General features: G+C 42.0%; 3 protein-coding genes and 2 long non-coding RNA genes across 7 annotated transcripts in view; 1 reads left to right on the forward strand and 4 right to left on the reverse strand.

The window, feature by feature from the left end:
• Positions 1-411: 411 nt before the first annotated feature.
• On the reverse strand, positions 412-10,051 carry LOC118941485. Its single transcript, XR_005037757.1, has 3 exons — positions 9,845-10,051; positions 1,238-1,361; positions 412-678 (listed from the first exon to the last, which is right to left on the reverse strand). It is a non-coding gene; the product is annotated as an uncharacterized LOC118941485 (long non-coding RNA).
• Positions 10,052-36,881: 26,830 nt separating this feature from the next.
• On the forward strand, positions 36,882-43,436 carry LOC110495632 (gonadotropin-releasing hormone II receptor). Its single transcript, XM_021570969.2, has 4 exons — positions 36,882-37,234; positions 38,620-39,241; positions 42,234-42,438; positions 42,618-43,436. Exons 2-4 carry the CDS (start codon positions 38,690-38,692, stop codon positions 43,136-43,138), a joined length of 1,278 nt encoding a protein of 425 aa, XP_021426644.1. The 5' UTR covers positions 36,882-37,234; positions 38,620-38,689; the 3' UTR covers positions 43,139-43,436.
• Positions 43,437-156,945: 113,509 nt separating this feature from the next.
• Positions 156,946-444,592, reverse strand: roraa (RAR-related orphan receptor A, paralog a). 2 transcript variants are annotated; one of them, XM_036954955.1, is made up of 12 exons: positions 444,284-444,592; positions 334,606-334,626; positions 262,630-262,659; positions 170,513-170,598; positions 169,010-169,151; positions 167,581-167,976; positions 166,853-166,974; positions 166,556-166,688; positions 165,207-165,314; positions 164,094-164,204; positions 163,692-163,804; positions 156,946-163,296 (listed from the first exon to the last, which is right to left on the reverse strand). In XM_036954955.1, exons 1-12 carry the CDS (start codon positions 444,435-444,437, stop codon positions 163,132-163,134), a joined length of 1,581 nt encoding a protein of 526 aa, XP_036810850.1. In that variant the 5' UTR covers positions 444,438-444,592; the 3' UTR covers positions 156,946-163,131. The 2 variants fall into 2 exon arrangements, with proteins under 2 accessions (XP_036810850.1, XP_036810856.1); XM_036954961.1 differs by lacking the exons at positions 262,630-262,659; positions 334,606-334,626; positions 444,284-444,592 and adding an exon at positions 232,764-232,901.
• Positions 444,593-474,143: 29,551 nt separating this feature from the next.
• Positions 474,144-475,729, reverse strand: LOC118937294. Its single transcript, XR_005034538.1, has 3 exons — positions 475,542-475,729; positions 474,477-474,577; positions 474,144-474,350 (listed from the first exon to the last, which is right to left on the reverse strand). It is a non-coding gene; the product is annotated as an uncharacterized LOC118937294 (long non-coding RNA).
• Positions 475,730-572,050: 96,321 nt separating this feature from the next.
• Positions 572,051-576,716, reverse strand: part of c2cd4a (C2 calcium dependent domain containing 4A) — a 5,703-nt gene continuing 1,037 nt past the window's right edge. The window contains exons 1-2 of one of the 2 annotated variants that reach the window (XM_021570993.2): positions 573,704-573,851; positions 572,051-573,529 (exon numbers count right to left, since the gene is read on the reverse strand). In XM_021570993.2, the coding sequence (XP_021426668.2) occupies positions 572,153-573,505 (1,353 nt within the window). In that variant the 5' untranslated portion in view covers positions 573,506-573,529; positions 573,704-573,851 and the 3' untranslated portion in view covers positions 572,051-572,152. Of the gene's footprint in view, positions 573,530-573,703; positions 573,852-576,716 lie in introns of those variants that run through there. The other variant, XM_036954980.1, reaches the window with a different exon arrangement.

The following is a 576,716-nucleotide window of genomic DNA, read 5'->3' on the forward strand; positions in this document are numbered from 1 at the left end:
GTTGGCTGAGACTACCCAGAACATATCCCATTCCACGTGATAGAAGCAATCTTAAAGTGTGGAATCCAATTGGTCAGACCAGCATTGGATAGACCTAAGCATGAGCGCTTCCTGTTTTAGTTTCTGTCTATAGGAGGGGCTCAACAAGATGGAGTCATGGTCAGATTTCCAAAAGGAGGGCCTTGTATGCATTGCGGAAGTTAGAGTAGCAGTGGTCTAGTGTGTTACTCACTCATGTACTGCAATCAATATGCTGATAGAATTTAGGTAGCCTTGTTCTCAGATTAGCTTTGTTAAAATCCCCAGCTACAATAAATGCAGCCTTAGGATATATGGTTTCCAGTATGCATAAAGTCCAGTGAGGTTCCTTGATGGCCATCTTGGTATCTGCTTGCGGGGGGATATATACGTTTGTGACGATAACCAAGGAGAGTTCTCTTGGGAGATAATACGGTCGGCATTTGATTGTGAGGAATTCTAGGTCAGGTGAACAAAAGGACTTGAGTTCTATGTTGTTACAATTACAGAACAAATATTATTTCATAGTTTAATATTGACGCTGACACATTTACTCAGTCTTTACTCAGGCAGACTCCCCCTGGAGCATTTTCACATTGAGGCGGATCACCACGCTTCGGTGTCTCTCCTGCTGGTTCCTCAAAGGTGAAGCAGCAGGGGCTAACAGGAAAAAGTATGAAAAAGTACTACTGAATTACTACACAAAACCTATTTGTAGTCAAAACCATACAGCTTCACTACACATGATTTTCAATAGTAATCACGTAGATTGTTTACTATTTGATCTTAATAGTAGGACTGTTGCAGTGACCATATTCCCGCCACACCGGCGGTCAAGAGTCATGAAGGCAGTCAAATTCCACATGACTGTTTAGTCAGTGTAATTAAGCTTCTCCAAGTTCTAATGCTGCTGCTGGTCATTAGTAGACTACCAAACTTGCTAACTGTCTGGTAGTCAGCACTCTATTGTCCATCTAATCACTCTGACATCAATGCAAATGTAATTGAAAATCTAATCAAACACTTCATGAGAGACCATGAACTCATGTTGCACAACATTTCTATAGGCTATGCAACTGCAGGAGAAAACAGAGTGATGCCGTTAATCAAAATAAATAAAAAATAATACAATTCTGATTTCTATAGGCTGCTATATTTATTTCTCAACTTTCTAAATATCAAGCACATTGCTTACATTTACAACAGGATTATAGCCTACCTGGCTGGCATGGGGGAAAAAACACAGGGAAAAGCATCCTCCATTCGCTATTTCTGTGCATGGATGATATTACATTTTTTCCCGCTGCTCCTGTTTCGATATAGGTGCAGAATAATGGTCCATTCTAAATCAAAACAAATGTCACACATATATTATTTAGTATATGTAAAGACAAGATTACATCAAGAATCGTCTGATGGGTGACAATATTGAGCCTAGCTTAAGAAACAAACTTTTTTTGTGACTTTTGTAGTCCAACATGTTTTAATACAGTTTGCATCACAACTAAAGTGGCTAAATAACTTCTTAAAATTAAGCACATTTAATATGCTTGACAAGGGGTGTAGAACCTGACTAGCATATATAAGCAGCGCCTGAGTTGCAAGTTTGGGGAAGCTAATTTTCACCATAAAAATGCACCTAAATAATAAAAGCGTTACATGCATAATTGCATTTGCGGTCACATTTGATATGGGTGTTTTCCGCTAATGGAATATTCGCGCTTATAGCCTACTAACATGTGTGCATTGCTGCGCTAATAACGTGAAGGAATAGCCTAATAGTTTATCAATATTTTAAGCTAAACGTTCTGATCTGTTGCGTCAGCCACATTGCATAAAAACATTTTGATGCTAGCGGTTCTATTCATTTGTGATCTATCGCAGACTGTTTGGAATATTTATTTCTCGCTCAGAATAGAATAGGTAGACTTTTGTACAATGGGGAAGTAGAGCAGCAGGTAGCCTAGTGGTTAGAGCATTGGACTAGTAACCAAAAGGTTCCCTGAGCTGACAAGGTAAAAATCTGTCGGTCAGTTAACTCACTGTTCCTAGGCCGTCATTGAAAATAATAATTTGTTCTTAACTGGTTTGCCCAGTAAAATAGATTGACATAGGCTAGTGCTTTTGCCGTTCGTTAGGCCTACTCATCTTGTTGGCTGACGAAAAGTAAATGTGGACAGTTCTTCCAATATCTTCAATATGCACCTCGGAATTGGAAAGACCTGATCACGTGACAGACAGCCATGTGAGTGAGAGGGGCTTTTCCCCCTCAGGGAGAAGGGCACAAAGCAGGATTTTTTTAGGGTGCATTACGGCCACAAAGGGGTTGCCGCCTTGAAATTCAAGGCATTATCAAGTGCTTGTCAAATTGTGAATGAGAGACTGTTGGAGTGTGTACAGCCTGCGCAAAAAAACAAAGCAGAGCTCATGCCTTTCAAGCAACCTTTTTCAAATCATCATTAGAGTCTCATCATGCAGCCTTACAATGTATTAAAAATCAGAACATATAGCCCAACGATTGTAGAACAACTAAAGTTACATTAATAACTCTAAATATTGGAGTACCAGGGTTGGGTAGGTTACTTTCTAAATGTAATCTGTTAATTACAAATGACCTGTCCAAAATTGCCATCAGTAACGTAACTTTTGGATTACCTTAACTCAGTAACGTAATCTTTTTACGTTACAGAGTTACTTTTAGATGACCTTCCCCTTAAGAGGCATTAGAAGAAGACAAAAATGTATGTTACAAAATTGAAGTGCATCTATTGCAGGATAAATACATGTTAAAGTTTACATAGCTTGCCATAAATGGATTTTACATTTTAGTTTATGGGTTGGTTAAGTAGGCTTCTTCTAACCCATCGCTTTTTACTACATATAATAATAATACGATTAAATGATATCTTTATATTAAAAACCAAAGTCTATCAGATTTCCAGTCATTCCAATAAATGTTACACCCCTTGATCTTCAAGAATAGGACAGCTTTCATCAAGGCAAAGGGTGGCTACGTTGAAGAATCTCAAATATAAAATATATTTTTTGGTTACTACATGATTCCATATGTGCTATTTCATAGTGTTGATGTCTTCACTATTATTCTACAATGTAGAAAATAGTAAAAATAAAGAAAAACCCCTGTGCACATCAATGTGTCTTCAAATGCTACACATCTGTCATTGAACATAGATTGCATATTCATCTTTAAGACATTTCTTAGAGCAAAGACCAACAGGTTGAGTAAAATAAAGTGGACCTTCGGAATATACAGTGAAAAGACCAAGGCATACATTATAAAAAATCAGTATACATTATGAATAGATATGGTGATCTTGTGGTCAGTAACCCAAGAAGTTATATATATTTTAGACGTGCTTGGATTATGCATTGAATATGTTTCTATTGAGATCAGTACCAGAATTAAATTACAATGACGAGACAGTTCAGACACTAAGAAGTTCTGTATGGTACATACATTTGGGATATTCCCATAGTAACGGTCAATTATTTTGTTAAGCAATGGTTGCATAATCTTTAACAGGCCTTTACCAAAGCGGGCCTTAAACTCATTAATTCAGACAAGAATGAGACAATTATCTCCCAAGCTTGTGGAAAGCTAATTCCTAATTCCTTACTAATGTATTGAGTCCCTTTGTGTAAAATCAATACACTGTTGGGAAATTGGCATGAAACTGGTGACAAAAGACAGAGTACTGCCGCATAGGATAGGGGCTTCTCTGTGGATTCTGAGAACAAATGACTGTATAAGTGTTTATCTGTGTTTAATTAAGAAGGAGGGGTTGGTCTGAGAGGGATGGAGAGAGGGATGATTCTTCCCTCAGATAAAGCACATTTGTTAATTACAGAATGGAAATGTTGTTTTTATATACACTTCTACTTCTTTATCATAGAAGTACAGACATATACAGTATATAAATGCTTTGAAGAAACAAAGACAACCAAAGAGAGTAGCCCAACCTCATCACATCCACCACTAATGAAGAGCACACACCTGGGTGATGCATGCCAACCATTTATCCACAGTTATCACAGCTATTCAGCAGCCATCAGAGTTGCCCACATGAAAAAATACCACAGTTTACTGTAGAAATCTATATTACTTGTAGAATGTCGTATACTGTAGAATACTATACTACACACTGTAGTATCCCTCGATCATGTGTAGTACTTACTAAATACGTGTCATTTACTGTAGTGTGTACTAAAGACAGCAAAAAACAAAAGTAATTAGTATAGCATATGCTACAGTATTTAATTTGTACATACCCTACCCATTCCCCTACCCCAATTTGTGCCACCCATAAGTGAAAAACCTACATGCCAAGTATAGATTGTATTCACTACAGCAGGTTCCCTGTTATTGAGTATAAAGTCTGCAAAAACACTACAGTGACTACTATACTATTTATACCATATTATTTTTTCATGTGGGTCACTGCCCCGGGGCTATGGGTTCTCCTGAATCGGGAGAGAGAAGTGCCCCCTGCTGACGATCAACATCAAGTTTCACGCTGTTTCTATAGTTGTGTCCAACAGTGCTCACGCTGCCCTTGTTTTCTGTATTGCATGCAAATAAGCCAAAGAATGCTTTCATTTCAAACTGGAATAGAAAGAAAGCAAGATCTTTCACATCATAAAACAATTTCAGGTAGATAGATTTATTTGACAATTTAATGCACTTACAATCATCGAAGATGACACAAAAAAAGTATTTCCATTGTGGTCCTCATAAATAAAGGGTTCAAAAATGTATAAATATAGTAGGCCTAGGCCACACAGTAGATGTAGCTTTCTAGCCAGACTTTGGTTACATACAGTATATCACACGTAACAAAACAAAGGACAGGACGACATTGTCACAGCCTAGAGCATTACATACAGACATGATTTGTTTTCTTCTACTGCTTGATAATTAGCCAGCTTTTGACATTCTTTTTAAATTAAGTCGTGGTCGGCATGGCTTTGAGTTGCTGTGGTACTTTTTTTTCGCTCAATAGCGCTGGTATATAAAAAAAGGTGTTCTTACCACATAGATTCTTACCTTTAAAAAATGCAATATCAGAGTCTCTGACTCTACTTTTGTATTGATGGACATCTCTAATATAAGTCAAATAATTTGATAGGTACCTATAGTAATAATTCTACGGACCAGACAAAGTAGAATTAATATTACCCTTTTCTCTACAGATAGCCAAACTAGCTGATTCAAATTCTCAACCTCCAGATGAGTACGAAGGTGGAGTGTAAGTACAACTCTCACCAGCTTGTTTTGGCTGGTCTGTAGCTTATTCTTTGTTTGGGGATGCTGGTGAACCATGATGTGCAGGCATATTCAAAGTAACACTGAACTAGCGCACCTGACAGAGTCTTTAGGGTGTCACTATCAATATATTTTGAGGTCCAAGCTAGTAATACATTTTTTTGGTTTATCTTTGTTAAAACCTTTAGGGCGATAGTCTCACCTGTCAGGTACCTATCCAATTCACATCCAAGGTAGCAGACTGTGGTGTCATCTGAATTTAAATGGTTTGTAAATTGAGGCCAAGGGGAGTTGTAATGATCTTTGCCAGAGGACCTTATACCGCTTACTGTCACATGGAATGACGCTGGAGAGATGAAGCAGGTACGGGGAGTAACACATTTAATAAAGAACGGACAAGGAACGAGACAGGAACAGCGTCAGCAAATGAGTAATACAGACAAAAAACAATTAATGCAGCAGCGAGGAACATAACTGGGGAACTGAGGGGAGGGGAGGTAATAAACAGGTGATTGAGTGAGTCCATGTGAGTCCAATATCGCTGATGCGTGACTAGGGAAGGCAGTTGTGCATAATTGATGGCAGGAGTGCGTTATGCAGGGCAACCTGGCACCCTCAAGTGCCAGAGGGGAGAAGAGCGGGAGCAGACGTGACACTTACATAAAGGTCCCATTTGGCCACTAACTATACATACAGTATGCATTAGTCCCCTTGTTATAGAATGGAATTAAAGAAAATGATTGTCAGTTCACTTTTTGATGTTCTTTCTTCCCCTCCTGCATACAACATTATTTCAATAGTTTGGGTTATTCTTAGCTGCTCTGCCATTTTCTCTGTGTTGTTACCCTGCAGCACATATTATCATCATGTCCTGACAAGGGCAAGAGTGGCTATCTAGCCACTTCACCCAACAGTTCAATCCAAAGAATATTCAAGGGCAATGGTGAAATACATTGTGCTGTCTGAGTGCACTAAACAAGTCTTTATTTTCAACACGTTCTAATGAGTAAGCATATAGCCAGAATAATTAACTTTTCAGAAAGTTATTCAGAAAGGATTCAGAAAATCCTAATGAGAACATGAGGTATGAGATTTGAGTAGGAGGAGGCATCGCAACCTAATCTGCATGTTTTATTTGTTAGCCTGACCAAACTGGCCTGGTTTACAGTTAGATATTATATTATCTTCATCATTATGGTTAAGCAACCGAAATCAACGAGGGACTCTGCATCTACGGAAAATAATGCACAATGTGGAAGGTGTGTGCCACAACTCGTTAGCGGATTGGCACTAACCTTCCACCGAATAGCATTATTTTCCAGAGATGCATTATAAAGCCCAGAGTTGATTATACTGTTTATAGAGCTCGCCAGCTTGTAGTCTTAGAAACATGGAAATTAGTTACAGTAGTTTCCACTGGTTCGTTCAGCCATTCCTATGTGGAAAATTAATGGGTAAAGAACAGGGTTTTGGGATAAATGCCTAAAATAAGTTTGGAGGTTAGCACAGGCTTAGGAGATCTTATACGTTTGACTGATATTATCTCATACAACAAGTTACAACCTTTACAGATATGATCTTCATTTAAACCAGTTTGCTACAGCAGGACAATAATCCTGCAACACCAAGAAATGTGAATTAGCCTAGTATATGGTTTATAACTAATGGACATTTTTGTAGAGGTTGATAGATATTTCATAAGGTCTGAAATTCCAAAATCAGAAATTACAGACTTCAGTCAGAAGCCTTTTTAAACCTCAAATACACTACACGTTTCACATGTTCTGCATTTCAAATGTTCTGCAATGAAGATCCTACATCTGTATGAGTTATGAAGCCTTTATACTTTTGTTGTTTTTTTTTATTACATAAATCAGCTAACATACATTAAAAAATGGGGAATGTTAGCTGATGAAGATGATCTCATAGAACAAAATGTTTAAGATCTCCCAAGCCTGTGTTGAGCACCTTATATTTGGCATTTATTCAAAAACTCCATTAATTTCCCCATAGGCTTTGGCCAATGAGCCATGGCAGAGTTAGTGCCTACTAAAATATGACAAAATTGCTCTCTCTAACCAGGTTTCCATCCAACCTTTTTATTTGAGTAAAGAACATTTCGGATAACAATGACAGGCCTGATGGAAACATCAAATTTGTTGATAAACTTTCCAAACGTTGACCAAACAAAATATGCTAGACAAGGTGGGATCTTTTTGTGGGAGGAAAAACATAATTATGTGAGAAATGGTGGTGGAAACACCTTTGTATATGCAAATATTTATCTAATAACAGTCATATCAAAGTAAACTTGGAGTCACGCAATGATATGTTGTGTGGTCCTCCCTCTACTACTCTGGAAAGCATGCAGTTTATTATGCTATGAATATAAGTTATGATGAACTTCACAGGGTGGTGAAAGTGCATGGTGATGAGCTTGATGCTCCTTTCCAATACATATGCAGGGTCTTATTCTGGTGACATGAATTGATGCTTGGCTGCCATTTAAAAATAATAATAATAATCTAGCTCTTTTGTGCATCATAATCTCATGTAGGCTATACCCATTGCCAGACTGAGGACATTTGCTGTAGCCTATAACGCTACATTCTTTGTGACAAAACATCAGTACACTTGAAAATACAATGGAATGCCATTTTTTACTTATATTTTTTATTTGGTACATGGGAATTTAACCAATACTCTCTATCTGCGGAATGCAGTAAAGCAGTAACTACATGCCGTGCCCACTGCCATTGAAGGTACTTATAACAGTACCACGCCCATTAACAGTACGTCACTACATGCCGCACCAACTAGCATTACGTCACTACAAGCATTATGTCACTACAGTGCACATAATAACTAATGTGCATATGTCATCACGCACAGCCTTTTATCCACAACAAGTCAATTTGATGGAAACATCTCTGGTGAGAAAATGCGTATATTGTTTTATGCATATCTTAGATTATTCCCATGAAAATCTGTCGCCAATTGGATGGTAACCTAGCTTATACCATGGCTATATTTGCCACTAGACACCCTCCAGGTGTATTTATCCCTGTGTCTCCTGTCTCTCTGTGCCAGTTTGTCTTGTATGTTTAATCAAGTCAACCAGCGTGTTTTTCCCCCGTACTCCTTTTCTATTCTCTTTTGCTTGTCTTACCGGTTTTGACCACGGCCCGACTCTGAACTACTTTCCCGCCTGCTTGATCAGCCTGCCCTGACCTTGAATCTGCCTGCCCTTCGGTAGCTATTGGTCTCTGAACTGGTTTTGACCTTTTGCCTGCACACAACTATTCTCTTGCCTACCCCTTTTTGGATTAATAAACATTGTAAGACTCCAACCATCTGCCTCCTGTGTCTGCATCTGGGTCTCGCCTTGTGCCTTGATATTTGGTCATTTTGATAAGTACATTGCTACAAGATCCTTGAACTCACCTGTCCCTGACTTTTCCTAAATATGTGTTTTTACACACTAGCAGTATGATGAGATAAATATAATATAATACCAAAACATTTCATATTTAACAGTAGAATAGCCGGCCTCGAGGAGTACCAATTAGCAGCCAGTCTAATAAATAAATTTAACTAGAAAAGCCTGTCTTCATTGGACCCCCCTTTGTGCCAATGTCATTTGGTTGTACGTAACATCAGAATACAACATGTTAATGAGTTTGTTACTGTAGGCTATATGTAAAAAAAATAAAAACAGCTAAGAAACATGTATGTTGAAACACAGTAAAATATTATTTTTATAGCAAGACAAATCAAAATACCGAAAACACCCTCCTAGACGGAGGTTAGCAAGACGCGGTTATTGAAGAATATCTTAGATATCAGTAGCTTGAACATCAGTATAAGCGCCAAGCGTACTTGTGAATAGTGAAAATCAGCACAAAAGCAATAGTGGCATTATAATAAGTATAAGTGTCGATATGACAGTGGTAAAAAATAGTATATTATTGTCGGTTATTGGACATGTTATTTGTGGCCTCGCTCGTGCTTACAATATAGTGTGCGTCTTCACACAACAGTTGGATCTCATTTAGCTGTTATTCCTTGTCCTAACAGTCGCCACGAATCTTTGCCACTTTCACTTGATTACAACACTTCCCACAAACAAGTCACTTGCACCTAAAACAGGTGCTGTTGGTTCTGTTCAGAGTGTATCTGCCCACTGGGCAGTTCTCCTCCCTGAGAGCTGTCAGCAATTTGGCTCCGCAATGGCTTGCGTGGAAACTTTGCTGCTGCCTCTGCCCTCATTTGTCTGTCACGTAGCCCGTGTGCCAGACTCATTATGAAGTCTCTACTGCTCATGGTGTAGTTCACATGCAGGTCACCCGCGATACAAGCTAACTTTATGTAAACTTCGGTTTTGCTAAGGTGTTGTGGATAGGGATAATTAAGCCTAGGCAACCGCACCAAGTGTGGCTGCCTTACTAAGGTCAGCGTGACGCCTGCGTGTTAATGAAAGTCATAAGATCAATGTTGATATTTATATTCATTCAATCTCAACCATAAATGTTAGAAGCATACCATTTTTCCCATGCAAGCCGACATTCCGAAGTAGCCTCCGAGTGTAGCCCCTCGAGCTTCCTGTTATCGCTAATGGCCTAGAAAATATTATGTCCAATCTATAGGTAGTCTGTCTTTCCCTCAACACCTTATGGCGTGGTATGTTATCTTATCTCGCTGTATACAGACCTAAATGTTGTTAGCCAATCACAGACTGTGTTGTTACCAGTTCCCAGTAGCCTGCATCAGACAACCAATACGAGTTGTGTCCGTGGCTTTCAGTTGATTAGAAGAGTTCATAGGCTTTCCCAGAGGGGCCGTGCTATTTGGTATCCTTGGGACGTCCCTACCTCTATCAAGTATAAAGGTAAAAAGTTTAGTGTTCATTTATGGTTTAGGGTAAGGACGTCCCAGTAACCGTTCATAGAGTGAGAGACTGGCACGGTATTTGAGAGCTTGGTGCCGACACAGACATTCATTTAAATTTTATTTTTTACATGTGGCAGAAGCGATTTTCGAGTGTCTCCCACAGATAGTTTTCTTAGAGACTATTAAAATAATTACCAAGATGTCCTTGATCCAATTGATGAGTAAGTAGGCTATATTTAAGTTGTGATATCGTTTGGAAATATTTAGGCGTAAAGGCAAATTTGCTATATTTGAAAATAATACATATTTGTTGATAACGAGTTGATAATGTCTTGTCGACATCCTGTAGGCAATTTTATTTACTGTGTCGATAGGGGAGTAGGCTAGTGTACAATAACGTAATTTGATGTGCTAGTATTATTTATTTCATGGATGAATTAAATAGTAAATGAAAATAGACACACGTGGTGCTATAGGATACATACATATTTTCCATTGTAATACACTATCCCTACATGTGGGTTTATTTTTCCACTGTCACTAGGCCTACACATTCACTCTCGAACTGAATTGAATAGGGAATGCATAACTACTTTTCACTGAGGAAGGGAACGAGGCATGACATTCAACTTCGATGGAAGACCTTAAAATCATGCCTGACAAGACTAATGAAATCATAACGGTGTCCTATTACAGTGTGGATACAGGAGTAGCCTGTTATACAATAATGTAACTGTATGTGCTTGTATTATTTATCTAATTGCAAAATGAAATTGGAAATGTGGATGGGTACGCTACTTCATTCAATGATTACGGTATTGTACAAGGTACAGTAGATACACGAGTAGCCTATAGTCTACAATAATAATGTTATTGATGGGCAATATTATAATTATTTCATTGTTTAATTAAATTGTAAATGGGGATGGGTAGGCTACTTCATTCAGTGAATACTGAATGTCTTGCTATCTCTGGGAGTATGTTAATGAAGGCTTTTCAGCTGTTGAACTATAGCAAAGTCAAACTCAATTCTAAATCTCTTTATTTTAGTCAAGAAGTGATGAGCCAGAGCAACCAATCAGCATCACTGTAGCTGTTCTATCCACCACCCACACTGATCTCCCTCCACAAGCAACCACATCCTCTTCTCCTGTTCAATTCATTTTCAGCCTGTCAAGTGTCAGTTGTGCAGAGGTGAGGACGGAGTCAGGCGCTGGACACAGAACTGAGTAAAATAACGTACTTTACTCTGAAAAATAAACAGCCAATAAATCCACGCAGGGATAACAAACCCTAACACAAAGACTAGCACAAAACCAGGAACAATCATGCACAAAACATAATGGAAACCAGAGGGTTAAATAGGGAAATAATAATAACGTAATGGGAACCTGGTGTGTACAATCAAGACAACAAATGGATACCTGGATACCTAAAATGTGAGAAATGTAAACAAGATGCTACAGTTGTGTGTGTGTGTGTGTGTGTGTGTGTGTGTGTGTGTGTGTGTGTGTGTGTGTGTGTGTGTGGAGTTCCAAGAAAAGACAGGAGAAGATTGCAAAGGAGATATATCTTGAATATCAGGCAGATGTTGGAATACAGAATTAAATGGTGTAAACTTAACAGGCTAAACTTGTTGACTCTTTGAAAAAGGGGTTCCAATAGGGTTATTTGGCTGTCACCAAAGGAGAACACTTTTTGGGTTCAGGTAAGAAGTATTTTTGGTTCCATGTAGAATCCTTTGTGGAATGGAGCCTAAAAGGGTTCTCCTATGGGGACAGCGGAAGTACTTGTATGAGGTGACTACCTCAAGCTCTAAACCTTCAGAGGTAGTAATCACACCTGTGGGGAGAGGGGTATTCATCTTACCAAACCACATGATCTTTGTTTTGGAGTTGTTTAGAACAAGGTTAAGGGCAAAGAAAGCTAGTTGGACTCTAAGCTTTCTCTGCCCTTAATATTGTTCTGAACACCTCCAAAACAAAGATCATGTGGATTGGTAAGAAGAATGCCCCTCTCCCCACGGTGTGATTACTACCTCTGAGGGTTTAGAGCCTGAGGTAGTCACCTCATACAAGCACTTGGGAGTATGGCTAGATGGTACACTGTCCTTCTCTCAGCACATATCAAAGCTGCAGGCTAAAATTAAATCTAGACTTGGTTTCCTCTATCGAAATTGCTCCTTTTTCACCCCAGCTGCCAAACTAACCTTGATTCAGATGACTATCCTACCCATGCTAGATTACAGAGATGTAAGGGTGCTCTCGAGCGGCTAGATGTTCTTTACCATTCGGCCATCAGATTTGCCACCAATGCTCCTTATAGGACATATCACTGCACTCGATACTCTTCTGTAAACTGGTCATCTCTCTATACCCGTCGCAAGACCCACTGGTAGATGCTTATTTATAAAACCCTCTTAGGCCTCACTCTCCCTTATCTGAGTTATCTACTGCAGCCCTCAACCTCCACATACAACACACGTTTTACCAGACACATTCTGTTCAAGGTCCCCATAGCACACACATCCCTGGGTAACTCATATTTTCAGTTCGCTGCAGCTAGCGACTGGAACGAGCTGAAAAAACACTCAAACTGGACAGTCTTATCTTAATCTCTTCATTCAGACTCAATCATGGACACTCCTACTGACAGTTGTGGACGCTTTGTGTGATGTATTGTTGTCTCTACCTTCTTGCCCTTTGTGCTGTTGTCTGTGCCCAATAATGTTTGTACCCTGTTTTGTGCTGCAACCATGTTGTGTTGCTACCATGTTGTTATCATCTTGTGTTGCTACCATGTTGTTGTTGTGTTGTGTTGCTACCATGCTGTGTTGTCATGTGCTGCTGCCATGCTTTGTTGTTGTTTTAGGTCTCTCTTTAATAAGAAGTGTTGTCTGTTTTGTCCTATATTTTTATTTAATACATTTTTATTTTTAATTGCCTGTCCCCGCAGGAGGCCTTTTGCCTTTTGGTAGGCCGTCATTGTAAATACGAATTTGTTCTTAACTGACTTGCTTAGTTAAATAAAGGTTAAATTAAATAAAAATCCTGTTAGTTTGTAGGTAGCACCTTTTTATCTGAGTGTAGGCCTATATTACAGTGCTGGTATGTGGTTTTCTGTAAAAAAATATATAATTAATGGGTGGTGGTGAGTTAAGATAATCAGAAATACTATGGAACATCCTGTAAATGGTTGCGTCAATCAAATCTGGTATCAGGATAAATATGACACTGAGTCACCATATTGTATACTATGTACTTTTTATTAGCTAAGCAATAAGTTGTAAATGCAATTTTCGTATATACGTGTCCGCTGTAATACCACGCAGGGTAGAACAGAGAACTGACTTGTTCCTGACAAAGATATTATAATATACTCTGACAGAAGTAGTTCCTGCTTCCGAGCCGGCCTGTCACAGAGTAGAGACTGGGCGTGGTTTAAACTCACCCAGCCTTTCGTTGATTGTTGGCGCACGAGCTGGTCCCAGCCCCCTAGGCGCTTCAGCGGTCAATCGTTGTAGTTGTGTAGAATATCTATGCGCTCATACACTCGATACATTTATCACACACCTGTTATCTAACAAAATACTGTTTGTTCCCTACACTACGTTCTGTATGTGTCCGTTTTTATGTTATTCTGTATATTTCCATCACGAGAAAGGCCCATGGCCCTCAAACTGTTAACAATGTCTCAAGTCAGCTATGTTGCATAACACATACACCCACACAAGCCAACAGCAGATAATATTCAATCACATATGATATGGTAACGGGCTATAGTGCATAACACAGAACCTCACAATCCCACTTTTAGCAGACATTTGCACGCAGGCAAAGTAACCTTCTATGTGTGCTGAGGCATATGTGATCACTCAACATTGACAGGACCGACAAAAAAAGACATGCTCACATGCAAACAAAAGATAACGTGTCTAACTTGCACTGTTATGCATTAATTAGGACACTAGATACAAATAGCTAAGCCTGGCTATCAATATTCTAGCATTTATTGAGGCAAGCAGATCAGAGATGTCAAGGTGGTTCCCAATCATATGTCATATCTATATGTGACACACACAAATATGTATGGTCATTTGATTTGTTATTTTATGGAGCCATTTTCTAGGCCCCCCAGATATTTACATTTAATGTATGTATATGATTACTGCCTCTAGGGGGAGCTGTGAAGTCAATGGAGTGCGTAAGTGAGATTTCTTCTTCATTCTTGGAGAATGACTAGTACTGAAAACTAACATTTCTCCATCTCATCACTTTACCCTATTAATTCAGGTGTGTAATCGTCAAAAGTGCAATTTGACTCAAAATATTGAGGTAACATGGTTAATTACATAGTCAATGAGTTTGATAATGTTTGAAGGCAATTGAAGGAAGTTTTAATCGAGTGAAAAACTGGATGGTATTTTCCCCATTGTAAGTACAGTAAAGGAGTTAGGCTAGGTTCTTAATGGTTTACATGTAAGAGAAGGAATTAAGATGACGTCTAACTTTCAACAACGTTTTAGATCCAATTTGTTTACATCCAACAGGCTCAATTTACATTAGGTAATATATGTAAAGTCATGATAAAATGTGTTAGTGTTAATATTTGTACAAAAATAATGTTTAATAGTTTGCTAGCTTGATGCTAAACAAATTTAGCTAGTCTAAGCGCTAGTTAGCTCTAGGCCAACGTTAGTTGGTTTTAGTCAATGTCAGCTTACATGTTAGTGGTTAATAATGTAATGGTTGTAGCATTGTTTCGCATAGGCGTCCAGTAATTTCTATTTTTTTTTCACGAAAATGACACTGATAGTACAGTGGGTTATATATAATGTGAACTTGTAACGTAAACTCACCCCATTCCGTACAAATGTGCACAACCGCAACATTCAAACGAGGCTACAAAGAAAACTAATGGGATTGTAGCGACTGTTTTGACTTCAAAATCAGGGGTGTGAACTAGGTTTCTATTCAAGCGTTGATTGACATGGTAATGGCTCTACAGTATTGGAGAAAAGTTGAGAAAACTGACCCTCCGTTACATCTTGACGTGTCATGTCGTAACGTACAGCACGCATAAAGCAACTATTTCTGTCTTACAATCTCTCTCCACCAGGTGTAGCACTTCTTTCATCCTTTAAAAACAAGAAATGGACAGTGACGGGGGTAAGGGGGGGGATGTGTGTCATGTGTGTCATTGCATGCGATCATCATTCTCAAAGCCGCTGTTTACTTGAAAGATCACTTTAGCACCGCCCTAAAAACACAATTCAAATTCGACACAAACCTTCAAATAGGTATGTAATGACACATTGTATAAACTCTTTATAGGGTTTTATGTACATTTTAGAGGCGATAAAGTGATAAGTTGGACAGATCTAGTGAAAAAAAGCAATTTTCCCACACAACATCTCTCCTTCTCACTATCACACATTAGGTTCGCTTCCCCACCCGCCATTTTTTAAAAGACCCGACGGTGCTCAATGCTTTCTTGAATCATGCAGAAACGGGCAGCGTGGGGGTCATGTAATTGATTCTGTTGGAAAGGGGAGAAATTGTGCTTTACAATGTTATTGACATTACAGTTGATCTAGAAGTATTACGTTTTTGGGGCACTAAAATAAGGTCAATTGTACAGACCAAGGCAATGTACAAAAGTGAGTGAGTTTACGTTAGATGTATGGTGACTGTCATGGGCAAGTCCCTTGACGGATACCAGGAATGGTGGAAGGACAATCTGAAGGTAATTATCTTTGCACACAACAGCAGCGTCCAGGCCTCCAGAGTACTCACCCTATCGCCTGCTGTACGGATGGGAGCCGCAGCGTCCAGGCCTCCAGAGTACTCACCCTATTGCCTGCTGTACGGTTGGGAGCCGCAGCTGTTTACTGAGGTAAACACTGCAATTGTATATACAATTATTGCATAGACTGTAGTATAAAAAAATTGTGATTGACTTAGTGTTTTTCTATTGCTATTTTTGTATAACGTACTTTGAGATCACTGATACTCCACCTGATGTGGTGGAAGTTGTCGAACCAGATCAGAACGCCTTCGAGGACCACCTTCAGGCACGGACTGAGAACGGACTGAGTTTTTGACAAGGTAAAAATTGTCCGCTGTTAAATGTATTTTCTGGCCTTCCAAGATATATATAAGAGCTGTATTTGTAATAATATTAAATAGAATTGCATTTATTTATATTATCACTCAAGGTGACTGAACATGGACAAGGCGCAGGAGAAACAGAAGGAGAGCCGCCGGAGGAGAATCAAGGTGACTAAGTGCTTCGACATAAGGGCGAATGACTTGGCTTAGAAGAAGAACAAAAGGAAGGCGAGACCTGCGAAAGCTTGGTGCTCTTTGGCTCCTAGCTGGGGTCACCATCCATTAAGGTGAATATAAAAATCTCAGATGATAACTATTTGCATTTTCCGCCTCGTGGTGGGCGGCATCGCTATGCTGTCAGCAGTACCAACATTGGCCCAGGGGTTTCTCCAAAAGGCTAACCACGGGGTCATGTTAATTAACCACCACTTCCAGGTAGGTACTGTTAAGGTTGAATGACTCCAGTGGTTATGACACCACCCAGGAGTTTCTCTCAAAACTCATCTCTCTATCTTTTCCAAGGACCATCCATTGCCTCCCTTATCAGCCCCACTGACATAAACAATTTGACAGGTGTCCTTTCTTTTCTGCCTGACATTAACATTATTGCATCCCTAATCAAACATTTAAATTAAATAATTCAATAACTGTACTTTTACATACCTGATAATCCTTTAACCTGTGTGTTTGCTTGTTTACGTCTGTCTCCTACCCTGTTCCCTTTACTCTGCTCCTATTCTCCAGGACCTAGGGGTTCTGCCTAACACCCAGACATAGATCGACCTGATGTCCCCCATTACCAACCACCCTCCAACTTTTCATTACATCTGCTGTTATTGTCATGTTGTCATTATCTGCTAAGTAAGAGCAAAAAAATGATGCACAGATTAGCTAAAAACACTAGCACTGCAAACACTCAGAACAAAGAGGGCAGCAGTGCCTGGACTTTGCAGTTTCCCTCTTCGAGTCCACCTTCCAAGTCTGACTACCTGTTGAATCCACACAGCACCCACCTCCTCTATTCCACACACCAGAATTCCGTATTTCAGTGTACAAAAAATCTGAAAGTAAATTAACACACGTCCCAAAAAAATATAAACGTTTATGTATTTAAATCTAAAATATTGCCTGATTGGTTTTCACAGCTGTTTCATAAGGTGCACATGATTGTAGATTGTAACGTATCCCTTGATGGTATTTGTTAGTTCAACATGATGAATTATTGTTGAATTATTGAATTACTCTCCTTCCAGACCCATATCAAACATTTCCAATCCAAAGTTAAATCTAGAATTGGCTTCCTATTTCGCAACAAAGCATCCTTCACTCATGCTGCCAAACATACCCTTGTAAAACTGACCATCCTATCGATCCTCGACTTTGGCGATGTCATTTACAAAATAGCCTCCAATACCCTACTCAACAAATTGGATGCAGTCTATCATAGTGCAATCCGTTTTGTCACCAAAGCCCCATTTACTACCCACCATTGCGACCTGTACGCTCTCGTTGGCTGGCCCTCGCTTCATACTTGTCGCCAAACCCACTGGCTCCATGTCATCTACAAGACCCTGCTAGGTAAAGTCCCCACTTATCTCAGCTCGCTGGTCACCATAGCATCTCCCACCTGTAGCACACGCTCCAGCAGGTATATCTCTCTAGTCACCCCCAAAACCAATTATTTCTCTGGCCGCCTCTCCTTCCAGTTCTCTGCTGCCAATGACTGGAACGAACTACAAAAATCTCTGAAACTGGAAACACTTATCTCCCTCACTAGCTTTAAGCACCAACTGTCAGAGCAGCTCACAGATTACTGCACCTGTACATAGCCCACCTATAATTTAGCCCAAACAACTACCTATTTTCCTACTGTATTTAATTAATGTATTTATTTTGCTCCTTTGCACCCCATTATTTTTATTTATACCTTGCACATTCTTCCACTGCAAATCTACCATTCCAGTGTTTTACTTGCTATATTGTATTTACTTTGCCACCATGGCCTTTTTTTGCCTTTACCTGCCTTATCTCACCTCATTTGCTCACATCGTATATAGACTTGTTTATACTGTATCATTGACTGTATGTTTGTTTTACTCCATGTGTAACTCTGTGTCGTTGTATGTGTCGAACTGCTTTGCTTTATCTTGGCCAGGTCGCAATTGTAAATGAGAACTTGTTCTCAACTTGCCTACCTAGTTAAATAAAGGTGAAATAAAAAAAATAAAAAAATTAAAAAATTGTATAATATGACATACAATAGATATATTTTGAACCGCAAGGGTGTACTAATGAGCTTTATTTTTTTTTTAATCATAATTGAGAACTACTGAAATAATATGATTTCAATGTACATAAGGGAAGGCCTGTTTATTAAAATGAAAACATGCCAGCCAGACAAGCCAGTGTTTGAATAAAATGTATTTGCATATGAATGGAGTGGAAATTGGCTGACTTTGTGATCTGTAAGGTAGGAAACATTAATGTCAGGGGGGGGCATTGAAATTATATAATATTTTACCCTGATGGCTGTTTATTCATGAAAAGCAGAAGATGGCAAATAACATTAATCGCAATGGTTAGTCTATGCAAATTAATATGAATACATTTAGCCTAATTGGTAACAAATGTGACGTAGGAGAAAGTCAGGGGAAAAAAGTCAGGCTTTTGTTTGTCAAATCCAGATTAAATATAAATCTTCGTGTGTATCAAATCTGAGTTTGTGCTAAATCAATGACAAACAGCTGAAATGTTTAGGCTTTATCATTATCTGTGATCAAAACAGGCTGGGGTGTTTTAGATTCCGTTTAGTCTGAAATTATGCGTAAGAATGCAACTGCACTGAAATCAATAGCCTGATTCAATGGGATTCTCCTGAATAATAAATGTTTTTATCTGTTAAGCTGTTTGGTCTATGCATAGACCCATACCGATTCTAACTTGGTATTTTGCAGTAGGCATAGCTCTAAATTGCAGAGCATTTAATAAACCAACCACATTTTCCTGTGATGTTGAGGCTGAGCAAGACCTTCGATAGGCTAGTAGACTATGCGGAAATAATTGTGGAGTTAATCATTGTTATAGCCTAGAGCGCTTTATATAATCTGGACCGTTGTTTTTCCTATGGCTAAGCAAACAAGTGATAGCATATGCTTTTTGCCCGTCTCTATGACAAGGGTTAGGCCTATATCCTCACACACACCCTCAATTCGAGCCCTGCTTTTAACCATAAGACATCTCCACAGAAATGTATAGCCTAAGGATTGCATGGTGACAGTGATTGTGTCTGTTAATCCGGTAAACTAGGAAGTGGGGGAAAAATGAGGTCAAATCATGACATCAGTGATTTGCAGGCCAGAGAAAGATGCCAGAGTTTCTGAATTGGAATTTCAAGTTGGAAACTGCTCAAAACAAAACAAAATCCCAGTCTGAGTTCCCAGTTGTCTTGAACGCACTGAAGTCGGAAGTCAGAGATTGCCAACTTCCAAGTTGTTTTGAATGCACAACTAGAGACATAGGCTACCTCTTATTTCTGAATAGGGATATCTCCAACAAAGAAGCCATTGTGTCTGTAATGATGTGAGAAATAGGCATATCTACACAGCAATGGTGGCTGGCTGCCTAATAATTTGAGGTGATAGGCCTATTTTAGCTAAATCGACAAATTAAATTGATTAGATTACTCTGGTAATGACAGATTTTTTTTACAAAATCATGTACATGTAGACGTTTGTAAGGCGTTCATGGTGAGATCTTTAATAATAAACTAAACAGACACTTAAACTAACACGCGTAACACATGTAGACTTTTTAAGGCGTTGATGGTAAGATCGTTCGTAATAAACTTACAAGCAAACTGACACATGAAGTGTCAGTGCCACGTTACACGGTGTGAACACGTAACCTCTACGTACGTCTACATGACGTTTACGTGTCATGTGACGTGAACGCGTCGGCAGATTGAAGCCTTAGAAAAAAACTTGTCTCCATTGATAGTCCATGTTAATTCATCACAGTATTTTATGGTGCTAGGAAGGCATTAGGTGACTACGTGAGAGGTATCAGTAGCTTCACGGGGATTAATTATGGCCCTTATCACCCACCATCATGGTGGATGGGCTTAAGCATCTGCCTCTGGATCTAATCCAGCGACTATGAGAGCTTGTTGGTTGGTCATGCACTGCTTGAACAACACGTGTGCGTTGATATCAGCAAGTCAAGCATGTTGTAGAACAAACAGAGCAACAGGCCAGCAGGCGAGTTCCTCTTTTCACCGAGTACAGCCATGCCATCTGATCCGAAACATGATCTGACACTCGCTCTCCTGCTGGCCGATATGGATACTTTCCCAGATATGGATAGCCGTTCTGCATGAATCAGAATAATCATCAGAGATGTCATGATGCATTTCTTCCCCGCAATCTGAGTCGTTTTCATTCAGATCTTGCTGCAACGCTAATGCAGTGTGTGCATCCATTCATCTTGGTCTTGCAATTGTAAATTATGCATGCTCTCACTGTGTAGCCTACTCCAAATGGGCCTAGAGTAGACTAATAAAACTGCTTGTACTGATATAGGGTACAACATTTTAAGATCACAATTAGAATAGGTGAATACAATAGAATGTCCCCCCCTGTTCTTCATTCACAACTGGTGATTACATAATTATGCATGTTCGCTTCCCCTTGCTCATCAACTCACCCATTTCCCCCCCTTCTCCCCCATCATACTATACGTCATTTATTTCATTTGTTATTATACTGTATGTGTGAAATTAGCTTCAGTATAGTTTAGGTTCAGTTTTGAGGCAATTATCGGGGTGATTACCAACTGGGCATGGCACCTTCAACTATCGGGAGAAGGAGCGGAGCAGTCCCTACTGTTGGGAGAAGGAGGGGCAAAGGGGAAAGACATTCAAAAAATGACATGCCCACATGAAACTGGTTATAACTCCAGCTCTGTTTGTGATATAAAAATTCTAACAAAGACAGTGTGTTATATAAACATATTTAGGAAATTTCAAGGAGGAGGGGGGCATAACTTTAAAAATAGTAGAGTAATTAAACATTTAAATTAGCTTTGAGTCATTATAATGCTTAATATACACAATCACAAAGAAATCCACTAAGATGTTGTTTAGGAAGGTCATAAAAAGCATGATACAAGACAATTTACTTCAAAAGAACAGAATAGTATGTTTTGAGTTGTGTTTATCTGTGCTTAGTAGCCAAGGCTATGGCTGTGCCATGCCAATCTATGGCTGCGCCATGCCAATAAAATGAACTTTTCATTTAGCAGACATCACAGGTCCTATCCTACCATAAAACATTGTCACCAGTAGCCAACTCACACGAGGAACTCACACAGAGCCATTGTTATTCTAGTAAAAAGTATATTTTGAAACAGACTGTCTTGTTTTGCACACTTTGTACAAAATAATAAAATGCAGTACTACAGGATATTTCTTAATGTAGCTCTTTGTTAGCTAGCTATAACTGGCATGTTCACGTATCGCCAACCAGGATCAAACTGCCCATGACCTAACCATTTGGGTGGTCTTAACCAATCATAGCACAGTATGATATGGCGGTAAAATGCATCCAATTACAATTCAGTATGTTTAAACATATGAATATTACAGGCCCCTTCTTTTAAAACAAAATAAAAATGTTTACATATTCTAAGGGTTTCTTTTGAATACATGCTCGGTAGTTTGAACTCAAGGTAAGTAACCATTTATATTTCATACCACAGCAACTGAATCAACATAGACTCTGAAACAATGATCCAACATACTGCTACTTTTCAGACATGGGATTCTCAGCAACTCAGCTTTCACTGTAGAAATAACATCTTAACATTTCAAACAAATACAATACCAAAGCATTTCAAGTGAACTTTCAATAACAAGTTTACAGTCTGGAACTCTATTCAAAGGAAATTATTCCTTTGATCTGTGATAGTTCATCACGATGGTTCCAGAATTCTGAGGCGCTCTGAGGGCATTTTCTCCTCTCCTCAGGCCATCCATCCTGTATGACTTTCCTCAGCTGTGTGAATTGCGAGTCCGTTTCTGTTTCTGCTTGGATCTCCTTCAGTTTTGTGTCACTAACTAAGTTGCTGTACACAGTGTGTACTTGCATGTCCATGCCTTCACTGAGGCTGCTGCCCTTATAGGTAAGAAACGTCCTGGAGAGTGTGTCTGTGACAGGGATGTCTTTGCCTGGACGGTGAGTGATTATGAAGTCGTATTTTCGTAGTTGAAGGATCATTCTCTGTAGCCTTGGCAGGGCTGCGCCTAGTGGTTTCCTCATAATTGACTCAAGGGGCTTGTGGTCGGATTCCACAATGACTTGTTGTCCATATATGTACTGATGGAAACGTTTACATCCGAACAGAATGGCATAGAGCTCCTTTTCGATTTGAGCGTAGTTGATTTCACAGTCTGTGAGAGATTTGGAAGCGTAGCCGATGGGCTTTCCTTCTTGCAGTAGCAATTCTCCTAGTCCATACTTTGACGCGTCCACTTGGAGTCTGAGCTCTTGGGGTCGTAGTAGGCAAGGATTGGTCCTGGTTCTCTCGTGATCAAGTCTTTCACATTCTGGAAAGCAATGTCGTGTTGCTTGTCCCAGAGAAACTCACTGGACTGCTTTAGCAGTTGACGCAGGGGTGCATTAGCATTGGAGAGGCTGGGTGCGAGCTCTGTACGGTTCTTTGGTGGCTCCATTTCCTTTATGGATAAGATCTTCTGTGGATCTGGCTTGATTCCAGTCGCTGTGAGAAGATGTCCGAAGTAGCTGACCTCTGTAGCGCTGACTGTGCTCTTCTCAGTGTTGAGCCGGACTCCTCTCTAGTGGGACCTTTGCAGCATCATGCGGAGGTTTCGGTCGTGCTCCTCTTTGATTCGACCATAGACAAGTATGTCGTCCACAATTCCATGCTCTCCAACTCTTTCTTCAGACGGGCACGGAGAGCAAGGGGAATCTTTCTTGGTGGGTAGACCACAGGGGTTGCATCTGGGTCATTGTGAATGGTACATTCTCCTGGGAATAATCCTATTCCTGTAAAAACATCAGCAAACTCCTCCAGTACATTGTCTGTCTCTACTGGTGCTGTCACTGATAAAACTAGCTTGATGAGGTCCATGTCTAAACATGCTTTAAGACCTAGCACTGCAGGTGCTCTAGTGTCAACAACATAAAAGTCCAACATCATGTCACTTTCCTTGTATTTGCATTTGAAAGTGCATGTGCCTTTTACAGGGAGCTGTTCACCACCATAACTAGTCAGTCTGCGCGTGGTGGGCTGTAGCTCGCACTCAGAGGTCAAGCTGTGGTACTTATACAGAGGAATAATGTTTACTTGTGCACCAGTGTCTAGTTTGAACTTTAGCTCTGTGCCTTGTGTTCCTATCTCAATGTCAGCAAAGGCTTGCGCTGTCTCTGATATTTGACTTTTCTGTGTCACTGAATCAATAAACAGTTCATCAGCGTTTGACTCTTTGATTAACATTTCATCTTCACTCACTGTGTGTACTGTTTTTCCACGGTAAGCTCTGCACACTTTTGCAAGGTGATTCCATTTACCACATTTAGTACACTGTTTGCCGTTAGCTGGGCAATTTCCATGTTCGCCATGCACTTTGTATCCACAATATCCACATGTTTTGGGGCATTTTGAGTCTGTGTCGCTCTGTTTTGGAGTCTCTCTCAGTTCTAAAACGTGCTCTCTGTGCACCAGAGGTGTGCTTTTATCTCTGACTGACTGCATGCACTGCTTGTTCACGTGATGCGCACGTGCTGCTGTAACAGTATAGCTTCAATCCCTCTCCTCGCCCCAACCTGGGCTCGAACCAGGAACCCTCTGCACACATCAACAACTGACACCCACGAAGCATCGTTACCCATCGCTCCACAAAAGCCGGGGCCCTTACAGAGCAAGGGGAACCACTACTTCAAGGTCTCAAAGCGAGTGACGTCACCGATTGAAATGCTATTAGCGCTTACCACCACTAACTAGCTAGCCATTTCACATCGGTTACACTGCAGCGCGAAATGGTTTTCATCTGAGCCTGTGCTAGCTCGTGAGATCTGGCTAGGTCGATAGCTTTGTCCAGCATTTTTCCTCTTCTCCTCTGTCCTTCAGAGGACCTGTGAACATTAGCTCCACATGCTGTTTGTACTTACGCCATGCATCGGGTAGGTTTGTAGACTCCCAGTCCATTCGAGGTGAAGGAACTCCAGACAAATCCATATTTTAAGACCGTTTACTCTGACACCATGTCTTGTTTTGCACACTTTGTACAAAATAATAAAATGCACTACTACAGGATACTTCTTAACGCAGCTCTTTATTAGCTAGCTATAACTGGCATGTTCACGTATCGCCAAACAGGATCAAACTACCCTTGACCGTACCATTTGGGTGGTCTTAACCAATCATAGCACCGTATGATATGGCGGTAAAATGCATCCAATTACAATTCAGTATGTTAACACATGAATATTACACAGACCACCTGAGCAATTTGTATAATTGTTTGGCAAAAATAGATTAATTAGAATCCTTGGAATCTGATCTTTCTGAAAGGGTATAGCAATTAAAACATTTGGCCTGCATGGACCTGTGTAGGATGATATGGAAGAAGTGCTTTTTGGTAAGCTCCGTTCCCTTCCTTGTCAATGCACGCTGTGCTGGTCATCAGTCTCTTCATTCTCTATTTGACCATTTTCACCCATCAGACTATCAATTTAATATTGTCTTTAAGCCAGTGTTATCCAACCCTGATCCTCCAGTACCCCCAACAATACACATTTTTGTTGTAGCCCTGGAAAAACATGCCTCAAGGACCAGGGCTGGGAAACATTGCTTTAGGCAACATCTATTATTATTATATGTGTGAAATTAGTATCAATATAGTTTTAGCTGTAGTTTGGATGGACCAGCTGAGTAGGCAACTGCTGTCGTATAGTCTGAAAATACACCATCGTCTAATTTTAGTATTTAGCTACAGTCTGTGTGCTTCTGAATCAATCATTAAATTTTCTGACTGATAACAATTTACATTTGGTGTCCTAACGTTTCTTACGAACGATTTTAACATTATTAATTATTAATTTAGCAATGTATTATTTATTATGGAATATTTACACAATTGAAATATCAACGTCAGAATGACCAATCATGGCCATTCTAGTAGCTATGGAATTCCGGTGCTCCTAGTGCTAGCTAGCAAGTTTACTAGATAGCTACAGTAGTTACCTTGGTAACCAAACAAACAGACCTGCTAGCTTAGGTAACCAAACCATCAGTCCTCATACATTAGCTTGCTATTCGCCTTATGCAGCCCCGACCACTTGATCCAGTTCCATTTGAACGTGATTGTGTTTGTGTTTCCATTTCACAACTTCCGTCAACGCTAGCAAATTACCTCAGAGCGGTGGCCAGCTAATAATTAAAAAACATACATCATTAACGCTTAACAAATAAACAAAAACAAAACATGGCTCACATTTGGGAACACACACAAATGGCTCATCTGAGGTCGGATGGCATCACCGTACCCCATCTGTCCATGATTAATAATTGGTTGGATGACATGATAAAATGGCCTGAAATTACGTATGGGGACATTTTTAATTACTTCCTGCTCTCCATGGGAGTGGATGGTTCTACTATGACAAGAGTACAGAGGCCTATCAGTACCTCCACAGTGGTGAGGTGGGCTGAGTTCTTCTTCACCAGGAGGAGGGAAAAGGATTGGTATTTTTGAAGGCCGATGTTCAGCCCAGCCACTCAGGCAGCTCTTACCTTTCTGCTTCAGTACTTGTATCCAACAACGGATCAGTAGAGAAGGCTGAATGCGCTTGTATCGCTGGCCTTGGAAAGTCATGCAGCCATGCAGCCTCAATTTTGTGGAAGGTAGGTTAATAAGCAAAGTCACTTGCATTTCTATGACTAATATTACTTAACATAAGCGATTACAGCATACCAGCAGCCTACATGTGCTGTGGTGACAGTTGCTATAATCCATAGGCTAATGTTATATGAAATAGTTCTCAGATGATATCTATGATCAATCGTCTCATTACTTGGTCTTGTATTTGATGTTCATAGCCATTTTTCTTTGTTCCTTTTATAGATGAAAGTGCACAATACTGCCTTATCTAGACACAGAATGATAAAATAGTCAAGCGTAACATAGCAGTTGGACCAAACGTTTTGTTGGATGAAAGCTGTATTGAGAATGTCATGATCTATTGGTTATGTTAACATGTATTTGTGGATCAACAGAACTGCTGTATTAACGTGGAGAATCTGTAAGTATCCTGTCAAATCTCATGTTGGAAGCAAGGTAGGTTTATGGAGTCCAGGTGAGTCTGCCCCTGAACAATGCAGTTAACCCACTGTTCCTAGGCCGTCATTGAAAATAAGAATTTGTTCTTAACTGACTTGCCTAGTTAAATAAAGGTAAAAAAACACACTCATAGAACAGACTCAGGTGCAGGTGTCTCAGGCTCCTATTCAAATCCTCCTGTGAGTGGAATGCAAGGGTGGACATTCTGGAATCTTTTCCGCATATTGGTCACTGGCCTTATAGTGTGTGAAGTCAATGCTGTTTAACCGCTTTGGCACAAGGTTCCTCTGAGTCCCTGCATTCCGTTATCGCTGCTCGTCTGTGTAGGCTATAACCAGTTAGCCCAATGGACACTGCATTCTTCACCTGTGATATAATGTTTGCTACAAAAAAGGACATTCAAAGAACATCTGATAGTTAACAATTGTGTCACTGAGGACTATGTGACCAACTTAATCAAAACACATGCAAGATAAACTTACCTTGCTATTGTTCCCAATGAGAGGAGACCACTTATACTTACCATACTCAAGGCATTACCCCCAACCCCAAGGATATTTTGCTAACCTTATTCACCCAGAAAAACAATAACACTAAAAAAAATATGCTGACATGTTTAAATACATGTTAAACCCTGATTTATTTTACCTTTATTTAACTAGTCAGTTAAGAACAAATTCTTATTTTCAATGACGGTTAAGGACAGTGGGTTAACTGTCTTGTTCAGGGTCAGAATGACAGATTTTCACCTTGTCAGCTCAGGGATTCAATCTTGCAACCTTTTGGTTACTAGTCCAACGCTCTAACCACTAGGCGACCTGTCACCCCTGTTAATGCTGAACCAACAATAATATCACAGTAGTGGCATCCCAGGTAAAATTGGACTGAAAGCAATATTTATTTGTGGCTGTACCATTTTAATGTATTTGAACTGATATGTGTCTCTTCTGTTCAATGCTTTCTGACTCCATATAATAACTTAATATAGATTCTCTACTCGTCCCCAGCCACATGGAGAGCATGTCAATTACAAGTGCCAGAAGTGCCTGCCCTTCTAAATACTCCAGATATAACAGACTGACACTAGCCCCCCGACACAAACTATTGCAGCATAAATACTGGAGGCTGAGACAGGAGGGGTCGGGAGACACTGAGGCCCTGTCCGACGATACATCCGAAAAGGGCCAAACAGGCAGGATATAACACCACCCACTTTGCCAAGGCACAAGCCCCACACCACTAGAGGGATATCTTAAACCACCAATTTACTAACCTGAGACAAGGCCGGGACAATATTGGAGTAAAGCAGCCTAATGTTACTCTTTAGTCCAAGGACCTTACATATTCTGTTTTAAGGGCAAATTTGCTCTGGAAGCCAAAACAGCCAATTAGTCCATATAATCGTGAATGGATTCTCAATTGCGGTACAATTCTAGAAACATAAAGTCTCTCTACTTTCATATCACATCAAAGTAATTTCACAACTGCAAAACACATATTTTCTTTTACCTTTATTTAACTAGGCAAGTCAGTTGAGAACAAATTCTTATTTACGATGACGGCCTACCCCAGCCAAACCCAGACAACAATGGGCCAATTGTGCACTGCCCTATGGGACTCCCAATCACGGCCGGGTTGTGATACAGCCTGGAATCAAACCAGGGTCTGTAGGGACGCCTCTGGCACTGAGTTGCAGTGCCTTAGACCCCTTTGCCACTCGGGAGCCCATTGTGTTCCCTACAGGTTGTAGAAGAAAGCCTCCACTTCTAGGTCAGAGTGTTAAAACAAAAACACTATAGTAAATACTTACAGCCCTTACGAAAAAGATTGCAGTCAAAATAACACTTTTTTTACTGCAGTAATTTTGTTAGAGTGCAGTATAACTGCAGTTCAGTACACTACAGATATCCTGCAATTACTGCGACCAAAATACCACAGTCAACTTAAGTTACTGCACTTTTACTGCAGTTTCAAAACTGCAATGTTTTTTTGGAAGGGAGTATAGTACAGTCTGCAAAACCACAACATTAAATACTACAATATACTACAATCCTCAAAACACTACATTAATTGCTGTAGTATATACTACAGTTTTATTTTACTACAGTATTTATACAATAGTTAACTGTATATACTACAGTATACATTACAGTAAATACTACAGTATTGTCTGCAAAAACACCACAGTGAATAATATCGTAAAGTCTACATAAACACTGCAGTGATTTTTTTATGTTGGTCAGCTGGTGTGAAGTGAATCCGTTCAATGAGATTTGGAAATATGAAAGGCATAAAATCATGGATACAGTTTTGTGTGTGTACATCTTCCCAGGAGCTATATCCAAACAAATCTGAGGAGAAATAGCATTCCTCCAACAAAACAAGAAAGTAAAGTTACTGAGAATTCAATGAAACTGAATATTCACAGCATTCAAGGTTATGGTGGCTGTTATTATAGCCTGTCTTTAGGGACGCTATAAATGACGGCGATTGACACAAAAAAGTCACACATTTATAATGGCAGCAAGAGTGGGCATTATGGGATTCTGGGTGAATGTGTCACCATCCAAGTTACTCTCTTTTCAACTTTTCATTAGCTGTTACTGTTGCTACTCAACTTTTTCCTATATCTCACAGAAAGGCACTATTATATTGGTTGGCCTCTGAAGGCACATCTTTTTTCCAGACGAGAGTAGCTATGATTCCTGACCTATTTTAAGAAGGAGAATGAGAGGAGGCCTCTGTGGATTTTGGGAGAGTGGAGCCCTGCTTCACCCTTCATTTTTTTGTTATTTACTCTTACAGTTACAGAGCAACAACATTAGCAACAAACTCTGTCTGAAGGGCATTTCACATCTAATCAGTACCACACAAATATAGTACAAGCACCCTTTTCTTCTATGACATGTAGCACCTTAAAACTGAAGTCTGAAACTGTGGTGAGGATTCAAACACATCAAGATTGCTTCCTTGTCAGCCCACTAACGTAACCGTTCTTTGCACACTCTGCTATAACACAGCTCAATCCTCTCCATTTAAATGTGTCAAATTATCCAATTCAGGCTGACAAAATGCTTGAACAAAGTGTGAGGGTTTTGGGATGATTGCACAGGGTATAATGAGAGCAGACAGAACAGTAAGGAGACCATTTGTCAAACGAATGATGTGTTAGGCAAAGTTCTCGACAGCAGAAGTGAAAATGTTTCATCTGGATCAGGTTTTTTTTACTTTTCAAAGACATACTGAGATTTAATTCTAATTACACACTGAGTTTCTATTCAAAATAATTCAAAAACATATGAAATGCTTTGGACGTTTCTCCTGCCCTGTAGCGAGAGAGGGTGGAATTCTGATGGGAGTGCATGCTCATCACTACTTTTCATACAATACAATCCACAGTAAACTCACAGTTTGGTTCTGGAACCACCTTCACTGCTCCAATCCAATCGAGACACACCAGCCTTCTCATTGCAAGGATCTGCAGAATTAACAAGACCAGCTTTTAAGAGGCAAAGGCCTGGCCGATAATCAACTTATCAATGCTACAACTGCAACACTGGCACGACACTCATTGATGTACTGTACCTCCACCGGGATAGCAGCAGGTTATAGTATACACTGTTTACCCCAATAGGATTACTAGAGTAAGCTACACTCTGGGGTGGTGCTATAATGCACTGTGAGTACTGTTATGTCAAGCATTGGTACAACCTAGGATCACATGGAAAGGATTAATGATTACATTTTTCAAGTGAAGAGATGGGGTGTGAAATACCACAATCTTTGAGGCAAATAATGACAGAAAAAAAGTTATGCGGAGCAGTTAATGAAGAGAAAGGAATGATGATGACATGGTGATCAATTTGTCAGAGATGAAAAGACTTGGTCAGAGAATGTGTAGTTTGTAAAAATGTTTCACAGTTCCTATCAAAGCTAAAATTATTTTCACAAACAATATGGTTATCAATAGGCAATCTGTGTAAGTTATGATATGTAGCTGATCGTTTATGCGGATGGATGCCAAATGCCAATCAATCATTATATCCATGAAGCATAGGCATTCTGACTTCAGAGTTACAGCTGCATGTGGCAAACTGTTGTGACTTTCAGGTGATTAGGGAGTGTGCTGTGGGCAGATCTCAGAAACCCCTCTCTCCTCTCTTCTCCCACCTGCAACAGTTGTGACACTGCCTGCATTACAGGATCCAATAGGTTATGTGACCTGTGTGAAGCTAGCCATAATAAAGATTAGCCACAATGATGGAATTTGTGGTTTGCCTTCAAAATTCAAGTCCCCCATTGAAAGATATTCAAACGGACAAATAGCGCAATCATACCATATTTGGGCTAGATAATGCTAAACAAGGTCGGAATGTTATGTAAGTTCAAAGAAAAACAATAATTAGTTAATTTCACCCCCCAAACAAGTAAAAATCTGTTGAAATTGCACTGTGGATGTATTCGACTTTAGAAATGCATTGGGGGCATACTTATATGCACTGTACAGCCTTAATTCACAGAACCAAGATCCATAGGTATCAGCATGTATGGTGAAACCCACAGATTACAATTCTGAAGAATATACACAAATATTAGTTTTGTAGCTCATATTAGCGACCTTTAACTGAGGGGAATCATCTCACTATACAGCTTATTGTGTGTATTGACATTCATATTGCAATGTACAGCCTTACCTATGGATCTTGGGTCCATGAAATGGGGTATCTGCATACTCAATGACATCTACAGACTACAACTGTTTTGTTCTCTCTTTTGTTCTCTGTTGCTCCTCTATTGTTCCTCAAGCAAAGGGGGAGGATGACATCAGTGGGCACCATAAGACCAACTCCTTGAATGATCTGGCCTGCTCCTTGAAGTTTGCAGTTGTGTCTAAAAAACACTATTTTGCTTTAAAAAAATAATTTTAAAAAGTATATATATATTTATTCAGTGTGTACATTACTGTATTTATACTTATTATTTGTCAGGCCAAGCGATTGGCCTGAAGCATGTCAAGGCGGGCCTTGAGCTGATTTACATGTGTAAAGGCTTATCACCATTAGGATAATCTAGTTCGGTAACAGCTCTGACAGTCCATTGTTTACATTGTGTCTTTGAATTAGCTGGCTTCTCAACTAAACTTTAGTAGGGGAGAGTGGAGTAAATTGAGCCAAAGGGGTAGGTTGAGCCACCCTTGTTTCTTGGAAATCATACACAAAATGAATAACTTGACCAAATCTTTAGGAAGAAGTCATCCTTTCATGGAGTCTGTGAAGGAAGAAACCACATGGAAAAAGTGGTAAGCAAGTTAGGTAAAAAAAGAACGATTTTTAGCAAGTCAAATGAACAGAGGGGTTGGGTTAAATGCAGAAGACACATCTTGGTTGAATGCATTCAGTTGTGCAACTGAGTAGGATTCCCCCTTTCCCTTTTTGTGTTAGAGGTTTTATATGCTTGTATCTAAACCAAAGTACATTTTTAAAAACGACTTTTTAGATTGTTCTATATATCAGTTGGGTTCTCTATAAGCTTCAAAATAAGGTCCTAACCCTAGCATAAAAGTGATTCCTTGTAGCTGTGTGGATGTGGTCAAAATGTTTGCCTTGGGACAAGCTGAGCTGTAGTTGATGAACAGCATTCTTACATAGGTATTTTGCTTGTCCAGGTTGGATAGGGCAGTGTGCAGTGCAATGGCAATTGCGTCGTCTGTGGATCTGTTGGTGTGATGTGCAAATTGTAGTGGGTCTAGGGTGTCTGGTAAGGTGGAGCACTTAAGGATGACAGAAGTGGGTGCTATGGGGCAATAGTAATTTAGTTCAGTTACTTTCGCATTCTTGGGTGCAGGAACAGTGGCGTACATCTTGAAGCAACTGGGGACAACAGACTGGAATATGGAGAGTTTGAATAGGTCCATAAACACTCCAGCCAGCTGGTTTGCACATACTCTGAGGATGCGGCTTGGGATGCCGTCTGGACCGGCAGCTTTGCGAGGGTTAACACGCTTAAATGATTTACGTCAGCCACAGAGAACGAGAGCACACAGTCCTTGTGAGTGTCTGGGGCCCGTGTTTGTGGCTCGATATTGATTTCCTCGAAGCGGGCAAAGAAGGTGTTTAGCTAGTTATTTCCCGGCTGTAGGTAATAATACAATAAACTTTCTGAGCAAATAACACAAACAAAAAAATATTATGCAAAATTAGCTAGGAATTAGAAACAGGGCGGTATGTTGACACCATCTTGTGTTTTTTTCCCACGCGTAAGACGCAAGGCATTATCACTGGGATATGAGGTAAGCATGTAAATTGCAATATGAATTTTCAACGCATAGTAGGTTGACTGGTGAGCTTAATGTGTCTCATTTCACACCGGTTTAAGAGTCCAACAATAAGACCTACAGTATGACGCTAATATTTGTGAAAACTTTTCACAGTTGTGTTCTGCAGGTGTCACTGAGAAGGCTGACACTCCATTTTAAGATATCAAGATCCATAGGTAAGGCTGTACATTGCAATATGTATGTTCTATAGAGCCCCACAATGGAGGTGCCATAATACACATAAAACCTAGTGGTCAAACAGGGGAATTCCACAGTTTTGCTGTACAAGCTAGATAGTTAAGTGATATGCTAGAGAAGCCAGTGTTTGGCACAGTTTGACTAACAACACCCGTGCCAGTATATCCTCCAAACACTGGCTTCTTGGGCATTATCGCTTAATTATCTAGCTCATGGTTAGCTAGTTAAGGCAACATTAGCCGTCTATTTGTCTAGCCATTTAAATGCATGAGAAATTCATAAAAATGAGTTTAGCTTTCTTTGGCTTTTATAAACCAACATTCTAGCTTATTAGTTAACTAGCTATCTATCTTAGATGGTGAAGCTAGGGCAAGGGGTACCTAATGGGATTATTTTAGTCTATCTTTTTGAGAAGTTTCAGAGATGGACTGATTAGCATCCTCTCAAGTCAACAGTGTGCTTACTTTATTGCGGGGAAACTTTGATATGTTTGATGTTACACTCTGGACAGCAGATCATTAGTATAGCTAGTAGGCAAGGTGATGTAACCTTATTTAGTCCTACCTTCTATGGTGGGTTTTAAATGAATTGGTATTCACACATTTGTTTTTGAGGTAGAATTAGTGGCACCTTCTCTATTCCAGAACCAATGGGTGTGCCTGAGTCTTCCTCTCTCAACTAGGTAAGGTGTTTCAACCTGGAACACTATTGTCCTGCTTTGGTCTGTTTCAGTCATTGCAGGAAGTCCTGAAGAGCAGGAGTGCGTGAAGAGTTTTGTCCCAGCCCAGCTCTAATACCTGACTTAAATAATCAACAATCACAATCAGTGATAGGCTATGATTTGTAATCAGGTATGGGTTGGGCTGGAACAAAAGCTTATGCACACTCCTACGGTTCAGATATGGAGCTGTCCACCTGTTTAAGTCATTATTCTGTACTATGGGTACAATTGGAGGGGTGGGGTGGGGCGGGGTTATTGATACAGTATATAACGCGTGCTCCACTCTCAACTTGTTGACTGATACCATGGCTAAGGGAGCAGCTGAGAACCAGAAGACTGCAGCCAAGGCATCACTGGTCCACACCTTCCCTGTCTGTCACTGAGTAGTATTGGTTGGTACTGTATGTGCCTTTTGGTTCCGCTCCATGTCTTAGCTATTGTACAGGCCTGCGTTGTACAGTCTTTCATATGTGTAGTAGTGTATTGCAACGTTTGCTTAGTTTATCATGTGTCAACTTTTGAATTCAATCTAAGCCACAGATTGTTAACTTGCTCTATTTTGCACATGCCCTTTATAGATGCAGACCAGATCAAGCAGTACTTTGAGAGCAAGCATCCCAAGTCTCCAAGGGTCTGGTTGATGTGCAGGCCTACAGTAAGTGACCACACACACTCAAATGGATTCTAACATGTTTCACACACAGAAGACATAGTGTAAACCACCATGTTGTCAACAAAATGCTGTCCCTAATGCTTAAGTTGTATTGTCTAATCTCTCTTGGAAAAAAAGGGTTCCAAACGTGTTCTTTAGCTGTCTCCATAGGATTTCATGTAGAAAACTCTGTAGAAAGGGTTCTACGTGGTCCCGAAAAGGGTTCTAACTGCAACAAAAAAAGGTGATTCGAATAGTTTTCCTATGGGGACAGCTGAAGAACCCTTTAAGGTTCAAGATAGCAACTGTAGTATTTTTGCTACCTTTTTTCCCCCATCTATGTAATGCTGTCCTCCTGCTAATTCTGGGGTTCAGACTGAATGCAGTGGTAAGTGTGCTGCTCAAAATTGACAGCAGCAACATGGACCAGTTAAATTCACAAGAAGAGTGTGATATAGTTGTGTTTAAGTATGGCTTCCTTGCCTTGATTCTGTTTAATGTGTTTCTCATTCTCCTGGAGCTGACCATGTATTTTATATGATCAACAATATTCTATATAAAACCTACCTTGCACATACGGTTTTTCCACAAATAAACCCCCCACCAAAAATCACAATATGCTGTTTTATACGCAACATGCAACAATTTCAAAGATGTTACTGAGTTACAGTTCATATAAGGAAATCAGTGGTTCTGCCCGGTACAGTTGAATCCAGGATTCATCCGTGAAGAGCACACTTCTCCAGAGTGCCAGTGGCCATCGAAGGTGAGCATTTTCCCACTGAAGTCAGATACCACACCAAACTGCAGTCAGCTTAACAACCTGGTGAGGACCCTGGTGAGGATGACGAGCACGCAGATGAGCATCCATCAGATGGTTTTCTGACAGTTTGTGCAGAAATTCTTCAGTTGTGCAAACCCACAGTTTCATCAGGTGGCTGGTCTCAGACGATCCTGCAGGTGAAGAAGCCGGATCTGGAGGTTTTGGGCTGACATGGTTACATGTGGTCTGCAGTTGTGAGGCCAGTTGGACGTACTGCCAAATTCTGTTCTGGTGGACATTCCTGCAGTCAGCATACCAATTGCACGCTCCCTCAAAACTTGAGACATCTGTAGCATTGTGATGTGTGACACAACTGCACATTTTAGAGTGGCCTTTTATTGTCCCCAGCACAAGGTGCACCTGTGTTATGATCATGCTATTTAATCAGCTTCTTGATATGCCACACCTGTCAGGTGGATGGATTATCTTGGCAAATGAGAAATACTCAGTAACAGAGATATGAACAAATTTGTGCACAAAATCAGAGAAATGGAAAATTGTATTTCAGCTCATGAAACATGGGACCAACACTTTACTGTTGCGTTTATATTTTTGCTGAGGACTATTTCTGTCTGTAATAAAGCCCTTTTGTGGAGAAAAACTCATTCTGATTGGTGGGCTGTGCCCCTGCCCAGTCATGTGAAATATATAGATTAGGGCCTAAGAAATTTATTTCAAATGACGGATTTGTAACTCAGCAAAATCTTTGACCTTGTTGAGTTTAGATTTTTGTTCAGTATATATTTCAACTTGTTCATAAATTATAGGGAATTAAATAAAGACCCCCACTGGCTGAAGGAGAAGAGGATCTGGTAAAATCATCTAGGTAGGTAGATAGCTAGCTATATAACTTATTTGCAAAAAAAAGCTAGCCTATTATTCATGGCACATTATAAATATCTGACTGCTACTAGCATAGTATTCTGTACAAGATACAAGACCAAATAAGACAAATATTAGTTAAATAAAATATGCAACAGTAAATTACAATTTTCAATTTATCTTTTGTTTCAGATCAAGGTAGCTAGCTAGCTGACAGCAAAGGTGTCAGCTAGAGATTACCTGCAGGAGCTTGCAGGAATTTGTAGTCTTGTATGAATAGCATTTTCAAATCTGAGAGTAAATAGATAAAAGTCACTTTGTCCGACAGAGATTTACACGGTTATCAAAACGTCACGCCAGGGAAAGCTTACATGAAACACAGACCTTATTTGAAGTGTTTCTAAAAATCCACCATGAATCAAATGAATGGTGAAAAGCTATTGGAACCATCTCTGTGTTTGACCAGTAGGTTTTATGTGTTTATGACGGATTCACACCCAATATGCACAATAGTCAAATTAGGTCATTATTATTTTGTTGAATTCATATAAAAACATTCCGACATTGTTTTGCATTATCTATTCCAAATATGGCATGATTCCACTTTTTGTATCCGTTTGAATCACTTTCGACCGGGGACTTTTATTTTGATTCCACTATTGTGGCTAATCCTTATTGTGGCTAGCTTCACACAGGTCAATATGCAACGATAAAGATGCTGAGGAAGGGTGCGGAGAACAAACCTCAAAATTGCAGTATTGTACTTGAAGTCTGATAATCGCAATAGTTATCTCCAATACTATATTAAGCGGGCGTTCAACGGCTATACCATTATCTCCTATTATGAAAGCATTATAGAAAACAATTAAGAAACGCTTTTATACCATCTGCAACAACTTCAGGGGGGAAAGAACTGAAAGCGTAATCTTGTCACAAAGTTTTTTTCCTTTCACTGGGATAAGGCAAAACAAAATATTGCGGCAGCGCGATTCATGAGGAACGAACAGGTGCTTTTGAAGGGGAATTTGCCGCCACTTTAACAGGTTAGTAGTTTCTTTCAGTCAAGTTGGTATTATGGGAGTCTTCAAATGGGTGAAAAATAGAACACAATCAACTAACTCCTCTGTGATTCCAAGAGCTCATTGTTTATACTTCAAGGTCAATCGGAATATCACATAGGCTAACAGTTTGTTCTATGGCGGATTGGTTCGAAATTTATATTTCTGCTCACCAGGTAAGATAGCTATGCTTTCTGCTCAGGCGAAAGTAATGCTTATTGCAGTTAATGAACGTAAGATACCCCTGTGGATACTGACATACATAACCTATTCAGTTTTATAGAATGTCATTGATTCTACATCATAAGAATGTTACACACAACACACACACAACACACACACACACACACACACACACACACACACACAGTGGGCGGCAGGTAGCCTAGCGGTTAGCGCATTGGGCCAGTAACCGGAAGGTCGCTGTTTCGAATACAATCTGTCGATGAGTTCTTGAGCAAGGCACTTAAACCTAATTTGCTCCCCGTGAGCCGTAATACTATGTCTGACCCTGTAAAACAACACAACACCACCTCTTTCCATGACTTGGACTATCCAGGTTAAAGCTATGATCCCTTATTGATGTCACTTGTTAAACCCACTTCAATCAGTGTAGATGAAGGAGAGAAGTCAGGTTAAAGAAGGGTTTTTATGCCTTGAGACAATTGGATTGTGTATGTGTGCCATTGAGAGGGTGAATGGGCTAGACAAAAATATTTAAGTGCATTTGAAAGGGGTATGGTAGTAGGTGCCAGGCACTCTGGATTGTGTTTTTTTTACTCAACAGTTTCCCTTGTGTATCAAAATGTGTTTTTATTTTTTTATTTAACCTTTATTTAACTAGGCAAGTCAGTTAAGAACAAATTCTTATTTACATTGATGGCTTACACCGGCCAAACCCAGACGACGCTGGGCCAATTGTACAACGCTCTATGGGACTCCCAATCACTGCTAGTTGTGATACACCCTGGAATGGTCCACCACCCAAAAGACATCCAGCCAACTTGACACAACTGTGAGAAACATTGGAGTCAACATGGTCCAGCATCCCTGTGGAATGCTTTCGATGAATTGAGGCTGTTCTGATGGGGAGTGTATATAGTGTGTGTGTATTAATTATTATCATTGTGTTCTGCATAGATGATTAGTGTTAGATCACTAACCACACGTTTTAAATGTTTTATTTTAATGCAATTCAGTGTAGAGTATGTACTGCTTTTTCATATAGTAATCCACCATAACTGTAGGGTATTATTGTGTCTGCGCAGAGCATAATTGCTAGTAAGCTGACTATGTATAATCAGCATGTAACAACAAGTGCAGAAACTGAATATTAAACATCCCTATTTTCCAACCATTTATTCTTATAGGGTGACCTGCTCATATGAACACATTGCTGGAGAACCAGAGAAGATATTGTCTCTGGTGTTCCTGTGGGATATGAATGACAGCTTGAGAATGTCACATGAGATCATGATGTTTTACCAAATGATGGAACAAGCCCAGAACACCAGCTGCGAAGCACCCACCCCCATCTGCAATTCGAGTGCAAATGGAGACTCACTACAGCTGCCCACCTTCTCCACAGCAGCCAAAGTCAGAGTAATCATTACTTTCACTCTGTGTGCCATGTCAGCTGTCTGTAACCTCGCTGTGCTGTGGGCCGCCAATACCAACGGAAAGCGCAAGTCCCACGTTAGGATATTAATAATTAACTTGACTGTGGCAGACCTGCTGGTGACTTTCATCGTCATGCCTGTTGATGCTGTCTGGAATATCACAGTTCAGTGGCAGGCAGGAGACGTCGCCTGTAGGCTGCTGATGTTCATGAAACTTGTTGCCATGTACTCCTGTGCTTTTGTCACAGTGGTCATTAGCTTGGACCGCCAGTCTGCTATCCTCAACCCACTGGCCATCAATGAGGCCAAGAAGAGAAGCAAGATCATGTTGTCTGTGGCGTGGGTGATGAGTGTGATTCTGTCTGTTCCCCAGGTGAGGCTCTGGTTAAGAGAGGTTTCATGTTTTCTCTCCTCAACCTGGACTCAGGACACCACAACAATTATCAAAATATACATTGGAGGACAAAACAACCATGTAACAGCTTTATTATAATAATAATACATATTATTTTAATCTGTTTTAATGACACATTTTATATACAAGAAAATCAGCTGGATAAAAAGGAATTAAATCCAAGTAAAATAAGTAAGTACAGTGCATTTGGAAAGTATTCAGACCCCTTGACTTTTTCCACATTTTGTTACGTGACAGCCTTATTCTGAAATTTATTAAATCATGTTTTCCCTCATCAATGTACACACAATGCCCCGTAATGAAAAATCATAAACAGGTTTTTAGAAATGTTTGCAAAAAAATAAAACATTGACATCTAACTTACATAAGTATTCAGACCATTTACTCAGTACTTTGTTCAAGCAACTTTTGGCAGCGTGTACAGCCTTTAGTCTTCTTGGGTTTGACGCTACAAGCTTGTATTTGGGGAGTTTCCCCCATTCTTCTCTGCAGATCCTCTCAAGCTCTGTCAGGTTGGATGGGGAGCGTCGCTGCACAGCTATTTTCAGGTCTCTTCAGAGATATTCGACCAGGTTCATGTCTGGGCTCTGGCTGGGCCACTCAAGGACATTGAGACCTGTGTACGTAGGGTCATTGTCCTGTTGGAAGGTGAAACTTCGCCCCAGTCTGAGGTCCTGAGCGCTCTGGAGCAGGTTTTCATCAAGGATCTCTCTGTACTTTGCTCCGTTCATCTTTCCCTTGATCCTGACTAGACTCCCAGTCCCTGCCGCTGAAAAACATCCCCACAGCATGAGCATGATGCTGCCATCACCATGCTTCACTGTAGGGATGGTGCCACCACCATGCTTCACTGTAGGGATGGTAGCAAGTTTCTTCCTGACGTGACACTTGGCATTCAGGCAAAAGCGTTCAATCTTGGTTTCATCAGACCAGCTAATCTTGTTTCTCAAGGTCTGAGAGTCTGTGGGTGCCTTTTGGCAAACTCCAAGCGGGCTGTCATGTGCCTTTTACCAAGGAGTGACTTCCGTCTGGCCTCTCTACCATAAAGGCCTGATCGGTGGAGGGCTGCAGAGATGGTTGTCCTTCTGTAAGGTTCTCTCATCTCCACAGAGGAACTCTGGAGCCCTGTCAGAGTGACCATCGGGTTTTTGGTCACTTGCCCGACCAAGGCCCTTCTCCCCCGATTGCTCAGTTTGGCCAGACGGCCAGCTCTATGAAGAGTCTTTGGTTCCAAACTTCTTCCATTTAAGAATGATGGAGGCCACTATGTTCTTGGGGACCTTCAATGCTGCAGACATGTTTTGCTACCCTTCCCCAAATCTGTGCCTCGACACAATCCTTTCTCGGAGCTCTACTGACAATTCCTTCAACCTCATGGCTTGGTTTTTGCTCTGACATGCACTGTCAACTGTGGGACCTTTATATAGACAGATGTGTGTGCCGTTCTAAATCATGTTCAATCAATTGAATTTACCACAGGTGGACCCCAATCAAGTTTTTATTTTAATTTTAAATTGGCAAACATTTCTAAAAAAATGTTTTTCACGTATTGTGTGTAGATTGATGAGGAACATAATTAATTTAATCCATTTTAGAACAAGGCTGTAACGTAGCAAAATGTGGATGAAGTCTAGGGGTCTAATGCACTTAATATAAAGTACACCAAACATGACAGAATAACCATGGAAAACACTAAACATGATGACAGACTAACCGTGGAGAACACTAAACATGACGACAGACTAACCATGGAGAACACTAAACATGATGACAGACTAACCGTGGAGAACACTAAACATGACGACAGACTAACCGTGGAGAACACTAAACATGACGACAGACTAACCATGGAGAACACTAAACATGATGACAGACTAACCGTGGAGAACACTAAACATGGCGACAGACTAACCATGGAGAACACTAAACATGATGACAGACTAACCGTGGAGAACACTAAACATGACGACAGACTAACCATGGAGAACACTAAACATGATGATAGACTAACCGTGGAAAACACTAAACATGATGACAGACTAACTGTGGAGAACACCTAGACATGATTACACAGTAACCAGGGAAGTGAACTAGACAGTGGATAAAAGCTAAGCCTGTGTGAAGAGGTGTGTCTTTAGTGTGGACTAGAATATGTGTATGGATTGTGAGGTTCTGACATGGAGAGGGAGGGAGTTCCAGAGTTGGGGAGCTGCACTGCTCAAAGCCTGGTTTCCGATAGAGCGGAGCCTGGTGAGAAGAATGGTGAAGAGCGCAGTGAACAAGTGGGAGTGTAGGGATACAGTAGGTCAGTAAGGTACAGAATGTGGGCACCAGTCTATTGAGTGCTTTGTAGGTGAACTTGGGCAATTTGAAGAGGATCCTGTATTGAATTTATTCAAATAAATGTATAGCAAATGGACATGACTTGATTTTTTCAGCAATTACAAACCTAATTATTGTAGCAATAATTTAGAACAAACCTCAGAAACACTTTCCTGAAGGGAATTACAGTACAGGCATTGCAGTCACTATTGTCCATGGTTTAAGAGTAACCTTTTTAAATGTGATTGATAACTGGTGAGGAGGGCCTGCCCTACATAATTGACTGATTCATGATTATGACAGCAATTATACATTGCTGCGAATAAAAGTCATCCAACTAGATCGTTTTCAAAAAAATTGTAGCACTAAAAGAAGACCTTGCCTTGCAATTATTACTTTTTCATAATTCATTTCAAGCATTCAACACTTGTCTCTTTTCACCTAATTTCATTGCAAATTGAATGACATCTGCAGTGTATTACTCACATTGACTGCAGACTAGGCTGGATTGAGCTTCTGCTGCATGAAACACTACTATTTTATGTAGTACAACACTGAAGCCAGGCCATATAGTTAGTGTTAAAGACATGTTGTTATGGTTAAAGTCTTCCTTTGTGTTGTCATGCAGATGCTGATATTCCACAGTGTGACCATCACGGTTCCAGAGAAGTTTACCCAGTGCACTACTCGTGGGAGCTTTGTCCAACACTGGCAGGAAACCCTGTACAACATGTTCACCTTTGCTTGTCTTTTCCTGCTGCCACTGATCATCATGATCTTCTGTTACACACGTATCCTGGTAGAGATATCCAGTCGCATGACCCACGGAAACAGTAGGTCAAATTACATATTTTACCATCAATTGTAGTACCACTAGTGGCATTGTATACAGTTGTTCATGAGGGGGTTACAAAGAGCACTGTGTTTTTGAAGATAAAGGTAATTGAGACTTATTGTCAAATTAGGTGTTAGATGCTAAGATTATGAGCAAGTGTTTATTGCCTTGTTTCAGTGTCTTCTAAGGAGATACATCTCCGACGCTCTCACAACAACATTCCAAAAGCACGGATGAGGACTTTGAAGATGAGCATTGTTATCGTGACATCCTTCATCGTCTGCTGGACCCCTTACTACCTGTTGGGACTGTGGTACTGGTTCTTCCCTGACGATATGGATGAGACGGTCTCTCATTCTTTAACTCATATGCTCTTTATTTTTGGTCTCTTCAATGCCTGTTTGGACCCAATAACTTACGGCCTGTTCACCATCCATTTCCGCCATGGCCTGAAGCGCTACTGTCGGAGCACAGCCACGTTCAGCCGTGAGTCAGAGAACAACACTACCCTGACCGGCTCTTTCAGGCGCTCCCCCTTCCGCCTGACACGGCTTACCCAGCAAGGCCAGACGTCCATCACTGGCCAGATGGCAGAGGAGGAACAGGTCAAGAAAACCTGCCACTATAGCAACTACCTCACAGTTCACAGCAGTGGAGAAGGTGACCCAGGTCCGGCCAGTCCTGAAAGCACTATATGAGGGATTAGAATGCGTCCTACTAAAGAACATTGCTTACCTTAATCTTCATACCTTCATCTGCTGGCTCACAATTAATACTTTGAAAAACTCATTGTTGTGCTGCATGAAATCAGATTGGATTAATTTTCACATTCAGCCAGATGGGGTTTACAGTGTAAATCATGGTTTCCCCAATAGGTTTGCGTATTTGGCTGGCAGTTGATACATACACAGTGCAATTGCAAAGTATTTAGACCACTTGACTGTTTCCACATTATGTTACGCTACGGCCGTATTCTAAAATTGATTAAATTAAACATTTTCCTCATCAATCTACACACGATACCCCATAATAACAAAGCGAAAACAGGTTAGACATTTTTTACAAATTTATAAAAAAAATCTAAAACAGAAATACTTTATTTACATAAGTATTCAGACCTTTTGCTATGAGACTCGAAATTGAGCTCAGGTGCATCCTGTTTCCATTGATCATCCTTGAGATGTCTCTACAACTTGATTGGAGACCACCTGTGGTAAATTCAATTGATTGGACATGATTTAGAAAGGCACACACCTGTCTATATAAAGTTCCACAGTTGACAGTGCATGTCAGAGCAGAAACCAAGCCATAAGGTCGAAGGAATTGTCGGTAGAGCTCCGAGACAGGATTTTGTTGAGGCCCAGTTCTGGGGAAGGGTGCCAGAAAATTTCTGCAGCGTTGAAGGTCCCCAAGAACACATTGGCCTCCATCATTCTTAAATGGAAGTTTGAATCCACCAAGACTCTTTCTAGAGCTGGCCGCCTGGCCAAACTGAGCAATCGGGGGAGAAGGGCCTTGGACAGGGAGGTGACCAAGAACCCAATGATCACTCTGACGGAGCTCCAGAGTTCCTCTGTTGCGATGGGAGAACCTTCTAGATGGACAAGGATCTCTGCAGCACTCCACCAATCATGCCTTTATGGTAGCGTGGCCAGACGGACATGACAGCCCACTTGGAGTTGACCAAAAGGCACCTAAAGACTCTCAGACCATGAGAAACAAGATTCATCTGGTCTGATGAAACCAAGATTGAACACTTTGGCCTGAATGCCAAGTGTCACGTCTGGAGGAAACCTAACACCATCCCTATGGTAAAGCATGGGGGTGGAAGCATCATGCTGTGGGGATGTTTTTCAGGGACTGAGAGACTAGTCAGGATTGAGGGAAAGATGAAAGGATTAAAGTACAGAGAGATCCTTGATGAAAACCTGCTCTAGAGCGCTCAGGACCTCAGACTGAGGCAAAGGTTCATCTTCCAACAGGACAACGAACCTAAGTACACAGCCAAGACAACACAAAAGTGGCTTCGGGACAAGTCTCGGAATGTCCTTGAGTGCCACAGCCAGAGCCTGGACTTGAACTCAATCGAACATCTCTGGAGAGACCTGAAAATAGCTGTGCAGCAATGCTCCCCATCCAACCTGACAGAGCTTGAGAAGGACATGCAGAGAAAAATGGGAGAAACTCCCCAAATACAGGTGTGCCAAGCTTGTAGCGTCATACCCAAAAGACTTGAGGCTGTAATCGCTGCCAAAGGTGTTTTAAAGTACTGAATAATGGGTCTGAATGCTTATGTAAATATATTTTCTACGTTTGCCAACATTTCTAAAAACCTTTTTTGCTTTGTCATTATAAGGTGTTGTGTGTATATTGATGAGGGAAAATAACAATATAATAAATGTTAGAATAAGGCTGTAACGTAACAAAATGTAGAAAAAGTCAAGGAGTCTGAATACTTTCTGAATGTTCTGTATATATTACAGTACCAGTCAAAAGTTAGGACACCTACTCATTCAAGGGTCTTTCTTCATTTTTTACAATTTTCTACATTGTAGTGAAAACAACAAAATTATTAAGTAAAATATACGGAATCATGTGGTAACCAAAATATTTAGATTTTAGATTCTTCAAAGTAGTCATCCTTTGCCTTGATAACAGCTTCGTACACTCTTGGCATTCTCTCAACCAGCTTCATGAGGTAGTCACCTGGAATGCTTTTCAATTAACAGGTGTGCCTTTTTAAAAGTTAATTTGTGGAAAGAAACTACTACTAAATTATACCAATAATAAGAAGAGACTTGCTTGGGCCAAGAAACATGAGCAATGGACATTAGTCAAAATCTGTCCTTTGGTCTGATGAGTCCAAACATTTTTGGTTCCAACCGCTGTTTCCTTGTGAGACGCAGAGTAGGTGAACGGATAATATTTGTGTGTGTGGTTCCCACCGTGAAGCATGGAGGTGGAGGTGTGATGGTGTGGGGTTTGCTGTCTGTGATTTATTTAGAATTCAAGGCACACTTAACCAGCATGGCTACCACAGTATTCTGCAGCGATACGCCATCCCATCTGGTTTCCGCTTAGTGGGACTATCATTTGTTTTTCAACAGGACAATGACCCAAAACACAGCTGCAGGCTGTGTAAGGGCTATTTGACCAAGGAAAGTGATGGAGTGCTGCATTAGATGACCTGGCCTCCACAATCACCCGACCTCAACCCAATTGAAAAGGTTTGGGATGACTTGGACTGCAGAGTTAAGGAAAAGCAGCCAAGCGCTCAGCATATGTGGGAACTCCTTCAAGACGGTTGAAAAAGCATTCCAGGTGAAGCTGGTTGAGAGAATGCCAAGACTGTGCAAAGCTGTCATCAAGGCAAATGGTGGCTACTTTGAAGAGTCTAAAATATATTTTGAGTTGTTACTACATTTTTCCAAATGTGTTATTTTGATGTCTTCACTATTATTCTACAATGTAGAAAATAGTTGTTGTTTTTTAAGAAGAAAAAAAAAAACTTGAATGAATAGGTGTGCAAATATTTGACTGGTACTGTATATAAACACTTTGTTTTAAATATATTTTCCCATAACCTTATCACCCCTCCCCTAATTGGAGTAAACTGTTGGACAACAACACTTAGTCTTCTACTTCCAGTTTATACATACTATATACACATTTACTGTGATGTTTCACAAACGTTTTGAACCTTTCTATTCTTATAGTTTCTAAAGATTGTAAATTCAAGATAAATATTTTTGCTAAGAGTATTATTATATTATTGATCAACTTTGACTTTTCAAATCAACCAGTTCTGCAAATGTTGCACTTCTTCAACAATTCCTGGACCTGCGACCAAAAACATGCTCCGTATGGACAGTACTAAAACAAATTATCTTACGATTCTGTCTCTTCGCAGCAAAGTCTGCAGAGCTGGGATGGTTGTATCCACCATATATAAACTCGGCAAAAAAAGAAACGTCCTCTCCCTGTCAGCTGTGTATATTTTCAGCAAACTTAACATGTGTAAATATTTGTATGACCATAATAAGATTCAACAACTGATACATAAAAGAAGTTCCACAGAGCAGGGACCCTGGGCATCTTTCTTTTGGTGTTTTTCAGAGTCAGTAGAAAGGCCTCTTTAGTGTCCTAAGTTTTCATAACTGTGACCTTAACCTATTTTGGTCTTTAATACATGGCCAACAAACAAGTTCCTTAATTTTCCCCCTTCCACTTCCCTCTCATTTTTGCCGTAATGCTGCAATTAGTTGGTTGTAATTTTGGGTAGAGCAGACATTTCCATATACTTTTGTTAGCTGCATGTGTGACAACTCCACCAGTCCTATTTATGGTATAATTTACTAAGATTATAATTTTTTATCCAAAAATATATATATTTTTGTAATTATTATATTTGAGTTTTAACCACAATATTTGTTGTATTATTTATTCTGTCTTTTCTGGTGGATTAAACTGAAATTGCAACCAACTTTCTATGGCTTGTTTTAAAACTAGCTATATTTTAGAGCTTTTTTCATTTTCAAATAACTGAAAGTGAGAGGTTGAATTCTGAATAAAGTAATAAAAAAAAGGCCATTCCTGAACATGGGGTGAGACATTCTTACTAATCTGTTGGAGAACCAGTTTGGATTTTAATTTAATTTTGTATGACTGATGCCTTTAGTGAGAGGGCTAATGCTTTAATATTTAATAATTTCTGCCCTCTGAATTTATATTAATTATATACATAGGCCCATTTCATTTTATCTGGCATGCCGTTACAAATAAAATAAAATTTTATTTTGCTCATATAATTAAAAAAACAGGTCGCTAGGTGTAGGCAAGACCATAAGCAAATAGGTAAACTGGGATATGACTAAAGAGTTAATCAGGGTGATTTTTCCACAAATAGACAGGAATTGTTGTTTCCATGGTAGAAAAATCTACTTTTGCTAACTTTATTAAACTCTATTGTAGTAAAATAAGGTATTTATTTCTGGACATGTATACCGAGAATATCCACATCACCATCAGAACATTTTATTGCTAAACTATATGGTAATGTAAAAGTTGTATTTTTTGTCATCCAATACATAATATATTACATTTATCATGATTTGGTTGTAATCTAGAGAGGTTAGAAAAAGTCTCAAGATCCTCTGAGGCTGTGAAGGGATCCAAATTGTGGATTTAAAAGAAAACATGAATCATCAGCATCACTGACACCTTTATGTTTATGCCCTTGATTTCTAACCCCTTGATATGGCCATAATAAATAGATATGCCAATAGTGGGCCACCTTATTTTACTCCTCTTAACAGTTGAATACTTTCTGAGAAGTAGCCATTATTTATTATTTTACACCTAGGGTTACTATACATAACTTTAACCCATTGGATAAGAGATTCTACAAAATTGATATATACCAGGCAATAATATTTAAATTCCTGTCATACTTTATCTGAAGCCTTTTCAAAGTCAGCTACAGTATGAATACCAGACCTGGTTTTCCAGATTTTTCATAGTATTCTATTGCTTCCAGTACTTGTCTTATATTATCTCCAATGTGTCGTCTGAATAATATACAGCAATACCTTTTTAATTCTATGTGCAATGAATTCTTCTAGAATTTTTCACCACAACACTGAAGTTTAAGAGGCCTCCAATTTGTTTTAATGGACCGGATCTTTATATTTACCACTTGGATCAGTTTCAGTAATAATGTAATCAGACCTTCTTGTTGAGTATCTGATAATCTACCAAGTTTTGGTATACCTCCACTGGTATGCCATCCAACCCTAGAGGTGTCCTGGACTTAAAGGCTTTAACATGAGTCTTTCTGTACAGCTGTTCATTTTACATTATTCATAGAAAAAAATCGATACAATTATCTTCGGTTAGTGGAGATGGAGACTGAAACGAAAACATATGCTTATGGTACTTTTCTTCCACTTTCAAAATATTTTTTGGTGAATCATATGTGACATAATCCACACAGTTCACTTTATTTTTTAATAATATATTACACTTGATCTTTCTTGAATAAGTTCCTCCCATTTCTTTTTGTTTTTCCTCTAACTTGTTTTTATTTTCTTTTGATGCCAGCGAGAATGACATAAGAAAGTAGTCAAGACGACTAGCTTGATTGAGCCTCCGCCATGTATATCTCACTAGGTCAGGATATTTAACCATTCATATATCTACTAGTTCCAAAATATCCAAGACATTTGTGATTTCCTTAAGCGTATGAGGGTGATCGTTTGTATTGTGATTTCCTTTACGGTCCATTGAGGTATTTACAACCATATTATAATCTCCCACCATAATAATAGAGTATTGTATTGCTTGTAGGTTTGATAAGTTATTATATATATATATATATATATATATATATATATATATATATATACAGTTGAAGTCGGAAGTTTACATAAACTTAGGTTGGAGTCATTAAAACTAGTTTTTCAACCACTCCACAAATGTATTGTTAACAAACTATAGTTTTGGCAAGTCAGTTAGGACATCTACTTTGTGCATGACACAGGTAATTTTTCCAACAATTGTTTACAGACATATTATTTAACTTATAATTAATTAACTGTATCACAATTCCAATGGGTCAGAAGTTCACATACACTAAGTTGACTGTGCCTTTAAACAGCTTGGAAAATTACAGAAAATTATGTCATGGCTTTAGAAGCTTCTGATTCAATTGGAGGTGTATCTGTGGATGTATTTCAAGTCCGACCTTCAAACTCAGTGCCTCTTTTCTTGTCATTATGGGAAAATCAAAAGAAAACAAGACCTCAGAAAACAAATAGTAGACCTCCATAAGTCTGGTTCATCCTTGGGAGCAATTTCCAAACGCCTGAAGGTATCGCGTTCATCTGTACAATAGTACGCAAGTATAAACACCATGGGACCACGCAGCCGTCATACCGCTCAGGAAGGAGACGTGTTCTGTCTCCTAGAGATGAACGTACTTTGGTGCGAAAAGTGCAAATCAATCCCAGAACAACAGCAAAGGACCTTGTGAAGATGCTGGAAGAAACATGTACAAAAGTATCTATATCCACAGTAAAATGAGTCCTATATCAACATAACCTGAAAGTCTGCTCAGCAAGGAAGAAGACACTGCTCCAAAAACGCCATAAAAAAAAGCCAGACTACGGTTTGCAACTGCACATGGAGACAAAGATCATACTTTTTGGCATCATGGGGCTGGAAAATTATGTGGATATATTGAAGCAACATCTTAAGACATCAGTCAGCAAATTAAAGCTTGGTTGCAAATGGGTCTTCCAAATGGACAATGACCCCAAGCATACTTCCAAAGTGGTGTCAAAATGGCTTAAGGACAACTAAGTCAAGATATTGAAGTTGCCACCACAAAGCCCTGACCTCAACCCTATAGAGAATTTGTGAGCAGAACTGAAAAAGTGTGTGCGAGCAAGGAGGCCTACAAACCTGACTCAGTTACACTAGCTCTGTCAGGAGGAATGGGCCAAAATTCTCCCAACTTATTGTGGGAAGCTTGCCGAAGGCTACCCAAAACGTTTGACCAAAGTTAAACAATTTAAAAGCAATACTACCAATTACTAATTGAGTGGATGTAGACTTCTGACCCACTGGGAATGTGATGAAAGAAATAAAAGCTGAAATAAATCATTCTCTCTAGTATTATTCTGACATTTCACATTCTTAAAATAAAGCTGTGATCCTAACTGACCTAAGACATGGAGTTTTTACTAGGATTAAATGTCAGGAATTGTGTAAAACTGAGTTTAAATGTATTTGGCTAAGTTGTATGTAAACTTCCGACTTCAACTGTGTTTTCAAAGAAGCATGGATCATTGTTTGGAATGTATATATTAATGAGCCCCCTCCCCTCTTTTAATTATTTTCTTTGTTGGACATAATTGACTGATTTTAATGTAGGAAACCTGTTCCCAAGTAGTAGAGAGGCATATGTGATCATATCCCACTGAAATCAAGGTTTAAAAATCCCAATGTATTCAAGGTTTGAAAAAGTTCTGTTTTTGTCAAATACTATATCTGTGTGTGATTATTGCGGTCAATTTGCAGTGTACAAATTGCTTAGAACTATGTGCCGGCCCCCCAACCTGCTCAAGGAAAAATCGACACACGGCTGAATGTAATTGGTGAACCCTGGTTTAAATCATAAGACGCTTATCTGCATATTACTTCAAACAATAGTTCTCCCGTGGAGTTGTCTTTTGACTTGTCCAGGAAACATGGTTTTTCATTTAATAGAGGCATAATAACCAAGCATACCAGGAAAAACTATTTTCCATGGATATATCCATTTCGTTAAGATGTGCCGAGGAGGAAGCCTATAAATGAATTCCTCTTGGTTCAAGTTAAGTTAATCTTGCAGGCAGACATTACATATGGACATGGAACATCATAAATGTAAATGGATGCAAATTCAGCTCGAGGACATCTAGATGCTCAATGTGTGGACTCCATGGGTGGCTTCATTATAGTTTTCATTGTGCAATGTGAAGAGCAGCTTTATGTGAATTCAAAAATATTGCCATTTTCCTCTATGATGATTTGAATGTTGTGGTCCAGTATATATTGTATTCCACCCTAATAGCCTTTATAATTGAAGTGGTTGGGCATAGTGAAGTGTGATTGTACCTTACAATATGTATAGTCTTGGTTGGTTCTTTGGGGATGTGTTATTTGTGGAAGTTATGTCCAGTGCCACAGGAAAATCACTGCATAGTGTGTTTGAAGATGACCAAACTGTAAAATGTGATTGGTTGGTTGGTTTATTTGTTTTGTCATCCAAAAAAATAGTATATTATGTTGTTGTTGTGTAATACATTGATGGCCACATTCAGTAGATGTTACAGTAGAAGACAAACAGATACTTTAATATTGGATTTACTGGTACCAGAAAATGTTGCAGAAAACCCCAGAAGACAATTTGTTTACTAATATTCAGTTGTATGCTTTTTCTCTTAAGTGTCTGCTGGTGTTCAAAGATAAAATAAGTTAAGGGGAAAGCAATGTGTGTGCATGATTGCAATATTTGTTGAGTTAAAAGCAAGATGTGTATGCTTGTGACTTGTACGTTATTTCAATAAAGTTGTGTTAATTGTATTAATGCATACTAAGCATCTCCTAAATTATTTATGGGGCAGAATACAATCAGTAATTAGTACTATAATATGTGACCCTGCTAATATATACAGTTAAATTGTGTTCATTATCAGACCGTGCAGATTATCTTCTGAACAAAACACTGTCTCTGGCCTGATCAATCATGTGATGTTATTTTGGACGGTAATATCCTAGATGCATACATAATGGAGTACTACTATCTGATGAATCTCTTCTCCATCTCTGGTGCATTACTCAAAAATGTCTGGCTAAATGGCAAATCTCCTGCTACGCTACTGCTCACCAATTGTTTATTTCCCAGAAGAGGAATCACATTCTGACAAAGGTAACTATATGGAAAAACAATGTTTGGTTACACTTTCTATAGACCACTATGTATTCATTTATAAAGGCTGTTCGAGTAAGACAGGGGTTGTTTTGAATGATAACAGCAAGTATAATGCTCTGTGTTAATAGAAAACCAAACACATTCATTAACTCTTTTCTTTTGCCTCTCATTCTGTCAATGCCATTCTGAACCACAACAATAAGCAGGAATGACAGGCCCATACGATATTGCCCGTCAGTGACCATCAGCAGGTATATGTTCTTACATTTGCATCAAACGACAACCTAATTAATATGGCTGCATCTGCTTCCCAGTCTGCAGCACTGTTGAGTGACACATGTCACTGACCAAGGTGACAGCTGGCATGGCCTACATTTGAGGACACTACTTTTTTCTAATAAGAAAATAGTATATATATATATATATATACAGTTTGAAGTTGGAGGTTTACATACACCATACACTTAGGTTGGAGTCATTAAAACTAATTTTTCAATTTCTCCACAAATTTCAAGTTAACAAACTTTAGTTTTGGCAAGTCGGTTAGGACATCTACTTTGCAGATGACACAAGTCATTTTTCAAACAATTGTTTACAGACAGATTATTTCACTTATAATTCACTGTATAAGAATTCCAGGGGGTCAGACGTTTACATACTGTGCCTTTAAACAGCTTGGAAAATTCCAGAAAATTATGTCATGGCTTTAGAAGCTTCTGATAGGCTAATTGACATCATTATAGTCAATTGGAGATGTACCTGTGGATGTAGTATGCACGTATAAACACTATGAGACCACACACCCATCATACCGCTCAGGAAGGAGACACATTCTGTCTCCTAGAGATGAATGCACTTTGGTGTGAAAAGTGCAAATTAATCCCAGAACAACAGTAAAGGACCTTGTGAAGATGCTGGAGGAAACCGGTACAAAGTATCTATATCCACAGTAAAACAAGTCCTATATCGACATAACCTGAAAGGCCGCTCAGCAAGGAAGATGCTACTGCTCCTAAACTGCCATTAAAAAAGCCAGACTACAGTTTGTAACTGCACATGGCGACAAAGATCGTACTTTTTGGAGAAATGTCCTCTGTTCTGATGAAACAAAAATAGAACTGTTTGGCCATAATGACAATCGTTATGTTTGGAGGAAAAAGGGGGTGGGCTTGCAAGCCGTTGAACACCATCCCAACCGTGAAGCACGGGGGTGGCAGCATCATGTTGTGGGGTTGCTTTGCTGCAGGTGGGACTGGTGCACTTCAAATATAGATGGCATCATGAGGCAGGAAAATGATGTGGATATATTGAAGCAACATCTCAAGGTATCAGTTAAAGCTTGGTCGCAAATGGGTCTTCCAGATGGACAATGACCCCAAGCATACGCCCAAAGTTGTGGCAAAATGGCTCAAGGACAACAATGCTACCAAATGTTATGTTTGCCTGCATTCTCCAGATTTGCCTCCCAGATTTGTCTTTTTAGCAGCACATTCACCACTCTCTCAAACGGTTAACTCCGCACTCTCGCAGCACAGGCCTGAGACGTGAAACAAATTACCCCAGCTCACAGTCGGCTCACAGTGTCTTTGCGAGACGCCGCAGACAATGTGTTTGCGAGATTCTGGGCAAAATGTAATTTTAAAACCGTCCCGCTACACCTGCCATTTCTGCAGACATCCCCCAAACAAACAAAAACCGACTTTCGGACAATGAGTGAACAATGAGCGCAATGCATGCAGGAAGCAGCAGAGGAGAGCGAGGGGAAGCAAGCATAGAGAGAGGTTAGTACAGTGGTTCCCAAACTTGGGGTTGGTCCTCTAAGAAACTCTGTACTAATCTTATCAAACAAGTTAGGAACTTAAAAAAAAGAATATACTGTATGTTTTAATACTAAAGTCTCCATCTTCCCCATAGGCCTATGTGAAAATGCAATCAAAATGCAAACAATACAGTTCTATGTCATACGTTTTCATTTCATCGCTGATGCTACGTGTCAGTGTGAATAATTTCTCATATATCCTCCCTTTCAGGAGTTAAGGTATAATGGACAGGGTCATTTTTTCTTGTTTTTGAAGTTCTCCTAATAGCATTTATATTTTATTTGATAGATTTGCATTAAACAAGTATGACAACAATCCATGCTTTGGTTTCCCTGGCACTGTTTCCAACACTCTACCGTTTTAGCATTTGTGGCACAAATCCCATTCAAGTCATTAGACCGATATCAGCATTTTTCATCACAGCATGTCCAAATCATCCAAAAGTATCTAAAAAATGACTGTGAAGCTCAACAAAGTCTCTTATGGATGTTTTGAACATGATGTGTGAAATATGCTAATATCGGTCCCATGACTTGAATGGGATTTGTACCATGGTTGCTAAAACATTGGCATCTGGAAACTGCCAGGGAAACTAAACCAAAGCATGGATTGTTGTCATACCTTGTTCAAAAGACTGCTTACAGGGTAAGGAAACCAATATGTCATTTGGGTGAACTATTCCTCTATGGTTGAATAAATATTGTTAAATTAGTTTGTAAGAGAGACTTGACCTTTGGCAATTTACTGTTATAATAAAAGTAATATTGAATTGTGTTTAAATAAGAATTTGTTCTTAACTGACTTGCATAGTTAAATAAAGGTAATAAAAAAAAATTGACAACGCAACCAAATATCAACATTTAAAAGTGATGTATAGTTTCATCTGAGCCACTGGCTTAATCCTATTCTTTAAATGTTATTTTTGGTTTAGTTGGAGACATGAATCCAACATATAATTTAATAATTTCTAGACAAGTTAGTGGGCTATTTACTGTATTGCAAAAGTTATATTGAATTGTGTTTAGTTTTCAGCGCAACCAAATATCAACATTTGAAGGAGCTGTGTATTTTATGCCACTGACTTAGTCTGGCTTTAATTCCATTTGGTCTACAAACTAATAATGTATATGTTGGATTCACGTCTCCATCTCAATAGGACTAAATCAAATCAAACTTTTATTTGAAGTGCATTTAAACTATTTATTCCTGTTCTTTAACCTCTACAGGATCAGTGTCCTGAATAAGATGTTCAACAAGCAGGTGTCCACATACATTACATCACCAAAAGTATCTTCTGCTTGGATAGTTCCATCTGTGCCACTGACTTAATCTGTCTTTAATTCTAGTTTCTCTATAAATTAATAATTGATAGGTTGGATTCACATCTCCATCTCAACCAAATATCTAAGTTAATATGGAATTGGTCAGCCCTTTGCTGCGAAAACAGCTTCCACTCTTCTGGGAAGGCTTTCCACTAGATGTTGGAACATTGCTGCGGGGGCTTGCTTCCATTCAGCCATAAGAGCATTAGTGAGGTCAGGCACTGATGTTGGGCGATTAGGCCTGGTTTGCAGTCAGCGTTCCAATTCATCCCAAAGGTGTTCGATGGAGTTGAGGTCAGAACTCTGTGCAGTCCAGTCAAGTTCTTCCACACCAATCTCAACAAACCATTTCTGTATGGACCTCGCTTTGTGCACGGGGCATTGTCATGCTGAAACAGGAAAGGGCCTTCTTCAAACTGTTGCCACAAAGTTGGAAGCACAGCATTGTCTAGAATGTCAATCTATCCTGTAGCGTTAAAGTTTTCCCTACACTGGAACGAAGGAGCCTAGCCGAACCATGAAAAACAGCCCCAGACCATTATTCCTCCTCCACCAAACTGTACAGTTGGAACTATGCATTAGGGCTGGTAGCATTCTCCTGGCATCCGCCAAACCCAGATGGTTGCATTTTTCATTTGCTCTGTTAAACCTAGCCTTTGGCATGACTTCGATAGCAAAAGTGAATCTATTTAGTTAGTAAGAGATCTCTCAATAATCTTTCTCATGATAGCACATTGGTAGTAGTCAGTGACAAATATTGAAGCTAAGCTGGGCTTGGTTAAAACCCTAGATGGGAGACCAAATGTATAGCTGTAGATAGAGGAACCCTCTAGGAGGTGCTGCCTAGCCTATTTTTTTTTATTTTTAATACAAAGTTGAAGATCTGGCCTTTCAAAAGGTACAAATTCAACATATCTTATACAAGATTGGTCTATGTTGAAATTTGGTTACCGTGATGACATAATCCTGTGGTTGAAATGTCACCCTCAAAACAGTGTACGTTGAATACTTTTCTCATATCCTATGTATTTTCCACGTAGATTCCACGTCACAATACTTTGAGTTTACTGTCATAAGACCTCTGCATAGATAGGTGACCTCTTGTAACCTCAATTAGTATCAATTAGTATCACGTTTCAGGAGAAGCCTGTTGCAGACAGTGTCGAAGTAACAAAAGTTTATTACAAGAACAGGGGGCAGGCAAAACGACAGATCAAGGGCAGCCAGAGGTCAGTAATCCAGATCAGAGTCCATAAAATACAGAACGGCAGAGTCTCTGGGTCAGGGCAGGCAGAGGTCAATAATCCAGGGGGTGTGACAAGATACAGAATAGCAGGCAGGCTTAGGGCAGGCAGAATGGTCAAAATCAGGAAAACTAGAAAAAGACAGAAGCAAGGGGAAAATCGCTGGTATGCTTGACGAACAAAACAAACTGGCAAAAGACCAATAGAGAACATAGGTATAAATACACTGGGGATGATGGGGACAAGAATAAAGACAGGTGAAACAGATCAGGGTGCGATGACACAATTAGTCATATAGTATGTCAACAGTATCAAAAGGATTCTTTGAATTCATTTTCGCCTGAGAACACAAAAAGGTGCAAAAGGACATGATTATCAAAACCAATGTCTGTTATGATTGAATCCAGCTGTGACAATTTAAATTCCATTTTATTATCTGCTTTCACAGAAAGCCGTCTGGACTGGAATGATAGTTAATTAATAGTTCAGCTTGATCGATATATATTAATATGAATATAATAATGTTCTGGGTAAGCCTGTCACTAATACAGAATCAATCGATACAACTGCCCTGGGGAAATTAATCTCTTTGTGGGGCGGTGAAGGTTGTCTTTAAATTTGCTTGTCAGTTTTGAGCTGTTGGTGATGTAAGATTAGAGTCTGAGTGAATCAGATTCTAATTGTTCTCTTTTCTGTTGTTTTTTTCCTTCATCATTTTTGTTTAATGGTATAGTTGCTATTCCATCATGTTGCCTTGTTGAATGTTTTGTGCTATATGTGTAATGCCCTGTTCTAGTACTACTGTTCTTCAGTGGAAGTACAGTAAGGGAGGTGGGATAAACTGTATCCACACAGGGATGAATTACAAAGAAAAGGATCAGTCTCTTCTCACACAATATGACAGAGCTCTCAACAAATGAGAAGTGAGTGACAGGACATCTACAGTACTCTAGCCCCGTTTATACATTCCCCTAATATGTGTCTTTCGTCCTGCTCTTGTCCCGATCTTGCCCGTTTACACTTAAAAGATCTGATTAAAATTAGTTCACAATGTGTCTTTCAATCGTCTACAAAAATGTGGGCACAATCAGAATGTGGACAAGATCAGAAAAAATGGGGCTTCTGTGTAGTCATACCAAGGGAACGGTGACTCACATAATGAACACTGTCTTTCCAACCACTCACGGTCTCTTCCACCTGTTTGCTTCATATGCAATCTGTAGACAATAATATTTTATGAAAGAGAGCACATGCAAGAAGATGATGAACAATCCATTTGTCTCTGTGTATGTTGACCTTCTCTATTCCCCGAGTGTCTAAAACATGGCACTGTGGGAAGAGCAATCACTTGAGACCTCATATGGAAATCTAAAGGTTTAGCAGAGAGCTGAAGGGGCTATAGGGGTCGCTGTTTGAGATGCTCACCATGTGATAAATGGCATGGGGGCAAAATAATATTGTTTTCCTCTATGTATTGTTCTTGACTGGACTGGTGTGATATCTCCTGTCATTTTGATAAGAGGAGTTAAGGAGTTAAATCAAAATATTTGTAAACCTGTAAATAATACATAAGGATGCAATTACTATCAACTTGAGACACTCTTGTGGAGACTAAACTCAAAGGCAAACATACATACAGTGGGGAGAACAAGTATTTGATACAGTGCCGATTTTGCAGGTTTTCCTACTTACTTACAAAGCATGTCTGTCATTTTTATCATAGGTACACTTCAACTGTGAGAGACGGAATCTAAAACAAAAATCCAGAAAATCATATTGTATGATTTTTAAGTAATTAATTTGCATTGTATTGCATGACATAAGTATTTGATACATCAGAAAAGCAGAACTTAATATTTGGTACAGAAACATTTGTTTGCAATTACAGAGATCATACGTTTCCTGTAGTTCTTGACCAGGTTTGCACATGTAACGGATGTGAAATGGCTATGAAAGGGTGGTGCGCGCTAATTAGCGTTTCAATCGGTGACGTCACTTGCTCTGAGACCTTGAAGTAGTGGTTTCCCTTGCTCTGCAATGGCCGTGGCTTTTGTGGAGCGATGGGTAACGATGCTTTGTGGGTAACTGTTGTTGATGTGTGCAGAGGGTCCCTGGTTCGCGCCCGGGTATGGGCGAGGGGACGGTCTGAAGCTATACTGTTACATTGATGCTGTTGACCCAGATCACTGGTTGCTGCGGAAAAGGAGGAGGTCAAAAGTAGGTTGAGTGTAACGGATGTGAAACGGCTAGCTAGTTAGCGGTGGTGCGCGCTAAATAGCGTTTCAATCGGTGACGTCACTTGCTCTGAGACCTTGAAGTTGTGGTTCCACTTGCTCTGCTAGAGCCGCGGCTTTTGTGGAGCGATGGGTAACGATGTTTCGTGGGTGACTGTTGTTGATGTGTGCAGAGGGTCCCTGGTTCGCGCCCGGGTATGGGCGAGGGGACAGTCTAAAGTTATACTGTTACACACACACAGCAGCAGGGAACTTGGCCCACTCCTCCATACAGACCTTCTCCAGATCCTTCAGGTTTTGGGGCTGTCACTGGGCAACACAGACTTTCAGCTCCCTCCAAAGATTTTCTATTGGGTTCAGGTCTGGAGACTGGCTAGGCCACTCCAGGACCTTGAGATGCTTCTTACGGAGCCACTCCTTAGTTGCCCTGGCTGTGTGTTTCGGGTCGTTGTCATGCTGGAAGACCCAGCCACGACCCATCTTCAATGCTCTTACTGAGGGAAGGAGGTTGTTGGCCAAGATCTTGCGATACATGGCCCCATCCATCCTCCCCTCAATACGGTGTAGTGGTCCTGTCCCCTTTGCAGAAAAGCATCCCCAAAGAATGATGTTTCCACCTCCATGCTTCACAGTTGGGATGGTGTTCTTGGGGTTGTACTCATCCTTCATCCTCCAAACACGGCGAGTGGAGTTTAGACCAAAAAGCTCTATTTTTGTCTCATCAGACCACATGACCTTCTCCCATTCCTCATCTGGATCATCCAGATGGTCATTAGCAAACTTCAGATGGGACTGGACATGCGCTGGCTTGAGCAGGGGGACCTTGCGTGCACTGCAGGATTTTAATCCATGACGGCGTAGTGTGTTACTAATGGTTTTCTTTGAGACTGTGGTCCCAGCTCTCTTCAGGTCATTGACCAGGTCCTGCCGTGTAGTTCTGGGCTGATCCCTCACCTTCCTCATGATCATTGATGCCCCACGAGGTGAGATCTTGCATGGAGCCCCAGACCGAGGGTGATTGACTGTCATCTTGAACTTCTTCCATTTTCTAATAATTGCGCCAAAAGTTGTTAGCTTCTCACCAAGCTGCTTGCCTATTGTCCTGTAGCCCATCCCAACCTTGTGCAGGTCTACAATTTTAACCCTGATGTCCTTACACAGCTCTCCGGTCTTGGCCATTGTGGAGAGGTTGGAGTCTGTTTGATTGAGTGTGTGGACAGGTGTCTTTTATACAGGTAAGGAGTTCAAACAGGTGCAGTTCATACAGGTAATGAGTGGAGAACAGGAGGGCTTCTTAAAGAAAAAGTAACAGGTCTGTGAGAGCCGGAATTCTTACTGGTTGGTAGGTGATCAAATACTTATGTCATGTAATAAAATGCAAATTAATTACTTAAAAATCATACAATTTTGATTTCCTGGAGTTTTGTTTTAGATTCCGTCTCTCACAGTTGAAGTGTACCTATGATAAAAATGACAGACCTCTAGATGCTTTGTAAGTAGGGAAAGCCTGCAAAATCAGCAGTATATCAAATAATTGTTCTCCCCACTGTACATACATACAGTTGAAGGCTGAAGTTTACATACACTTAGGATGGAGTCATTAAAACTCGTTTTTCAACCACTCCACAAATTTCTTGTTAACAAACTATAGTTTTGGTAAGTCGGTTAGGACATCTACTTTGTGCATGACACAAGTAATCTTTCCAACAATTGTTTACAGACATATTATTTAACTTATATTCACTGTAGCACAATTACAGTGGGTCAGAAGTTTACATACACTAAGTTGACTGTGCCTTTAAACAGCTTGGAAAATTCCCAGAAATTATGTCATGGCTTTAGAAGCTTCTGATAGGCTAATTGACATAATTTGAGTCAATTGGAGATGTACCTGTGGATATATTTCAAGGCCAACCACCAAACTCAGTGTCTCTTTGCTTGACGTCATGGGGAAATTAAAAGAAATCAGCAAAGACCTCAGAAAAAAATTGTAGACCTCCACAAGTCTGGTTCATCCTTGGGAGCAATTTCCAAACGCCTTAAGGTACCACGTTCATCTGTACAAACAATTGTGCACAAGTATAAACACCATGGGATCACACAGCCGTCATACCGCTCAGGAAGGAGACGCGTTCTGTCTCTTAAAGATTAACATACTTTTGTGCGAAAAGTGCAAATCAATACCAGAACAACAGTAAAGGACCTTGTGAAGATGCTGGAGGAAACAGGTACAAAGGACTGTATCTACATGTATATCCACAGTAAAACGAGTCCTATATCGACATAACCTGAAAGACCGCTCAGCAAGGAAGAAGCTACTGCTCCCAAACCGCCATTAAGAAAGCCAGACTACAGTTTGTAACTGCACATGGCGACAAAGATCGTACTTTTTGGAGAAATGTCCTCTGTTCTGATGAAACAAAAATAGAACTGTTTGGCCATAATGACAATCATTATGTTTGGAGGAAAAAGTGGGTGGGCTTGCAAGCCGTTGAACACCATCCCAACCATGAAGCACGGTGGTGGCAGCATCATGTTGTGGGGTTGCTTTGCTGCAGGAGGGACTGGTGCACATCAAATATAGATGGCATCATGAGTCAGGAAACTGATGTGGATATATTGAAGCAACATCTCAAGACATCAGTTAGGAAGTTAAGCTTGATCGCAAAAGGGTCTTGCAAATGGAAAATGACCCCAAGCATACTTCCAAAGTGGTGGCAAAATGGCTTAAGGACAACAAAGTCAATGTATTGAAGTGGCCATTACAAAGCCCTGACCTCAATCACCTAGAAAATTTGTGGGCAGAACTGAAAAAGTGTGTGCGAGCAAGGAGGCCTACAAACCTGACTCAGTTACACCAGCTCTGTCAGGAGGAATGGGCCAAAATTCACCCAACTCTTTGTGGGAAGCTTGTGGAATGTTACCCGAAACTTTTGATCCAAGTTAAACAATTTAAAAGCAATGCTACCAAATACTAATTGAGTGTATGTCAACTTCTGACTCACTGGGAATGTGATGAAATAAATAAAAGCTGATATAAATCCTTCTCTCTACTGTTATTCTGACATTTCACATTCATAAAATAAAGTGGTGATCCTAACTGACCTTAAACAGGACATTTGTACTAGGATTACATTTTAGGAACTGTGAAAAACCGAGTTTAAATGTATTTGGCTAAGTTGTATGTAAACTTCCGACTTCAACTGTACATACATACATTCATACATACATACATGCATGCATGCATACATACAGTACATACAGTACATACATACATACATACATACATACATACATACATACATACATACATACATACATTTTTCCTATTGGTAATGCTCTCCCATTCAAACACTCCTCTTGTGCGGCGAGAAAGCCTCAGAGCATGATATTATTTGCAGTTTGGTTTAGTTTCTATTCACTATTATTTTATTAAGTGAAAGAACCCCTGAATTATTGTAGCACAAGGATAAAGTTTCTAAGGTATCTGAAGTGATTCATCTTTGGGTATAACTGTCTTGCACCATAAAATACTGAACAGATTTTCAAATGAAAAGCAACCAAAAATAATTGCTCTGGGAAACAGAGTGCTCCTTCAGATAATTCTGAAGATTGGTAATAGCTCTAAATGGCCTTTTATCCACCGACAAACATTTTCAGATCTCTATGAAGAACTATGTAATTAGTCTTGCAAATAACACTGATTACCATATTTAGATCCAGATGTAATCATGGACAAAGGTCATAATTTGTTATTTACTGTGTTATCCACAAACTGAATTGAACTACTGAACTTATGCACCAAGTAATAACATCAAAGCTGTGTTGAACTAAAATAGGTCTTCTTAACTTATATGGTGCTGCACAACCAGGGTAAAGTAAGCTGCAGATAGTGACTCATAGTCCAGTAGAAAATGTGTCCGCTATGGGCTGGCCAAAGGTTGGTATTAAATTGTTCCCCAGAAGCCCCTGAACAAATTGATATATGATAGCCAATTCAAAATACTAGCTTTATTTTGTTATTAAAACTTTATATATATTTTGTATGGGAGTCTATGTAATACTGTGTTCCCAGGCTGATATAGGAATGTTTAGATTATTTTAGAAGACGCTCTTATCCAGAGCGAGTGCCTTGCTCAAGGGCACATAAACACATTGTTCACCTAGTTGGCTCGGGGATTCAAACCAGCTACCTTTCGGTTACTGCCCCAATGCTCTCAACTGCTGAGACAAATTCAGATAAAGGAGATGTTCCATTAACCAGATTGGCTCACATTTAACAAATCTGATCTAACAAAGTGGATATTTGTCAAATCCTTCAAGATTTATATATTGTAACAGGCCCACAATGTGGTCACTTAAGTCCGAGCTGGATATATTTTGTAGTTTTCACTGCATAACATTTAGAAGTTGTCCCTATTCGGGTTAGGAAGAAGTGAATGCTACAGTTGAAGTCGTAAGTTTACGTACACTTAGGTTGGAGCAATTAAAACTCGTTTTTCAACCACTCCACAAATTTCTTGTTAATCTTGGAACTACCCATCCCGGATCCGGGAGAATTGTCATCAACTACACTAATTAGCATAGCGCAACGGTCAAAAAATATTACTAGAAAATATTCATATTCATGAAATCACAAGTGAAATATAGTGAAACACAGCTTAGCCTTTTGTTAATCACACTGTCATCTCAGATTTTGAAATTATGTTTTACAGCGAAAGCAAAAGTTTATCAATAGCCTAGCATAGCATTATGTCCAGCTAGCAGCAGGAAGCTTGGTCACGAAAATCAGAAAAGCAATCAAATTAACCGTTTACCTTTGATGAGCTTCGGATGTTTTCACTCACGAGACTCCCAGTTAGACAGCAAATGTTCCTTTTGTTCCATAAAGATTCTTTTTATACCCAAAATACCTCCATTTGTTGGTCACGTTATGTTCAGAAATCCACCGGAAATAGCGGTCACGACAACATAATATTGACAGAAACAAGGCAAACGTTTTTTATAATCAATCCTCAAGGTGTTTTTCAAATATCTATTCATAATATATCAACTGGGACAATTGGCTTTTCAGTAGGAGCGAGAGGAAAAATTACTACCTCTGTCTTTTACGCAAGAATCACTCTGAGAGCCCTCAGCTGGCCACTTACGCAATGTAGTCGTTTATGCTCATTCTTCAACATAAAGGCGTGAAACTACGTCACAATGCTGTAGACACCTTAGTGAATACGTAGAAAAAGGAATCTGGTTGATATCCCTTTCAATGGCCAATAGGGGTGCATAGGAACACAACGGTTTCAAAATAAGAGGCACTTCCTGATTGGATTTTCCTCAGGGTTTCGCCTGCAATATCAAATCAAATCAAATCAAAAATCAAATCAAATTTTATTTGTCACATACACATGGTTAGCAGATGTTAATGCGAGTGTAGCGAAATGCTTGTGCTTCTAGTTCCGACAATGCAGTAATAACCAACAAATAATCTAACTAACAATTCCAAAACTACTGTCTTATACACAGTGTAAGGGGATAAAGAATATGTACATAAGGATATATGAATGAGTGATGGTACAGGGCAGCATAGGCAAGATACAGTAGATGGTATTGAGTACAGTATGTACATATGAGATGAGTATGTAAACAAAGTGGCATAGTTAAAGTGGCTAGTGATACATGTATTACATAAGGATGCAGTCGATGATATAGAGTACAGTATATACGTATGCATATGAGATGAATAATGTAGGGTAAGTAACATTATATAAGGTAGCATTGTTTAAAGTGGCTAGTGATATATTTACATCATTTCCCATCAATTCCCATTATTAAAGTGGCTGGAGTTGAGTCAGTGTCAATGTCAGTGTGTTGGCAGCAGCCACTCAATGTTAGTGGTGGCTGTTTAACAGTCTGATGGCCTTGAGATAGAAGCTGTTTTTCAGTCTCTCGGTCCCAGCTTTGATGCACCTGTACTGACCTCGCCTTCTGGATGATAGCGGGGTGAACAGGCAGTGGCTCGGGTGGTTGATGTCCTTGATGATCTTTATGGCCTTCCTGTAACATCGGGTGGTGTAGGTGTCCTGGAGGGCAGGTAGTTTGCCCCCGGTGATGCGTTGTGCAGATCTCACTACCCTCTGGAGAGCCTTACAGTTGAGGGCGGAGCAGTTGCCGTACCAGGCGGTGATACAGCCCGCCAGGATGCTCTCGATTGTGCATCTGTAGAAGTTTGTGCTTTTGGTGACAAGCCAAATTTCTTCAGCCTCCTGAGGTTGAAGAGGCGCTGCTGAGCCTTCTTCACGATGCTGTCTGTGTGAGTGGACCAATTCAGTTTGTCTGTGATGTGTATGCCGAGGAACTTAAAACTTGCTACCCTCTCCACTACTGTTCCATCGATGTGGATAGGGGGGTGTTCCCTCTGCTGTTTCCTGAAGTCCACAATCATCAATATCAGTTCTGTTATACTCACAGACAATATTCTGACAGTTTTGGAAACTTTAGAGTGTTTTATATCCTAAGCTGTCAATTATATGCATATTTTAGCATCTGGTCCTGAGAAATAGGCGGTTTACTTTGGGAATGTTATTTTTCCAAAAATAAAAATAGTGCCCCCTTATTTCAAGAGGTTTAACCTCTAGCGTCGAGCAATCCCGTATCCGGGAGCGTAATCATAGCCTCAAGCTCATTACCATAACACAACGTTTCCTATTCATGAAAATCGCAAATGAAATGAAATAAATATATTGAAACACAAGCTTAGCCTTTTGTTAACAACACTGTCATCTCAGATTTTCAAAATATGCTTTAACCAAAGCTACACAAGCATTTGTGTAAGAGTATTGATAGCCTAGCATTGCTTTAAGCCTAGCATTCAGCAGGCAACATTTTCACAAAAACAAGAAAAGCATTCAGATAAAATAATTTACCTTTGAAGAACTTCGGATGTTTTCAATGACGAGACTCTCAGTTAGATAGCAAATGTTCATTTTTTCCAAAAAGATTATTTGTGTAAGAGAAATAGCTCCGTTTTCGTTTTTTGGCTAAGAAAAAAAAAAAAAAAAGAAAATGCAGTCACTTACAACGCCAAACTTTTTTCCAAATTAGCTCCATAATATCGACAGGAACATGGCAAACGTTGTTTAGAATCAATCCTCAAGGTGTTTTTCACAATTCTGTTCGATGAAAAATCATTCCTGGCAGTCGGTTTCTCATCAGAAGCAAACGTAAAAATACTGCAGCTGGAGATTACGCAATAATTGCGACGGAGGACACCAAGCGACCACCTGGTAAATGTAGTCTCTTATGGTCAATCTTCCAATGATATGCCTACAAATATGTCACAATGCTGCAGACACCTTGGGGAAAACGTGGAAAAGGTAAGCTGACTCCTAGCTCCTCCACAGCCATATAAGGAGTCATTGCCATGAGGCGGTTTCAAAAAATGCGTCACTTCTTGATTGTATTTTTATCTGGGTTTTTTCTGTAACATCAGTTCTGTGGCACTCACAGACAATATCTTTGCAGTTTTGGAAACGTCAGGGTGTTTTCTTTCCAAAGTTGTCAATTATATGCATAGTCGAGCATCTTTTCGTGACAAAATATCTTGTTTAAAACGGGAACGTTTTTCATCCAAAAATTAAAAGAGTGCCCCCTATATCGAAGAAGTTAACAAACTTTAGTTTTGGCAAGTTGGTTAGGACATCTACTTTGTTCATGACACAAGTAATTTTTCCAACAATTGTTTACAGACAGATTATTTCACTTATAATGCACTGTATCACAAGTCCAGTGGGTCAGACGTTTACATACACTAAGTTGACTGTGCCTTTAAACAGCTTGGAAAATTCCAGATAATTATGTAATGGCTTTAGAAGCTTCTGATAGGCTAATTGACATAATTTGAGTCAACTGGAGGTGTACCTGTGGATGTATTTCAAGGCCTACCTTCAAACTCAGTATCTCTTTGCTTGACATCATGAGAAAATCAAAAGAAATCAGCCAAGAACTCAGAAAATTTCCAAACGCCTGAAGGTACCACATTCATCTGTACAAATAATTGTACGCAAGTATAAACACCATGGGACCACTCAGCCATCATACTGCTCAGAAAGGAGACACGTTCTGTCTCCTAGAGAAGAACGTACTTTGGTGTGAAAAGTGCAAATCAATCACAGAACAACAACAAAGGACCTTGTGAAGATGCTGGAGGAACCAGGTACAAAAGTATCTATATCCACAGTAAAACAAGTCCTATATCGACATAACCTGAAAGGCCGCTCAGCAAGGAAGAAGCCACTGCTCCAAAACCACCATAAAAAAGACAGACTGGTTTGCAACTGCACATTCGGACAACGATCATACTTTTTGGAGAAATGTCCTCTGGTCTGATGAAACAAAAATAGAACTGTTTGGCCATAATGACCATCATTATGTTTGGAGGAAAAAGGGGGAGGCTTGCAAGCCGTTGAACACCATCCCACGGAGATGGCAGCATCATGTTGTGCGGGTGCTTTGCTGCAGGAGGGACTGGTGCACTTCACAAAATAGATGGCATCATGAGGCAGGAAAATTATGATATATTGAAGCAACATCTCAAGATATCAGTCAGGAAGTTAAAGCTTGGTCGCAAATGGGTCTTCCAAATGGACAATGACCCCAAGCACACTTCCAAAGTGGTGGCAAAATGGCTTAAGGACATCAATGTCAATGGAGTTGGAGTGACCATCACAAAGCCCTGACCTCAAATTTATAGAAAATGTGTGGGCAGAACTGAGCAAGGAGGCCTACAAACCTGACTCAGTTACACCAGCTCTGTCAGGAGGAATGGGCCAAAATTCACCAAACATATTGTGGGAAGCTTGTGGAAGGCTACCTGAAACATTTGACCCAAGTTAAACAATTTAAAGAAAATGCTACCAAATACTAATTGAGTGTATATTAACTTCTGACCCACTGGGAATGTGATGAAATAAATAAAAGCTTAAATAAATCCTTCTCTCTACTGATATTCTGACATTTCACATTCTTAAAATAAAGTGGTGATCCTACCTGACCTATGACAGGGAATTGTGAAAAACAGTTTCAATGTATTTATCTAAGGTGTATGTAAACCTCTGACTTCAACTGTATATGCTAACTCCCGTTCACCTGGTTGGTTAGCATAGCTAGAAAACAGAAATCGGTGGTGGTAGTCAAAGTCGTTTTTAACTAATGCAGTTGATTGGTAATGATGACATGAACATGTGTTTGGGTCGACATCCATACAGGCATTATACTCAGTTTTTTCCCTTGACATACTGTAGTGCGAAAAATACGTATAACAAAAGCCTAAATGTCGGCACATTTTACTGGGTGGCAAAGAGGAGACTCACGTTTCCATGGCAATTCTATTGTTTGCATCTATTTCTATATTTCTCTGTGTTTTAGAATTAGTTCTTTACTAGACTATATATTGATATGTGCCCAGTGGCGTGTATTCATGGCCATGAGAAGCCAGACATCCCAATAAGATTTACCAAGAAAAAAAGTTGTTTCACAATGTTCCTTCAATTTGAGGCTGAATGCATCTCACCAGAGAAAGCATCAGAGTGAGTGAAACAACTTATAGAAAAGATTTTCATCATGTCAACATTGTGTCATGCTAGATTTGTGTGTGTGTGTGTGTGTATGTGTGTGTGTGTGTGTGTGTGTGTGTGTGTGTGTGTGTGTGTGTGTGTGTTTGAGAGAGAGAGAGAGAGAGAGAAAATAAGGAAAGAAAGAAGGAAAGAAGGAAAGAAGAAATCCCACCTCCCTACTTTTTCACTCCCTTGTTATAGTCATTAAAGAGATGGTACATGAACACACACATATCATGAGTACAGGATATGGTAGTAGGTGCCAGGCGCACCGGTTTGTGTCAAGAACTGCAATGCTGATGTTTTTTTTTACACTCAACAGTTTCCCGTGTATTTCAACAATGGTCCATCAACCAAAGTACATCCAGCCAACTTGACACAACTGTGGAAAGCATTGGAGTCAACATGGGCCAGCATCCATGTGAAATGCTTTCGACACCATGTAGAGTCCATGCCCCAATGAATTGAGGCTGTTCTGAGGGCAAAGGGGGGGGGGGGGGGGGGGGGGTGCAACTGTGTGTGTGTGTGTGTGTGTGTGTGTGTGTGTGTGTGTGAGAGAGAAAGTAAGCTAGCCTAATTCTTGAAACATTAACCCCCAAATGTTGTATTTGACAATAGGATACATTTTACCTATCCCTGCTCCCTCTCAACACTCATTCTAACATTACACCTCTCAACTGCCTTTTTCAATTCTTGATTCTCTTTTTCTGCAGGAATCTTCTAGCATGGATGGATGAGGGAACAAAGGGGAGGAGTATAGTAGTTATCCAGTCTGCTGACTAAGGCATTTAAATAGCCTATGCTTTGCTGTCTATCTCTCTCCATCTGCCTGCCTGAATGCCAGATTGCTGAGGGGCAACATAGTTGATGTACAGTGCTTTGCAAAAGTATTCACCCCCTTTGAGTTTTTCCTATTTTGTTGCATTACAACCTGTAATTTAAATTGATTTTTATTTGGACTTCATGTAATGGACATACACAAAATTGTCAAAATTGGTGAAGTGAAATGAAGAAAATAACTTGATAAAAAAATATATATATATATTCTAAAAACGGAAAAGTGGTGCTTGCGTTTCTTTCACCCGCTTTGCTCTGGAGTCCCTAAATAAGATCTGGTGCAACCAATTACCTTCAGAAGTCACATAATTAGTTAGATTGGACACATGTGGACTTTATTTAAGTGTCACATGATCTCTATGTATACACCTGTTCTGAAAGGACCCAGAGTCGGCAACACCACTAAGCAAGTGACACTATGAAGACCAAGGAGCTTGCAAAACAGGTCAGGTACAAAGTTGTGGAGAAGTACAGATTAGGGTTGAGTTATAAAAAAATATCCTTAAATTTGATCATCCCACAGAGCACCATTAAATCCATTTTTAAAAAATGGAAAGAATATGACAACAAACCTGCCAAGAGAGGGCCGCCCACCAAAACTCACAGACCAGGCAAGGAGGGCATTAATCGGAGGCAACAAAGAGAACAACAAAATGCCAAGGGGGTGAATACTTTCGCAAGCAGCTGTACTTGCTAGGCAAGTCTAATTTAGTGAAGACCTTAGGTGATGGTTTATCATGATTCATTGCTGTCTTTAAGGTTCCTGAAACATGTCAATGGTCTGATGCTTGGCCACACACACAGTTACCAGTGACCTATTCTGTCACATCTCATGGAAAAGAGAGCGGAACCACCCCTCCTTAAATCCTTAATCATTGACAGTAAGTTTTGTGCCAAATGTTTTTTTAAATCCTGTTGATACTGATTTTTAGTGTATTGATTCCTACTAACCATCTTTGTAAGAGCTAGGTTTGTACTAGCTATACTGATGCTCATTAAAAATGTAGCAGGTCTCACTGAAACTGGATTCCCAAGAGACATGCTATTCAAATGCCTGTGATTGCCTGATCTTACACTCTTAGCACCTTTTTTTTCTATCTAGAACTGAAAAGGGTTCCTCCGCTGACCCAATAGAACCCTTGTAAGAACCTGTTTTTGTTCCAGGTAAAACCTTTCTGGTTCACATCAACGTAAAGGTCAAGATAATTAAGTGGACTGCACATAAAAAAATTCTACCAAACAGTGATTATTAAATGATTGACTGGTCATTTCATTGGTGTGCACATGAAAGAAACAAGTGTTTGATGCAATGCAAACCAACATTGGCTCAAAAGCAAAGGCTGTAGTAAACTTAGTTTTCTAATACATAGTTCAAACAGGGTATTACTTATAGATAAAAAAAAAAAATGTAAAGTATTATTTGAAAATAAAATATAGAAATTAGGGATGCAAATACTGACCAAAAACAGTTACAGCACCTTTTTGGAACATTTTTGCAAATTTTTTACAAATATGATATTTTGCACACCTTGCTGAGTTGGTTGTGTTATCTGCATAACTGTAGTGTCTTTTTTTTTTTTATTATCATTAGGCATAATGAAAATTATAAGAGTTGAGGCCGACCAATCCAATTAAAAGCAATAGAGCTGGTTGGCAGCCATATTGGAAAAAGTGTACCCTATGGTTAAATCAGCAATAGCTAGGCATTATTGCAAAGTTTGGTGTACTCATTATGAAGGCGCTTTGGGAAAAGAGATTACCATGTGATAATAGAGCACATTCGAATACTGTCCATTCTGGCTCACTATATCTCAATGTGTACATGTATGATGTTTGACCTCCACAGGTGGGCCCATAGAGACATCAAATAATAGAAGAATGTGAACATATCAAATTCCCTTCATTTAAGATTGTTCCCTGATAAATATAATACAAAATAAAATGTCCGTACTCTGATCCTGTTGGCCTAACTCACTGAATAGGGGTCATAACACAATGCAGCGATAGCCATGTATCGGAAGTAGCTAAATGTGTCTATCATACCAAAATATAACCCAGACATGGACCTTAATGAAAATTGTAATTTACTTTGCCGCTCCAAAGTGGACAAATATGTGACATGGATTCTCTCTTTAGATATACACACGAGAGGTTCTACATTGGGATATGTACAATTCTATAACATTTAAATTAATTAAATTGAATCAAAGGATACTGAAAGAAATTGCTGGATGGCAGAGTAGTTTGAATTGGGTCATATCATTGGTTATTTAATCTGTGAAGGCGGCATCTATACAATTGCATGATCCAACAAAGGAGCACAATCTGATTTACTTACCTCATAGGCAGATTGTTTCAGTGTAGCCTGGGGATGATCTGCCTCATCCTTTATTTCTTGCTTTTTTTAGTCTTCCTCCTCCCCTTCCTCCACACACAATCTTTAACATTTTGAATCACTATATGCTGATCCTATTCAACAATTCTTCTCAATGTTTATATAATCGATAATATATTTAACTTTTAATTACCTCTTAAAGGAGGGGTCTAGATCATGGTAGTGTTGAACATTTATGTATTTCTGTGTCCTTAGTTTCTACTTGGCTTTTGATGGAGACTTTGACCTCTTAATGTACATCTTTTAATTCCCCCAGAGTCTGAGGGCAGTAAACCTCCCCGCAGCGCACATGTGTTCCTCAGGGATATTGTATATTATGTGGACAGGAAGACTGCATCAACCCTAAACTGTACCTTGACATGCAGCATTAGCAGTATGCTTAGCACTGGGAGTAAGGTTGTATTGTTACATTGGCGCGTGTGAATAGCTGTGCCTACCATTAACGTTAATTTTCCCAAAACACTTGGCACTATCAATACAAACTTGACACCATGCAAACAGTAAAGTGGGCAAAGATAATATGTGAAAGTTGATGAAAGAATATTGAAAATCCTTGAAATGCCTAACCTCATCACAATGTTGAGCAACACCTGACCTACCACTGACATGTGCTGGTGGACTGACATGTTGTTTTATCTCTCTTGGGTGCTGGGCATTCTTATATTTTAGGTGCTGTTAAAGAGATTCTCCTGAACTTTTGTATACTTTATAGCCAATAGTTCTAAAAGTAGCATTCACGAGCTGAAAATTGCATACTAAGTCACATGTAGTAGTGTAAAGTACTTTAAAGTATTACTTAAGCTGTTTTTTGGGGGTATCTGTTCTTTACTATTTCTATTTTTTACAACTTTCACTTTAACTTCACTATATTCCTAAAGAAAATAATGTACTTTCTACTCCATACATATTCCCAGACAGCCAAAAGTACTCATTACATTTTGAATGCTTAGCAGGACAGGAAAATTCTCAAATTTACACACTTAGCAAGACAAAATCCCTGGTCATCCCTACAGTCTCTGATCTGGTGGACTTACTAAACACACATGCTACATTTGTAAATGATGTTGCAGTGTAACCCTGGCTATCTGTAAATAAATGTTTAAAAAATACAAGAGGGGCTCCCGAGTGGCGCAGTGGTCACTACAGACCCTGGTTTGTTCCCAGGCTGTATCACAACCGGACGTGATCAGGTGCACAATTGGCCAAGCGTCGTGAGGGTTTGGCCGGTGGGACTCTACTTGGCTCATCGCGCTCTAGTGACTCCTTGTGGCGGCCGGGCACCTGCAGGCTGACCTCGGGTTTGTTAGGTGAAGTGTTTCCTCTGACACATTGGTGCGTCTTGCTTCCAGGTTAAGTAGGCGGGTGTTAAGAAGCAAGGTTTGGCGGGTCATGATTTGTGGTGTACTGATTCCATGGCACATGGTTTATGAAGTGATTTACAAAACGACTTCAAATTCAAAACATCAAATTTTTCTATTATAATACAACATTATTGCAACCAATATAATGTTATACAATTGAAGTCGGAGGTTTACATACACCTTAACCAAATGCATTTAAACTCAGTTTTTCACAATTCCTGACATTTAATCCAAGTAAAATTGTGATCGTAGCTACTACAACAATTGGATACCATGAAATTGGGGAGAAAAAGGGGTAAAAAAAAAAAAGAGGTTCAGAACTTTTGAAGCATCACAGCATATTTGAAAAATATATGGCAATTAGAAATCCAATATGGTGTTAATATTTAGATGGGAGGAGCTGAAGGGTGGGACTAATAACATAACAAATGTATATAGATTTAAATTTGCTATATATTTTAGAGACACTAAGTGAATGGTGACTGTATTCAATATGGTCACAGGCCTAATTTGGTCCCATGGCACATCTCTGAATAACACTTTTCCCCTACAATGCTGTTCTTTCATATGTTCTTCAACTAAACGTAAAGCTATAAACAAGCTGGTAGTCATTACAGTATATAGCGGGAAGCTTCATTTGATTTGGTATGTGCACTGTCGACGCTCCAAAGCCATGATGTCTGTCATGTTCAGTTGTCTGTATAGCTGCTGTGTGGAAATAGTGGGTTGGCACAGTGAGCACAATGTTTGAAAATATATAATTGTTGTAGATTACCATAATACAATCCTACAGTGCCTTCAGAAAGTTTTCACACACCTTAACTTTTTCCACATTTTGTTGTGTCACACTGTAAAAATAGAAAGTCTCTAAACACCACCATTGTGTGCTGCAACAATGGAAAGTAGTGCACCTAAACTGAGATTGTCTTTGGAGGGTGCTTTAATGTAAACCCAATGTCAGTGTTTTAATTCACAGAATGTGATTTAAAACATACATTAAGTACCTTAAAACACCCAAAAATGGGGCTTCAACCTGAATATAGGTGTTTTTATTGTGTCGTGAAAACACTGAGGGTTTCAGTGCATGTAAAAGGCAGCATAGGACGCAACTGTTTCTCACAATGGTTTAGAAATGCAAATAGACTAAATATTAATTGATGAATAGGGCTTATTTTGTGGAATTCCACCTTTTATATATTTTCAATGCTTTATTTAGACAGCTTATTAACAGGTGGTAAGATGGTACATTTCATTGCAATTTGACCCACTCAGCCACACTGTAAAAAACAATATTGCTCTGCGAATAGAAATTGACTCCAAAAAACAACCAATAAATACTTAATACAAATAAATGCATGTTGTGCAGAGCCTGTGGTCTAGCGGTAACACACCCTGCTAAGACATGTCACCCCTCTCCCCACCGAACACCAGGGTTAAATTCCCCACTCCAATCCTTCAATCTGTTTTTCCCACCCCCTCTATATCCCCTTTCATAACTGTCTCAATAAAGTGTCAAAATACCCCGCAACTATATATTTTTTTTTAAAGTATGCAAGTCCTTTCAATGATTTGTAAATTTCATTTTCACAAAATAATCTTGGAATAAATCTGACTAAATATGTTTCTATTTTAATATTAGTATTACGCCTTTTGTGCCGTGAGGTGTAATGGATATCAAAGCCGTCAGGCAAATTGACATTCAATGAGGACAGAACCTATTCCCACATTCATGACTGTCAATGGAAGAGGCATGTGCAGAATCCACAATTCTAACCTCCAGTTAGTGTTGGTGGTTTGAACACTGAGCTTGACAATACCTGCCAAAATGCATAACTATTTTAAACATTAAGACACTAGACAGGATTCAAAACATAATGGTGTTTAGAAGCTTTGGTGCCGTTATCTAATTCTGCATTAACCGGGACGGTTGTTGCTAATGTGCGCTAATGTGACTAGAATGACATTGTATACAACAGCCAACTTTCCAGGACATAGACATGTCTTATATGGGCAGAAAGCTTACATTCTTGTTGATCTAACTGCAGTGTCCAATGTACAGTGAAGAACTACCATGCTATTGTTTGAGGAACAAAAAACACCACCACAACTGGGTTGATACATTCACCTCTGAAGGTAAATACTGTACTCACATTCAGTCATCTTTCTCTGATTGTCATCCTGAGGGTCCCAGATATAAAAAGTATCATATATTATCAAACAAATCTTTTTTTGTTGTTGTTCAAACATAGGAACTGGGGTCTACAGTTTGACCCCACTGCTGTCTCTGGCTCAACCCACCCCGCCCGGCCATCAAGATGTGTGAAAGTTAGTGTATCAGCTAATGATCCATCGTGTATGATATTTCTGGGAGTGTGTAAACAAAAAAAATATTACCATAGCATTTTTGTATGTTCTATGGTTATGTATGTATCAATTGACCAATTTGGCACATTTGGGCAAACACCTGGCAGACGTGATACAAAATATTGTGCAATAATGTAATTCTTAACTGGATCAGTCTGAAACATTGCACATACTGCTGCCTTCTGGTGGCCAAAATCTAAATTACACCTAGACTCCTATCTGAAAGTATGACCTTACTATTGCATTTCAAAGATGAAGGGGAAAAAAAGATGCATGTTTTTTTTTTTGAATTATCTTTTACCAGATCTAATGTCTTACACTCCAACATTAATTTCAGATTTCCACAAACTTCAGTGTTTTCTTTCAAATGGAGTCAATAATATGCATATCCTTGCTTCAGGTCCTGAGCTACAGGCAGTTCGATTTGGGTATGTCATTATAGGTGAATAAAAAAAAAAAGGGTATGATCCATAAGAGGTACTCGATACACATAGTGCTTGCAATATTTGCTGTTAGTGCTCATAGCCCCTGGAAAGTTGTTGCACAACACTTGATTAAGTGATGTTACAACACCATGTTATGTTTCAAAACATCTCAGGATGACGTGTTTCAATACTCCAGAAAAGTTAAGAATTCGTCTCCTTTAAGTTGGTGGCAGCTCAGTTGCCTCTCGTTTTGGTGATATAGAGCACTTCATTTTAACAGTGTACAGCTTGAATTTAAAATAGTTTAAATTGGTCACTGGCCTGCCTATACACTAGCCCATTTTAAATGTGTCAAAGATATCTTTACAAATGAATGCAAATCTGAAAAGTATTGTGTCAAGCATTCAAACCTAAATAAGTTCAGAAGTAAAAATATGCTTAACAAGTCATTTACATGGACTCACTCTGTGTGCAATAATAGTGTTTAATGGGATTGTTGAATGACTACCTCATCTCTGTATCCCACACATACAATTATCTGTAAGATCCCTCAGTCGAGCAGTGAATTTCAAACACAGATTCAACTACGAAGACCAGAGAGGATTTCCAGTGACTGGCAAAGAAGGCCACATATTGGTATTAAAGCAGCCATTGAATATCCCTTTGAGCATGGTTAAGTTATTAATTACACTTTGGATGGTGTACCAATACACCCAGTCACTACAAAAGGTACAGAATTAAAAATATTCCAAAACATTTTGTTTCCAACAAGGCACTAAATTAATGCTGCAAAAAATGTGGCAAAGCAATTCACCTTTTGTCCTGAATACAAAGTGTTATGTTTGGGGCAAATCCAATACAACACATTTGAGTATCACTCTCCATATTTTCAAGCATATTGGTATTTGGATCATGTTAAAGGGTATGCTTGTAATAGTTGAGGACTGGGGAGTTTTTTTTAATACAAGTAATGGAGCTTTGCACAGCCAAAATCCTAGAGGAAAACCTGACTGTCTGCTTTCCACAAGACAATGGGGAGATTAATTCACCTTTCAGCAGGACAACTTAAAACACATGCCCGAATCTACACTAGTTACCAAGAAAACAGTGAATGTTCCTGAGTGGCCAAGATAGTTTTGACTTAAATCTACTTGAACATCTATAGCAAGACCTGGAAATGGTTTGTCTACCAATGATCAACAACCAATTTGACAGAGCTTGAACTATTTTGAAAATAATAATGGGTGAATGTTGCACAATCCAGGTGTGGAAAGCTTTCAGATTTACCCAAAAAGACACACAGCTATAATCGCTGCCAAAGGTGCTTCTACAAAGTATTGACTCGGGTGTGTGAATACTAACTGTATGTACTGTAAATTTGATATTCAAGTTTTAATACATTTGCAAACATTTCTAAAAACAGGTTTTCACTTTGTCATTATGGTGTGTAGGTGGGTGAGGGGGAAAAAGTTAATTTAATCCATTTTAAATTCAGGCTTTAACACAGCAAAATGTGAAGTCAACAGGTATGAATACCTTCTGAAGGTACTCTATTTGACAGCAGGCATTATATAATCTTACATTATACATTCTACGAAACAATTTGCCAATTCAGTATGAGTAAATACATAAGGTGCAACATTCACTGGGGATGGTGGATCAGGTCCCCCCACCCCCACCACCACATTCTGAAATTGCATTTTTGCTATTTTATTGTTATTTTAGGCATATGTGATGCCAGAGATTCTCACATGGTCCTTATATTAAGCTATCTGTATTACTGTGCTATATCAGCCGACATGTTAGATGTAGTTTGAAGAGAGCAGAGTAGGAGAGACTTGAGATATTTTTATACCCTACCTTTTAGGAGTGGAAAGATTTTCAGATGGAGAAATATGGGTGCTCAATATTTAGGCTTATTTCTAGACAATGTAGTAAACTATTTAGGAAGTACATTTCCTTTGAAAGATAACTGCCATGTTCTTCTGCACCCAAACATAGGCAATAGCCTACTCCTATTTAATTGAGACCACATGTGCACCTGATCTTGCAGCTTTGGCTACTGAACTTGAAGCAGCAAGAATGATGACAGCAACACTTTTTAACGTTTTGCATAGGCCTAGAGGGTATAGCCTACCTTTTTAGGGGGAGGATTTGCAGTCCGAGACAAATGAGTAATCAATACTTATTGAAAATTAAAAGGCGCCTTTAACTTTTCAATTATGTTTTTTGATTTCACTTTGATTGCACGTTGGTTGAGCGCCCTCCACTTCTTTCAATTATTAATATTTATTAATATTTATTTACACACTGTAGTAAACTAGTCTAATCATATACTGCTCAAAAAAATAAAAGGGAACACATCCTAGATCTAAATGAATGAAATATTCTTATTAAATACTTTTTTCTATACATAGTTGAATGTGCTGACACCAAAATCACACAATTATCAATGGAAATCAAATGTTTCAACCCATGGAGGTCTGGATTTGGAATCACACTCAAAATTAATGTGGAAAACCACACTACAGGCTGATCAAATTTTGATGTAATGTCCTTAAAACAAGTCAAAATGAGGCTCAGTAGTGTGTGTGTGGCCTCCACATGCCTGTATGACCTCCCTACAACGCCTGGGCATGCTCCTGATGAGGTGCCGGATGGTCTCCTCAGGGATCTCCTCCCAGACCTGGACTAAAGCATCTGCCAACTCCTGGACAGTCTGAGGTGCAATGTGGCATTGGTGGATGGAGCGAGACATGATGTGCTCAATTGGATTCAGGTCTGGGGAACGGGCGGGCCAGTCCATAGCATCAATGCCTTCCTCTTGCAGGAACTGCTGACACACTTCAGCCACATGAGGTCTAGCATTGTCTTGCATTAGAAGGAACCCAGGGCCAACAGCACCAGCATATGGTCTCACAAGGGGTCTGAGGATCTCATCTCGGTACCTAATGGCAGTCAGGCTACCTCTGGTGAGCCCATGGAGGGCTGTGCGGCCCCCCCAAAGAAATGCCACCCCACCATGACTGACCCACCGCCAAACCGGTCATGCTGGAGGATGTTGCAGGCAGCAGAACATTCTCCACGGCGTCTCCAGACTCTGTCACGTCTGTCATATGTGCTCAGTGTGAACCTGCTTTTATCTGTGAAGAGCACAGGGCACCAGTGGCGAATTTGCCAATCTTGGGGTTCTCTGGCAAATGCCAAACGTCCTGCACTGTGTTGGGCTGTAAGCACAACCCCCACCTGTGGACGTCGGGCCCTCATACCACCCTCATGAAGTCTGTTTCTGACCGTTTGAGCAGACACATGCACATTTGTGGCCTGCTGGAGGTCATTTTGCAGGGCTCTGGCAGTGCTCCTCCTGCTCCTCCTTGCACAAAGGCGGAGGTAGTGGTCCTGCTGCTGGGTTGTTGCCCTCCTACTCCTGCACGTCTCCTGATGTACTGGCTTGTCTCCTGGTAGCGCCTCCATGCTCTGGACACTACGCTGACAGACACAGCAAACCTTCTTGCCACAGCTCGCATTGATGTGCCATCCTGGATGAGCTGCACTACCTGAGCCACTTGTGTGGGTTGTAGACTCCGTCTCATGCTACCCCTAGAGTGAAAGCACCGCCAGCATTCGAAAGTGACAAACATCAGCCAGGAAGCATAGGAACTGAGAAGTGGTCTGTGGTCACCACCTGCAGAACCACTCCTTTATTGGGGGTGTCTTGCTAATTAATTGCCTATAATTTCCACCTGTTGTGCAAATGGAAGAGACAACAGCATGTGAAATTTATTGTCAATCAGTGTTGCTTCCTAAGTGGACAGCTTAATTTCACAGAAGTGTGATTGACTTGGAGTTACATTGTGGTGTTTAAGTGTTCCCTTTATTTTTTGAGCAGTGTATTTACGTTAATTTAATATTTAAGTTAATTGCCACATGATTCTCCACCCATGTAGGCAGCCCACAGTATTTCTTTGAGACCACACATACTAGGCGTACTTGAATTCACACCCAACTAGGAGAGGTAGGCTACTGACGTTAGTGTGTAAATAATGTGAAAATGTGTGCTTTTAATACAATAGGTAGGCTAACGCATACAAAACAGGATTGTTTCCAAATAATCTGTGGGACAACAAAAATATTTTCATCTAAAAGTTGTTTTTCTGACCGCCCGCAGCATGAGAGATTCTGACCACTCTGCAATGATCTGTCGGACCTGCAGGCATCCCACGGGAATGCAGCCCTCTAGTGCACAGTCAGTACGCAACAGTATGTTCATCATGTCTTAGCAGGATCAATGTTGACAGGGGTCCCAGCGGGGTCAGACAGCCAGGAAAGACCAGTCTACAAAGCTCAGGTGAATTTTGCAGTATATTAACAATATCAGTGGATGATACAAAGTTCCATCTTGAGTAGATGGGTAGACCTACAGTAGCTACAGGACAGCAGCTTAAAGCTACAGTCTGAGATCTGGGAATAATGGTCACTTCAATTATTGAACCATTGATTTATATTCTTGTATAATACAATGTATAAATGTACACCAAGGTAATTATTTTTCATGATTCATCTAAAGAGGATCAAATGGTGATTAAGGTCAGGCAGCCTATGAAGACCAGTCTGTGACGGAGCAGAGGTGAATTTTTGCAGATACACACTTTATTCTCTCTGCGGCTAACACTGAAGAAGCCAGATCATATTTTAACTTGAGGTTTGTCAGACTGCCTTAACTTCCAAACTGTATCAAGGGTTGATAGCAGCTTTTCCCGATGACACAAAACATGTAAAACAAAAATGTGAGGAAGACTTCGTAGAAGCTATTGATGATGAATGGATACAGATGTTTGACTGCCCAGTCATGTTCATCATAAATTACTGCAGTTTAAGACCATCCATAGAACATAATTTATGCCAGTGAAGCTGAATATCATGCACTCAGAAATGTCATTCCTCTGCTGGAGGTGTAAAACACAAGGGGACATATTTGCATGTGTTATGGTCTGGTGAAGGCTGGCTGAATTCTGGATAAGGGTATGTTCAGCATGTGTACAGATTCTCCCTTCTCCCTGTTTTTGTAAATAAAGACAATCAAAAGTTTTAGTTGTTCATTTGTTAGGCTATTGGTGAAAGGTGCAACACGTTTATTTAATTACCTTTTTGATCTAGTTCTGTCTTAATAATGATCTCTTACCTAGCTTTATGACGGTGGACATTTTTCTACTTTTTGTTCTAAATGGAGACCGCATATTGGATTGTGAAATGATTGCAAATTTTTGCTAGTGGATTGCAACCTTAAGATAGTGTGAGAAATGTGGTCCATGAGGCAAGCTATGCTGATACAACTGAGGAATACGCTGGGTCTGGTGTTTTCAAAGTGTGCATGGATCTTCAACCAATTTAGTTACATGTAAGTCACTGGGCTGGCTCTGATTGGCATATGTCCACATTATTAACAAAGTAATCCAGCTCAAGGTGGCACATGAGAAAGCAGGTAGTTTAATGAAATCTGTCGCTTTGAAGCCACATTGTGCAACTTAATGAGGCAGTGCAATCAAAAACATGATTTTCCGGTTTTATATTTCCACAATATGTGGTTGAACTAACACTGAAATTATAGAAGATTATAATAATGATCTTTTAGTGTAAGATCTGTTTGAAAAGACCACTTGAAATTTCAGCTTGTTTGGCTGGATGTTTAAAAAAATGTTTTGATGTCAGCAGGCAGTATAAGTTGATAGCAAAGAGTTTGCCCTCCTTTCTGCCAAGAACAGAACATTTTCAGGTTACATAACTCTCCCATTAGGCTCCTCCAATTAGGCTCCTCTCTGACCACTCACTGACAGTCCTAGCTAAATTATAGCTCCTTAACTTGAGAAATTGCATTTTGCTATCTTTTTCTTTTTGGCCATTTTAGTTGAAAACAATGACAGTAAGGTACTTAATTGTTACCTAGAAAGGATTTGATATTGAGATAAAAACAGCTGCATTGGACATTTAACTGAGGTATAGCTTAGTCTAGCTTTTCCCTGTGGAATACAAATGGGATGAGCCCATATAGCATGAAATAAACCAGATACATCTGACTAGTGGAACAGACAGAACCAGAGTCTTCAATTGAAGAGTAAAGGAAAGCACAAAGTCAAATCCAAGCTTAAAAGCCAGTGGTTGGGCATGGTCTTGAATTGCTGTGTATCATTTAGTAATTTTCCTTTCTAAAGTGCCAAAACATTTGCTTCAGTAGCCCTAGATACAGTAGTTATCTGACTCGTATATTATGCTGCCAGGGGGAATTCAATACAGGGAGAAACTGATGTTCTTTCATGCACCTGGCATGTTTAAGTCCCTTGGCAGCAGAGTATAAGATAACAACATTGCCTAGCTGATTGGAGACCAATGGTGGACAGCTGTCATCTCACAGGCACATCTTGACATTAAATTGGACTATAGTATCTTCTGTCAGCAGGGCCTCGAGTCAAGAGGGCTGGGAGCGTCACTTATGCAACAACAAGGAGGGCTAGCGAAATGGTCTGTTACACAAGATGCATCTATGCTCCAATCTCAAAAGTTCACCTTATCAAAAGTGACTTTCCTCTCTGTGGTGATGAAGTTATGTTGCACTGTCTAAAGAAATAGAATACATTGTGTAAACTTCACTTACCAATGTTGGCTACATAGGTCATTTGAAATGGAAGGGTATTTGACGGGTGTGATATCAAACATCTGTTAACTATTACATTTTCTATTAATAGTTAATGATTATATACTTAACAGTAATACACTTCGGTTCTATTAAATGTCTGTGAACTGAGGAGCCAAAAAACCTACAGCTGGCATTCCATAGATACGATGTGGTGGGTATCACCGAGATAGAGAGCCTGGAGGACAGCACAAAGGCCTCAGTATTCCTAATTTATCCTGGCATCTGGGAAACTACACCAGAGGCAGATGACCACAGGATGAACCCAAAGTGGCTTATGGTGCCCCTAATCTATATGGGAGGGGTGGAACGACGCATTCTTGGTATCAGCTATACAACAACTGTGTTGTCTGTAAAGGTTAGGCTGTTCCGCCCAACAGTCAAGACTGTTGAGTTGACTGGTTTCATTATTGCAATAAGTCATTGATTACATAAAGATGATTGTTTGAAGAAATGACCAAGTCTCTCTCAGTACTGAATTTCCACAACACAGGTTATTCTGCCCAATGCATTCAGAAGACAACAGGAACACACAGTACCCACCCGTGCTTTAGCCAACATGTTGGTCATAGTTGTCCTAACACTCTTGCTTTATGGCATCTGCAGCAGCTATATTTAAATGTTGGTGCTTCAGTCTATGTATGCATTGAAGATCAAATGATGTTGCCCTCAGCTTGTTGACTTAAGTCAGGGATGGGCAACTCTAGTCCTCGGGGGGCCTGAATGGTGTCACACTTTTGCTCCAGCTAACACAGCTGACTCCAATGATCAACTAATCATGATCTTCAGTTTACAATGCAATTAGTTTAATCAGCTGTGTTTGTTAGGGATGGGGGAAAAGTGAGAGACCCCTCCGGCTGCCGGGGACTGGAGTTGCCCATCCCTGATTTAAGTGGCTGTTGACTCACAAGAAATGTCTTTCTACCCAAGGCCTGTTTACCTGTTTTTGCAATCTCCTGCTTTGACACTGATAAGAGAATCACAAGGAAAGTACAGACAATGTTTTCAAAGGAAACAACACTATATGAATGAATAGTTACACTACTGCACCATAATTAATAACTGAATTTCCTATTCCGGCTGCAGTGTGCATATCTACAGTAATGTAAAACAAACTCAAAAGTCCACCATGTGACTATCTAAAAAGTATATGGCACCCATGTAAAGGGTGCATGCTCTTGGAACTAAACCAAAATAAATCAAGTAATCTTAGAAATGTATAATTTAAACATGATCAGTCTTCAGAATGTCATAATCAAAGTTCAACTACTTCCAAGCTAATAACTCTGTTCCCACCCTTGGTAATTTGTCTTACTGTGTGAACTATAATGAACAAAAATATAAGTGTAACATGTAAAGTATTGGACCCATGTTTCATGAGCTGAAATATAAGATCCCAGAAATGTTCCATAATCACAAACAAACATATTTCTCTCAGATTTTGTGCACAAGTGTGTTTACTTCCCTGTTAGTGAGAATTTCCCCTTTGCCAAGATAATCCATCCACCTGACAGGTGTGGCATTTCAAGAATCTGATTAAACAGCATGATTGTTACACAGGTGCACCTTGTGCTGGGGACAAAAGGCTACAATAAAAGGCAAATGTGCAGTTTTGTCACTCAACACAATGCCACAGATGTCTCAAGTGTTGATGGAGCATGCAATTGGCATGCTGACTGCAGGAATGTCCACCAGAGCTGTTGCCAGAGAATGTAATGTTCAGTTCTCCACCATAAGCTGCCTCCATCTTCTTAGCGAATTTGTAAGTACATCCAACCGGCCTAAAAACACAGACCAGCTGTAACCACTCCAGCCCAGAACATCCAAATCTGTCTTCTTCGCCTGCGGGATCGTCTGAGACCAGCCACTTAGACAGCTGATGAAACCGTGGGTGTGCACAACTGAAGAATTTTTGAAGAAACTGTCGGAAACCATCTCCGGGAAGATCATCTGCATGCTCGTCATCCTCAGCAGGGTCTTGACCTGACTGCAGTTCGGCGTCGTAACTGACTTCAGTGGGTAAAAGCTCACCTTCGAGTCTGAAATTCTCAAGTGGAAATTAAACTTTTGAAGCCTTTCTAAACCTTGAATACACCACAAGTTAGCACCAACAGGGTGATCAAAGGAAAATCCTACATCTGTATAGAGATGAATTTATGATAAGATACAGACCTAAGGGGATCTGGTTGGTAAAGCCAACCTAATACCATGCCATGAATCAGCCTTGTCAGCTCACGTTTTATGTTTCACTCTTAAAAACTGTTTTCAATTTGTTCCATGGTGAGTGTTTTGTGAAGATTTGTCTAGTGTTGGCATGCCTGATGCCATACTTTTCAATATCCTTGTTTTGATGTATTTTTCTATCTGTTCTTGATTCAGTAAGGAAAAGATCAGTAAGAAGTAATCCCAGCCAAGAACTGTTGTATTGAATGCTATACTGTCTGTATTTCAAATGATCTTTGAGGGGTTATACACTCGGGTTACATAATTGATGCAGCATGTGGGAGTCTGAGGTGGTGAATGTCATATAAAGTATTTAACCATCATTGTATTGCTGTCTTCACACCATTGTCCCACTGAGACAAATCTGCCCTCCAGCTGGTGTCAGGAATAATATCTACAGTTGAAGTCAGATGTTCACATAAACTGGAGTTGAAATGTATTTGGCTAAAGTGTTTCACATTTCCTGACATTTTATCCTAGTAAAAATTCCCTGTCTTAGGTCAGTTCGGATCACCACTTTATTTTAAGAATGTGAAATGTCAGAATAATAGTGGAGTGATTTTATTTCAGGTTTAGTTTATTTCATCACATTCCCAGTGGGTCAGAAGTTTACATACAAATTGAGTGTATTTGGTAGCAATGCCTTTTTAAATTTAACTTTGGTCAAACATTTCGGGAAGCCTTCCACAAGCTTCTCACAATATGTTGGGTGAATTTTTGTCCCTTTCCTCCAGACAGAGCTGGTGTAACTGAGTCAGGTTTGTAGGCCTCCTGGCTCGCACACAATTTTACAGTTCTGCCCACAGATTTTCTATAGGATTGAGGTCAGGGCTTTGTGATGGCCACTCCAATACCTTGACTTTGTCCTTAAGCCATTTTGCCACAACTTTGGAAGTATGCTTGGGGCCATTGTCCATTTGGAAGACCCACTTGCAACCAAGCTTTAACTGCCTGACTGATGTCTTGAGATGTTGCTTCAATATATCCACATCATTCTCCTGCCACATGATGCCATCTTTTTTGCGAAGTGCACCAGTCCCTCCTGCAACAAAGCAGCCGCACCTGCTTCATGGTTGGGATGGTGTCTTCGGCTTGCAAGCATCCCCCTTTTTCCTCCAAACAGAACGAGGGTCATTATGACCAAACAGTTCTATTTTTGTTTCATCAGAACAGAGGACATTTCTCCAAAAAGTACGATCTTTGTCCCCATGTGCAGTTGCAAACTGTAGTCTGGCATTTTTTGGAGCAGTGGCTTCTTCCTTGCTGAGCAGCCTTTCAGGTTATGTCGAAATAGGGAATTGTTTTACTGTGGATAGATACTTTTGTAGCTGATTCCTCCAGCATCTTCACAAGGTCATTTGCTGTTCTGGGATTGATTTGCACTTTTCGCTTAAGTACATTTATCTCTAGGAGACAGACTGTGTCTCCTTCCTGAGCGGTATGATGGCTGCGTGGTCCTATGGTGTTTATACTTGCGTACTATTGTTTGTACAGATGAATGTGGTACCTTCAGGTGTTTGGAAATTGCTCCCAAGGATGAACCAGACATGTGGAGGTCTAAAATGTGTTTTCTCAGGACGTGGCTGATTTCTTTTGATTTCCCCATGATGTCAGGTACTGAGTTTGAAGGTAGGCCTTGAACTATATCCACAGGTACACCTCAAATGATGTCCATTAGCCTATCAGAAGCTTCTAAAGCCATGACATGATTTTCTGTAATTTTCCAAGCTGTTTAAAGGCACAGTCAACTTAGTGTTTGTATACTTCTGACCCAATTGAAATGTGAAATCTGTCTAAACAATTGTTGGAAAAATGACTTGCACCAACAAGAAATGTGTGAGTGGTTGGAAAAACAAGTTTTAATGACTCCATCCTAAGTGTATGTTAACTTCCGACTTCAACTTTATGTCCTTCAGAGAGAGAGGAAGAACAAGAGCCTATTCAATGCTCATACATACCAAATGGAACTACTATTTATGGGTAGTCCCGGTAATCAAACCCACTATCCTGACATGGCAAGCGCCAAAGCCATGCTCTACCAACTGAGCTACAGAGGCCCTTTCAAAGCATACCTCATTTTTTAAACCTTTTTATTTAACTTGGCAAGTAAGAACACATTTTTATTTTACAATGACTGCCTACCCCGGCAAAACCCTCCCCTATCCCGGACAACCGTGGGCCAATTTTGCGCCGCCCTATTGAACTCTTGATCATGGCTGGTTGAAACACAGCCCGGGATCAAACCAGGGTCTGTAGTGACACTTCAAGCACTGAGATGCAATGCCTTAGACCGCTATGCCACTTGGGAGCCCAAATATACAATGCTGAAAATGTGTTTTTGATATAATGTACTGTTCTGATACTTCTAGATGGAGAGAAATCTCAAAGCTTGTAGCACTATCAATCATCCCATTGTAGAGATTCTTAGAATGAAAAACAACTCTCACCATGTTGCGATTGTCCCTTGGATTTATGTACTGGCACATTGTTTTCACAATTCTTCATGTTTCTGCCAGCTTACTCTGCCCAGAAAAAAGTCCTCTACATGTACAATAAAATACATAAAAATGCCCAGAGATGATAAGCCAATACTTATCAGAGGCCCATGAGGGGGACCTTGTGCCAATAAACGTCAACCCACACAGGTTGTTTGTTGGCATTAGTCTTGTCCTGGAGGCAGAGCTGAGCAATTTCTACTCGATGGGCCAGCTGCAAAGTCAATTTAAAACAAATGTGATTTTTGGTCTTATTTGAAGGTTAGAGTTAGGCATAAGGTGAGCAATGTGGTTAGGGTTACATTTAAAATAATATGTTATGACTTTGTAGCTGTGCCAGCTTGTGAGTACCCTGCACATCTGCCTCCAGTACACGAGGCTTCCCAATAAATGCCAACCTGACAGAGGGATTACTTAGTCTGTCTGATCATAGCAAATGCAGCACAACTAAATCATGAGGTGGTTGTAAACAATGCCCCACTTCTGAACACTCAGTTCACGGCACCCATACCAAAAACCTAGACCTGAATTTAAATGCAGGGAAATGCAACGAGATGTTGCGCACTAAGTCCTAGATTCAATCAGAACGAGCTGATAGGAGACATCCACATAGCTGATGTTTTGTCAGTGTCAGAGGTGTAACTGTGTTGGAGCTGTCAAATTGGTGAGCAGCTGCTCTTGTGGTCATTGTCACAAAGTCATACCCGTCCCACTTGCGTTACAAGTTCAGAAAGAGAAAGTGTAGACTAGCTTTTATATAGAAATAATGATGCTGAAATAGAAATCCATATTATGTTGAATGATTTTCAATCAGCCTAATCGATTACACATTTCGATTTCACATTTCAGTGTTCGGATTTGTAAACAAGGCTGCATTTTTTTTTTTTATTAGACTCCGTTCGGTCAATGGCAATGTCCACTTAGGTATAGCCTAATGCTGGGGGAGCTTCTTGTGAATTTGACAGCTCTAATGTAGTTCAGCCGCTATGCGGATGTCGGCTAGTGTGGATCTGATGTAATCTAGCTCTAAAAGTATCACACAAGCGCCAACAATGCAGTCTTATTTTACTCCAATAAGTCAACTCTGACTATGCTAATACAACGCAAATACTGATTTACTTGGTTATGACATGTTAGACTGTTTAGCTTGAGTGACTACAGCATTACTACACAGGTAGAAGAGAAACTTAGGTAAGAACTGGTGTTAGGTAATACCTTAACTCACTGATGTACCCCCCCACAGAACCCGCACGGCAGGGGGGCTGACTCATCTCTGAATGAAAATATTCCCCTACAAAGCCTTTTATTTTCTTCAACGCAAAGCCTTAAAAGCCAACCGATACGGATTACAGTATATGGAATGAAATTTGATTGGGTACTGTATATGCACTCTCAAAGCCATTTATGTCTGTCATGTTCAGTTGTCTGTATAGCTGCTGTGTGGAAATAGTGTTGAGATACTAAGTTGGCACGAGTGCCTTGAGCACGAGGTATGAAAGTGCCTTCAGAAAGTATTCACACCCCTTGAATTTTCCCAAATTTTGTTACAGCTTGAAATTAAAATGGATTCATTTGAGTTTTTTTTTTCTTTTTTTTGTCACTGGCCATAATGTCAAGGTGGAATTTGTTTTCTGAGAAATGTCACAAATTAATTCAAAATTAAAAGTTAATGTCCAAAACATGCACCCTGTTTGCAACAAGGCGCTAAAGTAATATTGCAAAAAATGTGGCAAATTTAACTTTCTGTCCTGAATAAAAAGTCTTACAGTATGTTTGGGGCAAATCCAATATAATGCCTAATCAAATGTCAATCTTGATATTTTGAAGCATGGTGGTGTCTGCATCATGTTATTGGTATGTTTGTTGTCAGCCAAGACTTTTTTAATTGTTTTAGCATAAAAATAAATGGAATAGAGAAGCACAGGGAAAACCTGGTTCAGTCTGCTTTCCAAGAGACACTGGGAGACAAATTCACCTTTCAGCAGAACAATAACCTAAAACAAGGCCAAACACACACTGAAGTTGCCTACCAAGATTACATTGAATGTTCCTGAGCGGCCTCATTACAGTTATGACTTATCGGCTTGACAATCTATGACAAGACTTGATACCTATCAAGCAATGATCAACAACCAACTAGTCAGAGCTTGAAGAATTAAAAAAATAAAATGTGTGCTTGCTAGCTGGTTTTAAAGTATTTATGGTTTTGACAAGATCTGAAAACTGTAATGTTTTAGTGTTTGTAGCTGAAATGGTTATAGAGCGGTAGCATTTAACAATTATATCACTGTTATTTCTGGAATTAAATCAATGAAGTTATGCTAATTGTATATTTTATATAGGTTTTAAAGAATGTGAAGTTAGGACAGCATGAACATGTGAAAGTTGGTTTGGTGTCTCTAGCTTGAACAGTTCAATAGTTGCTGTTGGCGCCTTATTATGTAAATGTACGCTAATTTAAAGTTAGAAATGATAAAAGTAGTAAAAATTGAAGTTAGGTTAGCCTGAACATAACAATGGGTTTGTCTCTAGCTTGAGCGGTTCAATAGTTATTTTATGCTAATGTTTACAGCTAGTCTATACACTTTTATTTAAAGAATTTCAAGATGGGATAGCCTGAACATGAGAGTTGTAGCCTGTAGTTTTTAATTTAGGCAAAAAACGTTATTTATTTGCCGGAAATAACCTCTCTCAACGTCAACAAAATGAAGGAGCTGATCGTGGACTTCATGAGACAGCGTCCACGAGGCCGCAGTGGTGAAGGTGAAAAGCTTCAAGTTCTTAAGTGTACACATCACTGACAATCTGAAATAGTCCACCCACACGTGCATTAAAATGTGGAAAAAGTCAAGCGATCTGAATACTTTCCAAGGGCACTGCGGTCATGGGTGAACAGGGAGTACAGGAGGAGTACAGTGCCTTTGGAAAGTATTTGGACCCCTTGACATTTTCCACATTTTGATGCACCTGTCTGTGTGGCTCCACTCCGCCAGGGCCCTCACCACCTCCTTGGAGGCTGTCCCGTTGGTGATTTATCAGGCCTACCACTGTGTTGTCTGCAAACTTGATGATTGCGTTGGAGGTGTGTGTGGCCACGCAGTCATGGGTGAACAAGGAGTACAGGAGGCCCCTGTGTTGAGGATCAGCATAGTGGTGTTGCCTACCTTCACCATTTGTGGGTGGGCCTTCAGGAAGTCCAGGACCCAGTTGCACAGGGCGGGGCTCAGACCCTGGGCTCCGAGCTTGAAGGGTACTATGGTTGTCACATTTTCCATCCCAATGATAACAATCGCTAGCTTTGACCAATTCCCCCTAGGTTGTAAAGCTAGGGTTAATAAGAATTAGGCAAAGTCCCCTTATTTTCTACCAGCCTTGGCAGTTTCACGCCGTTCGGCTCCTCCCTAGATTAGAGGCCTTGGAAAGGCCCTCTTTCCTGTTGTCATCTTTTTCAGAGCCATAACCAGGTCATGTGTAGTCTACCAGCCTTTGTTTTCTCAACCATACATTTCTTCCTCGTAACCTTTCCCACACATACAGTGGGGCAAAAAAGTATTTAGTCAGCCACCAATTGTGCAAGTTCTCCCACTTAAGATGGCAGGCCTGTAATTTATCATAGGTACACTTCAACTATGACAGACAAAATGAGAATAAAAATCCAGAAAATCACATTGTAGGATTTTTTATGAATTTATTTGCAAATTATGGTGGAAAATAAGTATTTGGTCACCTACAAACAAGCAAGATTTCTGGCTCTCACAGACCTGTAACTTCTTCTTTAAGAGGCTCCTCTGTCCTCCACTCATTACCTGTATTAATGGCACTTGTTATCAGTATAAAAGACACCTGTCCACAACCTCAAACAGTCACACTCCAAACTCCACTATGGCCAAGACCAAAGAACTGTCAAAGGACACCAGAAACAAAATTGTAGACCTGCACCAGGCTGGGGAGACTGAATCTGCAATAGGTGAGCAGCTTGGTTTGAAGAAATCAACTGTGGGAGCAATTATTAGGAAATGGAAGACATACAAGACCACTGAAAATCTCCACGCAAGATCTCACCCCATGGGGTCAAAATGATCACAAGAACGGTGAGCAAAAATCCCAGAACCACACAGGGGGACCTAGTGAATGACCTGCAGAGAGCTGGGACCAAAGTAACAAAGCCTACCATCAGTAACACACTACGCCACCAGGGACTCAAATCCTGCAGTGCCAGACGTGTCCCCCTGCTTAAGACAGTACATGTCCAGGCCCGTCTGAAGTTTGCTAGAGAGCAATTTGGATGATCCAGAAGAAGATTGGGAGAATGTCATATGGTCAGATGAAACCAAAATTGAACTTTTTGGTAAACTCAACTCGTCGTGTTAGGAGGACAAAAAATGCTGAGTTGCATCCAAAGAACACCATACCTACTGTGAAGCATGGGGGTGGAAACATCATGCTTTGGGGCTGTTTTTCTGCAAAGGGACCAGGACGACTGATCCGTGTAAAGGAAAGAATTAATGGGGCCATGTATCGTGAACTTTTGAGTGAAAACCTCCCATCAGCAAGGGCATTGAAGATGAAACGTGGCAGTGTCTTTCAGCATGACAATGATCCCAAACACACCGCCCAGGCAACGAAGGAGTTGCTTCGTAAGAAGCATTTCAAGGTCCTGGTCTCCAGATCTCAACCCCATAGAAAATCTTTGGAGGGAGTTGAAAGTCCGTGTTGCCCAGCAACAGCCCCAAAACATCTCTGCTCTAGAGGAGATTTGCATGGAGGAATGGGCCAAAATAACAGCAACAGTGTGTGAAAACCTTGTGAAGACTTACAGAAAACATTTGACCTGTCATTGCCAACAAAGGGTATATAACAAAGTATTGAGAAACTTTTGTTATTGACCAAATACTTATTTTCCACCATAATTTGCAAATAAATTCATAAAAAATCCTACAATCTGATTTTCTGGATTTTTTTCTTATTTTGTCTGTCATAGTTGAAGTGTACCTATGATGAAAATTACATTATTGGATTATAGTCTCAGAATTTTAATACATTTCACACCATTAAATACATTTCGGGGTGGAATTCTTTAGTCATTACTTTAAACATATACATTTCTTTATCAATGGTGTTAAGTGTAGTCAATGAACAGCATTCTTACATAGGTATTCCTCTTGTCCAGACGGGATAGGGTAGTGTGCAGTGTGATAGCGATTGTATCTGTGGATGTAGGATGTTCTAAAGTTAGTCTTGCAAGGAAAAGGACCCTTTTGAAATGCTACCACTGTATTCCTATTTTCATTCAAACCCATGTTAATATATACACATTTACATATAGTTCCAAGTATACATGGTATTAAATATCATTTGACAAGCCATATAAGTTGGACCAGTCTGAACATCTCAACGTTGGTTTTGTTTTGATAGCTTAAATAAGAGAAGGGGGGTTGCCATTGAAATGCATTGGGAGCTCATTTAAATAATGTTATAGTTCAAAAAGTATAAATGCTATCTAAAATATGTTCCTAATCATTTAACCTCTAGAGAAGAATAATAAGACTATGCAGGAAATCTAGAGTTGTGCTTTGCTTTAGAAGCACACCTAATAATGTGCAAATATTGTACAATCCAGGTGTGCAAAGGAGGACTCACAGCTGTAATCACTTTTAATTGTGATTCTAACAAGGGTGTGAATACTTATGTAAATGAGAGATTTCTGGATTTCACTTTCGGTAAAACATTTTAAAATTCAAGAAACATTCTTTCACTTTGTCATAATGGGGTATTGTGTGTAGCTGGGTGAGAAATTTAAAATATATTTAATACATTTTTAGTTCAGGCTGTAACAACAAAATTAGGAATAAGACGAGTGGTATGAATATCTTCTGAAGGTACTGTGTATATACATACTTTGGTTGTCTTAATAATCTCCTCCATTCACTCCCATTCCTTACCTGTGAAACGTACTGTAGGCTACGTTAAGTCTCTAAACATTGGCCCTCTCATATTCTGAATGTTTTCATATCAAAACAAATACCATACAGAAGCCATCTTAAACAGGGCATGACAATCTCCTGGCATATGATAAATGTAGCATCCCACAGACTGATAGTTTCCTGGATCACTGCTGTGTTCTGCATCTATTCGGGTCATTATTGCACATTCAGGTTTAAGATTGGCAGGAGCAGTCTATTATTTTGTGGCTGTAGGTTTATTATCAGGGTTGATTTTAGTGTGGCACCGTGTCAGGCCATCTAATGCACCGCAGACCCTGCAGAACTTCCTGCTGCTGTTTGGATACTGGCTGGTGATGCACCAGGTCTATCTGCTGCAACGGGCAGCTTGGATGTCCAAGGTCACAAAATGGAAAAAGCATCTGCAATATTTGTCCACTTGCTACAAGGCATCATCTTCTGTGGCATAGTTCCTGTCCTTGGCTTCTTTGAAATGTTGAAGTTCTGTCAATCATGTGCTCATTGCACACACAAACTGGGAAAGTATGGTCAAGGACCAATCTGTTAGATCTACTCCAAATTGCTGATATCTCATGCATTTATTCCACAACAGTGAGATGGGTGGAATGATAATAATCTGAGCTATACATAAATACAAATCCACAAGAAGTACTGTACATAAGAAAATATGTACAATTTAAAGCTCGTCAATATGTATTTGGCATGACAAGTACGATGTCTTGTTAATTGCAATTCCACAGTGAAGTGGTCCTGAACACCAACAGATCAAATGTCTTATATTAGAACTTCAGAGGGAATATTGATTCCAGATGTTCAGAATACATTAGATATAGAGTGCCTAGTGAAAGTCTCCACACCCCTTAGTCTTCACATTTTGCTGCCTTATAATTAAGGTCTCTGTTCAATATGTATCGTTGAAGCGTTACAGATTGTGCAATATAAATGTAAAGGTAATTTCCGATTGAGCCGACATTTGCAACGTTTACCGTGAACGCAGTCTCGGCAAACACAGGAACATTACCTTTAAATTTCAATTGGGCTTTAGGGCTGAACTTTTACGCTCAGCTTGAAGTCATTAAATCAAATGTATGCTGCCACAACAACACCTGAAAATACAGAGGATCAACAAAATTGCAATCACTCCACATTACTAGCCTGTATGACAGTGACAAAGCCTGCTTAAGAAAATCCACTCCAAATCATCCATTATGTTTGTAACAAGGCCATTAAGTAATAGTATAAGACAACACTGCAAATACATTTTTTTGCCTAAATTAAAAACTACGGGCTTGGGTCAAATCCAATATAACACAACAGAATGAAACCATCTGTATTTTCAAGTATTGTGGTGGCAACATGTTATGGGTATGCTTGTCACCAGCAGGGACTGGGGAGTTGGTCAGGATGAACAACACCCCACAGGGCAGACATCCCAACAAAAATTAGCTTGAGAATCGGTGACAAGGTTTACATATTGCTGTCCATTAATTATTTCCAACCAAATTTACTGAGCTTGAGATTTTGACAAAACCCATGGATAATTGTTGCCCTAAGAGTTATGCAAAGTTTGTAGAATATTATTCAATATGATGCACAGCTGTAATGACTGCCAAATTTGCCAAGTATTAACTCTGTGGTGTGAAGACCTATTAATCAAGACATCTTTGTTCTTTATGTAAAATGACAAAATAAATCCTAATTCATTTTTTTTCTTTCACTTTCAAAATGTGGCTTAGGTTTAAAAAAATATATTTATTGGCACTTCTCAACAAACCTGATGATCCACTTGTTCTATATCAAGCTGTGAAGTATGATATCTTCAACAACAGGTGATTAAAGAATAGACATTTGAGAAGGTAAAATCTCAACAGCAATTTCTCATAAATTTAAGATGTAGTGCTCTAAACCCTTGAAAGTGTCAACATGTCAACTCTAGTCTTCCCAAATCCAACATATTTAAAGTAATGTTCATTCACCTGTAAATTACTATTTTTGCTTAGTAAGTTTACAGTATATTTAAATGGGTAGCCTTGCAGCCTTGGTCTATGTTAATAGAAGTACAAACATTTATACAGTGCCTTCATAAAGTCAAGAGGTGTGAATAACTTTTCTACTTGTTGTTGTGTTACTGCCTACATTTTTGTTGTTGACTAACCTACACACAATCCCCCATAACGTTAGAGTGGAATTATGTTTTTCAAATGTTTAAATCAAATCAAATGTATTTATATAGCCCTTCGTACATCAGCTGATATCTCAAAGTGCTGTACAGAAACCCAGCCTAAAACCCCAAACAGCAAGCAATGCAGGTGTAGAAGCACGGTGGCTAAGAAACTCCCTAGAAAGGCCGAAACCTAGAGAGGAACCAGGCTATGTGGGGTGGCCAGTCCTCTTCTGGCTGTGCCGGGTGGAGATTATAACAGAACATGGCCAAGATGTTCATAAATGACCAGCATGGTCAAATAATAATAATCACAGGCAGAACAGTTGAAACTGGAGCAGCAGCACGGCCAGGTGGACTGGGGACAGCAAGGAGTCATCATGTCAGGTAGTCCTGGGGCATGGTCCTAGGGCTCAGGTCCTCCGAGAGAGAGAATTAGAGAGGGCATACTTAAATTCACACAGGACACCGGATAGGACAGGAGAAGTACTCCAGATATAACAAACTGACCCTAGCCCCCCGACACAACTACTGCAGCATAAATACTGGAGGCTGAGACAGGAGGGGTCATTCGACACTGTGGCCCCATCCGAGGACATCCCCGGACAGGGACAAACAGGAAGGATATAACCCCACCCACTTTGCCAAAGCACAGCCCCCACACCACTAGAGGGATGTCTTCAACCACCAACTTACCATCCTGAGACAAGGCCGAGTATAGCCCACAAAGACAGGAAGATCACATCAGTGACGCACCCCTCCTAGGGACGGTATGAAAGAGCCCTAAGTTTACAAATTATAATTTTTTATTTTTTTTCTTAAATGGCTTGAGTCAATAAGTATTCAACACCTTTGCTATGCTAAGCCTAAATGAGTTCATGAGTTAAAAAATAGCTTACCAAGTAACAAGTTACATGGGCTTACTCTGTGTGCCATACTAGTAGTTTAACATTATTTTTTTGAGGACTACCTCATCCCTGTACCACACATGTACAATTTATCTGTAAGGTCCCTTAGTCGACCAGTGAATTTCTAAGACCGATTCAACCATAAAGACCAGGGGAGGGTTTCCAATGCTTTGCAAAGAAGGGCACCTATTGGTAGATGGGTAAAAAAAACTGACATTAAATATATCTTTGAGCATGGTGAACTTATTAATAACACTTTGGATGGGGTATCAATGCACCCATTCACTACAAAGATACAGGCGTCCTTCCTAATTCAGTTGCTGGAGAGGATGGAAACCGCTCAGGGGTTTCACCATGAGGCCAATGGTAACTTTTTAAAACAGTTGAACTCTAATGGCTGTGATAGGAGAACTGAGGATAGATCATCAACATTGTAGTTACTCTACAATACTAACCTAACTGACAGTTTTAAAGAAGGAAGCTTGTATAGAATAAAAATATTCCAAAACATGCATCCTGTTTGTAACAAGGCACTGAAGTAATAATGCAGAAAATGTGGCAAACAAATTCACTTTTTGTCCTGAATACAAAGTGTTATGTTTGGGGCAAATCCGATACACCACATTACTGAGTACCACTCTTCATATTTTCAAGGATAGGGATGGCTGCATCATGTAATGTCTATCCTTGTAATTGTTAAGGACTGGGGAGTTTTTCAGGATAAAAATAAATGGAATGGTTCCAAGTGAATGTTCTTGATTGGCCGAGATACAGTTTTCACATAAATCTACATAAATATATGGCAAGACCTAAAAATGGTTGTCTAACAATGATCAACAACCAATTTGACAGAGCTTGAATAATTATTTTAAGAATTGTGGGCAAATGTTGCACGTTCCTGCTGTAGAACGCTCTTAGAGATTTAACCAGAAAGACTCACAGCTGTTGTCACTGCCAAAGGGGCTTCTACAAAGTATTGACTCAGGGGTGTGAATATGAGAAAATTAGCAAACATATCTAAAAACATGTTTTCGCTTTGTCATTATGGGGTATTGTGTGTGTGTGTGTTTGTGTATATTGCGAAGAGAAAATAGATGCCATCCATTTTGAATTCAGGCTGTAACAACATGTTAAATAAGTCAAGGGGTATGAATACTTTCTGACGGCACTGTATTTAAAAGTAAAGGACTTTTCATATTGCAACATTTGAGTTGTTACTGTGTATATTACAGTAAGCCTGATCAAGATCTCACAGATCTCCTGACATCAAACCCGCAACATAGAATTTATCCAGTTGAATTGAATGACTGTAGGCAGTATTTGTTCTGTATATACTGTATATTCATTTATGGGAAAGGAATTAATTTAGTTGCAAAGAGTGTGGAATTCAATGAATGCAATGCATGAAGGTTGAATAACTGAAATGTTATTACTAAAAGGATGTTTGATTCAACTATTAAAAATACCTTTTAAAGAGTCTTTCAATTCATGACCTTGCTCTCCATGCCTAATTACACACATGAAGCAGTGGAGGCTCCTCAGAGGAGGAAGGGGAGGATCATCCTCCTCATTGAATTTCATTCAAAAAAATTGTGACACATTTAGAAAGTTGTAATTTTTAGATAAGTGTACAAAATATATTCACTTCACTAACTGATTAAAACGCAATGAAGGTCCACAGTAGCCTCAACAGCACCCTATATGGTAGCACCATGGTGTGCTAGTCAGCTAGCTTCCGTCCAACTCTGGGTAATTTGACTTCAATACACAACTTAGGAGGGTCATGGTTCTCACCCCTTTCCATAGACTTACACAGAATGTATGACAACTCCCGAAGGACATCCTCCAACCTCCAACCTATCAGAACTCTTGCAGGATGAACTGACATGTTGTCCACCCAATTAAAGGATCAGAGAATGAATCTAGTACTGCAAGCATGAGCTAGAGCGATCTAGCACTGCAGTGCATAAAAATAGGTAAGTAGTTGACTCAAAGAGAGAGACCAGGACAATAGTTTAACAGTTTTGAACAAATTAATTTCTTCAAAAATGGAGGAGCAAGCGAGAAAGACGGCGAGGGAGATTGTCTTTTTTCCCTTTCATTTACTTAGCTAGCAAATGCAGCTACTGTAGCTAGTTTAGTCTACTCAAAACACCCGGCTCAAACAGAGGGATGCCATGTTAGATGGCTGGCTATGATTATCCAACACTTCCAAGGTAAGCTTTTGGTCTTACTAATTTACTGCCACCAGGGCCCGCTGGCATAACTACTAAACTGCTCACTGGCTGTACACTGTACAGCATGATTGTAGCTGGTTTACTAACAAGTTAGTTATATTAGCTACGTTGACTATGACTGTCATGCCCTGATCTGTTTCACCTGTCCTTGTGCTTATTAAACATTGTTACTTCAACACAGTCTGCATTTGGGTCTTATCTGAAACGTGATAGATGTTACTTTGCTAATATGGTGACAATGATGTAGGCTGTGTGTAGCAGTTATGATATGGTTTGGACTGTAAAGATTTTTTCGCCTGGTCACAGACAGCTGATGTGTTGATCTCGGTAGTCCACAAGTGAATGGAAAAGGTGAGAGGAGGAGAGCGCGTAGATACGTGAATGAATACAATAAGCTGTTTACAGTTGAAGTCGGAAGTTTACATACACTTAGTTTTTGGAGTCATTAAAACTCGTTTTTCAGCCACTCCACAAATGTATTGTTAACAAACTATAGTTTTGGCAAGTCGGTTATTAGTCAGTGCCTATGTACTGCTTCACGAAGAAATGGTTAAATGGCCACAAAATCAACATTTTGCAATGGCCATCTCAGCCTCCATACTTGAACCCCATTGAAAACCTGTGGTTTGAATTAAACAGGGCTGTCCATAAGCACATACAAAGGATATCAAGGATCTGGAAATATTCTGTATGGAGGAATGGTCTAAGATCCCTCCCAGAGTGTTCCCCAATCTCATAATCCATTTTAGATGAATGTTCAGTGTCATTATCCTCGCAAGGTGAAGTAATATAAAATATTGAAAACAGGGGTACTAATAGTTAAAAAAAAAGTGTAACTTGAAATCTATTTATTTGAGCAATTGTATAATATAATAATTTAAAAAAACATTAGGAACACCTTCCTAATATTGCAGCCCTCTTTTGCCCTCAGAACAGCCTCAATTTGTTGGGACTTGTACTTGTACTTGTACACGGTGTCAAAAGCATTCCTCAGGGATTCTGGCCCATGTTGACTCCAATGCTTCCCACAGTGTCAAGTTGGCTGGATGTTCTTTGGGTCATGTACCATTCTTATTACACATGGGAAACTGTTGAGTGTGGAAAAACCCAGCACTGTTGCAGTTCTTGACACACTCAAACCGATTCGCCTGGCACCTACTGCCATACCCCGTTCACTTAAATCTGTTGTCTTGCCCATTCTTTTTGTTTTGCCCATTCACCCACTGAATGGCACACATACACAATCTGAATATTTTTTTTTTACCCATTACAGTCTAAGCCATGTCTAAGACGGGGGAGTAGGGGGGGTTCTACTAAACCATATGGAATTGTTTTAAGGAGGTCAGAACAAAGATCATTTTGCTGTTTGATTTAGAATATTAAGATCCCTTGAGGTATCCAAAAAATATAAAAAAATGATTTGCTGAAAAAGAAATTTGGCCTTACTGCTATTAGCCCATAAAATCGCATTGAATATCAGATTCACTACATTGAACAACTGATAGTTCCCCAACAAAATCTAAAGGAAGTTTGTTCTGAAGTGTCTGTCCTATATCTAAGAGTTATAAGAAAGATCAGGAAATGGTTTTGTACATGTATTTAATACCTTCTTTTTGGCACTAAACTGTCTGTATATATACTGTACTTCCATAAAAACAAATAACTGGTACAGGGGGACCTTTTCTGACAAGTCTTGTGAGGCCTGTATGCAAAACAACCGTCATGTTCGTGGGAGTCTCAACTTTCCACAGAGGGGTCATATTCGTGTGTAGCCCCAGCTGTTCGGACGATACAGACAGAAGTTGGTAGATCGGCTGTACCGCCATCAGAGTCCCAATTATAGGCATCATAGAGGAAAACTGAGAACCCCATCGTGTTTGTTAGTCATCTTTCCATAGAGAGGTCATAGTTTGCAGGCCAAACCGTTCAAACGATAGACAATTTTGTGAGAGAATTGATTTTCGGGATGCCTCATGGTCTGACAAACATCGCTCTAGCACTGTCACCTTTCGGAAGTGCGACATTGGCAGATGAGGTTGATTGAGACGCATCCAAAACAGACATCTTTAGCTTAAACTCACAGATTTCAATGGGGATTTAAAAAAAAAATAGATTTCCACAGGGGAGCGTACATCAACTCTAGGTAACCTGTCTCCTCCCCTTCATCTACACTGATTTAACAAGTGACATCAATAACAGATCATAGCTTTCACCTGCATTCACCTGGTCAGTCTGTCATGGAAAGAGCAGGTGTAACTCAGTATTTGTATTTCGTTTATACAGTCTTTTTTGCGCATCTTTATCAAGGGTGTCAATAATTATGGACCTGACTATATATCTACATTATTCTATGTTTAATCCATCTGTAACAGCCCCTCTATTCTCTGAGTGCATTCTTGGATGTGGAGCCTAATTGAAAGAGAAATAGGGTCAGTTCAATTAACTCAACCCTGTCAGCATCCAAACAATCCCAGAGAAAAATTATGCCGGAGATGGCCGCCGTTTTACGGTGTCCTAACCAATTGTGCTATTGTGTTTCTTTTTGCGATATTTGTAAATTATTTTGTACATAATGTTTCTGCAACCGTATCTCACAGAAGAAAAGAGCTTCTGGATATCAGGACAGCGATCACTCACCTTGGATTAGACAAAGATTTCTTCAACAACATCAACGACAACAACAAGCAGGACTCGCACGATATTCTCCAAACACCCCACAGGGAAGACATCCCAATTATTCTCTAAAGGAAGCAATGCGGAGGACGAAGAGCCGGATGCCTCGTCCGGACCCGCAGAAGGCAACTAGGAAAGCTGCCGTTACCGTCAATATTACTCTCCAACGTGCAATCGTTGGACAATTAACTAGACGAGGTACGATCACAAATATCCTACCAACTGGACATCAAAAACTGTAATATCCTATGCCTCATGGAATCGTGGCTGAATGACAACATGGGTATTTCGCTAGCGGGATACACGCTGCACAAGCAGGATAGAACAGCACACGGTAAGACGAGGGGGGGGGGGGGGGGGGGGGGGGTCTGTGCATATAAACAGCAGCTGGTGCACGAAATCTAAGGAAGTCTCTAGATTTTGCTCGCCTGAAGTAGAGAAGATTGATAAACTGCAGGCCACACTACTTGCCCTAGAGTTCTCAGCTATACTTTTCATGGCTTTTTATTTACCACCACAATCAGATGCTGGCACTAAGACTGCACTCAGTCAGTTGTATAAGGAAAAAAGCAAACAGGAAACCTCTCAACCAGAGACGGTGCTCCTAGTGGCCGGAGACTTTAATGCAGGGAGACTTTAATGCAGGGAAACTTAAATCAGTTCTACCAAATCTCTATCAACATGTTAAATGTGCAACCAGGGGGAAAAAATTCTAGATCACCTGTACTCCACACACAGCGACGCGTACAAAGCTCTCCCTCGCCCTCCATTTGGTAAATCCGTCCACAACTCTATCCTCCTGATACCTGCTTACAAGCAAAAATTAAAGCAGGAAGCACAAGTGACTCGGTCTATAAAAAAAATGGTCAGATGAAGCAGATGCTAAACTACAGGACTGCTTTGCTATTACAGACTGGAACATGTTCTGGGATTCTTCCGATGACATTGTTGAATACACCACATTAGTCACTGGCTTTATCAATAAGTGCATTGAGGACGTCGTCCACACAGTGACTGTATGTACATACCCCAACCAGAAGCTATGGATTACAGGCAACATTCGCACAGAGCTAAAGGGTTGAGCTGCCACTTTCAAGGTGCGGGACTCTAACCCGGAAGCTTACAAGAAATCCCGCTATGCCCTGCGACGAACCATCAAACGGGCAAAGCGTCAATACAGGGCTAAGATTGAAGCGGCTCCGACGCTCGTCGGATGTGGCTGGGCTTGCAAACTATTACAGACTGCAAATGGAAGCACAGCCGCGAGCTGCCCAGTGACACGAGCCTACCAGACTTGCTAAATCACTTCTATGCTCGCTTTGAGGCAAGCAACACTGAGGCATGCATGAGAACATCAGCTGTTCCGGACGACTGTGTGATCACGCTCTCCGTAGCCGACGTGTATGTTGACCTGTTTAAAGGTCTTACTCACAAGGCTGCGTGGCCAGACGGATTACCAGGACGTGTGCTCCGGTCATGTGCTGACCAACTGGCAGGTGTCTTCACTGACATTTTCAACATGTCCTTAATTGAGTCTGTAATACCAACATGCTTCAAGCAGACCACCATAGTCCCTGTGCTCAAGAACACAAAGGCCTGCCAAAATGACTACAGACCTGTAGCACTCACGTCCGTAGCCATGAAGTGCTTTGAAAGGCTGGTAATGGCTCACATCAACAACATTATCCCAGAAACCCTAGACCCACTCCAATTTGCCCACTGCCCAAACAGATACACAGATGATGCAATCTCTATTGCACTCCAAACTGCCCTTTCCCACCTGGACAAAAGGAACACCTATGTGAGAATGCTGTTAATTGACTACAGCTCAGCGTTCAACACCATAGTACCCTCAAAGCTCATCACCAATCTAAGGAACTTGGGACTAAACACCTCCCTCTGCAAATGGATCCTGGACTTCCTGACAGGCCGCCACCAGGTGGTGAGCGTAGGTAGCAACATATCTGCTAACCTGATCCTCAACACTGGAGCTCCCCAGGGGTGCATGCTCAGTACCCTCCTGTACTCCCTGTTCACCCACGACTGCATGGCCAGGCACGACTCCAACACCATTGTTTGCTGACGACACAAGAGTGGTAGGCCTGATCACCAACAACGACGAGACAGCCTATAGGGAGGAGGTCTGAGACCTAGCCGGGAAGTGCCAGAATAACAACTTATCCCTCAATGTAACCAAGACTAAGGAGGTGATTGTGGACTACAGGAAAAGGAGCACCGAGCATGTCCCCATTCTCATCGACGGGGCTGTACTGGATTAGGTTGAGAGCTTCAAATTACTTGGTGTCCACGTCAACAACAAACTAGATTGGTCCAAACACACCAAGACAGTCGTGAAGAGGGCACGACAAAGCCTATTCCCTCTCAGGAAACTAAAGATATTTGGCATGGGTCCTGAGATCCTCAAAAGGATCTACAGCTGCAACATCGAGAGCATCCTGACAGGTTGCATCACTGCCTGGTACGGAAATTGCTCGGCCTCCGACTGCAAGGCACTTCACTTACTGATCCCTGATGGCGTAGCAGTCAGACGTCGTTTCGTGTCCCTTGTATATGTCGTTTTTTTAAACATTTTTCTTCGCATATCTTTTAAAACATTTTGCTAAACCTCAACTTCTAAATACTCTCTTGCAACCCGCCTCACACAATGTAGCGCGGATCTGCTTTTTTTTCTAAAGTATTTATATTTACTTCGGATCCGGAACCCCTCAACTGAAGCTAGCCAGCTAACTACCAGCAAACCATTGCTAGCGGTCACCAGCTAACCGATCATCAGCTAACCTTTAGCTTGGAAAGCTCTCGCCAGTTCGAACAACGCGACTCTAACCAGAGCATAACGGACCTATTATTTTTATCCCCGGATTGCCACCGGATTCCCACCGCAAACGGAACATTTTCAGCTGGATCTTCACAACTAGCTAACTGCAACCCTGGATGATTACTCCTGGCTAGCGTTTCCATCCACTTAGCTTGAAGCTAGGCCCGGCCAGAGCTCCTGTGCTACCACCGAAGCATACTCCTGGGCTACAATATCCGGACCTACGACCGGTCTATCAATGTCACCGCATGAAGAGGCAAACAGACTCACCCCATCGCGACGTCCCCCAAAGGCTAACTTTCTAGCCCTTGTTATCTGCTTCCTTGCTAATTCGGCCTGCTAACTGCTACCTTGTTTAGCCCCGGCCTACTAACTGTTAGCTTGTTAGCACAGGCCTGCTAACTGTCTGAATCGCCGCGTCCCAACCACTCACTGGACCCATATTTACTTTCAATCTCTTTTCGATTTTTAAATTCGATTATACTTTCCGGTAACCTGCCTCACCCAATGTGATACGGAATCACTATTATTTTTTATTTTTAGAACACATTCAAGAACCTCCAGAAGCTAACCAGCTAACTAGCTACAAGCTATTTAGTTATTGTTAGCCACTGCTAGCGGCTTTTACCTTCTGCACAGCCAGCCGTTTTTTTTTTACCTGGTTAATACTCGCCAGTCTAGCTTCCCTGCCCCATCCACCGCTGCCCCCTGGACACTGATCACTTGGCTACATAGCTGATGCATGCTGGACTGTCCATTAATCACGGTACTCCATTCTGCTTGTTTATGTTTTATCTGTCGGCCCCAGCCGCACTCAGCCTCTGTGTTTAGTTAATCCAACCCTCCCTGCCTAGTCAACGCCATTTTACCTGCTGTTGTTGTGCTAGCTGATTAGCTGTTGTCTCACCTACTGTTTTAGCTAGCTCTCCTAATTCAACACCTGTGATTACTGTATGCCTCGCTGTATGTCTCTCTTAAATGTCAATATGCCTTGTATACTGTTGTTCAGGTTAGTTATCATTGTTTTAGTTTACAATGGAGCCCCTAGTTCCACTCTTCATACCCCTGATACCTCCTTTGTCCCACCTCCCACACATGCGGTGACCTCACCCATTACAACCAGCATGTCCAGAGATACAACCTCTCTCATCATCACCCAGTGCCTGGGCTTACCTCCGCTGTACCCGCACCCCACCATACCCCTGTCTGCGCATTATGCCCTGAATATATTCTACCACGCCCAGAAATCTGCTCCTTTTATTCTCTGTCCCCAACGCTCTAGGCGACCAGTTTTGATAGCCTTTAGCTGCACCCTCATACTACTCCTCCTCTGTTCCGCGGGTGATGTGGAGATAAACCCAGGCCCTGCATGTCCCCAGGCACGCTCATTTGTTGACTTCTGTGATCGTAAACTGGGATATGCTTAACACCCCGGCAGTCCTACAATCGAAGCTAGATGCCCTCAATCTCACACAAATCATCAAGGAACCCACCAGGTACAACCCTAAATCTGTAAACAAGGGCACCCTCATAGACGTCATCCTGACCAACTGGCCCTCCAAATACACCTCCGCTGTCTTCAACCGCGATCACTGCCTCATTGCCTGTATCCGCTATGGAGCCTCAGTCAAACGATCACCCCTCATTACTGTCAAACGCTCCCTAAAACACTTCTGTGAGTAGGCCTTTCTAATTGACCTGGCCTGGGTATCCTGGAAGGACATTGACCTCATCCCGTCAGTTGAGGATGCCTGGTCATTCTTTAAAAGTAACTTCCTCACCATTTTAGATAAGCATGCTCAATTCAAAAAATGCAGAACTAAGAACAGATATAGCCCTTGGTTCACTCCAGACCTGACTGCCCTCGACCAGCACAAAAACATCCTGTGACGGACTGCAATAGCATCGACTAGTCCCAGCGATATGCAACTGTTCAGGGAAGTCAGAAACCAATACACGCAGTCAGTCAGGAAAGCTAAGGCCAGCTTCTTCAGGCAGAAATTTGCATCCTGTAGCTCCAACTCCCAAAATGTATGGGACACTGAAGTCCATGGAGAACAAGAGCACCTCCTCCCAGCTGCCCACTGCACTGAGGCTAGGTAACACGGTCACCACCGATAAATCCATGATTATCGAAAACTTCAACAAGCATTTCTCAACGGCTGGCCATACCTTCCGCCTGGCTACTCCAACCTCGGCCAACAGCTCCGCCCCCCCCGCAGCTACTCGCCCAAGCCTCTCCAGGTTCTCCTTTACCCAAATCCAGATAGCAGATGTTCTGAAAGAGCTGCAAAACCTGGACCCGTACAAATCAGCTGGGCTTGACAATCTGGACCCTCTATTTCTGAAACTATCCGCCGCCATTGTCGCAACCCCTATTACCAGCCTGTTCAACCTCTCTTTCATATCGTCTGAGATCCCCAAGGATTGGAAAGCTGCCGCAGTCATCCCCCTCTTCAAAGGGGGAGACACCCTGGACCCAAACTGTTACAGACCTATATCCATCCTGCCCTGCCTATCTAAGGTCTTCGAAAGCCAAGTCAACAAACAGGTCACTGACCATCTCAAATCCCACCGTACCTTCTCCGCTGTGCAATCTGGTTTCCGAGCCGGTCACTGGTGCACCTCAGCCACGCTTAAGGTACTAAACGATATCATAACCGCCATCGATAAGACAGTACTGTGCAGCCGTCTTCATCGACCTTGCCAAGGCTTTCGACTCTGTCAATCACCATATTCTTATCGGCAGACTCAGTAGCCTCGGTTTTTCTGATGACTGCCTTGCCTGGTTCACCAACTACTTTGCAGACAGAGTTCAGTGTGTCAAATCGGAGGGCATGCTGTCCGGTCCTCTGGCAGTCTCTATGGGGGTGCCACAGGGTTCAATTCTCGGGCCGACTCTTTTCTCTGTATATATCAATGATGTTGCTCTTGCTGCGGGCGATTCCCTGATCCACCTCTACGCAGACGACACCATTCTATATATTTCCGGCCCGTCCTTGGACACTGTGCTATCTAACCTCCAAACGAGCTTCAATGCCATACAACACTCCTTCCATGGCCTCCAACTGCTCTTAAACGCTAGTAAAACCAAATGCATGCTTTTCAACCGTTCGCTGCCTGCACCCGCACGCCTGACTAGCATCACCACCCTGGATGGTTCCGACCTTGAATATGTGGACATCTATAAGTACCTAGGTGTCTGGCTAGACTGTAAACTCTCCTTCCAGACTCATATCAAACATCTCCAATCGAAAATCAAATCTAGAGTCGGCTTTCTATTCCGCAACAAAGCCTCCTTCACTCACGCCGCCAAACTTACCCTAGTAAAACTGACTATCCTACCGATCCTCGACTTCGGCGATGTCATCTACAAGGTTGCTTCCAACACTCTACTCAGCAAACTGGATGCAGTTTATCACAGTGCCATCCGTTTTGTCACTAAAGCACCTTACAGTGCATTGCGAAGGTATTCGGCCCCTTTGAACTTTGCGACCTTTTGCCACATTTCAGGCTTCAAACAAAGATATAAAACTGTATTTTTTTGTGAAGAATCAACAACAAGTGGGACACAATCATGAAGTGGAACGACATTTTATTGGATATTTCAAACTTTTTTAACAAATCAAAAACTGAAAAATTGGGCGTGCAAAATTATTCAGCCCCCTTAAGTTAATGCTTTGTAGCGTCACGTTTTGCTGCGATTACAGCTGTAAGTCGCTTGGGGTATGTCTCTATCAGTTTTGCACATCGAGAGACTGACATTTTTTCCCATTCCTCCTTGCAAAACAGCTCGAGCTCAGTGAGGTTGGATGGAGAGCATTTGTGAACAGCAGTTTTCAGTTCTTTCCACAGATCCTCGATTGGATTCAGGTCTGGACTTTGACTTTGCCATTCTAACACCTGGATATGTTTATTTTTGAACCATTCCATTGTAGATTTTGCTTTATGTTTTGGATCATTGTCTTGTTGGAAGACAAATCTCCGTCCCAGTCTCAGGTCTTTTGCAGACTCCATCAGGTTTTCTTCCAGAATGGTCCTGTATTTGGCTCCATCCATCTTCCCATCAATTTTAACCATCTTCCCTGTCCCTGCTGAAGAAAAGCAGGCCCAAACCATGATGCTGCCACCACCATGTTTGACAGTGGGGATGGTGTGTTCAGGGTGATGAGCTGTGTTGCTTTTACAACAAACATAACGTTTTGCATTGTTGCCAAAAAGTTCAATTTTGGTTTCATCTGACCAGAGCACCTTCTTCCACATGTTTGGTGTGTCTCCCAGGTGGCTTGTGGCAAACTTTAACCAACACTTTTATGGATATCTTAAATAAATGGCTTTCTTCTTGCCACTCTTCCATAAAGGCCAGATTTGTGCAATATACGACTGATTGTTGTCCTATGGACGGAGTCTCCCACCTCAGCTGTAGATCTCTGCAGTTCATCCAGAGTGATCATGGGCCTCTTGGCTACATCTCTGATCAGTCTTCTCCTTGTATGAGCTGAAAGTTTAGAGGGACGGCCAGGTCTTGGTAGATTTGCAGTGGTCTGATACTCCTTCCATTTCAATATTATCACTTGCACAGTGCTCCTTGGGATGTTTAAAGCTTGGGAAATCTTTTTGTATCCAAATCCGGCTTTAAACTTCTTCACAACAGTATCTCGGACCTGCCTGGTGTGTTCCTTGTTCTTCATGATGCTCTCTGCGCTTTTAACGGACCTCTGAGACTATCACAGTGCAGGTGCATTCATACGGAGACTTGATTACACACAGGTGGATTGTATTTATCATCATTAGTCATTTAGGTCAACATTGGATCATTCAGAGATCCTCACTGAACTTCTGGAGAGAGTTTGCTGCACTGAAAGTAAAGGGGGCTGAATAATTTTGCACGCCCAATTTTTACGTTTTTGATTTGTTAAAAAAGTTTGAAATATCCAATAAATGTCGTTCCACTTCATGATTGTGTCCCACTTGTTGATTCTTAAAAAAAAAAATAGTTTTATATCTTTGTTTTGAAGCCTGAAATGTGGCAAAAGGTCGCAAAGTTCAAGGGGGCCGAATACTTTCGCAAGGCACTGTATACCACCCACCACTGCGACCTGTATGCTCTAGTCGGCTGGCCCTCGCTACATATTCGTCGCCAGACCCACTGGCTCCAGGTCATCTACAAGTCCATGCTAGGTGAAGCTCCGCCTTATCTCAGTTCACTGGTCACGATGGCAACACCCACCCGTAACGCGCTCCAGCAGGTGTATCTCACTGATCATCCCTAAAGCCAACACCTCATTTGGCCGCCTTTCGTTCCAGTTCTCTGCTGCCTGTGACTGGAACGAATTGCAAAAATTGCTGAAGTTGGAGACTTTTTTCTCTCTCACCAACTTCAAACATCTGCTATCTGAGCAGCTAACCGATCGCTGCAGCTGTACATAGTCTATCGGTAAATAGCCCACTGATTTTTACCTACCTCATCCCCATACTGTTTTTATTTATTTACTTTTGTGCTCTTTTGCACACCAATATCTGTACTACCTGTACATGACCATCTGATCATTTATCACTCCAGTGTTAATCTGCAAAATTGTAATTATTCGCCTACCTCCTCATGCCTTTTGAACACAATGTGTATATAGACTCTCCTTTTTTTCTACTGTGTTATTGACTTGTTAATTGTTTACTCCATGTGTTGTCTGTTCACACTGCTATGCTTTATCTTGGCCAGGTCGCAGTTGCAAATGAGAACTTGTCCTCAACTAGCCTACCTGGTTAAATAAAGGTGAAATAAAAAAAAGATGGTAGTGGGTACAGCCCAGTACATCACTGGGGCAAAGTTGCCTGCCATCCAGGACCTCTACACCAGGCGGTGTCAGAGGAAGGCCCTAAAAATTGTCAGACCCCAGCCGCCCCAGTCATAGACTGTTCTCTCTACTACCACATGGCTAGCGGTACCGGAGTGCCAAGTCTAGGACAAAAAGGCTTCTCAACAGTTTTTACCCCCAAGCCATAAGACTCCTGAACAGGTAACCAAATGGTTACCCGAACTAATTTGCATGGTATGCCCTCCCCCCATTCCTCTTTTACCCTGCTGCTACTCTCTGTATATCTTATATGCATAGTCACTTTAACTATACATTCTTGTACATACTACCTAAATTGGCCCGACCAACCAGTGCTCCCTCACATTGGCTAACCGGGCTATCTGCATACCTACATGTACATACATACTACTTCAATAAGCCTGACTAACAGGTGTCTGTATATAGCCTTGCTACTCTTTTTTTCGAACCATTGGTTAGAGCCTGTAAGTAAGCATTTCACTGTTGTATTTGTCGCACGTGACAAACTTTGATTTGATTTGAACATTCCACTCTCACATACAGACATACATACATACATACATACACATGGAAATGTCTGCAAATGCCTTTTGGATCCTACTCATACAAGCAGATAACACAGTCCTGAAATAAGACCTTTGGCAGTTGTTCAAGATAATCATTACTGTGTACCTTCTACCCCTCTCATTCTCATTATTCTTTCACATTTCAAGATATTTGAATATGTGCTAGCCCAAAAATGTTAATTGGAATTCTTTCCAGACATGTCATAAAACATGTACCATCCTGTTTGTGATAAAGACAATTTACTTTAAGAGATGTTCCCAAAGGAGCAGCTTAATTATTATCACCAGCTTTTATTTTGTGAAGATATTATTTGGTATGTGCTCTCTCTGGCAGCTTACAATACTTTTAGAACCAGGCTTACACAACTCTCTAGTCCAGGGATGGGCAACATTGAAAGGGAAGGGGGCCACAAAAAAAACTGAACTCATCATGAGGAGCTGCAGTGGCTCGCGGATCAGCATACTCACGTGCCCAAACATGCAGCCCCAGCCTTTTGCCTCCCCATCACACCTTGTGAGCAAAACATTTTAGCAGTCTTGAGAGTGGAGAGAAACATTTGAGTTAATTTCTTGCAATTCAACACATATTGCCAGGGGCCATAGAGAAAATGATGCAGCTTTAAAGCAAGTTGCTGCAATTCTACACATTTTGTAGAAATGTATATTTGGGATGTTTTGGCTACTTTAAACCCTTTGGATGTTTTGGATACTATAAACATTGTATGATTACTTAAAGTAAAATAGTTTATTTCCCAAGATAATTTTTCAATATTAGCTAGAATGCCCAATGTAAAAACGCTAGCTCAAACTTCCCTGACCTAAGTGTCAGCTGACCATTCAGGATAGCATAATACAGATCAATGAAATTAGACTGTTTTAGAAAGAATAATTGAGTAGCTAGTTAGTATAGAGTTGTCATTTACAATCAACAATGTAGTTGAATACAAGTGGGTTCGGCATTTCATTTTGTCTACAAGTAGCCGTACGCCGGAGTCAATGTTCATCAGAGGTTCACACTTTTCTTCTGATTTTGATTGATCAGTGGGTAGACCTAGTGGCCAAAATGACATGAAAAGGGATCAAAATACACTATATACAAAAGTATGTGGACACCCCTTCAAATTTGTGGAATCGGCTAATTTAGCAACACCCGTTACTGACGGGTGTATAAAATCAAGCATACAGCTATGCAATCTCCATAGACAAAGTATGTGAAAACCTGCTCGTCGAACATCTCATTGCAAAATCATGGGCATTTATATGGAGTTGGTCCCCCCTCACTGCTATAACAGCCCACTCTTCTGGGAAGGCTTACCAACAGATGTTGGAACATTGCTGCGGGGACTTGCTTCCATGCAGCCACAAGAGCATTAGAGGTCAGGCACTGATGTTTGGCGATTAGGCCTGGCTCACAGTCGGCGTTCCAATTCATTTCAAAGGAGTTTGATAGAGTTAAGGTCAGGGCTCTGTGCAGGCCAGTCAAGTCCTTCCACACCGATCTCAAAAAACAATTTCTATATGGACCTCTGTGCATGGGGGCATTGTCATCCTGAAACTGGAAATGGTCTTCCCCAAGCTGTTGTCACAAAGTTGGAACAGCCTCAGACCATTATTACTCATCCACCAAACTTTACAGTTGGCACTATGCATTGGGGCATGTAGAGTTCTCCTGGCATCCGCCAAACCGTCGGACTCCCAGATGGTGTGGGGGAAATTCTAAAGAGTCTGTACATTCTTCTAACAACAACTTTATTATGAAATTTGCAAAAATGGAGCAAAGAACAATCACTCCAACTGGTTCAAAGCCCAACGAACAGAGTTGGCTCTCTGCCGATTTGAAAACACATGAGGTCACATACTGCGGTCGCATCCAAACGGCTCTTAAATCTGTATGCTCTCAGATTTAGGACTAAGTCACACAAGACAAGTTTGTATCAGTAAAGAATACTAACATATAGCAATGCACAATTATTTTAAGAAAACTCCATAGTATGTCTAATTAAACAGCATAGTACGTAATTACTTTCTTCCACAATGGTGAACCGTGATTAATCACTCCAGAGAACGTATTTCCACTGCTCCAGAGTCCACCACTCCAGCTGATGCTTGGCATTGATTTTAGGAATTTACACGCTATGCGCTTCATTACTCAGTGGTCCCGTTCTGTGAGCCTACCACTTTGCGGCTGAGCCATTGTTGCTCCTAGACATTTCCACTTCATAATAACAGCACGTACAGTTGATCGGGGCAGCTCTGTAGGGCAGAAATTTGACGAACCAACTTATTGGAAAGGTGGCATCTTACCGGACATGAGTTGGGCTTGGTTGCTCATGGTCACATGAGGTAGCACTTCCTGCAAACTTCAAAATGGGTGTCTGCCCTCAGACCAAGAAGGAAGGGTGGTTGAAGTCTGACAATTTTTAGGGCCTTTCTCTGACACCGCCTGGTATAGAGGTGTTGGATGGCAGGAAGATTGGCCACATTGATGTACTGGGCCGTACATACTACCCTCTGGAGGGCGAGCAGTTGCCATACCAGTCAGTGATGCAATCGGTCAGGACGCTCTCGGTGGTGCAGCTCTAAAAATTGAGTATCTGAGGACCCATGCCAAATCTTTTCAGTCTCCTGATGGGGAATAGGCTTTGTAGTGCCCTCTTCACGAATGTCTTGGTGTGTTTGGACCATATTAGAACTTAAAGCTCTCAACCTGCTCCACTACAGCACTGTCGATGAGAATGAGGGATGCTCGGTCCTCCTTTTACTGTAGTCCATCATCTCCTTTGTCTTGATCATGTTGAGGGAGAGGTTGTTATCCTGGCACCACACGGCCAATCATTGAAAGTCATATATATATATATATATATATATATATATATATATATATATATATATATATATATCCAGTTGCAGAGGGAGGTGTTTAGTCCCAGGGACCTTAGCTTAGTGATGAGCTTTGAGGGCACTATGGTGTTGAACGCTGAGCTGTAGTCAATGAACAGCATTCTCACATAGGTGTTCCTTTTGTCCAGGTGGGAAAGGGCAGTGTGGAGAGATTGCATCATCTGTGGATCTGTTGAGTCGGTATACAAATTGGATTGGGCCTAGGGTTTCTGGGATAATGGTGTGAGCCATGACCAGCCTTTCAAAGCACTTCATGACTACCGATGTGAGTGCTACCGGTCGGTAGTCATTTAGGCATGTTACCTTAGTGTTCTTGGGCACAGGGACTATGGTGGTTTGTGTTGGTTCTGTTTTTCTGTACTCCGTTTAATTTACTTAACAAATAAGGAACACTCAATGTGCACTTAAAAATCATAATTTTAATCAAAATACAGCTGTAGACAGAAGTCATATCAAACATGAGTTCTGCCCCATAGGAAAAGTCCAAGTTGATTTTATCATGCTTGAATTCAACCCCCGATGTCACTGCATACGTCATTACATGCTACTCCTCAGACCAAGCCCATGCATACACAGCTATACTAACTTGCAAGAGATATAATAGTTCCAGTGTTTTCTAAGGCCTCAGCAGAAATGTCCACTCCCCAAGTTGATTTCTAGAGGTATGAGGGCACTATGCCTAGCCTCTTGTCTATTCTACTCCCCTGCAGGGCTCTATTTACTTTTGGAGTGCTTTCTCACAGACCCCATGCAATAATTCACACATTTCTCAGATCATTTCTTTATAAGAGGCAGAGAATTAGAAAATACTGTGGAACAATTCTAAAACCTTATAATGAATATAGTTAATCTGTCGTCTAGGACCCTATAAATGTAGAGGATGGGTCCCATAGCCCCTCCCCTTCTATTAATACAACATAAACCTAATCAATTATCATAATACATCGAACATTTGGTGCAGCCCCTATCATGACCCCATCATCTGCTTGAAACATATTGGTATTACAGACTCAGTCAGGGACAGGTTGAAAGACACTTCCCAGTTGGTCAGAGCGTGCTCAGAGAACACATCCTGATAATCCGTCTGGCACTTCGGCCTTGTGAATAATGTTGACCTGTTTAAAGTTCTTACACACATCGGCTACAGAGAGCGTGATTACACAGTCGTCCGGAACAGCTGATGCTCTCATATGCATCCTTCAGTGTTGCTTGCCTCAAAGTAAGCATAGACATAATTTAGCTTGTTTGGTAGCCTCGTGTCACTGGGAAGCTCGCGGCTCTGCTTCCCTTTGTAGTCTGTAATAGTTTGCAATCCCTGCCACATCTGATGAGCATCAGAACCGGTGTAGTATGATTCAATCTTCGACGAACCATCAAACAGGCAACGCGTCAATACAGGTCTGAGGGCATAGCGGGATTTCTTATAAGTGTCCGGGTTACAGTCCTCCTCCTTGAAAGCGGCAGCTCTACCCTTTAGCCTAGTGCGGATGTTGCCTGTTATCCATGGCTTCTGGTTGGGGTATGTACATGCAGTCACTGTGGGCCAGCCAGTGACTGGTGTACTCCTCAATGCCATTAGAAGAATCCCAGAACATATTCCAGTCTGTGCAAGCAAAATAGTCCTGTAACTTAGCATCTGTGTCGTCTGACCACTTCTTTATTGGCCAAGTCACTGGTGCTTCCTGCTTTACTTTTTGCTCATAAGCAGGGATCAGAAGGATAGAATTATGGTCAGATCTGCCAAATTGAGGGAGAGCTTTGTACACGTCTCTGTGTGTGGAGTAAAGGTGGTCAAGTTTTTTTCCCCCTCTGGTTGTACATTTAATATGCTGGTAGAAGCTAGGTAAAAATGTATTTAAGTTTCCCTACATTAAAGTCCCCGGCTACTAGGAGTGCCGCCTCACGATGAGGGTTTTCCTGTTTGCTGATGGCCTTATTCAGCTCACCTTAGTACCAGCATCGGTTTGTGGTGGTAAATAGACAGCTACAAAAAATATAGATGAAATCTCTCTTGGTAAATAGTGTGGTCTACAGCTTATGAGATACTTTACCTCAGGCGAGCAAAACTTTGAGACTTACTTAATATTAGATTTCAGGCACCAGCTGTTGTTTACAAATATACACACCTCTTGTCTTACCAGAGGCAGCTTTTCTATCTTGCCGATGCAGCGTAAACTCCGCCAGCTGCATGTTGTCCATGTCGTCGTTTAGCCATGACTCGGTGAAACATAAGATATTACAGTTTTTAATGTCCCTTTGGTAGGATATTCGTGATCGTAGCTCATCTATTTTGTTATCCAATGATTGTACGTTGGCTACTAGGACAGATGGTGGAGGCCTTCGGATCCTCACAAGGCACCCCCACCTATGTCCCCGATATCGCTGTCTTTTTCTCATGCAAATGACTGGGATTTGTGCCTTGTCAGGTGTCTGAAGTAAATCCTTCACGTCCAACTCGTTAAAGAAAAAAATCTGTGTCCAGTACGAAGTGAGTAATCGCTGTCCTGATATCCATAAGCTCTTTCCGTCATAAGAGACAGTGGCAGAAACATTATGTACAAAATAAGTTAAAATAACGCAAAGAACACTCATTTGGTTTGAAATCAAACTCTGATCATCTTATTGCAGAGTACTTTGTAAAAGTTTCACACAGCTGTTTTTAGAGAAGTTTGTATTGCAAGGTATGCTATACATGTAGGATATAATCTTAACTTTTTCAGTTGGACTTTTCTTTAATGGATTTGACGAAGATTCATATTTAAACCATTCAAATTCAATTCCCCAATTCAGACTCAAAGCAATAGCTAATTATAATCTAATATTAGCATGAGTTATGCGAACAAGAAGCACAACATTATAAGTATTTTCTGAGATGTGAGATAATTAACATGTTTTCTGTAATATTGTATAGCTTTAAAATCATGACATTAAGTACTTTTGAGGAAAATGGGCATGTTTCGACTAATTCCCTGACTTTTAGAAGGGATTGCGGGACGATTTGCTTAGCAACTGAGTGACACAGCATGACAACGGAACGTGATTGGTCGACAGTCTGCTGGTGGGCGTTAAATTTATTGGCAATTGAGAAACCCATCTAATTTCTTAGTGTCCCTGGGCCAGTGTGACATCACTCCCGGTGACCTCTCGCATCTGCAAAATCGCCCCCCAAAAAACTCATTAAACATTTAGTTAACATTTTTATTCACTATATAATAACTGACATTGTACGTTTGCACATTCAAAATTTGAAAAATAAGCCAGAAGAAAGCTAGCCTGGTCCAGCATATGTGAAAAAAAGACACGTGTGACTCTAATCCAGTCATTTGTCATACTCTTACGATCTGGAAACAGATTAGGTATTTTCTCAACATACCCACTGTATACATTGACAGCCCGATTTGCCTGAATCATGCTTTCCATCCTGCATTGGTGGCATATGGTGTTTTCACAGTGGAGGGAGAAGGGGCTCACAACAATTCGTAACTTATACATTGATGGTCAGTTAGCTTCATTTCAACAATTACAGGGTAAGTTTAACATGCCAACAACAATTTTTTTCAGATACCTCCAAATCAGCAATTTCTTAAGGACACATATCCCTCAGTATGGCATTAAGCCAAATAATCCTACAATAGATAGCCTGGTCCTTGTCAAACCCCATTCAAAAGGGTCGGTCTATAGACTGCATGATGTGCTACAGGCCCATATGGAGGTATCCACAGACACTATTAAAAGGGCTTGTGAACAAGAACTTGGTTCAGAAGTCTCAGATGAGGACTAGGTAGAAGGTCTCAGGAATATAAACCACAGTTCAGTGAATGCCAGACACAACCTTGTACAGTTTAAACAACTTCTTCAGGGAAAGGTCCTTTTTTCTGAATTTCTGCCTGACTGACATGCCCAAAGTAAATTGCCTGTTACTTAAGCCCAGAAGCCAGTATACACAAATAATTGGTAGCATTGGATTGGAAACACTTTGATGTTTCTAAAACTGTTAAAATAATGTCTGAGACTATAAGAGAATTGATATGGGAGGTTCGAAATCTGAAGAAAATCTGACCAGAAAAAAAATGGCGCTCCCAGGCTCTTATAATGGGTTCCTATTATTTCTATGTAAATCCGTCTTCCATATAGCAATTCCTATGGCTCCACTAGATGTCAACAGTCTTTATTCAAGGTTTCAGGCTTGTTTTTTGAAAAACTAACAAGTATTTGGCGTTTTGGTGAAGAGACCACCGGTACAATATTAGTATTTTGTCACACGAGGAGGAGGGCGTGCGCGTAGTAATTTTACATTTCTATTGCACATACTTTTACTTTTTTTTTCATATGAAATATTATAGTTTATTTACATTTTAGAGTACCTGAGGATTGACTTTTTTGGGCGAGGTTTAGCAGTAGCTTTTTGTACTCCTTTGTCTGCATGTTGAATGAGTGGATTACTGAAATCGATGGTGCCAACTAAAGACTTTGGGATATAAAGAAGGATTTTATCTAAGAAAAAGACCCTTCATGTTGTGGCTGGGACCCTTGGGATTTCAAACAGAGGAAGGTCTTCAAAAGTACAAGCATTTGTGTAAGTTTATCATAGACTAGCATAGCATTATGCCTTGCTAGCAGCAGGCAACCTTGTCACGAAAATCAGAAAAGCAATCAAATTAAATCGTTTACCTTTGATGAACTTCGGATGTTTTCATTCACGAGACTCCCAGGTAGATAGCCAAAGTTCATTTTTTCCCAAAATATTATTTTTGTAGGCGAAATAGCTCCGTTTGTTCTTCACGTTTGGCTGAGAAATCGCCCGGAAATTGTCGAAAAATATTCCAAATTAGCTCCATAATATTGACAGAAACATGGCAAACGTTGTTTATAATCAATCCTCAAGGTGTTTTTCTAATATCTATTCGATAATATATCCATCGGGACAATTAGTTTTTCGGTAGGACCGATTGGAGTAATGGCTACCTCTGTATTTTACGCGAAAATCTCTCTCCACCATGTGACCACTTACGCAATGTGGCCGCCTACAGCTATTCTTCAACAGAAATGCGTAAAACTACGTCACAATGCTGTAAACACCTTGGGGAATACGTAGAAAGCGTAAGCTCGTTGATGGCACATTCATAGCTGAATAGGGACTCATTGGAACGCAGCGCTTTCAAAACCTGGGGCACTTCCGGATTGGATTTTTCTCAGGCTTTCGCCTGCAACATCAGTTCTGTTATAGTCAGACAAGATCTTTACAGTTTTGGAAACGTTAGTGTTTTCTATCCAAAGCTGTCAATTATATGCATATTCTAGAATTGGATAGAAAACACTAACGTTTCCAAAATTGTAAAGATGTTGTCTGTGAGTATAACAAACCAGTTGCATCCTCACCTAGTAGAGCAACTGTTCGACATCTGACCGTAAGGTGCTACAGAGGGTAGTGCAAACGGCCCAGTACATCACTGGGGCTAGTGATGCCAACTTAGCAATTTTGTTGCTAGATTTAGCAACTTTTCAGACTACCCTGGAAACTTTTTTTTTCAAACAGCACCTAGCTACAAATTGAGCTACTTTAAAAATGTATTTGGAACTTTTAGCAATTTTTGAACAGTGACTCAAATGCTAAAATGCACTAATTTCCCCTCTAAATTACACAAAAATGTTTTTCTTTTCTGTCATACACTCAGTCACAACACACGTGCTTGGCTGAAAAAGTGCATTGAGAGTGACGTCAACAGCAGGCACTCAGTTCTTGCACAGGCAGTAGCAGGCCAGCAGCAATTTCAGCAAATTGCAAATCATTGTTGGCTGACTGCAGCAGCAGGAGTATGCGTTCGATGAGACAAACCCAATGAATATAGTTGGTCACAAATGTCTGATCTTGAACAGAACTTACAACATCAATCAATATGTCTCAATCAAAATTGTACAGTCAGAAGTACAGAAAAGTGGGAGTCTGCACCTGAATTTAAAGGGTGGCTGAAGCCAGTAATTGGGGATGATTGTCAGGCATACTGTAAATCAGATATGCTTGCAAAATACATGACACCAAAAAACATTGTGCAACAGCAACGCATATAAACTAATCAAAACTGTACAACCCCGCAACGCAGCCTACATTACCACAGTTGGTTAAGAAAGTGGATAACTGCAAAAGCACAGAAGCTACATTTAGGTATGGCTTGCAAAGCTGCCTTTTCAGATTCTGTGGCAGCAGCAAACTTCCGAATGCACCGCACTAAGTGCACAGAAATTATTAGGGGAGTACTGGCTCCTTATTTTCTCAAAAGAGTAACATCAGAAGTGGGGAATGAGAAGTTCAGTCTCCTTTTGGATGAGTCCACTGATGTCAGTGCCTCAATACCTGGGTGTGGTGATTAGGTATTTCAGTGCTAAAAAAGAACAGGTGTGCCCACATTTCTCGGGCTGGTTGAATTGGAGGGGGCAATGCTAGATCAATAGCAAAGGCGATAGTTGAGTTTCTTGAGAAGTGCAACCCTCAAAACAAGAATCTTCAAGGTAATGGCACTGATAATGCGTTCGTGATGACTGGGGTGCACAACGGGAAGCACAAGATTTTAAAGGAATCATGTGGATTGCCCAATTTGGTACTCATCCGCTGGGTGGGCCATTCTTTACAATTGGCTGTCAGTGCAGCATTCAAAAAAACATCCCAAGGAGTGTTGAGAACTTAATCAGGGAAACCTACAACTGGTTTTTGATTTACCCAAAATGGCGCGAGGCGTACAAAGCAGTGTATGCCACCATTAATTGAGGCCAGAAACCCCTGCAGATCACCAAAGTGTGTGCCACACGTTGGCTATCGATTGTGCCTGCGGTAACTCGCATATTGAGCCAGTGGGAAGAACTGAAACTCCACTTTGAGTTGACCAAGGCCAGTGAGCATTGCTACATGGTGGATGTGCTCCATGCCATGTACATGGACAAGACGAACTATGTCTACCTGACATTCTTGAAATCAATCCTGTCCGACATGCAAGTTGCAGTGTAGTCATTTGAGGGAGAGCAAACAGATCCTGTCAAGCTTTTGGATAATTATTTTTATTTTACCTTTATTTAACTAGGCAAGTCAGTTAATAACATTCTTATTTTCAATGACGGCCTAGGAACAGTGGGTTAACTGCCTGTTCAGGGGCAGAACGACTAGTCCAACGCTCTAACCACTAGGCTACCCTGCCGCCCCACAATCTGGTACACCTCTTAATTAACACAAATTTGCAGCAGAGTATTCAACCCTAATGGTTTGTAACAATAACTGAATAAAGTAGTTTACAAAGTTGAACAACTTTGTATTTTTAGCTTTGCATACAGATTTAAAATGTAATTTGTCATACCAGACATTTTACTAGACACCTACTAGAGACAAAATGTATTGTGGGACAGTAAGAGCACTTTCCCCCATCCACAAGCTGTTCAATTCACCATGATTTAGTTGTATTTCTGTAATTATTGTTTGAAATATGGGATAATATGAAAGTAAGTAGCCAATAATAGAAATAGAGTGAATACAAAGAAGATGAAGACATGTCTGTTAATGAGAGGGTTGATCTTCAGCTTTAAATATTAACAGAGCAGACTTATAGTACCTGTGGGTTTTGAGTGTGATGTCTCTTGTTCCAGCCACAAACAGCCATAACCAAACTTTGAGAAACTTTTCAATTCCTGTGACAGTGATAATACATGTACTCAGTCTCCTGAGCATCATTATGACACAAGCTGAGCCTAGCCTAGACTAAAAAAAATGTTTTGTTGGTGCTGTCTTTGGTCCTGAAGCTACTAGTATCAAGCCAATGAGAAAGATTTTGAGCTGAGGGCATGTGAATGTCATTGAGCTGGTTAATGTGTCAATCAAAAAAATCAAATTGTATTTGTCACATTCTTCGTAAACAACAGGTATTTAAAATTTCACCAAGAGTGAAATTCTTCCCAAGGACCCTTCCCAACAATGCAGAGAGAAATAGAAAGTGTGTCTATGTTGTCAAAAATGCTCTGACTCCAATTGTTAAAAATTGACAAACTCTGAATGGAAGGATGTTACTTTGTCATTTGACTGGGATTGTCTCAAAGCATTTCACATACAAAACCATAATAACTATAGCTGTCCCAATGTCCTTTGTATGTACAATATCCAAGATTTAGGAAATTGTAGTTAGGAAATCAAGAATGTTCTAACACTTTTTATTACCCAGTAAAATATAATTATTGGCTAGTTGGATTGTGGGTCTACCCCATTCCTATACCAATGTGGAGCCTTTTAAATTGTGATATTTCCCTTAATTTGCACAAAATAAGAATGACTAACATTTCCCTCTGGTCCTGCAATTGATCATCACAATGTTCATATTAAGACAGGAGTAAATGTTTCCAAAAACCCTTGATGAAATTGGTGGAGAAATGAGTCGAGTAGAATTTGCTGAAGTGTGAAAATGGCAGACTTAATTTGGGAAGCATCTGCATTTGCACCAGGTTTGGGGACAATTACATTTCAATTCCAGTAAATTCAGAAAGTAAACATAATACCAATTCCAAGTGTTCTTAATTTAACCTGTGTGTGGTGTTCGGGTCTGTGTGACCCATGTTCAATGTGTACTAAAAGAAAAATGATACAATTAATTATTGTGTCAACCTGAGACTCATTGGCCTTGGCTCATTTTCTGTGAATAACACAACCCTACACAGTTATATTACATATGTGGTGTTCAGGTCCACTGGACCCGAGGGTAATAAGTGTGTGTAGGTGAAAACAAGTCAAAATGAAGATAAAAGGTTTGCTATGTGCCAGAATTGTCTTCCTCCTCCCTGGGCCTGCTGTTTCAACATAGCACATCTCCCTCGTTTCCCTTTGTGTGTGGGAAACTACACAATGTCATTACAATACATTATTTTGATACATTTTAAAGAAATCTATATTTTCCCACACTCTACCCCAGCCAGGTGCAAATTGGGGGAGGGACACAAATAAATAGCTTTGCATGTGTGGCATCTTTCCATAATCAGTATGGAAAAAATAATCTCTGCTCAGAGGGCCTTTAAAAATTATTTTTGCAGAGAAGCTATTGTGGAAGGAATGTCTTCCACTTTGGAAGATTAACAATTTTAAGAATATGAAGATCATGGTTCTGTTAATTCAAAGTCTGACAGTGAGTTGGAAGAAGATGAGATTGAACATCAGCCAGCCCCAGGACCACCCCGTCAGCAGCCAGCCCCAGGACCAGCCCGTCAGCAGCCAGCCCCAGGACCAGCCCGTCAGCAACTAGTTCAACAGCAGCCTGCAGGAGGAGAAATATGCATGTCAAAAAATTGTGAAATTGAATGGTCTTCTTGCCACTTGCAAGTTTATACGGGGAAGCCAGATGGAGGAGCCTTTGAGAAGAACCAAGGGATGCGGGTTGTCCTGGATGTGACACAGGGACTCCGTTGCCACATCACGTCATAACTTTTTTACTTTGCAAAGGAGCTCCTCAAGAGGAAGCTGACGATGGTAGGAACAGTACGAAAAACAAGCCAGAGCTCCCACCTCAGCTGTTGAATACATGAAACAGGCCTATCAATTCCTAAGTTTGTGTTCACAGCCAACACGTCGATAGGGTCAATAAGTGCCAAAGGCAAAAATGTGTTACTCATGAGTACGCTGCATATGGATGGGAGAATCTGTGGCCAGGAACATCAAAAACAGAAGTCACAATGGATTACAATGCCACAAAAGGAGGGGTGGACCACTTAGACAAGCTGGTGACTTGCTACAGCTGCAAAAGAAGAACCATACGCTGGCCACTTGTGATATTTTTCAAAAACTTGGACAATACTACATACGCATTTGTCATCTGGATGGCGTTGAGCCCAGATTGGAACAGAGGGAAGCTCCAGAAGAGACGGCTCTTTCTCGGGGAGCTGGGCAAGGCATTGATGCGTCACCTGAGTGGGTTGATTCACTGATGTGGTCATCCTGTCTGGGTTGGCGCCCCCCCTTGGGTTGTGCCGTGGCAGAGATCTTTGTGGGATATACTCAGCCTTGTCTCTGGATGGTAAGTTGGTGGTTGAAGATATCCCTCTAGTGGTGTGGGGGCTGTGCTTTGGCAAAGTGGGTGGGGTTATATCCTTCCTGTTTGGCCCTGTCCGGGGGTGTCCTCGGATGGGGCCACAGTGTCTCCTGACCCCTCCTGTCTCAGCCTCCAGTATTTATGCTGCAGTAGTTTGTGTCGGGGGGCTAGGGTCAGTTTGTTATATCTGGAGTACTTCTCCTGTCCTATTTGGTGTCCTGTGTGAATCTAAGTGTGCTCTCTCTAATTCTCTCTCTCTCTCAGAGGACCTGAGCCCTATGACCATGCCCCAGGACTACCTGACATGACTCCTTGTGTCCCCAGTCCACCTGGCTGCCTTATTATTCGACCATGCTGGTCATTTATGAACATTTGAACATATTGGCCATGTTCTGTTATAATCTCCACCCGGCACAGCCAGAAGAGGACTGGCCACCCCACATAGCCTGGTTCCTCTCTAGGTTTCTTCCTAGGTTTTGGCCTTTCTAGGGAGTTTTTCCCTAGCAACCGTGCTTCTACACCTGCATTGCTTGCTGTTTGGGGTTTTAGGCTGGGTTTCTGTACAGCACTGAGATATCAGCTGATGTACGAAGGGATATATAAATACATTTGATTTGATAAGACCAAGTCAGAGGAGGCAACATATTACAAGGACCCCAGCTTCTGCAGCCATCGTGAGGAGGATGCTGGTGCCCCATCCACCCAACCCACAGAACCAACAACTCCAATACCGGAAGTATGTGTGAGTGATGTTGCATGTGTATGTCTGACTCTCTTACCTTGACCTGCTGTAACCATGTACAATACCAGTCAAAAGTTGACACCTATTCATTCAAGTTTTTTTTTTTACAATTTTCTACATTGTAGATTAATAGTGAAGACATTAACACTATGAAACACCACATATGGTAAGATTCCTGAACCAAGTGTTTTTATCATTCTAGATTGCAGCCGTAGCAATAAGAAGCACTGCGATGTGTGTGGACACAAGGACAGGAAGACACAGTATACATGCATAAAGTACAAGACATACATTTGCAACACTCACACAGTAAAACTCTGTCCCTCATGTGTGTATACCAGCCTTAATTTGTGTTTTAATGGGGCTCATATTCCTTCCATAAAATACTATGTAAAATTCGTCCTTTCAATTTCAGTTCAAAGCAATAAACATCAATAGTAATAACCTAGTTTCATTTATATTTGTTAAAGAAACTCACTCCACTCATGTCTTGATTATAATTGACCTGTTTCCAAAAATCACTTTTTATAAAAAAAAATGAATAGCGCTTTTATTGATAAATGTGATCTAGCAGAGGTAAATGGCAAATATTAACCATGTATGCGGTGTACATTGCTTGTAATTGATAAGTCAACCTAAGTATTTTTACGTAACTTGTTATGGTTGTATTGTTTTAAAAACCCAATAATGTTGTGGATCCAGACCCGCAAACGGATGAATAACAAAAACACCACAAAAGGGTTAAAAGCATTAACAATATTTGTAATTTCAGTGTACTTCCTGAATAGACTGGAATTTAAATGGCATTGACCTCAACCCTGACTTGTACAGCAAGATGAAACAGTTGTGACTCATAAGCTTTTCTAAACTAACATACCTGTCACGTTGTATAATGATCGGAGACAGGCGCAGGACTACATAAGAGGGGGGGGGAGGGGGTGTATTACGCCACTCAAAAATACAACGCCATGAAAAAAGCACGGGGACAAAGTCCAGAACAAACACATATAGAAAATACACAGGGATGCAACCCAAAGACAAGAGCGTGGTTTGAACCTTTAACAATTATACGGGATGAGACCCGTAATAACAAGTGCACAATACACGTAGCGCGTTAGCTGAAACAACAAAGCACAGGTACTCACAAGAATAACAGACATGGGAACAATAACCGACAAGGACAATGGGGGAACAGAGGGCACATATATAACATACTAATCAGTAGGAATGGGAACCAGGTGTGAGTAATGAGACAAGACAGTCCGGGGTTGGTGGTAATGAATCCAGTTCAGTGACGCCTCGAAAACCGGTTACGTAGACCTCCAGAGCTGGTGAATGGAATGAGCAGCAGTACTGGGGGATCCGTGACAATACCGACATGTTCTTCCTCATAATCAGAAAAAGTGTAGCATCACCAGAATCTTATCCTCATCTCTCTGGAAACAAAATCATAAAAAAAATGATTAAATATGACTTTGCGATTCTTGGCAATGAAACTATGGCCAACTGCCTGTTCTTGAAGTGAGAGAGAGCCCCTATGGCTTTCCCTGACCATGATGAATGTCTTCATTCAGACTGATTAATATATAATTATTACACATCCACACAGAAACATGTACAGATGGTCAGTTAAAGAAGAACACATTATGGCTAAAATGAACTGCCTTAAAATTAAACAATTTCAAGTGGTTATCATGGATATTCATCTATGGCTTATATTAAGGCTAAATACTCATTGTTTAGATTTTGGGGGGGGGTATTTATTTATTGGTGTGCCAGTTAAAGGGTTCAATTATTCTGGACAGATACCTCAACAGACTTATTACTGTATATTTCATTGATAGAATCCCCATATTTAAATTGACTCTCGTGGTCTTGGAATGTAAAATGCAATAGAATGGATGTAAATATGTTTTTTCTTCATTTTATGCTTTTTACCTTCATGAGGTCATGGTGAAGAAAAAAAAATGTAGATGAAAAGTTTTGTGTAATCACTTTCAGGTTGCAATTCCACTGCAATCGATCCCCTATAGCCTAAAACCCCAAACAGCAAGCAATGCAGATGTAGGAGCACAGTGGCTAGGAAAAACTCCCTGGAAAGGCAGGAACCTGGGAAGAAGCCTACAGAGGAACAAGGCTCTGGGGGGTGGCCAGTCCTCTTCTGGTTGTGCCGGGTGGAGATTATAAGAGTACATGGCCATTTAGGCTAAATTGTTCTTCAAGATGTTCAAATGTTAATAGATGACATTCAGCATTCAGAGGTCGAGACAGCAAGTGCGGTAGAGGAGGAGACAGAGAGATATGGAGAGTCAAAAAAAATTCTCATTGCAAGGAATCCGCAATATTTCATCCCTGGCCTAGGTTAGGTAAAATGTGATCTCATACATCTTCCTTCACATAGAAACTGTAATCTCTATGAACCACTTATCGATTGAACAGAGACTATACACCCCTAGGTGAAAGTTACATTCTTGCTAATCTCAAAATGATTAGTCGTTGCTCTTTTGAAAAAGATGCAAACTCTTGTATAGCGGCATTTCCTTCGAACACAGTAGGTTCCAGTATCACCTTACACTCATTCTTTCAATGCCCAATTGTCCCACATCTAAAACAGGGAGCTATCTCCTTACGCTTTGTTGGTTTTACGCTACGTTACTTTGTCTTATCTTGGCCATTGAAACTATAGGTAGTGATTTTCTCAATGGCCCTATTAAACCCTTGCACGTCTGCGAGGTGTGCAGAGTTATATTCCACTCTCAAAACATTGTCTTGAATTAAATCTACTACCCCTGCAATGACCATTTTTATCACAGGGTTCAAACCCGCCATCAAAGCAGAAGTGCAAATTCTATCAATACACTCCCGTTCGCAGTCTTTCTGTGGTAGCGTACTGGTATTCATTCCGGGTTTATCTTGATGCATGTTTTTGTTGATAGAATGCTGACATCAAAACTCTGGTATATTGAGCTTTTGATTCTGGTTTTATGTCTTTATGCCAAGTCATAATTGCCTCCCTGAATTTGCAAAATTTTTCCCATATTCCAGACAGGTAGAATGCTTGTGCTCCTTTCAGCACTTCCATGGCTTTTAAAAAAATCTGCTAGCTTTATATTAGAGGGAGCATCAGAGCCATTTGTCACCAAATCAATAGTTAATATTCCCTAAACTCTCCTGACGGTGTTTAAATCAAATCAAATGTATTTGTATCGCCCTTCTTACATCAGCTGATATCTCAAAGTGCTGTACAGAAACCCAGCCTAAAACCCCAAACAGCAAGCAATGCATGTGTAGAAGCATGGTGGCTAGGAAAGACTCCCTAGAAAGGCCAAAACCGAGGAAGAAACCTAGAGGAACCAGGCTATGAGGGGTGGCCAGTCCTCTTCTGGCTGTGCCGGGTGGAGATTATAACAGAACGTGGCAAGATGTTCAAATGTTCATAAATGACCAGCATGGTCAAATAATAATAATAATAATCACAGTAGTTGTCGAGGGTGCAGCAAGTCAGCACCTCAGGATTAAATGTCAGTTGGCTTTTCATAGCCGATCATTAAGAGTATCACCACCACTCCTGCTGTCTCTAGAGAGTTGAAAACAGCAGGTCTGGGACAGGTAGCACGTCCGGTGAACAGGTCAGCCGCTGGCAGCCGCTGGCAGAACAGTTAACTGGAGCAGCAGCACGGCCAGGTGGACTGGGGACAGCAAAGAGTCATCATGTCAGGTAGTCCTGAGGCATGGTCCTAGGGCTCAGGTCCTCCGAGAGAGAGAAAGAAAGAGAGAAAGAGAATTAGAGAGAGCATACTTAAATTCACACAGGACACCGGATAGGACAGGAGATGTACTCCAGATATAACAAACTGACCCTAACCCACCAACACATAAACTACTGCAGCATAAATACTGGAGGCTGAGACAGGAGGGGTCAGGAGACACTGTGGCCCCATCCGATGATACCCCCGGACAGGGCCAAACAGGCAGGATATAACCCCACCCACTTTGCCAAAGCACAGCTCCCACACCACTAGAGGGATATCTTCAACCACCAACTTACCATCCTGATACAAGGCTGAGTATAGACCACAAAGATCTCCCCCACGGCACAACCCAAGGGGGAGCGCCAACCCAGACAGGAAGATCACATCAGTGACTCAACCCACTCAAGTGACGCACCCCGCCTAGGGACAGCATGGAAGAGCACCAGTAAGCCAGTGACTCAGCCCCTGTAATAGGGTTATTTGCAGAGAATCCCAGTGGAGAGAGGGGAACCGGCCAGGCAGAGACAGCAAGGGCGGTTCATTGCTCCAGAGCCTTTCCGTTCACCTTCACACTCCTGGGCCAGACTACACTCAATCATATGACCCACTGAAGAGATGAGTCTTCAGTTAAGACTTAAAGGTTGAGACCGAGTCTGCGTCTCTCACATGGGTAGGCAGACCATTCAATAAAAATGGAGCTCTATAGGAGAAATCCCTGCCTCCAGCTGTTTGCTCAGAAATTCTAGGAACAATTAGGATGCCTGCGTCTTGTGACCGTAGCGTACGTGTAGGTATGTACGTTAGGACCAAATCAGAAAGATAGGTAGGAGCAAGCCCATGTAATGCTTTGTAGGTTATCAGTAAAACCTTGAAATCAGCCTTTGCCTTAACAGGAAGCCAGTGTAGGGAGGCTAGCACTGGAGTGATATGATCAAATTTTTGGGTTCTAGTCAGGATTCTAGCAGCCGTATGTAGCACTAACTGAAGTTTATTTCATGCTTTATCCGGGTAGCCGGAAAGTAGAGCATTGCAGTAGTCTAACCTAGAAGTAAGAAAAGCATGGATAAATTTTTCTGCATTTTTGGACAAAGTTTCTGATTTTTGCATCGATGGAAAAAAGCTGTCCTTGAAACAGTCTTGATATGTTCGTCAAAAGAGAGATCAGGGTCCAGAGTAACACAGAGGTCCTTCACAGTTTTATTTGAGACGACTGTACAACCGTCAAGATTAGTTGTCATGAAATCTATGCAGCCTACTCAATCAATTTTTATAGCTACTGTTTACAGGCCTCCTGGGCCATACACAGCATTCCTCATAGAGTTCCCTGAATTCCTATCGGACCTTGTAGTCATAGCAGATAATATTCTAATCTTTGGTGACTTTAATATTCACATGGAAACGTCCACAAACCCACTCCAAAAGGCTTTCGGAGCCATCATGGACTCAGTGGGTTTTGTCCAACATGTCTCTGGATCCACTCACTGTCACAGTCATACTCTGGACCTATCCCATGGAATAAATGTTGTGGATCTTAATATTTTTCCTCATAATCCTGGACTATCGGACCATCATTTTATTACGTTTGCAATTGCAACAAATAATCTGCTCATACCCCAACCAAGGAACATCAAAAGTCGTGCAATAAATTCACAGACAACACAAAGATTCCTTGATGTCCTTCCAGATTCCCTCTGTCTACCCAAGGACGCCAGAGGACAAAAATCAGTTAACCACCTAACTGAGGGACTCAATTTAACCTTGCGCAATACCCTAGATGCAGTTGCACCCCTAAAAACTAAAAACATTTCTCATAAGAAACTAGCTCCCTGGTACACAGAAAATACCCGAGCTCTGAAGCAAGCTTCCAGAAAATTGGAACGGAAATGGCGCCACACCAAACTGGAAGTCTTCCGACTAGCTTGGAAAGACAGTACCGTGCAGTATCGAAGAGCCCTTACTGCTGCTCGATCATCCTATTTTTCTAACTTAATTGAGGAAAATAAGAACAATCCGAAATTCCTTTTTGATACTGTCGCAAAGCTAACTAAAAAGCAGCATTCCCCAAGAGAGGATGGCTTTCACTTTAGCAGTGAAAAATTCATTAACTTTTTTGAGGAAAAGATCATGATTATTAGAAAGCAAATTACGGACTCCTCTTTAAATCTGCGTATTCCTTCAAAGCTCAGTTGTCCTGAGTCTGCACAACTCTACCAGGACCTAGGATCAAGAGAGACACTCAAGTGTTTTAGTACTATATCTCTTGACACAATGATGAAAATAATCATGGCCTCTAAACCTTCAAGCTGCATACTGGACCCTATTCCAACTAAACTACTGAAAGAGCTGCTTCCTGTGCTTGGCCCTCCTATGTTGAATATAATAAACGGCTCTCTATCCACCGGATGTGTACCAAACTCACTAAAAGTGGCAGTAATAAAGCCTCTCTTGAAAAAGCCAAACCTTGACCCAGAAAATATAAAAAACTATCGGCCTATATCGAATCTTCCATTCCTCTCAAACATTTTAGAAAAGGCTGTTGCGCAGCAACTCACTGCCTTCCTGAAGACAAACAATGTATACGAAATGCTTCAGTCTGGTTTTAGACCCCATCATAGCACCGAGACTGCACTTGTGAAGGTGGTAAATTACCTTTTAATGGCATCAGACCGAGGCTCGTGCTCCTAGACCTTAGTGCTGCTTTTGATACCATCGATCACCACATTCTTTTGGAGAGATTGGAAACCCAAATTGGTCTACACGGACAAGTTCTGGCCTGGTTTAGATCTTATCTGTTGGAAAGATATCAGTTTGTCTCTGTGAATGGTTTGTCCTCTGACAAATCAACTGTAAATTCCGGTGTTCCTCAAGGTTCCTTTTTAGGACCACTATTGTTTTCGCTATATATTTTACCTCTTGGGGATGTCATTCGAAAACATAATGTTAACTTTCACTGCTATGCGGATGACACACAGCTGTACATTTCAATGAAACATGGTGAAGCCCCAAAATTGCTCTAGAAGCATGTGTTTCAGACATAAGGAAGTGGATGGCTGCAAACGTTCTACTTTTAAACTCGGACAAAACAGAGATGATTGTTCTTGGTCCCAAGAAACAAAGAGATCTTCTGTTGAATCTGACAATTAATCTTAATGGTTGTACAGTCGGCTCAAATAAAACTGTGAAGGACCTCAGCGTTACTCTGGACCCTGATCTCTCTTTTGAAGAACATATCAAGACCATTTCAAGGACTGCTTTTTTCCATCTACGTAACATTGCAAAAATCAGAAACTTTCTGTCCAAAAATGATGCAGAAAAATTAATTCATGCTTTTGTCACTTCTAGGTTAGACTACTGCAATGCTCTACTTTCCGGCTACCCGGATAAAGCACTAAATAAACTTCAGTTAGTGCTAAATACGGGTGCTAGAATCCTGACTAGAACCAAAAAAATTGATCATATTACTCCAGTGCTAGCCTCCCTACACTTGTTTCCTGTCAAAGCAAGGGCTGATTTCAAGGTTTTACTGCTAACCTACAAAGCATTACATGGGCTTGCTCCTACCTATCTCTCTGATTTGGTCCTGCCGTACATACCTACACGTACGCTACGGTCACAAGACGCAGGCCTCCTAATTGTCCCTAGAATTTCTAAGCAAACAGCTGGAGGCAGGGCTTTCTCCTAGAGAGCTCCATTTTAATGGAACGGTCTACCAACCCATGTCAGAGACGCAAACTCGGTCTCAACCTTTAAGTCTTTACTGAAGACTCATCTCTTCAGTGGGTCATATGATTGAGTGTAATCTGGCCCAGGAGTGGGAAGGTGAACGGAAAGGCTCTGGATTAACGAACCGCCCTTGCTGTCTCTGCCTGGAACATCTTGGCCATGTTCTGTTATAATCTCCACCCGGCACAGCCAGAAGAGGACTGGCCACCCCACATAGCCTGGTTCCTCTCTAGGTTTCTTCCTAGGTTTTGGCCTTTCTATAGAGTTTTTCCTAGCCACCGTGCTTCTACACCTGCATTGCTTGCTGTTTGGGGTTTTAGGCTGGGTTTCTGTACAGCACTTTGAGATATCAGCTGATGTACGAAGGGCTATATAAATACATTTGATTTGATTCAACAGAAGATCTCTTTGTTGCTTGGGACCTAGAACAAGCATCTCTGTTTTGTCCGAGTTTAAAAGTAGAAAGCCATCCACTTCCTTATGTCTGAAACACAGGCTTCTAGCGAGAGCAATTTTGGGGCTTCACCATGTTTCATTGAAATGTACAGCTGTGTGTCATCTGCATAGCAGTGAAAGTTAACATTATGTTTTCGAATGACATCCCCAAGAGGTAAAATATATAGCGAAAACAATAGTGGTCCTAAAACGGAACCTTGAGGAACACCGAAATTTACAGTTGATTTGTCAGAGGACAAACCATTCACAGAGACAAACTGATATCTTTCCAACAGATAAGATCTAAACCAGACCAGAACTTGTCTGTGTAGACCAATTTGGGTTTCTAATCTCTCCAAAAGATTGTGTTGATCGATGGTATCAAAAGCAGCACTAAGGTCTAGGAGCACAAGGACAGATGCAGAGCCTCGGTCTGATGCCATTAAAAGGTAATTTACCACCTTCACAAGTGCAGTCTCAGTGCTATGATGAGGTCTAAAACCAGACTGAAGCATTTCGTATACATTGTTTGTCTTCAGGAAGGCAGTGAGTTGCTGCGCAACAGCTTTTTCTAAAAATGTTGAGAGGAATGGAAGATACGATATAGGCAGATAGTTTTTTATATTTTCTGGGTCAAGGTTTGGCTTTTTCAAGAGGCTTTATTACTGCCACTTTTAGTGAGTTTGGTACACATCCGGTGGACAGAGAGACGTTTCTTATGTTCAACATAGGAGGGCCAAGCACAGGAAGCAGCTCTTTCAGTAGTTGTTTTGGAATAGGGTCAAGTATGCAGCTTGAAGGTTTAGAGGCCATGATTATTTTCATCATTGTGCCAAGTCAACTAGTACTAAAACACTTGAGTGTCTCTCTTGATCCTAGGTCCTGGCAGAGTTGTGCAGACTCAGGACAACTGAGCTTTGGAGGAATACGCAGATTTAAAGAGGAGTCCGTAATTTGCTTTCTAATGATCATGATCTTTTCCACAAAGAAGTTCATGAATTTATTACTGCTGAAGTGAAAGCCATCCTCTCGTGGGGAATGCTGATTTTTAGTTAGCTTTGCGACAGTATCAAAAATAAATGTTGGATTGTTCTTATTTTCCTCAATTATGTTGGAAAAATAGGATGATCGAGCAGCAGTGAGGGCTCTTTGGTACTGTCTTTCCAAGCTAGTCGGAAGTCTTCCAGTTTGGTTTGCAACTGCATCTAGGGTTTTGTGCAAGGTTAAATTGAATTCCTCAGTTAGGTGGTGAACTGATTTTTGTTCTCTGACATCCTTGGGAAGGCAGAGGGAGTCTGGAAGGGCATCAAGGAATCTTTGGGTTGTCTGAGAATTTATAGCATGACTTTTGATGTTCCTTGGTTGGGGTCTGAGCAGATTATTTGTTGCAATTGCAAACGTAATAAAATGATGGTCCAATAGTCCAGGATTATGAGGAAAAACATTAAGATCCACAACATTTATTCCATGAGACAAAACTAGATCCAGAGTATGACCCTGACAGTGAGTAGTTCCAGAGACATGTTGGACAAAACCCACTGAGTCGATGATGGCTCCGAAAGCCTTTTGGAGTGGGTCTGTGGACTTTTCCATGTGAATATTAAAATCACCAAATATTAGAATATTATCTGCTATGACTACAAGGTTCGATAGGAATTCAGGGAACTCAGTGAGTAACACTGTATATGGCCCAGGAGGCTTGTAAACAGTAGCTATAAAAAGTGATTGAGTAGGCTGCATAGATTTCATGACAAAATTGAATTTTGCTATTGTAAATGTTAGCAACACCTCCACCTTTGCGGGATGCACGGGGGATATGGTCACTAGTGTAACCAGGAGGTGAGGCCTCATTGAACACAGTAAATACATCAGGCTTAAGCCATGTTTCAGTCGGGCCAATCACATCAAGATTATGATCAGTGATTAGTTAATTGACTATAACTGCTTTTGAAGTTAGGGATCTAACATTAAGTAGCCCTATTTTGAGATGTGAGGTATCACGATCTCTTTCAATAATGGCAGGAATGGAGGAGGTCTTTTTCCTAGTGAGATTGCTAAGGCGAACACCGTCATGTTTAGTTTTGCCCAACATAGGTCGAGGCACAGACACGGTCTCAACGGGGATAGCTGAGCTGACTACATTGACTGTGCTAGTGTCAGACTTGTTAATAATGGGATATGTAGGAGGGTGAGCCGGTCAAGGATCGATTCAGACAAGGTGGTCTATTGTATGACAAGTGACAGTTTAATTATGAGTAAAGATATCTGGTACAACGTATACGGGCCATTTCATTCGGTTCTTAAGGAACCAGCAGAAAAAGAAGCGCAGATAACAGAGTGCACATGTCTCATATACAGAACAGAAAGTAGGTTGATTCTAGAAGATCGGGTCTTCGGGTTGGTTCAGGCTGAGGTGTAGTCTTCTTGGATTGGCCCTGTTGGGCCGTCCGTCATCCCTCTGAGTCTTGTTCTTTGCCACACAATGTTCAGCTAAAAAGGAGATTAGGTGTGTGCGCTGTCCTCAGTCACACAATGTTCGGCTAGAAAGGAGATTAGGTGTGTGCGCTGGTTTCTGCAAGTCAAGGCTGTCTCTTCCTCCCAATGTGTGGGTGTATGTCTTATCTGTGTGTCCTCGGCAGTTAGTGTGTGTAATGTGTGTGTGCTGTGTGTGTGGGTGTGGGAGCTATCCTGTATGGGACCTAACATGTTTTACTGTGAAAATACGCTGTCTCAGTTATAGCAATGTAATAGCAGTAGGCTGGTCACCTGCATAAGAAATAGCACTTCCTTACAAATCCCTCTCTTCACGTCTCCCCAGAGACGTGACACAACCTAACTAGATCCAGACACAAAAAGAAAACTTTTCCCAGAAGGAAAAGTTTTGTGATTCCCTCTCTTCACATCTCCTAAGAGATGTGACATAAACTAGGCTAACAATTACAAAGTTGAAAATACCTTCATGTTCTCCATTCGATCCCACTATGTACTAGATTGGCTACCAGCCACCTAGGAACTTGCAACCCTCATGTCAAAAGAGAACAACAACTCATTGAAAAACAGAACAAAAGAAAATGATGTGAAATTTAAGCCCCCCTTTTTGACACCCACTAGGGTGTCACTCATTATCCCTTATTTCAGCAGTCATAGCATTTCATGAAAAGAAAAAAACAAAACCTAGTAGGCACTCTCAACCTCATCCTCAAATTCGGGCAGGTCATTAGCAAGCAGAGGAAACATCTGGGAAAGGGGGGAAGGGTCAATAGCTCTAGAGATAACCCTAGTGGTAAGGGAACGGATACATGGAATGCAACAGCATCCACAGAGAACCAAAATGGCCGCGAACACCGAAATGGAGACCAAAATGGAGGAGACCAGGGTTTTATATTTACCAAAGGCACTCATCCAGGAGTCCCACATTGAGGTATCAATCCCAGAATGAGATTTCATTTTACCATTAAGAGTCCTCAAACCTTCTAGGGCTACGGTCAAGCTACCATCGGAGGCTGTGTTATTAGGGATGAAAATACAACACTGTTCACCAAACATAGTGCAAGCTCCACCTTTCTCTGCCGGTAGCATATCCACTGCAATGCGATTCTGGAATGTATTCTATCCACATTTTTATTGACAGTGCACCACCAACAAATGGAGGACTCAAACCCAGCTGCCACCTGATCCACCAACTTGTACTCGTCAGGAACTCCCCTTGGGACTCCAATGGCGTCTATGTACGTCGGATCACCACTAGATGGGGTGGTGGCACGCCTGGAACGTCCACTCCAATATTCAGGGTTCACCCTCTGGACCCTAAGGATGAGGTCTCCAGCCTCTGTAGGGTAGATAGAAACAGGCAAAAGGAGAGTAACAAGTGCACAGCTTCCAGTAGTATTGGAGGGTAATTTATCAAACAGGACAGTGTTGCCACACCACCACCTCACATCTGCTCTGGATATTGGACTGAAACTCCCAACAATGTTGATTGTATCCAGACACCAATTCCCAGGAACCTGTCCCACATTAGTACCGCCTCCCGTCATTTTGACACAGGTGAAATGTGCCCTGGCAACCTTGTTGGAAAACAATGGTTTCCTAGCAGTAGATTTAGTCATGGGATAGACAGCATCCCAGGCAGAGCAATTACAACTGGGGTTATCCGTAGTCATTAATGGGATTAAACATGTTAGAGTCACATCTGTAACAGACTTCTTAAAACACGGTATGATGCAAGCAGCACAACACATCAATAATAAAAATACAAGAATTAGGGTCAGAAATCCAGTAACCACCATACCAGTGTACTTACCAAACCAGGCTCCCAACCAAAAGAACAGTCCAGACTCCTCCACCCCCGCCATGGTCCTCATCTCAGCAGATAATGCACCAAGCCCATTAAAGGCCTTAGCTATACCACCATCTGGAGTGGTGTTATTAGGAATATACGTGCAACATTGTTCACCGAACATCTTGCAGACTGTCTGGCAACCCTAGATGTGGCCTCAAGCTGTTCAGACAGACCAGTGAGTGCATCACGGGGGTAATTCACAAAACGCTGTTGATTATAGTAGATATAACTGATCCATGCAGTCCGTCTAGCATCCACTATGGCTGGACCTATAATAGGTAGTAAGTGCCAGAGTCCATCATTCCTACCCAAGGCCTGAAACTCATGAGGAACCCCCACTGGCACTCCCAACAGGTTAGTGTGTATGTCAACTACATCCTCTGTCCATGGAGCACTACATCTATGTCTCCCATGGGATGGAATGTTTTCAGGTCCCCTGGATACAGAACCCAACAGCTGTTCAGAAGTAACATCAACAATGGTCAGTGGAATTATCAAACTGGTCAGAGCACACGTACCTTGCCAGTCTCCTCTAAGAATGGGTCTCAGTACTCTTTTGGGTCCACATATTCACCACACATCAGCCAGACCACTAGTTTGGTTTAGGCCTGTAACTGGCCAAGTGGCATAAATGGTTATGTTACTGCTGCAATCAGCTTCAGGCAATCTCCCATAGTCCATGCCATTACCTGTACCCGTGATGCAACTGTAATTGCCCCCATATGCCTTAACACCCCAAGGGGCCCAGTGAGGAGGTACTGTAGGAAACACAAGGCTCAAAGAGGAACAGAGGGTTGAATTGGGCTGAACCTGGTAAAAACCTCTCAGAATACACAACCACCCTTCTCCTTCTCCTATAGCAAATGGGTGTGTAGCCAGAACAAGTCTAGCATGACTACAAATAGTGCAGTCCTTTCTTCTCATGGTTTTAGCTGTGTACCTCATATAAGACAGCCACAAATTGTCCCTACCATCAAAACCAGTCTCAGTGCCTAATTGATCAATAGCTGTGTAGTCTCTAACATTAATTACCTGAATGGGATTTTTTAACACAGTGGTGGTAGGTGGCAGGTTCGGTCCAGGGGTGGTAGAGGAGTGTGTCTGGCCCTGGTTCGTCTGGGACCTCTGGTTTTGGCAGCTCCCTAATAGAAAACACACCCATCGTGTCTGTCCCGGTCCTTTGTAGTCCGAGGGTGTAAGTGCCTGCATCAGAGAGCTTAATAGTTTTGATGGTTAGTAGGATTTCATCACCTTTACAAAGTTCAACAGTGCTCCCAGGTTTTCCCCATATGATGGAAAACCTATCCACCTTTGTGGGATCCCCTATGCTATAAGAATACCCTCTTCTCCAATCCTAGAATTGTCCCAAGTTGGTTATCATGTAATCCCCATATGGACATCCTCCCCCATTACACAGGTACACTGACACTCCTGTAAAGCCCCACCCTCTCCCAGAGAACACATCACTAGCAAGAGCCAGACACATCTTCACTTCTATGAACAAAAACAGGGGTGACAGGACAGGGAGGGTTACTTCATTCGAGAGATGGCCCCCGGAATTCTGTTAATTCCAGTTCTCCTCTCGAACACTGTTTATTGTTCGACAGTGTCATGTGTCCTACCCTCCCCCGTGCGATATGAATCCGGGTAGCTCTTTCAGCTAGCTGTTACCAGGAGTCCTTGTATGGTCCCCCCAACAAGCCTCTGGGACTGGATTGAGTGACTTCACCTGTAGTTCACCTGTAATGCATAAAATCCTGGACATACAGGCTTGGTTAACAAACAGTTTCTCATATGTTTTATCTGATTATATATTTAGTTTCTTATCCAATAGGCCCCATCCTATCCTAGACCACAATTTACCCATCCCCCTTTTGATACCTGGCTCTGCCCAGGTAACAACCTTACCTACTCTAAATAATGACTTAGGTAAGATTAGTATATTATCCTTCTGTTCTGACATTATCATGTAGGAGCGCCCCTTTCATTTTCCACATGTCCAATTATCCCTTTTGTCTCCACTCAGTAACTGTTATCTACACATTCTGTTATCTTTGCTCGTCCTGGCTCCCTTTTAAAACTTCTCCTCTCTGCTCTCCAACCTTCAAGGTCTCTGCAGTGCAGGGGAGGGCTCTTCTGTCTGCCTTTTCCCCTTATCTGTCTGTAGCTCGTTTTCTCATGTTTCCAAATTTGAACTAAATGTCTCACTGTTTGGCTTTATCTAAACTCATGGATTTTTTTTTTTTTAGAAAAACATGTCTATGGTGGCACTTTCTAAAGTCCTTATATAGGTTAATTAAACCCCACTATAATTAATTTACCTTAAAAATAAAAAATAAAAACAAACCGTATTACCCATGACCACAAATTAAATATTCAAATGGCACCCCCTATATACAGGTGTTAAAACCAAACACAAATATCTAAATTTCTTCCCTGCCCTGTTGGCTCAAAATATGTCCCAAATACTTAACATGAGTCTACCATAAATAAAACTTATCCTAGCTAAATTTTCACACCACGTTCATCAGAGAAAATATATTGACACTATAATGTAAATTTCACTGCATTTTTGTATTAAATTACCTTAATATCAGTATTACAAATTACCCTAGATTCTCCATCCAAATGGCTTTCCAATGAGGCTGATCAGACCACAAAGGAAAGTTACAATGGAGGTCATAAGTCATACCACCTTCCCTGTGTTTGATTACCAATTTCAAACCAGTTGTAACTTTAGTTAACGTCAACCTGCTCCGCCACAGGAGTGCCATCTGATGCACTGTCCAGCTAGACCAGTCAGGACCAGTCTCTGCCACTAAATTCTTCCACGTCCATTTATTATACCCCCCTTCTGTCATGTACCACACTGATCTAGACCAACTGATTGCATGAGTACCATAACCGCCACCTGGGCTTCCAATAACACCCCAGGTAAGTATAACAGTGGTAGTAGCGTTAGGCGGGATACACAGAGTAGCTGACCTAATCAATTCTGCAGTACACTCAAAGTCATTATTCTGAACTTGACGTTTAGACAGAACATGCGTATCCGAGAATATTGAAGCATTGGTGATGTTTAGCTGGGTAGTCTGTTCCTGGTCAGTGATTATACGCTGGGCTGCCCATATCATTACTCCCAATGTCAAAACAACATTGACTATAATTAGGACAAACAATGGGCCAGAACAACCCAGTCCTTCCCATGGTCTCCTAGCCCTTCTAGCCCATGGTGCTACTCTAGTGTCCCTATCATCTGAGGATGGGAGTCTCCTCCACATGATCAGACGGGAGGGATGTCAGAATTTGAATTCGAATTGGATGTGAGTAAATCACTTCTTACTTCAGCCAGAGTTCTGGCAGGGGTTGGGGCTGGTGTACAATGTGTCAGGTGGTGCCAAGGTGCGCCCAATTCACCTTTGACCTGGACTGAGTGTGAAGTAACCTCCTTCACTTCGTACGGTCCAGTCCACCTGGGATCAGCCCACTTTCTCTTGTGGACCTTGATCCTTACCCAGTCCCCAACTTTTACCCTTGGTTGTTCCGGGACGTCAGTCAGCTCCCTCTCTGCGACACGGTGTATCTGTTTGGAGAGAGCTGCAGACAATTCCGTCAATTTCTTCACATAGTCAGACATCCCTATTTGGTGCACATCAAGAGGGGGCATATGACCTCCCTCTCTTGGTGGCCCTGGCATTACTCTATCTGTCATTATTTCATGGGGTGAAAGATGTGTCCCTGCACCTGGTGAGGACCTCATGGCCATCAGTGCCAGGGGCAGGGCTTCCACCCAGGTCAATTTGGTCCCTGCACACACTTTAGCTATCTTAGCTTTCAGATTTTGATTACAGCGTTCCACAAGGCCCTGCGATTGCGGCCTATACACAGAGCCAAACTTGTGTGTAATGCCAAACCTCTCCTCCACCTGTCTTAGGTGCTGATTTGACGTGTTTTTTTTTTTAGAAATATTTTGTACACTCTTTGGATATACTTAGCCCGTCACTGGCTCGTGCCAGTGATGTATTCTTAGGAGACACTATTACTCGTACTCTGTCTTAACTCAGAGCCTCTCCGTCATATATCCAGAATTTTAAACAATAATGTTTTAATGATTAAACACGAGCCACCAATTCAGGAAATGATTATCAACATAAACTATGTTTTAACAATTTGGATAATAGATTTTTTTTTTTTTTTTTTTGAATTTAGGAAATACTTTGCTCACAATAATTTTAAATAATGGTAATAATATCAGGGACTTGTGAAACGCCGTTTACATTTAGTCTATAGTCAACACACAAATATTATTACATGGACATAGTTTTAAACACAATTGTTCAATTAGAACATCTTATTCTATGACATCACACATTAGTACATTTATCACATTCATTCTGGCCACAACACAAAGCGGACTTTTCAGTCCAACATATCTTAATCATACATTAATCTATTGTAGACACCTCACCGGACACTACCAGCTATTGGATTTTAACCTCACCGGACACTACCGGCTATTGGTTCTATCTAAAACACTAATTGGATTTATCTTTTGCAGATGAATGATCGAATCATACTCAGATGTTAATGATAAAACTGATCACGCCATTTTTCAGACGCCCGAACGAATATCACTTATACATAGAATATAATCCTGGTCACATCAATACTCAATAATAGACCACCTTACCAGACACAGCTGGACCGGTCACTAGCCGGACTATCGGTGAAAATCTATCCTAGACTATATTATTTATTCCTTACTGGTGTCTGCCACCAGACCGTTCACAGCCGGACTATCAGAATATTCTATTAATATTAGGTCTACTACTAAATATCCCTTACCGGTGTCTGCCACCGGACCGTTCTCATGCCGGACTATCGGAATATTCTAACTACTACTCATCCCTTACCGGTGTCTGCCACCGGACCGTTCTCATGCCGGACTATCGGGATATTCTAATTACCACATATGTTTACTTCACTGTCAATTTCAAGTCCATTATTTATATAAAATTTACACAAAAATTCTTACCCACACTCGGTACTACTGATCGTAATTTGGTATGACTATTCGACAATATGCAAAGTTTGATAAAACAGGTTTTGCTTACCTTATTTTGTGGTCGACCAGAGATCAGTTTCCCGAGTTGAGCAGAATTGTTGTCCACCCCCGAATGGTTTTCACCTGTCCTCCGGGAACCGTCCTTTCACCAACTCGCCCCCTCACACCCACATCAACCACTCTGGACTGGGTCGTTAGTAAACCATCCTTCTGCTACCAAGTTTCTGTTAATAATGGGATATGTAGGAGGGTGAGCCGGTCAAGGATCGATTCAGACAAGGTGGTCTATTGTATGACAAGTGACAGTTTAATTATGAGTAAAGATATCTGGTACAACGTATACGGGCCATTTCATTCGGTTCTTAAGGAACCAGCAGAAAAAGAAGCGCAGATAACAGAGTGCACATGTCTCATATACAGAACAGAAAGTAGGTTGATTCTAGAAGATCGGGTCTTCGGGTTGGTTCAGGCTGAGGTGTAGTCTTCTTGGATTGGCCCTGTTGGGCCGTCCGTCATCCCTCTGAGTCTTGTTCTTTGCCACACAATGTTCAGCTAAAAAGGAGATTAGGTGTGTGCGCTGTCCTCAGTCACACAATGTTCGGCTAGAAAGGAGATTAGGTGTGTGCGCTGGTTTCTGCAAGTCAAGGCTGTCTCTTCCTCCCAATGTGTGGGTGTATGTCTTATCTGTGTGTCCTCGGCAGTTAGTGTGTGTAATGTGTGTGTGCTGTGTGTGTGGGTGTGGGAGCTATCCTGTATGGGACCTAACATGTTTTACTGTGAAAATACGCTGTCTCAGTTATAGCAATGTAATAGCAGTAGGCTGGTCACCTGCATAAGAAATAGCACTTCCTTACAGACTCCACTAAGCTGACAGGCTGGCTAACAGCCTGCTGGCTGGCCTGCACCCTATTTCATTGTGGAGCTAGAGGATTTAGATCCCTCTCTATGTTGGTAGATAAGATGAGAGCACCCCTCCAGCAGCCCAGGCTTGGTCCTGTTTGTGTCCCAGAAAGAGGGCCAATTATCTATAAATTATATATTTTGGGATGGGCAGAAAATAGTTTTCAACCAGCGATTGAGTTGTGAGACTCTGCTGTAGAGCTCATCACTCCCCCTAACTGGGATGGGGCCAGAGACAATTACTCGATGCCGACACATCTTTCTAGGGTATCTTAGATTACTTCACTCCCGTCTATAATACACCTCTTCTATGAACTATTTTCTAAAATGTCACTACACACTTCCCTGGATAATAATTAATTGGTCACGGAACTTAATACCTTGTATTTAGAACCGATACCATAGCGTCTGCAAATTCATTACTGGAGAATACGGATGACTTATTTCCACCAATATCCCTATTATTGATAACACACATCACCAAAATTATTCACACTTGTCTTCCTATTTCCACATAATCTGCCATGGTTCACCACCCCAACAGGACACAAAACTACCCTCCCATTCACACACACACTTACACTCTTGCTTTTACGGCTGCTGCAACTGGGCCCTTTGTCCTCTCGTTAAAGGTTTAGCAGGGAACCAATCCCACCCAGAATTTACCCCCTAGAACTTACCCTTTGCAGGTTCCAGCCTGCTCGTGTTTATCTTCCGGGACTCACGCTATTCTTTTAGTAGTCACATGAACTATCCCAACCATAATTTACTCCCTAGGACTTACCCCACAGGTACTGCTAGTACTATAAAGTACATGGTGAATTCCTAGTAGGTTGGTTCCTGCTCGAATTTATCTTCCGGGACTTACTCTATACTTATAGTACTAGCAGGAACCAACCTACTAGGAATTCACCATTTACTTTATAGTACTAGCAGGAACCAACCTACTAGGGATTTACCCCCTAGGAATTACCCTACAGGAATTACCCTGTACGAGTTTACCTTCCGGGACCATTTACCGTAAAGCTACGACCAGTCGTTTTACAATGAGCCTAACGAATTAAACTCAGGCTCTCCAGGTCTGTATCCCATAATTTGTTCAGCCTACGATTCTCATCTCCCCAAGATGTCAAAATGAGTGGAAACCGATATAGGAACTAGCCTACCTTCTTTGTTGCCAGCTCTGCTCCACTGATCTGGACTCTTTTATTTGACTACAAATCGTGGTGAACCCTGCTCGCAGCCACAACTGTTAGGTTCTAATTTCAGAGACAATAACTCACAGACACTAGAGAAGTTTAACCAAGTTTAATTCTTCCCAAAGGGTCGACACAGCTGTATTCAGACAAAAAAAACATATTCTCATCATCACAATTATACACTGCTCAAAAAAATAAAGGGAACACTTAAACAACACAATGTAACTTCAAGTCAATCACACTTCTGTGCAAATGGAATAGACAACAGGTGGAAATTATAGGCAATTAGCAAGACACCCACAATAAAGGAGTGGTTCTGCAGGTGGTGACCACAGACCACTTCTCAGTTCATTTGCTTCCTGGCTGATGTTTTGGTCACTTTTGAATGCTGGCGGTGCTTTCACTCTAGTGGTAGCATGAGACTGAGTCTACAACCCACACAAGTGGCTCAGGTAGTGCAGCTCATCCAGGATGGCACATCAATGCGAGCTGTGGCAAGAAGGTTTGCTGTGTCTGTCAGCGTAGTGTCCAGAGCATGGAGGCGCTACCAGGAGACAAGCCAGTACATCAGGAGATGTGCAGGAGGCCGTAGGAGGGCAACAACCCAGCAGCAGGACCACTACCTCCGCCTTTGTGCAAGGAGGAGCAGGAGGAGCACTGCCAGAGCCCTGAAAAATGACCTCCAGCAGGCCACAAATGTGCATGTGTCTGCTCAAACGGTCAGAAACAGACTTCATGAGGGTGGTATGAGGGCCCGACGTCCACAGGAGGGGGTTGTGCTTACAGCCCAACACAGTGCAGGACGTTTGGCATTTGCCAGAGAACTCCAAGATTGGCAAATTCGCCACTGGTGCCCTGTGCTCTTCACAGATAAAAGCAGGTTTACACTGAGCACGTGTGACAGACGTGACAGAGTCTGGAGACGCCGTGGAGAATGTTCTGCTGCCTGCAACATCCTCCAGCATGACCGGTTTGGCGGTGGGTCAGTCATGGTGGGGTGGCATTTCTTTGGGGGGGCCGCACAGCCCTCCATGTGCTCACCAGAGGTAGCCTGACTGCCATTAGGTACCAAGATGAGATCCTCAGACCCCTTGTGAGACCATATGCTGGTGCGGTTGGCCCTGGGTTCCTTCTAATGCAAGACAATGCTAGACCTCATGTGGCTGGAGTGTGTCAGCAGTTCCTGCAAGAGGAAGGCATTGATGCTATGGACTGGCCCGCCCGTTCCCCAGACCTGAATCCAATTAAGCACATCTGGGACATCATGTCTCGCTCCATCCACCAACGCCACGTTGCACCACAGACTGTCCAGGAGTTGGCGGATGCTTTAGTCCAGGTCTGGGAGGAGATCCCTCAGGAGACCATCCGCCACCTCATCAGGAGCATGCCCAGGTGTTGTAGGGAGGTCATACAGGCACGTGGACGCCACACACACTACTGAGCCTCATTTTGACTTGTTTTAAGGACATTACATCAAAGTTGGATCAGCTTGTAGTGTGGTTTTCCACTTTAATTTTGAGTGACTCCAAATCCAGACCTCCATGGGTTGATACATTTGATTTCCATTGATAATTTTTGCGTGATTTTTGTTGTCAGCACATTCAACTATGTAAATAAAAAAGTATTTAATAAGAACATTTCATTCATTCAGATCTAGGATGTGTTATTTTTTGTCTTCCCTTTATTTTTTTGAGCAGTGTATATATACCCCACTTTGGACACTCCTACATCTCTCTAATCCTTACATCTTATGGTTCGACAGGAAGAGGGTAACTGGATACTAAACCCTTATTACTCCATTCAGGGGATATGACCTGACCTCCTGACCTCAACCCCTCCTTAGCCTAATCCACAGATGTCTATCCGCTCCCCTATAGCAATCCTGTGATCTCATCTTGTCCACCCAGCACAGTCCACAGCCACTCAGTCTTTCTACAGATCTCACTCCTTTATATACTATGCATCTGATCTATCAATGTTCAAAGTTTAGCCCGAATCCAACAATATTAAAAAGTTCTACCCGATGACATCATCAAAAGCGAAAACATTTTGAAAACAGTACTATAAGATCACGGTTATTTTGGAAGCAGGAAAATTCCTTCATTTGGGCTAGAAACTCATTGCAGGTTTTGAAAATCACTGTTTTTTCCATTTTAATCCTACTGTGTAATGTCACAGTGAAGCATTTAAAAAAAATCGAATCAAATGTATTTATAAAGCTAATTGTACATCAGCAGATGTTGCAAACTGCTTATACAGAAATCCAGCCTAAAACCCCAAACAGCAAGCAATGCAGATGTAGTAGCACAGTGGCTAGGAAAAACTCCCTGGAAAGGCAGGAACCTGGGAAGAAGCCTACAGAGGAACAAGGCTCTGGGGGGTGGCCAGTCCTCTTCTGGTTGTGCCGGGTGGAGATTGTAAGAGTACATGGCCATTTAGGCTAAATTGTTCTTCAAGATGTTCAAATGTTAATAGATGACTAGCAGGGTCAAATAATAATCACAGTGGTTATTGAGGGTCAAACAGGTCAGCACAGGGTCAGTTGGCTTTTCATGGCCGAGCATTCAGAGGTTGAGATGTCAAGTGCGGTAGAGGGAGAGAGAGAGAGATATGGAGAGTCGAAAACAACAGGTTCGGGACAAGGCAGCACATCCAATAAACAGGTCAGGGTTCCATAGCCGCAGGCAGAACATTTGAAAGCACAACCAGGTGGACTGGGGACAGCCACGAATCATCAAGCCAAGTTGTCCTGACGCATGGTCCTATGGCTCAGGTCCTCCGGGACCGGAGGGAGAGAGGGAGAATTAGAGGGATCATACTTAAATTCACACAAGACACCTGATAAGACAGGAGGATTACACCAGATATAACTGACTGACCCTAGCCCCTCGGCACAGACTATTACATCATAGTTACTGGAGGCTGAGACAAGGGGGGATCGGGGACACTGTGGCCCCGTCCGACAATAACCCCGGACAGGGCCAACCAGGCAGGATATTACCCCACCAACTTTGCCAAAGCACAGCCCCCACACCAATAGAGGGATATCAACAGACCACCAACTTACCACCCTTAGACAAGGCTGAGTATAGCCCACGAAGATCTCCTCCACCGCACAATCCCAAGGGGGTACAAAACCGGACAAGAAGATCACATCAGTGACTCAACCTTCTCAAGTGACGCACCCCTCCTAGAGACGGCATGGAAGAGCACTAGTAAGCCAGTGACTCAGCCCCCGTAATAGGGACAGAAGCAGTGTCTAAAGTCTACATATGTGACAACAGCGCTTTTCTGTGATCTGTGGTTGGTACGTCGTGGTTCGAGGCTCCAGGTTTTTGCAACTTTTCTTCTGATCTTTTTAACCACAGATCACAGATAAGCGCTGTTTTCACACATGTAGACAGTAGACACTGGTTTGGTGCTGGAGAGAATGAATATTAGGTTGAAAATTGGTGCAATAGCACTTTAAGAGCAACAGACTGGCTTTCTAATATGATTTTATCATTGAGTGTTCTTCAGTTAAACCCTGTCTGTAGCCTACATCAGTTGAAGACACAGGCAAACAATAATAATAATTGTTCAACATTGGACAAGAGGAACATCTCATCTCTGCACAAACTCCTGGTCATTACGAGTTATGAGTGCCCTTTATATGAAAGTTTGTTCAACATTTTAAGAGCTGTCTGACCTGTACTGAAATTTTAGTGATGGCATTGGTAAGAAAATAGTTACACTATTGCCCCCTGTTGATTTTATATTGTAATTACATACTCTAATGCACTTTCTAAGCACTCTGAATAACTAAGTGTTCACTGAAAAGTGTTGTCTGAAATAGTACATACCAAGCTGAATATTAATAGTTTATTTTTATCATTTAAGAAAATCCCAGCCCCCCTCCCCGCAGGAGGCCTTTTGCCTTTTGGTAGGCCGTCATTGTAAATAAGAATTTGTTCTTAACTGACTTGCCTAGTTAAAGTGACGGATTTGGTAAGAAAATAGTTACACTATTGTCACGCCCTGACCTGAGTATTCTTTGTTTTCTTTATGTATTTTGGTTAGGTCAGGGTGTGACGAGGGTGGTATGTGTGTTTTTGTCTCATCTAGGGTTTTTGTACTGTCTAGGGGTTTTGTAGATTTTATGGGTTTGTTTACTATCTAGGTGTTTATGTAGGTCTATGGTTGCCTAGATTGGTTCTCAATTAGAGGCAGGTGTTTATCGTTGTCTCTGATTGGGAACCATATTTAGGCAGCCATCTGCTTTGGGTATTTTGTGGGTTATTGTCTATGTTAAGTTGCACGTTAGCACATTGTTTCATTAGCAGTCACGGTCGTCTTATTAGTTTGTTGGAGTGTTCTTTGTTTTTTTCCCGTCATTCAATAAAGAATGGATTTACACCACGCTGCGCTTTGGTCTACTCCATACGAAGATCGTGACAACTATTGCCCCCTGTTGATTTTATATTGTTCAATAAAAAAGTTCAATAAAAATACAAAAATAAATGTTTATTGGTTTATGGATGGAATAACCACCCATCTGTTTTATAATTCAATGTTGAATGACCTCCAAATTCTCTTAGGCAGGTTTTTGAGATATCAATAGACAGCAAACCAAAATACAAAAAAACTGTTGAGCAATTAATATTGAGGGGAATGGGAATCCGATATATGGTTTATAATTTACAAGCTCTAGATAAGTCAGTGACCACTAGAGACGTGGCTAACTGCATCACATCATACATATTCTTTACTCAAGCACTAAATTATTAAACTAGGGGTAGGATTAGGATTAGGGTTGGGTTTGAGGCTGGGGTTAGGGTTGAAACCGGATATGGACATTAAGCTACAGTAAAGGTGTGGCGTCAGTGTGTGTGTGTAAGTGTGTGTGTGTTGGGTTATCAGAACTATGTATGAATGTGTGGGTAGAGTCCAGTGTGTGTGCATAGAGTCAATGCAGGTAGTCCGAGTGGCCATTTGATTAGCTATTTAGCAGTCTTATGGCTTGAGGGTCTCAGCCTCCAGTATTTATGCTGCAGTAGTTTATGTGTCGGGGGGCTGGGGTCAGTTTGTTATATCTGGAGTACTTCTCCTGTCCTATTCGGTGTCCTGTGTGAATCTAAGTGTGCGTTCTCTAATTCTCTCCTTCTCTCTTTCTCTCTCTCGGAGGACCTGAGCCCTAGGACCATGCCCCATGAACATCTTGGCCATGTTCTGTTATAATCTCCACCCGGCACAGCCAGAAGAGGACTGGCCATCCCACATATGCTCTCTCTAATTCTCTCTTTCTTTCTCTCTCTCGGAGGACCTGAGCCCTAGGACCATGCCCCAGGAATACCTGACATGATGACTCCTTGCTGTCCCCAGTCCACCTGACTGTGCTGCTGCTCCAGTTTCAACTATTCTGCCTTATTATTATTCGACCATGCTGGTCATTTATGAACATTTGAACATCTTGACCATGTTTTGTTATAATCTCCACCCGGCACAGCCAGAAGAGGACTGGCCACCCCACATAGCCTGGTTCCTCTCTAGGTTTCTTCCTAGGTTTTGGCCTTTCTAGGGAGTTTTTCCTAGCCACCGTGCTTCTTCACCTGCATTGCTTGCTGTTTGGGGTTTTAGGCTGCGTTTCTGTACAGCACTTTGAGATATCAGCTGATGTACGAAGGGCTATATAAATAAATTTGATTTGATTTGAGGGTAGAAGCTGCCTGTGTGCCGTTTCTGTGACTTCTGTTGCACTGACAGCTTCCACTCTTGTTTGCGGCATAATTGAGTGGGGAAAGTTATTAATGCTATCAAAACCATAGAAACTTTGAAACTTTGCAGAACTCTGCAAAGGCAGCCTGAAAAGTAACTGCATAAATATAGGGACAAAATTGGCAACACTGATTGTATTCCTGTCTCCTGCTGGTTATTATCCTTTCTCTTACCGGGACAGTTATACCTACATTTAACCCAGTACCTCTTTCGCCCAATGAATATTCACCTTTGTGTAATGATTGTACTCCCACCGCTTGTGGGACATTTATTTTGAAGGCACGTATAAATATCAACTGCACGAGGACAGAGAGTGACTGACAGGCGGACACACACATCACAGTTATAAGTAGTAGCTAGCTAGAAATTGTGCAAAAATGTGTTTTTTCAAAGAAAAGAAAAGTAGACAATGAATGTAGGGTGTCCAGCAAGAGTGGACATCGAAATATGTCTTTATTGAGGTATCAAGGAAAGCTGTGTGCTTTGGGTTCAAAGAGAGCATTGTTGTCTTGACAGACAACAACTTGTCCCGAAACATCCAGACAAAGCATGCAGAGAAATATAGAAATGTGTCTTCTGAGCAGAGGACAAGTGCATCAAAATAGTTTATTTCTCAGTTCTCAGACTTTTCACAAAACTGCATACAGCAAACAACTGAATTGATAGAGCTAGCTATGTACTGTCCCACAAAATTGCTAAACATAACAAGCTATAACAGCTGAAAGAGGATTTCACCTATTTCTCCTTGGCCCTGGATGAGAGCAGTGATGCATGTGACACGGCGCAGTTGTTGATATTCTTACGAGGCATAACCCCAGACTTTTAAATTACAGAGGAGCTTGCTTCAATGCAGTCAATGAAGAGCACAACCACAAGGAAACATTTATTGGAGGAGGTTAATAAGTGTGAGACAAAGCTGGGACTGAGTTTAAAAATGTATCCAGTGTGACCACTGATGGGTGCCCAAACTTTACACGAAAAATGTTTGGCCTTTTGAAAATGATGCAAGATCAAGTAGCTGAGCTCAACCCAGATCAGAAAAATATTTTCCTGCACTGCATTATTCATCAGGAGGTGCTCTGTAAATGTGTACTGAAAATCAAATCAAATCAAATGTTATTTATCACATACACATGGTTAGCAGATGTTAATGAGAGTGTAGCGAAATGCTTGTGCTTCTAGTTCCGACAATGCAGTAATAACCAACGAGTAATCTAGCTAACAATTCCAAAACTACTACCTTATACACACAAGTGTAAAGGGATAAAGAATATGTGATGGTACAGAGCGGTATAGGCAAGATGCAGTAGATGGTATCGAGTACAGTATATACATATGAGATGAGTATGTAAACAAAGTGGCATAGTTTAAAGTGGCTAGTGATACATGTATTACATAAAGATGCAGTAGATGATATAGAGTACAGTATATACGTATAGATATGAGATAAATAATGTAGGGTATGTAAACATTATATTAAGTAGCATTGTTTAAAGTGGCTAGTGATATATTTTACATCAATTCCCATCAATTCCCATTATTAAAGTGGCTGGAGTTGAGTCAGTGTGTTGGCAGCAGCCACTCAATGTTAGTGGTGGCTGTTTAACAGTCTGATGGCCTTGAGATAGAAGCTGTTTTTGTCTCTCGGTCCCAGCTTTGATGCACTTGTACTGACCTCGCCTTCTGGATGATAGCGGGGTGAACAGGCAGTGGCTCGGGTGGTTGTTGTCCTTGATGATCTTTATGGCCTTCCTGTGACATTGGGTGGTGTAAGTGTCCTGGAGGGCAGGTAGTTTGCCCCCAGTGATGCGTTGTGCAGACCTCACTACCCTCTGGAGAGCCTTACGGTTGTGGGCGGAGCAGTTGCCGTACCAGGCGGTGATACAGCTCGATAGGATGCTCTCGATTGTGCATCTGTAGAAGTTTGAGAGTGCTTTTGGTGACAAGCCGAATTTCTTCAGCCTCCTGAGGTTGAAGAGGCGCTGCTGCGCCTTCTTCACGATGCTGTCTGTATGGGTGGACCAATTCAGTTTGTCTGTGATGTGTACCCCGAGGAACTTAAAACTTACTACCCTCTCCACTACTGTTCCATCGATGTGGATAGGGGGGTATTTCCTCTGCTGTTTCCTGAAGTCCACAATCATCTCCTTAGTTTTGTTGACGTTGAGTGTGAGGTTATTTTCCTCCGAGGGCCCTCACCTCCTCGCTGAAGGCCGTCTCGTCGTTGTTGGTAATCAAGCCTACCCCTGTTTTGTCGTCCGCAAACTTGATGAAGGCGTGGAGGCGTGCGTGGCCACGCAGTCGTGGGTGAACAGGGAGTACAGGAGAGGGCTCAGAACGCACCCTTGTGGGGCCCCAGTGTTGAGGATCAGCGGGGTGGAGATGTTGTTACCTACCCTCACCACCTGGGGGCGGCCCATCAGGAAGTCCAGTACCCAGTTGCACAGGGCGGGGTCGAGACGGCGGGGCCCAGCCCTGCGAGGGTTAACATGTTTAAATGTTTTACTCACCTCGGCTGCAGTGAAGGAGAGTCCGCATGTTTTGGTTGCGGGCCGTGTCAGTGGCACTGTATTGTCCTCAAAGCGGGCAAAAAAGTTATTTAGTCTGCCTGGGAGCAAGACATCCTGGTCCGTGACTGGGCTGGTTTTCTTTTTGTAATCCGTGATTGACTGTAGACCCTGCCACAAAACTCTTGTGTCTGAGCCGTTGAATTGCGATTCTACTTTGTCTCTATACTGACGCTTAGCTTGTTTGTTTGCCTTGCGGAGGGAATAGCTACACTGTTTGTATTCGGTCATGTTTCCGGTCACCTTGCCCTGATAAAAAGCAGTGGTTCGCGCTTTCAGTTTCACGCTAATGCTGCCATCAATCCACGGTTTCTGGTTCGGGAATGTTTTAATCATTGCTATGGGAACGGCATCTTCAACGCACGTTCTAATGAACTCGCTCACCGAATCAGCGTATTCGTCAATGTTGTTGTTTGACGCAATACGAAACATATCCCAGTCCACATGATGGAAGCAGTCTTGGAGCGTGGAATCAGATTGGTCGGACCAGCGTTGAACAGACCTCAGGGTGGGAGCTTCTTGTTTTAGCTTCTGTCTGTAGGCAGGGAGCAACAAAATGGAGTTGTGGTCAGCTTTTCCGAAAGGAGGGGGGGAGGGCCTTTTATGCGTCGCGGAAGTTAGAATAGCAATGATCCAAGGTTTTACTAGCCCTGTTTGCGCAATCGATATCCTGATACAATTTAGGGAGTCTTGTTTTCAGATTAGCCTTGTTAAAATTCCCAGCTACAATGAATGCAGCCTCAGGATATGTGGATTCCAGTTTGAAAAGAGTCAAATAAAGTTCGTTCAGAGCCATCGATGTGTCTGCTTGGGGGGGAATATATACGGCTGTGATTATAATCGAAGATAATTCCCTTGGTAGATAATGCAGTCGACATTTGATTGTGAGGAATTCCAAATCAGGTGAACAGAAGGACTTGAATTCCTGTATGTTGTTGTGACCACACCACGTCTCGTTAACCATAAAGCATACACCCCACCCCTCTTCTTACCAGAAAGATGTTTGTTTCTGTCAGCGCGATGCGTGGAGAAACCATGAGCCATGTTGTTGATAGTCACTAAAGTGGTAAACTTCATAAGAGCAAAATCTTTAAACCACAGGCAGTTTGTCTCACTGTTGGAAGAGACAGAGTTGGGTCACGCACACAAATGTGAGATGGCTGAATTTGGGGAAGTGGCTTAAAAGGGTGTGGGACCTGAAGTCAGAGATTGCTGAGTTTTTGCAAATGAAAGGAAAATATGTGGATTTCCCTCAACTGCAACATAATATGAATGGTTGGCTGATTTTGCCTTCACCGTGGACATCATGGCGCTCATGAATGAACTGAATTCCAAACTACAAAGGAAGGGCCTTTTTGCACATCAGGTGAACAGCCTTGTCATAGCCTTCAAGGGAAATTACTCCTCCTGACCTACCTGCCAAGTAGAAGCCAACAATGTCACCCACCTTCCGACACTACTAGTCTGTTCCGTATCAGATGACCAGCGGGAGAAGTACAGTGCCTTGCGAAAGTATTCGGCCCCCTTGAACTTTGCGACCTTTTGCCACATTTCAGGCATCAAACATAAAGATATAAAACTGTATTTTTTTGTGAAGAATCAACAACACGTGGGACACAATCATGAAGTGGAACAACATTTATTGGATATTTCAAACTTTTTTAACAAATCAAAAACTGAAAAATTGGGCGTGCAAAATTATTCAGCCCCCTTAAGTTAATACTTTGTAGCGCCACCTTTTGCTGCAATTACAGCTGTAAGTCGCTTGGGGTATGTCTCTATCAGTTTTGCACATCGAGAGACTGACATTTTTTCCCATTCCTCCTTGCAAAACAGCTCGAGCTCAGTGAGGTTGGATGGAAAGCATTTGTGAACAGCAGTTTTCAGTTCTTTCCACAGATTCTCGATTGGATTCAGGTCTAGACTTTGACTTGGCCATTCTAACACCTGAATATGTTTATTTTTGAACCATTCCATTGTAGATTTTGCTTTATGTTTTGGATCATTGTCTTGTTGGAAGACAAATCTCCGTCCCAGTCTCAGGTCTTTTGCAGACTCCATCAGGTTTTCTTCCAGAATGGTCCTGTATTTGGCTCCATCCATCTTCCCATCAATTTGAACCATCTTCCCTGTCCCTGCTGAAGAAAAGCTGGCCCAAACCATGATGCTGCCACCACCATGTTTGACAGTGGGGATGGTGTGTTCAGCTGTGTTGCTTTTACGCCAAACATAACTTTTTGCATTGTTGCCAAAAAGTTCAATTTTGGTTTCATCTGACCAGAGCACCTTCTTCCACATGTTTGGTGTGTCTCCCAGGTGGCTTTTGGCAAATTTTAAACAACACTTTTTATGGATATCTTTAAGAAATGGCTTTCTTCTTGCCACTCTTCCATAAAGGCCAGATTTGTGCAATATACGACTGATTGTTGTCCTATGGACAGAGTCTCCCACCTCAGCTGTAGATCTCTGCAGTTCATCCAGAGTGATCATGGGCCTCTTGGCTGCATCTCTGATCAGTCTTCTCCTTGTATGAGCTGAAAGTTTAGAGGGACGGCCAGGTCTTGGTAGATTTGCAGTGGTCTGATACTCCTTCCATTTCAATATTATCTGCTTGCACAGTGCTCCTTGGGTTGTTTAAAGCTTGGGAAATCTTTTTGTATCCAAATCCGGCTTTAAACTTCTTCACAACAGTATCTCGGACCTGCCTGGTGTGTTCCTTGTTCTTCATGATGCTCTCTGCGCTTTTAACGGACCTCTGAGATTATCACAGTGCAGGTGCATTCATACGGAGACTTGATTACACACAGATGGATTGTATTTATCATCATTAGTCATTTAGGTCAACATTGGATCATTCAGATCCTCACTGAACTTCTGGAGAGAGTTTGCTGCACTGAAAGTAAAGGGGGCTGAATAATTTTGCACGCCCAATTTTTACGTTTTTGATTTGTTAAAAAAGTTTGAAATATCCAATAAATGTCGTTCCACTTCATGATTGTGTCCCACTTGTTGTTGATTCTTCACAAAAAAATACAGTTTTATATCTTTATGTTTGAAGCCTGAAATGTGGCAAAAGGTCGCAAAGTTCAAGGGGGCCGAATACTTTCGCAAGGCACTGTATACATCGCTGCTGCGTGCTTTGAACAGTGAGTTTTCTCTTCGTTTCGAGGATTTCAAAGTGTTGGAAAATGACATGCTGTTGGTTTACTCTCCTTTCACCTTCAATGTGGATAACGCTCTCACTGACCTGCAACTTGAGCTTATCGATCTTGAGTCTGATGCAGTGATTGGAGAACCATTCAAAAACAATGTCACTGACGAGGTTCTATGCATCTCTCAATGAACAAAACTTTCCAAAGATTAGGAGTCATGCTCAGAAGATGTTTGTACTGTTTGGGTCAACCTATGTATGTGAACAGACATTTTCAGTGATGAAATATAACAAGTCAAGGCACAGGTCATCTCTTACTGACTCTCACATCTCAGCAATCCTGTGCATAGCAATGTCAGAAACTATACCTGACTTCACACTCCAGTCAATGCCCGTCAGAGACTTCACTCCTCACACTGATTGAGTAGTTTAAATGTAATGTTGAGCTCTCTCTCTTTCTTATGTTTTTGTGCATACCCATTAACAAGAGTTCTGTCCATGGTACTAAATGCACTGTGTACTTTCCCTCCATGTAGTTCATTGCATATTTAAGAATGAAAATACCTACCAAAAGGAGAATATGGATGTGATTTATTTCTGTATTTCTGTTAAAAAGTAAAATAAGTAGCATATCTGGATGTGATTTACAGTAGATATATCTGTCAACACAGTCATACACATGATGTGTAATCCTGTAATATGATTCTGGCCCGCAAAAATATATTCTAATGTGGCCCTCCATGGAAAATAATTGCCCAGGCCTGATCTACATTGATTGAAGTGGATTTAACAAGTGACATCAATAAGGGATCATAGCTTTCACCTGGATTCACCTGGTCAGTTTATGCCATGGAAAGGGCAGTTCTTCATGTTTTGTATACTCAGTATATATTCCTGGAATTGTTATACTATAAATGACTCTCAAATGATTTAGGCTTATTTCATAGAGATAAATATCCATATCTAGATGAATATTACTCGTTTTAGCATGGACATTGCTGTTGAGGGCTTCCACCATTTAAAAGTAGTCAACTGGGTGGGGATTTCTATGGGTTAGGACTTGAGAGTGATTATTGTCAAATTGGGTTGCCTATGTGTTGTAAATGGCTTTAAGCTATCAATGCCATGTAGTTAGCACAGCAGATGATGGCGCTGCCCATGCTGTCACAGAATGGCATCTCTATGGTTGGGATGCCCTCTACTGTATGTTTATTTACTCACCTTTTATAATTAAAAAAATTCTGCATGTAAATATTAACTACCAAAGTACACACAGTACTCCAACACACACCAATTCAGTCAAGATCCTCAGTTAGATCCTGATGGTAAAGGCTGGTTTCACTACCTGTCTGCATGCCTGCCTTTCTAATTGACTTCCCCAGGAGTAGTGTACATTAATTGTAGGGTTAGGGTCAATTATGCATTATGTAGCTCATGGGTTAGGGTCAGTGTACATTAATTCCAGACAGATGTCTCCATCTGCTGGACGCTGGCTTCATTACAACTCCAATAAGGCTGGTGAACAGTCTATTCTGTTGGCATGATTCGCCTCTTATTTCCACTTACATTCAATTAATTCCCACACTTGGAGTATAAAATAGGAAACATAAATAGGATTTAGGCCTGGATTCAATCAGATTGAGTGGTAACCCCTGTTAGTCGACAAACGCATAGCTTTTAATTGCTTTTGTTTAGGGGTGTCGGAGGTGTAATTGCGTTAGAGCTGTCAAATCCACAATCCGCCCCTAGCGATATCTTTTGCGGATATTGCCATTTGATGCACCGAGTCGCCTTAGTAGAAATCCCATTCAGCTGTTACAAATTCGAACACTGGCATGTGTGATGTAATCTACAGCACGAGTACGAAACAAAAAAAGTATGAAATGTATTCATTACTTTAAGTCGCTCAACATAAGAGTGTCTGCTAAATGACTAGAATGTAAATGTAAAATAATTAGGCTGACATAAATCCCTATTATTTACATGCATTATTCTTCATTTGAGTGTAATATTTGTTTTAAAGGCTACACTTTCTCGATCTGAACTTCTAGTGCGGCTGGGAAATAATGACGGGTGTGGTTTCACGACCATGAACGCAAGAGCAGCCGGTCACAGATTTGACACCTTCTAAACAAAAGCAATGAAAAGCTTGTTGGCTAACGCAATTTACTGCTGATCTTAACCCAGGCCTGTATCAGGTAGGCCCAGGGAACCTGTGTAGTGTATAAAAACAGACAGACAATACAGAGACAGACAGAAATTAACAGCCCATTACAAGCGGTAAATTTTATTATGGGATAACAGCACATAAAGCACATCTAAAATCGATGTGTCCAATGCACTTTTAATAAAGGTAATATTAAAGGTACAGTTTCTAAGTACAATATAACAACATTCATATTAGAATGGAAAGTATTTAAAAGACAACATTACATTTCTTATTTTTCTTTACAGCTGTATTTACAAAATGAATCAAAATACTTATTTCCATATTTAAGAATCAGACAAGAAGGAGCAAGACTACTTTTGTGAATAGACTACCTGCTAAAGAGAGTTCAGAAGAGCTGGATAAAAAGGTACATGATCATCTGTTCCCATCGTAAGATCAGTAGCAAACATGTGACTTAAAAATTTGTGACAACCACACACTGGTTTCCTCTTTTTTTCCCACAGTTCATACTTCTTTCGCATAAAGCAATATCCCACCCACACACCACCCTCATATTAAGTTACCCCAACCCCTTGAGCTCACATTAAACACAGAACATTAAAGAAATTCAGATGTGTTGTATGCATATTTTGCATACACATATGAATAGTTGAAATACAATGCATTAGTCAATTTTCTGTTCTCAATAAAGAAATCAAAATGTTATGATCATAAAACAAAGTGAAAAACATCTATGTGGATTGTCCATTCTTTTGTAAAATCCAGAACCTGGTTCAGCAGGTCATCTTTTATGCAATATTGTCAGCCAGAATGTAAATCATCGATTTGACCATTTTGCATTACACCCTTCCCAGTTACGCTACTCAGATAAGAGGGAGAAACTTATTTATATTAACTCTAATATCTATCATGGTGCCTTAAATAAACAAGGAAATTATCTAGTACTTATAATGACAGAATATGAAAAACGTTGAAACACATGAGTGACAGAGTTCACCTACTTGTGCAAATACATTGTCAGTTGAGTACATGTTTGGAAAACAAAACAAATTGTACCATTTATGCATCATGTAACACTGAGAGGCACTCAGTGTAGTACATTGTGTATTATTGCAAGCATATACTGGCTGATATTTGCTACAGAGTGAAAAGAAAAAGGTTCAATAAACTTGTAGCCTCTAATGGAGATATTTTTCATGTACATTTTTAATAACAGCACAACTGTGGTGCCAAAGTTCTAAGCTGGTCTCAAGAAACTAATGTTTCAGGGCAGTCTAACTTTGAAATCAAGAAGCTATAAAATGACCATGTTAAATGGACAATTGCACAGTACTTTTAAGTAAAGTACTACACAGCTAAAAGGTAAATACTCAGCATTTGCCAGTATGACCAGCTACAGCTTCAGCAAGTGGTTTTTACAATCAGAACAAATAAAAACACAATACTGCTGTTTCAGCCTGCAGATGATTTTTTTTTTCAGAAATCAGAAAAGTAACCTTAAATAACCTGTTAATTAGCAGATACTGGATTCACTAATCATTTTAAAGTGAGAAGGAAATAAGAGCCTTATCCCAGGACTAGCACACTGATACAGGTACTGGCTGGGTATTGAAGTAAATTTACCACTATCATAATCATTATCATGATTATTTATTGAGTCCTAATATCAAATAATGCACCAATACTCAATGAAATGAATGAACTAATAGGGTTGCCTAGTCTAGGAATCAGGACATTGTCCACAAGCACCACACATCAGAATAACACAAAATAAATGTTGGCACACCCTACCGCTATCAAACTAATTCTAAAGGAGAGAAGCATACTAAAAACAGAGATATTGTACAGCATGGTGTATTTGATAAACTGATACATATTTGCACTGAGTAGGCCTTAGTAGCAGTATTTTCTTCTTAACTATACAGAATGAAGTTACAAAGTTACCTTTTTACATGTGATCAATAATTAACATTAAATATTGTGGATTAAAAGCAGATGATGAGGGAGAGAGAAAGAGAGAGAAATGAATATATACAGGCCAGGCCATATGTGGTTGTTACCCTCCACCTGGGAACAGAACCAGTCAAATATACAGACGAAACAAAAACAACCAGAACAAAATAACACAAATTAAAACCAAAAGTGATAAATTAGAGGTGTATTTACATGCAGATGTCCAAAGCCTAAGCACAAAATAACAAATAATACACCACATATATTATTGCTTGACATTCGTTTATGGCTAGAAGTTTTTTTTTTTTTTTAAAAACATTTTTGTTTGTTTTTTTTGACTATATTCTAAAATGTATTATCTTAAAACTGTATCAGGTGTGCTTTGGAAGATGAGAGTATTGTTAAAATGCTATGAAATTGACTGATAGATCTGGGTAACACTTTAAAACTTCAAAAGACGGCACAGTTGTAAACATGACATTACACCTATCATTACAATCTATATTCTATGGCAAATAAATAGGAGTCCCATGCCTCAGGCAGTCAAAGCATCAACATAACACGTATGACAAGCAGAATGGTGAGTTGTTTGCTGTCTCTTTTCATAACAATTGTTCTGCACTGAACACATACGACTGAGTGGTTAGTCATTTGCCCCAGTGCGCTTTGAAGGACTATAAATTGTATAGAGGCATTATGTCATGCTTATAACACTTGAGCGCTACACGGGATGGATCAATCTCAGTGTTACCGAAACCTTTCAAATCCAGGGAACACTAAGCCTTAAGACTCCTCATCCACATAACCCTGTTCCTCTTAGTTTATTAAAAAGCCTTGTCTGGGGTTTGTCTTATGCACACAGTCAGTAAACAAACACACTTACACACACGCACACTATTGCTTGTTTACACGAGTGCCACAGAGAGCAGAGACAGAAGGAGCATAAGTTGTTATTTACATTGATAGACTAGCAGACTCAGTGATCCTTTGCTAAACATGTCTCAAATGACAGCATGCATGATGACTTATCCTCCCACACCATGTGGGTGCAGAGATGTTTGTTGAAAGAGTCACAGACACAAAGGATCCAATGCCTCTGATTTATCCCCATTGTCTAATCAATACTGCTAACAAACTGTACACGGAACATAGACAAGAAGGACATAACAACACAATGAACAGAAAGTGGTAAGAAATGACTGCTTTTTGTTCTGGGTTGATGCTGCAATTGCTTGACAAAGAGACCTTTAATTTAGGACCAGTTTGATCGATATAGAGACAGAGAATGACATCTGTGTTACGGGAAATGCGATTCCACTCTAGTGGCTTCCCGGCAGAAACCCGTAATAGTTGCACAAAGCTACCACATAGTTCTTGGCTGAGAATATGCTGCTTCCCCTGTCTGTCTGTCTTTTTCTGTCTGTCTGTTAACTCCCTGAGCATCCATATCTCTCCCACTGGGCCACAGGCCAGGCCCACTGTCACCTGGATTGTCAATCACTGGTTGAGACAGACTGGGTTTCACTGGTTAGTAGTCTGAGGCTACTGGTTTTCACCTAGACCAATACATATCCAAATAACTTTGGACCATTACAGAGATTATTACTTAGGTACAGCATTAATACAGCCTAAAGAAGAAATATTTAATATTGCGTAAGTATATTTGGTTTATCTAACAAAGAGGGTAATCATAAGTTGGTGACATTGACCCTGGTGACACCATTTTAGTCCAAATGTAGTATGTTATTATTGGAATTGTATGCAATATAAATAAACTGCATATCAAATAAAACATATTCTGTATGGCCAATGGGAAAACTGACTGTAAACATGGGAAAATAAAAGTTTGTGTTTATTATGAGCTTGACTTCTAGGGCATAGTTAGAATTTCTGGTGCTTAGCCAACAGCTCCTTAAGTACTGTCCATCAGCAATGGGAAATATGACTCAGCAATGAATTCTACATGTTCTTCTTAACCACTTATTATCGAACATCCCTGAACAACACATGAACTCTACCTAATGAGGACCAACAACACAACAGGAACAATTTCAAACAGAAAGCGTAAAACAACTCTTCCCTGAGGGGTGACAGCACAAGACTTTCTGTCTTGTACAAATTGCACAGCAGAGGAATCATGGTGTGCAAACAGAAAAACAAACCAAACCACTATGGCAAGGGTTGTGTCAAAACTGTAACCATGCTGTGTTGGGTAATCTAAAGGGATATCAGGATTATAATGGGAATTCTATACAAGCCACCACTGAGTTTTTTGGAATGTCAGATCAATCCATTCTATATTATGGACAGGTAGACGGCAACGCAGGAGCAGAAACTACTGTATGGCACATCCAGGTTTTTTTTCTACCGCTTCTCTACCACACTGACAAGAAAGACACACAAAAAAAAAACAGAACCACGACAACGAAGCATTGACGATAGCACTTGTTCTACCATTGTCATGTTTCTTTCCTAGTCATACACTACAAACAACAGCTTCTCTAATTATTGCGGGAATATAGTAAGTGCTACCTGACTTCTCTTTCTCTCCCCCTCTCTTTCATGAGTTTAATTCACTATACATGTTACAAAAATAGAAGCTTTACTACCAGACAAGGCTTTGAATATTACAATTCCTTCTTCCCCTTTCCTTTTCTGTCCCATAACAAATGTCATAGCTGGGCTGAGGCCTTAGGGAAGAGACAGTCACAATCACTCCTACACAAACATGCTTACGTGTGAGGCTAACAAGATGGATCAACAGCTGGTCAGAGAGGGCTGTGTGTGGACCGCTCTCTCATAGGCATTATATTTCTGAAGACCTCCATCACCTGGCCTGCTGTGTCGCTACTCTCCACTAGATGGCGACGTTGGACTGAGCACAAACGAGCAAGCATCTTGAGTACCAGGTTCATGTGTGCTTTTGTTTGAGATTGTATGCATGTGTGTCGGGGGTGTTATGCTAATAGGTGATGGGGTGAATGTGACCTGCCTGCCTCTCCAGACCATACCATGCTAGCCATCTCACAGGCAAACCCAAACTAACCCAACTAACCCAACCTAAACAAACCAACCCCCACCCAGACCAGCAGGGTCTGCAGCTCGAAAGACAAGCCTCTGTGACCATGGTTCAACTGGTATTTCTTGTGCACATGCAACACATCACTAGGTAATATACAAGTCTTAAATTAAAGAAAGGTGCAAATAAAAGTGCCTTATCAATTCAACAATTAAGAAGTCAGACTACTAATTTCATACATGTTATTTAAAATAGAATCTATAAACATGACTTTTTTTTGTATAGTAAGTACTTATGACCGTATACCCTGTAGTATATTATAAAACAGGTGGGATGGACCCTTATCGTTGTGGCGGTGCCCAATGTTTCTCCAGGGCATCTGTCCACACAAGGTTCAATAGCAGATGGCCTTGCATGATTTCTCTAAGCAACCATGATGGATGGAGTCGTTGACAGCTAAAATCATTGCGTTTTGACTAGAATTACCAGAATTCTACTTTTCTTTTCAGACGATTGTCCATAGAGAGGTGCCGTTTACATTGCCACGCAGACGGAGCCTCTCTCAAAGTCACTGCGAGTTCTCATTCTAAGCACTGCATTCCAAACATACAACTGAACACAGGAGAACAGGGGCTGAACTTGACCAGGACATGCACATTAGCAGCAATACATTTCCATTAGGAGATTCTAACGTGATCTTTACCAAGGATTAATGGAGGGTACACATGCCCAGACAGCTAACTTCATTAGGGTATATGATACAGTATAGATTTAATAACAAATCAATCTTGACATGGATCTGTTTTCCAACGCAATAAGACATTGGACATTGGAGCTCCAGAGGGGAGGTGGAGAGCCAGATCATTGGTGCTGAGGGGATTTTCAGGTTAGGCATGTGCATAGCCAAATTCAATATCATTTTCTCTACACAGTAAATTCTGATTTGTAGAAACAGTCAAAACAATGAGTGCTAATCAGTGTGAGACATCCTGGGAACATGCTGGAATGATGTGCATGAGAGAGTCAAGTTCGTCCAGAGAGAAAGCATTGTCTCCAACTTCTCTTCATGTCCCTGGGGCTTAGAGTCCCACCTGGGTTCCAAACAGAGACAACTAATCCCAATGAAATAAATGGAGAGAATCAAACACCCACAACCCTCCCCTCAAGAAAAAAAAAGAAAGAAAAGTGTGCAGCGTGCCGGCCGTCCTGGTATGTGCAGGGCACCGTTAAAGTGTCTCAGATTCATGCTCCCCATGACATTCCCCACGGTGGCCACGCTGGCACCTGGCAGGGCTACTGGCTACCCGTCAACGGGCATGGACTGCTCAAAGTCCGATCCAAAGAGCTCCTTATATAAGGGGGGGAAGTGGGCACGCACAATGTCTGGGTATATTGCTTTGAAAGCCGTCAGCTTCTCTGTATGCCTGCTGCACAGCGCTCGCAGTGTTGACACCTTGCATATCAACTGCGTTGGGAAAAGAAAAGAGACAGGCTGTTATTTAGATTCACAGTAAGGCAAGGACATGGAGATCTCATGAAAATCTCTTCATTCACTGTCACAAACTGACCAGTAAATACTGATACAGGCACACACCAGGGGGAAATCTTGACACCTCACCTTATGGCGCTTGTACACCTTTCTTACATACAGTATCTGCGTATCTCCGCTCCAAAAATCTGATGCCAACTCTGAAATGTACTACTTGATTTAAAATAATGTTTGTTCAATAGTGGATAACTGCATTACTGTACACAATCTTTGAATCTTCAGTATAGTTCAGTTCTATATACTGTCCTTCAGTGAGATGACAGAAAGATGCAGTGGATGAGAGTGGGTGTGTAGACAGACAGTGGGTGTACCTTGGTGAGTATGCCGTCCTCTCTGTGGTTCTTCTGCAGGACATGCTGCAGTGCCAGCTGGATCTTCTGCTGGAGTTTCTCCACCTTCACCTTCTCCTGGAGCCAGGACCGGTCTTCGCAGAAAAGAAACACACCCATTATCATCACTACAAGGTTTTCTGAATCTACTGTGGATAAAGTTGTAATACTCAGTAAGACAGCAATCAGTAATACTGATGACTGACCTCTGTGTCTAATTGAGGAACATGCTGGATGGATGGTTTTCAATGGAAGTTTGTTTAGAGTAGTTTCAGGGTAAGAAGGTAAATAAGAGACCCTGCAGTGTGTATATGCATGTCTGCCCCCCCCCCCCCCCCCCCCCCGCCCCGCCTCGCTTGTGTTTGTACTGCCAGTGACACCTACCTGCAGACATCAACACGAACGCAGAGAACAGGGCAATCTCATCCTCAGACAGGTGCATAGAACACAAGTTCTTCCCAAACTCGAAGACGGAGCTGATCAAGTCGTCACAGCCTGCCACAGCAAAGGATACAGACACAGAGAGATGGTTGGGGATGAGGATGAGGCAGTCTCACTCTTGATCTTTATTGGGAGAAAGGCACACAGGCAGAGAGAGGAGGTGCAGTGCACTGACAGCACAGGGGAGCGTCTGAGGCGGAACTGGCAATGCTTTTACTGACTTTTCCCTCCCAGACTAGTCACATTCTGGCAGTTTGGTGGCATTACGCAACCCAGAATGAGGTCACTAATGAGTCTTTTAGTTAGATCAATTATTGAGGATTGTGGGAGACAGGCTGATGCCAATGCAGCTCTGGAACCCCATCGCTCTGCCTCCCCAGGCCCGAGCCTCTCCTCTATCTGGAGCAGTGTCTGACTGACTGTCTTACTGACTGACTGTCTGACTGACTGACACTGGGAGGCTTGTAAGGGAGGTCACACTCATGACACTGAATAGCACAGCATTGTTACTCTTCTGTCTTGCACACACGCACGATTGTGCATACACAACACACACACACACAGATCTGTTTAGGCTTTCATACTACACTTTCACACTGCCGCAAGGACACATTCCTTTCCTCCAAAGGCATTTGGATGCAAGGGAAAATACACTGTGGAGTGTCTTAGTAATGACAATGGCATTCAAAAGCAAATGCTATTTGCTTACACCTGCCATATTCTATGGCGCTTTCAATGATGGTTTTGATATAACTCTCTCAAAAAGCAAACTGGATTTCTTTATTCCATCTTAACAGGAGCCATATGCAGCAGCAGTGGCTCAGTAACAACTCGATTCTGCCATATGTATCCACTGGGGAGAGGAGAGATCCAGGTGAGGCAAGGATGAGTTCTCAGTGTTAGCTTCCTGGACCTCAGAACTTTGTGGAGGGACATAAAAAGATACGCCAACTTTGACTGTTATATAAAGCAATGCATGCTTACAAAAACACACACACGTGCACGCCCCAATGCACCGCACACACGTGCACAGGATTGAACATTTGGAGCACTTACCTAATGACTTAAACACATCAGGCCCAGCATACTTTCCATCGAAATAGACTGTGTTGTTTTGAGAGTCGAAGGCACGGCACATTCTCACAAACACAACCTCCAAAGAGCCTGCAGAGACAGAAATAACATCATGCTAAACCTGGGTTCTTCTCTTCTACAGATCCAGTTAGAGTTGCCAGTCAGGCATCACTACAGGCCCAACACATCATATGCACTATTTTGTGTTTTCTCCTCTGTCATTTATGTGTTATACCCCCTATTCCTTTTAAACAGAAACCCATGACATGGAACAAGTAATATCATTCCATTTATACACATTTTTCTCTCCCCCTATAAGAAAGGATGTTGAAACATGATGCTGTATACTGCTGCGCTGTGTGGGACTGGATCAGAGGATAAAAGAGATGTAATAGAAGCTGTTACTGCGCTTTATGAGGCGGCACTGGTTTAAAATGTCACGGCAGACAAGGGATCTCTGTCACCATTTCATTATTACTATTGGCAGTGTTAATGCAAATAAAATCCCAAGGTAATACCCACAGGAGGCTGTGTGTGTGTGTGTGTGTGTGTGTGTGTGTGTGTGTGTGTGTGTGTGTGTGTGTGTGTGTGTGTGTGTGTGTGTGTGTGTGTGTGTGTGTGTGTGTGTGTGTGTGTGTGTGTGTGTGTGTGTGTGTGTGTGTTTTGTGTGTGGTCAACGTGGCATCTAGCTAGTGTCTCAGCTCAGGTAAAACTGTAGTCCCTCTAATGCAGGGTTCCCCAACTGGCAGTCCGTGGGTGATTTTATTTGTTCCCACAAGTTTTCTGAACAAAAAGATAGAAAAATAACGTTACAAGTGTATTTATATTATTATTATCTTGTTGCACATAAAAACCAGCAAATCATCTCCAAGTGATTTTAATTCTGGAAATCTGTTCCAAGGTATTCCCACGCATAATAGAGAGAAACTGTATGTGATCTTATACAAATGTAAGCAAGGTTTGAAATGATTATGTTTTAGTCAAATATTATATGTGTTTGGGCTTCTTGCGATCAATTTGCAGTTTACAAATGATATGTAATTATGTTCCAGCCCCCTGACCATCCGTTCAATAAAAACTGGTTGATGTTCCCTGCTCTAATGCCGATAAGCCTGTGTCCTGTTATACAGCGGAGGGACAGGAACAGAGGGACAGAGGGAGGAGGCAGGCAGGGTGGAGTCTCCTGGCTTTGTGAAACACAGTCAGTCTGTGAAGGAGGCTTTGTGAAGTCAGGTCAGCTACGCCCTTGTGACAACGCCTGAGGGGGAGACGGGAGTTTGAGGGGTGGTGGGGGAGAGACGGCGGTGAGCCGTGTTGACGGGCTGTCATACCTGCTTTCAGCAGCACTATCTGATCGTTCTGACACAGCTCCATGAAGCCGTCGATCCGCTTGGCAAACTCCACCACGTACTGGATGGCCTCTGTGATTTTGATAGCACACAGCTGCCACATGACCTCTCGGGGCTAGAGGGACGGAAAGAGAGAAGGGTTATCTGCTGTAGAACAGATGGGATTAGCTCTGTTATGTTTGTAGAACAGTGAGGCAGGTAAAGAAGTTCTAGTGTGAGTACTGCTTTGTGGTAGTGATAGTGGTGATGCTGGTGGACATGTAGTGTACTGTCCAGTACCTTGGTCTGGTAGCTCTCCATCTCCTCCTGCAGGAAGGCCTGCCAGGTCATCTGCTGCAGCTCCTCTCTCAGGTACTGACACGTCTCCATGTGAGACTTGGAGATGTTCTGGGCCAGGTGCTCTGCAACACAACCAAACAGTACAGCACAGAACATCACAACAGTGTCAGACCTGAACGCTGCTCAAGGGGAATGGGAGGAGCTCACAGATGAACTATGCCACATGAAAATATGATTTATTTACAAAGCTTCAACTAGGAGGTGGAGAGCTTGGGCTTTATTTGACTGGGAAGACGCTTGTTGACATTTCCTTTTACTGCCTCCAGGAAGCTCCCAGCTGAAGGTTCTGCCAAACCCAATCTAGTTATGCACGGGGAGGAGGGGCGGTCGGCTGCACAATATTACTCATTGAAACAAAGGTCACATTTGCTCAGAGAGAAATATTGAGTATAAGAATTTAAATGGTTTTGAAAACACATCTGTTAAAAGGAGTTCCAAGGCACAGGGGAGCCTAAAAAAATGATTTCCCCAGACGCGTGCCCTGCTGGATCCTGATTGGCCCTAATTAATGGAAACTAATTACAAAAAAGAGGCTCTTTTAATGAGTGTTGGAGATGAGTCTCCAACCGCCTGCTATTTTAAGCAACCTTTGTGTCATTTGCCCCACGGTTGAGTTGTTCTCCCTCCTCCTCCCCCTTCTCCTCTCCCATCTCCCCCTTGCTCCTCACCTAGCTCAGCCATGGACACAGTGGGGGATGTCTCTCCGTTGGTAAAGGAGCAGTAGGGGAAGAAGCCTGAGCCGGGGGCGAAGTCGCAGATGGGCTCGGGCTTGATGCCGTTGATGTCCAGGCCGGACTGGTCAGGGGAGGGCTGGATATCCAGGTAGAAGCTGCTGACTGCTGAGTCGGGCTTGCTGCCGTCGGGGGTGTGGCCATCCATGTAGCCACTGAGGTCGTCGTGGAGCTCTGTGAGGCCATTGGCCGAGAGGCCATAGGTGGGTGTGAGTGGCTCGGCCTCGCCGGGCTGCTGCTGGTGGTCACGCTGCGCCTGCTGCAGCCGGTGTTTCTGCACCTCCGCATACAGGCTGTCCCGCTGCTTCTTCGACATGCGCCCAAACTTCACCGCTGTAGGTGAGAGAGGGAGGGAGAGAGGGAGGGAGGGAGGGAGGGAGGGAGGGAGGGAGGGAGGGAGGGAGGGAGGGAGGGAGAGACTCTCCTTTACTACTGACACATTGACATAGCACTCACCTGTGACTCCAGTTTAGCCTCTCTATAACAGGTAAGATTTGTGATTTCAGGAAGTATTAGTGGAGCAATCAGCATTACGAAACCTTCAACACTAACATCCTACTTGCATGAGAACTACCCCGGGAGAGCAACCTACACAACCTACACAGCTTACAGGCCACTCAGACACGAGACAGTTTGTTTAATAGAGCCCTGCACACTAAACAGAGCTGGTCCTGAGAGTGAGCCGCCTCAGCTCAGAGTTCTGGGGTCTGGCAGAGTGTCAGATGGCCCGTGTGTGGACAGAGTGGAAGTAAGCGGAGCAGAGGGGAGCGCGGGCAGATGGACTCTGGTGTGCTGAGTAAATGCAGGAGTCACCTTGGCCTGTCCTGATTGTGTGTGCGTGGTCTGTGTGTGTGTGTGTTTGCGTGTGTGCTTGTGTGTATGTGTGTGTGTGTCCATGTGTGTGAGCAGCGGAAAGGCTCTAAAGGCCTGGCCTGATTACAGGCTCCTCTGATCCCTCCAGCCCAGCCCAACCCAATTCAGCCCAGCAGGAGGTCCCTCCTCCCCCATAGACACTCACCTGTGTGCTTCCATTACTGCACCTCAGCTGCACCAGTCCAGCACTAATGACACCTCCTAACGACCCTCTGTTCATCAACCCTACTTTCTGTCACACCTGCCAACTTACTGCACAGCCACGCCAGTTACTGGTGGAAATTACACAGACAGTGACGTCTGTCTAGTCCACACTTCCCTACTCTAGCCACTCTGGTGTTTATGATATAACAATCTGTCACATCTATCTTTCAATAAAAAAATATCATAGAACAATTGGATTATCTACCCATAATGCCCTATTCACTTTCATGTGTTGTCCTGTCTTGCAAGTGTGTCCGTCCCCTCCCCTCTTGTTGACGGTGGTACGTACCGTCCCTTGACATGCCCACTGCCAGACATTTCTGCAGCCGGCAGTGCTGGCAGCGGTTGCGGCTGGTGCGGTCGATCAGGCAGTTCTTCTGACGGGGGCATGAGTAAGCCGCATTGCTCTGCTGACTCCTCCTGAAGAAGCCCTAAGACAGGAGAGCGAGAGGGAGTGGAGACAACCATGCTTACAATATGAACCACAGTGGTACTGCTGTATCCAATGACTGATAGGCTTTTATTTCTGTAAACGTTGCGTTTAACTGGGTTCTTATTGACAGTATTCATCACTATTGAGGGTATTGTTGCTGAAATAATGTAGAATACTGAACTGCCATTGTGTTGCAGGCTATTGTGTTCTAGTGTCAGTTGTATAGAGAGCTATGTTGTTTTATTGAAGGGGTGGTGTGTTTTAACAATGTTTACTACAGGGGGTAGTGTGTTTGGGTATGATCATAATTGTAGACAGTATTTTCTATAGTTTGTTTAATTAGTGTTGATTAATAACAGGGCTCCAACACGTGCAGTGCTAAAAGATGTCATACACACACCGATTGGAATCCTCATCCTTTGACTTAATGAATTGATTCCAGCACATCATTAACATGCCCCACTCCACTTCTCCATACACATATGTCTTAATTATCTGCTCATTGGCTGTTTAATTACAAGAAAACAGCTGACAGCTGCCGAGTTTCTTTATAATGGCAGCCATTACAGGAGCCAGGCTAGAACTGCTGGTGACAAGCAGCACTCTTTAATAATGCTGTGATTTATGGTCCAAACTCTTGTACTCGCACATATCATTAAATGCCTCTCTGCCTGGAGTAATTAGCAATCATTAAAGATACATTTCAGCAGTTTATTCTTTAGCGTTTTGTTTCTCCAAGGCAGCTAGCTCTTGTCTGAGGGAGCGAGAGAGAGAGAGAGAGAGAGAGAGAGAGAGACTCTGAGGAGCAGCTGAAAGAGCTTCTGTCTCTCTGTAATAAAGGTGCCTGTTGGAAGAATATTAATGACTCGCCTAGTGACAAGCACAGGAACAAGAATACACTAGAAGCACAAAAGAAATCCCCCTCACTGTGAATGGCTGGTATATTTGAAACAGTACAAAGTCGTGCTTCGATAAAAGCAGCATACTGTAGCAAACAGCCCAAAATCCTCAAAAACTCTAAGCACTTCTTTTGCTGATTTTATTTGAAGGAAAAGCAAGCTGCAGCAGAAGCAGAAACACTGAAGCAGCATGTCCCTGAGAGGGAGAGTCTGTACAAAGCAGAGGAGTCACTTTGTCCTGCTAAAAGTGGAGCTCTGTGATGTCCTCTGTATGGCTTGACCACTTTAACGATGATGCTCTCTGTGAGTTTACACTTTATCGTCTCTCGAAAGATCGTTTCAAGAGTTAGACAACATGTTCAAATGTATTTCCTTGTAAGTTCAACTTTTTCTGCTTCCTGTCCCGCCACCCCACCCCACCCCACACCAACACCCACATGTTAGTACTCTAGGTGCTTACCTTACAGCCCTCACATGTTATCACACCGTAATGGATGCCTGATGATTTGTCTCCACAGATCTTGCAGGGAATTATTTCGATTTGAGCTGGAGAGAAGAAAAGAAAAAAATCAACATTTTGCTGTCACAGTAAAACGCCTTCAGTATGTTTAGCATGTTGGTACATGAAAGAGCACTGCGCTTCAAAAACATCTCATCCAGTGGCTTTGAATCCTCACTTCCACACAACATTAAATGAATATTTACTGAGTCGTGCATGAAGGAGGCCATTTTGAATCTTCACTGAGTCACCAGCCAACCACTGTAAACACAGTGTCGATTTACATTGCAGGCACAAATGACGCAGACTTCCACTCACCCACATAACTGAACTTATTCCCCAGTGGAGAAAATTACTTAATGTTATCTCTTTAACTTCAAAACCCTACATACCCAGCAGAAAACCCAGTATGGCCACAAAGAATGATAACCTTCCTATTGGGATGGTGAGTAGCTAGCTATATGAGGCCCAGTGAGGTGGGAGTGGATGAAGGCTGTCATTTCAGACAGTAGTAAAGTGCAGTAGAGTTCAGTGAGGTCGATAGTGTTCCGATGCTGACAGGCCTGTGGGTGATTTAGTGGGTATAGAGGACACAGTCATGGGGGGGGACAGGTCTCATCCATCCCGGCCCCCTGCACAGGAGCAGAGCAGCAGAGCAGCAGGCCACAGGGCAGCGGAACACAGAGAGGCATCTCAGACACAGAACCCCCAGCCTGTCCTACAGCTCTCATGCTTTATCACTGCAGCCTCTGACACAACGTCTCTCTCTGCCTCCACACTAGATCTCTATCTATAATCCAGCTCTCCTCCACAGTGCTAGCATCTCAGACTGCCATTGTTACAGCACGCCGTAGCGCCAGACGAACCATACTATCTGATCTACACTGAGAAAAGATTACAGTGGGTTCTTTCCCTGCTCTATAGTGGCTCCTTACCCAAATGCACATACAGTATAGCCAATCAGAGCAAAGAGCACTATCAAACAGCGTACTCTTACTAGTGCTGAAAATGTATAATTTTACTCATGACCTATTCTAAACATCTAAAACCAGCTACATGTACTACATCCATTATAGTATGGCAAGGTATTACATCAGTCTCCCCCCTAGCTTTATACACCAGGCCTAGAGTATGTCATATAGGCCAGAGTAGATAGAAGTTCTGTACTACTTTAGTACACCTTCACATCCAATCCCTTCAAATTAATTTGATCATATCAAATGGGTCTTCCATCCAGAGGACTCAGAGCCCATTTAATCAGCTGCCTGGGAGCGTCTGTTGTGTCATGTGGATAATGTCGGTGTCCCTGAAGCGTGCCCAAGGGAGGGCCGCTGTTCCACCAACCCTTTACCACTATACACACTGTCCCTCCATTCAAGAATCTCTGTTAGCTGGCTCTGTTAGCACTGCAGAAGTCAACAAGACCTCACCCCTAGATGCAGAATTAGCCTACATTTCAGTCAAATGAACAAAGACGGCAGTGGCACGCACACCAGTCAGTTATCATATGGAAAACACCTCGGATGACTTGGTATCCTGCTGTTCAATAGGGGATAATGCCCATAGTCTGCCTAGACTACAGGGAAAACAAACCAGGAGCCAGGTTTTGACACGCTTGCTGAGAGGGTTACTTTATAAATGATCATTATTAATTTCTGCATTGTGTCGAGACGGTTGTCATTTTGGTTATCTCTGTTTGAACACTGGCATTATGGGCAGTGGACTCCATTGTTTGTTTTTGTGCTCTCCCTGCATGAGCATTAGCGGTGCAGTGTGTTGCGACTCCTTTAACATTTTCAGCCTCATTACAAACATAATTTGTTCTGACATGCACTCACAACAAGTGAAGCGTGCTGTAATTAAGGCTGGCTGGGGTTGTGGTGAAGAAACAAGACTGTATTGGTGGGCGCTGGCCACTGGGTGGCAGTGCAGTGCTGTCACTCTGACTGTGTCTGTAGCTGCATCCTCTCCTCTTGAGCCCAGCTTCCAGCTCCCAACTTCCAGCCCTCTCGCTTTCCCACGGGCTCCAGGCTCTGAGCTCCAGGCTTAGATTGCTGCCCAGGGTAGCTGCGAGATGCCTTCATCTCCCCTGAAGAGGCAGGGCTGGCTGGATGCTCGCTCAGGCCTGACAGAGGCTGTGCCACATCAGGTGAATGCAGAGAGAGTGGAAACGGCAGGGCTGGGCACACACTGATGAGGATGGCTCACAAAGCCCTATCTGCAGCAGTGAGGCCCTGAATGCACACAGCCTCACCAGACAACACTACTACACAAGCCTCTGAATGCTCGGTGCACTCAACAGTAAAAAAGGGTTTGTCTCCAGTCTAACTGTGGTAGGCTTTGTGGTTTGCTATGTAAAAGAAGAATCACAGTGAAATAAGCTGCTTTCTGGTATAGATTCATGAGGAATAAATACAGAGTAATAACAGCATGAAGATCAAATAAGCCATTAAGTCACCTAAGCCATGGGTTCACGTCAATATTTGTAGCAAGCTGCCATCTTGAATGGCTGGTCCTGGGGCTCCCAGTCAGACTACAATTCGGATAGTGTGAGTGGTTTAAAATTAATTCACACAGGGGGCGATGGTCAAACAGAAAGGCCTTGTGCCTAAGTACTTCAGATCTGGAAGTCAATAGCTATTGACAGAAGCCATGGTGTTAACTGCCATTGTGAAGCTCGCTGCTGGCTCTGTGTCTGGGCTTGACCAGCGCTGCTCACTGCTGTTGATCACATTCACAGCGCCTGCCTGTCTCCATGCCTCTCTGCCTGCCGTGCTCCCTCCCTTCCTGCCTGCCTCCCTGCCTGCCCGCCTGCCAGGCAGCCCTGCCTGCTCTGTTTAGGACATCAAAGCCAGGCACAGTGAGACGGTCAGCCATGCTAAAGCCCAACTCAGCAGCCTCCCATTCCTCATAGCGCTGTGAGATTGCCTCCACACACAGGCCACATCAAAGAGAGGGGGGACCTGCTGACGCACACAGATAATGTACTGTGAATCATACGGCAGCATTCACAAAATACCCATCTACAGAAAGAATGAAAAAGGTAATGACGAAGATCCTCGGTGGAGGATCAACCTCTGGTGTGGGTGGCTTTCGACTTTCACAATGGCTAGCGCATGGTGAGAGGACTGTGTAGTAGCCAGCCTCATGTAGTAGTGAAGCCTAGGTTTGACATTCGCCACAACTTGTTAGAGATGCTGTCTGTGTCCATCGCTGTGCAGTTCAAGGACACTGATTCACATCACATAAATGCCCTTTGGAGACTGAGGATGTCAAGACCTCTCTGTGTCCACCTCTGCCCTTCACTGTGTACCAAACCACCCTGAGATCAAACCCCACACGAAGATAACACTGAATTTATTAATCCCAGGAAATAAACAGAAAACCGTTTACAAAATGAAACAAAGGTTTTGCCTTCCACATGCTAACTGCTCCCCGGGACCCTGTCATAGCGTACTGCTTTCTGTAGCTAGCGCTTTAGACCTGACATAAGCACCACAAAGACAGTTGTTGTCAGAGTGAGCATTTTCCCCTGCGCCTCACAAATATGCTATAGTTTCATTTGTACCTGGAGAGCATCGTTTAGGAGGGAGGAAAAGCGTGGTGTTGACTAAATATATTGAAGGTATATCAATTATGTAAAAAGGTTGATCCTTTAATGGTGAAAAGCTGATGTGTATTATTCATGTTACACCACTACTCATTGGAGACAGATTGTTATCTACAGTTTAGTAGTGAACGTGCTCCACATCATCTGAGGCACAAAAAACAACCATAAGCAGCTTTTTATTTTCTAATGGTAAAGCCTTTTCAGAATGGCATTCTTCACACCCATATGATCCCAGATCTTACTCAAGTAAGGTTTTTTGAATTTGTGCTCTACAATTGAAATAGCGCAGGAATATGTGCAGGGCAGTGCAAATACTGACATTAACAAACCACTACAGAGGCTCTCCAAGTTATTCCTACTGCACACTCAGATTTTCCTGGACAACTGGACTACTGACATGACGTTTAGAGGATTAGGATGCTGCCTTACATTACAGACACAAACTGAGGATGAAAGCTTAACCCATTACTGGGCTGTGGCACAGCTTCTAGATCATTTCTCACGGATGACTACGTCTACTACAAGGGTGTTACATACAGAGTAATACATTATACAACATATCTCTGAGTGATGGAAGACGTCATAGAGTAAGATGTAATGTCTCCATCTGCCTCTTCATTGGACACAACATCTGTGCCTTCTAACACTATTAGATGGATCATTCTTTTTTCAGTGCATATTTGTGGTAAGAGGCAGAAAATGTAAGACTGCAGTTGTAGTGGTGGGCATGTTTTAAGGGTATGGATGTGGTTCGGGGGGGGGGGGGGGTTGCCTGTGTGTTGACAGCTGTCAGTGCCCAAATGATGCAAACCAGTGGGCTCATGTTGGAGATTATGTAAGTGATTGGACAGCAATGCTGCGCCTGTACAGGTCAGCATTATGGGCAGATTAGCAATGGCTCTCCAATCCAACAAACAGGGACAAATAACACAACAACAACTAGGCAAATGTTGGAAAATAACACTTGACTACACACAGGGCTCCAATGCAGAAATATGTTAGTAGAATCAATATCTAGATACAGTTTACACCGGCAAAATACCATTGGTACGACGGGTCAGTCGACTAGCTGGCAAGTGCACAGTAAGTCACATTTTTATATCGTAGTTTCCCCACATTTTGACTGCAAGATTAATTTCCCCCTTTGGCAATGGAGATCAGCTGTAGTTTGATAAAGATAGTCTATGCTAAATTGAAACCCATGATAGTCAGACAGACAGCCAAACAAGAGCTAGAATCAGATCCTGTCTCTTTTCATCTGCCAAGGCGCTGCTGTCATGTTGGTGTCTAACGGAACAGAACGAGCACTTTTTTATTCCCAATTGCACAGCAGAAGAAAGGTTATTTGAATGTCAGTGGCAAAGGACAGCAGTGGTACAGAGCACAGACAGAATAGTATAAATGTGTTATTTGTTTGGGGACTGTAGCCTGTTGGCTTATTACCATGAGTCTGTCCTCATGACATTTCTACTTCAGTGCAGCTCAGATATATCAGATTCAGATATTCACCTGCAGAGGAAAAGACAGTATCATCATTTTAAAGCGCCTCTGTCCGTTCAACACACAAACCAGCCAACAATATTTAGACCATGAGGACTAGAACAGAGAAAAGCAGAATTTAGGCATTATTAATGTCTCTATGCTGCCTCATGCTAATTCCTCTCTATCAACTAATAGCCTAAGCTATGATCCCCATCACTCAAGATATTCTACTTTCAGTGGAACCGCTCTGAGCTACCCTATTATGCCTGTATAGCACTGCAAACTGAAATGACTTTGCTAAAACCCAGGTCTGGACGATAGCCCTGGGCTGCTTTTGGGATGAACTCATGCGTGTGTCTCTGTGTTTGTTTGTGTGTGAGGCCATTAATATTTCAACACCGCCCAACTCGGGATGCCTGTACAACACAGCAGCACTTCTCTGCCTCTGTTTTTACCTGACTGCCTTATTGAAATGCATTCTGACACCCTCAATGCGGGGGAGCAGAAGAGGGAAAGAGCATTCCCAAACCACAGCACGAGACATCTCTCTCCATGTCTTTTACTCCGCCAGAGGAACAGTAATTTGGGATTTAATTTATGTGTTGTTATGGCAAAGATTGACGAGCTTCCTGACTGGGAGTCTGTGTGTTGCACTCTGGGGGAAACAACAAAAGCCTTGGTTTACAGAGCAGACGAGTGCCGTGAAGTGGAGAATGTGTGGTGGCGCTCTCCTCCCGTCCCCGGCATGGCCCGCCCTCCTCCACCTGAGCTCCCTCTCTCTTTCTCTCTCTCCCCCTCGCCTCCCCCTTCCTCTGATCAGTGACAGGTGAAGCTGGGCCCTGGTACAGGGGACTCCAGTGCCACAGGGCATGCCCCCTCTCCCTCTTTCACTGTGTGTCTGGGTCCCAGTCCCAGAGGAGAACAGGAATAGGAGGGAGAGAGAGCCACACTGCATGCTCTGCTCTGATGCCACAACACAGTCAATCTGGAGACTGCTGCACGCACTTATGTATTAATTCTGATTCTGCCTGCTCTGCCCCTGATCCCAGTTAGTCATAGTGAGCCGGGAGAGATGGGAGTCAAACAATTTGCAACAGTTAAATGGAATGAAATGAATCTTCATTTAAAAAAGCGAATGTTTACACGCTTTTAGAACACACGGTGTGTACTTAGTCATCTCTCATACAACACTGAATGCAGAGTGTTGTTGTTTATTTTGTTGGCAGATACATACTGAAACATGGCACTGGACTGGAGTGGAACTCAAAGTCCCAGAGGACCAGAAGATAGACTGCTTCAGGAGCCATCCCTTTCGAAAGCTGTTTAAATTCAGAGCTATGGGAGCTATGCGTCTTCTCTCCTGCTCCGGCTTACAAAGTTTTGTTGGCCACTTGAGCTGAGCAGGCTGTGGTTAAAGGCTTGATTGAGGCTTGTCATCAGCACAGTGCTCTTAGTTAAGAACCTCTCTACCTCCATATCCCTGGAGGCCAGGCCAACATACTGGCATCGGAATACACAGAGACATATAAGGAATGAAAGCTTCAAAACATCCAGTGCAATTATACAGTGAGAATTTTACACAACAACAAAGAAACTTGTTCCATTGCACAGGGGAATTCACCATTGTCACGCCGTACCACTTCCTTTCTCTTGCAATTGCTGCATTAATATGCATTTCTGTAAGAAGCTTGACTGCTGCTGGGCTTCATTGAATATGATCCTTACTATAAACTCCATTCTTCACAGACAGACGTAAAGTTATGTATGACAACATACAGCAGACTGACATCCAGGCAACGCCCTGTGGGTGTTGCGTGTGTGCTAATAATGTGGTACATTTGGATGTTACATCTATGTGGAACGTGTGTGGGACTGAACCTACGTGTGGGGTACTGAATATGTGTGTGGGACATGTGTGCAGTATGTGTGTGTGTGTGTGTGTGTGTGTGTGTGTGTGTGTGTGTGTGTGTGTGTGTGTGTGTGTGTGTGTGTGTGTGTGTGTGTGTGTGTGTGTGTGTGTGTGTGTGTGTGTGTGTGTGTGTGTGTGTGTGTGTGTGTGTGTGTGGAGGGAACATGTGTATAAATCCTGTCTGCTGGGACATGCCCATGGCAGACGGTGTGTGAGAGGCTACTGTCCCTCCGTGGGGGTGGAGGGGGGAGGCTGGAGGTCCCGGCTCAAGCTGATGCCCAGGGTCAGTGGGTGAAGGGCACAGAGCCAGAACACACATGGAGAGCAGGCAGGGAGATTACTTCAGCTGACAGTAATTGTCCCTCTGTGCGCTCCTTAGGAAAACCTGTTTCCACACACTGACTAACTTCCACAGATTGGCTCCAGATAGCAATCATCAGCTTGAGGGAAGCTCCACATGAGCCAGAAGTAATGGAAGGGATACTGTATTGTAGGCAGGGGTATAAGGCTAATGTAGCTAAACACTTGGTCCATACCATCTACACACAATATAATAGTTATTCCTAAGCATATGAACAGGGATGCCTTTCCCTCTGACCCTCAGCTAAACATCATGGTGGCCTTGTGTGTCAAGACATGAATCAAACAGCAACCACTGAGTATGTCACAGTCCTTCCTAACTATAATATCAGCTTACACAACATGTCCTGTGGATTGTACTGTGCAGCACAGTGTGATGTACCTCACGGCTAGCTATCATTCTGTTGCTAGAGGGATGTTTATGGATGTAGCAGAAAATACTGAATTATAAGAAGTTTTAAAGATAATAGAATTCATACATTGTGACAGAAAACACTGTTGAAATTAAATTGGGAATGATACAGATACAATAGATGTGCTGCTGAATAAGTGGTTGCTTTGAATGACTTCCTTTTAGAGAATGTTGTCAGAGTGCTTTCACAATGGATGTCATTATATTTATGTCCGAGCCTCCATTACACAACAGTTAATAATTGTAGTAGACTGACTAGTGACATTATTCCACCTCCGCCACTCTGTTTGAAGGTCCTGTGTTCTCATCAGCACGGAAAGAGAAGGCAAGGACAGGCAAGATGAATTACATCAACGGCCAGGCGATACTTCCAGGGACTTGTGATTGAGACAAATGGGCTTGATACATTAGTGGGGATACTAAGTCCTGTCCCCCACAGATCCAAGGGAGATAGAGCTGAAACTAGAGGCACCCAACCTTTCCAGGGATCAGCGGTGTCATGGAGCCTCAGAAAGAGAGCTTTTTCAAACACTGGAACCAGTCACTGTCTCACTACATTTTCACGTGGCAGTTTTGTCTTCCACCGTGCAAGCCCTATTCAGATAACTTGACTTGGTTCTCTCCTGCAGGTGCAGAGAGTGAAATGGAAAGTGTGTGAGAGCGAGAGACATTACTGTTCCGTTCAGGAAACCCTTCGCTTTTAGTGTCTTACACTGTGAACACTTCCATCACACATCATCTATCTTTAATGACACTAAATGTGCAAAATGATTTGACTCCAAACACTTGATTGCCATAATGTTAAATATTTATTTCTGATCAAATTTGCAAGGCACATTAAAAATATATTTATTTATTAAATTTTCCTGCTGGTAGTATTAATCTGTCTTATTAAATCCAAATTAATTAATATGAATGTGAATGTAGTCCTTCCTAGATAACCGAGGAGTATGACAACTCGTCTGCTGCCACACAAAGGTCAGACTGCTTAAAACGTGTGAGGCACAGTCCCGCTGCACCACTGTTTTCATAGCCCTATAAACACTGGTCTGGTTTTGTTTAACAGGGCAGGATTAAGCAGCCATGCAAAAAGCATCCTTCTCACCTTGCACATTTTGTTTGTAGAAGGGGGGGCAGAGCAGAGCATTCACTGCCCAACTGCCTGCTACCTTAAGGTGAACCTGCTTTGGTGACTGTCAGGGAATGTACCAAGAGCTTAATCCCAGGCAAATAAAGAAGCGCTAAGATTAATGATGGCATAAACACATCCCAAAAGCCCTGGAATAATAATCAGCTCTTCAGCCCATTCTGTTCCGATGCAAAGTCAGCACACTGGGCACAGACGTCAAATCAACGACTATTCCACATTAGTTCAAAGTAATTTCATTGAAATGATGTGGAAACAATGTTGATTGAACCAGTGTGTGTCGAGTGGGAGCTGACAGACAATAAATCCCTCCCTCCCCACCCCACCACCTCGCATCGCCTCAACCGGGAAGCCACCATGCTTTGTTGCTTCATCAACACCAGGAAGCAGTCAATACTTTCCACTGGAGAAGCAGGATACACCGTACAGGGTAGACTGGGAGAGAACTACTGAGCCAGAGCTGGAGACAGACAGGGACTTCCACAATAATACAGTGTCTCTCCTCTCCTCCCCCTCCTACCAGAGCCTGCCAAGGCCACAGCTGGCCCTCAGAGCAAGGCCCACAGCGCTCGCCTGTCACACCCACTAATGAAGACAGGACGGTTTGTCATGAAGCTTCTTTTCTAACACAATCCTGACGAGTCTGTCAACCTTTTTTTCATTACAAGTTCTCAGAAGACAGGAAGACCCGTGCAAAAACAGACCAGTGCAAGACTCATGCAAAAACAGTTTAGTTGACGTCAGGAAAGAGAAAAAAATCTTAGCGCTGGTATATACAGCAATAAATCACAGGTCCAAACCAAACAAGGCCATTAAAACATCATCAGGAGCATGCTCCTGTCCCCAGGTCCGCGTGTCCCTGTCATCTCTATGGAATGTGCAGCTTAACAGTTGGTTCCCCCAAGACAACCCCGTCTCTGATTAGGCCTCTTACAGTATAAAGGGAATCAGGGAAGTGCGGAGTCAGGTCTGATACAGGCAGAGAGGGGAGTGGAGAGAGAGGGGAGGATAAGAAGTCGGGGTCCAGGCCAGGGTAGGAGAGCGTGGGACATGGAGCTGGGGTGGGAGGGCTCCCTCTCCAGGAGGCTGCTCGCCAGCATGAGCACAGAAACAACCCCCCTGCCTAATGAGGGGTGAAGTGGAGCCCCCTGTGGGACCCCCCAGGCACATTCATTAGGACATGAAAAAGCATTTCCCGAGGCAGAGCAGGCACCCGCCTGTCCTGGACATGTTTAATTTAGGGCCATGTGAAGAGAGGCCAGAATGGCCATGTCCGATCTACAAGGCCAGGGGAGGGGCTGCTGAGCCTGAGGAGGAGAGAGTACTTTACTGCAGTGGTTCCCAAACTGTGGGTCGGGACCCACTTGTGGGTCGCGGGATGACATTTTCTGTGCACACACATATACAGTGCCTTGCGAAAGTATTCGGCCCTCTTGAACTTTGCGACCTTTTGCCACATTTCAGGCTTCAAACATAAAGATATAAAACTGTATTTTTTTGTGAAGAATCAACAACAAGTGGGACACAATCATGAAGTGGAACGACATTTATTGGATATTTCAAACTTTTTTAACAAATCAAAAACTGAAAAATTGGGCGTGCAAAATTATTCAGCCCCTTTACTTTCAGTGCAGCAAACTCTCTCCAGAAGTTCAGTGAGGATCTCTGAATGATCCAATGTTGACCTAAATGACTAATGATGATAAATACAATCCACCTGTGTGTAATCAAGTCTCCGTATAAATGCACCTGCACTGTGATAGTCTCAGAGGTCCGTTAAAAGTGCAGAGAGCATCATGAAGAACAAGGAACACACCAGGCAGGTCCAAGATACTGTTGTGAAGAAGTTTAAAGCCGGATTTGGATACAAAAAGATTTCCCAAGCTTTAAACATCCCAAGGAGCACTGTGCAAGCGATAATATTGAAATGGAAGGAGTATCAGACCACTGCAAATCTACCAAGACCTGGCCGTCCCTCTAAACTTTCAGCTCATACAAGGAGAAGACTGATCAGAGATGCAGCCAAGAGGCCCATGATCACTCTGGATGAACTGCAGAGATCTACAGCTGAGGTGGGAGACTCTATCCATAGGACAACAATCAGTCGTATATTGCACAAATCTGGCCTTTATGGAAGAGTGGCAAGAAGAAAGCCATTTCTTAAAGATATCCATAAGAAGTGTCGTTTAAAGTTTGCCACAAGCCACCTGGGAGACACACCAAACATGTGGAAGAAGGTGCTCTGGTCAGATGAAACCAAAATTGAACTTTTTGGCAACAATGCAAAACGTTATGTTTGGCGTAAAAGCAACACAGCTGAACACACCATCTCCACTGTCAAACATGGTGGTGGCAGCATCATGGTTTGGGCCTGCTTTTCTTCAGCAGGGACAGGGAAGATGGTTAAAATTGTTGGGAAGATGGATGGAGCCAAATACAGGACCATTCTGGAAGAAAACCTGATGGAGTCTGCAAAAGACCTGAGACTGGGACGGAGATTTGTCTTCGAACAAGACAATGATCCAAAACATAAAGCTAAATCTACAATGGAATGGTTCAAAAATAAACATATCCAGGTGTTAGAATGGCCAAGTCAAAGTCCAGACCTGAATCCAATCGAGAATCTGTGGAAAGAACTGAAAACTGCTGTTCACAAATGCTCTCCATCCAACCTCACTGAGCTCGAGCTGTTTTGCAAGGAATGGGAAAAAATGTCAGTCTCTCGATGTGCAAAACTGATAGAGACATACCCCAAGCGACTTACAGCTGTAATCGCAGCAAAAGGTGGCGCTACAAAATATTAACTTAAGGGGGCTGAATAATTTTGCACGCCCAATTTTTCAGTTTTTGATTTGTTAAAAAAGTTTGAAATATCCAATAAATGTCGTTCCACTTCATAATTGTGTCCCACTTGTTGTTGATTAAAAAAAAGATAGCCCTATTTGGTAAAATACCATGTCCATATTATGGCAAGAACAGCTCAAACAAGCAAAGAAAAACGACAGTCCATCATTACTTTAAGACATGAAGGTCAGTTAATTCGGAAATTTCAAGAACTTTTAAAGTTTCTTCAAGTGCAGTAGCAAAAACCATCAAGCGCTATGATGAAACTGGCTCTTATGAAGACCGCAACCGGAAAAAAATACCCAAAGTTGCTGTTCATTAGAGTTAACTGCACCTCAGATTGCAGCCCAAATACATTCTTCACAGAGTTCAAGTAACCGACACATCTCAACATCAACTGTTCAGAGGTTGCGTGAATCAGGCCTTCATGGTCGAATTGCTGCAAAGAAACCACTACTAAAGGACACCAATAAGAAGAAGAGACTTGCTTGGGCTAAGAAACACAAGCAATGGACATTAAACCGGTCTTTTTGGTTCCAACCGCCGTGTCTTTGTGAGCTTCAGAGTAGGTGAACAGATGATCTCCGCATGTGTGGTTCCCACCGTGAAGTATGGAGGAGGAGGTGTGATGGTGTGGGGGTGCTTTGCTGGTGACACTGTCTGTAATTTATTTAGAATTTAAGGCACACTTAACCAGCATAGCTACCACAGCATTCTGCAGCGATACAGCATCCCATCTGGTGTGTGCTTAGTGAGACAATAATTTGTTTTTCAACAGACTGTGTAATGGTTTTTTGACCAAGAAGGAGAATGACGGAGTGCTGCATCAGATGACCTGGCCTCCACAATCACCCGACCTCAACCCAATTGAGATGGTTTGGGATGAGTTTGACCGCAGATTGAAGGAAAAGCAGCCAACAAGCGCTCAGCATATGTGGGAACTCATTCAAGACTGTTGGAAAAGCATCCCCGGTGAAGCTGCTTGAGAGAATGACAAGAGTGTGCAAAGCTGTCATCAAGGCAAAGGTTGGCACCTTTGAAGATTCTAAAATCTAAAATCTAACTTGATTTGTTTAACACCTTTTTGTCTACTACATGATTCCATATGTGTTATTTCATAGTTTTAATGTCTTCACTATTATTCTACATTGTAGAAAATAGTAAAAATAAAACAAAACCCTTGGATGAGTAGGTGTGTCCAAACTTTTGACTGGTACTATATACAGTGCCTTGCGAAAGTATTCGGCCCCCTTGAACTTTGCAAACTTTTGCCACATTTCAGGCTTCAAACATAAAGATATAAAACTGTATTTTTTTGTGAAGAATCAACAACAAGTGGGACACAATCATGAAGTGGAACGACATTTATTGGATATTTCAAACTTTTTTAACAAATCAAAAACTGAAAAATTGGGCGTGCAAAATTATTCAGCCCCCTTAAGTTAATACTTTGTAGCGCCACCTTTTGCTGCGATTACAGCTGTAAGTCGCTTGGGGTATGTCTCTATCAGTTTTGCACATCGAGAGACTGACATTTTTTCCCATTCCTCCTTGCAAAACAGCTCGAGCTCAGTGAGGTTGGATGGAGAGCATTTGTGAACAGCAGTTTTCAGTTCTTTCCACAGATTCTCGATTGGATTCAGGTCTGGACTTTGACTTGGCCATTCTAACACCTGGATATGTTTATTTTTGAACCATTCCATTGTAGATTTTGCTTTATGTTTTGGATCATTGTCTTGTTGGAAGACAAATCTCCGTCCCAGTCTCAGGTCTTTTGCAGACTCCATCAGGTTTTCTTCCAGAATGGTCCTGTATTTGGCTCCATCCATCTTCCCATCAATTTTAACCATCTTCCCTGTCCCTGCTGAAGAAAAGCAGGCCCAAACCATGATGCTGCCACCACCATGTTTGACAGTGGGGATGGTGTGTTTAGCTGTGTTGCTTTTACGCCAAACATAACGTTTTGCATTGTTGCCAAAAAGTTCAATTTTGGTTTCATCTGACCAGAGCACCTTCTTCCACATGTTTGGTGAGTCTCCCAGGTGGCTTGTGGCAAACTTTAAACAACACTTTTTATGGATATCTTTAAGAAATGGCTTTCTTCTTGCCACTCTTCCATAAAGGCCAGATTTGTGCAATATATGACTGATTGTTGTCCTATGGACAGAGTCTCCCACCTCAGCTGTAGATCTCTGCAGTTCATCCAGAGTGATCATGGGCCTCTTGGCTGCATCTCTGATCAGTCTTCTCCTTGTATGAGCTGAAAGTTTAGAGGGACGGCCAGGTCTTGGTAGGTTTGCAGTGGTCTGATACTCCTTCCATTTCAATATTATCGCTTGCACAGTGCTCCTTGGGATGTTTAAAGCTTGGGAAATGTTTTTGTATCCAAATCCGGCTTTAAACTTCTTCACAACAGTATCTCGGACCTGCCTGGTGTGTTCCTTGTTCTTCATGATGCTCTCTGCGCTTTTAACGGACCTCTGAGACTATCACAGTGCAGGTGCATTTATACGGAGACTTGATTACACACAGGTGGATTGTATTTATCATCATTAGTCATTTAGGTCAACATTGGATCATTCAGAGATCCTCACTGAACTTCTGGAGAGAGTTTGCTGCACTGAAAGTAAAGGGGCTGAATAATTTTGCACGCCCAATTTTTCAGTTTTTGATTTGTTAAAAAAGTTTGAAATATCCAATAAATGTCGTTCCACTTCATGATTGTGTCCCACTTGTTGTTGATTCTTCACAAAAAATACAGTTTTATATATTTATGTTTGAAGCCTGAAATGTGGCAAAAGGTCGCAAAGTTCAAGGGGGCCGAATACTTTCGCAAGGCACTGTAACTAAATTAAACAGGAAGTCAAGTACATAAAACAATATAAAATAAAATAATCCACTGTAGGGCTGTATGAGGTAACCTCAACTAAGAGGGTGTTTTTAAATTCAGTTTAATTCATTGCATTTTGTTGCATGCTTCTGTTATCGCCTCTCATGCTCAAGGCAAAAATAATAGATTCATTTAGCTAGTGGTGGTTAGTGGAATGGAACTAGGGATTATGATAATGCAGCTTCAAGGTCTGCTGGTAGAATAGTAACAAGCATTTTGTTACACTACAGGAACTCGCAAATACAATCAAGGTATAATATTCTAAGATATCATATAAAACAAATTCTATATCTGTACAATCTCAATGCTTTGTGAACAAAATAGAGAAGGCACAGCTTCAGTCCATTAACACTCCAACACATAAGGAGAAGAGGGGCATTACAGGGTATCACTCCATGCGACATAAAATACATCCTTCTTATCGCTTATCCCTGTTCCTTATGAATCATCTTATTTATTAAGACTGTCTCCTTGCCTTGTTAGATATGTAGAACCAATCTCCCATAATTAGCAACTGCTAACCTTTGGGATGCTAATCCCCCGTGAATTCTGGATTTGTACATCAAAGCAAGACTCTCCCATATAGCTTGGTGCTTGAAATTACAGTCGATTTCAAACCTGCAATTATTTGTATAGCATGGATGCAAACAGCCTCCTCTTTTATGTCTCCCAGAATCCCGTGGGTTTGCAGTAAAAAAAAAAATCCTTAATCCACTCCAGTGGAATCCAAATATAGAGTTAACACTGGATTCCAAAATTCATATGTGCACGTAAAGTAGAAAAAGCTTCCTCTTTTGCATCGTAAAGATTTGATTTCTTTGGTGGCTTAGATGCATCCCATAAAAAGCAGGCAATTGCTATGGGGATAAAATCATTGCCAATTGTCAGCTGTCCTTTTCCCAGGCATTCATTGAAAGTTAATTAAACAATCAATGCCTTCCCCTATGTCTAATGTACTGGCTTGTCCAGGGTTGTGTTAATGACGTGCTAGCTCTGATGTTTAGATGCTGCAGCAATTTGAGCCCTGTCTCATTCAAGGTCAGGCTAAATCCATTGAGTTGGGAAGGTGGAGATTATACAAAGAGGGAAAACATCTGAGAGAGCCCCACCCCCCCCCCCCCACACACACACACACACACTCACACACAGGAAGCGGGAGAAGGCATCTTTGAAAATTCACAGAGAAGGTGCCTCCAGCGTAAATCTTCCCTAATGAGAGACATGAGTAACACATGTGTCAAAGATGTGCACCAAAAGAGAGAGGTGGGCTTTCATTCTGTTGATCTAACACATTTCTCCTTCTATCACATCAATGTCGTATGTTGTTGTGGATAGGTGTCATAGACTACATCAAAAAAGTGGATTGGATAAGGGCCATACTCAGTCAAATGTATTTGAGTATACAGTGAAATCCAGACATGTTTATCCTTTACATTATAACATTTTCTGACATCCACTGGGGCTTAAAGAGATTCTCAGGTACTTTTGTATACTTTTTAGCCAGTAGTTCTGAAAGTAGCAGTCACAAGACAAAAATGGTCCCTGAAAATTGCGTACTACACTACATCACATACTGAATATGCAGATATGTGCTACACGTCATTGCTCTCTCTCGCGGTTTGCTGTGTGTGCATCATGTGCCTCTTGCTAGCTGTCACTCAAATGGTGAGGAGCTGAATCTCATTGCTTGAACTCGAATTGCTAGGGACTGGACCACATGGGGGAAAATGTAAGGAAAATGGCACAGCACAGCTTCCAGAAAAACTGTGTCTTTCAAACTATGGATTTCGTGGCTAATTGAGAGAACCATAGAACCATAATTCTGCTCATAGATTATGCATGTATGAACTACACATTGACACATCCAGCCCAAAGCAGGAGGTTTAAAAAATACTTAGTAGTTGCCAAAGTTCTGAAGCATGTCTTTAAGGTATTTACATGCACGATCAAAACAAGGATATGCATCACAAAGGTGAAACAGGAATCAGAATAATGGAAATATACTGAACCAAATTATAAATTTAACATGTAAAGTGTTGGTCCCAAGTTCATGAACTGAAAAAAAAAATGTATGCACACATTTGTTTTACATCCTTTTCGTGAGCATTTATATTTTGCAAAGATAATCCATCCACCTGACAGGTGTGGCATATCAAGAAGCTGATTAAACAGCATGATCATTACACAGGTGCATCTTGTGCTGGGGACAATGAAAGGCCACTCTAAAATGTGCAGTTTTATCAAACAACGCAATGCCACAGAGCGTGCAATTGGCATGCTGACTGCAGGAATGTCCACCAGAGTTATGGCCAGAGAATCTAATGTTAATTTCTCTACCATAAGCCGACTCCAAAGTTGTTTCGGAGAACTTGGCAGTACGTCCAACCGGCCTCACAACCGCAGACCACATCTGGCTTCTTCAAGTGAAGAATTTCTGTACAAACTGTCTCAGAGAAGCTCATCTGCGTGCTCGTTGTCCTCACCAAGGTTTTGAGCAGACTGCAGATCAGCGTTCTAACTGACTTCAGTGGGCAAAGGCTCAACTTTCATGGCCACTGGGACTGGAGAAACATGCACTTCATGGATGAATCCTGGTTTCAACTGTACTGTGCAGACGGCAGATAGCTTGTATGATGTCGTGTGGGAGAGTGGTTTGCTTATGTCAACGTTGTGCACAGAGTGCCCCATGGTGGCAGTGGGGTTATGATATGGGCAGGCATAGGCTACAGACAACAAAACATTTGCATTTCAATTTGAATGCACAGAGATACCGTGACGAGATCCTTAGGCCCATTGTCCTGCCATTCATCCGTCGCCATCACCTCATGTTTCAGCATGATAATCCATGTCACAAGGATCTGTACACAATTCCTGGAAGCTGAAAATGTCTCAGTTCTTCCATGGCCTGCATATTCACCAAATATGTTTTCCATAGAGCAAGTTTGGGATGCACTTGTTGGCTGCTTTTCCTTCACTCTGCGGTCCAACTTATGCCAAACCATCTCAATTGGGTTGAGGTCGGGTGATTGTGGAGGCCAGGTCATCTGATGCAGCACTACATCAATCTCCTTGGTAAAATAGCCCTTTCACAGTCTGGAGGTGTGTTTTGGGTAATTGTCCTGTTGAAAACAAATGATAGTCCCACTAAGTGCAAAACAGATGGGATGGCATATCGCTGCAGAATGCTTTTGGTAGCCATGCTGGTTAAGTGTGCCGTGAATTCTAAATAAATCACAGACAGTGTCACCAGCAAAGCACCCCCACACCATCACACCTCCATGCTTCACAGTGGAACCACACATGCGGAGATCATCCGTTGTAACCAAACATCTCAAATTTGTACTCATCAGACAAAAGACAGATTTCCACTGGTCTAATGTCTATTGCTTGTGTTTCTTGGCACAAGCAAGTCTCTTATTATTATTGGTGTCCTCTAGTTGGGGTTTCTTTTCAGCAATTCGACCATGGTCTGATTCACGCAGTCTCCTCTGAACAGTTGATGTTGAGATGTGTCAGTTACTTGAACTCCGTGAAGCATTTATTTGGGCTGCAATCTGAGGTGCAGCTAACTCTAATGAACTTATCTTCTGCAGCGGAGGTAACTTTGGGTCTTATTTTCCTGTGGCGGTCCTCATGAGAGCCAGTTTCATCACAGCGCTTGATGGTTTTTGAGACTGCACTTTCAAAGTTCTTGTCATAAAGTAATGATGGACTGTCGTTTCTCTTTGCTTATTTGAGCTATGCTTGCCATAATATGGACTTGGTATTTTACCAAATAGGGATATCTTCTGTATATCAACCCTACCTTGTCACAACACAACTGATTGGCTCAAACCCATTAAGGAAATAAATTATTTTAACCTATTCACACTTACCAACATACGGGTGTGATCATTCTCCAGTGGCCCCTGTAGCGTACGATCAAACCAGAGTGATTACAACGCGTATTTAGAACGTCTAGTTTCCTTACAAAGTTATGTCCAAAATGTGAGCAGTTTATTTTTGGATGCAATGTTCAGACATTCACAGAAGTAGCTGCAGCATAACACAATCATCCAAACCGGAAAATATTAGGCTACATTTGTCCGAGCGCTAACTGAGGAAAGATTGATGTAACACAAGCGGTCTCTCGGCTGACAGAAACTACAAGATGAATTAGCTAATAGCAATTACTATTTATAATTAATCACATCACAGGTGAGCTCACCATTGATCAAAATAATTGAGTAAAACAAATGGAAAGTAATCCGAAGATGGGTAGCTTGTGCCACCGCCATGCTTGTTTTTTTTCTCATCAACCAAAGATAATAAGAGGAGACAAAATTAGTTTGGTCTATTTATAGTATGCATGTTGAAGGGGGTGTGTCGTCTACGATCATCCACTTCCCTTAATTCACTTCTGGAAGTTTACCCGAAAAATGAGTGAACCATTCCTTCACCTCATTATAACATCTTTGGTCTGGCAGATTACGTGACACCCAGAATGCATTGTATAATGTCAACAAACATGGCGCCACACATAACTGGCAAATAGCTGAGCTCATTATAATCAGTACAACCTTCAAAAAAGTATTTTACACACTTCATAGGTGTCCATTACAATATATGCAATAATCAGAATGCATTATTTGTCACCAGTAATTGAAAACGTGAATAAAAGTGTAAATACATGATACCCCATACATACATACATACATACATACATACATACATACATACATACATACATACTGTATGAGCCTACAGTAGAAATGACAACGATATACAGAAAATAAGGAGCTTACTTTGATAGGAATGCACACATGTCCAAAGTTATTATGTGTAAGGAAAACAACAAGGAAGGCAAAGTGAGCGCCAGCAAGAAAATGTTCCAATTCTTGCAAGACTGCGCAAATATATGCATACTTGATATGCGCAAACAAGAGAGAAGTTTATCCGGCTCAGTAAAGCCCAAACATAAATTGTCCGCAACGCTGAAATGGACTACTTCTCTGTGAATTAATGAGGAGGCGGAACACACATCAATTCAAACTGTTGTTAGTAAATCCATTGATAAGTTGAAACATAGCCTATAGATAATTAGCAGGCAGCGCATGTTAACTGTCCTTGTAACGCTTGTCGTCTGGGGAAGGAGGTGAGGACCAAGATGCAGCGTGGTAAGTGTTCATATTTTACATATTTTAATGAACACTGAAAACTAAACAATAAACAACCAACGAACAGTCCTGTAAGGTGCAAACCAACACTAAACAGAAAATAACCACCCACAAAAGACAATGGAAAACAGGCTACCTAAATATGGTTCTCAATCAGGGACGATTGACAGCTGCCTCTGATTGAGAACCATACCAGGCCAAACACAGAAATAGAAAATCATAGACAAACTAACATAGACAACCCACCCAATTCACGCCCTGACCATACTAAAACAAAAGACAAAACAAAGGAACTATGGTCAGAACGTGACAGTCCTGCTGCGTAATAATCACATTTTGGAACAGTGAGTGCGTTCTGACATCACGTGCATAAAACAACTCACACTGGGGCGACCGTTAGAGATATTTGGAGCTTACGTGTGAAAAGGTTAACAAGGCACACCTGTTAATTGAAATACATTCCAGGTGACTACCTCATGAAGCTGGTTGAGAGAATGCCAAGAGTGTGCAAAGCTGTCAAAGGGTGACTACTTTGAAGAATCTCAAATATAAAATACATTTGGATTTGTTTCACACTTTTGGTTACTACATGATTCCATATGTGTTATTTCATAGTTTTGATGTCTCCACTATTATTCTACATTGTAGAAAATAGTAAAAATAAAGAAAAACCCTGGAATGAGTAGGTGTGTCCAAACTTTTGACTGGTACTATATGTGCAATGATATCAGATTTATAGTCAGATAAAAAGGTTACATATGAAACACTCTGAGTACTGGCTTTGAGCGATAGCAATAACCTTGCATGTAGCGAAACAATGATTTATGCACCTTGGCTTGGGCAGAGCACAGTAATGTAAATGGGTATGGTGACTGGGCGGCTGCTACCTGACTGTAAGATTGATGGAGGAGACTCAGAGAAAAGACTCTCGGAACTAAATTGCTTCATCTGTTTACTATTCCATCTGGAGTTTATGAAAAAGACAGACAAACAGAGGCTGATATATTGCCCTCGTGTCACGGTATGGCAGGAGCATTCACACACAGATTCATCTCTCACTTTAGAAGCCAAATGATACGTCTAATTTGCTGCGAGCACAGTTATTTTTAACTTCTCCAGCTGTCAGATAATGGAGCTTGACTGTCAGCGCTGGTGTGTATGTTAAAAGGTTGCAAACTCTTTTCAATTTACCGTTCCCTTTGAGCGAATTACAATACGCACATTCCATTAGTTTGGCTGATTGACGTTCCTTTTCCCTTATCAAAACCAAAGGGAGATTAAAAAGAGAGTTGACTAGATGGAAATGGAGACTTCCAAACAGCTATCTGAATTTGGCTTTGACATGCCTTGCCAATAATTACAATGCCTTGAATATTTCTCAGAAATCACTTGGAAGAACAGGCTGTTTCTTTGCTTATTAATTGGATAGAATAATGTATTTTCCAGACTAGTTCTGAATAATCAAGCATTCTAACGCTACGAAGGCCTTGGGTCTTTACTATTCAATGCATTGTGCTGTTCACAGGTTTTAATGGTAGGTCCTCTACAGTTGCTCTTACATTGACCTTCTTGACCAATGTGAAGACCTGACAGATTTGAACATACAAATTACAAATCTTGATTGTAATAGCTAATAGGGCTGACCCCAATTTGTCGACTGGTCGATTGTTTGCTCGATTGGCTGCTTTTTGTTGTAGCCAATATATATAATTTTTTTTATGGCATATGAGACACCTGTCTGATTCGCGCCCATCTTACTGAACTGATCCATTGCAGAGGCTGAGACTAATCCATTGCGGAGACTGTGTAGATGGCACAGTCCAAGAAGAAGGGGAGTGTGGCTAAAATACACAATGCAAGTTTCTCTCCTGCCAATTTGTGCACATTCATTGCTCATAACTTAATTGTGTGAATTGTTTGCCTTGATTGTTAGTGTCTATCAATTCCCCATTACATATATCACCAGTAGTGTCACAGTTTTCTGTATGGGAAGGAGAGTCGGACCCAAATGCGGCGTGGATATTGCGATCCATGTTTAATATGACAAAGTAAACACGATCAAATACAAAAACAATAAACGTAATGTGAAAACCGAAACAGCCTAATACTGGTGCAAAGTAACACAGCGACAGAACAAGGACACTAAGGACAATCACCCACAAACCCCAACACCAAACAGGCTACCTAAATATAATATAGGCTACCTGGCATGCGCGCAAATATAGGCATTTAAAGAAGCCCATTTCTCCCTTTCGATAACCACTCAGCATGAAAGGGAAAAATGTCATGCTCTGATCCAGTGGAAACGTCATAAAATATGTCTACCTGATGAGCACTAATCCCTTGCGCAAAATAGCCTACAGCTGTCTATGTCCCAGCTCACTAGTGTGGGAAACTGAGGGCCCAGAATATTTCATACAATGTAAGTTAGCTAGTGCTTGCTTTAGGCTGGACCTAAATTGATAGTTAATAATGTTTCAAGTTCGTTGCAGACAGGCCATGCATAGCCAATGTGATTTATAGAATATTTATTTCCATCAGGATATTTTCTATCTGCAGGCTGCAATGTTTTTATTTGTTGGCTTTATGTAGGCTATTTTTACATAGTTGGAAATATAATTAACTTTTTAGATTTGCATCATTTTCATTTAGAGTTGGATAAAAAATGTATTAACCACGTGACAATGATTTTGATATACGAAGACGTTATTATAAATTAAATTGTTCCACGAAAATGTGCATATGAAAACCATAACTGGCACACAGATGGGTAGACATTTTAAGATACATTGGCATTTCACATGACAAAGGTTGCTGTCTCCTTCTGTAGCCTATTACCGGCAACTTCAGGAGAATCTGGGAAAGCCAGCAGGAGCTGGAGGAGAATGGTTAGGTTAAGGTTTCTCTCTTTTGGTTATCTTGATCCATGGCTCCCTCTTGAGTCATTTGTGTCATATTCTATCAAACAGCATCAGACAAGCATATAGTTGATTTTATTAAAACACAGGGGGGGTGTCTATATATATGGAAAAATACACTTTTAAACATTTTGACCAATCGATTGGTCGAAAGAACAGACGACTTTCGGTCTACCAAGATTTTTTTTAGTTGGGAACAGCCCTAATAGATATGTTAGGCAAAGACAACAGGAAAACACAAATATGTCCCTTATGGCCCTGCAAGTATTTTAAATAGCAACAGAGGCTATAAAACGTTGACTCTTTCAAAAGGTCAGTTATATAACATCCAGTCAAACTGTCATTAATCACTCTATCCAATGGCATTGTGAAGTTGTGGCAGCTAGGGCCAGGGGTCTAATTGATGTAATCTAGATGGGCACTAATGGATCCTGTAGCCTCAGCTCATCAGATAACAGTGTAAATCACAGGCCTCTGAGTGGGTGTGGAGGTAAGGCTACATTCACAGGCAGTGCCCAACTGACAGCTACATTTACATGGCCCGGAATTGATTAGGTCGTGGTAAGACATAGGCTTATTATGTCCTTACAACCATAACAAGATAACATAACAAGAGAGGGTGGGGGTGGGGGGGGGTCTAGCCTACTAGCAACACAGCACATCAAACCGCTAAACACGGAGCTCCCATGAAAGAATTTCCCACTGTCCTAATAACCACGTGACCTGACCTCTATTGTTTGCCCACTAAAGAGAACTGCAGCAGGTTATGTAAATGCAGCGAACGACAGGCACATAAGGGAACTGGGTCTGATCACTAGGCCAGGCCTGGAATAGTCGCCTGCCTGCCTGGGCATCCTGGTCTCTGAAAATAAGCCTAGCATGTCGAGGCCCTGACACACCATGACAGGGATTAGGCCTAAACTGGCCATTTGGGTAAAACAAGATAAATACCAAACTCAGCCACGACACCGGGATATTCCACCCCTCAGCTAAGGTGAACATACCTGGGCTCGGGTTCACCTCTGCACAATGATGTCCTAACCTGTATGTCTAACAGTGGACTACAGTGGTTAGCAAACAGATTACTTTCAGTGGATGTTCCATCAGAGGCTAAAGTAGGCCAGGAAGGAGAATTTCTGGGGCTATAGTTCACCATGACAACACGACTAAAAAATATTGTAGCATCATATGGCAAACCTTACTCGTATCGTATCCACTACATATAATGCAAGTCTCGTCTTGCTGCAGCTGGGCCAAAGTCAAGTCATATACTGTGTGTGCAGTACTTCATTGATTGGATTCAGATCCTATGACCTCACATTAAAAGCATACTTATGCCAATGATTTTGTACTTTTTAATTCTGAGAGAGAATAAGAATCATGTGTTTGTGTTCATGAGGCATCGATCATGTAAATGCAAGACATAAGTGTGCCAAGACGATTGCAAAACAAATTATTCTTGTTAAATCATATTTGGATGTTTGCTGCAGCCAACTAGCTGGAACATCCTTTCTGTCACACCCTGATCTGCTTCACCTGTCTTTGTGCTTGTCTCCACCCCCCTCCAGGTGATGCCCATCTTCCCCATTATCCCCAGTGTATTTATACCTGTGTTCCCTGTTTGTCTGTTGCCAGTTTGTTTTGTTGATCAAGTGTTTTTCCCCTTGCTCCTGTCTGTTCTAGTTCCTGTTTTTTAGTTTTCCCGGTTTTGACCATTCTGCCTGCCCCGACGCTGAGCCTGCCTGCCGTTCTGTACCTTGTCACACCACACTGGATTATTGACCTCTGCCTGCTCTGACCCTGAGACTGCCTGCCGTTCTGTACCTTTTGAAATCTGATCTTGATTACGGACCTCTGCCTGCCCTTGACCTGTCGTTTTTCCTGCCCCCTGTTCTAGTAATAAACTTCTGTTACTTCGACACTGTCTGCATCTGGGTCTTACCTAAAACGTGATAGTACGAACTGGCCATGACTGACCCAGCAGACTCGTACCAGCTCCGCAACGCCATCTCCTCCCAAGGAGCCACCATTGGATGGCACGAGGAGTTGCTTCGTGGTCTTATGGAAGGGTTCCAGACCTTAGCCGAATGCCATGACCGTGCGTTGAACACATTGCTGGTGCGATTCCGCGGGTTGTCTGTTAGGCCGCCTACCACGACGGTAACATCCCAGTCCCTCAGTAACCCAGCTGTTAGCAGCGCTGCCTTCCCATCCACCCCAGTTTCCTGGGAACCCCGCTTACCTCCCCCGGATGCTTCGATGGAGAGTCGGGCACCTGATGAGCGTTTCTCGCTCAGTGTTCCCTCATCATCGAGGGTTGCCCTCCTCCTTCCCCGCGAACCGCTCTAAGATAGCGTACCTCATCACGCTAATGTCAGGGAGGGCTCTCGCCTGGGCTACGGCATTATGGGAACAACAGTCGGCCGTATGCTTCAGTCTGGAGGAGTTCATGGCGGAGGTAAAACAAGCCTCAGAAAGCCTCGGTCTCATTACGCGAGGTCACGAGAGAGTGTCCTTTCGTTCCTCTGCTTTTCTTCAGACAATGAAATTCTCCGGTTGGAACCTTATGGCTAATTAATGTTTAAAACATCCTAAATATGGATTGCATACATCATTTGACTTGTTTCTACAACCTGTAACGGAACTTTTTGAGCTTTTGTCTGGAGGAATTGCTAACAAGCTAACAACAAGTGGCTAAATTATGGGCTTTTTGGAACTTTATGGAACAAATCAGTCATTTATTGTCGAACTGGGATTCCTGGAACTGCCTTCTGATGAAGATATTCAAAGGTAAGTGAATATTTAGAGTGTTTTTTGTAGCTTCTGTTGACGCCAAAATGGCAGCTATTTCTTTGGGTTCTGAGCGCCGTTCTCAGATTATTCTTTTTCCGTAAAGTTTTTTTAAAAATGTGACACAGCGGTTGCATAGAGGATACGTAACGCGCCAATGTAAACTGAGATTTTTTTTATATATATATATATATATATATATATATATATATATGCACATTATCGAACAAAACACACAATACATGTATAACATGATGTCCTATGAGTGTCATCTGATTGAGATAATCAAAGGTTAGTGATTCATTTTATATATATTTATGCTTTTGTGACTGTGAAATATCGATATGTTTTTGAATTTGGTGGTCATCTAACATAAATATATGTTGTGTTTTCGCTGTAAACATTAAAAAAATCGGACATGGGTAGATTAACAAGATGTTTATCTTTCATTTGCTGTATTGGACTTGTTAATGTGTGAAAGTTAAATATTTCTAAAGAATATTTTTTTCAGCTGAATGGGAGGGGGTGTTCCCTTTAGGGAACTCCTTCTGCCCCCCTAGCCCCAACAGGTTTCTCCTCAAGTTCCCGTGGTATTGCGACACAATCCCCTTATTGACTGGTCTGCTGGTGCCATCATGGGCTGGAGCCCGTTCAGCTCAGCCTGCCACGGGACGTCTTCCTGGGGGCTCGGAAGTCGCCTTCGCTTCCACCACACCGACTCTATGACTGCGGGATTGACTTCTACCCCGGGGACAACTGTACTCTCTGTCGGGTGAGGAGAACAAGGCTATGGAGACCTACATTGAGGACTCCCTAGCTGCAGCGTTCATCCGTCTTTCTGCCTTCCGCGCCGGGGCAGGGTTTTGTCCTTCTTCTCCACAAAGAAGACCTTTGCGCCGGCGGCACGGGGAGGCCCGTGCATCGACTACCGGGGCCTCAACGACATCACGGTGAAGACCCGCTACCCACTACCACTCATCTCCTTGGCCTTCGAGCTGCTTCAGGGGGCCACCATGTTCTCCAAGCTGGACCTACGGAATGCCTACCACCTGGTGTGGATACGTTCTGTACCGTTTGGACTCTGATCTGGATTACCGACCTCTGCCCCCTGTTCTAGTAATACACTTTTGCTACTTCGACACTGTCTGCATCTGGGTCTTCCCTAAAACATAATACTTTCTTAGCTAATGTATGAAATAGTCTTACTTGTAAACTCAATTAAATAGCCTTACTTTTTTCTCTAGCCAAGATATCACTGTACAGTATTTACTGAGACAATGGCATTGTAAACTCAGCAAAAAAAGAAATGTCCCTATTTCAGGACCCTGTTTTTCAAAGATAATTCGTAAAAATCCAAATAACTTCACAGATCTTCATTGTAAAGGGTTTAAACACTGTTTCCCATGATTGTTCAATGAACCTGCACCTGTGGAACAGTTGTTAAAACACTAACAGCTTACAGGCGGTAGGCAATTATGGTCACAGTTATGGAAACTTAGGACACTAAAGAGGCTTTTCTACTGACTCTGAAAAACACCAAAATAAAGATGTCCATGGTCCCTGCTCATCTGCGTGAACGTGCATTTGGCATGTTGCAAGGAGGCATGAGGACTGCAGATGTGGCCAGGGCAATAAATTGCCATGTCCGTACTGTGAGACGCCTAAGACAGTGCTACAGGGAGACAGAACAGACAGCTGATCGTCCTAGCAGTGGCAGACCATGTGTAACAACACATGCACAGGATCGGTACATCCGAACATCACACCTGCGGGACAGGTACAGGATGGCAACAACAACTGCCTGAGTTACACCAGGAATGCACAATCCCTCCATCAGTGCTAAGACTGTCCGCAATAGGCTGAGAGAGGCTGAACTAAGAGCTTATAGGCCTGTTGTAAGGCAGGTCCTCACCAGACATCACCAGCAACAATGTCGCCTATGGGCACAAACCTACCTTCGCTGGACCAGACAGGACTGGCAAAAAGTGTGGTTTTGTCTCACCAGGGGTGATGGTCGGATTCGCGTTTATCGTCGAAGGAATGTGCGTTACACCGAGGCCTGTACTCTGGAGCGGGATCGATTTGGAGGTGGAGGGTCCATCATGGTCTGAGGCGGTTTGTCACAGCATCATCGGACTGAGCTTGTTGTCATTGCTGGCAATCTCAACGCTGTGCATTGCAGGCTCATCCTGACATGACCCTCCAGCATGACAATGCCACCAGCCATACTGCTCGTTCTGTGTGTGATTTCCTGCAAGACAGGAATGTCAGTGTTCTGCCATGGCCAGTGAATAGACCGAATCTCAATGCCATTGAGCACATCTGGGACCTGTTGGATCGGAGGGTGAGGGCTAGGGCCATTCCCCCCAGAAATGTCTGGGAACTTGCAGGTGTCTTGGTGGAAGAGTGGGGTAACATCTCACAGCAAGAACTGGCATATCTGGTTCAGTCCAAGAGGAGGAAATGCACTGCAGTACTTAATGCAGCTGGTGGCCACACCAGATACTGAATGTTACTTTTGATTTTGACCCCCCTTTGTTCTGGGACACATTATTCCATTTCTGTTAGTCACATGTCTCAGTTGTTGAATCTTGTTATGTTCACACAAATATTTACACATGATACATTTTCTGAAAATAAATGCAGTTGACAGTGAGAGGACGTTTCTTTTTTTGCTGAGATTATTTCTCTACCTGTTTGTTAAGATTTCCACACGTTACGGCACATTGCCAATTGCCCAGCTCTGTCCTGTATTGTTAATAAGCCTGCGTATTGGCAGGATCTATTTTCTCACCTCATATGGCAGCAAGTCAACATACTCAGGTGCCAAAGGCTTATTACTCTTTAAGGTTTACATGAGTACGGACTAATGGTGGTGGGGCCATATTTGGGATCCAATGCTCAGGGGAAACCCAATCCATCTCTACAACCTCCCTACATGCTCCCTCAGTGAGACCAGGCTTCTGGCTTAGTGCTGCTCAACATGTAACACCAGACCCTTCATAATTCTAAGCAAACCACAAACACGAAGAGCAAGAAAGTTAATGTATCTTTCTCTCTCTCTCTCTGAAGAACACATCATATCATTTACAGTCAGAGGCTGTACTGGTGGCATGACTGGCATCCCATTGTAAAATAACACATGGCTCGGGGAGTTTTCTAAAAAGCCGTTGCAATCCTTCTCCTTGCTAGTTAAATTACAGAGGAGGTCGTGGCGGGGGACTCCTGCACTGCTCCAAGTCAACGGCAACAATTCTCCTGCCGTGTTTGTCAACATGGCTGCCTTGTGTAATTGGCATAATTGTCAGGTTAGAGCCGGGAACAAACGGGGCGTCCTCTTGGCGAGCGAGGAGCAGTGTCATTAAAGGGCCGCGTTTCTGGAGGCGCTCCCGGGGACATATATACGAGCATGTTGGAAAGACAGCTCGCCTGATAAAATGGCTGCCTCTTATCTCTGCTATGCATATGAAAGGCTTATGCCTTCTCCATGACAGATTCTACGCCTCGTCACCGTGGGATTTGCCCAGATACATGAGAACAGAAGCAGTGAGAAAAAAATGATGTAGTGCATACATAGCCCCATCTTACCACTGTCAACATCCAAATTGGTGTGTGTCTGTGTACGGAGGCTACTCTTGTGTGAATGAGAGAATAAAATACAGAGAGGGGGAGTTTTAAAGACATTCCCTCTAAAAACATTTGTAGTTAAAGTTGAAGTCAGAAGTTTGCATACACTTAGGTGGGAGTCATTAAAACTCTTTATTCAACCAATCCACACATTTCTTGTTAACAAACTACAGTTTTGGCAAGTCGTTTAGGACATCTACTTTGTGCATGACACAAGTAATTTTTCCAACAATTGTTTACAGACAGATTATTTCAGGTATAATTCACTGTATCACAATTCCAGTGGGTCAGAAGTTTACATACAGTAAGTTGACTGTGCCTTTAAACAGCTTCCAGAAAAAATCCAGAAAATGATGTCATGGCTTTAGAAGCTTTTGATAGGCTAATTGACATCATTTGAGTCAATTGGAGCTGTACCTGTGCATGTATTTCAAGGCCTACCTTCAAACTAAGTGCCTTTTTGCTTGACATCATGGGAAAATCTAAAGATATCTGCCAAGAGCTAAAAAAAAATGGTAGACCTCCACAAGTCTGGTTCATCCTTGGGAGTAATTTCCAAATGCTTGAAGGTACCATGTTCATCTGTACAAACAATATTACGCAAGTGATGTGAAAAGTGCAAATCAATCCCAGAACAGCAGGAAACAGGTACAAAAGTATCTATATCCACAGTAAAATGAGTCCAATATCGACATAAGCGGAAAGGCTGCTCAGCAAGGAAGAAGCCACTGCTCCAAAACTGCCATAAAAAAAGCCAGACTACGGTTTGCAACTGCACATGGGGACAAAGATCATACTTTTTGTCCTCTGGTCCTCTGGTCCTCTGGTCTGAAGAAAAAAATGGAACTGTTTGGCCATAATGACCATCGTTATGTTTGGAGGAAAAAGGGGGAGGCTTGCAAGCCGAAGAATACCATCCCAACCGTGAAGCACGGGGGTGGCATCATCACGTTGTGGGGGTGCTTTGCTGCAGGAGGGACTGATGGCATCATCCAAAATAGATGGCATCATGTGGGAGGAAAATTATGTGGATATATTAAAGCAACATCAGTCAAAGCTTGGTCTCAAATGGGTCTTCCAAATGGACAATGACCCCAAGCATACATCCAAAGTTGTGGCAAAATGGCTTAAGGACAACAAAGTCAAGATATTGGAGTGGCCATCACAAAGCCCTGACCTCAATTGCATAGAATATTTGTGGGCAGAACTGAAAAAGCATGTGCGAGCAAGGAGGCCTACAAACCTGACTCAGTTACACCAGCTCTGTCAGGAAAAATGGGCCAATATTCACCCAACTTATTGTGGGAAGCTTGTGGAAGGCTAAACAAAATGCTTGACCCAAGATAAACAATTTAAAGGCGATGCTTCCAAATACTAATTGAGTGAATGTAAACTTCTGACCCAACGGGAATGTGATGAAATAAATCATTCTCTCTACTATTATTCTGACATTTCACATTCTTAAAATAAAGTGGTGATCCTAACTGACCTAAGACAGGTCATTTCTACTAGGATTAAATGTCAGCAATTGCGAAAAACTGAGTTTAAGTGTATTTGGCTATGGTGTATGTAAACTTCTGACTTGATGAACAAAATATGCGTTCATTTTATCCTTTACTTTGCAGCAATTTAGACAACATTTTCAGCACGGAGAACTTTGCAAACCAAGAACGAGCTTCAATTTTCTCCATAATCTGTGGTGAATAATATATATGATAATTATTTAGTAAGTATAATTATCATGATGAGGTGGGCCATACTGAAAGCTAATCACTTGTATCTTCACTGCTGGGTAGCTTAGCATGCTTATTAATCTGTCAACACTCATAACGATGTTTGTTTTTTTCTCCAATTGCTCTTTTACTCCCAAAATAAACAGGATGGCTCTTTTGAGTTACAGCTGTATAATTTGTTGGTGTAGCAAAGGCATTTATCTATACATTTATTTTCAATTTGAGGTAAGCTGCAGTCATGAAAGCTAAATCACTAGCAGGGAGAAGATTATTATAATTACTTAGCAGCTGTCGCACACGCAGCATGAGCAGTGTGAGTACAGGATATGTCAGAATATAGTTCAAGTAGCAAGGCAAACGTTATTTTGTTGAATTGTTCAATATCCACACACTGAGGCCCAGGTATGAACGTCTCAAACCAGTTTAGCCATCACATTACTACTTAGATATAAACAGGTATCCATAGGCTCATGGGTATATAGAGAGCTCTTCTGAGCTCCTGACAGAACAGCAAAGCTTTCACTCACAAATGGTTTGAATAATGAAAAATGACTTCCATCATTTAAGGAAGCCTTTACTTTGTCTACCTCTATGAGGCTTGAGGCTTCAACCAACAGATTGATCTTGGGATCTCCAGTGTACAGTACCAGATTGTGTAATATAACCGACAGGAAATTAGGCTTTCTTTCACTGGAACATGACCAATTGACAGATAGAGAATGAGCATTAAGCCAGACTAATGTTGGCCAGTCCCTGATCATAAGGTCAGGTTTAGACCACTAGAAGAATAGATGGGCGTGGGAAAGAAATGAAAATCCAGAACTGGACTATATTCCTCTTCTAAACGGAGACGAAAACTGGGATTTTTTCTATGGGTGGGAACTGCGATACGATATTGTAACGATACTTAGGTGCAGATATGATATGTATTGCGATTCTCACAACTTTATATTTATTGCGATTTGATGTTCCAAACATATTACTCACTATACAGTGGGGCAAACAAGTATTTAGTCAGCCACCAATTGTGCAAGTTCTCCCACTTAAAAAGATGAGAGAGACCTGTAATTTTCATCATAGGTACACTTCAACTATGACAGACAAAATGAGAGAAAAAAAAATCACACTGTAGGATTTTTAATGAATTTATTTGCAAATTATGGTGGAAAATAAGTATTTGGTCAATAACAAAAGTTTATCTCAATACTTTGTTATATACCCTTTGTTGGCCATGACAGAGGTCAAACGTTTTCTGTAAGTCTTCACAAGGTTTTCACACACTGTTGCTGGTATTTTGGCCCATTCCTCCATGCAGATCTCCTCTAGAGCAGTGATGTTTTGGGGCTGTTGCTGGGCAACACAGACTTTCAATTCCCTCCAAAGATTTTCTATGGGGTTGAGATCTGGAGACTGGCTAGGCCACTCCAGGACCTTGAAATGCTTCTTATGAAGGCACTCCTTTGTTGCCCGGGCGGTGTGTTTGGGATCATTGTCATGCTGAAAGACCCAGCCACGTTTAATCTTCAATGCCCTTGCTGATGGAAGGAGGTTTTCACTCAAAATCTCACGATACATGGCCCCATTCATTCTTTCCTTTACACGGATCAGTCGTCCTGGTCCCTTTGCAGAAAAACAGCCCCAAAGCATGATGTTTCCACCCCCATGCTTCACAGTAGGTATGGTGTTCTTTGGATGCAACTCAGCATTCTTTGTCCTCCAAACACGACGAGTTGAGTTTTTACCAAAAAGTTATATTTTGGTTTCATCTGACCATATCACATTCTCCCAATCTTCTTCTGGATCATCCAATTGCTCTGTAGTAAACTTCAGACGGGCCTGGACATGTACTGTCTTAAGCAGGGGGACACGTCTGGCACTGCAGGATTTGAGTCCCTGGCGGCGTAGTGTGTTACTGATGGTAGGGTTTGTTACTTTGGTCCCAGCTCTTTGCAGGTCATTCATTAGGTCCCCCCGTGTGGTTCTGGGATTTTTGCTCACCGTTCTTGTGATGATTTTCACCCCATGGGGTGAGATCTTGCGTGGAGCCCCAGATCGAGGGAGATTATCAGTGGTCTTGTATGTCTTTCATTTCCTAATAATTACTCACACAGTTGATTTCTTCAGACCAAGCTGCTTACCTATTGCAGATTCAGTCTTCCCAGCCTGGTGCAGGTCTACAATTTTGTTTCTGGTGTCTTTTGACATCTCTTTGGTCTTGGCCATAGTGGAGTTTGGAGTGTGACTGTTTGAGGTTGTGGACAGGTGTCTTTTATACTGATAAAAAGTTCAAACAGGTGCCATTAATACAGGTAACGAGTGGAGGACAGAGGAGCCTCTTAAAGAAGAAGTTACAGGTCTGTGAGAGCCAGAAATCTTGCTTGTTTGTAGGTGACCAAATACTTATTTTCCACCATAATTTGCAAATAAATTCATAAAAAATCCTACAATGTGATTTTCTGGATTTTTTTTTCTCGTTTTGTCTGTCATAGTTGAAGTGTACCTATGATGAAAATGACAGGCCTCTCATCTTTTTAAGTGGGAGAACTTGCACAATTGGTAGCTGACTAAATACTTGTTTGTCCCACTGTATGTCTGCTGCAGAAAGACAATTCGTTTTGATCAGTCATGGAAATAAAAGTACTTAAAACATGTTGGCTCTCTATTTTAAAAAGAAGATGGAAAACAAGCTATTGGAAGAAAAATACTAGCGTTTGGCACAGGTACAGCCAACTAGCACTAGCTAATGTTACCTAGCAAAAAAAAATGATACTTGAGTCAAAGCATTGATATAATATCGTCTGACATAATATTGTGATAAGTAACTAACTATTTTTTCCCTGTCACTAGATGTGTCCATTGAAGATGTGTCTGAATGAGAAAATAATGACAGCATGTCTGTGTCTCTGGGGTTTTCCTCTACCATTTGCTTTAGTGCCTGAATTCCCCTGACGGCCATGTTTATGGCTGCAGTGCCATCAAAATGCTGAACGGGCCCTGGGAGGCTCCCCTCAATCATTACTGCTCCCAACAGAACGACATGGGGGAGACACTGGTAGGGCTTAGTCATATACAGTTGAAGTCAGAAGTTTACATACACCTTAGCCAAATACATTTATACTCAGTTTATAACAATTCCTGACATTTAATCCTGGTAAACATTCCTTGTCTTAGGTCAGTTAGGATCACCACTTTATTTTAATAATGTGAAATGTCAGAATAATAGTAAAGATTTATTTCAGCTTTTATTTCTTTCATCATATTCCCAGTGGGTCAGACGTTTACATACCATACACTCAATTAGTATTTGGTAGCATTGCCTTTAAATTGTTTAACTTGGGTCAAACGTTGCAGGTAGACTTCCACAAGCTTCCCACAATAAGTTGGGTGAATTTTGGCCCATTCCTCCTGACAGAGCTGGTGTAACGGAGTCAGGTTTGTAGGCCTCCTTGCTGGCACACGCTTTTTCAGTTCTGCCCACACATTTTCTATAGGATTGAGGTCAGGGCTTTGTGATGGCCACTCCAATATCTTGACTTTGTTGTCCTTGAGCCATTTTGCCATGCATTGGTCATTATGGCCAAACAGTCCTATCTTTGTTTCATCAGACCAGAGTTTCCTCCAGCATCTTCACAAGGTCCTTTGCTGTTGCTCTAGGATTGTTTTGCACTTTTCGCACCAAAGTACGTTCATCTCCAGGAGACAGAATGCGTCTCCTTCCTGAGCGGTATGACGGCTGCGTGGTCCCATGGAGTTTATACTTGCGTACTATTGTTTATACAGAGAAACTTGGTACCTTCAGGCGTTTGGAAATTGCTCCCAAGGATGAACCAGATTGTGGAGGTCTACAATGTTTTTTTCTGAGGTCTTGGCTGATTTCTTTAGATTTTCCCATGATGTCAAGTAAAGAGGCACTGAGTTTGAAGGTAGGCCTTGAAATACATCCACAGGTACACCTTCAATTGACTCAAATGATGTCAATTAGCCTATCAGAAGCTTCTAAAGCCATGACATCATTTTCTGGAATTTGCCAAGCTGTTTAAAGGCACAGTCAACTTAGTGTATGTAAACTTCTGACCCACTGGAATTGTGATACAGTAAATTATAAGTGAAATAATCTATCTGTAAACAATTGTTTGAAAAATGACTTGTGTCATGCACAAAGTAGATTCCCTAACCGACTTGACAAAACTATAGTTTGTTAACAAGACATTTGTGGAGTGGTTGAAAAACGAGTTTTAATGACTCCAACCTAAGTGTATGTAAACTTCTGACTTCACCAGTACTTCCATCACAGGCTCACATTTAACCAGGCTCTCTGCTTGACAAACAGGTCCTTCAATGTTTATTTGGAAGTAGACATTTAAAGAAATGTTCCGCTAGGCTTCGATGGGCTTTCTTGATCCACTTTAATAATGTTTACATATCTTACATTACTCATCTCATACTGTATCTCATACCATCTATAGCATCTTGCCTATGCCGCTCGGCCATCGCTCATCCATATATTTATATGTACATATTCTTATTCCATCCCTTTAGACATGTTTGTATTAGGTAGTTGTTGTGGAATTGTTAGATTACTTGTTAGATATTACTGCACTGTCGGAACTAGAATCACAAGCATTTCGCTACACTCGCATTAACAACTGCTAACCATGTGTATGTGACCAATAAAATTTGATTTGATGTCACTGTTAGGTCAATTACAGCAGAGAGCCACTCTGCTTTCATCATCCAATCCTTGACCAGTAAGGGTGAAACAGCCTATAAACAACAGTTTCTCTTCTAGCCTGCCACTTCACACTTACCTAGCGCACATACTGTATTTGATTACAGCTGAGAACTGAGCAGCTTGGATGGCAGTTCAACAGTGGGGGGGAGGTGAGGTGACCTGATGGAGCTGGGGATAAGATACAGTGCCTTCAGAAAGTATTCATACCCCTTGACTTATTCCACATTTTGTTGTGTTAAAGCATATTCAAAATTGATAAAATATATTTTTTAAATCTCACCCACAAGTGGCCTACAATGACTCAGTGAACCCAATTACAGAGTCAAGTTACATGTGCTTCTCTCAACATAGTGGAACAACTGAGGAGTGCTTCTCACCGGCTCCAGTCTGACAGAGAACAGCCGTAATCTGAGCCTGAGCTACAAGCTCTCTCCTCTCCCAAATCACTATCCACCTCATGTTCATGTGCTCCAGCCAGGTTTAGTCAGGGTGGTGAGTTTTGTTAAATATATACCATGCGTGACATTACCTTCTAGGAGCTGCATTTTTCAAATAAAGAAAGTATTTTCACTCCGGCAGCTGCAGGCGTTTACCGACAGGAGTTCATGTAGCTGCCAGGAAATGAGGCTGTGCTGCTCCAAATCAAGATCAGATACATCTCCAGACCCTATCTCTGCTATCACACGTTGTGTCTGCTCTTATCCACTGAGTTTCAGACCAGTGGAGCCACTCTCTCCTTGTGGCCAGGCCTCAGATCTATCCTCTGATTGAGAGTGCCAATTAAATGGCTTGTGATGGGTCGGAATAAACAGCTGCATAATAGGTTGTTGGAACTGGTGGACCTTTGACCACAATAGCCACCATTTTCACACAAAAGGGACGACCCTCCCACATAGACTGTACTGCATGGAGCATTCCCATACAACACCTCAGCATCTCTGCCACACATATAGTATATTTTGCCAACCTACCAAGAGCATGGATAGCTCTCCCAGGGAGACCCATTGGTGAGGTTGCATTCACAAAACCTTACAGTTTTTCCACACCTACACACAAGCAACAAAGTGTAATGCACTGCATAATGCTGTTCAGAAATCCTGCCAGGAATGAGGTAAAAGCAAAGACTTAGCTATACTAAGCTCTCATTCCACTTCCCATCAAAATTCTTCCTTTAACGCAGGAACAAAGTAGCTAGACTCCAAGGGAACATTACAGACAACTGTCAGTGACTGCTACTCTGACCACACATTCCCTATGTCAGAACCTGCAGGAAGGGAAAATGTGCAATATTCTGATAATAATATTCCGTGCACAGTAATACAACTCAGGACACTTCCCTACTGGCCAGAAGGAGGGGAAATGAGAACAGGTAATTATCAAATGGCCTGAAGGCGAGAAATGATAGAGATTGCAGCGAGCGGGGATATTTAGCCCTGCTAATGAAGGCCCATGTTTAGGGAGCACCCAGGCAGAAGGGAGGAGGGGGAGCCTCACTGTGTCCAGACAGGAGGTAGGTCCTGATAAGACCGTGTTGCATAATGCGGTGGTCAGAGCCAGCCTGCCTTTCTGTCTGTTTAGACTGCAGCTCACTGTCCCTATACTATATATCCCTTTATACGCATTCACACACTCAGCATTGACTGGACACAGTGGAGGCTGCTGAGGGGAGGACAGCTCATAATAATGGCTGGAACGGAGTGAATGGAATGGCATTAAACGTATGATGTATTTAATACCATTCCATTAACTCCGCTCCAGCCCTTGCCATGAGCCCGTTCTCCTCAATTTAGGTGCCACCAACCTCCTGTGCTGGACAAATGGAGATGGGTTAACATTGGCTGTGAGGAGTAAAAGGCGGAAAAATGTACCGACAGTATCAATAATCAATGTAAAATTAGCTAAACAAGTTAAATACATAATTATTATTAATATTCAGTAATGTAAATCTGATTAAAGTAAATTCCTCCATTGACTGTTGAACAGAGAGGTGGTTATCAAACTAAATTAGCTAAACATTTTAATGGATCTTATGGAAGTGAATACCATGTTCAGTCAAATTCATTGTCTTGTCGTCCACTTACCACTTACAATGTTCAGTTTGAGTAATAGCATTGAGAAGTTACTGTTAACATGCCTGTGAATGTTTTGGAGAGACAGTCTGTCCATCTGCTGGCCCGGTCCACTTAACCCCACAGAGAGGTCTCTATGGTCGCTTCGTCTCTACAGCAGTACTTAAGCGGTGAAAAATTTAAAGAGATTTCTTATTTTGTACATGCAGCACTTCCCCCTGACGAATATGAAATGTTAAACATGTCATTAGGATTCACTTGCATTCCCTTGCCAGATTTGCTTGCAGACATCAGAATTGCTAAATTTGCTGATTAGCCCAAGAAGCAGAGCTGCTTGGTCTGTGAGGGAATTAATGGAAAAAGGAGTCTGATTTGTCTAGATAACCTTGAACCCCCAAAGCCCAGCTTCCTGTGGATGTGCGCATTTCAATCAGTAATTTTTGGATCATGTTAATCTGAGCCTGTCTCTGTCCGTCTATCCGTCCGCTGCAGCCTGTGTAATAGCCTAGCTACCTCTTACCTGCCTTTATTATGACCTACGATACCCGCCAATCAGAATCACAACCTGACTGCCACACATTGTCAGTAAACCATTCCCTTTATCTGTAATGTAAAAGGAACCAATAAAACAGAATGGCTTCCGAGAAAATAGATTAACAATACAATTACTTTGAAAACTAAAGTGGTCAAATCTTAATTCTGTGCAACATACTTTTACAGTACAGCTCCTCTTCTAAATAATTAGCTCCAGCTGGAGATAAGGGATTGTGGACACATCGTCAGACATGCTAAGGAATAAAGCGCTTGACAGGGCAATGACTCAGCAGAGATGTGAAATTACAAATTGGCCAGGGTAAGCAGTTTAGCTTTGATAGTGATTTGACTGGACTGACTGTTCAGTCCTACAGTATAGGGCTAGTCATGGATACATGTATATTCACAGACACAGGTGTCCTCTCAGCAGATAGTAAAACAATCCACAGCAGCGGTGTGCCCCCCCCCCCCCCCCCCCCCCATTAGGGCATTAGGGGCGCTGCCCCACTTGTGATTGGGCCCAAAAATATTAAAAGACGTTCAACAAATATATAGAAATAGTCCTAATATTCTAGATGTCAAGGTGTCATTAACAGCAGTGTGTTTCCAGTCATGCTACAGTATTTATGATGAGGAGAAGCTGAATGTGAGTAGTGGGTTCTGTTACAGGTCCATCATGAGAGCTGGCCTCCTGCTATTAAAACAATCAGATTGGAGATCTATCATTGGACGGGAGGGATGGAGCAACGGGGGTGGAGCACTCACTGTTTCCTGTCACAGCCTCAGCAGTGCACAGACACTCTCCTTGCACACCGCCATCTTTCACCCAGCCTCACACTTTCCCGCCCGCCGTGCCCGGCCAGTGTACGCCGCAGACAACACATCTATCTGCTCCCTATAGGGCTGCTTGGCACTGAGGCCTGTTCAAAAGAGACACAAAACCTAGTGGCTTCTCTCACATAGTGTACTGCAAGCACATGCTACTGAGTACCAACACACACACGCACAACGTTCACTTTTCACATAATTAAATGCTTCATTTAAAATCAGGCTTTGATGATTTCTCTAGTAACACCTTGTCATGGCGCGCGGCTAGGCTTGAGGGAGAGGGTGGTAATTGCATCCCTGTAGAACGGCTGGTTAACTGGGAGGATATGCAGAGCAGTAGGGATTTACCACACAGCATAGGTCCACTGCTTTCCTTTCTCCAGAACACTCACAATACCCAGGGTGGGTATACACAAGAATGTAGTGTGTGTGTGTGTTCATGACGAGAATGTCAGTGTCTCTCTGTGTGTGTGTGTGCGTGTGTGAGTTCCAAGCATAAGCGAACAATTTAACAGGCTAATGTGTGAGCAGTATGTGTGACCACAACTAAATGTGTTTCATGATGTTTTCCCCAACTGAAAATACCACCTCCAATATTTTAAGCCTCCAGGCCTGATTTGACTCCAACCTGAAGATGCTGCATTTGTCTTTGAAAGGGAATAGAGCGATGGATGGATGCAGCAAAACAGATGGATATGTTGGATGCTTGCTGGAATTATAAATGGCATAATATGATCCCAAATGACCTTCAGGAAATATTCTCCTATCACAGGAGTACACAGTGAGCCCTCCACATCCATATTGTAGTGAGACAACAAACATGGGTCAATGGAGAAACACTCAGCTGTCATTACTGTAATACTCAGCTGGCATTGCGCTCTTCCATTTCGCTCAAAGGCGCTGCAGATATCCAATCACATTAAACACAATCATATGTTCCAGGAATAGATTTGAGATTCATGCAGCAAACACACTAATTCCATAAAACCCAATTTGTTTCCTCCACAAAGGGAGCAATACACTGAAATTAATCTGCAGAAAGCCTTTCCTGTAGTTAAAAATAAATAAAGGTCTCATCATTTGAGGCTTGTATATCTTTCTAGTCGCTCAAGGGATATGCTTTTGTGACATGAAAACTATCTTATGAGTACACATCTATAACATCCATAACATTTCTGTTGCAATGGATAACATTCAGTGTACAATAAAACCTAACTCTCCCTGGATTGCCTTGAAGTGATACTGAAGTATTAAAATAGACATACTGCATTTTCGGAGTTTCTCCAAGAGAGAGTGAATAGATAATAAAAACGGTATTTTACCCCATAACCTACAAACCGATGTGTCGCAGGAGGTCTATGTTTTGAATGTAATCATCCTAAACAATTTTCTACAAGTATGATACAGCACTGAACAGCAATACTACCAGGTAATTGTAACATAAATGCTGTAACTGTATAAGTGAATGTTTGCCTTTATATGAGTGCAATGTGCAATGAGTGCAAAGTTTGTTCAGTTCTTAGATATATATCAGATGGTTTGGATGAAAGTGCAGCTTGTGTTTTTTTGGCGAATCAGTTTCATTTGTCCAGAAATATTTTACTATAAAACCTCTGCAGCCCTACTGTAGGCTTGAGAACGTAATAGCGGTAGTTAAGCTTTGATAAAATCCAGCATGTCTTTACAGAGCTCCATCCGAGGGAGAAAATTATCAAACATATCTTCTCACAGACTCACACTCTTCAAGAGAATAAGTGAATAAATTATTTGTATGATTTCTTTCCATCTATACACACACTGTATATACCCTGTTTAATTACCATAGGAGACGCTAATGAGATAAATAATATGAACGGAGACAATAGCCCAGTGTGTTTACTTAAGATTGCTCAAGCTTGGGAAAAACAAATCCCTCATGTATAAATTACAATAATCCCAGAACCAGAGAATCAAGAAACAACATTTTCCACCTTTAGATCAAAGTAAAGCACCATCTAATCAATGCATATTAAATGTGCCAAAGATCAAAACAGAGTTCTCATCCTTGCATTGCCCATTGAGCTGGTATCATATCCCAAAGTACAGAACTTTGCCACAGATCATCAGTCTGATCATTGTCTATGGTCTATTTCAGGGCGACCAAACTGGGGACAGTTTGTTTTGTCCCGCCAGAAGGTTCCAGAAAAAAAGAAGGAAAACGATTGTAGTCAAGTGAATGCACCCCTTAGTTCATAGAACCGCGGTTACATGACACATAAAGATATTATCAACTGGTTACCAATGTAATTAGAGCAGTACAAATACATGTTTTGTCATACCCGTGGTATACAGTCTGATATACCATGGCTATCAGACAATCAGCATTCAGGGCTCAAACCACCGAGTTTATGAATATTAATAACGGCCGTTACAAAGCAAGTTATTTTTGCACGCGGTACCATAATTCAATGCTGCTGTTCTAGAACTTAGTTGTTGAATTTTGCCGCTATTCTCTGCACCTCTCACTGCATCAAGACCGCATTTTATGCTTCATATTAGGCGTTACAAATCTGTATTTTTTAACCACTCAATCTCTTATTCTTCCTGCCTATAGTAGTAGCAGCGAGTATCTATAGTATTATTGATAATTATTTAATTATCATTATCATCTATATTACATGTATTATTATCTGAAAGAGGCTTTGGTATTAGCCTGTGGGAAAGGGCGGGAAACTGCAGGAGCTGAAACCGCTGTGATTGATACAATAGTGGCGAACAAACAAAGTGAGAGTGGGGAATAGCATATATTACATATGCTGACCATGGGAAAAGCTGGCATCCTAAATACTTTATGTTCGTTTTTTTAAATGAATTTAATTTATTCATCCCCGGGAAAAAAAACTAGGCTACAGCAGTGCGTACATTTTAACATCAAGTCAACCTTATATCAACACTGGACATGTAGCTTACAGATGCCTGCCTCGTCGCCAAGTGAGGAAGATATTTCACAATCATCAAATGCGGTGAGTATTATGGCTTGGATAGGTTTTAGCCTGGTCGAGGCAGAGGAGAGTGAGCAACAAAATGAGGTAGTTTGTGTGGATGATCAGATTGAATGGTGTGTGTGTGTAATCAGCTACAGTACCAGTCAAAAGTTTGGACACACCTACTCATTCCAGGGTTTTTCTTTATTTTCTACTATTTTCTACATTATAAAATAATAGTGAAGACATCAACACTTATAAATAACACATATGGAATCATGTAGTAACCAAAAAAGTGTAAAACAAATCAAAATATATTTATATTTGAGATTCTTCAAAATAGCTACCCTTTGCCTTGATGACAGCTTTGCACACTCTTGGCAGTATCTCAACCAGCTTCATGAGGTAGTCACCTGGAATGCATTTCAATTAACAGGTGTGTCTTGTTAAAAGTTAATTTGTGGAATTTCTTTCCTTCTTAATGTGTTTGAGCCACCATCAGTTGTGTTGTGACAAGGTAGTTGTGGTATACAGAATATAGCCCTATTTGGGGGGAAAAAGACCAAGTCCATATTATGGCAAGAACAGCTCAAATAAGCAACGAGAAACAACAGTCCATCATTACTTTAAGACATGAAGGTCAGTAAATCTGGAAAATGTAAAGAACTCTGAAAGTTTCTTGAAATGTAGTCGCAAAAACCATCAAGGTCATTAGAGTTAACTGCACTTTAGATTGCAGACCAAATAATGTCTTGACAGAGTAACAGACACATCTCAACATCAACTGTTCAGAGGAGACTGAGAATCACGTCTTCATGGTCAAATTTCTACAAAGAAACCACTACTAAAGGACACCAATAAGAAGAAGAGACTTGCTTGGACCAAGAAACACAAGCAATGGACATTAGACTGGTGGAAATCTGTCCTACATTGGCCATATACCACAAACTACCAAGGTGATTTTTTCAGGGCTCGAACCACCCGGTATATAAATCTAATTATAAGCCGGGTGGTTTGACCCCTGAATGCTGATTGGCTGAAAGCTGTGGTGTATTTACAAAAAAATATATACTTTTTACTGTTCTAATTACATTGGTAACCAGTTTATAATAGCAAAAAGGCAACATGGTAGTTTGTGGTATATGGCCAATGTACCACGGCTAAGGGCTGTATCCAGGCAATCTGCATTGCGTCGTGCCTAAGAACAGCACTTAGCCGTGGTATATTGGCCATACCACACCCTTCGTGCCCTATTGCTTAAATAAATATCTATTTGTCAGCACGCGACCCACCACTCAGATTGTATTTTGAACCAGCAAACCCAAAAATGTGAGCACCCCTGGTCTATGTGATAGCACAGGTTAACTGCTAAAACAATGCATGTTGCTTTAATGGTAAGTAATGGTAGCAATTAAGAGGCCAGTAAGGTTTCCAAAATATGCAGAGGAATTTCATGTAATTTGATAGTGCAAAAAAAAAAAAATCAACAGGCAGTTAAGCAAGAAAGAAAATAATAATCTCACACATGCAAACACAGCTCACAAATAAATAAATGTCTTTCTCTCAGACACAGACTCCATAAAACCACATGCCCCCTACCACACGAGCAGCAGAAGCCAAGTGAACACATCCCTCTCTCGATGTCTCTCACGCACTCAGTGAAAAAAAACACACAGGCCCTCCCACACCCCCCCATGTTTGTGTCTTGGAGGCTGTCTGTGGTTAGGGCTCACACACGGAACATGTTGTGTCTCTCTCATCACAGCACTGGATCTGCTGAAACATTTAATTTACCAAAGGAAGCCGAGTACAAACGATAGCCATTTGTTCCGTGAGCACTGTTGGTGTCTCATCTGCTCCTCTGTTAACCTTAGTTTGGAGCACAAATATAGTCATCGCAACATAAGCTCTAAATTAGCTTTCAAGTGTGAAGAAATGTATGAATACATGAACGCAGGAAGGTTCTCTAGTGTGTGTGTTTCCTAGTGATCATACAATATATTGCTCTGCTGATCCATACAGTAGTATATACACAATACATATATTATATTGTAAGTCTAGTGGATGACAGATGACGTAGTAAAATTGTGGGTAAAGTGCTTAACAGTGGGAAGTCATTAGAGTGCAGCAGTGGGCTGCACAGCTTTGATAATAATTGAGAACACTGTTTGGGCAGATTCCTCCTCAGTCCCCCTAAAGTCACACATGAAAGGCATTGACTAATACAGCCATCAGCGCAGGGGAAACAGGACCAAACCATGCATCGCTCCACTCCCCTCCAACTCTTGACAAAAACAAAACTTGAAGAAGACAGCTGCTGATTTGTAACTTGGCGACAAACCCCTTCAAGCAAATAAAGCAGTCATGCCAGTTTTTCTGAAAGAAAAAAATCCATTAGTTTCACTGCTGCCAAGGTCAATTAAACAGCTGGAAAATTTTGCCTAATATAGAGTTAAAATAAAATCCCCCAAAACACGTTATCTTGAGCAATTTATTTCAATTTATCTGATGCTTCTATTCCCTGTATTGGTGTCTGGGAGCTCTGCCCAAATTGGTCTCCTCCTATAAGAGGGTGATCATAAGCACATCCTGGGACTTTGAGGGAGGGACTGTGCTGACGCTGCTGTTGTTCAAGGGGGTGGGCCGGGCAGGGATGCAGCAGCCGGGGAGCCAGGTAGACAAGGACCTGCGCTCAGCACATGGAGCGCTCTCATCCAGGAACAAGGAGGAGCCCAGGGGAACAAATACAACTACACCCCCCCAAAAAACGATTTCAAAACAACAACAACAAAACAACAACCCAAAAAGCCTCTTGAGCCAGCGCTGGGTGATTGCCAGCTGCACTCCAGATTACCAGGTTCTGAGAGAGCCTTTTTGCAATCTCTCTGAGATGTATCATCTCCAGCTCCTTACATTAATCAGTTCAGCTGGAGAGGGATGGATGGCGACATGCAAACTGCTCAGCACGACGCGAATGAACTCATAATCAGCAATCAGATATTCTATGTAGCCGGTGGGGGTGGGATGGGGTGGGGGCTCAACTCAGAAAGGTCAAGGGCCTCTCCACTGCCAGCCTACCACCACCCACCCTCTCTCTCTCCCTCCCTCCCCCACATTGGCCCTGTCCGAATAGCCATACTAGCGTACTACATACTTAAATTGCAAGTATGTACTCATCGTCGCATACTATTTATAACATAATGTTTAGTGAAGGTTAGCCTTTTAGCTAAAGTAAAGGCACGGCAGGCTGCAAAAAACAGTCAGTTTTTAAAGATGTACGATTAAATAGTCATGACAGTTTTAAGGACAACAAAAAACGTCTTATATTTGATCACTGCAGGAGACTCTTTGCTCATCTTCTTTGCCATCATACATTTGTTTTTTTGTTTACTTTGAGAGAACTATCAAATCTCGAAGCACTCCTTTAATCCGGTTTTAATGCATTGCGGGTGTAAAATTCCCCAAAAGTTTACAATTCATACAAACTACATGAGAAGCCGAAATGAGTATGACATCTAGGGATTAAAAGCATACTACATTTTTGAAAAAGGCACATACTATAAAACGGCCTACTATTTAGAATGCTAGTATGGGTATTTGGACACGACCACTGTCTCTGTGTGATACCTCATATGTTGACCACACTGCTCCACTCACTGTATAGTAGAGGAGCTCAAGGCAAAAACACTGGAATGTTTATTTGATGCCATTATAAGTGAACCAAACAAATCTGTGAGGTCAAAAGATCTATGCAATTTACATCACACTGGTTTGAATACAATGGGCTAATTTACAAATAGAAAAAAAGGAGGCAATAAATTATTGGCTTGGATGAAGAGGTATTTTTTTCAATAGCATTCTGCTCCTGAATATGTCCTGTGTTTTCAAACTATAGCATATTTTAAATCCTTTCATCTAGTAATTAGTACTGAAGCAAGCAGCATTTACTTTAATTCCAACAAATATATGTGCATAAAAATCAAATATAAGTGGTCTGTTGCAACAAGGCTGTTTTCCAATGTTATTCATGATGATCATAATAAGATGCATTTCACACAGCTTAGGTTGGAGAAGTCGTTCCTAAAGCCCATAACCTTGAGAGATACTTTCACTCTAAGGCCTGCATGGGCCTCTATCAGGCATTCCTCCATTATCTGCTCCATTCTGCTGTGTTGTGGCAACACATGACCAGAGTCAGGACAGAGGCTCTCAGATGGGGAGGGCCCACATGTCACAGTTTCATCCTGTTTCTTTCCATTACCTGCATGTGATGTGAAGTACCCCGCTGGGACAGCACCCCCTGGTGCTGCGGAGTACTACTCCACCTGAGTGGTTTTGTTTCTCTACACGCTGAAGGACATGCAGGTGCCTGATCAGAGCTCAATGATGCCATTCCACAAGTAGCCCCCCTGAAGGCCTCTGCAGGGACATCTAATCAAACTGCTCACTCAGTTCCCTCTCTTTTGTAATCACGTTGTGTCACGGTATGCCTGTTGCGACGATCTTTGTTCAATTGTTTTTTATGCCTGTTCCCTGATTTCATCAACATTCCAGTCACTACTCATTTATCATCTCTCATTCCCTCCCTGGATCCATGTATGAGCTATAGCAGTTCTCCATGGAGAGGAGATGCATGCCCCAGCATGTCCCACCTCTAACCTCTGGCATGAGGTACCCCTGCCCCCCTTATCGGGGTAATCTAGTGTAGCTAGCTGTAACATGCACATAACACAACATAACAGTGCTGAGTAGAACAGGGTGGTGCTCCAGTCAGAAGGGCCTTGCTTATGTTATGTGTGTGTTATTTCTTACATTATTAGCCCAGAACATTTTTGTGTTGTTACATACAGCCGGAAATAACTTTTGGATATCAGAGTTGCAGTCACTCACCCACCAGCATTACGACCAGGAATACAACTTTCCCGAATTGGATCCTTTGTTCGTACCCCCCAGGGAAATTGAATTTATCCCAGAGGCTGCTCCGAGACCCCATCAGCGGAGAAGAGGTATTGGGAGTGGACTTCTAGTCCGACTCAGGAGGCGTGCACACCATCCACTGCTTCCAAGTATATTACTCGCTAATGTTCAGTCTCTGGACAATAAAGTAGATGAGCTCAGGGCGAGGGTCTCCTTCCAGAGAGACATCAGGGACTGTATCATACTCTTTCACAGAATCATTGCTCTCTCCAGATACACTGTCCCCGTCCACAAAGCCAGCTGGGTTCTCAGTACATCGCACAGATAGGAATAAAGAACTCTCCGGGAAGAAGAAAGACAGGGGTGTATGTTTCATGATTAACTACTCATGGTGTGATTGTGATAACGTACAGAAACTCAGGTCCTTTTGTTCACCCGACATTGAATACCTTACAATCAAATTCAGACTGTATTAACTCCCAAGAGAATTCTCTTCAGTAATAGTCACAGTATATTCCCCCTCAAGCCGATAACACAGCAGCACTCAAGGAACTACACTGGACTTTGTGCAAATTGGAAAGCTGCTTAAATACTTGACCACCACTACTCCAACTTCCAGGATGCCTACAAGCCCCCCTCCCCCCCACTCCCTCCCGCCCTCCCTTCGACAAATCAGATCATTACTCCATTTTGTTCATCCCTTCCTATAGGCAGAAACTCAAACAGGAAGTACCCATGCTAAGGTCTATTCAATGCTGGTCTGACCAATTGGAATCCATGCTTCAAGATTGTTTTGATCACTCAGACTGGGATATGTCTGCGTGATATGTCTGTGTGTAGCCTCTGAGAATAACATCTATGTATACACTGACATGGTGATTGAGTTCATCAGAAAGTGTTATTCCCACTGTGACTATTAGAACCTAACCAAATCAGAAACCATGGATAGATGGGAGCATACGCGCAAAACTGAAAGCGCAAACCACCGCATTTAACCATGGCAAGGTGACTGGAAATATGGTCAAATACAAACAGTGTAGTTATGCCCCCCGTAAGGCAATCAAACAGGCAAGAGACCAAGTGGAGTCGCAATTCAATGACTCAGGGTCTACAGGGTCTACAGACAATGGCAGGGTCTACAGACAATCATGGATAACAAAGGGAAACCAGCCATGTCACAGACACCGACATCTTGCTCCCAGAGAAGCTAAACACCTTCTTTACCCGCTTTGAGGTTAACACAGTGCCACCAATGCAGCCCACTCCCAAGGGCTCTTGTTCTCTGCAGTCGATATGAGTAAGACATTTAAACGTGTTAATCCTCGCAAGGTTTCCGACCCAGACGGCATCCCTAGCCGCGTCCTCAGAGCATGCGCAGACCAGCTGGCTGGAGTTTTTATGGACATATTCAATCTCTCCTTATCCCAGTCTGCTGTCCCCACTTGCTTCAAGATGTCCACCATTGTTCCTGTACCCAAGAAAGCAAAGGTAACTGAACTAAATGATCATCACCCCGTAGGACTCACTTCTGTTATCATGAAGTGGTTTGAGAGTCTAGTTAAGGATCATATCACCTCTACCTTACCTGACACCCTAGACCCACTTCATTTTGCATACCGCCCTAATAGATCCACAGACGATGCTATCGCCATCGCACTGCACACTGCCCTATCCCACCTGCTGTTCATTGACTACAGCTCAGCCTTCAACACCATAGTACCCTCCAAGCTCATCATTAAGCTTGGGGCCCTGGGTCTGTACCCCGCCCTGGGCAACTTGGTCCTGGACTTCCTGACGGGCCGCCCCCAGCTGATGAACGTAGAAAACAACAACTCCGCTTCACTGATCCTCAACACATGGGCCCCACAAAGGTGCATACTCGGCCCCCTCCTGTACTTTCTGCTCACCCATGACTGCTTGGCCACATATGCCTCCAACTCAATCATCAAGTTTGCATCCAGTCGGGCTGTATCACCGCCTGGTACGCCAACTGCACAGCCCTCAACCGCAGGGTTCTCCAGAGGGTGGTGCGGTCTGACCAATAATTTGATTTGATTTGATCACCGGGGCCACACTGCTTGCCCTCCAGGACACCCACAGCACCCGATGTCACAGGAAGGCCAAAAAGATCATCAAGGACAACAACCACCGAGCCACAGCCTGTTCACCCCGCTACCATCCATAAGGCGAGTTCAGTACAGGTGCATCTATCTCAAGGCCATCAGACTGTTAAATAGCCATCTCTAACCGGCTACCACCCAGTTACTCAACCCTGCACCTTAGAGGCTAATGCCCTATATACATAGACATGGAATCACTGGTCACTTTAATAATGGAAGACTAATCACTTTAATAATGTTTACATACTGCTTTACTCATTTCATATGTATGTACTGTATTTTAGTCAATACCACTCCGACATTGCTCGTCCTAATATTTATGTACTTCTTAACTTCATTATTTTACTTTAGATTTGTGTATATTGTTGTGAATTGTTAGATATTACTGCACTGTTGGAGCTATGAACACAAGCATTTTGCTACACCCACAATAACATCTGCTAAATATGTGTATGGGACCAACAGGATTTGATTTGATGTCACTCTTAGGTCAATTACAGCAGAGAACCCCTCTGCTTTCATCAGCCAACCCTTGACAGATAAGGGTGAAACAGCCCACAAACAATTGTTTCTCTTCTAGCCTGCCACTTCACACTTACCTAGCGCACATACTGTATTTGATTACAGCTGAGAACTGAGCAGCTTGGCTTGTCAGAGAAAAGCAGTTCAACAGTGGGGTGAGGTGAGGATACCTGATGGAGCTGGGGATAAGATACAGTGCCTTCAGAAAGTATTCATACCCCTTGACTTATTCCATATTTTGTTGTGTTACAGCAAATTCAAAATTGATAAAATATATGTTTTAATTTCACCCATCTACACACGCACATTTCTGGGGAAGGGTATAAAACAATTTCTAGAGTGTTTAACGTTTCCAAGAGCACAGTGGTCTCCATCATTCGGAATTGGAAAAATATGGAACTACCCAGACTCTGCCTAGAGCTGGCCGTCCGACCAAACTGAGTAAGGGGCCACACAAGATGCAAGATGAACCTTGGTCAGGGAGGTGACAAAGAAGCCAATGACCACTCTGGCAGAACTTCAGAGTTCCTTGGCTGAGATGGGAGAATGGTCTCTACAGCACTTCACCAATTTGGGCATTATGGGAGAGTGGCCCTACGGAAGCCACACCTGAGAAAAAGGCAGGACAGCACACCGGGAATTCACAAAAAGGCATGTGAAAGACTATAAGATCAATAGGCAAAAGAGTATGTGGTCTGATGAGAGAAAAATGTAACTCTGGCCTGAATTCAAAGCGCTATGTCTGGAGAAAACAAGGGACAGCTGATCACCCGTCTAACAACATCCCCGGTCCTGTGTGGCTCGCATGGCACTTGCAACGCCAGGGTTGTGGGCTTGATTCTCATGGGGGACAAGTATGAAAAATGTATTCACTCACTACTCTAAGTCGCTCTGGATAAGAGTGTCTGCTAGATGACTAAAATGTAAAACTTGAAGCATGATAGCAGCACCATGCTATGGGGATGCTTTTCAGGGACTGGGAGGCTGGAGGGATCAATGAATGGAGCCAAAAAAAAAGGCACATCCTTGATGAGAACCTGCTTCAGAGTGCAAACAACCTTAGAAAGTAAATCTTTGTCCTAGTCTAACAGGACAATGACCCCAAGCACATAGCCAATGCAACCCTGGAATGGCTTCAGAACAAGAATGTGACAGTCCTTGAATGGCCCAGACTTTAATCCCATGGAAAATCTGTCCACCAAAACACTCAAGGAAGAATGGGAGAAAATCCCTAAATCCTGATGTGCAAAGCTGATACAGACATACCCAAGAGGACTCAAAGATGTAGTTGCCGCCAAAGGTGCTTCTACTAAGTATTGACTCTGGGGTGTGAATACTTATGTAAATTTGATATTTCTGTATTTCATATTGACTACATTTGAAAAAAATTCTAAAAACACATTTTCACTGTGTAATTATGGGGTATTGTGTGTAGATGGGTGAGAAACAAATGTAATTAATCCAGGTTGAATTCAGTCTGTAAAACAACAAAATGTAGAATAAATCATATGAATACTTTCTGAAGGCACTGTATCTGACATGGAGGAAGAGAGACTAGAGAGGTTTGTCTCTGGCCTTTTTTGATGGGTTTATTTACTGCAGCATTGGAGAGGAGCACAAAGGTAGCTAGCAGGGGAAACAGCTGAACAGTGCAGGAGGCTCTGGGGAGGGATGTATTAACTCTATCTCTCGAGTTCCTCACCTACACATCTCTATACCCCCATCTCTCCATCTCCCTCCCCCTTCTCTCTCAAAGCAACCCCGGTGCCAACACCTCTCTCCTTATGTGTCTTTATTCCTCAGCATTTGAGTCAGACAAAACGCAAAATCAATAATGCTTTTTCTTCCCCATTTCCTCTTTGATGCAACTTCAAAAGGCCAGTGGACAGCCCTCTAGAGATCTGTGGAGAAAAAAAGGCAATGCTACAAGACACGCACAGAATAAAAGTACTCAGAAAACCATTCCCATCTTCAATCTGTTAAATCGCTCTTAACTTCTTTGCCCCGGCAGGAGGAGCTTGGGAGGACACTGCAGGTGCAGGAGAGTGCCAGCAAAGAAGTCACAGAAACACACCATGGATGTAATATCAGATCAATAACATATAGTATAGATCATAAAATGACTGGGTTGAAATTATATCCATTGTGAAAATGTATGCATATCATGGACATGGTGTGATTCACATCCAGACAACAGGTCAATGGATACTGAGACTACAGATAAACACTGATACTGCATACAGAGCTGTCTATCTAAAGGCCCTTTGAAGACTGACAGCAACAGATAATTCCCTTTCTGCTCTTAGTGCACAATCCACTGGCTACTCTCAATACACTCCTCTAATATCTCTCTCTCTCTCTCTCGCTCTCGCTCTCTCTCGCTCTCTCTCTGAGCTGAAAAACAAACGTATGTGTAAAATTATCTATTTCTGTATGTGAATGTTGAGGTGGAGTGATTGAGTGGTGCAGGACCAGGTGGACCTGTACTGAGTGTGTTATGAGGTGTGCGGAGGGAGGGAGTATTATAGCACCTTTGTAGGGTAGGCACTCCTAAATGCTATAGGACGGGAAGACACTTCAAATAATCCATATGTGTGTGCACTTAAATACAGAGTGAGAGTTAAAGCAGAAAATGACCTCTTACATTAGAGCTATCTGCTCAGCAGGGAACTGTACAATCAGAAATGGGATAATATTGTAATACTACAGTATATCCTGAGTTATCAACTTCATGAGCCACTGTGTTTGTATGAGACCACACCTTGATTAAAAATAAGGCAGGAGAGTATGATCTGATATAACCTCAAGTTAGTGAGTGAGTTAATCTGTCAGGAGTGTGAGGTGTGACTAGCATTGCCAATCTGTCAGGCATCCTCAAGTGCTAGAGTGGAGGGCATATCATGGCACAGTGTAGCCACAGCCACAGCCATAGCATACGGCAGGGTACAGGGTAGGAGTATCAGTGCTGGGTTCTGCCCTGTGTTAGGCTCAATCTCCTTCCTGCAGTCTCCTCTATCACTCCAAACTGCACGTCCCTGTCCTCAGAGTCTCTATGGAGCTAAATAAAAAATCCATGCTCTCAATGGGCAATCAATATCTCATTAACCAGTCCGTCCACACGCAGCCAGGCAGCCAGGATGTGCGTCGGTCAGTCGGTTGGTCTCACAGCGCGTTCCAGACAGCGTCACACCTCACACTCTTTAATAACCTGTGGAAATGCAACTCCGCGCCCTCACCCAAGGCATTGTGCAGGAAGAGATCTGAGCATACATGGCTCCTAAACACACCAAATTTCTCTCTAAGAGACGGCTGTTAGCTTACTAACTACTCTTACATTGCCATTAGTAATAATGGATGGCTGGATGGGCTCTAAGAATACGAAGTCGAACTCAAAATATTTTTCATAAACACATAGGCGATTTAATATAATAACATTAAAACCAATGAGGTAAATTATACTATAAAAATACATTATACTATAAAAGGAGATTATGTTTTGAATTTTTTATTTATTTTGATTATAACAAATTTTTAGGATTAAGTTAAAAAAAATGATGATCAGTCTCTCTTGTCATGGTGAGACTATTCAGACAATATTATGTAAATGTTTGTTGATCTGATATGAATGAAAAACGGGACTTTGTATGAAACATCATTCTTACCTGGTCACTCTTATTTTCAACCCTCACTTTTGGGCAAACATTTGCCTTCACGTTAATCTGTTTTCCCTAACTGGATAATAGCCAATCTTGTTAACCTCTGCTGTGATGCTGGAACCCTGCAGCACACAGCGGTAGTCCAGAGCACTTCACCCGCTTGCTGATAGGAAGAGTCAAAGAGCACCAAAGCTACAGCAAATATTTACTGCCTTATTAATATGGAATTTATCTGTACGTTTTCTCCATCCCCTGAACAATGTTTACAGTCTAGTAGACACTCGTGGTAAATCACATAGTTATGCACTGTCTGTATGCAAAACAGAAGCTTCATATTCATATCTTGATGACAGGTTAATTATAATGTAGATGAAACACACTTTATTTTTTTCTGCCTTTTGGTACATCAAACGTCTTTCTTTAATTATGTAATTAATATTTTGAATTTTCATCTTAATTGTGCTGAGTAGGCTGGCTAATTTGCATGGGGTAATGAGAGGGATGTTTCCATTACAGGTAATTAGGTACTTGTGAGGCAGTGGTGTGGCTGTGCGACTGGAAAGAGAAAGAGAAAGAGAAAGAGAGAGAGAGAGAGAGAGAGAGAGAGAGAGAGAGAGAGAGAGAGAGAGAGAGAGAGAGAGAGAGAGACCATAGCTCTGTTGAAAAGTAGCGACATATAAAACACAATCTCTTATAAAAATACATATCAATACATATCAATACACAACTCCTCTGGGTGAGTACATGCCAGCATGGCCTGGAAATATTTTCTCTATCTCAGATTGTTCTGGCAATTGTCACATAGAAACCTCATTAGAAGGAAGGATGTTTGATGTGCTTTTTACATTTGCAACACAAACCATTTTTTTGAAAATCTCTGTGAAAGTGTCCTATACATACCTCCTGTAAGACCCTATGATATGTGAACCGTACATGATACAGACAACATCTTGGTGTCATTAAACTAACAGTGTTCTCTAAAATATGGAGTATCGCTACATTGTGAAATAACATTTTACACAAGAATGTATTCCATATTAAAAATATTAATATGAATATATCAAAAGTACCCTTTTCTATGTTGTTAATTTTTAGACATATTGTTTTAAACAATATACTCTATAAGTACATCACATTTTCAGAGTAGGCTCTCTGCATCTTTTAAAGTTATGATCAGTTTTATGAGCACCACCAACACAGATTTTTATTCCATTTGTAACTCTGTGTTGTTGTATGTGTCGAATTGCTACGCTTTATCTTGGCCAGGTCGCAGTTGCAAATGAGAACTTGTTCTCAACTAGCCTACCTGGTTAAATAAAGGTGAAATAAATAGAAATAAATAAATAAAACAGTTCATAGGAAAATTGATTCAAAGGGAACTCCCTCTGCTGTTGATTTGCTGAATGTGCAATCTTACAGGAGGGCTGTGATTGGTTAATGATCTATGTATAAAATGGATAATTTCTTCAAACGTAGCAGAGAGCCCACTCTGGAAATGTGATGTGTTTGAAGAGTATACTGTTCCAAACATCATGCCAAATGGAAACTCAAAAAGGGTATGAATGTCACAAATCGCGCCGAAGGTGGTTCCTCTTCCTGATCGGGCGGCACTCGGCGGGTGTCGTCGCCGGTCTACTAGCTGCCACCGGTCCCCTTTTCTGTTTCAGTTAGTTTTGTCTGATGTGTTACACCTGTTTCTTGTTTGGCTTTTGATTTGGGCTATTTAAACCAGGTATGCCCGCCTGCTTTTGTGCGGGCTTGTTTTTCTGTTCATGTGGTGTGTATTCTCGTGGACTATTTTCTCCGGACTATTTGGTCCTGCTTTTGGGCTGGTTTAAGTGATGCGCCTTAGTGTTTGGCGTTACCGTTACTTGTTGTTCTGGATTAAAAGATCACGATTGAACTACTTCTGCTGTCTGCACCTGACTTCTCCACCCACTACTCCTAGAAGCCGTCACAGAAGCCCGCACCATTCCTATGGAGTCAGCAGGAGCAGCGACCACCCCTCTTCCATCAATGGAGGAGCGCGTCCTCCATCATACGGCCATCCTCCATCGGATTGGTTCGGCGATGGACCAAATGATGGAGAGAATGGAACGATGGGAGAGGAGTGATCTCCCGACTTCATCCCCAGCTCCTCCACTGACGACGCAACCCACCTCTCCTCCGGCGGCATCCGGTCCCAGCGTGTTGCGTCTCGCGCCCCCGAGGGTGTAGGATGGAGCGGCGGCTGGGTGCCAGGGGTTTTTACTCCAGCTCGAGCTATACCTGGCTACCGTTCGTCCGACTCCCTCGGGTGATGAGAGTGCGAGCCTCCTCGTCTCCTGCCTGACGGGTAGAGCCTTGGAATAGGCCAACACAGTCTGGAACGGCCCAGACTCGGCTCGGGACCACTACCCGGAGTTCACCCGCCGTTTTCGGGCCGTGTTCGACCACCCTCCAGAGGGCCGAGCGGCGGCTGAACGACTGTTTCACCTCAGACAGGTGACGAGGAGCGCGCAGGACTTCACGTTGGAGTTCCGGAACTTGGCCGCTGGTGCGGGGTGGAATGACAGGGCCTTGATGGACCTCTACCGGTGCAGCCTCCGGGAGGACGTCCGCAGGGAGCTAGCTTGTCGGGACACCACACTCTCCCTCGACAAACTTATAGACTTGTCGATCCGGCTGGACAACCTGCTAGCTGTCGCAGGCGTTCAGAAGGGGTCCTGTCAGTTCCACCTCCCAGCCCTCCTGCTCAAACTCCGATGGAGTTAGGGGGCGCTGCATCAAGGGGGACCGGAGGAGGAGGCTCCTCCTGCACCCACTGTGGTCGGAGAGTACACAATTCCGACCGGTGCTGGAGGAGCTCGTCTGGGAGTCGAGATGGCAGGCGGAACACTTCTCGGTCACCCCACATGTTTTTATTAATTTCTTTCCCTGTGTTTTCTCCCTCTCTCCAGCATAAGGCGCTAGTCGATTCAGGGGCAGCTGGGAGTTTTGAGGATCGCGGACTCGCCCGTAGGTTGGGAATTCCGTTGGTGCCGATAGATCCGCCCTTCCCCGTGCACTCCTTAGATAGCCGATCGTTAGGGTCAGGGCTGGTCGGGGAGGCCACGGTTCCACTGGACATGGTAACGTAGGGGGATCATAGGGAGCGGATCAGTTTCTTCCTTATCGATTCACCTGCGTTTCCAGTGGTGCTGGGGGTTCCCTGGCTGGCCAGTCTCAATCCCCAAATTTCCTGGAAACAGGGGGCTCTCCAGGGGTGGTCAGAGGAGTGTTCAGGTAGGTGTATAGGAGTTTCCATCGGTACCACGTCGGTGGAGAGTCCAGACCAGGTTTCCACTGTGCGCATTCCCTCAGAATATGCTGATTTGGCTATAGCTTTTTGTAAGAAAAGGGCGACCAAATTACCATCCCATCGACGGGGGAATTGCGTGATAAACCTCCAGGAGAACGCTGCACTTCCCAGGAGTCACGTGTACCCATTGTCACAGGAGGAGATGTGGCTATGGAGACATATGTCACAGAATCTCCGAGACAGGGGTACATTCGGTCCTCCATGTCAACCGTCTCCTCAAGTTTCTTTTTTGTGAAAAAAAGGAGGGAGGTCTGCATCCGTGCATTGATTATCGAGGTCTCAATTCTATCACAGTGGGGTTTAGTTATCTGCTACCTCTCATCGCTACGGCGGTGGAATCATTCCACGGAGCGTGTTTTTTCACAAAACTGAACCTCAGTTGCATATTCAGGAGGGAGATGAGTGGAAAACAGCGTTTAGTACCACATCTGGCCACTATGAGTACCTCTTCATACCGTATGGGTTAAAGAATGCTCCAGCCATCTTTCAATCCTTTGTAGATAAGATTCTCAGGGACCTGCACGGGCAGGGTGTGGTTGTGTATATTGATGACATCCTGATCTATTCTGCCACACGCGCCGCGCATGTCTTCCTGGTGCGCAAGGTACTTGGGCGACTGCTGGAGCATGACCTATACATCAAGGCTGAGAAATGTGTGTTCTCCAAACGAGCCGTTTCCTTCCTGGGTTATCGCATTTCCACCTCGGGGGTGGTGATGGAGTGTTACCGTGTTAACGCTGTGCGTAATTGGCCGACTCCGACCACGGTAGATGAGGTGCAGCGATTTTTAGGGTTTGCCAATTACTACCGGAGGTTTATCCGGGGTTTTGGCCAGGTGGCAGCTCCTATTACCTCACTGCTGAAGGGGGGTCCGGTGCGTTTACGGTGGTCTGCCGAGGCGGACGGAGCTTTCAACCGGTTGAAGGCGCTGTTTACTGACGCTCCCGTGTTGGCACATCCGGACCCCTCTTTGGCGTTCATAGTGGAGGTGGACGCGTCCGAGGCTGGGGTTGGAGCCGTGCTATCACAGCGCTCGGACACGCCACGAAAGCTCCGCCCCTGAGCGAAACTATGATGTGGGGGACCGGGAGTTGTTGGCTGTGGTGAAAGGTGTGGAGACACTGGCTTGAGGGGACTAAGCACCCTTTCCTCATCTGGACTGACCACCGCAATCTGGAGTATATCCGGGCGGCGAGGAGACTAAATCCTCGTCAGGCTAGGTGGGCCATGTCCTTTACCAGATTCAGATTCCCGATCTCTTATAGACCAGGATCCCTCAACACTAAGGCCGACACGCTGTCCCATCTCTATGACACTGAGGACCGGTCCATCGATCCTACTCTCATCCTTCCAGCCTCTAGGCTGGTGGCACCGGTGGTGTGGGAGGTGGACGCGGACATCAAGCAGGCGTTACGCTTGGAACCTGCGCTTTCACAGTGTCCTACCAGTCTTAGGTATGTGCCGCTTGGTGTCCGTGATCAATTGATTCGGTGGGCCCACACACTACCCTCTTCAGGTCATCCAGGTATTGCGAGGACAGTGCCGGGTCTTAGGGGGAAGTACTGGTGGCCTACCTTAGCTAAGGACGTGAGGCTCTATGTATCCTCCTGTTCGGTGTGCGCTCAGAGTAATGCTCCTAGGTACCTGCCTAGAGGGAAGCTACAGCCCCTCCCTGTTCCACAACAGCCCTGGTCTCATCTGTCGGTGGACTTCCTTACCGATCTTTCCCCCGTCTCAGGGGAACACTACGATCCTGGTCGTTGTAGACCGGTTTTCTAAGTCCTGCCGTCTCCTCCCGTTGCCTGGTCTCCCTACGGCCCTACAGACTGTGGAGGCCCTATTTACCCACGTTTTCCGGCACTACTGGGTGCCGGAGGACATCGTTGGAGCCGTGCTCACGTCCCCAGTTCATGTCCCGAGTTTGGAGGGCGTTTACGGAGCGTCTGGGGGTCTCGGTCAGCCTGACCTCTGGTTACCACCCCGAGAGTAATGGGCAGGTGGAGAGAGTTAACCAGGAGGTAGGTCGTATTGCCAGGACCGGCCAGGAGAATGGGCGGGGTACGTCCCAAGGGCGGAGGTGGCACAGAACTCACTCCGCCACTCCTCCACGAACATGTCACCATTCCAATGCGTGCTGGGCTACCAGACGGTCCTGGCTCCGTGGCATCAGAGTCAGACCGAAGCTCCTGCGGTGGAGGAGTGGGTGCAGAGCTCTAGGGAGACCTGGATGGCAGTCCAGGAATCTCTCAAGCAAGCTGGTGGATGGCAGAAGAAGAGCGCTGACCACCACTGCAGTGAGGCCCCTGTGTTCGCACCAGGGGACAGGGTCTGGCTCTCGACCCGAAACCTGCCCCTCCCCCTGCCCTGCCGGAAGCTGGGGCCGCAGTGTGTGGGGCCATTTAAATTCCTGAGGATAAACGAGGTGTGTTATAGATTACAACTCCCTTCTTACTATCGTATTAACCCCTCGTTTCATGTGTCTCTCCTCAGGCCGGTGGTAGCTGGTCCCCTACAAGAAGGTGAGGTGCCGGAGGTCCCTCCGCCCCCTCTGGACATCGAGGGGTCCCCGGCGTACACGGTACGAGCTTTTCTGGACTCGAGACGCCGGGTGAGGGGCCTGCGGTACCTCGTGGACTGGGAGGGGTACGGTCCGGAGCAGAGGTGCTGGGTACTGGTGGGGGACATTCTGGATCCATCACTACTAAGGGATTTCCATCGCCTCCATCCGGATCACCCTGCGCCTCACCCTCCGGGTCGCCCTCGAGGCCAGGGTCGGCGCGCTGCGGGGGCCGCGCGTCAGGAGGGGGGTACTGTCACGAATCCCGCCGAAGGTGGTTCCTCTTCCTGTTCGGGCAGCGCTCGGCGGTTGTCGTTGCCGGTCTACTAGCTGCCACCGATCCCCTTTTCTGTTTCAGTTAGTTTTGTCTGATGTGTTACACCTGTTTCTTGTTTGGCTTTTGATTTGGGCTATTTAAACCAGGTATGCCCGCCTGCTTTTGTGCAGGCTTGTTTTTCTGTTCATGTGGTGTGTATTCTCGTGGACTATTTTCTCCAGACTGTTTGGTCCTGCTTTTGGGCTGGTTTAAGTGATGCGCCTTAGTGTTTGGCGTTAACGTTACTTGTTGTTCTGGATTAAAATATCATGATTGAACTACCTCTGCTCTCTGCGCCTGACTTCTCCACCCACTACTCCTAGAAGCCGTGACAATAAAGGATATGAAATCATATTCTTTATTCTTTCAAATGTATTTCAGAATATAGACACTCCAAAGTATAAAGCGTATAATGACACCAAGATGTTGTCTGTACCATATTGTTAGGGTCTTACAGGAGGCATGTATAGGTCTAGAAAGGGCCTAACATGATCACTTTCATCATGATGTAACAATCAAATAAGTATCTATTTGGAAAGGCTTCAAATCCTCAAAAACCTAGTCCAGCTCATTGATGTATTGTGATAAGATTTAACTGAATAATGACACTATTGGTTAAAGGATTCAATGCAGACCTGCCCTTACACTGTAATGAATACATCTTGATTCAAGGCAGACCTACCCTTGTACAGAAATAAATACATATTGATTGAATGCAGACCTACCCTTACACAGTAATAAATACATCTCGATTGAATGCAGACCTACCCTTATACAGTAATAAATACATCTTAATTGAATGCAGACCTACCCTTATACAGTAGTAAATACATATTGATTGAATGCAGACCTACCCTTATACAGTAATAAATGCATCTTGATTGAATGCAGACCTACCCTATATAGTAATAAATACACATTGATTGAATGCAGACCTACCCTTAAACAGTAATAAATACATCTTGATTGAATGCAGACCTACCCTTAAACAGTAATAAATACATCTTGATTGAATACAGACCTACCCTTAAACAGTAATAAATAGATATTGATTGAATGCAGACCTACCCTTAAACAGTAATAAATAGATCTTGATTGAATGCAGACCTACCCTTAAACAGTAATAAATACATATTGATTGAATGCAGACCTACCCTTAAACAGTAATACATAGATATTGATTGAATGCAGACCTACCCTTAAACAGTAATAAACACATCTTGAAAAATAGCGGAAATTGCATCTGGAATAAAAACTGGAAAGGGTAAAACATGTATTTGATTTTGCACAGCTACACCAATAAAGAAATATATTTCTACATTTTCCATATTCAAAATAAGTCTATATAAAAGGGTATTGGGTTAGAGGGCTGATCTTTCAAATCTGCCTCAGTGTCACAAAATGTCATTCTCCCACAATTTCACACATCTCTGTCAACTACGTAATCTCACTCTATCACAGGAATTTCACACATTGTGATCAAGTGCGCGGTCAAAACTTCACACAACTGTCCCTCTCGGGAAAGAGAGGTCAAGATCATACTCTCAGAATTGTCAAGTATCAGTGTAATTTATTTTTTTTAAATAAGAATGTAGTGGAAAATGCAAAAATGTTTCCACACAATATATGTATTAGAAATGCAGTGATTGGTGAGGATGTACTGTAGCATCTAACACACAATGACAGCTGCCTGAGCTTCACAGTGACTATTTTCTGTGTGTTCGTGTGTATGTGTAAGAGCACGTAATGCTTGGGTTTGCATATGTGTATATGCAAGAATGTGTGTGTGTGTGTGTGTGTGTGTGTGTGTGTGTGTGTGTGTGTGTGTGTGTGTGTGTGTGTGTGTGTGTGTGTGTGTGTGTGTGTGTGTGTGAGAGAGAATGGATGTGAATGCATTGTTCGTGACCCACAAGGTGATGGTGTGTGTGCCTGCATGTGTATTTGTGCATGCATACATGAGTTTGTGTGTGTGACTGTATGATGGTGGGGGTGGGAGAACTGGGATTAAGCATGCAGGATCACGACACTGAGACTGGGAGGAGGACCCAGCCTTACTCCCATGGCCATGCTTGTATACCCAACTCCCCAAAAATAGGTCAGTGGAACACAAGAAACACAGCAGTATCAACTCAAAGAATCCTAGTCTGCCAGTTGCGCCAGCCAGTGCCTTGTCGCCCCGTCTGCAAGCCACGTTCAACACTACCAGTCTGCCATGCAACTCTACCCTCCGAACAGACAAACACGTCCTCTGGAATGGAACAGAATTAATACCCAAGGATAAAGAACTGCTAAAGGGACCCCTGAACCCCCCTGAAACCCCCATGTCCCGTCCATCCCCACCCCTGGTCCACCCCCCTATGTCTACCCTTCAAAACTTGGAATTGTCGCAAGAGCTGGAGGGCTGTATTTCTCATCAGAAAGAGATCAGTGCTATAGTATGACCACACTGACTCTAATTTATTAAACACACACCAGCACAGAGAAAGCATACATAACAGATACCATGAGAGTAACAGCCCTATCCACTTAAGAGAAACATCCCAACACACACGTCTTATCATCTGTTTTGAATTTCTAACTTGGTTTCCTCCCAGAATAGATTTTTTTTCCACAGCTTAATTCCCTAGTAATAAACACATTCTGAGGCAGTCTCTCTCTCTTTTTGCAGGAAACTGAAATGGAGAGTTGGCAGGCAGTGAATAGAGAAGCTTCACTTCCCTACTTGTTACTCTAGCAGCCTATTGCACCGTGGAAACAGCATGCATGCATTCTGCTCTTACCTTTCATAGCTGAAATCACAAAATACATCATTAAGCTCCGAGTCCATAAGAGAGCACTATCACCAGCGCAAAGCCCTCCACTGCTGTCTCAGCAGCAGCTGGCCAGCACAGCTCTGTCTCTCAGCCTCCGAGCATGAACACACGAGAATCCATGTGACTGTGACATCAGCACTCATGTCCGCCTGTTCCCACCCCCTGCCTTTGATTGGCAAAGCAGGCAGCCAGTGGGGGCGCTGAGAGCTCAGGCTCTGTTTGCATTGCTAAGGCTTGTCTGAGGGCTCGCTAGACACAGCACACTTTCACTATCTTGTCTTGCTTATCGTTTAGTGCCAGGATAAAGTCATAACAATTTCTCTGCCAGAAACAAAAATTCCATTCCCTTTTTTGCTTTCATAATGTAAGGAAAATAGGAAAACTAAGGAAAGAGAAGAAAAAAGTTCAAGAGAGACTCGAATAGAGAGAAAAGGGAAGATAAAATAAGTAGACAAATACATTCAATGAGAATGAGGGAAGGAGATAATCTAGAGAGGCTGTCTAATTCTCTGTGGCTCAGTGATAACAGAAGTCCTCTCTTCATCTTCTCTAGATGGTACTACTCATTCTGCCTCCAGATGTCTACCTGCAGAGCAGAGGGAGGGGGGGGGGGGGCCTTACAGAGCCCAGACGGACGAGTGGAGGACGGATGAGTGGAGGTTCAGCCCATCCCTTGACCTCTCCACAGGACTCACACACCTCTCACCTCCTCTCCCCCTCTCCCACGGCTCACACACGCAAGCTCTGGCAGGTGAGAAAGGGGAGATAGTGACGAAAGGGTTTGGCTGATCCCCTCCACCCCACAGTGACTAGCGGATGAGTTTCTCTCTATTGTTTTCTCTCACCCTCTCCCTCTCACCCTCTCTCACCCTCTCTCTCTCTTGCCCTCTCTCTCTCTCGCTCCTCTGATAATCTGTTCAGACCCCTTACCAGCTGGCACTATCTGACACAATATTCTGTTCATAGTGCCATCCGGCTCTGGCCAATAACCAACCGGGTTCATTTTGAATTTCCATATCATCCCTTCTCAAGAAATATTCAAAATACTTCATTGCATTATTTAGACATCTTTCATGCTAATAGTTTGGACTGGCAGTTTTACCAAATTAATTTGCAATTTTTGACATGCCCAGTTATTATTTGGCAAACATCCCTCTAATGTTCCATGTGTATATGTCTACAGCCAACTTGTCCTATTGGTACTGCTGCAGGAAGGGTATACTGTGTATACAGTAGGGATCACGACCTATGATACATCAAGTATGCAAATGAACCTCCTGCCCATGACGCCATAAATCTAGCAAATGAACGTGTTTCATTACGACCTCTACATGATCCATTAGAGAAACTATAAACACATTAGCTCCTGTTATGTCAACACGGGTCTGTCACTGCACACAATCTAATGAACAAAATATAATTCCGCTGTAGATATCATCAAATGAAGCGTGTCATGGTTACAAACGAGTGAACGTGATGAGGTGGTAAACACATTTAATTCCCCCGTCACACTGAAACCTAGTGTCTCTCAGGTTGGATAACCACAATACCTTGTGTTGCTCTCTATATAAGTCAGTCTGCTGGCCCACGCAGAGCCAGGTTAAACTGTCACTTTCAGCACAGAAAACACTGTGGTGTGGTTGCCTTGGCTGTGTGCTACTAGTTGCTACAGTATCAGTAAGTCTAAAATCAGGAGCCATCTCACTGCTGTTGTTGTGAGGTCCTTGTTTATAAAACAGCATGGCTTTGGCCCCTGGGTGGCCAGGCCCCACTGTGACCTCACATACACTCTCTCCTGGCTGCACTCTGCTCTGCACTTTCTTCCCAGACTTTCAGATGACTGCAGATAATATCAGTTTAGTCTAAATGCTGCTTATCTCTGAGGAAAGGAACATCTACACTACACTACACTCTCTGTGTGTGAAAGAGAGAGTGGGAAGGATAGAGTCGAGTTTGTTTGTGTGCATTGTGTCTGTATGTTTACTGTCCGTGAATCTGTATGACTTTTGTAAAACCTTGGTTGAGGACAATGTGTGAAAGCACCCACCAGGCATCATTGACACACTAAGGATCAGACAAGCTAAATGCCTTCTATGCTCTCTTCAAGGCAAGCAACACTAAACCATGCATGAGAGCACGAGATGTTTCAGATGACTGTGTGATCACTCTCTCCGTACCCGATGTGAGTAAGACCTTTAAACAGGTTAACATTCACAAGGCCGTAGGGCCAGACTGATTATCAAGTTGGCAAGTGTGTTCACAGACATTTTCAACCTCTCCCTGACCAAGCATGTAATATCTACATGTTTCAAGCAGACCAACATAGACCCTGTGCCCAAGAATGCCAATGTAACCTGTCTAAATGACTATCGCTCCATAGCACTCACATTTGTAGCCATGAAATGCTTTAAATGGCTGGTCATGGCTCACATCAACACCATCATCCCATCCCTGGAGGCATACCGCCTCAAGAGACCCACAGATTATGTAATCTCTATTGCACACCACACTGCCCTCTCCCACCTGGACAAGAGGAACACCTATGTGAGAATGCTGTGCATTGACTTCAGCTCAGCATTTAACACCATAGTGCCCTCCAAGCTCATCACTTAGTTAAGGACCCTGGAACTGAACTACTCTCTCCACAATTGGATTCGGGACTTCCTGATGGTCCGCCCCCAGGTGGCGAGGGTAGGCAAAAACCCATCCGCCTTTGCTGGCCTTCCACATGGGGGCCCCTCAGGGGTGCATGCTTAGTCCTCTCCTGTACTCCCTGTTCACCCACACAACATTGTGGCCGTGCATGACTACAACACCATCATTAAGTTTGCTGATGACACCACGGTGGTAGGCCTGATCAACATCGACGATAAGACCCTATTTGGCTGTAATATTATCATCTCTCGAAGAGCATACTCACAACTACAAATGTCTGATTATTCCATGCAAAATAATTGAGCACATTTGCTCAGTGGCAGCAGGTAGCCTAGTGGTTAGAGCGCTGGGCCAGTAACTGAAAGGTTGCTGGATCGAATCCCTGAGCTGACAAGGTAAAAATCTGTCATTCTGAGCAAGGCAGCTAACTCACCCCTCCCTGGGTGCCGTGGATGTCAATTATGGCAGCACCCTGCACCTCTCTGAGGGGTTGGGTTAAATGTGGAAGATTCACTTACACAACTGACAAGGTATTGCATTTAGCTCTATCATCAGACTTATACAGCAAATAACTGCATGCTTTCAGGAGCCGTAGATATCAATTGATCGTGTACTGTAATTCAAGATTTGTGAGGGTGCCACCAGATGAAGATCATCAAAGGTAAATTGTTAATTTTATTTCTGACTTTTGTGACACTCTCCTTGGCTGGTAAATGGCTGTATGGGTTTCTGTGGCTAGGTGCTGACCTAGGTGCTGACCTATTCGCAAAGTGTGCTTTCTCCGTAAAGCCATTTTGAAATCTGACACAGCGGTTGCATTAAGGAGAAGTTTATCTTTATTCGTATGTTTAACACTTGTATCGTTTATCAATGTTTATGATGAGTATTTCTGTAATTTGATGTGGCTCTCTGCAATTTCACTGGATGTTTGTTTGAGACAATGCATTTCTGAACTTAACGCGCTAATGTAAACTGCGATTTTTGGATATAAATATGAACGTTATCGAACAAAACATACATGTATTGTGAAACATGAAGTCCTATGAGTGCCATCTGATGAGGATCATAAAAGTTTAGTGATTAATTTAATCGCTATGTCAGATTTTTGAGCCCTCTTCTTGGCTGGAAAATGGCTGCATGGTTTTCTGTGACTAGGTGCTGACCTAACATAATCGCATGGTATGCTTTCGCAGTAAATCCTTTTTGAAATCGGACACGGTGGTTGGATTTACCAGAAGTTTACCTTTAAAATGTTTGAGGAATTTTAATTATGGGATTTCTGTTCCTTTGAATTTGGCGCCCTGCAATTTCACTGTCGAGGTGGGACGCTAGCATAGCGGAGCAGGTCGAGAGCTTCAAGTTCCTCGGTGTCCACATCACTAAGGATCTATCATGGACCACACACACCAACACAGTCTTGAAGAGGGCAGGACAACGCCTCTTCCTTCTCAGGAGGCATTGTCCTGCCCTCTTCAAGACTGTGTTGGTGTGTGTGGTCCATGATAGATCCTTAGTCACAGCAAGCGACACCAATGCACCAAGTATGGAACCAACAGGACCCTGACTAGATTCTACCCCCAAGCCATAAAACTGTGAAGCATTTTTTATTATTTTGGCTCTATACTCTGTATGTAGCACATGGGGATGTGTGAAACTTTCTCTCAGCCTTAAGTGTCCCGCTTGCGTCGCCTCATTAGCTACCTATTGAGGTGGCACGATCGGCTAAGACACTTGTGGAGGGCGATCACGTGTGTTTGCGAGGCAGAGGTCCCGAGTTTGCGCCAGGTATGGGCTGAATCGTGAGAAAGTGGTATTCGCTAAGCAAGCAGAGTGACATCCTTTACAGTGGTGCCTAGTGACTCAGATCTACAGTTGTGCTCAGCTCAATGCCGGTGTCGCTGTTGAGTAAATTTGAGAGGTGAATGTAGCACATGGGAATGTGTGAAACTTACTCCTCTGTGTCCTGCTTGCATTGCCTCATTAGCTACTAAGCTGTGTGACGTACTGTACATTAATGTGGATTCTACCATCATTACGGGTAATCCTGAATGAATCGCGAATAATGATGAGTGAGAAAGTTAGACGCACACATATCATAATCCCAAGACATGCTAACCTCTCACCATTACAATAACAGGGGAGGTTAGCATTTGGAGGGGAGGTATGATATTTTTGCGTTTAACTTTCTCACTCATCCTTATTAACGATTCATTCAGTATTATCTGTAATCATGGTAGCATCTACATTCATGTAGAAGTGTTTAGAAACATATTTTATTCTTATTTACAATAAAAATGACGCAATACATTATTTACCATTAATTTCTATTGGGCACAAAATTCTGAAACACAACCAAAACAAACAGAAAATGCATCCAATAAATGTTTAGAGTCATAAGCTTGATGTAGTCATTGTGTGCTGTGAATTTGAGATCAAATACTTCACTTTTTATTGCTTTAATACACATACGTATAGGTGAATTTGTACCAAAACGTTTGCGCCCGTAAAATGGGGGGGACTATGTACAAAAGTGTTGTAATTTCTAAACGGTCCACCCGATATGGATACAAATACCCTCATTGTCAATGTTTGATTTCAAATTCAAACTGTTGAAGTATAGAGCCAAAAGAAGACACCATGTTTCACTGTCCCAATAATTACAGAGGGCACTGTAGTTAGTCTGGGTAGCTATGTGGTTAACTATTTAACTATCTGCATTGACCCTTTTTGCACAAACCTTTTTTACTCATCATGTACACTGCTGCTACTGTTTACTATCTATACTGTTGCCTAGTTACTTTATTCCCAGTTATGTGTGCATATCTACCTACATTATCAACTCTGTACTGGTAGCCCGTGAATATAGTTAGTTAGTGAATATAGCTAGTTATCCTTACTACTTTTCTATTACTTCTCTATTTTCCTTCTCTCTGCATTATTGGTAAAGGCCCGTAATCAGAATGTCACTGTTAGTCTACACCTGTTGTTTACTGTCAAAGCATACAAGCCACAATGCATCCTGAGAGTGTCACACTATACTGTAATAATCTGTCTCAATGCAGGTTTTCTTCTGGATAAAGCTTCTGCATCCTAGGCACAGTGAGAAGAGCAGGCATACTGGACCAGCTGACTTACAGCTACAAGTCAGGAAATACCTGGTGTTTCTGAGGACAGCTGCTGCCAGAAATGCCACTTCCTCTGTATGCAGAATGATGGAACGCTCCCCTGACTACAGCGCATTCACAATGACAGTATGCCAATACTGAAGTGTTGCTGAACTCATTACCACATTGCTTAAATCACAAAACAACTGACAGTTAATGTCTTTATATGAATGTGGTGATGTAATGTAAGATCAATGATATGTCTGTAATCCATGAACTATGCAATGGTACACTGATGTCATTGGTGTACCCTGTCTTTTGTGTGTTATACCACCTCTTCACGTTATGACATTGAATATCCTCCACGGTTATAGTCAATAAATATCCCAGGTGATGTGACTCTTTGATCTCTATTCAGTTCCATCTGGAGATGGACTAGTACCCATCATGTCTTGCATATAACCTATCCCAAATCAGAGGGGTAAAAATTAGCAATGACTCCTTGATGTGTGTGCAGAGCCAGTGTCCATTTTTCCACAGATAACCAGCTCTAGATGCAGTCAAGAGGTGACCTGGGCTGAGCCGGACTGCAGTGGGTCCACACTCACTGCCTCTCTGCATAAACACCGGCCCAGTCAAGTGTCTTGCGCTCCTCTGTGATTAATTCTAGCAAATGTATTTATTGTAAACAAGCCCTGTGGGATGGAATTCAATTGAGAGGAGACTCGGAGCCTCCACTGGTGCCCTGGAGGAGAGGACAAGAGCCGATAATGGCCTCATTAGCAGTCTGTCAGTAGCCATCCCACATCCCACGCCTTCCCTCACTGCCTGTCTGGGCTGGCTGACTTGGGACGCAGCTGACCCATGTTAACTACAACAGTACCACGCCACTGCCCTAACACTCCACACCACAGAGCATAGAGAGCATAGAGAGCATAGGGACTAAGTGCTCATCATCCTCTGTCTCCCAGGATTATAACACATATCAGAGATACAGATACAACGACGAATGGTGAATAATCCATACAGCGACATGGACGATGTGGAGGGGAATGTGTATGTGTGTATTGCCAGCCCCCAGCTGAAGTAGAATTAACAAGATCCAACAAACACCCAATGAAAACAATACAGATCAATTTAATATAAATTCCAAGCAGTGGAGGGCATAATATCAAACCATAACAGCACCGACCCATACGAGACAATCATAAACCAATTTAGAGCCATTTCAGGCAATTTCCTGCGGCTTCCACTTGTGGGGAAGACTTCAATAAATCACACAGGCAACAAAGGGAATATCTATTTCAGGGAAAATAGGAGACTATTGGGGTTCTTTCAGTGGGGTGGGAGCAGAGCATTTAAAGAGGGGTTTGAAGAGTTTAGAAACATACATCTATGCCGCCATGCCTGTGGAGGAGTGTCACGGTATAATGTATACCTAGAGAAAATGCTGTGGAAACATTATTGGTAATGGACTTTCCATTGAGCATGGTGGGCTGTGCGGTGTGGACTGACTCAGGTGGCTGTAGAGGATAGTGGTGGTGGTGGGCTGCTGACTGACTGACTCACAGTGACAGTGTGATCAGTGGACTCTCCATTAGTGACTGTACAATGCTCTCCATATGAGGAGCACCAGGCCAGTATCAGCCACAGCTCAGCTCACAAACCCACCCCATATTTATAGAGCAGTAAGGCTACACAGAAAAAAGACAAAAGCCTCAGTAAAATGACATGTAAGAGCTGGTCCACCATTACTACAACTGCAGGGGGAGGTGCATTAGGTTACGCCATAACTGACATTATAACTGTATACACATAGTCACTACAGTCTATTTACTATAATGTGGGTGAATAAAACAGCTACAACCTCTGGTACTAGGTCTACTAAGAATGTCTGCTAAATGACTCAAATGTAAATGACTCAAATGTAAATGACTCAAATGTAAAATGTACTATCACCATCATTTATAAAGTATAGCTACAATATGCTATTTGGTCTCCATGCTCATCCAATCTCTGAGAACAATCATACATTCCATATAGTTAAGTCAATTACATGAATTTGATTTAGATTTTACAACACAAAGCTCTTATGTGTTAAATACGGATGATAAGAGAAGAGTTACGACATCTACCAAAGAAGAGGGTTCAGTGGACTTGAAAAGATGTGCGTCATGATGGAAATAAACGATGGAAATGTCAAAATGTTGTGCAGGGAAGTACATGTCTGCTCTAAATTAAATGAGGACCCTTCCAGGTATTAAAGAATATGGAGACATTTGGCAGTAAACAATTTGATAAGCAGTAAACTCCTCTAATTGAAAACATCCGATGCCCCCCAGCAGCTAGTTTGTAGTGGTTTGACGTTGTTGTTGTTGTCATCGCTCTGTTCAGTTTAACAGAACTGGGATGCCAGGATGATCCCTTTGTCTTTGGGCATTTCTTATTTTGTAATATGAGTAATGTGAGAAGGAGACAAAATGTGTTTACAAGATGCAGAATAGGATCGGCTCCTCATTTGATCACGATGGGTCAAAACAATAACTCATCTCTGTGAAAGGTATTTGATTATGGATTACAAGGAGGTTGCTATTAGAATAGAAAAAGTAAATGTGTCAGTAAATCAATTAAACAGAATTGTGCCCACTTCAGATGCACAGTAAATTCATGAAGATCATGACAAAAAGGAAAGAAAGCTGCCTTTGAGCTGTAGAAGCATATTCGATAGCACTGACAACACGTCCAACAAATATGAATACACATCAAATTGTACAATCATGTGTCCCGAGTCCCTTTTGCACAAAGCTGCCTGTGGGGATAGAGGGGGAAGCCATATTAGGCTTGAGAGAGAGGCAGCATGAGAAGAGGGAGAAGGAGAGATTATAGGAGGCATTGCAGCCATGCAAGAGGCTTAGCCTGCCTAGGCGGGAGGCGGAACCCTGTGAATTCAAATGAACTGGCAAGACTCCCCAAAACCAGCCTTTCCATCTCCAGCAGGACAGAGTGGAGGGTGATTAGGCACTCTGCACCCCTCTGCAACTCTTCCACGACAAACCAAATAGAGCAGGTCATTTTCCCTGTGATAATTATGTCCATAACCAGTCATGAGGGATTGGTAATGGACCTGCTTATTCTTCATGTGCTGCAGAGGCGCCGGCTAAGGCTGTCGTGGGGAAAAGCATGATTATGTTTATTTTGTTGTTGTTGAGGGGTGACTCTTGTAAGAGCAGCGGTGGCTGTTGTAAAGGCCAGCAGGGGAACTTGGCCTTTGCGGGGGAAGTTAACGAATTAACTTCATTATTGAGGCACATACCAGAGAGACCCCCTGGAGTGTGTGATGCATTACCTAGTGTCAAACCGACACACTCCCCCAACATCTCCAATATAGAGCAACATCAACTCTGGGGGAGGTAGGCATGTAAACTAAAATAGTTAACCTTCTGACTTGAAGGGAAGAACAAAAAAAGTGCAACAAACAAGGATGTTCACAGAAATGGTTTCTATATATTTCTGTTTCAAACAGAAATTCAATGAGCTCCTTAGTGAAACAAAATGTGTATCCCTGCTTGTAAATTAGAAAGTGCACTAATGGTTTTCTGTCTTAATTCACCAAGCCCTTCTCTCTGGATACACAACGATGAATAATGAGGGAAGCCTGCTCCTGTGACTGCTCTGTACAGAACACCTCTGAAGAAAACTGTTTTAGCCTTAAAATAACAACGTTCTGTGTTTATTGAAAATAACTCTGCTCAAGCATGAAAGTAACTTCTCCAAAGTTCACAGCACTCTATAAAACCAGCGACCCACCAGAGGGACTAACTTTTAAGAAGGAGGGAGATCTTCAGGCTATGGATGAACACAGCACTTAGTCTTCCCCCTTCTGTTGGGCCTTGCTGGAGTTTCTCCATGGAGGACGGCGGATCTAGCAGTAGCACTTTAAGTCGGTGCGCTCTGAACACTTGTACTCTTGACTTATGAGGATGCCATGGGTGCGGTGGATTGATTCATCACAGGGTGTGCTCCTCCTGCACTCTTGCACATTAGTAATGTGGTCCGCAGAGGAGGAGGCCTGTCACTACTCTGTACCTGGACCCCACGAACAAGGTAGGTCAACAGGAGGCGTCAGCGCACTGGCCCACTTTTAGTCTTTCACAGCACCTTTAAGTTTCCATGGGCTCCGCCAGCCCAGAGCACGGAGAGACAGACATGCTGAGCTGGGCCTGGAATGTACATACAGGACAATCCACAGACATCAGGCTTGATATGAGCAATAGGTTATTTATGAGTTATTTCTGAGTTAAATGTGTGATTTAACTTCTATCTTCATTTGTATCATATAATAATTGAAAGTCGGTCCAGCAACATAACAACAAAGGAATGAGTGTGCCTCAAAGAAGACATACTTGTAAGTGAGATATTGTGCCCTCCAAACCAACACAGGCCTGAGGGAATTTCATCAGAAGGCTGGGTAGTCTTCTGTAATATCAGCGTAACAAAATGTTATGAGCGCCAAGCACATGATCATCTGTTCTTCTTTCATATAATATAGAGCCACTTTAAGTCAGTATAAGCTTTTGACCTGAATACTGCAGGTAATGCAAGTTAAACACCTACTTCTGTATTCATGTTTGTCATTTTACTAGTGAAGATTAGGTAAAAAAGGCTATTTGAAACCAAAACACAGGATTAAAGGATAATGCTGCTATGTGTCTTCTGAGTCGACCTTGATTCTGTAATCAAGCACTATACTGTTACAGCATGTTTCTCTTACTCTTATAGTCAATACACTTTCTGTACAGCTGCTCACTTAGACTTAATGGCAAACACTTGATGGTACAATTCTGGCTGAGGGAGAAAACTATTTTGACCATTTTCTTTTAATTTATTTTTATTTCACCTTTATTTAACCGGGTAGGCTAGTTGAGAACAAGTTCTCATTTACAACTGCGACCTGGCCAAGATAAAGCAAAGCAGTTCGACATACAACAACACAGTGTTACACATGGAATAAACAAACATAAAATCAATAATACAGTAGAAAAAGTATATATACAGCATGTGCAAATGATGGCAGGTAAGGCAATAAATAGGCCATGGTGGTGAAGTAATACAATGTAGCAATTAAACACTGGAATGGTAGATGTGCAGAAGATGAATGTGCAAGTAGAGATACTGGGGTGCAAAGGAGCAAGATAAATAAATAAATACAGTATGGGGATGAGGTAGTTGGATGGGCTATTTACAGATGGGCTATGTAGAGGTGCAGTGATCTGTGAGCTGCTCTGACAGCTGGTGCTTAAAGCTAGTGAGGGAGATATGTGTCTCCAGCTTCAGTGATTTTTGCAGTTTGTTCCAGTCATTGGCAGCAGAGAACTGGAAGGAAAGACGGATAAAATATGATAATAGATAAAAGATGTTTATGGTATAAATTTGGAATTCAAGTACATATCATTTTGTTTTTTGTTTTTATTATTCCTTTAATGTTCATCAATATTTGAAGGTGTTACCTTAGCTGTAAAGAGAAAAGAAAGTAGGAACCTCACACAAAGACAGGCAGCGTTGTCTTTAGTCTGTCTCTAGGCGAATAATCACTAGTGAATTGATTTGAATTACGCAGACTCTGACTTTAATGACCGCGGGGTGAGAAATGCAGTTGATCTTTAAAGTGAACAAACCTGCAGTCAGCCACGGCATCATTAAGGAGACTGCCACTTAATCAGAGAGAGGACACAAATTTAGCAGGAAGCTAACTATGCAGGAGGTGTCCTCGACCCATTACAACGCATCATAACATCGCATATGAACAGGTGGGTTATACAGCACACATCTCTCAGCCACCCTTATTTTACTGACTCCCTCTCTCCCACAGTTTTCATTTTTTCACCCCTCTGCCGCAGACACAGTAGAATAAGAACCTTCCTTTGATGTCTGGGATCTCATAATGCTGAGGCATTGAAATCCACATGCTAGTTATCTGTGGAATCTTAATGATCACGGCTAACAACACTGCATAAAAGCACCCAAACACATTAATAGCACCAGATTTCTAATGAAAGTAATCCAATACAATGTTCACATGTGATCAACACAAACTAGAATGTATAGATCACAAAGAGTGTTTTTCTTGTCAATAGATGTGTTGCCTTTCTGTATCGCCATGTCTTAACTGAATAAAAGTCTGCTCTATATTTCAGCTTCCTATTGCATTATGCTATAGTGTATTTCCTTTTAAATAGCAGCAGTTTGATCCCTAAAATAAAAACAGATAATATTGCCTCTTCAAATCCCCATTACTTCTATGCAGTGTTATTTTTTTGGTCTTCTTCTGCTAAATAAACAATCACAACTATGACAATGAACATCTTAGTCAGCATAGTTTATTCAACAATATTACATCTGAATAATTCAGGAATTAAATTATATATGTTAATTCTGGGCCACATTATTCAAACCTGATATCATTGCATCTGCATTTTCATAGTTATTATATATAATTGCAAATTTCACAATAGAATACTTCTGATCATATAAATGGATATTGTCAATTTAGTACTACAATTACTTACATATTTTTCCAGGTGTTCCATAGAGAATGGAGGCAGGAAAGACCTTATTATTGTTAGCCTGTGTGTGGTCTGTGAGTGGGAGAGGTGTAGTAGCCTGCCTCTACTCTATCTCTTCTCCCGAAGTTAATGATGGCACAAGGACATTTAATTATGGCACCCATCTTAAAGCTTCCCCGTCAGCATCACTCAGGATCATATCCGGAGGAGCTCTATGACCTCCTCTTCTGTCACCCTCCATGAATCAAAGCTTTCATTACATGCTGACACTCTTGTCCTGTATTGGCTGGACGACGTGCACCCTAGGAAAGTGATGAGGCAGATAACCTGCTCTCATGCAAGGAAGGCCTCTGTGGCATGGTCATTGCGTGACAGTCTGCCCTACCCTGCCCTGCCCTGCCAGCCATGCCAGCCTGCCTACCCCACTCCACCTCGCCATGCCATCTCAGCAACCCCTCAGCCCCTCACCTGCGATGGCAGGCAGCCTGCCGAAGAGAAATTGCCCACAGCAGATGGGGAAAGTTATTTTAGCTGGCTCGTCCGAGCATTGTGTCCTTGTCACATGTCACTTACTCTTGTTTTCTGGTCTGACACGACTTCAAGACAGGGCCTTTCAGGTTGGGGTGAGACACAAAGAGACAGGGTGAGGAAGAGCTGACGAAGCCTCTCTTCTCCTCTCCTCTCCTCGCTCCGGCTCAGGCACTCACAAAGACACAGCACTGGAGAGGAACCAGATTAAAGCCCCACAAAGACAGCCCCCCCAGCTCTACAAAGACAGTCCTCCAGCCCCAGAAAACGCTGTCGGAACCCACTACCAGTCCCCCACAGCTCCCCATGTCTCTCTTCCTTTCACACACACAGTGGACCCAGAAGGTGATAAAGAACCCAATCCATTCTGAGAAACTTATGCAAAGAAAGTGCATTTTCCAAAGGCCATTTGCAATTTTACAAAATAGCAGACATAATGCTTTTACTGAAAAATGAGGACCTGTCATATTGTGTGGGAGAAAAAAAAAATACAGTGGAGAGGAAAAATTGAGAAAAATAATGCTGGCCTGGTTAACGACAAATAGATAGCTCTATTGATTTCCTTTTTCGAGCGGCTGTCCATCCCTCACTGTGGTGATTATACTGACCTATTTCACCAAACAATATCTGTCTATTGTGGATTAAACCAAACTGTCCAAAAATAAAATATTGTTTTCACGGAACAAAGACATAGACTAAAGTGAAATATAATATATTGTAAAGAAGAAGAAAAGATGTTGATTGTCAATTTGAAAAGAGAAAAACTGCAAGTTTGAGGTTTGAACAAGTGTTCAGCAGCAGAACAGGCTTCTCTTGGTTCGGGTACTCGACCGACACCCAGCAGTATTGGTACCAATTTAAATCAATAATAACATAATATTTAATTCTCAAATCTATTTTATAACATAAAAAGTATTCAGTAAATGCTTGCATATTATATGCAAACAAACAAATATTTTAAGAATTGTAAGAATATTTGCATTTGCGATTCATTGTTTATTTCAAAACAAAGTACAATATAAATCTATGAAGTCATGTCATCATTTTTTGTTTGTGTTTTCCTCTCTGAGTCTGAGTACTGCTGTATGTGATGTAGCAGTGTATGAGGGTTGTGTCTGTCACTAGTGACTAGTAGTATCTCACTGTGTAGCTGTGGGACTCTGCCTGCCTGATCTTCATTATCAGCCCCAGCTAAACAATGTATGTGTGTACTGGATGCACTCCCACATGAGTGCAACTAACAAATCCCTTCAGAGCTGAATCAAGGCAACAATATGATGAAATACCTTCAAACAAACACTGAGCGGGGAACATTGAGCTATGCAGAGAAGACTCACTCTGCCTCAGGCTATTCCACAGGAGTATGTCTGTTGCCAAGCAAAATTAGATAGCAACTGGGACATATTATTCTTCCAAATTGGCAGCGTACAGCATGATTAAGGACCATACAGCTCATGTTCGATTAACCACAAATATTTATGCTCAGGGTAGCAATAAATAACCCCTCTCAGCAAAGAATAATTGGATCTGACATGTCATAATAACAAGTACAGCAGATGTTTAACATGGGGAGGTATCCATCACCTAATCATGTCAAACACACCAGGAGTGGTGTGTAAATAGGTGCTAGTAGTTTATTTTTATTTCAACTTTATTTAACTAGACAAGTCCGTTGAGAACAAATTCTTATTTTTAATGGCGGCCTACCGAGGAACAGTGGGTTAACTGCCTTGTTCAGGGGCAGAACAACAGATTATTACCTTGTCAGCTCATGGATTCAATCCAGCAACCTTTTAGTTACTGGCTCTAACCACTAGGCTACCTGCTGCCCCAGTAGTACATCTGCTTACTGTTAAAACACACAATTTGAATACAATAGACCAACCATTTCAAAGGTATTAGCTACATGAACAAAAATATAAAACTATAATAGCATATGGATATCATTTTAAAATCGTAAAAGCTCCATATTATGATCGATTTAATGATAACACGCTATTTTCCAGACAGTTTTCAGATCTATTGTGCGTGCTGTGATGTCTAAATCATGTGGTTGAGTTGAACAGAGCAGGTAAATAAATGAAGATGAAGGGACGAGGCCATGTTTCTCAATAAGTGGGGGCTGCCTGTCGTGCCAATGGAGATAAATACACCCTAGAGCACACTCAGTGTATTTATGAGTCTGAGCTATATAGTAGGTAGTCTTCTCCTCTACTCTCCTTTCTTCTCTTACATTTGACATTTTAGTCATTTAGCAGACACTCTTATCCAGAGCGACTTCTCCTCTCCTATGCGTCTCTTATATGTCCCCTCTCCTCCATCTCCTTTCTACATCTGTGATACTGCCTCCCTCTGGCCATTCGATACAAAAAATACTTAGGGCGTATCTCAATACCAGTGCTTTCGTTAAAAATAGTAGGCATTTTGGCTATGCAAAAATAGAATGTTTTAAATGTCTGGATGTCATACTCATTTTGTTTTTTCATCTAGTTCAATTTGCTGCATGCTATTGAGGATGAGAAATGTATTTTCAGACCCACGTGTGTTTGACAACAGTTGATAATCAGCTGATAATTTAATAAGGGGGTGCGCTACCAAAATGGACGAATGGTGGGAAACAACGCAATTGCGCATTAGATTATGCATTCTCAGTATGCACTGTATTGGAAAACTGTAATTTATACAATAATTTGGGGCATTATCAACAGTAAAATACTGTGTAATGTTTTATTGCAGCATATTGTAATTTATCGGGCATAGTGGGAAAATGATGTGGATGGGAAAGGAATTGCTGTACTTGGAATGGTACCAAAATTCAACAACACAGAACCGTACAGTATTTTTGGAGCCCCAAAACATTTTGACCACTAGTGGGTCAGGGTTTGGCTCAATTCGAATTGAAGGCAAGGAGTAAACTAAAATTACAATCCAATAATTAAAAAAGGACATTTATTTTCAATGACTTCTCAATATACTGAAAAGTAGAAGCTATTTATTTCAAAAGTTTTTACATTTCTGAATTTTAAATTTAAATCACTTCCTAAATTGACTGCCTTCAATACGTATTGAAATCAACCCTGTACCGGCTGCATGGTATTGTTGTTTGTGGCTCATTAAAGGGAAACTTCACCGCTCCTCTTTTTCACTTTATATGTCCATTAATATGGTATTAACATATCATGTGTGTCATAAAATCATCCCTACATGCAAATACAGGCATTAATGCATCTCACCAGTAGAAACAGGCCATACATACATTTCCTGGATGTAAGCGAACCATATTATCCAGAATTCATAGCGATATCAGGACGTAGTACTGCTCCGGTGGATCCAGTTAATGTGGATAAAATATCAAAATGTCTGTGTTTGTAGTCAGCACTTTCAGCCAGAGGATTTCGAAACTAATGGGGTTGCCAGGTTGTCGAACGTTGAAAAGTGATGCTATTCCACAGATTCTCCCCTTCACTTTAAAGAGGAAGGCCGAGGAAGGCATTCGATCAGCCAACATCAGTCTACTGGACCGTATCTAACAGTTGGCCAGCTAGCTAAACAACTACCGCAGAGGCTGTTCTATTTAGAGTCCTATCCCATCAACATAAAGCTCAGCACCAGGAACTAGTGTAAGTCACCTTTGCTAAAACTTTCCATGACTCCAAGATGAGAAAATAAATCTACTGGACTTAGGCATGAACATGGTCCGAGTCTTGTTGTCATAGCTGTTGTGTTTAAAAGTAAGCTACACCTTCTACTGTAGTCTTCTCTGTATTATGGAGGCTTAGTTGATTGTTCATGCAAAGCTTGAAGTCTAAATTGAAGAAAAGGAGGCATTAGGTGTGTGACTGACTGGTGTCTGTTGGTGGTAGGCAATGTTTGTGAAGATTAGTATGCCTGATCTATGGACATGAGGGGGGTGGGTAGATACAGTATAGTTCCTTGTTTGAATGTGTATTGATGGGGGAAAAGTAGTAAAATGTTGGCTAATCACTGACTACTGTGTGTTCTATTGACTCATCCTGCTGCTGATGACCTGGACACCAGCTTTAGTAGTACAGAACCTATAGGCCCATTGGATGAAAGCTTTCAGTCGGAAACGAGTTCAAGTACAACATCATCTGACTCTGAAACAAGCCAGGACAGCCTAAAAGCACAATACCCTCTTCAGAACACAAAATTCAAGACAAAGTTTATTTGCTCTGGAGACCGAGGTGAGTTTACAGAGCAGTATGCAGGAACAGTTATGGCGATGTACATACAAAAAAATATATCCTACTAACTCCTATAATAAATACTATGGTTCTACAAAGGAAATACTTGCATATGGTATTGGTGGGGAGTCGACTCCTTGCCTGTCAACTCCCGATGTCAACTCCCATATCTGGGTGTCAATCTCCTAAGATTCAGTATTTTTGCAACGGAAGAAGTTGCCGTAGTCTACTTCAAGAACACAAGCTCTCACATCTTTCACAGCAGAGAAAGAGGAGCGAGCTAGCGAGGAACAGAGAGAGATGGGAGGGTGAGCCAGGCAAAGGTAGGCATGTCGGCCACCAGGCAGACAGTCAAAACCGTGCATCGGTAATCAAAAGTTCACTCATGACCACCAGATGCTTCAAACTCCGCGTTCCGGTGTAATTCATTCATTGTCAATGGAGCAGGGCCGCAACGCTATGTTGGGGATGCCACACTAGGCTGCGGTGTATTGTGTACTGCATGTGTTCAATATTTTCAACTTGTGAGTTGCTTTACCGTGCTCTGGTACAAACGGAAGTATACACACATACTCCAACTAGCTAGCTTTTAGCTAGCTGAAAAGCAAAGTACATGAGCATCAAGTATGTGTGAAAAATGCAGACTAAACACCTGGCAAAGAAAATTCATATGGATCTGGTGGACATTGGAGGTGAAGTAGGGGCTATCAATGAGCACGCTGAGCTATTCTACATGAAACAGACCGGAGACCAAACACACACTAGCGTTTTTCATAGTGCAGAGAAAAAGCAGGCGAGCCAGCGAAGGAGAGAGAGGATCGGGGCAGGCAGACAGACAGTCAGAACTGTGCACATAGCCTATATTTTGGTATCTGTATCTCGCAATGTCTTGTCTAGCAATGCCTCGTAAATTCACCAAAATTAGCATGGTCTCTTCATAGTGCCAGTGAATTGAAGTTGAACATCGCCAAATGCATCAATTTAATTTTGCCTAAAGGTTATTTAATGAAACCTGTTGATGTCCTCTCCAACCCTGTTCTTGTAGAGCTACCTTCCTGTAGGTTTTCGCTCCTTGTAGAGCTACCTTCCTGTAGGTTTTCGCTCCAACCCCAGTTGTAAATAGCCTGACTCTGCTTATCAACCAGCTAATTATTGACTCAGATGTGCTAGATTAGGGTTGGAGTGAAAGCCTACTGGATGGTATCTCTCCATGAACAGGGTTGGAGAACCGTGTCCTTGGCAATAGATCGCAAAGCAGGGCAACCCAGCTAAACTTTTTGAAAATGACAAGTTCACTTTCTCATCAATAAACACATCTCAAGTGCAAATACGGTTCAGCGACTCAAATCAGCAGGATGGGGGATATTGTTATTAGGAAGAACATCGTCTACCATGGATTGCTAAAGTAATGACTGTGATCACACTTCATACATTTAAACATTATGGAGACACCTATACTTTTGGCAGCCAAGCAAGCATGAGTTATTAGTGTAGCAGTATCCTATTATTGTCTAGGAAGGATGTTGACATATCTTCACGACTACAATAAAAGCCTACATGCTTCCGCCATAAGAGTCAATTCAATTAAAAAATATATGAATAACAGGGTTTGAAAAAACTATTCCTGTGTGAATCGTCCTCTGGAATACCGCACATGCTTGGATAACAATTACAAAGACAATGTCTCTAGTAATACCCACCCGAATAGGGCTATAACATGGCAAAGAATAGGCTTAACATCGTAAGTGGCGCCCAATCATCCCATGGGATCAGTCAAGGCTGCACACAGCCTATATTCTAGTTCCTACACATCACCTTCTATATTCAAACAAAATAGGCATTTTATTGGCTAAGTTGATGAGCAAATTGGCAGCATCATGCTCATGTCAGTCCTCTAGAATGCATATGTAGTCTTCCTAGTAGGACTCTGCAATAATGAGTTGATGTGTACGTGCGTGCGTATCCATTTCAGAGTGTTTTGGGACTCGAGCAAGAGTCGACTTCTTCGACTCCAACCAAAGGAGTCAGAGTCGAGCAAGAGTCGACTCCTTTCAACTCTAACCACATGATTCGGAGTCGACTCCAAAAATCCTGGAGTTGTGCACCACTACCATGGTGTGTTTGGGTGGTGCAGTAAGGTGTTTGCGGTCCCTTTGATACAAGGGGAGATTGTTCTTATGAGACCTTTCACATTTCATTTTGAGAGTAATCAACTTCTTTGTATCCAAGCGGTATTGTTTGTGAAAGAAAGACAAAAAACACTATTAGACATTTATGGGCAATCATTGTGTACTGTCTGTATTCCTACTGCAGCATGGTGTAGAACAAGGCTGCCCAACCCTGTTCATGGAGATCTACCATCCTGTAGGATGTAGTCTTTACAAAGACAGGGACAATTTGTCCACCTAGACATCCTACAATGTCCTAACAGATAGAAACATTATTGAGACAAGTTCAATGGCTCTGTTGAACAAGGACAACCATATCTACTAGGTGCTAGTGTGATCACGCAATCGGCGAAACACAAAGGCCACAATAATTGCTACAAAACATGACTCATTTTTAGATCAGACTGCATGCTCAATACTGCTATATTGTATAATTATGTATGGAACACTTCTCGTCACTCAGAATTATGTAGGGAGACTGGAAAAACACCCTAAATAGTGTATTTCGGTGAAGATTTCTTTAACATATTTTGAGGTGGGCCTTGTAAGTAGCTATATTTGTTGCAGCCATTAGTGAGAAGGCTGTACCAGTTTAACTCATATGTGTTTATGGTGCCTTCTCAATTTAAAATGTACAGGGGACAGATTGGAGTGACAGCAAGTCTTAAACGATAATGGTTGAGTCTTTTTTTGGACTTTAGCCGCTGCCAGTTTGGAATCCTTTGGCCTCTAGAAGTGTAAGGGATATAAAACGCCAAATATTATTTGATATGCTGTAATGTGCAAACACATTAACTAGAAGCCAAACTGCATGCACCAATGCCCAGTAATTACATTGAAATACTGGGAAAAATACAAACCTCTTCTCCCTTCAATGAATTGTGTTCATTCATTTATTCCTTCATTACGATTAACCTTTTTACAGTATAATCCAGTACATTTTATGGTATTGTACTGTGTGTCATTACACAGTACTTGCATTGCTACTGTATTAGGATTACAGTAGGTATACTGCAATATGAAATACAGAAACATACTTGCCAATGAGCTACCTGTTAATTGCTGTCAAATTCACAGCAACCCCTTTACAGTGTGGGTGAGCCTAGTATGTTTATTTTCTGCTTACTGAATTAGTTTTCACAAAACAGAACATTCTAAATAGTATGTAGTGCGATTAATACACAATGTAGTTTTAACAAGTAGTAGGCAAGACAGCTTTTGGACATGTCCATACTTTAACGTAATGAAAATATGAAATTACTGTCAACAGTGTTATCCAAGCGTACTGTACTTACAGTAAAACAGAGTTATCCAAAGAAAGTTTGACAAAATATCCACACACAATTCATTTTGAGAAATCAATGGAGTCAGACATTTTGCATCTGTCTTGCCTACTACCTGCTAAAACAACATACATAGTGTACTAATCACACTACATATTACAATACAAGACATGCATTTGCTTACACCTTAACGATGTTTTAACATTTCATATTACCCACAAACAGTAGCCTTTAGCTAGGTGTACATTTTCTGGAGATTATTCTGGGATTAGCGTTACTCATTGTATATTTATTATTACTTTTATTATTAAGTGTTTTACTTTTCTATTAATTCTCTATTTACTTTCCTCTACATTGTTGGAAAGGGTTCATTAAGTAAGGATTTCACTGTTAGTCAACGCCTGTTGGGTAAGAAGCATGTGACAAATAACATTTGATTTGATTTGATTAACCATAATTAATGAGGAAATCTCTCTGAGGAGAGGAATAGCAACATTGCTAGACAAGCTATGTGTGCTCTCTGGCCTATCAGAGCTGTGAGATAATACACTTCTCAAAAAAATAAAGGGAACACTTAAACAACACAATGTAACTCCAAGTCAATCACACTTCTGTGAAATCAAACTGTCCACTTAGGAAGCAACACTGATTGACAATACATTTCACATGCTGTTGGAAATGGAATAGACAACAGTTGTAAATTATAGGCAATTAGCAAGACACCCCCAATAAAGGAGTGGTTCTGCAGGTGATAACCACAGACCACTTCTCCGTTCCTATGCTTCCTGGCTGATGTTTTGGTCACTTTTGAATGCTGCGGTGCTTTCACTCTAGTGGTAGCATAAGACGGAGTCTACAACCCACACAAGTGGCTCAGGTAGTGCAGCTCATCCAGGATGGCACATCAATGCGAGCTGTGGCAAGAAGGTTTGCTGTGTCTGTCAGCGTAGTGTCCAGAGCATGGAGGCGCTACCAGGAGACAGGCCAGTACATCAGGAGATGTGGAGGAGGACCAACCCAGCAGCAGGACCGCTACCTCCGCCTTTGTGCAAGGAGGAGCAGGAGGAGCACTGCCAGAGCCCTGCAAAATGACCTCCAGCAGGCCACAAATGTGCATGTGTCTGCTCAAACTGTCAGAAACAGACTACATGAGGGTGGTATGAGGGCCCGACGTCCACAGGTGGGGGTTGTGCTTACAGCCCAACACCGTGCAGGACATTTGGCATTTGCCAGTGAACACCAAGATTGGCAAATTCACCACTGGCGCCCTGTGCTCTTCACAGATTAAAGCAGGTTCACACTGAGCACATGTGACAGACGTGACAGTCTGGAGACGCCGTGGAGAACGTTCTTCTGCCTGCAACATCCTCCAGCATGACCGGTTTGGCGGTGGGTCAGTCATGGTGTGGGGTGGCATTTCTTTGGGGAGCCGCACAGCCCTCCATGGGCTCGCCAGAGGTAGCCTGACTGCCATTAGGTACCGAGATGAGATCCTCAGACCCCTTGTGAGACCATACGCTGGTGCGGTTGGCCCTGGGTTCCTCCTAATGCAAGACAATGCTAGACCTAATGTGGCTGGAGTGTGTCAGCAGTTCCTGCAAGAGGAAGGCATTGATGCTATGGACTGGCCCGCCTGTTCCCCAGACCTGAATCCAATTGAGCACATCTGGGACATCATGCTTGTTCAATGAACCATAAACAATTCATGAACATGCATCTGTGGAACAAACGTTAAGACACTAACAGCAACAATTAAGATCACAGTTATGAAAACTTAGGACACTAAAGAGGCCTTTCTACTGACTCTGAAAAATACCAAAATGAAAGATGCCCAGGGTCCCTGCTCAACTGTGTGAACGTGCCTTAGGCATGCTGCAAGGAGGCATGAGGACTGCAGATGTGGCCAGGGCAATAAATTGCGATGTCTGTACTGTGACACACCAAAGACAGTGCTACAAGGAGACAGGATGGACAGCTGATCATCCTCGCAGTGGCAGACCACGTGTAACAACACCTGCACAGGATCGGTACATCTGAACATCACACCTGCGGGGCAGGTACAGGATGGCAACAACAACTGCCCGAGTTACACCTGGAAAGCACAATCCCTCCATCAGTGCTCAGACTGTCCGCAATAGAATGAGAGAGGCTGGACTTAGGCCTGTTGTAAAAGGCAGGTCCTTACCAGACATCACCGGCAACAACGTCACCTATGGGCACCAAACCCACCATCACTGGACCAGGACTGGCAAAAAGTGCTCTTCACTGGCGAGTCGCGGTTTTGGGGTGATGGTAGGATTCGCGTTTATCGACAAAGAAATTAACGTTACACTGGGACCTGTTGGATCGGAGGGTGAGGGCTAGGGTCATTCCCCCCAGAAAAGTTTGGGATCTTGCAGGTGCCTTGTTTGAAGATCTTGTGCCTGTTGGTCCCAGATACCTTTAAAAAAAAAGGTAGGGGTGTGGTTTAGAAAAACTAGTCAGTATCTGCTGTGACCACCATTTGCCTCATGCAGCGTGAAACAACTCCTTCGCATAGTGTTGATCAGGATGTTGATTGTGGATTGTGGAATGTTGTCCCACTCCTGTTCAATGGTTGTGCAAAGTTTCTGGATATTGGCGGGAACTGGAACAGTCTATCGTGCACGTCGATCCAAAGCATCCCAAACATGCCCAATTTGTGACATTTCTGGTGAGTATGCAGGCCATGGAAGAACTGGGATATTTTCAGCTTCCGGGAACTGTGTACAGATCCTTGCTACAGTATCACGCTGAAAGGTGATGACGGCAGATGAATGGCACGACAATGTGCCTCAGGATCTCATCACGGTATCTCTGTGGATACAAATCGCCATAAAAATATTTAAAAAAAAAAAAAATAAAATAAAATGCATTTGTGTTCATTGTCCGTAGCTTATGCCTGCCCATACCATAACCCCACCGCCAACATGGGGCACTCTGTTCACAATGTTGACATCAGCAAACTGCTCACCTACATGACGCCACACACGTGGTCTGCGCCATACACGTGGTCTGCGGCTTATGGTAGAGAACTTAACATTAAATTATCTGGAAACAGCTCTGGTGGACATTCCTGCAGTCAGCATGCCAATTGTGCACTCCCTCAAAACTTGAGACATCTGTGACAAAACGGCATGCTGTTTAATCAGCTTCTTGATAGATGTCAGGTTGATGGATTATCTTGGCAAAGGAGAAATACTCACTAACAGGGATGTAAACAACTTGGTGTACAACATCTGAGAGATATACATTTTTTGTGCGTATGGAACATTTCTGCTCACTTCACACGGCACCAACACTTTACATTGCGTTTATATTTTTGTCCAGTGTAGATCTGATTACAGATTTTCAGGTCTGCTTCAGTCTTCTGATGAGAGATTAGAGGTGAGAAAGCTTATCTGTCTGTGTAATCAGCTGGTCCACCTGATCCACAGGTCTACACCCTCTTGCTTATCTGTCTGTGTAATCAGCTGGTCCACCTGATCCACAGGTCTACACCCTCTCCCTCAAAACATTTTAACACAAACTAACTCAACTCACAGGTAGACAACAGGACTCTCTTCTGGAGGTGGTGAGAAAATATGGTAGCTGGTGGTGCTCCTCAGGTCCTCCTCAGGTTTCATTTTAATGACAATATTATAGGCTACAGTAAATAAATGTTCAATTGGCCACCAAATTAACTGCAATAATATACATGGACTTTCACTACTTATTTTTAAACCACTTCTGTAAACCACTTTTACTTTTGAATATCTCATATACAGTTCCTTTTCCCACATTTTGTTGAGTTACAAGGTGGGATAAAAAATTGATTTAAGTCATTTTTTGTACATGATCTAAACAAAATACTATGTAATGTCAAAGTGGAAGAAAAATTCTAACGTGTAAAAAAAAAAAAATAAACACTAATATATCTAGATTACATACAGTTGAAGTCGGAAGTTTACATACACCTATACATTTGAACTCGTTTTTCACAATTCAATCCTAGCAAAAAGTAATTGTCTTAGGTCAGTTAGGACCCCACTTTATTTTAAGAATGTGAAATGTCAGAATAATAGTAGAGAGAATGATTTATTTCAGCTTTTATTTCTTTCCTCACATTCCCAGTGGGTTAGAAGCTTACATATAGTCAATTAGTATTTGGTAGCATTGCTTTCAAATTGTTTAAAACTTGTTGATGCTACTCATCCTGGTAGTGGGATAATTGTCATCAGCAACCGCTGAATAGCATAGCGCCACAGTCAAATAATATTACTAAAAAATATTCATATTCATGAAATCACAAGTGCAATTTAGGAAAACACAGTTTAGCCTTTTGTTAATCCACCTGTCGTGTCAGATTTTTAAATTATGCTTTACAGGGAAAGCAATCCAAGCGTTTGTGTAAGTTTATCGATAGCATAACATAACATTATGTACACTAAGCATTAAGTAGCTAGGTCACGAAAATCAGAAAAGCAATCAAAAAAATTGTTTACCTTTGATGATCTTTGGATGTTTTCACTCACGAGACTCCCAGTTACACAACAAATGTTCCTTTTGTGCCATAAAGATTATTTTTATACCCAAAATACTGACGTTTGTTTGTTGCGTTATGTTCAGAAATCCACAGGAAAGAGCGGTCATGACAACGCAGACGTATATTCCAAATAATATCCATATCCATATCCACAGAAACATGTCAAACGTTTTTTATAATCAATCTTCAGGTTGTTTTTAAAATATATATTCAATAATATATCAACCGAGTATGTAGGTTTTTCAATAACAGCGGGAGGAACAATGGCGGCTTTACTCTCTTGCGCAAAACTCACTCTGAGAGCCCCCACCTATCCACTTATGCAATGTGATCCTTCACGCTAATTTTTTCAAAATAAAAGCCTGAAACTATGTCTAAAGACTGTTGACACCTTAGGGAAGCCATAGAAAAAGGAACCCGGTTGATTTCCCTTTACATGGAGGATAGGCATGTATAGGAACAGAGAGGTTTCAAAATAAGAGGCCGTTCCTCAGGCTTTCGCCTGCAATGTCAGTTCTGTAATACTCACAGACAATATTTTTACAGTTTTAGGAACTTTAGAGTGTTTTCTATCCTAATCTGACAATTATATGCATATTCTAGTTTCTGGGGCTGAGAAATAGGCAGTTTCAAATGGGTACGTTTTTTAGCCAAAAACAAAAATACTGCCCCCTAGGTTTAACTTGAGTGTAACTGAGTCAGGTTTGTATGTCTCCTTGCTCGCACACGCTTTTTCCAATACCTTGACTTTGTTGTCATTAAGCCATTTTGACACAACTTTGGAAGTATGCTTGGGGTCATTGTCCATTTGGAAGACCCAATTTCCACTAAGCTTTAAATTCCTGACTGATGTCTTGAGATGTTGCTTCAATAAATCCACATAATTTTCCATCCTCTATTTTGTGAAGTGCACCAGTCCCTCCTGCAGCAAAGCACCCCCACAACATGATGCTGCCACCCCCGTGCTTCACGGTTGCGATGGTGTTCTTCGGCTTGCAAGCCTCCCCCTTTTCCTCCAAACATAACGATGGTCATTATGGCCAAACAGTTCCATTTTTGTTTCATCAGACCAGAGGACATTTCTCCAAAAAGTATAATCTTCGTCCCCATGTGCAGTTGCAAACCGTAGTCTGGCATTTTTATAGCGGTGTTGGAGCAGTGGCTTCTTCCTTGCTGAGCGGCCTATCAGGTTATGTCAATATAGGACTTGTTTAACTGTGGAGTTTCCTCCAGCATCTTCACAAGGTCCTTTGCTATTGCTCTGGGATTGGTTTGCACTTTTCGCACCAAAGTACATTCATCTCTAGGAGACAGAACGCGTCTCCTACCTGAGCGGTATGACGGCTGCGCGGTGTTTATACTTGCGTACTATTGTTTGTACAGATGAGCGTGGATGAATACGACGTGTGGAGGTCTACTAAACAGAGTTCTTTTGATTTTCCCATGATGTCAAGCAAAAAGGCACTTAGTTTGAAGGTAGGCCTTGAAATACATCCATAGGTACACGTCTAATTGACTCAAATGATGCCAATTAGCATATCAGAAGCTTCTAAAGCCATGACATCCTTATCTGGAATTTTCCAAGCTGTTTAAAGACACATTCAACTCAGTGTATGTAAACTTCTGACCCACTGGAATTGTGATACAGTGAATTGTAAGTGAAATAATGTCTGTAAACATTTGTCATGCACAAAGTAGATGTCCTAACTGACTTGCCAAAACTATAGTTTGCTAACAAGAAATTTGTGGAGTGGTTGAAAAACGAGTTTTAATGACTCCAACCTAAGTGTTTGTAAACTTCCGACATCAACTGTACGTATTCAACCCCCTGAGTCAATACATGTTAGAACCACATTTGACAGCCATTACAGCTATATATATATATATATATATATATTTCTGGGTAAGTCTCTAAGAACTTTGCACACCTGGATTGTACAATATTTGCACACTGTTCTTTAAAAAAATATTCAAGCTCTGTCCAGTTGGTTGTTGAAACAATGATAGACAAACATTTTCAAGTTTGCCATTGATTTTCAAGCCGATGTAAGTCCAAACTGTAACTATGCCACTCAAGAACATTCCATATCGTCTTGGTAAGCAACTCCTTATTGTCCTGCTGAAAGGTGAATTTGTCTCCCAGTGTCTGTTGGAAAGCAGACTTAACCATGTTCTTCTCTAGGATTTTACATGTGCTTAGCTTTATTCAAATTATTTGTATTCTAAAATACTCCCTTGTCCTTGCCAATGACAAGCATACCCATAACATGATGCAGCCACCACCATGCTTGAAAATATGAAGAGTGGTACTCAGTGAGATGTTGTGTTGGATTTCTGAAGGCACTGTTATTGTTTATCATGAGTATAAATACAGCTGCCAAACTTCACAATTTTAGGGCCCTTCTACAGCCCACTCTGCCTTGCAGTAGGACCAAATAAACACATTCTCTATAAAGCTGTCAGCGAAAATGTACGGAAAACCATACTTGATTCCTTACTGAGAATTATAGCTTTGTGGTTAAAGTTATATGGCCTGCTGGAGTTGGACCACCCCAAATGGTGGATGGAGGTAGAGGCTCCAGCCCAGGCCTGTACATTTACTCTCATTCTTTCACAGTCTGAATGCTGAGAGACTATGATGGTCAGCAGCACATGAAGTGTCCATTACCATCCAAAATACTTCACTTCATAGGGTGGAGTGCCCAGACGTATAGGAGAGAGGAGAATTCGTTTTGGATAAGAGCATATGCTAAATGACTAAAATGTAAAATCTAAATGTAAATGGAGGAGGAAAGTGGAGGAGAAGAACGTCTGCCAGGGAACAGCTGCCCCTGTAATTTATATTGATGATGGGACTGGCTGGCGTGGCGGTCTGGCAGGGAGCTTCCAGGGGTTTGATCACTCAGGCAGGAAAAGAGGAGAGAGATAAGATAGAGGGATGGGCTCTGTCTTTGGGCTCTCTGGGCTGAATGGATGGGGAGGGAGGTTTCTCCCTGAGTCTGCTCAGCTGAGACCACAGAGACACTCAACACTGGCCAGTCTGGCCCTGCAGGAGACGCAATAGGAGAGCCCAGTCTGACTGAAGTGACGGTACTCAGGATGTGGATGTAGCTGGAGAGACATAAATAGTGCCCTAGTATAGCTAGCCTTAAACCACCATGTTGGGTGGAGCTATTGTATATCCACCTCATTATGACTACTCCAGCCAGAAGTACTAGAGCTCCTCTCCTAATCCACCAGATCTTCCATCACAGTGTCCGTGACCATTAACTGTCCTTTGAATCATTCCCTGTGCATACACATATTTTGACTCAGGACTATCGCCTCTTCCTGACTGCACTGCATATCAATCAGCGACTTGTTAAAGCGCTTTACTTTGATTTCTTGACACGGATCAGATTTGAATATTTCTAATTGAAATGAAAGTGTGCAGTCCAGTCTCTGCCCAGGGCTTTGAACCCAGACTCCTAAATCATGCTCTTTGATTTGAGGCCCCTTCCGGTGTAGAGGTGCTTAGCTCTGGTCTAATTAAGACAGCAGTGGGTTATCGGATAAATGGTCAAAGAACTCTGTTTTACCTTACAGAGGAGAAGAGGTTGAATATCAAACACACACACTTCAAACAAACACTCCATTCATCCCTCTGGCCAGGCAAATAGCTTAACATAAACATCTACCTGACCTTAACATTATTTTCAGAGACAGAGTTTATGTGACTGCTTCACTCAGGTAGGGCTGGCTAGAGGACCAGCTAGTGCAGGCCAAATACCACTTTTTTTGTGTTTTACAGGTGAGACAGTCAGTCCACTTTTACAGAGTATCCCTACGGCCTTCCCTCTCCACAAGTTTCATTGTGATGAACAGAGTGAGAGCATAACCTTCAGAGCTCGACTCTCCCACATATACACACACAGATGGAGACATGCGCACGCACGCACGCACACACACACACACACACACACACACACACACACACACTACAGTTTGTAGATGCATTTATGTTTTTGTATACATTTATGTCATATCTACAGTCTTCAACTGAACAGTTCTCTAGGAAACCATCATTTTTCAACATAAATATTGTGTGGCTTCAGGTAAGAGGCAGAGAATCTCTGAGATTGCCTACTGTTGGCATTTACATAGCATTCATAGCACCATGCTGTGTCACAAACCATTCCTTTATCTCTGTATTTCTCTGATAGCATCTCTCTTTCAGAAATGCACAGCACTTGTAGTTAACCCAGCCTCTAAAGGTTTCAAACAAACCACATCCTTGTATTTTTTTAAGTTGCAAGCCTTGCAGAGAACAAAGAGGAGCTTCAGCAAACTGTCTGGCTGGGATATCAGAGCATGATTTCAGACAGTCATATGACTACATATCATTTCAATATCCTCTCTGCCGTTATTAAAATATTCTCTCCAGTTCTGCACACAGATAGGAAATAATGAAGAATTGCAATAATAAAGAAAAGTTGACTTGGGAAAATGTCAAAGTACGAGGTCATGTTGCTGTTGGAGGTCAATGTGTGATGAGAATATTACAGTACACACAGTAGTAATAAAAAAACACAATCATTGAATCTCTTTTCATCCTAAGTATAAGGTATACTGATGTGTCTGATTTGAAAATAGGTGGTTTCATAAAAGCAGGCCAGTAGCTAATATGTTATGTTGTTGTATTCCATAGTTTTGCAATAATGTGGGCTAATGTCCATATTTCAATCATTTTGGTATTAATTTCAAACAACAAGTGGAATTCATGCTATCATATGGTTTGTACTCACAGGTATGCGTCTTCTTTGTTACTGAAATACCTGAAAAATAAAGGGAAACAGACTTGTTAGAGCCACATTAAATCTGAAAATTGAGGACAGTCATACAATATCCCTGTGCCTATATAACGGGGGTCAGTGTGCTGCTAAAAGCTCAGCTTCATCCACTGCCCAATACTGGGCTCGAACCAGTGATCCTCTGCTTCGCCACACATGTGACCGCCCTTCTTAACGTTCTAATGGTTAAAGCCACCCAAAAGGTACCTCTTGGATGGCTCCATCCGCAACATTTCAAGCTAGCTGTGGAGTGAGCTTATGTTACGTTCTTAACTCTGTTACACCTAATAACACCTAACGCCACATGGCTGTGTTGCTATGTGACTGTGCTGCTGTGGCCCTGTGGTTCTCCTGTCTCTTGGCTAGGTCACAGAGATTATAGAGGTCCCATGCAGGCTCAGGGCAGTGGTGTGACTGGCCCACCTACAGCCCTCCTACTGAAAAACCCATAGCAACAACCCTGGCAAGGTTGCTCAAACCCCACGGACAGCATCCAGATCATGATTTATTTTGTATTTTTTTCTAGAATATAAATCTGCACAAACACTGTAATGCCCCCATGTGTGACCTCACAGGGCCTATAGTCTGTACATGAGTAAGTCTGTTCCCCAGAGCGGAAGACAGGACGGCGGCGCTGTGACTTCACTCTGAGTCAGACCTGTGTTTCTGAGGGTGAGGCAGAGAGGGAGCGGTACTGGCAGTCCTCAGCCTTCCCCCCTTCGGGTGTCAACTCATCGGATGAGCCTCCCTGGCTCCAGCTTTGTCTCCGGCTGCAGCCCCTCTCGTCTGCAGCGTGGGCCTAATGCCCTGAGAGTCCGACGAGGGCCAGCGCACAGCCAACCATGGGCCCCAGCGGGCTCCGATGCTCATGCTTTGCAGGGCGAAAGAACACTAATAGATCCCACTTGTCATGCGGAAGCAATGGCTAATTTTTCTACAGCTTGCATCTGAAACTCAGGGGATGGCGGGCTGACATGATTCAATAATTCTCCGGCAACTGGCCGGAGATAACAATGTTTCAGACATGTTTGAGGGGAAACGAGTCAAAGAGCAACGAGGGGGAAAACAAATACTGTAAGCTTGTCAACTCTCTGTACACAGACACACATTGGATATCAGGTCCATTGAGCAGAAAGAGAGAGGGGAAACAGCAACCTAGAGGCCATGTCTCTGTGATCAGGCTACAGCATTGTTCCAGTGCTCACGGCCAAAGTAATTGTCCAACTGAGTCATTACACAAGAATAAAAAACAATTGGTAATCCTCCTTTAATTCCAGGTCTCAATCAACTAAGGGTATTCAGTGTTAGCCTCAGAGGCCATGAGGGAGTGGTGGCGTCAAGGTGTTGTAAGAGCAGCCAGACTTAGACCTCTAACACCATGTAAGGAACCTCTCTGGTTTCATGTTGGGGATATACAGTATCGGGGGCTTTTTCCTGGCTTCTCTTCAGATCTTACAAACTCTATTATAGACACATAAAATAGACATTTTGAGACTTTGTAAATCAGGCTCTGGTTATTGTTATACATACGATACTAAAGCATGAGTTGTACTCCAGCTATTTCAATGAAAATGCACAACACAATTTCACACTTCGAATGTAAGGAAATTGGTGGAAAAAGCATGGCTGAGTCACATTCTTTCCATTAGATCACAATATTAAATCAGCTCGCTGTTCCGTAAAAGTCTGAAATGTATCTCAAAATTTTGCTTCCCCCAGAAACAGCAATAGACCAGATACAACTAAAGAATGAACATTGTGAACCCTTAGATAAGGGGATTGTCACTCTCCAGAGCATTGCTTGTAATAGTGGAAGTGGCCAAACTAAGAAGTACAGTAAGAGCAGATTTTGTTCTCTTTCAGTTCCTAATTCTCTGAATATGGCTGAGGTCCAGCAACTAGTAGTGGTCTGTGTGACTTAATCCCTGCTCTCCCTGTTTCTCCTTACACTGCACAAGTGGTTCTCAAACTGGGGGCTCGCGATAAGATTTTGGGGGGTCGCGAGTTTGAAACTGAATGACGAAAATACATATTTTAATAGGCTACATATACAATTTGTATTTTATATGTATACCTTTGCCTAATCTAGACCTACGTTATTGCACAAAATTATTCTCTCAATAAACATCTCATCTGTGCTTCAGAGCCAAAAAGTTGTGTGTCTTGACTGTTCATCAGCATTGGTGTGCAAAGGCAGGTGAGCCCATTTCCAGACTAGTGACCGAAAAGCACTGGTTTCATTTTATCCAGTTCTGCCTGCCAAGAACAGTATGTTTATATTATCCAAATAAAATACAGTTTAGCAATCTGCTACAGATGCATCTTTGCCAGAACCTGGCAATTGAATTTATATTTTTCACATTTCAGATATGCCTAGTCTAGGTCGCTACTGGATATATGTCTGAAGATGGCTGTAACATCGAAATACCTTCAATACTTACGGAATGAAGATGTAACATATTCTGATTAATTTGTTACGATATTTGTGAGGTAGAAAAAGGCTACAGATAGACCATGCTTTCCAACCTCTGCTGCATACAGGTAGGCTATATGATCCTGCTTGATCTGGACTTTAGAGAAATGACATATCCGTAGTTGATATTGGTTGCTAACATAAATGACTTTCACCTCAAAATGCAGGTGTAAAACAGAGGTAATTTCTATATATTGCATTCAGAAAATGCATCACCGTTTATGGCTGTATTGACAGGCTACATTTGTGTAACATTTGTGCATTTGCGAGCACGGGAGTTGGGAGCTTTGACACTCCTTTTTAGGGGTCGCGGGTCAAAAAGTTTAAAACAATTGCACTAAAACATACCACACTACACATACATTACACACCTACATTACACTATCCTATACTACACTACATTACATTATACTACCCTACTCCACATTATAAACTGGGTGGGTCGAGCCCTGAATGCTGATTGGCTGACAGCAGTGGTATATCAGAATGCATATCACGGGTATGACCAAACATGTATTTAACTGCTCTAATTATGTTGTCAACCAGTTTATAATAGCAATACGGCACCTCAGGGGTTTGTGGTATATAGGCAATATCCAGGCACTCCGCTTTAAGTCGTGCATAAGAACAGCCCTTAGCCGTGGTATATTGGCCATAAACCACGCCCCTCATGTCTTATTGCTTAATTATACTACACTACATTATACTACATTAGACTACATTACATTATACTAAACTACATTATACAATACTACATTATACTAGACTACAATATGCTACATTATACAACATTACACTATATTACTCTACATTACACTACCCTACAGTCCTCTACACTACATTCCACTACATTATATTACACAAAATTATACTACACAACATCATACTACATTACATTAAACTACACTACATTATATTACACTTTGCTACACTACACTAAATTATATGGCACTACATTATACTACACTACATTACACTACATATATTACACTACACTACACTACATTATACTACACTACATTATACGGGGCGGCAGCGTAGCCTAGTGGTTAGAGCGTTGGACTAGTAACCGGAAGGTTGTGAGTTCAAACCCCCGAGCTGACAAGGTACAAATCTGTCGTTCTGCCCCTGAACAGGCAGTTAACCCACTGTTCCCAGGCCGTCATTGAAAATAAGAATTTGTTCTTAACTGACTTGCCTGGTTAAATAAAGGTAAAATAAAAAAAAAATAAATAAATACTGCACTACAATACATTACATTACACTACACTACATTATAGTACTTGTACACTACATTATACTACTACATTATACTACACTACATTACACTACACTATACTACACAACATTACACAACACTACATTATACTACACAACAATATACTACACTACATTATACTACACTACATTATATTACACTGCACTACATTATAATACAGAACATTATACTACACTACATTAATTTACAATACACTACATTATACTACACTACACTGCATTATACTACACTACATTACACTACATTATATTACCCTACACTACACTACATTATACTACATCACATTATATTACATTACACTAAACAACATTAAATTATACTACACTACATAATTTAAAAACATGTTTTATTTCACCTTTATTTAACCAGGTAGGCCAGTTGAGAACAAGTTCTCATTTACAACCTCATTTACAACCTGGCCAAGATGAAGCAAAGCAGTGCGACACAAACAACACAGAGTTATACATGGGATAAACAAACGTACAGTCAATAACACAATAGAAAGATCTATATACAGTGTGTGCAAATGTAGTAAGATTAGGGAGGTAAGGCAACAAATAGGCCATAGTGGTAAAACAATTACAATTTAGCAATTCAACACTGGAGTGATAGAGGTGCAGAAGATTAATGTGCAAGTAGAGATACTGGGGTGCAAAGGAGCAAAAAAAAAGAAATAACAATATGGGGATGAGGTAGGTGGGCTATTTACAGATGGGCTGTGTACAGGTGCAATGATCGGTAAGCTGCTCTGACAGCTGATGTTTAAAGTTAGTGAGGTAGATATAAGACTCAAGCTGCAGTGATTTTTGCAATTGGTTCCAGTCATTGACAGCAGAGAACTGGAAGGAAAGATGGCAAAAGTAGGAGTTGGCTTTGGGGAAGACCAGTGAAATATATCTGCTAGAGCGCATGCTACGGGTGGGTCCTGCTATGGTGATCAGTGAACTGAGATAAGGCGGGGCTTTACCTAGCAAAGACATAGATGACCTGGAGCCAGTGGGTTTGGAGACGAATATGAAGCGAGGGCCAGCCAACGAGAGCATACAGGTTCTAGTGGTGGGTAGTATTTGGGGCTTTGGTGATAAAACGGATGGCACTGTGATAGACTACATCCAATTTGCTGAGTAGAGTGTTGGAGGCTATTTTGTAAATCGCCGAAGTCAAGGATCAGTAGGATAGTCAGTTTTACAAGGGTATTTTTGGCAGCATGAGTGAAGGATGCTTTATATTACACTACACTACACAACATTATACTTCCCTACACAACATTATACTACACTACCCTATACTACACGAAAGTACACTAAACTCCTTTATATTGTATTACACTGCACTATATTATATTACACTACACTACCATACACTACATTATACTACAATACATTACATGGCAGTACACTACATTATACTACCTACCATACATTATACTACCCTACACAACATTAATACTACACTAACCTACACTACACTACATTATATTACACTACATTAAATTACATTACATTACACTACATTATACTATACTACAATATTACATTACATTACACTACACTACACTACACTACCCAACATTATACCTCACTACCTTACACTAAACTACCATACACTTAATTTTACTACACTACATTACACTAGCCTACACTACACTACCCTACACTACACTACCCTACAATGCACTGCACTACTATGCACTGCACTACACTACACTGTATGTCAGCCCCATCTGAATCCTGCCGGCTCAGTCCTATCAGCTATCAGTCTTCCATCCTCCTCAAATCACAAACAGCCATTATGTCAATGTCACTAAGAGATATGAAAATCGTTACACCAAAGATTTACTTGGACATAGAGGAGGAAATCATTACTGTCAAAACAGTTACAGGCTTGCTTAGAAAAATGGCCTGTTGTTAGGCAGGGGAGGGGAGAGGAGGAAGGGGTGGAAAGCTTGCCCACTTCCTCTATGAGTCATTCAGAGCACTCTGATTGGAGGTGGCACGGGGGAAGGGGCCACAGAGCCAATGAGTGAATCAGGCTGTGGGAGGGGAGGGTGGGGCTAGGCTCTGGGCACTGACATTGGTGATGCCTGCCAGTGTATGTCTACTCTACTGGATGGCAGGTTCAGAGGTTACTTTGTAGGTGAGTCTCTCCTTGGCAGACAGACAATCTAACACAACAAGCTTGCCGTTAAAAGACCAAAGTAGGGTGTATACAAATCAATGGCCATTAAATTGATGTTCCCTTTAGCCAATACATTTTATTAGCGTTTCATTTTGTTAAATGAAACTTCCCTCATTTGACTACTGAATTTTCTAGTAGCGATTACCATTTGTCACAATGGAAGGAGGGGACAGCTGTCACCTGGAAGTCTTTGATCATTCTGATTCCACCTCATAGTGGTAAACATTCACAGCACACATTCTGCTCCTCAACATGTTCTCTCCAGTCTCTTCTCATGAGAATCGTCCCCTCATCAAATCTGAAAGGAGACTGTGTGCAGACGGCTGGAGGTTAACCTCCACCACATCTATCTGCAGGGGGGCACACATCCTGTAAACATGCCACTGAAACAGTAGTGAAGCGGGCAGGAGAGCGGGCTGGGGCCAGGCATCGGAGTGGTGCTTCTCCAGCACTGCAGCTCAAAGTGACAGCACTGTAATGAAGTCTGAGGCACGCGACAGGCCGTACGTCATAATTTCAGGTTCCTTAAAGCTTGACAGGGAATGATTATCATGGATGGTTATTGTCACCCTCCCTCCCTGGGAGACGCCGGTGCGCTCAGGGGTTGTTGCACCGTGACATTCAAAGTTACAGTCTCCTTCATATAATGGAGCTGTCCTCTCAGCACGCTAATGGGAGCGATTCATTTAACCTGTGCCAGAAACACACAGACTAGGAAGTTCCTAATGCGAGGCCCCTCCCGTGGGGACGTCACACTCTCCCCCTGGCTGCTCCCTGCCTTCCTGCTGCTTGATTCATTGACTGGAGCTCCTCACTTATCATCATTCACTGCTCAGTCTGGGGAGACATGGAGACACTCTTCCTCCAGTCCGCTTCCCGCTCCGCTCTGCTCAGCACGCCTACGCTCCACGCCCAACACGCACAAGGACACGGCCAGCACGGATCAGACCAGGCCAAACCAGCACAGCAGTCCCAGATACAGGATGCCCCACACACTGGTGTCAGGTAGGGAGTAGCTGTATTCTCCTGGAATCATGGGCTATTGGACACAGGTACTCAAAGCCCATCAGAGTCCATTACTAGGGCCCTCTTATCTAATACACACCGAAACTGTAGATACCATTCACTTTCAAAGTAGTTTACTTCCATACAGAGAAAAGAGTACAATATACTGATTTGAGTTCCCAATACAATGAATAATTACATACCATACACAATATGCTGTAAGAGCTCAATTAGGGAGATCAGTGCAGTGTTCTAACTTTGGCAGTCTTTAGGAAGGCTAAGTTTCATACACAAAGTAATTCCAATAAGCGTCCCTTTTGCAGTGACACACTTAGCCTTATTATACTGGTATAAACTATAAATGCAAAAATGTAATGATTAAAAAAGCATAATGATTCTAATCAGCTGCCCCCTAATATACTAAAACACTTAATCCATGGAGAGGCCAACTATCTGGGGAGGCGTAAGAGAAAAATGACTTCTCTGTCTCTAGGCGCTGTTATTTCTGGTCATTTCTAATTGGTTTTAACTAAAAGCAACCACTCAGAGAACTCAACAGGTTACTCCAATGCATCGCTATGGAATTATCTGCAAATAGAAGATTTACATCCAAATTAGTTTTAGAGGACACCACAATTGTCTTTCAAGAGAAGAGAGGAAAAAGAGGGAGAAAAAAACAAGCCTATATTTCTCCATATATTTCTCTTTAATATATTTCTATTATGGATATCTGAAATTATCAGTGACCCACTGATCACCAGATAGAGCCCTTGCAGACTCTTCCCTCTCTACAGTATTTTTGCCAGACTCCTGTACGGTTCTCCCCCAGGGTAGTTCTGCTTTATTGGTCCTGTGAGTCTCCAGGTGAACCCTCAGTGCTGTGTGTTTGGAGCTGTGTGGTGGCTCGTGAATTATACATAGTGGCAGAGGAATAGACGTGGCCCAGGAGGGCCACGGGAACAGCAGGCATGGCTGGGAGGCAGATTGAACACTCTGACAGAATTTTAATTGTACCGCAGGGAGTGGAGCGATAAGCGCTATTGTTATTGGTGAGAAGCCGCAGCCCAGGTTCCCTCAGCTGAGTGCTTAAACAAATGGTGAGCGTCGCCAAACAGTCCCGTAACGCTGCCGCAACGTTCCCGGACTTAACGAGGGATCGCGTGGCAATTTTGTTGGAGGCCATCGTGAGGAGGAAGGTTCAGAACATCAACGCAATATTAATATTTACAATTATAGTAAAAAAGTTGTGAATCTTTAAGACCGTAGCTGACTGCCAGGTAATGTTTCCTAACACTCTCAGAGGAACAATAAAGGTGAGCAGTTTCAAGAAAAGGATACTTGAAGATTTTTTTAAATAATCCAATCAAATCAAATCAAATGTTATTCGGTCGCATACACATATCTAGTAGATGTTATTGCGGGTGTAGCGAAATGTTTTTAAAAATGAACAACTTCCTTTTCATAAAAAAAAAAAAGTCTGGCATTTTGTTCAATGTTTCTGTGTGATGCTCTGTTGAGTGGTGCAGGGGAAAAGCCAAACGACAGTGTTTCTCCTGCTTTGAAATGCTTTTCTTTGATCCTGCCTGTAATGTAACTCCCCTCTGAGAGCTGGTCCCTGGAGGCCAGCGGATACAGGAAGCCCCTCAGCGCTGGTCAAAGTGAGGCCAGGGGCACAACACAGGCAGGCTTCTCTGTGTTTGGACTATCTGAGCAGGCAGTTCCCAGCTCTCAGTAATCTCCCTGGGATCCAGCCTGAACCACATATGAAACCCAATACCATCTCAGCCTGAACCATAAATATAGCCCTTCCAGACCACCCTGATGCACTGTACTGTACACCAGCCTGCACTGACCACTACTGGGTGCGTTAATAGGCTCACACAAAACAACACAGTTGGACTCCATGGATTCTGGAGTACATACTTCCTCGCAAGGATAAAAATAATGTCTATTACAAACAAACATTACAGTAGTAAATGTATGCTTTTATTTATCGAATGATATGGCGTATCTCAAGTGCTCGCCAAGGGTCACCCACAAAAGCCAGAGCAGAACTAACCTAACGTAGCAGATATTGAAACTACATACTGGTCTTGATGAGAAGAAAATAAATATTGGAGAGGTTCTCTTCTGCACTGCTCAACCAATCCAGTAAATGTGGAGGAGGAGTTACGATGGAGTGTTGCCGCAACATCCGGTGGATCGTGAATTATACATGACTCGGGAGAGTCTAGAGCAGAACTGGACATGAGAGAGGAAACAGAATGTCCGTCAGTCTGAGGGTTAGAGGCTGTGACCTCTGACCTAGGTTCATAAAATTAATTCCTGCTAGAATGTACTTTCTTTCTGTGAAACACACACAGTACAATCACTTCTTCAGCCTTTTAAAAGGAATACCTAGAATAGGAAGACCTTGAGATCATCGAGAGAATGGAATTGAACGGTGGCCAGAAAAGTTAAGCGAGCAAAGGGCTCATACACTTCTCGCTATAGCCAATCTCCTCCCATTCTAACCGGAAAGGAAAGTCAACATGCTTACACATTCATGCATCACCTCAGAAAGGTTACAGAAGGAAGTTCTCCCAGGTTCAAGCTGAGACCCAGAAAACCCAACCGTTCCCTGAGGATAAGACCTTATTAATTCAGAAGTTCAGAATTAACTGAATCCTACACATGTAGCAATGTAATACATATATTTTATTCATACTGGAGTTAATCATATCGCAGTCATTAAATGTCAAACTTGCAATACTAGATCATTTTTTGCAATGTGCTCCCTTGGGCTAACCTATTCAGTAGGGCTAGAAAAATAACTAACAAATGAGATAAAGCTCTCCGATCACCCTTTTCAAAGCTTTTGGGTTCTTCTCTGTGTGGTCTGCTGTTGTTGTGCATGTGCAGCACTAAGGATGTCTCGCCACACAGACATCTCTACAGGAAACCACAAAAGCAGTTCACATGCTATTAGACTGTGTTTCCCAGAGGTCTATATCACTATCACAGATATCATGCTGCTAGACTGCGTTTCCCAGAGGTCTATATCACTATCACAGATATCATGCTGCTAGTGAGGTGCTCATCAGACTGACCTGTCACAATCCTGATAAGAATCTAGTCTGTGGACTTCTCACCTGTCATGTCCAACATGTTTTATCTTCAATTCTACCCCTGCAAAACTCTTTCCATCCAATTTTTACAAGTCAAGATAGGCCTACAGGACTATATTTATAACATGTTGTACACAAAGGAACTGATGTGTGCACTGATAGTCTGTCCCATGACAAGTAGTTAACAGAGCTGTCCAGCAGGTACCTATTTCAAAATGACACATTAAGGAGGCAAAGAAAACCACTGAAGATTTTTCAAAACGACATACATGTCATACCATCACTCTTATCTACATTCGTGGCCAAAAGTTTTGAGAATGACACAAATATTCATTTTCACAAAGTCTGCTGCCTCAGTTTGTATGATGGCAATTTACATATACTCCAGAATGTTATGAAGGTTGATCAGATGAATTACAATTAATTGCAAAGTCCCTCTTTGCCATGCAAATTAACTGAATCTCCAAAAACATTTCCATTGCATTGAGTTTGAATAACAGACTGGAAGCTTCAAAATGAGGGTGTGCTTGGAATCACTGTTCTTCCTCTGTCAACCATGGTTACCTCCAAGGAAACACGTGCCGTCATCATTGCTTTGCACAAAAAGGGCTTCACAGGCAAGGATATTGCTGCCAGTAAGATTGCACCTAAATCAACCATTTATCAGATCATCAAGAACTTCAAGAAGAGCAGTTCAATTGTTGTGAAGAAGGCTTCAGGTCGCCCAAGAAAGTCCAGCAAGCGCCAGGACCATCTCCTGAAGTTGATTCAGCTGCGGGATCGGGGCACCACCAGTACAGAGCTTGCTCAGGAATGGCAGCAGGCAGGTGTGAGTGCATCTGCACGCACAGTGAGGCGAAGACTTTTGGAGGATGGCGTGGTGTCAAGAAGGGCAGCAAAGAAGCTACTTCTCTTCAGGAAAAACATCAGGGACAGACTGATATTCTGCAAAAGGTACAAGGATTAGACTGCTGAGGACTGGGGTAAAGTAATTTTCTCTGATGAATAACCTTTCCGATTGTTTGGGGCATCCCTAAAAAGCTTGTCCGGAGAAGACAAGGTGAGCGCATCCATCAGTCCTGTGTCATGTCAACAGTAAAGCATCCTGAGACCATTCATGTGTGGGGCTGCTTCTCAGCCAAGGAGTGGGCTCACTCACAATTTTGCCTAAGAACACAACACATACTCCAAGAGCAACTTCTCCCAACCATCCAGGAAAAGTTTGGTGACGAACAATGCCTTTTCCAGCATGATGGAGCAACTTGGCATAAGGCAAAAGTGATAACTAAGTGGCTCGGGGAACAAAACATTGATATTTTGGGTCCATGGCCAGGAAACTCCCCAGACCTTAATCCCATTTAGAACTTGTGGTCAACCCTCAAGAGGCGGGTGGACAAACAAAACCCCACAAATTCTGACAAACTCCAAGCTTTGATTATGCAAGAATGGGGTGCCATCAGTCAGGATGTGGCCCAGAAGTTAATTGACAGCATGCCAGGGCGGATGGCAGAGGTCTTGAAAAATAAGTCTCAACACTGCAAATATTGACTCTTTGCATCAACTTCATGTAACTGTCAATAAAAGCCTTTGACACTTATGAAATGCTTGTAATTATACTTCAGTATTCCATAGTAACATCTGACAAAAATATCTCAAGACACTGAAGCAGCAAACTTTGTGAGAATTAATATTTGTGTCATTATCAAAACTTTTGGCCACGACTGTAGTATTGGGTAGGTAATGTGGAGGAACTCTGGTCCATAAGTATAAATGCTGAGCAAATAGGCACGTGTCTACTGAGTCCATTGAGAAGCTTCTTGTTACTTATGTGTCCTCCCAGGTCTCAGAAGAGTGGACGGAAGTGTGTGCTGATAAGGACTTGTGTGTAATTGTTCAGAAGGGAGAGAGCTGGCCAATAATGCAAACTGGCCTTCTGAAGCCTCCCATGTAATAACACATCCTGGGAGATGAATTACATGGCCGTCAATACTCTAATTAATATCCTGCTCTTATTGAACACTCTCTGCTGCTGGGAGAGGGGAGAGGCAGCAGCGTGAGAGTTGTCTGAAGGTTTGTGAGCAGCACTGGAGAAGAGAGAGAGAGAAAGACAGAGAGAAAGACGGAGAGACAGGGCGAGAGAGAGAAATAGAGCAAGAGAGAGAGAAAAATAGAGCGAGAGAGAGAGAGAGAGAGAGAGAATTAAAACAACAGCAGATGTAAGCTCACTACACTTGCTGCTACAGCAAATCACTGCAGTCATGGCTGGCATTTAGTGCGCCATCTATTTTTCATGTATTTCATAATTAAAACCTGCGCGTTCTGCAAGCTCTCCATGTTCCATCCAGATCAAAGGTAGTCCTATTAACAGGGAGTTCATCACAGGAGCCACTCTTCCATTTCCAGGCAACAGAGCCGTGCTTAAAGCACAAATATCCTGTAATTACACACGTGTGATAAGGGGAAAGCTATGGAGCTGGACTATGATTAATACAACACAGATCACAGTTCCCTCTCTGTTTTTCAAAGCTACCACAACATAGGACTTTACACACACGACTACTTTATAAACCATCCACGGGAGATACAGAGCTGGATGAAAGACTGAATACATATTTCACACTGCTACAGTAGCGGTGGTGTAGATGAATGCTGCTTCAGTGTGCTGCGTCTTTACCATGTAAATCTAATGAGAGGACGGGACTGTAGAAAGTCACACACAGTAGAGACACAGCGCTTCCTTACTGTGAAGAAAGAGGGGAAGTTAGCCTCTTTCCAATTGTGTAATCAACGGAAGGGGCTGTGCTTATTTATTTGTCCCATTGACTCCTAAGTAACACAAGCCCACAGGGCTTTCCGTCTGCCTGTGACACTCTTTCCACCACAGAGAATCAGCTGACTAACACAGGAACACAATACCCTCTCCTGCAAAATGAAGCCTGCTCAGATTGGTGTTAGTCCTATAATAGTTACCATATTATAATACTAACTAGTAGTGATTTCAGTATCACTGTCATAATTTACAAATATTTCATCCTATCCATGCAGATATATCACAGTGCAAACTGCAAAATAATGCCATGAACAACAAACAAACTACGGGTCACTTGACTATGGGTCATATGAGAACAATGCCAGTATAAGGTCCTACATTTCCTTCATTCCTGCAATATCAGTCAAAAGTTTGGACACACCTACTCATTCAATTTATTTTTTACTATTTTCTACATTGTAAAACAACAGTGAAGACATCAAAACAATGGAATCGTGTAGTAACCAAAAAAAGTGTTAAACAAATCATCTGCTTGATGATAGCTTTGCACGCTCTTGGCATTCTCTCAACCATGAGGAATGCTTTTGCGGAGATCATCCGTTCACCTACTCTGCATCTCACAAAGACAGGGTGGTTGGAACCAAAAATCACACATTTGGACTCATCAGACCAAAGTTCAGATTTCCACCGGTCTAATGTCCATCGCTCGTGTTTCTTGGCCCAAGCAAGTCTCTTCTTGTTATTGGTGTCCATTAGTAGTGGTTTCTTTGTAGCAAATCAAATCAAATTGTATTTGTCACATACACATGGTTAGCAGATGTTAATGCGAGTGTAGCGAAATGCTTGTGCTTCTAGTTCCGACAATGCAGTAATAACCAACGAGTAATCTAGCTAACAATTCCAAAACTACTACCTTATACACACAAGTGTAAAGGGATAAAGAATATGTACATAAAGATATATGAATGAGTGATGGTACAGAGCGGCATAGGCAAGATGCAGTAGATGGTATCGAGTACAGTGTATACATATGAGATGAGTATGTAAACAAAGTGGCATAGTTTAAAGTGGCTAGTGATACATGTATTACATAAATATGCAGTAGATGATATAGAGGACAGTATATACGTATACATATGAGATAAATAATGTAGGGTAAACATTGTGTAGTGTAAACATTATATTAAGTAGCATTGTTTAAAGTGGCTAGTTATATATTTTACATCAATTCCCATCATTTCCCATTATTAAAGTGGCTGGAGTTGAGTCAGTGTGTTGGCAGCAGCCACTCGATGTTAGTGGTGGCTGTTTAACAGTCTGATGGCCTTGAGATAGAAGCTGTTTTTCAGTCTCTCGGTCCCAGCTTTGATGCACCTGCACTGACCTCGCCTTCTGGATGATAGCGGGGTGAACAGGCAGTGGCTCGGGTGGTTGTTGTCCTTGATGATCTTTATGGCCTTTCCTGTGACATCGGGTGGTGTAGGTGTCCTGGAGGGCAGGTAGTTTGTCCCCGGTGATGCGTTGTGTAGACCTCACTACCCTCTGGAGAGCCTTGCGGTTGTGGGCGGAGCAGTTGCCGTACCAGGCGGTGATACAGCCCGACAGGATGCTCTCGATTGTGCATCTGTAGAAGTTTGTGAGTGCTTTTGGTGACAAGCCAAATTTCTTCAGCCTCCTGAGGTTGAAGAGGCGCTGCTGCGCCTTCTTCACGATGCTGTCTGTGTGGGTGGACCAATTCAGTTTGTCTGTGATGTGTACGCCGAGGAACTTAAAACTTACTACCCTCTCCACTACTGTTCCATCGATGTGGATAGGGGGGTGTTCCCTCTGCTGTTTCCTGAAGTCCACAATCTTAGTTTTGTTGACGTTGAGTGTGAGGTTATTTTCCTGACACCACACTCCGAGGGCCCTCACCTCCTCCCTGTAGGCCGTCTCGTCGTTGTTGGTAATCAAGCCTACCAATGTTGTGTCGTCCGCAAAATTGATGATTGAGTTGGAGGCGTGCGTGGCCACGCAGTCGTGGGTGAACAGGGAGTACAGGAGAGGGCTCAGAACGCACCCTTGTGGGGCCCCAGTGTTGAGGATCAGCGGGGTGGAGATGTTGTTACTTACCCTCATCACCTGGGGGCCCAATACCCAGTTCCACAGGGTGGGGTCGAGACTCAGGGTCTCGAGCTTGATGACGAGTTTGGAGGGTACTATGGTGTTAAATGCTGAGCTGTAGTCGATGAACAGCATTCTCACATAGGTATTCCTCTTGTCCAGATGGGTTAGGGCAGTGTGCAGTGTGGTTGAGATTGCATCGTCTGTGGACCTATTTGGGCGGTAAGCAAATTGGAGTGGGTCTAGGGTGTCAGGTAGGGTGGAGGTGATATGGTCCTTGACTAGTCTCTCAAAGCACTTCATGTGAGGAGGTGAGTGCTACTTTCTTGGGAACAGGAACAATGGTGGCCCTCTTGAAGCACGTGGGAACAGCAGACTGGGATAGGGATCGATTGAATATGTCTGTAAACACACCAGCCAGCTGGTCTGCGCATGCTCTGAGGGCGCGGCTGGGGATGCCGTCTGGGCCTGCAGCCTTGCGAGGGTTAACACGTTTAAATGTTTTACTCACCTCGGCTGCAGTGAAGGAGAGTCCGCATGTTTTGGTTGTGGGCCGTGTCAGTGGCACTGTATTGTCCTCAAAGCGGGCAAAAAAGTTATTTAGTCTGCCTGGGAGCAAGGCATCCTGGTCCGTGACTGGGCTGGTTTTCTTTTTGTAATCCGTGATTGACTGTAGACCCTGCCACATACCTCTTGCGTCTGAGCCGTTGAATTGCGATTCTACTTTGTCTCTATACTGACGCTTAGCTTGTTTGATTGCCTTGCGGAGGGAATAGCTACACTGTTTGTATTCGGTCATGTTTCCGGTCACCTTGCCCTGATTAAAAGCAGTGGTTCGCGCTTTCAGTTTCACGCGAATGTTGCCATCAATCCACGGTTTCTGGTTTGGGAATGTTTTAATCGTTGCTATGGGAACGACATCTTCAACGCACGTTCTAATGAACTCGCTCACCGAATTAGCGTATTCGTCAATGTTGTTGTCTGACGCAATACGAAACATATCCCAGTCCACGTGATGGAAGCAGTCTTGGAGCGTGGAATCAGATTGGTCGGACCAGCGTTGAACAGACCTCAGCGCGGGAGCTTCTTGTTTGATCTTCAAAATGGAGTTGTGGTCAGCTTTTCCGAAAGGAGAGCGGGGGAGGGCCTTATATGCATCGCGGAAGTTAGAATAGCAATGATCCAAGGTTTTACCAGCCCTGGTTGCGCAATCGATATGCTGATACAATTTAGGGAGTCCTGTTTTCAGATTAGCCTTGTTAAAATCCCCAGCTACAATGAATGCAGCCTCAGGATATATGGATTCCAGTTTGCAAAGAGTCAAATAAAGTTAGTTCAGAGCCATCGATGTGTCTGCTTGGGGGGGATATATACGGCTGTGATTATAATCGAAGAGAATTCCCTTGGTAGATAATGCGGTTGACATTTGATTGTGAGGAATTCTAAATCAGGTGAACAGAAGAACTTGAGTTCCTGTATGTTGTTGTGACCACACCACGACTCGTTAACCATAAAGCATACACCCCGCCCCTCTTCTTACCAGAAAGATGTTTGTTTCTGTCGGCGCGATGCGTGGAGAAACCAGCTGACTGCACCGACTCCGATAGCGTCTCTCGAGTGAGCCATTTTTCCGTGAAGCAAAGAACGTTACAGTCCCTGATGTCCCTCTGGAATGCTACCCTTGCTCGGATTTCATCAACCTTGTTGTCAAGAGACTGGACATTGGCGAGTAGTATGCTAGGGAGTGGCGCGCGATGTGCCCGTCTCCAGAGCCTGACCAGAAGACCGCTTCGTTTGCGGAGTCCCATAGGGCGGCGCACAATTGGCCCAGTGTCGTCTGGCTTTGGCCGGGGCAGGATGTCATTGTAAGTATTAATTTGTTCTTAAAAAACTTGCCTAGTTAAATAAAGGTAACGTTTTTATGTATTTAAATATATATTTATGCAGTGTCCTCTGAACAGATGTGTCTGTTACCAGAACTCATGAACTTATCCTCTGCAGCAGAGGTAACTCTGGGTCTTCCTTTCCTGTGGCGGTCCTCATGAGAGCCAGTTTCGTCAAAATTCTTCACACTTCATGTTTTAAAGTAATGATGGACTGTTGTTTCTCTTTTCTTATTTGAGCTGTTCTTGCTATAATATGGACTTGGTCTTTTACTAAATAGGGCTATATTCTGTATATCACCCCTACCTTGTCACAACACAACTGATTGGCTCAAACGCATTAAGGCGGCAAGAAATTACACAAATTATCTTTTGACAAGGCACTCCTGTTAATCGAAATGCATTCCAGGTGACTACCTCATGAAGCAGGTTGAGAGAATGCCAAGAGTGTGCAAAGCTGTCATCAAGACAAAGGGAGGCTACTTTGAAGAATCTCAAATATAAAATATATTTATTTAACACATGATTCAACAACGGGAAAGGGAGATACCTAGTCAGCATCACTGAATGCCTTCAACTGAAATGTGTCTTCCGCATTTAACCCAACCCCTCTGAATCAGAGAGGTGCGCAATATGTGTTATTTCATAGTTTTGATGTCTTCACTATTGTTCTACAATTTAGAAAATAGTAAAAATAAAGAAAAACCCTGGAATGAGTAAGTGTGCCCAAACTTTTGACTTGTACTGTACGTCAGTAATTTAGTTGTTTATGCCTTCTAAATGAACCAGCCCCAGTGTGGAGCCCAATTAACAGTAGAACACAGCCAGCTACCTTCCTTTGGGCTGGCCAGGTCAACCACAGTTCACACCGTTGTCCCACACTAACAACTGTAGAAGGTAACAGGAAGGGCTGCTGGTTTATTGAGTAGAATGACAATCCTAATATCCATGCACTGGCTTCCTCTGTAAGCAATGAAAACAGAGTGGCCGGAAGGCCAGTAACATAATATGTCAAAGGCCAGGGACAGTTACAGGACAGGTTACTGAGAGAACAGTAGCCAGATTGAGCATTAGCACCCAATATATGGGATCGTCATCACACTGCCCCCCACCTATTAAACATCAGATTGGACCAATACACATCAATGATGATGATGCTAGTCAGACAGACTTGACAGCAGGTCAACCTTTTAACCTTCCCAATGGTGTTTCAAACACTTCCTGGATTGCTGGCCCATGACAGCATTCAGTCACACTGGACAATATTTTATCATTCTTGTAGCAGATACAAGATGAATTGAATGTGCTCAAAGACACACTGACAGAGATGTGCAGCACAAGCATATGCATGAGTGTAAAAAAAAAATATGGACGCATGTGCACAAGCATGGGCTCATGAATGCATGCATACAGACATCACCCATCACATGCAGACAGCCTACATACACAAAGCACTTAAGTGAATGCAGAAAGCATAAGGGGACCGGAGTGAAACCTGGGACATGTCTACATTATAGCAGCTCTGGCCATACCATCTCAGCAATATATAAGAGTAGTAGCCATGGCGATCAGTAATAATTCATGACAAAGTCTATAAGCATTCCATTAGGTGCAAGCAGCTGTCATAAACATCTTAATTAATTTACAAAGCAGGCAACTAGGGAATTATGGCAACGTAGAAATCTGCTTCCTGCTGCCGCTCCATAGCACTGGAACAGATCGGGCTTTTACATTTTTAAACGTGCCTTTCATGTTCTCTAGAGCACGAAAAAGCCTTTGAACAGTCAGCTTGTTAGGAGATGCACCTAGCAGCCCAGTACCTTGGGGTCGTCCCACTATTCTTTTCATACAGTGACAGGAGGTTGTGGGTTCACTGTGCTACTCGGGCTCTACACAAGGGCTCTTTATTCCTCTGTTTCTGTGTCGGCTGTCCACCAGGATCCCTCTTCCCTTTCTTACTGTTGTTCACAGACTGCTGCTGTTTTCCCTAGTTTGCATTTTCCTGCTTAATCTTCTCCCTCTCCCCCTCCCCTATCCCCCCCTCCCCTATCCCCCCCTCCCCTATCCCCCCCACTCTCCCCCTCCCCTATCCCCTCTCTCTCTTTCCCTCCCTCTCCCCTCTCCCCCCTCTCACTCTTTCCCTCCCCCTCCCCCTCTCCCCCCCTCTCTCTTTCCCTCCCTCTCCCACTCTCTCCTTCTTCAGATCCATACGATTTCAAGCCTGGGGAACAGGAATATCTGTTCTGTGTCTTGTTTCACATTAAGGGTCTCAGTGTGTTGGGAGAAAAACAAGAGCTACAATCTATAGCAAGATTATGAGGTTCATACTGTCACTGTGTCAGTGTCCACTGTATAGAGGCATTTATTAAAGGTACAATGCAACCGTTTTTATCTGAATATCAAATCATTTCTGGGTAACAATTAAGTACCTTACAGTGATTGTTTTTAATTAAAATAGCTTCTTAGCAAAGAGCTATTTCTCAAGCAAGAATTTTGCTAAGACTGTCTGGGAGTGGTCTGAATGGGGAGGAGAAAACTGAAAAGTAGCTCTTATTGGAAGAGAGGTTTGGAACTGTCTTTCTTATTGGTCAATTAACTAACTAACTGCCTGGTCTTTTTAAACAGCTCTTACACTATCAGAGTATTATTCCAACCTCATAGTGTGGAATTAATCTAAAACACAGAAAAATCTCGTTTTTGACTGCACTGGGCCTATAACATTTTGGCGAATGTCTCATTTGTCTGTTGTTGTTTTTTTTTCATTTAAAATGTCCTGTTCTCTTAATCTCCTATTAACCTAGTCACAGGTTCACATTCTCAGTAAAACATTGGTCGCTGAAAATCTGAGCCATTTATTTTGTGTTAGGTGTGCCAGTGGGTAACATGCCTAATAAATGAAGAGAATTAGTCAGATTTCAAGACTAAAAACAATGATTTTAGATCCTCAAAACAACAGCTGCTTTTGTACAAATCATGTAAATGTCCTCCTGAGGATATCTGCAGGGACTGTCTGGGGAAAATGGCTACAGTGGTGTGCGTGCGTTTGTGCGTGGTGGGATGGGGAAAAAAAGTCCTCTTACCGGGAAAAAGGCTGGATTAGGCTGGAAACTCTAATGTGTGTGTGTGGGGGGGGAGAGTTTAAGACAGATTGAGAATGACAATATCAGCTGTTTGTGACATAAAGTAGGGCTGAACCATCACTTTGAAGTGATGCAATCAGCTGTTTTCCCATGCAGCTAAGTTGCTGTGCCATAGAAACAGTACTCTCCATTTTTTTTTTTTTACTAATGATGAAGAGTGTTACCAAATTTCACCTCAATATACTGACCAAAGAAATGAACCAACTAACAGAGATTCACGATGTCTATGGCTACCAATTGAACCCCATATTTTCCCCATGCAATGACTACTACTCATTTACATGCTGCAGTACATTTTGTGAGTGATGTTTTGGAGTAGTTTCCATACACTGGAGTTTGTTTACTCCTCATCATTTATTCATTCTCTATTCTGTATTAAGTTGGCTTCTACTATTTAGCGACTATCATTTCACTTCACAGGGATATTCAGAGCACTTTATGCTTTATTCAATTATTAGAACCCAATACAGTGGAAATGTTTTATATAACTCACTCATTACTATGCATTACTTTACATATACCCTATACCTCTGCATTGCTGGTTGCCATAGTTAGTCAAATTTGTGAAATAGACACAAAAACAGATGGTTTCTGGGCCTGTCCTCTGGAGGAGTAGTGGCATGATGATGTGTGTGAGTGCGTGTTTTTTGGCTGTCTGTGTGTATGCCCGCCTCTCACCCCTCTGGAGAAACCGTGCCATCTCTTGACATGTTTTTGGGGGAAGGGCAGTTCTATATTTTTTTGTGCTGGGAGGCTGTCAAGATGGCTCAGCATCAGGCCCTGGCACAGTGACACACTGACCTACAACCACCAAGGAGAACTTAGCTTAGTCTGCATGAAAGAGGGAGAAATAAATAAGAACTATTGATTTGAGTAAGGGAAGCATTTTAAACAGCATTAGTCATCATGGCTGTGTGTGTGTGTGTGTGTCTGTGTGCGTGTGTACCTCACAGAGCTGCTGCTAGCTCTTTAATTATTTCTCAGGATCCAGACTAACTCAGCGCAGCACTGCGTGAAGAGTACTTATTGATTTTGTCTGTGCAGACAGCCAGGACACACTTACTTCATGGCAACTCAGTGAGCAGGTGGCAGAAGGGGAAGACAGAGATGGTGCTTATCTTCTATCAGGTGTCAATGTGAGAGAGACACTACAGCTCCTTTGGTAAAGGAGATGAACTCTGCGTTAGCGATATGACACTCACACCATGAAGAGAGGGAGTGGGAGGGTCATGTGACTGATTTTTGTCACACTCATGAGTGGCATATGTTATGACAAACCACCAGACTCTAAGAAGTCCCTCCCATGGGAAGTCTATAGCCTACCTGTGTAGAGAGTTTGAGAGGCCTGGGTCCAGTTACAGACTGGCTTGTGATTGATCTCTGCAGTGTGAAGTTCCGTGTCAGTGCTAGTTGTTGTGGCAGACTGGGGCTTAAGTGGTCAGGCATGTTCTTCACACTGTTAAATTAGCTATTTCAATGTATTTCCTGCCCACAAAAACAACTTTCAGAATCAAAACACGATTTAAAACCAAAAACAACACAAAGCCACAATCGAACTGAGAGAAAAACCAATCCAACTTGCTTTGCTTGGTGGATTTAATTCACTGACTGTAGTAATGATGATGGGATATTATTTTTCTGCCTCAACCGACACGCAAATAAGAAATGTAAATATGTCTAAATGTTTAGAATAAACATGAGTGTGTTGACTACTGAGGCTTTGTGATTGTGGTTGTCTGGATGTTATAGAGCTGTCTGATAATCCTCTCAGAGCACTGACGTTCTAGAGTTGTGCTGTGCTATGGGCATATTGTTATTTTATGAGTGGAGCTGAACAGAGCCAGAGCCCTGTCTAAGCTGAGAGAGACAATTCCCTGCATGGCTACACAGTACACAGACATTGCATTTAGAAACAGGTCTTAACTAGATAACGGCTGCAGTGGTGAACCTACTAACTCTCCAATGCATGCCATCTCCATGTCTAGCCAGACTGCACGGAAAACCAGGGTTAAAAATGCATTTGGTGGAGGGGAGATGGAGGGTTAGGCTCAGTGGAGACCTGGTGAGTGGAGTGCTGCTACTGTATGCCTCATCACGGCTGCCTCCTCTGCGCTGCACTTACATCATCTACACAACTAGCGAGGGGAGGCGAGAACGGCAGGGGGCAGAGCCACAGGGAGCTCACGTCCAATCGCATTTGGCCATGTGGAGAGACAAAAACGGCAGTATGAGAGGAGCGAGGAGCTCCAGCCGCAGCCATTTGTGATGGCTACGCGTTGAGACGCCTCTTCGACACACTGATAGATGAGGAGAGCGATAGCTAGTCCCCCACTATTTACAGAGCCAGGCTGAATGTAGATGCAGCAGAGACGAGGCATGGAGTGCCAGTACATTAGACGTGCACTGATCCAAGACCATGGCATGGTTATTTATTAATTAGCTGAGCTTAGCTAACTGCCTGCTTAGATGAGCTGCTAAACCCACTTGCATTTTACCCATGGTTGTAGCTTCAGCCCCAGTCCCAAGACAGCTACATTTTTTTTGACGTAATGCAGGGCTTAATATAATATAGCCTAGTAGCTTTTTGTAATATAGTAGCTTTTTGTTCCTCAAATTGTCTTCAAATTCAATTTCATACAGTAATAGCAAAAATCTGAGTCCTTGATGTTTCTATTTCCCCAAAGATCACAATATTCTAAAACCTGAAACAAGTTCAATATAAAAATACAGTTAGCAGACTGTCTGTTGTAATACAGCCAACTGTAAATCCAACGGTACACACTTGGCAGCAAAATGTAGCATCATTACATTGTATCTGTAGAATATAATAATTGGCAAAGTATATAAAACAAAGAACATTCACACCTATCTCCTCACAGCATTGTATTGTTTTGAGTAAATACACTCCAACATAACATGCCTTTCATGTTTTACTTTTTGAGTTCAATGGCATCCCAATACTGTGCACTGACAATATATTTTTATTTTGTGTGTGCCAATTTGAACACCTCACAGTTGGGGTGTCAGCACATTGAAATGGTGTATAGAAACACATCCTTTTAACAGAGAAGAAACACATCTCCAATGGGCTGCAATTCTCCCCAGTGAATCCCCCTCTTGTCTTCTCCAGTGTGTTTTTGGCAGGCCGGGTAATACACAGGAAATAGCTGGCACATACAGTAACCCTTTCTGTACCTGAGCACAAAGGCAGCAGAGCTTTGGAACACATCTTAGCCTGGAGTTTGGGCTTAGGAAACAAATGGCTAGGATTTCACATCAGTGAGAGTGAGATGGGGGTTAGACTTTCCATTTGCTTATTTTGTTGATGCAGGCTTTATAGTCTGAAGTGTTTTGGTGATTTGTTTCATTACTTCAGAAATAATTTAGGGAAGTGCCACGGAAAGGCAGTCAAAACTTCTGGAAGCATTTAGGAAACCGGCAGTGAGCAGGGAGGTGGAATGTCGATGTGGTCATTACCAGGCAGTTTCTTTCATCATCCCGGAGACAACCTCGCACATACGCTCTGTTTCAATGTCTTCTCCAGCACTGAGCTGAGAGAGCCTAAGCCACTTGGACAGTTCATTTAGGATAACGCCATGATGAGAAAGAGGAGAAGTTCCTGTGCATATGCCAAATCATGTCTGATAAATGTAGCTATCCTAAATGCTGCCTTTAACTAAAAAGGCATTTTCGAGTTGAGATGCAAAAATGTCAGCCAAGACACAACACAAGTGATTATTTCCATAACCTGCCGAAACAATCTGAAACATATTAATTATAATTATTTCATGAATTCAAATGAATAACACAAAGAAGGAAAATTCACATAAAAAGACAGAATAAAAATTATCTGGGAGATTTTTTCCTTCCTTCAGTCTTCGGAAAAGAGAAACGCATTTCTGCCTTCATCTCTAAATCGGATGCAATATATTGCCTCTCCAAAGCTCATTTTTCACTGGCTTGCAGGATCCATAGGCCACGGCAGGCAATGTGTATCTGCCTGCTTCCCCTGGCCTCGGGTGCTAATATGTGGAGACTGGCCCTGGGTTATGGAGCCCAACCAATAGAAGAGGAGGTAGAGGGACAGAGGAAATAATCAATCCCTAATCGCTGAGAAGAAGGGGGTAGGTGGGAACAGAGGACATGAGTAGGAGAGAAGAGAGAAAAGAGAGAGAGAAAGAGGAGAAAGACGAGAGTGTTTACCAGCAGACATTTGGGCGATGTCAGCTGACTGCCAGCAGCGCTCCAGGATGTAAGGGGGAGAAGTGGAGTTATATAACGACAATGTTAAATCAATCTGCACACACACAGAGACAGCGAGAGAGGGAGAGAGAGAGAGAGAGAAACATAGACAGAGAGAGAGGGAGAGGGAAACATACTGTAGACAGAGAGACAGGGAGAGCAAGAGAGCGAGTGAGAGCGAGAGAGAGAGAGAGAGAGAGAGAGAGAGAGAGAGAGAGAGAGAAGGAAGGAAGAAAAACAGAGGAGGATAGAGAGATAGGAGGAAGAAAAACAGAGGGGGAGAGATGACTGGACTAGACAGATCGGAAAAAAGAGGACAACAAAAGCAACAGGGACAGCATTGACAATAAAATCAAAGAGAGCCTTACCCCAGAAGGGCAACAGTGTGTGGACTAGGCGACTGGAAGGAGATCTCATGTGAATAGTTCAATATGCATGATGGGGTGCATCCAGTTCAGTGCATCCATCATGTATGCATTATCTTGGCACTTTGTCCAATGTAAGCAATGCTTGTATGCTCCTGAAGTCACATGGCTGCCTGTGTACCTCTGAGCAGCAAAGCTCTTGGGTGTTGTCCAAGCAGGCAGAATGATGTTTCAGATCAGCCAAGCCTCACAGCTAGCCAATACCCACTGAGTCCACTAACAGCCTTTAAAAGTCTGCTCAACGCCATAGAGCCCACCCAGATACTATCTTAGTACAGCAATGAGTTATTGGGCGGCAGGTAGCCTAGTGGTTAGAGTGTTGAGCCAGTAACCGAAAGGTTGCTAGATTGAATCCCCTAGCTGACTGTAAAAAATCTGTCATTCTGCCCCTGAACAAGGCAGTTAACCCACTGTTCCTAGGCTGTCATTGTAAATAGGAATGTGTTCCTGACTGACTTGCCTGGTGAAATAAAAAAATAACCCGTCTATGTCATAATACTGTCATTGTAAAAACATATTTTATACTCATTATTTCATTTAATTTTATAATGACAACAAGAGAGTCTGCTTTGTAATATCTCATAATATCTCTCCATCTCCACACATACGCGCTGCTCACACACAAACCCATACACCCACCCACTCACACTTTAAGCACAGTTAGCTCAAGGTGCATTCTGTTCTGTGACCTTGCTGTTACACTTGTACGGAACAATGAATAACTATCACATTTCTTTGGCTGACAGCTGACACCAAGAGGCCCAGGTGATATACGAGACATGACAAGTGATTCTAATTAAATGTAGAGATGGTGGATGTAAAGTGGCAGGAAGGGAACACATCCTGTCCAGGCTGAGAGTGCTGGGCGGACCAGAATGCACTGCTCCAGATGAGATGAGCGGGGCTGTCAGTGAGGGCTGCCTCAACCTCAGCTGTCCCCTAAACCTGGGCTCTACTCCCTTGGGCAACCGACAGGTTTCAGCTGGAGGGGAAAAGGCACACCACAAACCTCCTGCCCTTCCACAACAACAAACACATGACACACTGTGAGGCATCACCGATGCAAAGCGAATACCAGGATCATGTGCATTTGTCACATTGTTGATTATTAACAAGGTACAAAGCACAGTGGTCTGACTGTATCCCAAGCCCGGGTGAAACCTGTCATGGACTACGGAGGAGACACAACGGCAGACACAGTCAACATGAAATGGTAAGAAAGACACCCCACTGTTCAAACTGCCTCCCCATGTCCCTTCACCACCCAGGTCGGGCTGGGAATAAAGAGGCAGACATGGAAAGTGTTTTTCCGAGACAGAAGCATTTGTTTTGTCAGGAGAGGACTCAGCGGTACTCAGGGTAACATGAGTGTGTCAGTGTGTGACACAAGACTGCACTTTCCAGAGGACATTCAGGTGGCCTTCAGCCACCCAATCAGACCCCAAAGGACAGCCACACCACATCGGTTAGCCCCCGACCCCCCTGGAACGACTTTGGTCTCCAGTGTCACGGTCAGCCGGCTGACAGCCAATCTGGATCCTCCACTCGTCTCTGTCGTCAGTTCGGGGAACGCCAGATGGCGTACGCTCGGAAGAGAAGGAGCAGTAGTCTGTCATAAACCCATCTAGATATGCGGCCAGAAAATATGTGTTTGATAATACAAAGTCATGCCTCGCTGCTTTCTGTTCTCTCCTGCAAAGTCTGGTTTGCAACCTGTCTGTTTTTCCATTATGGCAGCAGCATCATGTCTGGAACATGGAAAGGCCTTCTCTCATATTTGAACACACTGGACAGTGAGGGGTGTAACACTGTACAGAACAGTAATGGGTGTAGACTGTCCAGAACAGTAAGAGGTGTAACATTTGTTGGATAAATTGGAGAAGTGACAGACATTACCTCTCCCCTTACTAATCCACTGTAATGAATGTAATTGGCAGAAAGACAGAGGCACGGCAACTAGTGGAAGGTTTTAAACAATCACCTTTAAAAAATGGGTAACACTGAAAGCAGTGACCTTAGAGGTTACAGGTCAGAGATGACACATTCGTGGAAACATCCGTGTTTTCCTGTTCCTCCACCAGAAACATGGAGATCAGCAGCAGAATAAAGACAGAAAGATGTCCTTGCATCCAGTTTCTCCCCCACATATTACAGTATTAACATAAGAGGTATTCCAACAGGCTGTGTGCCAACAGAGCTGACTTAATCAGAGGAGAAAACATGACATAACAAACAATGAGGGAAATACCATGTTACTGGCATTGGATCTAAAGGTCTTCTGAAAACACATCAGGATTAGTTTACTGACTACTAGCAATCAACGTGTCCCATTGCCTTGTTAATTGAGACTCAGAAACAGAAATAGACTTTACAGGTATACTTGAATTGAGGGGATTTGCTAGAACGGAGGCGGATTCATTTCTGCTTTATTATCCCCAAACTTGTGTGGTGAAATGAAAAGAAAGGACACAGCAGGAGGCTTGGAGGCCTTGATGGATAGAGAAAAAGGGACTTGTTTTTCCTTTAGTTATAATGTGATGATATCTGTTTAACAAGGGCAAAAGGCCCTGAGATTAAATCACATTTTAAGTGTCTTGCAGCCCTTTTCTTGGCACTTTTCATCTCCTGCCTCTGCTGTCTTTTTATGGGGCTTGCTATTGGTTGACCTCAGTCCATTCCCTCTCGCTGACCCTGAGCTACCAGACCCTGCTACTGGCCCCGCCCCCTGCCCAGCCCACAATCCCTCTATTCTGGGTGCTTCACAAAGCCGCTGATGTGATTAGAGAGGATGATGATTACAGTTACATAACAGCATCAAATACATTTACGTCCTGAACACAGCACAGTGGCAGCAGGAAATCACTGAGGCTCTCAAATCTCTCTTTCTCTCTTGGTTGCTCCTGTGCGCCCTCTCCCTCCCCCGCTCCCTTCCTGCACCCAAAACCCTCAACTCCAAGTGCACACAGACACCACCCCCCCCCCCCCCCCCCCCCCTTCTCAATTAAAGCCACATCAAAGGATTAAGGTGAACTAGGTCAGTGGAGCATTTCTGGGGGAAAAATGAAACAACCCTCGTCAGATGTCACCGTGGCAACATTGTACACTGACAGAGGGGAGGACCCAGACCCGGAGAGTCATGGGAGAGCTGAGGGTGGAGCAGCAGAATGATCTCACTCTCCCTGGGCCAGGCCCAGGCCTCCTCTACTCTCCGGCCCTCCCCACCCTGCTGCTGCTGCAGTGCAGCTCACAGGAAGGCCCCCTGGGGGGAGCCTGGGGCGCTGGGCACTGATGGTGGCAGAGTTGGATGACCTCTATAGAGCAGCTCCTCTCAACTTACTCACCCCCATAGATCCTCTTCAAATGCAGGATTAGAGCGGTGCTCGTGGCCATGAGAGGCCCATGGCTCCGGTGCCAACAGCAGACAGAGGCTGTGCAGGTAGAGACAGCAGAGACAGTGTAGTCTTGTTGTAAGGCAGTTTCAGAAGTGGCCTCCATGCTGTGTGATGGAGATTTTGCAGGGAGCTGAGCAGGGAGGGCTTTCCCCGGACAGACAGCCAGCCAGCCAGACAGACACAGAGAGACGTGGTGATCTGGAGACAGAAAGGGCTCTATACTATTGTACTGTAAAGTACAGTACGTTGGTGTGTTCCTTACCTAGTGCTCAGCCTGAGATTTAGACAAGCTGATGTAAGGCGTGGTCAGGTCAGGAGAGCCAAGCTGCAGCCCCACCACAGTCAGAAGGATTTGCAGCACCATGTCTAATTCTCCCTGATGACAAAAGGGCCTTAGAGCAGGTCATGAAATAATTCCTTTTGACATAATACAGTCCAAAGACTTCCCCATCGTGAGCTCATAATTCATAAGTCTTTCTCACTCTTTCACATCGGAAAGAAAAGGCTGTCTGTTTTCATACTGAGGTGTATGTATACCATGGCAGTGTAGCACAAGCCTCTGTTGGGTTATTTCCTTGAACCTTATTTGGTCTTTCCATTATCACTGAAAAGATCTTATTGATGATTTTTCTTATTTTGTCCAATAACCATTATGGGACAACTAATACAAATATTGTAGTATCAGTCTTGATGAAGCATGAAACAAAGCATATAAATCAATGCATTCTGCTGCAAAGAAATGAGCAGACTCTCTTTTCACTTTAATGAAGAAAACAACAGTGCTTTGGTAAGTTATGGTTCGCTCATCCATGCTTATAATTCCATATTGGAATAGTTGAAGACGGCTCAGTGAGTGTGTTTATTCCATTATTCTATTCAGAGCGAGGTGCCCAATAAACATTTATCTGGGATTCAACTAAAGCCCATAGAAAGGCCGTGGTCACAAAGAGGATAGGTCTGTTTTCTATAGAATATTTTCTCTTGCAGATGGATGAAGCCCAATTCTGACAAACGTGAATCATAAAGGACCCACATCCATGAACAGTAAGACCTATGATCTATAGCTGTGCTCTATAGCTGTGCTCTATAGCTGTGCTCTATAGATGTGCTCTATAGATGTGCTCTATAGATGTGCTCTATAGCTGTGATCTATAGCTGTGATCTATAGCTGTGCTCTATAGCTGTACTCTATAGCTGTGATCTATAGCTGTGCTCTTCTAATCAACTCCAGTTTATTCTATTGAACATCTCTCAACACAAGTTGTGTGCATATGTTATTAACTAAATTAAAGTAAATGGCTTCTCTCTAGCGCAGGGGTATGCAGTATTATATAGCATTATTAGTATTATAACAATGTTAGAATGATTGCCAGATGGTGATATAATCAGCTTCAGATGGGAGAGAAAAAGACATTGACAGACGACGGCTGACTGGTCTGGTGGTTGAAATCAAAAGCTGTTGATCCTGAAACATTGACTACTGATAAAGACAGGTAGGGGATGTCAACACTATTAAGGCAATGCCAAGGCAGTGGTTTAGCTTGAGCCCATCTCTTATTACAGCCTCCGTAATGAGCCTATATGATCATAACATATCCTAGCCATCGTTTCAAGTATACCTGGGCAGCAATCGAGATGCCTCTATGTGCTGTGTAACAGTTTACACATCAGGAATTCCAACTGTTACCAGATAAGAAGGCAAGTGGAACAAACATGATCAGTTGCGAGACCAAACGGAGGAGTTCATGGTTTAAACCAGCCAGGGAGCCCATTCGTCTTGCCTATCACGCCATAGGAGAAATGACAAGTTGTGAGGCAGATCTCTTAGATTAAAGCTGTCAAAGACAACTAAGTCAATATCTATGGAGAACACAGATAGGTCTGCCGGGCCTGTTTATATTATAATATATAATAAGGTAAAAGGCCTGGTAAGCACGACACAGACATATAGACCTAATATACACTGAGTGTACCAAACATTAATAACACCTGCTCTTTCCATGACATCGACTGACCAGGTGAATTCAGGAGAAACCTATGACCCCTTGTTGATGTCACCTGTTAAATCCACTTCAATCAGTGTAGATGAAGGGGAGGAGACAGATTTTAAAAAGATTGTTAAGCCTTGAGACAATTGAGAGATGGATTGTGTATGTGTGCCATTGAGAGGGTGAATGTGTGAGACAAAATATTTAAGTGCCTTTGAACGGGGTATGGCAGTAGTTGCCAGGCTCACCGGTTTGAGTCAAGAACTGCAGCACTGCTGGGTTTTTCACAGCCAACAGTTTCCCGTGTGTATCAAGAATCTATCAAGAATGATCCACCAGCCAAAGGACACACCTGTGAGAAGCATTGGAGTCAACATGGGCCTACATCCCTGTGGAACGCTTTCGACACCTTGTACACCAAATTGAGGCTGTTCTGAGGGCAAAAGGGGGTGTAACTCAATATTAGGAAGGTGTTCCTTATGTTTCGTACACTCTGTGTAACTCTGCCTCGTTCCTCAAAATACAAGCTGGTTTTAGGCTCAAGCATTTAGATGGATTCTTTCATTCATCCTTTGAACAATTGTCTTAAAAAAAAACATAAATGCCCTTTGAGAATAAATTAACATCGTAAAAGCGTATTACAACTGTTTCCATTTAAAGGCATGTAAGAGTCGTCTGTCTAGACTGTAGTTTGACAGTATTCAATGCAGAGGTCTGCCCAGAGCATCCACGGTGGTACACTACACAGGACAAAGGACCAAGAGTCACAAGATAGGACTCTGTAAGAATCTCTAGTGGCTCAATTCTGTGTATCACTTGTCAAAAATGTAGATATTATTTTGAAGGAGAAAAAAAGAATGAAGGGATAAATATTGCTGGCAAGACTAAACCAATCTGGCCCTTTTGGGAAATGGCTGTGACCGTGTGAAATTCCACTGCCTCATTGCTGGGGGAAGAATGTAAAAAATATATATACCAAAAAAAAGGGATGAAATCAGCTGCAATCTATGCATTGAAGGCAAAAGACAGGTTAGTCAGATTTACGTCATTATTTGTTTGGCCTTTCCTTTTTATCTCTCCCACAAACCATCCTTCCTGCTTCCTCTTTCAGCCGAGCCTTTAGGAAATGAATCGGTTTACAGTCGGTTCCTTATTTAAATGAAGTAGACAGGAGGCGGGAGGGTATTTTAATCACTTATATAAATATTTACATTCACATGGGCTGACCCCTGGAATAGACTATTACTTCATCTCTCTCACCCAAAGGCCCCCACCTCACATCCAGACACGCTTATTTACCTCCGCCACTCAGCCATTCAATAAAATTCCTCCCAGCCCAGAGACATTAGCATAGCCACGCATAGCTCCACGGGCCAGACTGAGACTATTCCAGCACCACTTTGTTCTCAGCTTTGTTCTGAGGGGACACATATAAATGCCTGCTATGTAAGACTCGTGAGCGGAGTATGTGTGGGGGGTAGTGTGGGCTCACTGGAGAAACTGGCAGGTCTTCTGCGCCTTCCCTCAAATGCTTTGACAGGGAGTAATACATTGATCATAGCATCGGGGTGTGTTGCCGACCTTGAGATTTCCAGCTTAAGTGCCTGCCTGCTGGGCAGCGGAGCGCTGGAGGAAGAGGAGCGAAAGTGGTTATCGCATCGCTAAACTGCACCGTCTAGGGTTATGCTGGGAAAGCAATGCATGTCGGTGATCAGGGATGGATCTCAGAAGAGACAGGGCTCCTGCATCTTTAATTGTTCAGAGGAGCTGAGCCTCATCACAATTATAGAGCATTCAGAAAGACTCCAAACTCATTTAGCTCTCCCCATTAGGGAACAGGAATCCACTAAACACAAATTCCAATTTTGCCGCCTGCGGCAAAAGACCTTAAAAAAGAAGATTAATAAGATAAGAGATTTAAGAATATCCAAAAGAAGGAATAAAATATTTGTTATTGTAAGTTAAACATATATCAGTGTGTCAGTAAAGTGCTGGGGAGAAGGGAGGAGGTGTAGGGGAGGAGTGGGACAATGTGTTGGCATGTTGGAGACAATCGGACAACACCACAAATTACTCTCCATTCCATGGCTCAGTATTTCATGAATGTGTCTTCCTAACCATGGCTGTGAATGAAAATGTATGCCCACAAGAGACCAACCTATACACAGAGCAATACACCTAGTATTCCTAATGAACCCCCTGCTCTCCCTCCCCCAGTACCTCTAATCTACTTTCCCTGTGCCTGATGAGCGGAATTACAGCTCTAAATGAAACACGTTCATCCAATGAGAACCGTATCATGCATGAGACGCATGATTGAAGAACCAATAACTCATTAAAATAACAAAACACAAATGAATTAAAGCAATGTTCTACACCGCACTTGTCACAGATTAAACACATAAACAATTTGTAATTCTAATCAGGAGAATAAGTGTACAAGCCTGAGGATGGAGGCATTCTTGGAATATTAACCCAGTGAAAACAACAGGGCCTTAGAGTGATATTCTGGCTGTTGATAATAGAGGCTTCTGGATGACCTCGCACAATAGGTCCCTGGATAGGTGTCCCAGGCCACCTTCAGTAAGTGCAACTCAGAGTGCAGTGAAATGCCATGGCTAACCCTCAGTAAGACGCAGCAGCTCACCATGGTAGCCAGTGTGAAGGACTGGTGTGACCAGGTCCAGCTAGCATGGTGTGCCGAGAGCCTCCCTATACACCCAACCTCACACTTTAGTCAATGCACAGGTGCAGATCAGCCCAACTCCATCTCTCTCCCCTTTCAACCTCTTTATTGATGCTGTCAAGGGCCATGAAGGTGTAGAAATATTTAGGCTAAAGCAAGCACACCATTGTTCTACCTTCCAACAGTGTACATTTTTATTTTTTATTTTACCTTTATTTACACAGGTTTTTTCTCATTGAGATAATATCTCTTTTCCAAGAGAGACCTGGTCCAATAGCAGCAGGGGGAACAACGTTTCAGACAAAACAACTTACATACACTAACACAACATTAAACAAAACTATAAACACACATACATTACCACAATTACATATTACATTAAAAACACAAACATCTTGACTAAAAACAGCTGTCCTAAAGACAATTACACTCTTCTATGACATATACATCGATCAAGTGTTTAAACTCCACCAACGAAACTAGATCATCACATTTTAAAATATTCAGGAGAGAATTCCAGGACCACGGTGCTAAGTAACTAAAACTATTTCTACCATGACCTGTTCTAATTTTTGGTACTGTTAGAAGCAAATCAGAATGGGACCGTAATTTATATTTATTTACTGACCTGACTAAAAAAGAACAGAGATAAAATGGCATTTTACCCAATATCGCCTTGTAAATCAGTGTATGCCAGTGTTTAAGCCTACGCAAGGTCAATGACGACCAGCCAACAGTGATGTAGAGATCACAAGGATGTGTTAGACGTTTCTTTAGTAATGAACCGGAGGGCTGCATGATACACTGAATCTCTCCGGTTAGTGGGTGAGGCCTGCATATATATAACATCCCTAAAATCTAAAACCGACAGTAATGTACATCGTACCAGCTCCTTCCTGGCCTCAAAAGAAAAACAAGCCTTATGCCGGTAATAAAATCCTATTTTCAGCTTGAGCTTCCTTATCAAGTTCTCTACATGCACAGTGAAGCTCAGCTTATCATCAAACCACACACCCAAATATTTGTACACTTTAACTTGCTCTATAGTATGTCCAGCCAATGTAGCAATGACATTTGAAAATACCATGCATTTTGTTTTACCCAAATTTAGAATCAGCTTTAAATCATACATATTCTGTTGTATGATGTTAAATGCTCTTTGGGCATTTTCAAAAGCTAAAGATAAACTTCTACCACTTGACTAAAGAACAGTATCATCTGCAAAAAATGAACATCCGCTGTTTCAATAAGATCCCCAATGTTGTTGATATAGAAAATGAACAACAGTGGGCCCAAAATAGAACCTTGTGGAACACCTGAATCACCTGACTATGGACTATGGACTAGATTTACAACCATCCACCATTACACATTGTGTATGATTTGATAGGTTATTTATAAACCAATCTAGAGCATGACCAGTAATTCCACAACATTTTAACCTTTGCACTAACACAGCATGGTCCACGGTGTCAAAAGCCTTCGACAAATCAATAAAAACAGACACACAATGTAACTTCTTATCAAGAGCACAGTGGATGTCATTTAAAACCTAATAATGAATGACTGGCTGTGCATTTACTGTTCACTGTCAGAAGATAACATGTTTAGAGATAAGTCTTTATCCTTATTTTGTTAATTGATAGTTGCTGACTGGAGGGTATTTTTCAGCAGTTTACAAGTTCAAAAACTATTTTAAGGGCTCAGCATGTGACTCTCCTAGTACTGGGGAAAATATTGGAGCATAAATATTTTACCTGAAACATTGTAGTGTACCTTCACTGGCCCTGTTTAGTTAGATGGTGTCAATCCTCGTTTACAGTGCCTAGTCTACACTCCCCTTGCACAGTATTTACATGTTTCTGCTTTAAAATTACATCTAAAAGGGATTCAATTGGATTTAAATGGATGAAAACCCTGGGATAGTTTTATTTTTCAGCAGGACAATTATACAAATTGTAATGCTAAACAGCACCAGAATGAAAATCTGAGACAATTTGAATATTTCTGTCCATCAATGAATCCCAACCAAATGTACTGAGCTTGAGCAATTTTGACAACAAAAAAAAGTTATATGTTGCCCTAAGAGTTAGAAGTTGATAGAATGTTATTCAAAATGACACACAGCTGTTGTGGCTGCCACCAAGTATTACCTCTGGGTGGTGAAGACATACGCAAACAATACATCTTCATTTTTTTATTTGTTATTCATTTGTAAAATGTTTTTATTTCACTTTGAAAATGAGGAGTAGGTTGTGAAGATCAGTGGGAAAATAATCAAATAACATTTTCAGGCAGCAAAATGTGAAGACTGGGGGGTGTGTAGACTTTCACTAGGCAGTGTAGGTAAGACATTCTGAAGAAAACCGTCACCACTATGCACCTGTAGAGGGCATTGTACAGCATAACCAGAGAACTGTGTCCCTGCAACATACAGTACATGCCTCCTAGTGTGGAAGACAGAGAGGGTGACTCTACTGTACAGTTTGTCACCATGAGTCTCTCTCAGTGTAATCTACCCCCCTCAATATGTCTCTTTAGTAATCATGATCACATACAAGAGGGGGAAAATCAACATAATTTCCTTAATTCCAGCACATCTGCTTCACATCTGACCAGCAGTCATACCGACAGATTTGGTAAGGATTTCTTCCCCTGCTGTGTAGAATGTAAACAGGCCGTTTGTAGCACGTTGTTAACTTAAACGATATGTGAGCCTCTGGGCAGAGTTGGCCCTCTGGATGGGCTGAGCTGGGCTGGACTCAGGAGAGATTGTTCTCCTGGATCATGTCAGCTGTACCTAGAATGTCTGGTCTCAGACCAGCTCTGGGACCCAGAGCAAACAAAGGCTGGGATCAATTGGCAGCATGGAGTGTGCACTCGAGAGCTAAGGTTGCATAACGCTGCTGCCCACTTCAAGACTCCTCTTAATGAGGAGTGAGCCTTTCAATTCTACTCACAATGAAGAGGGGGTGAAACGAGAGAGGAAAAGACGACTGTAGGAATCCAATTTGTGTTTTTTCCATTTGAGATAGAGTTGTCGTTTCTAAGCAGATCACTATGGAATGCTGTTAATCCTCTACTAAAGTTAGTAAGTGGTTGTTTGAGACCTCTCTCATTCAGCTAGTATTCTGGCTCTCATCCACAGGATTGGCATAATTTATAAGAGTAAACATTGTGCCTGGTGACAGGTATCAAAGCTGCATAGACCAGCAGCTCCTGCAATCACACAGATACTTCAACACATGGCATGTAGTCATCTATCTCCTTCTCCTTAGAGGCAACTGAACCAACCCCCTATTAAAATGGATAATACCCAGCGGGCCAACTACTGTTGTCTATACACCTCCTTTCACAGCCAGACTTACGCTGCAGCTAAAAAGGGGAGACAGCCAAGCCTATTTAGGCATAGGTGTGCTGACACTGAGTGACACATAAACTACGCCCACATGTACAGTATAAGTGAATAAATAACGTAGCTAGTTGTGTGGTGCCCTTCCTACGTACTTTATAAGGTGCAGAGAGGGATTTCTTAGGTGTACTTTTTTGTGAGGTCTCTCCTCTATCACCCTGCTTTGTGTGCCTGAGGGGTGGGTTTAAGAGGTGGTGTATTATCTATGGATCTTGCCAGCGCACTCTCTGGGATAATGTTCTTATTGGACGTGATCCACCAGCTGCAGAATTCATGCTGTCTTTACTCAGAAAAGCAGAGGGGTGGAGGTGTCGGGTTTGTTTTTCTCCCTCAGACTAAAAAATGGAAACGATAGCAAAGGGTTTACTAGTTAGACTGAAATATTTTATAAAGGGGAAGGATTTCAATAAATTACTAGTTAGACTGAAATATTTTATAAAGGGGAAGAATTTCAATAAAGACATTGAAACTGTGGCTACATGAGTCTAACACTGAGCCTGCTCTACAGTATGCACCTGTTCCACAGTGGTTCGTCGGTCCGTCGAGACAGACAGACAGACAGACAGACCGACCGACCGACCGACCGACCGACAGACAGACAGACAGACAGACGTCACATGAACCAAAAATAGATCTTGAAATCTGGTGTATAATATAACCCAGAGGGATAAACAGTGCCATAACAGCATTATAACATAACAAAAAACTATAATAGAATGAGTGTCCACTGTATGAGCATACTGTGTGTACTATGTACACAACTTCAGCAGTCAAAAAATAACTATACAGGCAGTACCAGGAATGTACTGTATCTTGCTTTAAGACATTACACTTCTCATTACACCGGCATCGGCCCTACAGCATCAAATCTAAGAATATTTTGAAGAAGAAATGAATGGTATATGAAAGCTTCAGGTGACAACAACAAACTATATCAGCCCCCAAAGATCTGATGAGGTCTATCTCAGGTGACAACAACAGACTATATCAGCCCCCAAAGATCTGATGAGGTCTATCTCAGGTGACAACAACAGACTATATCAGCCCCCAAAGATCTGATGAGGTCTATCTCAGGTGACAAAAACAGATTCTATCAGCCCCCATAGATCTGATGAGGTCTATCTCAGGTGACAACAACAGATTCTATCAGCCCCCAAAGATCTGATGAGGTCTATCTCAGGTGACAACAACAGAATCTATCAGCCCCCAAAGATCGGATGAGGTCTATGAGCCTCCAAAGATCTGATGAGGTCTATCAGCCCCCAAAGATCTGATGAGGTCTATCTTCGGCCAGTGGCTCGCAATTTGGGGATCCATTTCAATCTGGAGAGGTGATAAAGAGTCAACAATGTGCAGTAAATTCACCATGTCATGTCTGAAATTAACTGGGGAGAAATGATTTAAGCTTGAAATGTACACAGACTGTATTAATGCAGTCCTTACTCTCAGTCTTTTGGCACAGTAATATCAACACTTTATGTAATATCTACCGTGTCTATATTCAGTTTCGATCAGGGATGAAAGTAGATTTAATTTCTTCCTGGTACGAGAAGTGCTTGAGCATGCACCAAAACATGTACAGTATGGGCCTAATCATGGAATTACATGTAGAATCCCTATTAATTCAATATGATCTCGGTGGGTCTAGTCATAAAAATTTGTCACTTACATTTTTAAATGTTTTGCCTTTTATTCTGGCATATACCAAACTAGTCATGATGTTTTCATCTGATTGTCAAACAGTCACTTCAAACGGCTCCTTTACTAGTCTACTCGTGCACATTCATCCACTCGCAACATATTTCCAGCCTCCAAACAGTGGTGAATGGAAAGAGACATCTGTTACACAAAACACCAATTTGGCAATTGTCATTAAGCCAGAATGTTTGTGTCCTCTGCTGTCCACGCTCGGTGTCGGACACTCATCTCTGGCTTGTGTTCTCGTCGAACCACATCGCATTTAAGAGCGTTTGCTATACCACCCATTTTCAAGTCCATTTGCTGATGTTTAATGCCTCTGACATGCGGTAATGATAAATAGTGGTGTAATAGTCTACAGTTTTCTTGCCATTTTGTTTTAATAATTGTGATAGGCTCATGTTTTACCGGGGTGGTGTACCCCCACTCTTTATTTTGCAGAGACACTGTACTAGACCTTACCACCTTACTTTCACCCCTGGTTTAGATATATGCTCCAAGAGGAGTGAACTATTTATTAATACACACTTACAACCCTTTATAACAATATATTAATAAAACCTGTTTAAGGGCAGTTTCAATTCCCAATTCTCAATTAGTTAATCTAAATGAGGCAGTGTCATTTTATAAAACAAATGTGTTCTTTTAACAGAAATAGCAGGGAGACAGCGCTGCCAGAGCCAGCCTGTTTGCCAGACTGAGGTGATTGACTGTGTTATCTCTGTGGCCGGCTGTGTAGCACCCTGTCCACTGGGTTGGTTCTTGCAACTCTATAGCTCTGGGTCCTTCCCTTACCTCGGCACGGCAGCCAGTCAGCAGTACAGTCACTACCCCGAGCAGAACACCGCAGAGCACCGCTTCTTCTCTACACTCTAATTGCCTCCATTACTGTATCTGCAGTCAGATAAAATGCTAATTTCACAGCACATTAATTTCTCCGGGCTGAACAATAAGCAACACAAAGCCCAGGCTGGCTGTCGTTTTCTGGGAAATCGTGTCTACAGCGCTGGGCTCCTTCACAACAGAGGAGGAGTGAGAACGCCATTATGCACAGGTCAATGAAATGAAGGAAAAATCCATTGATTCAACATTTGAAAAGAAAACAGAGAAGCGGCAGAGGGGCATGGTGATTTATCAGCCTCAGACGGCCATGGCAGCCAGGTCTAGAGAGGAGAGCCTGGGAGAAGACTAGAGAGGAGAGGAAGGGACAGGCCTGGAGTGGAGAGCAGGGGAGAGGACTGGAGAAGAGAGCAGAGGAGAGGACTGGAGAGGAGAGCAGGGGAGAGGACTGGATAGGAGAGCAGGGGAGAGGACTGGAGAGGAAGGCAGGGGAGAGGACTGGAGAGGAGAGCAGGGGAGAGGGCTGGAGAGGAGAGCAGGGGAGAGGGCTGGAGAGGAGAGCAGGGGAGATGACTGAGAAGGAGATCAGGGGAGAGAACTGGAGTGGAGAGCAGGGCAAAGACTGGAGAGGAAAGCAGGGGATATAACTGAAGAGGAGATGAAGGGAGAGAACTGGAGAGGAGAGCAGGGGAGAGGACTGGAGAGGAGAGCAGGGGAGAGATGGCTGAAGAGGAGAATAGGGGAGACGACTGGAGAGGAGAGCAGGGGAGAGAACTAGAGTGGAGAGCAGGGGAGAGAACTGGAGAGGAGAGCAGGGGAAATAACTGGAGAGGAGAGCAGGGGAGGGGACTGAGGCTGGGGCTAGAGCTGAGCACATGAGACGTACGGGCAGGCCACTTTAGGTCTGCTGCTGCTCACACTAGCCTCTCAGTCTGTGTAGTCAATTTACAGAATCTTTTAACCTCTATCTAATTTGTAAATATTTGGGTTCTTACATTATTAATGTTGGTAACAACATGCATATTTGCATGATATCATTTCACATTGACCTCATGTGGAGATAAAATAATATATATTCTTAAATCATAATTTTTGCCTTCAGGGTTTCATTGACCATCCAATATTTTTCTTGCTTAATAGAACCCGTCCAAGTACGTCAACCTAATGTTCTCATATTGCATGCATGGCTTAATGCACCCTCCTCCTCCCTCCCTCCAGCACCACCAACTGTCTATGGATTAGCAAATCCACATCCCACTTCACGAATCAAAACGTTTAACATAATAGCTTCCGTCCTCTAATAGCTACACAACACACTTCATTTATTCAGCCATAGTTTTTTAATAAGTAATTATCAAATTCTGCTTAATTCTATTCTACCCTCTAGCATAGCAAGAGCACTGTAGGCTACAGTACAGTTAACTCCATGCATAATGTCTGTGTGCCAGGAGCAGTGTGAATCTTCCTGAAAGAGGCAGATTTCAGCCCTGGAGAGAAGAGAGGAGAGGGGCTGGACCCTCCACTTTGTGATAAGCTCTTCATGTGAAGCGCACTGGAGGGCACTCAAGAGTGTGCAGTGTGCAGCCGCAGCAGCAATATAAACAAGTGATGTCACACACCTTTCATCAACACTGTGATGATAAACTTAGGATGTGGGTTTAATTCATGTCACACCTCTTTGAGTGGCAGATTCCTCCAACATCACAGCGGATGAAAGAAGTAAAAGGCTGGGACTGTGTCTCCAATGAGGACCATATGCAGGCACTTAGGAGAGAGCCACCTCTTTGAAGTTCAACCCAGCAGTTTGTCATCCCCCCATGTGTATTGTGTCAAGACTATCACAGAAAACAGGAACCAAAGGTAGAAAGAAAGGGAATGTTTTATGGAACTATTGTTAAGCATGTACCGGGGCGGCAGGGTAGCCTAGTGGTTAGAGTGTTGGACTAGTAACCGGAAGGTTGCAAGTTCAAACCCCCGAGCTGACAAGGTACAAATCTGTCGTTCTGCCCCTGAACAGGCAGTTAACCCACTGTTCCTAGGCCGTCATTGAAAATAAGAATTTGTTCTTAACTGACTTGCCTAGTTAAATAAAGGTTAAAAAAAAAAAAAAAAAAAAAAAAATTAAAAAAAAAAAAAAAAAAAAAAAAGCCTTGTTTAAAAGGCAGGACAACGGCAGGTTTTTACCATTCTGGGGAATGGAGGAATAAACAGCCCTTAAAACTCAGTCATCGTCTCCAACACAGGGCTTTTCTATGGAACACTAAATGAATGACCCGTTAAGGGACCCGTTAAGGGAAGATACTCTGCCAATTTAGTTTACCAAGCTACAAATGACCTCACACTGTAAGAAGTTAACTTCTTGGATATAGGGGGCGCTATTTTAATTTTTGGATGAAAAACGTTCCCGTTTTAAACAAGATATTTTGTCACGAAAATATGCTCGACTATGCATATAATTGACAGCTTTGGAAAGAAAACACTGACGTTTCCAAAACTGCAAAGATATTGTCTGTGAGTGCCACAGAACTGATGTTACAGAAAAAACCCAGATAAAAATACAATCAGGAAGTGCCGCATTTTTTGAAACCGCCTCATGGCAATGACTCCTTATATGGCTGTGAAGGAGCTAGGAGTCAGCTTACGTTTTCCACGTTTTCCCCAAGGTGTCTGCAGCATTGTGACGTATTTGTATGCATATCATTGGAAGATTGACCATAAGAGACTACATCTACCAGGTGGTCGCTTGGTGTCTTCCGTCGCAATTATTGCGTAATATCCACGTGTCGGGGAGGGGTTACTGCCAGCTGCAGTATTTTTCCGTTTTCTTCTGATGAGAAGGCTACTGCCACCACTGATAGATTATTAAATAGATATGTGAAAAACACCTTGAGGATTGATTCTAAACAACGTTTGCCATGTTTCTGTCGATATTATGGAGCTAATTTGGAAAAAAGTTTGGCGTTGTAAGTGACTGCATTTTCCGGTGTTTTTCTTAACCAAACGTGATGAACAAAACGGAGCTATTTCGTCTACACAAATCATATTTTAGGAAAAAATGAACATTTGCTATCTAACTAAGAGTCTCGTCATTGAAAACATCCGAAGTTCTTCAAAGGTAAATTATTTTATTTGAATGCTTTTCTTGTTTTTGTGAAAATGTTGCCTTCTGAATGCTAGGCTTAATGCTATGCTAGGCTATCAATACTCTTACACAAATGCTTGTTTAGCTTTGGTTGAAAAGCATATTTTGAAAATCTGAGATGACAGTGTTGTTAACAAAAGGTTAAGCTTGTGTTTGAATATATTTATTTCATTTCATTTGCGATTTTCATGAATAGGAAACGTTGCGTTATGGTAATGAGCTTGAGGCTATGATTACGCTCCCGGACACGGGATTGCTCGACGCTAGAGGTTAAGCTACACTTCGAAAAAAGTAGTTCACTACATCCAAACTACTTCTTGAAAAATCCTATGTACATCTGAAATGTCACAGACTACAAATTGCAAAAACCCATTGTGTAATTTAGCCTATTAAACACAAAATGTATGTTTCAAGTGAGAATTAGGTAAGTCTGATGCAAAAACAAAAAGGAAATGATTGCCTACTTCACCCCAATTTGTATAACATTTTTTTTTAAGTAGTGTGTAGTTCCAGTAGTTACTCCATCACCTCCTTGATTACCGGCCCTTTATATGTCACTCCCTTTGGTTCCTTCCCCAGGAGTCATTGTTTCTGTTTCAGTTTCATGTCTGTGCGTTGTTCATGTTTCTTATTTTGTATTATGTTTCTTTCATTTATTCAATGTATTCACTCCCTGAACTTGCTTCCCGACTCTTAGCGCACACATTACAGAACGACGCATCACCAAAGGGAAGCATCAGGGGGTGTTTTTCGTTTTTTTTGTGTTGGAGGTGATGTCGAATCCAGGTGTCTGAACCGTAACTACCTGGGAGGCCTCAGCCGGTCAAGTTTGTGCGCCTCAGGTGACCGGTCCGCTCCGGATCACAGGGATTATCCGTTTGGTTGGCATCCTGCGGCTGGAGCTGAACGCGCCGGGGAGGGGGTACCGTCATGTATGCTCTCTCTCCGGCGCTCTAGGTCGCCATGCTTCTGCGTCTCCGCCAGACTGACAGGTTTCCCACGCCTCAGCAGAGATGACCGGTCCGCTCCTGATCCCCGGGATTGTAATTTAGGTCGGTGTCCTGCGGCTGGAGCCGGGTGTCGGGGAGGGGTTACTGTCACGTGTGCTCCCTCTCCGGCCTCTAGGTCACCAGGCTGCTCATTATGGCGCACACCTGTCACCATCGTTACACGCACCTGCGCATCATCAGACTCACCTGGACTCCATCACCTCCTTGATTACCTGCCCTTTATAAGTCACTCCCTTTGGTTTCTTCCCCAGGCTTCATTGTTTGTGTTTCTTGTTATGTATTATGTTTTGTTCATTCATTCATTAAATGTATTCACTCTCTGAACTTGCTTCTCGACTCCTAGCATACACGTTACAAGCATTGCAGTACTGGACAATATTAAGTCTGCCCAAATGTGCCAAATTGGTCAATTGATACATATTCAAGTGCATAACTATAGAGATTGAGAACATACAACAATTATATGGTAATACAAAATGTTAGTTTACACACTCCCAGGAATGTCATACATGATGGATCATTAGCTTATATACTAACTTTCAAACATCTAGATGGCCGGGCTGGGTGGGTGTGGAGCCAGAGAGAGCAGGGGTTCAAACTGTAGAACCCAGCTCCTACATTTGAAACAAAAAAAGTACTTTATCAAACAAAACTATGCTACATTTTATCCCTGGGACCCTCCGGATGACAAATCAGAGCAAGATTACTGAATGTAAGTACAATATTTACCTTCAGAGGTGAATCTATCAAACCGGTTGCCGTGATAAACGTTTTTGTTGTTGTGCACTCTCCTCAAATAACAGCATGATATTTTTTCAATGTAATAGCTACTATAAATTGGAAAGTGCAGTTAGATTAACAAGAATTTAAGCTTTCTGCCCATATTAGACATGTCCATGTCCTAGAAAGTTACTTACAATGTCATGCTAATCACATTAGCTCACGTTAGCTCAACCGTCCCGGTATAGAGACACCGATCCTGTAGAGGCAAGCAAGGTAGACAAGCAGTCATCATCATGAATCACGTCAACAATATACTTGCAAATCCTTTTCAATCCTTGTCATATGATGAGAAATTATAGATAAAACATGAGAGAAATCTCTGGGAAATCTCAGACTTCAGTGCGTTCAAGAAAAATTTGCTTGGAATAGGAAAACACGTTTTGAACGGTCATCCAACTCGGATTTCCAAGTCGGGAACGATGGCCTCTTTCTAGAGCTCCGACCTGAAGATCACTGACGTCATGATTCGACCTTGTCATTTTTTCGAGTTCCCAATCCCAGTTGACTTGAAAGCACAATAAATCCAGAGAATGCCAGACTTTGAATGCCAGAATAAAAGAACAAAGCCCACAAGAAGGACCGCAGCGCCACGTTCATGTTAGCACATCACAACAACGAGTCCAAAAATGTCTTGTAGACTGCTGTATAAATGATTTGATGTGATATGCCAGGGAGATACAGTTGAAGTCGGAAGTTTACATATTAGCAAAGGCTAGCTTTTTCAAGCAGAAATTCGCATCCTATAGCTCCAAACTCCAAAAGGTTTTGGGACACTGTAAAGTTCATGGAGAACAAGAGCACCTCCTCCCAGCTGCCCACTGCACCGAGGCTAGGTAACATGGTCATCACTGATAAGTCAATGATAATCTAAAATTTCAATAAGCATTTCTCAACTCTTCCCACCCCAAAGACATAAACACGGGCACCCTCATAGATATCATCCTAACCAACTTGTCCTCTAAATACACCTCTGCTGTTTTCAACCAAGATCTCAGTGATCACTGCCTCATTGCCTGCATCCGTAATGGGTCAGCGGTCAAACGACCTCCACTCATCACTGTCAAACGCTCCCTGAAACACTTCAGCAAGCAGGCCTTTCTAATCGACCTGGCCGGGGTATCCTGGAAGGATATTGATCTCATCCCGTCAATAGAGGATGCCTGATTATTTAAAAAAAATGCCTTTCTCACCATCTTAAATAAGCATGCCCCATTCAAGAAATTTAGAAAGAGGAACAGATATAGCCCTTGGTTCTCTCCAGACCTGACTGCCCTTAACCAACACAAAAACAGCCTATGGCGTTCTGCATTAGCATCGAACAGCCCCCGTGATATGCAACTTTTCAGGGAAGCTAGAAACCAATATACACAGGCAGTTAGAAAAGCCAAGGCTAGCTTTTTCAAACAGACATTTGCTTCCTGCAACACAACCTTAAAACATTTCTGGGACACTGTAAAGTCGATGGAGAATAAGAACACCTACTCCCAGCTGCCCACTGCACTGAAGATAGGAAACACTGTCACCACCGATCAATCCATTATAATTGAGAATTTCAAAAAGCATTTTTCTATGGCTGGCCATGCTTTCCACCTGTCTACCCCTACCCCGCTCAACAGCACTGCGCCCCCCACAGCAACTCGCTCAAGCCTTCCCCATTTCTCCTTCACCCAAATCCAGTCAGCTGATGTTCTGAAAGAGCTGCAAAATCTGGACCCCTACAAATCAGCCGGGCTAGACAATCTGGACCCTTTCTTTCTAAAATGATCTGCCGAAATTGTTGCCACCCCTATTACTAGCCTGTTCAACCTCTCTTTCGTGTCGTCTGAGATTCCCAAAGATTGGAAAGCAGATGCAGTCATCCCCCTCTTCAAAGGGGGGGACACTCTTGACCCTAACTGCTACAGACCTATATCTATCCTACCCTGCCTTTCTAAGGTCTTCGAAAGCCAAGTCAACAAATAGATTACTGACCAATTCGAATCCCACCATCAGCCACGCTCAAGTTCCTAAACGAAATCTTAACCGCCATCGATAAGAAACAATACTGTGCAGCCGTATTCATTGACCTGGCCAAGGCTTTCGACTCGGTCAATGACCACATCCTCATCGGCAGACTTGACAGCCTTGGTTTCTCAAATGATTGCCTCGCGTGGTTCACCAACTACTTCTCTGATAGAGTTCAGTGTGTCAAATCGGAGGGCATGTTTTCCTGACCTCTGGCAGTCTCTATGGGGGTACCACAGGGTTCAATTCTCGGGCCGACTCTTTTCTCTGTATATATCGGGTGATTCCCTGATCCACCTCTATGCAGACGACACCATTCTGTATACTTCTGGCCCTTCCTTGGACACTGTGCTAACTAACCTCCAAACGAGATTCAATGCTATACAACACTCCTTCCGTGGCCTCCAACTGCTCTTAAACGCTAGTAAAACCAAATGTATGCTTTTCAACCGTTTGCTGCCCGCACCCGCCCGCCCGACTAGCATCACCACCCTGGACGGTTCCGACCTAGAATATGTGGACAACTATAAATATCTAGGTGTCTGGCTAGATTGTAAACTCTCCTCCCAGACTCATATCAAACATCTCCAATCCAAAATCAAATCTAGAATCGACTTTTTCGCAACAAAGACTCCTTCACTCACGCCGACAAACTTACCCAGGTAAAACTGACTATCATACCGATCCTCGACTTCGCTGTGTTGTTGTCTGTGTCACACTGCTTTGCTTTATCTTGGCCAGGTCGCAGTTGCAAATGAGAACTTGTTCTCAACTAGCCTACCTGGTTAAATAAAAAAAATAAAAAAATAAACATACACCTTAGCCAAATACATTTAAACTCAGTTTTCACAATTCCTGACATTTAATCTTAGTAAAAATTCCCTGTCTTAGGTCTGTTGGGATCACCACTTTATTTAAAAAATTGTGAAATGTCAGCATAATAGTAGAGAGATTATTTATTTCAGCTTTTATTTATTAGTATTTGGTAGCATTGCCTTAAAATTGTTTAACTTGGGTCAAACATTTCAGGTAGCCTTCCATAAGCTTCCCACAATAAGTTGGGTGAATTTTGGCCCATTCCTCCTGGCCGAGCTGGTGTAACCGAGTCAAGTTTGTAGGCCTCCTTGCTCGCACACGCTTTTTCAGTTCTGCCCACAAATGTTATGTAGGAATGAGGTCAGGGTTTTGTGGTGGACACTCCAATACCTTGACTTTGTTGTCCTTAAGCCATTTTGCCACAACTTTGGATGTATGCTTGGGTCATTGTCCATTTGGAAGACCCATTTACGATCAAGCTTTAACTTCCTGACTGATGAGATGTTGCTTCAATATATCCACATAATTTTCCTTTCTCATGATGCGATCTATTTTGTGAAGTGCACCAGTCCCTCATGCAGCAAAGCACCCCCATAACATGATGCTGCCACACCCGTGCTTCACGGTTGGGATGGTGTTCTTCGGCTTGCAAGCCTCCCCCTTTTCCTCAAAACATAACAATGGTCATTATGGCCAAACAGTTCTATTTTTGTTTCATCAGACCAGAGGACATTTCTTCAAAAAGTAAGATATTTTTGGAGAAATGTTGCAAACCGTTACAAACCGTAGTTGCAAACCGTAGTCTGGCAATTTTATGGCGGTTTTGGAGCAGTGGCATCTTCCTTGCTGAGCGGCCTTTCAGATTATGTCGATATAGGACTCGTTTTACTGTGGATATAGATACTTTTGTACCTGTTTCCTCCAGCATCTTCACAAGGTCCTTTGCTGTTGTTCTGGGATTGATTTGCACTTTTCGCACCAAAGTACGTTCATCTCTAGGAGACACGTGTCTCCTTCCTGAGCGGTATGACAGCTGCGTGGTAGAGTGTTGTTTATACTTACGTACTATTGTTTGTACAGATGAACATGGTACTTTCAGGCATTTGGAATTTGCTCCCAAGGATGAACCAGACTTGTGGAGGTCTACGACTTCTTTTCAGAGGTATTTCTGATTTCTTTTGATTTTCCCATGATGTCAAGCATAGAGGCAGGTAGGCCTTGAAATACATCCACAGGTACACCTTCAATTGACACAAAAGCTTCTAAAGCCAACACATCATTTTCTGGAATTTTCCAAGCTGTTTAAAGGCACAGTCAACTTAGTGTATGTAAACTTCTGACCCACTGGAATTGTGATAAAGTGAATTATACGTGAAATAATCTGTCTGTAAACAATTGCTGGAAAAATTACTTATGTCATGCACAAAGTAGATGTCCTAACCGACTTGACAAAACTATAGTTTGTTAACAAGAAATTTGTGGAGTGGTTGAAAAACGGGTTTAATGGACTCCAACCTAAGTGTATGTAAACTTCTGACTTCAACTGTATGTATATTGTAGCTAAAAAAGTAATACTAAGTGTATGATGTGTGATCTACCAAGAACCCGATGGTCACTTTGACAGAGCTCTGGAGTTCCTATGTGGAGATGGGAGAACCTTAAAGAAGGACAACCATCTATGCATCACTTCATCAATCAGGCCTTTATGGTAGAGTGGCCAGACGGAAGCCACTCCTCAGTAAAAGACACATGACAGCCCGCTTGGAGTTTGTCAAAAGGCACCTAAAGACTCTCACACGGAACCCAAACCAGCTGCGTTCGTGCGCCATCATACGCCATCATGCATAAATGTATTTTGTCCCCCCACACCAAACGCGATCACGACACGCAGGTTAAAATATCAAAACAAACTCTGAACCAATTACATTAATTTGGGGACAGGTCGAAATCCATTAAACATTTATGGCAATTTAGCGAGCTAGCTTGCACTTGCTAGCAAATTTGTCCTATTTAACTATCTTGCTGTTGCTAGCTAATTTGTCCTGGGATATAAACATTGAGTTGTTATTTTACCTGAAATGCACAAGGTTCTCTACTCTGACAATTAATCCACACATAAAACGGTCAACTGAATTATTTCTAGTCATCTCTCCTCCTCCCAGGCTTTTCTAATCTTGACTTTATATTGCGATTGGCAACTTTCATAAATTAGGTGCATTACCGCCACTGAGATCCTTGATGAAAACCTTTTCCAGAGCCCTCAGGACCTCAGACTGGGGGGGGGGAACATTCACCTTCCAACAGGACAACGATCCTAAACACAAAGCCAAGACAACACAGGAGGGGCTTCGGTACAAGTCTCTGAATATCCTTGAGTGGCCCAGAAAGAGCCCGAACTTGAACCCGATCGAACATATCGGGAGAGACCTGAAAATAGTTGTGCAGTGACGCTCCCCATCCAATCTGACAGAACTTGAGAGGATCTGCAGAGAAGAATAGGAGAAACCCCACAAATACAGGTGTGCCAAGCTTGTTGCGTCATACCGAAAAAGACTTGAGGATATAAGCAATGCCGAATTTGCTTCAACAAAGTACTGCGTAATTAATTAATTAAAACTGTATAAAAAACTGTTTTTGCTTTGTCATTACAGGGTATTGTGTGTAGATTGACAAGGATATTTTTTTTACATCTATTTTAGAATAAGGCTGTAAGGTAACAAAATGTGGGAAAAGGGGTCTGAATACTTTCCCGAATGCAGTGTAGGACTTTGCTGGCATGTATCTAAAAAAAATGGTTGAGTTTGACCCACCAGATTTACGTGCTAAAATCGGCACTGGTGATCTTATGTGAAGTAAATGTGATAACATGTAAAATAACATGTGATAACATGAAACTACACATATGAAAACGTGATCACATGTGAAGTGTTCCAAAAACACATTTTGACATTAACCCAGTTGTTCTGGGTCTGCACTGGCACATGCTCCTGCCTGTTTCCATTCAGACTTTCAGAGGCCTGTTGTGGAGCTGACAGACTGAACACGCCTATGCTGGCTGGGGACTGGGTGGGGTGGGAGAGAGGGAGGCTGTTGGAAGAAGGGAAAAGGGGAGGCTTGGCCACAGGGCCACAGGCTCTTATCCAGAGCGACTTACTAGAGAAATGAGTGTTAAGTGCCTTGCCAAAGGGCACATTGACAGATTTTTCACCTAGTCAGATTGGGGATTCAAACCAACAACCTTTCGGTTACTGGCCCAACTATCTTAACCGTCAGGTTTGGGTTAAGTGCCTTGCTCAAGGGAATATTGACAGATCTTTCACCTAGTCAGTTCAGGGAAGTGGGAAAGGGGAAAGGGGGAAGTGGTAGATTGATTTCTGAACCAAAGACACCTCTCAATCTTTGTAGGAATGATGGCATGGCAGGTGGAATGACATGATGCATACTTACCCTTCTTTAATTAAACCGTTACTGCAGGGTGTGGCGAGTTACTGGGAATTACATAATGCACTTCAATCCCACAAGACAGGGAGAGAGGGAAGGAGGGAGGGGGTTTAAGTCCCTTTCATCTTTTCATCTCCTGAGTTAGGAACTGGAAGAAGACTGTAGCTAGCTCTCTCTCGCTCTCGCAGCGCCCTGTTTCTACCGCCTTTAGAGGGGCTCACGAGATCTGCATTAAAATGCCTGTGGAAGCCTCAAGCCCCCAATCCCCAGCGCTAAATGCAGGAATTTCTAAGAATCACAGTTCAAACAGAAACACTCAGCTGTCTGCTCTCACATTTCCACAAGATGTCCCTAGACAGGGGCTCCAAAGACTAGGGTTGGGCACGGCTGCCTACAGTGGGTGCTTCAACATACAGTACACTGGATTGTGTGAAATGCTCCAGCAAATGGTTATATATTTGTGTCTGTGTCTGACGATGAGGGGCAAGGGTTGATTTGGATATTGTAGATCCATCATTGTATGAGAAACAAAACAAATAAATCACTTTGTTGGAAGCAAGAGACTAAAGTTGAGGTCAAATACTGTATGAATTATGTTGCTGCTACCACGGTCCCACAGGGAGCAATTATTGTGTGAGTAATCAAAAAGAAACACAATGCCACAGAAACCTGATGAGGAAAAATAAGTTGTCAGGGACCGGAAATGCAAGCATGTGTTTGTGTTTATGAAGGTATTTCTCTCATGTCTTGCAGAAGAATCCAGATGTCGTACCTCGTCATAAACATGCACTGAATAGATGTGTCACTACAAGCCCAGGTCATATATCATGGCTTGGGAGCTAGGATTCTTCACTGAGACAGTCACACTACATACCACTATTGTCCTCACACTACTATAAAAAAAATGGTACAAGCCACAGGAAGGGCACGTGCACAAGTACATAGATATATTATTCCATATCTTCAGTGTGATGGAATGTTTTCCCTCACAGCCAAAGCAGGAGAGTGTATAACTATTGTCATTCACATAAAGACAAATCCAACCGAGACACACTCAGATTTGGGAGCCATCAGTCAAACCCAGAGAGACAGACCACTCAGAGCCTGCTCACTGAGGAGGCCCGTCTATGTCAAGTGGACGGGGGGAAATCATCACATGAAATAGGCCCTATTCTCTGGCTGCAATCACAGGGGCCCTCATATGATCATGGCAATATAGCAATCAAGCCAGGGCTTGTGCTTTTGTGTGTGTGTGCGTGTGTCAGCTCTACCGGGGCAGGCGTCCTCCACTCCAGAAGTGTTTGCTGAAATAAATCCTGCATCTCCAGCAGTGCCAGATACCAGACGCTGTCCTTGCCAGCTGTCTGCCACGCCGCATTGACTGCTGTCGGACGCACTGTGCTCAGCTCCTTGTTTTTACAACAGTACCGGCGTGGACGCCTGGCACAGCTGTTTCCTGGGTCCCCATGGCATCTTAAAAAAGGCAATAAATCAATCTAGGCACTCAATACAGGCGGGAAATTGACCAATTAAAGTGTCCCAAGATGCTTATGTTCAGGCAGACGATTTTATAAATTGTCCATCTATTTATAACAACACTGTCTCTGCGAGAAAAATCCACTCTTTGGATCCAGTCCATTAGTGTTTTTATCTGGTAAAAGATACAGCCTTCTGCGATTCCACTCCTTAATCACAAATCAACGATCCTGATTCAGCCATAGTCCTAGCATGGCCGTGGTGCCGACAGTACAATATGCCAATGTTGGCAGTACATTTTTTGTTGTTCACATTGCACAGATCATCTGCTGTCAGCCTCATTAAAATACTCCTCACCAGGTAGCAGTGTTGCTTTCTTAAGTTTGGCTTGTGCCTGTTTCTAAGTTTGTAGATAGCTAATGTTAGCTAACTAGCAAGTTTCACTAAGGTTGTTGCTAACTACTTCAAATTTGTAGTAAGCCCTTTTATACTAGCCAGATGGACATAACTGGATAACTAGCTTAGCTAGCAATGTCCCAGCAAACAGGGGACATCCTGAGAACATTCTGCTATGTTCCCATTAGGTCCCTTAAGGGTTTCGGCACAACATTATCCCTCTGACGCTCTGAGAATGTTCTAAGAACGTAGCGTAATGGTCCCAAGGGAACCTTCTCTAGGGGACTTTTGTAGTTCCCTGTAAGTTCCAAGGACGCTACAGAGGACCATGTCAGGACCTTTTTAGGACATTCTCAGGACATTCATTTTACTAGTCCATAGGACGTTGTGTGATGGACCCAAAGGAACATTCTCTGGCGGACCTTTGTCTAGTGCCCTGTAAGTTTCCAGGATGTCATAGAGGACCATGTCAGGACATTTTAAGGATGCTCTAAGCACATTAATTTTACTAGCCCTTATGACGTCGCTTGATGGTCCCAAAGGAATGTTTTCTGGGAGAACTTTTTCTAGTTCTTTGTAAGTTCCCAGGATATCACTGAGGACCATGTCAGGACCTTCTCAGGTCTTTAATTGGACTAATTCTTAGGACGTAGCATAATGGTCCCAATGAAACTTTCTTCAGGGGACCTTTTTCTAGTTTGTCCTGGGGATGTCCCCGAAGACGTTTTAGGATCCTGGGATGTTGTGTCATGGTCCCCTGGAGGTATCGTCTAGTTCCTGGTTGGTCCTGGGCACGCCCAAGAACGGACGTTCTTGTTAAATTGTGTTATGGTCTCCTGAAGCTCCCCTGATTGTCCTAGGTGTCTCAAACCATTATAAGCAAAGTCATTAATTGGTATCAGGGTTTTAAGGTAAGTGGTACGCTGTTCAGCTAAAATAGTAAAACAAATATTTTATCAATGACAATGTGATTATATTTGACATGACCCTACCTGAGATTTGAAATCCCAACCTCTGGATTTGTGGTATGCTAATCTTTCTGCTGCCCCACAAAGTCTGTACAATTTCAGAAGTTCCCTACATTCATTACCTGTAATACATATGTGCACTTAACAAAAGAGTGCCATCTGCATTGCCTTTTTATTCATCAGTTAATCTGTCTAATGTTCGTGGGGCATATTATTATGTTTTAATATTACTCTTGAATCACTATGATAAATACTATTGATTTTCTTCAATGTATTTTTACCAGAGCTGAGATTTAGTTTGAAGTGCAAAGCGTGGGAACAGGCCTACAGGTGAAATCAGCCAGCCATTGATACAAAAATGGTGGCATAGCAGTAAGATCAGAATGCAGTGAACTAAGAGGTTGTGGGTGCAAATCACAGGTGAGGACATGTTAAATCATAATTACTGTAGGAGTCAGTGTGTCAAATATGAAAGTTGAAAACACTGTATGTGATAAGCACTGTTTGTGTGTGGTTATCCCTATCATTGCCAAAAGGCAAAGCGCTGTGACTGGATTACCAATCAGTGTCTTGATGGGCTTGGCTTTAATTAATCTGATGACTGTAATTTATTGAATCAACTAACTACGTTTAATTGTTACCCGATTAAATTAATCATGTAACAGTTAACTCATTAGGAATTTGGGGCACCACAGAAGAAGTCGTTTAGCGAGTTACCATCTCCTGAATTAAACTCAAGATGATATGTATAAAATATATTGTTAACAGTTATTTATTAATCATTACCTCATATCAGTCTCATTCTGAATGTCGCAGACTTCTTGAATCCGCAAGAACCCCAGCCTTTTCTGATTATTCAGTTCTACACAAATTGATTGAATTATTTATTTACTAACTAACTAAATAATAACACAGAATACACATACATACTTACATGATACAAAAGTCCCTAGTGGACTGACAAGATATGATGGCTTATTACACAGAGATGGAGAAGGGGGTGGGAGAAATAGAGCGATAGGGGAAAAGGGACATTTATCATTCATTTGAAAACTATGCTCACATTAACCATATACCTTACAAATGAGTCGCTGCCAATTTAGTAAGAAATGCAATGTATTTACGCGTAGATGTCTTTGTTCGTTGTCTCTGTTGAACCCAATCGATTCTTCTATGGGGAATGGCTCGATGGGTGTAAGGCTCTGGTTGTCCACCAGAGGTCACAATATCCTTCTTCTTAGTTGTCCAGCTTTGTAGTGTTCAAATAGAATAGATCTCCAGATGCACAAATGGTTGTCTGAGATGGGATTTCCTTCCTTCCCACCTCGTGTCTTTAGTCAAAGTTCTAAGACCACTTTTTCATGCCCAGCTACATACTGGCAATGTCATGGTCTAGTCTAACTTCTTCACCTCATGTGGAGATTCAAAGTTCTAACCATTTTCAGCATTGGAAGCCACAGCTACACGTTGGTCTTAGAGTTTAACGTTTAGCTCACGTTTCACATCTGCTGGTCTGGTATGTTAATTGTTAACGAGTCCTTTTAAGCACTCTTATCGAAAAGTGCGGTTCCATAACACTGACACGCTCTTCTGACCTCATTTGGAGCGTGGCTTAGTTAATATGCAAAGGACATGAAAAACCATTATCTCATTGGGAAACCAAAATCATATTACTATCTTAACAAAAATAGTTGCATCATTCTTCATATTGTATTAACATCATATTGGATGGAACCTTGACAGCTAGAATGTGTTTCCTTACTAAGTTACAGTATTTGGTTCATACAGTTTTTAATAACATCACAAAATGAAAAGCAATATGACATGATTACTCTTTAGATCCCCACTTACCATTCTTAACATTCCTATCTTAGAAATATTGTTCCAATATTCACTTATTTTGGACGTTATAGTTTTGGCGGCAAAAGTTTCCTGGTGTACAAAGGCATTCCTTTGGTTGATACCTAAGAGCAGGAGAGGGTTCTCTGCTGAATAAGATTTACGATTGGTGCGAGGTGTCATAAAACCGGCCTAGCCCCCCCACCCTGTCCTCTGCTGTGGGAGAGGGGGGGGGTCTGGCTATCTGTCAGCCATTTGCCAAGCTGATCTGAGGCCTTGGATCCTTGACCAGGAGAGTCATGACATGTGTAATGAAACTAGGGTGTGCGTGCCCTGGGTAAAATGGTCCACGGGACCATGACACAACATCCTAAGAAAATCAGGGGACTTTCAGGGAACCATGACACAACATCCCAAGAAATTCCTAACAACGTCCTCAACACATCCCTGGGACAAACTGGGAACTAGACAAAATCTCCAGGGGACAATGGCACAACGTCCCAAGAACGTCCTAAAAATGTTTGTGCAAACTCTTGCTTTTACCTCGATTTAACTTTACATTTCTACAGCTACAGCTTGGTCATATTTTATTGTTAATGCTATGAGTGTTGTTCTTTGGCTGGGCATAATACAGAGGCACCATTTCAATGTTATTCCTCCTGCCTTTCAGATACGTTACACCCCAAAAACAACCAGGGACAAAATTAACTCTGAAACGTGAAGTACTACAGGTGTGCAGGCATCTGTTTGCAATCTGTCCGTGAGCTGTTCTTTTTCATGCTCTGTCTAAAAAGCATTTATTGGTGCCTTATGCATTAGCAAGGCTGAACATTATCCTCATTCCCTTGTTCTTCTACTGATTATCAATCTCTAGACAACAATCAAATAACAGGCTGGATGCACCTGCACGGCTGTGTCTCCATATGCCGCTCTCATAACAGCTATTAGTTAGCTTTCCTCCAGATCCCATCACTGTTTGATCAATTCTCAGGCTAGAGTGAGCAAGACTGGAGTGGAGGTCATAGATCATGACTAGGGAGTGGAGAGGTGAATGGTGGTTTTACATCGCCATGGGCTAAATGTGGTAATACCTCATTAGAGAAACTCCATAGCGTACTCTCCTGACTATATGCAAAATAATAATCTAAGCAGATGCACAGTGCTCCTCCCTCATGTTATTCAAAGCAGAACTCCTGATCATCATTATCATACACAGTAGTCTGAATTACAGACTTGCCTGCAGACCCAACGGGCATATAGCAGGCCTACCATACATATTACAGTACCTTTCTTTCTCCACCCAACCAAGTTGACTGAATGTCATATACAGTATGTACACATTCTGGAAGGTGACATGAACATTCAGAGAAAATATGTTCTGTTCCTAAACTGTCACACTAGTCCACGGGAATAAATATGAATTTTAAAGAATAAATAGGAATAGGACTAAACAGTCGTGAGGTCTGGTGGACTAGACTAGAGGGTTTTCAGTGAGTGCTGTGTCATGCTGTGAGCCCTGGGGAGGCCCCTGGAGTGAGAGGGAAAAACCCCACTTGTCCTGTGACTCACAGCCCTCGCCTCTCCTCTGCATGGCTGCACACACCTTTTCACTGCAGCTCCCCGCCCATTGATTGATCTGAGCCCCAGCTCCATTGGATCCACTGTTCCTCTACTACCACTACAGCACGCATCTGTTCACACACCCTTATCAAGACAACAGATTTAACCCGAGTAGATGAGTTACTAGAACAATGTACTCTTTGGGACAGATCCAACTAAAAGTCATTTACAACTGTCATCTATAACCGTAATTATATATGAGTGAACCCTTTACAAACAGAGCGCAGCAGACACAGCTTTAGTTTAATTTGGAATAAAATATTTTATTAAAAAAAAGGCTGTTTGTATGCATTCCTACCACCTAATTGCCACATAATTACATATATTTAAATACTACAATAGTTGGAGTTCAAACACTTCCATTTTGATGCTATCAATTACCTCTTTATTCGTCAATTCCAGCCCCTTAAATATTAATATGATTCCATAATGAGGCTGAGTGGTCGGAATCACTCACTGTCCCTTAAGGCAGCTCTGCTGTGGACCACGAGAGCACAGGCCTTGTCTGATGAATATAATCAGCACATTAAACTACACTTCACCACTCATTCCCGTCTGGTTAAATATTTTGTCTTCTTCTATGTCTGGGGAGAACAGTGAAAGGCTTGGAGCCCAGTCTGCAGGTGCCTACTTTAATAACCACATTTTCAACGGTTCTGTTTGTGTACAACACTGCCAAGACAAATTAAAACATGCCTCTGCATTTTTAAGTGTGTGTGTGTGCATCCAAGCATGTATGTGTTGACTCTGAATTGCCCTACAAGGACAGTCTAGTGTAGAGGACACCACATTTGACATTTAACAAGAAGCTAAAGCTGCTTAAACAATTACCGGCCGACAAAACTGTCATTTTGTGCCTGATTCTTACAGGGATTCCTCCTTGTCTCCTATTGGCCTAGAGCTGCAGCTCCTCGCGCTTACAAATGAGCCCTGTGATAAATTCTGAGGGGTCAATGGTTTACAAGCAGAAGGAGGACCTTTTAATTACTGCCTGATGAGGGCTGAAAAGAGACACTCCTCAGTTGACTGCAGCCAGCCAGTGAGAAATGTGTCATTTAAGATCATTGAAATTATTGCATTTCAAAAAGCAATTTCCTCAAATTGCTGAAGAAGTTTCTAAAATCAGACATCCAATTAGAATGTGATTTTTGTGGGTGGAATTAGAGGAGTCACTGTGCTATCAGGACTGTTTGGGGTGCAGACAACCCCGACTCATCTCCAGTGAGAAGCTTTCATGTGCAGGACCCCATATCACGCAACCCTCACAATCTAATTAGCTGCTCTCAAATGGTAGAATAGTGGTTTGGAAGTGCTGCTGTAAACGGCAGGAGATAAGTTGCTTCTGTTATTGCTACATTTATCGACAGATCCTCCCTTTTAAGTGTCATGTGAATATGAGCGACCATGCGACCAGCTCATCGCTACTAAGACAGAAAGTTTATACACTGTGAAATGAGCACCATATTTAACACCATCACAGGGAAAAATAGATCAGTATACTTTGCATACAACTTTTGACAGGACCTTGTATCATTTCTATAGTACTGTGAACTCATGATACTCCATAACCTTTTACAGATGTAGGATCTTAATTTGATCACTCTTTTGTTGCTGAGAATTTTCTTGCACAGCAGAAAATGTAAATGTGTATTGTATTCAAGGTTTAAAAATGCTTCTGAAGACTGTAATTTTCCCTTAAAAAATATCAGACTTGATTTGATCTAACGAAAAACATATCAACTCCTACAAAAAAATTCCATTAATTATAATCCACATATTAATTCATATTTCCTGTTGCTGCAGGATTATTTTCCTGCTGTAGCAAACTGGTTCAAATTAAGATCCTACATCTGTACGTCCTTTAGCGAAACGCAGTGACTGCAGAATCATGCACATTCACAAATACAATAGTCACACAAACACTCACTCACAGTCATAGACAGACAGACACACACACAAACACACACACACACACACACACACACACACACACACACACACACACACTACACACACACTACACACACACTACACACACACTACACACACACACACACCACACACAAACACACACAGTAAGTCTAGGCAACCAGTGAACCATGAAACATCTTTATCTCTCTCTGTTCCCATAGCAACGAGTGAAATCATATTCCCCTTACAACTTTGTTCTCCACTCAAAAATGTTACCATCTGCTAAAAACATATAGAGAAAAGCGAGCCAAAGAGAAAAGTTATGTGATGAATATTTCAGAGGGCCTGCGCTGGCGGCTGCAGGCTTTATGGTCCCTGGCCAACAGCTTCCCAGGGGACAAAAAACTGCCACCTCCTTCCCCTCCATAGATAAAGCTCACAGGGATGTTCTCTTTGGTGAGAAGGCTGTTTACTGGCAGTTCCATAGGGTCTTATTCTTTTACTGGGCTTTATGTCTCTTTTTCCATTGTATGTATTTCCTGACACATGAGAAACCCAGATAATTTTATGGAGTGCTATACAAGGTCATATTGTTCTGAGCACTGTAACACTCTTTATGGCCATGGACCCTTACAGTAAAAAACCTTCAATCTACAGTCTAGAGCTGCATGTTCCACCACCACCAGAAATCCTCGGACACAGCGGTGAAGACCGCTCTCCTTTCCTGCCCACTCTGGACCTGTGCCAGAGAGCTTCACATGGGCTGAAACCCCATTGTGTTCCAGTGAGTTTCCTCCTGGTGCAATACATCATGGGCGGACAGAACACTGCCCAGGAATAAAAGGGACAACTGAGGCCGTATATTAAGTACAAAAGCATCCAATCCATAAATGTCAGCATTAATAGCCAGGCCAGCAATTACATTTTTCATCTACAATGAGGCCAATTAGAAGAGTTGAAATGAGCTGTTGGAAAGATGCCTATTCTTTACGGCCGTGTCACAAGACACAGCCACATTATTTATTCCCCCCGCTGCCCCCTCACCTGCCAGAATTTATGGCTTACAACAACCTCATTATCGTGGTTAATCTGGATTATTATATATGTTCCTCCTCTCCTGACCAACATCAACAGTTTGTGGAGCATATGTGGCAAGTCTGTGGTCTTCTGCTGACCTTGTGTCTAACATTACTCTGGAGGACTGAGACTCCGCACAACAGATGGGCCAGACGAAGTCCAAGCACTGGGTTCAGGGGAGTAAAACAACACAGGAAAAATATACTGTACATCACTTCCAACACATTGTTTAATTTAGATTTCTGGGAGCAAAATCTTGTTTGGTTTTACGAGACTAAGACGTGACATGCGGTCCAAAGGAAATGTTTGTCTTTTTTGTTGCAAAGTGTAATGAGAACTTATGTTCAACCACAGACATGTAACAAGCACTATGGTGCATTTCTGAGGTTAGTTTTCTTCAGTGTGGTTTCTGGAATGTACAGTATGTACTTATACTTTTTCAGCCCAGTTTACTGCAGAAACTTGACTCAAAGTGCATTTCTGAGTGCAGTTAAATCACCATCCAATATATTCTAGAAATGATTTTGTTGACATATAATCTAGAGAATTATAATACATTGAGCAAACGCGTGAAATCCTTTAGTTGTAAATTGTCATCATCAAACTTTTACAATAAATTGTTTATTTGACCAGAAACTGGTAAATGTCAAATGTTCAATATGATAACAGAATGGCTGAAGATTGTATAAGGTCACAACATCATGCTGTGGAGGAGCCTGTGTGGTAGATTTTGCATTGGGTTTGCGTTCAATCTTGCCTTTGTCCTTCTCAATGATTGAATATAAATGTACAGGTGCAGGACAAAGGTAACCACTCAGCAATTGCTGCAACTGCTTTCAATTGCACCTATTGAATGCCTGTTTGCTTTTTTCATCCTACACTTTCTCTGTACTTTGAAAGTCTCATTTACAGATAAACTGGCAGGGGGACATACGCTGCAGGTAAACCAGACGTGTGTGACTGGACACAGTCACACATGTGAACAGGTGTTCACATTAAGGTTGCAAAGAGAGGGTACATTACTGGAAATGTTTGACATTTACCAGTAAACTACCAAAATGTTGGTATCTTTCAAGGATTTTACGTAATCTATCACAAGACATCTAGTGGCCCTTTTGGGTAATTCAGATTATCACAGGCGTCTAATCATCTCTGGCCCTCTATGTGGCATTATCACATGTAAAATATATGAAATAATAAATAAGATGATTTGAAAATAATAGAATGACAAAGCTGTAAAAAAATAATCCTAAATATAAAACATCGGATTAGTGAATACAATTGGTGTTTAATAGGGTTTCAGCATAAAATATCCTTTCTCATTTTAATTTGACTACGTCACTATGCATTTGTTGTCAATGTTTTGATGCAAAACTGGTGGCAGTTGTGAACACAGTCAATAGTTGGAAGAGTTTCAGAGTTAATAGAAAATAATACCATTGTTGATTTGATCCTTTTTTCATTAATTAGGCAATTTTTTCTTGAACCATATCTACTGGAAACCCATGGACAATATGGACACAGATATAATAAATTAATAATATATATGAATCATTGTTTAAAAGTTATTCAAGTATAATCTACCAAAGTCAGGCTAGACTGCCATAGATTTGACATTTTAGTAGACACTCTTATCCAGAGCAACTTACAGTAAGTAGTGAGTGCAGCCATTTTCATACTATTTTTTTATTTTTCATACTGGTCCCCTGTGGGAATTGAACCCACAACCCTGGCGTTGCAAGCACCATGCTTTACCAACCGAGCCACATGGGTCCATTTTTATTTAATTACCAAAATTCCTGAACATTCCGGTAACTTTGGTAAATTACCGATAGCTTTACAACCCTAGTTCACATAATTAACATGTACAAAATATAGTACGCAAAGGGAGGATGGTGGATGCGTAATATTGGTTCAAACATAAATCCTGCATCTTGTCCTCACTCTGTGATCCCTAGACTTAAAGGGATAGTTTGCCCAAATTTCAAATTGACATATCAGTTTACTTGCCCTGTAAGTATTCTGTGGACAACATATGACATCAATCCATGCTTTGGTTTAGTTTCTCTGCGACAGTTTTCACATGTTAATGTAATAGCATTTGTGTCACAAATCCCATTCTAGTCACAAATCCCATTCATGGGACCAATATTAGCATTTTTTGCGCATCATGTTGAAAACATTTTTAAGTTACTTTTTGGGCTTCAATCATTTTTAGATACTTTCGGATTATTTAAACATGATGCACAAAACAATAAAAAATTGGTCCCATAACTTGAATGAGATTTGTGCCACAAATGCTAAAACGATAGCATGTGGAAACAGTGCCAGGGAAACTAAACCAAAGCATTGATTGCTGTAACATCTTGTCCATAGACTGCTTACATGGTAAGGAAACCAATGTGTCATTCTGTAATTTTGAGTGAACTATCCCTTTAAGTCCAAACTTTCCTCCCCTATCCCCTCTACCTCCCTATTGTGGCTTACATAGCCCAGGAAAGAGGAGGTGGCATGGGGGGGGGGGGGTTAATTTGGCACTTGTGGCCCCATGAGGAGACAGCTTTGCCTGTTAAATAATCAAAAATAGAGTCAAAATGCCCCATTTGGAACAGCGTGTTTCCTAATGTAAAAGTGGTAGGTGGCATATTTCAAGTGGGCTTTGATTGATCCCCAGCTGTTTGGGAAATTGTCCCTCTTCCCTGAATTGAGGTCAGAGTGATAAGCATTGTGGGCACCTCCTCTAGGTGTGCTTCTCACATGCCCTCATCCAGGTGTGTGTGGCACCGCTGAGGTAGAATCACCCTAGCCACATGCACTTTACTGAGAGTCTCTCTGCGAGAGCACAAACTCAGTGGCAAGAAGGTGAATAAGACAACTTGAAAACAAGGCCTAAATAATAAGCAAACTTAATCATAAAGGTAGGCTAATTGTTAGTACGAATTTACTAATAAAATATTAATAAATTACACAAACCATTATGAATGAACTATATGTTATAATTACAATGATCAAATTGAAATTGTAAAAAATGTCACCTTTGCTTTGTATTTACATAAAGAGTACCATATATCAGGCATTTCAAAGCTGGTTAAGTCACCTAACATATTGTCTTAACTCATACTCCTAAACAGTGTAAAACACTACTGCATGGTTACATTTTCTACATTTTCCTTGAGAAAATAATCTGATGATTGAAGATGTTGTCTTGATGTATTTTCCAATCACTTATAATTTAGAGGAACATTTTCAATATGAGATGAGATTTTTTACCTGTACCCTAGATCCACTAAATATGACTGCCATTTTCTGGTACGAGGAGCCAACTGAAGTATCCTGAGTTTCATCTGAGTTTGTAGGATTCATTGTTTCCTTAAGGCCTAAATACACCATGAGAGTTTTAGACAAAGTTAATCAAAGAACAAAGGAATTCTGCCATGAAAGGCAAATGCCATTTACACCAAGCAGCATTAGCACCAGTGGCAGCTGTTATTTTTTTTTCTATTTCAGTTATTTTTCCAACCTGGAGGATAATCAAAGCCTTCCACAAAAGTAGGGGGGACAGTGACAGAGAAATGAAATAAAAGCTACATGAGCAGTCATACATTTCTAATGGAACTCTTTTAATCTTGAAAGGGAGACTTTCAATAGTGAATTAGTCTTTTTTGTATTCCTTTAATGCTTCCCAGAGAAATATGCAAATCTCTAGCTAATGGTAACAGCAGTGACAAAGGAGCAAGTTCTACTCTGCTAGTCTGTGCTATCCAACCAGGGGTCCTCTATGTGGCCAGCATAATGAACTGCCTGCAGCCTAACAGAGCAGAGCTGGGCCTTCTGGAACCACTCATTAATGAAGACATCTGGATGGCCTCCACAAGACACAACTCTGTCTTCTCCTAGCCAACACTTTAGTCAAGGCTTTGGTCAAAGATTCACTTCACAAGGTTGTAATTTTAACCAGGGTATTGAACGGATTCATGAACTATTAGTGTATTGAAACGGTATAGAAGATCTTTCCATTTGTCCTTTCATATTTCTAGTCCTGGTTTTTGAGTGTGTGTTGCTAATGATAAAATTGTTACTATAGTTACAGTACTTTAGTCATGGAATTAATGTTATTCTGAATTTCAGGAGCCTGGCAGATCCCTGGCAGTTTGTGTTTTAAAATGTAGAATTTGGGGATGGATATTTTGGAAAGGAGCGATATCACTGTAATTTACAATAGCTTCTACCTAATAGCATTTTCAATATTGAGACATTTTGGTGGAAAGAATAATATCATATTATAGTATCATATTTTACAGTCTATAATTCTCAAATGAAAAACATTTGAAAGCTGAACGCAAATGTGTGCATGTGTAGGAACTAAATGTTGTAACAAATTGCCAAAAAATGTGCTTCAATGTAGCAGTACATATTTGCAAAAATAGGCACATAACTAGCGTCATATCAGTTTGGAGTTTCAGAGCTCAAAATAATGTAGGAATTATACACTGGCAAGGGGCAATATTATTGTTCACTGAAGTAAAGCTATATTGTAAATTATGGATAGTCATGCAAAATAACACTTTCAATACATCATAATTATTGAAAGATCAATATCAAATACTGTACTAATGCAAGGAGAGACTTCAATATTCTGTTTCATATCCGTAACTGTATCCATCATTAGGGCGGCAGATAGTCTAACGTTTAAGATCTTTAGGCCAGTAACAGAAAGGTCACTGGTTTGAATCCCTGAGCCAACTAGGTGAAAAATCTGTTGATGTGTCTTAACCCTAATTACTCTCGATTACTCTCGATATGCGCGTTCGCTAAATTACAAAAACAATATTTAAACCAATGTCATGAGAAATGATGAAAATACATTGAAATAAGCATTACAAATCCATACTTTTTAATTTTGGGGGCTGGCTGGCTGGGTAGAAACGTGGTTAACTAGTAGAGGCTGAGATAATCCTTTTATCTAGATCCCTGCTGCAGGGTATACCAAACACTCCCTGATTAAAAATGGAAACGTGGGCAACCAACAGTTTAAGAATCATGGGCTCTAAACAGATAAGGTGGAACGTCTTGTTGCTATGGCAGTGCATACGGAATGACTTACCACACTGTTCTCCCTGTCTAATATATTCACATTTATGAAATATTTCATAAGTAGCATAGCAAATGCTAAATATAAAATCCCAGGGAGATGCTCTACCCTTTCGCAGTTGGAGTTGTGGAAAAATTGTTCTCAAGCTACAGTGCTTTTGATTTCTTCATCTTCCTTCTCCTCTATAAGGGAAAGCCCTGCGAAAATTTTCCAGCTCTCCACACTGCCAGATAGAACCAGTGAACAAAAGAGGCGATTTGATCTGTTCATGTGGGAAATCAGATCCCCGTCTGAGATGTGTCCAATGCGCTCCAGGATACTGTTAAGCAACGGCCACAAATAAAGGAAAATTATCACATAGAAATGCAGAGGGAGGGCTTATATAAGGAATAGAAACATGTAAATTGTCCATTAGATAAATCAGAACTCTCCAACAGAGAGAGTGGGAACACCATATACTCTAGCAACCAAGTAAAATAAATGCAAAAAGGTATTACTAGTCACGGTGTGTGTATTATCAGAACTCCCTCCTACAAAGCACACACAGTGAGGTATAGCAGAGGACACATTCCCCCCTCGCTCAATCTGGTGTGACAGAGCAGGACAACTGCACGGCCCTTTTCTCCTGTCAATACTCCCAGCATCCATTTTCACCTGGCTGACACCTTTTACTGGTCAAGGGATGAATAAATCACACTTAGTGTTCTCCCCTGGTACTTTGACTAAAAAAAACATCTCAACATGAAGGAGGACTGCAGTGTTTCCCTGTCATCACTGCCCCTGAGGTACGGTGAAACATTTCCGCCTATAAAATATCATTTTTCAAAGAACCTTATTTCTCTTGTAATCTATCCGCCACAATGGATGGCTTCTGGGATGCGTTTAATTTCATCTGAACACAAACAATCTTTCAAAGGATTTAATAACAGTTACACAAATTAGCTTCATTAATAAGCTACTAATAGAATAATAGTGCTGCCATCTTATGCAGCTCAACAACAGTAAAGGTGTGAGGCAGGAAAAAACCCATCTGGGACTATTGTCTCTGAGCACTCCGAGCTTCATTAACAGAATGCTCCAGAATGCACACATACAATTAAAATATGCTGATCACTTTCTCATTGTTTACACTGTAGTTATCCATACCCTTTTTTTGCACATGCAGTGACACATAATGTATTATGTAAATAAGCAAAGGCAATCACAAAGAAGTCAATTAGGTGTAGATGATACTCACCAATATTAATTTGATCATACAATAACGGTCTGAAGTCAAATTGGTAAAACCGTGAGATCTTGTTGGCCCACTTACAGTACATGCTCTGGCATTCATAAGCAGCCCTATAAAAGAACTGTCAATTAATAATCATATCAATGGATGGAATCAGTGAATGAATGGCTGCAGCAATGTTCTGACAAGCACAACTGGCGCTGCATAACACATTTGGCACAATAAGACAAAATAACAATGAAGTCATTCACACGACTTAGTATCTCGTTTAAACACCTTGGGCTCTATTTTAACAATCTAACGCAATGGTAAATCTTAACGCAGGCGGTAGTGCTATAGGTTCAGGGGTGTGTCAGAAATATTTTTTGCCATTTTCCCTAAGGTCTGAGTTTTGAAGAATATAAAGTTGTGGGTTTGTCTAGGCTTGGCCCCTCACTGGCCAAACAGAATGCACTCCATGGCAAAATATGTGGTGTATTTACGTTACTCCAACTCCAATTCCAATGTTAGTCCATTATAGTTTGTTATATGGCTTACAGAAACGAAATAACAAAATGTAGACCTATCCCATCTTTGCTAAATAGGTTCATTTGAATCCATTTGCATTCCACATTGTTCTAAGTATTTGTATGGCTTCAATAGCATTCACACGGACATAGGGGCTAGGCCTACTGTAAATTGCATTATGGCTGAGCATGGACATTCCAAACATTGTCAAAAAGCAAGATTCAATTTATTATTGATAAGGCATGAAAAGAAAATGTATAATTGTAATCAAATTCTAAACAAAACAAAGACATGTTTTAAACAGGCACCATAATTCCTCCCCATGGACATATAATACTAAAACAACGCCGTTTATGGAATGTTTTACACACACCCAAACTTTTCACAGTAGCTGGACAAAGATCCAATATAAAGAGAAAGGGAGAATGTCTACTAACCTTTATACTGCTCCCAAAAAGGCCTATGGTTTATGAACGTAATTGGAATCATCTTACAGATCAGATCACATTCACAAATCTTCAGAAATTCAAGCGCTCCACGGACTATGTCACCATAAAACCAGGAAGATGAATCATTCTAATACGTTTACAGGTTACAGATAACTTCTAAATACGAGGTTCACCGGTATTCACCAAGGTTCTCATCTCTCGTTTCATGATGGGCATGGGCACGTAGCCTACATCATGGAGGGGGTTTTAGGCACGTCCAAAACGGGACCTGCAATGCTAAAGTAATGTGGACCTGTCTACAATGCATAGATAAAAAGGGAATGTCAGCTCACTGTTTTGTTCCTCTCCAACTTTATATTTTATTAAAGCCTTGGTGATTAAGATTAAGATTAAGATTTACTTCCAAGCGGTTTCAGGAGCCAAAGCCTTTATCGACAGTCTTGACTACTTTGCGATTCCATTCGGCAGGCGAATAAAAGCCTTCGTTGACAGGAGGCGGAGGTTATTCCTGTTTTTTAATCAAATTAAATGAAATGTGAAAAAAAATAAGTATACAGGCACCAAAAGCACATTAGGCTACTCTTGTTCCATGTGCACATGGGCAGTGTGCATCATGGCTGGACAGGCTGTGTTTCCACTGTCAAAATTCATGGCATAACCAACTGTGTTACCACTAAAACCAGCTTTTGGTTGGTTTTAAATATCCATATCAGTGCTGCGAGCTGAATTAGACAGGTAAATTGCCGAACCTGGTATTAGGGCTGGAAAATGACAGAGCGGCAGTTTTTACATGGTGAATTGCAAACTAACGTGCGTTTGACACTAGCGCTGCCTTAACACATGCTGAAAATTGCGCCCTTTGCATCTCGTTTCAACTATTATAATTTTTTTTAACTAAGTAATTTAAACAAGATACAAAATCATTAAAATAAAATGCTAAGTTGTTTGACTGAGATAGTAAGTTGTTCAGATGAGATAATTCCAAGAGTAATTTATAAAAAAAAGATTTGCCTTGGGCTTCAGGGCTTGTATACAACTTATTCCCCTTCAGCAAAAAAATATCTATATTTTCAAAGAAAGTTCACAAATAAAAATGACAAATAGTGATGGATTTTAGTAAAGAAAACAGTAGTTAATTAATGATGAATTAGAGATGAGGTGAAGCATCATAAATTCAGACAACAAGGGGTTGTCTAGCCGATGAAAAACAGCACTCCTGGATCTGATCTGCCTGTACCTGTGTGTATCTTTCAAAAGCTCCCTGACACTTTATCTTTTCCATCTCGCTAGATTACACCTCCAGGGTTCAGGTGGGAATCAATCATTGCTATTATTACCTGAAGTCACAACATGCATCTATCACCGCTAAGGTTACCATAACCTCAATATTAGCCGAGAAAAGCCTCTCTAATAAACAGCAGAACGGATGGCCCGGGTGGTGGGATTTCATCTTCCTTTCACTTTTAATAAGGTACTCTGAGGAATAAAGATTACAGGCCATATTTAGCATGCAGAACAAATCAGCCTCTTCCTCCCCTCCCCTCTTTATTGTAGTTAGTCATTAGGATCTAGGCTGGGGTTTCTAGTTCTAGTGGAAAGAGGCATTCCCTGGTTCAACAGCTAAACAGCCACGCTGCCTGTCTAACTGCCTGCTACCTGCCCGCTCTGCTTAGTTCTCCTGCTACAGTATCGTATCGCCTGCAACGTCTGTTAATAAGGCTGGGTGTATTGAAACACAGTGGTGTGGCTCATCATGCCCAGCTAGACCAGTGGGAATCACAGCACTGTAAACCGTGAGGGCATGACTGGTTCAAGATGATTCTCCTCTTTAATAATCCATTATTACACAATAAAGTATGTGTAAAACAAGATGCAGAGAAAAGGGGTCAATAGGTTAAAATGGCTAAGGATTAAGAGAATTTGGTCAAGTAGGAATCTCAGACAGCATCAGTGCAGGAGTTGACACAAGGTCATGTTTACACACAGCACCCCCTAACATGAATCATTCATTTTCGTTCAAATGAAAATCAACAGCCAAATAAATTACCATCACTGCAGCCAGCGTATCCATAATATACCTCCAATTACACTATCATTAGGGCATCAACTCTGATAATAAATTCTAAGAAATTGAGTTTGAATATATTCTAAGGAATTTTCACTTTGAAACCAGTCTTGTTATTCCCCTGAACCTCCAACAACAACACTCATTACAGTGGCTTGAAAACCAGAAGTGGAGACATGTAAATATTTAAAGCTCCCACAAATATATAAATATTCATTCAGGAATTATTTGACGCACTAAATAAATAATCCCTTGTTAAATAAATGACAGCCTAAATAAAATTTTAAAAACAGGATCTGGGGAAATGAAGAATTAGACAGGGACGGATTCTGGCAAGAGGAGAAGGAGAGAAGGGATAATGTCAGCTACCACCCCATTTGAATTCCTAATGGCAGACATGCAAACGCACTGAGCTAATTAAAGCCCAGCAACCAATTAGATGAGCTTTAGCTGCAACTTTAGGGGGAGGTACCGTGGCAGAACCTCATAGGGGAATATCGATATCTGTTCAGAAGGTGGAGCAGAGGAGAGAAGCCACCGAAAAAACACATCTCTGATGCCGCTACTACTGCCCAACGGTGAATGGGATACCAGTTAACAGTTCTATGGGTTTTTCTTTCCAGACGTTGCTGGATAACCATGACCCCTTTCTATAGTGGCATGTGGCACTCAGTGACTCACTGAGGATGTGGAGTAGTAGAGGAAAGAGGAAAACCCAATCTATTCAGGAGTAATTCAGTAGCAATATAGTATCTCCTATAGCCTTCTTCTACGCTGTTGCTTCAGCGTGAAACTATTAGCCTATATCAAACTAAAGATTGGGACATGCATTACAAATATAATACACATAGCCAATGTCTGGGTGATGTTCTCATCAAAAACCTGATTGATACATATAGATTTTCCTATATAATACCTGTCTGCTGTGTGTGCTAAACCTGTCCTCTACTGACAGGACAGGAGGGTAGTCCTATAGGCTAACCCGGCACAGGAGAGAAGTAATCTTATGTCTGGCCTGGGACCATTCTCCTCTCTGTCTATCTTTCTCTCTCTGCTCTCTGAAGGGACAGACATTTATGCTGCCTGAGCCTGTCCTATCACACACTGTGCGACAGGAACAAGGCTTTTGTGATGGCCATGATTTGTCTTTTGTGTTCCCAGGTAGAATTAAGATGAAATTCTACAGGCAGTCACTGTGTTCCTATCTTCAGAACACTCAAAAAATATGTTAGGTTTTGAAGGGGTGAAATGAAGCCTGCGGGGCCTTGGCAGGCCTTGCTCTGTTGGGAAATACACTGGGGAAATACAATGGGAACAATTTTGTCCTCTGTTTTTTTTTTTACACTCCACTATACCTTAGTCAGTCCTGCATACTTAGACTTTTTTAAAGGCCCACTGTTGTCAAACATATGATTTTTCTCAGTTTTTTATACATTTCCACACTATAGGTTGAAATAATGTAAAACTGTGAGAACTTTGATAATGCCCTTTTATTGTATGAGCTGTTTGAAAACACATTTCTGCCTGTTTTGGTGGGATGGAGTTCAAGTCGACCGCTGTACTGCAGGCATTGTTTGCAGAAAAAAGGATTCCCTATTATATAGTAGTAAAGGGGAAAAACGGGTTCAATCTTTGTGTAAATAAATACACTTTTCGAAGACAATCATGGTACCAATAATTGCTTCTACTGTACCAGATGTATGCTTCTATTGCACCTATTGCACCAGATTATTAAAAAATTGGACACAGAAGAAGTTCTAAGGATAATTTAGTAGCATATGGCAGCCTGCGGTAGTGTAAACTGCATGTTATCGCTACATAAATCTCCCACAGACCACTCCCACAGACCACTCCCAGACAGTCCTAGCACAATTGTCACTTGAGAAACTGCTCTTTGCTAAGAAGCTATTTTTGTTTATTTTTGAACATTTTAATTGAAAACAATCACATCAAGGTACTTAATCATTACACAGAAATGATTTGATATTGGCATTGGACCTTAACAGAGCATTATTGTCTCGCTACATGGTCTCTGCCTCTATTTTTCAGTGGGTTTCTGAGAAGAGAGATGACAGCAGCCACTTTGCCAGAGTCTGCCAGACCCTTAGGGTATATCAGCCCCATCCCTCAAAGTGTTCCATATGCAAATAAAGTTTGGGATGGCGGCTTTCAGATGTGATAATTATGGATTTATTTGTAAGCTGTCACTTCTCTTAATGCTCAGGGATATCAAAATAAGTTCAAATAGAAGCATCAGAGAGGATCACATTTGCTGGAGTACCACAGATTCAAAGAACACGCGAAACCCATGACGCTGAAGGTCTGTCAATAAGCAGTCTTTTAGACAGCAATGTGCAACTGAGACCTTCATTGCATACAACCTGGTTTGAAAAGTGTCGCTAAATATATTCAGATTTTTCACATTTTGTTAGTTATTCCAACATCAAGGCACTTTTATCAACGGGTGACATACTAACAAAGACAGAGAACACATCCCCCCCCCCCTCCCCCATATGGACTGTGTAATAGAGTACAAGTCACATTCTCTTTGATAAAAATATACAGGAATATCTGTTTACATTTTCACATTGTGGAGAGGGTCGGATTGTGCTCAGTGTTGAGTTGTAAGAAACCTTTCTGACATATGTTTTTAATATCCTGTTTCCCTTGAAAATTGGACCATGGCTACCATTCAGTATCACTACAGGAGAATATCATTGAACAAACGTGAAGATAGCACAATATATTTATGTCCATGCACAAAAGGAGGGAGAAGAGCAACTACTTGAGACCTGACACTTGCATTTAAAAGGACAACAAAGCACCTCGTAGTGATGAGAGGAGCGCTATATTTCCACGTGGAATGGCTCTCCTCTACAGAGGAGAGAGAGAGATAGAGAGAGAGAGAGAAAGAAAGAGGGAGAAAGAGAGAGAGAGAGAGAGAAAGAAATATAGAGAGATGTTCCCAGCTTTGGCAGCAGGGGAGGCCAGGGTATTGTGTCTACTGCCTACCTGAGACTGCCTCCCTGATGGAACTTAATGGCTGTGCCTGGAGAGTGCTATGTCCCGCCTGCAAAATTTTCAAACATTGGCCTGTCCTCTTCTAGGAGAGTTCTCTGTCACTGTATAACTGCACATTAAGGGATGATAAAAACCGATGGAATCTACCCATCCATCTTGATTTTCCTGTGTTAGCGGGTGGGACAGTATTAGACCAGAATACCTGCCACTCGGTGGAAGAACACTGGAACTGTAGCTCTGCTCTGTGTGACTGCCTTGCAACGGTTGCAGAGGAAGAGACTGCCTAGCTAACACATCGGAAGGAAACAAATACCAAATGCAGGATTGTGAGGCCTTTTTACTAATTTTCTTTAACATAAATATGGTAATTTTGTTAGACACAAATATGTTATTTTGTTAAACACAAATACAATAATCTGTTGATGTTGACTGACATACAGTTATAATATGTAGTTCACGTACCTTGCTTGTTCGTGAGTCCACCTACACAGAAGTACATATTTGGTCAATGATATGAGTGTACGTATAGAAAGTGAGCGACTCCATCTATTTTTAAATAACTCAATGAGTGTTCTGGATTATGAGACAGGCATTATGACACTTACCTTTTGTACATGATCAGGTTGATGAAGCAGCGAGGCACAGCACACATCATCACCAAACAAAAACAGAGAAAGGAGAAACACATTAATAATGTGGACATACAATAGCACCAACAGTGACAATTCAAGCAAAATATTATTTTACATTGCTTTTGTAACTCTCTCTATTTCAGTGGTCCCTGGTGTACTGTAATTTATGACTGGTTGAATGACAATAGACTACGTTTTAATAGTGGATCTGTTTGGGGAGTAGAGTCAGCCCTTCTCTGGTTGCAGGTTGTGGTGAAAAAAAGTACAGCACTTAAAAAGCACAGCATCATTTGTTTTGCAGGTTCTTTATCTACAGTATAAGCCTTTACTAAAACTCAGACACACGCTCAACGGGTAACCTTCACAGTAATACCAAGGTGCTACTTCACAGTGACACTTTGCCTGCCTCAAAGCATACTCACTCACTCACACTCTCTAGCTCCAGCACACAAGATAGCTCTGATGAGTAGTGCGATCTAATTGAAGTGTAGATTACTATCACTTGTGTGCTTGCCAGCTCAAAATAATACAAAAGCATGGAGGGAGAAGATAGGAATGTTAGTCCACTGTGGTACAGCACAGTAGCTGTCCAGACTGACGCAATCTGCCTGTCTCTGGAAGACACCCTGGTGCTTAGAAAGAGAATGGCCCCCACTGCAGTCCAGCTGGGGGGTGAGTCGTGTGTGACAGACAGGTCCAGACATGTCCCTCTCTCACAGAGACACTGAGGACTTGGTGTTGAGAGACATAAAGTGTTGGAGGATGTGGGCCAGCGTCACTGAGAGCTGACTGGCAGCTGTGACGGGAGTGACATGTCAGCAGTAGGGTAGTAGGGGACCCTGTCTGGATGAGCCTAAGCACTTACAGTTCAAGGACATAGAGACATGAAGAGACTTAGAGCCTGGCAAACTATACAAACAAACATGATCCTGCTCTGCTCCTGTGGATCCCCAGGATGGGATGGGATATGTCTGGAATTACACTAGAAATCTGCAATTATGCAGAGATAGTTGACATACAATACAGGACATACAAATCAAATCAAATGTTATTTGTCACATGCGCCGAATTCAACAGGTGTGCTTACTTACAAGCCCTTAACCAACAAAGCAGTTTAAAGAAAAATAAGAGTCAAGTAAAAAATAGCTAAGTAAAAATAAAAAATGAATTAAATGTATATATAAAACTTAAAGAGCAGCAGTAAAATAACAGGAGTGAGGCTCCCGAGTGGTGCAGTGGTCTAAGACACTGCATCTTAGTGCAAGAGACGTCACTGCAGTACCTAGTTCAAATCCAGGCTGCATCACATCCGGCTGTGATTGGGAGTCCCATAGGGCGGTGCACAATTGGCCCAGTGTAGTCCGGGTTTGGCAGGGGTAGGCTGTCATTGTTCTTAACTGACCTGCCTATTTAACTAAAGGTTACACATATACAGGGGGTACCGGTACAGTCAATGTGCAGGGGCAAGTGTAACATTGACCTGCTGTAACAAACCCTTGGTGGAGAAAGGAATTCTAAGACCAATCAACAGAAATAGAGTGGGAGATGATGAGAGAAAGAGACAAATAGAGATAGAGAAAAATGGATAAAGCACCAGAAAGGGGAAAAAATTATCAGGTTGAAGTGAAGGAATAAAGTCTGTCAGTACTCTCAGGAAGGAAGGCCTCATTACTGTACCTCGTGGGCACTCACTCCAGTTGGCCTTTGAAGTTCTTTGGGGTACACCCTTCCATGAAACGAGCATCGTTAATCCACTTGTTAATCAAGTGTGTTCCCGAGCTCATGTCTGAAGTGCCCCTTTCCTCCTTGGGAAATCCAAAGCTTTGAAAGGAGATTGTAGATCAAAAGAGAGGGGATATTTTATCTTATAGACTATTCAGTCAGAGCAACATAATACTGCTTGTAGCAAATCCTACATTTGTGTACACAAGCTCATAATGCAATTTCACATCATGGAATGAATAGGCCTACTGAATTAATATTAAAGAAAGCATTCATGTAATTGCAAACAGATCTTGCAGCTATGTTCTTCTCGATTCCGTAAAGGACTGAATGAACAGTGCATTCAGGCCTTTACAATACAAACCTCAAGATGATTAAAGCACATCTCCTTGGACTAAAAGAATACACAGGAGAAGATTAAAATAAAAACCCTTTCAGGTTTCGAAGGAGGGAGCTTATGTGAGAGAGGGGCTGGGATGGGATGGGTGGGGGCCGTCGTCTCATGGTTGTCTTCCCCGTTTCTCTGCCCGCCCCTGACGAGAGTGTTCTCTCACTTTTCTCCCCAGCAAACAGGAAACAGTCAGACAGATGTGAGAATAGGACGCCTCCTCTCGTCTCCTATCTCCTCCCAGCCCTGTGGGCTGCTGCGAGGCAGTGCCATGAAGGCCTAGCGCAGTGACTCCCCCCGCTGCGCCTACAACTCTCCTTTTCAGTTCAATTAATGAGCCATAAATAACCCAATGAAGGTGTCAACAAAGAGTGCAATTTATCATGGCTTTCACCACTGCACTTCATGTGAGGAGAATCCTCATCCGCTCAGCCAAATAGAGACAACAACGTAATAAAAATATTTATTCAGTAGCCGAACACTCCAACCTCAAATTTATCTTGAGCAGAGTGATCTTCACAGGTGCGGTGATTTGACAAATATGTTGGGAATCGTGGGCCTGCTCCTATTGTTAGGGTATCACAGACAGACTGGAAATACATTTGGTTAAGAGCGAGCGACAATATACTAACTAGGCTCCTGTGAGGCTGCCAAGGAGCTGGTTTTAAAGGCACTTCTTTCTGTCGGGGACTACTCTGCTACTCCGCACTGTAGATCACAAGGGCAGTTGTCTCCCTCAAATTTTTTTTTTTTTTAAATAATGGGGAATTTCTGTTTAGTCCTATAGAGTTGGTATAAGCTGCGGGAAGAATTACTTTATCAGTGTGTCCCACAAATGTCACCTTGAGTAAACTATATGGAGGAAAAATATACAGTACTGAATAATATACAGTAGCCTGTGAATTGAAGGGCTGCTAGAAGCAAGCTGCAACCAGAGGTAGTATGGTGTAGTGCTTCTGAGAAAAGAGGAAAACTTATTGAATAATATATGACAGCTGGGTTTTTTGAATACAACATTAAAAGTGATGACATGAGTACAAACGCAGCTATGCTTCATCTTAGAACCCCAAATCAAAACCTAAGGCTTAAAAGCAATGTTAAACAGCCTATCTTCACAGTGAGATCATTTGCAGGGAAAAAAATAAGCAGTGGCTGCTGAATACATGTGAATACAAGCATTTTCAGCCTTGAAGCTAAGCCGGAACTTGAGTGCATATGAATCCTGCTAAACCAATTAATGGTTCCTGTTAACCCACTCATCTTTGGAGAGGATTGTCTTTCTAAATAACACAGGAACACGTCCCCTCTCAAGCAAACAGCCCACACACACTCTGACAAAGACTTGCAGATTTTCACTTGAATCTGGGGGCTTTTTCTTAAACATCTCAAGCACACTCTTCAACTCACAGATCTTGCGTAACATCCCCAATACGGAAAGCCTTTGTCTCGGTATCGATTGAATCGCTTAATCTGAACGCCTCCATACACCAGACACTTTGATGGTTTGTGATACAGTGCATTCGGAATGTATTATTCTACCTTTATTTCAAGGAAGGAACACAGACTGAGACCAAGGTCTCTTTTACAGCTGGGCCCTGCTGTAAAATGTTTACACATACAGTTTAGGTACAATGATTAAGAAACTACACAAGACAAACAAAACAATCACACATACTGTACAACAACAAAAATACAGCAGCATATTGTTACATTTACACACAGGTTATTTCCCTAACAGCACAAGAACTTGCATTACCCGAAGCAGTTACAAGCAATACAAAAATACAAATCCTCTAATAAATGTTTAAAATGAGCAAGTATTCAGACACCTTGACTTGACCACATTTTGTTGTTACAGCCTTATTCCAAAATTGATTAAATTGTTTTTCCCCCTCATCAATCTACACACAATACCCCTTAATGACAAAGCAAAAACACGGTTTATATAAAAAAAAAATGCAATATCATATTTACGTAAGTATTCAGAACCTTTACACAGTATTTTGTTGAAGCACCTTTGGCAGTGATTACATCCTTGAATCTTCTTGGTTGTGACGCTACAAGCTTGGCACCACTGTATTTGGGGGGTTACTCCCATTCTTCTCTGCAGATCCATTCAAGCTCTGTCAGTTTAGATGGGGAGTAGTGCTGCACATCTATTTTCAGGTTTCTCCAGAGATGTTAGATTGGGTTCAAGCCCAGGCTCTGGCTGGGCCACTCAAGGACATTCAGAGACTTGTCCCGAAGCCATTCCTGCATTGTCTTGGCTTTGTGCTTAGGGTCGTTGTCATGTTGGAAGGTGACCGTGTGCCCCATGATGAGGTCCTGAGCGCTCTGGAGCAGGATTTCATCAAGGATCGCTCTGTACTTTCCTTCGTTAATCTTTCCCTTTATCCTGATTAGTCTCCCAGTCCCTGCCTCTGAAAAATATCCCCACAGCATGATGCTGCCACCTCCATGCTTCACCGTAGGGATGGTGCCAGGTTTCCTCCAGAGGTGACATTTGGCATTCAGGCCAAATAATTCAATCTTGGTTTCATCAGACCAGAGAATCTTGTTTCTCATGATCTGAGAGTTGGGCTGTCATATGCCTTTTGCTGAGGAGTGGCTTCCGTCTGGCCACTCTACCATAAAGGCCTGATTGGTCGAGTGCTGCAGAGATGGTTGACCTTCTGGAAGGTTCTCCCACCTCCACAAAGGACCTATGGCGCCCTGTCAGAGTGACCATCAGGTACTTGGTCACCTCCCTAACCAATGCCCTTTTCGCCCGATCGCTCAGGTTGGCCGGGTAGCCAGTTCTAGGAAGAGTCTTGGTGTTTCTAAACTTCTTCCATTTAAGAATGATGGAGTTCACTGTGTTCTTGGGGACCTTCAATTCTGCAGAAATGTTTTGGTACCCTTTCCCAGATCTGTGCCTCGACACAATCCTGTCTCAGAGACAATTCCTTCGACCTCATGACTTGGTTTTTGCTCTGTCAACTTTGGGACCTTATATAGACAGGTGTGTGCCTTTCCAAATCATGTTCAATTAATTTAATTTATGACAGGTAGACTCCAATCAAGTTGTAAAAACATCTCAAGGATGATCAATGGAAACATGATGCACCTGAGCTCAATTTCGAGTCTCATAGCAAAGGGTCTGAAAACTTATGTAAAAAAAAGTATTTATGTTTTTTATTTTTAATACGTTTGAAAACCTGTTTTCGCAATGTCATTACGGGGTATAGTATGCAGATTGATGACAGAAAAAATAATTTAATCCATTTTAGAACAAGGCTATAACGTAACAAAATGTGGAAAAAGTCAAGGGGTCTGAATACTTTCCGAATGCACTGTACATACTTTATAAATTCAGCAGAATATACAATGGTTAAACAACTCAGATGTTAAAGCATAAGAAACATGTAAAATACTGTAGGTAAACTAACAATTACATTATTAACTAACTATGCCAAAGGGATATTAAAGGGAAAATCCACACAAACATTTTTTTTTATTTTTTTCATTGGTCCATTGTTGATACAGTCCCAAAATGTTTTGTATATCAGCAGTCAAGTTTTCCAGGATGTTTTATGTTTTTATTTCACCTTTATTTAACCAGGTAAGCTAGTTGAGAACAAGTTCTCATTTACAACTGCGACATGGCCAAGATAAAGCAAAGCAGTGCGACACATACAACAACACAGAGTTACACATGGAATAAACAAACATACAGTCAATAACACAGTAGAAAAGTATATATACAGTGTGTACAAATGAGGTAAGATAAAGGAGGTAAGGCAACAAATAGGCCATGGTGGCGAAGTAATTACAATATACCAATTAAACACTGGAGTGACAGATGTGCAGAAGATGAATGTGTTAATAGAGATACTGGGGTGCAAAGGAGCAAGATAAATAAATAAATACAGTATGGGGATGAGGTAGTTGGATGGGCTATTTACAGGTGGGCTAATTACAGGTGCAGTGATCTGTGAGCTGCTCTGACAGCTGGTGCTTAAAGCTAATGAGGGAAATATGCATCTCCAGCTTCAGCGATTATTGCAGGTCGTTCCAGTCATTGGCAGCAGAGAACTGGAATGAAAGGCGGCCAAAGGAGGAATTGGCACTGGGGGCGACCAGTGAGATATACAGTGTCTTGCGAAAGTATTCGGCCCCCTTGAACTTTGCAACCTTTTGCCACATTTCAGGCTTCAAACATAAAGATATAAAACTGTATTTTTTTGTGAAGAATCAACAACAAGTGGGACACAATCATGAAGTGGAACATTTATTGGATATTTCAAACTTTTTTAACAAATCAAAAACTGAGAAATTGGGCGTGCAAAATTATTCAGCCCCTTTACTTTCAGTGCAGCAAACTCTCTCCAGAAGTTCAGTGAGGATCTCTGAATGATCCAATGTTGACCTAAATGACTAATGATGATAAATACAATCCACCTGTGTGTAATCAAGTCTCCGTATAAATGCACCTGCACTGTGATAGTCTCAGAGGTCCGTTAAAAGCGCAGAGAGCATCATGAAGAACAAGGAACACACCAGGCAGGTCCGAGATACTGTTGTGAAGAAGTTTAAAGCCGGATTTGGATACAAAAATATTTCCCAAGCTTTAAACATCCCAAGGAGCACTGTGCAAGCGATTATATTGAAATGGAAGGAGTATCAGACCACTGCAAATCTACCAAGACCTGGCCGTCCCTCTAAACTTTCAGCTCATACAAGATGAAGACTGATCAGAGATGCAGCCAAGAGGCCCATGATCACTCTGGATGAACTGCAGAGATCTACAGCTGAGGTGGGAGACTCTGTCCATAGGACAACAATCAGTCGTATATTGCACAAATCTGGCCTTTATGGAAGAGTGGCAAGAAGAAAGCCATTTCTTAAAGATATCCATAAAAAGTGTCGTTTAAAGTTTGCCACAAGCCACCTGGGAGACACACCAAACATGTGGAAGAAGGTGCTCTGGTCAGATGAAACCAAAATTGAACTTTTTGGCAACAATGCAAAACGTTATGTTTGGCGTAAAAGCAACACAGCTCATCACCCTGAACACACCATCTCCACTGTCAAACATGGTGGTGGCAGCATCATGGTTTGGGCCTGCTTTTCTTCAGCAGGGACAGGGAAGATGGTTAAAATTGATGGGAAGACTGGGACGGAGATTTGTCTTCCAACAAGACAATGATTCAAAACATAAAGCAAAATCTACAATGGAATGGTTCAAAAATAAACATATCCCGGTGTTAGAATTGCGAAGTCAAAGTCCAGACCTGAATCCAATCGAGAATCTGTGGAAAGAACTGAAAACTGCTGTTCACAAATGCTCTCCATCCAACCTCACTGAGCTCGAGCTGTTTTGCAAGGAGGAATGGGAAAAAATGTCAGTCTCTCGATGTGCAAAACTGATAGAGACATACCCCAAGTGACTTACAGCTGTAATCGCAGCAAAAGGTGGCGCTACAAAGTATTAACTTAAGGGGGCTGAATAATTTTGCACGCCCAATTTTTCAGTTTTTGATTTGTTAAAAAAGTTTGAAATATCCAATAAATGTCGTTCCACTTCATGATTGTGTCCCACAAAAAATACAGTTTTATATCTTTATGTTTGAAGCCTGAAATGTGGCAAAAGGTCGCAAAGTTCAAGGGGGCCGAATACTTTCGCAAGGCACTGTACCTGCTGGAGCGCGTGCTACGGGTGGGTGCTGCTATGGTGACCAGTGAGCTGAGTTATGGCGGGGCTTTACCTAGCAAAGACTTGTAGATCTGGCGTAGCAGTGAAGACGTGTTTGTTTGTCCTCTCGTGTACTTTTGTATTTTTTGTATTTTTTGTATATATATTTCAACTTATTTTCAATCTCTTCTAGATTTTTAATTCGATTATACCTTCCGGTAACCTGCCTCACCCAATGTGATACGGAATCGCTATTATTTTCAATTTTAGAACACATTCAAGAACCTCCAGAAGCTAACCATCTAATTAGCTACAAGCTATTTAGTCATTGTTTGCCACTGCTAGTGGCTTTTACCTTCTGCACAGATACCAGCCCTTTTTTAGCCTGGATAATACTCGCTAGACTACCAGTATCGGACTGTCTGTCCACAACAACGCCGGATTCCTGCCGTAATCCCTGGACCACTACTTCAAATCTCCACAGCTAGCTAGCAGCTAGCTAGCTCACATCTTGCAGCTAGCTAGCTCACAGCTTGCACTCACCGTGGCACCCAGTACCGAAGCTATCCCTGAGGCCCACCTCCCGGCCTACTCAGCTGTTCACCCGAACCCCACTCATACACGGCTAGAGCCCAATAATCTACCGGATCCTTGCTGTAAACTCTGGACCTTGGCACCGGATCACCGCTGCTACCGATTGGCTATAGTGGTTAACACCACTGCCACGAAGCTAGCACCAGTTAGCCGTGAGCCAGGCGCATCTCCCGGCTAGCAAACTAAATTCCACAATACCTCTTTTGCCATCTGGCTTGGATTCTCTGTCGACACGGCGCCCCGACGCACCACCACGACTGGTCTGCCGACGAATACTCCATCCGCTGTGCCTTCAACCGGCCTCCGTCGGAGCAGACGCTCCTACTAGCCCCGGGCTACTTACTTTAAACGCTGTGTCGTTTTACCTGCTGTTGTTGTGTTAGCTGATTAGCTGTTGTTGTCTCACCTGTTGTTTTAGCTAGCTCTCCCAATCAACACCTGCAATTACTTTATGCCTCGCTGTATGTCTCTCTCAAATGTCAATATGGCTTGTATACTGTTGTTCAGGTTAGTTATCATTGTTTTAGTTTACAATGGAGCCCCTAGTTCCACTCTTCATACCTCTGATACCTCTTTTGTCCCACCTCCCACACATGCGGTGACCTCACCCATTACAACCAGCAAGTCCAGAGATACAACCTCTCTTATCATCACCCTGTGCCTGGGCTTACCTCCGCTGTAACCGCATCCCACCATACCCCTGTCTGCGCATTATGCCCTGAATATATTCTACCACGCCCAGAAATCTGCTCCTTTTATTCTTTGTCCCCAATGCTCTAGGCGACCAGTTTTGATAGCCTTTAGCCGCACCCTCATCCTACTCCTCCTCTGTTCCGCGGGTGATGTGGAGGTAAACCCTGGCCCTGCATGTCCCCAGGCACCCTCATTTGTTGACTTCTGTGATCAAAAAAGCCTTGGTTTCATGCATGTCAACATCAGAAGCCTCCTCCCTAAGTTTGTTTTACTCACTGCTTTAGCACACTCTGCCAACCCTGATGTCCTTGCCGTGTCTGAATCCTAGCTTAGGAAGGCCACCAAAAATTCTGAGATTTCCATACCCAACTATAACATTTTTTGTCAAGATAGAACTGCCAAAGGGGGAGGAGTTGCAGTCTACTGCAGAGATAGCCTGCAAAGTAAAACTTTCCAGGTCCATACCCAAACAGTTAAAACTTCTAATTTTAAAAATGTATCTCTCCAGAAATAAGTCTCTCACTGTTGCCGCCTGCTACCGACCCCCCCTCAGTTCCTAGCTGTGCCCTGGACACCATTTGTGAATTGATCGCCCCCCATCTAGCTTCAGAGTTTGTTCTGTTAGGTGACCTAAACTGGGATATGCTTAACACCCCGGCAGTCTTACAATCTAAGATAGATGCCCTCAATCTCACACAAATCTTCAAGGAACCCACCAGGTACAACCCTAAATCTGTAAACAAGGGCACCCTCATAGACGTTATTCTGACCAATTGGCCCTCCAAATACACCTCCACTGTCTTCAATCAGGATCTCAGCGATCACCGCCTCATTGCCTGTATCAAACGACCACCCCTCATCACTGTCAAACGCTCCCTAAAACACTTCTAAGAGCAGGCCTTTCTAATCGACCTGGCCCGGGTATCCTGGAAGGATTTTGACCTCATCCCGTCAGTTGAGGATGCATGGTCATTCTTTAAAAGTAACTTCCTCACCATCTTAGATAAGCATGCTCCGTTCAAAAAATGCAGAACTAAGAACAGATATAGCCATTGGTTCACTCCCGACCTGACTGCCCTCGACCAGCACAAAAACATCCTGTGGCGGACTGCAATAGCATCGAATAGTCCCCGCGAAATGCAACTGTTCGGTTAAGTCAGGAACCAATACACACAGTCAGTCAGGAAAGCAAAGGCCAGCTTTTTCAAGCAGAAATTTGCATCCTGTAGCTCTCCAAAAACTCCAAAAGGTTCTGGGACACTGTAAAGTCCATGGAGAACAAGAGCACCTCCTCCCAGCTGCCCACTGCACTGAGGCTAGGTAACACGGTCACCACCGATAAATCCATGATAATCGAAAACTTCAACAAGCATTTCTCAACGGCTGGCCATGCCTTCCTCCTGGCTACTCCAACCTCGGCAAACAGCCCCCCCCCCCCCCCCCCCCCCGCAGCTACTCGCCCAAGCCTCCCCAGCTTCTCCTTTACCCAAATCCAGATAGCAGATGTTCTGAAAGAGCTGCAAAACCTGGACGCCTACCAATCAGCTGGGCTTGACAATCCGGACCCTCTATTTCTGAAACTATCCGCCGCCATTGTTGCAACCCCTATTACAAGCCTGTTCAACCTCTCTTTCATATCGTCTGAGATCCCCAAGGATTGGAAAGCTGCCGCGGTCATCCCCCTCTTCAAAGGTGGAGACACCCTGGACCCAAACTGTTACAGACCGATATCCATCCTGCCCTGCCTATCTAAGGTCTTCGAAAGCCAAGTCAACAAACAGATCACTGACCATCTCGAATCCCACCGTACCTTCTCCGCTGTGCAATCTGGTTTCCGAGCCGGTCACGGGTGCACCTCAGCCACGCTCAAGGTACTAAACGATATCATAACCGCTATCGATAAAATACAGTACTGTGCAGCCGTCTTCATTGACCTGGCCAAGGCTTTCGACTCACCATATTCTTATCGGCAGACTCAGTAGCCTCGGTTTTTCTAATGACTGCCTTGCCTGGTTCACCAACTACTTTGCAGACAGAGATCAGTGTGTCAAATCAGAGGGCATGTTGTCCGGTCCTCTGGCAGTCTCAATGGGGTTAACACAGGGTTCAACTCTCGGGCCGACTCTTTTCTCTGTATATATCAATGATGTTGCTCTTGCTGCGGGCGATTCCCTGATCCACCTCTACGCAGACGACACCATTCTGTATACTTCAGGCCCTTCCTTGGACACTGTGCTATCTAACCTCCAAACGAGCTTCAATGCCATACAACACTCCTTCTGTGGTCTCCAACTGCTCTTAAACGCTAGTAAAACCAAATGCATGCTTTTCAACCGTTCGCTGCCTGCACCCGCACTCCCGACTAGCATCACCACCCTGGATGGTTCCGACCTAGAATATGTGGACATCTATAAGTACCTAGGTGTCTGGCTAGACTGTAAACTCTCCTTCCAGACTCATATCAAACATCTCCAATCTAAAATCAAATCTAGAGTCGGCTTCCTATTTCGCAACAAAGCCTTCACTCACGTCGCCAAACTTACCCTAGTAAAACTGACTATCCTACCGATCCTCGACTTCGGCGATGTCATTTACAAAATAGCTTCCAATACTCTACTCAGCAATCTGGATGCAGTTTATCACAGTGCCATCTGTTTTGTTCCTAAAGCACCTTATACCACCCACCACAGCAACCTGTATGCTCTAGTCGGCTGGCCCTCGCTACATATTCGTCGCCAGACCCACTGGCTCCAGGTCATCTACAAGTCCATGCAAGGTAAAGCTCCGCCTTATCTCAGTTCACTGGTCACGATGGCAACACCCACCTGTAGCACATGCTCCAGCAGGTGTATCTCACTGATCATCCCTAAAGCCAACACCTCATTTGGCCGCCTTTCCTTCCAGTTCTCTGCTGCCTGTGACTGGAACGAATTGCAAAAATCGTTGAAGTTGGAGACTTTTATCTCCCTCACCAACTTTAAACATCTGCTATCTGAGCAGCTAACAATTCGCTGCAGCTGTACATAGTCCATCGGTAAATAGCCCACCTAATTTACCTACCTCATCCCCATACTGTTTTTATTTATTTACTTTTCTGCTCTTTTGCACACCAGTATCTCTACCTGCACATGACCATCTGATCATTTATCACTCCAGTGTTAATCTGCTAAATTATAATTATTCGCATACCTCCTCATGCCTTCTAAACACAATGTATATAGACTCTTAAATTATTATTATTATTATTTTTCTACTGTGTTATTGACTTGTTTATTGTTTACTCCATGTGTAACTCTGTGTTGTTGTCTGTTCACACTGCTATACTTTATCTTGGCCAGGTAGCAGTTGTAAATTAGAACTTGATCTCAACTAGCCTACCTGGTTAAATAAAGGTGAAATAAAATTTAAAAAACGAGTATGAAGCAAGGGCCAGCCAACGAGAGCGTACAGGTCGCAGTGGTGGGTAGTATATGGGGCTTTGGTGACAAAACAGATGGCACTGTGATAGACTGCATCCAATTTGTTGAGTGTTGGAGGCTATTTTGTAAATTTTTCGGTGGTGATAGTGTTTCCTAGCTTCAGTGCAGTGGGCAGCTGGGAGGAGGTGCACTTATTCTCCATGGACTTTACAGTGTCCCAGTACTTTTTTAAGTTTGTGCTACAAGATGCAAATTTCTGCTTGAAAAAGCTAGCCTTGGCTTTCCTAACTGCCTGTGTATATTGGTTTCTAACTTCCCTGAAAAGTTGCATATCACGGGGGCTATTCGATGCTAATGCAGAACGCCACAGGGTGTTTTTGTGCTGGTCAAGGGCTGGATAGAACCAAGGGCTATATCTGTTCCTGGTTCTAATTTTTTTTAATGGGGCATGCTTATTTAAGATGGTGAGGAAGGCACTTTCGAAGAATAGCCAGGCATCCTCTACTGACGGGATGAGGTCAATATCCTTCCAGGATACCCGGGCCAGGTCGATTAGAAAGGGCTGCTCGCTGAAGTGTTTTAGGGAGCATTTGACAGTGATGAGGGGTGGTCGTTTGACCGCAGACCTATTACAGATGCAGGCAACGAGGCAGTGATCGCTGAGATCTTGGTTGAAAACAGCAGAGGTGTATTTGGAGGGCAAGTTGGTTAGGATGATATCTATGAGGGTGCCTGTGTTTACAGCTTTGGGGTTGGATCTGGTAGGTTCATTGATAATTTGTGTGAGATTAAGGGCATCAAGCTTAGATTGTAGGATGGCCAGGGTGTTAAGCATGTCCCAGTTTAGGTCACCTAGCAGCACGAGCTCTGAAGTTATTGGACTTTCAAGAAGCAAAGTGTCACTGGCCACATCATAATGATGATGGGTTACTGGCACGAGTAGAGAACCGAGATAAATAACATTTCCCAAAATCACGCTTACATTTTCTCTTATCGAGCGCCAGGCACTGGCATGGCAAGAGCAGGCTTGTCAGTCAGTGGCAGACAGGCCTCACACCTTATCACAAGGGCACTCAGCATCTCTGGAGCTGTGGCGTGCTCTAGGCCATGAGCCTGGTCTGTGGCTGGTGCTGAAGGAGATGGGATGGGGATGGGTTTTGGGCTTATGGCAGAGCACCCACCACCACTATCTCCATCCCCTCCCACACGACTACTGCTCCAGCCAACCAGCCTCCCTCGGAAGCAAATGCAGAAACGAAAATGAATAATTAAGGTTGATAATGAACTCTTCATTAAATAGTGATTCCGAATAAAAATGTGAGGTACATAAATAAGGAAATAATAGAGAGGCTAAAAGATGGACATTTTGAGTGGGTTTTGGGTGAGGGAGCACATTTTTAGACCATGGGCTAAAAAAACTGATCAGACAGACAGATGGACAGAGGGCTGTTTACAGTATGTGTCAGAGCATAGACTGATGACGATCTTGAGGAGCTGACTACAGAGTTTCAATACCAGAAGTAGGGATGTCAAATGTTCAGCATATACTGCACAGACACTATGGACCCTCTAGTCTAGAGCACCTGGTTAATTGTGCTTAGGAGCATTTTTAAGTAGAAATAAATAGATGTCATTATTGTAAAAATGTGTGAGTGTGCTACATGCACTATCATCATATATTAAAACATTGAATAACTTTGACATATTTAATTACTGTATGTTATATTACCCTTATTACCGTATGGTGGACAAAACATGTTACTACATTGCACAAGCTTGCACTTTCACCACATAACATTATACCTCTGATTAGAGATGTGTTTAAATCGATTGCTTAAAACAGATCAATATCTTTGGTTTAGTACCCGTGTTTATGTCATAAGTGCCAGTCCGTAGTGGACTGTCATTTTCAGACCATGGAGGCTGGAAAAAATTCTTCTCATAAACGTCTCTGGCCTCACATGAATTAATGGATTTGTGGGTTAAGAAATCATTCAAATGAAAGCAAACCCCTGTCACGAAATTAATTAGATTCACTGAAATTATTATTGGCCATCTACCGAAATCATTTTCTCACAGCGATATAAGTTGATCTTCTCATAGATTGACCGAAGTTCATTGAGATGTGTTTGTTAGAAGACATGATAAAATTCAGATGAAAACTTCTTTATCGATTCATACAAAGTAGCGAAGAGAGTAGGCCAATCCAAATCCAAGCACTAAAAATGTAAGGATTAAATTAAAAGGTAGAAAGAATGCATACTTTCGACTTAAATCTGCTTCAAAATCTAAAGTGAGACCTGAAAATGGTTGCCTAGCAATTATCAACAACCAATTTGACAGAGCTTGAAGAATTTTTAAAAGAATAATGGGCAAATGTTGCACAATCCAGCTGTGGAAAGCTGAGAGACTTAGCCAGAAAGACTCACAGCTGTAATTGCTGCCAAATGTGATTCTAACATGTATTGACTCAGGTGGTTGAATACTTATCTAATCAAGATATATTAGTGTTATATTTTTCAATATTATTTTCAAAATTCTTCAAGCTCTCGGTTGTTGGTTGTTGATCATTGCTAGGCAAGAATTTTCAGGTCTTGCCATAGATTCTGAAGCAGATTTAAGTCAAAAGTATGCATTCTTATCTACCTTTTTCATTGACAAAAAATAACAATTAAATCCATTTGTTCCCAATTTGTAACACAACAAAATGTGGATAAAGTCAACGGGTGTGAATACTTTCTGAAGATGTGTTCCCATCCATTCTTAGAGCATCCATCCAGAGGGTCTGTTCTCATGGTTATCACCACTAAGAACTCTGTTCAAGCAGCTGGCTCAGTTTCATTAACTTGTTAACGTGTGAGTTCCAAATATCTCTAATGGTGGTTAACCTGCGCTGCCCCCAAACCAAGGCACCTTGCCGGCTAATTATCAATAGGCTACATTCCAACTTGTCAATTTCAAATAATTTTCAAAAAGTTTTATTTTTTAACAACAGTTTGAATTGATTTTATGTTCCACCTCCTCATTAAGTCACATAAAAGTAGCCCATTTCACTGTTGCGGACAATTTATGTTTGAGGCTTTACTGAGCCGGACAAACTTCTCTCTTGGATGAGAGCCCAAGCACTTCCCCAGTGTTTCCCCAGATCAAGTATGCAGACATTTACGCATCTCCAGAACCTGCACAAACTCTTTCCCCCTGCTACATCTTCCAGCTGGCATTGCCTTCATTGTAGTTTTCCTTATTAATTATAACTTTGGACATGTGTGTTTTCCTATCAAAGTAAGTGCCTTACTACGCTATCATTATAGTTTCTGTATATCGTGTTGTCGTTTCTACTGTAGCACACCGTATATATGTATGGAGCATAATGTATTTACTGTTTTATTCACATTTTCAAGTTCCGGTGACAATCATGCATTCTGATTCTTGGATAGATTGTAATGGACACACGTGTGTAAAATACTTTTTGAAAGGGTGTACTGATTATGATAATCTAATGCTAAGCTAAATACAGCTATGTGTGGTGCAATTTTTGATGACATCAACCAATACATCCTGGTTGTCACGTAAACGTCTGTCAGACCAAAGATGTTATAACCAAACGAGGTGGAGGGATTGTTCACTCGACTGACTTAGATTCTAACTATCGTTACTCAGGGTTTCCAGCTCAGACCCCCCTGTCCAGGTAATTTATGTTTAATTAGCTTATAAACTTCTCCTGTGTTTGCCCCACATTTATTTACAAATCCCCATCATAGTAATACTTCATGCATCATATTCCCCCACGATACTTTAACCTATTTCTACCCCCCATGGACTTGAAATCCCCTAAAAATGAAATTAACCCCCCACAAACCCCCCTAAAATGGTTTCATCCAAATCTGGCAACCCTGTTTAGCTTTCGTGCTACGGTTAGGCTAGGCAGTAGACTTGTATTTGGGGTGATGATCTATAAGGTTTATTTTATTTGTGATTTGTCAAAAACTGTAAACGACTTGTCAAGTCATGATCTCCGGTTCTAGTATACACTGTAACAAGTAGATTTAAGATTTGTAATATGCTGAAAAATGGCCAAACTAAGTTAATATTTTTTGGGAATGGGCACAGCCATCATTGACGTTTAAATCAAATTAAATGTTATTTGTCACATGTGCCAAATACAACAGGTGAATTATTTTTTTTAAAGTAAGAGATAAGAATAACAAATAATTAAAGAGCAGCAGTAAATAACAACAGCGGGGCTATATACAGGGGGTACCGGTACAGAGTCAATACGTCAATGTATGGGTACACCGATGTCGAGGTAATCGAGGTAATTATGTACATGTAGGTAGAGTTATTAAAGAGGCCATGCATAGATAATGACAGAGAGTAGCAGCGGCATAGGGGTGGGGGGAAATGCAAATAGTCTGGGTAGCCATTTTATTAGATGTTCAGGTGTCATATCGCATAAGCTGTTTAGAAGCCTCTTGGACCTAGACTTGGCACTCCGGTACTGCTCGCCATGCAGTAGCAGAGAGAAGAGTCCATGACTCGGGTGGCTGGAGTCTTTGGGCCTTCCCCTGACACCGCCTGGTATAGACGTCCTGGATGGCAGGAAGCTTGACCCCGGTGATGTACTGGGCCGTACGCATTACCCTCTGTAGTGCCTTGCAGTCGGAGGCGAGCAGTTGCCATAACAGGCAGTGATAAAACCCGTCAGGATACTCTCGATGGTGCAGCTGTAAAACCTTTTGAGGATCTGAGGACCCATGCCAAATCTTTTCAATCTCCTACGGGGGAATAGGTTTTGTCGTGCCCTCTTCACAACTGTCTTGGTGTGCTTGGATGCTACTCTCAGTCATTTTACTTTGTTTATTTGTGTTTTATAGTGAATGGCATTCTGGGATTAGGGAGTTTCGCTTGTCAAACAAACAAACATGGCTGCCATCATAAAGAATTAAGCTGTTAGCTTAGCTGACACGCATCTACTTTCTAAACAATATTACAATATTACATTTCTCCCTTCTGCTCACCAGACACATGGTACACAGTAAAAAGGTTAGGAGGCTAACTTAAAACTTTGTTTTGTCAGCGCAACCTGTTTATGGAATGAGTTCAGCTGTGGATGTGGAAGTTCGCATTTATCTTTCACAATACAGTACACATTTTTTTTATGCTTTTCATGCAACAATGTTGTTGAGACTCATTTGTTGCAGCTAGTGATGCACCAATATGAAATTTTTGTCCGTTACCGATATCCAATATTTTCCTTGCCAAAGTAAAACGATACCGATACCGATAACAGATAATAACATTTTTAGCAGCCTTTTAAGCATTCTAGTACAGTTAAATAGTTAACAAACACACATGGACGCAGTGGTCTAAGGCACTGCATCTCAGTGCAAGAGGCGTCACTAAAGACCCTGGTTTGAATCCAGGCTGTATCACATCCGGTCGTGATTGGGAGTCCCATAGGCTTGCCAGTTATGACTTGCCAGTTAAATAAAGGTTACACACACACACACACACACACACACACACACCAAACACCAAAAAGTTATTTTATTGGAATTTACGTATGTCCCCATTACCAGTAGAACATAATCAAAACCTACAGTGCCTTGCGAAAGTATTCGGCCCCCTTGAACTTTGCAACCTTTTGCCACATTTCAGGCTTCAAACATAAAGATATAAAACTGTATTTTTTTGTGAAGAATCAACAACAAGTGGGACACAATCATGAAGTGGAACGACATTTATTGGATATTTCAAACTTTTTTAACAAATCAAAAACTGAAAAATTGGGCGTGCAAAATTATTCAGCCCCTTTACTTTCAGTGCAGCAAACTCTCTCCAGAAGTTCAGTGAGGATCTCTGAATGATCCAATGTTGACCTAAATGACTAATGATGATAAATACAATCCACCTGTGTGTAATCATTACGTCATATAGTTATATAGGTATGCACGTCAGCTTTGACATCAGTTTTTAACATCGGCTTTAAACTAGACATCGGGCCGATACCGATGTTGTCATTTTTAGCTAATATCGTCCGATTCCGATATGTTCACCGAAATATTGTGCATCCCTAGCTGCAGCATACCGTACGTTCTGTTGATGTTCTGTTTCTACTGTTACAATCACATAATTACGATGGTTCCCTGCAGAGAACACTCAACAATGATCAGAAATATGTGATTGTATGTGATTCGATTCCAGGCTGTATCACAACCAGCCGTGATTGGGAGTCCCATAGTGCGGCGCACAATTGGCCCAGCTTGTCCGGGTTTGGCCGGTGAAGGCCGTCACTGTAAATAAGAATTTGTTCTTAACTGACTTGCCTAGTTAAGGTTAAATTAAAATGTTTTTTCCTGTCCAGAACGGCATGCATTCAGTTGTTGTCGTATGAAAGGAAAATACCTTTCCCTTCTTCATGCAGTTGACTGAACTGTTGAATCAAATCACAATCAACAAGTTGGAGTGTGGGGTGATGTTTTCCGGGGAGAAAAAAAAGACAGGGATTGTATCTGGGGCTCTTGGCGGACGTGCTGTGGGGGTGAGGCAATAAGTGGGTGTGTACAGACGCATTGGCAGATCATGTTTGAGTCAGAGGACCACATCCTCCTAAGCCTCTCTGAGTCACAGCAGAGCTCATAGAGAAGAGCTTTAGACATGTCTTTCTACTGAGGGAGATCCTTTCCCACGTCAAACACATCATTTCTGCTACATTGGGTAAAAATATGCATGCAATTAACAATCATCAAAATGAATGGATGTTTATACTGTCAGTGCCCATGATCAATATTGTGTATGATGAATAACATGACTTACGGAGGACAAATCTATGGGATTATAAGAGACTCACAATTGTATATAAGATGCATTTTTCACCAGCGATTAAATCACTGTAGCAACACAGTCTCACACTTGTAGCTATGCAGGGAGGTGATGGATGGCTTAACAAGACATAAATTATATAACAGCGGGTAAACTCAATACACTCATTAGTTTCCAATGCTTTTATTTTCCCCAGGAGTAGCTAATTGATGCCTCCCTCTTCCGTCTCTTTGTTTTCGCCTGACAGAAACAGTGAGGTAATTCATGCTTGACTGCCACACTGGCACGGAACACAAAACACCTCCGCAGCGCTTGCCCTAACTGCACAGATCAAATGGAAACCTGGGTACAATTTGAATTATAATACTAGGATTTTATTTGGACACAGTAATATTTTCACAAGTCCTTGCTTTTGATGTTTGTATAATGTATTCAAATATTTAACTGCCACCCCATTGTGAAACTGGTAAGATACTATTAAACAAAGCAATAAAACAAAAAAAGCTCTAATTTCAAGTGGCGATTTATTTATGTATTTACTCAAGCTAATTCCAGTATGTCAGTGATCCAGATGGTTCACGTGCTGAAAGTGAGACAGAGACCTCTACAGAGTCATAGAGATAAACACTGTCAGCTCACCTCCTGGCAGAGACTAGCTTTTCATGATTTCCCATGAAAAGGTGGAAATTCCAATGGATAAATTTTTTAAAATTCCATGGATAATACAGTTTGTCCCATAGTGCTGAGCGTTCAACCAAAATGTCAGTTATTTTTCGGTTTTTAAACAACTAAATTGACTGAGGTTGGTTCCCCATGTATTTTTTGGGGGTTTCTGTGAACTCAATTCATAGTTTCTGTAGAGATGAAGTTGTAGTTTCAAACAGGCCATTCTACATAGTTTAGCGTAGAAAACGTGGTAATTAACTACAATGACCATAATCCATTGTGCACGCACCTAATTGGCCAGTCTGCATGGAGTACTGAGCTGTAATAAGAAAGGTGACTAGCAGACATGAGACTGAGAGAAGACAGAACCTGCGATATAGAGGGGATGGAAAGTAGTTGATTCTACCTGAAAATACATGATCTAAGTGATTGATAGTTGGTATTCAGCAGTCATAAAAGTATGCCTTATTTACTTTGAAGAGCTACCAAATAGTGATTTTGTCAGACAGCATAGGCAGCAACTCTATAGAGATGAGACTTGGAAATAAACAATAAAGTCATCAAATAAAACAAATATTTTATTAAGTTAAGTAATGTGAATAAATTATGGTTAATAAGTAATAAGCAGTAATGGGCAGTCACTACCATTTTTTTTTTTAACGTGTATTAATTGTTTTATTCTGTGTTGTTATAGCATTCAGCCCACATTATGCATAGTGCATTAAATGTCCCAAAAAATATTAAAACCAAAATCAAAATCCGTGCTAATGTTTATATAATTGAATCGAAACGGAACCGACATCAAAAAGCTCTAATAGCTCAGCAATATTGTCCCGTGACTGAGTAAGCCCTTTTCTCTGCAGATTTCTGAGTTACGTTGTTGTTGCTACTGCTGATCCTGGTACAATAACTTCCTCATGAATCCCATCCTAAATGTTGACACAAAGTTGTGTCATAACCTGTCTCCTTGTATGTTTTGTATGTACTGTATCTAAACATGATGGCCAAAAGTATGTGCACACCTGCTCGTCGAACATCTCAAAATCTTCTAAGAAAGCTTTCTACTAGATGTTGGAACAAAGCTGCGGGGACTTGCTTCCATTCAGCAACAACAGCATTAGTGAGGTCGATCACTGATGTTGAGCGATTAGGCCTGGCTCGCTGTCGACGTTCCAATTCATCCCAAAGGTGTTCGATGGGGTTGAGGTCAGGGCTCTGTGCTGGCCAGTCAAGTTCTTCCATGTCGATCTCAACAAACCATTTCTGTATGGACCTTGCTTTGTGCACGGTGGCATTGTCATGATGAAACAGGAAAGGGCCTTCCCCAAACTGTTGCCACAAAGTTGGGGGCGGCAGGTAGCCTAGTGGTTAGAGTGTTGGGCCAGTAACCGAAAGGTTGTTGGATTGAATCCCTGAGCTGACAAGGTAAAAAAAACTATTGTTCTGCCCCTGAACACAGCAGTTAACCCACTGTTCCCCGGTAGGCTGTCTTTGTAAATAAGAAATTGTTCTTAACTTAAAAGTTGGACGCACAGAATCGTCTAGGATGTCATTGTATGCTGTAGTGTTAAGATTTCCCCTTCACTAAAACAGCCCCAGACCATTATTCCTCCTCCACCAAACTTTACAGTTGGCACTCGGCATTCAGGCAGGTAGTGTTCTCCTGGCATTCGCCAAATCCAGGTTTGTCCGTCGGACTGCCAGATGTTGAACTGTGATTCATCAAACCAGAGAACGCATTTCCACGGCTCCAGAGTCCAATGGCAGCGAGCTTTACACCACTCCTGCCGACGCCTGGCATTGCGCATGGTGATCTTAGGCTTGTGTGTTGCTGCTCGGCCATGGAAACCCAGTTATTGTGCTGACGTTGCTTCCAGAGGCAGTTTGGAACTCGGTAGTGAGTGTTGCAACCGAGGACAGACAAGTTTTATGCGATACACACTTCAGTACTCGGCAGTCCCGTTCTCTGAGCTTGTTTTTCCAACCACTTCGTGACTGTGCCCTTGTCATTACCCTGCTTTTCTAATAATGTACAAATCGCAGTGAACTATGACAATGTTTCCATGATTCAAGTTGGGTTGTGTGTGAAACTTGCTCTAGTTAACACGATGTGAAAGCTATGTAATGTAATAATGTAATGTAATATCTCAGGAATGGTCAAATATGTTCAGCACATAAGCAACCTGCAGATTTAATTAGACATGATAACTTGAAGTTTTATTCAGTAACTATAGCTATAGGCTCTTCTCTCCTCCATTATGCTTTCCTTTACCGTGGTGGGCCTCATTTCATTCTCTACAATGAAGTCATCTTCTGCAATCCTCCACATGTGAATAGACAAAACAGAGGAGCCTTTCATATGCTTCTGAGCATACACTGAAGTCGTAAGTTTACATACCCTTAGGTTGGAGTCATTAAAACTCGTTTTTCAACCACACCACACATTTCTTGTTAACAAACTATAGCTTTGGCAAGTCGGTTAGGACATCTACTTTGTGCATTTTTCCAACAACTGTTGACAGAGATTATTTCACTTATCACAATTATTTCACTGTATCACAATTCCAGTGGGTCAGAAGTTTACATACACAAAGTTGACTGTGCCTTTAAACATCTTGGAGAATTCCAGAAAATGATGTTATGGCTTTAGAAGCTTCTGAAAGGCTAATTGACATCATTTGAGTCAATTGGAGTTGTACCTGTGGATGTATTTCAAGGCCTACCTTCAACTCAGTGCCTCTTTACTTGACATCATGGGAAAATCAAAAGAAATCAGCCAAGACCTCAGAAAAAAATGGTAGACCTCCACAAGTCTGGTTCATCCTTGGGAGCAATTTCCAAATGCCTGAAGGTACCACGTTAATCTGTACAAACAATAGTACACAAGTATAAACACCATGGGACCACACAGCCGTCATACCGTTCAGGAAGGAGACGCATTCTGTCTCCTAGAGATGAACCTAATTTGGTGCGAAAAGTGCAAATCAATCCCAGAACAACAGCAAAGGACCTTGTGAAGATGCTGGAGGAAACAGGTACAAAAGTATCTATATCCACAGTAAAACGAGTCCTATATCGACATAACCTGAAAAGGCCGCTCAGTAAGGAAGAAGCCACTGCTCCAAAACCGCCATAAAACCGCCAGACTACGGTTTGCAACTGCACATGGGGACAAAGATCGTACTTCTTGGAGAAATGTACTCTGGTCTGATGAAACAAAAATAGAACGGTTTGGCCATAATGACCATCGTTATGTTTTGAGGAAAAAGGGGGAGGCTTGCAAGGCGAAGAACAACCATCCCAACCATGTAGCACGGGGGTGGCAGCATCATGTTGTGTGGGTGCTTTGCTGCAGGAGGGACTGGTGCACTTCACAAAATAGATGGCATCATGAGGCAGGAAAATTATATGGATATATTGAAGCAACATCTCAAGACATCAGTCAGGAAGTTAAAGCTTAGTGGAAAATGGGTCTTCCAAATGGACAATGACCCCAACCATACGTCCAAAGTTGTGGCAAATGGCTTAAGGACAACAAAGTCAAGGTATTGGAGTGGCCATCACAAAGCCCTGACCTCAATCCTATAGAACATTTGTGGGCAGAACTTAAAAAGCGTGTGCGAGCAAGGAGGCCTACAAACCTGACTCAGTTACACCAGCTCTGTCAGGAGGAATGGGCCAAAATCCACCCAACTTATTTTATCTTTATTTAAACAGGCAAGTAAATTAAGAACACATTCTTATTTTCGATGACGGCCTAGGAACAGTGGGGTTAACTGCCTGTTCAGGGGCAGAACGACAGATTTGTACCTTGTCAGCTCAGGGGTTTGAACTTGCAACTTTCCGATTACTACTCCAACGCTCTAACCACTAGGCTATTGTGGGAAGCTTGTGGAAGACTACCTGAAACGTTTGACCCAAGTTAAACAATTATAAAGGCAATGCTACAAAATACAAATTGAGTGTATGTAAACTTCTGACCCACTGGAAATGTGATGAAAGAAATAAAAGCTGAAATAAATCCTTCTCTCTACTATTATTCTGACATTTCACATTCTTAAAATAAAGTGGTGATCCTAACTGACCTAAGACAGGGAATTTTTACTAGGATTAAATGTAGAGAATTGTGAAAAACTGAGTTTAAATGTATTTGGCTAAGGTGTATGTAAACTTCCGACTTCAACTGTATCTTAAGAAAATCATGTAATATAATTGAACATTTTAGTTTCTCTTAAAATAAAAACCGTAGTGTAACAACAGTTATAGTGAGTTGTACCAATATTTTTCAGGGTGTGCGCGTGCAGGACAGAGGAATAGCAATTCTTCCACTATTGTTCTAAATGCAATCACCTTCTTCATCCTCATCATTCAGATCATTGAAATTCAATTTTGAAGTCTGTGCACAATTATCAGTTTCTATTTGGTTTATGTCACCCATTCATTATCAGTTAGAGACAGATTAGTGCCTTGGGACCCAAAAGCATAATCAGTGCTTTAACTCCCCCTTGCGCTGCTCTGGAGCAATGAAGCAGTGACGCAGGGTACCGTACTGAACCACAAATTACCTCTAAGTCCCGCAGCATAATCTCTTTTAGTTGAGCAACTACTGTACAACTCAGCTGCCGTAGAGGAAGGAAACCTCTCAGAGATTTTACCATGAGGCCAATGGTGACTTTAAAACAGTTACAGAGTTTAATGGCTGTGATAGGAGAAAACTGAGGAGGGATCAACATTGTAGTTACTCAACACTACTAACCGAAGCCTGTACAGAATAAAAATATTACAAAACATGCATCCTGTTTGCAACAAGGCACTAAAGTAATACTCCAAAAAAATTTGAAAAAGAAATTAACTTTTTGTCCTGAATACAAAGTGTTATGTTTGGAACAAATCCAATAGAACACATTACTGAGTACCACTCTCCATATTTTCAAGCATAGTTAAGGACTGGGGAGTTTTTCAGGCTAAAAATAAATGGAATGGAGCCAAGCACAGGCAAAATCTTACAGGAAAACCTGATACAGTCTGCTAGGATATGAGTTCACCTTTTTGGTAGGGCAATAACCTCAGGGGGTTGAATATTTAAGATGTATGAAAATATATATATCCAAATATTATATTCTTTCTTCCACTTTGACATTACACTATTTTGTGAACATCATTGTCACAAAATGACAAATTCATTTTAATCCCACTTTCTAACATAACAAAATGTGGAAAAAGTCAAGGGGTGTGAATACTGAAGGCGTATTGACAGTCATTGCCAATTTCCTTGTTTTACTATGGACTGCCCTCAGCTTTACTGAGTGTGAGGACGGTCTCCTCCAAAACTTTCCATGTGATACGTACCATTTGACATTCATTTTTCAGGGAAGACATCTGACGCCCAGTCTACTACTAGTGATCAATATCTCATCTGGGGAAATAAATTGCAGCTGTTTGTCTTTCATCTTAGAGGAAATGTATAAGCACTGTGACAACACCATGGAAGCATTAATCAAATAATAAAATAATGATTTGGGGGAGAAGAAAAGAAGCGGAACCCACTCTGATATTCACTGTGACCTAGTGCTGTTGACATGATGCATCTTGTATCACATCTTGTTGCTGCTGTGCAGTTAAGGAAACTTGAGCAGAGATCAGCTCCTCTCTTTGTCAGAAACCAAGGCGATGAATTGGATATCTAAGAAAAGATAGAGTTCCCCTGTGTACATTGTGAATAATATGCTGTAACATGTATGGATGTTATATACTTGTACTTTTGACCTTCCTCTATCTGACAGTAAAGAACTATTTTTCCATTTATTCTCAGCCCTTGTCTTTGCAATTACCGTGTCCCAATCTCGCCTTGTCCCTGCAGTCACCCACAATACCCAGAAGGATCGGCAGTCTTTCTTCTGGTGTACCAATTACCGTCCCTATCTTCTTAAACAAAAAGTTTGGTGTAAGATATTAGTAAATGTCAAATTCAGGTTATATTTCACTTTAGTCAAAAGGGTACACGGTGCACTCCAGAAACACTATCTTTACAGCAGCTGCATAAAGCATGAACCCTGTGGTTCACCACTACTGGCTGGGCCTAAAAAGACAGTATGTTGTTTACTGTCAGCGAGGCGTTTACAGATGGCCTACATGACCAAATTTATGGGCTGAGAATGATCTCTATATTACAGAAAATAAATTAATGTATTCTATGTCTGTATAATATTCATAATCACTAACTGAATGTATTAACAATAGCTTGTTAATCATGTAAAAAAAACATTGATATATCACTATTTGTAAAGGGGGAAAATGAAGAAGCAAGGGAATTCATGACATTATCAATCATTCTTTAATTTAACTTTTCTGTTCTATATCATGGTATTTTCTTAAAGAAGAATTTGTTAAGTACTCAGGTAATCTAGTCCTGCTCTCCCTGACTGATGTGAATGAACTGTGGGTTCTTATCACGGTCCTGCAGGACAGGCTAATCTACTCCCAGACATCCACCTGCATGCCTGGCATGCTTAGCTAGAGCTGATGATGAACATTTTCCAGCATGGTAAAGCACTGTCATTCATCCACTGACTCTCTCAATTAAAAGTTAGCTCACACCTCAGCTTCAGCATAACAGTTGTTAACTATGAATAAACAGTGAATTAATTATATACAGAAAAAGACAACTTTCATATTTCAATAAAAGTGAAAATGAAGTTGTGTTTTTACAGGTCTGGTATATCTAGTGAGGCTCCATGTTTTGAGCCACAGTGTAGCCTGGTAAATTGCTCTCAACCTTATGCCAAAAGAACAATTAGCATTCCAGTACCATATTCATTGGAATAAATACACCAGCAATAGGAAAATACTGTAACGGCCGTCGTCGGTGGAAGAAGGTGAGGCCCAAGGTGCAGTGTGGTAAGTGTTTATGGTTTTTAATATAATCAAAACTGAACACTAAACAAAATAACAACTAGGAAGAACAAACAAACTAAACAGTCCCGTTTAGTGATGACACACAAAACAGAAAATAAACACCCACAAAACACAGGTGGAAAAAGATACCTAAGTATGATTCTCAATCAGAGACAACTAACAACACCTGCCTCTGATTGAGAACCATACTAGGCCAAACTCAAAAACCAACATAGAAAAACAAACAAAGACTGCCCACCCCAACTCACGCCATACTAAAACAAAGACAAAACAAAGGAACTAAGATCCGAACGTGACAAATACCCATCAAAACAGGTGGGTCGGCTGAGTCCCACCTGTTTTGAGCCCCGCATTTTTAGCCCAACATTTGTTGGGGGGGCTTGCCTGTTTTGCATGTTATTTTGGCATTAATACATGTCACATATCAGTTTGCAAACAATGTAAAAAAATATATATATAATTGAGTTAATAAAGCCGCATACAAACATGGTCTCTTTTTGTTTTCTTGAGTAAGGCAGCTCCAAAATGCAGGTGTTTCAGCCCAGCTCAGTGCTTTCTGTGGTATGGGGCAAGCCAGCAGAAAATACGGAGTGTTGCGCCGAGATTGGCTCAGTGTTCTGTCACTCATGGGGACAAAACGTCACAGCCAAGTCTAAGGGTAGACTTCGAAAATTCTAGCCCCTTTGGTGCTGCCATAGAGTTACATTAGAAGTGCCCATCCAAGAAGGCACAAGGTCATTGGCCACAGATAAAATGACAGTAGCTTTGATTTACAGTAGCTTTCTACTGGGAAATTATTTTTAATCCCCGTCATATGAAGAGAAATTATAGATAAAACGTATTGGTGCTCATCGGCCATTGGACATAAACATTACACAAGGATGGAATTTGCAAATTCAACAAAAAGTGGTTTGGAAGGAATCCGTCACAGTGGCTATGTGCTCCCACATCTGGGATTAAGGGGCTCTTTTCCAAGTTTAAAATGATAAACATTCAACATTGGCAATGTTATCAATAAAGCATGATTTGTGCCGCGCTCAAAACAACTGTTAACTCAGAACTGCCAAAACTTGACTTCAGTGAGTTTAAGATAACTGGGGATTCCGGAAAAAACAAGGTCCGACTGGGAAATATGTTTTTATAAGGTCATCCAACTCGGAATTGTGAGTTAGGAGCTCAGGCATCTTTCTAGAGCTACGACTTGAAGATCAATGACCTCATCATGATTCAACCTTGATTTTTTTTCAGTTTCCAGTTGTCTTGAAAGCACCATAAATCCAGAGAATGCCAGGCTTTGATGACAAAATTTGCCCATGAACGACCGCCGTGCCGCCTTCCTGTTCAAGTGAGCGCAGCACAACAAGGTGAGTCCAAAAATGTATTGTATGCTACAGCATAAATTATGTACTATGCCAGAGAGATATGTATACTGTAGCTAAGACAGTAGTACTAAGTTGAGTAGTAAGCTGTTAGTAGCCCAAGTGCCTCACCCTAATCATTTGGTATATTTACCTCTCTTCATTTCGCTTACTGTTCTGACTTGGTGGTGCACATGTAGCCTATAACCTGTTTTGAGAAATGTAATCATAAAAATTTGTAAGAGCTTTCATTGTCTGCTTATTTGCCCCATTTATTATCCTATGGTTCTGACTTGGTGTACAGGGAAAACACTGTAAGATCGGCCCATGTTCTGAATTCTTTCGCTGTACATTTTAAAAGTGCTAAACAAATAGTTATATTGACTATGTCCATCCTAGCTTTCTCATGAATGTCTTAATTTAAATTATGGATAGCCTCTTATCTGATTGTCGTTCCATTGTGCCATAGGTTGTACATCTCAATTGTCATTAGAAACCATGTTTGTTTAAGCAAGTCAGCCATATCAGCTAAGTTTTTTTAAAAGGCAGTAAATGAGGCTGAATGAACTGTTTCGCTGCCAGACAAGGCTCTGCTGACAGCCAGGTGTAGCAGTGGTAAGATGTTGGGACTGCTGTTGGGACAGCTTTATGTAGGCCCGAACCGTTTGCTGGCACCGTTTGTCACTGTGCACTTAATGTATTGTTTAGTGTTGTCTTGTGTAGTGGCTTTGCTAGCATGCATCCCACTTTTTTTAACATTTTGCCCCACCAAGATTTACATGCTAAAATTGCAACTGGAAATACCTATACAAAAAGCTTTGTTAAATAACACCAAACCAAAAGCACCACCAGTCTGCGTGCAAACATTTGACAACCAATTTAGTTTAATCCCTCCAAGTCTCTGTGATCAAATGGAAAAGTCTTGTGACGTCTCAACATTCCCCACCCAGTTCCAGTCGTAAAGGTTTCCCGATGATTACATCAGTTTCTCCTTTTCCTCCACATCTCATCGTTGTGATTACAGATACTGACAAAGCAGAGTGTCGCAGATGACTTTGGTTAAAGTGTTGTGTTTCTAAAAATAGCTATTTTCCAAGACTCACACATCTATGCAATGTCTCGTTTCAAATGAAAAGCCTTGTTGATGAGGTCACTTCCCATGGTGAAACCCAAACCAGCTTGGAGGGGAACTGTGATCGCAGTCTTATGAAAGGAAAAGAGCTGTGTTTCAAAGAAAACTTTCAGTCAGCCAGTGGAACCGACAAATGGTGATCAGACATCGGCTTTCTACTAATTTACCTACTTACTGAATATTCAGGCTAGACAAGTACAGTCCAAGAAAGTTGGAGTTGCATAGAAACAAAACAGGATGGACAACGGTATTGTCGGTAGTCAAGGGTCTGGGTCTGGAATTAATATACTTCCATTGTAATTTTGTAGTCGGGGTTTTAAACTTCACTAACTCACTGAGACCCAATATCCTGTTTTGGCTGCGACATAGTTTATTTAACCTTTAACCCTCCATGTAATTTGTCAAGGAGAAAATGAACGATATCCCGGCGGCCAACTACCAAACCAGGACAGCATGGATGAAAAGGGAATGTGAGCTGAGCTACTGAGGGTCTACCCCAGATAAGTGTACTCCAAAGTCAAGGTGGACAGATGGTGCTGGGGGTGTATTAGCATCTTCATTTCTCAGGTGAAATCATGCAAACAAAACAACTGTCCTTTTTATAAATCCCACTTCCCTCAAAGGAATGCTGGATCTTACCCAATTTCAAACACAATCCAAACAGATTAGCAAATTCCTTTAGGTGAGTGCGATGCGGTGAGGTTCATTACATAGACAATACCCATTGTCATTTTTTATTCAGCGATACCTTCACATCTCACCATAGAACAAAGACTTCCTACTACCTGACCTCTCCTAACAGAGAGTTACTCTGTAACATCACAGATTGCACAATCAATTAGACAGGGTAGAAAATGTCTTAAGGGGACGTTCCAGGGTGAAGACACTCAAACACGACAGAAGAATTAAGCTTGTTACAGACGGATTTCAACTTTATTAATTACCGCCATCCCTCCACCCTACTGAATCTGTTTTTCTCCCACAACACAGAGGCAGGATTTACATATTGCAGGTAAACTGGGGAATATAGAATGCAGATCCATTTAAACCTCTAGGGAGCTAATTAGTTACAATTAAGTTTCTGCTTCACTTGTTGTACAGGATTATTTAGTAAACACCTACAGAATGCATCAAACTTGGCCTTTTCCCTGAACTTACAAAACATACCACCTTCTTCCCATTGAAAAGTTGCCTGGTGTTGATTTTACATTATGAATTCATATTTGAGGGTCCTGTACTGTTGTGTGTTATTGGCATCAAAGCAAATGAAATCCCACTAAAGAAAAAGCTGTGAATCCCCATTGTATTTAAATGCCAAAACACTGCGACAGACGACAAATGAACAGTGCAACCCGCCAGTGTTGAGACATGATGTGTCTGGTGTGGTTATTAAAGAGGGTAACACATATAGTACATTGTATCACCATGGGTTAATTGCATGTTGACTTCATTAACCTTGATCTTCAGTATTAAAATCATGCCACTTATCTCCCTTATTATCCCACACACTACAGTATGGTGGACCATTAGAAACCAACAAAGGAGACAATGTCACATAATACAAGACGAGTCTGAATGTGGCATTTCAACCCAGACCCAATCACAGGTGTGTCCACTGGCTTCCTCCTGTCATCACACATCAGAATGAATGTGTGTGTTGTGTGTTACGCTGTCCTACACAATGTGTCACTTCCTGCTACACTGCACCCAGAGTGACAAGCAGAAATATTCCAACTGTCCAGTCACTGAGGACTCCGGAGGACCACAACATACACAAACAAAAGAGAGGAAGCAAGATGGAGACAGCACTATGCACAAACATGAAATGTGCACTCTACCAAAGACAGGACAATGGACTACAAGAAAGGTTTTTAATATAAGTGAAAATATATTAATCACACTGTTTGGTGCATTATTTTCTTGAGTCATACAAAGTTACATTCAATGCTGCATTGACACACATAAGAAATTATGCAGCACTAACTCAACCAAGGTGAACAAGTTTTGAAATGAATTTGAACAAAGCTACAGTAACACGGATCACATGAAAAGAAGATTGCAACTGCAAGCCTATTGCAAAAGGTTGCATCATTCAAACTGAGATATGCTGTTTATACTAAGAGACTTTTCCCCCAATGGAATAATGGATCTAGACAATGCTTCATCTGACACTAAGCACCTATTCAGTACCACACCAGATCCAGTCTCCAGCTGGCTACAGCTGGGATGTACTACAGTGCATGGCATGACCCTATAAGTGGTATGATCTTTGAGACCATGTTTAAGAACATACACACACGGATGAGCACAGACTCATTTGTAGACTACTTGATTTATGTTTTTGTGACTACAAAACGTCAACCAGTCCGTTTACATACAGTACATACAGTGAAATTGCTGGAGTAAAATACAGTTGTTTGGAAAATATTTCTGTAGTACAATTTGCATTTTGAAGGAAAAAAGTGAAATGTTTTTGGTAGGAATTTGGGTAGCACAGGTAAAATGAAGCAGAACATGTCTGTAAATAGTTCTGTTGGTTCCACTCACCTCAGGACAGAACAAGATACATTCTGTTTTTCTAACTTTAGTTTGGGTGTGGAAAGGAAGAACTGAGGTGAGTTTCTAAAATGTTCTTTATTATGGTTTGCAAATACTGTTGTTGGTTAGAAATGTTTGCCAACTTCAAAAAAAAAAAAATAGGTCCTACAAGGGATGTATAAAAAATTGTAAAGTAATGGATGGAAATATAAGAGGAGGAAATAATTATAGGAGTTTTGTTACTGTAACAGTCTATTAAATTGACTTAAATACTGCATTTACTTGCAATTGATTTACTTGATTGACTCAAATTAACTGTGTAGGATGAGGATCATTTGGCATTCGTTGTCATTGTGATTTGGAGGTACAGTAGAGCTTACATATAAGCAATGCAAAGATTGCTATGAGTAAGACATCAAATCCTGCCACTGGAGAAAACCACACACAAAGTTAAATATCCTCAAGTACAACCACATTACCAGTCATACTAAGGACCTCCTGGTGTGCAGATATCTAAAATATGTCACAGGAAACAACTCTGCCTGATGCCAAAGATGCTCATTTCCTGCGAGGCAGTGCCAGGGCAGACTTAGTTCGACTGACAGACAGACAGAAACAACAGTGAAAACTCTCCCAAAAACCAACAGAGTGAGAAAAATGAGTGTGAAACTTTCATTGTCCTACACCTTCCCTCCGCACAGATGCGCAGCTGAGCCAGTGCAGCTGGCTGGCTGACAAATGGGAAAAAATAGTCCAATTTGAGCTGGTCGTTAGCAGTCGGAGCGCCGCATTCCAGATAAATGAGCGGCTGCCTCAGGTATGGCAGCAGATCTTCCTGAAGCATTCCTGGGAGACCGGTCCGTACCATAGCAGCCCCTTCGCCATGCCTTCGATCCGACAGCCCTGGCCCGACACTACAGCAAAGGTGACCTTGCAGCTCCGCTGCTGCCGGCCGCCTTGCTTTTACACTTACGACCCCGCACAACCCCCCCCTTTCCCCTTGGTCTCAATTTCTCTTTTTGTAATCCCCACTTAAAGAGACAGTGTGGTGGTTCTTATGTCATTAACTTCCCCTTTATACTACTTTTTAGAGAGGGAGAGGGGAGGGGCAGAAAAGAGAGAGAGGGATGGCTCACACTAAACTCCATCTGGTCTCATTCTTGGTGAAGGGTGGAGAGCACACTACATTTAAAGTGTCTATGAAGGGTTGAGCTGAGTCAAACACTTACTCTGGCATTTGGACTCCTCTGACACTCCCCTTGTTTATGCTATAAAAAGTATGTGTGTGTGTGTGTGTGTGTGTGTGTGTGTGCATGCGTACGTGTGTGTGTCAATTAGCTAAAGTGAGGCAGCTTTCTTCTGTATACCCACTGTGTAGGATCACAATATTGTCAATGCCACTCTGGTTCTGTAAGTTCTGCAAGAGACCTCTGAAGCAGACCAAACAAACAAACACAGACATGCTTGATCCCACGTGTTTTCCTCTGTATTTTACCGTTGGTTGGAGAAGCCATGTTGTAAAGGCAACATTTAGACTACACAAGATATAGGAAATAGCTAGGAAAGCGACTTCGACAGGGTTCAGATGCCCTCGATGAACTTCCATAAGGGCTAATATGAACAAGCTGTAAAAAATGACTGCATACGGTACATGACTGTTTATGGCCTAACGAGCTGTTCATTTAATGAGGTTTAAGGTTAATCTACTACCTGCGCATGGCTCCTGGTTAGAATAACTGCGTTTTCAATGCCTTTTTCAACACGTCAGAGTCACTGTCCTTTCAACTTCATAAATCATGATGACGTGTGATTTATATATGCATAGCTGTCTACATATGCCTATTTCTAGTTTTGTTTGTTAAATGCAAAGCTCATTTGTAATTGTGTCTCCTTGCAGCAATACTAATAACCCCTGCATAAAAATGTAGAATTGCATTTCTACTTCTTTGAGAAATAAATGAATCGTGATGGAGTGAATTTTATCTATTATTGCCTAAAGGTCAGAACCTATTAAATGTGTTTTCCCCCGTTACCATTGATTATCTGTTGCCCTGTACGTGATCTCATTTGGTGTGGTAAAACACGCTGCAAAACATCCAAGGAATTAGTAATATTGTATTTATATTCATAGTTCTTTCCTTCTCTAAACTAATATTCTCCCTCGCAGCAGCAATCCTATGCTCCTATGTATGTATGCATGAATGTATGATACAGAGTGAATTTGTGCAGAATGTTGAATATTCTCAAACCTTTTATCTAAACTAACGAATCAAGAATACCAGAGACAGTGAGTCTTGCCAAAGACAGGGAGTAACGTAAAAGTCAAAACAGAGCTGATCTTGCTTAAATTACTATCCAGAATGACCAGAACATTTTCCACTTTCCCTTTTCAATCAACCTCTTTATACATTTGTTCATAGTTGGGGGTATTTTTACACCTGTTAGGCAAAGCAGTCTCTCCCTGCATGGTGCATAGAGGGATGCTGCTCTGAGAGAGAGGGAGGTAGCGGTAGGGGTGGGGTACTTAAAGTGAGGGGGTAGAGATAGGGGTAGGGGTGGGATCCACCTGTCACAGAGAGGGATCCTCTGGAACCAGCTCAGTCACCTCAATGCTACAATAAGAGTGTAGATGCTGTCAGACATGGATAGCTAGGCCTCCCCGGACATCCCAACCAGTCCCTCCCCATCATACAAATAAGCCAGCGCGGTTCTCTGTTGGACAGGCCTGCACATAATAAATGAGGATGGTTCTTCATAGGGGAAATGAAGGAATCGCACCACACGTTAAGAAATACAAGGATTTATTATTTTTTCTTTATCTCTCTCTCTCTCTCTCCCGTGGAAAGTTGAGGAGCAGCAGTGCTAGCACAGGATGAAAACATCTGGATCATGACCTTTCCTCAAGCACACTGAGACAAATTAAAAGCAGACATCTGAAGTAACAGAGGAGTCCTTCCAACCCACTCTGAGCACAGCTCCAAAGTTCTCTACTGGTTTTAACTCACAGCACAGGGGACAGGCTTCTACAACTGAACCCTTGGCCTAATTATTGATTATATCAGTTAACTAAATCAACACATACGTTTACTATTCAACCCTTTCCTTTATATCTATTCTACTATATTATTTCTACAATTACACAGACTTTTGCCATAGACAGTGGATTCCTCATTAAGACCTCTGTCTTCCTTGATTTCAGTAGTACAACATTAGAGGGGCATTGAACACATAGTGAAAATAGTAGAGGTCCATGAAAACAAATCTACAGCCTGTCAGCACACTTACATAAAATCCACTTTGGATCGAATGACAAGTTTTATGTCCAAGACGTTTTAAGGAGCAACAGGCTATCTAAGCTGCTAGACTAATTGTTTCCATTTCAAAGCCAATTAGATGTCCTGAGGAAACTCTGACAGTTGGACACCACAGGAACAAACATCCTCCATGAGACCTGGAGTCTTCGTCTGGAAAATTATACTAGAATGTCTGTCTGTGTTCCACTGTCTGTTATTTAGATTCAATCACCATCCTGGTCCATCTCTGTCATTTAGATTCAGTTACCATCCTGGTCCATCTCTGTTATTTAGATTCAGTTACCATCCTGGTCCACCTCTGTTATTTAGATTCAGTTACCATCCTGGTCCATCTCTGTTATTTAGATTCAGTTACCATCCTGGTCCATCTCTGTCATTTAGATTCAGTTACCATCCTGGTCCATCTCTGTCATTTAGATTCAGTTACCATCCTGGTCCATCTCTGTTATTTAGATTCAGTTACCATCCTGGTCCATCTCTGTCATTTAGATTCAGTTACCATCCTGGTCCATCTCTGTTATTTAGATTCAGTTACCATCCTGGTCCATCTCTGTTATTTAGATTCAGTTACCATCCTGGTCCATCTCTGTTATTTAGATTCAGTTACCATCCTGGTCCATCTCTGTCAACAACAGGAGCTCTTACCTGCAAGGATTTGCTTGACCAGATCAAGCTGTGATTTGAACTAACTAGACTGCGAAATAAGTCCTCTTTCACAGTGTGTAATTGCTGAGAAGGACCAAGAGGTAGAGAAATAACTGCTTAGATTAGAAACAAGTCTTCAGTTTGGCTTGACTCAAATATAATTAACAGAGTTTTTACTCTGTAATAGATCATGCAGATTCAGATTTGAGCTTTATTTAACTAGGCAAGTCAGTTAAGAACAAATTCTTATTTTCAATGACAGCCTAGGAACAGTGGGTAGAATTGTACCTTGTCAGCTCAGGGATTTGAACTCGCAACCTTCCGGTTACTAGTCTGAAGCTCTAACCAATAGGCTACCCTGCCTATGCAATTTCCAGTGGCATTAAACTGAAGTAATTGAGTTGAGTCCAAATGAGTTAGCATCATGAAATGTCTTGGGAAACTTTTGGATGCTTGTTGTACAGTAATTGAAATATGGTCCACATGCTCTCTTTAGGGCCTGGAGAAGATCTCTGGTAGTTTAGGCCTTACCTAATTTTGTCTGCTCACAAATAACACTGCATCTGTTAAGTGTGCTGTTGTATTTGTTCTATGTACACCAAAGGGACAATGATTTACAATCTGAATGTTGTAGCTGCTTCACATTACACCATTCACACTGTAGTCTATGTGCCCTAAAATGTGTTTCTTACCTGGAGTCACAAGGGAGAGGCCACCAGCAGCAGGACAAAAACAAAGGGAAAAGAGAAGGGGAAAAGTTACGATTAGACATTGGTTCAGAGTAAAAACATATATGGAGGTACAACTTCACAGTTTTGAAATGTCAATATTATTCTGAAAATCATTCCTTACTAGCCACATATGTTACTGAAGATAGAGGAGATTCCAAGCGGTGTGGTCTGTACACCTGAGTGGTCTACATCACGTTCCTAATTGGGGACTAATGATAGGGGGGAAGAACCAAGGTGTGATATTTCACTATAATCTACAGAGGCGAGTTCAATCTCAAAATGCAACAATCTATAACACCTTTACACTTAAATGGTTGCCATCCCAACACATTGCCTACTTTCCTTAAAACCTCTGCATTTAAATATTATGCAGAAGTCCACATTTTGTGGATTACTACTGCCATTGCAAAGCTAAAAGCAAACTGAATGGAAAACAGTGAGGGACATTAAAAACAGTGTTGGCAGTGCGTTCTTCCTTCCTCTCACAACCATGGCCCAAACACTGGCTGGCAGGCAATGAACACTGCACACCACCACATAAGACAAGGTAATACTACTGCTTGAAGTCCAGTGTATTCACTGAGGGTGTACTGTAAGTCAGTTATTGTACGGTTTGTTGAAACATAATAGAGAGGGGATCCACACACAGCCCAGCCCAGCCAGTCTCCCTCCCTGTGTATGAGAGCCAGCCCTCACCAATGGATGAATACTGATGTGTCTGACTGATTGTCATGTCAGTGGGATCGAATTTGAAAGGTGGACAGTGATGAATGTCTTTCCTCCACTTACGTATGATGTATTATGAATCTCCATCTGATCAGAGAGGCTGATGAGGCACTCTGCAGAGGAGGGGCATCCATGTCCAACGCACCCTGACATTGGTTATATAAATGACTGCACCTCCACGCTTTCATTTTCCACCACACAGGTCACAGACGGGCTAATAGGGCCACCAGTAATAGGGGATGACTGACTTCAGCTGGGGCCGACCTGCATTCTGATGGGCTGTGAATATGACAAAGCCTCTTAATACAGCGTCTGAACCATGCTCCCTGTCAGACACCAGTCTAATTGTCAGAGACACACCGTCAGCACGCGGATAGCGCTATCGGCTGCCCAACAGCCACTGTGATCATCTGTCTGTGTGCATCTCGGCTTTTCACAAGAAAATAAGGTGTGTTCACTTCAGTTCTCTCGCAGACAGAAGCCAGAGAAAAGGACCCTTATCGTTAATACCTGTCAGAGACAAAATCCCAGGTTTGAAGACTATTGCTTTGATCTGTGGCTACTGGATAGATGTGGTGTTTTGATGCTGACATCATGTTTCCAGCCATAAAGCTGAAGGACTGAAACCTTGCTATTAGCCTGTAGGACAGAGAGAGGCCTCCCTGCCTGGCTGGTGCTGGGCAGTGTTTTGTTCTCTCCCCAGGAAAACAGCATGGATAATTGTGGCTCTGCTGAGGGAGCAGTGTTTCCTAAGCTCCTTCATTGTTTACAGATGTAGGATCTTAATTTGATTACTCTTTGCTGCTGAGAATTTTCCTGCAAAGTTTGAAATGCAAACTTGTAGTGTATTTGAGTTTTAAAATGGCTTCTAAAGGTAGACATTTCCACTTCCATTTCAGACTTGAATACCCTAAGAGAAAATGTATCAACCCCTTCAAAAAGTAATTATAATCCACGTAATAATTCACATTTCCTGTTGATGCAGGATTATTTTCCTGCTGTAGCAAACTGGTGCAAATTAAGATCCTACATATGTAAGAGTCCAACAGGAGAGCCATCTCTGACACACCCAGGTCTCCTGAGCACCATCAGCCACACATTTTAATGTGCTGAAGCAATATTGGCTGAGCTAGAGAAATAAAAGATCCATGCCCCCAGCTGGCTCCACGTGGGCCCTAACCAGTTTATGACCATCGTAATTGAGCCATTTTCACATCAGCACCTGTTTTTGTCAGATCAGGAACTGCTCTCCCAGTCTCAGCTGAGATTTGCTTCTCTCAGCTCACAGTAGCCGGTATCAACGCTGTATACTGGAAAGTCAGTGTTACCTATTCACATAAACCCAGACACTAATATACAGTACACCCTGGGTAGCATTCAGAAGAACAGCAAAAAATATCTCTTGAAAATGCAAAACAGGATCTATGGTCATTTCTGTTGTAGATAAGACAAAACACAAGTACAAAATATGACAGTGATTAAGACCTGCTTTTTGATATACAGAGTCTACTTGTGCTTCCACATACACTGTTTTGAATGACTTTGACTTTTAACCAGGCATTAAGTCTGCATTATTAAGCATGGCACTAATTTGTAAAAATCAGCATGTAAATGATGCGGCAGGCGGCCGTGTTTACCAGGCAGGGAAGGAGAGGGGAGCCATCTTTAATGCATTCGGAAAACACACTGCAGGATAACTTTCATTGGAGAGTTTACATGGACCAAGCTGGCTTAATAAGCACTCAGTATGCAGAGGAGGCCTTTATTAAACTAGTGGATAATAGGTGAAAAAGGCTTTGGTGAAAAAGGACCTCTTCCAATGAGCCATTAATTAGTGGTGAAGGAGGTGAACGACATGTTCAAAAGCTGATGATTCTTCATTAGTTATATGAGGAGGACTGCACACTGGTCAAAGGCTGTTTCTACAGCAGCCCAATTCTGATCTTTTTTTCACTAATTGCTCTGAAAAAGATCTGGTGTGAAAATATCTAATGTGTTTCGCCAAAAGACCAAATACTGGTAAAAAAAATATCTGAATTGGGCTGCCTGTGTAAACGTAGCCTTAGAGACACAGAATGATCCATTCCAAACTGTCCACCACAACGATGCCACCGCCTGCAGGGCATCATTGTCATCAGACCAGTCTAGCTCTACGTGACGAGCAGTACAGACTGATGTCCAGGCCATGCTATCATGGTGTCAGTTTCACCGCTCACAGGCCATCAGTCTTCTTTGTCACAGCACTGCACTGCACAGGGCTTCATAGCGTAGCTAGTTAACTATCCTCCTATTGTGCCATATCAGAGTGGTGTAATTAGTATAGAGGACGTGAATAGATTTCAGGAGAAGACTGCATGTGATCTAATTAGCATTGTATCAAAGCAGTATATCAAAGTTGTATCAAATGTGCTTTTGTTTAATATTTCATTAATCTTTGGAGGGTTTGCTGTAAGAATTGTTCAAGTCATTAAACTTACTTGAAGACATTAAATTAACCAGAATGTTAAGCACTTGACTGACATAGCCTTACAAGATGCTGAATGTGCATGGTGGAGGTTTTTGGCTGTCTTTGGGGGGGATTGTGAAATGTAGGACATCAAAGGGGAATTGTTGCTGTTAAAACGAGCCAACCACTGCTGTTGTTTATAGTAAATGGCAACACTGTCCAACGCCTGACAAAAACTGAGAAGTAGGGAAAATATGTTAGAAACGTCTATGAATTGGTCCATAATTAAACCACTCAGTCCTTGTTGAGTGTACTATGTTGTTTACTACAACACAGTACACTCAAAAAGGACTGAGTGATTTTGTAGTTGTGAAAATATGCCTCTTTTATTTACGGACAGTCGATTCAGACAACCAATTTGGGGAAAAAACACAAACAAACTTCCATTACAAGTGGGTGCTTTTGTTCATGTCTGGAATAGAAGAATAGAATAGAAACCGTTTTCCTTGGAAGGCTTTGTTATTGGCTTTTCCATACAACCTGTAACAAACAGCGGATGTGTTCTTCAACATTACCAAAATTCAGCAAAAATGACATTGCAAAAACTAGCGACAAATGATGTTTAAGGAAAAGCAGGCCTTGATGGCAAACTTCCGAGCACTAGTCTGTGACAGGTATGGCAAGACAAAAGACAAGAGCAGTGAAGTAGAAAAGAGGAAGAAGGGGAGCGTTCTATAGGGAAGGAGACAGGCTGCTCTGAGCTCAGTCTATTATTTCATGCTCATGCAAACATGAATACACACTCAAACATGAATACACACACACACACACACACACACACACACACATGCACACGCACGCCACCAGCTCCACAGTTAGACCCTCATCTTTTTCCTTATTTATTTATTTTCTTCCTGTCATAAAAACACTGATAACTGTGAACAAGAGCAAAAGGAAGAAAGTAAGAAAACAACAGAGATATAGTCATTTACAGGCAGTCTATTTTCAGTCAGGGACAGCTCCTTTCCCTGTTACTGAATTAATCAAATCCAAAGGACATCATCTTCAAACTCAACATCCCCCTAAAGGCGAGCATCTCATTCCGTATGCAGCCGAGGAAACTTCACAACATCCTAAAAATACTGGCACTCCTGGAAGAGAGGTGCTCTACCAGTTGGAAGGGAAGCATGAGTAACTACCAAGCTCATGGAAATAGACATTGTGATTAGATGCAAAAGCTCCACTTTCATAAACAGCATTAGTTCTTGTTAGACATCGCACCCCTCCTACAGATGCAAGGCCTCTCTGTTTTGCCGAGCAAGGAAGAAAGGCATTGTGTGTGTTTTTTCCCAGGCTCTCTCTCTCTCTCTCTCCTCCTATGTTAAACACAACTGGGCACGATGTTCCTGTCAAACAGGTGTTTGTACTGGGTTTACATACAGTCCATGTTTGCCGACTTGTTGCTGTCTTTGGTAACAAGGTGTGAATGCTGACCAGAGAGAAGGATTCATTCTGTTACCAAAATCACATCAGCTGGGAGCTAATTAGGTTTTCTCCTGGCTATATAGGTCTCCTGTGGTCACATAGTAGGTGTCAAATAAAAAGGGAAATGCTTATTGAAAATGTATCCTGAAATGTGTGATTTGGGAATCAGTTGATTAGCATTTGATATCATGAATGTTCGCTCAATATGTTTGCTCAATAAAATCGGATTTTAAACATAACCCTAACCTTAACCGCACTGCTAATCAATCCTAATGCCCAACTCTAAACATAAATTCAGACCATAAAGTTATTTTTTAAATACATTTTCACAATATAGCCAATTTAAATTTAGCAGCTTGGAAAATCGCCAAGTTCTGCCTTCAGGAAATGACTCATGGCAATAAACGTCAACCTGCGTGTCTACAGGGACTTTACTACTTACGTGGCAGTTCTCCAGAACTTACTCCTGGACTGAAAAACACTTCCCAGCTACGAGGAGAGTGTTGTTCCTTTGCTTTCTGTCCACCCAATGGCGAGTTGGGCTGGAGTTGCCATGGATACAAACAATATGACACAACCTGTATTTCAATTTCAAAAGGTAATGGGAGCAGACATTTAGCATCTTATCACTCACTGTCTGTCAGCGGCAGTTATCAACGTATCTCTCTTACTGTCAGATAGTCACACCCTGGACTCCCTGCTTATTACTCTGCCGCTACAAATCAACAAAACAACCAATTAGATTTCTCTGCATTTTTATAAGCCCAAGGAAGTTTTCAGCATGTGCCGTGTCATGACTACAATATGCCTAACAGACGACCAGAACATCACACAAGGTTGGACTACACAATGTAGATCATATCTATTGGGTATCGATTTTGGATCAAAATATGTTGCATCAACATTGTGTAACGGAGTTAAGAACTCCACAGCTAGCCAATTGGATCCTTTTGTATAGCTCAATTGGTTGGTATGTTGTCAAGGAGCGCTAACAAGGCAGAGGTCCTGGGTTTGAGACTCATTTCAATCTACGGCAAGAGGCACCAGGAGGAAGAGGTACTTTCTAAGCAAGCAGCGTGACATCTGTTAATTGCAGTAGGAACAAACAGTTTGGCCAGCTCAATGTCTATGACTGGGACATAATACTGACTAGATGCTTTGTTGTCAGTTATCTTGAGAGAGCCAAGTGAAAAACAAATCAAAGAGCTGTTGAAGGTGCGTGTCTCGTTTAGTAAATTGTACTGCCAAAGTTTTTAGTCAGTTCTTTTAACAAAACGAGTGCCCTGCATAGCAAAAATATAAACATTTACATTTTAGCAGACACTCTTATCCAGAGTGACTTACAGGAGCAATTAGGGTTAAATTCCTTGTTCAAGGACATATTGAAAGTCAGCTCAGGGATTGGAACAGGCAACCTTTCAGTTACTGGCCCAACTCTCTTAACCACTAGGCTCCCTGCTGCCTGTGGGCTAGACAATTCTGGGCTTGACAATTCTGGGCTTGACAATTCTTAAAATACTGCACTGTATCACCACACTGGTTCCATTTCCAGTGTAGTCAGATCATAAAGTAAATAAATGCTTGCCCTCCACTGGATAGCATACTGCTATTCTCAGACCCATATGCATGGAGTCATTTTGTGTGCACAGCTTTAGTAAAATGAAGTGTACGTATATAAAGTAATAACATGCAAGATCTACTCTCTGCACCATGAATGAGTCTGTCCTGCCGTGGGGAGCCGGTGACATGATTGTGATTGGACGAGACACTCAGAATCCAGATCAAAGCAATCTCTAGTGTTTTGGCCCCCAGCGCAGTGTAGAGCAGGCGTGCACACACACAAACACACACGCACACTCTCCCTCTCCCATACACACTGCAGAGCATGGGTCTGGCTTTGACAGTGAGGGGCGGAGCAGGCAGTAGCAGCTGAATGGGAGCATGAGGTCCTTGTAGTGCCTTCTATCTGACCTTGCCTGAGACACCAGTAGAGCAGAGCAGTGCCGTGGTTGGGGTTGTAGCTATGGCTGTGTTTGTGCAGTGTCTGTGCAGGACCAAACAGCTCCCTCTTGCTCTCCCTCCTCCTGACAGGCCCATATAATTAGAGAGGGCTGAAAGCTGAACGGGACATGGTTACAAGAATTTGGTACTTATTTCATACTTTCCAATGGTAACAGACAAATTGACATTTGCATTCCCGCCAACCCGTAAATGGCAGCCTCCGTTTAATTGCCTTCATATGGCTAATCCAAATTAAGCATGCCCACAAAATACGATATTCCATTTCATTTGAATGGCTGGTGATTCCACCAAAATCTTTCCTTTTCTTCTGAGTGTGCTTGCAATACCAAGACATCTGAATGGCTTAGAAAAATACCCCAATTTTTTGGTGAAGCTGTTTGCACAAGACAATATCATATTGGCCGATGCACGAGTGATGATTTTGAATGTGGTATTGAAGTGGTTTAGTGGCTTAGAGAAAAGTACACTTGAGTAGGAAAAACATGGTTAATTAAACCAGATGCTCTATTGTGTAACTAATGGCAGCATTCTTGCTCAAAGCCAACAGAGCAGAAATGACTGTGTAATATCAGAAGAATGATAGAATTATCTTCATGCCATAATTCATACAGCTCTCTTCATGTCTGAAGCTTTATCATCTCAGCAGTAGTTGGTTACATTTCCATCACCATAATCATGTGACGGAGGAATTAGAGCTGTCTTCATTAAAATATCTGCTATAGTCCTTTTCTCTGTACTCTACAGCTGAAATGTACACTGTGTACAAAACATTTCGAACATCTTCCTAATATTGAGTTGCACCCCCACCCCCTTTGCCCTCAGAACAGCCTCAATTCGTTGGGGAATGGACTCTACAAGGTGTCAAAAGCGTTCCACAGGGATGCTGGCCCATGTTGACTCCAATGCTTCCAACAGTTGTGTGTCAAGTTGGCTTGATGTCCTTTGTGTGGTGGACCATTCTTGATACACACGGGAAACTGTTGAGCGTGAAAAACCCAGCAGTGCTGCAGTTGACACAAACCTGTGTGCCTGGTACTTACTACTGTAGGTAGTTTATTTTAGTTTTTTTTTCTTAAAACTGCATTTGTTGTTAAGGGCTATATTCAGCACATGTAACAAGTCAAATTTGATTTGATTTTATACCCCGTTCAAAGGCACTTAAATATTTTATCTTACACATACACCCTCTGAATGGCACACATACACAATCCATGTCTCAATTGTCTCAAGGCTTAACAATCCTGCTTTAACCTGCCTCCTCCCCTTCATCTATACTGTTTGAAGTGGATTTAACAAGTGACATCAATAAGGGATCATAGCGTTCACCTGGTCAGTCCATGTCATGGAAAGAGCAGGTGTACATAATGTTTTGTACACTCCGTGTATAACACCATGTTTGAACTTGCTATTGCTATGTATTTGTTTGACCCTGCAATATTCACTCTAGTCATGTAAAGCAAATATACATTAAGGTCATTTTTTTTTAGATATATATATTTTTTTTTACATATGATCGTCATCAAATTTAAAGCTAGAGTCCTTAATTGAAACAATAACAAAGTGGTTACTCTTCCTCTGTTATTTGGTAAATGTTTTGGGTAAAAAGCTGAAGGATGGGCCTGGAGAAAAGTAACCACTTTCAAATTGATAGACAAAGCTATGGATGCAAGGACTGACCAGCCATGATTACATAATTATAGTTTAAACCATGTTTTGGGGCTACATTATATAGTTTTTGTTTATATTCACATAGTTTACAAACACTGGAGTAAAACAAGCGTATATGTTGGGTTCTGATGGGGTACGACAGTTGAACTAAGCTCATGAGGCATATTCTTCATAGAATCAATGGGTACATATCATTAATGTAGAAGTCCAAAAAACGGATGTAGCAATTAAGAATTCTAGCTTTAACAGCTAATATGTTTTATGTAACTGACCAATAAAAGCTGGAACTGTGTGTATGTTGTGGAATAACAGGAGAGAGCGTTTTCAGACCCTGGACTGTAATGTACAGTAGCTTTTGTCAGCACTGACGGCAGCCCTACAGGCGATAACGGGGACCTTTCTTCTCCTCATAGAGGGCTGGCGCTGTCACCGAGGGAGTGCTACTACTCCTCAAAAAGAGACAGGGCCTTCAAGTCTGAAACTACCTCCTTTCTCCCACTCTTCATTCTCTCTGAGTCTCATATGTGATTCCCACAGGCTGCTGTAGATTTATGTGCTAAAATGTGTCGGTGGTGTTCACGCAAACCTCATTTCACTGCACCAAAGTCTTTGCTGCCTTTTCAACCTATGCCGCCTCCTGATGGAGTTTCCTGGTGTTGGAACTCTTGTGCATACTCAATGACAACACTCAATGAGATGGTATCCTTCACATTAGCCTGTGTCCTTGCGACAGATAATCATACATTTTATATTGACTCTACCACTCTAAGTGTGAAAGAGATGACAGAGAGAGCAGGGTGTTCAGCAGAGGCGCATCAGTGGCCCTTGGGTCTGAGACTATGTGGGCTCAGACCACACCATAACACCTCCAGCGTAGTCAGACAGCTCAAGAAAAATATCCATAATTACAAGAGAGCGAAAGAGAAGAGGGTGGGGGCTTATGAATCTCGATCTTCATTGTGAGGTGGTTGGATCTCCGCCCCCCATGATCTGGAAGAGGTAGGATCTGTTTGGGTGGAGGAAGGGGCCGTGCGCCAGGCTGAGGTCTGCCTTGCTCTGAGAGGGTGACTCAGTTTGTCAGCTTGGGTTCAAGTCAGGACATGCTCTCCAGCAGCTGGCTCTACAGGAGCTGTTGCACAACAGCAGGGAAAAGAGAAAGAAGGGCCAAGCTCCTGTCCAATGAGGAGGCACCTCAGGCAAATACACGGCTGAAGTTCAGTTCACCATGGACCAGACTTAATAGAACATCTCACAGGGCCAAAGAGCAGGTGCTACCGCTGTAGATGAAAATGTGAGAGAGTAAGGTTCTTTAACAATACTAATCCCTTGAGAAAGCATAAAAAGCATACGGGAAAAAAACAGGAAGGAGGCTGTTTAATAAATTGCCTTCACAGGTATAAAATCTCATGTACAGTATGTTGCCATTTAATGGACAGTTAACAGTGATATCTTTAACTACCCAGCATTAACTCACCATATTTCATAGATGATACTGGTCTCAGCCAGAAAGGCTTATCTAGTGAGTTGGTGCATTAGAGTAGCAGCAGCTGAAACCCATCTGCTCCAGCCAGCAGAAGAACTGGCTGCCTTAACAAGTAGGCAAACTGTCATTGAGGATTAATGCTCTACCTTAAACCTGAGTTAATAATAAATGGTCTGTTTACTTGTTCAAGGGGGAGGCCATATATAACAGCCCTCAAAACCCCTCTAAGTGCCCAAAATATAAATTCTGGTTAAGTGGGGACCTGCCTGCTTTGTGGCCTCCTGTTCCCCAATCATTACTAACAAAACAATAGTTTTTATTCCATTTACAAATAGGAAACGGTCAGATCACATGCAAATATGCAGGGCTATAGAAAGGATGCTCCAACATGCTGGACAGTGTCCCATCAGTGAACATCGGCCAGGTTCAGAAGAGGGTAAAGGCATCAAGATGAAACAAATAATACTCTTGTTTGTAGATGTCCATGTATCCATCCATTCGGACATCAAAATGAATATCAAAAACCTGTGTGTAACATACTCTACCATAGTATATTAGATCCAGTGCCCTGTTGACCACTGGCACTCCAACAGAGCATGCAGCTTTCTAGAAAATCCCACCAAAGGTTTGCACAGAAAGCCGAGGGCGGCTTCAAAACTGCCGACATGCATCGCCCTCTCAGCTGCTGATATATGCAAGAAAATATGTGAAAGAAACCCCTAGGAAGGAGTCAAAGAAGTGTCTTACTCTCCCCCCTCTCTCTGTGGTGCTCCTGGACCTAGAGGGATGCATTAGCCCACAGTGGGGATTTAACTAATGAGCCTCTCTCCACTGGGGGCATCTCAAGACAGGTTCTCTCCTACAATTGGTTCCAAAGGGTTTAAAAGAGCTGGTCGCGAGATTACAAGGTAATACAATGGATGGAAGAGATGTGGTGGAGGGATAATGCTTCACAATATTTGCTACTTTTGATTGCTGGCCATAACTACACTATTGACTCTACATTTTGTCAACAGCATTGAAAATTGTTACGGTGCGTGAATGAGGACCCAAAAGCGAATCAACTTAAACAGAGCTTCTTTAATTACCACACACAGGTAGGCTCAGATGGACCGGCAGATTCCGACAGGACAGGACAAGGTTACAGCAAACATGACGACAGTCTGGTTCAGGCATGAATGACACAAACAAACAAGAATCCGACAAGGACAGGAGCAGAAACAGAGACAGATATAGGGACCTAATCAGAGGGAAAAAGGGAACAGGTGGGGAACGGGGTGACGAGGTAGTTAGGAGGAGACAGGGCACAGCTGGGGAAAAGAGGGGGAGAAAAGGTAACATAACAACGACCAGCAGAGGGAGACAGGGTGAAGGGAAAGGACAGAGACAAGACAACATGACAGTACCCCCCCACTCACCGAGCGCCTCCTGGCGCACTCGAGGAGGAAACCTGGCGGCAACGGAGGAAATCATCAATCAGCGCACGGTCCAGCACGTCCCGAGAGGGAACCCAACTCCTCTCCTCAGGACCGTACCCCTCCCAGTCAACTAGGTACTGATGACCACGGCCCCGAGGACGCATGTCCAAGATTTTACGGACCCTGTAGATAGGTGCGCCCTCGACAAGGATGGGGGGGGGGGGGGGGAAGACGAGCGGGGGCGCGAAGAGCGGGCTTAACACAGGAGACATGGAAGACCGGGTGGACGCGACGAAGATATCGCGGAAGAAGAAGTCGCACTGCGACAGGATTAATGACCTGAGAGATACGGAATGGACCAATGAACCGCGGGGTCAACTTGCGAGAAGCCGTCTTAAGGGGAAGGTTCTGAGTGGAGAGCCAAACTCTCTGACCGCGACAATATCTAGGGCTCTTCGTTCTACGCTTATTAGCAGCTCTCACAGTCTGCGCCCTATAACGGCAAAGTGCAGACCTGACCCTCTTCCAGGTGCGCTCGCAACGTTGGACAAAAGCCTGAGCGGAGGGGACGCTGGACTCGGCGAACTGAGATGAGAACAACGGAGGCTGGTACCCGAGGCTACTCTGAAAAGGAGATAGCCCGGTCGCAGACGAAGGAAGCGAGTTGTGGGCGTATTCTGCCCAGGGGAGCTGTTCTGACCAAGACGCAGGGTTGCGAAAAGAAAGACTGCGTAAGATGCGACCAATAGTCTGATTGGCCCGTTCTGCTTGACCGTTAGACTGGGGGTGAAAGCCGGAAGAGAGACTGACGGAAGCCCCAATCAAACGGCAAAACTCCCTCCAAAATTGAGACGTGAATTGCGGACCTCTGTCCGAAACGACGTCTGACGGAAGGCCATGAATTCTGAAAACATTCTCGATGATGATTTGTGCCGTCTCTTTAGCAGAAGGAAGCTTAGCAAGGGGAATGAAATGAGCCGCCTTAGAGAACCTATCGACAACCGTAAGAATAACAGTCTTCCCCGCTGACGAAGGCAGTCCGGTGACAAAATCTAAGGCGATGTGAGACCACGGTCGAGAGGGAATAGGAAGCGGCCTGAGACGGCCGGCAGGAGGAGAGTTACCGGACTTAGTCTGCGCGCAGACCGAACAAGCAGCCACGAAACGACGCGTGTCATGCTCCCGGGTGGGCCACCAGAAACGCTGGCGAATGGAAGCAAGCGTACCCCGAACGCCAGGGTGACCGGCTAACTTGGCAGAGTGAGCCCACTGAAGAACGGCCAGACGAGTAGGAACGGGAACGAAAAGAAGGTTCCTAGGACAAGCGCGCGGCGACGGAGTTTGAGTGAGTGCTTGCTTTACCTGCCTCTCAATTCCCCAGACAGTCAACCCGACAACACGCCCCTCAGGGAGAATCCCCTCGGGGTCAGTGGAGGCTACTGAAGAACTGAAGAGACGAGACAAAGCATCAGGCTTGGTGTTCTTAGAGCCCGGACGATAAGAAATCACGAACTCGAAACGAGCGAAAAACAGCGCCCAACGCGCCTGACGCGCATTAAGTCGTTTGGCAGAACGGATGTACTCAAGGTTCCTATGGTCAGTCCAAACGACAAAAGGAACGGTCGCCCCCTCCAACCACTGTCGCCATTCGCCTAGGGCTAACCGGATGGCGAGCAGTTCGCGGTTACCCACATCATAGTTACGTTCCGACGGCGACAGGCGATGAGAAAAATACGCGCATGGGTGGACCTTGTCGTCAGAGAGGGAGCGCTGAGAAAGGATGGCTCCCACTCCCACCTCTGACGCGTCAACCTCGACAACGAACTGTCTAGAGACGTCAGGTGTAACAAGGATAGGAGCGGATGTAAAACGATTCTTGAGGAGATCAAAAGCTCCCTGGGCGGAAACGGACCACTTAAAGCACGTCTTGACAGAAGTAAGGGCTGTGAGAGGAGCTGCCACCTGACCGAAATTACGGATGAAACGACGATAGAAGTTCGCGAAGCCGAGAAAGCGCTGCAGCTCGACGCGTGACTTAGGGACGGGCCAATCAATGACAGCTTGGACCTTAGCGGGATCCATCTTAATGCCTTCAGCGGAAATAACAGAACCGAGAAATGTGACGGAGGAGGCATGAAAAGTGCACTTCTCAGCCTTCACGAAAAGACAATTCTCTAAAAGGCGCTGGAGGACACGTCGAACGTGCTGAACATGAATCTGGAGTGACGGTGAAAAAATCAGGATATCGTCAAGGTAAACGAAAACAAAGATGTTCAGCATGTCTCTCAGGACATCATTGACTAATGCCTGAAAGACAGCTGGAGCGTTAGCGAGGCCGAAAGGAAGAACCCGGTATTCAAAGTGCCCTAACGGAGTGTTAAACGCCGTCTTCCACTCGTCCCCCTCCCTGATGCGCACGAGATGGTAAGCGTTACGAAGGTCCAACTTAGTGAAAAACCTGGCTCCCTGCAGGATCTCGAAGGCTGAAGACATAAGAGGAAGCGGATAACGATTCTTCACTGTTATGTCATTCAGCCCTCGATAATCTATGCAGGGGCGCAGAGACCCGTCCTTCTTCTTGACAAAAAAAAACCCCGCTCCGGCGGGAGAGGAGGAGGGGACTATGGTACCGGCGTCAAGAGCTACAGACAAATAATCTTCGAGAGCCTTACGTTCGGGAGCCGACAGAGAGTATAGTCTACCCCGGGGGGGGGGTGGTTCCCGGAAGGAGATCAATACTACAATCATACGACCGGTGTGGAGGAAGAGAGGTGGCCCTGGACCGACTGAACACCGTGCGCAGATCGTGATATTCCTCCGGCACCCCTGTCAAATCACCAGGCTCCTCCTGTGAAGAAGAGACAGAGGAAACAGGAGGGATAGCAGACATTAAACATTTCACATGACAAGAGACGTTCCAGGAGAGGATAGAATTACTAGACCAATTAATGGAAGGATTATGACAAACTAGCCAGGGATGGCCCAAAACAACAGGTGTAAAAGGTGAACGAAAAATTAAAAAAGAAATGGTTTCACTATGATTACCAGAAACAGTGAGGGTTAAAGGTAGCGTCTCACGCTGAATCCTGGGGAGAGGACTACCATCCAGGGCGAACAAGGCCGTGGGCTCCTTTAACTGTCTGAGAGGAATGTCATGTTCCCGAGCCCAGGTCTCGTCCATAAAACAGCCCTCCGCCCCAGAGTCTATTAAGGCACTGCAGGAAGCTGACGAACCGGTCCAGCGTAGATGGACCGACAAGGTAGTGCAGGATCTTGAAGGAGAGACAGGAGTAGTAGCGCTCACCAGTAGCCCTCCGCTTACTGACGAGCTCTGGCCTTTTACTGGACATGAAGTGGCAAAATGACCAGCGGAACCGCAATAGAGACAGAGGCGGTTGGTGATTCTCCGTTCCCTCTCCTTAGTCGAGATGCGGATACCTCCCAGCTGCATGGGCTCAGCACCCGAGCCGGCAGAGGAAGATGGTAGTGATGCGGAGAGGGAGGCGACGGAGAACGCGAGCTCCTTTCCACGAGCTCGGTGACGAAGATCAACCCGTCGCTCAATGCGAATAGCGAGTTCAATCAAGGAATCCACGCTGGAAGGAACCTCCCGGGAGAGAATCTCATCCTTTACCTCTGCGCGGAGACCCTCCAGAAGACGAGCGAGCAAAGCCGGCTCGTTCCAGCCACTGGAGGCAGCAAGAGTGCGAAACTCAATAGAGTAGTCTGTTATGGATCGATTGCCTTGACATAGGGAAGACAGGGCCCTGGAAGCCTCCTCCCCAAAAACAGATCGATCAAAAACCCGTATCATCTCCTCCTTAAAGTCTTGATACTGGTTAATACACTCAGCCCTTGCCTCCCAGATTGCCGTGCCCCACTCACGAGCCCGTCCAATAAGGAGAGATATGACGTAGGCGACACGAGCAGTGCTCCTGGAGTAAGTGTTGGGCTGGAGAGAAAACACAATATCACACTGGGTGAGGAACGAGCGGCATTCAGTGGGCTCCCCAGAGTAACACGGCGGGTTATTGATTCTGGGCTCCGGAGATTCGAAAGCCCTGGAAGTGGCCGGTGGATCGAGGCGGAGATGGTGAACCTGTTCTGTGAGGTTGGAGACTTGGGTGGCCAGGGTCTCAACGGCATGTCGAGCAGCAGACAATTCCTGCTTGTGTCTGCCTAGCATCGCTCCCTGGATCTCGACGGCTGAGTGGAGAGGATCCGAAGTCGCTGGGTCCATTCTTGGTCGGATTCTTCTGTTACGGTGCGTGAATGAGGACCCAAAAGCGAATCAACTTAAACAGAGCTTCTTTAATTACCACACACAGGTAGGCTCAGATGGACCGGCAGATTCCGACAGGACAGGACAAGGTTACAGCAAACATGACGACAGTCTGGTTCAGGCATGAATGACACAAACAAACAAGAATCCGACAAGGACAGGAGCAGAAACAGAGACAGATATAGGGACCTAATCAGAGGGAAAAAGGGAACAGGTGGGGAACGGGGTGACGAGGTAGTTAGGAGGAGACAGGGCACAGCTGGGGAAAAGAGGGGGAGAAAAGGTAACATAACAACGACCAGCAGAGGGAGACAGGGTGAAGGGAAAGGACAGAGACAAGACAACATGACAGAAAATAGTGTGATTGATGTAGAGACAATAGGATATGGATAAAATAAAGATTTTAGTACAGAGAAAACAATCCATATAAATGTACAGTATATAAAAACATTTTGTAATCCAATTGTTTGTATTTCTTAATAATAATTCTCAGCAAACATGAATACATACACACAAAATTAAGTTACAAAAAACGGGCTCCTACAAGATACTGTAGCTTCCATGCGCAGGTCCAAACATGCAAACAAAACCTGCTGTAATCCTTCCAATGTGTAGGCATAGGATTCTCCTGGCTGTTCTTGTAACATGTACAGCTGACAAAGAGCTTATCACCTAGGATTACTGCCTGGCTTTAAAGATGTTTTTGGCACAGCACCAAAGAGCAGGGTGTGGAACCTTACAAATCTCTCTCTCTAAACCTCGCTTGTCGTTGCACCGTGACATGACTGAGTGGTTACCATCAACACAGGTTGGATTACTGTAACACTGACTGGCTATGTTTATGTCCGCACTCCATACCACCCGTCCCGGCCTTATGTTGAAAGAACATGCATCATCAGCCTTACATCCCAAACACATTTACTATGTAATCAAGAGTGGAAATCCGCCAGAATGTGTTTAATCAAAACCTTGATAAAAAAAAGGAATTCATCTGAGGCAGTGAGTTTGTCATCACTGAACAATTACTGTACAAGTCTGCCAAGTCTCGAAAGTAACATGGGTGTGTACCCCGGCAAAAAGACGTCCAATTCAATAGCAACTGACTGTGTTTTCCTGACAACCATTCATAAATAAACCACTTAAACATTGAGTCACTCATACTGTGCGTAGACTGGAGATGTGGAGCTACTCCACTATAAAGGTGCCTTAATGTATCATCCAGGCAAGCTGAGCAAGGAGTTAGTCAGACTCTTTCAACAGAGTGAGTCCATTGTCAGTCAGAAAACGTTAACAACCATTTCTCCAACAAAGTCTTATGTCTGGAATAACTGAAGGAAAGATTTTCTCTAAATTATTATAATTTCTCCTCGCCAGTTTTCTCAGTTTCCTCGTTCCTGGAAATGCGACCATGGGTCGACCATTAGCATATACTGAGCGGTGAGCGTAAATATCACCCTGAGTTGCTAATTCTCCAAGGTCTATCTGCTGGCATAAATCATTAAGACAGATGCTCCTCTGAGATGCTCACAAGGTGCTAATATACATCTTGCGCCAAAATGCATTTGATTTCACTTGCTCTCTGCTCCATCTTTATCAACATGCATAACAAGCTGGGTTATGCTTGAATGTAACCCCTTGTTGTGATGAATTGCATTGTTCTCGGACGGATCAGACACCATATCTAAGATGTAGCGTAGTCGGTAAAACACTGATATCTGATGGCAAAATAGCACATCATTTATTTAATTATGCACCTTTAATCCTGAGATTGATAAACAAACCAAGTTAATTCTGTATAGTTTGTGTGGTTAGGTGAGCTTTGCATCTGAGACAGACTGAGTGATGTATGGAGGATCCATTTTGAGGGAGCCATTGTTCTCCCACTAATCCAGGCTCAGCTCTGTAACCAACGAGCACACAGTAGGTTTCAATGCACCAAGAAAACCTATTCTCTCCAGCTCGTTCCTTTGTTTACTTTTTTCAACCAAATATCATCAACGGGCGGAGAAAGTAGGTCTACGATTGAAATATGAGCTGTGTCTGAAGAAATACATTGTGACTAGCCAATTAAGTTTGGGCTTTTTTCTCCTCGTTTTTGGCAGGCTCTTGTCTACTGCCAGGAGGCATGCGGTGGCAGCGCTGTGACTCTAGTGTCAGAGAGCACATAAAAGACAAGGGGCTTGCTCTACCTTTGAACGTGGAATGGGATTGGAGGGAGCGCCAGCTCTCTGCAGGCAAGGCTCAGGCTGATCAGAGGCTGCCCAGCGCTGCTACTGCAGCAGACACAGGCACAAACACTCATACTACAGCCCCTTTCAAAGGCCCTGTCTACCCACCACTGTTAGCCTGCACACTGAGAGCACACGCTCCATGACAGAGGGAAACTGAGACTATATGCTGAAGAACAGCCCCCTGCAGAGATAAGGGCAACTCTCACAATGGAATAAAGCTCCTGATTCCACAAACACTCTCCATAGCATCCTAAATACTGTGTGTCCCTCAATGGCATGCCGGTGTGTGGAAATATGTCCAGTAGACCATCAATCAGACAATGGTTCTGCAAGAGTGGAGTCAAATTATAGAAGAAACATGTGCACGACATGTTATGAATGCATTTACAGCAGACGCCTCATGCACACCTGTGTGGCTGCGTTGTGCACTGGGAATCAGAGAGTTAAAATCCAGCTAGCTCTGACCTGTGCCCAAAGTTTCATTAAATTAAAACTAGCGTTGTGTTTTTTCTCCTTCTTCCACACAAAATATTAATTACATTATTTATAGTTCACAGTCGCCCAGTTAATTGTTCAGCAGTGGAGGATTTGACAGTCAGGGGCCCAGCTGAAGCCTGGGAGATGAACACAGGATGGGTGTGTGACGGGGGGTTGGGGTAGGGGGTCTAATACATTTCTACTGTCACTGGACTGTAAAGCCCAGATGGGACCCCCATGCGTTGCCTGATCTGCGTTGCACTGAGGCATACCACTTTCCCCTCTGTCCACCTCCTACTGTATCATCCTCCCCCAGCAAGCTTCCACGTTGCTTTGTTTTCTTACAGCACCTTTTATATATAACCTATATAATCTTCTCTTTGTGGCAAACAGGATGCTTTCTCTAAGGAAATTCATATTTCAATGATCAGTTTGGTTTGATGGTGTTTCCATACTAATTAATAATTATAAAGTGATTCCACCATGTTTTATATGCAGTGGCAAAGAAGAATATCCAAATATTCCTAAATTAGCATATTTTTTTATTATCTAGAAAATTATCTGACAAAATGTATGTGGGTGAGACAGTTTGTTACCACGGACGATTATCAGGTTAACCAGAGAGAAAAAAAACACGAGCTGGCAATTTTGTTGCTTCGTAATCTCTCAGCCCCCTACAGTATATCTGTGTAACAAATGCAGTGTGGACTCCCTAGCTTACAATAAAAGGGCCATGTTCTGGCTGCATCCCTCCAATTAAACTGATAATTATGCAAATGTGGCCTTTACTGAGTCAGCGAGTGGGCAGCAGCAGCAAGGGGGTCCTACGGGGCAGCTAGGTCTACTGCCGCACACACACTGTCTACTACCACACACCATAAACTAGCCATCCTAGACGCACACACTGTCTACTACCACACACCATAAACTAACCATCCTAGACACACACACTGTCTACCACACACCATAAACTAACCATCCTAGACACACACACTGTCTACTACCACACAACATAAACTAACCATCCCCGACACACACACTGTCTACCACACACCATAAACTAACCATCCTAGACACACACACTGTCTACTACCACACACCATAAACTAACCATCCTAGACACACACACTGTCTACCACACACCATAAACTAACCATCCTAGACACACACATTGTCTACCACACACCATAAACTAACCATCCTAGACACACACACTGTCTACTACCACACACCATAAACTAACCATCCTAGACATACACACTGTCTACCACACACCATAAACTAACCATCCTAGACACACACACTGTCTACCACACACCATAAACTAACAAACCATCCCAGACACACAAACTGTCTACTACCACACACCATAAACTAACAAACCATCCCAGACACACAAACTGTCTACTACCACACACCATAAACTAACTAACCATCCCAGACACACAAACTGTCTACCACACACCATAAACTAACCATCCTAGACATACACACTGTCTACTACCACACACCATAAACTAACCATCCTAGACACACACACTGTCTACTACCACACACCATAAACTAACCATCCTAGACACACACACTGTCTACTACCACACACCATAAACTAACCATCCTAGACATACACACTGTCTACCACACACCATAAACTAACCATCCTAGACACACACACTGTCTACCACACACCATAAACTAACAAACCATTCCAGACACACAAACTGTCTACTACCACACACCATAAACTAACAAACCATCCCAGACACACAAACTGTCTACTACCACACACCATAAACTAACAAACCATCCCAGACACACAAACTGTCTACTACCACACACCATAAACTAACTAACCATCCCAGACACACAAACTGTCCACTAACACGCACCATAAACTAACTAACCATCCCAGACACACAAACTGTCTACCACACACCATAAACTAACCATCCTAGACATACACACTGTCTACCACACACCATCAACTAACCATCCCAGACACACACACTGTCTACCATACACCATAAACTAACTAACCATCCCAGACACACAAACTGTCCACTAACACGCACCATAAACTAACTAACCATCCCAGACACGCAAACGGTCTACTACCACACACCATAAACTAACCATCCCAGACACACACCCTTTAATTTTTGGAAACAAGAAACATTCAAGCATAATGTCAATCACCACGAGGAGGAAATGAGAGGCCCCTGTCGACTATACTTATGATTACATTTAAATGTCACTAAACAGGTCCAACTCTACCCTATGTATAGTATCAATCCTTGGGTGATGTGGCTGGTTTGCAAATTACTTTCAGAGATTCCAGTAACTCAACACACAAAAAAATTATCTGTGTGTAGGAGCAATGTATGATTTTGTTTAAGTTATTTAGCTGTCTTGTTCATAACACAATTTAATGTGTGGAAGAAGGTTTAAAATTACTCTTAGAGGTATATCACCTGACAAGATTATTACAATTGATCATGGATAAAGGCATTCTCATTAGTATTGACTGCTGTAGTTCCTAAGAAGGCCTGCCAGAGTGAGGAATCAGAGAAGGATTCCAAGCTCTTTAATATGCAAGCCACTACAAAATGCTAATGCCAGAGACAAAGCAGCTCGCTGACAGGATTTCGATATGGGGGTTGTTAAGAGTCAGAGAGGGAGAGCCGGATGCTTCAGTGCTCTAATCCCACCTGCCTATCTCATGCACTGGGGGAGAGCAGAGATAGGCTAGCCCTCAGGAAGTTGAATATCTGCATCTGTTTGACCACATCTCGGCCCCCCTACATGAGCAGTGGAGCCTACGTGGCAGCCATGCTGGCAGCAGTGTGCCAGGGCTGGGGCCAGGGGAGAGCAGGATTAAACCAAGCTCTCCATGCAGGCTTCACTGAAACTTCCAAAAGGCATGGATACTGGCCACATTAGTAGCCATCTGTAAAAGTTTGTCAGGGTTTTAGGTGACAAGACAAATTTCTTTAGCCTCCTGAGGTTGAAGAGGTGCTGTTGCGCCTTTTTCACCACACTGTCTGTGTGGGTGGATCATTTCAGTTTGTCAGTGATGTGTACAACGAGGAACTTAAAACCTTCCACCTTCTCCACTGCTGTGCCGCCGATGTGGATAGGGGGTGGTGCTCCCTCTGCTGTTTCCTGAAGTCCACAATCATGTCCTTTGTTTTGTTGACGTTGAGTGAGAGGTTATTTTCCTGACACCACACTCAGAGAGCCCTCACCTCCTCCCTGTAGGCTGTCTTGTTGCTGTTGGTAATCAAGCCTACTACTGTTATGTCGTCCGCAAACTTTATGATTGAGATGGAGGTGTGCATGGCCACGCAGTCATGGGTGAACAGGGAGTACAGGAGGGGGCTGAGCACACACCCTTGTGGGGCCCCAATGTTGAGGATCAGCGAAGTGGGGATGTTGTTTACTATGAAGTAGAGATGTTGTTTCCTATGTGTGCCATTCAGAGGGTGAATGGCAAGACAAAGAATGTAAGTACCTTTGATGGTAGTGAGTTCTTTTTGCACGCAGTACCAGAATTCTATGCTGCTGTTCTACAATGTGATTGTTGCATTTCTCTGCATCTAGACTGTATTTTCTGCTTCATATTAAGTTTTATAAAACTGTATTTTTTTACCACTCAATCTATTATCCTTTCTTCCTATAGTACTGTTGTTATTTATTAATTATTTTATTTAACCTTTATTTAGTAGCAGCAAGTATCTATAGTATTATTGATGACTATATAATTACTATTATACAACATGTGGAACTATTCCTGAATGCTGATAGGTTAAAATCGTATTCCAGCAGGTGTCTATTCCACAAGTTAGCACCCGCTAAAGCTATGGCGCTGAAATGCCCATTTACTCTGTTCCATCTGACTGCGCAATCCACTGTCTCATCAGCCCAACCAGACAGATCTCCAGTATAAAAAGCATCTTGACATTATCTAACATTTCTTTTAGACTAACATTTAGTTTTCAACAGCAGAGATTTGTATACATCTTAATGTCTGTCTCTCCAACATTTTCAGTCGGGAGTCGGGATGAGACAGACAGGTAGGCAGCTTTTTCTCAGCCAGTCAAAATCCTGAATCAGCATAATTTTTTTATTGATATACTGTATACAAAGACATCAATAGACAGTTAAAACAGCTAGTGCAGCTAGTTTGCATTCTTTTCAGCTTCAGTTTGAAGTGATTTTGTTAGCTGTGTTGTTGGATAGCTCTCGAATAACAGTGTCCTGATGAGAGAGAGCACATGTTCTATGCAAGGCAAAATCGCATATCATTAGCTCATTGTTAAGGATGCATCCAAATAAATCTCACTAGAAACCAGCTTAAACAAATTCAAATGCAGCTACTTTGATATTATTGGGTTATTGAGTTATTGGGTTATTATTGACTTAGGTAGCTACCCTAGATTTGTGTCGGGACTATATCTTGTGGAAGGATGAAATAGTATGAATAAATTCAATGTCAATCTTTATTTTAATATTTTGGTAGCCTGTTGTATAAAAGTGATAATCTCCTCGAAGCCAGTGTATGTAGGATATATTGGCACAGTTTGTCGTCCCTCGACGCTAACAATACCCATGCCAATATACAGTACGTCCAGGAAGTATTCAGACCCCTTGACTTTTTCCACATTTTGTTTAAGTTGCAGCCTTATTCTAAAATGGATTCAATATTTTTTTCTCATCAACCTACACAAAATACCTCTTAGTGACAAAGCAGAAACAGGTTTTTAGAACTTTTTGCAAATCTATAAAAAATATAAAACAGAAATAACTTAATTGCATAAGAATTCATACCCTTCGTTATGAGACTCGAAATTGAGCTCAGGTGCATCCTGTTTAAATTGATCATCCTTGAGATGTTTCTACAACCTGATTGGAGTCCACCTGTGGTAACTTCAATTGATTCTACACGATTTGGAAAGGCACACACCTGTCTATATACAGTAAGGTCCCGCAGTTGACAGTACATGTCAGAGCAAAAATCAAGCCATGAGGTCAAAGGAATTGTCCGTAGAGCTCCGAGACAGGATTGTGCCGAGAAACAGATCTGGGGAAGGGTAGCAAAAAAATTCTGCAGCATTGAAGGTCCCCAAGAACACAAAGGCCTCCATCATTCTTAAATGGAATATTTGGAACCACCAAACTGAGCAATCGGGGGAGAAGGGCCTTGGTCAGGGAGGTGAACAAGAACCTGATGGTCACTCTGACAGAGCTCCAGAGTTCCTCTGTGGAGATGGGAGAACCTTCCAGAAGGACAACCATCTTTGCAGCACTCCACCAATCAGTGGCCAGATGGAAGCCACTCCTCAGTAAAAGGCAGATGACAGCCCGCTTGGTGTTTGCCAAAAGGCACCTAAAGACTCTCAGACCATAAGAACCAAGATTGAAATTTTTGGCCTGAATGCCAAGTGTCACGTCTAAAGGAAACCTGGCACCCATCTCTACGGTGAAGCATGGTGGTGGCAGCATCATGCTATGGTGATGTTTTTCAGCGGCAGGGAGACTATTCAGAATTGAGGGAAAGATGAATAGTGCAAAGAACAGAGAGATCCTTGATGAAAACATGCTCCAGAGCGCTCAGGACCTCAGACTGGGGCGAATGTTCACCTTCCAACAGAACAACGACCCTAAGCACACAGCCTAGACAAAACAGAAGTGGCTTGGGGAGTCACTGAATGTCCTTGAGTGTTCGATCGGACTTGAACCCGATCTAACATCTCTGGAGACACCTGAAAATAGCGGAGCTGCGACGCTCCCCATCCAACCTGACAGAGCTTGATAGGATATGCAGAGAAGAATTGGAGAAACTCCCCAAATACAGGTGTGCCAAGCTTGTAGCGTCCTACCCAAGAAGACTTGAGGCTGTAATCGCTGCCAAAGGTTTGATTCAACGAAGTACGAGTAAAGAGTCTGAATACTTTAAAAATATATAAATTGGCAAAAATTCTAAAAACAGGTTATTGCTTTGTCATTATGGGGTATTGTGTGAAGATTTATGAGGATTTTTTATATACTTTTAAGAATAAGGCTGTAATGTAAGAAATTGTGAATAAGGTCAAGGTGTCTGGATACTTTCCGAATACACTGTATCCTCCAAAGACTTCTAGGGCATTATCAATTATCATACTGTATATACTACACGTATTATTGTCTGAGAGGCTTTGCTATTAGCCTGTCTAAGGGGCTGCGCTTGTGAGACAGGGAGGGAAACTGCAGGTACTAAATCCAGTGTTTGTGATACAATATTGGCGAACAAACAAAGTGAAAGTGGCATATAGCATATATTACATATGCCGACCATGGGTCAGCAAAAAAAGCGGCAAAAGCTGGCATCCTAAATACTTTTTGTTAATTTTTTAAATGTATTTTATTTATTCTCCCCTGGAAAAACTAGGCTACAGCGGTGCGTACATTTTATCATCATGTCAACATATTATCAACACTGGACATGTAGCTTACAGAGATGCCTGCTTTGTCGCCAAGTGAGGAAGATATTTCGCAATCATCAAATTTGGTGAGTATTATGGCTTGGATAGGTTTTAGCCTGGTCGAGGCAGAGGAGAGTGAGCAACAAAATGAGGTAGTTTGTGTGGATGATCAGATTGAATGGTTTGTGCGTGTAATCGGCTATATTGTGTGGAGAGACTGGGGCATGAGTGAGGCTAGGTTCTATATGTAACGGGTTATTGTAAACTATTGAGCTAGACAGCATTGTCTAGGTTTATGCTTTGGCGTCATCCAATGTTCCCTCAAAATGTTTTCGTTAATGAGCACGTCTGCTGAGCTCAAACTTGAACATTGTGAAAATTCTGTGCAACTTCCAGTGTACATTTACTATGAACGCTGTATCCACTTTAAGTTACAGTTTTACCAGTGGCCATGTAGGCTATTGTGATCATAATTTGATCATAATGTTGTCTATTTCCGTGTTGGCTCCCTCTTTGTTATGGACTGTGAGACGGTTTGTAACATCAGATTATTCAAGCCTGTCTCAAAATACAACACTGCCCCTTTAAGAAAATAAAAAAAGCTTGCTGTCTACAAATGTATATGTTTTGTGCTCTTGTAGGAAGCAATCATTCCCCTATTACTGACTACAAATGATCTATAACTGGGCTAATAACTCACTAACCCACTGAACAAAACGTGCACTCGTGGCTACATGCAGCTCTCGCTTTGATCTCAAAACAAGTGCATCTACTCACGACCGCTCATGCTGTACACAGTCCAGTACAAAGTGAATGTCACTGATCCGCATATGGTCTTGTTGCATTTAGGCCTACTGAAGCTCTGATTGTTTATGAAACACCAGTCTGTGTTGTGTAAGGGCTGAGTAGTGCATGTCAATGCAACAGAATCCTACTCTGATGCATTCTACCTACAACAAAATGACTTGCATAGTTAATTTTGTTTCGGTATGTTGCATTGAAGGTGTCTAATATTGTGTTGATTCGATCACAATTGCCACAGTAAAGAGAAAGGTATGCAAAAATTAAAAACAGTACTGTAGAAATTAGGTTTGAGCAGTAAGCTATATGCCCAATACATTATCACCGCATATTGGCTTTGCTTGAATTGGCTAGAAAATGCATTGGTAGGCTATAAGCACTACAAAAAACAATTACCGACAAGGACATGGGGGGGAACAGAGGGTTAAATACACAACATGTAATTGATGGAATTGGAAACAGGTGTGATGGAAGACTAGAAAAAAACTATGGAAAATGAAAAGTGGATCAGCGATGGCTAGAAGGTCGGTGACTTCAACCGCCGAACGCCACCCGAACAAGGAGAGGGACCAACTTCGGCAGAAGCCGTGACACACATTTTCTAGTACAACCATTATTGAACTACTTGAGGTCACGAGAAAATCTGGACATGGCCTTATGTAAGGAATTAGGCACTTTCCCATGTTTACTACAGTATGTATTGTAGGCTATGTTTACTTGTCAGACTGCACAGTTGCCTGATAAACAAATGCAGGTGACTTGCATCTTCAAAATACTTTAAATGCTTTATTATCCAAATGTAAAAGCATATACTGTACAGTACTGTATTTCAACATCAGCATTTTTATGCTTTCGTTAATAAAATAATGCTAAAAACACTCTTTCAAAATGCAGATGTTGATTTAGTTATGGATCCATTACTATGGGAATAAATATCACTGAATTACAGAAAAAAATGGAACAAAGTTGTCTAATGAAGACAAACAAATGGTTGCTTACTGGAAAATACTCTTTCAAACACACATGGTCATGTTGTATAGCATCATCATGGCTATTAGCAGGGTTATATTTTGGCCATTATAAATATTATTTTGGCTTTTATTCAGATTACAATCGCTTACTGTCGTTTTTTTTTAAACAAAATATTCTCCAAAATATCGTTATTCAGCATTGTTTCGTGCTGCTCTGAGACAAGCATGGAGAAACTAAAATGTTAAATTATATTCCATTAAATTCTTAAGACATACAATATGTGTTGACTGAATATAAGCAACTGATGTCTGCTAAATAATCAAGTTACGTTTCTCCAGAAATAAATCATTCTAAATAACAAACTGGCTTTATTTACAAATTAGTGAGAATGTCTCACCCCATGTTCAAGAATTGCCTTTTTCCAGCTCACTCTAGGTTAAATGAAAATGACATCTCCAAAATATCATTACTTTAAAAAAAATCGAATCAAATTGTATTAGTTATATGCGCCGAATACAACAGGTGAAAGGCTAGCCCCTAAACAACAGTGAAGTTTAAAAAAAATACGGAGAAGAATAAGAGTAAAGTAACAAGTAATTAAAGAGCAGCAGCAAAAAAAAAAAATATATATATATAGGGGGATGCCGGTACAGAGTCAATGTGCAGGGGCACTGGTTAGTTGAGGTAGTAAGTACATGTAGGTTGAGTTAATTAAAGTGACTATGCATAGATGACGAGAAAGAGTGGCAGTGGTGTGGAGGGAGGGGGGGCAATGCAAATAGTCTGGGTAGCCATTTGATTAGATGTTCAGGAGTCTTATGGCTTGGGAGTAGAAGCTGATTAGAAGCCTCTTGGACCTAGACTTGGCGCTCCGGCACCGCTTGTCAATGTGGTAGCAGAGAGAATCTATGACTAGGGTGGCTGGAGTCTTTGACAATTTCGTCAGAGGACGAGCAGTTGCCATACTAGACAGGGATGCAATCAGTCAGAATGCTCTCGATGTTGCAGCTGTAGAACCTTTTGAGGATCTGAGGACCCATGCCAAATCTTTTCAGTCTCCTGAGGGGGAATAAGTTTTGCTGTGCCCGCTTCACGACTGTCATGGTGTGCTTGGACCTTGTTAGTTTGTGGGTGATGTGGACACCAAGGAACTTGAAGCTCTCAACCTGCTACACTACAGCCCAGTCAATGAGAATGGGGGCGTGCTCAGTCCTCTTTTTCCTGTAGTCCACAATCATCTCCTTTATCTTGATCACATTGAGGGAGAGGTTGTTGTCCTGGCACAATACGGCCAAGTCTCTGACCTCATCCCTATAGGCTGTCACGTTGTTGTCGGTGACCAGGCCTACCATTGTTGTGTCATCAGCAGATGTAATGATGGTGTTGGAATCGTGCCTGGCCGTGCAGTGAGTGAACAGGGAGTACAGGAGGGGGCTGAGCAGCGTGGCAGATGTGTTGTTACCTACCCTTACCACTTGTGGGTGGCCCGTCAGGAAGTCCAGAATCTAGTTGCAGAGGGAAGTGTTTAGTCCCAGGGTCCTTAGCTAATTGATGAGCTTTGAGGGCACTATGGTGTTGAACGCTGAGCTGTCCAGGTGGGAAAGGGCAGTGTGGAGTGGAATAGAGACTGCATCATCTGTGGATCTGTTGGGGCGGTATGCAAATTGGAGTAGGTCTAGGGTTTCTGGGATGATGGTGTTGATGTGAGCCATGACCAGCCTTTCAAAGCACTTAATGGCTACAGACGTGAGTGCTCCGAGTCGGTAGTCATTTAGGCAGGTTAACTTACTGTTCTTGGGCACAGGCACTATGGTGGTCTGCTTCAAACATGTTGGTATTACAGACTCGGACAGGGAGAGGTTGAAAATGTCAGTGAAGCCACTTGTTAGTTGGTCAGCGCATGCTTGCAGTACACGTCCTGGTAATCCATATGGCCCTGCGACCTTGTGAATGCTGACCTGTCTAAAGGTCTTACTCACATCGGCTGTGGAGAGCATGATCACACAGTCTTCCGGTACAGCTGGGGTATGGTTGGGTTGGGCTATGTACGTTGGGGTATGTTGGGGTATGTACGTACGGTCACTGTGGAGACAACGTGTACTCTTCAATGCCATTGGAGGAATCCCAGAACATATTCCAGTCTGTGCTATCAAAACAGTCCTGTAGCTTAGCATCTGCTTCATCTGACCACTTTTTTTATTGATCTTGTTACTGGTGCCTCCTGCTTTAATGTTTGCTAGTTAGCAGGAATCAGGAGGATGAAATTATGGTCAGACTTGCCAAATGGAGGGCGAGGCAGAGCTTTGTATGCATCTCTGTTTGTGGAGTATAGGTGGTCCAGAGTTATTTTCCCTCTGGTTACACGTTTAAAATGCTGATAGAAATTCGGTAAAACTGATTGAAGTTTCCGTGCATTAAAGTCCCCGGCTACTAGGAGTGCCGCCTCTGGGTGAGCGTTTTCTTGTTTGCTTATGGCGGAATACAGCTCGTGCACCAGCTGTTGTTTACAAAAATACATAGACCGTCGCCCCTTGTCTTACCAGATGCCGCTGTTCAAACCTGCCGGTACATCGTGCAACTAGCCAGCTGTATGTTGATATTGTCGTCGTTCAGCCACGACTCCGTGAAGCATAAGATGTTACAGTTTTTAATGTCCTGTTGGTAGTTTAATCTTCCCAATAACATGTACATTTTATTGTCCAAAGATTGAATGTTTGCTAGGAGAATTTAGGGGAGTGGGGGTTTATTCGATCGCCTCCGACTTCTCAGAAGGCGCCGCTCTCCGGCCTCTCTTTCTCCGCCTCCTCTTCACGCAGATCACTGGGGTCCGGGTCTGTTCACGAGGGAGCCGTATATCCTGAGCCTCGGGCTCGTCACAGTCGTGAAAGAAGAAAAAAGATTTTGCTAGTCTGTGGTGAGTAATCGTTGTCCTGATGTCTAGAAGTTATTTTCGGTAATAAGAGATGGTAGCGGCAACATTATGTACAAAAAGAGTAAGAAAATATGTTACAAACAGTAAAGATAAACAAACAAAAAACACAATCAATTGGGGGCACGTAAAACATCTGCCTTCTGCTCCGGCACCATCTTACAAAGTGATTATTATTATTATTAATGAATTTAGAATGATATAAAAGCCCCTTAGATATTCTCACAGATCCTAATGGAAAATGCCCCTTAGATATTAATATAGAATCCTCTAATCCTCTAATCGAATTATTGGCGAAGAGTCAGGTCATTGAAAAAAATGTTTTTGATATACTGTAGTGGTTACACTACAATATTGGTTACACTACAATTAGGGTGTGGAAATGTTATGCGCCTTAGATATTAATTTAGAATCCTCCAATCCTCTTATGCTGTAGCTTACTCCCGACCGTCACGTTGTACAGCTCAATATTTTCCATTCCATCCTAACGGAAACGCTAAGGGTTTCGTTTTTCTCTGAAAAGAAACACCATAATATTAATCAAATTATTTAAGCCAAATTTCTTAAAATCAATCTCATGTACTATGTTACTATCAAATGCTTCTCAAAGATGCCCTCTGGTGGTCAAACTAGCACTAACTTGCATTAATGTTATGTTATGTGTAGACTGGTTGGTTTATGGAAAGATTTTGGCTGTGGATGTGTTCCGTGTGATTCTTGGATGATGAAGTTCACATTTATCTTTTACAATAAAAGGTGTCCATCAGTACAAAACCTTGTTTAGATGCTTTAAAAACAACAATGCTGTTTAAACACGTTTGTTGCATCATACGTTCTGTTGCTACTGTTCCAATCACATATTTGCGATGGTATGCTGCAGGGACCACTCAACAATGATCACAAATATGTGATCGTACATGTCAAAAGGTTAAAACAGAATAATATGTCCCAACAACATTAGACAACTCTATTGAAAACCCAAACTCAAATTGCTGAAAAAAGTTAATTAAATGAATGAGAGAAGAGTCAGATGAACTGATTCCTAAAATAGAAGTGTAGATGGCACTATTTTGCTTAGTGCAGAGTAGTGTTGTCACAATACCAGCATTTTGATCTCGATACTGATAGCAGGTTTAGTATCACAATACTCGATACTGAAACAACACTCAATAACAAAACAATACGGGATAAAAATAATTTGAAAAGCGTATTATTACCTAAAGTCACAGAATAACCACTGGGCTTTCTTTAAACAAATATTGAACTCGCATATCAACTAAAATAACAAAGAGAATATATTTTATTGAATAATACACAAAAATATGAACGCAACATGAAACAATTTCTAAGATTTTTCTGACTTCACTGGGGCCTATTCTATGGATTTCACATGACTGGGAATACAGATATGCATCTCTTGGTCACATATATATATTTTGTAAAAGGTAGGTGTGTGGATCAGAAAACCTGTCAGTATCTGGTGTGAACACCATTTGCCTCATGTAGCACATCACATCTCCTTCACATAGAGTTGATCAGACTGTTGATTGTGGCCTGTGGAATGTTGTCCGGCTCCTCTTCAATGGCTGTGCAAAGTTGCTGGATATTGGCGGGAACTGGAACACAATGTTGTACATGTTGATCCACAGCATCCCAAACATGCTCAATGGGTGACATGTCTGGTGAGTATGTAGACCATGGAAGAACAGGGCCATTTTCAGCTTCCAGGAATTGTGTACCGATCCTTGCGACATGGAGCCGTGCATTATCATGCTAAAACATGAGGTGATGGCGGCAGATGAATGGCACGACAATGGGCCTCAGGATCTCGGCCTTGATTGGGAGTCCCATAGAGCGGCGCACAATTGGCCCAGTGTTGTCCGGGTTTGACCAGGGTAGGCCTACATTGTAAATAAGAATTTGTTCTCAACGGACTTGTAGTTTAAAAGTTAGTTAAAAAAGGTTAAATAAATAAAACATGATGCTATACACGTGGTCTGCGGTTGTGAGGCTGGTTGGATGTACTGAAAAATTCTCTAAAACGACGTTGCAGGCAGCTTATGGTAGAGAAACTAACATTCAGTTCTCTGGCAAGAGCTCTGGTGGACATTCCTGCAGTCAACATGCCAATTGCACGCTCCCTCAAAACTTGAGATATCTGTGGCATTGTGTTGTGTGACAAAACTGCACATTTTAGAGTGTCCTTTCATTGTCCCCAGCACCTGTTTAATCAGTTTCTTGATATGCCACACCTGTCAATTGGATGGTTTATATTGGAAAAAAACGAGAAATGCTCACTAACAGAGATGTAAACAAATCTGTGCACAGAATTTCCGAGAAATAAGATTTTTGTGCGTATGGAATATTTCTGGGATCTTTTTTTTCAGCCTATGAAACATGGGACCAACACTTCACATGTTGCGTTTATATTTTTGATCAGTGTATATTCCATTTCTTTCACAAATAAAACACTATATTAAATAAGAGAACAATATCTTATTTTCTCATGCAAAAACATCTGAAAATAATTTTACAATTACATCTAAATTGTTTAAAAATTTAAATTCATACAATTTCACACAGTGAATTTGCTATCTATGTAATGAGTATGATGGTAGACAGAGTGCTGGTTTCAAGTGCAGGGCACTGCAGGTGTTTATTTAGTAAAGGACCACAGGAGGAGGCAGGTAACAGGGTCCAGGGACAGGCATGAGGTCATACACAAGAAATCCAAAAAGGTAACAGTACAGGCAGGGAAAAAGGCTAATAATGTAGTCTGGGAAATCAGGCAGGTTGATGACAGGAAATCTGATAGGCAAAAGTACTGTACATTGTTAGTGAGGATGGCCCAAACTGCAATACACAGGAGGACTAATATGGACATAAACAGCGCTCCAAATAGACTGCATCAAAACAAACAATACCTCACAATGATAGGGTACAAAGAGCTGAACTAAATAGTGTGTGTAAATGACATACAGGTGTGTGAATAGGTGATCAGAATTCAGGTGATTGGGATCTGGAGAGTGAGCTGTGTTCAGGGGATCTATGTGTTTGAGAGTGTGAGCTGGAAAGTGGGCTGGAAAGTAAGCTGCGTTCAGCGGATCTATGTGTTTGAGAGTGAGAGTTGGAAGCAGACGTTACAATCTATGGCCATAATATGGGGTCCAATTACATTAATTAGACCTATGATTCAATATTCATTACAGCTAAATAATTCTATGTAATAAATGAATAGTTTAGTTCCAAAACGACATAAAAAATGTATTTCTGAAGTTTCTATATTGCAGTAGTCTACACACCATAGAACTACAATGGATTTGACACATACTACGATTCCCAGAGTGCATTTCAACTCCAAGGGGGCATTGCTCCACCCAGGGCTGCTGGTTGGCTCATGGCCAGACAAACGCAAAGTGATCTAAATATATTGCTGTCATAGGGAAGTTATGAGTGCATTTCACATTACTTTTGGTAATGCTCACTTGAATTTCATGCTGATTATGTCTTCACATCATTGTCACTCAAAAATTATTTAAATATAGTTGCTAGAAGAAAAACGTTACAATGCAAATATCCTGTGTAAAATAGTTGTTTATATCGTTTTGCAACTGAACCTCCCTTGGACTGTACTGCTTTGTAGCACCTTTTGCATAGTTGTTTGGTGGACTGGCCCTCATCATTTGCTCTGTGAGCAAAGTATTCCCATAGTTAGCTTCTGGATACAGTTTTGTCCACAAGCTGCAGGTGTGGAGGTATGATGTTTTTGTCAGAAGAAGCCATGCTGTCTACATTTTCTCTCTTCTCTTACTTTCTTCTCATGCGCAAGCACAAGTAGCCACTAGCCTGGCTAGCATACTACTGACCCCCTGAGAAGATTCAGACAAATTACTGGACAGACTCGATCCTCTCAATCCGTATGTGATGTGAGACACATTTCACAGAAGTACATAAAGTAACACAAATTCTAGTCCCAAACCGTTTTTCATGTTCTGGTATCGAAAAAGTACTGAAGTTTCGGTATACCGTGCAACGCTAGCACAGAGATGTATTATAGGGGCCTACGGAATGGCGCAGCAGTCTAAGTAACTGCATCGCAGTGCTAGAGGCATGAATAGAGATCCGGGTTCGATCCCGGGCTGTGTCGCAGCCGGCCGCAACCGGGAGACCCATGAGTCAGCACACAATTGGCCTAGCGTCTTCCGGGTTAGCGGAGAGTCTGGCCGGCTGGGATGTCCTTGTTCCATCTTGCTCTAGCGACGGCTTGTGGCGGTTGGTCGCATGCACGCTGACTTCAGGTCGCCAGCTGTATGGGATTTCCTCCGACACATGTGGCTAGCTTCAGAGTTAAGCGAGTAGTGTGTCAAGAAGAAGTGCAGCCTGACGGGTCGTGTTTCGGGGGAGGCTTGGCTCTCGAACCTTCACCTCTCCTGAGTCTGTACGGGAGTTGCAGCGATGGGACAAGACTAACTACCAATTGGATATCATGGGGAGAAAAAAGGGGTAAAAAAACAAATGTATAAACAATTCATAAATAAAGAGATGTATTACAGATAATGAATGAGACCTGGGACCATCACATGACAAAAACCTCCAGAGGTCCATGACAAAAAGTCCCAAGAACGTTCAGAGGACCTCCAGGGGACCATGACACAACGTCCCAAGAACATCCTAAAAATGTCCTCGGGGACGATCCCGGCACCAACTGGGAACTAGACAAAACCTCCAGGGGCCCATGACACAACGTTCCAAGAACGTCCTAGAAATTTCCTCTGGGACGTCCCCGGGACCAACCGGGAACGAGACACAAAACCGGGACCTATAAAAAGGTCCCCCAGAAATTGTTCCCTTGGGACCATCATGCAACATCCTAAGGACTAGTAAAATGAAAGTCCAGAGTACGTCCTAAAAAGGTCCTGACATGGTCCTCAGTGATGTCCTGGGAACTTACAGGGAACTACACAAAGGTCCCCCAGATAACGTTCCCTTGAGACCATCACGCGACATGGGAACGTCACCGAATGTCCACAGGACGTACCATGTTTGCTGAGTAGGCAGTGTGATTCTAGGAAGCTTTTCATTTCACACCTAAAACCATCTGGGTTGTCATTGATTCTAATTAGCATGATTTACCTGCACATGTGAATAGACATGCCAGACGTATGCCATTATGGCATGACTCAGACTAGAGAAAACTGACATCCCCTCCCCCTTCAAAGCAGCGTTCACTGTGTGTCTACTAGAGGTCGACCGATTTGGGCGCCGATTTCCGATTATTATTTTTATTTTTTTATTTTTTTTATACCTTTTATTTAAATAGTTAAGTCAGTTAAGAACACATTCTTATTTTCAATGACTGCCTAGGAACTGTGGGTTAACTGCCGTGTTCAGGGGCAGAACGACAGATTTTCACCTTGTCAGCTCAGGGGTTTCAATCTTGCAACTGCACAGTTAACTAGTCCAACGCTCTAACCATTGCACTCCACAAGTAACCTGCCTGTTACGCGAATGCAGTAGAAGCCAAGGTAAATTGCTAGCTAGCATTAAACTTATCTTATAAAAAATAATCAATCATAATCACTATAACTACTAATCCAGTTTAGCAGGCAATATTAACCAGGTGAAATTGTGTCATTTCTCTTGCGTTCATTGCACGCAGAGTCGTGGTATATGCAACAGCTTGGGCTGCCTGGCTCATTGCGAACTAATTTGCCAGAATTTTACGTAATTATGACATACATTGAAGGTTGTGCAATGTAACAAGAATATTTAGACTTAGGGATGCCACCCGAACGGTTCTGTATTTCACTGAAATAATAAATGTTTTGTTTTCGAAATGATAGTTTCCGGATTCGATCATATTAATGACCAAAGGCTCGTATTTCTGTGTGTTATTATGTTATAATTAAGTCTGATTTGATAGAGCAGTCTGACTGAGCAGCAGCAGGCCCGTAATCATTCATTCAAACAGCACTTTCGTGCGTTTTTCCAGCAGCTCTTCGCAAGCACAGCGCTGTTTATGACTTCAAGCCTATCAGCCTAATGGCTGGTGTAACCAATGTGAAATGGCTAGCTAGTTAGCTGGGTGTGCGCTAATACTGTTTCAAACGTCACTCGCTTTTAGATTTGGAGTAGTTATTCCCCTTGCGCTGCAAGGGCCGCGGCTTTTGTGGAGCGATGGGTAACGATGCTTCGAGTGTGGCTGTTGTCGATGTGTTCCTGGTTCAAGCCCAGGTAGGGGCGAGGAGGGGGACGGAAGCTATACTGTTACACTGGCAATACTATAGTGCCTATAAGAACATCCAATAGTCAAAGGTATATGAAATACAAATGGTATAGAGAGAAATAGTCCTATAAATACTATATTAACTACAACCTAAAACCTCTTACCTTGGAATATTGAAGTCTCATGTTAAAAGGAACCACCAACTTTCATATGTTCTCATGTTCTGAGCAAGGAACTTAAACGTTAGCTTTTTTACATATCATGCACATATTACTTTCTTCTCCAACACTTTGTTTTTGCATTATTTGAACAAAATTGAACGTTTCATTATTTATTTGAGGCTAATTTGATTTTATTGATGTTTTATATTAAGTTAAAATAAGTGTTAATTCAGTATTGTTGTAATTGTCATTATTACGGCAGGGTAGCCTAGTGGGTTAGAGCGTTGGACTAATAACCAGAAGGTTGCAAGTTCAAACCCCTGAGCTGACAAGGTTCAAATCTGTTGTTCTGCCCCTGAACAGGCAGTTAACCCACTGTTCCTAGGCCGTCATTGAAAATAAGAATTTGTTCTTAACTGACTTGCCTAGAAAAATTACAATTAAAAAATTGGCCGATTAATCGGTATCGGCTTTTTTGGTCCTCCAATAATCGGTATCGGTATCAGGCGTTGAAAAATCATAATCGGTCGACCTCTGGTGTCTACTGTACCATACAATATCTCTGCTGGGTTTCCTATCCTTTCTGATGCAATTCCATCATCATCCTATTAACCTTTTACTGGGCTAAATCAGTCAAACAGTGTTTCTTGATAGTCTTAAACAAATCTACTTTGAAAAAAAAGTATACACCTCATTCACAAGGTTATGGGCTTAAAAAAGAAGACACCTGTACCATGTCAGATATAGAGTGGAAATGTATTACATTTTTGAGTTTGTATCCCAATATTACACTTTAAATACATCACAGAAGACTGAAATATAACAAATCCGTTTGACATAGAAAAACTGATTTTCAGCTTGTTTTTTAAAATAATGTTGATTAATTATGAAAAATATGAATAACATTCCACCCATGAGGCCTCTAGATAATTTGACTGCATGAAAGGGCTACGCGGAAACAGACATAAAAAAGCAGTCCTCCTCACAGTGAAGACAAGTCTGAACTCAGCCATGAAGACATCTAAAAGAGAAGGACAACACCAGTGTAACAGTTCTACTGGAGGTAAAATGTAGGTAGATACACATTCGTATTATATCTACATTATGCCTAACTCAATCATGTTTGACAGGCACATTGCTTTGCATTTGTATGTGGCTTGTATTCCTCTGTAACTAAATGTCTGCACACTGCTTACACATCTAAACAGACTGACTGACCAACTGTCTGACTCAGAGGCTAATGCAGCGCCTCAGAAAAGAGGAGTGAGGCAGGCCAGGAAAGGGAGGGTGAGGTGATACATGACCACAGCCTCTCCAATACCTTTGAACCATTGCTCTCCTTGAAGATCCCAGTAATGCACAGCCAGAGCAAGGCCCTGTTAATGTGAGCACTACACTTCTAGAGGCAATCTAAGACACCAATTACCCAGAGTTTTAAAGCCTCTAATTGTGGCCCTTCAGTCTGAATATGTTATTGCCACTTTGGATTCAGAAATGAAGACAGCATGTTCAGAAGAAGTGCAGCATCGCGGCTTCCTCTTCAAGGGATGTGTGGTGTTAATAGCAGGCTTGATTCTCAGGCTTTGGTTGGAAGAGTCCTCTTCCTGAACCAGTACCTCCTGGAGTGATAATCCTTATTTTGTTGCAGTGGCTTACTACAATGATAGTTGCAAACTTTGCATTTAACCACAGGCCCTGCTTGATGGGAGAAAAACCCTCTGGAGTTTTGTGTCAAGACTGCAGTATATCAGGAACCTGCCTATCATTTGTTGAGAATTATCACAATTGAGTTAAGATGAAAAGTACACACTGACAAGAATGTAAACTAAACGAAATACTAATGTGCAGTATGCATTTAGTATGCACACTAAAGTAAATACAACGTTTTTGTAAACTAATATTTACTTCAGTGAATGTCATTTTATAGTTTTGAAAGGAACTCAACCCTCTTCAGTTGTACATTCTTTTGGAAGGTAAAACATCGTCTGTGGTGTTCTAACTAGATTGCTGGCTCCTTTATGTGGTAGCTATACTAGCCTAGTCTTGGTTGATGTGAGAGAGCCAATACATTACTGAAATCAGAAAAGATGATATAGAAGGTTGACCTGGAGACATACACTACCGTTCAAGAGTTTGGGGTCACTTACAAATTTCCTTGTTTTTGAAAGAAATGCACATTCTTTTGTCCATTAAAATGATCGGAAATACACTGGAGACATTGTTAATGTTGTAAACGACTATTGTAGATGGAAACGGCTGAAGTTTTATGGAATATCTACATAGGCGTACAGAGGCCCATTATCAGCAACCATCACTCCTGGGTTCCAATGGCACGTTGTGTTAGCTAATCCAAGTTTATCATTTTAAAAGGCTAATTGGTCATTAGAAAACCCTTTTGCAATTATGTCAGCACAGCTGAAAACTGTTGTGCTGATTAAAGAAGAAATTAAACTGGCCTTCTTTAGACTAGTTGTGTATCTGGAGCATCAGCATTTGTGGGTTCGGTTACAGGCTCAAAATGGCCAGAAACAAGTACTTTCCTCCGAAACTCATTACTCTATTCTTGTTCTGAGAAATTAAGGCTATTCCATGAGAGAAATTGCCAAGAAACTGAAGATCTCGTACAACGCTGTGTACTACTCCCTTCACAGAACAGCTCAAACTGGCTGTAACCAGAATAGAAAGAGGAGTGGGAGTCCCCGGTGCACAACTGAGCAATAGGACAAGTACAATTAGAGTGTCTAATTCGAGAAACAGATGCCTCACAATTCCTCAACTGGTAGCTTCATGAAATAGTACCCGCAAAACACCAGTCTCAACATCAACAGTGAAGAGGCGACTCCGGGATACTGGCATTCAAGGCAGAGTTGCAAAGAAAAAGCAATATCTCAGACAGGCCAATAAAAAGAAAATATTAAGATGGGCAAAAGAACACAGACACTGGACAGAGGAACTCTGCCTAGAAGGCCAGCATCCCGGAGAAGCCTATGCATTGGTGATGTTGAGCTTGATGTTTTGTGGGTACTATTTAATGAAGCTGCCAGTTGAGGACTTGTGAGGTGTCTCTTTCTTAAACTAGACACTAATGTACTTGTCCTCTTGCTCAGTTGTGCACCGGGGCCTCCCACTTTCTATTCTGGTTAAAGTCAGTCTGTAAAGGCTGTAGTACACAGCGTTGTATGAGATCTTCAGCTTCTTGGCAATTTCTCGCATGGAATAGCCTTCATTTTTCAGAACAAGAAAAGACTGACAAGTTTCAGAAGAAAGTTATTTGTTTCTGAGCCTGTAATCGAACCCACAAATGCTGATGCTCCCGATACTCAACTAGTCTAAAGAAGGACAGTTTTATTGCTTCTTTAATCAGGACAACAGTTTTCAGCTATGCTAATATAATTGCAAAAGGGTTTTCTAATGATCAATTAGCCTTTTCAAATTATGAACTTGGATTAGCTTGGATCACAGGAGTGATGGTTACTGATAATGTGCCTCTGTACGCCTATGTAGATATTCCATTTAAAATCTGCCATTTCCAGCTACAATTGTCATTTACATCATTAACAATGTCTATACTGTATTTCTGATCAATTTGATGTTATTTTAATGGACAAAAAAAAAGCTTTTCATTCAAAAACAAGGAAATTTGTAAGTGACCCTAAACTTTTGAACAGTCGTGTATATTAGAACGATTCAGGTGGGGAGAAATCTGAATTCTTGAAAATCAGAGTGCTAATGAATTTCGTGGGACTTAAGTTGCTGCATGTCTACAGCAGTCAGATATGAATCCAGGATATATCTAATGCTCTGGTGTGGGTCACACTGAGATTTCCACAACTCTACATCCAAAAACAGCCACCAGACTCTCATTAGGCTCCCCATGCTGAAGAACATGAATAATGCAGTATACTCAGAACACTGGCCAGCGTCTGTACATTCAACACTGTGTTTGATCTTGTCAAGTTTATCTCACATTTTTGAATTTATTCTGCAGCATTTAACTAAGCAAGTTCCCCCGAATGCACACAAGGGTGTCGCAGGCAGTCACTGCTATTTGATGGGTATAAATATGAGAGCTTTTGAAGACTAACCCAAAAGACTAATGCAGGCTATAAACTATTGCAATGGGTTTATCAGCTAATGAGAATCCAGCCCTGGTCTTTGGCATCATAAACATTTTACCAAATATATTCCAAAAATCCTGGAAAAGCGTCTTGGTATTTCTCCTTGTGTACTGTACTTCGTCTCATTACTAGAAGGAGTTGAAAAAACAAATTTGAAGCACTGAGTGTACTGAACCATGTGTCAAAAAGGTGATAGTTGGTATCAGTAATATCAGTCCTCAAAAGAGTCTGTTTACTGGGGCATTACAGGTACACTACAGGTGGTGTGAATAAATGACGCATGAACAGAAAAAATATACAGGCTACAGTATACAGGTTTGTTGCTTTATCTGTCCTGTGAAATAGTATACTTCTCTACAGAATACTGCAGGTTTTCTGTGACATGCTGGACCATTTAGGAGGAATAGTCCAGCTGTTAACAGTGATGACAGCCATAGAGCAGCACCTCCTATCACTCACAAAACACTCCCAGTATGTTTAGAAATGCACTCAATGTGTGGTCAACCTGACATCAACACTTTAATGTCCTGTCCAGCAGTCAAGTTGAACAAATAACCAAACTGCATCATGATGCATGCCTGATGGGAAACTGCAAACCTTGGTAACAAAGACACAATCCCTCTCAGACCTGGGTTGCACTTGGGCTCATTTAGGGAGCCAGACTAGTGGTAAAAAAAAATAGGCTAATCCCTAAAACAAAATCCCTCTGTGAAAAAATATTTAAGGATTTCATCCAAAATATGTGTTGCATTGGAAGCTTATGATTGAGTTGACCAGTTTATCTAATATGTGTGGTAGTGCTCTTTAACTTACTGACCACTAAGGTACTTCACATAAAAACCCCGGGATGGCAGTAGTAATTGACTTCTGAATGGTCTAAGAAACTGATCACAGAGGACAGCAGTTAATACCGAACCATCATGTTACGACCCAATTGATTTGAAAAGACTTGAGCAAAAAGGGCGAAATGTAGGCAAGTCAAGCTTAGCTTTGCTGAAGGTCAGGGTAGCCTACTTGCAGTGTGGGCAATCTTCCCCTTAAGTCATTTAGCTTCCATTTCCACATCTGATGTCACAAAAAGTGGACCCTGTAAAACGGATAAGCTTAGCATTGGCCGGAGCTAAAAATAATAAGCCTTAGATGTTAAGAGACCAAGGTTTGTTCTCCCAAGTCATTAGCTGAGATACCCGTTACTGACTTGTATTCCCTGAGAGGAGTAGTGGAGGAATGGTGCACCAGTTGTTCTTGACTTCAAAGTCATTCTAAAGAGTTTGGTTTTCGTACCAAAACAGCACAATTCAAGGGAAAACACCAAGTAGTTTCCTACTTTCCATTACATACAATACTTTTACACAAATCAGGTAACAAATTCCCTTTTGAATGAAATGCTAAAATAGCCTTGTAAATAATACTGCTATTGGATTCTATCAGTTACACTATAATAAAGACCATCCAAAGAAACTTTCTCTGCTGTGGTGACGAGCTTCATCAGCTCCTAGTAGATAACAAAATCTTCAGTACACACCGGGAGATTCTGATACTATCATTGCCCCTGTGACAACAACTGATGATCTCAACTTGTATTAACAAATACTCACCCAATAACTCAATTACAGTAAACAAGAATAATTCACATTTGTTTCCAGCGGATAATCAAACTGGATTAAGCCGATAAAGGCACTCAGTGCCCCCTGATACTGAGGTATATAGCACCACTGAACGTATTAACTAATGCTATATGCCTAGTCTGACACTTAAGCCATCTTCTCCTTACTTGACTCTACAGTGGGTTAGTTGATAATTAAAAAAAAACACTCAGCCCTCCCCATTGAAGGCAATAAAGTTAAAAAGTTAGAGGCTACAAAAGTGATGTATGTGACAGAGGCATTTTATCATGTGTTGTACCAGCTCCAGGATACTGTAGCGAGTGTTAGTCAGGGACCCGGAGGAGCTTCTGTACTGTATCTCCATGATAAACTCATCTGCCATGATTTATTAACTAGTGGATCACACCGCTCTGCTCTCACTTCCCTTCCCCAACACACACTTAGAATGTCTGGTACATAAGGAGACTTTCCACAGGGACACTCAAAGTCATTAGTAGCACCTCCAAACTTTCTAGACAAACTTTCGACACAAAATCTAAAACTTTTTGCACCGTGTACTCATTTAAAACATTGTTTAGAACACATTGATATAGTCTGAAACTTTTCCAAGGGACTTTTTGTGACTTTTCGGATTCAGACACAAATATGAACTTGTGCAATTCCCCACCAAATGGCAGATCACTTTTCATGGTAATAACGTAAAACGTAACTAATGCCACCCTGAAAAATTATTGTTCTACATACTGCTACCTCAGCATAATCTCAATAATTTGTGTAAGTCATTATTGCCTCCTTAGTTCTATGATACAGGTATTTCTTCTCCCATCAGTTTGACGGTCCAGTCTCCTGGTGTCCCCTAAAGTGACCTTGCAGTGTGTTGGTGAGGCTATAGAGTTTAGCAGCTGTCTTCTCACATCGCTCCTGTCCTGGTCTCTAGTGGTCCACAGCAGAGTGCAGCGCTGGCACTGGACTGCACAAAGAATGCTGGCATCATTTCATTCTTTGAACCTCCATCTGCCACCAATCTGACCAAGGGGCTACTTCTTATTTTAGACCATCTATTCACATCCTCATCACTGTGTCCGTGTCCGCTCGCCTCACAGACCCCCGCCACCCCACACCCCTGTCCCATTTACACCCCCAACCTCCCTCCCTCCCATCCACTCTTCAATTGCGAACTTTGGTTCCCATGGCGAGGCTCGGCTGCACTCTATGAAGTAGACTAGAGGCATCATAGTGTCCTTCCCAAAACTTTGCCAGGTCTAAAGGATGTCTGCTTTGCTCAGTCTAATGGACAGAGGGGCAGCTTTGTTCTTGAGCACTCTCTCACACTGCAATTTAGAGGAAATCCCTGGCAGCTAGTAAAAGAGAAACACTCAATCGTACAGATCACATTGTAATGTGCTGCAGGGTGAAATATATAAATTATGTAATAAACTTAATAGCCCAAACACTCTTGCATCTCCAATATCTCTATCACGACTTGCCTGTTGGAGAGCACAGTATGACTGCAGAAGATAATTTATTATAAATTGTAATCTAAGCATTGTCACGCTGTTATTGCAAAGACATATTTTCATTAAGATGTTTGTGCTCAAATTAAAATCTATGTGGACCTACAATGCCTACATTGCCTGATTTGAGGACTTGTTTTTCTCTTTATTAAAAAATTCTAAGTAAGGCATTTTTGAATGTACTGTATACACACTATGGCAGTCAGCAGTAAAACACACACTGCTCCATTATGGCTGTGGATTTGTTTAAAAATGCATCACACTTGTATTACTACACCTAGTGTAGCAGCTTGACAGCCCAGGCTGAGACCACAACATTCTATAATGATGGATGGCTTTCATGTTAAAGATATCTATGCAACCCCAAAATAAATACAGTCTAAGTGACATCTATGTATTATCAAGGGGAAACGGTGGATCATAATTGACTGCATATGTAGTAGCCTGGCTGAGATCTGGCATGCAGCTGAAAGCTCTTCACAGGCTGTGTATTTTACATCAGATATAAAGAATGTGCCTCTATAGGATCAAAACCACAGAAAATATCAAAACTTCTGGTCTGCAACATGCTACACAGAAAGACGCATCAATCTCAGTTAAAGCATCCGAACGAGCGAAACAGCACCCCTCTGTCTCAGTATACGTAAACTATGTCTGATGCTGTACCTAAGTATGGTTCCCAATCAGAGACAACGATAGACAGCTGTCCCTGATTGAGAACCATAACCGGCCAAAACATAGAAATAGAAAATCATAGAAACACAAAACATAGAATGCCCACCCCAACTCACGCCCTGACCAAACAAAAATAGAGACATAAAAAGGATCTCTAAGGTCAGGGCGCAACAACTGCAAAGAGGGGTGTTGTTTCGCTAGCCCGGAAGCTTTCTACGGTGATATAGTTTTAGCAGAGAGGAAAACGCTCACTCTCGCCAAAATCTGTCCAGTGGGAAGGCAGACCTATGCTTGTCGCCTGCCTTCCCACATTTGGGACAAAGACTCCCATTGTTAGGGAGGAGACATGAGCATCTCGTCATTATATACAGATCTCGGTTTCATCCTCTTGCGCATTGGAAAGGAAAGTCGGCAGGTGCACAGTGCACTGTTAGGATGCTGGATTGCCCTAAATTGATGTTTCGCTAAAATTATACAATTATTCCTTTCTAAATAAAATTATTCAAAATACTTCACCAGGGAGCATGAATTAGCCACAGAGGATCATTAGCTTCTTAAAAATAATAGCTGTGGATTGTTTCAAATCACGTGTGTTTGGGAAGCCCGCAATTTGGGTAGTGGCAATAGGTCTAGCTGATTGAGTTGCAGCTGTCAGTGAAAAGCATCTAAAATATGTGTGAAGATAATGTGTATTGAGTATTAAAAAAAATGCTTAATCAAGAAGGGGATTGTCTTAATTCACCACATAAAACACACATTTTTTTCTTCACCTCACAAATACAGATTTATTTTTTATTTTTTACATATATTGCGAATGAGTATTTTAAAAATATTTACAACACTCCCGGCTCAATAATCACCAAGCCTTGGTGTGAAAGAGCAAAATCTCGTGATCTGAAGATCCCATATATCCAGTGGAAACGTCATAAAAAACAGCTTTCTGTCCAGAGCTCACTGGTGTAGGAATCTTTGAGGGCCCGAGATTGGATTAGTTGATACAATGTTGCGGGACCGACCCTGTGATGATTTGATACAATGTTAAACTTCACTAGCAATAGGCTATTTCTACGTTATATTATTCTCTACGTTATTATCTCTTTAGCCGGCAATGGATCACAGCGTATCAATGTGTCCATATGGCAGAGTCTAGTGCTCTCGCCATAGTTGAATTTTTACTTATAGATTTTGAACATTCACGATTAACCACTTGACAATGACTTTGAGAATCTAACTGGCATGCAGAACGGTAGAAATGGTAGGATAAATTGTAAGCTTCCCCAAACTTGAAACTGACAAGCTGCCTATGGCTTTACTATTACACCCATTAAAAAGATGTGAGCAAGCACGTACACACATAGGAGGTACCATGAAGAAACGGGCACATCCAACTGATTCGTTCTGCCGCTGGGTCTGGAGTCAAGTCAAGCAGCGAAAGATTTGCAAAGAATTGTTTCTCTCCTGCTAGATGATCTGTACTGTGGGGAGAAGTCCACCTCAGGCCATTACTGTACCAGAACTGTTGAATTTGTCTTTTCACTGGTTCTACAGTACTCTTAAAAGGTGGGACTGACTTCACTGTAATCTTGCCATCACTATATCATTAGGGCATCTATTAACATATTAGACTGATACTTTGAGAGTGTACTATTATATGTTGGGCCATGTGCCTAATCAAAGTCAGCATTAATTTCACTACTGTTAAAAGTAATTATTTCTTATTAACAATACTCTGGAGCAGACATTGCAGTGTAATTGAGGAAATATTTAGGAATGTTGGCACTACAGTGCATTTGCTGTGAGGTCAATTAAAAGAAAAGGGTTGAGAACACTAAACAAAAGTGCAGAACATCTTTATGTTGGACTGCATTTTTCAAAGCAATGTTTAATTGTTACCTTTATTTTACTAGGAAAGTCAGTTAAGAACAAATTCTTATTTTCAATGACGGCCTTAGGAACAGTGCCCCTGAACAGTACTGCCTGTTCAGGGGCAGAACGACAGATTTGTACCTTGTCAGCTCGGGGATTCGAACTTGCAACCTTTTGGTTACTAGTCCAACGCTCTAACCACTAAGCTACCCTGCCGCCCCAATGTTAGAGATTAAACCAACAGTTTGTTGTTGGGGACAAAAGTAAAGTCCTCATCCTCAAGGGAGAGTAAACGTCCCTGTGCCTCATACCGGTGACCCTCTCATCTTGAACCGTTGGCCTCCACACTTCTGTTCCCCCTGTGTCCCCCAGCTGCACTGAACTGTTATATTGTCTTCACTTTCTAGCAGTTACACAGAAGACAAAAAAGGCAGGGCATCTGAATTGTTCTGTGCATTGAGATTACTCCCCAGAGTGAGGGCTGTTACCCCAGATGGTTATGTTGGAATTTAAAAGAGTGCAGATTAATAAATCATAATCATCCAACCCAGAACTCCTCAGTCACCTTTATTGTTGTATCTAACACCCCTATTCCCCGCGGGCTGGGACAATGAGGCATTTAAGATCTCCGCTGCTGAGGAAAGGGAAAACAAACAGGTGGCGTAAACCTCGACGGGCCAGGTTGTCTTGCGCTACGCACCGCGTCGAGCCTCCCTGACTCCGTCCTATCAAAGCAGGTTGTGAGACCTTGCCACGGCGCTTCACTAGTCCCTCTCCATGTGCGCTTAACGGCTGGAACCAAAGGTCCAAGTCCATATTGACTTGCATGAAGGCTGAGTTTAGTTGTCACACTACTAATGTACAACACTGATGTGCTGCTATTGATTTGTTCTTGGTAACTCTTGTGTTTCTAATCGACAAAGAAGATTATGACATAATAAATTCTATTAAAAAAATGTTCAGAGTTCATTTGAAAAATCTCCTTAATTATTCATGGATTTAGTAAATATCCCATATTAAAGAGGATTAAAAAAATGATGGTATTGTATAAGGATTGGCCATATACCTTGTAAATATAGAAAACTATTGATTAAGCTCTCAACGGATGTGAGAAAGTGAATAGGTGTGAGAGAATATGGTTAGTGTTCTGAGAATGTGGACTGCCTTTACCGATCAGTGCTGTAGAGCAGCGCTTGGAGGTGCCGGCCGGGGCGTCAGTGAGATGCCGTCTGCTTCAAGGACACTGAAGATCCCAAGGTACTTGTTGAAGAGGAGGAATATTATTAACCCCAGTGGCATAGACTTCCATTTCTTCCAATTTCACAGGAAAAACCATCAAACCATTACATTACAACATTTCTTTGAATGAAAGCTAATTTGACTTCGGAAAAATTGTTCCATGTAAGGTTAAAACAATGCCACAACAATGGCGGAAATAGGGCATTGTAAAAATAACTAGATGGGGAGAAAACTTTCGCAACACAAACTGTACTTTGTTTCTAGGGCAGTGTACACCAGCCTGACTAGACACTTGTCTTCACTTTACTTCTAAGAACAGCGAGATGAGAGTTGATAGTGAGATGCACAACTTGATTTAGATTTTAGCTTTGACATTCATAATCTTTTGGGCAACTTTGAAAAAGACCTTGAAAATGTCAAAAGAAATGTCACCTCTCTCTGCCTCATTAAAGCTATGATATTACATCACATTGGACAACTTGGAGCCCTGGGATGAAACCGTGTACTACTCCATGTTAGGGGATATAGGGGTGATAGTAATAGAGTGAGTCTGTTCAAACTCAGGAGGAGTAGAATAGTGTGCCTTTACTCTTGTCTTTGCTGTATAGGACATGGCATTATGACAATATTCTGACTGCCATCCTCAGTGACACAAGAATCCTGAGCTCCACTATAATTAACCCTGGCCAGGCTCCAGGCCAGGTAGTGGAGGCACTAGGCAGGCTAGAGTATAGGGGCCGGGTGGGCGGCTGACAGGGCGGCTGCCAGCGTGCCTGCCAGACGGCATCCATTCCCAGAGCCTGGAGTTGATCCTGCACGGGAGACGTTTTGACACTCTCTACCGCATGCCTACACAGTGGACTCAGTAGAGCGCCCCAGCCAACAAACCCATCTGTGGAAGTCATTATTAGATCATCACTAAATGACTCAAGCAGGGCCCTCAACTCTCTGCAACTCTTTCCCTGCACAATTCACTCACATTCAGCCTATCCTTCCTACGCTATCATCATACTGAGACTTCACTATTTTTATGTTCATACCTTAGTGACATAATGAATGTCATAACTTCATCTAGAGTAGCTCAATCTCAATGGCAGATGTCCTCTGTCCAAAGGCTAGAATATAGGCAAAAATAGGTTAACTACTAGGTTGGAAATTAAAGAAAGAAATATTAGTATTGATTGTTTGATTTGCATAGAACTGATTAAGTCCATACTGTTGTTAAAATAAAACGGAATAAATCCATTCACTGTGTCAAAAAAATCTGAGCTTTATTTTGCCTGGCCTTTTCTTAAAAGGGCCCCTAAGACTTCTAACATTCTAGATATCATATAAGTCATCCTGGGATAAAGAGAATACATAAGCCACTCATTGTCTTCAGTTTGACCAGGTGCTTGGCACATACAACCCACACTGGCTCTGCCAAGAACTGCTGGCTCGCATACAACACCACAAATATATCCTTTCTCTCTGTGCTGTGAAAAGATTTATAGAGGAGAGGACTTAGTCTAGATGGGCAGAAAGCAACCCAAGAATACCTGTATGTTTCATCAAAACATAGGATGAAGCAGAATATTGTTTGAATTAGGCATACATTAAGAAAAAAATCAGAACTGCGGTAGAAAATGTAATTATTCTCACTCCTAACGCTTTTTCTATGTTATATGGAAGTTACGATCTTCATTCTTCCAGCATAGATAAGTCAAATGTATCACACATGCCATAGCACCTAGGTACCTAAGTAAGCACAATCCAGCAGACAGCTCCATATAGTGTAGTCTTCATAGTTTGTTTTATTTCATAGCAATCATGATTTAGTAGTGAACTTCATGGTTAACCTGTTCATCGTGGAATGCGAGACAGCAGTCACTTAATATTTAATTTGTCTGCAAAATCCAATATTGAGGAAAGATGAGGCCTTTTTATAATTATACTGAAAGTTTTCAAGAGATGAACTTGCTGTTTCTCTTTCATAGGGAACTTTAAACAAACACTCCTCTTTGATCTTTGCTTCCCTTTCAAAATGATTGATTCATGAACGGATTGATGCACAGACCTGGGGTGTAATGCACTATTTCTTTTCATGTGGCTAACACAATCTAAACAACATGATCACACCGTTTTGCTCAGTTTTTCTTTCACTAAACTCGTTCCAGCACAATAGATAAGGGCTTAGAAATTCAATTAGGTGGTAGAAAACAAGATAATAATACAAATCCTAGAAAACACACAGCAGTTTACTTTAGAACTCAGCTACGCTGCTGCACTTCTCTTACTTATTAGCACTACAAGAGCCAAATTAAAATGTTCTGACAAGCAGACCAGCCTGCTGCAGATTTCTCCCTTGCTTTATCCCCTTCTTAAGTAATGAGATTGCAGGCAAACAATTAGAATCACCTAGTCATATGATTACGTTTCTGGGGCTGACAATTTTGCTGGTGATTTGATTTCCATGTTTGCTCTTAGTTGACTGAAAAAGTACTATTCAAATTGTAACAAAGCAATCTAAAGTTACAGTATGATGACAACACATGTTCTGTTACTCATCATATGACTGCATTACATATTCCCGATGCCTATAAAAGCTCAAAAAAAAAAATAAATAGGGACTATGTAATTAGTCCTAACCCTGACAACCCCCTTAAGGATGTTGGTCCTTGTCTTATCTTCCCATTTGAATTCCAAGGACTTTCTTTCTGTCAGGCCTACAAGCAGCTACAAAGAGCATAAGAGGATTTTAATATATATTTAAAATATTCAGCTAATCTATACTGGCCTCAGACTTTCACAGCAATTTAAAGTACCTTTTTCTTAAGCTTCTATTAGGTTAATGTTCAAATACACACAATTAAAAAAAACAAGGTGAGATCTGAGAGCAATTAATGGATCGTGTTTAAGGAGTAGCAGCAATGCACACCAAACAGCCTTATTTCTACAGGTCCAGGGGATGGACCTCATGGCAGTGTGGATGAACTCCTCCTTCGCTCATAGAGTTTCTGGTCCAGACTCTCCTGTCAGAACCTTCTTTGCATCTCATTGCCAGAGTGTCACCTCTTCAGTTCTTTCCTGACTTTCAGCATCAACATTTCTAAGCCAACTTGATAACCTTAGCTCAGGCTCCCTGTCTAGATATTGACACTCTAATTTAGACGAAACGCCATATTTAGACTTTTCAGGTGATGCTTTTACTCGCCTCTCCTGCTTTTACGAGCAACTGACATAAATCATACAAAAAATAACACATTATTGAAACCGGAGTGTCATCAAGGTTCAAACTGAATCCAAATGTATCCAAATGCACTCTCAGAGTCAGCTGGGCACAAAATACCCTTCTGTTCCCACTGTCACCTCATGGTACCTTCACGCTATGTGGACAGATCTGGGAGGGACGGGGAGGGGGAGGGGGAGAGAGTGGGGTTCCAGGAGGTGAGGCTGAGGAGGATGGATAAATTAGCCAAACCACTTAGGTGATTTCAACTAAAATTAGCAGTGCTGCCTGTGGGCCCCATACATTTTCCAACTTACTCAAACTCTGACATGCATGGGGAACTTTTTCCCTCTGCTGCCCCCTCCCCTCCCACCTCGTTCCTCTATACTGCACTCCAATCAGGCCTTCACTCAGTAATCTCACTAGAGAAGGAAGACACCCTAAAAGAAAGACACACCCTAAAAGAAAGACTCCCCTGGTTTCTCTTCTTGAAATGCCACCATGGCCATCTTCACTCTGTACTTGAGCAACAGTTAAATGAAGAAATTCTTATTAAGAACTCAATCGACATAGAATTGAGAAATGTATTTATTTAAGAAAACAATATTTTAATACTTGATCAAATGACACAATTGAGCGCAGTCAGAACTTACTCAATTGAGTGTCTTTTTTTCAGGCTTCAAACTGATCTTTGTGTTCTCTCTCACAGGTGTTCATGGTTTATGTTGACACACAATGATCTGGTAGCAGAGAGACCACATGATTTCAATAAGCTGAATTGGATATGAGTTACTATATTTTCCTTTTAAAGTAAATCTTATACAAATACAGCACAGCACAGCAACTGGAATCCCATGTTTCTATGTATATACTGTATATGTGATACTGCTGAAAGCAGGATATATCAACAGAAAGAACATTGCTCTAACAATGAAATTGATTCAATGGAAAGGTTTGTCCAGCCTGTACAGGATGAATACACAATTTCCTTCTTATTCAGATGACATATGGGGCATCATTTATCTACACCTGGTCCCCCCCCCCCCCCCCCCCCCGGCACCTTTTTTTCTCTCCATACCAAATGGCCAAATGGCCTGTCTACATACACTGACATACAGGTGGCCCATCCACCCTGGAATATCGAATTCACATTTTATGCTTAGTGAGTGTCAATTCTCTCTCCGGACAGCATTTACTAAGGTTCTGCATCCCACATGGTGTTTCTGGTAAACCAATTAACGAGAAATTAGATAGAATGATGCATTTAGTCTACAACAAATTATACCTGTCCAACACACTCAGTAGAAGGAAACTGCAATTCAAACTAGTACAGTACACAATATTACACAGACATTCAATCTCTTTTACCTACCATTACCAACATTCCTGTGTTGTCAACAAGTCATTCTACAAAAATGTCATGTTACAATGTTATGTTACTGGACATGGTTTACATTTCAACAGTTCTGTCTCCATGTGTTTCTGAGATCATAAAATACTAATCTCTAGATTTGTTATCATGGTTAATTGCTTACAGTAGTAGACACTGCAGGCGGAACACTGCATTTTGTTGTCAGACAGCAACTCATCAGCAAAGACGACAAACGTACTGAAACAGAGCACACAGAGCATAAACACACACACACACACACACACACACACACACACACACAGCAAGAGCACAAACAAAGAAACCCTTAAAAAATACTGCCCTGACTCACTCCTACATGTAATCAGACATGCAAACATGCATAAAAAAGTGACTGCTCATATTTGCTGCCTGAGTGATCATCCAGACCCATAAACTCTGAGCAGATGAAGATTAAGCCATTTCATAGGACGACGTAGACTGCTCAGACCAGCCAAGCACACTAAATTGACCTATTCCTTAATCGCTTATAATGAAGACAATGTAAGCCTTGAGTGCCAGAGAGACCCAGAGCACTAGCACAGCCTTCACACAGCCTCTGACTGGCTGCTACACAATTGAAAAAAAGCAGAGATGGTGAAATCTAAATCGAAACAGTGAATTTTAAATCACCTCTCTGAGAGAATAACTTTCCCCCAACAGGATTCCTTTAATTTGTCCATTTCATGGGAATAGCATTCCAATTAAACCGTCATATCCAAATTAATTTCATTAGATTAAAATCTGCCTGGCGTGGTTGGCTGGTGAGAGACGTTTAACAAAACAAAAACAAAAAATGCAGTTCTATAACTGTATCCAACTAATAGCTTTTCATCTTTCTATGTACCAGAAGATCATCCTCAGAATTGAAAATAGCCATTGTTCAATCTGAAATACAAACTGCCAAGGGGCAAGAAGGCAAGGCTAATTGTGCATTCACAATACACTACAGTGCACAATTGACAGTTTTTAGATTTTAGATTTTAAACAAAATATGATATACTTGATGATATGTTAAAACAATGTTTACCATCGTATTTCATAGTTTTGATGTCTTCAATATTATTCTACAATGTAGAAAATAGTCAAAATAAACAAAAACCCTTCAATGAGTAGGCGTTTCCAAACTTTTGACTGGTACTGTATATACAGTATACACATATCTACCTCAATTACCTCAGTACTGGTACCTGGTGATTATAGCCAAGTTAGCGTTACTAATTGTGTATTTAATTTTTTCTCTCTGCATTGTTGGGAAGGGCCCGACAAGCATATCCATAACATGATGCAGCCACCACCATGCTTGAAAATATGGAGAGTGGTACTCAGTGATGTGTTGTGTTGGATTTGATCCAAACATAACACTTTGTATTCAGGACAAAAAAGTACATTTCTTTGCCACGTTTTTTGCAGTATTACTTATGTGCCTTATTGCAAACAGGATGCATGTTTAGGATTTTTTTGTATTTATTCTGTACAGTTTCTTCTTTTCACTCTGTCCATTAGGTTAGTATTGTGGAGTAACTACAACGTTGTTGATCCATCCTCAGTTTTCTCCTATCACAGCCATTAAAATATGTAACTATTGTAAAATCACCATTGGCCTCATGCTGAAATCCCCAAGCGGTTTCCTTCCTCTCTGGCAACTGAATTAGGAAAGACACCTGTATCTTTGTAGTGACTATAACTACACCATGCTCAAAGGGATATTCAGTGCCTGCTTTTTTTTACCCATCTACCAATAGGTGCCCTTCTTATCGAGGGATTGGAAAACCTCCCAGGTCTTTGTGGTTGAATGTGCTTGAAATTCACTACTCGACTTTACAGATAATTGCATGTGTGGGGTACAGATATGGGGTAATCATTCAAAAATCATGTTAACCACTATTATTGCACACAGAGTGAGTCCATGCAACTTATTATGTGACTTTTTAAGCACATTTTTACTCCTGAATGTATTTTAGGCTTGCCATAACAAAGGGGATGAATACTTATTGAACCAAGACATTTCAGCTTTTCATTTTTCAATTAATTTGTCAAATTAAAAAAAAAGATGTCTAAATACTAAATTACACTTTGACTTTGTGGGTTATCAATTTAATCAATTTTAAATTCAGGCTATAGCACAGCAAAATGTGGAAAAAGTCAAGGGTGTGAATACTTTCTGAAGGCACTATGTTCTTATGGGACTAGTATATTCAGGGCCAATTTGCTCTTTCATTCCTTCATCTAGCAGACCTGTACAGGCCTGTGTTTTGTCAGCTCCAGCCGAGAGGCAGCCTTGGGATACCACTGAGACAGAGGGTCAGCTTAAATTAAAACCTTTTGATCACACCACTGTTCAACATCACAGCCGGACTCTTTTTTCTTGTTATTATGCAACTGCTAACATCTGTTACTTCTTCCCAGGCTTCATGTTCGGCCTAAGACCTGCAATGTTATGAAATAGGTTAGAGCAAGAGCTTAAATCAGCATCAAACCTAAGCTGAGCAACACACAGCAAGGACCAGCCAAGACAGGCTGAGACAGACAGGCAGTACTGTATAGGAATCTAGCCAGCCATTAATAACCAAATAATGGAACACGGGGACTTTTTTTCTCCCCAGGTGAAATAACTTCACCCATGAAGATGAATTCATTTTGTTTCAACATCCATTTTCTTTTGGGCCGGAACTGGTCAAATGTATGCAGACAAACGTTCTCATGTCTTCGGGGAATGACCAGCGGAGGACATTTCTCAGGGAATTGGCCAATGTTCTTTATGCCGCATAATATTTCCAGCAGCAAACGTATGCCTATTGTTTGGAGCTGACAAGGTGCTACACGGAAGCAGATCGGCTGTTATATCAAATTCGCCATTATGACCTCCGTCCTAGTTTCAAGAAGGAAAAAGGAGTGAGAGTGAAAGAAAGAGAGGGGGTGAAGACAAGAGAAGTTAGAGAAAGGAGACTTCCAAGGACGCATCCAATTTCCTAATGGAGTCTCCAGAAGGAAGGAAGCAGAGCTGGTGATAGTAACGAGGAGGGAAGGAAGAACAGCTTATCTCTCTGGAGGGAGAGGCCTCGCACCACTCTTAGCTATACAGTACAGAGAGGACAGGCATTCTTTATATTATTCCACAGGCTGGGTAAATAGACTATCTACATGTTCTACATATCGAAAATGAAGACTTACTTGGTTGATTCAAAAATGAAAAAAGGATTCATAGCGGTTCATACTAGCATTCAAAAATGTCAACAATGTTTGGCAAAATAAACTGGGTAGTTTAATGTCCACTGAGATGTTCATTTTGTCATTTTAGGCTGGTGTACATCTCTGACCTATGAAAGATTTATAGCAATTGAGAAATATACTGTCAAGAGGGCTCAGTTCACAAAAGGCAGCTACTTATTTTCCTACTAAACGACTTCTGCCTCTGACAAAACAGCTACACACACTCATTCGCTGAAGCAAATGTAATCAGACAGACCTCTACTGTTGCCAAACAACTGTTCATTCCTAGATAAATCGTGCATGAGGAGATACAGAGATTGTTTTCTTTCTTTTCTTTTATTATTGGGCAACTGAATTACGGGGATAAATGAACACTTAATAGAGACAAAAAATATGCTTCCTAACTCACAATCAGTTATTTTGTCCTGCCTGATTTGCCGTAGGAAGTAATAATATTGTGAAAAATACTTTTCCATATGCCTACAGCCATCATCAAAAAACATTTTTACTCTTCATTGGTAAATCATCAACTTTTATTTGAAAGTGAAACAAATGGCATGTGGGCCTCTTGGCGGACCGTCGAGTGGGCAGAGCAGCAAAGACAGGCAGCCTGACGAATTCTCAGCCAAGCCAAGCTGGAGGGAGGTAAAAGACACTCCTCCTCAAACAACCCTGTCGGTTTTCAAAGAAACCGCCATTAGTAAGTCCTCATCAAGCGGGACCAGGGGCCCGTTCCCCCACAGGGCCAAGGAGAGCGGCTGGCCACAATGCGTCTCTGGGAGGAGAAGGAGGAGGGGGAGGACTACAGAGATGAGTCCTGCCTGTACCCAGTGGTGTCTCAGAGCAGAGTCAAGCTGCACGGCCCAGGCTTGCTCAATTCCCAGCCCAACTGTCACTGCTGGCACAGGGCTCAGGCCCTTCAAGCACATAATCTGTGCTCGTATGGCTGTTAACCACTATACCCCCCAGCCCTGAACATATCCCCTGCCATAGCATTGTTGTCTTTCTGGGCCTTGTCCTCTCTTATCATCAAGCCATACAAGGATAGAGGGAGACCATGTTATATCTTAAATCGAGAGAACTCCATTTCTGAAGTGATATAATAAATATTGAGTAATACTATACAGGCCAAAATGTACTGATCATTTTTGGAGATGTCACTTATTCATAAACAGTCTATCAGTATCTACGTAGAGGAGTGAGATGACTACCTGAAACTCTGCAAAGTATGCCGCTGGCTGCTGAGGAGGTGCCGAGGAGGATGTGCGTAGTGTAGCGGTGGTGTGGTGTGAGAAGGTGAGTGAGCTGAATGAGACTTGAGGCGGAGGATCACTGCATTAATCTCACTGAACACTGAGGGGACTGAGGCAGCACTCTGCCATGTTGCATGCAGCCTGGAGACTCCCACTGATGCACATCTCTCCTGATGACAGAGCGATAATGTCACATGAGTCCAGGTAAGCGAAAAATAGCAGCCTGGTTGATGCCCAGCCGGCTGCTTTAATTGGGTAAAACAAAGTAATTTGAGAGCAGCGTGGGGGGTACGTGGGGCCACGAGGGGGTAAATGACGGGACAGAAGGTCACTGCTTCTTTTTTACTCTGTCGTATGCCGTCCACCAACACTCCCAGCATGCTCTACAGTTAATATTGAGATCTATTATATGGCAGCCTTTCACCATCTGCTTCACACACTGAGATCTCATGCTACACCGCTTGTTATTCCATAAAAGGACTTATCTTTTTCTGTGTACTGAACAATATAAAACATGACATAGAGCTCAGTAATAGCAGGCAATGTTTGACTGGGTTGTGGTATAATAAAAACACATGACCAACCACAGTTACAGATGAAATTTCCATTGAGATCATATCAAAAGCACCCACAATAATAGTCCACTTCTATGTGCCTGTATTTAGATAGACACAGGTAAGCAAGGTCCTACATCCAATTGTATATCCTATCCACACCATATACCCCAGACTTGCGTTACTCAATAAACTACACAAACACATCGCCCCCAAAAGGACCCCACTCATACCTATATATAAATTTGAGAGGTGGGCTGAAGTGATGCCTCTCTGCAACCTGCTTGGTCTATCACTAATAAAGAATTCAGGAGACATTTTCTGCTTTTCAGGTGAAATAGCAGTGTTGTGGTTTTCAAGGGAGGCATTCCAAGAATCCTGTCAGGGTCAAAACAAGATGCCATAGATCCTTTGGGCAGGCAGGGCAGGACGGAATTGTGCAGCATCAAACTGTGAAGATAACAGTGCAATGGGATAATCACAGCGGTGCCTCAGGTGTACTGTACTGTACACACAGAGGCCTCAGCACCGACCGACCGACAGCTTCCACATTCCCATAGTCAATAAGGGCCTCTCAGAGGTTTCATACAGCAGATACTACTACTGTATACAGAGCTCAGTTACTGTAACGCTACGATAGCTGAAAGAGACTGGCATATGGTAGCTTTTTGTCTGTGTGTGCTGGTGCATGACGCACTTCTGTTATAGGAATGGCTCTCTTGCCTGTGTGGGTTTTGTCCCAGGTGCAGCTGATGCAGGGATCATGAGGTGCGAAGTGCTCAGGGCTATGTTGGCACAAGTGTCCTGGGATCATCTCTGAATTTGTTCCTGCACTTGCATTAAGTGGAGGTATGGTTCACCTAAGTCTAGTCTGCTGTGTGTCTGAGGGCCAGTGGAGCTACATGCTAAGCTAACTCCCTGCAGGCAGAATCAGGTGTTATCTGTCTGACTGGGGAGACCGCCATCAATCTCTCCTGTTCATACTCCTGCCTGGATTCAAATCAGGATATACATCTGTGTCGATGAAAGGAATAGGTCAGCCAGATGCTTATTGTATATTTGTCCCTGTTTTAAACGTGTGTCTTTTTAGTAATCTGGAAATCAATGCTGTATATTGTGCCCTGAGCCACTAGGAGGCAGGGAAAGAAAGAGTCAGAGTATTGGAGAGGGACAGAGCGAGAGAGAGAGAGGAGAACCCTATGTTGACCAGTGGAGGCTGCTGAGGGGAGGACGTCTCATAATAATGGCGGAATGGAGTGCATGGAATGCTATCAAGTACATGGAAACCACGTGTGTGATACCATTCCATTTATTCCGTTCCATCCATTACTATGAGCTATCCTCCCCTGAGCAGCCTCCACTGATGTTGACACTTGGTCTGCCTGATGATAATCTGATGTGTGAGTGATGGCTGGGAGTTTGAAAGGCACTTTGTCCAATTAGAAATGTGCAGCAAATTTCCACCTGTCCCTGACAGAGATGAAGTGGCTCTTTGAGAAGACACTGTGGCACAGTGCCAGGTAAGAGAGCCCAACAAACTGCTTGTGGAGCAAGTTGCAATTAATGAGCATGGCAAGCCACCCTTGTTTAATGCAAAATGACACATAATGAATATTCCCTCACAATTAAAAACAGATTTTGACATTAGCCTATTTTATTTATCAACGCACAAGGCCTGAACAAACTATATCCGACGGACCGGATTAGTTGGTCAGAAAGAAAGAAAAGTTTACTGAATAACCTGATGGAAATGACTGTGAAGTTGTTTGGATGTACAGTAGTGAAATCTGAAACTCATCAAGTGGAACTAGCTATGACTGTTCTTCCTCTCCTGCTTACAATATATTAGCTAAATAGAACAACATGTATGCGATAAAAAGGTGAGGATTAAATCTGTCTGTAAAAGAGATCACTATTGGTTTTACGAGATTATTTGAAAGACAAATAAACATGTCATCTGTGTTCCAAGGAGATTACATAAACTCATTCAAATAGTGTGATATTGTGTCCGGATCAATGCAATGAAAATCCACACAGATACTCAACACTTTCTCTGCGGGGTTCTTAAAGATAAGGGTTTCCTCCTAATCTACCACCTACTGCATGTGTGATAAAGGTCAGGCCTCAAATGACCTTCAGTACAGAACAGAGGTTTAGGATGTGTTGAGTTTTTCCATTCAAATCATTATTTATATAAAACTGAATCTAAAATCCCTGTTGAGATAACCATAGGACTCTGAGGGCTCTCCGTCGTAATATCTCACTCCCAACAGAGGAACATTGACCCAGGACTTCCATCTTCCTATTTCTGCATATCTATTTCAGTCCGTCACTTAAAAGTAGCCTTTTAATAACCCGACATGCTGTTCATTATTGCTAATCTATTTTTACTACATTAGGAAAATAAAGTAGCAAATATCGATCGATAAGACAGATCAACTTTTGTCAGAGGATGTGAACATGATTGGTGTTGCAAACATGGTGAAGAGTGAGTCCAACTTTCAATCACTGTCTACTACAGATCTGCACAGCAGCTTTGATGGAGCCTCATGCTGTAGCAGCACCCACTCTATCTTAATGCACCTCCCACAGCAATCAATCCACACAGGCAATAATCAAATATGAATTAGTGGCTTATTCATATTCAAAATCTGTTTTTTAAAATAACAAAGGGACAAATTTCCTCTTTATTCTTTCGGAGAAAGATGATACTTTTTGGGATTATGAATATGTAACAATTTGGAGAAGAATTATTGCCAACATAAGTGGAGCATTAGAATCAGTTCTGTTCAATGTCATGGTCTTTAAGTAAATGGATGGAGTGCATAAGAAACTGAAGCCTGGTTGTATGTTTACAGTGGCTTATATCAAAAGCAGTGTTTGTCTATGAAATGTATGTAAATGGTCTAGAAACTTGCAGATTGCCTTGGAAAAAACAAGTGCACATTAATGTCCACTCCCACAATTAGGATGTAGTCCTTATGGAGGAAGCCTGAAGGTCAATAAGGACACAACATGTCCTTGGACAATATGCCCCCAACTACTGGGTGATATTTAAATAAGAATAAGCTAATAGTTTCACATACAATGTGATTCAATATGACGAATACGTATGGGTATTGTTTAACCACTGAAGTCCATTGGCCTTCTGTAATTGGTGAAAAAGCTGGAGAGATGGGTTACAATATTAATAATTAGTTGGTTCTGCACTCTAAAAAATTCTGTCCAACCTTGCCAGATTTTAATCAAACACTGAAAATAGTAGCTGATTGTAATCGGCACTCAGAAGTCACCAGGGGTGTTTGAAGAATTTGTCAAGCCTGAGAGTAGAGCTAATTCGATTATGTGGCAGCATTACCTGGAGGGAATGGATCTATATCTCTCTCTTTTTATTTAGCTACGAGATTAGGTTTCGCTTGTTACTCCAATATAAATACTCAAGCCAATGGAAATTATACTGATTTTCAAGTTGGGTTATCTTTTTGTCTCAAAAAGTGTTTTGTTTATTATAAATAAACTTTGTTTAAATGTGTAATACTCAAGTGTCTACTTGACAAAAGTGAACCAAAAGGCACACCGGAGTTAGTCACATTAATTCATTAAAGGCTGAAACAATTTAATTAGAGGAAATTATACACATGATTTGGCCCTTGTCACCTAATCCCTTCTGAATGTAAAATGAACTTGTTGGATAAAAAAGTGTAACTATTTTTCTGATGTTAAATATATTTTGCATTACTACATTTCAAATATTATAAGTAATACTTATTTTACATACTGTCTACCGTGCACAAACACAATACATACAACATAGCGACATACTAAAGAAGCAACATATTTATAGTTTGGTTTCAAGGATCTTGGGAGTTCGGATTATCCTAAACCTGCACAAATAAAGTGCAGCAAATACACAAACCTACAAACACACAGAACACAATATGCAAAGAAGCAACTAAACTGGTCTATTAGGGCAAATAAAATGTTAAGTCAAGTCCGCAAATTGCCTACTTTTTGATGCCTCTTTTGACTTTCCATACTTGCTTTAACAACATTTCGTAATGGGACATATGAGGATGAACAACTGATTGGCTCAAATGCATTAAGGAGGAAAGACATTTCACTTTTAACAAGGCACACCTGTTAATTGAAATGAATTCCAGGTGACTACCTCATGAAGCTGGTTGAGAGAATACCAAGAGTGGGCAAAGCTGTCACCAAGGAAAAATATGGCTACTTTGAAGAATCTCAAATATAAAATACATTTTGATTTGTTTGAAACTTTTTTGGTTAGCACATGATTCCATATGTATTATTTCATAGTTGTGATGTCTCCACTATTATAGTAAAAATAAAGAAAAATCATGGAATGAGTAGGTGTATCCAAACTTTTGACCGGTACTGTAGTCCTTACAACACGGCTGCCACGAGAGCATTTTCACCAACAGTAAGCAAGAAGAAGAAAAAATAGTTAAGGCACTCTGGGGGTGTTCTGCGCAAATAGCACCGCTTTTACACTGTTACCTCTTGCTGGGAAAGGCTCTATGGCTCTCTGCCCTGCTCTCAAGTGTTCAACACATGTTGGTGCTCCACTCCCTGCATTAGGAATAATTTATGGGACTTTGTTTGAACATGTTTAGTGCATGTATGTTCAATTGAAGTAGAACTGATGACAGGATAAGTGTGATTATGGTGCAATTGTACAATGGTACAGTTTCACAAACTGCACAAAGACTTAATTACTTTCAGGTGAGAGGAATGTGAGTGTTGATCAATGTTGGCTTGTTCACTGATCATAGGCACTTAAAAAAACTCACTGAACGAAAGCTCACCTACCTGCTCAACTTCTGTACACCCTCCAGACTAGTGGAGCTGCTTAGGGTTTGGCGCTGGATGTGACATAAGAATTCTACTGAGTTATCCCTTACTCCCTACTCATCACCTCCCTCTACCATGAGGCCTCCTCAGAGAGGCCCACTTCATAACACAGCCCTGAAGGGCCATCCTATACAGCAGCACTGCGTAGGTCACAGTGTGCAGCATTAAATATAGACTCCTTTAACACCCTCCAATAATGCATCTGGAGTATTTCAGTTCATTACTATTCAAAAACATACTATCTCAGATATTAACTTCAGTAAATGGGCCACAGATCTGAGCTGTCGCTCACCGCCGGAGATTTCACATCAAATCTGCTTCTAGTCACCAGCCGAGACTTCCTTGCCAGCCCTAGTTGAGCCACTGGTGATGCGCACTCCAAAATAAACTGTCCCACAAGGACAAAACTTTCAGTAAAGTTTGAATGTCAATAAACTATGTTTTGTTGATAAAGTAAATTGGGGCAAGTGGTGGATTAACTTTATCTTAATACATTTTAGAATTCACACAAATGATCAAACTTCATAGATTGACATGTTCTGACCTAGCTTTTACCCCTCAAATAACATATTCTGTTTGCACCAAGTAGGCCAACAGGTTAAATCCCTTAGATATCAAACACTAACAGCTTTCAAATACGTGTGAACTTTGGAGCTATAACTCCAGATGTTAAGGCTCAATGATAATTATCAAAGATCAGAGGTCAAATTTTAAGAGCATTCCTGAAGGTAATAGCATGGTGTGCATCGTATCCATGATACTGTATGTCTGGCATGACTGGCAGGGGGAGACCAACAGTGCAAACTACTGTAGCTTCACGCCAGGGATTATTACCTGCAGAACTTCTTTCACATGGTTTGTCACACCCTGACCGTAGATTGCTGTGTATGTTTCTATTTTTAGTTTGGTCAGGGTGTGATGTGGGTGGGTATTCTATGTTGTAGGCCTAGGTTTCCTTTTCTATGTGTTTGGCCTGGTATGGTTCCCAATCAGAGGCAGCTGTCTATCGTTGTCTCTGATTGAGAGCCATACTTAGGTAGCCTGTTTTCCCATTTTGAGTTGTGGGTGATTATTTTCCGTTACAGTGTTTTCACCATACGGGACTGTTTTGGTTTTCCTTTATTCTTTTGTCCGTTTGTATTCGGTGTTCAGTCTATTAAATTTACAACATGATCACTTACCACGCTGCGTTTTGGTCTACTCCTTCTTCTACCAACGACAGCCGTTACAGAATCACCCACCACAACCGGACCAAGCAGCGTGGTAACCAGGAGCAGAGGGTTCTGAACTCCTGGACTCGGGAGGAGATTTTGGACGGTAAGGGACCCTGGGCACAGGCTGGGGAATAACGCCTCCCCAAAGAAGAACAGGAGGCAGTGAAAGCTGAGCGTTGGCGATTTGAGGCAAGGCAGCGCAACAGGGACGAGAGGCAGCCCCAAAACATTTGGGGGGGGGGGCAGAGTCAGGTTGGAGACCTAAGCCAACTCCCCGTGCTTACCGTGGCAGGCGACGTACTGGTCAGGCACCGTGTTATGCGGTCAAGCGCATGGGGTCACCAGTACGCGCTATAGGCCAGCTCCCCGCAAGTGCCATGCGAAAGTGGGCATCCAGCCAGGGCGTATTGTGCCAGCCCAGCGTGTTTGGTCTCCGGTACGCCGTTTCGGCCCAGGGTATCCTGAGCTGCCAGAGCCGCCCGTCAGTCAGGAGCTGCCAGAACCACCCGTCAGTCAGGAACTGCAAGAGCCGCCCTTCACTCCGGCACTGCCAGAGTCGCCCTTCACTCTGCCGCTGCTGGAGTCTCCCGCCTGTCCGGCGCTGCTGGAGTCTCCCGTCTATCCGGTGCCCGCTGAAAGGGTCCCCAGTCCGAGGTCGGTGGCACTCCAAAGGCGCCACTTAAGTGGGCCAAGACTATGGTGGAGTGGGGTCCACGTCCCGCGCCAAAGCCGCCACCGTGGCCAGATGCCCACCCAGACCCTCCCCTATGGGTTTAGGTTTTACATCCGGAGTCTGCACCTTTGGTGGGGGGTACTGTCACGCCCTGACCGTAGATTGCGGTGTATGTTTCTATTTTTAGTTTGGTCAGGGTGTGATATGGGTGGGTATTCTATGTTGTAGGTCTAGGTTTCCTTTTCTATGTGTTTGGCCTGGTATGGTTCTCAATCAGAGGCAGCTGTCTATCGTTGTCTCTGAGAGCCATACTTAGGTAGCCTGTTTTCCCATTTTGAGTTGTGGGTGACTATTTTCCGTTACAGTGTTTTCACCATACTGTCCAGACTGTTTCGGTTTTCCTTTATTCTTTTGTTTGTTTGTATTCGGTGTTCAGTTTATTAAATTTACCACATGAACATTTACAACGCTGCATTTTGGTCTACTCCTTCTTCTACCAACGACAGCCTTTACATGGTTCTTGCTAGTGTCTTCAACACAGACAGACCACAATACAAAGAACAGTATTGGACACGACTAGTATACAATGCCCTAATGATTAAATCTTTGTAAGATCTCCATATGAGCAAAAATACAAGACACTTGCGTCTATGTGTGGAATCTCAATGTGGAATATAATATAATTTTTTTGCACTAGACGGCTGTACATGCGCCAAAACGCCGATATTTTCCATCCTATAGCGTGGTCTACATCTTCTTTTTAAATAGTGAACCAGAATGTTTTCAGCACTTTTACACTGAACAAAAATATAAACGCAACATGTAAAGTGTTTGTTTCATGAGCTGAAATAAAACATCCCAGAAATGTTCCATACGCACAAAATGCTTATATTTTAACATTTGCTTATATTTTTGCACACCAAGATAAACCATCCACCTGATTGGTGTGGCATATCCAGGAGTTGATTATTAAACAGCATGATCATTACAACGGTACACTTTGTACTGGGGACAATAAAAGGCCAATTTAAAATGTGCAGTTTTGTCACACAACACAACGCCACAGATATCTCATGTTTTCAGGGAGCGTGCAATTCGTGTGCTGACTGCATGAATGTCCACCAGAGTTGTTGCCAGGGAATTTAATGTTAATTTCTCTACCATAAGCTGCCTCCAACGTCATTTTAGAGAATTTGGCAGTACGTCCAACCAGCCTCACAACCGCAGACCACGTGTACCACGCCAGACCAGGACCTCCATTTTTTGGGGAAAAACAAATTCTGATTGGCTGTGCCTGGCTCCCCAGTAGGTGGGCCTTGCTGCCAAGTGGGTGGGCTGATGCCCTCCAAAGCCCACCCATGGCTGCACCACTGCACAGTCATGTGAAATCCATAGATTTGGGCCTAATTATTTATTTCAATTGACTGATTTTCTTTATATGAACTGTATCTCAATAAAATCTTTGAAAGTGTTGCATGATGTGTTTATATTGTTGTTCCGTATATTTCCCTGACTGATCAAAACACATTATGTCATCGCTCAGTTTTCTTTCTGCAGCAGACATACAGTGGCAATATGTTTGGGAAATGTTAATCGCAGTATCGAATCGCAATAAATATCGTATTGGCAATTCCCGGGCCTAGATCACATGGAATTTGACCTTTGACGCTAATAAAAATAAAAAAAAAATAAAAAATATGACTCATCTTGAACTGAGATGCAGTGACTTAGACCACTGTGCCACTCCTTTACTTAGACCACTGTGCCACTCCTTTACTTAGACCACTGTGCCACTCCTTTACTTAGACCACTGTGCCACTCCTTTACTTAGATTACTTTTATCAAACTGTGTTTTTTGGGGCAGAAATGACTTCTCGAACATTTGAACTTTCATGTGCCTTGATAACAAACTTGTATGCCATCTGTAAATACGAATACAATTGTTAAAATTACAGTTGAAGTTAAAGTTTAAATACACTTAGGTTGCAGTCATTAAAACTCATTTTTCAACCACTCCACAAATTTCTTGTTAACAAACTATAGTTTTGGCAAGTCAGTTAGGACATCTACTTTGTGCATGACACAAGTAATTTTTAAAATAATTGTTTACAGACAGATTATTTCACTTATAATTCACTGTATCACAATTCCAGTGGGTCAGAAGTTTACATACACTAAGTTGACTGTGCCTTAAAACAGTATGGAAAATGATGTCATGGCTTTAGAAGCTTCTGATAGGCTAACTGACATAATTTGAGTCAATTGGAGGTGTACCTGTGGATGTATTTCAACGCCTACCTTCAAACTCAGTGCCTCTTTGCTTGACATTATGGGAAAATCAAAAGAAATCAGCCAAGACCTCAGAAAAAATACTGTAGACCTCCACAACTCTGATTCATCATTGGGAGAAATTTCCAAACACCTGAAGGTACCACGTTCATCTGTACAAACAATAGTATGCAAGTATAGACACCATGGGACCATTTAGCCGTCATAACGCTCAGGAAGGAGAGGAAGGTGTTAGCATCATGTTGTGGGGGTGCTTTGCTGCAGGAGGGACTATTTCACTTCACAAAATAGATGGCATCATGAGGTAGGAAAATTATGTGGATATATTTTAGCAACGTCACAAGACATAAGTTAAAGCTTGGTCGCAAATGGGTATCCCAAATGGACAATGACCCCAAGCATACTTTCAATGTTGTTGCAAAATGGCTTAAGGACAACAAAGTCAACGTATTGGAGTGGCCATCACAAAGCCCTGACCTCAATCCTACAGAAAATTGCTGGGAAGAACTGAAAAGTGTGTGCGAGCAAGGAGGCCTACAATCCTGACTCAGTTACACCAGCTCTGTCAGGAGGAATGGGCGAAAATTCACCCAACTTATTGTGGGAAGCTTGTGGAAGACTACCTGAAACGTTTGACCCAAGTTAAACAATTTAAAGGCAATGCTACCAAATACTAATTAAGTGTATGTAAACTTCTGACCCACTGGGAACGTGATGAAAGAAATAAAAGCTGAAATAAATCATTCTCTCTACTAAAAACTAAGTTTAAATGTAGTTGGCTAAGGTGTATGTAAACTTCCGAATTGAACTGTATATTTTTCTGCATACCTCTTGAGCTGTCTGCATCCTACTGACTGGTGGTTCTTTTTTTAAAGCTTTTTTTTAAACCCCAGTTGATATTTTCCCAAAGATTAGAAGACAACTAAATACAATTTATCATGATTTGCTATGTTATTATATTTTTTCAAATGTTTTTTGTTTGAAAAACATTTACTAAATAGTTTTTGCAATTTTTACTTTATTTTCAGATTTCGTTTACTATAATAACCTTGGTGGGACGACATCGTCAATGCACTTATTAATGAAGCCGGTGACTGATGTGGTAAACTCCTCAATGTTATCGGATGAAAATATTCCAGTCTGTGCTAGCTGAACAGCCCTTTTTGAGTTTTTGATTGTAACCAGGAATCAGGAGGATAGCGTTATGGTCAGATTTGCCAAAGGGAGGGTAAGGGATAGCTTTGTATGAGTTTCTGTGTGTGGAGTAAAGGTAACATAGAATTTTGTCGCCTCTAGTTGGACAGGTGACATGATGGTTAAAATGAGGTCAAACGGATTTCAGTTTCCCTGCATTAAAATAAACGGCCATGAGAAGTGCCGCCTCTGGGTGTAAATGTTCTTGTTTGCCCTATACAGCTTAAGTTCAGTCTTAGTGCCAGCATCGGTTTGTGGTGGTAAATAGACAGCTATGAAAAATAGGTCGTAAATAGTATGGTATGTAGCTTATCATGAGGTAACTTGAGACTTCCTTAACAAAGAGACACACCCTCCCCCCTCATCTTACCGACCGGTTTTCTGCCGACCGGTTTTCACAATGCATGGAAAAGCCAGGGAGATGTATATTATCCATGTCCTTGTTCAGCCATGACTCCAACGGAGCACGTCCAGTTTGTTCTCTAGTGACTGTACGTTCGCCAACAGAATGGAGGGTAGAGGAGCTTTATTGCATGCTAACGTAGCCTAGTCAGGATGCCAGCTCGTCTGCCTCTTGTGCGTCGTCGCTTCCTCTTTCGAGTCCCGGGGATCAGGGCCAAAGTAAGCAGAACATCCAGAACTAACAGGAACCTGAAAAGCTTCTACCCCCAAGCCATAAGACTGCTAAAAAGATAATAAAATGGCTACCCACTGCTGCTACTGTCTATTATCTATCTTGTTGCTTAGTCACTTTAATCCTACCTAGTGTATATGCTACCTCAATTACATCGTACCTCTGCACATTGACTCGGTACTGGTACTCCCTGTATATATGCAAAATTAAAGGAGAGCCGCACACTCTAGGAGCTCAGATGCAATAATGAATAACATCATAATAACATAATATCCATTGTTTCGACAGACAAGCTGTCTTCATAAGGGTATAATGACAAACACTGGGGGGTCACTAGTTTATATAGTTTCAAAGGACACACACAGGTGTCTGTAATCATGGCTGTGTGTGGCCTCATATCATTGGTTAATTCTCAGATATAAAAAATAACATACCCAAAAACATGTTGCGTGTGTCCTTTGACACTACATAAACTAGTCACCCCACAGTGTTTGTCATTATACCCTGATGAAGACAGCTTGTCTGTCTAAACGTTGGATATTAGGTTATTCAATTATTGAATCTGAGCTCCTAGTGTGTGGTTCTATTCCGCTAGCCAGCACCTCTCCTAAACAGGTGTGTGTTTATTTTGCCTCTAGACTCCCTGTTATTTTTACTCATCGTTGTTATTTGTTATTCACTGTGTATTTATGCCATGTGTACTATTCATATTTTTGTATAAATGTGTCTGCATTGTTGAAAGAGGACCCGTAAGTAAGCTTTTCACTGTTAGTCTACACCTGTTGTTTACGAAGCATGTGACAAATGAAATATTATTCTATTTTTGGGGGAAATTCTGTGCATATAGAGACACTTCACATTCAAATGTGCGTCATCCATACATTTAACATTTTTGTTTTCACTTATGTCTTTAAAGTCTGACTAACACTTTCCATATTTAAACAACTCTGTGTCAGCATTTACCTCAGTACATTGGTTAAATGGACATGTCTTGAACTGTGAACTTTGTATAGGCTAATCCTGACCCTTACCCTGTTTAACAACACAATTTAGCCCTCCAGCTGATACAAAACATGACATGTAGCCAACAACAAGACAGCTTGGGACACCTCACACTCCTCGAAGTATTAACAACAGGGAGAGACAGAGCCCATTATTACGTCAAGGGCTGTCTGCCAAAAAGAAAGACACACAAACGAGTTGCTCTCCAGGATGTGCATTGACTGTCTGCATGGCGGCTACCTGCTGCTTGGCCCTCCTCAGCGAGCAGAGAACTGTAATCCCTGGTATTTGAGAATGTCATAGCGTCACGAACGCTGCTGTCCAATGGAGTAGTTTGAGGACCGTGCCAGCTCCAGGCTCACAGGATTTGTGAAGAACCTTGTTTAGAGGCCTCCGCTTCCCTTTGCCTCATCCGTCTTCTGTCAGCACAGAGTAAACACATGCCAACCACTCCAGCCCACAGCGCTGCCTCCGTCTGCACAAATAGAACCAGTCGGCAGGCTGTGTTGGTGAAGTCCTCTTAAGTGTCTAGAAAGGACTGTTGGAGAGTTTAGTTTGGACTAGCAATATCCGGCCAAAGAAAACTACACAAGTAATGGCACCTATGTTAAAAGTGCTGTATATAACTTCAGCCTGCGTGACAGACAGGGAACAGCTAACAAAGTTTGAGATAAGTGGTAAGGCAACCTGCACAATCGCCTACTCTTGTGTGATATGGTATGTTGAGGTGTGTGCAATACGTATGAGTATTTTTTACATCCTTTAATTTCACCTTTATTTAACCAGGTAGGCCTGTTGAGAACAAGTTCTCATGTACAACTGCGACCTGGCCAAGATAAACGCAAAGCAGTGCAAAAAAAAACAACAACACAGAGTTACACATAAACAAACATACAGTATCACTGTCCTACTGAACAATACACCTGCTAGAATGAGCCTGTTTGCCCTTCACCAAATGACAGCTTTCATAATGTTGCAGTAAGGTAAAAACATGAACGAAAAGTAATTTATCTGCCATGCCAACTGATTAATGATATGGGAAGTCCTGCACTGATGGCAGGTCAGCAGTCTTACCACTATCTTTCCATGGTGGGAAAATGATGTTAAAACAGCACAGCACACTCTGAATATTAAAATCAAGTTTCTAGCCTCAGATACAAGCCTGCACTACAGTAATCCCAGTGTCAATAACGCACTACTCTACTCTTAACTGTTCATTCAAGGCAGTCTCCATAGTGTGATTATGTACAGCATATGCAAACAGATACACAACAGCATAGCTGAGGCTCGTTTAGGGTTAGAAAGGGCAGGATTGAGGCCCTTCAGAGCTTCAGCTTCCCTGTGTAATTCTGAGGCTTCATCCCAACCTACACAGAGGCCGTCAACTTACATAACAAGCCATTAATATTGATTGTTTCCAAATTTGCTCCCCACAAACTGAGGGATCCTGCAATATGAAAATAACACCCTTTCTTCTTTCCACTAATGATATCCACAGACCTCCAAGGCCCGTTCTCTGACCCACTCAAGTCTTCCAGCACAGCTTCTGCTGAAGTAAGCCTTTTCTACTTAAAGGGTATTAGTGCTCAGGGTTAAAACAGTATGTGCATTCTCAGAAATTCCAATACACTGGGTGTGAAAACGGAAAGTGTTCCTCAGTAAGCGTCTGCAGTATTTCAGATGTTGTTTTTTTGAGTACATCCTAAAATGCAGTGTCTAAACCCAGCACTGTAATCCTGGAAATGCTTTACATTTTTATTGTTTCACATTGTTGAGTAATCTCATACTGGATTGTGCCACCAACACATAGCAATTATAAATATTTTTGAATCATTTCATGCACAGGGGGGAAACTACATTTATCATACTGTATCAAGGTTCAATAAAAAAAATCTGTTTCAGTTTCTACAAAAGCAAAGTTTAAAGGGTTGCACACATTGCACCGAATGTGGATCTCCCGTTCATAAAATCTGTTTGCACACGGTTCGCAAGTACTCTCGGCAGGCAAACTCTACTGGTGTGTTCAAGCCCTTAAAGAGTGACTGACCCTAAAAAGCAACTTCTCATTTTGAAAAATTACTTATGTGGCATAAATATGAGTCAGATACATGTATTCTAGTCAAAATTGACTACAGAGTGTAAATAGGATAGTTTTGGTCATCAAGTCAATCTCGCCCAAAACTGATCTTTGCGAGACGATGGGAAAAAAGGGTATGTCATGGAATGAAGGGTACCGTAACAGTTTTACTTGGGTTGGGTTTATTTAAATCCTACCCACATGCCCACAACTAGCTGCACCCAAGTAATCATCAATTCGGAGCGCAGCTGCACATGACCCGATCGTAATGCCCATGGTCAATTTGGTTTGACATTCGATATCCCTATGGGGATCGACACTAGGGACCGTAGGTGAATTACACAATGTACAAGGGACAATATCACCAGCCGGCTGAAGCTAATTGGCGAAAGCTAGCCTAGGCGACTTCAAGACACAATAACTTGTTACACTATTTTAAGTTATCTAGAAGGGTGAGTGATTGTAACTGTGTACCGTTTTGGCAGATTGCATGTACAAACGCTTGCCACACACACAATAGACACCCATATTAAACCACCCCCCAAGACAACTCTCGTTTGGCTTCAGATATAGTCGCTACATTTCTTAATGACCAAGCCAAAAAAACGAGGCCAAATCAAAAAGTTCAGCCTCCCTGGAAAACAGATAATCGAAGAAATCGCACAAGTTTTGATAACAAACATATATTACTTAATGATTTCATCATATTTGTTACAATTATCTCAAAAGAAACAGCTGGAGAAGAAGAATACAGTAACATCATTAATTGTAGGTTACAAGTAGGCCTGTTATTAAAAACTTGAAAAAGTGCTACAGGAGAACTTTTGCCAGCATGCCATACATATTCAAGTTAACTAAATGCCTTCTGGAAGAGGTTTGTCCCACTGAACATTAATACTTCCCCCCCCCCCCCCCCCCCCCCCCCACCCATTCAAAATTCCATAACAAAGCAAAAAAAAACGTTTTCCCCCTGTCTTTATCTCTAGACACTTTAATCCTATGCATAAATTGGTGGGGGTGAATATGGGTCAGCAGGTTAAAAGTGTCTAGGAGCCTGACTTCATAAAACAGCCGTCAGATGAACCTAACAAGGCTGGGACCGAAATGCCTTCCTAACTACCTGCCTTTGAAATGCCTTCATAACTATCTGCCTTTGAAATGCCTTCATAACTATCTGCCTTTGAAATGCCTTCATAACTATCTGCCTTTGAAATGCCTTCATAACTATCTGCTTTTGCCTGTTATTACATAACTGAGCACTGGCTGGGATCTACTAAATTTAAACAATCTCGTGTTCATGACAAAACATCGTACTCTTCTGCAGCTGGAATACTAAGTGATAAAAAAAACATTACACTTGTCTTGAACTGTGGAGTCAAGAACGCATCTACAAAGTTAAATATATGTAATGATTTTCGCTATCTCTCTTTGCGCGCCTCTGTTTATTGCTACCTGTTACATAACCAGCTTACATTCCACATTCACCATATTAGACTCTAAATATACCGCTTCCGCAGAGGAAATGTGCTAATGCAAACCACAGCGCGATGAATACATTTACATGTAAAATATGTCATTTAGTGTCATAGTAGTATATGAACAAACTGTACTTTGGAGTATTATAGTCTGGAAATATTTCCATTGAACTTGGATGAGTTGAATGGAAGCAGTCTAGAGGGGGTGTGGCTAAACAATGTCTGTAGCCTACTGTACAACACGCACGGTACTCAATCTCACATATTCTTAACAAATGTATACGGGACCAACACAATCATAGACTTGATTTGATAAATGACCACAACGTCTATCATGTCAATCATCAGGCAGTTGTCATCTCTTCACGTCCACTACAATGTATCAGAGCTAACGCGCTCTCGCAAGGGAAGGAAAATCAAATTCCTGCTGCTGATTTGTCTATTTCACAAACACACAAAATTACAGCCTATCTTTTCTGTAAATCACTTGGAAATAAATACGACCATAAAATACATGTCCCTTTAGAAGTTGAAGGGGCTGGTGTTCGATAGCTTACAGTTTCCCAAAGTTAATTAATATTTAGTAACCTACCATTGTGTAGTATAGCCTAATAAACGTGTAGAACGATAATATTGCGTAGTTGGTGTTCTTGTATTTTAAGGGAATTTTAGGTCCTAATCGACCTGTGTAATTGACTATCCTAACTATAATTGTTCTATTCACAGAGTAATTTGTCTCCCAATGACACGACAATGGTTGGATCTCTGTCAGTTGTGCTTGAACACAAGGGCAACACAGAAGCAACTCGCTCATCATAATAAATTTGGCCACTTTACGAATGCAGTGTAATAAGAATGAATCTGTTCCAGGTGGTTTTTACACTATTCAGGTAACGTTATAGACCATTTTTGAGACCTCTATAATTCAAGTTCTCCAGGCAAAAAAAATCATTTTGAAGTTTGAGGCATCAATTCGGTAATCAATTAATATTTCTCGTGTTGAGAGATGTCAGCCGCTTACCTCTGTTGGTACTTGAACAGGTCTGCCTTCGAACAGGGGCTGGATGGTCCGCTTTTCGGAGCGTCTCTAGGTTTACCGGGGTTTCCCTGGCCGGTGTAGCCGGCTCAGAGGCGCTGTTGCCCGGGTCGCTTGCTGGATCTGGAGGGGACTCCATGTTGAATTTCAGATTTACTGTTAAACTATTGCTAGTATTTCACGAAAAGTCTCTATGATTTGTGAGCCGCGAGAGTCCGTCTAGCTATCTATTTTAGAGTAGAAGTAGAACTACGAAATGAAAAAATGCGAGTGTATCTAGAGGTGGGTGTGAAGATTTGATTGTCCATCGGCAGCGCTAGAGAGAGCTTCAGTCATGCAACTGAAAAGGGAAAGGTTGTCAATAGCCGATTAATAGATGTGCAGTAGTGCCTGCGAGTTTATTTCATGGGAATGGCAGTTTGTTGCAGCCAGCTAACGCTTGTATCGAGTTTATCCTCCCAATATTAATTTCACATGATAAACTCTGATTGTAGGCTATAGTCTCTCATCAGTGTGTTCAAAATCATTAATAGCCACTTCGAGAAATCTGCACAATCCTGTTCAGTGTTTAAAAGCCTGTCCATCTGTGTAAAAGACTGCTTACAACTTCAACATTCCATAACATTATAGCCTATTTTTAATTGACTGACAATTTTACAAAATCAATATTGACAATTAATATGCCTAGGCTTATGCAACGACAATCAACTCTAGAGAGAAAATGAAGAGAACACGTCCATGCCTGCACAGTCGATGCTATTCAGCTCTTTCTTTTTTGCTCTCATCATCACCACCACCAGCACCCCCATCATCATCATCTATATTTTAAGGTTTACAGTGTAAAAGCTCAGAGACTCGTGCATAATTGGTAGCACTGGAATTATTTATGCAGCTTTCAAGAAATTCCTCCAAATGTATAGAGCTGAGATAGGCCACCAAAAAGTGATTATATGAACATAAGTCTCTATGTCAATGTGATGATCATGAGGAGGATGGGGATGATGACATTGAGGAGATGCTGATGAGGATGCTGCTAATGACAATGCTGCTGCTGATGAATTATTTTTTTTTATATATAAAAAATGTTGGGGCTCAGAACATATGGCTGTATTTCTCTCAGTATATTAAGCTTGTCTGAAACTGACCCTCAAGCCGCTGATCAAAGCATTCTTTTTTTCATTTCTCTCCAAATTGTCTTGCTAAAGATCATATGCATTAAAACCAGGCAGAATACAGGAAAATGCATGCGTATATTTGAGAACAGGTATGTCTGCGCTTACGTGGTAGTAGGCTACACCGGGCATCGCATTACATTCCCGCTTGGGCTTGCGTGCCTACATTGCTTGTGGTGTAATTACAAACACTTGGGCACATTCCGCTGCCCATTCCGTAAGCCTACTCTTGCCGCGTTCATAACAACTGGGAACGCGGAAATATCAGACTTCAGTGCATTCACGACAACTGGGAACTGCTGAAAATAAGATTTTAGACTGGGAAAAAAACGTTTTGAAAGTCGGAAACTCAGCATAGGAGTGTATTCATGTATGCAAAGGGAAGCCACGCTTCCCCCAAAAAAGTATCTGTCCTCTCTCTGTGTTTCATAATTGTCCTTCAACTCACAAGAAGCTGAATGTATCTCACCAGAGAAGGCATAAAAGCGAGCGAAACTGCTTCCCTCTGTATGTGTAGCCCATCTGTCTGGTCAAAAAGAGTATGATATTGTTGCCTCCCTTCGCATTGAATGCAAGGGAAGCCAGAGAGCATTTGGCCTTCCTTGATGAAAAAAAAATACAATAATAGCAATCAACGTTCAGCTAAACTGAGTGAGCTCAACTGTAAATGGTCCTGGCACACCCCCAAAAAAGTAAAAATAGAAGCCAGTTTGGATTTGGCTTCACACCAATCACACAGATAGAACAATGAGCTTGCCAATCACATCACATCAAAAGACAATCGTAATTGACAGAAAAAATTGTTGCATCTTGCTGTGTTGTTGTCCTCCGGGGGTTAGCTAGCTAAAATTGTCCCTTTCCTAAATTAGCCATGGGTGGAGATAGGGATTTGGACTTGTGGTTTTACTAAATTCTCCGTACTGGCCAATGATTATAATGGCGATTCTGATCCAACCATTAATTCATACATTGTGCTTCAGGCCTGAGAGGATGGAAGTTCAATATGTAGCTAGACAGAGAAGGCTAATGTTAACTAGCTGGCTAATCGTTGCCCATGAAAGGAAGTTAGAATAGCGAGCAAACATTTTAGCCAGTTAGCCTAGGACAACAAAAACTAAAAGTGTGTACTGTATGACAGAGTCATAGACCGTTTCGTCAACATGAAAGAGAGGAGGGTGGCATTGGCGTTTCTCTACAAGTAGGGTGAGTCAACATGTTTTTCCTACTAATGCACACACGCACCCTCTCTCTCTCTCACACACACACACACACACACACACAAACTCTCTCTCTCACACACACACACACACACACACACACACACACACACACACACACACACACACACACACACACACACACACACACACACACACACACAGAAATCAGTACCATGGACAGCCACGTTATATTTAGCTTCTGTCAATTGGACTAAATCATTTTTTCAGTGTTTTAGTTGTCACTGTATTAGACTAAGCATAGGAGATTTGACAATGTTGAAATGTTGAAGTTGAAATGGTGCTGGAATAGTGGAGGCAGCTCCTGTTTTTTTGTGACTTGCGGTAACTCTCTGGTGTTGTAAATCAAAGTTGTTTAGTAGTTTGAAAATGTCAGAAACATTAACTTGATTGACCATGCTGTGGGTCATGTGACTGTTTGTTACATGCAATATGCTTTGTGGACTCCACCAGACAGATGTTGCACTCTGGTTTTGTGATAAAACAAAGGTGTGGTTAAATTTAAATTTATTCTGCCACTATGTCTTTTTAGTCTCAACCTATATACACTATATATGTAACGGATGTGAAACGGCTAGCTTAGTTAGCGGTGGTGCGCGCTAAATAGCGTTTCAATCGGTGACGTCACTTGCTCTGAGACCTTGAAGTAGTAGTTCCCCTTGCAATGCAAGGGCCGCAGATTTTGTGGAGCGATGGGTAACGATGCTTCGTGGGTGACTGTTGTTGATGTATGCAGAGGGTCCCTGGTTCAGGCCCGGGTATGGGTGAGGGGACGGTCTAAAGTTATACTGTTACATATACAAAGTATGTGAACACCACTTCAAATTAGTGGATTTGGCTATTTCAGCCACACCCGTTGCTGACAGGAGTAAAACTCGAGCACACAGCCATGCAATCTCCATGGACAAACATTGGCCGTAGAATGGCCTTACTGAAGAGCTAAGTGACTTTTAATGTGGGCACCGTCATAGGATGCCACCTTTCCAACAAGTCAGTTCATCACATTTCTGCCCTGCTAGAGCTGCCCCGGTCAGGTGCTGTTATTGTAAAGTGGAAACATCTAGGAGCAACAATGGCTCGGCCGCAAAGTGGTAGGCCACACAAGCTCACAGATAGGGACCGCCGAGTGCTGAAGAGCGTAAAGTGTTAAGATCGTCAGTCCTTGGTTGCAACACTCACAACCAAGTTCCAAACGGCCTCTGGAAGCAACGTCAACAAAATAACTGTTCGTCGGGAGCTTCATGAAACGGGTTTCAATGGCAGAGCAGCCGCACACAAGCCCAAGACAGACTAATCTGGGTTTGGTGCATGCCAGGAGAACACTACCTGCCCCAATGCATTGTGCCAACTCTAAAGTTTGGAGAAGGAATTATGGTCTGGGGCTGTTTTTCATGGTTTGGGCTAGGCACCTTAGTTCCAGTGAAGCTAATGCTTAACACTACAGCATACAATGACATTCTAGATTATTCTGTGTTTCCAACTTTGTGGCAACAGTTTGTGGAAGGCCCTTTCCTGTTTCAAAATGACAATACCCCTGTGCATAAAGCGAGGTCCATACAGAAATGGTTTGTTGAGATCGATGTGGAAGAACTTGACTGGCTTGAACAGATCTCTGACCTCAATCCCATCGTACACCTTTGGGATGAATTGGAATGCCGACTGCAAGCCAGGCCTAATCGCTCAAACTCACTAATACTCTTGCGGCTGAATGGAGGCATGTCCCCGCAGCAATGTTCCATCATTTAGTGGAAAGCCTTCTCAGAAGAGTGGATGGAGGCTGTTATAGCAGCAAAGGGGGTGACCAACTCCATATTAATGCCATGATTTTCAAATTAAAATGTTTGACAAGCAGTTGTCCACATACTTTTCGTCATGTGGTGTATCACAGTGGCAAACAATCCAATTATGGCTTTTTTCCTGGCTTGGCTTCCCCAGCGATTTTACTTGAAAGCACCATCAGGCGAGGCAACGCATCAACCAATGGCAAACGCATGCTGGGTTCATAGCCCCAATAAGTTGCTCCAAAGACAGTGGATGAATGAAGATTGTTCACTCAGGCCATTTACCATTGGAATTATTTTGTCAGTTCCTGCCTTTTTTCTCAATTTCCGCCTGAATGACGTGCCCAAAGTAAACTGCCCGTTGCTCAGGCTCTAAAGCCAGGATATGCAAATAATTGGTTCCATTGGAAGGAAAACACTTTAAAGTTTGTAGAAATGTTAAAGTAATGTAGGAGAATATAACACAATAGATATGGTAGGAGAAAATCCAAAGAAATACCAAACTTTTTTGTTTTGTTTGAGAGAGACCATCCTCTTACAATGGGAAGTATAAGGACATAGCTCCCTGGATACAATTCCTATGGCTTCCACAGGGTATCAGCAGTCTACGTTCAAGGTTTCAGGCTTGTAACCTCAAAAACGAATAAGAAATATCAGGTTTAGTACAGGGACACAGTCTTGGAAATTCGTGTTTGCGCACCATGAAGACAGGACACACCTGCTATAATCGGTTTCCTATTGAACATACTTCTTTCCGTAAGAAATATTATAGTTTGATTACATGTTAGGGTATCTGAGGAGTAAATAGAAATGTATTTTGACTTGTTGATACACATTTTCTGATTATTTTCTCTGCATGTTGAATGAGTGGATTACTCAAATCAATGGCGCCAACTAAACAGACATTTTGGGATATAAAGAAGGATTTATCTAACAAAACGTCACGAATTGTTTAATATCCATAATTTTTATGATTATTCATTTGAATTGCGTGCCCTCCAGTTTCACCGGAAGTTGTACTGCTAGCGGGACGCCTAGCCCTAAATTATCTAACCCTTTACTTTCTCTGTGCCAAATTAGAAAAAAAGTTACCAATGTTTGAGTTTTTATGTAAGAATAACAATAGGTTTCACAGCTTCGCTGTCAACACCTAATAATAATATTAATAGTAATAATGATAATTGTCCTGTTGTTCATACAGAAAAACAGCTGCAAAGCTCCATAGCAGAGATTGGAATATCTGTCCGTAGGACCACTTTAAGCTGTACACTCCACAGAGCTGGGCTTTACGGAAGAGTGTCCAGAAAAAAGCCATTGCTTGAAGAAAAAAATAATAATAACATGTTTGGTGTTCGCCAAAAGGCATGTGGGAGACTCCCCAAACATATGGAAGAAGGTCAGATGAAACAAAAATGTAGCTTTTTGTGGGGATGTTTTTCATCGGCAGGGACTGGGAAACTGGTCAGAATTTAAGAAATTATGGATGGTGCTAAATACAGGGAAATCCTTGAGGGAAACTATTTCAGTCTTCCAGAGATTTAAGACTAGGGCGGAGGTTCACCTTCCAGCAGGACAAGGACCCTAAGCATACTGCTAAAGCAACACTTGAGTGGTTTAAGGGGAAACATTTAAATGTCTTGGAATGGCCTAGTCAAAGCCCAGACCTCAATCCAATTGAGAATCTGTGGTATGACTTAAAGATTGCTGTACACCAGCTGAACCCATCCACCTTGAAGGAGCTGGAGAAGTTTCCCCCCCCAAAAAAAATCCCAGTGGCTAGAAGTGGCAAGCTTATACAGGCATACCCCAAGATACTTGCAGCTGTAATTGCTGAGAAAGGTGGCTCTACAAAGTATTGATTTTTTGGGGGGTGAATAGTTATGCACGCTCATGTTTTCAATTTTTTTGGTCTGATTTCTTGTTTATTTCACAATAAAAACTATTTAGCATCTCCAAAATGGTAGGCATGTTGTCTAAATCAAATGATACAAAAATTAATTGAATTAAAATCAATTTTAATTCCAGGTTGAAAAGGCAACAAAATAGGAAAAATGCCAAGGGAGGTGAATACTTTCGCAAGCCACTGTATGTAGCACTACCTAGCTTGGTTGCTAGCTTGTTAGCATCCATGAGGGTGAGGCTATTGTGGTAGGCGAGTGCCATTTGTATAGTTTAAATGGCCAATATGGGAGAGCCACCGCCTTATTAGTGCTATCCAGGAACCTTGTGACATCCCTACCCTAAACCCTGACTATAACCCATACCCTTACCATAACCCTTACCTAACTCTAACCTTAAACATTTTAAATTTCAACTTCAATTGGGTGATGTCATAGTTGGGACATCCCAAGGATTCCATTTAGACTTTTCCCGAAACTAGAGGCCATAACCTCTACAGGATCGATGCCACCCCCCCCCCCCCCCCCCTCCTGCAGGACGGTTGAGCTAATGTAGGCTAATGTGATTAGCATGAGGTTGTAAGTAACAGGAACATTTCCCAGGAATAGACATAGACATATCTGATATGGGTAGAATGCTTACATTTTTGTTACTCTAACTGCAGTAGCTATTACAGTGAAAGAATACCATGCTATTGTTTGAGGAGAGTGCACAGTAATGAACTTGAAAATGTATCAATAAACCAATTAGGCACATTTGGGCAGACTTGAAACAACATTTTGAACAGAAATGCAATGGTTCATTGGATCGTCTAAAACATTGCACATACACTGCTGCCATCTAGTGGCCAAAATTGTGCCTAATCTGGAATAATGCATTGTGACCTTTCTCTTGCATTTCAAAGAGGCAAGAGATCTAATGTGTTATATTCTCCTACATTAATTTAACATTTCCACAAACTTCTAAGTGTTTCCTTTCAAATGCTATCAAGAATATGCATATCCTTGCTTCAGGTCCTGAGCTACAGGCAGTTAGATTTGGGTATGTCATTTTAGGCGTAAATTGAAAAAAAAGGGTCTGATCCTTAAGAGGAAGTAACTTGGTTAACAAAGAATGGCACCGATTGACCTATAGGTTGCACTGTTATAAGCAGTCTCAATTAATAAGCCCTCATGTCCACTGTCCTGTTTGCCCTAGGGACTTGAAACTTTGTATGTACAGTATGTATACTTTGTATGTAAACTTTTTAGGGCCGTCACAGACATTACCATGATGAACCATATTAAGTTTGGCATTTATATCTAAATAAAATAAGGAAACTATTAACAATAAACTTTGACTATGTAACCCTAATAAAAAATATTTTCATGGACCAAAAGTCAAATTCACTGCAAATTGGGTCTTTGGACTCATCACAATAGTCCCTCAAGAGTTGGAGAAAATAAGATTGATGCATTCAAAGATGGCCACCAGTAGATGCACATAAGCTAATTTGCTAAAATATGCTAAAGAAAATATTCTAAAATGGCTGAATGTCAATTTAAACCGTTGTAAATCCACTTCACAGTCGCCTATCAACTTGAAACGTGTATTTTTCTTGTAAATTAGCAGATGCTCGTATCCAGAGCGACTTATTGTTAAGCGGAGCGACACAGGGGAACCCAAGAGCAGACTCAGATGAGGAAACAGGGATGAATGAATCAAAATATTTATTGTACAGAGGGAGATATGGAGTGCAGATCTGGGGAAGCTCGGATGAGTTGCAGAAAAACCAGATTTGGAGACTGAGGTTGGAGTTAGCTGAGTAGAACAGGGTAAACAGGTCTTGAGGGAAATCCAAGGTAGTGGTGGTGAGTAAAATCCAGAGCAAGGTAGTTGGGTTGTAAGATATGGAACAGCAGACAGAGAGGTAACCGCAATGAGAGGATAAATGGTGTCCGGCAGGGAAACAGGCACAGCAGAGTATCAGGATCTTGAATAATCATAAATGGCTAGAATCATGAACTGACTGAGCATAGATTACAATGTGGTAGAGTGGAAGTGGCAGGACTGAGTATTTGTAGAGGTCTTGATTATGGAACGAGTTGCAGCTGGTAGGGATCTGCTCTGACTCCCGCACACCTGTCTCCAACCACACAGTCACACACAGAGAGAGAGAGAGAGAGAGAGAGAGAGAGAGAGTGTACAGGGGGAGTAACTGCAGGTCAAGAAGACACTGGATGAACACCAGAGGGTGTAGCAGGAGAAGATGTGACACTTATAGGAGCAATTAGGGTTAAGTACCTTGGCTCAGGGATTTGAACCAGCAAGCTTTCGGTTACTGGCCCAGCACTCTTAATGGCTAGGCCCCCTGCCACCCTAGAAAGCAGATTGTAATACATCCGTAATAAATCAGATTGACTCCAGATTGATCAAGTAGACTTGTCTCATGCAAACATTAACATTTGATTTAAATTATGCAGACGAACAAGTGAAATATCACGATTAGTACTGTATATCTGTATAATCACATATTGTTGTCATATTATGTGGTTACTGGTTGAATCAACATTGTTTCCACGTCATTTCAATGAAATTACGTTGAACCAATGTGGAATAGACGTTGAATTGACGTCTGTGCCTGGTGGACTGCTGCTTGCGCAGTCAGCATATTACAGCTGTAAAAGTGTATTGAAAGATTTTGGAATGCTAATGTGGAGTGTACCAACTGAGATTTAAATAATTTACACAAACAGATTGACCAAACAAAGACCCAGAATTCAAAGATGACTGCAATATACTAACGCTGAAAATATTTCACAAATCTTAACATAAACCATTAGTCAAATTGACCACAGAATTGGTATATAAACTCAATGCATTAAGTAATGACTTTAAGAATGATTAACTGCTGCATTTAAAGATAACCAACCTGCAGCACTGGACTAAACTTCACTTGCGTCCCCCTTGTGGTATTGAGAGATAAACATAGTAATGCTTTCACTGATTGCACATAAAGGTAGATATAGTAGTTCCTACATGATACATTGCTTTCTTTGTTATCCACCTCATCTTGTGTAATTTCTGTCATCCTGTGAACTCTGTTCATTGCTGCTCGCAGCTACAGTACCAGTCAAAAGTTTGGACACACGTACTCATTCCAGGGTTTTTCTTTATTTTTACTATTTTCTACTTTGTAGAATAATAGTGAAGACATAAAAACGTTGAAATAACATACATGAAATTATGTAGTAACCAAAGAAGTGTCAAACTAATCAAAATATATTTGAGATTCTTCAAAGTAGCCACCCTTTGCCTTGATGACAGCTTTGTACACTATTTGCATTCTCTCAACCAGCTTAACCTGGAATTCTTTTCCACATATGCTGAGCACTTGTTGGCTGATTTGTTGCCTGACTTGTTTGACACTTTTTTGGCTACTACATGATTCCATATGTGTTATTTCCTAGTTTGATGTTGATATGATGATAATGGGCTTCCGTGTGGCGCAGCGGTCTAAGGCACTGCATCTCAGTGCAAGAGGTGTCACTATAGTCCCTGGTTTGAATCCAGACTGTATCTCATCCGGCTGTGATTGGGAGTCTCATAGGGCGGCGCGCAATTGTCCCAGCGTTGTCCGGGTTTGGCCGGGGTAGGCCGTCATTGTAAGTAAGAATTTGTTCTTAACTGACTTGCCTAGTTAAATAAAGGTTAAATAAAAAAATAACTTGATCACGTTCAGGTATAAATCCAAATTTGCCATTACGATGCAGGTAAATCATATGTCCTTACGTTTCTGTCACATCACAGGCTCTTGGGATGACTATTAAACTAGAAATTAGATTGGTGTCACAGTGCCATGATTTGATTGATTTTTAAATCTACCTATGTGAGTCTTGTTCAGCTGTTCTCTCTTCTCACAAGGCTTCCAGACTGTGTTTACCCTGATGATGGCCCCCAGCCAAATGAAATATGAGATCAAACTTCAAACCATAGCCAGACTTCAAGGCATTTCTTTCATACCCTCTTACGCTGCTACCTCATTTTCACAATAAGGAATCAAGTTTGACATGCAGAGTAACATTTATTTGATATTGTTTATTTCAGGGGGGAAACATTTGCCCATTGTGCATTGCATTGAGATGACAAGGGTTGTTATTCCAGTTTGTAGATTTGCACTCAAATAGTCAGCAAATCAAGTATAAATATCAAGATGGGATATCTCTAGGCTTTCTCATAACCAACACACTATAGGCATAACAACCATGCAACAAATCTAGAGTACCCCACAGTAGAGGTGTCATAATACCCATAAAACCTAGCAGTCAAACAAAGAAATGGTTCTAATTGTTATTCCACCATTATTTTTTCGCAGGGGGGATTTTAGAAACTCTTAAAATAAGGGCTGTGTTTCGTGTAGGCTTACCCTGGCATGACGTTTATGATAACCATGTAAATCTCTCTCAGACAAGGTGAATTTTATCAATATATTCGGCTCTATTTACTCTCAGATTCAAAAATACTTATTACCGTCAAAGAAGACATCATGCAAAACTGCAAATCCCTGCAAGCTCATGCACGTCATCTCTAACTGACATCTTTGCTAACAGGTATTGTGTCAGCTTAAAACTTGCACAAGACAGTTCACAATTTTTTAAGTACTACATTTAGCTAACATTGGATAGTTAATCGAGAGATTCTTACCTTTGCCTCGATCTACAGTCTCGTCCAGATCATCATGGCATTTGTAGTTCCTTATGATAGGATAGCCACATTAGCAACTAATTAAGATTTATTTTTTGGGGGGGGGGTGATAACAGGCGAATATATTGATAAAAGCCACCTTGTCCTAGAGCGGTTTACACTGTTATCAAAATGTCACGCCAGAGTAAGCCTACATGAAACACAGCCCTTATTTAAGTGTTTCTAAAATTCCCTATGGGGAAAATGAATGGTGGAAAAAAGATTAGAATCATTTCCCTGTTTGACCGCTAGGTTTTATGGGTGTTATGACTCATACTGTGGTACTCTATAACAACCATTGTGCACTATATTGTGGTGCAGTGGGGTTCAACAAAGTCTATGCTAGGAGATAGCATTGTGTGATGTTCATTTAGAAAAGGGAGAGTATGTTTTTGTTTCACATTTGTCTGCACTGATGTACTGTGGATTTGTTTCATATTGTAATAAACAAAGACAAAGCACTGCTATTTGCAATATCAACTGCTGTGGTGGGTCTGAAGGTAAGTTTTGTGTTGCCTAATGTAACTACAAACCATATATATTTAATCAGCAAATCACTTTCAATTTGCTCAGTGGAGTAAGAGTGCATCATTCATTCTCCAATCGATAATTGTTAGCAACATTATTTTAATTGTCATTATATTCAAAACGGCCTGTATATGCTTCTGTACCAGTATGTGTGTAGTTTGATGGAGTGGGTACTGCTGCTTGTATGCACTGGTGCTTGTTGCATTGTTTAGATGGATACAGCTTTGGAAGTATAGATTATCTCTACAGAATTTGTTTTTGAATACTGTGTCATGTAATTGTAGAAATTCCAACCGGGACTGCATATTGAGGGTGGGGCAACATGTTTGATGAACTACGGAGTTACATCAATTGGATACAAACAAATGAAAAGAGTCTGCCTCTGATTGGCTTGCTATGACTTAACCAATTTCCTCTCTTTAATCGGAGGGACCTATAATCACCATTTCCATTTAGCCTTTCTATCTAAAATGATCTGCCGAAATTGTTGCAACCCCTATTACTAGACTGTTCAACCTCTCTTCGTGTCGTCTGGGATTCCCAAAGATTGGAAAGCACCTGCGGTCATCCCCTTCTTCAAAGGGGGGGACACTCTTGACCCAAACTGCTACAGACCTATATCTATCCTACCTGCCTTTCTAAGGTCTTCGAAAGCCAAGTCAACAAACAGATTACCGACCATTTCGAATCCCACCATACCTTCTCCGCTATGCAATCTGGTTTCAGAGCTGGTCATGGGTGTACCTCAGCCACGCTCAAGGTCCTAAACGATATCTTAACTGTCATCGATAAGAAACAATACTGTGCAGCCGTATTCATTGATCTGGCCAAGGCTTTCGACTCGGTCAATCACCACATCCTCATCGGCAGACTCGATAGCCTTGGTTTCTCAAATGATTGCATCGCCTGGTTCACCAACTACTTCTCTGATAGAGTTCAGTGTGTCAAATCGGAGGGATGTTGTCTGGGCCTCTGGCAGTCTCTATGGGGATGCCTCAGGGTTCAATTCTTGGACCGACTCTCTTCTCTGTATACATCAATGATGTCGCTCTTGCTGATGGTGAGTCTCTGATCCACCTCTATGCAGACGACACCATTCTGTATACTTCTGGCCCTTCTTTGGACACTGTGTTAACAACCCTCCAGACGAGCTTCAATGCCATACAACTCTCCTTCCGTGGCCTCCAATTGCTCTTAAATACAAGTAAAACTAAATACATGCTCTTCAACCGATCGCTGCCTGCACCTGCCCGCCCGTCAAACATCACTACTCTGGACGGTTCTGACTTAGAATATGTGGACAATTACAAATACCTAGGTGTCTGGTTAGACTGTAAACTCTCCTTCCAGACTCACATCAAACATCTCCAATGAAAAGTTAAATCTAGAATTGGCTTCCTATTTTGCAAACAAAGCATCCTTCACTCATGCTGCCAAACATACCCTTGTAAAACTGACCATCCTACCGATCCTCGACTTTGGCGATGTCATTTACAAAATAACCTCCAATACCTTACTCAATAAACTGGATGCAGTCTATAATAGTACCATTTTTCTTGTCACCAAAGCCCCATATACTACCCACCACTGCGACCTGTACGCTCTCGTTGGCTGGCCCTCGCTTCATACTCGTCGCCAAACCCACTGGCTCCAGGTCATCTACAAGACCCTGCTAGGTAAAGTCCCCCATTATCTCAGCTCACTGGTCACCATAGCAGCACCCACCTGTAGCACGCGCTCCAGCAGGTATACAGTGGGGAGAAGTATTTGATCAAATAAATAAAATGCTAATTAATTACTTAAAAATCATACAATGTGATTTTCTGGATTTTTGTTTTAGATTCCGTCTCTCACAGTTGAAGTGTACCTATGATAAAAATGACAGAACTCTACATGCTTTGTAAGTAGGAAAACCTGCAAAATCATCAGTGTATCAAATACTTGTTCTCCCCACTGTTTCTCTCTGGTCACCCCCAAAACCAATTCTTCCTTTGGCCTCCTCTCCTTCCAGTTCTCTGCTGCCAATGACTGGAACGAACTACAAAAATCTCTGAAACTGGAAGCACTTATCTCCCTCACTAGCTTTAAGCACCAGCTGTCAGAGCAGCTCACAGATTACTGCACCTGTACATAGCCCATCTATAATTTAGCCCAAACAACTTCCTCTCCCTCTACTGTATTTATTTATTTATTTTGCTCCTTTGCACCCCATTATTTCTATCTCTACTTTGCACATTCTTCCACTGCAAATCTACCATTCCAGTGTTTTACTTGCTACATTGTATTTACTTTGCCACCATGGCCTTTTTTGCCTTTACCTTCCTTATCTCACATAATTTGCTCACATTGTATATAGACTTATTTTTCTACTGTATTATTGACTGTATGTTTGTTTTACTCCATGTGTAACTCTGTGTTGTTGTATGTGTCGAACTGCTTTGCTTTATCTTGGCCAGATCGCAATTGTAAATGAGAACTTGTTCTCAACTTGCCAACCTGGTTAAATAAAGGTGATTTAAAAAAATAATAATTATAATAATAACCCCTCATGTTATTATTCATCACAATCATCAGCTATTACCATTGCCTTTTGTATACAATAAAATGTATCTTTCAAAAATATTGTTTTATTCAAGATATCTGCTAGATCGCAGTTCCAGTGTTTCCCCAACACAGAAACACTGGAACTGTGATCTTATACAGGTTTGACTAAAAGTACGTAGCCAACGGAGAAAAAAATAATCAACAACAAAAATGGTCTTATCTTGATTTGTGTCAAATAAGAATTTCACAATAATGCTCCCTAATTTGTTTAGAGTGTCTCTCGACAGAGACTGACCTCACACCAAATCATACCTTATGTGAGTCATTCTACTTTATTGGCAATTTATGGTCATTTGCATGGCTCAGCCCCGAGTCTCAAGTTTGAAAAAATGTGTGATAACGTAACAACATCATTGGCAATGCCTGTGTATCTTTCCAGTTGAACTCCTGTCAACCTAAGGCTACAATGCATACCAAAGGTCAAACACTTCCATCACTAATATACTTTATTTTCATTGTTTAATGTCACTCAATCAAACCACTGTGAAAAGTGACGTTGTCTATATTAGGCATTATGCAACACCTAGTTTTGGTTTTGCTATGCCAAATGGGATGGGGGAATTCAGTCAGAACTCATTACAGATTAGGTTTAATTGAAATTCACTGACAAGTCATATAGCCTTTGGTGTCACTTCAACATGAACGGGTGTATTTAGAGGTCTCTCTAACCACAACAATAGAGAATCAAACCTACTAACAAAATACTAGTTAACAAACCACATTTGATTCATCTGTAATTTCAGAGCAAATATCATAGAATATATGGACAGCTGGAAATCAAATTATCTACACCAAAGCAGTTGATACAAACTGCATATACTCCCTCATATCAGGATAATTGCAGAATATCCAAAAGTGAAATAGAAAAACATTGTTACTTTGGTCATGTAAGAGATTAATTTGTTAGTATTAAAAAGCTAAAGATTTGAAGCTCAAAGCTCTGCATGATCTAACCACAAGGACATTGTGGAAAGAAAATATTTTCAGGGAAAGGAAGAAAGAATCTCTCACTGGCCTGAGATTAGGCCAAACCACTCTCCTTCTGCTCAGCCTGGTGTCCTCCAAAATTCATAACCTCATGACCCACTGCAATGTAACCCCGCGAACCTTACTCCAACATCTCTCTCCTTCCCAAGTTCGATAGGCAAACCAAGAAAACTTGAATTTGAAAGTGCTGTATGTACATGAGGGTAATCTGAGGCTCCCCCCCCCCCACGAGTATGCACGCAAGCACAGATGGACACATGCACATCCTCCCCACCCCCTGTTTAAACAAAAGATGCAAGGACGAGTTTGATGCTGCTGGTTTAATTTTTGAGTTCTAATGAATTATGCCGCTGTCATCGACTGGAGCAGGGGAAGGATGTGGCGGATGTGAGGCGGGCAGTGCTACATGGCTGCCTCTCTCCCTGTGTTTAAAAATGATTGATTAAGCTGACACCAGCTCAGGGGTGCACCACTGCTCTATTTTTCTCCCTCATTATGCGAGGCAATATTTCAAATCAGGAGAACACCGGAGGAAGACACTAGAGACACCAGACAGGACACCCTTCAGATATAAAGTTTATCAGACAATAGAATAGCCTCTGAGACTGAAGAACTCTCTTTTTCAGAATGTCTTGGGAGTGCCTGTTTTTGTAAAAAAAATGACTTATTTACTTAGTCCCATCGGCCCATCAATAACGCCTCTCCAGTGAACTTGAGTTTGGGCAGTTTTCATCTCATTCCAGAAGTAACTGATCTTTCTTTGCCATGGAAAATGCGGGTTATTTCCTTAAAACATATTGATCAAGTGAAGGTGTAAAGATTCAACCAAAGGTTCAAGAGATTAAATCCAAACCCAAATCAAAAACAACTGTACAGAAAATATCCTCTGCAATGTGTAATATGTCAGTAGGGGGATCCTTTACAAAATCGGACATCAGAATGGTTCCCCTCCAAACATAGATGCACGACAAATAATCTTCCTCTTGATGATTTAGTGCAGTGTGAAGTGCCAGGCCTTAATGAAAGAGACATATTAATGATGTTTCACTTATTCATGTGTAGGAAATGAAGGCACGGCAGCGGATTGAAACAGTTGACAGAATAAAGACCCAGCGTTGGGGGAATGATTGTATTTATGATTTCAATCTGACAAATCGTGGTATCAGGAGAGAGGCAGAGTGACACGTTTGTGGCAGTTCAAAGTGTTAAATGATGTGATATATGGTGGAGTACTCTGGCACGGGGCACGTACACTCAGACATTCAGTACAGTACAGGATGAATGTGCTGGGCCTCCTGGGTGCACAAGACATCAGAGAGTTCTGCCAACTCCAATCTCACAGGAGACAACTATGCAGTCAAAGGTTCGTGAATTTTAACATGAAAATATGATACACAACCAACACAGCATGTACTGTATAGTATATACTGTTTCAGAATAGCGGAGATATGTCAAGGATGATGTATAGACTATCATAGTTATCTGTATATGGAACTTTGTGTCTCCCTCCTTTGAATGAAACAATGCTACTGAACAGCACCACCTAGCAGCAACTTGACAATAGCAAATCATTGAATTTACTATAAATAAATGTTTAGATTTGATTTTATAAGTGCTTCTGTACAGGCAGCTAGCTTTACATTCCTGACAGTCATACTTAATTTCATGAGTGACATAGGCAAACTCAGAAACAACCAACAAAACAAGTGAATTCATAATATGTGGTTAGATATTTACTATGTATGTAATCGAACGAAAATCTGTTTTTTTTTTATATGATGTCATGATGACAGTAAAACGTGATAAACATTCTACATTAAAGGACTACTGTAGCTGCTGTTGGTAATTATTATTTCCCATCCATACAACCCATAACTACTGTCCATACAAACACAGACATGCAAAGTAAATTGCTTAACATTACATAGTCAATGTGTATCCTAAAGACATGAAAAACTACAAAGAAAAACAAATTCTCTGGTCATAAATCCTCTTTGTGTGAAAAAAGATAGAATTGTCAGGTTATGGCCAACTCTTTTCTGTCAGAGTTAGAATTGACTCATGGCATGTGTGTAGAGTTCATATGACTAGGGACCGGAGTGATTTTCTCAGTTAAAAATCAGGAGGTGAAAAATGGTGTGGTTATTTGTACCTGACAGAAGTTAAGAGCTTCTCCCTGAGGCCCACTCACTCCCTGCTGACCGTAAGGCTGCCTTCTCCTCTCCTTCAGCATCAGCTCACCTTGTGAGAGCACGCTTTCCCACTGGCTGCTGGGGTGGACTACTATCCTCTAACTTTACACTACTCTGGCTCTGGAGTTTAGCTAGTTGTCCTTGTGGGTTGTTGCTTTATATGTGTTTGTATGGGGGTGTGTGTGCCAATGACAGTGAAAGTTGTGTGTGTGTGTGTGTGTGTGTGTGTGTACACATTTGTCTGTGCCTACATATTTCGAATCAGAGGCAGAGGCATAGAGACATGGCATTGACAGGAGATGAAAGCTTCATATCTGGATATATCTGGTTAGTCGTTAAATAGTATTCAACCTTGTGTTTTTTTTACTGCAATAATTGAAATAAAATTGAGATAAAAAAAAAGTTTACTATCAACGTCACATCATTTTTTGTGATCAACTTTTTATTTAGTTAATCCTTCATTCAGAAGGGGGGGGGGGGGTTACAGGTACAGGTATATCATTCAAAGTCATATTCATACAGATATCTTCATGTATTAAGTTATATTTTCATTTCACATTTTATATTTTCTTTTACCTGTGGGACGCCACAAAAAAACATCTGAGAAATGTATACAAAGATAAAGAACACTATCAACATTTTTGAAATACTTTTTCGGCAGGGCAAAAACAAAAACAAAAAAAAGTATTCCTCTCAAACCCATTTCCCCCAGTTCCCAACGTCATATCATCCATCCACCCACGACCTCTCTCCCACCTGAAATCGATGTTTACCAGCTTGCCATTAGAACATGTACATATACTGATGTCCGATTTAATTGATTTGTTGAAGTTTTTGGCAATGGTTTTATCAAAAGAAGGAAATATACACTCACGGGACAGTTATTAGGAAACATTCCACAGGGATGTTGGTCCATGCTGATGCGATTGAATCACGTAGATGCTACAGACTAGACACCGGTAAATTCCTGCTGCGAGCAGCCCGTTCCATCTTATCCTAAAGATGCTCTATTGGGTTGAGGTCTGGGGACTGACCAGGCCACTCAAGTAAACTGAACTCGCTGTCCTGTTTCAGGCAATGTTTTTCCACTCCTCAATAGTCCAGTGTTGGTGATTGCATGCCCTCTGGAGCCACTTGAACTTGTTTTTAGCTGAAATGTGGAATCCAGGGTGGTCATCTGCTGCATTAGCCCATCCAAGACAAGGATCGGCGAGTTGTGCATACTGAGATGTCGTTTTGCACACCACTGTTGTATTACGCTGTTATTTGACTGTTTGTGGCCCACCTGTTAGCTTGCATGATTCTTGCCGTTCTCCTTCGACCTCTCTCATCAACAAGCTGTTTTCACCTACAGGAATATCACTGACTAGATTTCTATTGTTTTCCCCACCTTTCTCTGTAAACCCTAAACACTGACTTGCGTGAAAAGCCCAGGGAGGCGTCCGTTTCTGAGATACTGCATATGGCACCAACAATCATACCACGCTCAACGTCGCTTAGGTCACTTGTTTTACCCATTCTAACGTTAAATCGCACAGTAACTGAATGTCTCGATGCCTGTCAGCCTGCTTTATATAGAAAGCCACGTAACTCACTGTCTGTAGGAGCGATCCATTTTTGTGAATGGGTGGTGTACCTAATAAACTGGCATGTGAGTATATATATATTCCTAAATATTTAAAATGAGAAACAAGTGGCATTCCTTAAGTAGTGATGGGGTCCTATGTCATTTTCTTAAGAGGCAGTAGGGTAGGTCTGGTTAGATTTATTTTTTAACTTGAGATGGAGCTGAATTTGTCTATGATCTTCAAAGCATTTGGGAGAGATTGGGCTACACTGGATTCATACCCCTTGACTTTTTCCACATTCTGTTGCGTTACAGGCCGAATTTAAAACGTATTACATGTATTACATTTTGTGTCACTGGCCCACACACAATATCCCATAATGTAAATGTGAAATTATGTTTCTTTACATTTTTACAAATGAATTAAAAATTAAAAGATGCAACGTCTTGAGTCAGTAAGTATTCAACCCCTTTTTTATTGCAAGACTAAATTAGCACAGGAGTAAAACTATGCTTAATAAGTCACATAATAGGTTGCTTGTACTCTGTGTGCAATAATAACATGATTTTTGAATGACTACCTCATCTCTGTACCCCACACATACAATTATCTGTAAGGTCCCTCAGTCGAGCAGTGAATTTCAAACGCAGATTCAACCACAAAGACCAGGGAGGTTTTCCAGTGCCTCTCAAATAAGTGCACCTACTGGTAGATAGGTAAAAAAAAGACAACAGCCGTTGAATATCCATTTAAGCACGATGAAGGTATTCATTACACTTTGGATGGTGTATCTATACACCCAGTCACTACAAAGATATAGGTGTCCTTCCTAACTTAGTTGCGGAGAGGAAAGAAACCGCTCAGGGATTTCAACATGAGGCCAATGGTGACTTTATTAAAACAGTTACAGAGTTTAATGGCTGTGATAGGAGAAAATTGAGGCTGGATCAACAACATTGTAGTTACAATCCTAACCTAAATGACAGAGTAAAAAAAGGAAGCCTGTACATAATAAAAATATTCCAAAGCATGCATCCTGTTTGCAATGAGAAATTAACTCTGTCCTGAATACAAAGTCCTATGTCTGGGCCAAATCCAACACAACACATCACCACTATTCATATTTTCAGGCATGGTGGTGGCCGCATCATGTTATGGGTATGCTTGTCATCCGTAAAGACTAGGGAGTTTTTTAGAATATAAAGAATCTGAATAGATCTAAGCATAGGCAATGTCCTAGAGCAAAACCTGATTCAGTCTGCTTTCCAACAAACACTGGGAGAGAAAATCACCTTTCAGAAGGACAATAGCCTTAAACACAAGGCCAAATATGCATTGGAGTTGCTTACCAAGATGACATTGAATGTTCCTGTGGGGCCTAGTTACAGTTGACTTAAATCGGTTTGAACATCTATGGCAAGACTTGAAAATGGCTGTCTAGCAATGATCAACAACCAACTTGACAAAGCATGAAACATTTAAAAAAAATAATCATTTAAAAAAAGAAAGACACAGCTGTAATCATTGCCAAAGGTGATTTTAACATGTATTGACTCAGGAGTGTGAATACTTACGTAAATGAGATATTTCTGATATTTCATTTTCAATAAATTTGCAAACATTTAAAAAACATGTTATCAATTTGTTATTATTGGCTGTTGTGTGTAGATGATTGAAAAATAATAATAATATTTAATCCATTTTGAATTCGGGCTGTAACACAACAAAATGTGGAATAAGTCAAGGGGTATAAATACTTTCTGAAGGCACTGTAGATAAAGTAAGATTTCATCAGTGTATAGTGAGATGACATGATCTATAGAATTGAGAGATATCGGTGTAATTTGATTTGATTGTTGAACTGCTTGGGCCAGGGTCTCCATAGACAATAAAAATAGCAGAGGTGAGATGGCGTCACCTTGCCTGCTACTTCTACTTATTATGTTATTACTGTAGCTGAGGGATTGGCATATAGTATTTTAATCATATTCATGAAATTGGAGCCAAGTCAATATGTCGAAAAGATATGACCATTCTAGTCTATCAATAAGCTTTTTCTGCTTCGAGAGAGAACTGCCCAAGGAGCTTTGGTTCTGATGAAGCATGTAAGACATGTAATAGATGGAGGTTATCTGAGGATAATCGTTTTTTTAACAAACCTGCTTTGGTCTGGATGTATCAATTTGGGTAAGTACCTTTCGAAACAGGATGACAGAATTTTTGAAAATAGTTTAATATCTGTGATTATCAAAGATAGAGGGTGATAATGAAAGCACTGGGTGGCATCCTCACTTTTTTTTAAATAAAAGTGAAATTAGTGTTGTATTAATCATTTCAAGTAATAGTTGAGCTACTGTAATTGGATCCAAAATGTTAAATAGACCCCAGGAGGAATACCATCACAACCAGATGATCTGCCTTTATTCATGTTATCCAAAGCCCTTTTCAGTTCACATTTCATTTTAAATATGTTGAAATGTTGACATTCCCATCAAAATACCATGTTCTGAGATATAATGTTTATTGGGGATGTATGCATTAGTTGAGAGACCGGCATCCTACTGCTCTGCTTCATACTGTAGTAGTTTCTCCTCATTACACTAATGACCCAGAGAATCCACTTCACTGTGAATATTTTCATCATTTGAAGAACTGGAAGAACATTTCATCTCCATTTTGGTTTCCATGATAAGTGATATGATAGGACACTGGAATGAGAGAGCACAAAATGTAATTTCATAAAATTTTACATTCATGCAAGAAAGATGAAAAGGAAAAAGCCTTAGATTTATAGTGGCGTATATACCATAGGACTATGTGCAGTTGCCACATCCACATGTAGAGGCCACAGGAGGTTGGTGGCACCTTAATTGGGGAGGACTGGGTCGTGGTAATGGCTGGAGCGGAATGGATGGAATGGTAGCAAATACATCAAACACACGGTTTGAATTTGTTTGATGCCATTCCATTCACTCTGTTCCAGCCATTATTGTGAGCAATCCTCCCCTCAGCAGGATCCACTGGTAGAGATGGTAGGATTGGGCATTACATATCATACATATTATTTCATGGTCTTTTTATTTTTGTTAACTTTTACACCCTTTTTCGTGATATCCAATTTTGTAGTTACGATCTTGTCTCATCACTGCAACTCCCTACGGACTCAGGAGAGGCGAAGGTGGGGAGCCATGCGTCCTCCGAATCACGACCCTGCCAAGCCGCACTGCTTCTTGACACACTGCTCACTTAACCTGGATGCCAGCCGCAACAATGTATCGGAGAAGAAAACCTTCCAACTGACGACCGAAGTCAGCCTGCAGGCCCTCGGCCCTCCACAAGAAAACCATGGTTTTCCCGGTCACGGCCGGCTGTGACCTAGCCTGGGATAGAACCCCAGGCTGTAGTGGCGCCTCAGCCATAGACTGCTGCGCTACTCAGGAGGCCCCATTTCATTGTCTTTTAAAAGAGTCCTAATGCAAAAGCCACTGGTATGCTGTAGCAGCTCCTTTCTATATTCACAAAGGAGAAAGCACAATGCTCAGCTGCCTATACTAACAGCTCCTGATGAAAACAAGACAGCAGCAAACTGTCTGCCCAATGCTATCTGACAAATCCAGCCCATCAGACAGTACTGTGCGGTCTCTGATGTTTGGGGGCTTGCTAATTTAGCCTTTAGCTCCATGGTACCGTAAATCACAACACTCAGGAAGACAAATGTCAGAACCCATGTTGCCAGACTGTCTTTGAGCAGAATATTCCTTTAATTGGGTGTGCAGGGACTGGGTCCAATCCCCAGCACCTTTTTCTTCCTTTTCCTCTCTCTCGCTGTCTCTCTCTCTGCCTCTCTCAGTCTTCCCCTCACTCTCTCTCCATGTTAACAAAAGGCTTAGAGATGAAAAAGGCAGCATCAACCCATCCCTACTTTGTGCCATTATAGAACAGACACACTGGGGGTAAAGAGGTGTGATGCTGAACTTCAAGGAGAGCTTTATATAACTCTCTTTTTAGTCTCAGTGTTTCATGTTTATTTTACTTCTGCTTCCACCCCTGACATCTGATTGACACTGCTTCCTGTCACTACAACTGTTATTTATCGAACCAGCTCATATGGAATCCATTGATAGCTTCTGGATATATTTGTATGAGTTTAGGAAAATGTGCAAAGAATCAAAAAGTTCTCCAGTGTCTGAGAAGGGAGTAGCATCTCATCAGAGTTGTGATTTCAACCCTTCCCCTTTGCCTGCTCTCACATACTCTAAACTTCACCAGTTGTCCCTTTTCAGGATTAGAAGAAGTGACTTCTAAATGCGTAATCCCGTTCATACAAGCTGGTTAGCATAGCTAGCATACAGAAATTGGTGGTGCTAGTCAAGGTAGTTTTTAACTGTAATGCAGTTGATGGGTTAAGATGACATGAACATGGGTTGGGGTTGACATCCATATAAGCATCATACTCTGATTTTCACCTCAACATAGTGTTAAATACACATAAACAATAGCCTAAATGTAGACTAATTTTGCTGGGGGACAATGAGGAGATTCAGGATCTTTCCCCCACATGTTTCCATGGCAATTCAATTGTTTTGGTCAAGTTCGATTTACCTTTTTTACTGCATCTACTGTATAGTAGAACCCTTTGAAGAACCCCTTTTGGGTTCCATGTAGAACCCTTTCCGCAGAGGGTTCTACATGGATGCAAAAAGAGTTCTACCTAGAAACAAAAAGGGTTCTACCTGGAACCAAAAAGGGTTATCCTATGAGGACAGCCACAGAACCATTTTGGAACCTGTTTTTCTAAGAGTGTAGAGATTCAAAGGTCTAAACACAAAACTGCTTCTCACACATAATTCCTCACTGAGGATCATCTGGGCTACAGAGGCAGGTTGAAATGTCCACATTCAGATAAAACAGTCTCCTTTCATGATAAATAGTAAATAGTGCCTTTGTACTTAATTTCATAGTCATTTTATATGTCCATTGCAACTTAATCCTGGCTATTTTGCAAATAAAATCCATGAAGCTCACATTTAGAACCCAGAAATAAAATAGACACCTGTACTTTGTTGAAAGTCGATCCCCATGTGTTTTCTCAGAAAGAGCTTCTGATCTCAGTTAGTTTAGCCCAACCCAGGCCTGGAGTAGCAGACAGTGGGGAGCAGAGCAGTGGGCCCTGAGCCATACAGTACAGCTCTGTTACACCAATGGTCTGAGCTGGACATTTACAGTCTTAGACAAAGAGGACCTGGACCCAGTTCAATATCTCAGCCTAATATCGGGCCCATGTCCAGCACACATGCATGTATTCCTGTTCCCTTCAGTAATGACATAAGTGTGTTCCTTCTGTCCACATGGAGTCCACAATGTACATTTGAATTAATGCAATAAGTCTGATCAATACTGGAAGACATTTGTAATAGTTCTTATATTTCCAACCGGATACGTAGAATACCTAATTAAATTAGTAAATTATGATGAACTGTAATATGTTGCAATAGCTGATAGAGCAGAGACACACCATTATTAAAGATAACTTTACCTGACAAACCTATTAAACGCCTGATTTAAAAAATGAAAATATGAATATTAGTGCATACATGGAAGAACTTGTACTTTCTCTCTACCAAGCCAATCATAATCAAATGACGCACTAAACAGAAACATTTCTTATAGAAAATATGTTTTTTGAAAGTGTTTGGGAGCCTTGAAAGAAAGTGCCTCGGTTTCACATAGACCAAAAGAGAGACCCTGTAAAGACAAGTACAGGAAAACAAAAGCTGGAGCCAGTTTTCCCCAAGGTTCTCTAAAGCCTGAACTGTTCACAGTAATGTTTGTCTTCGACAACAAAACAGGTCACTTTTCTTTCCTCCGTTTTGTCTCCCCCAGTCAGACCCCATGGTGAGCAGCAGCCACCTTTTATTGATCAACACAAAGTCCCAAATAAATGAGCGGAGAATGAGAGCTATGCTCCAGGGAGTTCAGGGGAACCTAAGCTTCATGGGCTCCCATCAATTTTAATCACTCCCCTAATGAAGAGGCTCTCTGCTGGGCATCCATAACTCACCGCGGCAGAGCTACCTCTACCTCCACTGGTTAAATCCAATCATTTTTAAACAGCTCCCTCCTCTTCTCTAGTCTAATGCCCTTTTCAAAATAAACAATGCATTCACTAATGGAGTCGAGAAATTAGTATAGATGTGAATAGGACAATTCTTATTCGACAAATGGAATGTAAGCAGGACAGATAGGATTTATCAAGTTGGCTCTCTGATCTTTCTGCATCGATATTTATTTTGGTCCAGACTCTAGTGTATGATTGTATAATAATGGGATTGCAGTGAATGCATGGTTTTATCATGGCTCTGCATTACATCTGAATTACAATCACATCAGATCTGTTCGGTTCTAATTCTCAGAGTAAAATCTCAACGAAAGCTATGAAAGCTCAAACCAAGTTTATTCTTCCCAGAGGGTCAAAACAGCTGCATTAGACAAACACATGTTTACAATAGTTGTGGTATATGTAGCCCACTTCAGGTGGAGTCTCCTCCTTTTCGCTAAACATTGTATCTTTATTGCTAGGCAGGAAACTAAGTGATACGGGCAATAACTTTTATTTTCCCTTAGCGTGACCTGACCTGTCCTCGACCCCCTTCATCACTAATCCATGGCTCTCTCCCCTTATCAATGCCTGCCACATGTAATCACTTTCCCTACACTCAGTACATTCCAAGCTTAATTGCACCCACCATATACCTTCGTCCTACAGATAACCATTAACCTCTGGTGTAGCCCCTCGGCTATGGCACCCCTCAGGTCTCTATTACAACTAATGATTAAAATCCAAACCTATCAGATCTTTTCACATCAGATCTTTTTCAGAGCTGATCGGTTAAAATGCCTGTTTTTTGTTTATGTAACTAGGCAATTTAAATAAGAAAAAAATTCTTATTTACAATGACGACCTACCCCGGCGAAACCCGATCAACGCTGGACCAATTGTGCACCGCCCTAGGAGACTCCCAACCGTGACTGGATGTGATGCAGCCTGGATTCAAAACAAGATCCCACCAACTACAGGTGGAAAAGGCTGCCTAAGTATGATCCCCAATTAGAGACAACGATAGACAGCTGTCTCTGATTGGGAACCATACCCGGCCAACAAAGAAATAGAAAACATAGATTGCCCACCTTAGTCACACCCTGACCCTGACACCTCTTGCACTGAGATGCAGTGTCTTAGACCACTGCGCCACTCGGGAGCCCAGTTAGTGAAACTAATATCAGAATTGTGCTGCCTGTGTAAACACAGCCTTAGCAGACTATGAAACTTTAAGTACACCTCTGTGCTTTGTAACTGAAATTAAAATGTCCCCTAATGCAGAGTGACAACAGTGAACATAATAAAATAATTGTTTATGAACTAATCAGTTTAACAATTACAGCATGCAGGTATTTGATTTGAGTGGCCTTTGTTGTTGTTTAGTGTACAGATCAAGGTATGCAATGTACCACATAAGTTCAGTTAATTGGGTAATGACAAGCCTTATTGTTTCAAATGTATATTTCCATTGAGAACTGAAAATGTCAATGATCTACAATATCTCTGTCACACCCTGACCGTAGAGATCATTTTTATTCTCTGTTTGGTTAGGGTGTGACTAGGGTGGGCAATCTATGTTTTCTATTTCTTTGTGGGCCGGGTATGTTTCCTAATCAGAGGCAGCTATCTATCGTTGTCTCTGATTGGAGACCATACTTAGGCAGCTTTTTTTCCACCTGTAGTTGGTGGGTTCTTGTTTTTGGTACTGTGCTGTTTAGTCCTACTAGATGTTACGTTTTGTTTTGTATTTGTTTGTTTTTTTCGGTGTTCATTTAATACATTTAAAATGTAAGCTAACCACGCTGCACCTTGGTTCGATCCTTCCATCGACGACCGTAACAATGTCATTAAATCTAACCTTCCGATGTCAACAAATCTAACTTTCCGAAGACCTAACTTGTAAAATGACTTACAAACAAAAATCTAACTTGTAAAATCTGAGCCTTCTTGGGGAGACACTCCACACAGCAATCTCTTCTCTCAGCCCTCCAAGTTTGTTAAAAGTTATTGAAACTTCAACACTCTGTGAACTAGTGTATCACACACACTCATATTTTACTTCTAGTGACGTATCAAAATCTTTCTCCAGCATCTGCTCCTCTCACTGTAGGTAAGGGGGAAAATCCATCACCCTCCCCCAGGGTTTGCATAAGCCTCTCAGAGAGGTGAGGTGGGGCTAGTGGGCTATTTGCTGCCACGTCCTGGGATTTGCCCTGTCTTCTCATCTTTGATATGTGAACACTCCACTCTTTAGTCTGGTGTGGGTGTCCTGGTCAGGGCTTAGATTTTATCCATGGTTCTGACAGAGGCACTAGGTGGTCAAGTCAGACCACACACTTAGAAACTTTCAGGGACATAGTCTAGTTTAATTTTTAATTGTCATGGAACATTTATATGGACATTGATGTCAATGAAGCCATACATGACACAGATTTATCACGCTTATTTTGGGAAAATGAAAGACTTATATACCATCCATTCTGCACCACCCAAAATATGTTTCATCCTTTCTGAATGAGACCACTGCTGTCTTTTCTTTTTCAATCCAAAACATCCCCTGTTGTGTGGATCTTTAAAAAAAAAAACTTCAATAAAAACACACTTGACCGGCATACACTGGGGATCCTCTTCTCTCAACTGGAACACATTAAGTTCACTGTGATAAACAGCTTGCTCAGAGACTCTAAGTTGAACATTGATGTTTGATCTTTCATTTGTGGTCTCACACATGGGGCGCTCTTTGTGTGTGTTGTTGTAGCCCGTAGGCACAGTGGGCTCTGTGTGCAGGCCAGACAGGGGCACTGGGCCAAGCGGACAGAGAGATACAGAGCTCTCATCTCTAAAGCTGGCTTGACCCTCTCATACAGTCATACAGGGGGAGTGTGTGACCAGGGCCAACACAGCTGTTTAGACACAGGGTCTGGGAGAATGGGAAGACGGGAGGCAGAAAGGCAGGAGGATGGGAGGGGGAAACGACTCAATATGCAATCAGGCAAAGCTGTTCTGTGTGCTGCAGTTTTGGTCAGATTTAGAAAGAAAATGCAATCCACACTGGGTTTTGAATATTTCCTTCCATGCATGGCACAAGTTCACGTCAGAGTATGAACGCAAAATAACTTCTGGTAACTAGTCACCATAAAATACATTTTGCTCAGGTACGCTACCATACAGTATCTGTACTACTCTTAGCTATTCTGTAAAACGTTACTCAAAGAGCCAAGGAAAATATAATGACTGCAGGTATAACTGATGAATGAGTTCTTACAGCAGAACTCTCTCTGTTAAGTGTGTTCCTTATTATCGATCAAACTGAACAACCTGATGGAACTGAGTGAAAGTCACCTTGATATAATTCTGGTAATCAATCATTTCCAAACCGCTCTTTGTTGTGGTTGGCAGTGCCATTAGCATGTTTGGGGAAGGAACGCATACAGGGTCTATAGTGATTAGCACGATGAAGGACCTTGTTTACCTATATTCCCTCTATTGGCTATTATTTCTGCTCTTCTTCACTAATTTCCCATGGATGGTTGATCTCCGATAATACAGTATTCCCATTAAAATGGATAGTCCCTCCCTCTATCTCTTGCTCTGTGTGTGTGGGTGTGTGGGTTGTGTGCGCATGTGTTTGTGTATTTTAAGCCTTCTCTGCTCAAACCAGTTGTATCATAATAGGGAAATCTACCATGAAATTAGTCAAAAATTCCGATCTTAGAAGCTCAGAGATTGCCTAAGCTTTCTTTACTAAATCCTGGCGCTATCAATAACCAGTTCAGGAAGCTGGCATCACTTATTTGACATGGGTCATCTTTTCTTCAAATCTCAAGGCCAATTCATGTATCTTGGAATTCATTGTCTGTCATAGAAAAAGTATCTCCTTTTATAGGTAAGAAACAATATAGAAATTCCTTCACTCATCCAGAAAATATGCACCATTCGTTTATACAGTACACCAGGCTTCATCGACACAGTACAAAACAGCACCTGTACAATATCCGCCTGGATGTAATGCTTTGTGGTCATGGTCATTGACTTCTCCATACACTGGAGCATTGTCTGTCTTCCTGCCAGCCTTCACTATGACAGCATGAGGAAACAACTTGCTGAACACCTGGTCTGGGATCAGGGTGCATCAAACTTGGCCTTTGGTCTCAGTTGGGCTGCAGTGGGAGTGGAACCTATGGTTTCCTGAAGTAGTTTGTGTGTGTTGGAGACATATGGCTGTACCTGGTGTTATGTAATCCCAGCCTTCACCATCTGCCTGGAGGCCCAGGCGTTCAGAGCCTGCCAGACTCCCTCTCAATCCAACACCACCGGAGCTCTGCCATTCAGGGCTTTTTAATCTAGCCACCATTCTTTGCCTTGTTCCACTTACCCAACATAAATGTGTACAAATAAGCTGTATTAGTGTTACCTGCAGGCTCCCACTCCTATTGGCTCAATGCTGGAAGGAGAAAAGAAGATGTTAAATGTGTGTGAGAGAGAGAGCTGGGTCTTGTGGTGCCCACAGTTTGTTGACAGGAGGGCCCAGTGCAAGGTGGGAGTTATTGAAAAATAAATAATAAATCACCTCACCTCAGTGACAGGGAGTGTCCCTCGGAGTGCACATCTCCTGTGTGGGTGTCGACCAGCCTGTGTTCCTCTGATTGCTTCCCATCGTAATGCACATGCTTATATCATAGAAAGTATGTGAAATTATAATGGACCTATATTTAAAAAATAACTGCCCTTTATCTGGCCTGCAAATTGATTGACAAACAAATCGGTCCCCAAAAAATTTTGAATTTCAAAATCCCACTGTGGCCATCAAGCCAAAAAGTTTGCCCAGCCCTGCTCTAACGAGTACTCATGCAGCCCACCAAGGATACATCATTATGGAGCTAGACTAGAGTGAGTGAGAAATGGATAAGGTGCTCCTATGGCCTGAATAACGTCCTGACCTTTCTTACTGTGAGACGCTGCTGTGAGTTCTCCACAAGCTCTTTCCATTTCCCATAAGGCACCTTGACTTAGGCGGTTCATACTCAGAGGTGATTTAGGAGACTACCTCTCACTTCAGGACATCAAAATCAGAATTTATTGAAGGACTCAAAACAAGCTGGGTGGCATTACAGCTAAAGCCAAGACAGGTTTATAGTCAGAGGCAAAAGTCTGAAAAAGCCATGAACAATTTTCCCTTTACAGAGAACATGGAGACAGTCTGGTGGCTTTTGTAAATATTGAGTGGAGGGGTGTTCCAGTAACATGGTCTGCACATTCATCTGTGGAGAGAAGAGTACAAAGATGAGCACCCATGAGGATTCAGGGAGAGAGGATCTGTGTTTGATCACCCATCAGGTGTCAGCCATGTTTCGGTTGTTAAAAACACAGGAGAGGCTGCCGCTCACACTTGTTTGTGCCGAGCACATTTCTTCAAAGCCCCTCCACAGCTCTGTAGCGCCTCATTTAAATAGAACGTTTGTTTCAGCTGGTAGCGTTGGTGGAGCTCCTGTTGACACAGGACATTTTCCCCATGAAAACGCATCACTGTTTCCTCTCCTCTGTGTTTGCGTTAATGAAGGTGATTAATGACAACATCTAAGATCCAAAGGCTATCAAACGATTTGTGGCACTAATTTTTACACATTGCTACATATAATGACAGAGCCTACTGTAGATGGGGAAATAATAAACGCATCACATGCATGTTAGGAAAGCCTGAATCTACAGAATTGACAAGAAACACAGGAACTTAACATGCTCTCCTTATATCAGACATGTAATTATCCCTGAATTTAGCCAGTAGCCTTTTACATAGAATGTATTTGGCATACATGTACATATTTTAACATCACTAAGATATACACTATGATATTTCTTGAGTTGAAGTTGCTGTCAGGCTTTTGTAAGTATATGGAACGTACCGTCTTAACCCATGCACACAGACAGCTTTAAGTTTTAAAGTAATAAAAAAATAAAGAATGAAATGTATTCCTGCATACTACGAGATGGTAAATGTTAGTGCCTACTGCATCACACTCCATATCACTTCGCCCCATATGAAAAAATAGTTTGCTATTTTGGAACCCCCTGGCAGCCATAGTGGATCACCACAGACCCAGAGCTCATTTATCTTTTGTCAGAGATGAAGCCAAACTAACGCCATCTCCTGAAGCCGCTAAAGAATGAGGGACATAGGGAGGGTAAAAATAAACCTGGAGCTCAGGTAACTACACAGAGCAGTCACTCCACAAGTAATGGGTGGCTTCTTAAAAGTGGAACTCTGTTCGGAACTCTCTCTCTCTCACTCTGCCAGAGAATTGTGTTGTTTTGTCTCCAAGAAACTTAATTTAAGCTCTTTGCCTGTCTTCATTTACAGGGATACAACAGAGCTTCATTAAAAATAATTGAATAATTGTTTGACGAGCTGAAACATGTTGAATGATTATTCAAAAATTCGGTAAGCACCTTACCTGTAACGGCAGATTTCCTCCTCTTCGTCTGAAGAGGAGTAAGGATCGGACCAAGATGCGGCGTGGTAAGCGTTCATGACAATTTTAATAAGAAAAGCACCGAACACTATGAAATACAAAAACAATAAACGAATACGTGAAATAACCAAACCAAACCAGTACCATGTGGCGACAAACACTCACACGGAAACAAACACCCACAAACCAACAGTGAAACCCAGGCTACCCAAATATGGTTCTCAATCAGGGACAACGATAAACAGCTGCCTCTGATTGAGAACCATATCAGGTCAAACACAGAAATAGAAAAAACATAGAAACACAAACATGGACTGCCCACCCCAACTCACACCCTGACCATACTAAATAAAGACAAAACAAAGGAAATAAAGGTCAGAACGTGACATTACCATTGGCACGGATAGGTAAAAAGTAAACAAGCTTTTACCAGACCGCATTAGGCGATGCAAATCCAATATTGATGAACATGCAAAATTATCATGTGGACATTGGGTAACATTTCTTTAAAATGTTTGACATTATGATGATAGTAAAATACTATAATTTCATAATTTGATTGAAAACAGATGATTAAGGGGTTTGAGGGGCACATAAGGGTAAATACATATGGTAGCTTGGAAATGGCAGTCAGTGTCAGTGTGCCACAAATCACTCTGCTCCCCCTACATCACCACCATGAATATACAACCCATGTGACTTCCCATCCCTTCAAGCTCTGTGTCTAGAAACAGGATTGAACAGGCCTGTATTATGATAAGCACTAGCCATGAGAATAATACATCACATTGACAAGGCAATGATGGGTCACACTCCAAATGAGCGGTCTGTGGATCCTAACTCTGAGCCATGTCTTGGTGACAACCACGTATCTCTGATACAGAAGACCCTGCTGTGGCTGACTCTCTGGCTCCCTTTCTCCTTGTCTGTCTCTATCTCCACACTCCAGGGCAGCTCCAGCCCAGAGTCAGAGCCAGGTCCTGGGGAGGGGGATAAACACCCTGCCCCCAATGCACACACAGCCAGTGTGACTACTGTCACTGGGGAAACACACCATGACTAAAGAAAGGCCCCACTATGATTGTTTCTCCATGCCTGATGTGGCCTGATGATGGCTCATCCCTAGTCTGGAGATGAGACCCTGATGAAATGTCAGGAGTCAAACAGCATCAAATGAGAAATCGACAGACAAGCGGTGCATATGATGGAACATTAGATGTCTTGGTCTTCGAATGTCTCTTCACAGGTGGTAATATGGTGGTTCTGGTTCTGTGTGTATTCTCTATCCATCCTGCATTATGCCTGAACCCAAAACCATAAAGCCCAACACTGGATACTCATCCAAACAGGGTCGGAAGTTCAGCTGTTTCAGAACACATAGAGTTGTCACATTTATGCAGCAAACCACCAACAACAGTTAACTAGATATACACGGAAGGTAAACAAAACATTAAGGACATCTGCTCTTTCCATGACATAGACTGACCAGACAAATCCAGGTGAAAGCTGTGATCCCTTATTGAGGTTACTTGTTAAATCCACTTCAATCAGTGTAGCTGAAGGGGAGGAAACAGGTTAAAGAATATTTTTTAAGCCTTGAGACAATTGAGATATGGATTGTGTATGTGTGACGTTCAGAGGGTGAATGATTTGAAGATTTAAGTGCCTTTGAACGGGTTATGGTAGTCAACATGGGCCAGCATCCCTGTGGAATGCTTTCGACACCTTGTACTGTAGAGTCTGTGCCCCGAATAATTGAGGCTGTTCTGAGGACAATATTAGGAAGGTGTTCCTAACGTTTGGTATACTCAGCATACATTACAAGTAATATGAAATATTAAATTATTGGGGATGAAAATGTATTGTTTTATGAAATGGTTAGCTAAGTGACATCTTCACTAACTTTAAGCATCAGCTGTCAGAGCAGCTTACCGACCACTGCACCTGTACACAGCCTTTCTGTAAATAGCCCACCCAACTACCTCATCCCCATGTTGTTATTTATTTTTTGCTCATTTGCACCCCAGAGTCTCTACTTGCACATGTATCTTCTGCACATCTATCACTCCAGTGTTTGTTGCTAAATTGTAATTATTTCGCCACTATGGCCTATTTATTGCCTTACCTCCCTAATCTTACTACATTTGCCCACACTGTATATAGACTTTCCAATTGTGTTATTGACTGTACGTTTGTTTATCCAATGTTGTTTGTGTCGCACTGCTTTGCTTTATCTTGGCCAGGTCGCAGTTGTAAATGAGAACTTGTTCTCAACTGGCTTACCTGGTTAAATAAAGGTGTTTGAGAGGCCAACCAAAACTGTTCCCAGTAAGTAAAGATTCCATACTATTTGCAGTGCACATCTCCTGACTTGTCTTTTAATCAACCACCCAAAAATACATCTTTGTTGGTGCGACCCTGGCCAGCCAGGCAGCACTCGCTAAGTTTATCTTCGGAAAATAGATCAACAGTGCTTTAATATGTTTCCCCTGTAATGGTCTCCTTTCCCATTGCACTAGGCCCGTTTTTAGTTATTTGCTGCTGGGCATGGCTTCTAAATATAATCTGAATTCCAGTTTGACTATCTCGCTTAGCAGCCTTAATTTGAAGGCAGGCTGTCCTCAGCCTGGGAATGTCAATGGCAGTTCATTTGCACAGGCTGCTTTGCATTGCCTTTGTACTCAGTAATACAGAGCACAGAATTCCTAGTGAAGTTTTAGTAGAAACGCTTGGCATGCTATTCCCTTTGTGTCATGCAAAAAAGCCCTCTGCTCTGGCCGTATTCCCATTGTTTGGTCATCTATTTAGGTAGGTTTTACTGATGACTTGATTATGAGTAGTGAGGCACCAATTACTTTCATAACAACAGCAATGAGCTGTGATAGTATCACAATTCTCCTTTGGAGTAACACAGTTTTTGGTAACACAGTTGTTACAATACACAATTAAATACACAAAGTGATTCATTTAGTGCACACTTCTTATGGTCAAATACAACTAAAATAGTGTATCATAGCCAATAATGTATTTTTTCAAGAATGAATTTAAACACAAAAATCCTACTCTTGCAATATCAATAATACAACATGAGCTTTCAGGCAGCAGGCACAGAGAGGGCCCCTAATTGAGTTCATAATTAGCAGAGCTTGTGGGGAGGCAAAATGACTTATCAGGCCACGGACAAGTATGTGACCAGTGGGTCCTTGAAAAGGCCTTTGAACAATCATTATCAAACACTTGATATTACAGGCTCAGAAAATGGTGGGCTGCTCCGTGGGAGGTCAAATTAAATTCATGTGAAAGTAAAATACCTAACAATTACAGAATTATGAGAAATATTCTAAAACAGTGGAGAGGCAGTATGGATTAATCCTGCAATTTCAGTCAAGGTAGACAGGGGTATACTGCATGATGTCTGCACTCATTACCACTACCTTTATCTCATCTTTGAAGTTCCACAAAATTGCTATTAATATATAATGTAGGAGATATAACAATATAGCTGATTCCTTTAGTACAAAAATGTAAGAATAACGCGAGAACAAGTACTATTTTCACAATATGATTATCTTCATAAGGCAGGAATTCTATGATGAGAGGGGAACAGTCTGCATTTTTCTTTGCAGATTTGCAGTACAGCTTCTGCATCGCAGTGTAAGAGTATTTACTAAAAAAGGCACAGAGAGATAGAGAGATGGAGGTGGATATGGAGAGATGGAGATGGAAAGATAGAGATGGAAAGAAACAGAGTTGGGAGATTGAGATGGCTGCCCAGTCATTTGGCACTTAGATCCAGCTGGGTTATGTGAAGGAGCTGGCTGCCTAATGAGCCTGTGTTACCCCAGAGAGTTCACTCCTCTCACCCCACACTGTAGGGGGAAGGACTCTATACACTCAACTCCATGCCTATCACATGCCTGGCCTCTCCAACACACAGCAGGGAGCTGATACTAACATAACCTATCTGTGACATGTTCACTTGTTCATGCCATACACAGTCAGTGGCAATAATCAAGTTATATGTAGTTATCATACACATAACTTGCAATGAACCATGTACAGCACAATTTGCTGTATGTCATCTGTATGTCAGATCATATGTGAAGTGTATTTGCCTCTGCTGGGTAACTAACAGATTTCACAATACAAATACCCTTACATCATTCACTATAATGACCACCTGGTCAGGTCGTGATGGACAGTCACAATTTGTTTAACAAAACAGATTTTATTTTGAGGGGGGGCAGTTTTTAATATTGAGTGCTTGTCCACAGGGCCTGTCTAGCCTTCTTAAGCTTGTAAAAACCTTGCCTAATGGCCTTTGCTTTGTGAGGCCACAGTCAAGGTTCAACCTCTGCAGAGGAGTAGTCCCAAGACAGTTGTAAATTCCAATAAAAGACTCCCACCAAAGTGAGCATGACTGAGTTATTCTGTTAAAGAGGGAGGGGGACCTAGCTCCAGTGGGCCCTCTTTCCATTACCATAGCTCCCCAGTGCCTAAAGGCCTAGCCCCTCTCTGTTGGGTAAATGTTTACCCTACCATAAGAAATAAAGATGAATACAGAGGCCAGCATCGGCATGGGCAGGGAGATAATGAGGTACTATTACCCTGGCGTCCCTGTCTCGGACCGAGCCAGCGCTCATTATAGCTGAGGTGATGGGGAGGAGAGTCTAATGCAGTCAGTCAGGAAGATTTGCTCTCAACCAGAGAGAGGTTTCCTTCACACTAAAAGAGAGAGGATGAAATCAACAGTGAAAATATTTGAACAGTCTATTCAAACACCTTGTGGATGGAGTGTAGGCAGGCGGCAGAGAGCAGTTGTTGAGAATAGAAGATGAGGAGATGGCTAAGACACTCAGGCAGTTTCATTTGGGTTTTGTCATGAGCTGCCAAAGTGCCTTTGATTTACTGAGGCAGCTATTGATAATTAATTGTATCATCTGTTTCCTCTCCCATTCAAGCCAAGAAAAGTGAACCCAAACTGCTCTTCAGAAGCCTGGGTACAATTCACACCATCATAGAGGGTGATTGGACTTGAGCTGGCTGGATGTGCATGTCAACAGATGGCAGTTATAACTTCAACACTTTCAATCTCAATCCCAGGGAGAAAACTCACTCTTATGACACAAGAATTTAGGCAAGTTATGGCGACAACAGTACCTTCAGAAAATATTCAGACCCCTTTACTTTTCTATTTAATTTTTTTATTTTGTTGTGTTGCAGACTGAACTTAAAATTGATTAAATTTAGCTTTTGTGTCACTGGCCTACGCACAATACCCCGTAATGTCAAAGTGGAATTATGTTTTTAGATTTTTTTTTAAAATTAACTAAAAATGAAAAGATTAAATGTCTTGAGTCAATAAGTATTCAAACCTTATTTTATGGCAAGCCTAAATAAGTTCAGGAGTAAATATTTGCTTATCAAGTCAAATAATAAGTTGTATGGACTCACTCCATGTGTGCAAGAATACTGTTTAACATGATTTTTGACTGACTACCTCAACTCTGTACCCCACATACACAATTATTTGTAAGGTCTCAGTCGAGCAATGATTGTCACGACTTCTGCCGAAGTCGGTTCCTCTCCTTGTTCGGGCAGCGTTCGGCGGTCGACGTCACCGTTCTTCTAGCCATCGCCGATCCATATTTCATTTTCCATTTGTTTTGTCTTGTTTTCCCACACATTCCCTCATTACATGTTGTGTATTTAAACCCTCTGTTCCCCCATGTCTTGTGTGGTATTGTTTGTTGTAAGTGCTTGTGCACATTGTTGTCTGGTGCGGGTTTTGTACCCATTCTTTATTATTCTGGATGCCGGTGGTTATATATATGTATATAGATTAAACTGCTCCGGTTATTACCCAGTTCTGCTCTCCGCGCGTCTGACTTCGCTGCCACCAGTTACGCACCCCTTTACAGAATAACACACCCGAATATGGAGTCAGCAGGAGCAGGTGCCCCTGGTATGGAGGTTGAGGAGCGTGTCCAGGAACACACAGAGATGCCCCACCATCTCGGCGCCGCCATGGACCGCGTCGTCCAAGCTATGGACCGCTGGGAGAGACGGAGAGCTCCTCCAGCACCTCCACCAGCGCAACAGGGGTCTCCACTACTCGCTCCCATTGCACCCAGTTCCAGTGTGATTCGCCCCGCCCTCCGCGGGGAATACGATGAGATGGCTGCCCACTGCCAGGGTTTTCTGCTGCAGTTGGAGTTACACCTGGCAACCGTACACCCGGCTCCTTCGGCCGTGAAAGGGTGTCCACCCTCATCTCATGCCTCTCTGGGAGAGCCCTGGAGTGGGCCAATGCCATGTGGGTGGAAGGAGATGCGGTGCTGGACCACTTTGAGGAGTTCACCCACCCGGGGGTGGTCTTTGACCACCCGCCCGAGGGTAGAGCGGCGCAGTGAAGTGCTTACAACCTGGTGCGTATCCGGGAGGGAGAAGATTGTAAGACGGCGTTCAGCACGACCTCAGGGCATTATGAGTACCTCGTCATGCCATACGGGTTGATGAATGCTCCATCAGTCTTCCAAGCCTTTGTAGACAAGATTTTCACGGACCTGCAAGGGCAGGGCGTAGTGGTATATATTGATGACATTCTGATATACTCCGCTACACGCGCCGAGCATGTGTCCCTGGTGCGCAAGGTGCTTTGTCAACTGTTGGAGCATGACCTGTACGCCAAGGCAGAGAAATGCCTTTTATTTCAACAGTCCGTCTCCTTCCTAGGGTACCACATTTCCACCTCAAGAGTTGAGATGGAGAGTGACCGCATCTCAGTCATTCGTAATTGGCCGACTCCCACCACGGTAAAGGAGGTGCAGCGGTTTCTAGGGTTTTCCAACTACTACCGGAGGTTTATACGGGGTTTAGGTCAGGTAGCGGCTCCCATTACCTCACTGCTGATGGGGGGACCGGTATGTTTGCAGTGGTCGGCTGGGGCGGACAGGGCTTTTGGTCACCTGAGGGCTCTGTTTTCCTCGGACTCAAGCTGGCCCATCCGGATCCCTCTTTGGCATTCATAAGGAGGTGGATGAGTCCGAGGATGGGATAGGAGCCGTGCTCTCTCAGTGCTCGGGTACGCCACCGAAGCTCCGCCCCTGTGCCTTCTTCTCGAGGAAGTTCAGCCCGGCGGAGCAAAACTATGACATGGGGGACCGGGAGCTGTTGGCTGTCGTCAAGGCATTGAGGGCGTGGAGACATTGGCTTGAGGGGGTGAAACACCCTTTTCTCATCTGGACTGACCACCGCAATCTGGAGCACATCCGGCCTGGCGAGGAGACTGAACCCTCGCCAAGCAAGGTGGGCCATGTTTTTCACTCGTTTTGTTTTCACCCTAACTTACAGACCAGGTTCCCAGAACGTGAAGGCAGACGCACTGTCCCGGCTGTATGACACAGAGGAGCGGCCCATGGATCTCACCCCCATACTCCTTGCCTGGTGGCGCCGGTAGTGTGGGAGCTGGACGCGGACATTGAGGAGGCGCTACATGCAGAGCCCACTCCCTGTACGTTCTGTCAGCTGTCCGTGGCCGGCTGATCTATTGGGCCCATACATCACCCTCCTCTGGTCACCCAGGCATCGGTCGGACGGTGCGCTGTCTGAGTGGGAAGTACTGGTGGCCCACTTTGGCTAAGGACGTGAGGGTTTATGTTTCCTCCTGCTCGGTGTGCGCCAGTGTAAGGCTCCTAGGCACCTGCCCAGAGGTAAGGTACCCCTTACCCATTCCACAACGGCCGTGGTAGCACCTGTCGGTGGATTTCCTTACCGAACTACCTCACCTCACAGGGTAACACCACGATCCTGGTCGTTGTGGACCGTTTTTCTAAGTCCTGCCGTCTCCTCCCACTGCCCGGTCTCCCTATGTCCCCAGACTGCGGAGGCCTTGTTTACACACACTCTCCCCCTTCCAGTGGTATCAGCCGGTTCTAGCTCTTTGGCATCAGAGTCAGACCGAGGCTCCTGCGGTGGACGACTGGTTCCAGTGCGCGGAGGAGACATGGGACGCAGCTCATGTTCACCTTCAGCGTACCATGCTGTGCCAGAAAGCCAGCGTGGACCGTCACCGGGTCTGGCTCTCGACCCTCCACCTGCCTCTACACCTGCTCTGCCGGAAGCTGGGTCTGCAGTTTGTGGGGCCATTTAAAGTCCTGAGGAGACTGAACGAGGTTAGTTACAGTTTACAGCTTCCCCCCGATGACCGTATTCATCTACCCTGATTGATTTGCTATTAACAACTGTTCCACATAAATATTCTGCGGTTGGTGTTTTTTTCTAATGATTTAAGTGACCATTGTGCTGTTAGAAATACTAAGGTTCCTAAGACAAACCCACGTTCTATTCATAAGAGAAATTTGAAGTGTTTTAATGAGCAGGCTTTCTTTCATGATTTGTTTTATTTTGACTGGAACAAGATGGAGTTTATCCCTGATGTGGAAACTGCCTGGACATTTTTTCATTATGTTTTTTTCTCCAAATAGTAAACAAACATGCCCAATTCCGCAGGTTCAGGGTGTAACTGTCGTCGTCGTCTGATGAGGAAGAATCGGACCAAAGCGCAGCGTGGTAAGTGTTCATGACGTTATTTAACTGAACACTGAAACAAAAATAACAAAGTGCAAAACGAAACCGAAACAGTCCTGTCAGGTGCAGAACAATAAACAGAAAACAAGTACCATACAACATAGGTGGGAAAAAGCTACCTAAGTATGGTTCCCAATCAGAGACAACGATAGTCAGCTGTCGCTGATTGAGAACCATACCCGGCCGAAACAAAGAAATACAAAACATAGAAAAAGGAACATAGAATGCCCACCCAAATCACACCCTGACCAAATCAAAATAGAGACATAAAAAGCTCTCTAAGGTCAGGGCGTGACACAGGGTTAAAGGGCGGGATAATCCATGGTTTTCGTCTGAGCTGTCTTGTATTATTCACGACCATAATCTAGCCTGGGCTAAAGCAAGGAAATCATGTTCTGATGCTGATTGGCTTATTTTTAGGCAGTTACGAAACAAGTGTTCTTTTCTTCTCAGGAAGGCCAAGTCTGAATATTGTATGTCTGTTACCACTGATAACCTGAATGACCCTTAAAGGTTTTGGAAGGCTATTAAGTATATGTCTGGTAACAGTAATGTTAATGAATTACCGTCATGTGTTTTGAAGGACTCTGTTGCTGTATATGATAAAACTGAAATGCTGAATTGTTTCAATGAGCACTTTGTATCATCTGGTAGGCTGTTTGGTTCAGTGTCCTCTGTCTCTGTACAACCCTGTGTGGATGAACCAGTGAGAGCTGGTCAAACGTTTAGCTTTTTGCCATTCTCAGTGCAGGTGGTACATAAAGCCCTGAAATCCTTAGATCAGAGAAATTCTGCAGGTCCTGATCTTTTGGATCCCTGCTTTTTAAATCTGGCTGATTTCATAGCTGAACCACTTACATATCTGTTCAATCTAACCCTGGAATGTAATGAAAATCTGAAAATCTTGAAATCAGCATTTGTCCTACCACTTTTAAAAGGGGGAGATCCAAATCTTTTAAATAATTATAGGTCAATCTCAAAGCTGTCCCCCCTGGTGAAAATACTTGAATCCCTTGTGAGTGAACAGCTAAAATAGTTTTTATTTACTAACTCTATTTTATCAATGTACCAATCGGGCTTCAGGAAAAAGCAAAGCACAATCTTTCAGAGCATGCAGTTGCATGGGTTGCTAACTATCTGACTGATATAACTCAGTGCACTCAATGTGATGGGCTTATGTCTGTTAAATTGTCTGTCTTTAATGGTGTGTTCCAAGGCTCTGTACTCGGTCCTCTCTTATTCACTATTTATATAAATGATTTAGCCAAAAATGTCCAAAATGCGCAACTCCATTTTTATGCTGATGATACTGTCATTTACTGTTGTGCCTCGTCTCTTACAAAAGCTTTCCAGAGCTTGCAAACTGCTTTTCATACTGTTCCACATACCTTGTGTCAATTGAAGCTTAGCCTCAATACTGACAAAACTAAACTAATGGTGTTTTCTAAAGCAAGAAATAGACCGCTGAACCTTTCACCTATTACTACCAGGAGATTGAGGTTGTAACCTCATATAAATATCTTGGAATTTTAATTGATGACGGCCTCTCTTTTAAATTGCATATTCAACAATTTACAAAACAATTGAAGCTGAAATTGGGATTTTCTTTTAGGAATAAGGCCTGTTTTTCTTTTGAAGCCAGAAGGAGGCTAGTATCAGCTACATTTATTCCTTTACTAGACTATGGGGATATTTTATATATGAATGCTTCCGCTCAGTGTTTGAGATCAATTGACACCCTTTACCATGGCACTTTGAGATTTATTTTAAACTGCAAAACCCTTACGCACCACTGCACTTTGTATACCAGGATTGGCTGGCCTTCTCTAGCCACTCGTAGGCTCAGGCACTGGTATACTTTATTTACAAAGCCATGTTGGGATTACTACCTATTTATGTGGCCATTTTTATTGTTCAGAATGTGGTGGGTACTCTCTTCATTCGCTGGACTTTATCCTGCTAACTGTTCCAAATGTCCGAACTGAATTTGGTAAAAGGGCTTTTATGTACTCTGCGCCATCATCTTGGAACACCTTACAAAATACTTTTAAACTGGAAGAATTTGTCCCGATTGGTATTTTTAAATCACTGATGATGATCTTGAGACTGATTCCCTGACCTGTCAATGTTTTTAATTTTCTGTTTTTGATTTTGTTATACTCTTGTGAATTATATGGTTTTTACTAGATTACTTGTAGTTTTTCATGTTGTTTGTCTGTAATTTTTGTAATGACTTGGTGCTACCTATCTTGGCCAGGACGCTCTTGAAAAAGAGATTTTAAATCTCAATGAGCCATTCCTGGTTAAATAAAGGTTCAATAAAATAAAATAAAAAATGAACCCCTCGTTCCATGTGTCTCTCCTCAGGCCGGTGGTGACTGACCCGCTCCAGGAGTCTGAAGTGCGAGAGGTTCCTCTGCCCCCTCTGGACATCGAGGGGGGCCCCGCTTACTCCGTTCGTTCCATACTGGATTCGAGGCATCGGGCGAGGGGCCTTCAGTACCTCGTGGACTGGGAGGGGTATGGTCCTGAGGAGAGATGCTGGTTTCCGGTGGAGGACGTGTTGGACCCTTCAATGCTGCGGGAGTTCCACCGTCCTGGATCGCCCTGCACCTCGCCCTCTGGGTCGTCCCCGAGGCCGGTGTCGGCGCGCGGCGTCAAGGGGGTGGTACTGTCATGACTTCTGCCGTAGTCGGTTCCTCTCCTTGTTCAGGCGGTGTTCGGCGGTCGACGTCACCGGTCTTCTAGCCATCGCTGATCCATATTTCAATTTCCATTTGTTTTGTCTTGTTTCCCCACACACCTGGTTTTCATTCCCTCATTATGTGTTGTGTATTTCACGGATTTCACTGATTTGAACATACAGTATATAAACTTGAGGTTAAGATACCAGTGTTTCCCCTATGATTTTTTTCAACAGTGGCAAAGGTAGTGGGGGGAGGGGTGTGGTTGTCCTTTGCTGCAGGGGTCTGGGTTCATATCCCACGGGTGATTTTTTTGTAGAATGACTGCGAGAAGGCTACTTCTGGTGACTTTCTAAAAATACATTCTACTCCAAAATGCATGAAAATAAAATTATGTTGACACCATCTGAAATATAACTTATACATGCCACTGCACTGTAGGGAGATGATGAGGAGCAAGTGGTGGCTGTATGCTTCTAGCTCTCATTTGTGCCACTGCTTACTCTGTTTGCTACAAATATGGGTCATTCTTGAATTCAGGTGGTAAATGCTGTCCCTTGACTTTGGTACCATGTAAAAACACTTTAAAATTACAAAAACATGACAAATAATACATTTTCAATTTTATTAAACTGTAATTTTATAAGAAAACATGTAGAAGTCCTTTACACTGCAAATCATATATTGGTATGCATTGTAGAAACTACTGAGGGGTAGCAAATTGGCTTGTCCTCCTGGTGATGTGTAAAGGTGTAGTGACATGTTTTGGGGATTTAGTGATATCTAGCTACACTGGAAAAATATATAAATGCAACATGCAACAATTTCAAAGATTTTACTGAGTTACAGTTCATATGAGGAAATCAATAAATTGAAATAAATTAATTAGGCCCGATTCTATGGATTTCATGACTGGGAATACAGATATGCATCTGTTCGTCACAGATACCTTAAAAAAGGTAGAGAAGCGTGGATCAGAAAGCCAGTCAGTATCTGGTGTGAACGCCATTTGCCTTATGCAGTGGGACACATCTCCTTCGTATAGAGTTGATCAGGTTGTTGATTGTGGCCTGTGGAATGTTGTCCCACTCCTCTTCAATGGCTATGCAAAGTTGCTGGATATTGGCGGGAACTGGAACACGCTGTCATACAGATCGATCCATTTTAGAGTGGCCTTTTATTGTCTCCAGCACAAGTTACACCTGTGTAATGATCATGCTGTTTAATCAATAGAAACAATAACAAAGCGGGCACCCCACCCCTAGTTTGGTAAAAAGCTGAGGGATGGGACTGCTTTAACCATGTTTTGAAGCTATATAAATCAAATCAAATTTTCTTTGTCACATGCGCCAAATACAACAGGTCGTAGACCTTACCGTGAAATGCTAACTTACAAGCCCTTTACCAACAATGCAGTTCAAGAAATAGTTAATAAATATTTACTAAATAAAATCAAGTGTAGCAGACTAAAATGCAGACTAAACTGCTTGATGTAACCCTAGATTGAAAACTGACATGGTCAAAACATATTGATTTAACAGTTGCTAAGATGGAGAGAGGTCTGTCCGTGACAAAGCACTATTCTGATTTCTTGACATCACAATCGACCAAACAAGTCCTTCATGCCCTAGTTTTATCCCACCTCTACTACTGCCCAGTTATATGGTCAAGTGCTGCAAAAAAAAGGTAATAGGCAAATTCCAGTTGGCCCAGAACAGAGGAGCACGTATGGCCCTTAAAAGTGCACGAAGGGCTAACATCAACAACATGCACGTGAATCTCTCCTGGCTCAAAGTAGAGGAGAGATTGACTGCCTCACTACTTTGTGAGAGGAACTGTATTGACGTGTTGAAAGTACCAAACTGTCTGTTCAATCAGTTAACACACAGCTCAGTCAACCATACATTTCCCACAAGACATTCTACCAGGGGTCTCTTCACAGTCCCCAAGTCCAGAACAGAGGCTAAGATATGCACAGTACTATATAGAGCCATGACTATATGAACTCTCTCCCACCTCCGGTATCTCAAGCTAGCAATAAAATCGGATAAAGAAACCTGATAAAATCACCTCACATGCACAACACGGAGACACACACACATGCACTCTAACACACACACACACACACACACACACTGCACACACCACACATTATTCTAAGTAATGTAATGTAGTATTGTAAAATTGTAATGTAATAATGGATAAATGCATATTTGTATGTAAAATTGTAATGTAATAATGGCGCAAAGTACATTTGTATGATGCACAATGTTTTGTATTATGTAATGCTTTATTCTGTTTGGACCCTAGGAAGAGTCACTGCTGCCTTGGCAACAGCTAATTGGGAACCTAATAAAATACTAAATATAAATCATGGTAAAAAATTATTTAAATCATTAAGCTACAATATAATTTAATTTATAATTGGAAGATGTAACCATATACATTGGAAGATGTAACCATATACATCACATATAAATCTAGAAAGATTAACTAAAAAAATGCATTTCCAAAATCTTGCAAGTCTCCACAGAAATATATGTATATTTTTAAAAGGCAGCAACAATTTAGAATATATGAATATGGAGGAAACACTGAATTCAGCCTCAAGCAGAATATTCAATTTAATAGCTGACATAACAACTATTTCTTTTGATTTGACCTGTCATTAATTCAGCTCATCAAATATGTTTTATCACTGCTTCCTTTATCAACCATGGTTATGGATGTTCATGACTTGAAAGTTTCGGTCTCACTGCTTCTTCACACAAATACAGCTAGCTCCCTTACGTGTCCACAGAGTGGGTGATATCTACAGCAGACTACATGGCCGTATATAGGAACTTACTTTTATCTCAATAATTCATCATCTTGGAGGAATGCTGAATAATTTAACTGAACTTGGAGGCCTTTTAGCTCAGTGCAGCTTTGCATGTGGCTGATGGATCTATGGTATTCCATACACATTACAGGGGGAGAGGGGAAACATAGTGCTAAGCTGTGTTTCAGTTTTCACTGCTCACTCATTGATCAATTATTCAGCCAGAGCCTCTGACTGTGACCTGGGTTCTGAGAAGACATAGCCCCAAGTCTTCCCAGCCAGACGTGTCCATGACAGCCTTTGCTCCTCTCATTCTATGCCATTTCATGCTCCATCCAGCGTGTTCTTATATCATATAAAACACACTTGAACTCTTGAAAAAGACACCCTTTTGTGTTCAGTTGCCATGGATATTGGTTAAAATGTTGCTGTAACTGTCTTTCATCTGGTAAATGAGACGGAATGGTGGAGCAGCATGGTGAAAAAATGCATGTAAAATGACGGAGCAGTATGGGCACTCCAGGGCAGCTCTGTTGTTATTCTTCCCTCTTCTCCCCTCTCTCGTCTGAGGAGAGGAGGCGGATAATGGGGAGGGGGGGGGGGATTCTCTCTCCAAGAGCTGGGGGGTCCCCCTGTCTGAGTCGGGTTTCATCACATGGACCTACTCATGAGTGCTGGGCTCATTTAATCAAAGGCATTATTCCAGAGGAAAACCCAGTGTAGCCACTCTGATCCCTGGCTGTGAGTGGGCTAATTAACACAAACGAAAAAGTTGGGTTTCCACAGAAGCCTTTAAAAAAATGTGTATATATTTTTTTACAATAGGGGATCTTCAGTGTGTGCTCTGTCTGGAGAGCATATAGGTAGCCCAAGTTTCACACACTAAGGTAGTTGAAAAAATGTGACAAAATTCTAGCCTCAGAAAATTCCTAATGCAACCATTACAATGCATAGGCTACTGCACATTTTTTAAATGTAACTAGGCAAGTCAGTTAAAGAACAAATTCTTATTTACAATGACGGCCTACTTCAGCCAAACCCTAATGCAGTGCCGTAGACCGCTGCGCCATTCGGGAGCCCTAGGCCTAAGTTGTTAGTTATAAATCCATGAGGACATTAAGTTAAAGGTTATTTTGTAGACATTGGTTTCATACATCACACTTGTGTGAGACAGAGGACTTAAACAAGAGAATGAGGTTTCCAGGTCTGTACAAGGTTATCATTTGATGTTCAAAGATAAGATGTTATTTATGTACAGTAGCTCTTGCTTTAGGTGAAGAACAGTGAGTTCTGAGGATGTAGAGATTGTTCACGTCTCCTTGAAAGTTTAGCATGACACATGGGACGAAAGCGAAGATCGCTTGTTATTAAGAATCAACCCTTGGGAGTTAGTCGACTATTGTACAAGCTCAAATGAAGCCAGGCTAGCGATTGAGGCCAAGTGACATCCCTTTCTGCTCCTGAATCAGAATAACCTGATATACAACCGTTTAGGGGTCAAGCTGAGCTTTCTCTGATATGATTTATGAAATAGTAGCTCACTAACAGCTGCAGGGAAGAATGCATGTCAGACAACACTGCTTTGTTAGAAAAACACAGTTTGATACCATGAGATAGATGGATTTGAAGTAGACCAGGCTTCCTGACACGAGGAGTGCATGTTTTAGACAGAGGTGTTTAATCTTCATCCTGAGTTGTAGGCTACTCACGTCCCCAGAGTTCCTTGTTTTCCTGTATTGATTAAAATCTGCCCTATCCACCTTCCTGCTCTAAGAAGAACTCCTTCAAAGAAGGCTCAGTGGGTTCATTCAATGAAGAAGAACTTGCCCATGTCTTTGTTCCAGTGGTTGCCTTCCTTGTTCTAGTGCAAGTAGAGCATGTTTCAATATTGGTCAGAAAGATCACTCTATGACTTCTGTACCTATGTGTCCAGTCATTTGCCAAGGTGCCAGATCATGCGGCTGAAGGTGGCATGACCTTCCAAAGACAGGAACAACTTTTACCATCATTATTTTCTGCCCCCTGTGCTCCAGTCTAACTCAAAGCAAAGGAAACAGGGGATTACTTTGGAAATGAGCTGTGCCATATCTTTAACACAGACTGTCTGAGGACTGGATAGCTTACCTCTTATCTTTTCTTGCTGTTGCCGGAGCTGATTAAAATTATTTGAACACATTCACAGGGCCGTATCTGTGGGTATGTTCTACAAAGGTAAGATGGCAACAACCACTTAATTTGTTATTTAGGCTTTATTCTGAGGTGTTTATTCCCCGGGGAATTAATTCTATCCAGAGGCTCCTTCCTTCTCTCCCTTCCTGAGACTCGTTCCCCCTGTGAGGTGATTTAATGCTATTCTCTTGGCAATAAAGAACTGAAGAGCACGACCACAAATACACTGAATACATTATCTTTTCTTTTTTTTTGCTCACCCAAGGAAGGTTATTCTATCATGTAAATTACTTCTGTGCGCCAACATACTGTATTTCTCAGGTTTTTATTCCATAGACATCAAATTATTTTTGGTCATGCCAGGTGGCTTATAGTGATTCAACGTTACCAAATTGAATGAAAACAATGCTCTTGTGTTGAATACAATAGTATGAGAACTGTTTGTGGCATAAATTCAATATATTAGAGTTGGTCAAGAAAAATACTATATTCCAAATACTACTGATGTATTACTTTGTCATGATACAACTCGGCCTTATATCTGTATGTCATTATTCCACAAATAAGATTACAGCAAAGAGATGCTTACTGTACAATAACTGCTATATAAAAAATTGGCTTCCTGTTTCTGTAAAGGTCATTCACACTGATTTAAAATACAGAAATATCTATAACATTTGGAAATTCAAAGAAATATAAGGAATAGCCTTTCTTAACCTTGCTGTGCTTGAGTTTTTTCGTAGTTGCTGGTTTCTCAGTGCTGTAAGTCCTTTTGAAAGACACTATTGAGGTAAGAGTGTATTTTCCTTCAACACAGTGAATACATTTTCTATACTCAACAAAAGGGCTGTAAATTGAGTTACCTGTGTGGTTTATGACCAGGCCTTTGTTGGGTGATACAGTATTTGCTCTCAGGGCTTGGTGGTTTACACACTGCCTTGAGCTTCAGCTCACCATCTGTGGCAGCCAAGTGGACAACTGTTGCTCACTAAATTAGCCAGCTCCATCATCCTGATGCCTCAGTAGAGGACCTGAGCTCTTTGTGACCTTTCTCTTCCCCTCAACCAAGCCCTCTTCTCCACTAATATAGATGCAAAGCAAACTCAACTAGGTCAAGCACCAGGTATAAATCTTCCTTGGCAAGGCGCAGCGGCGTTTTCCAGGCATGCGCCGCAGGCTGGTGTGACGGACTGTGAGAGGAGGCGCGGCTCAGGCTGGAGGCGGGCACACCATAGCCTCTGCCAGTGGGCTGGGACCAGCTTGCTACTAGCCGAAGGGCTTGCCTCCCGCGAGTTGACCAGTTGGCTGCTACAGTGTTTCTGAAAGCTGATATTTGTTATCACAATTGGGCTGAGTATGCATTTATAGCACTCTGTTGCAGTGCTCAACACAACTTAAAAAGTTGCCAGATAACTTATGGCCCTGAATGCCTTTTGAAGGATTAAATGTATATGTTATGATTTTCTAACCATTAATATCCAAGAATAAGGTAAGGTCAAGGGCATAAATTCACTGCTTTTACTATTCGTACAAGAAAATTACCCAGACATGGTTAATCATAAAGAGCTATGAGTTGTATTTACTGCCCGATTTAATGCTACACCAATGGAATTTGACCTTTGACATTGGACCTTTTACTCTAGCCACACAGGTTATTTTTAATATGTCTGTAAACTATTTCTGTTGATATTAAAGTCATTACTATTTTTCCAGCTAACTTCTTTTCGACATGACTTGAATACAAACCCCATACAGTGATTGATTAAAAACAAATAAATGAATGACCTGATTCCACAAAAGAAGTAGTGTACATGGCGTAATGGCCCATGGGTCAAAAAGGTAGTCCACCTTGCCGTGGACAGTATTTACAGGGGCATACAGCGCATTCGGAAAGTATTCAGACCCCTTGACTTTTCCACATTTTATCATGTTACAGCCTACTAATCTATTTGTTTTTATCTACACACAATAGCACATAATGAAAAAGCAAAAAAACGTATAAAAAAATACAAAACTGATATCACAATTACATAAGTATTCAGACCGTTTACTCAGTACTTTGTTGAAAAACCATTGGCAGCGATTACAGGCTTGATTCTTCTTGGGTATGACGCTACAAGCTTGGGGAGTTTCTGTCCCATTCTTCTCTGCAGATCCTCTCAAACTCTGTCAAGTTGGATGGGGAGCGACACTGCACAGCTATTTTCAGGTCTCTGCAGAGATGTTTGATTAGGTTCAAGTTCGGGCTTTGGCTGGGCCACTCAAGGACATTCAGAGACTTGTCCTGAAGCCACTCGTGTGTTGTCTTGGCTGTGTGCTCAGGGTCGTTGCCCTGTTGGAAGGTGAAACGTCGCCCCAGTCTGAGGTCCTGAGCGCTCTGGAGCAGGTTTTCATCAAGGATCTTTCTGTACTTTGCTCTGTTAATCTTTCCCTTGATCCTGACTAGTCTCCCAGTCCCTGCCGCTGACAAGCATCCCCACAGCATGATGCTGCCACCACCATGCTTCAATATAGGGATGGTGCCAGATTTCCTCCAGACGTAACACTTGGCATTCAGGCCAAAGAGTTCAATCTTGGTTTCATCAGACCAGAGGATCTTGTTTCTCATGGTCTGAGACCTTCTCATGGTCTGAGGTGCCTTTTGCCAAACTCCAAGCGGGCTGTCATTTGCCTTTTACTGAGGAGTGGCTTCCGTCTGGTCCCTCTACCATAAACGCCTGATTGGTGGAGTGCTGCAGAGATGTAACCTTCTGTAAGGTTCTCCCATCTCCACAGAGGAACTCTAGAGCTCTGTCAGAGTGACCATTGGGTTTTTGGTAACCTCCCTGACCAAGGCCCTTCTCCCCTGATTGCTCAGTTTGACCAGGCGGTCAGCTCTTGGAGGTTCCAAACTTCTTTGATTTAAGAATGATGGAGCCCACTGTGTTCTTGGGGACCTTCAATGCTGCAGAAAGTTTTTGGTACCCTTCCCCAGTCCCTCAACACAATCCTGTCTCAGAGCTCTAAGAACAATTCATTTGACCTCATGGCTTGATTTTTGCTCTGACAACTGTGGGACCTTATATAGAGTGACGTGTTCAGAGAGGGGTGTGACATCTACCATTCAAGTCAATGACAACAACAAGTGGGGCATTGACAGAGAATTAGAGACAGAGAAACAGACAGTTGTAAAACTGAATGCCATCAACTGAAATGTGTCTTTCGCATATAACCCAACCCCTCGGAATCAAAGGTTAGGAGGGCTGCCTTAATCGACATCCATGTCTTCGGCACCTGGGGAATAGTGGGTTATCTGCGTTTCTCAGGGGCAGAACGATAGATTTTTACCTTGTCATCTCGTGGATTCGATCCAGCAACTTTTTGGTTACTGGCCCAGCGTTCTAACCATTAGGCTACCTGCAGCCCCAGGTGTGTGCCTTTACAAATCATGTCAAATCAATTGAATTTACCACAGGTGGACTCCAATCAAGGTGTAGAAACATCTCAAAGATGATCAATGGAAACAGGATGCACCTGAGCTCAATTTCGAGTTACAAAGCAAAGGGTCTGAATACTTATGTAAATAAGGTATTTCTGTTTTTTATTTTTAATACATTTGCAAAAAAATATAAAACCTGATTTTGCTTTGTCATTATGGGGTATTGTGTGCAGATTGATGAGAGAAAAAAATATTTTATCAATTTTAGAGTAAGGCTATAACGTAACAAAGTGTGGAATAGTAAAGGGGTCTGTTTACTTTCCAAATGCATTGTATGTTGACATGATTTAAAGTGACATTTGCTGAGACAGTTGTTTTCTTTTATGCATCACTTTTAAGAGTGGCCTTAAAGCACAGTGTTGATGGAACGTTCCATTGGCAATCCACAGGGGTGTCACTGCAGAGTGTGTCATGGGCTGAGGCCCATCTACCCCACATCTCTAATGCATAGCCTAGCATTCACCAACTGCCCAGACACCTGTGACAAATACGTTCTTTCTTTTGAGCTCTCCCAGTTACATAAGCACTACAATGGCCCCTGGGTTTTATGAGCTAATGCTTGCTGAGAGCTGCCTTTCTTCACTTACAGTTGTGCCCTCTCCTGCTGCCTTTCTCTCAGAGCCTGGGCCTGGTTAGAGTGGCCCTTCAGGAGCACTGCGCCTCAAAGCCACCACTAGAAGCACAGGGTCACAAGGCTGACCCACTGACTGTCTGATGTAAGGCACATTTCTCTCTGTAACAAGCAGCTAAAAATGGTATCTTTTTATCAATTGATTGTCTGGTCTAAGGTAATCATGGAACATTCCAGAAATAACCCTGGGGATGAAAATCACACCAAGAGGACATTTTGCATGGAACAAAGGGTTGTTTTCACTGTGATTACACTTAAAGGCAACTTCAAATGAAAAATAGATTATACTATGCCCCACTGGCATGGCTCAGTCATGTCTATCCTAATGATGATTGACCTACAGGACAGACCACTGTTATGACCACCCATGACTGTCACGGGCGTCTGAAGTAGATGACCAAGGTGCAGTGTGGTGAGCGTAAAACAAGAAAAGAAAACAAGAAAACAACCATGACGCTCAACAGGGCTAAGTGCCACAAACAAAGTTAACTTCCCACACAGAAAGGAGGGAAAAGGGCTACCTATGTATGGTTCCCAATCAGAGACAACGATAGACAGCTGTCCCTGATTGAGAACCATACCAGTCCAAAACATAGAAACACAAAATCATAGAAAACAACACAGAATGCCCACCCCAAATCACACCCGTACCAAACCAAATAGAGACATAAAAAGGCTCTCTAAGGTCAGGGCGTGACAATGACGGACAACAGACAACAGAACAGCTAGGCGATTTATCAAATCAAATGTTATTTGTCACATGCTTCATAAAAAACAGGTGTAGACTGACAATGAATTGCTTACTACCGGCCCTTTTCCAACAATGCAGAGAGAAAAATATAAAACAAAAATAGAAAGATGATAACAAGGAATAAATAAAGAATGGCTATATACACGGGATACCAGTACAGAGTTGATGTGCATGGGTATGAGGTAATTGAGGTGGATATGTACAGTACGTATACAGGTGAAGTCGGAAGTTTACATACACTTTGGTTGGAGTCATTAAAACTTGTTTTTCAACCACTCCAAAAATGTATTGTTAATCAACTATAGTTTTGGCAAGTCGGTTAGGACATCTACTTTGTGCATGACACAAGGAATTTTCCCAATAATTGTTAACAGACAAATTATTTCGCTTATTCACTGTATCACAATTCCAGTGGGTCAGAAGTTTACATACACTAAGTTGACTGTGCTTTTAAACAGCTTGGTAAATTCCAGAGAATGATGTCATGGCTTTAAAAGCTTCTGATTGGCTAATTGACATATTTGAGTCAATTGGAGGTGTACCTGTGGATGTATTTCAAGGCCTACCTTCAAACTCAATGCCTCTTTGCTTGACATCATGGGAAAATCAACAGAAATCAGCCAAGACCCCAGAAAAAAATTGTAGACCTCCGCAAGTCTGGTTCATCCTTGGGAGCAATTTCCAAATGCCTGAAGGTACCACGTTCATCTGTACAAACAATAGTATGCAAGTATAAACACCACGGGACCACACAGCTGTCATACCGCTCAGGAAGGAGACGCGTTCTGTGCAAAGTGCCAATCAATCCCCAAACAAGAGCAAAAGACCTTGTGAAGATGCTGGAGGAAACAGGTACAAAAGTATCTATATCCACAGTAAAACGATTCCTATAATCAACATAACCTGAAAGGCCGCTCAGCAAGGAAAAAGCCACTGCTCCAAAACCGCCATAAAACCGCCAGACTACGGTTTGCAACTGCACATGGGGACAAAGACCGTACTTTTTGGAGAAATGTCCTCTGGTCTGATGAAACAAAAATTCAACTGCTTGGCCATAATGACCATTGTTATGTTTGGAGGGAAAAGGAGGAGGCTTGCAAGCTAAAGAACACCATCCCAACCGTGAAGCTCGGGGGTGTCAGCATCATGTTGTGGGGGTGCTTTACCACAGGAGACACTGGTGCATTTCACAAAATAGATGGTATCATGTGGATGGAAATTATGTGGATATCCTAAAGCAACATCTCAAGACATCAGTCAGCAAGTTAAAGCTTGGTCACAAATGGGTCTTCCAAATGGACAATGACCCCAAGCATACTTCCAAAGTTGTGGCAAAATGGCTTAAGGACAACAAAGTCAAGGTATTGGAGTGGCCAGCACAAAGCCCTGACCTCAATCCCATAAAAATGTTGTGGGCAGAACTTAAAAAGTGTGTGCAAGGAGGCCTACAAACCTGACTCAGTTACAACAGCTCTGTCAGGAGGAATGATCAAAATTCACCAAACTTATTGTGGGAAGCTTGTGGAAGGCTAACCGAAATGTTTGACCAAAGTTAAACAATTTAAAGGCAATGCTACCAAATACTAATTGAGTGTATGCAAACGTCTGACCCACTGGGAATGTGATGAAAGAAATAAAAGCTGAAATAAATCACTCTCTACCATCATTCTGACATGTCACATTCTTAAAATAAAGTGGTGATCCCAACTGACCTAAGACAGGGAATTTTAATTAGTATTAAATGTCAGGAATTGTGAAAAACCGAGTTTAAATGTAGTTGGCGAAGGTGTACGTAAACTTCAGACTTCAACTGTAGGTAGGGGTAAAGTGACTAGGTAACAGGATAGATAATAAGTATTCGCAGCAGCGTATGTGATGAGTCAAACTAGTTTTCCAAACTCGATCCTGGGGACCTAAAGGGGTGCTAGTTTTGACTTTTGCCCTAGCACTACACAACTAATTAAAATAATCAAAGAGTGATTGTTACTCTATTTTTGAAATCAGCTGTGCAGTGCTAGGGCAAAAACCAAAATGTGCCCCCCTTGGGGTCCCCAGAACCAAGATTGGGAAATGCTGAGTTAATGCAAGGGGGGGGGGGGGTCAATGTAGATAGTCCAGGAGGCTATTTAGCAGTCTTATGGCTTGGGAGTAGACACTGTTCAGGGTCCTGTTGGTTCCAGACTTGGAGCAAGCACTGTCTCATCCAACAAGCATCAGAGCATAGTAGGATTCGATCTTTGTCCAATATTGACGCTTTGCCTTTTTGATGGCTAATCAGAGGCCGTAGTGGGATTTACTATAAGTGTCCTGATTAGTGTCCAGCTCATTGATGGCCACAGCTCTAGCTCATTTCGGATGTTGCCTGTAATCCATGGTTTCTGGTTGGGATGTGTACGTACGGTTACGGTGGGGATGACATCATCAATGCAGTTATTAATGAAGCCAGTGACTGATGTGGTAAACTCCTTGTTATGGTGCGTGAATGAGGACCCAAAAGCGAATTAACAAACAGAGTACTTTAATGACGAACATACGTGGGCTCAGATGGACAGGTAGATTCCGACAGGACAGGACAAGGTTGCAGCACACACGATGATAGTCTGGTTCAGGCATGAGACACATAAACAAACAAACAAGAATCCGACAAGGACAGGAGCAGAAACAGAGACAGATATAGGGACCTAATCAGAGGGAAAAAAGGGAACAGGTGGGGAACGGGGTGAATGGGTAATTAGGAGGAGACAAGGCACAGCTGGGGAAAAGAGGGGGAGAAAAGGTAACATAACAACGACCAGCAGAGGGAGACAGGGTGAAGGGAAAGGACAGAGACAAGACAACATGACAGTACCCCCCCACTCACCGAGCGCCTCCTGGCGCACTCGAGGAGGAAGCCTGGCGGCAACGGAGGAAATCATCGATCAGCGCACGGTCCAGCACGTCCCGAGAGGGAACCCAAGTCCTCTCCTCCGGACCGTACCCCTCCCAATCAACAAGGTACTGGTGACCACGGCCCCGAGGACGCATGTCCAAAATCCTGCGGACCCTGTAGATGGGTGCGCCCTCGACAAGGATGGGGGGGGGGGGGGGGAAGACGAGCGGGGGCGCGAAGAACGGGCTTGACACAGGAGACATGGAAGACCGGGTGGACGCGACGAAGATATCGCGGCAGAAGAAGTCGCACTGCGACAGGGTTAATGATTTGAGAGATACGGAATGGACCAATGAACCGCGGGGTCAACTTGCGAGAAGCCGTCTTAAGGGGAAGGTTCTGAGTGGAGAGCCAAACTCTCTGACCGCGACAATATCTAGGGCTCTTCGTTCTACGCTTATTAGCAGCTCTCACAGTCTGCGCCCTATAACGGCAAAGTGCAGACCTGACCCTCTTCCAGGTGCGCTCGCAACGTTGGACAAAAGCCTGAGCGGAGGGGACGCTGGACTCGGCGAACTGAGATGAGAACAACGGAGGCTGGTACCCGAGGCTACTCTGAAAAGGAGATAGCCCGGTCGCAGACGAAGGAAGCGAGTTGTGGGCGTATTCTGCCCAGGGGAGCTGTTCTGACCAAGACGCAGGGTTGCGAAAAGAAAGACTGCGTAAGATGCGACCAATAGTCTGATTGGCCCGTTCTGCTTGACCGTTAGACTGGGGGTGAAAGCCGGAAGAGAGACTGACGGAAGCCCCAATCAAACGGCAAAACTCCCTCCAAAATTGAGACGTGAATTGCGGACCTCTGTCCGAAACGACGTCTGACGGAAGGCCATGAATTCTGAAAACATTCTCGATGATGATTTGTGCCGTCTCTTTAGCAGAAGGAAGCTTAGCAAGGGGAATGAAATGAGCCGCCTTAGAGAACCTATCGACAACCGTAAGAATAACAGTCTTCCCCGCTGACGAAGGCAGTCCGGTGACAAAATCTAAGGCGATGTGAGACCACGGTCGAGAGGGAATGGGAAGCGGCCTGAGACGGCCGGCAGGAGGAGAGTTACCGGACTTAGTCTGCGCGCAGACCGAACAAGCAGCCACGAAACGACGCGTGTCATGCTCCCGGGTGGGCCACCAGAAACGCTGGCGAATGGAAGCAAGCGTACCCCGAACGCCAGGGTGACCGGCTAACTTGGCAGAGTGAGCCCACTGAAGAACGGCCAGACGAGTAGGAACGGGAACGAAAAGAAGGTTCCTAGGACAAGCGCGCGGCGACGGAGTTTGAGTGAGTGCTTGCTTTACCTGCCTCTCAATTCCCCAGACAGTCAACCCGACAACACGCCCCTCAGGGAGAATCCCCTCGGGGTCAGTGGAGGCTACTGAAGAACTGAAGAGACGAGACAAAGCATCAGGCTTGGTGTTCTTAGAGCCCGGACGATAAGAAATCACGAACTCGAAACGAGCGAAAAACAGCGCCCAACGCGCCTGACGCGCATTAAGTCGTTTGGCAGAACGGATGTACTCAAGGTTCCTATGGTCAGTCCAAACGACAAAAGGAACGGTCGCCCCCTCCAACCACTGTCGCCATTCGCCTAGGGCTAACCGGATGGCGAGCAGTTCGCGGTTACCCACATCATAGTTACGTTCCGACGGCGACAGGCGATGAGAAAAATACGCGCATGGGTGGACCTTGTCGTCAGAGAGGGAGCGCTGAGAAAGGATGGCTCCCACTCCCACCTCTGACGCGTCAACCTCGACAACGAACTGTCTAGAGACGTCAGGTGTAACAAGGATAGGAGCGGATGTAAAACGATTCTTGAGGAGATCAAAAGCTCCCTGGGCGGAAACGGACCACTTAAAGCACGTCTTGACAGAAGTAAGGGCTGTGAGAGGAGCTGCCACCTGACCGAAATTACGGATGAAACGACGATAGAAGTTCGCGAAGCCGAGAAAGCGCTGCAGCTCGACGCGTGACTTAGGGACGGGCCAATCAATGACAGCTTGGACCTTAGCGGGATCCATCTTAATGCCTTCAGCGGAAATAACAGAACCGAGAAATGTGACGGAGGAGGCATGAAAAGTGCACTTCTCAGCCTTCACGAAAAGACAATTCTCTAAAAGGCGCTGGAGGACACGTCGAACGTGCTGAACATGAATCTGGAGTGACGGTGAAAAAATCAGGATATCGTCAAGGTAAACGAAAACAAAGATGTTCAGCATGTCTCTCAGGACATCATTGACTAATGCCTGAAAGACAGCTGGAGCGTTAGCGAGGCCGAAAGGAAGAACCCGGTATTCAAAGTGCCCTAACGGAGTGTTAAACGCCGTCTTCCACTCGTCCCCCTCCCTGATGCGCACGAGATGGTAAGCGTTACGAAGGTCCAACTTAGTGAAAAACCTGGCTCCCTGCAGGATCTCGAAGGCTGAAGACATAAGAGGAAGCGGATAACGATTCTTCACTGTTATGTCATTCAGCCCTCGATAATCTATGCAGGGGCGCAGAGACCCGTCCTTCTTCTTGACAAAAAAAAACCCCGCTCCGGCGGGAGAGGAGGAGGGGACTATGGTACCGGCGTCAAGAGCTACAGACAAATAATCTTCGAGAGCCTTACGTTCGGGAGCCGACAGAGAGTATAGTCTACCCCGGGGGGGGGTGGTTCCCGGAAGGAGATCAATACTACAATCATACGACCGGTGTGGAGGAAGAGAGGTGGCCCTGGACCGACTGAACACCGTGCGCAGATCGTGATATTCCTCCGGCACCCCTGTCAAATCACCAGGCTCCTCCTGTGAAGAAGAGACAGAGGAAACAGGAGGGATAGCAGACATTAAACATTTCACATGACAAGAGACGTTCCAGGAGAGGATAGAATTACTAGACCAATTAATGGAAGGATTATGACAAACTAGCCAGGGATGGCCCAAAACAACAGGTGTAAAAGGTGAACGAAAAATTAAAAAAGAAATGGTTTCACTATGATTACCAGAAACAGTGAGGGTTAAAGGTAGCGTCTCACGCTGAATCCTGGGGGTCGGATTCTTCTGTTATGGTGCGTGAATGAGGACCCAAAAGCGAATTAACAAACAGAGTACTTTAATGACGAACATACGTGGGCTCAGATGGACAGGTAGATTCCGACAGGACAGGACAAGGTTGCAGCACACACGATGATAGTCTGGTTCAGGCATGAGACACATAAACAAACAAACAAGAATCCGACAAGGACAGGAGCAGAAACAGAGACAGATATAGGGACCTAATCAGAGGGAAAAAAGGGAACAGGTGGGGAACGGGGTGAATGGGTAATTAGGAGGAGACAAGGCACAGCTGGGGAAAAGAGGGGGAGAAAAGGTAACATAACAACGACCAGCAGAGGGAGACAGGGTGAAGGGAAAGGACAGAGACAAGACAACATGACACTCCTGGTAAACTTCCTGTTTGAGCTTGTAAGCAGGAACCATGAGGATAGAGTTGTGGTCAGATTTGCCAAAGCGACTGCAGATGTGGGAAGATCTGAAAAAACGAGAGGGGTCTGAAGATACATCAGGCAAAGATGAAGTGTGCACTATCCAATAGTGATGTGCAACACACAGAACAACCTGATTAGACAGAGGAGAACCTGGGGCAGGAGCCCAAACACAGTGGCCAGAATCTCCATGTGCATGACAAAAGGGGTGTTGACTGCAACATCACTGATGCACAATGGGAGACAGAGGACCAACAGGAGAGGGATGGCACACAACAGACAAGACTATCTGTGCAGAACATCAACACAGGAGAGACCAGGAAGGAACCTGTGAAATGGGCTGCTGCATCAGTAAAGAATGAATGGGAGATGTCTGACCGAAATGTGGATCAAGCGCTGGAAGTAACCCTCGAAGGAGGTGTAGGGAAGAAAATCAGAGCCAAGTCAACTATCATCTGTAACATAGGGGCTGAGCATTATGGAAAGAATTTAAAAAACATAAAGTCAAGAGAAAACCAATGTCTGAATGAGAGGACAACCATGCGGAGGCTGAACAAGGATTTTCACCAAGCAAGGAAAGAAGAGAAACCAGCATTGAAGGACATCTGTGAAAATCCGAGAGATCGCATTAAGACCTTGCGCCAAGCTGAATACCATGGAAGGGATTGCAGGAGGGAGATGAAGGAGAGGACAGGCTTTACAAAGGAGACTAAAGTGCAGGAGAGCTCAAAGCAATGGATGAAGAGGTGGAGGGGCACCTTCGTGCCACCCCAGGCGTGAAGAGGAGCTGGAGGAGATTGCAAAACTCATCAAAACAAATTAACCCACTATCCCCTTCGAGGTGATGGAACCCAGCTGGTTAGAGTTGAATTACTTTCTTAAGAAAGCCAGGGGAAGATCAGCACCAGGGCCTAATGGTATTCCATGCAAGGTGTACAAATACTGCAAGAGGCTCAGGAGCTCTGGAGGCTGCTGAAAGTGTCATGGAGGAAAAACTATCTAGCAGAAAGCTGGCTAGTTGCTGAGGGGAGTTTCATTCCAAAGAAGAAACTACACAAACATGAAGAAATTCCGAACCATCTCACTTCTCAATGTGAAAAGTAAATCTTCTTTGGAATCCTGGCGAAGAGGTTGACAACATTTATGTTGGACAACAACTACATTGACACATCCATACAAAAGGGTGGAGTTGAAGAAGTTTCTGGCTGCATTGAACACACAAGCATTATCTCAAAGATCATTGAGGACGCAAACCAGAATCATGGAGACCTGGCAGTCCTGTGGCTAGACCTAACCAAGGTAGTGAAACCACACTCAAGACCTACCATGTTCCTGCAAGATTCCAGAAGCTCCTCTATTGCTACTTTGACAACATCAGGATGCTCTTCACAAGCGAAGACATTACCACCATATATCGTAAATATCGTGACCTGGTGCACTATCTCAGTAATTCTGTTTTCTGCAGAGATGAATCTCCTTGTGAAATCAACAGAAAAGCTCAGACACAGTTCAGTACTGGCAAGCGGCATCCAGCAGGCTCCAGTCAGAGCATTCATGGACAATGTGATAGTCACAGCTAAGTCAGTTCCGTAAGGCAGATGGATTTTGGAAGATATGGAAGAGTTTACCAAATGGACCAGAAAATAGTTAAAGCCTGTAAAGTCAAGAAGCCTAGTTCTGAAAAAGGGACGCTAACGATTCAAGATCGAAGAGGAGGCCATCACAACCTTCAGAGAGAAGCATGTGAAGAGCCTGGCGAAGTGGTACAGGGCCAAGCTCAATGACAAAGACAGTGTGAAGGAGATGCTTTTACAAGCCAACATGTGGAGGACAACTCTGGAGAAGAGATGCCTACCAGCAAGTTTAAGGCATGGGGCTACCAACACAGGGTACTTCCCAGACTCCTCTGGCCACTGCTTGTCTTTGAAGTACCTCTTTTATCAGTAGAGGCGCTTGAGATGAAAACGAACAACTTCCTTAGGAGATGGCTGGTGATCCCAATAAGCTTTTGCTCCATCAGCCTGTACAGCACATGCAGCAAGCTGCAGCTGCCAATTACATACAGTATGTGGTAGAGGAGTACAAGGCAACAAAAGCAAGTCAGGCTATGATGCTGTGGAACAGCAAGGATCAAGTGGTTAGCCAGCAGAGTGGAGGAATGGCTGCAACACACTGACATTGTTGAGTCAGTCAACCAAGGCAGGCTGGGTCTGGGAGGCACAACAAGGTCAAGCTGGAAGAAAGCGCTGTGGCATGGTGCAGAGGGAGGTCCGAAAGGCTGAGGAAAGCAGGCATGTCAGAGCAGTAGCCATGAAAAAAACAGGGCAGCTGGATATGATGACAGAGTGTGCGAAAGAGGGCACTCACCTGGCAAGACATCTGGGACATGGAAGGGAAGTGGATTAAGTTTCTGATTTGCTCTGTGTACAATGTTTTGCCCACACCAACAAATCTTCACAACTTGTGGTTGGCAGAGAGCCAATGCGGAAGACCAGCCAACCTGGAGCACATGTTCTCCTACTAGGTCTAAAAAATTGAAAATTCAGGTAGCGTCATGACCAAATACTGACTCAATTGACTGCGGGACTGGAGCAGGCAAGGAGAAAGACGAAAAAACTCACCCAGGGCCCCTGTTTCATCCACTTCCTCAGGTCAGGAGACAGCACAGAAAAAGGGAATTGGAGCAAAGGGATCCTTGCCACAGCAGGCGACTGGGAAATGCTGACAGACCTCAAGAAGCAGCTCAGATTCCCAGCAGAGACAAGCCTCGGACCAGAAATACCTTATTTACATAAGTATTTAGACCCTTTGCTAAATTGAGATGCAGGTGCATCCTGCATTGAGAACTAAATTGAGAACAGGTGCATCCTGTTTCCATTGATCATCCTTGAGATGTTTCTACAACTGGATTGGAGTTCACCTGTTGTAAATTCAATTGATTGGACATGATCTGGAAAGGAACACACCTGTACATACAGTATAAGGATCCACAGTTGACAGCACATGGCAGAGTAAAAACCAAGCCATGAGGTCGAAGAAATTGTCCTTAGAGCTCCGAGACAGGATTGTGTCTGCAGCATGGAAGGTCACCAATAACACAGTGGCCTCCATCATTCTTAAATCGAAGAACTTTGGAAACACCAAGACTCTTCCTGGAGCTGGCCACCCGGCCAAACTGAGCAATCAGGGGAGCTTTAGGTCCTTTGTCAGGGAGGGGAGCAAGAACCAAATGGTCACTCTGACCGAGCTCTAGAGTTCCTCTGTGGAGATGGGAGAATCTTCCAGAATGACAACCATCTCTGCAGCACTCCACCAATCAGACCTTTATGGTAGATTGGCCAGACGGAAGCCACTCCTCAGTAAAAGGCACATGACAGGAGTTTGCCACAAGGCACCTAAAGCTTCTCAGACCATGAGAAACAAGATTCTCTGGTCTGATGAAACCACGATTGAACTCTTTGGCCTGAATGCCAAGCATCACGTCTGGAGGAAACCTGGAACCATCCCTACGGTGAAGCAAGGTGGTGACAGCATCATGCCGTGGGTATTTTTCTGTGGCAGGGACTGGGAGACTAGTCAGGATCCAGGGAAAGATGAACAGAGCAAAGTACAGAAAGATCATTGATGAAAACTTGCTCCAGAAGGTTAATCTTCCAACAGGACAACGACCCTAAGTACACAGCCAAGACAATGTAGGAGTGTCTTCGGGACAAGTCTCTGAATGTCCTTGAGTGGCCCAGCCAAAGCCTGGATGTGAACCAGATTGAACGTATTCAGGCCAAAGAGTTCAATCTTGGTATATAGCCTCACTATTGTTATTTTACTGCTACTGTTGAATTATTTGCTACTTTCATTTGACATTTTTTACTAATACATTTTTTTCTCAAAACTTCTTAAAGCATTGTTGGTTATGGGCCTGTAAGTAAGCATTTATCTGTTGTACTCGGCACATGTGACAAATAAAATGTGATTTCTCTGGAGAGACCTGAAAATAGCTGTTCAGTGATGCTCCCCATCCAACCTGACAGAGCTTGAGAGGATCTGCAGAGAAGAATGGGGAAAGCTCCCCAAATAAAGGTGTGCCAAGCTTGTAGCATCATACCCAAGAAGACTCAAGGCTGTAATTGCTGCCAAAGGTGCTTCAACAGTACTGAGTACTGAGTAAAGGGTCTGAATACTTATGTAAATGTCAAATTTCAGTTTTGTATTTTTAATGCATTTCTAAAACCCAGTTTTACTTTGTCATTATGGTGTGTGTACATTGATGTGGATTATTATGTTTTAATCCATTTAAGAATAAGACTGTAAAATAATAAAATGTGGAAAAAGTCAAGGGGTCTGAAAACTTTCCCGAATGCACTGTATTTAACCCTTTCTTTTGTTGGCACAAAACTACCTCCATACTTCAAGTATTTTTTTTTTGCAGTACCGGGTTACCTTCAGACAAGTCCCATGAGACTTGTGGGGGGGGGGGGGGGGGGGGGGTCATAGAGCAAATCGGAGAGCACCACCATCTTCATGAGAGTCTCATCTTTCCATAGAGTCATATTAGTTTGCAGGCCAAACCGTTTGGACGCTATAGATGTTTTCGTGAGAAGACCGACTATTGGAACAGACCTCACTGTAGCTCAGCCGCCTTCCACTGCAGATGTGGCAGACCGACATAGGCGGATGTGTTTGATTGAGACACAGCTCATGCTAGATATCTCTAGGTTAAACTGCTGTATTTTGTATGTATGGGGATTTGTTCATTACCTTACTTAGATTGAGGCACGAGTGTCAACATAATCTTAAGGAATAATTATGGTGTAGCCTGTAGTTTTTAGGCTGATGATTGTTGTGTAGTCTGTAGTTTTTTTTGACCGGTGTTCATTGTGTAAGTTCTGTTCGTGTATTCAGTTTGTTTATTGTCTGTCTGTATATTCTGTTTATTGTGGCAGCACCCTTTCATCGAGGCAAATTCCTATAGATGCAAATGTGCTTGGTGAATAAAGGTGTTTCTGGTTCGGAGTGCCTTGAAGGAGGAAGATGGAGTAGCAATTGCAGTGCCATCCGGTTCACAGAAGACACAGGGTGGCGAATACCTGTCAGGTATTTTATATATGCTAAAGCATTATTTCTGTGTAAGGGAAAATAAAAGAGAATAAATAAATACCATCAATATCATATCTCTTTCTTTGTAGTTTGCAATTAACTTCAAATTGGAGCGTTGACACAAATAAGTACAACCAGCCAGGCTCCAGAGGTTGAGGAGACTGAACAGAGGTGGTTGTGGTTCCTGAGCAAGTATAACAAATTGAGTGTTGTATAGAGTTGGTAGGGCTGGAGCTGCAGGCCCAGGCAGGGGGTGATAAATCCACCTGTGTGAAAGCTTGTATCAGACAGACCCAGGCCACTGCCAGATAAATTGGCCAGTGTAGTGTACCTGATTGAGAGAGGCGTCCCTTTGGGCATTCCTTCTGCTGAGAGTTATATGTCCAGCATTGTCCCTCGCAGGTTGGAGCAGAGCTTCAGGATAAGTCTAAGCTAAATGAAACGCTAATGCACTAAGTTTCCCATCATAAATGTCCATAATTCATATCCACTAATTTGCTTGAGAGCACACTGCAGGGTTTAAGTGAGGGGCTGAGGATGTAAATGTACCCGCTCGAAAGGGGAAATTCTAATCAACAGCGGCATGTAGTAGAAACCTAATAGTGAGAATTAATCAGCAAACAATAGCGTTCATTAGGAGTCTATCAGGATTATTTGTCGAATGTCCAATGATAAATACTGAATGTATTTTTGTCAAAATGTTCACTGCCTCGTTAGCCTTGTCTGGCACCAGCCACGTCTAGCACCAGCATTCCATTTTCCTCTGTGCTTCAATGCAATAATATCAGTCATTATTACATGTTGTGCATTTCAAAGAAATCCTCTCTCGCAGTCATGTTATTTTCATTAATAGTGCTTGAATCTACATTTAGTGTACAGAACAATAAGGACACCTTCCTAATATTGTGTTGCAAAGGCACTGAACTATTTTGCCTTTCCCATTCACCCTCTGAATGACACATACACAATCCATATCTCAGAAGTCTCAAGGATTAAAAATCCTTCTTTAACATGTCTCCTCCCCTTCATCTACACTGATTGAAGTAGATTTAACAAGTGACATCAATAAGGGATCATAGCTTTCACCTGGATTCACATGGTCAGCCTATGTCATGGAAAGAGCAGGTGTCCTTAAAGTTTCGTACACTCAGTGTATGTTGAATGACTTAGGACGCCCGAAGGTACTGCAGCCATTCTCTTTTTGTTCCTGGTTAAATGATTCCCTCCAGTTGGTTTTTGTTTTTGCTCTCAACTACTCAGTCAAAGTATTTTGCTTTCTACCAAATAGGTCTCACTTGGATTGTGGAGTAGATGTTACTTTTGATGTGTTGTTGTTTTCTCAGACCAAAGGCTGTTGGTATCATATACTATCTCACACTCTCACATCCAATAAAGTCAATTCTCTGCTTAGTTGGTTACAATGGAAATTCAACTCAATTCTAATTTCTCTCACGCCATGGTGTATGATCTTGCAGATTTTCTCATTTTCAAATACAAATTATTTCTCAAAAGCTTTTCTCCTTTTAATATCTGACAGAAAATATCATCCTGAAAATTCATAATCTAGGAAAAAAGCTCCAGGAATAATGAACAGTAATTTGTGTTTTAGGATACAATCTAGGCTGGAGTACAGGGTTTGTACTGTTAGTGTTTAGAATACATAAATAGTGCGGACACCAGGTGCTCCTAAAGATGTAGAACATTATTCCCTGCAGTTTGATGAATTGGTCTACTAAAGAGGGTATTCATCCAAAAAAATGATACAGCATGCATTATGTGACGCCTAGACCTGACAAGGTTTCATAGATACATATTCTTTATCAGTCTTCATGTTTTTTTCTGTCTTGTTCTAAAAGTTTATCACAAGGTGTTTATTTACTTTTAAAAGGGTATCTTTCACTTGTACTTCATATTGTGCACAGTATTGTATTGTAAAAGCTTTACCAGTATTATGCTGTCTTTTCATTTTCTAAAAGTTGAGTCAATATGTACAGTTCATTTCTTGCTGTTAAATTTTACATTTGCAGTGCCATCAATTTGAGGCATTTCTCATTTGAATAACTAATTAGGAATTCCTTTTAAATATGCAATATAATATATCTTTATTATTAATCCTCTTTGTTATATTTTCATTTGCAAAATACAATTTCAGGGAGAAAAAGATATTTACATCCAAGCGCAATACAGCATTGACAGCAAAGACGAGAAGCTCGTGCACTCCTTAAAATGCTACTCCACTTGGCTAGACCTTCACCTTTGCAGTGTTTGGATATCTTTATAATCACACAAAAATTATATTGAACAAAAGAGGCATAGAAATAAAGTAAATATTACAGAAACCTTACAGTACCATTGTCCTGTGTCTGAGAAAACACAATTCAGTTCATTGTTTATCTGAGAAAAAAATAAAAAGAATCCTCAAAGGGGGCTTTTGCCCAAGGTAAGACACAGGTGGATGGAGCCCGGAGCAGGGTCACAGTAAAGATTTATACTAGGTACAAAGTAAAGAGCAGAAGAAAAATGGCTGTTCATGTAGCGTATCAGTGAAGCGAGTGAAACAGCTGTTCACGGGGGGAAGAAGTGGTCAGGTAAGACAGGCCTGGAAATAATAATCACAGGCCCATCTGCTGACCTGAGACTGTATGGCCCCAGGGCTTCAGACACAGGCCCTCCGTATGGAGCACAGCACAGCCCCAACCCCAGGAAGCCTGGCCGGCGCCGCGCTAGGCTGCTGACACTGCCACATGCTCCTGTTCTTTAGCTGCATGCGCACTCCCTCTATCTTCCTCTCCGCTCACTGTGCCACTGCTACAATATGTAGAATCACTGACTCTCTGCCATATAATGAAATAATGCACTGCAGTCCATGTCCATGTAAAGAAGTAGGCCTATCTGAACTAATAAAACAATGTTATGGCGCCTTTTGGAGAACAATGAATGATTTCAAGTGGGTCTGTGTATCATTACAACTACTGTTATTACAACTACTGTTATCTGTAAGTAGAGGTGATAAGTTACTGAACAACTACAATTCATTCAAAGAAACAGATCAATTAGATATGTACACAGTGTCCATCAGCTCTGAACAAAATGACCAAAACATGAATGATGGGACCCCATCTCTTCAGCAGCCAAAATAGCTTAATTAAAAAATGTATTTCATGCTGAATAGCACTACAATATGACATGTTAATGTAACACAGGATTAATACACATTTATCGTATCAGTCTGCATATGATGATTTCCAGCCTGCATATTCTTAATGGTGTCTTCAGGAACAAATCAATATTGTGTGATAATTGAGCGATGAGGAGGGTAAGGAGTGTGAAAAGCCTCATTAGAATAATACGCGATGAAAACAAAGGGCCTATCAAACATGAAGGAAGGCTGGGGCTCTTGAAGATGAATAGCACCGGCCAGAGCCATCACACACTCACTGAACTCCGACTCCAACTTTCTTTTTTCCCTTTGAACTCACTTAACAGACCATATTGACAGCCTGGTTTGCCTGTTCATTACAACTACAACTCTACAGAATGGCTTGAGAGATCCTCTTTTTAGAAACCCCATGCTGCGAAGAGACGATCTCGTGATCATTCTAACAACTAGAGAACGCGACTGCTGATGGGTGTCAGGGTAAAATTGGACATATAGTTCAAGGAACATACACCATCAATACATCACACCCACAGCATAGAGAATCAGTCAATTTCCACACACTATAATGCAAAAATTTGCTGCCTGTTTGTGCTGCCATAAAGACATACTTCAGATGAGTTCCACATGTTCCACACATATTTTCCTCAGTTGATTTGGAAGGGTAAGAATCGGCCATATTAATATATGTAGCATTATAAATAAGGCTTGTGAAATAAATAACTTGTTAACATCGGATAACATTCATATACTGGCCATCTCTGAATCTCACTTAGATAATTCCTTTGATGATACATCAGTAGCAATACAAGGATATAACATCTACAGAAAGAACAGGAATGCCTATGGGGGAGGTGTTGCTGTATATGTTCAGAGCCATGTTCCTGTAAAGCTTATTGAGGTTCTCATGTCAAATGGTGTTGAAGTGTTGTGATTGCAAGTTCACCTACCTTATCTAAAGCCTCTTCTTTTGGAGTGCTGCTTTAGGCCACCAATTGACAACAGTCAATATTTGGATAATATGTGTGCAATGCTTGATAATGTGTGTAATCTTCACAGAGGTCTATTTTCTGGGTGATCTTAACATTGACTGGTTAGCAACTAGCTGTCCTCTCAAGAGGAAGGTTTATAACTGTGACTAATGCCTGTAATATGACCCAGGTTATCACGCAACCAACTGCATACCAATATTGTTGGATCTATGACATTCAGCACTGGAAGTATTTGTAAAATTATTCATGCCAATTGTTGACAAGCATGCACCTGTTAAGAAACTAACGGTGAGAACTGTTAGAGCCACCTGAATTGATTATGAATTGAAAAAAATGTGTCATTCAAAGAAATTATGCAAAAAAAGGTGGCAAACAAGTCAGGCTGCTCAGCTGAAACTTTGTGACTAAACTTAACAAAAATAATAATAAATTACCAAACCAAGATAAATTACGTAAAACACAATGGAGAAATAATTTGGAGTACCTTACCTTAAATTATATCATGGACAGAAAACCCAATTAATCTCCATTGTTCATTGAAGTTGATAGCCTTTTGATTTAGCTGATTATTTCAATGACTTTTTCAACAGTGAACACTCATATTTGTATAACATATCTAATAACGGAAAGGAAGGATTTCCTTTTTGAATTTGGTCTAGTTAGTATGGGAGAGGTGGAAAAACTATTGATATCCATCAATAATGATAAGCCACCAGGTATAGACAACCTTGATTGGAAGCTATTGAGAATGGTAGCAGACTGTATTGCCACCACTATTTTATATATCTTTAACCAAAGCCTAAAGGAATGTGTGTGTCCACAGGCGTGGAAGGAAGCTAAAGTCATTTTACTGCCTAAAAATAGTAAAGCATCCATTACTGGCTCTAACAGCTGCCCAATCAGTTTTCTTAACTCTCTTTCTTAACTGCTGACTTTGATCACTGTACTGCACTGACTTAGATGACTGATAATGGTTTAAAATTAATGAATAATAAGATGATAGTTAGAGCTGTTTTGTTAGATTTCAGTGCAGCCTTTGATGTTATTGATCATAAACTGTTATTGAAAAACTCACTTGCTCTGGCTTTACATCACCTGCCAACAGATGGTTGGGGAGATATTTATCCAATAGAACCTAGAGAGTGTTCTTCAATGGAAGCTTCTCTAACATCAGATATGTACAGTGCGGTGTCAATCGGGGCAGTTGCCCTGGGCCGTTACTCTTCTCTACTTTTACAAATGATTTGAAACTGGTCTTACACAAAGCTAGAACGACTATCTATACGGATGATTCCACACTCTACCTCTACATGTCAGCACACAAAGCCAGTGAGCACACTGAAATGAAAAATAAGGAGTTACAGCCAATATCAGAATGAGTGATTATTAATAAACTGGTCTTGAATACATCTAAAAAAGAAAAGCATTGTATTTGGTTCAAAACGTTCTCTAAGACCTAAACCTCAACTGGAGTTGTGCATAAAGGGGGTGACCCTTGAGCAAGTTGAGGAAGCTAAACTCCTAGGAGTAACATTGGATGGTCAATTATCATGGTCAAGTCAAATTGACAAAGTTGTTGTGAAGATGGGGAGGGTATGTCTGTGTTTTTTTTACACAAAAATCAACTGTACTAGTTGTCTTGATCTTGATCGCTGTCTGGTAATAGGGTCAAGTGAAGCAAAGAAAGACTTATAAAAGTGGCAGCTTGCTCAAAACAGAGCCTTGCCCTTAACTGCACATACAGAACTAACGTCAACAACATGCATGCCAGTCTTTCCTAGTTGAGGGTCAATGAGATATGAACTGTTTCTCTTCTAGTTTTTATGAGAATATTACTGTGATGAAAATTCCAGATTGTCTACATAATCAAATAACATACAGCTCAGACACCCATACACACCACACAAGACATGTCACCAGCGGTCTCTTCACAGCTTCCAAGTCCAAAACGAATTCATGGCAATGCACAGTATTATACAGAGCCTTGATTGTATGGAATTACCTTCCATCTCCAATTACTCAAGCAAACAGCAATATACCTTCAAAAAATGTATAAAACATCTCATGGCACAATAGGGACTGTGAAATAACACACACACACAAACACATGCACACACAGATACACTCTGTCACACTCTAACACACACAATCCACACACACATTATCCTTTAGTTGTATTGTTTGTATATCGTTGTATTTTACATTTGTGTGACTATTCTTGTTTATCAGAATATGAGTGTTTTGTTACATGATATGTTTTTGGTTTTGTGTGGAGCCCCGGAAGAATAGCTGGTGCTTCGGCAAAAGCTAATGGGAATCTGTAAAAAAAACAATAAATAAACCAATAAAGTTCAAAGCTTACCAGTAATGTTGCATAGTGTGTCTACACATGTGCGTGCGCACACGCACACGCAAACCCACACCCACACCCACCCACACACAAATCATTGCTCTCTGACATGCAATCAAAGCACTTAACACAAAGAAACCTATAATGTATCATGAATAACCCGTAAACAGATTAACATCACCACCACGACACATTATTGCTGACATCTTGAAATTATTTGTTTTATGCAGTGGCTCTTTAAGTTCGCAGGCAGGCTGTCAGTGATGATAGTATTGATGCAAATGGTGGAGAATAAGAAAACAACAACTTTGCTGAGGTTCCGACTTTGAAATGAAAGGGGAACTTCTAAAAGCAAAGGCAAATTTTAATTGTATCGATTCAGCCTTACAAATGTACAATTCTCTGGAAAAGTGTGCAAGTCAGCAGAGTATCTGTCTCCTCAGCCAAGGGGTGCAGGCTTGTTTTGTAAAACTTTGCACCAGATAGACACCACACAATCACAGGCAAGAAGCTTAGATTTTCCTGATCCAACACAATACATGAAAGTTCTGTGACAGGAAAAGTGCACATTGTTCAAAGCTCTGTTTGAATATGATCAGCATTGCAGAATGCAAATAGAAAGATAAACATTAGTTCTGTGCTGGCAATTTCTTGACATTTTAAGGGGGTAAGGAAGCTTGAAGAGGCAGGGAATATACTGTTTTTGTTTTTATAGTTATTAGCTGAGGTTATTTTTTTGTTGTTGTATTTTTTACCCAGTGTTCATGGTATCCAATTGGTAGTTACAGTCTTGTCTCATTGCTGCAACTCCCGTACAGACTCGGGAGAGGTGAAGGTTGAGAGCCGTGAGTCCTCCGAAACACAACCCAACCAAGCCACACTGCTTCTTGACACAATGCCCACTTAACCCAGCGGCACTATTGTGTCAGAGGAAACACCGCACACCTGGCAACTGTGTCAGCATGCACTGCACCGGCCCGCCACAGGAATCACCAGTGCACGATGGGACAAGGACATCCCTGCCGGCCAACCCCCCCCCAACCCAGACAACGCTGGGCCAATTGTCGCTGCCCCATGGGTCTCTGGGTTGCGGCCGGCTGCAATAGACCCTGGACTCGAACCCAGAATCTCTAGTGGCACAGCTAGCACTCCGATGCAGTGCCTTAGACCACTGCGCCACTCAGGAGGCCCTAATAGCTGATTTGTAAGTAAAACATTACATTTTTTACTGGGCACATGAGTAATAATTCAAAGGAGTTCTGTCAGAAAGTACCTCTTGATAAGGAATATGACAAAAGCTGGCCAGAATTCTCCGAATTATGCCAACTTGCAGAGCTACACAACAACAAATTTTCCTCAGTTAGATACATAGCTACTTTGTCAAATAATTTGTTTTATTCATTATGTTTGTTGCAACCGGAAAGAAAATTAGGAATATAAATCACATCCACTCATTCAAAATGAGGGAAAAGATTGCGGATATGTAAAACCTCCTTTCTTTGGAGATTGATCTGCCATCCTTTGTCACCACAGGAGGCTGGTGAGGGGAGGACAGCCATTAATAACGGCTGGAATAGGCTAAATAGAGTGGTATTCAACACGGATACCATTCCATTCATTCCGTTTCAGTCATTACCATGAGCCATCCTCACCAGTGTTTGACACTACATTGAGTGTTTTCTGGTGGAAAAGCCTTTTGAAAGGTCTTGTTGTTTCTAACTTTGTAGATGTGTTTAAAGACCCTACTCTGACATCCCACATAACTTTGTTAGTGCTCTTACCTTATAGCATGTAGTTAATGTCAGGAGAAATCATTAGACTTTCCCACCTTAACAACCCTTTGCCTCTGAACAGTGCTGTCAGTATCTAACATCTAACCAACACATCTAACATCTATCAGAGAAAGCAAACAGATATAAATCGCTCCTCAACCATGCACCTGTCTGATTGAAAGCCTCCTCTCCTACTCAGCCTCCTGACACAAGCCTCTCTCAATCGTGTGTGATACCTAGGCTACTCCTGTGGCGTGCTGTACTGCTTGGCCCACATGTTTCGGTCTGCTCCTGACTACCCAGGCCTACCCTGTGATCACTGTGCTGTTGCCTGTGTAAGGGATGGTAAAATTCTAAAATTACATCCGTGAATCATCATGAAAGGAAACTGGAAGAAGTTTGATACTCTGGGTTTTTTACATGATGTTTTTAATGAGCGACTGCCTTTGATAAGCAACAAATCCCTTTGAGAACGGCCTATGTAGCATGATTTGAGTCAGAAAAAGTTATTCTAGTGTCAAAATTGACTACAAAGTGTAAATAGGAGAATTTTAGTCATAAAGTCAGTCTCGTCTAAAACGGAGATTGGAACATGCATCACGGGTAAATTCATGGTAGGTTTTGATTTGACAATGTCCATTTGCCCACTAACATGGGGTGAACAGCTGTGGTGATTGCTCTCTATCCAATAACATAGACAGTGAGACAGACCTGCCCAGCTCTGACTTTGTTTACATAAGACAACATGGTTTTTTTACTTGAGAAATACTGCACCAAACACCTTAGTTAGAAATATATTTGCACAACTGAAACATCCTCAGCAAAAACGTCAACATTAATTAAATTTTTTTTGTTGTCTTAGATTCATCTTAGATTCTGAGATTCATTCTGGTTATTTTTAGGAAGTGAAATAGGCTTCCGCATCTACTGTGCCTCATGGGGGACAAACTAACCAAATGCAGAATTGGTCAGGAAACACACCTCCAAGACTGAAATCTAGTTTTTCTAGATTGGGGTGTTCAGTGGCTCTTTAACATTGCCTGGAATAGAGTTGAATTCATTGCTGATGCTGAATTAGCCTTTCCTTACTTCCATAAAGCATTCCAGGATGTATGCAACAAGCATGCCCCTTTCAAACAATACATAATTAAGGGCGGAGACAACCCTTGGATCACAGATGAACTAGCTGAAATCATAAGGAAATTGAATGCTTTGTGGGCTAAAGGAAGAAGGTCTGATTCAGCTGATGATTAGAAGGCTTTTAAATGCTTTCGGAATCAGGCTGTGGCTATGACTACTACCTCAAATCTACTGTTGATAATCTTAATAATCATTCCAAATTTTGTCAAGTAGTGAAAGGTTTAGATTGCAAAAAATATGCAAATGGTTGATTTACAGTTAAGGACTGAGAGAACCTCTAGTTTGAACTCTGTTAATCAACATTTTCTTGACACAGGGAGATTATTTTATTTTTTATTTAACCTTTATTTAATTTGGCAAGTCAGTTAAAGAACAAATTCTTATTTTCAATGACAGCCTAGGAACAGTGGGTTAACTGCCTTGTTATGGGGCAGAACGACAGATTTGTACCCTGTCAGCTCGGGGATTCGATCTTGCATTCGGTTACAAGTCCAACGCTCTAACCACTAGGCTACCTGCCGCCCCATGATCGGGTTAAAGGTCAACATGAGCCCCCTGTAAAATTACCTGACACTCCCGAGCACTTGTCCTCCAGATTCTCCTTCTCGCCCTTCTCTGTCTCAAAGGTGCGTAGAGACCTGAAGGCAATTGATGTCAAAGAAATCCCCTTACCCTGATTATCTAATTATCAAAATTATTTAAAGACATCATTGCTCCCCTTTTAACATGCATCTTTAACCTCACCCTAGAATGTAATGAAATCCTACAGTTGTGGAAATCAACATTTGTCCTACCTCTTTTGAAAGGAGGTGATCCCACTCTACTGAATAACTATAGGCCCATATCTGAATTGTTTGTTCTGGCAAAGGTATTGAATCCCTAGTCAATAAGAAGCTTAAGGCCTACCTCCAGGAAAGCAATACTTTGAGTGGTATGCAATCAGGTTTCAGGTCTAGTCACAGCACTGTCAAAGCAACTTTGAAGGTTTTGAATGATATCCACTATTTCCTGAATAAGAAGCTGCATTGTGTATCGGTATTCATAGACTTGTCAAGGTGTTTGGCACTGTGGACAATACCGTCTTGGTGCAGAGATTGTAGTGTATTTGATACCATAGATAATGGAGCCGGAGGTGAGCATTGCCGTTTTACGGTTTCCTAACCAATTGTATTATTGTGAGTGTTTTTTTGCGTTATTTGTAACTAATTATAAAGGCAGACTAACTCAATGGAGCACAGAGATATATACACACACACACACAAAATCTTTCCCTCAGCCATTACATGCGGAAAGTATTCGGCCCCCTTGAACTTTGCGACCTTTTGCCACATTTCAGGCTTCAAACATAAAGATATAAAACTGTATTTTTTTGTGAAGAATCAACAACAAGTGGGACACAATCATGAAGTGGAACGACATTTATTGGATATTTCAAACTTTTTTAACAAATCAAAAACTGAAAAATTGGCCGTGCCAAATTATTCAGCCCCTTTACTTTCAGTGCAGCACACTCTCTCCAGAAGTTCAGTGAGGATCTCTGAATGATCCAATGTTGACCTAAATGACTAATGATGATAAATACAATCCACCTGTGTGTAATCAAGTCTCCGTATAAATGCACCTGCACTGTGATAGTCTCAGAGGTCCGTTAAAAGCGCAGAGAGCATCATGAAGAACAAGGAACACACCAGGCAGGTCCGAGATACTGTTGTGAAGAAGTTTAAAGCCGGATTTGGATACAAAAAGATTTCCCAAGCTTTAAACATCCCAATGAGCACTGTGCAAGCGATAATATTGAAATGGCAGGAGTATCAGACCACTGCAAGTCTATCAAGACCTGGCCGTCCCTCTAAACTTTCAGCTCATACAAGGAGAAGACTGATCAGAGATGCAGCCAAGAGGCCCATGATCACTCTGGATGAACTGCAGAGATCTAAAGCTGAGGTGGGAGACTCTGTCCATAGGACAACAATCAGTCGTATGTTGCACAAATCTGGCCTTTATGGAAGAGTGGCAAGAAGAAAGCCATTTCTTAAAGATATCCATAAAAAGTGTAGGTTAAAGTTTGCCACAAGCCACCTGGGAGACACACCAAACATGTGGAAGAAGGTGCTCTGGTCAGATGAAACCAAAATTGAACTTTTTGGCAACAATGCAAAACGTTATGTTTGGCGTAAAAGCAACACACCATCCCCACTGTCAAACATGGTGGTGGCAGCATCATGGTTTGGGCCTGCTTTTCTTCAGCAGGGACAGGGAAGATGGTTAAAATTGATGGGAAGATGGATGGAGCCAAATACAGGACCATTCTGGAAGAAAACCTGATGGAGTCTGCAAAAGACCTGAGACTGGGACGGAGATTTGTCTTCCAACAAGACAATGATCCAAAACATAAAGCAAAATCTACAATGGAATGGTTCAAAAATAAACATATCCAGGTGTTAGAATGGCCAAGTCAAAGTCCAGACCTGAATCCAATCGAGAATCTGTGGAAAGAACTGAAAAATGCTGTTCACAAATGCTCTCCATCCAACCTCACTGAGCTCAATCTGTTTTGCAAGGAGGAATGGGAAAAAATGTCAGTCTCTCGATGTGCAAAACTGACATACCCCAAGCGACTTACATCTGTAATCGCAGCAAAAGGTGGCGCTACAAAGTATTAACTTAAGGGGGCTGAATAATTTTGCACGCCCAATTTTTCAGTTTTTGATTTGTTAAAAAAGTTTGAAATATCCAATAAATGTCGTTCCACTTCATGATTGTGTCCCACTTGTTGTTGATTCTTCACAAAAAAATACAGTTTTATATCTTTATGTTTGAAGCCTGAAATGTGGCAAAAGGTCGCAAAGTTCAAGGGGGCCGAATACTTTCGCAAGGCACTGTACATATACATATGAGATGAGTAATGTAGGGTATATAAACATTATATTAAGTGGCATTGTTTAAAGTGACCAGTGATACATTTCAATTTCCATCAATTCCCATTATTAAAGTGGCTGGAGTTGAGTCAGTGTGTTGGCAGCAGCCACTCAATATTAGTGGTGGCTGTTTAACAGTCTGATGGCCTTGAGATAGAAGCTGTTTTTCAGTCTGCTTTGATGCACCTGTACTTACCTCGCCTTCTGAATGATAGCGGGGTGAACAGGCAGTGGCTCGGATGGTTGTTGTCCTTAATGGTCTTTATGGCCTTCCTGTGACATCGGGTGGTGTAGGTGTCCTGGAGGGCAGGTAGTTTGCCCCCGGTGATGCGTTGTGCAGACCTCACTACCCTCTGGAGAGCCTTACGGTTGTGGGGGGAGCAGTTGCCGTACCAGCCGGTGATACAGCCCGACAGGATGCTCTCGATTGTGCATCTGTAGAAGTTTGTGAGTGCTTTTGGTGACAAGCCAAATTTCTTCAGCCTCCTGAGTTTGAAGAGGCGCTGCTATGCCTTCTTCACAACGCTGCCTGTGTGGGTGGACCAATTCAGTTTGTCCGTGATATGTTCGCCGAGGAACTTAAAACTTACTACCCTCTCCACTACTGTCCCGTCGATGTGGATAGGTGGGTGCTTCCTCTGCGGTTTCCTGAAGTCCACAATCATCTCCTTTGTTTTGTTGACGTTGTGATAGTGATAGACTGTTCACTCTGCTACCGCACGACAAGCGTTGCCGGCGTTACCGGAGCGCCAAGTCTAGGTCCAAAAGGCTTCTTAACAGGTTCTACCCCCAAGCCATTAGACTCCTGAACAGCTAATCAAATGGCTACTCAGACTATTTGCATTTCCCCCCCTCTTCTCTTTTACGCTGCTGCTACTCTCTGTTTATTATCTTTGCATAGTCACTTTAACTCTACCTACATGTACATATTACCTCAATTACCTCAACTAACCTGTGTCCCCGCACCTTGACTCCGTACCGGTACCCCCTGTATATTCTGTAGCCGCACTACTGTTATTTTACTGCTGCTCTTAAATTATTAGTTATTTTAGTTTTTTTAATCAGTTTATTTGAATAAATACTTTCTTAACATTTAATTTTCTTAAAACTGCATTGTTGATTAAGGGCTTGTAAGTAAGCATTTCCCTGTAAGTTCTACAGCTGTTGTATTTGGCCCATGTGACAAATAACATTTGATTTGATTTCTGATTAGATTACTGGTCATGCTGTGAAGTGGTTTGTGAACTACCTGTCAAATCTATCCCACTGTTAAGATAGATAGTTGTAAGTCAGAACGTAGAGTTGTGCTTAGGTGTACCTCAAGGATACATTTTAGGTCCCCTGTTGTTTATTATCTATGTCAACAACATTGGGAGACAAATTGAGGGAGTTACTTAGTGCCTTTAAAATAAAGCAAACCTTTTCAATAAGAGAGCAAAATTGTTATTATTGCTAACAAAAATAAAAATATTGAAAGCAAAACATTAAACCAAACGTATTGATAGAAAAATAAATAATATTGCAAGGAAATCATTTTGAAAGGTAAGATCAAATTAATTGAAAATAATTCTCTGAAACATTTTCCATGATGACGTGATTTTAATGAAACGCTTCCTTCTTTGACTGTGATCTTTTTTATTTTTGGTTACATTACCCTGCCCTTTGCTTTCACTGCTTTTTTTTGCAATTGCAAAGTTCCGTGTAGGAGGGGTTTAGAGGGAGACGTAGATGATGCATCTCTATTGGTCAACTGGTTTTGAATTGACAGTTCATCCTCATTGTTTATATCCCAGCTAGCAGCTTAAAATGATGGTGAGTACAGCTATTTTAGATATCTAGCTAGCTAGCTGGCAATACATAGAGGCAACAGTGTAGGTGCAGCCCATTCAAAATTATATCTCTAGTTTAAACTGACGGATTTTGATGTCAATGTTTTTATTATGTCACTTAGATTAATGCACCGGTGCGCCAATCGACTCTAGGGGGATTTACTAAGGCAATGGATTGATGCAACCATGATTGGGGGAGTTCCGCCATATTCCTTACACCACCAGTTCATTTATTTTAAGCCAATGATGGGGTTGTATGAAAGTATACTTAGGCTTAGGGGTAGAGGGTCGGCTTATGTCCTGATTATTCAGCCTACCTCTCAAAGTGTGCACTAGTTCAATGTTCCTCATTCTTGGCCCTGAAGGGTAGCAGGGTGTAAATTGTCATCCCTGCCTGTGGTATATGACACCTAAATGAAATACAATAAGACCATACTTGGGTAAATTGAGTGAATTAATGGCTGGTTGTGACAGCACGCACTATATTATAGTGCATAATATAATATATATTATATAATATTTCTAATTGTACAAATGACAAAGAGGAGGGCAGACATTCATTGTCGCTGAACTGTGTTCAGTTAAGTTTACAGTGCCAATTTGTTACCAGCAACTAGTCATGTCAAATCAAATTGTATTTGTCACATGCACCGAATACAACTGGTGTAGACCTTACAGTAAAATGCTTACTTACAAGCCCTTAATCGACAATGCAGTTTTAAGAAAAATAAGTGTACAAGTATTTATTAAAATAAACGGGAAAAAAACAAAAAATATTAAATAAATAGCAACAATAAAATAACAGTAGCGAGGCTATATACAGGGGGTCCCGGTACAGAGTCAATATGCATGGGCATAGGTTAGTCGAGGTAATTGAGTTAATAAGTACATGTAGGTAGAGGTTACTGACTATGCATAGATAATAAACAGAGAATAGCAACAGCGTAAAAATGTTCAATAAGGTACAGTATTCTGCAAATAGAATTACAATACAGAAAGGTTCTTGTTCTTTGTTTAAGTTCTGCAAAGCTTATGTTGTAACATGTTGTTAGTAGTAACAAACAAGTTGTGAGCAAGTGAGCAAGCTATCGAACATAGTCAGTAGCAATGCATGGGTAGAATCACCAGGGAAGCCATATTACAACCTGTGTTGTGATAATTGTGTTGTTTGGTTTATAACTTTTTAGTTCATATGCCTTGACACCGTGATATACCGTGCATTTAGAAAGTATTCAGACCCCTTGACTTTTTCCACATTTTATTATGTTACAGCCTTATTCTAAAATTAAATGCTCATCAATATACAGTCAATACCCATAATGACAAAGCAAAAACAGATTTATTTAAAAATTTGTGCAAATTTATCAAATAGAAAAATCTGAACTATCAACTAACTGTATCATTTACCCTTAATTAAGTACTTTGTTGAAGCCCCTTTCGGCAGCGATTACAGCCTCAAATCTTCTTGGGTATGAAGCTACAAGCTTGGCACACCTGTATTTGGGGAGTTTCTCTAATTCTTCTCTGCAGATCAAGCTCTGTCGGATGGAGAGTGTCACTGCACAGCTATTTTCAGGTCGCTCCAGAGATGTTGGATCGGGTTCAAGTCCGGGATCTGGCTGAGCCACTCAAGGACATTCAGAGACTTGTCCTGAAGCCACTCTTGCATTGTCTTGGATGTGCTTTGAGTCGTTGTCCTGTTGGAAGATTAACCTTTGCCCCAGTCTGAGGTCCTGAGCACTCTGGAGCAGGTTTTCATCAAGGATCTCTCTGTACTTTGCGCCGCTCATCTGTCCCTCGATACTGACTAGTCACCCAGTCCCTGATGCTGCCACCACCATGCTTCACCGTAGGGATGGTGTCAGGTTTCCTCCAGACGTGATGCTTGACATTCAGGGCAAAGAGTTCAATCTTGGTTTCATCAGACCAGAGAATCTTATTTTTCATGAGTACTTTAGGTGCCTTTTGGCAAACTCCAAGCGTGCTGTCATGTGCTTTTTACAGAGGAGTGACTTCTGTCTGGTCACTCTACCCTAAAGGCCTGATTGGTGGAGTGCTGCAGAGATGGTTGTTCTTCTGGAGGTTTTCACATCTCCACAGAAAAACTCTGGAGCTCTGTCAGAGTGACCATCGGGTTCTTGGTCACCTCCCCTAAAAAACTGTACCTGGCCAAATTATTAAATAGCCTGCAAAAAAAAGTATTTATTTTATGCCCTGAAAAAATATATAGTTTTGGAACTTATCTGCAGAAAAACTCAAAAAGTGGTTCTCAAAAAGCGGTAGTGCCAGTATACATATCAGGGAGCCAAATGTACGGTTCACGAAGTTCACCAAAAAGAGCTGTTCAAAAAGAATTACCCATCACTAGATGACACTGTTCTCTATTCAAGTGCCAGCAGTGTGACTTTGGCTATTAAAAAACCTCAAACAGCTTTTAACATCATTCAACAACTCTGTACGATCCGAAGCTTGTTCTGAATTCCTCTAAAGCTAAATAAATGGTATTTTTGAATACTAAACACTCTGAAAACCATGCAATTTCTACCTTGGAAGGACATTCTATAGAGCATGTCAAAATGTACAAATATCTGGGAGTTTGGGTGGATAAGAAGTTACGCTTCACCTAGAGAACCTGCAGAGAACCTTGTAAGGAAACTCAAGTTGCGTATTGGGTTTTATTACCGGCACAAAGCTTGTTTTTTCTTTGCCGCCAGAAAATAGTTGTTTAGTTGTACTTGTCTCTCTGTGTTGAACTATGGTGATACCATTTCAAGTCTAATCAAATTGTAGTAGTCATATGCACCAAATACAACAGTGACCTTACAGTGAAATGCTTACTTACAAGCCCATAAACAACAATGCAGTTTTAAAAAATAGTAAGAATAAGAAATAAAAGTAACAAGTGATTAAAGAGCAGCAGTAAAATTACAATAACGAGACTATATTCATGGGGGTACAGGAACAGAGTTAATGTGTGGGGGCACCGGTTAGTTGAGGGAATATGTACATGTAGGTAGAGTTATTAAAGCGACTATGCATAGATGATAACAACAGAGAGTAGCAGCGGTGTAAAAGAGGTGGTAGCCATTTTATTAGATGTTCAGTAGTCTTATGTCTTGAGAGTAGAAGCTGTTTAGAAGCCTCTTGGACCTAGACTTGGCGCTCCGGTACCGCTTGCCATACGGTAGCAGAGAGAACAGTCTTTGACTAGGGTGGCTGGAGTCTTTGACAATTTTTAGGGCCTTCCTCTGACATCGCCTGGTGTAGAGGTCCTGGATGGCAGGAAGCTTGCCCCAGTGATGTACTAGTGCGTATGCACTACCCTCTGTAGTGGCCGAGCAGTTGCCATACCAGGCAGTGATGCAACCAGGATGCTCTCAATGGTGCAGCTGTTGAACATTTTGAGGATCTGAGGAACCCTGCCAAATCTTTTCAGTCTCCTGAGAGGGGGAATAGGCTTTGTCGTGCCCTCTTCACAACTGTCTTGGTGTGCTTGGACCATGTTAGTTTGTTGATGATGTGGACACCAAGAAACTTGAACCTCTCAACCTGCTCCACTACAGCCCCGTCGATGAGAATGGGGGCGTGCTCGGTCCTCTTTTTCCTGTAGTCCACAATCATCTCCTTTGTCTTGTCTTTATGTGCAAGCCTCAAGCTCTACACTGAAGGCTCTTGACTCTGTGTATCATGCAGCCTTCATTTTGTCACCAATTAGAAGCGTCTAACTCACCATTGTGATTTCTACAGTGCTGTTGGGTGGACATCACTAGCAACACGCAGGCTCAAACACGGGTACATTCTTATTTATAAGGCCAGCTTAGGAAAACAGACATTTTCTCTATCCTCTCTTCTAGCTCGAAATGAAAACTCATACAAGCTCTGATCTCAATCTTGTTTCATGCTGACAGTCCCGAAAATTTTAACAAAACATTGAAAAGTGTCGTTTCATTCCTCAGCCCCATGGTCTTTGAATTCCCTCCAAGCCAAAGTAAAACCCCAGGACCTGGTGTCCACTGGAGGAGTTCAAAGGACAAATAGATGAAAAGGTTGTTGACACGTATTTGTTTCTAGTTGTCACTCGATGTCCCTAGTTTGCTTTTCCTTATGTAAGGAATGTGTGTGTTGTTTTACTTCACACACACCACACACACGCCTGCACACATACACACACACACGCCTGCACACACACACGCCTGCACACACACACGCCTGCACACACACACACCTGCACACACACACACACACCTGCACATACACACACACCTGCACACACACACACACACACACGCACGCACGCACGCACGCACACACACACACACACGCACACACACATCCAGTGTTTGTTTAATGTTGTATTTGTGCTGTTGCCAGTGTTTTCTGTCTGTGTTGTCAGTTTTGTCTTATATTGTTTTTTGTGTGATTGTTTTATATCCAAGCACCCCTCCCCACAGGAGGCCTTTTGCCTCTTGCCAAGCTGTAATTGTAAATAAGAATTGGTTAATTGACTTGCCTGGTTAAATAAAGGTTAAATAAATAAAATGGCATTGTAGTGCTGTACTGTTCGTAAAACACACTGTATTTACCACATCATCAGCATTGCAGTTATCGCTTCTATTTATCTTAACACAAGGCCGGCACAGCTTCTGTTGACTTTATACATTAAGTCCACCCCTATGGATATTACTTCAGACATGAATGCACACCTACAATCTGTGCACTCCTCAGCTGTGATTATTATTATCCTGTGTGTGTGTGTGTGTGTGTGTGTGTGTGTGTGTGTGTGTGTGTGTGTGTGTGTGTGTGTGTGTGTGTGTGTGTGTGTGTGTGTGTGTACCCACAGCCCATCAGAGCACATAAGGAATCCTTATGTTGACATGTGCAGTGGATGACAAACCAAGTCTGATGGGAATGGTCATTTCCCAGGTAAGGCGGACCCAGATTGAGGGATGGTCTCTGTGTGGTTGTCAGAGGATGTTACCAGAAAACCACAAGGCCCTAACGATGATCACATTTGATACACAGATGACATTCCTTCCCCTGCTGTGACTACATAGGCTCATTTCTCTACACTGACATCCTTTGCCATGTGGGTGTTCTTCAAGTCAAACCATTCACTTTAATGGAGAGATATATTCAAACCTGGGATTTATTTGTTGAAAGAACATGCTGTATCATTGCAATAGTATTTATTTATTTTTTATAACATTTATAACATTTTTTATAACATTTATTTTTCTTCCTCAATTTCGATTGGTAGTTACAGTCTTGTCTCATCGCTGCAACTCCCCTACGGACTCGGGAGAGGGGAGGGTCGAGTGCCATGCGTCCTCCAAAACATGAACCTGCCAAGCCCACTGCTTCTTGACACACTGCTTGCTTAATCCGGAAGCCAGCTGCACCAATGTGTCGGAGGAAACAACGTCCAACTGGCAACCGAAGTCAGCTTGCAGGCGCCCGGCCCGCCACAAGGAGATGCCCCAAGCCCAAAAAGGCTGGGGCAATTGTGTGCCGCCTCATAGGTCTCCCGGTCACGGCCGGCTGTGACACAGCCTGGGATCGATCCCAGGTCTGTAGTGACACCTCAAGCACTGTGATGCAGTGCCTTAGACCGCTGTGCCACTCGGGAAGCCCCCTTGAGATTTTCTTATCTGTGCTTCCATCTGTTTAAAACAGAAATCAAAGCATAGATATTGTAGGTGCGAATGAATTACAGTAATAATTAAACTACCACGGAAATATTGGCATAAAGCCGCTATGACAATGTTGTTACAACGTTATCTCTTAAGGATCGGACACTTTTTTTCAATTTTTGCCTAAAATTACATACCCAAATCTAACTGCCTGTAGCTCAGGACCTGAAGCAAGGATATGCATAGTCTTGATACCATTTGAAAGGAAGCACTTTAAACTTTGTAGAAATTTGAATTTTTCAATTTTTAATTTTTATTTATTTTTTATTTAACTGGGCAAGTCAGTAAGAACAAATTCTTATTTACAATGTCGGTCTACCAAAAGGCAAAATTCCTCATGCGTGGACTGGGGAAAAAACGCACATCACAACAAGAGAGACAACACAACACTACATAAATGGAGCCCTAAGACAACAACATAGCAAGGCAGCAACACACGACAACACAGCATGGTAGCAACACAACATAACAACAACATGGTAGCAACACAACATGGTAGCAGCACAAAACACAGTACAAACATTATTGGGCACAGACAACAGCACAAAGGGCAAGAAGGTAGAGATGACAATACATCACACAAAGCAACCACAACTGTCAGTAAGATTGTCCTGAATGAAGAGATTGAGATAAAACTGTCCAGTTTGAGTGTTTGTTGCAGCTCATTCCAGTCGCTAGCTGCAGCGAACTGAAAAGAGGAGCAACCCAGGGATGTGTGTGCTTTGGGGACATTTAACAGAATGTAACTGGAAGAATGGGTGTTGTAGGATGTGTGGGATGAGGGCTGCAGTAGATATCTCAGGTAGGGGGGGAGTGAGGCCTAAGATAAAATAACCATCAACCAGTGGGTCTTGTGATGGGTATACAGAGATGACCAGTTTACAGAGGAGTATAGAGTGCAGTGATGTGTCCTATAAGGACCATTGGTGGCAAATTGATGGCTGAATGGTAAAGAACATCTAGCCGCTCGAGAGCACCCTTGCATGCCGATCTATAAATTACGTCTCAGTAATCTAGCATGGGCAAAATGGTCATCTGAATCAGGGTTAGTTTGGCAGCTGGGGTGAAAGAGGAGTGATTTAATATGTGCTGAGAGAAGGACAGTGCACCATCTAGCCATACTCCCAAGTACATGTAGGAGGCGACTACCTCAGCTCTAAACCCTCAGAGGTAGTACTCACACCTGTGGGGAGAGGGGCATTCTTCTTACCAAACCACATTACCTTTGTTTTGGAGGTGTTCAGAAAAAGGTTAAAGATAAAGAAACTTGTTGGAAACTAAGAAAGCTTTGTTGGAGAGCATTTAACACAAAATCTGAGGAGGGGCCAGCTGAGTATAAGACTGTATCATCTGCATATAAATGGGTGAGAGAGCTTCCTACTGCCTGAGCTATGTTGTTGATGTAAATTGAGAAGAGCATGGGGCCTGGGATCAAGCCCTGGGGTACTCCCTTGGTGACAGGCAGTGGCTGAGAAGCATATTTTCTGACTTTATACAAAGCACTCTTTGAGAGACGTAGTTAGCAAACCAGGCCAAAGATTCCTCAGAGACACCAATACTCCTTAGCCGGCCCACAAGAATGGAATGGTCTACCATATCAAAAGCTTTGGCCATTGAGGACCTTTAAGGTTGCAGTGACACATCCATAACCTGAGCAGAAACCTGATTGCATCCTGGGGAGAATACTATAGTCATCAAGAAAGTCAGTCAGTTGATTATTTCCAACACTTTTGATTAACAGGGCAAAATATAAATAGGCCTATAACAGTTAGGATCAGCTTGCTCTCCCACTTTAAATAAAGGACAAACCGTAGCTGCCTTCCAAGTAATGGGACCCTCCCCAGAAAGGAAAGGTTAAACATATAGATAGGCTTGGCGTTGATAAGGGCAGCAACCTTAAAGAAGAAAGGGTCTAAATCATCTGACCCAGATGTTTTTTTTGTGGTCAAGTTTAAGATGCTCCTTTAGTACCTCGGACCCAGTGACTGCCTGCAGGGAGAAACGTTGTAGCGGGGCAGGGAGAAAAGAGGGATAATCATCAGAGAAAGTCGCATTAGAAGGTGTGGGAGGTCAGGATATGTTGCACGGGCAAGGAGGTATGGCTGAGTCAAATAGGAATCTTTACTTAATGAAGTAGTAATTAAAGAGCTCAGCCATGTGCTTCTTGTCAGTGACAACCACATCGTCAACATTAAAGGGACATTTGCAGCTGTGAGGAGGAGGGTTTATTCTCCAGGTATTTAACCGTTTTCCAGAACTTCTTGGGGTTAGACCCAATGAGATAGAACTGCTCCTTAAAGTAACTAACTTTGGCCTCCCAGATCAGGCTATCTGGGAGGCCAAAGTTAGTTAATTTAAGGAGTGCACTTATTTCTTATTCTAATTTGCCTAAACGATAGCCAGTCAGCCTGAATATGCGTGTGCCAAGCCTTTCTCCAAATGAAATTCTTGAGGTGGAGTAACTCTGCAAGATCATGGTCGAACCAGGGGCTGAACATGTTTTTAATTCTTATTTTCTTTATGGGGGAGTGTTTGTTAAACAATAACACTGAAAATATTAAAAAAGAAGGTCCAAGCGTCTTCGACAGAGGGGATCAAGCTGATTCTATACCATTTTACAAAGCCAGTTCATGAAGGAAGGCATGCTCATTAACGTTTTTTAGTAAGCATCTATGACAAATCAGGACAGGTCATTTCACTGAGCAGCCATTACGAACACAGTCTGTAAAACAGTGACCACTAGGGTCATTACAGAAAACACCAGACTGATACCTATCAGGATTATTTGTGAGGATAACATCGAGGAGAGTAGCCTTTTCTGGGTGTTTGGAGGCATACCTTTTGGAATTGGTAATAATCTGAGAAAGATTTAGGGGGTCCAATTACTTTAGGACTTGGTCAGGTGGTTTAAACATGTCCCAGTTTTGGTCACCTAGCAGGACAAGTTCAGACTTACTGTGAGGGGCCAGGAGAGAGCTTCGGGCAGGTAGGGTACAGGCCGGTGCTGATGGAGGACATTAGCACTCAGCAACAGTCAACAAAGAGCTATTTGACAGTTTAATGCTTAAAACCAGCAAATCAAATCATTTGGGGACAGACTTGGTGGAGACAACCAAGCACTGAAGGTGAACTTTGGTAAATATTGCCACTTGGATGTCATAATGTAAGGGAATATAACACATTAGATCAGGTAAAATATTGATTTTTTTGTTCCATCCTCTTTGAAATGCAGTAGAATGGTGTAACGGCTTTCTTCCTGGGAAGGAGAGGAGGACCAAAATGCAGCATGGTTATTTATAAACATCTTTAATGAAAGATGAAAACGTGAACACTATATAAAATATGAAAACGTGGAAAAACCGAAACAGTCCTAACTGGTGCAAAACACAGACAGGAACAATCACCCACAAAATACCCAAAGAATATGGCTGCCTAAATATGGTTCCCAATCAGAGACAACAATAAACACATGCCTCTGAGTGAGAACCACTCCAGGCAACCACAGACTTACCTAGAACACTCAACTGAACACAACCCCATAGACTACAAAGCGCCTAGACAAAACAAGACACATAAATCACCCATGTCACACCCTGGCCTAACCAACATAATACTAAGGCCAGGGCGTGACAGTATCCCCCCCCCCCCCCCCCCCCCCCCCCCAAAGGTGTGGACTCCTGGCCGTACACCTAAACCCATAGGGGAGGGTCTGAGTGGGCGTCTGTCCACGGTGACGGCTCTGGCGCGGGACGGCTCTGCCACTCCAACACAGTCTTAGTCCGCTTACAAAGCGTCCCTTGAGTGGTGACCCTCGCAGCCGACCTTGGCCCAGTAACCTTAACAAAGGGCCCCACTGGACTGAGGGGCAGCTCCGGACTGAGGGACAGCTCGGGACTGAGGGAGCTCGGGACTGAGGCGTAGCTCGGGACTGAGGGGTAGCTCGGGACTGAAGGGTAGCTCAAGACTGAGGGGTAGCTCAAGACTGAGGGGTAGCTCAAGACTGAGGGGTAGCTCAGGACTGAGAGGTAGCTCAGGACTGAGAGGTAGCTCAGGACTGAGAGGTAGCCCAAGACTAAGAGATAGCTCAGGCAGGTTGACGGCTCTGGCAGATCCTGGCTGAATGGCGGCTCTGGCGGACCCTGGCTGAATGGCGGCTCTGGCGGACCCTGGCTGAATGGCGGCTCTGGCGGACCCTGGCTGAATGGCGGCTCTGGCGGATCCTGGCTGAATGGCGGCTCCGGATGATTCCGGCAGACTGGCGGCCCCGGCGGATCCCGGCAGACTGGCGGCTCCGGCGGATCCCGGCAGACTGGCGGCTCCGGCGGATCCCGGCAGACTGGCGGCTCCCGGTAGACTGACGAATACTGGCTGACTGACAGATCTATCGGATCCTGGCAGACTGCCGGCTTTGGCGGATCCTGGCAGACTGGCGGCTTTGGCTGCTCCATGCTGACTGGCGGCTCTGGAGGATCCTGGCTAACTGGTGGCTCTGGAGGATCCTGGCTGACTGGCGGCTCTGGAGGATCCTGGCGGCTCTGGCGGATCCTGGCTGACTGGCGGCTCATGACAGACGGGAGACTCTGGCGGCTCATGACAGACGGGAGACTCTGGCGGCTCATGACAGACGGGAGACTCTGGCGGCTCATGACAGACGGGAGACTCTGGCGGCTCATGACAGACGGGAGACTCTGGTGGCTCATGACAGACGGGAGACTCTGGCGGCTCATGACAGACGGGCAGCTCAGGCGGCGCTGGGCAGATGAGCAGCTCAGGCAGCGCTGGAGAGGAGGAAGGCTCTGACAGCGCTGGACAGGCGAGGTGCACTGCAGGCCTGGTACGTGGTGTCGGCACTGGTGGTACTGGGCCAAGGACACGCACAGGAAGCCTGGTGCGGGGAGCTGCCACCGGAGGGCTGGTGTGTGGAGGTGGTACTAGATAGACCGGACCGTGCAGGCGCACTGGAGCTCTTGAGCACTGCCCAACCTTACCTGGTTGAATGCTCCCGGTCGCCCTGCCAGTGCGGCGAGGTGGAATAGCCCGCACTGGGCTGTGCAGGCGAACCGGAGACACTATGCGTAAGGCTGGTGCCTTGTACGCCGGCCCAAGGAGACGCACTGGAGACCAGATGCGTAGAGCCGGCTTCATGGCACCTGGCTCGATGCCCACTCTAGCCCGGCCGATACGAGGAGCTGGTATGTACCGCACCGGGCTATGCACCCACACTGGGGACACCGTGCGCTCCACAGTATAACACGGTGCCTGCCCGGTCTCTCTAGCCCCCCGGTAAGCGCAGGAAGTTGACGCAGGTCTCCTACCTGGCTTCGCCATACTCCCTGTGTGACCCCCCCAATACCTTTTTGGGGCTGACTCTCGGGCTTCCTTGCCAGCCGTGTTCCCTCGTATCGCCGGCTCCTCTCTCCGGCTGCCTCTGCTCTCCTAGCTGCCTCCACCTGTTCCCATGGGAGGCAATCCTTTCCCGCCAGGATCTCCTCCCAAGTGTAGCAACCCTTGCCCTCCAACACATCATCCCATGTCCATTCCTCCTTGCGCTGCTCCTGCTGCCGCTGCCTGTCACCACGCCGCTTGGTCCTGTTGTGGTGGGTGATTCTGTAACGGCTTTCTTCCTGGGAAGGAGAGGAGGACCAAAATGCAGCATGGTTATTTATAAACATCTTTAATGAAAGATGAAAGCGTGAACACTATATAAAATAAGAAAACGTGGAAAAACCAAAACAGTCCTAACTGGTGCAAAACACAGAGACAGGAACAATCACCCACAAATACCCAAAGAATATGGCTGCCTAAATATGGTTCCCAATCAGAGACAACGATAAACACCTGCCTTTGATTGAGAACCACTCCAGGCAACCATAGACTTACCTAGAACACTCAACTGAACACTACCCCATAGACTACAAAGCCCCTAGACAAAACAAGACACATAAATCACCCATGTCACACCCTGGCCTAACCAACATAATAAAGAAAACACAGAATACTAAGGCCAGGGCGTGACAAATGGCCACTATATCACTTAGGAGTCTAGGTACAATTTAGATTTTGGCCACTATATGGCAGTGGTGTATGTGCAAGGAGGTATGGCTGATGATTTATGCTGCAGTAGTTTATGTGGGGGCTAGGGTCAGTTTGTTATATCTGGAGTACTTCTCCTGTCCTATCCGGTGTCCTGTGTGAATTTAAGTATGCTCTCTCTAATTCTTTCTTTCTTTCTTTCTTTCTCTCGGAGGACCTGAGCCCTAGGACCATGCCTCAGGACTACCTGACATGATGACTCCTTGCTGTACCCAGTCCACCTGGCCGTGCTGCTGCTCCAGTTTCAACTGTTCAACTGCCATGTCCTGTTATAATCTCCACCCGGCACAGCCAGAAGAGGACTGGCCACCCCACATAGCCGGGTCCTCTCTAGGTTTTGGCCTTTCTAGGTAGTTTTTCCTAGCCACCGTGCTTCTACACCTGCATTGCTTGCGGTTTGAGGTTTTAGGCTGGGTTTCTGTACAGCACTTTGAGATATCATCTGATGTACGAAGGGCTATATAAATACATTTTATTTGATGTGCAAAATTTTAGACTGATCCAATGAACCATTGCACTACTGTTCAAAATGTTGTAAAGTCTTCCCAAATGTGCTGAATTGGTCAGTTGATACATTTTCAAGAACATGACTATAGAGAACATATGACAATGATATGGTAATAAAACATGTATGTTTGCACACCCCCAGGAATGTCATAAATTATGGATAATTAGTTTCCCTACAGAAAAGACACTAACCTTCACACATCTGGATGGGGAGGACTTGATACGAGTTCAAACTGTAGAAGCCAGTTCCAACATTTGAATATAAAAATGTATTTTATCAAACAAAGCTATACTACATTTTATCTCTGGGACCCTCATGATGACAAGTCAGAGCAAAATTACTGAATGTAAGTACATTATTTACCTTCAGAGGGAACGAATCAAACCAGTTGCAGTGATACACTTTTTTTGTTGTTGTGCACTCTCCTCAACAATAGCATGGCATTTTGTCACTGTAATAGCTACTGTAAATTGGACAGTGCAGTTAGATTAACAATAAGTTAAGATTTCTGCCCATATAAGACATGTCTATGTCCCGGGAAATGTTCTTGTTGCTAACAACATCATGCTAATCACATTAGCACACGTTAGCTCAAACTTCCCGCGAAGGGGACACCGATCCCGTAGAGGTTTAAACAAAGACTTGGCCCTCACACCCACTACACTGAATACCAGGCTAGTGATTGCTTTGCAATACTTGCAGTTAGCCACTGATTCCTTCCAAACCACTAATTATTGAATTTGCGATTTCCAACTTGTTGTGTAATGTTTATGTCCAATGTCTGAGGCTTTTTATCTTTAATTTATTTTCAGAATTTCTCTTCATATGACAAGGCTTGAAAAGGATTTGACAGTGGATTGTCGACTTGATTCATGATGATGACTGCTAGCTTGCTAGCTAAGATTTTGAAAGTATGATGTTGACATGATCAGTCAAATCAAAGCTACGGTAGACGTAGCATGATTTGACGTAATTGTATTTGTCGCCAATGACCTTGAGCCTTCTTGGATGGGCACTTCTAATGTAACTCTATGGTAGCACCCAAGGGGCTTGAATTTTCGAGCTCTACCTGTAGATTTTCACGGTGACACTGAGCCAATCACAACGCAACTAGAGACTATACCAACCCTTATGCTTCGTATTTTCCGCTGGCTGCACTACCACGACAGAAAGCACTGAGCTAGGCTGAAACACCTGCATTTTGGAGCTGCCTTATTCAAGAAAGCAAAAAAGAGACCATGTTTGTACAGTATGTGGCTTTATTAACTCAATGTTTTATTTTATATTTGTACATTGTTTGCAAGCTGATATGTGACAAGTATTAATGCCAAAATAACGTGCAAAACAGGTTATTTTGTAAATTTAAAAAAATATATATCTTCTAAACAGGCGGGGATCAAAACAGGTGGGGATCAAAACAGGTGGGGGTCAAAACAGGTGGGGGTCAAAACAGGTGGGGGTCAAAACAGGTGGGGGTCTTCTCCACATGACCTGAATGACGGGTCGCCACTGCTTGAAAGTTCATCTTCAGAGGTTACGGTTGTTCTAGTCTGATTATGCTACAGTTTATAGCTTGCAACCAGAACACTGGTCACATCGGAGGATTTCAGCACATTGCTTGAACCATGGCCTCTGAAAGCGTCATTAATTGCATCTGTGATTTTGCTCTTGTATTCCACAGAACATTCCAAGCAGCCGGGCTGGGAGACAGAGGGTGGTGAATTAACGTCAGGCAGCCGGGCGGGGTAAGGATTGTGCTTGTTGAAGCCTTGACAATGCTTTGTACTGAATGATTGTTCTCCAGACAGCTGACTGAGGTACGGCAGGCAGGCGCACACAGAGTTGTTTGAAAGCCCAAAAGGATATGCCGGCTGCATCATCAAAGTCCAGCAAGCCTTCCATGTGTCAGCGAGAGATTAAGCTCTTCTAGAAAGGGCAACGCCTCTGATCACTCCATTCAATCGATGGGATTTTAAAAAAGGGATGAAAGATCAGGCATTGTGCATCTCAGTGCTGTGCAATGACTGGAGAGGAGGATTAAGGCATGTTGGAGCTGTTATCTGTGGCAGACACCATCAATCACAAGTTCCCTCCACTTTTTAGCTAAAGTTGATATTAGCCTAAATAGGACACATCTGTTTGTTGCTGCAGATTCCCACTCTAATTAATTATCAAGTTGTTTTATTTTTAGGCGCTGGTTTTTATTTGTTGCTGCTCTACTCCGTATATGTGTGCATAATGTAAATGCACCATGCCTTTGTCCACAGTGAGGGGCACATACTGTTTTTGGAGCACATACAGAAACACACAATAAACATGCAAATATGAATGTCACTGTGGAAACAAACGTTGGTCTGAAATCCTGCTTAAACCTCATTCTCCTGTCAGTGTTATCATCTCAGAATGTATTTCACAGGAGATTCACTCTGTTGGATAATAGTATATTTTCTCTACTTTTCAAGGGAGATTGAGCTGATTCCCCAGGAGCTGAGTTCAAGGGCAGGTCTCTGTAACTCAGGGAGACACCAAGACCTTGGAATCAGACAGCGGAAACAGCTGAGGACGTTTTCATGCCTGGATTGCCTAACCCTGTGCCCTGTTCAGGTAGTGCTGTTGCCTCAGTTCCGGCACTTGGACTGTCCTTGGTACCTCAACCTCTGAAGGTTCCCCTCACTGCTAATGATTCTGCCATTCCTGCACTAGCATCAGAACAGCAGTTGCTTGGGTTATGGAGTAACAACTCACCTGATGATCTGAACCCCAGAGATGTGATTTTCTCCTCACTACCGTGTGCTCTCCATTCCCCTATCACTGGCCTCTTTCACCCATCATGTCACACAGTGGGATATAATTGCTAAAAGCCCCTACCTCGCCATGTTCTCCTATTATTAGCATGGCGTTTAAAGCTCTGTCCCTGGTCAGATGGCCAATGCTTGAGGGCAATGTGGCACACTGCATGGGCACAAAAGGTAGCCAAACAATGCCAATAGAGGACCAGGTGCCACTGTCCGCAGTAATACAATGTGGCCACCATACACTATTGAGGGTGACTGCGCACACTAATAGATCTATGGCTGGTGGTTGTAAGGCGCCATACTCCTAATAATCCCCCCATGGACATGAGATCTGCTCATGCGAGCTGTCAGGACAGCTGTTAGTCTAGAGCAGTGGTGTCAAACATACGGCCCGGGTCCAATCCAGCCCACAGGTGGTTTAATTTAAAAATGTACAATTAAATATCAACATTTTTAAAAACTCAATATACTTTAAAATGCCTAACACCAAATCAAAACTATGAAGTAATGATAATAGACCTACAGCATACAGTTTATTGACTGTATCCAGCTTAATAATCACCTAAATGAAAGCTAGACAGTCAGGGAGCATAGAAAATTCCCAAAACGAAGGAGGGATTTTTGCTAATTTTGACGGCGAGGAACTATAACCAATTTTAAGTGTGGCCCTCCGGACCTCGTTGGAAGACAGAGTGTGGCCCGTGGGGCAAAATGAATTTGACACCCCTGGTCTAGAGGAACCTGGTGCCCTTGACTGATTCATGTTCTGAAACGCCCTATGACAGAGATAGAGGAGAAATAAGACAGCATCCACGTAAAGAAACAAGAGGAAAGAGTGCATTCTATTGATATGTCCTCAGATGGACTGGGTTGTTTCTATAATGATGTTTTGGAGCTGAGCAGCAAGGGATGAATTTGATGTTTCTTTATCCTCGTTACGCTCATTATTTATTGTACTTGTACTTGGGAGAACTGCTCTCAGTGCAGTCCTGAATAGAGCAAACATATTGTTGTTCAGCACATCTTTCAATGTTAATATAATGTAGGAGTATTTCGCCTTTTCATGTAACTGCCTTTCATGTATTTCCCTAGTTTACTACAGAACCAAAATCAGCATCATCACAGTATAAATCCTTCTCTGCTCTACTGCAAACAAAAACATGTTAATACAGTGGCCTAATATGCAGAATTTTATCTGGATGTCTGCAACCATAGTATTCCAAATGTTACACAACAATTATTTCTATAGATGTAATATCTTAATTTGAGCCAATTTGCTACAGCAGGAAATCATTCCTGCAGCAACAGGAAATGTGAATTATTATGTGGATTATAATTCATGGACATTTTTGTAGAGGTGGACACATTTTTCATAAATGGAAATTACAATCTTCAGAAGCATTTTTAAACCTCAAATACAGACATTTGAAATGTCCTGCACTACAGGAAAGTTATCCTGCAACAGGGTGATCAAATTAAGGACCTACATTTGTAACACCTACTATTGAATAAGGATAGAGGCTGCAGCTGTTATGTCTTTAAGGCTGAATTTTACAACACCTTTACTGAAGAAATGTTTGTGTGATTTGATTATTATGTTCCTACTGTAACTGTGGCTGAAACCCCCATTGGCTCTAAAGGTAGATGTGGGGGAGGAAGAGGCTTTCATAGTCAGGGCCAAGGCGTCCCTACAGCAGAGCAGCAGCCATGGCCCTGGATAAGAGCAACGGTCCCAAGTCTCTTTACTTACAGCCCGCTGGAGCAGGAGGTCGGGAAACCCACCTGAACCCTCCCCTGCACAGCGGGTAGCGGGGCACAGCCCAACACAGCACAGCTGACCCCCTTTGAACTCTACCAACACATAGTCTATGAGACACTATCCAATCATCTCAGGGACCACTCCCAGGCACTCTGCTAACAGGAACACTGCTTTCTCTACACCCCGGAGTGATACAAAGGTATACAAACAAACAAAAACATAGGGCCTACACATACACATAGTCAAACATATAACATGTACACAGCTGCTCTCTTATGCACACATACACATGCAAACACACACACACACACACACACACACACACACACACACACACACACACACATGAATTAACAAATGCAGAGCCATTCAAATACAGAAAACATCTATTTTTATGTTATTTCAAACAGTTATTTCAACTTATCACTTATTTGTGTTTCATGTGCAGCCAGGTATAGACAGACAGCTTAAGTTTGGTCAATATCTCCATCTTGTGGACACATGGCATGTTTCATAGTTCAGGGTGCTCAGCTGTGGAGACAATAATAATCACACAGAGTTTCTAAACCCAGAGGCTCAACATCACAAGACTTCCGTCAGGTCAAACAGGCCAGGGTTTGGGGTTTGAGAGAAGTGAAAAATTCTTCCTTAGTTGTTAATTTTCTCATTATCTAATGGCACAACCTAGACTCGAGCCGATGTCTTAAGTAGCTGAACATGGTATTACTCCAACCGTGTGAAAGTGACAAACTGTGACAAATTTTCATCAAAAAAAAAAATGATATCGAAGAAGTGCCTTTGATTTGACCGCCTGCATATGCGCAGTTTGGTGCAAGACGCCAGTTAGACCCGATGACGTGTTCCTATGCATAAGCTTAGCTAGCCAACGTCACCATGACATTGCCTACAAGTGTGATCAGGGATTTCTATTGGAGAAGAAGTTTTAGCCTATCTTCATACTGTACTGTCTTTGCTAATCGTGTAGATGGACACAGGGTCAGCTGGGGTCAAAGCACTGCAAAGCATTCTATTATCAAATTATGTATCTAATGTAATTCATTATGCTCTATTCTATGGATCCTGTAAGAAGATACATAAGCAGATGTGACCATAGAATAGGTCAAGGAATGAATCTAGAAATAATAATAACATTAAAATGATTGGGCTCTAATAACATTGAAATTGTGATGGAAAAGTATGTGGTAAACAAGAGCCTCTCAAGTGTGAAGTCATTTGTCCATATCCACACCTTCTCAGGGTCAAAGAGGAAGTGGGATGACTTTATCATGAATGTCACTTTCTTTTTGGTCGGTTAGTCAAGCCCCTCTCTTGGATTGGCTTCTCGGATGACAGCGCAGGTGAACCCCTCAGAGATACAGTCCCTCTCTCTCTGCTGTAGTTCTCTCTCCAAAACAGTCCTACTTTTTAATATGCAACATCTGTGCCGGGAGAGCCATCCAAAATGGCTGCTCCTTGGAGGATGACGGCAGAGTCTGCTCAGACTTGGACTGGAGCATTTGGTACTGCAAGGTTCTGCACAGATGTTAGCATTCACAATGTCACTTTGTCCTTAGCTCCAACGCCCGGGGAGGTCTATTTTGGGGGGGCGGTGGGGTTTGTACCTATACTTCGCAATGAAATCACTTCATCTCCAACTCTGGTATTAATGATCCAACACATGGCTTGTTCACCTGAGCTTGGACTGGCCTCAGACCAGCCAGGTGGTGAAGAGGTCATCCTTGAAGGAAACCTTTTGACTCTGTTTGAGAGCTTGGAATAATAACATTGAAATTGTTGTCTCTGTAGCTGTTTCTGCTACATTTGTAAAGAAACCTGAGCTCAGTAGCACAGACTGTGTTTACGCTCTTCCTGCTCAGAGAATTGAGAATATTTCTAAACAGAAAAGCCATAACCTAAAGGTTCCTTGTCATCTGGATTATTCAACCAATTTCCAAATGAGAGAGAGAGAGAGAGAGAGAATGAACGAACGAGAGTGGAAGGCAGATGAGAGAGGGCCGAGTAGTAAGCTTAATGCATTGCTTACAAAAAGAAGACATTCATATTTAATGCTAATCATTAAGGCTGGGTTTGAGCATGGAAGACGCTTCTGTTATATTCCCACACCCCTTGAGCCAAATCCTTGTGACAGCCCTCTACTACATCCACGCAAATTATCCGCATGAGTTCTGGCGAACAAAAACAGCCCAGTGCGGGGGAAGCGAGCGAGGCTCAGCCGCAGCTCTGCTCCTGTGATGGGGAGACACGTCAATTTGTATCAGCTTTAGCCCTCCAACTCACATCATCTAGTGGAGAAGAACAAGACCGCTCCAAAGACACAAAGAGAGGCTACAGTACAACAACCGGCCGGCCGTCAGAGCCTAGTCTACAACCCTGTGTTGAAGGGATGAGAGAGGTAATAATTTAAAACACAAAGCCACTGTAGGTACATTGGTTAGAGAAATGCCAGGCTCTCTAAAATCCAGTGATTTGCCTTAGGACTGGGAGTTGCCTATTTGTGTGGCATGTACATAACACTGAGTCACTTAGATTTTCCAATGGAAATCTGTTTTGCAAGGAAGAGTCAAATACAAGCATTTTCTAGTACAGGTACTTACAGAAACTATCAGAACATCACACTCTTTTAGAGGTTACAAAATGAAATAGAAAATACCTGAAGGGAGGATAGTTCAACTCTTATCCCCAATTCCATCCATGACAACCATTTACTACCCTCAGTTACTGCCTGGCAATCCTCAGGCCATTATGACAAGAGGAATCTGATATCCAACAGGGTACCAGTACACCCCCTAGTGGACACAGCTGAACCTGGAGGACCTGGAATTTACGGAGGGCATCCTGCATCTACTCCACTGTAGGCTGTATTCACCAGACTAGTTGAGAAAGAGCTTAGAGCTCTGTTTAGAAAGTATCTTTGCCTCTGGCCTCTTTCTCAAGGATATACACTGATGCTCAAGGAGACTTGAAAAATGGAGTTTCACCTAAATAAACCTGTCTTCCAAGATGCATGCACTCCAAGCCAAAATTGGCCTATTTAAAGCCATATTCTGTACATAGACATCCTTGAATAATATTGACTTGCAAAGTATGCTGAGGACAGGAAGCTAGCCAGTCTATGTTGGTTCAACGTAAGACACAGAGTGATGCAGGTGAATGGAGTTTTGAATGGAAACTTAAGTTATGTATTTTTACATGCATGCTGCTTCCCTTGCACCATATTATTCCAAGAAAATCACTGCCAAAATGGGCTTGTGTGCATTGACTACAAATACACTATATATACAAAGGTATGTGGACACCCCTTCAAATTAGTGGTCAAGGCTATTTCAGTCATACCTTTTGCTGACAGACAGGTGTACCAAGCACACAGCCATGTAATCTCCATAGACAACCATTGGCAGCAGAATGGCCCCACTGAAGAGCTCAGTGACTTTCAACGTTGCACCGTTACTGGATGCCACCTTTCCAACAAGTCAGTTTGTCAAATTTCTTCCCTGCTAGAGTTGCCCCGGTCAACTGTAAGTGCTGTTATTGTGAAGTAGAAACGTCTAGGAGCAACAACGACTCAGCCGTGAAGTTGTAGGACACACAAGCTCACAGAACAGGACCACCGAGTGCTGAAGCACATTGCGCGTAAAAATCATCTGTCCTTGGTTGCAACACTCACTACCGAGTTCCAAACTGCCACTGGAAGCAACTTCAGCACAAGAGCTGTTCTTCGGGAGCTTCATGAAAAGGGCTTCCATGGCAGAGCAGCCACACACAAGCCTAGATCACCATGCGCAATGCCAAACGTTGGCTGGAGTGGTGTAAAGCAGAAATAATTCTGTCATAGTAGAAAAAAAGGGGGGGGGGGGGGGGGACTTCATATTAATGCCAATGATTTTGGAATGAGATGTTTGACAAGCAGGGGTCCACATACTTTTGGTCACGTAATGTATGTATAATTAAATGTGACGTATCTGTACAGCACATAGGCCTACATAACTCTAACATATACATTCTACAAAACCATAATATGTTAATGACCGATTATTGTCAGTGCATAACTGCCTAACTGCCTGAATGTGGGATAGCCTACTTCAAAACAAACTGTGAAAATTGCAAATGGTAGATAATCAAATCTCTCTGTCAACACATTTGTGCCTAGAAATCTAGAATAACAATGTATTTGCAGATGCAAATATGATAGAATTATAGCAATTAGTAAAAAAAAAAATATGGATATTTTTTAAACAAATACATATTCATATCATATCATCTATAATAAATGCCTATTTGCGTCATGAATCAATTATACCAGCTAAATGGTTGTGATCTATTTAAATGCAAGCCCTTAAGACGACAAACAATATCCTTCAGAGTGGAAGATAAGAGACTTAGATGCAAAAGCCTAATTCATTGGCAATTTAAGATGTCCTCAGGAAGCGTGGCTTTACCTACAATATTATTCCTTCTTTAAAAATGCTCTCCTCTATTGTTGTAATGGTGGTAGTTACTAATTCATTGACACTCAAATTGATGCCGCAGTGCCTCTAGTACATATTATATTTTTTTGATTGATTGATTGAACATTTATTCAACTATGCAAGTCAGTTAAGAACAAATTCATATTTACAATGAAGGCCTACCAAAAGGCAAAAGGCCTCCTGCGGGGACGAGGGCTGGGAAATAAAAAACCCCATAAATATCAGACAAAAAACACATCACGACAGGAAAGACAACACAACACTACATAAAGAGAGACCAAAAACAACACCATAGCAAGGCAGCAACATATGACAATACAGCATGGTAGCAACACAACATAACAACAACATGGTAGCAACACAACATGGTAGCAGCACCAAACATGGTGCAAACATTATTGGGCACAGACAACAGCACAAAGGGCAAGAAGGTAGAGGCAACAATACATCACACAAAGCAGCCACAACTGTCAGTAAGAGTGTCCTGAATGAAGAGATTGAGATAAAACTGTCCAGTTTGAGTGTTTGTTGCAGCTCGTTCCAGTCGCTAGCTGCAGCGAACTGAAAAGAGGAGCGACCCAGGGATGTGTGTGCTTTGGGGACATTTAACAGAATGTGACTGGCAGAACAGGTGTTGTTTGTGGAGAATGAGGGCTGCAGTAGATATCTCAGATAGGGGGGAGTGAGGCCTAAGAGGGTTTTTATAAATTAACATCAACAAGTTGGTCTTGCAACGGGTAAACAGAGATGACCAGTTTACAGATGTGTATAGAGTGCAGTGATGTGTCCTATAAGGAGCATTGGTGGCAAATCTGATGGCCAAAAGGTAAAGAACATCTATCCGCTCGAGAGCACCCTTACCTGTCGATCTATAAATTACGTGTCCGTAATCTAGCATGGGTAGGATTGTCATCAGAATCAGGGTTAGTATGCCAGCTGGGGTCGGTGAAAGAAGGGCGATTGCGATTGAGGAAACCAAGTCTAGATTTAGGTTTAGCCTGCAGCTTTGATAAAAGGACACTGTACCGTCTAGCCACACTCCCAAGAACTTGTATGAGGTGACTACCTCAAGCTCTAAACCCTCAAAGGTAGTACTCACATCTGTCTCTTGGCTGTGTGGTTAGGGTTGTTGTCCTGTTGCAAGTTGAACCTTCGCCCCAGTCTGAAGTGGAGAGAGCAGTGGAGAGCTCTGGAACAGGTTTTCGTCAAGGATCTCTCTGTACTTTTCTCTGTTAATCTTTCCATCATTCCTGACTAGTTTCCCAGTCCCTGTCGCTGAAAAACATCTCCACAGCATGATTCTGCAACGTCCATGCTTCACCATAGAGATGGTGTCAGGTTTCCTCCAAACGTGACGCTTGTCATTCAGGTTTCATCAGGCCAGGGAATCTTGTTTCTCATGGTCTGAGTCTTTACGTGCCTTTTGGAGAACTCCAGGCGGGCTGTCGTGTGCCTTTTAATGAGGAGTGGCTTCCATCTGGCCACTCTACCATAAAGGCCTGATTGGTGGAGTGCTGTAGAGCTGGTTGTCCTTCTGGAAGGTTCTCCCAGTTCCACAGAGGAACTCTGGAGCTCTGTCAGAGTGACCATCGGGTTCTTGGTCACCTCCTTGACCAAGGCCTTTCTCCCCCGATTGCTAAGTTTGGCCGGGCAGTCAGCTCTAGAAAGAGGCTTGGTGGGTCTAATAATCTTCCATTTAAGAATGATGGAGACCACTGTTTTCTTGGGGACCTTCAATGCTGCAGACATTTGTTGGTACCCTTCCCCAGATCTGTGCCTCGACACAATCCTTTCTCTGAGCCGCATATTGGTCCTCCGATCCTTCTCGCCTCTCCTCTTCAGACAAAGAGGAGGAAAACTTTACAGAAAAAGTCAATGGGTCTGAATACTTTCTGAATGCAGAGTAGGGCAGCAGTCTAATGTGGGTGGAGGCCAGCTAATTGTTTCCACGGAATTCTACAGTCGTCTTCCAGCATTCTAAGATAATGGTACAACATTAGTGGTGGTGCTCATATGGTAGATGTGGATGATGAACAGGGATGTTAATTAAAAGCATAATCAATTATATATAATATAAAGGTAATGTCATGACCTGACATAAGTTGTTTTCTGAAGGCAGTTTAAAGAGATAAAAATGATAATACAGATTCAATAGGTCAAGGACTTGTTTATCTAATTACCTCACAAATGAACAGCTTTCCAGAGATATATGATGAACTTTAAGATTTATCTTTTAATAATTGTCTTCATCAATATAGCAGTGTTATCTGGAAGGGCAGTGAACAAGAACTGTCAACTTCAAAATGCTAACTTTTGCATTTAAAATTGACAATTGTTCAGAAAAATAATATTGAAAACGTATTTGAGGGTGATTTCGTCATTTGACTTCAGGAAAGGGCTACAAACACACGTATAAAAAAATCCTTCCACTGTAGCCTACCTTGAGACTCTAGCCTTTTTAAGATGAGAGAAAATTAAAGGGTTTAACATTTGAACAAATCTGTAGCCTGTAGTTACAGGACTAGCCCACTGGGCACACACTGGTGGAATCAACGTTGTTTCCAAATCATTTCAACGAAATTACATTGAATCAACGTGGAATAGATTTTGAATTGACTACTCTCTGAAATAAATTTTTTAAAAAATATATATATATATATATATATATATATATATATATATATATATATATATATATATATATATAAAAGTTGTAGTTACACATTTGACAACAAAAAGAGAAGAAACAGAATAGTCATGAAAAGAATAATCATGAAAAGAGTGTATTCTCATCAAGCACATTAATTGACCGTTCTGCTTTTCTTCCAACATGGACATTTATTGGCACCTATGTCTGAAGTGCTGTCACCATGAACATGTTTTAAATGAACTTGTCTCTGCCGTGTATACTGTATATTTGATACAGAGTGGTGCATCATCCAATCTGTTAATTATTAAGTCATATATAAATGGATATATCTATTTTGATACATACTAGATCAAATCATTACTAATAATTGAAAATGACAAATTATCCAATAGATCATGATAATATTAAAGTTAAAAAAAGTGAAAAAACATATGTTTTGCACCCCTATTTTGAAAGTGGGGATGCAGCTGCTCCATTTGCTCCATCACTCAGGCACCAACACACACACACACACACACACACACACACACACAAACACACAAACACACAAACACACACACACACACGTATGTGAATACACTGTGTGAGACCTTCTCTCCCTATGCTATTTTAGTAGACACAATTGCCTTACGGCAAATATCACATGAATATGGATATTGTGCTCTGCTGTTCAGAGTGGTTCCAACAAAAAGCTATGCTGTAGACAGACTACTTGCAGATACGGTGTGTGTGTGTCTGCCTGCCTGCGTGCCTGTGCGGGCCTTTGCGTGTATGTGTGATTGTCTTAACCAGAGCTATTGGAATTTTTTTAAACCACTATAATGATGTAAAGACATATGTCATATACTGTAGATATGGTCATTTTCACGTTTTCATAAATTCGTAGAATATTAAGGAATGATGTATAGTAAGGCATTTGTTAAAGTTATCTAACAATATAGAATGGGAAAGCAGCTATGCTTTTGGACAGTTAATAGACACCGCAGTAAATAAAACCTAATGAAAACATCTGTCTTGTCCAGGACCAGTCTAGGCAGTGCGCCATAGCCAATCAGAGCGACACTAGGCCTATATGCAAATAAGCCATTTGCCTCATGGGCCTGTCATCATTCACTTGGACTGTGTGTTTACTGGCAGTAGCAACAGTGCGACTTTAGATTATTAGAACGCATTCGCCAAAAAATGCACCTGAATGGATTTCTGCAAATATGTAAATACCATGGGATTCCTCTTAAATCTGGGAACTTCCCGGTCCTATTGATAAAAAAAAAACTTTCTCCCTCAGTCTCCTATGCACATCAACAACAATAAGATAAACTACTAATGCTAGCCAGAGCAAGATGAGCTAAAATATAACGAGGGAACACACTAGATAAATCCTCTCTAACTTTTTCAGCTAGTTGGCCATCAAAATTGCACTGATAACTGATGGGGAATAGTAGCCTGCTCGTTCTTCTGCTGCTTGCCTGCCAATGCATAATTGTCCCAACCCACATTTTGACAACAGAATGAGAAATTCCCTGCCTGCCCGCCCATTTGGTCAATGCCAAATACATTTGACTGACAACTAAGAGATATGCTAACCGTGGATAAAAGTTGATCAAGTTCGGCATACCTAGCTAGCAAAGCGATTCACATTTCCTGGTAGCTAACCAAATCAATCAATCAAATTTATTTATAAAGCCCTTCGTACATCAGCCGATGTCACAAAGTGCCTTACAGAAACTCAGCCTCAAATCCCAAGCTGCAAGGAATGCAGATGTAGAAGCACGGTTGCTAGGAAAAACTCCCTAGAAAGACAGGGACCTAGGAAGAAACCTAGTGAGGAACCAGGCTCTGAGTGGTGGCCAGTTCTCTTCTGGCTGTGCATGGTGGAGATTATAACAGTACATGGCCAAGATGTTCAAACTTTCGTAGATGACCAGCAGGGTCAAATAATAATAATCACAGTGGTTGTAGAGGGTGCAACCTCAGGAGTAAATGTCAGTTGGCTTTCATAGCCGATCATTAGAGACAGCAGGTATGGTAGAGAGAGAGAGTCGAAAACAGCAGGTCCGGAACAAGGTAGCATGTCCGGTGAACAGGTCAGGGTTTCAAAGCCACAGGCAGAACAGTTGAAACTGGAGCAGCATCAGGTGGACTGGGGTGGACTGGGGACAGCAGGTGGACTGGGGACAGCAAGGAGTCATCAGTCCAGGTAGTCCTGAAGCATGGTCCTAGGGCTCAGGTCCTCCGAGAGAACGAGAGAGTTAGAGGGAGCATACTTAAATTCACACAGGACACCGGATAAGACCGAATAAATACTCCAGATATAACAGACTGATCCTAGACCACCGACACATAACCTATTGCAGCATAAATACTGGAGGCTGAGACAGGAGGGGTCGGGAGACACTGTGGCCTCTGTCCGACGATACCCCTTGACAGGGCCAACCAGGCAGGATATAACCCCACCCACTTTGCCAAAGCACAGCTTCCACACCACTAGAGAGATATCTTCAAGCCACCAACTTACTACTCTGAGACAAGGCAGAGTATAACCCACAAAGATCTCCCCCACGGCACGAACCCTAGGGAGGCGCCAACCAGGACAGGAAGATCACGTCAGTGACTCAACCCACTCAAGTGACGCACCCCTCCTAGGGACGGCATGGAAGAGCACGGGGTAAGCCAGTGACTAAGCCCCCGTAATAGGATTAGAGGCAGAAAATTCAAATGACACCTGCATCTCTAGTTATAGCCAGCCACCCGTAAACGATATAAGGGGAAAAAGTCATCACTCACCCATTCCTCCAATCAAATGCGTTGAGCGTTGGTTGGGCTAGTAACCAAACGGTTGCAATTTCGAATCCCCGAGCTGGCAAGGTACAAATCTGTCGTTCTGCCCCTGAACAAGGCAGTTAACCCACTAGTTAACCCGCAGTCATTGAAAATAAGAATTTGTTCTTAACTGACTTGCCTAGTTAAATAAATAAAAAAATAAAAAATATCCTCCCAGCACCTAGGTAACATTAGGCTCAATGTTTTTAGCTTGCTAAATAACATTAAAAGGCTACATAATTCGATTTGCTAGCCCAGGGTTGTTAAATTAAATCAGCGCACGGGCCATATTGAAAAAAACACAACGAGTTCGCGGGCCAGACATAGCCTATTTGATTTAACAAAAAAAGTGCAACTGCGACCCAAACTGCCATTGTTTTATTTGAAAAAATGTGGCCCTTTATAGTGTCCACTTATGTACATAGGATGCTTTTGCTGCTATGGTTGCTGATGTGCATAATATGCTGCGACCCTAATCAAAATGTATATAACAACTCCAAATGACAAAAACTTTGCTATAGGGTGTTGTAACATTTAAACTTAAAACTTGTTTTTCTTTAATCATGCATTGAATTGTATCCATCTATTCTACCAACAATGCCTTACTGCATATCATGGAATTTTGAGTAAAATATTATCTATTTTTAAAACCTCTTATAAAGTAGTTTCTTTTAGCATGAACTGGGAATTGAATTGTAGAATTTGTGAATTTTGTCTCTTGAATAATAAATTCCATACATTAGTTTATACTGGATTGAGTGTAAAATTTGGTTAACTTCAATTGAATTTGTTATGATAAAACACACCATCCTGTGCCAATATCAGTTATTTTTAAGTCTTGGTTCCAAAAGTCTTATTGTTTTTCTAAGAGATTGTCAATTGGACAGGCTCTCTGCAATGTTTTGTATATCTTACCTATCATATGAGAATCTTTTTCTGACTCAAATAGGATTCCCTCAACATTGTCCAAAAGCTTTCAGGTCGAAATTTCATGATATAAACCTTTAAGTTGCATATACAGTGGGGCAAAAAAGTATTTAGTCAGCCACCAATTGTGCAAGTTCTCCCACTTAAAAATATGAGAGAGGCCTGTAATTTTCATCATAGGTACACTTCAACTATGACAGACAAAATGAGAAAAACAATCCAGAAAATCACATTGTAGGATTTTTAATGAATTTATTTGCAAATTATGGTGGAAAATAAGTATTTGGTCAATAACAAACTTTTATCTCAATACTTTGTTATATACCCTTTGTTGGCAATGACAGAGGTCAAACGTTTTCTGTAAGTCTTCACAAGGTTTTCACACACTGTTGCTGGTATTTTGGCCCATTCCTCCATGCAGATCTCCTCTAGAGCAGTGATGTTTTGGGGCTGTTGCTGGGCAACTTGGACTTTCAACTCCCTCCAAAAATGTTCTTTGGGGTTGAGATCTGGAGACTGGCTAGTCCACTCCAGGACCTTGAAATGCTGCTTACGAAGCCACTCCTTCGTTGCCCGGGCGGTGTGTTTGGGATCATTGTCATGCTGAAAGACCCAGCCACGATTCATCTTCAATGCCCTTGCTGATGGAAGCTGATGGTTTTCACTCAAAATCTCACAATACATGGCCCCATTCATTCTTTCCTTTACACGGATCAGTCGTCCAGGTCCCTTTGCAGAAAAACAGTCCCAAAGCATGATGTTTCCACCCCCATGCTTCACAGTAGGTGTGGTGTTCTTTGGATGCAACTCAGCATTCTTTGTCCTCCAAACACGACGAGTTGAGTTTTTACCAAAAAGTCTGAACATATGACATACTCCCAATCTTCTTCTGGATCATCCAAATGCTCTCTAGCAAACTTCAGACGGGCCTGGACATGTACTGGCTTAAGCAGGGGGACACGTCTGGCATTGTAGGATTTGAGTCCCTGGCGGCGTAGTGTGTTACTGATGGTAGGTTTTGTTACTTTGGTCCAGCTCTCTGCAGGTCATTCACTAGGTCCCCCCGTGTGGTTCTGGGAATTTTGCTAACCGTTCTTGTGACCCCACGGGGTGAGATCTTGCGTGGAGCCCCAGATCGAGGGAGATTATCAGTGGTCTTGTATGTCTTCCATTTCCTAATAATTCCCCCACAGTTGATTTCTTCAAACCAAGCTGCTTACCTATTGCAGATTCAGTCTTCCCAGCCTGGTGAAGGACTACAATTTTGTTTCTGGTGTCCTTTGACAGCTCTTTGGTCTTGGCCATAGTGGAGTTCGGAGTGTGACTGTTTGAGGTTGTGGACAGTTGTCTTTTATACTGATAACAAGTTCAAACAGGTGCCATTAATACAAGTAACGAGTGGAGGACAGAGGAGCTTCTTAAAGAAGAAGTTACAGGTCTGTGAGAGCCAGAAGTCTTGCTTGTTTGTAGGTGACCAAATACTTATTTTCCACCATAATTTGCAAATAAATTCATTAAAAATCCTACAATGTGATTTTCTGGATTTTTTTCCTCATTTTGTCTGTCATAGTTGAAGTGTACCTATGATTAAAATTACAGGCCTCTCTCATCTTAAGTGGGAGAACTTGCAGAATTGGTGGCTGACTAAATACTTTTTTGCCCGATCCTGACTCGTCTCCCAGTTCTTGCCGCTGAAAAACATCCCCACAGAACGATGCTACCACCACCATGCTTCACCATAGGGATGGTGCCAGGTTTCCTCCAGACGTGACACTTGGCATTCAGGCATCTTGGCATCTTGTTTCTCATGGTCCTTTAGGTGCCTTTAGGTGCCTTTTGGCAAACTCCAAGCGGGTTATCATGTGCTTTTTACTGAGGAATGGCTTCCATCTGGCCACTCTACCATAATGACCGGATTGGTGGAGTGCTGCAGAGCTGGTTGTCCATCTGGAAGGTTCTCCCATCTACACAGAGGAACTCTGGAGCTCTGTCAGAGTAACCTTCGGGTTCTTGGTTACCTCCCTGACCAAGGACCTTCTCCCCCGATTGCTCAGTTTGGCTAGGCAGCCAGCTCTAGGAAGAGGCATGGTGTTTCCAAACTTCTTCCATTTAAGAATGATATAGGCCATTGTTTCCTTGGAGACCTTCAATGCTGCATAAAGTTTTTGGTATCCTTCCCCAGATCTGTGCCTCGACACAATCCTGTCTCTGAGCTCTACGGACAATTCCTTCGACCTCATGGCTTGGCATTTGCTCTGACATGCACTGTCAATTGTGGGACCTTATATAGGAGGGCCTGTTGTCCGGGTCTCTGGCAGTCTCTATAGGGTTCGATTCTTGGGCCGAATCTCTTCTCTGTATACATCAATGATGTCGCTCTTGCTGCTGGTGAGTCTCTGATCCACCTCTACGCAGACGACACCATTCTGTATACTTCTGGCCCTTCTTTGGAAACTGTTAACAACCCTCCAGACTAGCTTCAATGCCATACAACTCTCCTTCCGTGGCCTCCAACTGCTCTTAAATACAAGTAAAACTAAATGCATGCTTAGTTTCGCTATACTCGCTACATTTCGCTACACTCGCTACACTCACATTAACATCAGCTAACCATGTGTATGTGACAAATAAAAATTTGATTTGATGCTTTTCAACCGATCGCTGCCTGCACCTGCCCGCCCGTCCAACATCACTACTCTGGACGGTTCTGACTTAGAATATGTGGACAACTACAAATACCTAGGTGTCTGGTTAGACTGTAAACTCTCCTTCCAAACTCACATCAAACATCTCCAATCCAAAGTCCCATTTTGCAAAAACAAGGCATCCTTCACTCATGCTGCCAAAAATACCCTCATAAAACTGACCATCCTACCGATCCTCTACTTCGGCGATGTAATTTACAAAATAGCCTCCAATACACTACTCAATAAATTGGATGCAGTCTATCACACTGCCATCCGTTTGTCACCAAAGCCCCATATACTACCCGCCATTGTGACCTGTACGCTCTCGTTGGCTGGCCCTCGCTTCTTACTCGTCGCCAAACGTACTGGCTCCAGGTCATCTACAAAACCCTGCTAGGTTAAGTCCCCCTTATCTCAGCTCGCTGGTCACCATAGCAGCACCCACCTGTAGCACGCGCTCCAGCAGGTATATTTCTCTGGTCACCCCCAAAACCAGTTCCTCTTTGGCCGCCTCTCCTTCCAGTTCTCTGCTGCCACTGACTGGAACGAACTTCAAAATTCTCTGAAACTGGAAACACTTATCTCCCTCACTAGCTTTAAGCACCAGCTGTCAGAGCAGCTCACAGATTACTGCACCTGTACATAGCCCATCTATAATTTAGCCCAAACAACTACCACTTCCCCTACTGTATTTATTTATTTTGCTCCTTTGCACCCCATTATTTATATTTCTAATTTGCAAATTTTTCCAAACATTGTCTGCCCAGGTGAGCTTGACCAACCCCCCTGGCTCATGGACAATAGCAGGGTTCCCCAAATGGTGGCCTGCAGGCTGAATTTGGCCCAAGGGTTATTTTATATTGCTTTAGAGCAAAATGTTTATTGTATGATATATATTTTTTTCTCTGTATTCTTTCTTTGATTGTTGGACATAAAAGACTAGCACCAAGTGATTTTAAACGCATAATAGAGAGATATATGTGATCAAATACAAACGTAAGCAAGGTTTGAAATGATTGTTTTAGTCAAATATTATATCTGTTTCAGCTTCTTGGGATCAATTTGAAGTCACAAATTAATCATTTGTAATTATGTTCCGAACCCTTGACCTTCTGCTCAAGAAAAAAAAACTGCCCACAGCTGAATCTAGTCTGTGATCTCTGGACTATAGGATATCTAGCTAAATATTTCTGTCCATAGAAATATGGAATACTAACCAGGAGAGGGCAGCATACACCAAGCTGCTGCTACTGCAGGCAACTTGCTGACCACACATGGACCATACATGAATGATGCATTCAGTAAAAATAAACTTGTAGAAATACCATTGATTTGGAAAACAGAATAGCTCATGCAAATCAATGTTTAAACAAAGTGTACACATTATGCTAATATGGTCACCAAAACCAAAAGCATTGGCATCAAAACTCAAATGGTTTTTGAAGCCACGTAAATGTAAGATTGTATCTCTTCCTAATTCCATTAGCCTAAAATAACATTTCAATTACCATGCTCGTATGCATTCTCACACTAATGGTGCAACAAATCACTCCAAGGTCTCTACAGGTCATTTCCGACCAGCAGACAAAATAACCTGCATGCCTGAAGCCATACTTTGAACCACACACGTATCCGTAATAAACTGCATGGAAACTGCAGCAGTCTTGTTGCAGTGAGTGAACAGCAGGAAGATATGTCGGGTTGGGAGATCAGCCATGAGGTCCAGGTAGTAACAGTGACTTTGTATCGGCCACCGGGAAGCTCCTCAGAATGATGCACTGCGATTAGCAGTGAGGCAATGGCTTCATGCATGCACTGTCAGGATACCTCAACAAGGGCACTCATTCATAAGCTGTGAACCTAATGATATGATGTCATACAATCAGTGGCACAGTAGTGTCAACGTACAGTATATGGGCCAATCTATACAACAAACAATGAGTTGTTTGATGATCTGTCATATCTTTTGTATCTCACTAATGTACCTGTGTATCATCCTTTTTTTGCCAACAGAACCATTTGACCCAATTTCTTTTGATAGCCAAACTGAGTCCGTAAAACAACTGCTGTAACTGTAATGATTCAGCTGTAATGTACTTTTGTTGTGGGGCATGGCTTGTCACGTCAAGTTCATTGACTACATCAACCAAACCTGAAATGCTGAGGCTATGAGATAGTTTCCTTATACAGGCACAATGTAATTGCAATGAGGAAAGAGGAAGAGCTAGGGATCAAGGGTTATCACCCAAGCACACCGCTGCTTTACACTATAATGGCAGTCTGGACCTCATTCCATTGAGCAGTGGCTTGGTAGTGACAGTGTGTTTCCACTGCCAGGGAGCATGTTTTTCCCTAATTAGCTTAGGTTTAGACAGCATGTGTGGCAATTACAGACAAACTGCCACACAGGCATGCTGTAATTAAGTCAGAAATGCCTGTTGAGATGCCAGCAGCTTCCCAATGCTGTGAGATTCCTGCTTCCATGGGACCAGCTCCATGGTTTTCCACCCTCAAGATAGACAGAATGTCAGCTCTGATTAAATCAAAAGAGACGTGTACAAACACCCCCGTACAGCTAAGGCTTTGTAAAGCACCCTCCGTACCATGCTATTAAATAGAAGCCCTGACCTTGATGAGTGAAATCCAATACACAAACACATTTATTCAGTATTGGGTGAAGGAATCACACTTTCACACTAATACAGGCACATGCATACTGTCAGGTATAAAAAGACACACACCAGTGACCACTCACATGTATGTCCATATGCACCCTCACAGACAATAAAAAAACAAATGCGCCTCCATAAAGACACACACCAGTGACCACTCACATGTATGTCCATATGCACCCTCACAGACAATAAAAAAACAAATGCGCCTCCATAAAGACACACACCAGTGACCACTCACATGTATGTCCATATGCACCCTCACAGACAATAAAAAAACAAATGCGCCTCCATAAGAGCTGAACTTTTTGGCCTTTGAATCTGGCATCAACATGATATCAAACACAGAAACCCAACAGAAGACAATGTGTGTCTCTGTGGCGATAGTGGCGATATCTCTGTGGCGATAGTTTAGTATGTAAATCTTGGTGGGGCAAAAATTTTTTGGGGGGGAGATGCATGCCAGCAAAGCCACTACACAACACAACACTAAACTATACATTAATTGCACTATAATGGTGACAAATGGTGCCCACAAATTGTTAGGACCTCCATAAAGCTTTACCAACAGCAGAGCTTTCTTTTCAGCTCCATGGAGTGAATCCTTACCACTGCTACACCTGGCTATCAGCGGAGCCTTGTCTGGCAGCAAACCGTTCATTCAGCCTTATTTACTGCCTTTAAAAAAGCGTAACTGATATGGCTGGCTTGCTTAAACAAATGTGGTTTCTACTTCAAATGAGATGTACAAACTATGGCATATGGGGACAACGAGCGGATAAGAGGTAATCCGTAATTTCGATTAAGATATTAATGACCGAGCTAGGACGGACGGAGTCAATATAACTATTTGTTTAGCACTTTTGAAATGGACAGCGACAGAATTCAGAACATGGGCCATTCTTACAGTATTTTCCATGTACACCTAGTGAGAACCGTAGGATAAATAAAGGGGGCATATAAGCAAACTATGAAGGCTCTGACAATATTCAATGATTACATTTTTCTAAAACAGGCTATAGGCTACATGTGCACCACCAAGTCAGAACAGTACGCTAAGTGAGAGGGGGAAAGGGACCAAATTATTAGGGTGAAGCACAACATACAGTACGCTTAGTATTACTTTCTTAGCTACAGTATACATATGTCCCTGGCATATTACGTAATTTATGCAGCAGCATACAATACATGCTTGGACTCACCTTGTTGAGCTGTGCTCACTTGACTAGTAAGGTGGTGGTGCGGTCCTTGTGGGCAAACTTTGTCATCAAAGTCTGGCATTCTCTGGATTTATAGTGCTTTCAAGACAACTGGGAACTCGGAAAAAAACAAGGTTGAATCATGACATCAGTGTTCTTCAGGTCAGAGCTCTTGAAAGAGGATTGGATGGATAACCGTTCAAAATGTATTTTCCCAGTCGGAGCTCATTATTTCAGAGATCCCAGTTGTCTTGAACTCACTAAAAGTTTGAGATTTCCCAGTTTCTAGTTGTGAAAGTGGCAGAAGTCATGCTGGATTGACAGCATGGCCAATGTATTCAACCTTTTCTGGCCCATGGTGTTGAATGTTTATCCTTTTAAGCTTGGAAAAGAGACCCTTAAACACAGACTTTGACCACAAAGTCTCCACTGAATAGCAGGCTAGTGATTGCTTTGCAAAGCGTGCAGTCAGCCACTGATTCCTTCTAAACCACTCATTGTTGAATTTGCGATTTCCAACTGTTGTGTAATGTTCATGTCCAATGGTCGATGAGCACCGATACGTTTTCTTTATAATTCCTCTTCATAATTTCTCTTCGTATCACAAGGCTTGAAAAGGATTTGCCAATAGATTGTACACTTGATTCATGATGATGACTGCTTGCTAACATTTCGAAAGTATGATGTTGATGTCAGTCCAATCAAAGCTACTGTAGATATAACATGATTTGACGTTATTTTATCTGTGGCCAATGACCTTGAGCCTTCTTGGATGGGCATTTCTAATGTAACTCTATGGCAGCACCCAAGGGGCTTACATTTTTAGGCTGAAACACCTGCATTTCTCAGGTTTCTTACTCAAGAAAGCAAAACATGGTTTGTTTACATGCAGATTTTTTAACTTTACATTGTTTGCAAACTGATTAATTCCAAAAACAACATTCTGTAAACACCTGCCCTCGCCACTGTGTGTATGTATATATATATCAAAAAATATATTGGGGATTGGAAATAATACAGACAATTACATTGATGTAGAAGCCACAATCTATCTGCAATATTAAAGCTGATCTACCCCCTAAAATATATATATATATATATATATATATAAAATACAATGCTGTGTAAAAACCTGTCAAGTTCTGTGTATGAAAAGTAGAGCAAATCAAGTGTATTATTGAACAATAACATAGCTGACTGACCCTAAGACCAGAATTGTGATGTTATTGTATTGCAAGTACACTATGTCATGGATCCCACAGCTGTTTGACCAAAGAATACAGCAATTAAAAAAGTCCTTAGTAAATGGATGGGGAATGCACTCTCTCCTTGGCCTTTAGTGAAATTAGTATTCATCCACCGCTGGCCTATGTTTTGACTAACGTTACCTCTGAGTCTCATTAGCATGGCGTAACCACTCAGAGGAGCCCTCTCTGTAATACAAGACTGCGTGGGTGCACACAGCCCAACAGAAAAAAATAAAAAGGCTTCGCTCATATGTTTGAAACAAACTCTGGTAGCGACAAAAGGATAGGTTTGGCCTATTTTTGACATGTTTGACAGGTTAGGATTTCTGTAAACATGTAAGTTCTCATTGAGCTATGAAAAAGAACAAGCTGCACTCTCATGACCACATACGAAATAAACATAGCCATAAAATCGTTGCATGGATCATTGCACTAAACACAGTTTGAACTCACTACAGCAGTGATGGCTGGCAGCGCTGAGCTCTGATCTGAATCTCTGCTCTCCAGCCAGCATGCAAATATAAACCATACTGCCTGAGTGATGAAAGACTGATGCACAATCCAAAGCCCAGCTATCTGTGCTGGGTTTTCATCATCAAAATAGAACCAATGGAATATTTTTTTTAGTATTGGGCCAACAGGTAGAACAGCTGGCATGAATCACTTGATTTCCAAGCTATTGAGAAAAGTACCAAGGCTTTGTGAGTAGTGTTATCCAACTGCTTGCAAGTCATTTTAAGGCATACTTAATAACAACCTTACAGGACTAAATGACATACAGTAAGTAGTCTGCCATGAATTATCGAAGAGTAAGGAGGAGTGTAAAGACAGGATTCTCTCTATGCAGGGAGGGCTTTATGGATAACACATCCATAAGAGTTCAAGCAAAGCCTTCAAAGCTAAGGGCCGTAGAACAATAGTAAAACATGACACTGCAATTCATTTTTACCTACAGTGCATTTGGAAATATTCAGACTGGGTAGTTCCTTTGTGTAGATGGGAGAACCTTCCAGAAGGATAACCATCTCTGCAGCACTCCACCAATCAGGCCATTATGGTAGAGTGGCCAAATGGAAGCCACTCCTCAGTAAAAGGCACATGACAGCCCGCTTGGAGTTTGCCAAAAGGCACCTAAAGGACTCTCAAACCATGAGAAACAAGATTCTCTAGACTGATGTCACCAAGTTTTGCCAAGCGTCACCAAGTGAATGCTAAGTGCCATGTCTGGAGGAAACCTGGTACCATGTCTACAGTGAAGCATGGTGGTGGCAGCATCATGCTGTGGGGATGTTTTTCAGCAGCAGGGACTGGGGGACTAGTCAGGATCGAGGGCAAGAACAACAGAGCAAAGTACAGAGAGATCCTTGATGAAAACCTGCTCCAGAGCGCATAGGACCTCAGACTGGGGCAAAGGTTCACCTGTCGACCCTAAGCACACAGCCAAGACAATGCAGGAGTGGGCTATGTGAGTGGCCCAACCAGAGCTTGGACTTGAACCCGATCCAACATCTCTGGAGTGACCTGAATATAGCTGTGCAGTAATGATCCCCATCCAACCTGACATACGTATAAGGAAAAGGACAGTCTGTAAATGAAAGTTGGGCAGTGCACATTAAATCACATCATCCAAGTCTTATGAATGGGATACTTCTAAGCTAGGTATCATATCTTATACAACTATTAAGACAATGTTTTGATAACAACCATCAAAAACATAATCTCTGTTAAGAAACTTGGATAAATGTAAAAAGACAAGTTCATGTCAAGGACAAAAACTTAACATAACATTTTTCCTGAACTAACACAGCGTCTCACAGAATAGTCCTCTGTGGTTTGGAGGTCGAGAAGTGGATTCCAGTAAGTGGGACAGTTAAGATGACACAGACAGAGACCTAGATGTGTCTCACTTATTCTGCTGCTTCTGCCTCTCAGGGGACTGGATCAAAAGCTGCTGCCTCACCAATAGATTACCTGAAGGCAGAACATATTACTGATTGATAGGGCTGTACTTCAGTTTGAACCCCAAAAAAGTGTACTTTATTTATGAATTAGTCAGTCAGTTCAACATTAACAATGCTATGTCACAAAAATGTGAATGAATCCCACAGTGGTCCATAGCCTTGCTGGGAGGAATGTGTGTGTGTTTTTTAAAGTGGAATCATAGATTTTAAAAAAGAATGAATGAGAGCAGTCATTCTCCAACATGTTAACATTTCAATCAAGAGATGACAACTATCTCTTGACTAATTCGATACAATTCTGATTCATATTTGGAGAAGGAACCTCATGCCCTCTTAGGTTGGGGAGATACAGTATGATGGGGAGTTTTAGTGCACCAGATTAAAAGCAGGCAGGAACAGGCATTATCTGTGTACGTGTCTAAATAAAAGGATATTGCACATGAAAGGCAGGATCTCCATGGTTTCCCCTTGGAGCTAGGCTCCGTTGCCATGGGAGCAAAAGGAGCCTTTGCAAGAGGGAAAAACACAGAAAGACAATGTGCTTGTCCCCCAGTCCAAAATTAATTACTTTATTGCCATTTCTTACATTATCCTTGATCTTTTAGCTGCTGGTCATTGTTTGTGAATTTTGCAATTGAAAATAAATTACGCCTGAAATTGTAATATGCATTTGAATATATTATGCATAAAAATACATGAATATTGTTTCACTTATAGGCATGAGAATGAAGACATGAGATATGGAGAGAAAAAGTAGATAAGTTGCTCTAAACCAAATCTACCGATTTAGGAAAAATGATCACCACCACAGTTCCCTCCACCAGAGAACACCAGATCACCCAACCAGCTCACATGATCCACTTACACGTCAGAGCTCTGTTGTCACACAGCGAGTCACTGTTTGCTCTCTACTTAATGGATATTAAGATAATATTGCGTAAGCCCATGAAATACAATCAACCTAGCAGGAAGGCAGCATGCACCTTGCTCTATAGCATAAGTAGAATGGACCCTCAAACATACTGAAGGAATCAGGTCCTATTAGGTTGACTGAAAATACTGTTTGTGGACAAAATTGCATATTATGAATGCATTTATGGTGCCCTCACTCACTTCAATGTGTATTCTATGACTTCCTATTAGCATGTATACTGTGAACAGCCAATGTATTTGGAAAGAGCTGTGTGGCAAAGTAGGGTGTTCCTGTTTTATATAAGTTAGATCCATCTGAGAAGTCCAAGCTAGCTTTGTCTGTGGTTGTTATGTCAGTTCCATACAGGGCCTGATTGAGATGGCTATGGGCAATTTCATGGTAACAGAGTGATGCTGAGACTAAGATTTAAGAAGATTTAAGTCCACAGAAATTGTTACAAAAACACATTTGCTTGAAGAACAGTGCAAATGCAAAGTTTTGTAACAGAATGACGGTTTGTGCTACAGTATTTGTGCCGTTAGTCTGTTACCAAACTTTGCATCTGCACTGTTCTTCAGATGAAAGTGTTTTTGTCAAATGTTCAGTGGACATTGTTAAAAGTAGTCCTTGTGAATTTGATTTGAGATTTGATTTGATTTGAATATTGTTAAATGGTTTGATTAACTTTGCAATCATTAGTTTTTGTGTGACATACATTTTAAAGTGAAAAACCTAAGTCTCAGCGTCACTGTGTTATGGTGGAATTGCCCCTATATAATGCAGCAGGGCAGGTGCAGAAGGTTCCAGACACAGCCAGTACATGCCAGTCCAACATGCTTAAAGCAGCTTCCTTGACCCTACTGTACCTTCTGCTGACCACATAACGAGCTAGGTCAGAGGTCACCACGTTGTATTGTATCAAAGGCTATTTCTTCCTTTTCTAAAATATATCTGACTGTATACAGTATCTGTCGCTAGTAGGTGAAGAATAATGAGATTGTCTGCGCTGCCTTAGCTGAATGAGACCAATCTTACTTATTGTGTATATGGCATTTCATTCTCCCCCATATGTATCGTAGTGAACTGAACTACATACAGTTGAAGTCGGAAGTTGACATACACTTTAGCCAAATACATTTAAACTCAGTTTTTCACAATTCCTGTAATTTAATCCTAGTAAAAATTCCCTGTCTTAGGTCAGTTAGGATCACCACTTTATTTTAAGAATGTGAAATGTCAGAGTAATAGTAGAGAGAATTATTTAATTCAGCTTTTATTTCTTTCATCACATTCCCAGTGGGTCAGAAGTTTACATACACTCAATTAGTATTTGGTAGCATTGCCTTTAAATTGTTTAACTTGGGTCAAACGTTTCGGGTAGCCTTCCACAAGCTTCCCACAATAAGTTGGGTGAATTTTGGCCCATTCCTCCTGACAGAGCTGGTGTAACTGAGTCAGTTTTGTAGGCCTCCTTGCTTGCACATACTTTTTCAGTTCTGCCCACAAATTTTCTAGGTGATTGAGGTCAGGGCTTTGTGATGGCCACTTCAATACATTGACTTTGTTTTCCTTAAGCCATTTTGCCACAACTTTGGAAGTATGATTGGGGTCATTGTCCATTTGGAAGACCCATTTGCAACCAAGCGTTAACTTCCTGACTGATGTGATGTTGCTTCAATATAGCCACATAATTTTCCATCCTCATGGTGCCATCTATTTTGTGAAGTGCACCAGCCCCTCCTGCAGCAAAGCACCCCCACAACATGATGCTGCTACCCCCATTCTTCATGGTTGGGGTGGTGTTCTTCGGCTTGCAAGCTTGCCCTTTTTCCTCCAAACATAATGATGGTCATTATGGCCAAAGAGTTCTCTTTGTTTCATCAGACCAGAGGAATTTTTTCCAAAAAGTACGATCTTTCTCCCCATGTGCAGTTGCAAACCGTAGTCTGGCTTTTTAATGGCGGTTTTGGAGCAGTGGCTTCTTTCTTGCTGAGCGGTCTTTCAGGTTATGTCGATTATAGGACTTGTTTTACTGTGTAAATACATACTTTTGTACCTGTTTCCTCCAGTTTCTTCACAAGGTACTTTGCTGTTGTTCTGGGATTGATTTGCACTTTTTGCACCAAAGTACGTTCATCTCTAGGAGACAGAACGCGTCTCCTTCCTGAGAGGTATGACGGCTGCACGGTCCCATGGTGTTAATACTTGCATACTGTTGTTTGTACAGATGAATGTGGTACCTTCAGGCATTTGGAAATTGCTCCCAAGGATGAATCAGACTGCTGGAAGTCTACAATGTTTTTTCTGAGGTCTTGGCTGATTTCTTTAGATTTTTCCATGATGTCAAGCAAAGAGGCACTGAGTTTGAAGGTAGGCCTTGAAATACATCCATAGGTACACCTCCAATTGGCTCAAATTATGTCAATTCGCCTATCAGAAGCTTATAAAGCCATGACATAATTTTCTGGAATTTTCCAAGCTGTTTAAAAGCACAGTCAACTTAGTGTATGTAAACTTCTGACCCACTGCAATTGTGATACATTTAATTATAAATTAAATAATCTGTCTGTAAACAATTGTTGGAAAAATTCCTTGTGTCATGCACAAAGTAGATGTCCTAACCGACTTGCCAAAACTGTAGTTTTGTTAACAAGAAATTTGTGGAGTGGTTGAAATACAAGTTATAATGAGTCCAACCTAGTTGTATTTAAACTTCCGACTTCAACTGTATGACTGACATACTGTATCTGTATATAGCTGAATGCCACATAAGACCTGAGGTTTGCTATAGTCCAAGGTTCATCATAGGAATTGGATCATTTGAGGTCTCCTGAAGAATCATTTTTTACTATAAAATAAAAATAAAATGTTTTATGTTTTGTAAGGCTTCCATCAGTTCTGTGACACTGGAACAATCAATAAACAAGAGTTACATTTAGTGCATCTGCTCTGTCTACGTAATCATGTCATAAACCTAAAAGAATGAATCGTCAATCCCCTCAACACTGACTCGACACAGCTCATACCATACACATGTTGGTTAGCTAAATCCTCGTTCAGAACACACATGCTATCTCCTGTCTCTCCAGATGCAAATTAATTATTGGAGTGCCCCCCCAAATTAGCATCACTGCGGGCTGGCACGCTGTAGGTCCTCAGGCAGGCATTAGTGTGCGGTGACGTGGTACAGGCTCCGATGGCCACTCTGCATGACTGATTGTGTTTCAGCTCACATGACGTGACGCAGGACCCTGACGCTCCTCTAATATTTATACCCCAGTAATTACTTCCAATGACTTAGCCTGAGTCTGGGCCCATGGATGGACTTTGGCAACCTTGATTTAGCCTGATTGTATCATAAACAGAGGGCCTACCTCTAACTCATGATAACAGTTATATCAGTGTGATTAAATTATCACCTCTAATCCTTTTTTTGTCACTAGCTAAAAATAGTGATTTTGTTTTTATTCACGATTTAATACATTTGGATTTGGATCAGTTTTGGGTTAAATCTGCTTCTGTTACCACTGTACTACTCATGGGCATGGGAGAACAAAGTCCAGCAAGAGAGATTAAGTTGTCGTTACATGATGCTGTGAAAGTCAGTTTAGTACCTCCTAGACCAGGAGTGGACCGTATTCCATCAATATGAAAAATAAATTGAGCCAAAACAGAGAAATGGAGATGGAGCAGCAGCTTCAGCACCCTGTGACAGGGAAGGTTAGGGAGTCACAGAGATAATCAAAACGATTATTGTGGGTCACATTTTTTTTAATGTAGAAAAACTGACATAGGATGTACCATTATCACTGTACTCAAGGTAAAAAATAATCTAATCCTTCTCACTCTCAGATAAATAAACTGTACTGCTATGTTTTATACAGTTAAATGTAATAAATATGATACATTTGTGACATTAACATTAAAAACGTTTTTACAAAAATGATTCAATGCAGTGATATGAGATCTGTATATAAAACATTTACATTTTATATTTTTGTCATTTAGCAGATGCTCTTATCCAAAGCAATTTACAGTGAATGCATTCATCTTAAGATAGCTAGGTGAGACAACCACATATCAAATAAAGAATACGAACGTTACATTCCAGCTACACAATGGATATATAGCTTTTTTAATTAAGAAATGCATGAAGGTACCCATAAGCAATAATTTCTGGTGAAAAATAAACTTCTACATGTATTCCCATGGCAATCCTATGTTAATAAATAACAAAAATAAATAAATGTTAATAAAATGATGTCATTATTATAATCTCTCATCTCACCGCTAAATTTAAACCACCATTTTTATTTGACTTGGATGTACAGTACCAGTCAAAAGTTTGGACACACTTACTCATTCACAGATTTGTCTTTATATTTACTATTTTCTACATTGTAGAATAATAGTGAAGACATCAAAACTATGAAATAACACATATTGAATCACGAAGTAACCAAAAAAGTGTTGAACCAATCAAAATATATTTTATATTTGAGATTCTTCAAAATAGCTACCCTTTGCCTTGATGACAGCTTTGCACACTCTTGGCATTCTCTCGACCAGCTTCAGCTGGAATGCTTTTTCAACAGTATTGAAGGAGTTCCCACATACACGTATGCTGAGCACTTGTTGGCTGCTTTTACTTCCCTCTGCGGTCCGACTCATCCCAAACCATCTCAATTGGGTTGAAGTCTGGTGATTGTGGAGGCACGGTCATCTGATGTAGCACTTTGAATGTATTAATCTAATGTAATTTATCAGAATTCCAGTAAAGCCTAATTTTATCCTTCCCTAGTGAGATTACAAATTCTTTGAAAGTAAAACTTGGAACCAAAACACATTATGTCACTGCAGTCTGCTTGAAATGTCCAATTCAAAAGTACAGTATATTTCCAAGGAAGTTTTATTCATTATACAACGTGTGGGTGTAATCCTGAATGCTGATTGGTTAATTGGTGTCTATTCCGCAAGTACCACTGGCTAGATCTGTGACGTTAAAATGCCTATTTACTCTGGTCCATCTGACTGCGCAATACACTGTCTCATCAGCCCAGCCAGGCATTTTATAAAATTGATCTCCACCAAAAAAAGCATCTAGACATTATCTCACATTACTTTGAGACTAACATTTAGTTTTCAACAGCGATTTGTATAAACCTTGACTATCCGACATTTTCAACATTGTTCCAATATTCAAATTCTATCTCCAACTGTCCCATAGTAAGGAACATGTTGGGAGTCGGGACGAGACATGCAGGCAGGTAGCGTTTCTCAGCCAGTCAAAATCATGAATCAGCCTACATAATTTTTATGGCTATATACAAAGAAATGTAAATTGAAAAAAGGTCAAATGACTTTGTTGCTATTCTGGCGTGACTGTAAGTTACCCGTAGTTGGCTAGCTAGCAAGCAAGGGAAAAGAACGTTGCCAGCCAGTATGGCAATGAAACATTTAGAAGAAACGACTGATACAGAACAAAAAGACTGAACGACTGTGTCGCGTCTCTGGCAAACTAACTGATAGAATGAATGACCACCCGGCTTGGGTAGCATCCCTAGATTTGTGTTGGGACCATTACCTTGTGGAATAAGTATGAATAAATTAATCAAGATAATGCTTTTAATGCAAATATGTCAATTATTATTTTAATATGTTGATAACCCGCTGTATAAAAGTGATAATGCCCTCAAATCTGTTGTTTGAAGGACTTCATCTCAGATCTCATCTCTAACAACACCCGTGCTAATATATCCTCCAAACACTGACTTCTCTGGCATTATCATTTAAGTGGAATATATTTTGGCAAGATTAACAAAGTCAGATCAAACAGCATTTACGATAAGAAAGTAACACAGTATGGCTCTTTGTCTTCAAAGTCTTACAACAAGAGGTGAGGCTCTAAAATAGACATGTGAGATAAGGAAGAGGAAGGAACTAGCGTGTGATTTCTGGCATGAAAACAATCTTCCATATCACTAAAAATAAGTAACCATAAATAGAGTTGGTCCTACACTTGCCCTGGAAATGTACTGTAAAGGTCCAATGAAAGAACACCAAGTTCTTGATGAAAAGATAAGAATATCCTTACTACTTAACTTACTACAGTACATACAGTAACAGTGTTTATAAAAAGTAGGCCTACTTCTGAGGATAGTTACATATGAATTATGTAGAGTTGTTGAAGGAATTCTAAATTCCTCTGTTTTAATTCCCAATCAAAATTAAACACTCTGTCAATGCATTCGAAGGGTTTGTAAGACCCTATATTTTATAAGAATGGACAGAGCCCCGGTCTTAAAAGTCAGGTAACAGTCTTTAATTCGAAGAGTACTGGGTGCATACACATTTTACCACAGGTCATAAACTAAAAATGACGTCAGCGTTTTCTAAATGTTCCGTCTCTTCTTGACACTGGTAGAAAGGCCCTATAGTTCAAGCCTTCCCTCCTCGCCTAAAGCCAAGGTCAGTCAGTGTAGATAAGCATTCTAGACAGTCTGGAGATAGTTCATTCATTTGTACAAAGGAACAGACCATCATTGTTCCAACTTTTGCCCACGTTCACACACCTCCGTTCCAGTACCAAGGCTGTGTTCTCAAGCCTTCCCACATCCGTCTCCCTACCAATTTAATATAATTTACGAGTCAAGGTTTTCTTGTGTAGATAAGCATTCTAGCCAGTCTGATTCATTTGTACCAATGAACAGACTGTCATTGTTACTAAACTCCTGACCACATTCACTTCAGTACTGGGATCAGATAAGAAAATTCATACATATACAGTAATATTTAGTATTTTGATTAGTACATATACAGTACCATAATTGTATTCTGATTAGTACATCCTGATTGAAATGTATACATAATTAGTCATTATAGACAAAAAATTCCCTTAACAAGAGTGCATTCGGAAAGTATTCAGACCCCCCGACTTTTTCCACATTTTATTACTTTACAGCCTTATTCTAAGATTGATGATTATTTATTATCTATTTAATCAATCTACACACAATACACCATCACAAAGAAAAGACAGATCTTTAGACATTTTTGCAAAATTATGAAAAAATTAAAACATAAATATCTTATTTACATAAGTATTCAGACCCTTTGCTTTGAGACTCGAAATTGAGCTCAGGTCCATCCTGTTTCCATTGATCACCCTTGAGATGTTTCTACAAGTTGATTGGAGTCCACCTGTGTTAAATTCAATTGATTGGACATGATTTGAAAAGGCACACACCTATCTACAGTGCCTTCGGGAAAATATTCAGACCCATTTACTTTTCCACATTTTGTTACATTACAGCCTTGTTCAAAAATGTATTAAATAAAACAGTAGACCGGCACAAACCTGTCTATGTACAGTTGACAGTGCATGTTAGTGCAAAAACCAAGCCATGAGGTCAAAGGAATTGTCCGTAGAGCTCCAAGACAGGATTGTGTCAAGGCACAGATCTGGGGAAGGGTAGCAAAACATTTCTGCAGCATTGAAGGTCCCCAAGAACACAGTGGCCTCCATCATTCTTAAATGGAAGAGGTTTGAAACCACCAAGACTCTTCCTAGTGCTGGCCGCCCGGCCAAACTGAGCAATGGGGAGATGGGCCTTGGTCAGGGAGGTGACCAAGAACACGATGGTCACTCTGACGGAGTGCTAGAGTTCCTCTGTGGAGATGGGAGAACCTTCCAGAAGGACAACCATCTCTACAGCACTCCACCAATTAGGTCTTTATTGTAGAGTGGCCAGATGGAAGCCACTCCTCAGGAAAAGGCACATTACAAGCCTCTCAGACAATTAGAATCAAGATTCTCTGATCTTATGAAACCAAGATTGAACTCTTTTGACTGAATGCCAAGCGTCACGTCTGGAGGAAACCTGGCACCATCCCTATGGTGAATTATGGTGGTGGCAGCATCATGCTGTATGGATGTTTTTCAGCGGCTGGGAGATTAGTCAGGATCGAGGGAACGATTAACGGAGAAAAGTACAGAGAGATCCTTGATGAAAAACTGCTACAACGCGCTCAGGACCTCAGACTGGGGTGACGGTTCACCTTCCAAAAGAACAGCGACCCTAAGCACACAGCCAAGACAACACAGAAGTGGCTTCGGGACAAATGTGATATTTCCATTCGTTTTTTTTGTACATTTGCTATAATTTCTTAAAACCTGTTTTGCTTAGTCACTATCGGATATTGTGTGTAGATGGATGAGAGAAAAAATTATTATATCCATTTTAGAATAAGGCTGTAAACAAAACAAAAATGGAAAAAGTAAATGGGTCTGAATACTTTCCGAATGCACTGTACCTCGTGATACCCGAGTCTGTCCCATTTGAGTGAAGCAGGTCAAACATGATGTCATATAACTAAATATAGATGTAGGAATATCCCGTGGAGACATTATTACATGGTGGTATTGAGTCCCACTACCTCACCCTCATCTGTGTTCACTAAAGTATCAGGTTAACACAGGAAAGGAATACATTGACGTGGAATATCCATAAACAACAATCACATATGCCAGTTTTAGAAAATCTACCTTTTCTTAATGGCATATGCAGTGATATTTTTGGAACATCTAATCAGCTGTGACCTAAAGCAAACAGTAAACCATTACCCTTTATTCTTTCAAACATATTGATGTTTATTCTTATACTCCAATTGTTCTGTCCATCTACTAATCTGTTAGTGTCATGGTAGAATCTAGGTTTGTTTGCTGTGTCTATTGATCGAGATACACAATGTTTTTTTGTGACAATGGATTATAGACAGTGTAATTACAACAGAGGGGTTGCTAAGCAGCTTTGGTACAACTCCCAAACCCAGACCAATCATTCAGTAGTTATGGGTGGAAAAAAAATCGATACAGTTGCATATCGCAATATTATGACACAAACTGTTCACTATGACACCACCCTCTTGTTGGTGGAGAGAATTTTGCAGATTTTAAGCTTATTTCCTGCAATTCTATACATTTTGCCATGTCTAATGTGCATTCATGTGATATTTGAGTGACAAAAAAATTACAAGTTGATCTGGATGTTTCTGACAAGTTGTAAATTGCTCTCAATGACTTAAGTGATGATGCACTACCTACTTTTGAAATTGCACCTTGAGCATTCTACTATTACAACTTTCAAGAGTATAAAAATATAAACCTATCATTGGATGGCCAGCTGAGTCAACAGTCGATACAAAGCTATCCATCATTATCTGTCCCTACACAGGGTCTAGAGACAAAGCCAGCCCCCACGAGTATTGTTAAAATGTAGGTTGGATGTGGGATTGGGTGGGTGTATGCGTCAGAAATTGAGGCTTCCTTATGAAAAAGCCCATGTACTAAAAGGCTACAAGGACACAATCACGCAGTGCTATCTGAACAATTACAAGGACAGGGAGTGCAAGTCTTTGTGGCAAGCTTCAATCTGCAATGTAAATTATGGTGATTCATTATTTTTTTCTGTGGGCACTGAAAGCACTATTGAAGCCTTCACATTAGGTTGATTATTCATCCTTTGTCAATGAAAACATTTGTGAATCTGCATTTAGTCCTGTTATACACCTGGAGCAGGGCATCACTATAATATTTTCGGTTGCTTCAATGTCATTTTTAGATGTAAATGTTGCTTAATTATTCTACAATTATTCTTTCACCTATTGCTAATCGCATATTATCACAGAGTTCCCAGGCTCTGAGAAAAGCCCAGCAGTTATATCTAGTGACGGAGGATGGTTTTAAGGCTGGGTCTTAACTGCTGAAAACAGCAGGATGTGCCTCCCTCTCCGAGGTTTACTTTATTCAGCGATTCCGAGCACTCTTCAGGAGGGTACACATCGACTTATACTGTATGCAGAAAAATCACAGTATGTTTTATACTGTTACTGTAAGTAGGAAAACCATAGTATGTTGTATACTGCATGCAAGAAAACCACAGTATGTTGTATACTGTTACTGTATGCAGGAAAACCCCAGTATGTTTTATACTGCTACTGTATGCAGGAAAGTCCAGTATGCTGTATACTGCTACTGTATGCAGGAAAATCACAGTAGGTTGTATACTGTTATGGTATGCAGGAAAATAACAGTATGTTTATTTTATGCAGAAAGACCACAGTATGTTCTATACTTTATCCAGGAAAATCACAGTATACAGTACAAGCAATCTGGCCTGCGAGATTGAGAGCTGGATACCAGCTCCTGTCCCTAAGCTGAGGTATAATATATGCCATTTACCAGACACTTTTATCCAAAGGGTTTCAGTAAAATGGGTATACATTTCCATATGGGTGGCCCCAGAGAGGATCGAACCCACGATAATGAGTGAAATGACCTTGGGAAGCAGAAAGAGAGCATGGGGTAGTAAACACTAAGCGTCATTCCAGATGTTCCCACTGTATGAATAACCAGATGGTAGAGGACTGTTGTAGTGGTACTAATTAAGGGGCACATGGTAATGGCATGTGCTTTAGTACAGTGCAACTTGAGATCAAAGTCTTTGTGCCCTGGACATTTACATACTGTATCTACCAAGTTGTGTTATCCCAGAATACACAATTTGTACCAAAAAAGGGGGCAGCATCTCAACTAAAAGATGGGTGGTATTTTCAGTTTTTCATTTTCAAACGCCTTTCACAAACTAACACTCTCACTTTACTTTTTTTTCTTACTAGCTCTGACTTTGCTGAAATCTACTTTACTGAGGAAAAATGTATTTGACTGTGATATGTGGTTGTCCCACCTAGATATCTTAAGATGAATACACAAACTGTAAGTCGCTCTGAATAAAAGTGTCTGCTAAATGTCTAAAATGTAAATGTAAATGTTTAACTCATAGCTTTCTGATAAATTGGGTTTTTAGAAGGTCATTGCGAACTGGTCATTAGCACCGTCTGAAATTCAGCCCGTTTCTGGTCACCACTGATATACTGATTCCTGCAAAGGTCATTAGGAAATGACAGGCATAAAGGAAATAAGAGAAGGCAAGACTCTCACATCGGCACATGAGACAGGCCTGTTTTACAACTTCCCCTGCTGAGAAAGAGGTAAATTGGGAGGGTGGCCTAAGTCTAGACAAAAATAGATAGTCATCCAGAGATGTAATTTTTCTGAATGATGGATAGTAAGAGAAATCTAGAGTGTTTATTGCCAGTATGCAAAAAATATATAGGCCTACAACATAACATGTTGGCTGTGTACAATGTGATATCTCGTATAAGGAAGACCTTTCAGTCTTCTGTCACCATATTAAAACATTAATGCTTGCAACAGATGTACTCCATGGCTGCCCTTTTAGATACTAAAGATAAGGAAACAGATATTTTTAATAAAGGATTTATTAGATACAGTATAAAATCTCTGCTCACAGTATAAAAGTGATAATAAATACAATTTAAATAAATAAGACAAATTATTTAAGTTATAAAGTGATAATGCTTGTGAGCGGAAGTTCAACGTCCCCCAGAATGTAGTCTCTTTTCATAGTGGACATTTTATTGACAATTTTAAATCTCAGAGAGCGTTGGCAGAGGTCCTCCTCTGAGATGGCATCAAAGAAGAAGTCCTCATTGAAGATAGGGTTACGACTCTTCCTGATGACTGTGCTACGCTGCTTCTGGACCTTTCCAGGCACCAGGGAAAGGCTGACACTGCAGTTGATACTCTTGGGGTCCACCGAGTGTGTGTATAGTCCCTCAGCACTGATGAGCCGCACCCGCAGCCTCTGGTTATCAGGACAGTACTCTGCAGAGAGGCGCAGGGTGCCGTCCTTCCCTATAGGAACCATGCTCTCCCTCATCACCCTTTCCCTGTGCAGAACCAAGTCTATGGGGAAGATGGTAGGAGGAGCCAGACCGAAGCTTGGTGGAAGGCCTTCTACCAGCCCATCTGACGCCCTCCTCATGAAATTGGGACTATTGTCTGTGGAGCTGCCCTCGTCTGTTGACAGGGAGTTGTTTCTGGACACCACAGTCTTCCTGATGTTTCTGGAAAGAAGCCTTTCATGACTCAGTGTTTTGAAGAGGGAAGACTTCGGTGGGGACCTGCTCAGCATTGGGGAGCTGAAAGGGGAGGACTCAGCTGAGGAGGTTGTGTCACTGTCCAGTGTGCCCTGTCTGTTGAGTGTATAACCTCTGGGCGAGAGTCTGGAGGTCAGGGTGTGAAGACTGAAGGAGGAAGGGGAGGAGGAAGGGGAGGTAGAGGGGGAGACTCTGGGGCAAGTGTTGGACCTGCTCCTGGGGAGCAGCAGCGGTATGCCACAGGAGCCAGGGTCATTGTGGAACAGGGACTCCTTCCTCCTGGTGTGGGGGCTCTCCAGCAGGGTACAGAAACCATAGCAAGTCTGGGCTTTGGCCATGTGGGGCAAGGAGAGTGCTGCCTGGCTTTGAGGGTCTGCGTTGGTGGTCTCCTCATCACTACAGTCATAAGGGCTCTCATCCACATTCTCTACCTGGATGATGTGTGGGCTGATAAGCTTTCGTGTTGGGGCCTCCCTCTTAGGGCTCCCCCTCTCAGATTCACACAGGGACACTCTGATGATGGGGGCCTGGCGGCTCTGCTCTGTACCTTTCGGCTCCTGGAACGATGGGATCTTAGGAGGGATGCAAAACTCTGGGATAGTGTCTGGGGTGATAATATTAGGACACAGGGAAAGTCTCTTGTGTTTCTCAGCTTTCTCTCCAAACATATCTCCGATCCTGAAGCTGTATTCCGTTGAGGGGAGAGGCAGGTTGGTTCTCTCCACGGACACACGGATCTTCTCCACCACCCACATGAGTTCTCTGATAGGGCTTGGTAACTGGAACAGCAAAAGGAAATCCTCATTAGACAACACAAATGGAAAAAAATCACAGCCAATCAAAAAGCCTGTTTTCAAAAACTAGTTAAATACTAGTTTTTCTTCAAAAATTAAAAAATAATTCAAGAGAAAAGGTAAATTATTTTCAAGTCATGATTATGATGTGATGCTTACCTTGTGTAAATGAGATGTCAGTAAATCCAACACTGTGTCCTTACAGACCGGCTTGTGAGATAGATAACGATTGTAGTAGTAAAAGTCTCTAAGTAGCAGGCTCAGAATCTCTCTTGTTAAGACCAGCTCCTCTGTAAGCGACTGACTGAAAGAGCTGCCAGGCTGTTTAAATATGACCTGGTGGTGGGGAGGAGACCAGGACGACTTCCACACACCCTTCAGTCCTCTGACAGGAACCTCCCCTTGGCCACCCGTTCCCATGGAGACACCCAAGCCACAACACAACGCTCCGTGCCCACAGCAGGGGGAAAGGTCAGCCAGATAAGCCAACTGAACTACTTTGAAAATGAACATATGTATCTGACCAAAGGAAAACATGTTCATTGGTTTGTTTGATTTTCCATTTATGCAGATGAGAGGGGGACGTAACCTTGGGTTGTTTACTCAAATAAAGTGAAATGATAAGATTATGGCTGAGGCCTGTTGGTGACCCTAGGTTGGCAGTACTTGAAATGCTGCGACAACATTGGCTTCTGATGAATAGAATGTGGATCAAACCTCTCTAAATCAACCAATGAACTGTGACCAACTGTTAAAAATAGCTTAAGTGTAAGGATGTTGCAAAGACACACTGAAATCACAATATTTTCCATGATCTTTTAGGGATTTTGAATGCAATGCACTTGAATAGTAGTAGAAATTCACATCACTTGAATACTTAATAGCTGTCTATACGTATGTTCTATGCTGGTACCCACTCTACTGTTGCCTATGTATAATGACTGATATTGACAAGAGGATTACAACCAGACTAGTTGAGCTACTTTAAAACACAATGCTGCTTTGAAGACAAAACGGAGCACGTTCTCACATTATTTTAGACACCTTGAAATGAAAACACAAGTATAATAGGTCTACACTCCACACAAAACAACCTGTCTTAATCCATGCCAACGATACCCTCTTGTGGTGGGAAAAGGATCAGCTTTTCTATTAAAAAAAAACTATTATATTTTGGACAGTGAAAAAAGAGGAGTGCCAGTGGAGCAGAGGCATGGACACCTCTAATACTTTACCCATAGATCACGGATAAATCAGGAAATATCTGGAGTTCATTGTCACATCAATATAATTTCTTTCAACGAGTCAATCCAAACAAAAATCATGTCACACCTCACAGTAGAAGTCATGGTGTTCAGTTCATGAGTCATATGGTAAATTGACATGGAGTAGGTTGATTACTGTACAGTATAAAGCTACAGTACCACTTGGATGTTCTGTTTGACATTCCTTTGGGTTTCATTTAGAAAAAGCTCAGTAATGGCCAAAGTTCAAGTTGAACATCTTAGTAACCCTGTGCAACCACACAATTGGACAGATGGTGATATCATACATAATGTTATCTCAAGAGAAAACATTGAAAGAGTGGAAGTTCTCAGAAATGTTGTTTTTAATGGATCAAACTAATGGTTATTTCACCAGCACATTTGACACAGATTTCAGATAGTGGTGGAAAAAAAGAGAGAGTTGATCAAATGAAGTCAACATCCCATATGATCTGTTCAGATTTGCTTCTGAGTTTATAAGCCTTTAATTTTCAAAGTCTCATCCTATTCGATTTTCATCCGCTGAACTGAGGTTAAGGAGGGTTTTTTGACACAGAAACTGAAGTGCGTGACCAGTTGTCTTATTTGCTTAACCAAATGTATGTGACCCTTGCCCTAATGAGCTGGACGTGGCATCAATAATCATCCAGTGCTGCCATGTTTTTTTTTTTTTTTTTTTTTTTACCTTTATTTAACCAGGCAAGTCAGTTAAGAACAAATTCTTATTTTCAATGACGGCCTGGGAACAGTGGGTTAACTGCCTGTTCAGGGGCAGAACGACAGATTTGTACCTTGTCAGCTCGGGGGTTTGAACTCACAACCTTCCGGTTACTAGTCCAACACTCTAACCACTAGGCTACCCTGCCGCCCCCTCATGTAATGAGGTACATGTGTTTAAGGTTCACCTCAAAACATATGCCATCCACTTCAAACAGGAGGCCACATTTCAGTAGGATGTTGTTCCACTTCACTGGGAAGATCTCAATTGCATAATCCTTGCATCAAATCCTTGCATCCTCTCTCCTCCAATTGGTTTTGAGATGGAGGCGAGTAGAGGACAGAGGACATGAGGAGGATGCAATTGAGATCATCCCAGAGTGTGTAGCAGGCTGTCAGTCACCAGGTGGTGTATGTGTTAATTCACTGCAGTCAACAGAGGGCAGCATATAGGTATGTAGAAATCATACATTTGCCTTGGATTTGACTGACCAAATTGAGAACCTGGCTGTTATGCCTTCTATTACCCAGTTTCAAATAGACTCCAAGCCGGTTGTAATTCCAAACTTCCAATACACTAGTAAACCTAACATAAGGACTGTAGATCTGAAGTCCTGTGGTCACTGATGGACTTACCATTAGGCAGAAAAGGCAATTACCTCAGGCCTCACATCATCAAGGGGCCTCATGAGCTGAACATAATAAAAATAATATAATAAAAAATAATAATAGTTTAACCACTTGAGGCCCTCCCATGCTCCGCATGAGGCATAATACATAAACAGTAAATAAAAATCCCCATTAACATCCGTCTGTTTAAGCTAGAGATTTCTGCTAGAGATATCTGTCGGCCTTCCGCATCTGCTGTTGAAGGTGTCTAAGCTACAGCAGTGTTTGTCAAACCAGGAGACATCTAAAAAAAAAATCGATCTTCTCACGAAGACGCCCATTGTGTGTATACGGTTTGGAAAGATGAGTCTCTCACGAACACGATGATGTTCTCCGTTTTGATCTACGACTCCCACAAGTGTCACAGGACTGGACTGAATGTAACCCAATACCGGGCCAAAAATGTTCTGGAAATAAATAGGGCATTTTCACGTAAAGGTATATGGGTAATTCCACTGTAAAAATTACATATTTATTCTCCTGAGCTGTCTTATATATCTCTCAGATATAGGACAGACACT

Source organism: Oncorhynchus mykiss, chromosome 2 (genome assembly GCF_013265735.2).
Source record: "Oncorhynchus mykiss isolate Arlee chromosome 2, USDA_OmykA_1.1, whole genome shotgun sequence".
In the NCBI taxonomy this organism is placed as follows: Eukaryota; Metazoa; Chordata; class Actinopteri; order Salmoniformes; family Salmonidae; genus Oncorhynchus; species Oncorhynchus mykiss.

What these genes read in the sequence shown, in the direction of transcription:
- LOC110495632 (XM_021570969.2), top strand. Translation starts at nt 38,690, where the DNA reads ATGAATGACAGCTTGAGAATGTCACATGAGATCATGATGTTTTACCAA. An exon ending in TGATTCTGTCTGTTCCCCAG is followed by an intron (nt 39,242 to 42,233) that starts GTGAGGCTCTGG and finishes GTTGTCATGCAG; the next exon opens with ATGCTGATATTCCACAGTGT. An exon ending in TCGCATGACCCACGGAAACA is followed by an intron (nt 42,439 to 42,617) that starts GTAGGTCAAATT and finishes GCCTTGTTTCAG; the next exon opens with TGTCTTCTAAGGAGATACAT.
- roraa (XM_036954955.1), bottom strand. Translation starts at nt 444,437, where the DNA reads ATGGAGTCCCCTCCAGATCCAGCAAGCGACCCGGGCAACAGCGCCTCT. An exon ending in AGTGGGCATGTCAAGGGACG is followed by an intron (nt 167,977 to 169,009) that starts GTACGTACCACC and finishes TCTCACCTACAG; the next exon opens with CGGTGAAGTTTGGGCGCATG. An exon ending in GTTCGTGTTGATGTCTGCAG is followed by an intron (nt 163,805 to 164,093) that starts GTAGGTGTCACT and finishes TTTTCTGCGAAG; the next exon opens with ACCGGTCCTGGCTCCAGGAG.